Consider the following 576,716-nt stretch of genomic DNA (forward strand, 5'->3'; position numbering starts at 1 on the left):
GATTAAGAAATGCTTAGTTTGGTGCCAGATGCCTGGCTGGCCTTTTAAAATTATGAGCAATATTTATTCTCAGTGTTTTCACTGAGGTGGAAGTAGAAGCATGGCCGTGTTGTTCAAACAGTAGGAAATCTTGTTCATAACAACTTGGCAGAAGGCAGTGCCCAACTCTGTGACCCTAAGGATATACCTAGCAGCTGCAGAAACCATTGCTACCTAGATCATGTCTGCTATGGCCACTAAGGTAAATCATCCTGGCTTGCACACTCCTTCCTTTGCTTTCAGAAAAATACTGACTCTGAGTTTTCACAGGTGCTTTCGATTTACTCACTGGGACCTTTTTTGCAGCCACCTGTCCTTGTTTTTCTTTTGCATGGGGTTAGAAGAGGTAATGCTGACCCCAGCAAACCTGATTTAGTTCCAGGAATCTGACACTGGGGAGGAAGAACATACAATACCACACAATGTCAAAGCAAATACATGGAGAGCAAGCATGGGGAGATCTAGATACCACACTTCACTGAGGCAGTCAGCTTCAGCCCTCACCAAAGGGCAAGGCTTTCCTTAGATCCAAGCGTTCCTCCAAGTATCTAGCCTGCCAGAAGCTGAGCTGAGAATCTGTATCAGAAGATAGGCCTCTAGAAAATGCCTATCAGAAGTTGCCTGAAAGGTATGAGTTGGAAAGATAGCAAGGTTGAGCATACGGTAGTCATAAACCTCAAACATCCATTTCACAACCTCTAATCCAGAATGTCCTTAGAGGAAAGCATAGCATTACCTTTACTAGTAGCATAGGCAAGGACTGAAAGTTTTCAGGCAAAAGTACTATATCCTGAGTGACTTAGAATCTGTCTGTAGGCATTGATGAAATAGGATTTCCTAAACTTCTGGGACTGGAGAGATTATCGATATTCATAGCCCTTATTGTCTTTCATGGACTCTCTGTAGGCCTTATTACTTACTGTTGGTTACTTTCCTCCCTCTGCGTGGTTCTCCCTCATGACCTATCAGTTTCCTGGGCCCTGTGTGCTCTTGGCAGGCTGACTTGTGTTTCAATAAGTCATCTCCTCCTTCCTCCTGCCATCCTGGTGACATCCCTTTGTCCTCATTCATGCTTTTCATCAGACCTGGCAGCTTGGGTGAAATTCCTGAAATTCCCTCAGATGTATAGTGTAAGATGATCGCAAAGGAAACCCGCCACATGGTTCAGGCAGAGAAGAATTTACTGGGGGAGAGCAAACTGCCAGTCCACACAAGATGGAGTCAAGGGGAGACCGAGGGGAAGGAAGAAGAGAAAACGAGAGAAATAGAGTTAGAGAGAAAATGAAAGAGAGTGGGGACTGGTGTTGAGCCGGATTATACAGGGAAAGGGGGGAGATATGGCCAGGTGGATTGGATGTGACCTCAGAGAGGGAGGAGTTAACTGCCTCCAGGTGTGCCAGTTACCTAGGTAACATAGATACTGGGTACAGACTTAAACAGGTGGGGGCATCTGCATGGAGCCCTCCCAAGGGTGGACTTTACATACAGATTGCCAAGGAAACCTCTATTCAATCCACAAAGTCACTCAAATTAGGAGCAAGTAAAAATGGGGATACCTGGCTAGGTCAGGATAAAAGTGACAGAGAGGCAGGTGACTCCAAAAAGCCAAAAGACTACAAGAAAGGAAAAGATAAGGTGACTGTGCAGGGAAGAGAATAAAGGCCTACCAGAATCAAGGGAAGGGATGACAGTAGACAGGCACTGGCAAGGGACACAAGCAAGGGAGAGAGAGCTCCGCAACTCAGCCCTGCTTCTCCAAGGTGAGTGGGTTAAAGGGGAATCATAAAAGCACTCTGTAGGGAACATGGAAGGTAATGTCTCTGCACATGTCTCCAGGTTAAACCCTCTGCACACAGGGTAGCAGAGTGACTGCTCTTGCTGAGACTATTATTTTATTACAAATAAGATATACTTTTATGGCTAAATATAACCAGATGAATTTTTTTCATGGTTATATAATAGTGATCAAGAAGATGATGCATGCATGAAATTTTATCGAAAAGCAGAGGTCAAGAGGCAGGTGCCAAGATGAGATTTGAGAGCAATCATATAATAATAATAATAATAATTAATAATAATAATTGAAAAACCATTCATGACCACACCACATCAATTTCCACTTGTTCACTGTATTGGTGAGGCACTTCTTGATCCAGGGCAAGCTTGTGAGAATCAGAGGTGAGGAGCTAGAAATAGAAAAACAACTCAAGATGGGGATTGTGAAGTTTGGTGACTTTTGTGATTGCTTGGGTGGGGGAAGTTCCTTCTTGGCATGTTTCTTTTCTGTCTTCTCCTTTCTCCAAGATTTTCTGCCTACTCGCTGAGGACAGAAGACTTCTTGCATTGCTAACTACCCACTTCAGGCCTGAGACCAGAAGCTTTTCAAGCTCATTTAAATTAGGAGAATCCTTCATTTGAAAGAAGTTGTTGAAATTTTAAAGAAGCAGTACCAAACAGCCTTATGTTACTAGGACAGATTTAGAACAAATAAAAAGAAACAAACTTGAAATCAAGCAGATGAAGCCCAAAAAATTATTTCTACTACTGACAGAGCTACTGAAGACTGTAGTTTATATGCAAGTATCAATAGGCCATAGTACTCCTCCAAACTGGGTGAGTCTACAGCACTTCTGACAAAGCATAAGTCTCCTATGAAAGAGTCTGCCCTGGTAAAACTTCAGCACAAAAGAACCAAGGAGATGAGAATACAAGACCTCTGACCTCAGAGGTAGGCTAATTTCCAAGCCAGAGGAGAGCAGAGTGGGCAAACACATCATTCATAGGCATTTCTTCTGAGTTCTCCTGTCAGAGAAGTCGTTGCCCTCAGGAGAAGAGAAAGAAGGGGCAGAAACATTAAAACCAGCAAACTCCAAATGAGGAATAAATGACTTAGGGTGCTTTGGCTGCTGCCTGTTGAATAGATCCAAGCTGCACTTCTCTAGAAGTGGAGGATAAGGTAAGTGTTGGTCTACATATGCCTCACTTCTCACACCCATGGTGCATCCTAAGCTGGCTCAGGTAAGAGCTCCTTGCATAGATGCAACTTGCTACTATCATATCTCATGGATACTTTGGTAGATTTACTATCTGGGAATTGTTGTCAACTTCCCAGAGTCTGAGGCTGCTACTGTTGCCTACCCCTGGCTGAGGTCCAGGCAGCCCCATTGTCTCCTATGCATAGTCCAGCCCACCATCCATGAACATGTCTGTTCATGCAGCTGTGCCTTGCCAGTCCCCTAGTGTTCCCTAGGGAAGCCAGGAAGGGCAGCAAGTCAGCTCCCTTGGTCTCCGCCTCATTTAGATACAAGACTTGCCCTCTGAGCTCCAACTTTCCTGTAGCCAAACTATTTAATTGCAGGCCCCTTTGGGATCCAAAACCAGTCCGTTAGGCCTTGTGTTGAACTGGCTCCAGAAACAGCCATTTGTTTACTTCCTGGGAAAGTTAACAACAACAGCAACAACAAAATGGTGATATTTATTGACTAGGGAGGAAGAATTGAGGACAGAACTGTGACTCATATTACTGGAAATTTACTTCCAGGTCCCTTTCAAACATGAAGTTTTCAATGTTATTGTGTAGAAGGACAAGAGGATGGTGATAAATTCATCAGATAAATGCATGAAAGGAAGAGTTACTTTCTTTCTAAAAATGCATGTGATACAATGCATATACAAACATGTATAAATATATGTGCCCATAATATTATGTACTATATACAAATATACATTCAAATATGTTTCATATTATAGTACAATATATAAGGATGTATATTATATATATGACTGCCTTGACTCAGTGTATATGTATTTTGAATAAGAACTCCTTTAAATCATTAAACGTTTTAGAAATATATAAGAAATTAAATGTAGTACAAAGAAGAATTTCAATAGAAACTAAAAAGAATACTTTCTTTTAGTAAACTGATACTCTATGTTCTTATAAAAGTTGAAAGGAAAATAATAAAGACAACTAAAACCACATAAAGATAAAAAGAATTGATTGAATCAGCAACAAAATGGTTGCTGTAATTAAACTCTTACATTTAAGTGGGATCTTACAGACTGCCAAGATAAAAAGAGAAACATCTGGAAAAGCAAACAGTTATTGAGAACTATGCATGATGAAAGATAGAAAAGATGTGAAAAACATAATTGTTCTCCTAAAGAAGGAAAGATACTTATTAAAAATACTCAAGTGTGCCAGGCACTGGAGGATCACATCTGTAACCCTGGCCTCTCAGGAGCCTGAGGTCTGAGGACCAAAATTCAAAGGCCTCCAAGGCAGATAAATTTCAGAGACTCGTATCTCTAAGTAACTACCAAAAGGCTAGAAATGGAGGTATGGCTCAAGTGTTAGAGTACCAACCACGAACAAAAGGCTAAGGGAGAGCTTGCTGGCCCCGAGTTCAAGATCCCAGTACTGACTTTAAAAAATTACTACATATACATGATTTTATGCATAAACATACATATATACATAATTTTTTTCAGACACAGAAGTAAGATTAGAGATGTTTGATTGGCTTCACATTCTTTTGAGACAATCAAGACAATCAGTATCAATATGGTTTGTATGGTATAGAAAGAGAGAGCTTATAGGGAAACATATCTAAGATGCAGGACAAATATTATAAACAGGCTTTGATGGGGAAAGCAAATTTGTAAGGGGAAGCCACAGTTCCATAATGAGGCTGTTTTCAGTGACTCTGAAGATTTCCCAACTTTCGTCTTCTTAAAGAATATTTCTTAATAATACAAAGGAGAGAGAGGTAGGCAAGATGGCAGGTCAGCAGCTTCTTCCACTCAATTCCATGAGTGAGAAGAATCATGGCAACAAAGGAGAGACTACATTCTGAGGAGAGAAAGAAAAAAAAGTCACAGGAACCACAAAAGAAGGACAGGATGATATAAAGCCTGGGGAAACAGGAAAGCAACAGAATAAAGTAGGAAATAGTCTGCAGCTCCAGCCTGAGCACCTCACACCCTGGATGGGAGAAAAGCTACACCACTTCTACAAGGCAAGCTATCCAGCCTTGGTGACACATTGGTGGAGCGAGACATATAACAAGCTCACACATTTTAATCCCGGTGTGGGGAAATAGTGACATCTTCTGAGTGGCAAGCTAGAAATAAAGAAGGAAGATTTGTTGTTGTTGTTCCCCATATCTCAGAAAGCTACAGAAAGGGGCCATTTTGATAAAGGGCCTATTGTTTGAAACTACCATTGTTTAAGCTCTGGGAACTTGAAAACAAGGAACAATTACGTCTCTCAGAGTCTTGGAACACCCTGACACAGTCACGAGAGATGATTCTAGGAAGAAGTGGGTCTGATAGGGAACTGCAGAGATATTGAAGCAGGAAGGAACTCAAGCAGGGTAGAGTGGTTGAGGGCTCTGCACTGCCTTGTGAGGAGTGAGTACCACACCCTGAAGATCACTACTGAAACAAAAATCTACGCACAGAAATGGAGGGACAAAGGGGCAACAAATGCAGCAGTTGTATTCACTAGGTACTATGTGGAAAATGAACTATACAATTTGTGGGTGTGTTTGGGAGGAAAAAACTGGGGGTGTGGGGTGGGGAGAAGGGTGACATTGCTCAAAAAGAAATGTACTCTTTACTGAGTTATGTAATTGTAACCTCTCTGTACATCACCTTTATAATGACAATTAAATTTTTTTTTTTTTGGCCAGTCCTGGGCCTTGGACTCAGGGCCTGAGCACTGTCCCTGGCTTCCTTTTTGCTCAAGGCTAGCACTCTGCCACTTGAGCCACAGCGCCACTTCTGGCCATTTTCTGTATATGTGGTGCTGGGGAATCGAACCCAGGGCCTCATGTATACGAGGCAAGCTCTCTTGCCACTAGGCCATATCCCCAGCCCCCAATTTTTTTTTTTTAAAGAAACAAAAACCTAAGCTCGTGGCTGACACAGTTCTTGGCTACTGCCTCCAGACCATATATGTTTGCTGCCTCATGAGACTGAGAGGTCTGAATTTAGGTCCTGAGAATCACGTGATTTTCCCAGAACCCTCCCTCTCACAGGTTTGTGAACTGCTGAGCAAAGATCAAAAGTCTTGAGAACACTGTATGGGAGCTGCCTCCTGGTTTTATGTTTGATGCCAAGTGGAACAGTGAGACCTGAACCTAGGAGTTGCAGATCACACAATTTCTCCAGATTCTTCCCACTCTGAGGGTGGTGACATGCTGGTCAAGGTCTAAATGAACTGAGCTGCCTCCCAGGCGCATGTGTGTTCTGTCAGGTGAGACTGAGCACTGTGATCCAACAAGCCACGGATCATGTGATTTTTCTCAATCTCCTTCCTCCCACCATTGCTGGGTAGAATACGACCAAATTGAGGCTGGCTGGTAGAGTCTTTCTGTGACTTAGTTCTTTGCCACCAATAGAACTCAGTCTCCCTCCAAGGCCTGATGCTTTAGGGGGATACCCACAGATTTGGTTGCTTTCTGTCCCCGGGGGGACACACTGGAGGGAGGGGGGTTGTAGAACAATACCCCAGAAGTGGATAATTTACCTTTGCCTTGTCCTGTCCTCAACCTATATATACACTAAACACACACACACATACATATATATACATGCATACACACACACACACACACACACACAAACATACACACGGAACTAGCTTTTTTTCTACTATTGGAGCAATGGGTATTGAGCCTGCTGCCCTGAGCATAACGACAAATATTTGTTTACTGAGCTATAACTCCAATCCAATGGTGAGAAACTGTACCTCAACCCTGCCACCACAATGTCCTACTAAAGGGAATACTTGAACTGAGAGATTGATTAAAAAAAAAATTCAGCCAATCTGGCCTGCTATTCACAAATCCCAATGCAGAAACACAATGTGAAGAAACAAGGAAATATGACTACTCCAAAAGTCAACAATTCCACAAGAATGAATGTTAAATCGATGGTGCAGTAAATTGAATCCAAAAAATTCAAAAGAATCATTATAACAATGATCAGTGAAATACAGAGCAAGCTGAACTGAATAAATGGAAAGAGAATACAAATTAATTGCTGAATTAAATAAGGAAGACAATGCAGGATATGAAAGAGGAATTCATATCCTGGTGGCTCATGTGCTGGCTTATGCCCATAATCCTCTCTACTTGGGAGGCTGATAATCAGGAAGGTTACAGCTCAACACTAGACCAGGCAGAAAAACCTGCAGGACTCCATATCAATGTAAGACGCTGGGTCTGATAGAGCACATCTGTCATTCCAGCTACACTAGAAAGCATAAAACAGGCAGTTTAGGCCCAGGCTAAATTGAAAGGTTCTATCTCAAAATTAATTTATGCAAAACAGGACTGGAAATGTAGCTCAGCAGGACAATAGAGTGCCTGCCTAGCAAGGGCAAAGCTCTGAACTCAAACTACAGTATGAGAGAGAGAGAGGGGGAGAGAGAGAGAGACAGACAGACACCCAGAAATACACACATACACACAGAGAATTCAATAAAGCTACAAAAATCCCAAATGAAAATATAATTGGAATGCTAGAAATGAAAAGATAACTGAGAAAACTAAACCAAACAACAAAAAAGACCAGAACTCATTGAAAGCCTTATCAGTAATTGATTATAGATTATCAATTCATCAGTGAATATAGATTATCAGGACTTGAAAACAAGTTAGAGGAACATTCATATCAAGAAACGAAGAAATTATGATCAAATCATGCAAGAACCGTGGGACACAATCAAAAGACCAAACCTATGAATCATACAAATAGAAAACATATTCAATAAATGGCAGAAAACTTCTCAAATCTTGAGAATTAAATGGTCATCTAGATACAGGAGAGTTTTAGGACACCAAAACACAAGACTGTAAAAGTACTTCTTTATATCATACATAGTTAGAACTAAGGATAGAGAAAAAGGAAAGGATATTGAAAGCTGCCAGAAAGAATTACCAAACACATATACAAGTAAAGCAATCAGACTAATAACAGATTTATCAACAGAAAGCCTGAACATGAGAAGGACATGGAATAATACAACACAAACCTTGAAATAAAACACCTTCCAATTTAGATCATAAATGAAGAACAAATAAAGTAACAAGAAACATTAAAGGACTCATGATCATTAAGGCAGCACTGCATAAGATACTCACAGGAATCTTAAACACAGGTTAGGAGATGACACACCCACAAAAATATAAGAAATAATGAATCTGAGTAGAAAAGTAGATAAACACAAAATTGGGACTCAAACATGAAACAACAATAATTACTATGTATCTTTCAATATGTTCTTGATATAGTAATGTGTTTTGATTTATTGAGACCATTAAGAATGTCAGCCTTGGGGCTGGGGATATAGCCTAGCGGCAAGAGTGCCTGCCTCGGATACACGAGGCCCTAGGTTCGATTCCCCAGCACCACATATACAGAAAACGGCCAGAAGCGGCGCTGTGGCTCAAGTGGCAGAGTGCTAGCCTTGAGCGGGAAGAAGCCAGGGACAGTGCTCAGGCCCTGAGTCCAAGGCCCAGGACTGGCAAAAAAAAAAAAGAATGTCAGCCTTGAACAAAAAAATTAAGCAATAAGGCCCTAAATTCCAGACTCAGTACCAGCACAAAGCCAAAACAAAACAAAAGATCTCAAGCATTCCACCAAATAGCTCTTAGACCAATAAACACCTTCAACTAAGTATCAGAACATAAAGTCAACACACAAAAATCAGTAGATTTTCATTATACCAGAAATAACTAGTATGAGAAAGAAACCAACTAAGTAATCTCATTTCCAATAGCATAAAAAATACCTAGGAATAAACTTAACTAAGGAAATGAAAGGCCTCTACAAAAATAAAAAATACAAAACCTTGAAGAAGACACTACTAGAACATGGAAGATTTCCATATTCATGGCTTGGCATAACTGACATTGTGAAAATGGCGGCACTACTAAAAGCAATCTACAGACTCAATGCAATCTTCATTTTTTTTAATCCTAATATTTTTCACAGAAATAAAAAATTCAATTCTAAGACTCATATGAAAGCACAAAATACCCTGAATAGCTAAATCAATTCTGAGCAAAAAGAACAATGTTGGAGATATCACAATACTAAACTTGAAACTATGCTATAAAGTCACAGTGACAAAAACAATATGGTGTTGACACAAAAGCAGACATGTAGACAGAAGAAATAGAAGAGCCAGAAATAAGCCCAGCTGATATAGTCAAGCTAATCTATAACAGATATGCCAAATGTACATGTTGGAGAAGGAGAAGGGATAATAAAGAATAATAGAGAGGAATTTCATCAGAGTGTACTATATGCAGGAATGGCACTATCACAATGAAAATCCTTTTTATAATTAATATACAATAATAAAATAACTTAAAGATGTCATCATAGCCAAATGCACTTGTTGTTTAAAATTTTTAAATAACATTTTTAGGTGGTGACTTGAAACTTTGCCCTATATAGAGAACTATATATATGGGATATAAAATGTGTCCACTACCTCTGCAGACTTTTGGTGCAAACAAGAAATGTATTGACCTTCCAGAAAGACAAGTCAAAATGCTGTTTTACTCTGTGACAAAGAAGAACCTCTACAAGCTGTTCTGAGACAATGTCAACACTCATAGCAACCTGGCAACAAGGACTATGCTACTTCGGCTTCCTGAGTGAATACATGAAGACGCTCAAAGCTGCTGGCCTTACATTGTGATATGTCACCTAGATGACAGCACTCAGGGGGACTTAGCCAGAAAAGCAGGAATTGGCACATGAAGAGGAAGTAGATTGGTTTTATTTGTTTTGTTCTGTTTTTGCAATGCTGGGGATAGAACCCAAAGGTTTTCCCATGTGTGAAGGGCAGGTGTCCTTCCTACATTAGTTCTTAATTATTGAACAAAGGCACAAATTAGGTTGAGATGTGGGTACTCACAATCTCAAGAAATTCTTGCCTGAAAGCACTGATTTTTAGATAAGTGTGTTCTCTGTGTGTGTGTGTGTCTGTCTGTCTGTCTGCCTTCCTTCTTTCCTTTGTTTTGTTTTTTTTGCCAGTCCTGGGGCTTGACCTCAGGACCTGAGCATTGTCCCTGAGCTTCTTTTGCTCAAGGCTAGCACTCTACCATTTGAGCCACAGCATCATTTCTGGCCTTTTCTGTTTATGTGGTACTGAGGAATCGAACTCAGGGCTTCATGCATGCTAGGCAAGCCCCCTACCACTAAGCCACATTCCTAGCCCCAAGTACATTTTCTTTAAAAGAAGCAATTGCAGAATTGCTGTTGGATTTCAGTTTCCTCAGAAACCAAAAAAAAAAAAATAATAATAATAATTCCCTGTTTCCTTCTAGCTGGTCTTTGACTTTCTTCAAGGGAATCTCTGGGAACATCTCTCATGAGAAATGCCTGCATCCACTCATCCTGCAGAATGAAGCTGCTGCTGAGAAGAGATCATTTGCCTTCACCTGTTCTTCTCTGTGACTGGACATTACCACCTTCCATTTCTGCTGGATTCATCATTTTAAAGTCACTTACAAACAAGAGAAAGGCCCCTACGGACTATAGGATTACTGGCATATTTAGTATTTTTCCTCATATAAGAAAAAAACATCCTATCAGAAAGTTGCCTGCAGGGAGCCTAGTTATTTTGATAGAAAACTTTTTCAATGATGATGACAATCCACTAGTTTAACAAGACTTCACGGTAGCAGTTAGGAAATGATAGAAAAGGGCTTATCCCAAGTTTTTACTGCAATGACAAATAATACCTACTAAATGCACTAGAGTGCTCCCTGGTTGTCTAGAGGTTAGGGTTCAGCACTCTCACCTACTAAATGCATTAGAGAGTCACAGCTTTTCAGAACAGCATCTACACATGCACATTTAACAAGTACGACATAGCATTTATGTGCCAGGCCCTCCTCAAACAGCATCTATCACTTACCCAGTTAAGCCATGCCTCGTCCTCCTGCTTTTAGGGTGCCCCCCCCCCAGATAAGAGATTCAGACTTTAATGTTTATACATAGTTGCTAGTTTCCAAAAGTTCCTAGGATTACGGGCACATAGCAAAATGCCTGGACCTCACATCTTTTAACAACTCTCTGAAAGGATTCTTGTTATCCTTATTTGGAAAAAGAGATCAAATTATTGAGAAGTTAATTTGTTTACACTATCATTTAAGTAATGGAGGCAAGATGTAAAGCCAGCCATTCTAGTCGTAGAGACCAGGTCTTGAACTCAGTGGGGTAGCAATTCGAAAACTTCAATATGTGTCGGAGTTCCCTGGAGATCTTGTTAAAACACAGCACTGAGCTCCATCCTGAAGACTCTGGTTGCATACACATGGGTCGTGGATATGAGAATTTGCATTGTTAACAAGTTCCCAGACACTGTTGAGTCTAAAGCCACACCTATACTGTATAAGCCATCCATTGTGAACCTGTCCCTTGTGCCCTCTGCTTAAGCTGATGTTAGTGATGCCTGTGCACCAGAGGTTTTGCATGTTTTCTCCAAGTGTTGCAGATATTCAAGTGCTAATGAGCTGGCATGGGAGTCCCTGCTCTGCCACTGGAGCCCCATCTTAGCAGTACACTGCAATCATCTGAGGTAGTTCCAAAACTACTAGCCACATATATTCTGCTTTAATTGGGAGAGCCTTTAAAAGTATCAGGTCTTTAAAGATTCTATGATGCACACAGCAGTGTTAAGAACACTTCTGTAAATTCTTTATACTTCCAAGAGCTAGGAATTTTCTGATGATCAATTGATAAATCAATTGATAGCAAGGCACCAGTCCTTAGGGTTTTTCAGTGATTCTCTAAAGCATAATAAAAAAAATTCACCAGCCAGAGATTACCTATGTATGCTACATGATCAGTTTTAGCCCTAGGGCGCAATTGGGTTTTGCTTTTTTCTGTTACCAAGTCAATCCCCTACCTAAAGGGCCAAGTGAACTATTCCAGACTCCGATGATAACTTGATTTTGGCAGGCTGTTGGAATTCTCTCTTGTGTTCTCCCAAATTTGGAATGGTTTGTATTATGGAAGGATCTTCTGTTGCATGAAGGAATTCCTGGCAAGTTTTCTTGAACATGCACTTTAAAATGATATCTGACTTGCCCTAACTATTAAATGAAGGTCTGAGCCTTCACAGTGCTAGCTTAAACAGCTCCTGACACTGCTAGAAGCATCTCTCAGAGACATCAGTTTGTTTTCACTTTCTGCTGATCAACACTTCCCCGCTGAGTTCCTTTGTTAATTCCATGGCCCCCAAAGTGGTGGTGAGTGATAGACTTGCAGGACTCATCAAGTTGTTTCCCTAAACCTCTTTTCCTGAAACAGACATGGAGAAGATTAAAGGAATAAAATTAAGTGATAGTTTCTTTTGATAGGGAAAACCTCATCCAAGTTAGTCATTCATTAATCTTCATGAAAGCTTCTTGAGACAATAAAATGAATTTCACTCATCAGGTTAGCAGAGATCAACTGACTTGTACATCTCTGGAACATATGAGAAGTTTTTTCCTAGCACAAACCTTAACCACATTACTTGAAGAGGCAGTTTGTATTCAACTCATATAACCGCTCAAAAGTGGCTCCTAGGGGTCAACCTTTGACTGGACTTCAGATCTACAGACATAGAGAGTACATGGGACTCAGAGTTCAAAGGCCTTGAATTTTGGAGTTGACTGTGATAGACTTCAAATAGAAGACTTCTTGCCTGAGAGTTTACTCCTTGTTTAGAACATTACTTCTCATAAAAAGTAAAATTTGAGCTCCGTATTGAAATAGTAACCCCATGGTGGAAATAAAAGGTAAGAGAGAAATTACACAAGTCATTCAAAAAATAAAGTAAAATTTGATAATTGCTTATATTCAGACAATGGAAGAAAAATTAAGGATAATATCTCTGCTCCTGATATGAACAAATAGTTGGTTTCTTAGCCACAGACTGAGCATGCAATACAAATAATGACTCGTGTGTGTGTGTGTGTGTGTGTGTGTGTGTGTGTGTGTGTGTGTTTCAAGTCATCACAGAGCCAGTAAGACAGGACTTCAAGGATAAAAAATATGGAAAGAAGAGCATTTCTTCTTTCCTGCCAGCCAGTCAGGATATTCCCCCTACCCAAAGGTGTTTGTAATTTATAAGCATTGCTACAGAAACTGAGAAGATAAACCACACTTTGACATTTTCAAAGGGACAATGAAACAAAAACAGTAGGCCTTAAGCACTCACCGGAAAGGAGAACCCCAGAGAAGCCAATAAACTCAGATTTCCAGATATGATTTCTGAAAAATTGTACCCTCAAAATAAAGGTGAACTGGAACTAGGCCAAAACCTTCATTCAAATTAAAACGACCCAAGACTGGGTTAAAATGATCTCCCTCTTCTCACCTTCTGTGAGAACAAAAACTCTGTAGAGAAAGAAAAATTATCTAGAGCTTTATGTATTATGTCTGGCTTTCAATAAAAAGCCTACAAGATAAAGTATAAGACGAAACCAATGACTGAAGATCCAGATAGGAAAAAAAAACACGTAATTCAGATATTAAAATTAACAAGCACTGACTTTGAAATGATTTGGATGAATATATTTAAGTTATAACCATTTTCCAGTTTATTCCACAAGCAGTTTGTTTGTTTGTTTGTATGTTTTGATTTTTGTTAGTCATGGGGCTTGAACTCGGGGCATAGGCAATGTCCCGGCACTCTCTCCTTTTTGTTCAAGGCTAGCACTCTGGAGATGAGTCTCAAATACTTTTCTGCCCAGGCTGACTTCAAAATCAGATCTTCAGATCTTAGCCTCCTGAGTAGCTAGTATTATAGGCATGAGTCACCAGGGTACCGGGCTTAAGAATAGTAGTTCTAAAAATGAATTAAGATGATGTGGAAGAAGTAAGAAACTGGAAACGGGAGAAATGTTTCACATCTTGATGGTAATGTATAGTACCTGGAAGTACTATGCTATTGATGCTTTATAGGTGTATACTTCTGTCAAAACTTATCAAATTTCACATTTTAAATAACCCAGACATATACAAGAAATATCATTTATTGCATGAATTCCCTCAATGAAGTTTTAAACTCAATTTAAAAAATAAATTTCAAAAGAAAAAATTGTCGAGTTAAAATTAATTTAATGTACAGGCAGACCTACAGGATGACAGGGGAAAGAAATGTGTAAACTGGATAGGAGACAAAAAAATAAGCCACTTCCTGTTCCACTTAGGCCTGTTTTCTGCCCACACTGGTCCTGTTCATTACGCTGCTTCCCGATACGGAGCTTTACCAGGACATTAGCCTTCCAGCTTTATGTAGTTTCTATCACAAACCTCTGGACATTTTCAAGGATGTAGGGTTCTTGTTCTGCCCCTTTTCTTATGCCCACTATCCAATTCCACATCTTCTTGGCCTATTTTCAATTACATCTCCATCCTAAACATTTATTCGCTCTTCATTCAGCAGCTCTCTACTTTCTTAAGACCCTCTAATGTTAGAATGCTCAGAACCCTTAGAATAGTTAATAGTTGGCACATTAACCAACAAATCTCAGATTGCAAACTAAATCTTAAACCCCAACTCATTGTTTCAAGCATCTGTTAAAATTTCAAGGTTTGACAGGAAAAAATCAAACTTTATTTCAAATATAAGCTTTAAAGTTTTAGAATAAAAACCAGACAAGTTTTTTCTTAGAACAGGAAGGACTGATTTTCAAAAGCTAAACAAAATCTACCATAATTTTAAGTCATAGTGATAATATTAGTATTCTCAGCACCAGTGCCTTTAGTTCAAATAGACTGTCTTGCCATCAAAGTAATTTATCATTGGTATCATCAAGAAAAAAAAGCCTCCTTTTGTTATTTCTCATCCTCTATTTTCTATTTTTTTAATTCTCTTGGGGTTTCTCTATTGTGCTTTCTGGATATCTGGTCGTATATTTCTTTTTCAGTGTTCTCCCTTTTATTTATTTATTTATTTATTTTTGTGGGTTTGTTTTTTTGTTGTTGTTTTTTTTTGCCAGTCCTGGGACTTGAACTCAGGTCCTGAGCACTCCCTGGCTTCTTTTTGCACATGGCTAGCACTCTACCACTTGAGCCACAGCGCCACTTCTGGCTATTCCTACATATGTGGTGCTGAGGAATCAAACCCAGGGCTTCATGTATAGAAGGCAAGCACTTTACCACTAGGCCATATTCTCAGCCCTGTTCTCCCTTTTAAATGGTTATGGTATGGAATTTATAACCATGTCATTTGTTGAGTATAAAATTTTTTTCTATAACCTTTCTTAGCTTTAAGACTGAAGATTAAACGGTCATAATTTTTCCTAAGAATTTTAAAATGTGGAAACCTGAAGACTGAAGGAGAAATTACAAACAGTGACAAAACAAGCAAGGGTAGTTTAATAAAATAAACTTCAAAATCTAGAAGTCAGGATGTACACTGAATATTGTGAAATGAGTCAGAGGAGTTTCATAGCTTTCATCTCTACCCAACCCCTAGAAGGTTGCACTGAATTGATGAACCCAAGCCTGGAACGAAGTCAGCTTTGTCATTACAGTTTCCATTTGAGAAAATGGGGTTGGGGATGACGGGGAGGAAAGAAAGTAAAATAGGGTCTGGCTCTACACACAAGAGAATTACACAGCTGTACCATCTTATGGCCCAGGCTACATTCCAAGAAAATATCCCATAAGTAAGTCTTGACAGAGAACCGTGAGGAACATCCCAAGATGATTAGGGCCCAAGTTATTTAGCAAACACTGGAAACAACCCAGCTAAGCACTCTCCTTTTGTTGTCATGCTCTTGGTTTAAGAAGATTGGGTAGAACACAAAGATAATTATCAACCTGTAGCTTTGTGGTCACAGAACATAGAGCAGATTATTAAGATAAGGTGAAATAAAAGATCTGCTCAGCGCATTAGAGCAAACAGAATGTCTAGGTAGAGCCACCCAAACATGAGAAACAAATAATAGAGAAATAGTAGGGCAATAATATAAATGTTATGATAGGCTGGTATTCTACCACTAGAGTCACATCTCTAGCTCTAAAATTTATGTGACAAAGAAGGTAGAAAACAAAGAAAATTGGGAAAACAAAGGAGTTGGGAAGGGTGGGGAGGAACAATAAAAGGGGTGATTTTTGTCAAGATATATCATACTCATAAACTGACATGTCAAATTTAATCTGTTTGTACAACTACTTAAAGGTCATTTAAATATATTTTAAAAAAGAATTTAGAGGAAAATTGCCTCATGGTAGAGGATAACTTGGTAAACTATCTTATAAAACATAAAATGAAGACCCCAAAGCCAAATGATAACAACAAACTACATAGATGGAAAAACTGAGGTCTTAAAGAATATCATTTAAAATTAATACTTTAGAAACAGTAACACAGTATTTATTGCTGTCAGTAATCGAATCATTGACATAAAAAAGACATGAACTGATTATGATGAATAAAGTTTAAAAAGAGAGACACGTGGTGAACAAATAGATATAAAAGACAGACAAATTTGATCCCTTGTGGTAAACCCAATTATTAAGCAGAAAATGAAACCAACATACACAATGCAAGAGATCTTCCCTGAAAGTGAAACTAAGGGTATGAAAACCTGACAATCACAGTTCAAAGCCAGCCAGAACAAAAAAAAGTCTGTGGGACTGTTATCTCCATTTGACTGCCACAAAGCTGGAAGTAAAGCTGTGGCTCAAAGTGCTAGTGTGTAACCTTGAGCAAAAAAGCTCAGGCACAGCACCCAGGCCCTGAGTTTAAGTTGTAAGAATGGCACCAAAAAAATAGAAAGACAAAACCCCTCAATACACACTTTTTTTTCCCCTCTGGTGTACAGAAAAGTTTGTTCTATACTGAGCATAACCCAGTTGGTTACATTAAAATTAAAGGATCAGTAATCAAACAGAAATCAAATCACAACACTAGGAAAATGTATCAGACTTGTTCATAAAAATATTAAATTCCAAAGCCAATGGAATAATCTTCACAACATTTGAAGAAAAGGTGTGGTCCAAGAATAGCAAAGCCAGCCAGGTGCCATTTGGCTAGAAAGACATCAGTAGCCTTCCTTAAACCGGATAAACTTCAGGAAATGTAACATTTACCAACATTCATGGCAAAAGAATTAAAACATAATTCAAAATAAAGAACCCAGAAATGAAAACATTCAAGTTTTAAAAAGCTGACAAAAAATCCACTTAAATATGGGCTAAAATGTGGATTAACTAAGCACAGAATATTACAGTTATGTAAACATGTAAATGTCATCTTTCTACACAATAAGCAAAATTTGGGAAGGCATGAGGGAAAGTTTGTGTATGCTAAGATTGGTAAATGTAGCTTAAAATTAGTTGACTCATTGCTTCTTAAAATTTGACAGAAAATTTTAAGGTAACTGTTTTCTCCAAAGGAACATTTATTTGAAGTGAGCAATTCTTTTATTTTCTTTTTCTACTATTAATTTCAAGTAAAATTGTATCTTCCCATTAATGTGTCTCCTATATTACTCCATCTTAATAAGAGTATTTCTAGCTGATCTGTCCATATGCATAAAGAAATACACTCTATAATGGTATTCATACAATGTTTATAATGACTACTTTATGGATATTTCAAAATAGCTAGCATAGAAGATTTCTTAAATTCCCTGAACAGAAATGGTGTTTGGGCAATAAATATGTCAATCACTGAATTAATCATTATATGCAGGTATTGAAATGTTACGCTGTATTCAAAATATGTACAATTAATAGATGCCAGTCAAAGTAGATTCTATTTTTTAAAGTATTTGGTAGCAGATACTGTTTCTGTATACTTTCCAAAACCATCTCAGCATAAACCAGTTCTTCATTTTACAGGCTCAAGTTATGAACTTAGACACAACATGTACCACAAGCTTGGCCAAACTTCACCAGGCATATTGGCACATCTGGTCATTCCAACTATGCAGGAGGCTATAGGTAGGAAGTTCATGGTCTGAGGCCATGAGATCCTATCTGAAAAATAACTAAAAAAAAATATAGACAAAGATAATTTTTAAAAGGTCAGTGATTCATGCCTATAATATTAGCTACTTGAGAAGCTGAGATCTGAGGATAGAGATTTAAAGCCAGACTGGGTAGGAAAACCAATGATATTCTTACCTCCAATTAGTCACCAGAAAGTTGAAAGTAGAGCTGTGGCTGAAGCTAGCCTTGAGCATAAAGCTCAGGGGCAGTGCCCAGGCCTTGAGTTCAAGCCTCAAGACACACACACACACACACACACACACACACACACACACACACACACACACTCATAAGAATAAGATGGGAGAGTGGCTCAAGTGGAAGAGTGTCTGCTTAGAAGTCTTAGAAGTCCTGAGTTAAAACCCCAATTTGTATTTTATATCATCTTCTTTGACCTTGCCTTAGTATTTCCCTTTCCATGATTTTGGAACATTATGTTAGAATTTTGCATTTCTTGGAGAAATTTCAGAAGACAGAAAAAGGAGAATTTGGTAGGTTTCATAGTGAGGCCAGTATACAACATTGTCAAAAAATAATAATCTTGGGGCTGGGGATATGGCCTAGTGGCAAGAGTGCTTGCCTTGTATACATGAGGCCCTGGGTTCGATTCCCCAGCACCACATATACAGAAAACGGCCAGAAGTGGCGCTGTGGCTCAAGTGGCAGAGTGCTAGCCTTGAGCAAGAAGAAGCCAGGGACAGTGCTCAGGCCCTGAGTCCAAGGCCCAGGACTGCCCCCCCCAAAAAAATAATAATAATCTTGAGCCAGAAACTGGTGGCTCATGCCTATAATCCCAACTACTCAGGAGGCTAGATTTGAGGATCGCAGTTTGAAGCCTGGGCAGGAAAGTCTTATTTCTAATTAACCACCAAAAAACAAAAACAAAAAAACAAAAAAGCCAGAAATGGAACTGTGTTTCAAGTGGTAGAGCACTAGCTAGGAACAGCCCTGAAATCAAGCCCCAGGCGGCTTCTTCTTCTTCTTCTTCTTCTTCTTCTTCTTCTTCTTCTTCTTCTTCTTCTTCTTCTTCTTCTTCTTCTTCTTCTTCTTCTTCTTCTCTTCTTCTCTTCCTCCCCCCCCTCCTCCCCCTCCCCCTCCTCCTTCTTGTCACCAAGCAGTGTGTAATGCCAAACAGAGATGTGAAAGGTACTTCACAACGTGAGGTCTTCTCTCCAGGAACCTCAGGACTCAAAGTGCTTGTTTACTACAAGCTCAGGAATGCAGCTCGGAGTCCAAGCGGTCGTGGGTTCTTTTCTGGGAGATGGTACACCACGATCCTGTACGTAGATGGGGTGTATTACGTACATTCACAGCTATACCACCCAGACAGGAACACTGAGCAAGAGAAACTCAAATGCCCAAGAGTTACAGGGATACTGCAGGAAGCAATTAAGCTACCACAAAAATGTCCTTGAGCCTCTCCCTGACAGAGCCAGGCCTGTCCCACAGGATTTCTCCTTTAATCTGCCTGGATTCCCAGCTTCCTAAATAGGATTCCTCCTTTGCCTTGTTTTCTCATTAGACACAACTGCTCTTTTTAGCTTCTCCCCTTTTCTCTTCCAACTGTGTGAATTTATTCTGATGGTAATGCCTCTAGTACTAATTTTAAAAATTGAAATTGCTTCCATTTTTAGTTTCTTTCCATTAACTTCTTTTGTTTTAAGGTGGTTGTTGTTTTACTCAAATCTGTTTGTTTCTTGCTTATATTTCCTTTTGGATACTAGGGACTGAACTCAAGGCCTTGCACTTTCTAGGCAAGTGCTTTACCACTGAGCTACATTCCAGTCCCCATTAATTTTTTTAAACAATGAAATTAAAAGCCTTATCTTGAGGGGAAAAAAATGAAAAAATTTCAGACTCAGATCCTAATCTCAGTAAGTCAGAAGGACTATTCCTTTAACTAAGAACCTGAGTAATGAGATGATAGTTTACAGGGGAACCTGCAGATACATTCCTAAATTTACAATTAAGAAATACCTCGAATAGTATAATTCCCTAGAAAGGCAAAAAGTTCAGCAAAATAATACACCAGGAAGTGGGGTACCAACCTCATGTTGGAGGAACCTGTGTACTAGAAAGGTGCTAAGTATTCCATTCTATCTTGACTGGGTATAGAGATTTTGTTCAAGTAGGGACCACTGCATATCATGCTGAAGATGTCTTGATCCTGGGAGCAAAGGAAGCCAATGGAGAAGAGCATAGGAGTGACAGGAGTGGTACAGATCAGATGCATGTTTCAGAAAGGTCACTCTGACCAGAGTAGAGGGTGGATTGAAAGACAACAAGTCAACTTCCCTATTCACCACATGGAAAAGTGACCATACACAAACACATAAAGAACAACAGGCCTGCCCAGAATCATTTCATCTGGATGGTTAAACTTAGGAGGCACTAAGATGTCTAACATTGATCTGCAGCAAAGTCCCAGTTTCTAATCTTCATTAACCATCTCTTCACTACCTAAATGTAACCACCAGCCTAAAGAAGATCTAGTTACATCAATTGTATCAAATCCATTGCATGAGTTGCCTACCTTCACCATTATTCCAGATGTCTACTGGGAAATGTGATCGCCCATTTCACAATTTATATCAGGAAAAGATGAAACATTGGGGGGCTGGGAATATGGCCTAGTGGCAAGAGTGCTTGCCTCCTACACATGAAGCTCTCGGGTTTGATTCCCCAGCACCACATATATGGAAAACAGCCAGAAGGGGTGCTGTGGCTCAGGTGGCAGAGTGCTAACCTTGAGCGGGAAGAAGCCAGGGACAGTGCTCAGTCCCTGAGTCCAAGGCCCAGGACTGGCCAAAAAAAAAAAAAAAAAAAAAAGATGAAACATTGGGAAAGACCAAAGGTGGAGTTCAATGATCCCTTTCTTCTGATTTTTCAGCTTCCAGTTTGTTGCTTGAATTAAGATAATTTTATTCTCTGGCTGGGCACCAGTGGCTCACACCTGTAATCCTAGCTACTGGGGAAGCTGAGATCTGAGGATTCTAGTTCAAAGCCATCCCAGGCAGGAAAGTCCATGAGACTCTTACTGCCCATTAACGACTTCCCCTCCATCCCCAAAAAAAGTGGAGCTGTGGGTCAACTGGTAGAGCACTAACCTTGAGCAAAAAAGCTGAGGGACAGTGCCCAGGCCCTGAGTTCAAGGCCCAGGACCGCCCTCTCCCCCTTGTCAGACACACAGACACAGACACACACACAGGCACACACAGACACACACACACACACACACACACACACACACTAATTTTACTCTCTGGATCCAAAGATGTAGTCTGTGAAGAAGATAATGTGAACATTTTGATGACTATTGTAACAAGCTAGATTGAACTTCAGTGTCATGATCATTTTCTAACACTCTTCACAAAGCTGATTCTACCTACAAAGTAGTATTCAGAACTACCTTTTGGGTCACATTTCAGTTAGCACCCTTGCCTCTGTCTGTAGTAGCATTTTAGATCCACTGGTTCTGTGTAACCATTTCTCACATATAAAGTATAAAAACCAGAACAAACTAATTTTTTTCCATTCTGAAAATTAATCCTTCACTTTAGGAAGGATTTATGCTTCTGAGTCATGAAAAAAGCCAACACTCTAGCACGTAGAAGCCACATCATGAAAAGAAAAAAAGAATGAAAACATCAGCAAATGTCCTTTTCTGTACAGATCGGAGAGGTGAGATAGTTCTCTTGTCTGCCAAGAGGCTTCCGGCTCTAACATGATGAATCAGTCTGTTGCAAATTGTTCTCCATGGTTTTTTGGACCACATTGTTAGCTGGAAAAAAAAGTAGCTGAACTGAGTGAACTGAGTCAAGTTCATTTTTGCAAGGTGCCTTAAGGATCTTAAGAGAGAAAAGAAAAGAAAGGTGCCGGACCTCATTGTGATGGCTCTTGTGAGTATCTTAGTGGTGAGAAAAAGTAATTGCAGGTATCCAAGATGGAAGCCTCCACTAACTGTCATTTTTTACTTCTGTTACTAATGGGATTCACCTCTGAGGAGGTACTATACACATCACCCTGTGAGAGAACCTTTGTTTAACTGGAGTATACATTTCATTGTTTATGCATGTGTATCCAAACATCACATTAAGCAAGGCTCTAGTGTCCTACATCTGTAATCCCAGCTACTCAAGAGGCTGAAATCTGAGGACCATGTTTCAAATACAGGCCATGCAGAAAAGTCTTAATGACTCTTATGAACCAGCAAAATGAGCCAGCAAAAGACCATTGTAGATCAAGTGGTAGAGCACTAGCCCTGAGCACAAAAGCTAAGGGACAGTACCTGCATTCATGCACACACAAAAAAACCCATATTACATACAATAAATATATGTAATAAAAGAATGAAAAAAGAACAAGTATAAAGAGAATCTGGAGTGAGAAGTGTAATGATCTGCCAGTCCATACCTTTGAGGCTATGGTAGCATGTCATACCAAATTTGTGTTTTTTCAAGCTGCTTCTAGCCAAGGACTGTGCATGCGGTCCATGGACAAGGACACAGGGTCTATTATGGACCAATGGAGGAATTTTTCTCCATGGGGAAAAAATACTAGGAGCTCCCCATCAGTGAAACCACAGCTTCCCAGAGCTACTTTCCATTTTGAACTTCCACCCACTCCATTCTTACAGCTTGCTTTCACTTTCATGAAGGCAACATTTTCATCATGGTTAGAGGTCCTCCTCACCTATGTCTGCCTCCTTCCTTTTATCCTTCACAGGCACCATTTCACTTGGTGTCTGCTTCCCAGAGGATCCAAACAGAGGCCACCAGGAAGAAGCAGATCTTTGCTTCTTCCCTTACTCCAAGTCTAGCATCTCCTCTACATACTCCCTTGCCTTCCCATCCAACCCAGGCTTTCCCTGTAAGCAGCAGCTGTGGCCTTTCGAAGTATTTACCCTTGTAGTTATGAAGCCGTTTGCCATTTACTTTCCCAACAGAAACACCAACCCTTCTCAGCCTGGAAACAGCAAATGTATCTTTAATGAATCAAGAGTAAACATGAAAATCCAAAGAGGGTGCTGAGATGCAAAGGTAAAGTCCATCCCAACCAGTAGATCTGAGTGATTTGAGTGTGTGTGTGTGTGTGTGTGTGTGTGTGTGTGTGTGTGTTCTCCCTTGGGATGAAGTGGCAAATATCTCAAACCTAGAAACAACTTTTCCTAACTTTAGTGAGAAAGAATTAATACAAGTATATCATTTAACCTTTCAACTCCTTTACCCTGTCCCCAAGTTATTATTAGATCACTTCATAATAGAATGGAATTGCTTGCTTTGTTTTTCTCTATCAACATTCATAAATCAATATAATAGTCAAAGTTGAGGGAAATGTCTGGGGAAATAAATGTGAACTATTTGAATAAGCCACAGCACGTTCAATGTTTAATCAGGTAGTTACTATAATTTAGAAAAACATTGTCTTGTTTTTAGTGGCTCTCTCCTACAATGAATCTATCCAAGTGTCTGTGGTTTGCTTATTTAATTTTAGTTGTTAATGTCAAACAGACCTAGAAAATCACAAAAGATAGTAATAAGTGAGTTGCTCACCTGGGGACAAGCAGATGGGCTTACCTCTGAAAATTCCTCACACCAATGGATTCTAAACTCAGGGGAAGAGTGGCACTGTGGCTCAACTGGTAGAGTGCTAGCCTTGAGCTGAAGAGCTCAGGGACAACACCCAGGCCCAGAGTTCAAGCCCTACAACTGACAAAAAAAATTAGTACAGTCCTAAAGTCATGGGGTACAGACCTAATCATATTTATTTGCAACCACTAAATACATGAATTCTGTTCCCTTTGGCTTAAAACTTAAAAGATGAGGTAGTCTAGTCAAATCCTATTTATCATAGAGCCTGAAACGGTGATCCCAAGTCCATCCTTCTTACTCTCTTCCCCTAACCGCCTCTCTCCTTCTCTCTACCTCTCAGTTCTCTCACTTTCCTTTCTCTCCTACCATTTTTTTCAGAGCTTATAATGAACCCAAGGAGCAGTAATTGGTTGGGATAGTAGTTAAACGATCACTACTAGAAAATACTTTGAAGATTTTTCACCACCTGTGACCTTACCACTCCCTACCCTCAGCTGATAAACAAAGGTGGGAAGTCCATATTTAACTTTCTAGACTGACACTGAGACACATGTATTCACCCAGCCTCCTTGCTTCTCCCATCTGTTGTAGCCTAAACAGCTGATGGGGACACTTTCATCTTTAATCTAATCAAGTTACTTTCCCATGGGAAACAGCCAATAAAGCCCAAACCTACTTACTCCACCCTTTCTAGACCCCAGCAGCTTACCACTCTGATGTTTCCCCAAAACTCAGTGAGTAGCCTCTACGAGTCACTAAGGACAAACCACATTCCTAAACTAAATGAACACTGCTCACAGAAACACTTTAGGGCTGACTTTGAAATTGCCCTCAGTCCCTGTAGACCTCAATGGTATGTAGGCCTGAATTCTCTACATCTCTAGGATAACTTCTACTTGTCATCCAATTTCCTGTAAATATAACTATCTCCTCTCCTGTTTTATTATAACAAACTAGCATCAGAAATATTTGTAATATTTGGCATATTCCTTAATATTCTCCTTTAAACTAAATTCCTATTACAGAATAAAAAAATAGCTAGTTATCATTTCCTTTGTAGCACATTTGTAGCACAGACTTTCAATTTGATTTGCATATTACTTCAGAGCCTAGTATACACACACACACACACACACACACACACACACACCACACTCACACATACAAACACATAGCCAAACACTGAACAAACAGACATTGGAAGAGAAGTCTGAGGAAAGAAGAAATGACAACCAAGCACATTAGGAAATGGGTATACTGGATATAAAGAACATTAGGCTACAATAAGTAACTGAATGTGAACTGAAGTGAGAATTTCAGAAAAGAAGAATGTATCAATTTTGGTTCACTAGAATGAAAAAAAAGCCCATACTGTTAATAATAGGGAAAACTAGAGGCCCAGTATAATTTCTGTAACCATTTTGCATACCTAAAAGTATTCTCTAAAAAATGATTTATTGAGAGACAAATTATCTTTATTAAAGGTAATTTAGAAAAAAATTTAAGGACAATAACAAAACAAGAGGCAGTAGCTGACCTTGAAGGATGGTGGTGACATTGACCTCTTTCTTGCCAAGCCTCATTTCCCCCACTTATAAAACACTGATAGTGATTCAGTCCCTTTCTCAGTCACATGGGGAAAAAGTCATGGATGCTGAAGACAAAGCACTTGGGCTAGCACAAGAAGAGCAGCAGACTAATGAAAAGCATGGTGATTAAGCTAAGCCCCACATCTTACTATTCTCTACCCAGATCCAGAGGGAGGCAATAAAGCTTTGTGAAATTTACATGGAAATCTGAACAGAGGCCAAATCAGCAATCATCAGTGACTCTGCCCGAAATGGTTTAGGGAATTTAAAACAGAACACTTTCCTGTTTTAAAAGCAGCACAGTTTTGCTCTTTCTTTTATTTCATTCTTTTATTTCCTTAAGAACAACTATGAGTGAGTAGGCAATGAAACATGTGAATCAGATGGAAGGAATAAAACTTGGAATAAAATGGCTCAAAACCAAACAAATCAGTGGAGGTGAAGAAAATCCTGGCTGTGACAGGAATTCTGCCCTTTCCAACATGCATCTCAATGAAGCAAACCTCAAAGCCACATGTAGGGTGTGAAACTTCATAAAATGAACAAATGTATGCTGATTAATTTTCCAAAACTCTACGGAGCACAATGTTTCAGGTTAGCTGAAACTCAAATTGGTGCAGATTTGGAATTCAAATCAAGCATAATATGGATATTATAAGCACTTTTTCTTAAGTAGTAAGCTTTCTCCTCTTTGAGGCCCATGGTCACCCCTTCTTTGGAGTCTGGATTTAGTAGCAGATGCTTCTGATTCTTGTGTGTACTTTGGTCTACACCAAGAGATCATCCTATCCAAACTTACCCTGTCAAATTATCAGATCTCTTTTTCTGGAATGGAAATATGTGTATTTAAAAATTGGGGAGCTAGGCATAGTGTCTGGGGCACATAATCCCAGCCATGCACTCGAGGCATCAATTGGGGGAAAATGTGAGATCCTATGTGAAAAATAACTAGGGTTAAAGAGGGCTGAAGATGTGGCTTAGCAGTGGTAGAGTACATGACTAGCGAGCAGGAAGCCCTGAATCCCGATCTCAGTACTGCCAAAAAATGAATCTTATTTGAAAACTGAGTACAGAATCAATTAAAATTAGAGCCGGTCTGGATGTGAATGAGTACAGGATCTGGGGTCACACATGTTATTGATTATATTAACATATATATATATGTGCAAAAATGCCATAATTTATGGAAACATGTTTTAAACTTGCCTGACTTAATACTTACTTGATTAGTAGAGAGAAATACATTCTTATCCTAAGTGATATTACTATAGTAATTTCACTTTACATTACTGCAACTTAGGAACACACTGTCTTGTTCCAGGAAGCCCCCAAAGACTTCAGTGTTTCAAAACAGTCTTAAGCTAAGAAGAGAAAATGCTCTAAGACAGAACTACAAGGGGAAGAATTTGGCAGATGCTCATGCATCTTATCTTCTCCTCCTGGGAACCTGGTATGCCACATACTCCAGCTATCACTGCAGTTAAGTGAGGAACAAGTGACTGAGTTCTAGCTAATGGAATGTGTGGGGATATATCATGGATTCAATCCAGGCCTGGCCTCTTCCCTCATATATTCTCCTTCCTTTCTCTATATACTGGAAGGTAAGAACTTTTAGTCAATAATTACAAGATGGAGGGAGACCAGATGCCTGAGTTTCTATTGCAATGAGAATGAACAAAGAAAACATTGCCAACATGACACTATGACATGAGCCAAAAAAGAGGAATTCCCTAGGTTAAGCCATAGATTTCAGAGTTTGTCTGTCATTACAAGATTTAGGCGATTCCAACTGATACAGAAGATAGGCATGTCTAAAATTTATTTTATTTAACTTAAATTTCTTTAAATTTTATTTAAACTGTTCATTGTAGCCGAGTCTCCCCCAAATTTTAGATCTATTTTAAAATGTATTACTAGAAAAGGATTTTTTTTCATTCATACCAAGGACAAAAGTGGTAGTAACAGCATGTTCTCAATTATTAATTGGGGCCCATGGTAAAACAAAAGGTTCTGTTTACTAGTACTCTTGTCCCACTTTATCTTTTGACTGAAGCAGTGGAGGTTGAGGCACAAGTTCCAGATCAAGGAGAGGAATTTTCATTCTGGACCTGAGTGTCTATCTCTAGACAGGAGAAGAACACTGGTTAATAGTTTGCTCTCGTGTTGTCAGACATTTATAATCTTGATACCTTGAAGTTCCTGAGGTTGTATGCAATATTATACATGAGAAGGGTACTTCACTGAGGCATTAATATTTGCACTGAGGCATTAATATTAATATTTGAGGTATTAATACATTTTTGTTAGCAGATTAATAAAATGGCAATACCTTCTTTTAACAGAGATGGTCAGACGTTCCTTGCTCAGTGCTTCTTGAACCTACTTCTGTTCTGAAGACTATCTCCATCCACATTTTTGCTGAGGTTAAATTCAGAATGGAAGTGGCCTTGTAGCAGTGCTGGTTGGATGTAGCAAAACAGGGTAGAGGTGTCTTCAGACCCAAAGTGCTGAAAGCCCAAGGATCCCCACCTCAGATTCATTGTCTTTAGCATTGCTGTCTACATTTCTTCCACTTCCATCTATAGGCCCTCTGTCTGCTGTCTTGTCTTTTTCAACATGGTACCATGCCAGAGGGATCCCCTATGTGTTTTTGGCCAGTCTCTACTCCTTTGGGGGATGCCTGAATTGAGAATTTGACTCTAAGTCCTTACAGACCCCCTCTACGTCCTTGCAAAAAAGGAAAGAAGGAAGGAAGGAGAGAGAAAAGGAAGGCAAATGCTTAGAACTTTCATCAGACTCTTAAAGGTACTATAATCTACAATGAGCTCAAAGCACTGGCTTTATGAGGTACAGTATGGTTTGAGGTGGGGCTGCCTGAGGGAAGAACTCAAGAGCCAGTGGTTTATTAAGAAAATACTTCTAAAGGAGACTAGTGCAAAACTAAGAGGCCACTAGGAAGGGAAAAAAGCCAAGCCAAGGGTGTGTCCTCAGGCCACGTTCTACAGAAAGTAGCTTCTGCCTCATTCTCCAGTCTTCAGGTTGAGGCAAGAGAAGTGAGCAGGGCTCCAGCACCTCCGCCACTCCTTTATCCAGTGCCTTGTGCAGGGGAAGAGACTAATTCCAAGTACTTTGGGCTGAGGGGCTCTCTACATGGAAATTTTTTTTTTGCCAGGAGGTTCAGGTGCTAAGAATCAGAAGCAAATGTGCAACAGATAGGTGTGCACTTAGGGATCTGAGTAGGAACCCCCATGTTGTTTTTTTATCTTCCCTTAGAGAGTCGGCTTCTAAAATTAATTGCAACCAAAGGGACAAGGACTTGACCACGGGAATTAAGGTCTACTAAAAAGGAAGGGCCTAGAACAGGGAAAGAATATTTGTATGTCATAAGGAGAGCCCTGAAACAGATGTCCAGTGGATCTGCTTAATTGTCTCTTCTAGATCTTTTCCCTCTCTCTGCTTGTCAGTGCACTTCTTCATTTGAGTCTTCATTTGTCTGTTTCATTGGACCTTGCCTCCACTCAGTCATTCTTTTCCTTACACCCCCTTTTCCAGAATCTCTGTCTTCCTGGGGTCACCTTACCAGCACCTTTTTCTTCAATAATATAGACAGATATCTTTCTTGGTTTTACTGCTAGCCTAACCAAGCTAGGCTTGGTGGGTCTTGTTTTTATAACCAAATAGATCCACATAAGGTACATTCTGATGCCAAAGTTCTCACTCAGACTCTATAGGCTGTGTTTCATAAGTTACTTTTTACTTTTTAGTATATAGTAGTATATACATTGCTCACACACACATACACACACACACCATAGATGGCAACCTGCCCCAGCTCATTTAGCAGATTAGTAATAGAACTAGAACAAGAAGTCAAATTCTTAACTATGTCTTTATTGTGCTTAGCCTCCTAACACACTATATCCAGAGTATTCCAGCATTTTATATCAACAGTAATAAATATAAAATCATTTCTTGAGGGAAGCAATTCAAGCTAAGCACCAAGCATATTACATAGCTGTATAGGTGGGTTTTTTTTCTTCTTAATCTTGGACTGAGGCACATGGTATAAATGTGTATGAACAAGTTAGCATATAATCCAAAATCAAAGAAACTACCCAAATAGTAATAGAGATTATACAGAGATGGAAGCCATTGTTTAGGGGAACTACTGATTGCTATGTTCTTTGTCATTTACACAACTTGTTTTGCTCAGTATTTATTTATTTACTAATTTCATCAGAACATAAGAGCATGGAATATAAAGCTGAAGGATATTTCTATTAGAATCTTGGTTCCTAGGTCATTGTGGCCTGCCTCTGGTAGGAGCACTGATCTCCTAAAGTGAGTTCTCTCAAAAGCAGATTGCAATAAAAGCCTGTCTGACATTGGGTCTCTTTAGCTTCCTGGAGATGTGATTTCTTCCTTCACATATGCTTTTCTATCCATCATGGGGCTCTCCCTATGTTGTTTTGACTATCAACCTCTAAAACCATGAGCCAAATAGACTCTACTTCTGTGGAGCCTGTGAAAGGGACTGTGGCATAGTAAAGCAAAGTTGACTCCTATACACAGAAAAACTGAGTGTGATAAAGTAAATCAAATACTATGGGACTGCAGACAAATCCTCCCTCAGGAGGCTTAGAATCAACTACTTGATTCTCTGTTCCAATATTTCTCTTTTTATTTAACTACACAAAATACATTGTAAACAAAAGTGATCTTCTGTAGATTGGGAACAAGAAAGCAGATGAAATCACAGTACTTTGGCTGAAGTGGGGTGGGGTTTATTTAGCCTTCCAATTCAGGCTGCACTGAGTTATCTTTGAGGAGCCCTAAAACCCTAAGAAATGGCTGGTCCAATCAATCAAGCTCACTTAACAAAAGAACAATCTGAGGTCCACAGAGGGAATCATCTAGTATTCATCCTCTGGAACGAAGCCTTCTGTGACTGATTATGACCATGGATCACGATAAATAGTCTACAAGGCCTTCCCTCCCCTGTTGACTTCAGGTGTAACGCCATCACACTCGTCCTCTCTCTGTACAGGATGCCACTCAGGAGGAGCTGCTTCTCTCTGCTTCTGCTCCAGGCTGGCCTGCCATCTCCGCAGAAGGAGTTCTACCTGTGGGATCAATGCATTCTCTGTTTGGAAGGCAAGCCTGAGACAACTAGAACAATGACAATTTTGCTATGTTTTGCATTTCAGATTAGACTTGTGGAGTCCAAAGTGAGGCAAGAAAATGGAATCTTAGAAGGAGATATACTTCTAACTCAGAGATTATGACAATGAAACTTCCCTGTACTTCTACCCTGGAAGTCCAAACACATTTCTGACTTCAAGCCTTTATATATAATATATTTATTTGCTTACAATATCCTTCTTTTGAGTAAATTTTACTCATCCTTCCAGGAAGCAAACACCTGTAATTTTAAGTACTTATGAGGTATAGTTAGCAAGGTCATCGTTCAAGGCAGGCCCTGGCAAAATGTATAAGGCATTCTCTGAAAAAGAACTAACACAAAAATGGATTCGTGGTATGACTCAAGTTTCAGAGTGCTTGCCTAGCAAGCCTGAGGCCCTGAGTTCAAAACCCCATTATTGTGCCCCCCCCCCCAAAAAAAAGAAAGAAAAGAAATATGTCTTATTCATATTAGATGCCTCAGCTACTACTAACATAATATCCACGGTGCTGGATACATTTGCTGGTTGACATTGTAATTCAGTACTAGCTGGGGTTATGAGAAACTAGAGTCCTTCTCAACCAAAGACTTTTTGAGAACTTTCCAAGTAGTAATAAGCTAACATTATTTGCTTGGCCAACTTAATAATTTGTTGAAAAGTAAGATGACTGTGTGAATATTCTGTTCTTGGTCATTGAAAGTTTCTGATGGATGGCCCTCTCACTCACCTTTGGTCTTTTTCAGTCTCAAGCCTTCTTAAACATTCTTCTATTTGTTCATCCACACTGGATTATGTTCTGAAGCAGACATGTTGCTATGGCCAGCATAGCCAGCAATGAGACATTCTCTCTCCTGCTGGCCACAGCCCCTGGAAACTGTCAGCCTTTCAGATATGACTGACAAGAGTGGAACGCAGAATCTATGGGAAAAAAAATGAAATGAGATCCCAGCTTTCACTCTCTCATTAGGTAAAGATGATCTCATGTTTTCTGACAGTTGTATGGTGAATTTCACATGGATAAGAGGCAGAAAGGGCTTCCTCTAGAAAGAACTAGTGTAGGCCTGGTTAACTGGTGGCATCTCCAGCCAGCAAATACAGAAAGACAAATTTAAGTTTTAGTCCCCAAATTCACAAAGCATATCAAGGCTACAGAGAAAGGTCAATCCTTTCTCAGCAACTGCAACATAACTAAAATTACTTCATTTACAGGAATTTATTAAAAAATAAAAAAACTACAAAACTAGTTTATCCCAGATCCATTTTCTTAAACCAAGAACAAAACAACTTCAGTATTAGAAGATGTCAGCTGGCACATATCTCTTAATTTCAGCCTTATCATCTAAGACTTTTTAAGTTTTGTGTTGAAATAACAGTTCTCTCCTCCACCAATGGCTCTCCTACCCAATCACATTCTTAGCCCTAACTTTGTTTTGAAACATTCCAAGTGCATATTCTCGCTTTCATGTATAAGCATTTATTTAGTCACACGGGATTTACCATGTTTATTGTCAACCAATTGATCTCTTCTTCCTAAATTCTTCTAGGATTTCCAGCTAGCTGTTTGTATTTCCAACAGAAATAACAAACAAGAGCACAAGAGAGAAATGTGTGTATCTTGCTGAAATGCAAGGTATCTGGGGTTATCTCTGAAAGGCACTTGAGACATGACTGGAAAAAAAGGAGAATCCAAGGAACTGTTCAGAAAAACAAATCACATTAAGGCTGTTTATTTGGATTCCTAAAACTTTCCTTTTGCTGATTTTGTTTGCATTTCTCTAATAACTTATTAAATCTGAGAAATACATTTTTTATTCCAACATAGTTTGCTAATTTGGCCTTTCAAGCAGCTAGATATTAAGGAAGGGCCAAACAAGCTATTGGTTGATTGATATAAAGCTCAATTTTTATTGAATCAGAAAATTTTAAGTGAAATTTTTTTTCTTGGGAGGGGGTGCTAGTACTGGAGTCTGAACACAAAGCTTGGGCACCATCTCATGTCCCTTAGCTTTTTCACTCAAGGATACTGCTCTAGCCACACTTCTACTTCTAGCTTTTGGGGGGTTAACTGACGATACGAGTCTCACATACTTTTCTGCCCAGGCTGGCTTCGAACCACAATCCTCAGATCTCAGCATCCTGACTGGCTAGGATTACAGGTGTGAGTCACTGGTATCTGGAAAACATTGCCTTTCAAATGCAATACTTTAGAATACCAGGGTCTATTTCCCCTGAAGAAGTCAAGTCTTTGTGTTCCCTTAGGAATCTTTATAAAGCCAAGGGAATATGACTACTCCCAGAAGTAGGAGTTGAACCAAAAGGTTTTATTCCTTAGCTGGCCCAAATTCAATGGGCTTGAGCCTTGATCTTTTCCAACGTGTGTTAACAAAGTTCTAATTAAGCTGAGTTTGTTTTAATGAAGTCAGAAGCCAGGTCTTGCCTTTTCTACCTAGACTTTCAGTATTGCAAAGTTCTTTCTTAATTAAGGTAAAGAATTCCCATTGGCTACCACCACCAGAATTTTCCATTTGTTCCACTTAGAATGCCAGTTGGCTTCCACACCCTGCAAAATGTGCCTCTGGCACAGCTGGACAATTTATAAACTTCTGTGGGATTAGAAAGGTGCCATATCCTTAGGAAACACTCCTAATAACCTAGGTTCCTATTTATTCTCACCATGATCAATCCTTTCCAAGTAATATAAGCAAATGAGCAGTGGGGGAAGGGAAACATGAGATGTTGGCAGCCATGCTTCCAGGAAAAGTCTCCTCTCTTCCTAAGCCCAGAGCCTGAATTCAAGCAAGACTAATAGCGACACTCTTCAGCCATAATTCTGTCTTCTATTCCAATATTCGGAGGCAACTTGAAGATAGAGTAGAGAAGGGTCTTGGGCTCTCCATACAGTTACCTAGGATTTGTGAAGGCACAAAAGAAATGGTATGCCTGAGAGATGGCAGTTCACAAGAGCTTAAACTAGAAGTCCTCATTCTAGCTTCTGCCCTTCCCTCATTAAGAGACCTTGAAAGAACCTGCCATTTCTCTGAGCCTTGACTTTCTCATCTGCAAAGACAATGCATGAATATACCAGTGCTTCTCAGGTGGTTTGTGATAAAGTAACATATTCTCCTAACTTTTCCTACCACCAACTCATTGTAGATTGATCTTTTTTTTTTTTTTTGGCCAGTCCTGGGGCTTGGACTCAGGGCCTGAGCACTGTCCCTGGCTTCTTTTTTGCTCAAGGCTTAGCACTCTGCCACTTGAGCCACAGCGCCACTTCTGGCCATTTTTTTTTCTGTATATGTGGTGCTGGGGAATCGAACCCAGGGCCTCATGTATATGAGGCAGGCACTCTTGCCACTAGGCCATATCCCCAGCCCTAGATTGATCTTTTTTAATGGACAATTTTAAAAGCACAAATTACCAGAATGACTGGTAATGTTTCAGTGGTTTCAAATAACTATTAAAGTGTCTAAATGTTTACTCTCATTTTCTAGATTTAAATTATCAGGAACTGATATAAACATATAGACCAGTGGTGGTCCTTGGCCCACACTTTGTAGAACTGGATTAAATAATATATTGAGTCATTCCTGTGTTTGCACATCTCACAGCTGTACCTTCAAAGGTTGCACAAGTACTCAACGGTGAGGCCTGTTCAGCAAGAACAAAGTTAATTCTCTGGAGTACTTTACACTGTCAGGGCTGCTCTAGAAAGTACCTTAATGTGGGTGGCTGATAAGCAACAGAGTTATTTTTCACAGGTCTAGATGATGGGAAGTCTAAGATCCAAGTATCATTGGTCTCACTGTCTGGTGAGAGCTAAGGTCTTGATTCATAATTGACTGTCTTTCCTCTGCATCTTCATATAGCCCAAGGGGTAAGGAATCTCTCTGTTGCTTCTTTTATGCGCATCAATCCATGTGTACTTCACCCTAATGACCTAAGCACCTCTTGAAGGTCCAACTCCAAATGACATCCTGCTGAGAGTTAGGGGAAGGAGACACAAACATATAGTCTGTGACATGAGGACAAGGCAAAAAAGACTAAAATAGACATTTGAATAGCTAGTCATATTTCTGTCTCTACATTTCCCTTTTCCTGTTAATCTCTATGAATAACAATAAACCCAGCTCCACCAGCTGATATTAGGAAGCCCAAAGCAAGTTATTTAACCTCACTGTACCTCAGTTTCTCCTTTCCAAACCAAGAATAACAAAAATTAATGTCTTAAGGCTAATTTTGCTTTAATCAACTTAGAGAAAAGTTCTAAAGAAAGAAAAAACTTTACTTTTTATTCATGTTCCTTCTTTCCCCATTTACTTTATCTTTCTGTTTCTCTTCTTCCTCTCACCTTCCTGCTATCTCTTTTTTTTTCCTTTTCTAAACTATTTGAGCATAATATGTAGCTATGATGCCCATTGTTTTGAGGACTCAAAGAATGAATATATGAGAAATATTCATGATACTACTTGGAACACCTAGTAAACTCTCATAAAGCATCAGTTCATATGCTTGATTTTCCATCTGTTCAATAGAGGCCTCAAACACTAAGTTGCCTAGAGGCCACCCCATAGAGTACCTTCAACACACTAGAGGCCTTATCTTGTGCTCTCCTCAACGATTTAGGCCTAGCTTACTTATTTTCAAGTGCATTAGATTTGATAAACTTTAAAAAACACTTTTTTAACAAGCATAGTCAGCCTTAAGCGTTGGTATTAAGTGTATCTGCTCTAAATTACTCTATGGTATTAAACCAATAGAACTCGTGTGTGTGTGTGTGTGTGTGTGTGTGTGTGTAAAACAAAATCTTTTCTGATATTACCATAGTAGAACATTGATAAGTAGATACAAGGCGATCAACCCCTCACTCTTTCTGTTCTTTGGGGAAATGATAGGAAAACTGAATTTTAGGAAAGTCAAATATGACCCTTTGGAAAAAAAAAAAAAAAGCTTTCCCAAACATCTTGAAAGCCTCCTGTTCCTGTTATCCAATATGTCTATGCTTCTGACTCAGAAAGAAACTTCTGATTTGCATAATGCCTTCTCTAACCCTGGTGTTGGTTTAACTTTAAGCTGAACCAGAACTTTCTTTTCTAACATTCACCATGGATTTTGTTGCTTCCTGATTTTCTGCCTTGTCCAGATCCTGCTGTGCTGAATTGAATTAAGGGTGAAAAAAAAAATACTAAATCAGCTTCATCTTCAGGAATCCAGATTCAGTTGCAAAAAAAAAAAAAAAAAACACACAAAGATTGCTCACTCCACATTTGTTTTAAAAATCATTCCACATGAATCATATACTAGGAAGAAATCAAATCATGGAACCATCTGGTACCCAGAAAAGCTCACTTTTCTAAGGTCGGGCTCTAGAAAGTTGGGTGACACATGGCTTTTTGTAACATCTTAGAACAAGGCCCACATGACTTCCTAGCCTTTCTCCCCCTTCCATTTTAGGATTACCATGTGACCCAAACAAATCAGAATCATTGCCCCAGCAGGGTTTATGTATTATGTCTTATGTGACAGACAGTGCCTGGAGGAGGTAAAAGAGGCAAAGTAGACACAGTATCTTCCACCACAAGATAAAATTACATATGTGCATCTAGAGGCCACTTAGCCTCATACTGCTCTCTTCTGGAGTAGAAAGTGCATGTGTGGTTTCCACATTTATTCACAGCCCACAATGAATACATTGTTCCCTAGAGAACCTACTGTTTATACCATCATTTGGTTAAAACATTTTTGTATGATGTGTGTATTTTATCCCTTAATCTATCCAATGACACCATAGAGATCAAAGGCCATGTGTTTCTCCCAGTGGTACATACTGGGTAGGTATGAAACTTGTTTCTCTGGATGGCCTGTTTACTTTTTTTAAATGGGGAAATCAGTCAAATTATTAGCCCCTTTCCACTTCCTACTAGCTAGTAGAAGAAATACCTGTTCCTCAATCACAGCATTGATATACTTCTCTCCTAAAAAAAAAAAATAGCCATTCTTCTGGTACTGTCTCTATCAGTACCAGAATTTAGGGATTTTACAGCAATGAAGAAACATGCTAGCTACCCACCTCTTTTAAAGGTCTAAAGTATGATACCCTAAAAAATGACACACAAAGCTTGAGGAGGTAGATGAGTAAGCAGAGTACTTAGTATGCATGAGGCCTTGGGCTCCGTTTCTAACACAGCAAAACAAAACTTAAATATAGCATTACCACATATGTAGCATTGCACTTCAACAATTTATTTCCCGTGTATACACTCAGAGTGGAAAATATATAGCCACACAAAGTTTACACACAGATATTTGTGGTATCATTACTTATACTAACAAAAATGTGCAGCAATTCAAATTTCCATCATGGTCTATCTGTATATTAGAATATTGTTAGTCCATAAAAAGAAATACAATGCTGACATGTACTAAAACATGGATAAACCTCAATGATGCCAAATGGCTCAATAATTCACCAAGTGAATTAAATCAGAAACCAAAGACCACAAATGTATGATGCTATTTACCTGCAATACCCAGAATAGGAAAATCCATAGGTAAAAGGAGAATAGTAGTTTCCAGAGATCGGATGTATCATAAAGATATTTTAGAAATAGCAGCGATGTTTCTCCATACCTATGAACATGCTAAAATCCACTTAATTGTACATTTTTATGGATAAAGATTATGGCATATGAATTTTTAAATTGGTTAAACAAAAGAAATAGGGTATAAAATTTAAACAGTCTAAAATTGAAAAAAAAAATCTATGCTATAAGTCAAGGTGAATCCTAGTGCCAAGGCTCGCTTGTTGATTTTTCTATTGCCACAGCTAGACGTGTCCCTTTCCTCTGCATTTCAATCAGGTCCATCACAATAGACATTGGTTTTGCTAAGGTACAGTAAGTTCCCTGCAGTTCTCATCCATGCCCAGACCAGGATTGTCATCCAGGCTATGGAGCTGTTATCTCAAATGGGGTTTGATCTGCCCCCTCTATCTGTAGACAAGTGTGAGCCTCAGGACTCTGACTTTTTCATCTCCACATTGCCAGTAATTGTTCATGTCAAAAGCAAGCATCTGTCTTTCATTGTAGTACAGATGATACCCAAATGTCACCTTCATCTAATCCATCAAGCTGTCAGCCTACTTGTTTATAAAACATCCGGAACTGGAAACAGGTTGTCAGAGAACATCAGCTGAGTCCAAATAAAACAGAACCCCCTTGGTTAGATACAGCACCTGTGTAGAGAGAAGCCTGCTGACATTTATAAGGATAAATGTTCAGAAACACCTTTCTTAACCCAAACATCATCAGAAACCTAGAGATGATGTTGGCAACTTGAAAAACTGAAACTGATCTCAGGGAATTTGGTTTTTCTAAGACTGGAAAAGGTTTTGATTATTTAAACATTATTTCTTTCTTAAAACACTGAAGACTTGGGACTGGGAATATGGCCTAGTGGCAAGAGTGCTTGACTTGTATACATGAGGCCCTGGGTTTGATTCCTCAGCACCACATATACAGAAAATGGCCAGAAGAGGCGCTGTGGCTCAAGTGGCAGAGTGCTAGCCTTGAGCAAAAAAGAAGCCAGGGACAGTGCTCAAGCCCTGAGTACACGGCCTAGGACTGGCCAAAAACAAAAACAAAAACAAAACACTGAAGACTTTAGGAATTTGGCTTTAAATTTCTGTAATAGTCCAACATGGAGAAGGATGATGGAGAGACTATCTTTGCTGAAACCACTGGATTATAGAACTGCTCATTCTAGAATAGAACTTTTTTTCAGGGCACTTTCACACAATTGTCTCTCCAGCCTTGGCCTCCCTAGGATCCTGGACCTCCTAGTGACAGATGAGATGATGGGAGGGTAGCAGAAGAGAGGAAGATTTTGTTTGTTTTGTGCCAGTCCTGGGGTTTGGTTGGACTCAGGGCCTCAGCACTGTCCCTGGCTTCTTTTTGCTCAAGGCCAGCACTCTACCACTTGAGCCACAGTGCCACTTCTGGCTTTTTCTGTTTATGTGGTGGTGAGGAATCAAACCCAGGGCTTCATGTATGCAAGGCAATCACTCTACCACTAAGCCACATTCCCAGCCCAAGACGCAGACTTTAGTTTCATTTTCCCAGGACATGTAAGGGAAGCTTGGTGGAGTTGAGTTTGGGTGAGGAGACCCCAATCATTCTGACTCCCTTTGGCCCAGCATTTCCCTGTCCCTCTTCTCAGTCTCTTGAAGTATTTCCTCAGCCATTTCTTCTAGGTAGAGCAAAGAAACCTTCTTGTTTAGTTACAAACAAATGACATACATTAACAGAGAAAAATGTATCCACTGCAGTAAAGGAGGGATACATGGCAGATAGGATGTGTTAAGTACTGGTCATTATTTTACTGGATCTGGTCTGTTACTAAGTCACTATTTCACATAGTAATTGGAGCTAGGGTAAGCAGGATGCAGACATGATTTTCTGCTAACAGGACTTTCTGCACATCTTTTGAATAAGGTCTGTAAGGAAACATTTGTCCTCACTGAGTTTTAAAATAGACAAAAGTCAAACATAATACTTCACTGAAAGACACTCAAGATTTATGAGGTTATTTTGAAAAGTCTAGTGAAACTGAAAAATTAGAGGTCACAATTACTGAAGACTGGAACTGTCTCAGAAAGCTTATGGGAGTAGTGTTCATTATCTATTTACGAGATAACCCAAACTGTTTATTCATAAGCAAGTACCCAACCAGGATCTGGTGGCCCAAGTCAGTAAGAGCAAGACCTGAAGAGTGCGGTTTGAGGCTAGCCTGGAAAGACAAATCTGAGAAACTCTTATCTTCAATAAAATAGTGAAAAGCTGGAAGTAGAAGTATGGACAAGTGCCAGTCTTCAGAAAAAAAAAAAAAAAAAAAAAAAGGCCAAGCATGAGTACAAAGCCTTGACTTCAAGCCCCAGCACCAGCACCAAAAATAGAATAGAATAGAAAATAGAATAAGATAGGATAGAAAATAGAATAGAATAAAATGATACAATAAGCAATTATATATCACTAATCAAGCAATTATGACTTCCACTGTCTCCACAAAGCCCATACCTTAATTTTGGATTTTTTGGAGAAGTGTCTATTCATCTCCTTATTTTCTATGATCTTTTAAGCAGTTGTTCAAAGGGTTTGCCATTCAACAAAGCAGTACAATGAAGAATACAGTATATCTTGAACAACATCACTCCTTTCATCATTCTCCTCCAGCCCCCTCAACTCCATCCCTTCCCTCAACTTTCTTCATTTTGCAGGGTATGCCTTGAGTGTTGTGACTGCATTCTTCATCTTAAGTGTAAGCCAGTGTGACTTAACAGGAAGAGACCTAAAGAAAACAAATCTAATGACATTGGACTCAACAAGTCCAAGTCAAAAATCCCTGCCCTGGGAGTATGCAAAACAGAAATGTTTAATAAACACCTTCAACTATTTGGCTGCCATGAATTTCTGAAACAAATGAACTTTGAAGAGAAGTTGAAATTCTTTTTTTTCTTTTGGTTTTTACTTTTTTTCTTATTTATTGTCAAAGTGATGTACAGAGAGGTTACAGTTTTATACGTTAGGAATTGGATACATTTCTTGTACTGTTTGTTGCCTCCTCCCTTATTCCCCTTCCCCTCCCCCTTTCCCTCTCCCCCCATAAGTTGTTCAGTTGGTTTATACCAAATAGTTTTGCAAGTATTGCTTTTGGAGTCGTTTGTCTTTTTTCATACTTCTGTCATTCTGATAGGCAAAATCAGTGATAGAGTTGGAACTTCTTACAGAATCCGATTCATATTGCATAAAACTAAAATCATGAAACTTTAAAGTTGTTGCAAGTTTTGCTTTGTAGATATATCTACTCTTATAGAAAAATGTTTATATCTGCAACATCAGTGTGCTACATTTTTAGGTTTGTTTTCTATATACTCCTCCAGGAAAATACAGTTCTTAGTTACAACATTCCTCATCTAATGTTCTTATGCCACTGTAGTTTTTGTGTTTTAGTATGGAGTTTTCAGGAACTTATTAATTTGTATGGTCTCAGTTATATGATAGGCAAATAACTCTGGAATTTCATTTGCCTAGAACAACAAATTTGTATTGCATTTATGCAACACAATTACTGTGGGTTGGTAGGGGGTCTCTTCCCCTGGCCCTCACTTAGGGGCTCAGGCTGAGGGATTAGTCATTGTCAGAGGCCTTGTTCTGTATAAAGGAAGAAGGAATAAATGAAACACATCACATATTTATGCACAGAGCTTCCGACCAGTTTAGGAAGAAAAAAAGGAACTATAAAGTAATATGAAGCAGAAGGAGGGGAAAAGGGTAATGAAGGAGTGAATAAGATTATACACATTATACACATATGTGAAAATTTTATAATGAAGCCCACTAAAATGTTATTTCATAATAAATAAAGGCTTCTACTTGCCACTCTTCAGTCACATTTCATTGGATAGAGCAAGCCACGCGAGGATGCCTGAGAGACGAGACATACAAAGCTGAAGAAGAGAATAGGTATTTCTCATAACACTCATTGCTAGCAAAAGTTGTTTTAGAAAGTACAGTAGACCCTTCTATTTTGGAATATGTTGGGTGGTATGCAAGTGGTTACAAATGTATTAACTGAAATATGGGAGATTCAAGGGAAAACTCAAATAGTGTAATTCCTTAGAAAGGCAAAGTCAAAGCTCAACAAAATAAACACCAGAAAGCAGGGTGGGTTAGGGCCAAGGGCTAGATGAATAAAGAGGAACAGGGAAGAAAAATGCAGTCATGAATTCACTGAATATCCTACAAAGTTCAGAAGAGTGAGGAAAGGGGTGAGTAAGAGAGGGTTGGGTGAGAATGTTGGAAGGGATGTCATTGAACACATGCATGGCATTCATAAATTGCTTTTCTAAATGGCAAGTCCTTTGCACAGTGACTTAAAGATAATTTTAAAAACTCAAACAAAAAATGGAAAAAGATTTACTCTTTGAGCTGTGTGGATTCATTTATTAACCTGCAACATGATTGTGACATAAATAGGTATGAATTTTGACCTATCAGTTCAAGCCTCATCTGAAACATTAACCAAATGCAGACGTGTGTGTGTGTGTGTGTGTGTGTGTGTGTGTGTGTCCTCACTTTAGGCAAAATGCCACAGAAATTAATAAGACAAAAAGCCTGCAAGCAGATCCCAAGTTGGGTAATTTGGTTTTGAGCCAAAAGACACAGCTTTCTTTCTTTCTTTCTTTCTTTCTTTTTTAAAGAACTGTAGTTGGAGAGTGGCCACTTTCTTTTTCCATAAGGTCTGAATGTGTCAGCCTCCATAGAAGGTTCATTTGTCACACCTTGCATTCACCTGAGGCTGAATTAACATTGGTGTTTTGAGGAGAATTTATCTGAGCAAATTTTAGTTAGCAGGTGATTTTGTGGTTTTGGCTTTCATTCCTTATTATTAATTTTCTACATCCAGCTTAGAGTTGCTGGATCCAGACTTTAAAACATAAAATTCCCCTTCCATGGCCCAGTTAGGGACACACAGAACAGACAGAGCCATTGCTAAGATTCCTCAGAAGGTCAGAGGTCAGACTCAAAGCCTTGGTGTAGTGTGTATTGCAAATGTCCGTATAACAAGCACCCAGCAAGGACAGGCTGGTCCCAGGTCCACTCTGGTAACTAAACCAGAAAATTACCTCCTCTAATGAAAAGGTGTTGAAAGAAGCTCTTATGAACACTTGCTGTTAAATGATACTAAAAGGAAAACTAAACAGGTCTTATGACTCTAGGATGTAGATAGATGGAAAGGAAAAAAATATCCAGCAAATTAGATGACCTCCTTGAAGGATTTAGACCTTCAGGTATGTAATTGGCTCCTACCTACATTAGGAGCAGGCCATAAACAATTCTTTCAGCTGGATTTTTGAAGGCGTGTTTGGGGATTTTTTTTTTTTTCACAGAGGTGTAGCTTAGGTTAGGTGCACCTTAATGGATGTTTGGGAATACAGAGACAGGAATCGGTAGGAAGATTGTTCCCACCACTATGCCTGAAGAGGCAGAGGCAAAAATACTACTGCCAGAGCTTGGTAAAGAAGCAGCTATCAAAAGAGGCGGTCCTGGGCTGGGGATATAGCCTAGTGGCAAGAGTGCCTGCCTCGGATACACGAGGCCCTAGGTTCGATTCCCCAGCACCACATATACAGAAAACGGCCAGAAGCAGCGCTGTGGCTCAAGTGGCAGAGTGCTAGCCTTGACCGGGAAGAAGCCAGGGACAGTGCTCAGGCCCTGAGTCCAAGGCCCACGACTGGCCAAAAAAAAAAAAAAAAAAAAAAGAGGCGGTCCTGGGAGGATCATAGCTGTCCAGGATTAACAAAGTGCCAGTGCTGAAGGGGAGTAAAAGCATTTGGCCACGTGACCTTCCTCCCACTGGCTGAGCCCAACTTCAAACCAGACAGCAAGGAAATGATTCTGGACAAGAGAGACCACAGAGGCCAGTCTCTTCAGGCAGAGACAGACAATGTGTCTTGTGGCTTTTTTTTACTAAGTAAAAAATGATTTCTGTAATTGTGTGCCTGTTGTCCTTTTTTCTCCCCTCTATTTGGCCATACTAGCCATGTTTTGTTTACTTTCTTCTGGATATTTCTCCCTCTGAGACTTCAATTCTCTTCACTTGCATTGTTGAATCCAAGAGCTCAATAATGGAAGCCAATTTACAAATTAAAATATAAATAAACAAGTGCTTTATTTCTTTGTCTCTCTCACACACTTTTCTCTCTCTTTCTGTGTATATATGCTTATCTGTGGATATAAGAAGGTTATTACATATGTAGTAACTCATTAAATATGTGCTTTTTTTTCCCCCAGTCCTGGGGCTTGAACTCAGGGCCCTGAGCTTCTTTTTTTGTTTTGCTCAAGGCTAGCACTCTACCACTTGAGCCACAGCACCATTTCTGGCCTTTTTTGTTTATGTGGTATTGAGGAATCGAACCTAGGGCTTCATGCATGCTAGGCAGGCTCTTTACCACTAAGCCACATTCCCAGACTATGTAACTCATTACATATAACTCATTACATATATAGAAATGAAGATGACATTTATTTATATTTTAGTTGTTAAACAGACTATTTTTTAGAGAAGTTGAAGATTCATAGCGAAACTGTTGAGTAGTCCAGAGATTTACTATGAACCCTGTTTCCCAAGCAACCCCCTTTTGCCTATCCAAATCTTACACAAGTGCTGTACATTTCTATAATTGGTGAACCTACACTAGCATAATTACTACCCAAAGTCCATAGGCTTTACTCTTGGTGTTGTACATCTTACAGGTTTTGTTAAATGTATAAAAGCATAACTCTTCAATTCTATCATTTAGAACAGCTTTCCTGCCCTAAAATTCCTCTATGCTCTGACTAGTCACCTGAGCAGGTGTTGTTCTATACGTCACTCATACAGTTGTCAACAAGATTCAGTTCTTGGTGGACTATTCACAGGCCTTCACAGCAATCTCACATTTGTCTGTTCTCTGCCATGAGGGCCTTTCCAATAGAGCAGCTTGCTTCATTGCACAAGAAAGCTGAGAAGGCAGCAGAGAGAGCCCCACAAAATAGAAATCACAGTCTTATAATTTCATCCTTACAGAGGTAGGCCATCACAGCTCGACTTCTGAATTCTTAGTAGTTTATTGGAGGTAAGAGTCTCACATACTTTCCTGCCCAGCTGGCTTTGAACTGCCATCCTGAAATCTCAGCCTTCTGAGTAGTTAGGATTACCAGAGTGAGCCACAAATATTCAGAAAATGGATGAATCTTATTTTGAAGTTTTATTTTGAGTGAGGATAGCATCTGTATTTTTTTCTTATTTTTCTTGTTAGACAGGATTTATAACAAAATATCCTTCTAGAAAAAAAAAGTCAAAGTGTGGAATGGTATTTATTACCCATTTCAGTTTGAATTTATTTATAATAATTCCCATAGTACACTTTAAAGCACTTAAAAATCCATTTGTTTTCCTAACTGTACTGGTCTGTTTCCCAGATTACAATGTCCACTAACTTGAAATGCCCCATCATGAAAAGATTCTTATGTTTAATTTTTAAATTCTAAGAGGCATACTAGTGTCTGCAATAGCAGGAAAGAATCCTTGGGTGACTTTTATGATGGTTTACAGAGTGGCAATATTTCTTTTATCATTCCCAGTGTCTTTGGGTTTTGCCAAAAGCAGAAAGGTTAAGGTTCCTTTTACTTATTTTTCTATGAAGAAAAAACAAATAGATGAACTCTTCATTCTAAAGTTGCAAGTCATTGACTTTATGAGATAGAATGTCCTAAGATGTAGGTAGAGGGAAGAAAACATGAAATTCAGAAATTCCAACATTTTAGTAGGGAACTAGAACAAAATATAAAGCTGAGAGGCTCTGAACAAGAGGTTTAAAAACTGACAACAAATTTCCAAGTGCCAGGTGCTTTAATCCTTGCTACTCAGGAGGCTGAGATTTTAGGATTACAGTTCAAAATCAGGCTGGACAGGAATGTCTGTGAGACTCTTATCTCCAATTAACTACCAAAGAACCAGACGTAGAGCTGTGGCTCAAGTGATAGAGCACGAGCCTAGAGCAAAAAGGTTCAGGGATAGCACCCAGGCCCTGAGTTCAAGCTTCAGGACTCTCCCAACTACCCCCACCCCCCTTCTCTCTCTCTCTCTCTCTCTCTCTCTCTCTCTCTCTCTCTCTCTCTCTCTCTCTCACACACACACACACACACACACAAATAAATAAATAAATAAGCAAATAAATAATAAATACCTTATCCTCAAAGCTCTGTAAGAGAAAGCTCAGCCTTGTAAGCACCATAACCTGCATGTGTTGCCAGAACTGGGAACTGACCAGAATGCACCTATTACTGAATTAATTTATCCTATTCCAGTGTCAAGTCAAAGTCTGAGCTCAATCCTCCCTTATGTGCATACACACACAGGCATGTGTATAACTGATCTATTACTGTTAGTGTAATTTCTAAAACTTCTCTTGAATCCTTCCTGTTATTGCCTCCATTCCTTTTCCTGACTTCTGGCAGTATCTTCTACTTAGGGCTGTGACTATGCCTGTGACTCCTCTGATCCATTCTCCTAACAGCAGCTGTGATCTTTCTAAAACACAACTCTTGTTAATATGTTCATTTTAGTGTCGCCCCATTGCACACTGCATATTGTCAAGTCTCTCTAATGCAATCTTAAAAGAGTTTACCATCTGGTGCTTGCTTATCTACAGCCCATTATGTTCTCTGTATATCAACAGCTGCTTTCAATTGTCCAAATACACCATTTTTGTTTTTCATATTCTAGCCCTTTCCAAACTTTCCCTGTGCCTGGAAGAGAGATATTGAAAAAAAAAAAACTGTGTTGGATGAACAAATGATTGCATATGAGAGACTTCATTTGTTTCTGGTGATTCCGATTTAAAACAAACCAAAAAATAAATAAACAAAATAATTTATTGTTTGCTTTTGCCCAGGAATGTATAAAAGAATATTATGTAAACAGTGCCTTTATAAATATGGCTCTTGTCCTCAGCAAGGGACTTTATCGTAATTCCTTTAGAGTAATTTAATTTTGCTTCTTTTCTTATTAAACTGCATTTATTATACAGAGTATTTTATGGTTCATAAATCTGTTCTCTCTGCAAATCGTATTTTCCAAATATCTGTTCTTCCTAGAACTATTTTTCTATTAGAAGCCGGTTATTATTTTTCCAAGAATGGCAGCACAAAGCTTGATAACTTGTTTGGAGGAAAGCAGCCCCAGAGGTTTTGGATTTATGTTTCCCTAGATCACTATTCCACAATAATTCAGCACTCTGTCACCAAATCTCAGGCCCGAGAAGTGGGTGCGCACATATTGTTTGAATCAGTAAAATCGCCTGGTGGTATCCAATCCCAGATTTGGGGCTACTTGATAAGCTGCTAAAGGTCTGCAGAAGCTCACAGCAATTTTGATCACACTTGCTTTCTCTGTTCAAAATGCTTCTGCCTTTGAAACATACACTGGCAGCCAAGACTGATACTTCTTTTTTCGTATGTGTGGCTTAAACTATATAATTTACTGAAAAGATCATCATAGATGACTCTATCAAGGTACTTTATATGAAGCTAGCCCCAGATGATTTCAGCAGAAACAGAAATTAAAAAATAAAGATACTGGGTAACTTGTAAATCATCAGGAAGGCCAGAGAACCAGGAAAATCCATGCCACACCCACAGGCATAATATCCACCTCATTCATAATTGTTGTGTGTTTGTCATCTGTCCCTCCTTCCATCGTGGCTCTTACTCATAAGTCAGAAAACTGACACTGGAATTCTGCCAGGTGCTGACTACACTGACTCCAATTAGACCCTAAAGAATTAGACTCTGTCCTCACCTGGGCCCACTGTTGAGTGGATGTGGCTAAAAATTCCATTTATTCTATGATCAATGAATTCTTACTCATTGACTATGGAGCTACAGTGGTATTTCCGATCATAGGAATAGCTCCTTTGTACGGGACCAGAAATTTGGTGTCCCCCTACTGAACCCAAGAAGCCATTTCTAATGCAGTGTCTTTAGCCTTATGAAAGTCTAAAGAGCAATCATCAGGTGACTAGTCAGGAAAAAAAGAGAACCCATGTCTTTACTTTGGCCCGAAGCAGGCTATCTTAGCTATGTTTTGTTCTGCCACTTCAGCGATTTGCAAAGGTGCCACACCTGCCCTCCACACTCGGAAAAGGGGATGATGTCTTGCAGGCTCTGTTGATGGCCATAGTTAGGGAGCAACAAAACAGGTTGCCAGGATAAATCAGCAACAGCATTCCTTTCTGCCTATGTCCTTAGGTTTCTGCATCAGCATTAAATTTGCAAATGTCTATCACCTCAAATACAATTAGCATGGATGATCAACATACCAAGTAAGGAACCAAATTTGCTCCTGAAGCCCCAGGGCCTATCCTCCCAGTCTCTATGACTGTTCCAGTCAAGCACCTGACAACTGCTGATGAAAGAAGACTGGGAAATGACTAAGAGGGTGTTGAGCACCTCTCAGTGTTTCAAGCCCAGAAAACCCTGGAACACAACTACAGGTGTGCCAATCGCCCACCCTCCCCAGCTGTGGGCAGCTTGAGAGCTCCATCTTATGACAGTCATTGCTACTTCCAAAGCAGATTCTCTCCAGACCTTGTCTCTTTGAGATTCCAATTCCTCAGTTCAAACTTCACAGCAAGTGCCATAGTCAGCCTCTGCCTTGGTAAAGTTTAAGTTCTAGTACTGTCCAACTATTAGTTAAAGCTACTTTAAATAATTTAGTAATAGAGAAAAGTTCACAACAATCCAAAGCTAAAAAACAGAAGGAAATACTGAAAGATCTGAAGATTCAGAAACTAAAGTTTTATGGCAAAATATAACACTGCAGGTGAATCAAAAAAGAAACATCAGAAGCACAAGTGTAACCATGAAAGCAAACAAGCAAGCAAGAGAAAGGAAGGAAGGAAGGAAGGAAGGAAGGAAGGAAGGAAGGAAGGAAGGAAGGAAGGAAGGAAGGAAGGAAGGGAGGAAGGAAGGGAGGAAGGAAGGAAATAGAGCAAGAGAGAGAGGGGGAGGAAGGGAGGGAGGGGGCAAAAAGGGAGGGAGAGGGAGGAAGGGAAGAGGAAAAGAAGGGAAGAGGGAAAAGAAAAGAGGTCAGACCAAATACATATATCTTAGGTAATGACCTATTTCCTTTATAAAAATGCATTTCTATAAATCAGTAACAAATAGGCAAATAGAATGTTTGTGAAGGAAGAACCATAACTAACCAAAAATATGTTGAAAACACTCGATCTCATTGGCAATGAAGAGAATGCAAATTAGAATACGAATGGCACATCATTTCACTCATCAAATCATCTGTTGGAAGACGTACAAACAGTGTGATGTTGTCTAGGCTAGGGCCGTGTACCCTGATGGTCTGGGAATAGTCTTCTGGGATGAGGATACTTCATTCACTTGCTCACTCACATGGTGGTTGGGCCAAGACTTCAGCCCAAGAGCTCCCATCAGCTGTTTCTCAGTACAGAAGTGTCTTGTTTATATGAGGGTGTGGTGCAATTAGTTTGCTTTAAATGAGTGACACAGTGACAGAGAAATGTGTTGTAGGGCTAGTCCAGGGTCTAGAGAAACAAGACATACTCAATGTGACTCTCTTACAGGACAATTTAGTAGAGTCAAATTAAAAGTAGGCATGATGTTTGTATTAGTAGTTTTATACTTAAGAATCCATACTGCAGAAATGTTGACATGTGAAGAAAAAAATACATGTGTATATATACACAAAAAGTATGCACATAGTAATATCCTTTTAAAAATACTTGTGAAATACTAGAAATAACCCAAAGTTAACTAATAAAACAATGGTTAACTAATTATATTATATATTTGATCTCCAGCACTGAAAAAAGAAACTATGTGAGAAATGAAGGAAGAAAGACGTACGAAATGAACATATGCTTATGATTTTCACACTATGATAATAATGTAAATAAGAATTTGTAGAAAGTGATTCCATTTACTATGACATATGTTGTCTATACATACATATGCATACAGAGTGTATGTTGTTTGTGTCTGTGCGTGTAAATGTGTAAACACTGAAAGCTTATAGAATGTCCCCCGGCCCATAAGCTCTGCCCTTGGCAATGTGACTCCGCCCCTGGCTACCTGAAGGGCAGGCGGAGCACCTCCCACCTTAGTTGCATGAGGGTATAAAGACCCCCCTAAAAGAGAGTTCAGGTGCCATTTTCCTCTCCTCTGTGGGAACTTGGCCTTGCCGGTCCTGCTGGTAATAACTCTTTTGCTCTACATGATTTTGTCTATGGTCTGTGGTTCTTCTGGGACAATTTTCCTTTCAAACACAGTTCTAGAAAGACTTCAGGTTTTTAGTATTATTTCATTCTTGTTTTGTGCCAGTCCTGGGGCTTGAATTCAGGTGCTGTTCCTAAGCTATTTTGCTCAAGGCCAACACTCTACCACTGGGACCACAGCTATATTCTGCATTTTTGGTGGTTAATTGGAGGGAAAAGTCTCATAGACTTTAACTTCCTGGGCTGGCTTCATGCTGTGTGATCTTCCTGAGTAGGTAGGATTACAGACATGAGCCACTGGTGTCTGCTCTTAACATAGTTATTTTAAATTTCTAGTCAAAGCAGCTCTGTAAGATACAAACACTGTCCACCCCTTCCCCCTATATCCTCATATCATTAATAAATACTTCTAAATCACAGGAAAAAAAGACAGTTGCTCTCAAAGTGAGAACTTTCATGGAGACCAAAAAAGAAATTGAAGTATATAGATTGGTGAGAAAATCAAACATATTGGGCCTCCTAATAGGAAATCACAAAAGCAACTCAGGAATTCAGGGAAAGCGACTTGCAAAGGAAAAGGAACCAAGTTCACAGTGTGGAACAGGAAGTGAGAAGAACTCCTCTGGCAATGAATAAGATAAAGACAGTGCCCCAAACCTTACTATTAACTCACCTGCTCTTGGTTCATCTAGGTGGAGCCACTGGTCTGGGCAGTGGGAGGAAGTACAAACAGACTATGAGGAACTGAGCTGACATGCTCTTCAGTTCTTTCTGAAAAGATGCAGGTCTGGAAGACCTAGTGTTCAGCAGGAAATTCAGGTCACCAATGGTAGACCCGATTCACCACAGGGGACCACAAGGATTATGCAAAAGCCATCACATCTTTTCATAGGAGAGGTAAACTACAGGAAATAAGATACACTCACACACACACACACACACACACACACATGCACACCCTACTCAAGACAAGCTTATGTGTTCAAATATGGAAAGCAATGTGACTACACATAATTTGAAAAACATGATCTAACAGTTGATTTTTAGCCATGTGTCCCGCAGAACACTTTACATATGTGCACAAGGAGATACAGACCAATATCTTCACTAGACTTTTGCTTATAATAATAATGACAATTGCAAATAACCCAAATGTTAATAAGGAGCCATTAGACAAATTATGGAATAGTAATACAATAGATTACTAAATGGAAGTTGAAACAAATGAGAACATAGATAAATAGATCTACATACATTTAGGTAAGTAGATAAGACTTTCCATTGAGCTATTTATCCATCAATAGATAGATAAGACAATCCATATCTTGTTGAGAAAACATGAAGGATACAGATTCAATTCATGATAGTAACTGGCTCTGAGAAGAGTTATATGATATATATGATGTAGTTGGATGTGAATAAAGCTTTCAGCTTTAAAGTTCTATTTCTTTTACTTTAAAAATGTGAGCATGTGATTATTCAGAGTAGTTCATATACAGGTGCTTCCTATATTAATCTTTATGGATGGTTTAGTTCTTTCAAAACCATGTGTGTATGTGCATGTGCATATGTGCACAAATGTGCACTAGCGATCAAACACAGAGCCTTGAACATGCTGTCTCCTGAATGCTGGGTTGTAAAAAATGATCCAAAAAGACAGGTGTTCTTTTCTGTTTAGTTCTGGAGACTGAACTCTGGGCCTTGTGCATACTAGGCAAGAACTCTACCATTGAAATCCACTTGAAATCTTTAACTCCTTCCTTCCTTCCTTCCTTCCTTCTTTCCTTCCTTCCTTCCTTCCTTCCTTCCTTCTTTCCTTCCTTCCTTCCTTCCTTCCTTCCTTCCTTCCTTCCTTCCTTCCTTCCTTCCTTCCTTCCTTCCTTCCTTCCTTCCTTCCTTCCTCCCTCCCTTCCTATCTGTTGTTGGGCTTGAATGCAGAGCCTGGGTGCTGTCCCTGAGCCTTTTTGCTCAATGCTAGCACTCTACCACTTGGAGTCACAGGTCCACTTCTGGTTTTAGGGTGGTTAGTTGGAGGTAAGAGTCTCACCAACTTTCCTGCCTAGGCTGGCTTCTAACAGTAATCCTCAAATCTCAGCCTTTTGAGTAGCTAGGATTATATGTATGAACCACTAGGACCCAGCTTAAAACACTTTTTAGAGAAGAAAATTAAAGGAAAGAGGGTAAGAACAGAGAATATATTCCAGAAAGGGGAATGACAGACTTTTACTCTGGTATTTCTATTATTGGATGTTGAATAGGATGTAATAGCAATTTTAGAATTCATAACTTACTGGTGAGGAAGAGATAGACAAGAGAGGATGGAGAATGATGGAAGGGGTGACTCTGATTGAGCATATGGTATACATAAATGGACAGGTTAAACTGAAATTCCTGTACACTTGCCTAAAGACAGTAATACTAGAAAGAATCTATAACTCATGCCTAAAGCCAAGAGAGGAAGAACCATCATATTTACCTCATCTACCTCAACTTGGTCCTTTCTTTTTTCAATTTAAATTTTATTGTAAATATGATATAGAGAGGGGTTACAGTTACATAAGTAAGGTAATGAGTACATTTCTTTTTGAACAGTGTTACCCCTCCCTCATTTTCTCACACTTTTCTCCCAATCCCTTCCCCTCAAAAGTTTGTAATGTTCATTTCCAACATAATGTCTAATAAGTATCAAGGTTGAATTGGTTCACCCTTTTTCCTACTGTTTCTGTGATTTCCCTTCCCTTTCCCAAATTAGACAAACTTATATACAAGACAAAGAGTACAGAAATAAAAAAAATTAGTGACAACAGGGAATAACCTAAAGGGGAAAAAAGAAAGAACTGCAAACAGCACAATTAAGAAGTCTCTTATTTCCATTTCTTGGAGTTCTCTTTAATAAGCATCATTATGGAGATTCATCAAAAGACTAAACAGACCTCTATGATCCAGCAATCCTACTCCTGGATATTTACCCAAATGACTACAAACCAGCCTTCACTAATGCCACCAGCACAACCATGTTCATTGTAGCATTATTTACCATAGGTAAGATATAGAATCAACTCACATGTCCATCAGTTGATGAATGGATCAAGAAAATGTGGCATATATTCACAATGGAATTTTATGCTTCCATCAGAAAGAATGACATCACCCCATTCCTAAGGAAAGAATATTAAGTGAAGTAAGCCAGACCAAAAGAAACATAGACTGCATAGGTTCTCTCATTTGTAATAACTAGAATATGTCTATAAGTCTACAAATTAATCCAATGGATGGTTAAAAATAAACAAATAATTACATTTGGACATGATTGATTAAACAGCACTCTAAGCACTGCACAGTGGTAACACAGGAGGATATTCTTAGGAAAGGATCATACTGGCTCTATAGCTATGTGCATATGATCATATGAAACAATCCTGCTTTCTATCCAGCAGATCACTTGAGAAGCTTGGACAAGTGGTAGAGGCCTGGGGGAGGGAAGGACCTGCTTTGCTGGTGCTTCCCTTTCTCTTCAATTTTAATCACTCAGACAAAATGATGAGGCTCCAAAAAAAATACCTTTAAAGACTGGGTAACCTATAGGAAGTGGAAGCTAATATCTGCAATACTAGCTTTAGTACTAAACTTGTCTATCTCTAGTGGGCTTCACAGAGAATTAGAGAGAAAGCCCAGACGGGTCTGGTGTCTGTCCTTTCTCAACTGGGCCCTCTTCTCTATTGCTGTCAAACTACCCTCCTTTCTCTGAGATTCTATTCTTTCCATCACTAGTTACAAATCAGAGTCTTCCTGCCACACAATTATACTTGCTCAAAGACAAGCACATAAATCCCTTTCATTAGCACTGAAAGTTTCAAAGGTTGTAGGTTGGTTCAGGTTGGTAGAGTATCTAGTCTGAGTATTAGAAGTCCCCTGTGCTAGTCTTCACCTCTTTTGGGTGAGAGCAGAGTCAACCTAGCCTCATCATACAATTGGCTCCCTGGGCCCTGGCACACCCCTTTGAAGGCTCTGTTCCAGCAAAGTCAGGCCTGTCTGGAAAAGATTATATGAAACTGTGTAAGTCACTAGACTGCATGCCAGCCTTGTGTAAATTAAGCAAAACCAATCTGGCCACAATCCTTAGGTTCCTTTTGGCAAATCATAGAAGAGTTCTATGGTGGAGAAAGTTAGCTAGTTACCAGCAACCTTGCTACTAGTTTATAATGAAATCCAGGCTGAGATACAGGGAGAGACATACTGGACAAACATTTATCAGCAGAGCAGTGCAATCAAATCAAACAGCCTACTCCGCAAATCAGGAAGTCACAGCAACTTTAGGCACTGCGTCTCCTTGTGGCATGTTTCTGCAAGCATGTGCCCACAAACTCTAGGCAGAATTCTATTCCCTACTTTTAGAATGATGCTTAGCAATCTCCCCAAATAGCTGGTTCTCCAGCTGGGGTGATGTGGCTACCCCAGGGGCATTTGACAACATCTGGTGACATTTTTCATTGCCACAGCTGGGAAGTCTATTACTGGCCTTCACAGAGTAGAGCCCAGAACTAGAATCTAAGGATACTGTTAGCATCATACAACATGATATCTCCTTCAGTAATTATCCATACCAATGTCAATAAGGCTGAGACTGAGAAACCTTGTCTCCAAGCAATGGCTGGCCAAAGAAACATTAGGGATGAGTGTCTGGCACCATCTCAAAGGAGACAGAGGACAGATATTAGCAGATGGTGAAGATCTATTCACAAAAGGATGGAGAGGATATCATTAATATATTTTAACCTCTCTACATAAATCCAATACTTTTAATTTTACCAGAGAACTCCCTTTTCCAATTCTTATCATACTAATTAACAAGTCACCAGTTTCACCAATTTAAGCAAATTTTTGACACCAGTGTGCTAATTAGTAAGGCTTGATTAAGCTATAGATAGAAGAGAGAGGCAGGGGCATGGCTTTAGGAAGTAGCTAATATTTCAATTATGCCAGGATGTCAGGTCCCTGAAGGAGATCTCAGTATAATATAAGGCAAATATGGTGGGCTAGTGCAAGAAAAGGAGGGCTCAATGGGTTCCTAGGGCACTTGTATACAAATTCTGCACAGATGGGATGAGTATGCGGTAGGCATTAGTGAATATGTGGGGTGGGGTTCCCCCCCCCCCCTTCATGGCTCACTTGAAGGGATAAGAAATGCCTGAGGAAGATAGGCACGCCTTTCCCCAAGTTGTCATCTCACTGGGAGTTGCAAATACCTTGCTTATTTTTCATAGAGCTGAGTGATTCATTTCCTAACTACTTAGGAGATAGTCTATTCTTTATTTAGTCCAAATCCTGCCCAGAGGGCTTGCAGGAACCTTACATTTTCTAAATCACTAAAAATGCTATACATTCTCCCACGGAACTTCTCTATTAGTCATTAGACTCTTTAATAAACATTGTTTTCATGTCTTTCAAAGGAAATAGATAAAATATATCCTTATACATTTAGCTATATAGCTATTACATCAGATAGATAAATATTAAATGTATACATTGGCATTTCTATTTGTTTCCTTAAGTTGATGAAAGCTGATTATTAAGGAAAGTAAGTTAGAGAGAAAGTAATTTAGGGGGTGAGTATGATCAAGCTTTATTGTACAAATAAAGAATATGTAGAAATGAGGGGCTGGGAATGTGGCTTAGTGGTAGGGTGCTTGCCTAGCATGCATGAAGCCCTGGGTTTGGTTCCTCAGTACCACATAAACAGAAAAAGCTGGAAGTGGCACTGTGGCTCAAATGGTAGAGCACTAGCCTAGAGCACAGAGAGGCTTAGAGACAGAGCCTCGGCTCTAAATTCAAGCCCCAGGATTAAAAAAGATTATGTAGAAATGAAACCCCCTTAACTGATGGAGGTTAATAGAATATAAAGTTTTCCAAACCTATACAAAACTATGCCCCACATAAAACTAAAAATAATTGTTTCTATTAAATAATTTTAAGCCAGAAATTTCTAGTGCAGAATCCTGCTAATCACCTTGTAGATAGGGTTATACATAATGTGTAAGCAATGGCTCAAAAGCCATGTGCAAATGACCATATAAAATGATGTTTATTGAGATGAACTCCAAGAAATGGAATCAAGATGTTTTTATATTGTACTGTTTGCAGTTATTTAATCTTTTTCTCCTTTGGTTTAGTCCCTGTTGTCACTGTTTTTGAATTCTGTACCTTTTGTCTTATATATAACTTTATCTGATTTGAGGAAGGGAAGGGGAATCACAGAAACAGGTATAACAGGTGAATCAATTCAACAGTGATACTATGTTGGAAATGAACTTACAATTTTAGGGAAGAGAGGAAATGAGGGAGGGGAAGTGTGAGGGAGGAAAATGAGGGAGGGGGTAACCCTGTTCAAAAGGAAATGTACTCACCTTACTTACGTAAGTGTAACCCTTCTGTATATCACCTTTACAATAAAATTTTAAAAATAAATCAATAAGTCATGTTTAAGTTAGTAGATAAAACTGACATCATTATAGTATCATTCAAACATCAATGGGGGAGAAAAAACAAAGATGTGTGCTAAACTATGATTGTTCTAAGAATGAGAGTAGTATATTATTTATTTTTTCAATTGTAAAGAAACCTTATTCAGCATAAGATAATGCTAAGTGAAATGAACTCCATTTCAACATGCCATGTGAAACCATAGCTTCTATTGTTGATGATCCTCTTGTATCCCCTTCCTGTGGTTGTACCCGCACTATCACTGTATATTATCTGAGTACATTGGAAACTGTATATACTGGTATTAGAACTAGGAAAGTGAAAGGGAATACCAAAATTGAGAGACAAAGGATAAAAAGACAACCGACTACAAAAGCAATACTTGCAAAACTGTTTGGTGTAAACCAACTGAACAACTCGTGGGGGGAGAGGGAAAGGGGGATGGGGAGGGGGAATGAGGGAGGAGGTAACAAACAGTACAAGAAATGTACCCAATGCCTAACGTATGAAACTGTAACCTCTCTGTACATCACTTTGACAATAAATAAGAAAAAAATTTAAAAAATTTAAAAATAAACCTCATTCCCAGCCAAAAAGAAGAAGCCTTATTCAAAAGGCAGAACTCATAGAGATCATAAAACCATTTCCAAAGGCTTTTGGTCACAAACAGTATTAAAGGTTAGGCAATTTAAAAAGCTTACTAAGAAGAAATGAGCTGAAAGACCAAATATATTTTATGTGCTTCATTAAGTAGCTGAGGCTACTCTATTAACACTTGTTAATGAGGAAATAAATTCTGACCACTCAAGAATGACAATCCCCAAAGACTTAACAAAAGGGATAGAATATTTTTTAAAAGAAGAGAAAGAATCTCTCTAGGAAATACAGACTTATTTTTATGCTGGCACTGGTGCTTGAACTCAGGGCCTATGTGCTGCCTTTAGCTTTTATTGCTCAACACTGGCACTTTACCACTTGAGCCATACCTCCACTTCTACCTTTTTGGTAGTTAATTGGAGATAAGAGTCTTGCAAGACTTTCCTTCCCCAGATTTGCTTGAACTACAATCCTCAGATCTCAGCCTACTGTGTAAATAGGATTGCGGACGTGAGCCACTGGCACCTATCTTGAGAGTGCAGATTTTTTGTAAGACTATTTAGCAAATGGATAGTGCATTCTCTCTAAGCCTTTCACAATTTTTGACACAATCATCATAATAAGTGGATAATAAAATCAGTGATAATGAAACCAGTGATAACAAATTGTTATTAATATTATCATTTTACCAATAAAAAGTTAATTGGCCTGAGGTCACAGCAAAAGGCTGTCACAAGTCTCTAAGAAGCATTAAGTAGCTGAGATTTATAGAAAATGCTTAACTCAGCAAAGTGTGTTTAGAGAAGGTAGAATGTGATACATCTTGACTCTGTTGGAGACAATGGTCTAAGGTAAGCAGATTACACAGGAAAACAATGGCTTTACTTTTCCATTAAGAACAATCTTCCATCTGAAAGGGACAGAGTAAACATCATTAGTAGGGTATTGAAGTCGGGATGCAGGGTGAGTTTGAAAGAAAGCACCCAATCACACTAAATGAATTTAGATCCCCACAACAAAATTATTGCTTCAGTCATTTCAAATAGCATGAAAGTTTGATTATGATCACCTCAAAGGAATCCCAGTGAAAGGCATGAAAAACAAAACCCAAGGTGGCATGCTGTTCTGCCCAAGTAAGACAAAATAACCATTATGTGTATCTCTGGCAAATGCTGAAAGGATTTATGAGCACTTGGAAAGGACATGATGATGGCCAGAAGTCAGTATGTTTCCTAAGAAAATGACATGCCAAGCTAACCTCATTTCCTGTTACCATCAATGAAATAAACAACAGGTCCTATGCCTCCGAGATTTCTATCTTTGTCACTTAGGAGAGGAAATGGCTTTTTAAAAAAAAAAAAGGCAAGTGATGTGTCCTGTGATATAAAAGAAGCAAACTGAAGGAGATCTAACCACCTGTGTTCCTGGTTGGGAAGCCAGGATTTTGAAACTGGGTCAGATTGCTGGAGAATTTCCTCCCACATATGTAGCCCTCCAAATAGCCAAACGACACTGTAGTCAATGAAAATTAAAGTCAAGGTTGAGTGGGCAAATAAAATTGTAGAGTCAGCACAAAGCATACTAGAGGGTTCAAAAACAGAAGGCCCTAGAATGTTTGGGCCAGTTGAGAGAGTGGTACTCTGTAAAGTTAAATCTAGGAAAATCAAATTAAAAATAAATGCCATCTGCTGAAGAACTGCATCCAAATAGTGATTGCAAGTGTGTTTCTCAAAAATCTATACAGAGATTCCCAAATCTGATTAGGATGCCAAAGTGTCTCCTGCATAACCAAGGTCACCTGCTGATATCACTAATGGAAAAAAGGATGTAATCAAATTAAATTTATTATCATCTGATGGAGGAAATTATGAGTTAACAGAAGGGTGGCAAGCCACATGTCACTGAAAGGAAACAGAGCCAAAAAGAATAAGAATTTGGCTGGGTTCACTCAACATAGTCCAATGTAGAATGATCTTGTCTCTGGCACTGGTGACCATTCTTTGTTAATATTTTGATGACCCTCAATGTCAAGCATATTGTAAAGAATTACATTCTTTTTTCTTTTGCCCATATTATTAAAAACTGCCTGTAAACATAATTTTATTGACAGCATAGTGATCATTCAGTGTCACAATTGAATTAACTATTGTCTTATTTCTTGGTTATTTCTAAATTTTCATCAATATTCTGCAAATAGGTAAAAAATTTGCTGGGCTTTTTTTTTTTTTTTGCCAGTCCTGGGGCTTGGACTCAGGGCCTGGGCACTGTCCCTGGCTTCTTTTTTGCTCAAGGCTAGCACTCTGCCACTTGAGTCACAGCGCCACTTCTGGCCATTTTCTGTATATGTGGTACTGGGGAATCGAACCCAGGGCTTCATGTATATGAGGCAAGTGCTCTTGCCACTAGGCCATATCCCCAGCCTGGGCTTTGTATTATTTCCTCAGGATAGATTCCAAAAATGCAAACAGGGCCAAGGAATACTGACATTTTTTAAAATCTTGAAACATGGTACTAAATTGCTTACCTCTGTTCTCATTAATATGGTCAGTTCTTGAAACAATAAAATCTTTGATAGTTTACAAGGTACAATTATGCTTAATTTTAATCCATATTTCTTAATGAGACTAAACATTTTTCCATATGCCATTTGAATTTTTTCTTTTGTGAATTATGTGTTTATGCCTTCTGTCTACTTAGTTTAAGTAATTTTTCTTACGAATTTCATAGGTTAAGAAGTCAAATACATGTTCAACTACTCTAGAAAGCAGTATGGAGGTTCCTCAAAAAGCTAAATATAGAACTCCCTTATGGCCCACTTTTGGTCATCTACCCAAAAGATTACAAGCAAGATCACACTAAAGCCACCAGCACAACTATGTTCATTGCAGCATAATTTGCCATTGCTAAAATATGGAACCAACCCAGAATGGGTTCAAGAAAATGTGGTACATATACACAATGGAATTCTATGCCTCTATCAGAAAAAATGACACTGCCCTGTTTGTAAGCAAATGGAAGAACTTGGAAAAAAAATCATACTAAGTGAAGTGAGCCAGACCCAAAGAAACATAGACTCTATGGTTTCCCTCATTGGTAATAATTAGTACCATCCAGGATAGTCCTAGCACAAAGATCACAATAGCTATGTACATATGAACACATAAGATGATGCTTATCAAAATGAACTCCAAGTTGTGGAAATAAGTGGTTTATCATTGTCATTATTTTCAACATACCATGTGAAATTATGCCATTTTCTTTTGTCTTTCTTGCCCAGGGTTTTACCCCTGATGTCACTGTTACTGATTTTGGTACCCTGGGTATTGTATATATGTTTACTGGAACTAGGCAAGGGAAGGAGAACATCAACGTGAAGAGACAAAGGATAAAAGGTGAACCAATGCAACAGCAATACTTACAAAACTATATGGTATAAACCAGTGGTACAACTCATGGTGGGAAGGGAAATGGGGAGGGGGAAAGGTGGGAGAAAAATGAGGCAGGAGGTAACAAATTGGATAAGAAATGTACTCACTGCCTTACGTATGAACTGTAACCCCTTTGTACATCACTGTGACAATAAATTAATAATAGTAAAAGAAGTCAAGTATATATTTGTCATAAGTACTGCCAATTATTTTACCCATGTTCCCTTATAACTGCGTACATTACTTCTCAGTGTTTTCTATTTCTACACAATCAAACTATTTCCTTGTTCTTTCTTTTCTTTTTTCTTTCTCTCTCGTTATTTTTCAGCAGTATTGGTAATGTGGGTTTCTTCTGCTGCTGTTGGAGGTGAGCAGAGCCCTTTTGCATCACAGTTCCTCCAGCTCAGCAGATAGGAAGTGACACTAGGATTGTAGACCTGTAGCAGAGGACACTTACTACTGTTGCCACTCTGCAGCATTATCTGCCAGTGTTTTGTATCATCAGGAGCAATTTATCCTGGGGAAATACCAGAATTCAGACTTAAGCAAGATTGTCAGCTCTCCCTCCTCATCTGTCATCCTATTTCTCTCTTCAGCTTCATTCTTTAGTCTGTATACATGCTTTCTGAGGACATAGGCTCCTGCAGATTAGAAATCTCCTCATTATAATTTGTGATCCAAGAAAAGGGGAACATACTTCCCTCTTCCACATTCTGTATAAAATCCCAGGGAGGGATTTGGGCTGGCCTGCTCAAGTCATGTGGGCTAGTCACTGCCCAAGGGAAGTATGAGCTGTTGATTAGCCCAGATTCAAATAAGGAAGCTTTAAATTCAATAATTTTGTGCCTATTTTTCCCCCAAGGACAGTAGACCATGTTGTAGAAGAAGATTATACAAAAAGAAATTTTAAGCACAAAAATAGCATTAGCATGCAGTTGTCTTGAAAAATTGACAAACTTTAGTTCTAGAATTCTGGTGCTGGGGTACACTAGGGATCTGGACATACAAGTTATGCTATAAAATATACATTTTCTATGAAATAATGGGGAAATCTGGAGAAATAAGAAACTTGAGAGTAGGGAGATAACCAAGAATTGGGACTTCTTTTTTTTTTTTTTTTTTTTGGCCAGTCCTGGGCCTTGGACTCAGGGCCTGAGCACCATCGGCCTGGCTTCCTCCCGCTCAAGGCTAGCACTCTGCCACCTGGGCCACAGCGCCCCTTCTGGCCGTTTTCCATACATGTGGTGCTGGGGAATTGAACCGAGAGCTTCATGTGTAGGAGGCAAGCACTCTTGCCACTAGGCCATATTCCCAGCCCAAGAATTGGGACTTCTTAAGAGCAGTTGTGGGGGTGGGAAGGGGGGATGGAGAGGGGGAAAGGTCTATTGAGTCTGGGTGATTTAGAGGTTTGGGCTGTAGAGGGAGCTTCAAAGACTGCCTTGGAATAAGTAGGGAAAGAAGTCAAAGGTGAGAGAACCCAACACAAAAGATGTAAGCCAGGGAAAAGATGGACAAGGTACTTCATGCATGAGCAGAAAGGTATATGATCTGGAGTTTGAAGGTTGGAGGGGTTAATTCCTGAAAGTACATGATCATGTACATTTTGGAACTAGATCTATACTATTTGCATGATCCTAAAAATTGCAAATACATGTGTACGATTTAACATGGACCATGTTATAATGCTCAATTTAAAGTGAACTCAAGAGTTAACGTACATAGGTGCTTTGCAGAAACAATAAAAAAAAAACTTCCTAAGAGAACACATGGCCAAACTCAACTTCAAAAGCTTCCTAGTGAGTCAGGTATGTGAGACAGATCTGTAATTCCAGATACTCAGGAGAGAGTAGGAGGATTTCAGTTAGGAGCCAGTCTAGGAAGTTAGCAAAAACCTATCTGAAAAACAAACTAAAAACAAAAACCTGAGAATATAACTGAAAAGCATAAAGATCTGAGTCCAAACACCTACACACACACCCAAACACACACACACACCCAAACACACACACACACCCAAACACACACACACACACACACACACACAAACAAAAATGACCTCACAATAAAAACTTACAAAACAAAGGGGATTGGAGATGGGGAGGCAGGCAGGCTACCCAGTATACACTATATAGAAAACGACCTATATAACTTGTGGGCAGGGATGGGAGGATGAAACTGGTGGAAAGTAAAGGAAGGGATGGCATTGTCCAAAAAAAAGTGATGTACTCATTACCTGACTTATGAAATAATAACCCTTCTGTACATCACCCTAATAATAACAATAAAAGTATATATATATATTTTTTTTAATCTTACAAAATAGAAGTGGAAGGCACCATGAGTGAAAGACAAAGGAAAATAAAATAACAGGGTAGGATAGACATTGGTTAGATAATGGAATTCTGAGGTAGAAAGTAAAATAAATTTGTTCATTAGTTTCCAAAATAAAAGGGGAATCAAAATCAATAAAAGAATAAGCATGTGTATACAAAATAAATGTCATGCTTTCCCCTGAATTCAGCACTTCCTTTAAAATGTAATAAATTTAGCAAAAGAAGATAAATCATGTGATTTATAAATACAGTGATTTATTTTTCTCATAATAGAATAATTAATCATAGTAGCCTGCATTCAGTTTAATCTTGACATATTTTTGTCATCTATAAAATAATGTCCAAAATTTATTTGTAAGTAAATTTTACAAAATTGAATATGAAATGCAATAGCTCATTATACTTATTTCAATAAAAATATAATTTGGCTTTTTCTAATATGAAGAAAATCTCATTTAGTTAATTTCTTTTATGAAGAGGTCTGTCTGTGACAATGAGGTCAGATAGCATTTTTTTTATAAACATAGCTAAAAGTTTTCATTGTGTTTCTTTTCTATTGTCTTTAAATAGTTGTACAAAGGAGCTTCATGTCAGTTTCTGTGTGCAGTGCATCTTGATCAGTTTCATTCCTTTCATTATTCATTGTATGTTTCTGAAATACGGCAGAGAAAGAAAGCATATAGCATAGACATGCCACAGTCATAAGACTTTTCAAGAACATGAATTTTTAAAATCTTCCTAGAAATTAAGAAATGAACAATGGCTATATAGTGTATCTCCATAAGTAGGATTTTTTTTAATTCAATGCTTTCAACAAAAGTGAAGTCTACCACAACCCCACCCTCGCTGCCTCCTACTACCACCAAAGTTATACAGCTCTTTGTTGTATCAATCACCAACACCGAAGTACCAACTGCCCAGTGATTGTCCTGGACTGTGGCCCCTCTCTTGTCCAACCTCATTGCAATTTCCCAAGACCCTTTATTTCTATGTCCCTCCTGTCCACCTGGAACTTCCTACAGCTTATATCTACTACTTTGTACAAATGTAATTGTACATTAATTACCTTGATTAAAAATAAGACTGATTTTGTTTTTAGAAGAAAATGCTGAGAAAAAAAATTTCCACATGAATTATTATACACACACATTTTAAAAACATCAATTTGTTATACTTGGAAACTGAAAGAAAACCACGAGCAGAATGCTATTCAAGGTTAGACTTAGCTTTGAGGGCAAGAGGTGTGATTCAAGTGGCAGAGTGCTAGCAAGCAAGTACAATACCCTGAGTTCAAATCCCAGCACCTGGTGTTAGGGACAGACCCACCCACTCATATGTAACTCTGTCACTTAGCAACTCTGTGATTCTAAGCAAAATAATTACTTTCTTTTTTGTGTTATTTTCTTTGCAAATCACCATAAGAACAGATCCTAGTCTCTGAGAACTAAATGAATTCATTTGTGAGCCTGGAGTACAGTCAAGTGCTCATAACTGTTGTCCATTATTAGAAGTTCTTTAATCATTGTTTGTAATAATTGCCTTTCTCTTCTGTCCCTTATTTGTGTGTCAACTACAGAGACCACAATTTCTATTTCTTTGCATCTTTCTATAATGCTAACTTAATACACTCTATAAATATGCCCACAAGTATATTTAGCAGTTTCCCAGGCATGGTAAAGCAAAGATGAGAATACTAAAGGAATCACAGATCAGCCATTCTCTGCAAACTTCTATCCTAGCACATGTTACTAAGCAACAAACAAGTATTCAAAATGAAACTGTAACCTCTCTGTAATTCAGTTTGATAATAAAAAAATATATATTAAAAAAAAGGTAAGTGAGCCAGGTGTGGGTGGCTTGCACCTGTAGTCCTAGCTACCCAAGAGGATGAGATTTGTGGATAGCAGTTCGAAGCCAAGCTAGGGCAGGAAAGTCCATGACTCTCTTGCCTCCAGTTAATCACCTAAAAACTAAAGTGGAGCTGGGACTCACAGTAGTACAGCACTACTAGCCTTGAGCAAAAAAAAAAACAAAACACTTTAGAAACAGTGCCTAGCCCCTGAGCTCAAGCTCCACAACTGACTAAAAACAGAAAGGTAAGGTTGCTATGATATTATTTTAAAACAAAATGGCAGGTTTACTACTGTCCATGGAGTCGAATAAAACAAAGCATGGACAATCTGTTCATGGGTGATTTTATGCTGCAATCCAGGAAATAGGAGATCTGTGCTAAAAGTAAAATGCTGAGGCACTTCAACCTTGGTCATGTTGTGTATTTTTATGGTCATAACATTAAGGAAAAATAATGGCCACATATGCCTTGGGGCAGGTTGTCCTTGTCAGACTCTTGTATGTCACCACTCTGGCACAAAGGGCTTTAGAAAGTGCTATCACGTTGCTGTGCCACATCTGTAAGAAATTGAATACAAATTGCAGCTGAATTTATATTTCAAGGTAGTGGTTAACAGCTGCACATCATTTGTTTTGTCTTGTTTAAAATAGTTCTAAATTGCATGCCAGCTACTGTAGGCTCCAGATTCTATTAATTAGGAGTGGAAAACTAAACCGGCAGCTAGTCCCTGGGAAGCCTGGGCCAGGTTGCTTCCAAAAGCCTGCAGTCCCGTCTGTCTTTCAACTAATGATGTAGTTCTTTTAGGACAGTGTTTTTCAAGGTGGCTTCCACAGGTGGCTTGTTCCAAAATCATCTGGGAAGCTTACCAAAAAGGAAGTTTTAACTAGGTGCTGGCAACTCATGCCTGTAATCCCAGCTACTCAGAAGGCTGAGATTTGAGGATCAAGATTTAAAGCTAGCCCCAGCAGAAAAGTCCATGAGATGCTTAGCTCCAAATAACTAGCAAGAAGCCAGAAGTAGGGGTGTGACTCAAATGGTAGAGCACCATCCTTAAGCAAAAAAGCTAAGTGAGAGCTTAAGGCCCTTAGTTCAAGCTTCAGTGTCAGCATGCATAAGTGCATGCACACACACAACTTTTAAATGAACTTTTCTTCCCCTCACTCTAGACACACTAAACCTGGATCTCTGAGGAATGTCCCAGAAATCTGCATTTTAGTTACATTCTTACACATGGCAAGGCCTGAGGATCACTATAATCTAGAATCTACTCTAAAATAATGTCTCCTGAAACCAAATTTTCCTCATCCAGACACCTCGCTATTTCAATTTCTTGCAATACTATTGTATTCAAGATTAATTAAAACTCTCACCATCTTAATTGCTTTCCTTACAATCCCAAGCCTGTATAATGAGTTTCATGAGTGGGTGAATTCCAGATATAAACTCTCTCAGCACTTGATCAATATGACCCCTATAGGAATCAGACTGTGCCCCTCACTCCTTATGAGAGAAAATGCATCTCTCAGAATACAAAAGGCTCCCAGGAGAGACCTAACAGGTAAGTAAGTGTTACCATGGCCTTGTGCTCTTCTCTGTCTTCCCTTGTTACAGATTTATGTATAAATGTCAATATATAAAGGAACAGTCTTTGACTACATTTAATGATCCTGGCATAGGATAAAAGTTTATGCCTCCCCCCACCAGTTCATCCCCATATCAGGCCCTGTGGAGTGAATTGCCAAATGAATACCGCTGCTCTGTTATCAGCCACGTGGATCTGAAAGTCCTATGGGCTTCACCACAACTCGTAGGAGTTCCCTGTGCTTTTGATGTCTTGCTTTTATTATGTTCACAAATCCTCTTGCAAGTTATTTCCTTATCTTCTTATATCCTTTTTTTCTGTTCTTATCTTGCCCTCTGATCAGACTTTCTCCCAAGAACTGGCAGCCCATCCTCTCTGTTGATAGATATACTGAAATGCTCTTTTTTAAAAAAAATTTACTTATTAATTAAATTTTTTGACAAGGTGTTGTGCAAAAGGGTGTACAGTTACATAATAGGGCAGTGTGTACATTTCCTGTGATATCTTACACCCTGTTTTTCTTTCCCTTCCCTAGATCAGGTAGACATATATACAATACACAATGTACCAAAAACATATACAGTAGCCACGTGGCCTACACCAAAGGAAATTCACCTAGGACTTTAAATATAACGTCAACAATAGAGTTTGCTTATCCTTGTCTTATATGATCATACATACATAGCTTTTGTGCTATTGTGATACAGTGAGAGGTCTATTTTTGACCTTTATATGTTGAGTAGTTGTTTGGTTTTAGTTACGTAATGTAAGGTTGCTGAGCCAAACCTGTGGGAAATACTATTTGACAAGAAGTTTGTTGTTTCGCAGACCTGGTCTCTGCTGTCTCCCCCTCCCCCCACCTTAACAGTCATATTGAAATGCTCTTTTTTTGCCTCCAGATGGACTGCTGAAAGTAAACCTTTTTCAACAATTTTGCTGCTCCAAAATCCTTTCTGGTCTTAAATTTCTAACCATTTTTTCCCATTTGTATTGCTGCCTACTTGTCAACTTTTACTTTATGTTCATAAGTGAATCAAAGTGGAATTCATCTAAAGATTAAACACCTTCAGGCCACTTCTGTGTTTTCTGGTTGGTGGGTGACTCATTAAATATTTGAGAATGCCATTTCTTGAATGTGCCACCTGCCTTTCAAAGAAAACAAGCAAGTTTTCGATGTCAGTTGATACTTTGCTAAGCTGTGGCTCAGGTTTGCCTGAAAGAGTCCCTGATTGTACCTCTTGTCACAGTACAATTATTAACAGCACTGCCAAAACATGGTTTGGTACCTGGATTACTTAGTTACCTTCCTCTCTTCTCATATCTCTCCCACCGAATTAGCCTATTTGAGATGATAAAGAGCTTAATAACTGCCCTTCCCAAACTAGCCTTGGCCCTGACCTCTTACCAAAGAAGCCAGGTTGTGACATGAGGTAGAACAATTAGAAAGATGTAATGATGACTCAAATTAGAACTACATCCTTACAGAATGATACACCTTTCTCCATTGCCTTGTAACAATCAATTAAAGTGTTCTCTTACAACTAAATTCACCTCCTGAAACTGCCAAATCATTCATTTATTTATTGAGTATCTACTATGTGCTAGCCACTGAGGCATCAAAGTTAACAGGAAATTTGCTTTGCTTTCATGGCAATTATATTCCAAACAGTAAACCAAACAGATAAATGAAGGAAATAAAGGTAGTGACTTCTATGAAGAGCATGAAATATAGAGATGGGAAAGAGAGTTTGGTTAGAGAATAGCTGAATTTCAATTACAGAAGAGATTGGAGATGCAAGTGTTTGGAGAAAATAGAAATGCACTTAGTTGTTTTTGTTGTTCCCTAAGGTGACCTGTCCAGGAACGGCAAGTGGCTCCATCTACCAGGCAGGGTCTCCAAGGACCAAAGTTCTTTCAGTCTTCCTGTCCATCTCAAATGGTGATGGACAAATCTGCAAAGGCTAAGCAATTCCCCAGCACAATATCAGCATTCTAGCTGTGGGAATGAAAAAGAAGATGCCCAGAGCAAGGAGCTCACCCTGAAGGAGATGACCTATAAGTAACTGGTTTTCATTCTTTTCATTTCCCATTGCCTCAAACTTAGTCACATGCTCAAAACTAATTACAGGGCTGGGGATATGGCCTAGTGGCAAGAGTGCCTGCCTCGGATACACGAGGCCCTAGGTTCGATTCCCCAGCACCACATATACAGAAAACGGCCAGAAGCGGCGCTGTGGCTCAAGTGGCAGAGTGCTAGCCTTGAGCGGGAAGAAGCCAGGGACAGTGCTCAGGCCCTGAGTCCAAGGCCCAGGACTGGCCAAAAAAAAAAAAAAAAAAAAAAAAAACTAATTACAAAGCCATATGGAAAATATAGTATCTAAGTAGTTGACACCTAGTTAAAAGACAAAGAGCTTTATTATTTTGATAGTCAAGCAAGTATTAACTTCTGTCATGTTGTCCTAATGTACTCTCAGCTAGAGTGGTGAGGAATTTTCACATGGAATTTTTATTAAGCACTTGCAGAGGTGACATTTTATTTGAGAGATAAAGAAGGAAGTAGTCATGTGCCATGTGCGGGAATAAAAAATACCAGCAACCATGAGATCAAAGAAATGCATGTGTGTTTCAAATTAGTTTTAATTCATCTTTAGTTTTTAATCATTATAATATGTAATTATTTGAGATGAGCTCTCTAAAAGAGTACTTCTTGAAATACATACTAAGATCTATGTTGTGTAGATAGGTTTTTAATTGGTGAGATTCTCTAATCCTGTTTACATATTACACTTGGATGCTGTTGATAATCTGATACAGTTACAAAGAAGTGTTTATACAGGTGATTGTTAGGTAGAAATGAAATTCTGAAAGCATGATATTTATTTGTCCAATCATCTGGAATTTCTACATCACATCACAATTACCATCTTCTCCACACCCTTGGCAATCTTTTCCATAAACTAAGCTACTGGGCAGCTCTGTGGAGAGGCAAAGAGATTATGAAATGGGGAAATCATGTTTTAAAGTAAATGAAGAGGACTTCCAAGTTTTAGACTCACTCATTAGTTAGATGGGTTGTATACAGAACAAGAAGTGTTTTGACATTGGTTATGAAGAAAGAAAAAACATGCTGGAAAGGCATTTCATCCTTACCCCATTCTGGGCAGTTGCCATGCATTTGATAAATTCAAGTCTAATTAAAACCATAGAAACACCACTTGAGGCAGACCTGTAATCCATTGTTTGGGCTAAGACAAAATCATCCAAAGCGTCTAAGGGGAGAGAATCCAATTCCCAACCTGATTTTCAGCTGCAATAAGATAGGAAAATCAAAGACTTCAAGTCTGTGTCGTGAGGACAGCTGTGCTGTTCCGTCCTGTTACCCCTCAGGGAAGCCACCATCAGCCTCTATGTCTAGGAGTGGCCACTAATTAAAATGTGATTGCAGGGAATCTGGGTTTTGCAGTCAACCATCTCAAACAGAGGGAATGATAATGATTCTTTTTCCTAGATGATTTATGTACTTGGTACATGCAGCGCGTGTGAAGACATGACATCTTCCTTCTCCTTGAAGGAACTTCTATCAATGACTGTTTCTGACAAGTATTAAATATGTCTGAATAGTTAAGTTTTACATTGCAGTGCACCTAGGCTGTATGTTCTTTCTTCATTGAGCTCTGCAATTGAGTTCCAGGGAGCATTATCTTGTTTTAAAAAAATTCCCTCACAATAACTCCTATCCTCTGCTCCAACCAAATATATTCTAGGCACTTTCCAAGTACAAGATGTTTAGAGACAGAATGTGTATACAGAAACCCAAAAAGAAACAACCCAGACCCCCAGTTCCCCTCGATCTCCCCGCAATCCCCCAAAGCCCACTGCTCTTCATGAAAGGGTGAGTAATGTTCTTCTGTCTGTGGCCTCCCTGCCATCCTAATGGTCTTTCTTACAAATCTCTGAGCTCAGCTCCTGGAGTTTTCTGCAACATGTATCTTGTATCTCCCTAACCTTTCAGATCCTTGAACTATCAAAAGTTAACCTAGCCCAGTGGGCCAGTGCTAGTGGCTCATGCCTATAATCCTAGCTACTCAAAAGAGATTAGAATCTGAGAACTGAGGCTCAAAGCCAGCCCAGGAAGACAAATCTGAGAAGCTCCTATCTCCAATTAAACAGTAAAAATCCACAGGTAGAAGTATGGCTCATATGGAAGAGTGCTAGCCTTGAAAGGGAAAAGCCAAGTAAGAGCATGAGGCCCTTGTGAGTACCAGCACCACACACACACACACACACACACACACACACACACACACAGAGAGAGAGAGAGAAAGAGAGAGAGAGAGAAGTTAAACTAGAAGTACATGGAAGAAAAGGGTACAGATTGAGCTCTGGGTGCTGTGAAGCTTCTAGGAGTTCTCTGCATTCTCTAACTGGAAGACAGAAGTAGCCACAACCTACCAGCCCAGGCACAAAGACAGGAATGTATTCTTTGATCTAATGAGATCCAGGAAGTTATTTGCTCATCAAATGCTACCACTTACTTGGTTGAACAATGCCTTGGGAAATAACTGAATTGCATTTTAATTGCAATCCTCTTCCATTTGAAAGATGAGGAAACTGGGGGCTGGGAATATGGCCTAGTGGTAAAGTGCTTGTCTCATATACATGAAACCTTGGATTCGATTCCTCAGCACCACGTATATAGAAAAGGTCGTAAGTGGTGCTGTGGCTCAAGTGGCAAAGTGCTAGCCTTGAGCAAAAAGAAGCCCTGAGTTCAAGCCCCAGGATTGGCAAAACAACAAAACCAAATAAAAAAAAAAAAGATGAGGAAACTGAGGCTAAGAGGGATTCAGGGTCTTGCCCCAGGTCACAAAGCCAGCCAAGGTCAAGACAGTAACTAGAACCCAGGCATAGAGTGACCTTTTCACTCCACCACAATGTTGTTTGTAGGAAATAGTATATTTCTGTTTGGAAGTTAGTTTTCAGTCAGCATAGCCACAGTGTCAGGTTTTGGCATCGTGAAACACAGAGTTGTAATCTTCCTCTAATACTTCCCCAGTCCTAAAAGCCATATAAGGAATTTGAATCACTATGACAGTTCCCAATTAGTGTTGATAAACTTGAAGTTTTGCCAACTTCTATTTTCCATCACACCCACTGATTGCAACAAAGCACATCGTTGTGTTAAACGTAAACGGTGCAACTTAATATCTCAGCTAAAACTGGCCATCTGTTCATGCTTAATTACCATCTTAACCAAACATATTTATTTGACAATGTCAAAGAAAACCTCTCCTTGTGAAGAGGATTGAGGATTTGAAGGTTTAGGCTTTCTGCTTAAGAGCTGTCAATTAAACTTAAAATTATCTCCAACCTGGTTCAAGGCTCATTGAAAATAGAAACACATGGTTCATATGGTTCCAAAAGCACATTTTTTTTAATGAAAAATTGAAGAACAAATCATGGAACAAGTTCTTTTTTTTTTTTAAACCTTTCTTTCATTCTATCTTTTTTTCTTGAGAGGGGGAAAAATGGAAGGAAACCATTCAGATGCCAAGTGTATTTTACCAGTGATAGTTTGAACATGGCAGCAAAGAAGCTAGCTAGTGCTGCTGACCTCTTGTGCTCACTCCTGTGTCTCTCAAAGGAGCCTCCTGGGTTTCCACCATGTTGGTCACTGTACACAAGCAATTCTTTATTCCTGCCTCACTCCTGTAGAGATCTAATTTGTGTGTGGTCACTCGACGTCTCTTTTGAATGCTTTCTGTAACCAGAAATCTCAACCACTCTCAACTTGTAAAAGAAAAGGCTTAGCTTTGGTTGTATTATGTATCAACCTATTGCTTTAAAAAAAAAAGAAAAGAAAAATAGTTAGACACTGACCTGAAGAAATTTTCAGCAGAAAAAAAAAAATGCTCTCTGGTCAAACAAATTCAATAAAAGCTGAAGGCTACAACATTCCGAATCAAGACCCACAAGCAAAATAACCCTAGCATAAAAAAATATGTTCTATTTTTGGAGTTACTTCTTTGGAATGAAGAATGAACTGCACTCTCTTGCCATCTATGTGTGTGTTCACGTTAGTAGCCTCTGCTGATTGGAATACATTCTGGTATGTTGGCCTATCTTGGGGAAAAGCAGGCAATTAAGAAGCGTTCCAGAGATCAAGAATCATACAGGAATGACTCAAACAGCACTCATTTGCTTACATAGAAATAGTATTACTACTTGCTATGTACCAGTTTCTTTGCTAATATCTGTGATTATGACCAAATAGTCAAGTTTACTGTCTTCATGTAGCTTGCAGTCTAGAGGAAGAAAAACTGAACACCACCCCTCTTAAATAATTACATACACAGGGCTGGGGATATGGCCTAGTGGCAAGAGTGCTTGCCTCGTATACATGAGGCGCTGGGTTCAATTCCCCAGCACCACATATACAGAAAATGGCCAGAAGTGTTGCTGTGGCTCAAGTGGCAGAGTGCTAGCTTTGAGCAAAAAAGAAGCCAGGGACAGTGCTCAGGCCCTGAGTCCAAGCCCCAGGACTGGCCAAAAATAATAATAATAATAATAATAATTACATACACAGAAGAAAAAAGATCTGTCAGAGAAGTCTGACGCTTTGAAAAATAATTCTTAAAAAATGGTGGCTATACTATTTCAATTCAAGGTCATATACATACATAAGTATACATGTATGTATATATACATACATACTACATATACTAAGTATATAGATATGTGCATTTATGTATTATATGTATATAATATATGTGCATATATGCCACTGACCAGTCATTAGTTGTGATGGAGTTTTGAAAATTGTTTTTGCTTGAGCTAGCCTCAAACTGAAATCTTCCAATCTCTGCCTCTCAAGTAGGTAGGATTACAGACTTAACCTACCATATCTGTCATGAAATTTTTGTATTACATTTAGTAAAGGGTTTATTTCTTGCCAACAGTTGACAGGATTCACTGGAAACTGGCCAATTAACACATATCTTTATGTACAGAATGATCTGAAAATATTTTTTAATTTTATAAAAATTATACCTTTTGCTTCCACTATGCATCATCAAAGGTTCTAGGGCATACATGCTAGAGAATAAACAAAACCTCTTAAAACAAAACAGACATGTAAATCTATGTAAAAGTATAAAGAATGTAGAAATAAATCCACATGTGCACAGACACTGATTTTTTTTCCTTTTACAAAGGTATCAAGACAATTCAATGGGGAAAGGAAATATTTGCAACAAATGATGGTAGATAAAGTGATCAGAGGAAAGATTATCATGAACTTTGACCTCACCCCATATATAGAAATCCAGAAATTAAAAAAAAAAGAGACATAGACCTAAGTTTGAGACATAAAGAGCTCTAAGATTTTCCTACAAGAAGCACGGGAGAATTGTAAGCTTGGGATAGGCAAACATTTCTTGGCTAGAGCACAGTTAGCATGAACCATAAAGGAAAAATATTATAAACTGACCTTTGAAAGAATTTAAATGTTTGCCTTTTAAAGACACTGCTAAGAAAACAACAAGCTATGGACTAGAAGAAAATATTTGCTAAGTACACACATCAGACAAGATTTTGTGTATAGAATACTTAAAAATATTTTATCATTCAATTGTAAAGAAAGGATCTAATTTTTAAAATAAATAAAAAATTTAAATAGATACTGTACCTAGATGGACCTACAACTGGCCCACAACCATGAAGATGCCTATATCATTAGCAGAGAAGTGCTAGTTAAAAATACAAAGTTACCTCTACTCACTTATTAGGCTAAATAATGTATGGTTTTTAAACTGACAGTGTCAAATGGTGTTAAAGGTGTATTTATATTGGCAGTTTCTTTTAAAACTTCAGCATACATGGGCTGGGGATATGGCCTAGTGGCAAGAGCACTTGCCTTGTATACTTGAAGCCCTGGGTTCGATTCCCCAGCACCACATATACAGAAAATGACCAGAAGTGGTGCTGTGACTCAAGTGGCAGAGTGCTAGTCTTGAGCAAAAAGAAGCCAGGGACAGTGCTCAGGCCCTGAGTCCAAGGCCCAGGACTGGCAAAAAAAAAAAAAAAAAAAAAAAAAATTCAGCATACAAAAATCAACATGTATGTGGCTCATGCATGCAATCCCGACTACTCGGGAGGCTGAGATCTGGAAGAACAAGATTCCAGGCCTGCCAGGCATATAAACTTCTAGACTCTTTCTCCAAAGTAGCCAGTAAGGAGTTGGACTGGAGGCAAGGCTCAAGTGGCAGACTGCCAGTCAGACATGCTCAAGGTCCCGAATTCAAACCATGGTATCAACAAAAGAAATCAGTATGTACATACCATACCACTTCACTAGTTCACTTGGTAGGCCTTTACTCAACACATGAAAATATATGGCCACAGTAAAACCTAAACACAGATGTTCATAGCAGATTTTTTAAAAATAATAGTCAAAACTGGAAACAGCTTAAACATCTATTGACAGGTAAATGGAGGAACAACTTCTAGTAGGTATATCCATATAATGCAGGAATGTACCATTGCTCTGCTCAACAAGCAGAGAATTCAAGTAAAGATCAACATCATTAAGCTGAGTGAAAGTGGGTAAAAGGAGCATATGCTGTATTACTTCATAGAAAATTCAAAGAAAAATATATCAATTGAAGTGACAGAAAACAACATGTCAATAGGTGCTTGAGAACTTGGACAGAGAGAGGCATGAACTCACATGTCTCAACACTGATGTGTGTATACACTTTAAGTATGTCTAGTTGGTTATATTTCAATTATGCTGCAATAAAGTGACAAAATAAATTACTCTGCTTCATCTGCTTGTCCCAACTAACTATAAGTCAGTATGGCAAATCACTACCTTTGCTCTCCACATTTTTAGATCAATCTCCTGTAATTCATGCTTTCAGATCAAGCCAAATTCCCAAGCTTGGTCAAATTAGAATGAAATAATAAAAATAAAAAAATGGGAAGAGAGGAAGTCCTAAGCAGTACACAAAAACTGTATGCAATGAATATGGTTAGAATATGGTTGTGAAAGTTTGGAGCTCAGTTTTATCTCCTACATTCAGTTCTAGCTCCTACACTCAGTTCTGTCTTGTACACTCTGCATAAAACTACGATTTCCATGTCCCAACTTCTTCTTCTACAAAATGGAAATCATAATACTCTTCATCTCATCAAGTGATTTTTGGATTTAATAAGAATAAATTTAAGGCTGGGAATATGGCCTAGTGGCAAGAGTGCTAGCCTCATATACATGAAGCCCTGGGTTCGATTCCCCAGCACCACATATGTAGAAAATGGCCAGAAGTGGCGCTGTGGCTCAAGTGGCAGAGTGCTAGCCTTGAGCAAAAAGAAGCCAGGGACAGTGCTCAGGCCCTGAGTCCAAGGCCCAGGACTGGCAAAAAAAAAAAAAAAAGAACAAATTTAGAGTATTTAGAGTATAATAGCCCCAAAGTTTCTTGAGAAATTAAAACATTACTATAATATTCTAGTAGTATCTTAAAATTTTTAATTCTTTAAAAAGGTTAATGAAAGTTTAATGGAATTATCAAGGCAAGCCTGTATTGCTAGTTGAAGGGCATTCCAGATGGTAAGATATGATCCTTGATCATATCTTTTTCAAATTTGCATAATTGTTAGATGTGTTTTCATGGGGGTTTTAACCAAGATTTTTCCACTCACATCCTCTTCTTGTTTTGTAGTCATACCCAAACTCTTTTATGAGGTTCTTAAATCTAAAATAGTGGATAAAGGTTCACCCAAGAAATCTGTTAAGTATTTCTACTTTTTAAATGGATTAAACTTGTCTATGCCTTTCCTTTCAACTATGAAAGTAATCTATCCATTCCAATATAAAACTACTTCCATCTGGTTCACAGTTGGAACTCAATAAATGTTAATACCTTTCTTTTCCTAGTTCAAGATTTAGGCCTACTAACATAGCTGAAGTACACTTGGTAACACAGAAATCACATGGACTATTGGATTTGGAGATAGATTCCATATGTGGCTCAAGAGACTTGAACTGAAATACAAGTGTAACAGATGCATCATTGTAATTCTATGGGTACTTGTGGTCTTAAGTTGATAGCAGCATTTTATTTATTGGTTTGTTTGTCTGTGCCAGTTCTGGGGCTTGAACTCAGGGGCTGGGCACTGTCCCTGAGCTTTTGTGCTCAAGAAGGGTGCTCTACCTCTTGAGCCACAGCTCCACTTCTGGGTTCTTGGTAGTTCATTCGAGATAAGAGTTACCTGAACTTTTCTGCCAAGTCTGGCTTTGAACTGTGATCCTCAGATCTCAGCCTCCTGAGTAACTAGGATGACAGACATGAGCCACCAGCACCCAGATCAGTACTCTATTTTTATCATTCCAAAGCAGAATAGAAGTTCATTTCATTGAACATGAATAGGTGCCTAAATAAATGAGTGCCTACTGTAAGCCTGTAACATAGTAAACCACTTCTGTTTTACATAGGAGGGATAATCAAAGCTCAAGTTGGTTAATGTTGTACACATCTAACAGGATAAGAAAGCCAAGATTTGAACCTACACAGGATTCTGAGTACATAACCTATGCTGTACATACTGTAACATTGTTTCTCACCCTTCATGGATTTATCAAATGTGCAAATGGAGATCTTTCTAAGGGCAAAGGTGGTAGGGGCTCTTTAATAATTAAGCCAAGGCAATCAGTATAAAGTAGGAAATTGCTGAGAAACCCAAGGTGAATTGTCACTCTACTCTGAGACAATGACCGTTAGAGCAATATTTCAGAGTAGTTAGTTAAGAATGAAGTTAGTAGTATGGAGAAAGTTGTCCAAAAGGAAGATAGAACCTTAGTGAGGATTTTAGGGGAATATTTTGGCACACGATCCAATTCTTTAGTACTCATGGTGTCACATGGTGCATTGTACAGACAAGCAGCAGTGGGAGGGATTTTATCAGATACATGGAACCTGCTCTTAGCTCAGAAAGTACTGGCTCATAATCTATATCTTAACAATATACTCTGCTGATGCATTTATACTTTATTAGATTTGAGAAGGGTTTGTATAGGTCTACAAAATCGTTAATCCTTGGAGTGAGCTATGTAGCAGAGAGAGAGAGAGACAGAGACAGAGACAGACACACAAAGAGATAGAGACTCCCAAAGGCACATCCACCAGAGATCCTGATTTATGGATTTTAAGTAGAGACAAGAACACATTTCAAAACATCTCTCCGTGAAACCCTTAATGAAGTTTGGAGGCCAGAATATCCAATATAAGGAGCACTCACATTTTCATCAGAAATCACACAGAGTTGAAATGAAGGCAGCCTGAAATACACTGAGATTCACTGTATTTACATTTTTTAATCCATTAGAAAAATCCTCTGAGAGCTAGAGTCCATAATAGGAAAGAATGTTAGCTAGGAATTTTCAATGAAATGAAGCAAAGTATAATTTTTCCAAAGAAGGACTTCCATTCCTGGAACCGGACCACATAGCTCCAGTGTACCCAGACACAGACACAAACATAAAATGAGACCATCCAGAAGACAGCCAGATGCTGGGACCATATTTACTTGGTCTTTGTGAGTATATCCATGCCCTCAACCACATCCCCAGAGGCAGAGAGTCACATAGGCAACTGATGTTTCTATGTAATATCTCAGGACACTGGACACAACAGAATATCTGAATGAAGAAGTCAGCTTCCTGGAAAATGCAGTCTGTCTAAGATCACCTAACCAATTACATTTGGAGAGCTCACAATGCTTGCATATTTCTGCCAAGACCAAATTTATTCATGCTTGCTAAAGGGGAAACTGAGTCATAACATTTTATGATTGGCTTGAAATTATCCAAGGTGACAACATTGCGCAAAGGCTGTGTGCCAAGGCATGCTGAAGAACCATGTAAATAGACTGCCAAGTTATCTTCTATGTCTAAAGCTTATTTTTGCTACAACAGAGTAAAACATACCATTCCAGCTATGTGTGCCAGATGGAATGATGAAATTCATGGCTTTGTGGGGTCGTATACAGTGTGGGGATAGCAAATTCAGTACAAGTGATAAGAAGCAGAGAATTCATGAAACGTGGTGTGTTTACTGGAAATCTGACATACTCTTCTCATTGGATCATAAGAGAACATAAGCAGAAGACTAAATCTACTGACCAGGCACACCATGCTGAAGCAAACAGCCACTATTGCAATAACTGGATGCTTTAAGACTCACTGTAAAATATGGCTTTACAATAAAAAAACAAACAGTACATTAATCTTTAGTTTGTAGACGTGCTATCAATATTTCTAGTACTTAACCAGGCACCAGTGACTCATGCCTGTTATCCTAGCTATTCAGGAGGCTGAGATCTAAGGATTGAGGCAGGAAAGTCCATGAGAATCTTATCTCCAATAAATTAATCAGAAAAGGCCAGAAGTAGTGTTGTGGCTCAAGTGGTAGAACACTAAGCCTTGACCACAAAGAGGTTAAGGGACAGCACCCAGGCCTAGAGTTCAAGACCCAGGACTGGGGAAAAAAAATCCAGTACTTTAAAAAGCTGCATTAAATATAAAAATGTTAAGAAATCCTGAGCTGAAAATTAAGAACCCAGGAAACCTAGGCCTCCTGTGAACCCTATCTGTACTCAATTACATTAAAATAAAAAATAGATATAATTTTGATATTCCCAAATTGAGAGGCCTATGCTATGTTTCTAATAAAATTAAATGTATTAACATTTGGGTTATGCTAAATATAGGGCTGCTAATCATAAGAGATTTAAAAAAGAGAAGGGGGGGGGAATGTTTACCTAAGGAACAAAGCCAGCATTCTGATGTCCCTGAGTCTGTACAGCATAAAGATATACCCCCATGGAGTGAATGAAAACATGGCACTTCATTTTAACAGCATCTACATGACCTTTCTATTTTCTTTTCTCTTTAAGGCAGTGGCATGTTCTTTGCCATACACAGTCCTCTAGCTGAGCCCCTGTGTTCAGCAGCACAGAGCCTTCTTTGTGGGCCTTGGGTGAAGTATTGATAAGCTCTACAGAGTTATTGGATGAAAAAGGTTTTCTGGTTTGTTCAGGCTTCAATGAGGTGCAATTTTTAAAACTTCCACGGCTCAGACACCAGAAACACATACAACTCTCTCCATTTTTATAACCTCTGGCCAATTCTGAAACTATATTAAAGCAGAATATCTGCATTCCAACATTAAAATTGATCAAGGTAATAGTCCTAAATTCATCACAGAACCACACAATCCTTTATTTCGTGCAAGCTAGTGAAAGGGAAAAAAAGTCGCAACACTCACTTCTAAGGATTTCTTTTAAAAGTATTCAAAACAAAAAAGAACTATTTTGACTATAAATCCAACAGTGGAGGAGAGTTTTAGTGCTCTGGGATTTCTTATCGGCAGCACCTCCTGGTTACTGGTCTACTAACAGGCTCATAATTTTCATTGGTATGGCTGGCGGTCTTGACTTTGCCTGGAGGGGAGTATAACCCATCGCTGCCAACAAGAACTTGAAATCCTCTGGTTTTTGTCACTTGCTATTAGGATCACAATCTTTTCTAAATATAGGACAATGAATCACATTAAAACCAGGACCTGATTGCAAAACTTCATTCACTTTGTGCAGAGATGCAATCAACAGCACATCAAATTGTAAAAGGTCAACAACATTAACATCTCAAAGCCTCCTCCTTGCTCAAGACTACCAAGGAAAATGACATTGAGAACCAGGCTTTACTTGCAGGACAGACTACAGATGTGTTGGCTTGCCTCCCTTAGCTTCCTTTTCTGAAGCTCCCAGTACAGTTTATGGATTCTTCACATATGTGTATGTCAGCTTGTGGCTATGATGGATTCATTTCACTCTATCCAATGTGTTGCTAAATCTCTGAGGGAATTTGCGGTTTAGTGCAATGGACTGACATAGCACTAATTCAATTCAGATTCTGTGTTTTGTACAGTCACAATTTTGTAGCATTGTTTGTGGGATTTCAGATAAGGCTATTTCATGAAAGAAAAATGACAACTAGGGCATTCTTTTGCTCTCACTGTTCCAGCCTAGCCCTTACTCTTCCTATCCAACAAGTCATGGATGTCTAGAGATCCTAGTTCAATCCACAGTTGCCATCTTCCCAGCTATTGCCTTTATTCTGATCCCCACTCTCCCTCCAGATGGTATCTAATCTTCCTGTCTCTGAGGCTCTGCCAAGGTAATAAGACTTCTTTTTAATTTGCTAAGAAACCTCCTTGGGTTGCTTGTTACCTTTTGCATATAAGGTAGAATAGCAATAGGAATTAAAAAGTGAAGCTCTTTGGAAAATACAAAGGAGTTTGGGCTTCATAATGTTACCCAAATGAATGAATCACCACAGCCTGGTCCTTAGATTCCAATCAGTATCTCAGCAACAAACTATGCCTGCAAGAGTCATGCAAGAATCAAAACGACCAGCATATTCATTTTCATGGAAGCTTATCTGCTAGACAAATCTTCATCCTCATTTTGGCCTAAGCTGCATATTCCTCCCCCAGAAGCAGTTACATGAAGTTATTTTTAAAACAAGATTCTTTAGAGCCCAAGGAGAATTACTCATATGGCCGCCTGGGACCTTAAGCAAATGATGTTTCTGGCTGTGATGGTGAAGCCAGTCCATCTCACTGCCATAGAGGCAGGGGGCCCTCTTCCTTCCCATGACACTCTTCATTGGCCTTCAACGTTCTACAGTGACTGAAGCCAGAGTCTAGTCTGTGCAAAGTGCATTCTCTACCACCAACCCATGCCCCCAGCTCCTTGGTCAGTCCCTTTCTGGTAGCATCAAACAGAAGCTTAGATTTCCATGTTCTGTACAAAGTTCAGGCCAGCTTCCTGAGAGCACATCTCCCATGGAATTCTGGGAGTTCCCTCATTCTGCAGCAGCAAACTCATTGATGTGCCCAACCTTGCCCAATCTCTTACACACTGAACTGATTGAGCACATTTCTTTGAGATCTATTCTTGCCACCCTTTAAAACCTGACCAAATTTTGCCTCAGTCAACACTGCTCCTCACACTAATTGGCCACATCAAACTCTTTACTTGTCTCTTCTCTTGTTGCTCACTGATTCATAGGTTGTGAGCCACTGAAACTGACTCCAGCTAATGTCAGCAGAGAAAGGAAAAAAATGAGAAACAGGTTTAAGAAAGGAAGGAAAGCAGGGCCAGGATCTTGGTAGCAAGAATAGTTGGACATTTCTTCAGTAAAACATCATAGGATGACCCAACTCCAACAATTTTCTATTCTGCTCAAGCTCAAATTCCTACATCCTATTGAGCTTAAGGAAGGCAAGACACTTCTACTGGTGGAACTGCTCGCTAGTAGAGAATAAGAAAGACATAGTTAATGGAAGAAAATCAGAGTCCTGGAGCTAAATATAATAGCAAAGGATATGGAGTGAGGGAATTGATTGAAAGCGCATAAACTCTGGAACTAAAGCATGAAGTCAGACGTAAAGACTCAGTCAACAGAAGTGCTCAAGTGAGCAAGAGGTTTAAAGTTCAAACAAGTCTATGAGTAAAAGGTCACAAGAAGAATGGTCTGGGAAAGCAGCATACTGTCTAGACAGGAGAGGGAGAGATTCATAAAATGTGGAAAGAATGAAAATTATAAAACAATCATATAGCCCATAATGACATTTTGACCTTCTGTTACAAACAGACCAGATATTTGACAGTGATCCCAAAAGATTATAACTGGAGCCAGGTGTGGTGGCACATGCTTAGAATCCCTTCTATTCAATAGGTGGAGATAAGAAGACAGTGGTCTGAGATCTGGCCTAGCAACATAGCACCACACATTGCTCATCTATTTTGGTAATATTAGTATAAACAAACCTACCATGCTGTCGTTGTAAATGACAGACAATTCTGCAATGCAAATAGTAACATAATGACAGTGAACAATAATGTTGCTCATTTCATATATTTATTATGCTTTACTTCTTAATCACTAAAGGTACTACTCCTAATTATTTATAAAAAGCTTATTGACTGGGCCAGGAGTTTGGCCTAGTGGTAGAGTGCTTGCCAAGCATGCACAAAGACCTGAGTTCAATTCCTCGGTACCACTTACACAGGAAAAGCCACAGTGGCACTGTGGCTCAAGTAGTAGAGTACTAGCCTTGTGCAAAAAGAGCTCAAGGACAGTGTCCAGGCCCTGAGTTCAAGCCCCAGGACTAGCAAAAAAAAAAAAAAAAAAAAAAGCTTACTGTAAAATAGTATGCTCAGGTGCCCCATACCCCCATACATCTCATGTATGTGTAAGTCCATTCTGATGCTGATGCACAATGACAAAATCACTTGACAGAGCATTGCTCAGCATGTGTCCTGCTGATACGTGACACATGGATGTATGTGATTTGTGAACATCTCACAGGGTAACACAATCATAAGAACGCCTGACATAAATTCTTTAAATTATAAAAATTCTGAATGCTAATTAGATTCCAAGTTTCTTTACAAATTCAAAGAAGTATTGGCAGCTGTGTTTAAATTTCCAGCTCTGGGAAAAGAACTTCACAACCCAAAATCTCTCACCACTCCTCCAGCCACTGGCTTTCCATACTTCAGCATATACTACTCATTTTTTTTCTGCATAACCAGTTTCCTCCTACCTCCTCTCCAGGGCTTTGCACAAAGGGTTCCTACATGGTTCTTTTGTTAAAGTCTTTTTTATCTCCTATGATAGCCAAGGTTCTCCAGAATAACCAAACCTGAAGATGGTTCACATGACTGTAGGAGCTGGTAAGCTCTGCATGCTGGTAGACTGGGAACCTTCAAGCATTGATTTTTGTACTCTTAAGTTCAGAGGCTAAGATCTCAGGAACAATTTCTATGTTGTACTCTTCAGGAGAACGTAAATTCCTTCCTGCATTGAGCTGCTGAGCTGATACCTTGGTCTTTGCTCTCAAAGCTTTCACTTGATTGGAAGAAATTCATGCACATCTTAGAGGGCAATCTTTTTTTGCTCCAAATCTGCTTATTCAAATGCTAGTAATACTTTTTTAAGGGCTTCCATGGCAACATCTAGATTTATATTTGAACTACTGAATAGACAGCCTATCCTAGTTGACTGATAAAATTAATGATCATATATCTTCCTGTCTCCCTACCCACCCACAGGACATGATTAATGCCGCCTACTTTGTGTCTCAGCTTAAACCTTAGATCCCCCCAAGATTTTTCTGACCCATCTTTCATGGACACCTCTTAAAGTCCTTTAAACATTCTTCTTAGGACTTCTCACAAACAGTAATTCATGAGTCTGGCATGAACATAAAAAATGTCATTGTTTCATTGCCTTCTCTTCCACCACTCAGTCATAAGCTCTATGAGGTTGGTTAAGTAGCCTACACATAATAGGTACCTGATACATTTTTGTTGGTGGATTAATGAAGGAATTCAAAAAACTGTATAAGGAAGTGGTACTGTGGCTCAAGTGGTCGAGTGCTAGCTCAGGGACAGTGCCCAGGCCCAGAGTTCAAGCCCTATGACCGACAAAGAAACAAAACAAGTATAAAACTTTATGCTCATTAGTACATTTGTAAGTCTTCAAAGGTTAAAATAGCCAAAGAAATCAGCAGGAGCCTTTGCTAGCTATAGTTACTTAACTCTATCCTAATGTCTTACAAGGATCATTATATAAAAATGTCTAGAAATTCCTAACAAAGTAACTCATGATCTTTCTTCAGCCTGACTAGTAAATATGTTCCAACTTTCTTTTTCCTTTTCTTCATAATCATAATCAAGTTAAAAAGAGCTATTTGGATTACAAGGACCTTCCTTCCAACAGAGAATAGACATGGCTGTTGTCAGGGGGAAGAAATTTAATGACAAATTAAAGCTCTCAAGAAAACATGGAATAGATGTGGTTATTGTTCCAGGAATCATCTAAATGTATTCAGTTTTCATGGATAATGGATTTGTTAAGCATACCTGGCATACTCTCCATCTTAAGTTGAATAATTGCAATATTTATAAATTACTGTGTATTAGCAGACATCATGCAATCAAATTCAGTCATTACCCCTTTTAGAATTCTGACCTTAAAGGTTGAAGCACAGGAAAACTGAAGTGATATATCCATAAGAGTAAATTTTAAAAATGTAATATGTTCTCAAACAAAAAAAACTAGTTTTCTTGTAACAATTTGTTTTCATGAGACAAAAGGCCTTATGAAAAAGAAATGAATGAACAAACATGGTATATCATGTAGCTGGCAAAATCTTTTGTCCTTTTAGTGTCTTCTGCACATCGCTAGCTCATCAAGACAAGTTTTCACAGCCTAGCTGTTTTCTCATACTGTTATTTCCTAATTTTCCCTCTCTTGAGATAATAAATAATTAAGATAATAAATATAAGCAATATATTGCTTATTCTATTTTTGTGATGATTATATTTGAAAAAGTACATATGAAGACTAATGTTGGCCAATACCTTCAATAGTGAAATTTACCCTAACACTTAAAGAAGGAAAGACAAACCAGACACACATATGGCAACAACAAAACACATGATCAGGCATGGATGGTCAAGTACTTTTCAACGTGCTGTTGCAAAGGAATAAAAAGCTGTCCTTCTCCTTACAATTCCACTGGGGCAGGGATGGAGGGATCACCACAATCACATCAAGATTGCTAAAACCCCAGTGTAATATAGGAGACAATTTGTGTCTAGGTCAGCAGAACTGAACGTGACAACCTGAGGGGAGGGGGCAGACCAGGCAAGTCTAAGGGAATTTTTAGACTAGGATGTCAGAAGCAAGTTAAAAGATGGGAGTGGAGTGTTGAAAGGAAGGAAGAAACGAAGGGAGAGAAGTGGAGGGAAGGAGAGAACAAATGAAGCAGGGAGGGAGGGAAAAAGAACTATATGAGATAAATCAAAGATCAGGAATAAGGATAACTGGCACCAGAGCTGATTCCTACACACCTAACTGCAGTGGGGGTGGGAGAAGGGGGGATAGTGCTAGGGATTTTATCAGAAAGAAGAGTAAAAAACATTGACTTCACAGGCAAGGCTCTTGATTGCCAAGTGTTTAAATGAGGTCTAGTGAGCAACAGCAAACCAGCCCAGGGAGTAATGGAATTCCTCTCTGTCAGGAACATCAGTGGTGAAACAAATAAAAGATCCATTTCTCTGTCTCTTATTACTTTTTGATTTAAAAAAAAAAAGCTTTGGAAATAGCCACTGACTTAAGACCACAGTGAACCAATATTAAAAAAAAAAATACAGGGTTTGTCAGCATCTGTGGAATACAGACTGCAGTCTGGGGAAGAGGGATGTGGTCTGCTAAAACAAATATTTACCAGTAAATTATTTGTGCTCATTTTCAAGGGCAATTACATATTTTATGCACGCTTTCAAGGGATTCAGATTATCCTCGTTTGATACATGATGGTGATGAACTGTATCTAAAGATTTACCCCAGGGGTTTCTAAACTCAAGAATGTCAAGTGAACAGCCGTTTAAAAAAAAAAAAAAATGGTTCACCCTGGAGAGGCTACATGGCGCTGTGGATTGAGTCCTCCTTCAAGACACATCAGAACAATAAACCATGATGGTCTAATGCAAACCAGAAATTTACCAGCACAGGCTTTCTGTGATTTACACATGCTCTATTCCCAGCTTGAAAGCTAGCATTTCAAAAGGCAGTGTGGATAGTTCCAGCTGGAAAAAGCCTTGGCTTTAAACAGAAGGAGGAGGAGGACAAGGACGAGGAAGAGGAGGAAGAGGAGGAGAAGGAAGAGGAGGGGAAGAAAGGAATGAGGGGATAAAATAACATTTTAAAGATAAGGCAATTAAAAAGGCAGTGTGAAAAAAATTGATATTTAAGTTACCCTTGCCCAAGTATGAAAGTCAGATTTCTTCCATCGAATGTTGGATTTAAAAGAATAATAATCAACAAACTACAACCAGAGCTAAAGCTTGAATTTATTTTCCCAGTGTTCACTACTAATGAAGTTGAAATACTTGAGAAGATCGGTGTTATTTTTGTTTCCGTAGGATCACCAAACTCTAGATGGGTTGCCTACCTTCTCAGAAGAAAAATAGAATTTTCCAATCTTTTTTCAATCATTAGTGGTTGGTAAGAACTGAGCCTTAATTCCTTGGAATGTGTATCTGTGCAGAATATATGCCTAATTACAATGGCTAACACTGAATGCTCACCACGGGGGTAGCACATGCTTCCTATGTATTTCTAAGCCTCTCAGCTATGCAGGAGTATAGTAATACCCGTGTTATCTCCACTGTTAAAAATGAGACACTGAAAAGATTTTGCCAAGGAGAATCATTTGATAGTGTTGCAAACAGCTGGGAGTAGAATCCCAAGATTTCATCTGTTTTTAATATTATCATCTCTGTCCACTCCACTCCTGATAAAGCCCACAAATGGACAATAAAATACCATTCAGAAGAAGCCTTTATTAGGCCTTTGTTACAGGAGTAGGAAAAGGAGAGGGTTAGGACGCATAGAAGACTTCCAGATTAACCTGACAAAACTGATAAATAGTGTGCTTATATGAAAGTAGTTTGTTATTTAACTAGACAAGGAGTAAGGAATGCCTGTGCTCAAATTGTAATGGCACCAATCACAGTCTTGTATATGTAGTTTCCAGTGCATATACACTAAATCAAAGTTTTGGTGGTTTTTCTTTTTTTTCCCGATTCATGGAAAAGGTATTTCCCATTTTGTCCTGAGTGAGACAAGATCCAGGGTGAGCAGAGTCATCTAGAGTTCACAGAAGCTTGTCTGGCCTGGAGTGGAGTCTTCCAAAGCAAATGAAGTTTCACAAAGGGGTCATGACTGGAACAAAGCCTTCTGCAGGAGAGTTGTGGACTTAGGAAGCAGCTGTGGTTGCAGGGGCTTTGTAGCTGGAATGAGGCCTCCTCCAAGTCATAGTCCCCTTTCCCCAATCTCCTCCACAACTCATGCCTCCATCAAAGGTGTTTTAACAGAAGGGAAGCCCAGTGTCGCACCTTTTTAAATGACTAAATGTTAACCAAAATCAAAAGCTGGGAAGAACTATTAGATACTCATTACTTAAGATTCTGTTTCTTTCTTTTCTTTTCTTTTCTTTTTACCAATTACTTAAGGGAGCTTTGTATTTTAAATGCATTCACATGCATTAGTTCTCATTTGTTAGTAAGTTTCACCGACACTATCTTCAACTATTTGCTCATTTAACCAAGTTACTACAAATTGTTTTATAACAAAACAACTTCTATACTTACACAAATGAGTTTTGTATGAAGGCAGAAATAAATATCTACAAATAATAAATATTTTTTAAAGACAGGGAGTTTTTGTTAACTTGAATGCATCACTTAGTATTCCAAGATTTTTGGAGACAAGTATTCTGTCCAACTAACCAAACCCCTGTACTTTATCCTGTCAAATAGAATAAGGCCTAGAATGGGAAGAAAATTGTTCTATACAAAATGAATTATTGTTATTTCCCACATGAGGAAAGGAGTCCACTTCTATAGTTAGAATTCTATGAAACCGCCAACCAGGGGAAAACTTGTTACTATATAAAAAAATGCCAAAGCCTATCATTTTAGACATACAGAACTCTATATATTACTTTGAGCTTCTTGTATTTACACTAGTCAACAGGACATAATTGATCTTGGTCTAAAGAACTGCCCTTGATATAAATCTAGGTATTCCTATAACTCAGCAGCTCTTTGAAGCCAAGATCATCCTCTTTTCCAAGGCTGAATGGAAACCTTAGAACAGAAAAAAATTCTTACCTAGATTTTGCCTCTTAGTGTTAACTTTATTGAAATAATTATGTTTAGCCAAGTTTAAACAAACCTAACACAGAGAAACAGTTATTACAAGAATATCGAATGAGTGGAATGACAAAAGCTATGATAGTCATCAAGATGCATTGTCCACACAAACTGACTTATTAAATTGAAAACTTTTTGTACAACTACTTACAAATCATAAAATTAATAAATGTTTCAAAATTTTACCTTAGAAATGATAGTTTGCAGTACAAGAAAGAAGGTATCAACTATTAATAAAATTCCATGTAGATTATAATAGCAAGTTTCCTTATCTGGCATTACATCCTTTCCTACTCTTAGAAAATTACACACTTTAAAATACAATCAATGCAAATAAAAACTTCACTAAGGTTACATCTCACCCCAGACAGAAGAGTAATCATCAAGAAAAGAAACAACTAATAGTGATGAGTATATGAGGAAAAAGAACATTTATGTGCTGTTGATTCAACCACTATGAAAATCAGTATGGAGGTTCCTCAGAAACATAATAAAAACAGACCTTCTGGATGACATCAGCATATTGCTCTTAAGAATATATCTAAACAAATGTAAATCAATATACAAAGACGATAACCTGCATAGTCATGTTTATTGCAGCTTTATCCACAATACCCAAACTGGAATCTGCTGCACATATATGAAAAAGAAATAGTATCCAGAATATATTTTAAATACAATTCAAAGTGAATAAGAAAATTAGAAAAGTTTATAATATAAAATAGTTTTTAAAAGATATAAATAGGCAATTTACACTAAAGAAGATTGGAATACCTACAATCTCTTAATCATAGTAACATTGAAGAAATGCAAATTCATGTGAAATGCCTAAAATACTAACTGCTGAGAAAGATGTGAAAAATGCAGAACTCTTTTCTATGGCTAGTACAAACACATTCGTGAGCAACTGGGCAATATTTAACAAAACTGAAGAAGCACTTTCTGATAGCCCCAGAATTTTACTTCTAGATGCAAAACCATTCCACACACACCCAAAAAGATGGTCAAGGGTGTTCATTCCAGCCTTGATTGAATAGTAAAAACTTAAAAACTCAAGGCCTTGAACTGAGATTGTCCCAATCTCAGCCCATCAAATAGTTAGAATTATAGGCATGAACTACCAGTGCCCAGCCATGGAGTTAATCTTATAGATTAACAAATTCCTTATACATAAATCCCTCACCAATTGCAAAGCCAGTAAGGGGTAAAATGAGGATTCCAACTTTAAGTCACTGAAATCAACCAACATGCATTTCAAAAGAATACTCATTCTGCAATACTCATCCACAGAATTACATGAAGATTAAGTTCCTTTGAACATATATCATTTTTTTTTTTTTGTGGCCAGTCCTGGGCCTTGAACTCAGGGCCTGAGTACTGTCCCTGGCTTCTTTTTGCTCAAGGCTAGCACTCTGCCACTTGAGCCACAGCGCCACTTCTGGCCGTTTTCTGTATATATGGTGCTGGGGAATCGAACCCAGGGCTTCATGTATACGAGGCAAGCGCTCTTGCCACTAGGCCATATTCCCAGCCCCTGAACATATATATTTACCGTAATTTGACGGCCAATCAAAATTTTTAGGATGGCACTGAATTTTCCCCCATAAGTCAGTGCTTACCTACATGCATTGAACTCAATATTTATCAGCTAACAAGAACATGTCTTTAGTAACATCACTGTCTACTTCTAGTTAGCATGTACATTCAACAGTCTTGGGCCCTAAGCAACTGTGCCATCTTCCTCCTGCCCAATATCCTTATGAAGCCCAAGGCACAGAGTGAGAAGAAAACCACCAACAAACTCCTCTCTGTGTGGACTTAATCCATCTTGAGGTTGTGGAGAAAATCTGTAACTTGGCAGAGATACTAACTTGCAAGCTCGGTTTTAAATATATGTTACAACAGTTGTGCTGCTGTAATTTCTCTTTCCCCTGCTAACTGATTATGTATAGCAAGCTTTGTTATTTTTCCATTATTCACAACTCTTGAGTTATCAGTCTTCTGAACAAACAATAACACGCTTTACTGGAAGACAAACTGTTTGAAGATGGAGTTGGAAAATAAGTTATTTAGAGAAACTGAGATGGAGTTCTGTGCATCAGATGGCTTTAATTAAGGGAATGATATTAAATCTGCTTCTACTTACAGAGGCGAGACACCTCCCAGGACCTGAGATTAAAACCTTAGTCTTTTCCACAAAAAAAAAAAACAAACCTCTACCTAGGTATTCAGCAGTTTTCTGGTTTTCTGTTAAATGTCAAGAAGTCTTGGTATAAGATATGAAAATAGTATAGGAAAAGGCTACTGTTAATGGTTTTCTCAGAGAAAAGCTTCCTTTTTCTGATTTTCCTGTATATGCAAAAATCACTGGTATCTAGAAATACCTTAGCATAAATGCATGTAACTCCTACTGCCCCTATTGCTTCTCCAGAAAGAGCAGTTAAGTTCTCTGTTAGAGCACATTTCTCTATTCCTGACCATTCTACTAGCAGGCAATGTACTGAGCACCCTGCTGCTTATGACTAAGAAGACTATTCAGGATCATATGTTATTTCTATAAATACTGTGGTCTTTCCATGTTCCCAGTCTTTGTCTGCATGAAAACTTGATTTCACCTATAATGGAGTCCCACATGAATACTTGTCAAGTATTCTACTTCCTTGTTAAATAGCAGGCATTCCCCATGTCCTTTAAGATAGCATTTAAAAAGCCTATTTCACCATAAATGTTTCTTAATAATTTTACAGCTATCCAACACAGCATATTTGACCCATAGCTGTAGGCAGGAAGAAGTTCCTTTTAAAATTCAAATCTGAACACACCCAAACTGCCTCTTTGAGAAAAAAGAATCTAGCCACATCTCTATTATCCTAGAGATAGAGACATGGTTTCATAATGACACATGCAAGCTAAAAAGGAATCCTAAAACATTGTTTTCTTAAATCTAGCCATCAGGACAATTACTGTATAGTCTAATAGTAAAACTATCTTAATTAAAACTTTGTCTCTTACCCATTAACTCCATTAGTCAGGTAGAAAGATATTATAAAACTTAATTTCTACAATGGGTCTTCCAGAGTACATTCTTAGATCTTCAAATGGGAAAAAAAATGACAAATTTTATCCCATGGCCTCCTAAAGAGCTCTGCTTTGGTAAACTAACTTTGACCTCCAGGAAAGATTCTGGATAAACAGATCCATGTCACCAAATAACCTGAAATAGAGAGGGCAGTTTCCTTTTTTCTTAGTTTCTCAGTAATGATCACACTACCCAACACATAGTAGGTTCTCGTTTCCATTTATTCACTCATTCAGTACTCATGGTCAGCTTGTGTGGGCAGTTAGGAGGAGCCAGGGAACTATCTGTGTTCAAACACCTTGACACACTTCAGACTTTGTAACAACTCTAGGGTGCAGACTAGAGCCTGAAAATGAGTAAGGTTAAGCTTCATGTCATCTCTGGGATGAGGGTGCACTGAACTAGCCAAGTGGAATTCTGCCCATTCTAATCTGTGCCTGGGACACACAATGTTTCTGAGAGGCCCTTAGACTAGGCATACAGGATACAAATGAGCAATGCCAGGTTAGTAGGACAATCTGGAGTGAAGAAGTCAAGGGTGTTCATTTCCCACTATGCCAAGAAGCAAAAGCTATTCAATCCAAATAGAAGGCTTCCATGCAGAAATGTGAACTGAGAATACTAGCACTTCCAAAATACATTTAAGAGAAATTTTCAAATTTTTATGTGAATTATTTTGAATTTTAAATTGTGACCATTTCTTAAAAAACAAACAAACAAAAAAATAAATGTCAGCTGAGCACAATGGCTCATGACTGTAATTCCATCTACTAAGGAGGTCTGCACTGGGCCCTTGGAATAAAACACAAGACCTTGTCTGGTAAAATAATCTAAAGCTGGAAGTGAAGGTATAGCTCAAGTAGTAGAAAACCAAACTTGAATGGAAATACTAAAGAATGGAGCCCAAGCCCTGAGGTCTAGCCCTGGTACAGACACAAAAATAGATGAGAGAGAGACAGAGAGAGATAGAGAGAAACCGAAAAAGGGGTGGAGGTCATGGCTCAAGTAGTAGAGCACCTACATGGTACATGGACTTGAGTTCCAACCCCAATACCAGCAAAAGAAAAAAAAGTGTTCATTTCCATAGTCAAAAAGTTCTAACAATTAGTATAGATTGCCTTTATTATCAAGGAAGAAGAAAGAAAGAAAAAGGAAAATATATCAAAAATATCTAAGCAAATCAAAGTAAATGTTTTAAAAAAAAAGCACTAAATGTTTAAAAAAATAAAAACCTAAACTTAAACATAACCCATCATTCTACCAACCCTAGATAACCTCTCTCAACCATAGATAACCTCTCTGACTTTCTAAAGTATTTCTAAAGAAAACAGAATATGAATTTATCATATTTACTTACTGATTTTTTAATGGTTGAGCTCATGCTATATATAGTTCAGTATTTTCTCCCTCTACTTGAAACATGCACATTTTTCTAGTTAACTAACTAGTTGCATGCATTACTTTTAATTTCTATGTTTTATGGATATCTCATATTTAATCTTATTTGCTGAAAATTCAGGATTTTTATAACTATGTAAATAACTGTAATGACTATGTTTGTACATTAAAGCTTCTTCTATAATGAGTTACTTCTTTAAGAATAAGAAATATTTTAAGTCCCAGTACAAATTGTCAAGCTACTTGATGAGTAAAAATCTGAACAACAACCAAAAAAAACAAGTAAAGACAGTACTGAATGCATGAATATAAGCACTGACCGTATTCAGTTGGGCTTAAACAGAGTAAATTGCACCTGCGTGAGTACACTAAACAAGGTGTTCCATGACAGTGAGGTTGAAGAGACAAGGCAGGTCCTTGCAAAAGGATTAGTGAGTTAAACGAGACATTTTAGAATATATCAGCCAGCCTGAAGCACTGTGGACTCAAAGATGGATAGGTTAGGGGCAGGAGACCAGCAAGGAAGTAGTTTTGTAAACTTTGATACAAAAAGAAGCCGGTGGGGCTAGGAATATGTCCTAGTGGTAAAGTGCTTGCCTCATATACATGAAGCCCTGGGTTTGATTCCTCAGCACCACATATATAGAAAAAGCCAGTAGTGGTGCTGTGGCTCAAGTGGTAGAGTGCTAACCTTGAGCAAAAAGAAGCCAGGGACAGTGCTCAGGCCCTGAGTTCAAGCCCCAGGACTGGCAAAAAAAAAAAAAAGGAGAGGGTCTAGAATAAGACCAGGACAGCAAGAATGGTGAAAAGTATATCACATATACAAATGAAAAGTAGCAGTTCTTTACAAATTTAAAATCAGTAGATTTATTGTGTACAACTTTTATTTCTGACATGTTAGTTACAGTCAATTGCCATCCCAAAATATGCCATGGAAAAATCCAGAAATGAGTAATTCATAAATTCTGAATTGCATATCATCTGTGTGGTAGGATGAAATCTCTTGCCAGCTTCACTGTCCAATCCATAATATAAATCATATATTCATCTATGTATCCACCTTGTATAGACTACCTGCCTGATGATCATATAAGTAGCTATGTGATCAGTAGCTGCTGATATCATCGATTGCTTCAACATCACAAGCTTTGTTCTTATTTTACTTAAAAAATGGCACCAAAATACATGTGTAGTGATGCACCTAATTTTGATATTCCAAAGAGAAGCCATAAACTGCTTCCTTTAAAAGAAAAGGTGAAAATGTCCATATGAACACATAAGATAATGCTAAGCGAAATGAACTACAAGTTATAGAAATAAGTGGCTTATCATTGTTGTTATTTTCAACATGCCATGGGAAATTATGCCCTTTTTCTTTCCCATGGTTTTACCCCTGATATCACTGTAACTGATTTTAGTACCCTGGATATTGTATATATGTGTATTGGAACTAGGGAAGGGAAAGGGAATACTAAAATCAATAGACAAAAGATAAAAGACAAACCAATGCAACAGCAATACTTACAAAACTATATGGTGTAAGCCAACTGAACAACTCAAGGGGAAAGAGGGAAATGGGGAGGGGAGAGGCAAGGGAAAAATGAGGGAAGAGGTAACAAGTTGGATAAGAAATGTACTCACTGCCTTATGTATGAAACTGCAACCCCTCTATACATCACTTTAACAATAAACAAATGAAAAAAAAAAAGAAAAGAAAGGGTGAAATATATATTTTGAAAGCCAGAGAGACCATATTCACATAACTTTGATCATATCATCATAATAATTCTATTGTATTGTTAATATCTGCACCTAGTTGCTATCTTTCTTTTCTTTTTTCTTTTTCTTTTTTTTTTTTTTTTTTTTTTTTTGCCAGTCTTGGGGCTTGGGACTCAGGGCCTGAGCACTGTCCCTGTCTTCTTTTTGCTCAATGCTAGTACTTTACATCCTGAGCCACAGTGCTACTTCTGTTTTTTTCTGTTTATGTGGTGCTGAGGAATCGAACCCAGGCCTTCACACATGCTAGGCAAGCACTCTACCACTAAGCCATATCCCCTGCCCCTCTGTGCCTAGTTTCTAAGTTAAATGTTATCACAGATGTATAAGGATAGGGTAAAACATAGTATATAGAAAGATTGTGCTAGCCCTATGTATCCAGAAGGATTCTTGGAACATATCCTCTATGGATGAGGTTAATTCAAGATAAGAGTTCAAAGAATTTCTTTCTGGGCTGGCTTGAACCTTAATACTCAGATCTCAACATCTTGAGTAGCTATGATTATAGGAGTGAGCCACCAGCCCAGATTTGAAACTTTATTTATTTATTTATTTATTTATTTATTTTTATTTTTTTTTTTTTTGCCAGTCCTGGGGCTTGGACTCAGGGCCTGAGCACTGTCCCTGGCTTCTTTTTTTTTTTGCTCAAGGCTAGCACTCTGCCACTTGAGCCACAGCGCCTCTTCTGGCCGTTTTCTGTATATGTGGTGCTGGGAAATCAAACCCAGGGCCTCATGTATACCAGGCAAGCACTCTTGCCACTTAGGCCATATCCCCAGCCCCTTGAAACTTCATTTTTAAGGATTAGTGTAAGCACTTCTTGAGGTATGGCATGACTGGGTTATTGCAAACTGTTTCAGAAGATATGGAATTAGCATGAACAAATGTTTTCAAATGTATCTAATAAAAATGCCACAACACTGATGGCTAGAATGCCCTCTATCTTCCCATGAAAAGAACTATATCAGAGAAATAGAAAGTTAGTAACAATTAATTCAAATTAAAAGCAATCAGAAAAGACCTTGGTTATGAAATGTTTCCCATACACACCCTTCCTGAAAGTCCTAAACTACAGACAAAGACTCATAGATACAGTTCAGTTAAAGCACATTTATAAAAACAAAGTATTAAAAAATGTTCCTCCTGGGTCTAGGTGCAGTGGTATATACCTCTAACCATATAGTTACTCAGGAGGTGGAGATCAGGAAGAAGTTCAAGGCAAGCCCTAGCAAACAGTTAACAAGCCTCAACTCAACCAACAAGCTGTGTATCCTGTCACACTCCTAACAACCCAGCTGTAAGAGTATAAATAGAGGATCACAGTCTAAGATGGCCTTGGAAAAAAAACATAAGATCTTGTTGGGAAAAGAAAATTACTAAAGCAAAAAGGGATGAGGGCGTAGCTCAAGGGATAAAGCACCTGTCCACCCAGCACAGAGCCAAGTTCAAACTCCTAGTACTCCCAGAATGTGTCCCCTTTTTGCAAAAATGTATTCTGAAATTGAAACCAACTTAATTTCAATAATTCCTAAGCCATTCTCAAAAGACACATTACTCCATCATAACATTTAAGTTTAAAAATATGCCAATTGCATTGTTTATGCACTGCACATAAGACCTCCAACTTTATCCTCAAGAGCAAAAGCATGAATTCAATACAATGAGTGCAATGTGTCTAAGCTAAAAATCACAGAAGTCAGTAAATATTTCTACAGCTAGTTCAAAGTGTAAATATTTGGTTCTTGAAAAATCTTGCGATTACCTAAAGGCTGGTCTTGTCCAACAAACTTCTTCAAATAAAGAAAAACTATATTGGGAGAGAATGTTACTCCAGACCTCTCTTCCCTGAAGGGAGAATAAAAGCAGGTGCATTCTCTCTCTCTCTCTTTCTCTCTCTCTCTCTCTCTCTTTCTCTCTCACTCTCTCTCTCTCTCTTTCTTCAACTGCCCAGCTATCTTGGCACAGAGTGGTATGATTCAAAAGTTTACCCAGATTTTTTTTTCAAATTTTTATTATCAAACTGATGTACAGAGAGGTTACAGTTTCATACGTTAGGCATTGGATACATTTCTTGTACTGTTTGTTACCTTGTCCCTCATACCCCCCTCCCTCCTCCCCCTTCCCCCCCCCGGAGGTGTTCAGTTCACTTACACCAAACAGTTTTGCAAGTATTGCTTTTGTAGTTGTTTGTCTTTTTTTACCCTATGTCTGTCAAATTTGGTATTCCCTTACCCAGATTTTTATTTTCCCCAGCCAGGCTAAAAAAAAATAACATCCTCTAGTGCTCTTTCAGAATTTTAGGAGCACAATGGAGCTACAGCAAGTTATTTGTTGAAGAACATATGTGAAGGCCCTGGAAATGAACCTCGAAGTCCATCCCAAGAAACAGATCAAATATTGAGACCTTTCCAAGAAAAATCAATTCGTGATAACAATCTTTCTAAGACCAGCTCTTATATTTGGACAAGGAAAAAAACATTTTCAGCATTTTTAACATGGTCAAGAGCTTCCAGAAATAGCAGCTCTGAATGGCTGTCATGTGGTAGGTTGGCAGCAGCTGACAGCAAATCTCCAGAGAATATTGTGTAAAACTGAAAAGAGGGAGTCCTAAAATAGATAGGGGGTTCAAGAATGTGGTTGTGCATACCTTGCTCCTAGGCCACCCAGGTAGCTAAGAAGAAATCAAGAGTTCAAATTTGAATCCATTCAGCCTGGATTCAAACTCTGTAAGAATTCAACCCTAGAAAATTCTTTCTCCCTATTTCCAAAAGACAAGTCATAGAGGAGCAGTGGGGGCTACAAATCTTAAGACAGTAAGTCATTTCTCAAATCCTGCAGCAACAGCCTTAACCCTACACCCCAACAAGTCCTTCTTCCTTCTCTTAAGTCTCAGCTTCCTCCTTCACTATCCATGAGACTATGTCTTTCATTATTATATCCCTCCTTTCACAAAACTTAAGTCAAATTCAATTCTTTCCAGAGTGAGTCTGAGAAACCCCGACTTGGAGGTACACAGATGCCCACAGGTATTCTTCCCCAACAAAATTCCACAATCCCATACATTTGCAAAGCTCTGGGTTAAAGATGTTTCTTCTCACCAGGCACCAGTGGCTCACGTCTGTAATCCTAGATACTCAGGAGGCTGAGATCTGAGGATTGTGGTTCAAAGCCAGCCTGGGCAGGAAAATCTATGACACTCTTATCTCCAATTAAACACACACACACACACAACACACACACACACACACACACACACACACACACACACACACACACAACAGAAGTGAAGCTGTGGCTCAAGCACTAGAGCACTAGCCTTGAGCACAAAAAGCTCAAGGACTGCACTCAGAGTTCAAGCTCCAGGACTAGCAAAAAAAAAAAAAAACTAAAAAAAAGTTTCTTCTTTAAAATGGCCTTTCAGATCATTGAATAGGTACACATGTGTTGAGATCTCACTTTCTAAATTTTTTTGACTTTTGTCATGCGACTTTTGTCATGTTATACTCACAAACATCTCACTAGTAAGAATTCCAGTGACTGAAACCCTTTTGCATTTTAGCCAGAGCCTAACTGTGAATTTGACATAGAAACTAACTCTGGAATATTATTTAAGACCTTAAACAAGATTTCACTGTTCTCTCTCTTTTCATCTTCTCATGGTGGAGGTGGGGGAGGCAGGCAGGATACCCACTGTTCTCTCCTTTTCAGACTTCGTTTCCCCAGATGGTTGTTTTTACTCAAAATAAGAGGCAGAGAGCTATGAAAAGTCTTTAAATATGTCCTTCAGGTACTTTGTACAACTCTTTTGATGAAAAGATTTTCAGGTCTTATGGGAAAGCAGGACTCTTGATCTGCCAAAATTTTCCCACATCTCCTAGGACAAAATGTGTAAGGCATAATAAATAGTTGGAGTTGATGTAGTAAAAAGATAATGGGTATAATAGCATTCACTGTCATAAAATGTAAGGGATTATTATTTTTACTTCATTAAGTCATCCCTTTTATATATCACCATGCACAATTAGGCACTTAATAAATCCTTTTTAGGATTGTAATAATTGAGTAAACTGAATCCATGCAATTTTAGTCTTGCAATTAAGCTTCTGAAACTCAGAGATGTGGAATGACACATGACCAAAGTGGGGAGAGGTAGGAGCAAAGAGAAGGTGTCTAGGTGAGTAATTAAATGAGCCTGCAAGCCAGCAGAGCTAGTTTGGCAGGTTAAGATTTGTCCCCATGGGGGGCCACAGATGACATCATGGGAATCCATATCAAGACCAGCCCTGTGGTTACATGGCTGAGAACCCCAAGCTCATCTAAAAAGCCAAAGCATGAGCACATGTCAACGAGCCAGTGATACACGTCTACCCAACCAGAACATTTTGGATAGACCAGAAGAATGAAAGAAACAGTGTGGATGAAAAAGAGTAAAAAGAAGAACAGGAATGGAATGCCAAAAAATAAAAAATAAAAATAGCCAAGGTTCTTCTAATTTAGAAGCTACCAGAAGTTCTGCTCTGTGGAAATACAAGGACTTGCATATAAGTATAAGAATATAAAACTGATAGTCCCTTTGGATCCCTGGATTAGGCAAGGGAGCTACATTTGAATATGAACTCCATAGCTAATGCACTTCAGAGCTGTCCTTTCTGTTTCAGTTAAGACTCTTTGGAGTCAACTGCAGAAAACCAGTCAAGGTCAGCTGCCCATTCAGTCTCCTTTTAAGCTACCTAGACAACATGTGCTGTCTGGTCTTGCTGTGCATGCCCAGAAATATGTCCGCCATCTTTTCTTCTGAAACTTTGAACTGAGCATGCACAGAAATGTACACCTTAAATACTATGCTCAGGAATGTATCTATTTTTAAAGTGCTCTTCTACATGAAATATGCATAGGCTTCATTCCCACAAGGAGGGCAAGGGCTCTCCTTACCTGCCACAACTAGCAAGACTTTCTTCATTCTGTTATCTCCTGTTTGTGCTTTTTGACTTTGCACTTACTGAGATGCAAACCAATTCACAGCTACATCATATTAAGGGTGTTCCAAATGCAATTGGTTCAAGAAGAGAGCGCAAAACATCATCAACCCACAAACAGATAACGCTGCCAACTCTGTTTCTTTAGAGATTACACTGAAATGAAACAACAATCAGAAACATGAATGACCAAAAAAAAAAAAAAAGAAATAGCACAAAGAGTATCCAGAAAAGAGACAAGACTTTGTTAGATCCTTGACTCGTATTTCCTGCCACCACCATTTAATTTAAGGCAGAGTTGCCTTCCAAGATAAGATACCAAGCTTTTGAAAGATACAGTCTTCTAAAGAAGATAATACCAAGGAAAACAGGGGCCTAGGAGATCAGCTCCATCCATGCTGTTATCTGGACCCAGGAAAATAAGCAATTTTTTCTCCCAGTCTTTCAATGAACACACTGGAGAAGTAAAAGAGATTTGAAAAAAAAAATGAAGATACTTTAAACTGTAATGCACCATTGCCCATTGAAAGACTATGTAAGTAGCCATGCATAGCTTTTCTAATGAGGCATATAGCCAATGTCTTATTCCCTAATTTTTTTTTTTTTTAAAAAAAAGCTCTTTCCCTCTTTGGAAGTCCACAAATACCAAAATCAACTTACATTTAATCAGAAGATCTAAGCATTTCCAACATACTGAGTTCAAAGATTGTCCATGGAATCCAAATTTCTCTGTGTATTCACTTGAATTTTCTCAGTTATGTTTTTACTTTCTATATGTGTCCAATATTATTTTCAATGATTGACCTGGATTTTAGGTTTTAATAGCCTAATATCAAATTTTGTTGATTCAGCTGCATAGTTAAAATGCTTTCCCTCTCTTTCCCTTAATTAATGGATACCATTCAACAATGAAGGATTCTGTTTAATCTTTTTCCTTAAATGAGATTTAAATTATTCTGTTTGCACATGGTCCGAGAGAGACTTTTCTTGAGGGTTGGTTGAAGAGGTGGGGTAAATTGGTTTTCTTTAGTAGAAAAAGATTCTCTGTAACTGTTGAGCCAAGAGTTTTTCCACCTGGCAGTTATTTAAGAAACTGATTTTTTTAAACCTAATCACAGGAATTTTACACTTAGATTAAATTCCACTTTTGTTAGTTTTGACCTAGCAATTCATCCTGGATATCCGTTTTTAAATTAAGCTTTTATTATTTTGTTTTTAAACATTTTCTAAAGTAAAGACTTAAAAAGTCCAAAGAAGGCTTAGTCTCCTTTTTCCCACATCCCACCATATGATCAAAAAACAGTTCTGTACTACCGAATGGCTATTTATCCCAAAATCAACTTAGGCAAATGGATTCAAGGAACATCCTGCAAAAGCTGGTCTTCAGCCTTTTGTATCCAGATGAAATATTATCCTTGGGGCTGGGGATATAGCCTAGTGGCAAGAGTGCCTGCCTCGGATACACGAGGCCCTAGGTTCGATTCCCCAGCACCACATATACAGAAAAAACGGCCAGAAGCGGCGCTGTGGCTCACGTGGCAGAGTGCTAGCCTTGAGCGGGAAGAAGCCAGGGACAGTGCTCAGGCCCTGAGTCCAAGGCCCAGGACTGGCCAAAAAAAAAAAAAAAAAAAAAGAAAAAAGAAATATTATCCTGAAAGTAACCCAGCAATCAGGTTACCATTTTGACTTTAAGATCGACATGCTTCTAAGATGTTGGGGACATCAAGTAAAGCCCAAGCCCGAACACATACCATGTTCTACAGACAGTTAAAATTCTATTTGGTAAGCCCACTTCAGGGTAGTATCATATTCTTGAACTTGCAATGACACTGGTTTCCATCAGAAACAAGTTGTCTTGAAAGAAGGTCCTCAAAAGGAGTTATTCTTTTACCCTAATCCCTTTCTTTACCCTACTAGGGAACGAAGTTTGTCAACTGGTTAGTAATTTCAGGAGTGAATGTAGTTGCTCTGGAAACAGGTTTGACAATAGCTGTGTGTGCTAAAAGACTAAGGTTTCAGAGGGCACTGGCTTCCCACCCCTTGAGTAACTTGGGGGGTTTTGCTCTTCAAACAGATGACTTCATCCCAACAACAATGCTTTTTTCTCTGAGAAGCTGCCAGTTCATACACATTATAAAGCATATTTTCTTATTGACACCAATGTGACAGAAACTACAAACATTGTCTTTATAAAAAGTGTGTGAGTTGGAAAAGGTAAACTGGAAAAGGAACAGGATTCTGCCCCAAAAAGAACGGTGGTAACCATGGAAACAAAACACCCAAACAACAACTACTTTATCAGCTCCAGTATTGATTAAAGAGGCGTACAGACTTCAGGATATAGGAATAGGTGACAACTTTTTGAATAAGACTCCAATAGCTCAGGATATAATAGTAAGAATTAATACGTGGGACTGTATCAAATTAAAGTTTCTGCGCAGTAAAGGAAATATTTGCCAAATTAAGAGACAGTCTAGACAGAGAATGGGGGGAAAAATTGCCAGCTATTCCTCTGACAGGAGTTAAAGTCCAGAATATATGAAAGGACTCAAAAATTAAATGCCCAAACAGATAATCCAATCAATATTCAAATTAATTGGATAGATTTCAAAAGAAATACAAAAGGCCAATAAACACATGAAGAAATGTTCAGCATCCTTAACTAAGGGAAATGCAAGTTAAAATGACATTGAACATCTACCTCACCCCAATCCACAAAGATATCATCAAGAAGCAAACAAGAAATGCTGGCAAGGATGGAGGGAGGAATACCCTAATACACTGACAGTGGTAACATAAACTAGGGCAGACACTACGGTAGTCAATATTGAGGTTTTTCAAAAATTAAATATAGATATATCAAATGATCTAGCTATACTACTGCCAGTAATATAAGTACAAAATAGAGAGACCTGCAATCCCATGTTTATTGCAGCACTATTCACAATAATGAAGTTAAGTAGTCACCCAAAGTTTCTGTTAACGGATGAATGGATAAAATGTAGGGTATACAGATAACATAGTTTTATTCTACCATACACAAGAATAAAATTATATAATTTGCCAGAAGATGAATAGAGTTGTAGTTGAACACGTTATGTGAAATAGGTCATACACAGAAATGCAAAAATGTAAAAGCTAGACTTATAAAAAGAACAAGACATGAAATATGACTGGGGTATTTTTTTTAAGTACCATGAAGGGACCAATGAGAATGGAAAGAAAGGGAGAAAGGGAGTGTGAATGATCAAAGTACTTTAAACAAATATGGGAACTATCATAATGAAATTTATTGTGTTCGTTGTATGTGGTAATAAAAATCAGTGGGGACAAAAACAAAGGAAAGTTGAGCAATGCTCAACCTACCTTATTTTTAGGAAAATCTGCCTTGACCTGAATAAGATGTCTTGAAGCACAGGTTCCAATAATGTCTAAGTCTTCTCTTTCCTTATCCTTCAAAAAAAAAAAAAACCCAAAACCCACTTAGACTAAAGTGAAAAGGCACAATCAGTAACCTTACCCAAAGGCCTGGTTTGTCTATTAATTCCATGTCTCCATCTTCCAAGGGGGTGTCAGGGCAAAACAGAGATACAAAAGAGGAATCTTTGGATATCATTATGCTCCCTTCAAAGCAAACCAGGATGAGCACATGTGCTTGTTCTGACACATGCCCAGTTCATGCCCATAAACTAACTTGAAAGATGTAGGGAAGAGGACAGTTCATGCATGATAACTGTTTCATTCTTCTCCCCAGGTTCAAAGTTTGAGATATCTATATTAGAGACCTCAAATTTTTCTTGTAAAAGTTCAGACAGAGTATATTTAGGCTTTTCAGACATATGTGCTTTCTATTCATCCTGCTCCTACACACACACACACACACACACACACACACACTCATAGCAGTTCATGTCACAGTACTTACAGACATTCTTATTTGTAACAGCCAACTACAGCTGTTGCTTGGTCTCTCAAAAAACTTACTTTATCAGGAATTTCACAAAAATTTTATCACAAGTGGCCATAGAAAATAATTTAATTATTATGCTACTTCATGCCATAGAATAAGAGTTTCAAAGTTTTTCCAGAAAGGAGTTGGGTGTAACTCAGTTTTAAAGGCCAAGGGCATAACCAATACAATCTATGAATATCATCTTTTATCCTTTATAAAGTTTCTTCAACAGAGCTATTCTTATTTGAAAAGAGTATCAGAAAGGAAGAAAGGATGCAGGGAGGGAGGGAAGAAGGAAGGGAAAGGAGATCTAATATTTAAGCAGAGAAGGTTTAACTTAAACTGTAGAAAATTACTTTCACAAATGTTGAAGATAATTTCTATTTCCATATTCACTGAAGTACTATTTACCATAGCCAAGGTATGTAATCAATTCAAATGCTCCTGAATGGGCAAATGGATCAGGAAAATGTGGCATACACACACAATGAAATTTTACTCATCTATTAGAAAGAATGATAGTGTACCAATGAAAGAAATAAAAAGACTTGGGGAAGATGATGTTAAGTGCAGTAAGTCAGGCCCAGAAAAACAAAGCATTCATGCTTTCCCTTATATGTGGAAATTAGCTTTAACTTATAAACTGATAAGTAAATACACATGGGGGTATGAAAACGTACATAAATGTATTAACTGAAATATGGGAGATTCAAAGGAGAACTCAAATAGTGTGATTCCTTAGAAAGTCAAAATTCAACAAAATAAACACCAGGAATCAGGTACTTGAAAGGGGTGGGGTAGGGTCAAGGGGAAAGGAATAAACAAATGAAGAGGGAAAGATGAGATGAATACAGTCAAGAATTCAATGTATAGCCTACAGAACTAAGAAGGGCAAGGAAAGGAGTGGATAGGGAAGAAATGAATGAGAATGTTAAAAGGGATGACACTGATCAAGATGCATTTTATTCATAAACTGCTTTGTTAAATGATAAGTCTTTTGTACAATTAAAGATAATACAAAAGTTAGGTATGCAGAGACAGATAATGAAGGTTAGAAAGTGATGAATAATTTCCAAATTAACACATAAAATATTTCTAAAAAGAAAATAATTTCTAATGTCAAATCGTCAATGACAAAGATCAAGAAATAGTAGGAAGTCTTTGTTCCCGAGCTCTACCTTTCTCTAGTGACAGAAATCAACAGAACCCAGCAGAAAATGGGTAGCAAAAGAGGCTCAGATATGTACATACTTGCCAAAGCTCTGAACATGTGTGCATGTATATACACATACACACTGGGACATGATAAATTATATAGGCCTCTAGACATTCACACATTGAGGCCAAAGGAGGTATGCATAGGAGTGGTTGACAAAAGCTCAGTGGCTATGTGTATATGATTGTATAAAATAACATTTTATGAACTGATCACCAAGAAAAGAAAAAAAGAGAGATTTTTAGTTGCTCTTGTTGCTGCTTTTGTCTTCTTTTCCTTTTGTCTTGTTTCTTTGTTTGTATTTAGGAGAGTAAGTGGGGCACAGAAAAGGCGGAGCAAGGGGCTGGGAATATGGCCTAGTGGCCTAGTGCTTGCTTCCTACACATGAAGCTCTTGGTTCGATTCCCCAGCATCACATATATGGAAAACGGCCAGAAGGGGCGCTGTGGCTCAGGTGGCATAGTAGCTGCCAGCCTTAAGCGGGAAGAAGCCAGGGAAGGTGCTCAGGCCCTGAGTCCAAGGCCCAGGACTGGCCAAAAAAAAAAAAAAAAAAGGCGGAGCAAAGGGTGAACAAATATAACAGTGATGCTCACTAGATACTAGGTGGAAAATGAACTGTACATCTTGTGGGTTGGGGACAGGAGGGAAAAACTAGGAGACAGTGAGGGAAGGGGAGACATGGTCCCAAAAGAACTGTACTCATTACCTGATCCACGTAACTGTAACCCCTCTGTATATCAATTCTATAATAAAAATAATTTTTAAAGTTCTAAACCAAGCATCACAAATCAGTACAGAATTTTGGGCTTGAGTCTGAGTCAAATGGACCAATGAGCCACAGAGATCTGACTTATTTTTCAATGTCCTTCTGTTGAAAATAGACTTCGTGGCTTCTGTGATCCATCTCAACATGTTTTATTCATACTTTTAACATTTTAAAATACATTCCTGCCTGTCACACTATATTTAAGTCTAAGGCAAAAAAGTGACACCAAGTAAGAAGCGTTCTTCTCTAAGCAGCATCTGTGAATGACCATAATTTAACTCAAATTGTCTTGCTCAGTTCTTTCTTTAGTTTTGGCAGAAAGATCTGAACACTGAGGAATATTTACTATCCCCATCATCAAAATGTGCTTCCTATGCAGTCCGTGCTATATGGAAAATATAAACAAGCACAACAATGAAAAAACTAAAACAAAGCCACAATCATAGCATATTCTGTAGAATAAATCTTGAAGTGACTATGAAGCATGACCTTGGCATCTATAATGTAGCCGCAACAGTAGTAGTAGTCATAGCAGTAGTAGTAGTAGTGGCAGCAGCCAAAAAATATGTATTGAACTATAGCATTATGAGTAAGTACTAGTTTATTTGCATGAATTAACTTATTATATCCTTCAATCCTGGGTAATAGGTATTTAAGTTATCCTGATATTATAACTGAAGAAGTAGAACAATACCTAGTACTAGTTACATCTACATATTAAAACGTCCTATAAACTGTAAGTATGGGCTGGGAAAGTGGCTTAGCAACAGAGTACTTACCTAGCATGCACGAAGCCCTGGGTTCGATTCCTCAGCACCACATAAACAGAAAAAGCCAGAAGAGGTGCTGTGGCTCAAAGGGTAGAGTGCTAGCCTTAAGCAAAAAGAAGCAAGGGACAGTGCTCAGGCCCTGAGTTCAAGCCCCAGGACTGGTTAAAAAAAAAGTAAACTATAAATATAATATATTCATCTATAGCAGATAGATGACAGATGGATTGACTGATAAATAAACTTGCCAGCAACACCAGCTAAAGAAGCTGATACTTGGACAGTGCCTATGATGAGAGTTGGACACAGTCAGAGTCTTTCACTGTATCTCTGGTCCGTTTCCAATGAAAATAGAAAGCAATGAACTCGCTCCAAATTCAGATTCCAGAACTTTCAGAGGCTGAAGGTAGTGGTGATCTGTCTGTGAGGCCTCCGTGTGTAGCATTTCTCAGAAACCAGCTCGCAGACCAGGCCACCTGCCAGGTTATGGTTAGCACATTTATGTCAACTGGTCTGTCCGCCAGGTACCATAGCTTTTTCTAAGGCGTAGCTTCCAAACCATGGGAACATAAAACCAAGACTCTAGCCAAAACCTCAGTAAGAGCCTTTTCTTTGTATGTTACACTAATGGCTCTGTGAAAGGTATGTGGTATACACTCTAACTGGTAGTTCAGAGCCACACAACCCTTTCTTACTTGTTGTGCCTCTCTTTCAGATATTATGAATTCTGTCTCAGTAGACAAGAACAGAGTGAGTGAGAAAATGAAGGATACTTTCATATTTTCTAAAAAAGACTATAGCCAAGTTTCCTTCCACAATATTCTGGAATCCTGTCCAATGCACAAAAGACATCTCAAATAAAATCAACTCTAAGGAAGCAGTTCTATTATTGGAAATTGTTAACTTCTCAATATTTAGCTCAAAGGGCTTTTATTTAATCAGTGATGAGATAAAACTACATATGACTTCAGAGTAATGAATTTTTTCCATTTTGCCTTTAAAACAATTTCATAACTTTTACTCCCAGAATATGATATAGTAACTTGTACTAGATTTGCTTTCCAAAAGAACAAAGTATATTAAATAACTCTTAAAATATGAGCTGCAGACTGCACAGGACTGAATCCCTTAAAGTAAATAAATGAGGTAAATTCTACAAATGTTCCCAGCTTTCTACCTGGAACCAAAGCATATAAAATTAGAACCCAAGTAGCATCTCAGAGTCCAAGTGGCAGTATTAGGGTCTGAAGAGGCTAAAGCAGCTTGAATTCACAAGGCAGAGTAACGGAGAGGAAAGAATTACAGAGAATAAGACCTCTAGAAATGAGTATATGCTACAACACAAACCTAGAACAAGCAATGCTAACCAACAGTAATAAAAAGCATTGTGTGTTTGCCTGGAACCAAAGAAGATATTTTCTGTATTGGGACATAAAAGAAAGTTTTAAGATGATGGATATATTTTGCATGTTGAATTGAGTGATTCACACACACACACACACACACACACACACACACACACACACATTTGTATATTAAAATTGTTAGAAATGGCCAAATGCTAATGGCTCACATCTGTAATCCTAGCTACTCAAGAGGCTGAGATCTGAGGATAGTGGTTCAAAGTCAGACCAGGCAGGAAAGTCCATTGGTTTCCTATCTCCAAAAAAGCTGGAAATGGAGCTGTAGCTCAAGTGATACAGCCTTGAGCAAAACAACTCAGAGACAGGTGCAATATCCTAAATTTATGTACCAGGACCATCACACACACACACACACACACACACACACACACACACACAATAGTTTATAGAACTGAATATTTTAAATATGTAAATTTTACTAAGTGCAAATTATACCGCAAATCTAATTTTGCATGTGAAAAAAATAGATTGCACAGAGGAACCAATGTATATTTTATTATCCAAATCAGAATATTTAGGTCAGACAGCACACTGAGTGGCCTATTTCCTGGTAAATGATCCTTAGATACTTTCATCCTGAAAGATGCATTCCTGACAAACTATTCTCCAAAGAAGGTAGCAGTCCACATGCTACACTACAATATGACCTTAACATAAATGCCTCTGATCAAAAAGTGAGGTCTGCAACTTGCTTGGAACCAACAGAAATGCAATGGGCATGATACTGCCTGACTGCCAGGGCTCCATTAGAAAAGGCACTGCTTCCTCTTGCCTCAGTGGAATGCAGCTAACATTAGACACGTGAGCCAGGAGCCATCCCTGAAGTCACCCCCATACTGTGAGAAAACCCAAACATCCCAGATGGGAAGACACATGGAGAAGCCCTGAGACTACTTCAAAGGAGGGAGAGAGGAAAAGAGGAAGGAAAGGGGAAGAGGGGGAAAGGAGAGAAAAGGAAGAAAGTGGGGAGGGGAAGGGAGAGGGGAAGAAAAAGGGGAAGAAAAGGGAGGAGGAAGATGGGAGAGGGGGGAAGGGAAAAAGGAGGGGGGAGAAAGGAAAAGGGGAGAGGGAGAAGAAAGGGGAAGGGAGGGGGGAGAGGTCTCCAGCCACACCTTCCTCCAGATGTCTGCTGTTCAGGAACCACCCACCTCTTAGTTTCACCCCATGGGAAACCAAAACAATCCATGATAGCTCTTTCTAAATTTCTATCCTGCAGAAATTATGAGGCGATTTAATGTACAGTAATGGTAATGGAACAATACCCCCACAGTAACACTTTAATACAAGTGTCAAAATCAATGGAAGAATGAGATCTAATACTACTATTATTTTTAATAAACCTAGTTCTATTTGGCTCCTTTTGCCTTCGCTGCGTGTTTACAGAAATTAGCACACCTTTTATTTCAAAGAATGATAAATAATGCATTAAGTGACTTTTTGCTATCCCCAAAAGAGGCATTGAGTTATTTCCCACTGAGACAGGCTGGCTCTTTCACTGGAGTGGTGACCAATAAACTGTCAAATCTTCATGCACAATACACTCCTCCTCTTTTCTGGACCCTGGACTCACTCTGGGGCTACAGGAAAAGGAGTTTTACTAGAAGTATGTAGGCATGGCTGGGAAGTAGCTCTGTGAAAGAGTGCTCACTTAGCATACACAATGCCTTGTGTTCCATCCCCAGCATCACAGGAAGAGAAAAAAAAATTTAAAAGTATGTGGCCAAACAGTATTGAGCTGAAGGCAGTTCAGAAACACAGGCTTGTTTCTCTCTCAGTGAAGGCTCATGATATATATTATGTAAGAGATGGCACTAGACCAGGAGCTGGCCCAAACAAGACTGAAAAATAATTCTGATTCAAAACACATCCATCTTGCTGCATCAGTATGGTTATGCTGAAGAGACAAGCTGAGCTCCAAGGAGGCCTACCCACTAGTAGGTGCAAGTCCTACCATGGCAGATATTGGGCAAAGTGCCTTTCCCTGGTCAGAATTCATCCATTCATGTCTGCTAGGTAGCAAGCACAAAATAAGCTCAGGCAAACGAAAAATGCAACCACAAAGCAGCATGTGGGCACACACACACACACACACACACACACACACACACACACACACACATACACACACCCCTCTCTCACTCCCCAGTCAGGAAAAGGGTGCAAATAAAATCTATGTCCTGGGTTTAGCTGAAAGTGGGTGTTTATTTTTCAGTCTCCATAGGAAATAATTGAGCTAACATTGTCTTCCAAAAGCAAATACCTTTATGCAAAACTCCCTAAAACTGATCTCAGGCCAAGATTCCTGCTTCGACCTCTTTTGCCCTCCCATCTCCAAGTCCTCACATTGTGGTCCAGAGCACAAGATGATGTCCAGAAAAGCCAAGCCTTGCTTCTCCCTCAAGCACTTCTCCATGTTGAATTGCAGTCTGCTGTATCCCACCTGCCAGATCCTATTGCTTGATATAAGAGATAAAATCTAGTGGAAACCCAGAGATGTGAGGACTCCTTGAATTTGAGCTTGTCGTTCCTCTTGGCCCTGAACATTGCTTCAGACCTTCACTGGGGCTTTTCTCAAATTATTTAAGTCAACAGAGATGGAGTTGGTTTCTGCTGTGTTTTTTGTGGAACCCATGAATTTATTGTTTCTGTGCTTTTAATTGTACTTTCCCATAAGTCGCTTGTTTGGATTTATAGGCTTGCCTCAATAAAAGACTATTTAAAAGCCTAAACTTCAGCCGATCTTTCTTTATTAACACTACAGCCTTTAACATTATCTGCTTTCTTTAAAAGGAATAGGGTATTTCAAATGTCACTGAAATAGTCACCATACACTTTTTTAATATCACCAGAGACTAATTTTCTAAGAACTATCCTTATTGGAAATGCAGTAAGCTCGTGACTTTTTGCGGGGACAAGTCTACTTTCCCTAATCTCAAAATCTCAGACACAGGAATGTTTATGCAGGCCTCTGGCTCTGAGTCAAAAGGCCTGAATTTCCTTTGTATGTCATCACTTTAACCACATTTTGACCTGGACTGCATAAAAATTGAGAATATGGCCCACTACAGACTCATACTTATAAAAAGATTAAGTTATTGAAGATACTATATAAAGAAATCTACCTGAAAGGAATCCAAGATTTCTGCTCTTCACTCCTGTGAGCACCTATGTATTGAATAGCAATTGTTGAAATCATTAGGTTGATTATAGAAATGCTATGAAGGCTTTTTATCATTTTAGAAAGTACACATTCTGGTTTTGCTCAGCATGTCCACTGGAGATGAATTATTATTATAAATGTCGAAGCTCTTATGTGTCATTAGAATATAATGTCAAAACACTGCACGTATCACCCAAAAGATAAACTGGCAAAGACAGTTAAGTAAAATAAAACAAGTATTACAGGAAAGTATTTAGAAGATGATAACAAAAGTTGAGTTGACTAAAATGTTCAAGAAAGGCAAAAACAGTTCATGAAACCATTGTCTAACTTATCAATGGAATGTAAGACAGACATTGAAATTATGAGTATATAATTGTAGCTGTCACTGACCCAAAGCATCTTGCATTCTTTAAGGGGTCTTTATCCCAAGCAAATGGCTCAAGCTTCCATTCAGGAAATAATCCTCCTGGATAGTTAAGTATAACCTATACTTAATTAATCCAACAAGTGTCCAACATGTTGAGACTGGAGTGCTGAAAATACCCTTAATACAGGAGCCACCACCTTCAATGATTTACTGACAATTCTTGATTTGAAATCCCAACTGTGACACTGGTTGTGTGAATTTGAGGAACATAGTTAGCTTACCTATTTTTCCCTTCTGTCTGAAGTTGAAAGATAGCCTACAGAAAGGTTGCCTGGCACATAGGTCAGGTTTTTGATAGGTATTATTTTTCTTGTTACTTTAACATAAAGTCATTGTTGTTGTCTACCATTCAACTAGTCTTAAAAATAAAAATATAAAATTGGCACACCTAAGAAACATGATATTTCTCTCCCCTGAATATTTATAGCATAGGAAAAATGAGATTTTTTTTCCCGAAGTATAATTTCAATGAAAACCTTTGGTATGCCATACACCTCTTTAGATTGTAAAAATATACATCATGTCATTACAAGAGGGAAAAGGGATAGTCATCAAAAGTTAATTATATATTAGCCACAGATCAAGGGCATATAAATTCACATGAATGTATATCATGCACATATATACATACATAGGCATACATATACAAATACATATATAATCTTTCACATTTTTATCCCCATATTAAAAGTTAAGAAACAGTTAATGGCTAAATAACTTGTGCTAGATCCCAACGAAATAAAGGACAGAGCCCAGATTCATATCTGGGTCCATTTAACTCTAACGATTAGTTCCTTTCCATTATGCTTGACTGTTCCTTACCACAATGTCATGAACTATTGTTACATGAAAATGAGACCACTGTTTACTATGTAAGTACTAGATTTTAATTCATGCCCAAGGATATAAAACTTATGACCTGTAAGTCTTAAATAAAAACCCACTTGAATTAAAACAAAACAATGGGAAATGCCTAAGTAATAATATTTGAAAAATCTCCAGAATGTAAGATTTTGACTAGCTTTGTAGGGTGGAATGTCCCTACGCACAGATGGATGGAGGTCTGTGGGTGTTGGAAAGATCAATTTTGCCAGAATGGAATTTGTGGGTTTACAGCTAAGTGTTCTCTCTTCCTGGTCACCAAGCCATAGTTTTATCTGCCACAATTATCTAATTTCTAATGTTTGTAATGCTTCTTTCCAACAATATTGCAGATATTGAGTTCAGCTTAATTTTAATGGAAAAACAAATTCATTTCATTTTTTTTTCATTATGTGAGTCATGTAGGCAAAAAAGGCTATGTTGGTATTTGCCTTTTCTAGTCCCATAACGCTCTAACCATGCACACTGCTCCCAAGAACCATTCAACAAGTCTGAGCCTTCCCCTTGGGCCACTATTGTTACCCCTGACTAATGGCAATCACTACCTCTTAACCCACATACCTGGTACAGCATCTGGAAGACAGTGGTTGTTCTATAAATATTTGTTTAGTGAATTAACAAATGAAACTTCAGCTACCCAAAAGAGCAAAGATACAAAATCAACCCTTCCTGATCTCCTCATACCAAATCTGGCCTTCCATTTTCATTAGCCTCCTGCCTCCACTAAGCTTCCCAAATCACGGGCCAAATGCAATCTCAGGTTTCTGTGTGTATGATCATGATGCCTGCCTACTCCATAGTTCTTGAGAGGACCAAATTGGATGAAGTAGTGGGTGCCCCACACACACCCGCAAAAATGGGACAGAAACAATGTGTGAAGATTTTCATCCTTGGCCATAATCACTTGAGGAAATGTTTTTTGCTTTAAAAAAAAAATAGAGAGCATAAGTCCCACTCATGGGAATCAGAATTCTGGAACATTGACAGGGCATGTTTATTTAAATGTCACCCTAGTAATGTGAAGTCCAGGCAAGTCAGAAGATTAACAGCCTGGAGGAGGCCAGGAAGTAGGTACACTGACACCACACAAGCAGTAGTCAGCACCTTGCTATTCCAGAAGGAGAAAATAAGAAGCAGAAATCCTACTCAAGAGGAGAATCTTCTATCATGCCATTCTTAGCTCTATCGTTCCCCACTGGTTGACAGACACTTCCACCTTCTTCCTGCTCTTCTAAAGGGTTCTAGAACAGGCTGTGGTCTCTGCCTGACTCAGGTGATGAGAAACTACCCCAGACATCCTACTTTTTTTAAACAAAACTAGCATCTAGGCCAAGTCTTGTATCCACTATCATAGCCCAAGTCTTCTGAGGCTATCTCCATCTTTCCATCTTCTCCTTAGAACTGGAGCCTCAAAATCACAAGCCCCAGATCATTTCTGATAGACTGTGCACAAGCCCTTGGAGAATAGTGTGCTAAGGTCTTCAATTCAATAGGTCAATAAGGCCTATAGGTAAAATAGAAAAGGGGAATTGGAAGCAACCAGAGACTCCAGAGTCATTTACACCCTCCACATTATGAGAGAGACACTGGTTCATATACTGGACAAAAACACTTATTGATGAAATGTAATATAGAACACACAAACATATGCACATATACTTGAGCATATGTGTGCAATATAAAAGCCAAGAGCCCTCCCTCCTCAATTCACAGTCTCAGTGTTATAGACTGAATGCTTATCCCTCACACACATCTCACAAGTTTAAATTAAAATCTTAGCCCTCCAGTTGTCCAAATTTAAAGATGAGATATCTAAGGAAGTAATTAAGATAAACAAGTTCATCTAGTGGGACTCTAGACAGAATCAATGTCCTTTAAGGAGAGATAGCATGGTGTTTATTCTCACTCTCATACCTAACCTGGCCATGTGAGGACACAGAAGGGAAATGGTGATCTGCGAGCCAGGAGGAGGGCCCTTACCAGGAACCAACTCTGCCAGTCCTTGGTCTGGGACTTTGAGCCTCTGGAAATATGAGAAAGTAAATTTCTGTCATTTAAGCTATCCAGTCTAGAGTACAGTGTTATACAGCCAGGAAAGATTCAGATTGCAACCTCAGGTGAGTCATAATATCTCCAAGCCTCAGTTTCCTTGTCACTAAAGGAGATAAATCCTACCTTCTCATAAACATCAAATGAGGTAATGTATGTTTTAAGAGTTTTGCAAACAGTGGAGTATTAAATCGGCATTCAATCATTCATTAATCTCCACCTTCACGCTCTCATACTTTCATCCTTATGCTAGCCAAGTATTTACCACATTGCATTTACATTGAATTGTTCATATCTGTCTCCCCTGTCAGACTACAAAATCCTTATGGCCAAGAGCCAAGACTCATTCATCTTTACATCCTCAATGCCAAAGCTTACAGTTGCTACTCAAGAAGAGATTATGGAGCAATGGCCAGGTGCCATGAGATACTCTTTCTCTGTGTCCCCCAACACCTTTGTACATACTTCTATTACTTAACATCGAGTATTGAAGTGTTTTGCTTTGCTTCCCTACTGTAGTGTAAGCCTCCAGATGGTAGAGACTGACTATTATTCTCACTGCATCCCTAGCGACTAGTTCAGTACCTGGTACCTATTAGCAACTCAGTAAAAACCTGTGAAAAGAAAGGAAATGATTCATTTCTTGAGGAATTTGTATTGTTGAATATAGGTGCTCACCGCTGCCCTGTATTCAACCTACTATGTCCAATGGAACAAACTAAACACCCTTTATCCCACTGAGTCTGTCTTCAAAGGAATCCTAAAAAAATCCCACCAGTTCATGCAGCTCTTTTAGCCCCCTATAATCACCAAAGTGTTAGAATGCACTACTTTATTGTACAAATCTATACCATCCCCCAGAGAATCTAAGCTAGTCATGAACACCAAAAGCAGTTGCTATGCAACCACCCTCCAAAGCTTGTGAAAGATTCAAGTCTAAGAAAGTGATTTTTTTTCCACCTGAAAAAAGACAATAATTTTTAAGAGGAAATTTTACTATTATGTAAAGTTACACAGTCTTCTTCTTACAAAAGCATGTTACCACTTCAGAAAAGGATACTTCCTGGACTATGTATGTCCAGTCTTTATACAAATAAATGTATATATTTAGCTACTGGACCCCAAGTGTATATTTACAAGTACTTATAAATCATATAAATATACACACAATGTATTGGTGCACACAAATGTTTCTTTGAGAGTAAATACATTTCTTTTCATTCCAAAAACATTTTGATATATACAGTATTCCATTCCTTTCATTTATGGTGCTGGGGATTGAACATCAAGACCTAAGAATATAAGGCAAGTCTTTTATTCCATTTATTTTTATGAAGCAAAATGTTGAGTAAATTTCTATTTTCTTGAAACAAAAAGGAAAGATAGATTTAAGAAAAGATAAACTCCTGGGGCTGGGAATATGGCCTAGTGGCAAGAGTGCTTGCCTCATATACATGAGGCCCTGGGTTCAATTCCCCAGCACCACATATACAGAAAATGGCCAGAAGTGGCGCTGTGGCTCAAGTGGCAGAGTGCTAGCCTTGAGCAAAAAGAAGCCAGGGACAGTGCTCAGGCCCTGAGTTCAAGCCCCAGGACTGGCAAAAAAAAAAAAAAAAGATAAACTCATATCAGTCAGCTTAGATGGAATCACTCTTAGCATTGACATTTGAATATAAAAAAACTCTTGAATGCATAAAATACCAAAATGGGAACATACTGTATGTATTTTGAATACTTCCTTTCTTCAAAATTTTTCAGCTTATCATAGATACCTTCTCAAGTCAATATATAGTTATATCATTGCATAATGTGTAAATGATTAAATATAATTACTTTCTTGTGCCCACTTTTCAGTTATAAATAATGTGTGAAAACATCTGCATTCACATTGTTTCAAAAACTTATCTGATTGTTTCACTAAAAGTTAACTAGATCAAATCAAAGATAATGCATTTATTTGAAGCCAGTTACAACATTTTATAAGTAAAAACAACCTAATATTAGGCATTTATTCCCCCAAAGCAAAAGTTTAGGTCAATACAATTTTAGTCAAGTCTTTACATAATTTGAAGATAGTTAAGCCTAATAATCCAAATCAGGCATGATAGTGCATGCCCATAATCTCTGCTACTTGGTAAGCAGAGGCTCTTGCATTTAAGGCCAACCCAAAGCTACCGAGACTCACTCTCAAAAACATTTTTTTTAAGTGAGGACTGGTTGGAGACATAACTCGTGACAGAGTGTTTGCCTAGCAAGGACAAAGCCCTAAGTTCAATCTCCAGTACTGTAAAACAGTAATAATAGTACTCCAGGGCTTTTGAGGAAAAACGTAAGATAGAATAATGTCAAGCTTCTCCCCTCACCTGCTTAAAATGATGGATTTCATATCTTACAATCAGTGTATGCCTAGTTCATGTCTTTCTCACCATAAAGCTTTCCCACTTTCCCATCTGCCTTGTAGTTTCAGCTTGACCACAAGCCATGGTAGCTGATTCCCTTGTTACACCTAGCTCTGAATAAGTAGCCTTTGTTCTCATTGAGTTGGTCATCATGTATTTCCATAATCCCAGTTCAAGCCCTGGTGCTGGGAGGTGACTCAGGAAAGCTTTCTAACAAACACACTTAATGAATTGGAGGCAACTTCTAGTGTGTGACTTCTGTCACAAGAGTTAATTCTTTTTCAGCAAAGAAGTAAAGTACAAGAACTCTGGAAAGTTCTAGATCAGGAGAACCTGGACTCCTAGCTAGGGGAAAACCACAATTCTTGTGTGGACCTGCGATTAACTTATTTATAACTTCAGGCATAAGATCTCAATATTGTTTCAGATCCTTTGCTTGCTCACAGGCTTGGTATGAGTGAGATAAAACAATGTGTAATTGTGCTCAGGAATGGTCCCTGATTGTGAACATGTAAGATGCAATCTTGAACACATGCAGCCCTTCTTTCAGCACCCCCTGGTGCTTCTGCCACAGGAGAGATCAAATAGGGATAAAGAAGGAAGGAAAAAGAAAATTGGCATAAGGGGCATTAGTTGGACGAAGCAAGGAAGCACGAGCTGGCCAGTCACTGGAGCTGGTTCCTGCTCCTGTTATTGTACGCTGTTAAACTCCCACACATACACTCTTCTCCGCCAAAATACATAAACCACTTTGAATTACACTCCTTCTCTAACAGGAGTAACTGACTACAGTTGGATGTGATTTCCCTTTGTTTGTTTTAATTTGTCAATGACCATGAATGCTGCCCTGCCTCCTTTTGTTTAAACATCCACCGTTCTTCCATAAGAATCGCTCTTCTGGGGTCTTATTTTTCTGGTAATTTTTTTTCTAAGAATAGTTGTGGTTAGAGGCGGCTCCAAGCATGGTCCCAGGCTCTCAGGCTTATTAAGAACATTCTCCACCTTTTGGACTCTAACAGTAAATCACTGACCCCCAAAATGGGTGGGTAGGGTATGAAGGGCTACTGGCTTCAGGAAGGTAGCATGGGTCTCATTCTACGATGAGAGCCCCTATAAAGGAGAAATGGCTGAAGAATATAAGAGGGAAGATACTAAGACCTATAAATATACTCTCAGCCAGCACCTGTTATGTTACAAAGTTCAAGTAGGATAGGGAGAGAACTACTCTACTCAATGATTCCTCAGAATGCGAAATCATTCTGAGTTGCTCATAAAACCCAAAAAGTGACTTCTAGACACAGCCTTCATGATCAGAGGAGGAAGGAGAGGAGAAGATAAAAAAAGTTTCTCAGCTCAGAGCTAACAGAAAATTCCTCCCCTAATTAACTATTGTCAATTTGGAATAAATTCTTTCCACAAACATTGAGCCTACTGCATTGACAAAACTGTTTGCTATTTTTTTCAACAATAATTGGGGGCTGGGGATATGGCCTAGTGGCAAGAGTGCTTGCCTCGTATACATGAGGCCCTGGGTTCGATTCCCCAGCACCATATATACAGAAAACGGCCAGAAGTGGCGCTGTGGCTCAAGTGGCAGAGTGCTAGCCTTGAGCAAAAAGAAGCCAGGGACAGTGCTCAGGCCCTGAGTCCAAGCCCCAGGACTGGCCAAAAAAAAAACCAAAACAAAACAATAATTGGGTAGACTTAAGATTATTTTTCAGTTGGATCTTGCAAACTGCCTGGCACTTTTTCCTTTGGATATTCTCTTTAATTAACACAAGTTTCATATACAGATCTTTTTCTTCCTTCTCTCACTTCATTTCTTCCAAGAAATCCATTTGTTAAAAATTATGAACAGAAGGATTGAAAGAAGAGAAATCTTTCTTTCCATTTAAGAACCACATAAAAATGTGCTGAATGTATATTTGACATCATCTGCTTCACAGATTTCTTTGACTGGTATCCATTTTAATTGTTTTCCTCACTGCCACAAGGCTCTGAGGCCACCCACCAGTCTTCTCTGAGGCGATGTGGCAGGAGAATCCAGAGGTAGTAAGAAGTGGCAGTAGGGGACAGAGAGAATAGCTGAGAGTAAATCTACCCTTCTTCCTGATCCAGGAACTGGAATTTATGTGAATCCATGATTCTAGTAAGGATTCATGCAGTAAGATTTTCTTTAGAGGTCAATTTGCCTTTCCCTCCAAATCAGACAGTATCTAAATGTCCAAATGGAGGTTTTCCTTTTGGAAAGAGGCAGTTCTTTCTGCAAAATATTAACACATGTCACAAAGAAAGAAGAGGGACTCTATATCAAGTACTCGGGAATGCTATATTTTAGATGAACAAACTTTCAAACACAAAACCTCTCAGAAAGTTTAGAACATTAACATGCACTGTAATGACCCAAGAAAAGGAAACAGTCAGCTTTTCTAGAACTCAAAAATTATCCTTTGATTTGGGGTAAATACTATGAACAGCTTTAAAACAAAACTCTAGTGATATTGAAGATATACATTTTGTGGTAGCTTCATGCTAATGGTTGGAATATGGCTGCCAAGGGCTTCTGGAACTTTCAGGAACTTTCTCCTTCACCAGGTAGAGTGTCTTGTCAGGCAGCATTTTTGAAATCTCAAGAAAATTTCTCTTCCTGAAACTCCTAACATTGGTTCTTAACAGCTTGTGGAGCCAAAACAGATCCTGTGAATCATTCCCTGTGGACAGGAGAAAAGAATGTGCAGATTTGGGTCAAACTCTTGTATTTGAAGTTGATTGGGGTCATCTGCCCCACCTACAGAGAGATGTATGGGATTGGAGGATGGAGAAATGAGGAGTGAATTCTGAACAGCAATTAGAGTCTACAAGATGGAGGGAGAAAAGGCCAAAGAGGAAGAGGAAAAGAAAGAAGAGGAAGAGAAGAAGAAAGAAGAGGAAGAGAGGGGAGAAAAAAAGGGGGAGGAAGAGAAGAAGTAGGAGATATGTGAGAGAGAGAGAAAGAGAGAGAGAGAGAGAGAGGCATGAAATACTATGAATCTCCACCTAGCACAAGCCATGAAGAGGATGTAGCTGTATCATTGCGTTATAAAAGTGAGAATGTGTTCCTCTCTGAGTTATACTCATCACCCTGCCCTATGCATAACATTTTCCACTTTTAAACTCTTCTCCCGGCATATCATTTCAAGGACATCTTCAGATCCATATGTACAAGAGTTTCCACACATTATTTGAGGCCTTTTTATATTTCATAATAATTTACTAAATTTACTAAAATACTTGCTTTGAGTTTTCTAAGCTGAAAAGTCTGAGAAGCACAGTCAGCCATAATACTTTAGCTTCAAGTTCCAAGGTCTTCATGTCTTCATTTATTCTATCTTGCTACAGATAGAGACATCCCTGCAGATTCCTTCATCTTCGAAAATGCATTAGAATGATTCACAGAAGAAGTATTGTCACATATAGTTATATTATAAGAAAAGGAGACAAATTAGAGTCAACCAAAGGAAGAGATGCACAAGAATTAGCTTGGAGGGCTCCAAATGTGAAGCTCTCTCATTTCCCTCAGAAAGCAAGACTATCCAAAAAGCAATGCCCACAAAGAAATCTCACTTCAATATCCAGAGTTTTTGCTAGGATTTCATGACTAGGCATGACTAGATGAATGAATTATTGTCCATGTGACTTGAAATCTAGCCTCTTCATTCTTCAGGTGTTGGAATGATATGGAGACTGGGTGATATATCAGGTGGCTTAGTGCTCAAACTTCCTAATCGTGTGATTCATCTTTCTGGTGTCATCAGGCCCCATCTTGAATTATCCCATTAGCATAAACTACCAAATATTAACTCAGTAGATTACAATGAATACCAACAGATATGTGTATTTCATATTACAGACTTGTAATTCCCAGTCTTTAATGGTTACCCCCATACAGCCATTAACAGAGGCTAGCCAAATTCTTTATTACATGTATTTAATTTATGTCAGTACATTATTAAAGTTGCAGCCATTGGGTTATTTTATTACTATCTTTAATATTTATAATAAATCAAGGAAATATCTCATCTTTTCTCTAGTAAGTAACATAAAATGCTTAATTTATTATAACCCAGTAATATAAAATAGGGTTTTCAATACATGGATTTTTAACAACTTATATTATGTTTGATGAGAACCCAAGTATTTATGAAACTAAAAACTAAGTTTAACTGACTATTGTGGTTTAAAAAAGCATGATGGTGGATTAATGCTTAAAATTATTATATTTAATATTTGCAACAATTAAAGAATTTAGCCAGGTACCAGTGGCTCACACATGCAATCCTAGCTACTCAGGAGGCTGAGATCTGAGGGTTGTGGTTCAAAGCCAGCCTGGACAGGAAAGTCCATGAGATTGTTGTCTTCAAAAGCCAGAAGTGGAGCTGTGGCTTAAGTGGTAGAGTGCTAGCCTTGAGCACAGAAATTTAGGGACAGCACCCAGCCCCCGAGTTCAAACTGCAGGGCAGGCACAGAAAAATAAAAATAAAATAAAGAATTTTCCTGTATGATTTCATGTTTTGTTTTAAAAATAAACTACAAAAAGCTTTTGTTACTATTTGGAAACATTGTTTTGCAACTAATCCATTGCAAAAATCTCTAACCTTTATGTATTCCAAGTATATAAAAAGTTAGTTGGCAAAAATCACAATATGTTTTCTTTTTTTTAACATTGGAATTATAAAATAAGACTTAGGTTTCTATTAGAATGTTTCCAGAGATAATAAAGTCATAAGTTGAGTAAATGGTTCCAGCACAGAACTCCACAGCATCAATGATAGAAAATGGAACTGAAATCTATTTAAAGGACCATCACGCCAATCTATTCATTTATTCTTTTATAAGTAACTGAACTATCATTTACACTCTGTCAATACTTTTGCTTTAATTTTTTTTAGTCAACCTTATAGAAATATAATTAAGATATAATAAACTGTATAGGGGCAGTTGGATTTATTTACAAGGGCAGTCTGGATTTATTTACAACGTCCTTATAGACTACATGAAATTATCAATAAAGGAAGATGGATGCCCGCAGCCTTCCAGAAAGATACAAGAAATATATGTGTCTGTCTCATCATGTACAAAATGATTTTGTAGGCTGTAAATGGCTTATAGGCTGAATGTTTTCCACAATGCAAAAGAATTTGAGCATGCACACGCACACACACACACACACACACACACACACCCTTTTATGATCACAAAAGAGTCTTCCTTCCATCATTATTCCCAGTCATCACAAATGTATATTTTATCACTACAGCTTTGTTTGCATTTTCTAAAGTTAAATACATGGAATTATGCACTATACATCCTTGTGGCTCTATTTTTGCTTCATATATTTCAGGGCTCTGTCTTGAGGTATGTACACGCTTGTGTTTGTTTTCTACTTCTGATGAATTATTTTTGTCATTCTTTTTAACCAATCTTTTATTTGAAGTCTATTTTATCTGAAAGTCTTGGAGCTCACCGTTTTCCCAACACATCTATCTAATCAAGGTAGTTTCAAGACATTCACCTTTTTTTCATTTCATTGCCTTCTCTTTGGGTCATATGAAGTTAAGCTTGCCTTTCCATCCATTCTATCAATTTCTACCTCTTAATTGGTGTTGCCAGTGAATTAACATTGCAAATGAGTACTCAACTATTATGGGTACCACTAAGACACAGGCAGGCCTCCTGCAACGCTGGCAAAAGAAGAAATAATGAATCTTAGTACTAACAAAAACCACAACGACAAACACGCAAACATGTACACTTAGAAAAACAAATAAGGGAGATTTAAATTGAATTTAACAGAAAACTTTCAAACCTCAGTAAAATTGAAATAAGCCAGCTGTGAGCACTCCAGAAGACAAAATTCACTTTGTGTTTCAACAGTTTGAGCATATTTCACTCCAGTGTCATAACCACAGTCTTATCAGCCTGATGGGTTTACTGGGTTCAGGAACCCCTTCACCATTCAAATATTTTTGTTTTACAGTTGTTTGATAAAATTGAGGAAATAAATTCCTCACAACAAATCAAGGCATTCTAGAGGGACCATTTTTATTCCTGAAATAAAACTGTATAAAACAATATATCAAGCAAAGTTCTCTCTTCCTGAAACTCTTGTCAGTGAAAGTCAGAAACAAATTAATGCCTCACACTTTCAGAGCTTCTGTTAAAAACATAATCCAATGTTTTCTATGGAAAGATTCATCAACTCAGTTCAAACAAGAAAAGTCTGATTCATTTTCTTTCTAATGTGCATTTTTTTAAATGAATTGATGGCTAATACACGAGAAAAATAGTACTTAGGGCTTGAACCTGGGATCTCTCACTTATTAGACTTGCACTGTACCATTTGAGTCAAGCCCATAGCCATTTAGTTTAGGCATTTTTTATGAAAGGTCTTACCCTTTTGTCACTGCCAAGATCCTTCTATCTACAGCCTTCCACATTGTCAAGATCAAAAAAGTGCACCACTATGTCTGGCTTAAAATGGGATCTTACCAACTTTTTGCCTGAACTAGCCTCAAACTGTGATCCTCAATCTCTTACTCCTGAGTGACTAGAATTACAGGTATAAGTCACTGAATCCAGCTGACTAACCTGAATAATTTTCTTTAATGTTTTGTATGGATTTTTGACTCTCAATGAAAAAAAATAATATTTCAACCCATCTTTGTAGGCCCTAGTTAAAACTCATTACTTTCCTGAGCTCTCTAGATTACTCGAGTCCTCAATCATCTCCTCTTTCACTGAGTTTCTATACCATTTGTCTGTCTAATCCATTTATTTTGATACTACTTGGGAAACTGCCTAGAAATCCTAACCAACTGTAATTTATGGTAAAAAAAAAATGACTAGAAATTAACTGACGAGTCTTCTATGCCTCAAGCAAGAATACAGATTAGCTCTCACATTTCATCAAGAAGCAGAAAAGTAATTTTAAATGGTTATTGCATTTTGTCCAATACCATACTTGATAGCAGCAAGAGCCATCTGTGTAAAGTAGAGAACATTTCTCAGTAGAACTTCTGTCCAAAAGAGAGTTCTGGTTCTACAGATGCAATGTAATTTACCACAACACATCACCTCCATCTTACAAACATAGCCTTGTCCAGGTGAGATAGCCTTAAGAAATTCAATATTCTAAGTATTTTTATAGTAACTTGGATTAAAGTTACACTTACATCATTTATTTTATTTATTTATAAACCAAAGGCAAAAAGTCTGAGTTTTTTTAATAATGCATGTCTTCAAAATTATTTTAATGTTTTGAGTTTACTACAAGACAGAGAAGTAAATAAAAGATACAATTCATTTTGAAAAAAAAAAGGAAATTCAATATTCTTTGTTCTTTGCACCAAATAAACTTCAGATGTATGTAGACTCCTAAGAAAATCTTCCCATACTCCAATGCTGATGGAGAGAAAAAGATAGTAACTATGACCTGTTTTTCCATAACTAGTATCTAGTAATTCAATCTTCTCTCCATCTCTGATGTACCTCTAGATTCAGCTTCATTTTGTGGTTGAAAAGCAGATAGGGCTTTTCAATGAGGCAGATGTCAAGTGGCCTCTGGGTTGAGAAGAGTTCAAGTACCCACGGTGCACATGCAAAATGGATGGTACCCTGACCTGCACTGTGGTATTATTGTATTGTATTCCTACTAAACCCCCTTCTCTCCACAGCTCATTTGACTTTCCGCACATATGAATTGCCTGTAGGGAGCTGGGAGCTTTCCTTGTTACCCTTGGTCAGGAGGGAGAGGTAGAATATCCAATAATTCGAACAGCATGAACATCACTCAGTTCTTCCTGGTGCCAGACCTCAAGTATAAAGAGTATAAACTGGTGCTTACCAGCCTCTTGGCAGCTAGAACCTTAGTAATTCTCACCACTGATTCGTCACACGTTGTGCACCAGGCCTTGTGCTATATGTCTTTTAAATATGTTATCTCATTAACCTCTTCCCAGCAACCTTTCCCAGGAAACTTGGGCTCAAGGTTATATGATTTTCACAAGGTCTCACAGACAGTAAATGACAGAACCAGGATTTAAAACCAACCTATTTTGTTGCCAGAACCCATGGTCTTAATCTCCATGGCATGCAATAGATTTAATCACTTTACAAAATGTTTCTTGATGTGACTTTGCAGTTATGAAGACTAAAGTTCACAGCTTACTTTTCCTTCTTTTTGCTCTTTGTCCCCCTGGACTTCCTAAAGTCCAATTTCCCCATCTATAAAAGGTAATAGCACCTTCTTCCAAAGAGTGTTATAAAGTATTTGAAGCTACATGGTCTCAGTCACAACCTCTATCCTCACTACTTTCCTGCTTGAGCCAATCCCCCACCTTCTATACTAGGGTACACAGAATCTCTATAGTGTGGATCCAAGAAGAATGTGTGCTAAGCAGAATCCAGAATCTTATACTTGCATTCCCTTGATATCTCTGGAAATCCTGGAAGAAAATTCATGGGCTGACTGCTTATAAGTATCTACCAACGATACCCCTCTCCTCAATCATTACAAGGTCTTCAATTTCATGGTAGGGTATTAAGACCACAAGTGAAAACACCTGTAAGAGCAGTTTAGAAAATGTAATGAAAGGGGCTGAGAATATGGCTTAGTAGTAGAGTGCTTGCCTAGCACGCATGAGGTCCTGGGTTTGATGTCTCAGCATCACATAAACAGAAAAAGCCAGAAGTGGTGCTGTGGCTCAAGAGGTAGCGTGCTAGCCTTGAACAAAAAGAAGCCAGGGACAGTGCTCAAGCCCTAAGCCCAAGCCCCAGGAGTGGCAAAAAAAAGGAAAAGAAAATGTAATGAAACACTTGAAATATACAAAATCTAATCACTGTGGGGAGGGGAATCTTGTCATAGATCCAAGAGCACTAGACCCTCAAGGGAACAAGGAGAAAGAAGAAAACAAATTTGAATTCGGGTACCATCTCAGCTCCTGATCTAACTCTATTTGTAAAACCTATGGTTCTGGAGAAATTTACAACTGAGAAAGGGTGGGGTGTCGTGTGGGCTTCGAGATGGGGGATAGTACCCAATATATGAGGGGCACCTCAAGCCCTTTCACAGTCCACATACGCAAGCGCACGCGCGCACACACACACGCACACACCGCACAACTTACATGCACCACATGGGCACATGCATGCACCAGTGTTGCCCGCTTTCTACCTGCCCATTGGCCTCTTTAACACTCATTTCAGTAATCAGACCAATGTCACAGTATTTCAGTGCTTACATAAAAGAAGTCCTTACTTTATGTTATAATGGCTCTAAAATATAAGAGAAGTGATGTTGGCAGTTAAGCTATGCCAAAGAGAAACTGAACATGTGTTCCCTACAATCATCCCACATACTTCCAAGAAGAAGTATCAACAGAGTACAGTAAGGTATTTGAGGAGAGAATAAGAGATCACATTTCACATGTTCAGTTAACTTTTTATTATAGTATAGCAGGCCAGTTGTTCTATGTTGTTGTGATTATTATGTATCATTGTCAATCTCTTACTGTGCCTGATTTGTAAATTAAACTTTACCCTAGGTATGTATGTACAGGAAAAATCATATCATATGTGGGATTTGGTATGATTCATGGTCTTAGTCATCAAACTGGGTTTTAGAAGGCATCACTCATAGAGAAGATACAAAGGAACTACTGCATTCATTTATTCATTCATTTATTTTCTTTCTTTATCTCTCACAAACACACACATACACACATACACACACACAAGAGAGATAAAGATAAGCTCCACAGTAGCTTAATGTTTGCATATCTAGTGCATGGAGACACATGGTGGATACGTGACAAATGAATCAACTACTTAGCTGAACATCATACTTGTGAATTGTGGATGTGGAATTGAGAAAACTTAGTAACCACCAATGTTGGATTACAATATGTGTGTACACATATTGTGTACAATATGTGTGTACACTGTACACTTTGGGCATCTTTCTATTTGCACACCCATTTAACTGGTAGTTAGGTACACTGTTAAAGATTGCACGCCATACACCTGCTCAGTCATTGAGCCCTCTGGAGGAAAGATTACCTCCCTACTACTGAAGCCTATGAGAGTCTCCTCCATGAGTCCATGGTAATACATTTGTGCCCCTGCAGATGGTGGATAAGCCAAGCCCAGGCTGCCTGGGAATTCCGTAAATGGATGTGCCAAGTCCTGCTAGGCCCCCAAGGACCCAGCTTGTCATCATCATCTCTGGCACACACACAGCAGGAAAACCAGAGCCATATTACTTGAACTTGAATCAATCAATAATTGAGTATTTTCCTTCTCTTTTTCCCTCCAAGACCAGAAGCAGCCAAGAATGTGCTGAGAGAATGTGTGGGTTTGTTTTCATATGCAGCTTTGATTTCTTCATCTGGGCCATCTTCACAGTATACAAACATCATGGATACTGGCTCAGACAGAAGACTCAGCTGCTGAAATTTAGAACTACACAGTGAGCAGGCATTACCTCTCGCCTCATGAGATCTCTGGAATCAGAGGTGGTGAGATGGGGATGAGATATGTGGGTTCAGTAGAGTTTGAAATTTATTTACCACACATGGAAAAGCAATTTGTTTTCATATATGTCATGATCATGAAAAACAGAGATGAGCTGTGAATGCTTTACCTCTTCTCCTTTAGAACCTCCTCTTCCTGTTCTAGCAAATGACTTTGATCAGAAAATCTTTTGCACTTTACTCCATTGCAAATAGCTATCAAAAGGCTTCCTGTTTCCATTTTGAAATTAGAAATAATAACCATATGTGTATTCTTCGTGTTTATCATTTCTAAGTGAGTTATAATAAATAAGGATTCTTTTATATTCAGGGGAGAAAAAGGAAGTCAACATTCACCTTTCCTCACTCAAGTTTGTTTTTTTTTTTCTGACAGCAAAGCTCAGCCTCTTTTTTTTCCTCTAGTGCAGCAAACAAATACCATCAGTCAATTCTAATTATTGTATAGACTAATTACAAAGACAAAAATGTTAAAAATAAAATTTTATGATAACCTTTTAAGGAAGAGTTTTAAACTAATACCTGTGAAACAAGAGCTTCTATTCAGAGAACAACTCCCAGGCAATTATGTTTAATGATCAAGATCCAGCATTCATTAGGTTCTGAATCCTAGTTTTAATACTCCTGAATGAGTCACTTTACCCCCCTGAGTCTCCACTTTTTTCTTTCCAGAAGAGAAGATTTAAATGGTACCTACTGTCATGGGCTATTATCAAAAGTAAATAGGGGGCTGGGAATATAGCCTAGTGGCAAGAGTGCTTGCCTCCTACACATGAAGCTCTCGGTTCGATTCCCCAGCACCACATATATGGAAAATGGCCAGAAGGGGCGCTGTGGCTCAGGTGGCAGAGTGCTAGCCTTGAGCGGGAAGAAGCCAGGGACAGTGCTCAGGCCCTGAGTCCAAGGCCCAGGACTGGCCAAAAAAAAAAAAAAAAAGTAAATAGGGCAGGAGGTATGGCTCAAGAGGTAGAGCACCTGCTCTAGCAAGCATATGGCTCTATATTCAAATAGCAGTAATGAAAAACATTAAGTAAGGAGTAAACCAATATAATAACTAGTTACTTAGCACATAGTACGTGCTTATGATGGTTAATCTTGATTGTCAGCCTGGTTGGCTTGATAAATGCCTAAGAGATTAGTACAACACTGAAGGAGTGTGAGGGGATTTCCAGAGAAGACTAAGGGAGGGAAGACCTTACCCTGAATATGGGCAGCACCACCCCACGGGCTGGGGTCACAGATGAAATAAAGGGGGAAAAAAGATAAATCCAGACAGCATAGGCATTCTTTTGTTTCCTGGCCACCATGATGTGAACTGTTTCACTCTGCCCCAATCTCTCCACAATGGTGGACTGAAACCTCTGTATTTATACACTAATATAAAATTTTTCCTCCCTCTAGTGGTTCTGCTCAGTAATTTTGCCATGGGAACTAACCGACTGGACTAACATGGAGTTCGAAGTGATGACTACTTATTCACTATCATTTCTGTCCTCATCAGACCACAAGGAACAGAAAATAAGAGCCTTTGTCTACCCACCATCATCCCCAAACCTTCCTTCATTCACTTGCTCACCCTCGTCAGCTTAGTTAACTAACTAGTGAGAGAAGATCTGCAAAATGCTCTAAGCTTGGAAAGACAGGCTCATGGATACAAGATGATAGTGGTGGTGCTATCAGAAAATGGCATTTCCATCCATCTATATTTCCTTGCCATCCACTCACTCTACTGGAGTTTGTACTCAGGCTCAGGGATGTCCTCCTAGCAACAGGCTATCTCCTTGGCAACAATTTGACTTAGATTGGTCAGCAAAACTACCCAGTACCTGCCAACATCATAATATTAGGAAACTGATATTTGGGGAATATACATTGCTTTATTAAAGTCTCCCACATCTAGAGCAGGTGTCAGGTCAAAATGATGATCCTACCCATCCCGATACTCAAGAGTATATTCACAAACAATGACTACAGAAGCAGAGTGCAGAGCCCCAACTTCACTAAGAATTACAAAACAAAGTAAACTTCTGGGTTTTGACATTCCTTAACAAATCAGATTAGGAACTGCATTATCCTTTGTGAATTAAAAAAAATTCCTAGCTATGTATGTTTTTCTTGTTTTATTGTAATTTTCTTCCTTGTACTATCTTAAACTTGGTGTTGATTATCTTTCTAATAATCATATTATAGATCACTTACATTATAATATATATTCAAAAAATTAATGTATATAATGACTTTAATAAACATTATGTGAATTTTTTTTAAACAACAAGACTTTCACAGCCACTCTGCTAACTTGAATTTCAAGCCAATTGCTTGGTTATAACAACATGAATCAATTTGCCTAGATTCAGTTATATATATATACACACACACAATTTTCTCTATTTTCATGACACCAGTGATGAATTTTTCAGTCTTCAGCTGCTTTGACAAGGGTAGTCCTACATTAAATTACCTTATTGTTTTCCTGCTTCATAGGAGCTAGGTTGGGGAAAAAAAATCGTTTGGCAGAACTTTTTACATGGTATTTCTCAAATCACAGAGGGGATTTACCATTTCCTCACAAGCTAGAATGCCTTTAGGATGTGTGCTTAACTGCATTCTCACCCCATCACACACGGCACAGAACTTACAAGCCCCGGTGGAGAAATTTAGGCCAATTTTATCATTAAATAAACTCTATAATGCCCCAAGAAGAGTCATTAACTTGTCTCCACTATAGACTATGCATCCAAATAGCCACCTCCCTTCTGTGGGTTCCCTCAGGGCCCTGGGTTTACTCCATACCTGACCCCCTGGCATAGGGGACAATTGGACTATTATATTTACACCAAGAGCTTGCAAGTTAAGCTCAATTCAGCTCTGTAAGTAAAGATGAAATTATAGGGCACCAAATATAGATTACTGTGACAATTTATTTGTCTTAAAGAGTGTTTAAGACATAGAATCAAACCCCATCAGGCTTTCATAGGTCACCTTTGTGTAATTACCACAGAGGTCTGAAGAAAATTCTATATGGATGCAGTTTACAAACTCCATTGTTGGCCACAACATGTAGGTGGCCTGACAAAAGCCTCTCACTGCAGCCATGACAATCTACCCCAACGCCTCCCTCCACATTGTGTTCTTAATGGGTTATATTATTGTCTTACTCAAAGCATCAATTTAAAACTTCCATTATTTCTCAAAAGTAAAATATATGAATATGAGTCTTACAACTGTTAAAAAAAACTTTGGTTATTTTTAGAGGAAATTGATGCTCATAAGAATTTGTAAGTTTTAGAGTCTGTCTTCTGATTTTCAATGAATTATCTCTTATGCATTATATAATTAAAATTGAATAATAATGATAATTATTTTAGTATAGTTGTACATTTTTAACTTATTATGAATAATCAAAATATTAGCTACTATTTTTTCAGGTTGAAAAGTATTATTTTCAATATTTATTGAATTGACTTCCAACTTCCTTGACCTTTGTACTATCTTCATTTTTGATATAAGACCTAATACAACAGTGACATCGAAAAAGCCAAACTGCCTTTCTTACAGCTAAATATTAATCATCCTCTTTTCCTTTTGCTTGGAAAATATTTTTATTTTTTATTCTTTTTCCTGTTCAATTTGACTCATTTAGATCACAGATATTTCTTTCTCATGGAATTCTTCTTCCATCATCAAACTATGTTCTGGTTCTAATGCTTCTATGCCCTTTTTCTAAGCAAGTAGATATTTGGGGGATTGCTATGCTATCAACACTTGGCCCTGCTGATGGGCATTCATAAGACAATGTCTGAGGCCTCACCCCTGACTCTTCAGATCCTATCACAATGCCTGACACATATGTAACCTATTATAGATATTGCTTAATGGGATAAATGAATCCATGAATGACTAATAAATCTTCCTCAAATGTTTCTTCACTAACCTAGGAATCAAATCTAAGTTCAAGTGTCATATCCTGAATAAAACCTGCTTAGCTGCTATTTTCCTTTTTATTCATATGTGGAATATCGCTTTTTCTGTTTTTTTTTAATAATTGTAGCCTCTCTGTACATCACTTTGACAATAAATAAAAGAATTAAAAAAATAAAATTCATCCCCCTCCCCCCCAAAAAAAGAATTTGTAAGCCAGCTGAACCAGTTCTATTCTAATTCTAGCTTTATTATCAACTCACAATCCAATATACATTCACCAAAACCACTGATGGTGTGAAAACATGAGGAAGGGGAGAGAGAAGGAGATGAAGGAGGAGGAAGGGAAGGAAGGAAGAAAGGAGGGAATGAGGAGAATAGATGCAAAAGGAAGGGAGAGAAGGAGAGAGAGGGAGAAAGGGATGGGAGAGAAGATGAGCACAAAAGCAATTAAAAATTTTGGAGCCTAATTTTCGCATTCATTTATACTATATCTTTTGCAAAGAAATGCTGAGAAGGATGCCTCTCCTCTCCACCCCCACCAACTGCCCTCATCACACCCATCCCTTTCAACTTGCTCTCCATCCGACAGAAGAGGATCCTGAGGATTTCACCTACCTGGCTTGGCCCTCTCTTGGAGATGAGAATGTGCAACCCCTCTTTCCAGTTCAGCATGGTGTTTTGAGAAGACAGTCTCCTGAGGATAAGATCTTAACCCACAGGGGAAGAAGGTCTCCACTGTCCTGCCATGCTTGGAAGTTCTGAGTGACTTAAGTGCGGGGTCTCCAAGCAAAGGCAGATGGTGGCAAAGATGGACTGGGGTATGAATAAGTATAAAGGCCACCTAAGTGGCAGCTATGGGAAAACAGATAAAAGTTGGGACAAGATAAAATAGAAATAAAATGATATAAGGCCATGAAGAAGATTGGAAAGTCAGTCAACTTTGTAGAGATGGGAGAAAGGAACTCAAAGTACCTGCCTCTTCCTGGAAGGGACTGCTGCCCCTTACTGACCAGGCAGTTCCAAAGCCAGCATGATAGAGTGCCTTTATGCCAGAGATCCCACCCACCAAAGCTTGTTGCACTCAGCTCCTAGAATGTGGGCAATTTCCAGTTGGCCCAGGAGTGCCTGGAGGAGACAGGGTCTGCATTATCAGCTTTCTATTGCTCCTCTCTATGCAGGTTCCCTTGACTCAGCCCCACCTCCTCCTCTTCCTTGTGGCTTTTTGCAGGTGCTACATTTGTAAGATAAAGGAGAATGTTCTGGACCAGATGGACCACCTAGTTCATAGTTCTGTAATCAGTGAGTCCTTGGACAGATCTGACCCCAGGTCAGGGGGATCCTCTTCTGTCAAGTTAGGACAAAGGAAATAGAGCAGTTAATGAGAATCTGTGAACAACTCTGAGATGGAAGACCTTGAGTTAAGATGTCAGCTAAGCCATTCAATAGGTGAATAAGTTCCCTAAGCCCTCGCCGCTTCAGATTCCTTATCTGCAGAACTAGGATAAAAGTTCTGTTTATCTGTGAGCTGAGAGGACCTTGTGCATGATAATTAAATGTGACAAAAGTTGTGACAACTCCTAACATGATGCAAAGTTAAACACAATAAAAGTTAACTGTTTGTGTTACCAAAGTGGTGCACTCATGTTCACTTCTCCCTGAAAGAAATCACATGGCACACACAGTGCTGTCCTTGCCACAGGGACTCTGGTTTGGTATTTCTTTCAGCGTTTGCCCCTGAAAAGACAAAATAATCTTTTATGGGTTTTTTTTTTTCACTTTGGTGAGCTACTGGGATCTGGGCAATACATTTTGCCTTCAATTCTCAATGAGTGTTGAACAAAAGAAACATGCAAAGCTCAGGTAAATATGAAAGACAAATCACCAAGGGCTGCTCTTTCTAACTTCCTTGAATCTTGTGCATCTCCTAGTGGTGATCTTTCAAAATAACAGAAAGTTCACCAAGTAAAGTTAAGACTGTAGAGGAGCCATGCAGACTTGAGATGACTAGAAAAGCCTGGGCCCAGCTTGATTCACTTGTTAAAGGGACAGGGAGTAAAGTCATCTCTCCCTTAAGGAAGGGAAGTTGAGAGCCAGTGAAACTTTACTTCCATCCTTCTAAGTACAAAAGCCACACACAACTGTGTTCGTTCTCTTTACTATAACAAAATACCTCAGATAACTTACAAAGAGGTTCAAGCTTTTGGGTCTGGACAGTACAGTGCATCATGATAGGAGCACTTGGTGGAAGAAACCCAGTCACCTCACATAAAGAAGAAGAAGAAGAGGAAACGGAAGGGACTTCAGAATCTGTAAGACCCTCTAGGCAATTCCAGACACTGCTACTCAAGGACTGTGACCCTGAAAAAGTTATTAGACTCTGCTACTGACTTTGACCTTGTGAAAATTATTTGATACAGGTCCAAATAACTCATCAAAAAATTCAAAATACAAAATTTTTTGAGTGCCAACATGTTGTTTCAAGTTGAAAAATCCACTCAGTTTCATTTGACATGTCACAAAGCACAGATTGCACCAAAAAATTCTGTATGAAATTACCTTCAGGCTATGTATACCAGGTATATATGAAATACAAATGAACCTCATATTTACACTTTGATCATATCCCTAAGAACTTTCATCATGCATATGGCAAATATTCCAAAATCTGGGGGGAAATCCAAAATACTTCTGGTCCCACACACTTTAGATAAAGGAACTCAATAGATGTTTCTAAGCCCTGAACTCCTCCTTCAAAATAGTGGTTGTACATACTGCACACAAAAAAAATGGCCATAACAGTACCTAGTCTCTATCAGGGATAAAACATTCACATGATAAATGTATTCATTTCCCAGTTCCTCACAAACACACAGAATCAGAGCTCCATAAAATGCTAAACTTCTAAAAGACATAAGAAACTAGCTTCAACCCTGGGACTCCTCTGCCAACTGGCATTTCCTTACAGAACATTGTGTCTAAACACAGATGCATATGGTGCCTTGAAGTTCTCTAGCTATCCTGTCTGCACTATGTAGGATCCTTGTTAGTGTCAGCAGCTTCACTTAATGGCAATAGTATTTAAGTGGTTATGAAAATTACAACAAACACATCCTATGCAGCCATTAGAATGTTTATCAAGAACTTACAATACATGGAAAGTGTTCATGGTACAACAAAGTTGAAAGAGCAGAGGAAAACAGTTGTGGATGTTTTATTCCAGAGAGCGAGAAAACTCCAACAAGTACTTTTTTTCCTTTCCACAAGCTTCTCCTGTCTGGAGGCCTCTCTGCAGGCCTCTTGTTCCCTACAGACCTCTGTTCTCCATAGGCCTCTCCCCTCTCTGAGGGGATCCACTTTCCACGTGGGCTTCCACTCTCCATGGGCCTCCACTCAGTTTTCTGCATCGACAGGCACCAGGCTTCTGACTTTCCCACAAGCCTCAGTCTCCTGGCCCCTCTACAGGCCTCAGGCTCCAGACTCTTCACCAGGCCTCAGGCTCCTCTTGGCTCAGCTCTGCTCCGCTCCTCTCTGTCTGCTCTCCTGGGACCTCGGCTCTGCAGGCCTCTCCTCTCTTCCAGCCCAGAGCTAGGTCAGCTCTGGCCTCCATTCTCTGCAGGCGCGGAGCTCGGGCCTCCTTCCACCACAGGCCCCGGGCTCCACCACTTCTGTCTGCAGGCCCAGGGCTCCGACTCTCCTGTGCACAGGCCCGGGCTCCCCTCAGGCCTGAGGAGAACCCAGGCACTGCTCAGCTCTGCGGGCACCTCCTGGCACCTCTTCTTCCTTCCCCTGGAAATTCTGCCCTCTATATCCCCCCGGGACTGCCTGCAGGCTGGAGGGGGGTGGGGGATGGTTCCGGTCCCCTCAACGTGGGGCAGGATCCCCTTTTACACTCCACAGTGGGTTGTGGCAATGATAACATGGGGCGGGACTTCCGCCCTCCCCCAGGTTATTACAATAATCATAACTGTGCAAACTAGACAAAGAAAATAGCCTAGTAAGAAATGAAACAAATTGTGAAGTGTGGTTTACCTCTCAGTAACAATGCTTGGAAAAGTTGTTTCTACATATTTTTAATTTTCACGATTTTCCATAATTGAAATATATTAACTTCCCAATAGAAAAAAAAATCACAAAGTAGCATTTGTTGGAATTTGAGATCACTGTTGAATTAGCAGGACCAATGATTTAAGGGTAGAAATATACAGTTCTTCAATGGCTACTGTAATGGAAAGGATTTTTACAATGACTTACTAAAGAATATTATGTGAGGCTCTGAGAAGATGGCAGAGCAGCAAGAGGGAATCACCTTAGTTCTCTCTGATAAAACAGATTTAAGATCCTAAAGTGCACATGATCTCAAGTACAATAAGGAAAAAAAGAGAGTCACAAGAATAAAAAAGAACTTAAACCCAACACACACCAAGACAGAAAACTGGTTAGTGCTGTCCCCTCACTCCCCAACCTGCACCCGTGGCCGGGAAAAGCTGCGACAGTGACCATGTGGCCAGGCTGCAGCCCAAACAGCAACACACCTGAGGATCCAGAGCAGCAGAATAGGAACACAAGGCTGCTGCATCCTGACACAGAAAACTTTCACCACAGCACTGCTGCCAGCCAGCTCAAAACCAACACCAGGAGCCATGAGTATTCCGCCCAAGACTCCTCAGGAGAACAACACAAGTGGGGAGCCAGAGTGCTTGACCCAGACTGCTCCCTCTGGGCCAAGAAAGGACGCCATATTGGAAGAGGGCCAAGCCTTTCTCCCACCCCTTCCGCTTCCTGCGGAGGATCACCGGAATACAGCCCCAGAGCCCCTCCCTCCTGCCATACTGGAAGAGGGAAAAAGAGGCCAGAGCCCTTTCTTTCACCCCTTCCACTTAGGACACGACCCGGGACGGAACCCTAGCCAGAGACTACAAGGTCCAGCAGTCATTGGGCGCACTTTGGTTCATGGCTGGGACCCTGAATTCCCCAGTGCTGGTGTTGACAGCCAAAATTAACTGACTTGCTGAAAGTCAGCGGGGACAATCTGCTCACAGAGCACTGGGCGACCCCGCCTGCTCCAGGACTCACACCTGGTCCAGAGACTGTACTGCAGCTCTCCACCGCAGGAAGAAGACCAGGACTTGAATGGGGATGACCACCCTGCACCACTCAGTGGGAATATGCCCCCCTGGGGCTCAAAGATGTCCCAGACATTGGAATGCTGCTTTCTACCCCACTGGAAGTAAGCTCCAGTACAGGTCTTGGGCAGGGATGGCCTCCCCACTACAACCTTACAGGAATCTGCCTACTCTGGACACAGATTCAAGCTCTGAAAAACAACTGCCAACACAAACTGGTGTAACCAATGAAGTTAACACTCACAATTGACAGTGAAACTAAAACCTTCCATGCCAAACGAAAATTAAAAGAATTCGTGAACACTAAACCTGCACTACCAAGAACATTAAAGGGAAGGAGACAATCTGAACAAAAGTCAGGGAAATACAATATCAGACATGATCACTAGAAGACTAATTTAGTAAACACAGGAAGAGGAAAGAAGGAAAATAAGAAAATGGCAGGGAACATGGCATATTTCTCCATGGTAACCCTAAATATTAATGGACTCAATTCCCAAAAGATTGGAGTAGAAAATTGGATCAAAAACAAGATCCAACCATTTATTATCTCCAAGAAGCTCATCTCACAATCAAAGATAAACACAAATTCTGAGTGCAGGGATGGAAAAAAGATCTTTCGTGCAAATGCATCTTGCAAGAAGACCAGAGTAACCATATTGTTATTTGATAAAATAGACTTTTCATTAAAATCAGTACAAAGAGACAAGGAAGGTAAATACATATTAATAAAGGGAATGATACATGAAGAAGAAATTAGAGTGGTTAATATTTATGCACCAAACAATGAAGCACTTAAATACATTAAACAAACACTTTTTGACTAACAGCACATGATAGACTCCAACACAATTATTGTGGGAAATTTTAATACTCACCAAAGGACAGGACAACAAAATGAAAAAATAACCATAGAAGTCTTTGGGTTAAATGACACCATAACCCAAATGGACTTAATAGATATCTACAGAGTTTTTCACTCAGCAATGACCCAATTCAGCCCATAGCATATTCTCCAAAATTGATTATGGCATAGAACACACAATAAGCAAATACAAGAGAATCAAGATAACTCCTTGCACCCTATCTGGCCATTGTGGAATTAAACTACTTCTCAACAACAAAATATCCTGCAGAAAACACTCAAATACATGAATATCGAATAACACACAACTGAAAAACACATGGGTCACTGAAGAAATAAAGGAGGAAATTTGAAGATCCTTACAATTTGATGAAAATGAAAACATCTCATCAGAACATTTGGTATACAGCAAAAGCAGTGCTGAGAGGAAAATGCATAGCTCTAGGTGCACACATGAAGAAAAACAGAAACAGCTCAAATAACCTCATGATGCAAAAACAAATCAAACCCAAAAAATCAGATGGAGAGAGATAACAAAGATTAGGGAAGAAATTAATTATATAAGGACTTAAAAAACTATATGTAAAATCAACAAAACAAAAATCTAGCTCTTTGAAAAACATCAATAAAATTGACAGACCACTAGGTAGACTGACAAAGGAAAGAGGAAAAGAGATTCAAATCAACAAATTTAGAGATGCCCTGGAAACATTACAACAAACATCCAAGAAATCAAAATCATTATGAAGGATTATTTTCAAAACTTGTACTCAAATAAGATGGAAAATCTAGTAGAAATGAACAAACTCCTAGAGACATACAAACTGCCTAAGCTGAGCCAAGATGATATAAACCAATTAAACAGGCCTGTTGGGGTTTTTTAGGCCCCCGTGCTCCCCTAACCCATGGGAGAGACGGGGGAGGCATGCCCTGACTGGAGGAGCCAAGAAAGGAAAGGGCCGGCAGGCCGCCCGCACCCAGCCTTCCCTCACAGGAGGACAATCAGACGGCCTGGGAGTCAAGTTGGCGCAAGATCTCGTTTATTGGGGAAGTATGTGCCACTAATATAAGGCACAGGAGCCAATCAGGTCTAAGATCGGCAGGAAGGGGAGGCATGAGCTGTCCATCAAGGGCGGAAGAGCTGGGGCGTCACAGCCCACAGAACCACCCCCCGGTTTATAACCAAAGACACTTGTAGCAGCTGCGCATTGTTGTTAGGGGCCGCCATCTTAGCCACACTTGGCCCCAAGACTGAGAAATAGGCGGGGCCAGCTAGTTGACTTCCAGGTGTGCCCCACACAGGCCCATACAGTGCAATGACATTAAGGAAGTAATCAGAAGTCTTCCAACAAAGAAAAGTCCAGCTCCAAGATACAGAAACAAGAGATCTCTTCATTTTCTTATATTGTTGATGGTTCTGTTTTCTTTCTTTCCTATATGGTTTGTTCACGTGTATATCTTTGGGAGAGTGGGTGGGAAGGCAGAAAACTTGTGGAAAAAAGGGTGGAAAGTGCAGCAGTAGAGCTAACTGGACACTGATGAAAGTGAACTCTACAACTGGTGGGTGGAGATGGGAGAGAGGAACAGGGAGAAAGTAAGAGAAGGGGAAATAATGCACAAAAGGAAATTTATTCATTACCTGACTCATGTAAGTATAATCCCGCTGTACATCACATTTATAATAACAATAAAGTAAAATTTTTAAAGCAGGAAAAAGAATATTATGTGCCTAGGAAGCAGACACAACTGTACTGTGCAAGGAATTCATATCAGCTCCCCTCCTAGGCCAAATAGTAGAAGCCATGCTTTGTTTCAATGTCTCCTTATACCTTTACTTTTCTGATCGCATCTAAATTCCAAAGACTTAAGTCATGCTAAAGTAATATTTGAAAGTAGAGAAGAGTCATTTGGGGAGACAGGGGCAAGGGCCAGGAATCCACCTGCAACTAGCCTCCTACAGCCATGCTAATGACCTTAGGACATTCCCATGATTGGTCCAAATACTGTGGAATTTACCACCACCACCATCCCCCGCTCAACAGCAAGGTTATCTGTTCTTCACACCTACCCTCCTCTCAGTGGTAAACACACACACACACACACACACACACACACACTTCATGGCTTCTTCATGGCTGTGCTAATACTCAGTAGGACACAAACTAAATGTTCTCTCTCCATTCACTACCTCCATTCATATTCTATTGAATCTCCCTCCTCCATTTATGAAATTATGATATTTTTAAGCTTCCTTTGAGATATGTTTTAAAGTTCTGTGCAGTGTAGTCTCACAAAAATTTTTTTAATTTTCATGTTCCATTCACGACTTTTGCTTCCCTTCCCCTCACTACCAAGACTAACACCTAGCCAAGAGACATGCACTACTGAGAATCTTCTGCCCTTTGTTCTACCTCTACTTGACAAGCTACTTCCCTCTTAAATACAGCAGAGGTATCATTCATTTTGTATCTTTCTGGATTCCTGTAGGCAGCATTAGACACCATCACTATGTTCACCATTTGACTGTGAATTCTGCAAAGCAAAGGACAATGTCTGATCCCTCTCATCCCTGGTGTCTGCCAACTATACTATAAGGATGCTTAAAACCTTCCTAAGCTTTACTCTAAAGAAAAGCCATCCTTGCCGCTGCTATATATAGTTCGAGAACGGCCATTCTCAAAAGCCATGTGGTATATCTAGTCTCTCATCCACATGGATAGATATCAGTCTTTGTCTAACTCAATGTTCTGAGCTGCAATAAGGAAGTTCAACAGTGTATCTTCATGATAGGAGTTGTTCAACTCAGGTCGTTTATTACATTAGGCTTGTAAGATGCCTGGAAGACAGAAGTGCCTTTTCAACATATCTCTGGCTCTCACTTATGCACCCTTACATAGGTGTAATTTCAAAATAAATTACATGAATGGAGAAGCATACTGATATTAGATTAAATTATACTGGTAAAATACTATTAAAGGAAGTCAATGGGTCTCTTGAAAACTAGGTCATCTGGCTACTGACACAGAAAAAAAAAAAAAGCATGAGGAGGAAATCCAGATACATCATGGCCTCTCCTGAGTCACTTGCCTCAGGCAATGATGTATATATGTGTGCCCAAATGCTATGATCTCCACGAGTAAAAATAAAACAGCTACATCCTCTCCTACCAGATGGCCAGGATGCATTCCAAACTAAAAAGGCATCCGTGAGTTAGGGTACTTCTCCCAGGTTCCCTGCCTCACAGCCTAGAGGACATTTGTGAAAAAGGTCAATCCTGGAAGAAAATTATGTCCCTATAGGAACACAATGTTAACACAGTGCTGATATGATTGGCCCCAAATTCTGTTGTCACAGCAGGGCCTTGAACTGTCTGAAAACAACCACATTCAAATAATACCTACATTTAAATCAGATGAAATAAATTGATTGAAACACAGTATAAACATGTGTGGACAAGTAACAATGAAATCTCACCCACCCCCATATACATAATACAAGACAATTTTTTAAAGTAACACAGGAGATGCTGCATATATAAACTTTCTCTAGCACTTGAAAAATACACAAGTAATAAAGTAAAATAGAATTATTTTTCTTAATCTTGCTTTCCACCCAGCTACTCTTAACATTCTTTTAGCACCAAAGCTTTTCAAACATTTGTCTGTCTAGCTGACTTGTCATTCTCACAACTTGAAGCTTTGAATAATTTAAATAATATTTCTAGTGGCATTCAAAAGATACAACTGAGGGGCTGGGGATATGGCCTAGTGGCAAGAGTGCCTGCCTCGGATACACGAGGCCCTAGGTTCGATTCCCCAGCACCACATATACAGAAAACGGCCAGAAGCGGCGCTGTGGCTCAAGCGGCAGAGTGCTAGCCTTGAGCGGGAAGAAGCCAGGGACAGTGCTCAGGCCCTGAGTCCAAGGCCCAGGACTGGAAAAAAAAAAAAAAAAAAGATACAACTGAAATGGCATCAACCCAAATGGATCAAGCTGGCCCCACGCAAAAGCATGAAGTGTGATCAGAAAAATAAAAAGGACTGGAAATGTGACTTAGCAGTAGAGCATCTACCCACCTAGCAAACATAAGCTAGCTATCTGGCTGGCTGTCTCTGTCTTTCTACCTATCAATAGATAGATAGATATAAGACATATATATATATATATCTTTATATATAGGCAGAATATATATATATATCCCTTTTTGTTTTGTTTTACTTTTTTTTTTTGCCAGTCCTGGGGCTTGGACTCAGGGCCTGAGCACTGTCCCTGGCTTCCTTTTGCTTAAGGCTAGCACTCTACCACTTGAGCCACAGAGCTACTTCCGGCGTTTTCTGTTTATGTGGTGCTGAGGAATCGAACCCAGGGCCTCATGCATATTAGGCAAGCACTCTATCACTAAGCCTTTTTAAGATACATTCAAGTCCTAACCTCCAGTACTTCAAAATACGACCTTATTTCTCAATAGGATGATCTCATATAATTAATTAACTTGTGGTCATAACAAAGTAAAATGGGCCCCTAGTCCAGTATGAATGGCTCCTTATAAAAGGAGCACATTTTGGGTAGAGACAAAGTGATGATAGCCCAAGGAAAACAGACATGCATTAATTAGGATGTTGTTGCCACAACCATGGACCACAGGAAGCTGCTAGAAGTGAGGAAAAATGCCTTCCTTTCCTGTGTTATGTCAGAGGAAGTATATTTCTGCCAGCCCCTTGGGGTGTTTTTTTTTTTTTTACTTTCAGCCTCCAGAGAATAAATTTCTGTTGTGAGAGAATAAGTTTCTGTTGTGCTTAGCATCTGGTTTGCTATCCTTTATTAGTGTAACTCTAGGAATCTAGTCCAGAAGCCATCTTGAACTCTCTCACATAGCCCAATTTGCTTAGAGTACTTTGAGATTTCATCAGAAAGTGAAATCCTAGTTCCTTTTTTCTGTCTTTTGTTACTGACTTCCTCCCAATTCTAATGGTCAGCTTTTTTTCTCTATAATGAATCACCTCCAGACTCTGCTTTCTCACCTAAATATTCCTGAGAAAAAAATTTGCTCTTTTGTATTTTGAGAACCAAGTGGATTTAAAAGTCAAACACTATTTTTGAATTAGAACATGATACATTTGATGGTTCTTATGAGCTTCTTAGAAACAAATTTTATTCCACATTGGGATACTTTGAGTAAGCAAGTCTTAACAAGTCAAATGTTGTATTCCTGCCTTAGAAACAACACTAGTTGATGTTTCTAAAGAGATTTAGTCATTTCTACTCATCATATTTATTATTTCCACCATACTATTTAGACATATACTAGATATGATTTATGAAATACAAATTTTAAAATTAAAGTAGTGGAAGTTTACCACTTGCTGGATATAACTGATGTAAATATTGGGAAAATCTCATTACTAAAAGTTAGTTTGCACATTTATTCACAATATATTAGAGTTGCCAGTATTTAAATATGCAAATATAACCTATACTGGTATCCTATATATTGTTTAAATTATGCTTTTTCACCAAAAAAGTGCATTCTAAGCATATATGTATATAATAACATGTATTTATGGTCCATTAATGTGAACTAAACTTGGAAATTTAAAGGATGAAACTAGAATTAGATATGAATATATAAATAATAGTTCTTTTGTTTTCATACAAACCATTTTCAGAACCTAACCTTGGAGATCATTGGCTTACATAATAATAGATATAATATAGATAGACAGTAAAATCTCAAGTCATTAAGTCAGTTACTAAATATACTTGGAGATATTAAAGAAGTATGACAGAATTGACCTGTAAGGAATCTCTTTCAGGCCCTGTTATTCTTCTTTCACTTAAGCCAAACTCCTCTTGCTATTGTACATGTTAACCCATTTCCAAACTATAAAAATGGGCAAAAGAGAGACATCACCAATAGATCCTAAGTAGTTTCAGCCAGTGACATATAGAAGAGAATAACAGTTTCAGAATGCTATGGCTCTTCAACAAGTAGACGTCATAAAATAGACATATACTGAAAGAAAATTGGTAAGGCTCTGGCATTATCCTGGGTTGAGACAAGAGAACTGTATCAAGAACATTAGGTCACCAGATGCTGGTAGATCACAGCTTTAACTCTAGCTATTCAGGAGGTTGAGATCTGAGGATTGCAGTTCCAAGCCAGCCCAAGCTGAAAAGTCTCAGTGAGACTCTTATCTCCAATAACCACTCAAAAACTGCAAGTAGCACTGGGCCTAAGTGACTGAATGCTGGCCTTGAGCACAAAGAGGCTCAGGGACAACACCCAGGCCCTGAGTTCAAGTCCCAAAACTGACAAAAAAAATTGGCATTCCTTAATCTATTCACATGAACAGAAGGTTCCATAATTTGGCATATAACACACAATCTCCATGCAAATGTCATATAGCCATTTGACACTATGTCTATACACACCAGCAGTGGGTTTGAATCATTTTCTGAAACTAAATGCACAAGTAGTAGGTTCATATGTTTTGAATATGTCACATGAATCCTAAGTAAAAGTCTCTTTATCCATCTTTGTGGGTTTGGTATGAATCTTTTCCAGATAGCAGTAAGAACATTGATTAGAAACTTAAGTGATGCTAGTTTACAGGTTAAATCACAAGTCTTTGTTGCAGCTCTCATTTACTCTGTGTTTTATTGGTACCTTACAGACATTATCTCACCCGATTTCCCTGCTTCATGCTTCCTCATCTATGAATGGTAATTACAATAACTACCTCCACACTATACTTATTATAATGATCTAGGAATTCATCTAGGATCATGTAAGAATTCAGTGCCAGAGACAAGGTTTCAGGCAATGCAGTCAAACTCCTATGGACTTTACTTCTCTTTTATGTCAGAAACAAAGGTCTTCTCATTCTACTTAAACAGAAAATGACATTAATTTTCCTTTTTAATTCTTCTGGTAACTTCCTTAAGTCTTCTTTACTACATTACAAATCAGAAGAGTGGTGGAGGAACACTCAAAAACAATGGGTTGCTCTAGTCTTACTCTTTTTTTCCTTAACTTCAACTACCCATTATTGGGATGGAAAAGACCCAATATATCACACTCAGTCCTCTGCCAGTTTGGAATTTATCAATAAAGGAGGAATAATACTGAAAGAGAGTATATTAGCACATCTAGTATTAATAAGGGCTATGATGAACAGTGACAGCTCTGCCTGCAGAACACTTTAAAATAGTCCCTGATTAAATTTATCTCAACACTACTTTTTATCTGAAATTGGAGGTTCACTACATACTCTAGTTTCCATTAAAAATTAATCTCTCTTAGGCTGGGACGTGGCTTAGTGGTAGAGTGCTTGCCTAGCAAAGCCCTGGGTTCGATTCCTCAGCACCACATAAACAGAAAAAGCCAGAGTGGTACTGTGGCTCAAAAGGTAGAGTGCTAGCCTTGAGCAAAAGGAAGACAGGGACAGTGCTCAGGCCCTGAGTCCAAATCCCAGACTGGCAAAAAAAAAAAAAAAAAAAAAGAATCTATTTACATCACCTCAAATATCAACAATCCCACAAATGGTTCTGCAAAAATACCACCAGGAAAACATTGCAGGGATGATAGATTAGATACCCTAATTACAAACCACAACTCACAACTATGACATTCCAAAAAAGAAATTAAATTCCTCACACTAAATCATTTTCTAAAGTCCTAGGAAATGAAAATTTCAAAGATACACACATCTAAAAGAAAATTCACCTTCCTTTTTTTTTTTTTGGCCAGTCCTGGGCCATGAACTCAGGGCCTGAGCACTGTCCCTGGCTTCTTTTTGCTCAAGGCTAGCACTCTGCCACTTGAGCCACAGTGCCACTTCTGGCCATTTTCTATATATGTGGTGCTGATGAATCGAACCCAGGGCTTCATGTATACGAGGAGAGCACTTTACCACTAGGGCATATTCCCAACCTCAAAATTCACCTTCTTTACATGTTAAAATACAAAGAAATCTTCTAGACTTTCTCCTTAAGGTAAAATTTCTAAGTATTATAAAAATTTCTCATAAGACAAGATAGTTAATAATGCTTCATAAGCATACAAAAAACATTTCTTTAAATGTGTAGTAATCAAGCTGGAAAGAGAGTAACAAAAATAACTCAGGGTCAAAATTCTTTTTAAATAATTTAAATCTAGCAATATAAATATTGAAGTAATGTTTGATAGTTCAATATTTGGGTTTGGATGGTGTAAGTAACAAAGCTGATGTCCTAAAGTAGATGAGATGCAAGATGAAGGTATATTGATAAACTCTGGACTAAAGATAGTATGCTCAGAGAAAGAAAAAGTAACAGCCTTGATAAACTCCAACATTTGATCCTTAATTATGGATCAAAAAATGTATATCCTCTAAGAATTTATGTCCATAAACTATCCATCAATTAATTCAGGACAAGAATTTATAGTATTCATGTGACCAAAAGTACCTCTAAGTTTCAAAATTGGAGAGATTTAATCTCTGCTGAATGAATGCCTACAAATTTACATGAACTTCAGATTTTTGGGCTTTTGATCAAGAGTGCAGACTAAGTTAAATGAAAGCATACTCTTGTAGTTTCAGATCCATTTTCTTAACGTTTGTTAGCCTTGTTGGTCCACCTAAGATTCATCTAGGCAAGGGGACTTACATTGTGGGAATGAAATCATAACCTTCAGTAAAGAAGAAAAAAGCTTCCACTTTGCTGTGGTATTGGCAGTACTATATTTTAAGACATTTTTAGATGAGCTCCTTTTCTGAGTGCCTCCTCTACAGAGAAGTGTAGCCCCAGGCTTCTGTGATTCCTGGTTTGTGGAAAGTTACATGGTTACACAAGCCACAATGTTTTTGTAGCCTCAGCCCCACCGAACTAAGTTCTCTTTATATCTGGAGCCATCTCTGCTTTGATTAGAAGGCTATCAATATTTTCTTCTTGTCATTTGTTTTGTGCTAGTACTGGGGCTTAAACTCAGGGCTTCAATACTGTCCCTTAGCTTTTTCACTCAAGGCTGGTGCTCTACCAGTTGAGCCACAACTCCATTTTTGGCTTTGGTGGTTAATTGGAGATGAGTCTCATAGACTTCTATGCTGAAGATGGCTTTGAACTACAATCCTGATATCTCAGCCTCCTGAGTAACTAGGATAGTGATTATCTATTGAAATTCTTGTTAATTTTTAATTACTTGATGCTTCAAGAAAGCACTGAGTAAGCGGGAGGTTTTAGGTTTTATTTACCTATGTGCACATTGTGTGTGTGTGTGTGTGTGTGTGAGAGAGAGAGAGAGAGAGAGAGAGAGAGAGAGAGAGAGAGATGAAGCATTGGCAGTAACTATGAAGGTGACTGGGGGTGGGGGGTAGAAAGTATAGACGAAATGAGGTGTTCTCAGGAGGCTGAGAGAATCAAGTCTTGCCAGCAGTCCAAACGGACCATGTTTTTCTCAGAATCAGGTCAGCAGCAAATATATTTCTAAATTGAAGGAACACACCCTGGCAGAGGAAGCAAAATAATCAGGTCCTCGGGCACTGCTCACATGGGACTCTTGTGAGAGATTTCAACATTTGGAACAGAACTCTATTGATTCACAGATTGCATATACTCGTGCATGCAAAAATGATCCTGGGGGAAAAAAGCTAAGCAACCATGAGGAGAAACCATGAGGCAAAGATGACACCTGCTGGCAGCCCGGGGCTCTTTGCACATGGTCCTCTTGTAGCTCAGCTGTGCTTCCTGGATTCAGCCCTGAAGAGGCCTCCCATCACCCCTTCCATGTGCAATGCCTTGAAGAGTAAATAAGCAGAACTGTAGATATCAAGAATTATTTATAAAAGTAAAATGTTGAGGGCAGGGGGAAGACAGTGTTCAAGATTAGGAAATGAGTTAAATATGTTTTGGCAATCTGTACAATGGACTATAGAGCAGCCCTTAAAAGCTATTTTCAGCCTGTAGGCCAGAGAATCATTGCCAGGGACAAAATCCCTACAGAAAAAGAAACTAAGGCAAACATTTTTTTAAGTAGGAAATTGGAACCTGGTTCAAGTGGTGAAGCAGCCTGCAGCCCTGGGTTAAAGCTCCAATATCACTAAGAAGAAGTTAGTTCCAAGTTTAATAACATGAAGAAAAACTCATACAAAAACAAACACACAGCTACACTGGGGCTCTTCCCTGTAATCGTACAATGCTTCTTCTTTGTTTTTTCTGTGTTTTTTTTGTTTTGTTGTTGTTGTTGTTGTTTTGCCAGTTCTGGGCCTTGAGCTCAGGGCCTGAGCACTGTCCCTGGCTTCTTTTTGCTGAAGGATACCACTCTGCCACTTGAGCCACAGTGCCCCTTCTAGCCGTTTCCTATATATGTGGTGCTGAGGAATTGGACCCAGAGCTTCATGTATATGATTGAGGCAAGCACTCTTGCCACTAGGCCATATTCCCAGCCCAGATTTGGTTTTTCTTTTCTTTTTTTTTTTTTTTTGCCAGTCTTGAGGCTTGAACTCAGGGCCGGAGCACTGTCCCTGGGTTCTTTTTGCTCAAGGCTAGAACTCTGCCACTTGAGCCACAGCACCACTTCTAGCCATTTTTGATGTATGTGGTGCTGGGGAATCAAACCCAGGGCTTCATGTATACGAACAAGGCAAGCACTCTTGCCACTAAGCCATGTTTCCAGCCCTGTAATCGTAACTACTCAAGAGGTTAAGTTCTGAGGCTCTTGGTTCAAAACCTGCCTGGGCAGAAAGTCCATGAGATTCTTATCTCCAACTGACCACCAAACGGCTGAAAGTAGAGCTATAGCTCAAGTGATAGGACACCAGCCTTGAATGCAAAAGCTAAGAGGCAGTGTCCAAGCCTTGAGTTCAAGCCAAAAAGTCCAGAAAGAAGGGTGAGTGAGAAAACATGAAAAGAATGATGATGATGATGATGATGATGATGATGATGATGATGATGATATTGATGATATCATTGAACAGGATAAAGTTTATGTGTGTATATACACTAATAGAAAGGATTCTAAAATGAAATATAGAAACTTAATAATATGTCTCTAAAATTACTTCCTTCCATGTACATTTCTCTTCAACTTTTTTCTCAGTAAACACATATTACTTTAAGAACTCAAAAGCAAAACAGTAAGTATGGAGTTTTTGCAAAAAAAAAGAACGCTAATGACATTTTTAAGGCAGGTAGCATTAGAGCAAAGGTGAAGCTCAGAGGTAAAGGGCTGGGACTTCGATCTCAGCAGAGAGGCTCCTGAGAGCAGGTCCTCATGATTGGTTAGCAGCATCCGATCCCATGTTGCAGGACACTGAGGAAAAGGAACAGACATCCAAACCCAATACATGCCTATAAGCTACTGTGGAGGTAGAGATGCAAAAGTTGTGAGTTGGAGGCCAACAAGGCCAAAGTTAGTATCTCCAAAACAAAGTTCTATCAAAAGGCTGGAGCACTTGCATGCATTGTTTTACTTTCCCTGCTCTAATTAGCAGATGCTGACAACTGCTTATCCTCTGAATCACTTCTAGAGAATATGCTTACATAAAAGTGGCTATGATTAAATGATCATTAGCCCTCTACTGGATGGGTAGCTACAACTGTTATGTCTTCAATGGATGTTTGATCGATGACACCGCTCATCCTCCCCACCCAGCATGTTTGGCAAAGCCTTGGCTCAATCACACTTTTTTGTGGCTAAAGGGACACACCTGACTTCTCTGAGCTTCACTCTTCCTATTGGTAAAGATGACAGCAGCCACTCAACTGACCTCCCATCCTTGCCAGTTTGGCAATCCTGTCTGAATCCCTTGCAAGTTTGAAATAAACCACACCCTTTAGGAGCGAGTAGATAGTAGAGCTTTTTGCGAGATTTTGCTTACATGTTATCTTCTTTAGTCATTCTGTGATATTACCTGAATTAGAACCCTGTTCAGAATTGAATATATTTTATGTTACAGGAGCAGAATTTGAATTCAGTTCTAATTCCATACATAAAAGTATTAATATCCTGAACGACTGCATTGGCTTTTAGTGGTCAAAGGGACCCTGTGGATCATTAGGTGGCACCCATTATATCTAGGCCCAGAAAGAGGACAGGATTTGCCTATATAATTACCAAGAATCACTACAAACTTTGTTTCACCATAAAAAAAAAGTTCCACCATAAAAACAAATCTTTCAGTAAGTATGGTTCCTGGTTTCAGATGAGTGGGCTGAGTTTCTCTTCTCATTTAGCACCATTCCCCTACTGCTGATAACCACAGACTTGGAATACAGTGTTATTCAATGGCCAGATTCCAGATTCTGAACTGTACTGAGTGAATCTTTGAACTTCCGGGGCGGGGGGAAGCAGACTGCCACACAATCATATTTTCACAAAAGATAAAGCTGGCAAACTTAGAAATGAGGGATAGGGTTGGGGCAAAGTGAAGGAGACTGGGGTAGAGAGATAAGTGGAACAGAGAGATGGGTCTGGAGCAGGAAGTGGGGAACACCGAGACCACAAGCCAGAAAGATTGTCTAGAATCTCCAGACATGCAGAGCCTTAAATATAGTGTGGTTATTACAGTCACCACATCTATAAGGCTAGGTTATTGTCTGAGCACAAAGTTGAAGAAGCCAGCAAGGGGAAGAGGTAGTATTAGAACTTAAGCCAAGGTTCCATAAACAGAAAGATGAAGCAGGATTTGAGTGTCTCTGAAGCCTGGACTCCTAAAATCATCCATGGTTTGTTCTTCATCTGTACCTAGGTTCCCTTTCTCAGGTGCTGTGCCTTGGCCAGGGGCAGGAATAGAAGTGACTCTCTTGTATGCAAAGATCATTAAGAGTTTAAAGTCAATGTATATACCAAGTATTGTTCCAGGAACAGCATTCATCAAGAATTTTGTTTTGTTTTGTTTTCATTTGACTCACCCCACCTCCACATCCCACTCCAGTTCTAGCTCTCTGACTAAGTCATTTCCCTCTGAAATGTGTCACTCTTCTTCTCTTTTTTATGTTTTAATAGAAGACACAAAGCATAATCAACTATCCCTTAACCTTCTGCATCATGAACTACAATGCCATCTCACAGTAATCAAGACAAGAATTTTTTAAAAACATCTAAATGACATACCTCCTGGGGTCCAGATAGAATTATGACTAATTTCTCTGTCAATGAAACTAATTTATTTTCCATAATGATGTGCCAGACCCCAGAAAGCTACCAAACTGACTGTTATGTAGTCAGAGTATCAGCTCCAATTACCAACTAGAATTTCTGGTCCTCACCCATAAATGATCACAGCCTAAAGTCCTATGTTCTGGGATTCTGTTGTCTACCCTTTGTTTGAGTCCTGAATCTATCACTCTTCATTCATTCATTTATCAAACCATCATTTTCTAGTCATTTCTCAAATAAAAAAAAATCAAAGGTCCTACCTCTGTGGTCCTTATGTATTGAAAGAAGAAGGCAGATGATCTAAAGCACAAATATTAAATAAATTATACAGTACATTATGCTGGTAAGAGAAATAATACAGCTTTAAGAGACTAAGAGGAGAATTTTTAATAGGGGGATCAAGGAGACTTCACTGCCAAATTACATTTAGTATAGAATAGAAGGTAAATAAACTAAGATGCAAGAGCTAAGTCTGACCAAGGTCCACTGTATGGAGATATAGATATGTCCAAATAAAACCCCCTTGTATAACTAGTTGATGCTAATTTTAAAATGTGAAAAAAAAATCAAATCAAATAAGGCAAAAAAATAGTAATGAAGAAATGGTGGGGGACAGGAGGACTACTCTAAACAGAGAAAATATCCTGTGCAAAGTCCCTGTGGTAGGACCAAGCCTGAGATGTTTAAGAAACAGCAAGCATCTAGAGCAGAGTGAGAACTGAGATGAGATGAAAGTGTTGTGTCGGGGGGGGGGGGGGGGGTCAGATCACAGAGGATCACACACACCACTGGAAGAAGAATTGCTTCCAACTTGCAACCCTGCTCTCCCTCTCCTGAGTAGCTAGGATTAGAGGTGTGAGCCACTAGTGCCTAGGTAGGAATTGATTTCTGTAGTTCTAAGAACACAAATATTTTCGAACCTTCTACTCCACAATCTAATTTATAAGTTATAATTTCACCGTTAACAGAGTTTAAAAATCTTGATCTTAAATGTAAAAAAACAAACAAACATTGTTTTAATAAGATCTGCTATCTCTCAGTCCCAAGTGAGCAGATAGAGCTTCACAGTGAGGAACCTGAAGTGGACCTTGCACCATGAGGATGGAGAAAATCCCCTCCGCTTCCATCCCACCTCTGAGGAAGGAAAATGCTCCTTAACAAGGAAGTGGGAAGCGTAACCTCCACCCCTGGCATTTCTTGTTGAAAAATTTAGAAGGGAGTCAAGAGGATGAGTCAGAAATTCTCTGAGGTTTTAGCAATGCAAACGTTCTTGGTTCTTCTTTGCTATGTTGGTAATGTGGGATATCAACTGAACGGAACTTGGCAAGGCAAAGTTTACTTCTGCAGAAGGGCAGACTACTGACAAGAATCCACGTATACAAGAATGGCAGGGCAAGAAGTCTGCCTGAGGTTTTATCTCTAACACAGCACTGATCCTCATGTTGATTGGTCAGAACTTAGGTTCACAATCTTGCCCAACTGGCTAGTATGAAGACAGTCAAAACCTGAACAGTATGTGGCAGAATTGACAAGACCAAGATGCAATTAAAATACAGGGGCCCCAGCTGCTTGGAAAAAGTAGAACATAGTAACTAAAGTAACAGGATTTGGTTTAATTAAAGCAACTTTTTGTTTCAAACAGGATTTTACTAGGTTGACTGAAAGGAAGTAACTACTTTGACAGAAAAGATTTTAATTCATACAACAATTCCCCCCTCTTTTTTATTATACCCATTTTTTCTCTTTATTACCAGGAACTTAAGTTGTTACACTGTAGAAAGCAAAGAAACATCTTTTGTCCTTCTCGGTCTTCAGTACAGTTGAAACCCGAAGTTCTATTTGGCTTTGGAAAAGAATGTTTCTCTTTTTTAAAATATTTATTGTAAAGGTGATGTACAGAGGAGTTACAGTTACATTTGTCAGGTATTGAGTACATTTCTTTTTGAACAGTGTCATCTCTTCCCTCATTTCCTGTCAGTTTTTTCCCTTCTTGCCTCCCTCTCCAACAAGCTGTATAGTTCATTTTCAACATACTTTCTAGTGTGCATATGATCGTATAAAACAATGCTTATTGAAATGAACCCCCCTTGTATTATACACTCTTTTCTTCAAACCTAGCCAATATTAATTGACTTCTTTCATTCAGCAGTAGCTAAAGAAAGATATGATTTTGGTAAGAAATTGGTGTTTGTCTTTTGTTTGGTGAGGCCAATTTCAATCAGTCTCTGAATCATACCTCTTATGCAAGGAACAATACGGCAACCAACGACAGTAACCATTCCCAATTTCTTACAGCCTCTTGCTTCCTAGCCAAGTGTCTGTCTCATACCAGTGCTGAAAAATCACTCAGTACTGTGGTTCTTCTTTCTACTTTATTTTATATCTATATTTTTTTCATTTCTTGTCCCTTGGATTTCTTTTTTAATTCTTTGAAGGGAAGTAGGCGAGCAGAGGCAAGAGGCAGATCTAGGGAATTCTCCAGCCCATCTGATCCCATTGCAGTCCCGTTTTAAGTAGACACTTTTATGAGGCAGTACTCTCAGAACCTACTGGAAACTGAAGACTAGATCCCCAGGCTGAGTTCAGAGCTTCCCCTTGGCAGGGGCTTGGACTTGAAAACAGCCAAAGCCTGCTCTCAACCCAGCGTCTGCCTACAGGATGTGAGCCTTCATCTATGGCTATCATCTGCTGCCTTGTGTGTAATTCCAGCCCTGAGGGTAGATTATTTGATCCTTGGTAGCTATGTGATCCTGTGAGCTTTGTCAAAACTTCTAATAACCATGTCTTCCATAACATTTGGAGTGCCTATGTGAAACTCCAAAGTGAATCACCTGATAAAACATTACCTAATTAACTGTATAGAAATCCAAAAACCTGACCTCTGGTCCCAAATCATCATACTTTATAAACTACAGGAAATTCACTTTATCTCTCTTTGCGCATTTGACTCATCTTCTTTGCCATGAGGCAGGAAAGGCCTTGAATGAGGATAGGGGCCATAAGCCCTAGAGCAGGTAGAACCCAACAACAAAGGACAAGCCATATTCTTACGGAACACCAAGATCAGGACTAACAACAGGGAATTACATACCAAGATCAAGGCCAAAGCCAGGAAATACAGTATTATATTTTACCTGGGGTGCCTAGAGAAGATCTCTCTGATAAAAAAAGAAGAAGAAAGAAAGGAAGGAAGGAAGGAAGAGAGAGACAGAAGGAAAGAGAGACATTTGAGCAATGTCCTGAAGCCAAAGAATTGGAAGTTGGATCAATACCTACATGTTTGTTTAATCCACAAAACATTTAAAATCTGCCATATGCAATCATTGGCATGGTAATAACCATGCAAAAGTGGCCTTGTGAACAATGAAATGCCATCAGAAGGAAACATGTGTTTCAAAGTTTTCTCTAATTGTTGTACAGTGTGGATTGAAAGAGGACAGATGGCTGCAGGAATCTGATTGCAGGCTGCTGTCTCACTCCAGTTGACAGAGGAGAGAGCAGGAAACAAGACCACGGGCAGATTAAATCAGGATGTGCCAAGATGATTACCACAATGAGACCAGAGTTTCCTTTGTGCTGACTACGTGACTTACAAGTGGATTGTCCTGATGAAAGGATTAGGAAAGATGAGTTTCCTCAGGTGCCAGCTTCATTCAACAAGTATTTCAGAGGCATCTCCTATGTGTCAAATACTGAGCTGCTCAGGGAGGCTCTAGAAGTAAATGAAACAAAATCTCTGCTCTTCTTGTGAGTTCACATTCCAGAAAGGAGAGAAATAATCCACAAATAAGCAAATAACACAAATACAGAAGAAGGGGCTAGGGTTTAGAGGACTGGCTAATAGGGTTGCATTCCCTAGGAACCTGAGACTCACTTTCAGAGCTCTTACAAGGAGGGGCATGGCTAATGCTTTACAGGAGAGGTGCAATTTCAGGGAAGTAAAAGTGAAGGAATGTAGGAATTGAGGTAGGTAAGGAAGGAAGACAAGTAAAAGGGCTCTATTATCAAGATGACCAGCTTTGCAACAAACAGCAATTGTTTCCTCCGCCTCCGTCTCTCCAAGAGACAGTCATGAAATAAATGCATCTCGGAACAGGATGGTAGAGAGAGAAAGGATGAGCAATTAGACTTTGACCTCCTCCTGTATCCCATTGTTCATCTGCTTAAGTCTACTCCACAGGGCATTAACTGCCATGTTATTTGAGGGTTGTATCATCTGGTCCTTCTGGGCAACCACTGGCAAGAGCCTTCTCAAGTACATTTGGGTCAAAACTGGGAGCAGTATGCTACAACTCCCTGCAAAGCAGATGCAATAAAATACATGCCTGAGCCCAACTGTCATCTCTAGGGAAATATAGGCAACTGGTGGTACTGGACGATGAAGTGGTGGTGGGAACATTTATATTTGTCACTAAGGCCTCTCTAGATTTGAAACAGGCAGTAGCCCCAGGGGACAGGATGAATGGGGTTAGGAAAGATTGCTCTATTCAGGCATTGATTGATCAGAGGTCCAGATGAAGTATGGTAGAGGGAAGAGCTAGAATAAAGGCCTTGGCCTACATCAATGATCACAGAAGAGCAATGTGAACAGGCTGAATGAGGGAGGTGAGGAAGCAAGTGGTAGAAAGAGGTGACAACACTGAATCCTTTTCTGAGAGAAGCCATTGGTAAGTCTCGAGCTGATTATAATTAAAAGGATGATCACTCCAGATGCTGTGTGGGAAAACTAAGGAAGCAACAAAGAGACAATGATGACTTGACCCAGGCTGGCAGCAGGAGACACTACTAAAGCACTAACAGGATTTGCCAGTGTCCTAAACTGAGAGTAGAGTGACTACCTAGGCCAATAAACTTCTATTTATGGAGATAAAGAGGACAAAATTTGGGGGAATAAATGGAGCCATGCACCGAATCTTACATTTCTTCATCTCAGATGTTCTTGGAATACCTCAGTGAAGACATGTAGCATTGGGGGGTGGAACATGCAAATTTATTTCACCTTCATCTAGACAAAGTCTTGCCATGACCGCCAGCCTCCTGTAGCAGAGATGTTTACCTTTCCTGGTCCATTCCTTTGCATCCTAAATGTGTCTTGATTTCTGACATACTGTCATAGTTCTGCTTTCTCTATTTCTGACATGATATAATCTTCTCTGGCTGCTGCCAGATGAAATGTGAACAACAGCTGTTCTTCCCTGAGACAAAACTTCTCAGTTCTTTTGACTTGCATATAACACTGAGAAAAAGGACAACAATCATGCAGAAAATCTAAGTCTAGGTGGAGCAACTCTTATTTCCTCTCACAGACTTGTCTCACTGCAAGAAATAAAGCATGAGCAGCTGAATATAGAAATCTTCAATTCATATTTTTAAAGTCTGAGCCATAGTGTTCCTTATACCTCCATGGTCTTCTTCTTTTTTTTTTTTTTTTTTTTTTGGCCAGTCCTGGGCCTTGGACTCAGGGCCTGAGCACTGTCCCTGGCTTCTTCCCGCTCAAGGCTAGCACTCTGCCACTTGAGCCACAGCGCCGCTTCTGGCCGTTTTCTGTATATGTGGTGCTGGGGAATCGAACCTAGGGCCTCGTGTATCCGAGGCAGGCACTCTTGCCACTAGGCTATATCCCCAGCCCCCATGGTCTTCTTCTAAGACAGCAATGCTATATTTTATGAGTTTTGATGAAAAAGCAAGGACATGTCCATTTAAAGACATTATTTTAATGTAATGTAGTTTGTAAAATAGAAGAAGGGAAGTGTGACGTCACACCACAAGATCTACATGAGTCATCCAACTCACTTGTCCACTGTAGTGAACATTCATTGCTCTAAAACCATCACTCCTCACCTTTATCCCTGCGGTCGAATGGGGCTGACACTTCCCCCAACTCTATCGGTGAACCTGAGTCACAAGCCAGGACAGAATGGAGTACCAAAGGTTCCAGAACTCACTTCGACTTTGTGTAGATGTTACTTAAGGGTTGGGTACTGTCTTTAGCACTGAGGTTACAGGGTTATGAACCTGCAGCCTGCAGGAAAAAGTTATTGCCTAAGTTTGGAGCTTACTCCACGGAAGGAACAGCAAATGGATAAGAAGACATAGGGTTTTGGATGTGGCTGTATCCAAAGCCAGAGATATGAAATCAATTTTCCATTTTACGCAGATAAGTTTGCGTTGTTTTAGTTTTCGTTTGTTTTTGTTTTGTCCGTTATAATAAAAAGATCCTTAAATGATTCATCCTTTCTGGATCTGGATATGTAAACCTTTAAATGAGGATGTTGAAACTCTACAATACTTCTCAGTAGAGATGCCAATTCTCATTTGGGGTTTTGTTCTTGTTACAAACTGAAAGAAATACCATTTAGTACTCAATCAGTTACCTAGCACCTTCCAACACACACACACACACACACACACACACACACACACACATACACACACACAATTTCCAAATGCCCTTTGCTCCAATGGAAAGGTTGTACTACATAAAAAACAATAAACTACAAAGTCTCTATAACATTTATAATCAAGTTGAAATTAGCCATGCTATATATCAAAATTTAAACCCCCTAGAGTCTTTTTTTAGTATCAAATGGGAATAATTTAGTTTCTGCATTCATTTCTTTGAAAATGAAGCTATTCATAGAGAGGCAGAGACAGAGACAGAGAGACAGAGACAGAGAGAAACATTACGGGTAAACTTATCAAGAGATTATTGTCATGAATTACCTTATATAAAACAACTCTAGTATAACTGAAAACGGATTCTTCACTTCCCAAGGGTAATATCCTGAATGTTTTGGAATGCCATGGTTGCATATCATTTGCCCCATTAATAAGGCTGGGGAGGAAAAAATAACAGAAATTTTTAAGTGATCTTTTCATGTCCTTACTCTTCTATCAATAGAGGATTAAAATTATCTACACAGCTCTCTGCAGTCATTATTTTTCTAGGCCTATTTAATTATGACTCCAGCAAGAACTATTGGCTTAGGGACTGTGGGGGCTCATTTTTACAAGGAAATTGACCCAAATATTTCCACAAAACCAACCACAGAACAACAGTGAAACTGGTGGCTGGGAGTCAGCAGTGCTCACTGACTTCTTGCTCCTGTGCTTCATTTACTATACATTATTCTTCGTTAGCCAAAACCACAAAAATTAAATCCATGAATGTACCTTGTATTCCCACAGTGCTAAGGAGGCAGAATGAGGTTTCCCATGCTATTTATAATTTGTCCGCTTTTAAATCTATTTTTATGTTACCTATGTAATCTTTGTGAACTTAAGTATTTTTTTTTTACTTTAAGCCATGTTGCTTTTTTTTTTTTCTTGGCAACTATATGCTCCTACTATTAGTTCTCAGACAAATGGTCTAAATTCCCCACCAGTGAATTGGGATATGCCAGGAGAATGGGCTGAGTTCCATGAATCGCCTTTGAAATATGAGCACAATAAGATGACTTCACATTGCGTGAGCAAGCCAACCCAATTCAGGCTGAAGGATCCAGCCACGACACAGACAGTCCTTTCATCCCAGCTCTCTTCAACACTGTCATAAATTATTGCTGCTGGATCGATTGCCAGGAGTCTGGGGCCAATTTTCATATTAGGATTTGAGGGGTATCTTCAAAATCCACCCTACTCACTCCACTAGCTAACCACTCTCTCCAAAGCAGTGACTTTGCATCATGACATCTGCCCCTTGCAACAAAGCAATGATTTTTTTTTTAATAATCTGAAGGCTGAAAAAGCTACCATCGATGTCAGAGAAGTGAGACAGAGGGGGAAAGCAAGGGGAGGAAGTCAAACCACTTCAAAATCACTTTTAGAGTTCCAAGATGCATACAAAGTTTCCCTCGAGTGATAGAGGAGAGATTGATTGTAAAACATTACAGACATGTGTGGAAATGTCACACTGAAATCTCCCCCACTTGTATTGCTTATAAAAAATGATGTGTGCTAGTAAAAAAAAAAAAAAAAAAGCTAAGAAACAGGTAAAAAAAAAGTACTCCTGAAACTAAATGGTAACTCTCAGCCTTTTCTACTTTCATCTGTGAAGTCAAAAACTTGACAGAAAGTGTGGCTACAAAGAAGAAAAATCATGCCTTGTGTTGAGCAAATGTTATGGCTATTAATTAATTCATTTCTTACTTTGGCTTTGTTTTAAATTATTATAGCCACCCTCTAGTCTTCTTTGTCTTCTTTTTATTTCATTTACCTCCACAAACTTGTAACTTATTTTTTTAATGGGGATGTGAAGTTCAACAGAATAGACAACAACTCTTAGGCATGGCCATCTACACACGAACACCGAAGTATCCGGTCTTGTCCACACTCCCTTGATGTACAGTAATCACCTCCAGATGGGTCAAGTGGAAGGGGTAAATGTCCCATCTTCACATGACTTTGCTGCAGCACCATAATGAATGTATTTCATTGATGGACGAAAGATGCTTCATGAAATAAACTGTTTAAATATTTGGAGCTGGAAACATGCACTGCTTTGTTCTTTTGACAACTGAGTTCACTATCTAAAACCTTGCTCCATTTTGAAGTCTCTGTCTTTTCTCTTCCAGACACAGCCCTCCAGCTACAATAACAGGCGCAGGATTTTTTTTTTCAATGCCAAAGTTATGAATATTCTTTTATGAATATTTTGCTTTGAACTTGCTTCTCTCTTGCAAAAGAAAAATAGCCTTATGTATTGCAGGGTTGACAGTAATAGGCAGAACATACAAATTGTTCTCTTAGGAGCAGTAAAAGGTCCCAACAAGCACATATAAAAAAAATTTCAAATGCAACATAATGCTTATGGAGCACTGCCTTTGCAGCTATAATTTTCAAAAAGTAATATTTCTGATTGGCATGAATTATTCAGAATATATTTCAGAGATTAGTATCAAAATTAATGCCATAAAATGTCTTCTCTTTATGATCATGATTGCTTTTCTCATATTAGTGTGCACTTTTAATAGAATTCTGAGTACTGTTTCAAAGCAAGAGAACCTTCGTTGGATTAATCTGCTTCAGTGTTTTACTTTTCCCTTTATCCCATTTCAACATATCCTCCAACCTCCTCTAAAAATAATTTGACCCATGCCAACTCAACAGATTATAGTAGATCTCCTATTAATTTCATTAGGCCTCAAAAAGAGATTAACATTTCTGCCTGTAATTATATATGTAGTCTGTCAACTAATGTTTAGGTTTGTTATTAAGACTTACTCTCATGCCTGCTGTTTATCATCAGTTCAATCACTTATCATTAATGAAACCAGCTCTTTTCTGGTATTTAAAACAATGTCTTCCCTGAACTCCTTTCAATGTTTTGGGTGTTGTTTTTTTTTCAATCCCCCAAAATAATCTCAAAATCTCCACTCCCTATAATCCTGCTTGGTGGCTTAGATTCTTTACTCCTGGAACCATTTACATTGATTTATTTTTTCATACCCACACAAATGTAAAACTAGCCATTGCTGAAGCAGAGAGACAATTCTGCAGAATCTGTGTGCTTCTGGTGCCTAACATTAACAGGTGAACTGTAGCAACAGAATTTACAAACACTTCTTCAGATTGATAAAAATTACCTATAAAAATTTCCAGATACAATTGCTGCTTTGCATTTAGTATTAAGAATATTCTAGGCTGGGAATATGGCCTAGTGGCAAAGAGTGCTTGCCTCATATACATGAGGCCCTGGGTTTGATTCCCCAGCACCACATATATAGAAAATGGCCAGAAGTGGCGCTGTGGCTCAAGTGGCAGAGTGCTAGCCTTGAGCAAAAAGAAGCCAGGGACAGTGCTCAGGCCCTGAGTCCAAGGCCCAGGACTGGCAAAAAAAAAAAAAAAAAGATTATTATAGAAGGCCTGGTGCTGATCACTCACACTTATAATCCTAGTTACTCAGGAAGCTTAAACCTGAATAACTCTGTTCAAAGCCAGTCAGAAAGACAAATCCAAGAGGCTCTTATCTCCAATTAACCACTCAAAAAAACCAGAAGTGGAGGTGTGGCTCAAGTGATAGAGGGCCAACCATGAGCAGAAAAAAGCCAAGGGAGGGAGCATAAGACCCTGAGTTCAAGCCCAAGTACCAGCACTAAAACAAAACAAAATAATACTCTAGAGCCTGGAGCCAACCACTCACACTTATAATCCCAGCTACTCAGGCAGCTGAGGAAGAAGATCTTGAAGGATCATAGTTCAAGATCATCCCAGAAAGAAAAGTTAGTAGACTCCATCTGTAAAATAACCAGCAAAAGGCTGAAATGGTGACATGGCTCAAGTAGTAGAGCACCAGCTTGCCAGCATGAGGGTCTTCATTAACACTCTAGTACTGCCCCTTGTTACTCTCTCTCTCTCTCTCTCTCTCTCTCTCTCTCTCTCTCTCTCTCTCTCTCTCTCTCTCTCTCTCCTGGAAAGTTCTTTCAGGTACTGAGGTCAGCAACCATGACCTTTAGCACCAAACTGCTTGGGTCCAAAGCCCACTGTTACCACTTGACCACTGAGCATTATAAAATGAAAGTAATCATACCACCTATCTGCCTGATAGGGCTACTGTGAGGATTGCATTGGTAAAGCATTTCCAGTACTGTCTGGCACATAATTTGCATTCAACGAGTGTTAATGCTTAATACTATTAACTCACAAAAAATAAATGTATTTTGTCTTTTCTTACCTGGAAAGTGTGTCTTACTGGGTAAATTACTTTCTCAATGACTTCCATTGTTTGCGTTTAAAGCGGACCTCCTTCCCCACCCAGCTAACCTGTCTCACTCTCTACCTGTCCTTGGAGGAATAAGTCAGTGAGTATTGATTAACTCAATATCTTCCCTGATGAAAGACACAGAGAACAGTGGTTCTAACTAACTTCATTTATATCAACTAACTTCATTTATATGACAGGATTGACTTCTCAAATTGTTTGTTGGATTGAGTTTGTTTCTAGATAATTGCTTTCTATCACTGAATGCATTATGCTTGTGCATTTCCAGAAGAAAAAATTCAATAAATAATTGACCATGTTTGAATGCCATAGAATTTACATATATACACACAAAAATACCATAACCAATGTGTCCCTATTGTATTGTCTTAATATTGATTCAAGAGGTCACACACCAGTATTTTTCTGTCTCATCTCCACACAATGCAGCAAATAAATATTTTGTATTTACATTGACAGAAAGAATAGTCAAAAATTATAGATGCAGTTTTATTATACCTACATAAGAAAAATCTACAATGAAAAGAACAAGTCAAGAGCTAATAGTGATTGTTAGTACAATAGGATAAATTTTCTTTTTTATATAACTTTTCCAATGAATTTATATAATGACAGTATTATTTTTACAACCAAATTTTTGCAAAACTATAAAAATTGGGTCATACATTGAATGATATACTTCCATATATATATATATATATATATATGAAAATAACAACATACATTTGATTCAGATTTTAGTTTCCAGAAAATTAACCCTACAACATGTCTCAAAAGATTTTAGGAACCTTCAAATACAACTTTGCTTTGTATTACATAATAGATTTCCAAATATTAAAAAAAATCATAAAACTAAAAAAATCACAAAACCATGTTGGTTTTTTATATTTAATCTTATTAATGTTTAAAAGTGTAAGTGATTTAAATTTCATTCCATAGTTTCTATCTAAGTGAATTTCAAAAAGTTACTTGTTTTGTTTTTTTACAAATTCTCTTTTATCTCTGGATAAAAATCAATAAATAATTGAGAACAAGATGTAATAGTGGGATTCACTGTTCACATACTCAAAGATATCTACATAACAAACCTGTAAGATGAAAGGTTCCACCTGAAATTTATCTGGAATCAGATTATTTTATATAATGCCATATCTTTTGAATTTGATATAGAAGTCATTACCATGACTAAATTAGAATATTACAGATGAAGATACTCCAACACAAAGACTTGGATGATTTTGTTTAGATTATCAATGGTTGACTCATCCAGATTTTCTTCATTGTCATCCATAGTGTGCCAGACTTCAGGGAAAGGAGAGGTTATCAGATGCAGAATTGGGACACCTAACAAGAAAGAATCACCTTGTAATTCAGCACATCTCCCCACTCATATAACTACAAAAGGACATTCATGTAAAAGGAATGCTACAGTATAGGAAGATACCTGATATCTCATCATCTCCAGTGCATGTCTTTATATCTTACCTTTGTACTCCAAAAGCATTGAGTCATTAAACAAGTATTAATTAATTCATCAAATAATCATAAGGGCACCTGCTGCCTACCGGTTCTGACTGAGTTCAATTAATAGTAAAACGGTCCCCAAGAGTTTATATTCAAGTACAGAAAGAAACAAATGAACAAAATATAATTTTAGGAAGTAATGGAGCTTGCTAGGAGTAATTAAGAGCAGAGAAATTTTATTTTTAAATGAGAGGCAGGCAGCAGGACTAAGAGACAGAGGCTGGGTATTTAAGGTCGAGAGACCTCTTTGAGAGGCTAACATTTAAAAACAGACCCACACCAAAGGAAAACTGCCATGCAAAGATCAGGAGTTGTATTGCAGGGAAGCGGCATTAGCAATGCAAAAGTTCTGAAGCAGGTGGTGCGTGCCTGTCCTGCTTGGAGCACAGTAACACAGACAGTATGGCTGGATCCGAATGAAAGCTGGGAAGATGGGCAGGAAGTGAAGAATCAGAAAATGGAAGGTTTGTAGACCATGGTAAAGACTTTAGGGTTTACTCAAGATAATAGCCCCTAGAGCTTTGAAACAGTAAGAAGCAGAAATTTGATTTGTATTTTTAAAGGATGACTTTAGCTCCTAGGCAAAGATTAGAGAAGCAAGAGTAAAATATAGGGACCCAGAAAAGGTAAAGGCAAGAATCCTTGGGTTGATTTAGACTTTCACCGTGTGTGTGTGTGTGTGTGTGTGTGTGTGTGTGTGTGTGTGTGTGTGTGTGTGTGTGTGTACACATGCATGCCATACCAGTACTGGTGCTTGAAGTCAGGGTCTAGATGCTGCCCTTCAGGTTTTTCACTCCAGGCTGGCAGTCAACTACTTGAGCCACAGCTTCACTTCCAACTTTTTGGTAATTAAGTGGAAATAAAAGGCTTACAGATTTTGCTGCCTAGGCTAACTTCAAACTACAATCCTCAGAACTCAGCTTCCTGAGTAACTAGACAAACAGGCGTGAGCCACACTGGTCCCAGGCTGAACTCCCACTGTTGACACAAGAATTATCCAGATAAAAACCAGAGCTACACAAAGGCAAAAACACGGTCTAAGTCCATGAATTAGAAGGCAGAATCTCAGTAGGATACAGGCTAGAATATTTCAAAAATATTCTAGCCAGCTGGGGATATGGCCTAGTGGCAAGAGTGCCTGCCTCATATACATGAGGCCCTGGGTTCGATTCCCCAGCACCACATATATAGAAAATGGCCAGACGTGGCGCTGTGGCTCAAGTGGCAGAGTGCTAGCCTTGAGCAAAAAGAAGCCAGGGACAGTGCTCAGGCCCTGAGTCCAAGGCCCAGGCCTGGCAAAAAAAAATAAAATAAATATTCTAGCCAAGAGCTAGTTTTTCCACACCTGTAATCCTAGCTACTCAGGAAGCTGAGATTTGAGGATCACGATTCAAAGACAGTCTGAGCAGGAAAGTCCATGTGACTCATATCTCCAATTAACCATGAAAAAGCTAAAAGTGGAGATGTGGTTCAAGTGGTATATCACTAGCCTTAAGCAAAAGTGAGCTCTGGGACACTGCCCAGGCCCTGGGTTCAAGCCCAGAACTGGCACACAGCCAAAATAAATCTAAAAATAAAGAAAAATAAGAATACTCTGAAGGATTTGGAGTTTCTCATTCTTTCACTTGGAAGCCATGAGTTGATATAATGGCTGTTCTAATTAATCAATTAAATTTAATGGTTCCTGCCTCTTTTAGATAGTTCCAAATCAGAAGCAGCAATTATTACTAAGGCCTAGTGCTGCTGATCAGTATTAAACTTGGACATCACCTTGAAGACCTGCAATGAATGTGTGAGATATGGATAAAGAGAAAGCCTGGAAATATGGACAAATCCCAGGAGTCTAACCCAAACAAATGGATAAACCCAGATTATTACAGCACAGGACAAGGTTTGGAAAGAGGCAGTTGTTTTCAGTTCAATTATTCTTCCTTATGAATGAGCAATGGTAGCTCTGTCATGTTATTTGATAACCAGGAGAAGCTTTTTCAGGGGCCATTAAATATTATAAACTGTACCAGAATCACATCTGGCACCAATACTGACCAGGTAACAGACTATCTAAACTTCTTAATCAACTAATTGGGTTCAAACATCTATCTTCTCTCCTAAAGTCACATAATCAGAAGACACATATTGGTCAAAGCTCATTTATAACTATAACTATATATATATATATATGTACATATCTATGCATACTTGTTTTTAAAGATTGGTCCTCATACAAATTAATTTTATTGTCTAATACTAGATCATCTAAAATATTTTAGATTGGCTCATATCATTGCTATATAAGTCTAGTGCTGTCAATCTTGTTTGTGTGTATGTGCCAGTCCTGGGGCTTGAACTCAGGTTCTGAGTGCTGTCCCTGAGCTATTTTGCTCAAAGCTAGTGCTCTACCACTTGAGCCACAGCACCACTTTTGGGTTTTCTTGGTGGTTAACTGGAGATAAAAGTCTTGTGGACTTGCCTGTCCAGGCTGGCTTCAAACCACACTCCTTAGATCTTATCCTACTGAGCAGCTAAGATTACAAGCATGATTCATCACCCAGCTAGTGCTCACAGTCTTTGAGGAAGAATGGTCTTAGTGATTAAAAACACACCAATTGTTCATGTTTAATTTGCTTCTCAAATGTATGCAACAGTTAGAAACCTGGAAAAGTTCACTGTTAAAGGAGACTATTGATGTCACTTGCAAGCTAAATAAGTTTTGAGAATAAGCCATGGTTAAAAACAATTATCTTGGTCTAGTTTTAGGAGTGAATAAATGATACGTCATTTTGAAATGTTAAAATGCACATAAAATATAATAAATATAATAAACAATGAATATATACATGGAATATATACATGCACATAATTACCTTTTCTTAAAAATGGAATATGGTCATCCTGAATAACATTTCCATAACCAAAATTCTGGAAATATCGCCTCTCCAAAGAGTGATCCTTGAGCAAGCCTAATTCATGGAGTTCCTGTTCTGCAAAAGACAAGTCGATAATAGATGAACCTTAATTTTTTTCTGATCAAAACTCAAAATGCATTCTTACTTAAGGAGCTTGAAATCTTATCATATGCAACCATTGTAATTTAAATATGTAGTGAACATGGTCATGCCATGACAATACTGATCTGGGCTAAACTTGGGCATTTACAGTTTGGAGCAGGAAAAAAGAGTAGTCGAGCAATGTTCGAGCCTTACAGGAGAGAATCTCAGAGAAAGAAACCTCAACAGGACAGATTGCAAATGAGAAAAACAGAGAGGTAAAGGGTTTGGGATAACTCAGGAGTAGATGGTAAGATGGCAGAATGCTTTCACACTGCTTAGAAATCATACCATTGTATTTTGCTCCAAGAAGTCTGCATGTCTCATAATGAATTTTTAGCATGAGTTCTTGCCTCAAAAGCTGCCTCCTAGCCAGGATTCTTTAAAAAAAAAAAATCGATCTTCATTTCATCTTTCTCAAATACCTCTGTAGTTTATTATGTTTGGTTTGGTTTGGTTTTATGGGGAAGCCCCCACTCAGCCCCTCTGGAGCCACAGATAGCTATGCATTAGGCTTGGCCCATCCTGGTCTGGCCTATCTACTCTCTTATTTGACTTTAAATCTTCTTTAAGATGGTCCTTGACAGATCACTTTCTCTTGAATCTTTATCTCTTACTTTGAAAGCTTGGAAGATCTAGATAAGGTAGAAAATAGAAGATGAAAAAAATGTGAGGAGGAAAAAGGTGAAAAAAGAAAGGAAATATAATGAGTATCTTTTGACCTCATTATAAGAACCTAACATTCATCTTTAGCCAATATGTTAGGTCAAAATTTCCCTAGAAATGTGTTCCATATGCTTCACACAAGACTGAGGAAAATATTTCCAAGCCGTTTCTAAGGATATACAAATATAAAATGTAATATTTTCTGTTTGCATTTCAAAACAGAGTTGAATGCAGGAAAAATAAACTGAGCCTGCTAAAAGAGATAAGTAGGAATCACAACGTAATCAGTGGGGTAGGGAAAATGCTAGTAAATTACATTATGAAATCATAAATTTTGAATTTTAAAATGTAATGCTTGTTAGTAGAAAGATACATTTTGATAATTCTGTCTTCTTTTCTTTATGCTTGGTGTATTCAAGCATATATTTGGGGAGGGAGGTTCAGAACTCAAGGGAAAATAGTTGAAAAAGGAAAGCAGTGGGCCTCACCAGACACTGACAAAAGTGAACTACACAGCTTGTCAATGTACACAGAGGGAGGGACTGGGAAAGAGAGATGGAAGGGAGGACACTGGATGAAAGGAAATGTACTCATTACCTGACTCATGTAATTATAATCCCTCTGTACACCACCTTTATAATAACAATAAAGTAAATTAAAAAAAACTTTTCTACTTTACCAATTGCTTGAAGCCTATCAAACCATCTGGCAGAGTTTGGAAAAAAATTGGGAAACGTTGGGTTTCGGGCTCCAATTAAATCCAGTAAGACCATTAAATCCTACAGGAGAAAAACATTGCTTAATCACAGTGACCAAAACACATTTCATATTCATCAATAGAGAAAAACAATTAAAATTAAATCTGTTTTATTAGTTAAGAATATAGAGAGCTATATAAATGAACAGAGTTTGAACAGTATTGTATAATAATTATCCCCTCCCATCCTCTGCCTGTCCTGGGACTTGAACTCTGGGCCTTTGCACTATCCCTGAGCTCCTTTTTTCTTTCTTTTTTTCTCAAAGCTAGCACTCTACTACTTTTTCTGTGTTTAATCAGAGATAAGAGTCTCACAAACTTCCTTGCAGGCTGACTTCAAACTGATTTTCACATCTCAGCCTCCTGAGCATTACGGGCATGAGCTGCCAGTGGCCAGCAATGTGAGGTGCTTTTTAAAAAATGTGAAAGAATGACAGTGTTAATTCTTTAGTACCCCCAAAAGGATACTATTAGGAATAAACTAGAAAGAAATCTTTGGGGTCAGGATTGGTGGGACATGTTTGTTTGTAATCCTAGCTATGCAGGAAAAGTAGAAGGGAGAAAAGCTTTTCGGGACCAGCTCAGGAAAAAGTAGATGTACACTTCTCAAAAGCAACATTGGAGACAAACCCTGTGGTTCATGTCTGTAGTCCTAGTTATTAGGCTGAAATGGGGAGGATTGAAGCTCAAGGCCATTTTAGCCAAAAAGTTCATATGTGCCTATCACAACCAATACAAAGCTGAGCACAGTGGTGCAACCAGCTATACAAGAAGCTTGAAGAGAATGGTGATGGTCCAAGCCAGCCCCATTGAAAAATAAATAAATGCCAACAGGGCTAAGAATCTGGCTGGTAAGAATCTGGTGGTAGAAGGTCAAGCACATGGCCTGGAATTCAAACTCCAGAGCCACAAAAGGGAGTGTCAGAGAAAGAGAGAGAAGACAAAGTTAGGAAGGAAAGGAGGGAGGTCTCTCTCCCTTTTCTGAACCTGTTTCAGCCACTTTGGCTCAGGTGAATGAATGCTTACGTGACGTGCTGTCCGTAAGTCCCCTGACCCAGGATCAGCTGGCTACAGAGAGGAGGCGGGGATGGGAGGGCAATACTAACATGAGGTCTGTCAGACAAAATTCAGCCAATTGACTCCTAGGGCAATGGTCTACAACAGGGAAAAGCTCAAGAATGAGTGAAAGTACAGTGAAGGAACTGGTGATCTATTTCCAAATGGAGTGAGAAATGAAGTTCAAATCTTCAGCACCAGGTTCTAAGCTTATAGGAGAGAGTTCTCAGGAACTGGGTAAAGATAAAACATGGGGAGGGAGAGTCAAGGAGAAGACTCTCAGGTAGGTTGAGGGATTAGTGATGAGTGTGGGCCCAGGAACAAGGATGTAAATGAGGCGGTGTGTGTAACACCCATCATTTAGTAATAGTGGCAGGATTTGAAGACAGCATGGGAATGTCTCCACCCTCATGTGAAAACTGCCATATCAAACCAGCAACACATCGAAATATCATGTACACACTGAAGTCACTATAATGCTTTGGTCATAAAGCATTGTCATTACAATACCCTAAGAAAAATCCCTCAGTCGTACTCCCTCTTACTCCATTTACAAGTACCCTAGCCTTCTCCGCCTTTGTAAAGCCTTCAAGAAAGGAGTCAATTCATGTTCATGCTTGTCACTCTAGCTACTCAGGAAGATGAGATCTGAGGAACAAAGTTTGAAGCCAGCCCAGGCAGGAAAGTCAAGGTTCTTATCTCCAATAAACTACTCAGAAGAGGCCAAAAGTAGAGCTGTGGCTCAAATGGTAGAGCACCAGCCTTGAGCAAACTGAAGGACAGTGCCTAGGCCCTGATTTCAAGCCCCAGGAGGGAGGGAGGGAGAGAGGGAGGGAGGGAGGAAGGGAGGGAGGGAGGAAGGAAGGAAGGAAGGAAGGAAGGAAGGAAGGAAGGAAGGAAGGAAGGAAGGAAGGAAGGAAGGAAGGAAGGAAGGAAGGAGAGAAAAAAGAGAGGATGGAGGGAGGAAGAGAGGGAGGGAAAGAAGGGAAAAGATTCAAACCCTCCACTTCACATACTAGGGGGAATGCTCTCCATTAAACCAAACTGAATCCAATGGCTCCTTAATCAGAGTTCACAGTAGTTTAATTAAAGTCAAACATGGCTTCTAACCCAGAACCATTCTTTTGAGCTCTGGGATTCCTCAAAAGCCCAGTGCCTGCCAAGGAATGTTCTACTGTAAACACCATTCTGAAGATTCTGTGGCACTGTTAAGTCTTAACTTAGCTTTAGCACCCGTTTCTTTGGAGGCTACAGAGCCATAGAAAATCTTCAGACTAACCAAGCCATGCAGTTGGTTGGTGCCCGTCGCTCCGGGTGGGTGGGTGGTCGATGCCATCTTCATAGCTAAGTGCCGAGACCCATACAGAGAATCCTGAGGAGACCAGTGAAGGAAAGCCTCTTCTCCATCAAAGAAAATTAGTCGCAGCGAGAGATCTGGCTTGGAGCCTGAGACATCCTAGAAAAAGAACATTTTTTTAATGCTATGATGAGTAAAAGGAAAATAAGCACTCTTTTCCTATTAACTGCGCAAAAGTTTCGATGGGCCATGAAGAAAGGAAGATAGCAAAGCAAATGAAACCATACCAAAAGTTCACACCACTTCCTCTTCAAAACTCACCTCTCCTCCCGCAATCTTCACCGATATAAATCTCACCTGCTCCTACTGTCTCTAAAAAATAGATGTCTTCGACTTGTTCTTTTTTTTGTATGTGTGTGCCAGTAGTGGGGCTCAAACTCAGGGCCTCTTGGTTCTCACATGGCTTCTTCCTGGTGCTCTTCCACTTGAGCTACACCTCTACTTCCAGCTTTGGGCTGGTTAATTGATGATGAGAGTCTCAGAGACTTTCCTCCCTTGGCTCACTTCGAACTATGATGCTCACATCTCAGCCTCCTGAGTAGCAAGTATTACAGGAAGGAGCCACCAGTGCCTGGCTTTCCTATTTTTAATCCCCAGACAATTTTGTAACTAGAGAACTGTTGTGATAGACACTGTGTCATGCCACTCAGTGTCCCCTTCAGGAGGAAGTGTTGCCCCAGCATCTGGGAAATGTGTCAGCTACTTCCAGGTTTGTGCCTCTCTTTGGGATGTCCTATATCCCATGACTTGCCCACAGACACTAGAGCTCTCTAAAAGGACATTGGTCCTCCAGAGCTCCCCACAGCTTGGCTGAGACTGTCCTCAGTATAGCTCAACTTCTCCCTCTGTCTAAGCCCATTTCTCTCTCCCTCCAGCCACAAGTGTTGATGCAAAGCTGCTCCCTGCTAACTGACCTGCATGGTCTTCGTCAGATGATGCTCTTCATCAGGAAACCAATCTGAAACAACTGAAGATCTTTCTTGCCTCTCACCTGATTTAATTCTGACATTTTTAATTGAATCTCAGTTCAAGAATCTGCCCTAGGAGTACCACAGAGATACAAAGGAGAATAATTATAGTGTCTTACTTAAAAGAGACTAAACCTTAGCTGGGTTAAGAAGGTAAAACACATACATAAGCACAGAAAAAAATGTGCTGAGGCCCACACATGCAACCCATGTTCCTTGGAAATTGGACAGAAAGAGAGGTGAATCTTCGGGGCCATCAAGAAAAGCTGCATGGAAGAGAGAGCACCTGAGAAGAAACTGAGAAGAGAAGTTAGAATCTGATCAGTTTTAAACTTTCCACCTTTTACTTTCAATATTTTACATTAGTCCTTCTGATACTCTAAACCCCCACAGTCCTTGAGCCCACCCCAGTTTCTCATCTGTCAAATCCCCTCATCTTCTCACAATTCTTCACCCTCATAATATCCTAGCTTCTCTCTAGGTCCTGAGTTCCAGGCAATCATACTAATTACTTTCTTACATACACCCTCAACTCTCTTGCTCTCTCTAATCAAGCCAAGGGCGTGGCTCAACTCTGAACCTAACTACAAGGGAGGTAGGGGATTGTGGGGAACATGTTTTAGGGCCCGCCCAGCCATCCCCCCAAAAAAAGTTCAACCAGTAGCTGGGTATAGTGTCACATACCTGTCATCCCAGCTTTGCAAAAATAAGAGGATTGCAGATCAGGGCATAAAAGTAAGATCTCAATCTTAAAAATAACCAACACACACACACACACACACACACACACACACACACACACACACCTTTGTGCCTATTCTCATGGAGAACCTGGCTGGAGAAAATAAACAACCACACTGTGTGACCTTACTTAAACATTCATAACCACAAATCTTGAGCTGGCCTTTTATGTTAACTGGCAGTCATAGTGTATTTTCTGGGTCCATTCAACTTGCAGACTCTTCTGGTGTTTCATGTTCTTCCTCTTTCTAAAATTCAGCACCTCACTCACCTCACTCCCAAATGATGACCTTGATTTCCTCTTTCCGTGCTCATTTGTTGCCAGTGCCTCTGTATGGGCTCTAAATCCCTTCTCTGATCTGCTCAAGGATATTGATCTAACAATTTTTTGCTCTAACCATTTTTTCTTACATCATCACCCACAAATGTGCTATTACTTCTCTCATGTTAAAATGTTTACTCCACTATCTCCACCAGCTACTACTCCACCTATAGAAAAACATGAATGAATTGTCTATTCAAGTCTCCATGTTTTATTCTTCAACCTACTCTGATCCTACCTCATCACCTTCATCCACTGAAATTGCTATTACCAAAGTCATATATACATTGTTTAATTCAAAGGTTAACTCGAAATCTTTTATCTTTCTTGACTTATTGGGAACAGTGGACATCGTTGAGAGCTCCCACCTGCAGATATCTTCTTCAATTGACCCCCAGAAGAACACGGTCCTCCTACCTCAAGCAACACTGTTAATTCCCTTCACCTCTCTTCCCTCTTAATAATAAAGAGCTGCATTCTTGAGTCTCCAGAGTTATGTGATCAAACTTCCCAGAGGTTTGTGCTCCTTGTGTGCCTTGATTCTGTTTCTTCTGGCTGTGCCCTTCCCAGAGCCCTTTCCTTTATTTGTTCATTTGGCCTGCTGCCGACATTTCTCTCAGATCTCCCTTCACTATCACTCTAGGGACTCCCTCTGCCTCTTCCCTATGGGAGCCCCAGTGATCAGACCCAGATCCTCTTTGTGGATTTGTTCTTGAATTTGGTGGGGGCATATCTAACATCTAAAATTAAACCATGCACAAAAGTGAAAATTATCGATACTCGCATTTGGACTCATCATCATTCTAATCTTATAATTAACCCAACAATGTGTGGGGATTCCAAGACTGTGAATTGTTTTTTTCTTAAGATACTTAAGGCTCAATTTCATTGTTTTGTAAACATCCAAAGTTTCAATTGAGAAATCTAGTGTCATTTTTCAACACAATATTTTTTTCATGACCTGTTAGAATTCCTGAAATGACAATGCTGTTTTTATTCCTTTTTCTAGAAAAGATACTTCTTCCACTTTGGCATTCAGCCCTCTCCTAGTTTTTTTTTTAAATTTCTAACTTCCAAGAGCTCTTTCTCATACTGTGATTCCTCTTTCTGAACATTCTGTTTTTGTTTCATAAATGTCATTTCTCCTCTGGTTTCTCTAAAGATATTTAAAATACTGTCAAGTTATCTTCTGTTCCTTGTACTATTCTATTTCCTCCAACTCCATTGTTCGATTTGTCTTATTTGTTTGCTTGCTTTCTTTCATGATGGAGACTGCTCTTCAATGTCTGGGAATACTTGTGTTTATTCATATTAAAGAACAAGGTCCATTACACTGACTAGACATCCTTATTCATCGCCTTTGCTGCTTGGAAATCTAGTGCTCATTCAGTGTTTTCTTTGAGGATCTCTCAGGTTCTATCCCTGCAACCCTTTCTCTGGCATGACCCACATTCTCTGGACAAAGATCTTCTAGTTCCCTGTCAAATGGGTATATGCATACTGTTGTCTCTGGTGCTAGAAATGAAGAAATACATCAAAGATTTCAGTGTTTGCAGATTCTTTTAGGGAGAAAGAAAGAAAGAGAGAAAGAAAGAAAGAAAGAAAGAAAGAAAGAAAGAAAGAAAGAAAGAAAGAAAGAAAGAAAGAAAGAAGGAAGGAAGGAAGGAAGGAAGGAAGGAAGGAAGGAAGGAAGGAAGGAAGGAAGGAAGGGAAGGAGAGAAAAAAGAAGGAAGGAAGGAAGGAAGGAAGGGAGGGAGGGAGGGAGGGAGGGAGGGAGGGAAGGAAAGGAAGGAAGGAAAGGAAAGAAGGAAGGAAGAGAAAGGAAGGAAGGAAGGAAGGAAGGAGAGAAAGAGAAAAAGACAGAAAGGCAGAAAGAAAGAGATAAAAGAGAGAAAGAGAAAAAGAAAGAGAGACAGAATTAAAGGAAGGAAGGAAGGAGAGAAAAAGACAGAAGGATAAAAAGAGAGAAAGAGAGATCAAAAGGAAGAAAAAAGAGAGCGAGAAGGAAAGGAAGGAAGGAAAGAGGCGAGAGAAAGGAAAGAGAGAGAGAAGGAAGGAAGGAAGGAAGGAAGAAAAGAAGGAAGGAAAATAAAGAAAATGTCTAGTGCTCGTGGCTCACACCTGTAATCCTAGCTACTCAGGAGGCTGACATCTGGAGATGGCCAGCCTAGAGAGAAAAGTCTCTAAAACTTTTATCTCCAATTAACTACAAAAAAGCCAAAAGTAGAGCTGTGGCTCAAGTGATAGAGCACCAGCCTAGAGTGAAAATGCTAAGAAATAATACTCACAAGGGAGGGGAAAGGCTTTTTTATCTTCTGAAAACTAAGTTATTTCATATAGTATGGTTAAAATTATGTCTCTAGAGAGAAAATTAACATCTATTATTTTAATATCAAGTCTTCTGATTCTTGAATATTAGTTATCTCTCTATAGTTTAGGTCATCTTTAATTTCCCTACATAGTGATTCTTGGTGGGTACCAGTGGCTCACGCTTCTAATCCTAGCTACTTAGGAGGTTGCGATCTGAGGATTTCGGTTCCAAGCTACCAGAAAACTGGAAGTAGCATTGTAGCTCAAAGTGGTAGAGTTATAGCCTTGAGCAGAAAAAACTCAGGGATAGTACCCAGGCCCTGAGTTCAAGCCCTAAGACCAACAACAAAAATAGTTATTCTTCCTTTTCTTTCTTTCACTGTCCCCTTGTCTTTGCAGTCAGTTCTTTGGTTTGAATTCAGTGCCTCATACTTGCTAAGCAGGTGCTCTACCACTTGAACCATGTATGCTACCCTGTTAATTTATATTTTGTTGCTTAATTGAGAAAGTGTTTTAATTGTCTTAAGATAGCTCCTTAATTAGGCCACACACACACACACACACACACACACACACACACACACACACACACACACAAAGACAGCTAGTTCTACTTTGAGTCTCTCATGACCTCAGAGCATTAAGATGCGCCTGGGCAGCAGGTGCACACCCAGCGTTAAGCAGTTAGACAGACTTTCTCATTGGCAAGAATGCAAGGTGCATGCTCTAATGGAGACACACTAAGCTTCCATTTGTTTAAAGAGCCCTTAGTTCTTCCAAAGGTCAAGCATGAAATCAGGCAGTATAATCATAAGATGCAAGGACAGAATGAGACAGTTGGGACTAGAGGTGTTCTGCCCCTGCTAATTCAAAGGTAAAAGAAGGTAGTTTTTAACTTCTACAGCTTGAAGTTGTATTGTGCCTCACTGAAAATTCAACAGCTGGGTGACTCTACTTATCAATGTAATTATTTGCTTTCATTCTCTTCTCTTAGCACCAGTTCATTTAGACAGGAATGGACTGCCATAAATACTGATCCTGAGTTCCCTGAGGCAACCTGCTCTTTGGGGTTTTTTGTTTTCAGAATTGGCAGAAAAACAACTACAGCCTTCAATTTCTAGTAACTCAGGCTTGTACCTTAAACCTAGAAGAATCTGTAATTTGTGAAGGTCTTTGTGGTAATATTATAAATGCCTGTTATCGAGGTTCACGTAGTCTGTCCATGAATTGTCTGCCATCTCTCATGATACAAGGTCAGCTAATGCCACAGTAATAAAGCTCTTGGAAGATATAACCTCTGAGGGTCAACTGGGGGACAACAGACCTAGGCTGATCTTGGCTCTGCTTCATTCTTCAGTCAATGAGGTTGGCTCTATTCTACTTGTCTCTTATCTTTGAGCTGGGACTGACAGGCCAGCCAGCGCATGCCCTCCTCATGGTGATGGCAAAGACACAATCCAGTAAACACATTTCCAGCCTCGTGTCACATCTACTAACCTCACATTGGCTCAAGCAAAATAAATAGCAAAGTCCAGAGTCAACAGCAAAGGGAACACAGCTGGCTATAATGGAGGACACAGCAAAGTTATAAGGCAAAAGACATGGGTGTGTAGCTACAGTTCTAATAGAGAGAAGAGGGAAAGGACTAGAAGAGTTAGAACAATAATCCTGGCTACTATCCAACTCTCTCCTAGGGCACTTCCCACTAACACCTGCTCCACTCATGATGGCTGAAGAAAAAAAGTCCTACTCCAAATTTAGTTAAAATACAATTGCAAGAATAAATCTGATATCCTGCAAGTTTTCATTCAGGAGTCCATTTTTTTAAAAGATTCATGTTGTCATTCACCTCTAGTAGATAAATTAAGAGAATGTACATGGCTAACTGAGATCTCAGATTGTCTAATTGAGGATTCCACCCAACAATTTGTTCAGCCCTTTCTATTTCTGATCACCAGAAATACTTTCTCCCATAGAGAAAGCAGTTCACAAGAGGATACTAGTATACAAAACTGTGCCTTTAAGTCATCCTTCATTTTGTTTCATGTCCTTATACTAGAAATATAAAGATGAAAAATTAAGATAATATGCCAGCTTCCATATGCCCTCCACCACACAACTAGGAAACTGTGAACTTTGAAAGCAGGACATAGGACAAAGGCATTATAGAAGACTCAGGAAACAAAACACAGAACAGAAAAACAGTGAAAAGGATATTGAGAGAGTAAAAACAATTCTTGCTTTCTTCAAGTTAACATAGTCAACAAAAAATAGAACCAAATATCTCTATTACTATCATTACAAGATAAACCTTTTATTTCTTTACCCTCCATTTTATCACAGGCTAGACCCTTCATGAAGCCCATAAGAAGTGGCTATTTGTTGCCTATGAACAAAATGGTTTGTTTTTGCTTTGTCTTGTTTGCTTGGTTATGAGTGATAGCAGAACAAAATGTCTTCATCTAGCTTAGCAGTTTTTTTCCCAATATACCCTGAAGAACACAGGCACTAAAATAACATCCGAGAGTCCCAGAAGTATTTTGAGCTGAGAGCAGAACAAAAGCTCTGCTATGCTACATAAAATGGAGCCGAGATTCACAGATAAGAACAATAATGCATTTCTGCCTGGTGCTTTTCATCTTGATATGTTTGAATTACCCACTCTCTGCTTTGGAGCCACTTTTCCTGAGGGGAGCTCCCTCCCCTCAACTTAAGAGTCACCATCTCTCATATCAGAAGGTCATGATGCTTCATGGCTGTCTAAACAAGAAGAAATAGCACTGTGCCTTATGATACACAATTTTTCATCCTCCAGCTACAGCAACCTTTCTTCTTCATTTGGAAGGAAATGATATATTTAATCCAATACCTAAGTTAAGAGCTAATTATTCAAATGTCCATTAATGAATTCACTGTCACTTGCTTAGGTTTATTGCTTATGAGTTTTCAAATCATGCAATCTTCCAAATAAATATTCCTCTTATTTTATAACAAATTACAAATTTACAAAAATGTACCACAATGTCTTGATTTCCAAATGGCCTTCATAGCCTCTAAGGACTCCAAAATTCACTCTGAGTTAGTGTTCATGTATTTTTTCTTAGGAGTCAACAAAAAGAAAATAGATACCTTCAAGGAAAGGAGTTGCTTGTCTAAGGCACGGGCTAGTTCCAACATCATGGCACAGGGCACAGCTGAATCAGTGGCTCCGACAAAAACCCTGTTGTCCCAGCGTGGAAAGTACTTGGAGTCGTAGTGGCAGGCAAGGACCAAGTGTCGTTTGGCAGTGGGGTTGAGGGTGCTGATAATATTTGAGAAAGACCGGTACCCATAGGGTGTCTTACTCAAGAAGGTGTCTACTTCCAAAACCCAGTCAGCCTGAAGTTTCTGAAGGCGCTGCATGATGTGCTGATCAAACAAAAGCCAAAGTTTCAGATGTAAACAAGGTTTGCATTTGTTAACTGTGTTTTTGTCTTTTAAGACCAAGTATTACTACAAATTCCAGGCTGCCCCCAAAACTTTTGTATAGCCCAGGCTGGCCTTGCATTTGTGATCCTCCTGCTAGAATTACAAGCATACACCATCACATTTGGCCTTGTGTTTCTCAAATTTTATGTGACGCCTTTCAAGTTAGGATTACAGTGTGCATATATGGAAATATCACAACAAAACTCCTCTAATTTATGCCAATAAAATGGTTGTAGTACATACTTAGCATACTTATTAATACTAATAATTTGCTATTATCATTTGTAATTCACAACAATCTTCCTACTAAAAGGAAAAGCTAATCTTCCTCCTAGCAACCAATCCCATCCAATGTTTAATACTAATCAATGCTAATAATTTGATGTAGATCTTTCCATTTTGCTTAGAGAACCTATACTAGCGTACAAACACATAATATATTGGCAATTAAGTGTACAGTTTTAGAAAAAGAATCCTACTTTTGGTATTTCTAAGAGGCTAAGATGGCATGTTTAAGAAATCAGATATACTCTAAGCTCTTCAGAGCGAAGAGCTACAAACAGCGGCTCTTTTTGAGTCAAATGCCTAAGAAGTCCTACAAATAGTTCACATGTGCTAAACACTAGCAGAAGACACTAACATGACCACTAGCATGACCACCAGCTAAGGACAGTGAAGAAAGGTTTCATAACAGGAGGACAAATGGGTGATGTCTATAGTCCCTGCCCACTGTAAGAATCAATAAGCCATTCTGATCCACATTACATATCAAGAAACTTTCTGGGCATCCCAGGCCAGATCCAAATCCACTACTAATGCTGGTTTTTAAGTACTTAAAAAAGAATTTCTCTTAAAAAGAATTGCTCTTGCCTGGCTACCTTGAGCCTATGGGCAACACAGTGACTTTAGGGAGGGAGTAGTGGGTGGGGAAAGGGCTTCAGAGACTGGACATGTCTCCTGGAAGAACCTGATCTCCGTAGCATGAAAAGATGTGAGCTCACTGCTCTTTCTTTTGCCCTTCTCATCCTTACTTTTCCTTTATTTTTCTTTTCTTCTTTCAACTATCATGTAGGTCTCTACAAATTGCCTTAAATTATTTTTAAACTCAAATCAGAAACTAACAATCAAGTAAATTGGCAGTTTATCCTGCCAGTAATATCCAACGAGGATGGTCCTTGAAATGATGAACAAATAACTTACAATAGCTGGAAACAAACGGGAAGATTTTTTTTTTTGTCTCTCCTCCCAAGGAAATACAAGGTTTTCTATCCTAGCCAAGTCTTGTGTGGCCTGCAGCTTGTTAATGTGACATGACACGTAGGCAAAAAAAAAAAAAAAAGGACCTTGGAAAAACCATAGCAGGAAACTTTTGCGGGGGCAGGGAGTGAACAGGACGGTGATTCTACAATCAATCATGAAAAAGCCAAAAGTTCAAAACCTTTTTGAACTAGGTAGACTTTAGCCAGCACAGCGTTGTATACACTGTACCTTATCTTACTTTTCTAATACTGATTTACATGTTGTCTTTTCACATCATCAAAAGAAATATTAATAACCTTTTGGAAGTCAACATTCCTATCTCCGTCATTTTTTTAAATCTATTTTGTTATTCTCCACAGTTCTTACAACTCTGCTCCCTGCAGGTTATCAGTAAATATTGGTTGATTATGACAACACATATGGGCTGATATGTGAAGAATATATAAAGCTATACAATATAGAATATTAGGCCAGTGAATCAAGAGAAATTGCTGCATATAAAATAAGCTTTTACTCTAGACTGTTAAAAAAAATTTTCCATAAAAGGGTGATCTTAAAAAAAAACAGCAAATACTCCAAAACATCTGTTATCCAGATGATGGGATAATCCGTCAAATGGCTTAACACTACTAGTAGCCTGCAGAATAAATGACAGTTTTAAAAGCCTATCTGTTAGCATTACTCAGAAGCTTCACACATACATACTCATTTCTCAACTACTAACTAGGCCTTGGCCATAATTTCTGATGCCTATGTGCACACAAACATCCACAAAAAAATAGCAAGTATCCCCAAAAGAGTTCTTCCTGAAGTAGGCTTTTTATATTCAAGTTTTCTTATTTATCTTAGCAACTAAGATAAATAATCTTTATAAACAATGAAACTGGCTGCAAAATCTAATTGGGTCACCAGTACCTCTCATTGTTGTGCTTTTGGCTTTCAAGACTGAGCCTGCAAGTTCCCACTACAAATCTCCAAAGGAAGCTCTGTAAACCATTTCTCTGATCACTAGTATGGCCCTAAAGGGTAAAGCAGCTGTACTTCCCTGCTTCCATGGGACAAAAGGTTGGTGAGGCGGGGGGTGGGGGTGGGGGTTGAAGCCACCCATATGGCATGGTACTTCCTCATCTGGGTATGCCAGTAAATTGGGAGAGCTATTCTAGATCAGCATTAGTAAATGATCCTAGGTTGAATTTAATTAAACTTAAATGCGAATTTCCAGACTCTGAGAAACCATGACACAGGTAGACCAGCATTATTTGGAGGAAACACATTCTGTATCATTTGCATTGTTTACAAATATACTCTGATCAGAAGGCTAACTCCTGATAATGTGGACTTCAGGTATGTTTTCTTGGATCTACCATATACAAGTCCCAAAAGGTGTTTCTCACAGGGCCCTCCATTCAGGAGAATGGCTTGAGAAGGTACAATTCCAGACTCTAGAATATAAAATACAATTTTACTGTGGGTGAAACTCAGAAGTTTAAGCACTGTCCTGAATTAAGTGCACTAGGCTAATTTGGCATTGGGTTAGGTGAAGAACACAATTTCTCAAAGGAGAACAAAGGTCCAGTATAATGACTCTCTCTTGAACTTTCAACCAATGATTGTCAAAAACTATTGATGTTGGGGTGTTAAAAGCAAAGAAAACTTGGTTAGGAATGTGTTATTGAAAGGGCAAGGACTTAATATCCTTTCTGATATTGTACCCCAGACAGTGATTTCACACGTAAAGTAGTTTAAATTAACTAGTATACTTACATCAGAATACACATTTACTTTTTGGCAAGCAAATTTCTTGGTTTCTTAAGACAATGAGTAACAGCATGGCCTATCTGAATATTAGACAACTGTGAATTTCAGCCATGATATCCCTCATGGAAGCAAACTATTAAAAAACCTTTAGGATTATGAGTTGTATTCTCACCTGCCGGGCAGCATAGCTCCCAGGTGATCCTGGGTATCTTTCTATCAGCAAGGGTCGTAAGTCATGTTGCCACATATCAGAAATACTGGTACCTTCTGCAATTTGCCGAAGAGATGATGAATTCAGAATAGCTGGTTGGTGATAATTCTGAGGATTAAATAAGATTATTTATCTGTAATTTTATAATACATGAGACATAGCCCTACACATTCATAATACCTTTAAACCTCAACATAAAGAAGTAACTTCTGTCATATTAGGTAAATGAAACTACTACATTAAACTGTAAAACTGGCCCCATATATCTATCTAGCTAAACAAAAACTCAAAAAAATATTTTTTAAATATTTTTTAAAATTCTAGAAACTCGGGGCTGGGGATATGGCCTAGTGGCAAGAGTGCCTGCCTCATATACATGAGGCCCTGGGTTCGATTCCCCAGCACCACATATACAGAAAATGGCCAGAAGTGGTGCTGTGGCTCAAGTGGCAGAGTGTTAGCCTTGAGCAAAAAGAAGCCAGGGACAGTGCTCAGGCCCAGAGTCCAAGCCCCAGGATTCTGCCACTTGAGCCACAGCGCCACTTCTAGCTGTTTTCTGTATATGTGGTGCTTGGGAATGGAACCCAGGGCTTCACGTATAAGAGGCAAGCACTCTTACCACTAGGCCATATTCCCAGCCCTATTAGGAGATTTTTAAGAGCCCAGTTTTTTGTTTGTTTGTTTGTTTTGGGGTTTTTTTGTGTGTGTGTGCCAGTGCTAGGGCTTGAACTCTGGGTCTGGGTGCTGTCTCTGTGCCTTTTTGCTCAAGCTTGGGCTGGCTTTGAGGCATGATCCTCAGATCTCAGCCTCCTGAGTAGCTAAGATGAAAAGCATGAGCCACCGGAGCCTGGCTTCCAGTTTCATTTTTAAATGGTAGTGTTTTTTTCTCTCTTAGAACCACTTTTATAATAAGGATAAGTAATACTTTCATCGTTAAAAAAAAACAACTGTCTTTGAAATAGACTTGCAGTATTGGTTGATTCTTTTAATCAGAAAACATTGGCATCCAGTGGCCATTTCTCTGTAAAATGTCAAGACTTATGGTACTTTTTCCTGTTAAAGATTTAGACTGCAAGCTCCATGAGGGCAGGAAGTAGTTTTTTTCTCATTCTTCTTTTCTATTATATGTTTCCAAGTATATATGTTTGTTCTATCAGAAATGGAGTATATTGCTTAGGCCTTTAGGTAGTAATAGAGTCTAGAATTACTGGATTTGTGCTTTTGTGGCTTTAACTAAACAGAAATTCTGTTATACTGTAGTGTGTGTGGGTCTATGAACTTTTTCTTTGTAAAAGAATAGTGATTTTTTGTGCTTTATGTAATTTAAAGAAAAAAATTATCAAGGCTTTTCAATATAAGGATTAACATTTCATATGAATTACTAGGTGTAACTTTCAATGATTTTTGTGAACAGCTTTTGTAAAACTGAGATTTAAAAAGTAACAATCAGGCCAGGCACCAATGGCTCATGCCTGCAATCCTAGCTACTCAGGAAGCTTGAGATCTGAGGATCTTCATTCAAAGCTAGCCCAGGTGGACAAATTCAGAGTCTTATCTCTGCTTAACCAGCAAAAAGTTGGAAGTGGAGGTGTGTTTCAAGTGGTAGAGTGCCAGCCTTGAGCAAAAAAAAAAGATAAGCAAAATAGTTTGAGGCCCCTAAATTCAAACCCCAATACTCCAGGACCAGAAGAAAAAGGAAAAAAAATGGGTTGGGGGCTTTATCTCAAGAATAAAGAAAACCTGATAGTCAAAACACTGCCACCAAGACAATCTACTATGTTGGTATAATTGCTTCAAGAGAGCAATGTGCTGTTGGTGTTACCAAATGAACACTGTCAGAAAGAAAAACTGGGTAGTTGTTATTTATAGGCTCTATGTTTTTTATAGGCTTCACATTTCCCCAGAAAAACTAATAAATAAACTTAATTTGCACCTACTTTTTCTCTATTATGTTAAATAAAATATACTATTAAAATTAATTTCACCTATTATATTTAATTTTTTTAATTTTACAGGGATTTGAACTCAGGGCTTCCAATTTGCTCAGCCAGATACTCTGCGTCCAGCCCTACTAGAAAATTTTAAAATATCATACTAGAAAATTTAAAACCACCTTTTCGGGGCTGGGGATATGGCCTAGTGGCAAAGAGTGCTTGCCTCGTATATCTGAAGCCTTGGGTTCAATTCCCCAGCACCACATATACAGAAAATGGCCAGAAGTGGCGCTGTGGCTCAAGTGGCAGAGTGCTAGCCTTGAGCAGAAAGAAGCCAGGGACAGTACTCAGGCCCAAGTCCAAGCCCCAGGACTGGCAAAAGAAAAACACCTTATCATATTATCTATTTCTACTGGATAGCACTGAACCAGACAATTGTCATTTCTTTCAACTGGACTTTGATAATTCTATATAACCAGCTAAAAAGCAAAGTTTTTATCTTTAAAATTATTTTAATATTACATTAATCTTTAAACTCTTAGGTACATATATATTAATGAGAAACTTAAAAAGCTAGGTACCTAATTTTCACCTAAATATTATATATATTCCCCTTCTGCTCATGGCTAGTGTTCTACCACTTGACCCATGCCTCTACTCTAGCTTTTTTACTGGCTAATTCAAGATGGAATCTGTCAGACTTTTCTATCAGGCTGATTTGAACCTCAATCCTCAGATCTCAGTCTCCTGAATAGCTAGGATTACAAGCAGGAGTTACCAATGCTCAGCATATATATTGTATTTTTTCTGAGACCAGAAATGATGAATCATTCACTTGTTACATGTTTATCAGAAATTCATTGACTCATTGATGGAATGTACCACTCCACAAGCAGAAGTGAATGTTTCATCAGATGACTTCTTCCTTAAGGTGAATGATGTTGGTAACATGAAGACATTGAGTTCTTTGGAATGCAATACAGAACTCGCCTGTCTTACAGTTCCTTCCAGGACCAGTGCAAATTGTACATATTTAAATAATCACACAGGTAGCTTAACTGTATGTAAGCCACTCCATCTACATGGTGAAAATTTGTGGAATGAGACAATGTATATTGCCTGACTACTTGTGTTCTTCTGCTCTTTCAGAGGGCCCTATATCACTCTCTCACACATACTGTGCAAAGAGCATAAGCTGTTTGACCTTCTCAACTCAGCTTTCAAGTCAGCTCCTATCGGGCGAGGCTAACTTCATTAATAGGCTGCATCTCCTCATCTGCAAAATGGAAGTAACAGCAGCAACTAAGGGAATGAGACCTAAATGAGCTACTATATATATATTGCCATGTTAAATATTCCCTGTCAAACACTAAAGAGTTATAGAGTATTAGAACTGGAAAAGATACTTAGATGATCTAACGTAATCTCTTGATTTGTATTAGTGCAAACCAAGGTTGATGGAAACCAGCTATTTCCCAAAGCTCCAGAGTTCTAGGGAAATCCATGAAAAGATTCCTGTTCTATGGGTTCTCCATCCAGTGCTACTTCTACTCTGCCTTATCTCTGCACTTCCAGCTTACTCTTGACTGTTGATGCTGTGCCTAGACATATTTAAGTTTCTGTTTGTTTATCAGTGGTACATTTTAAGTGTATTTCCTTAATAAATTTGTCACCAACATCTTTAACGCCCTTGTATCTCCAAGGTTTAAGTGCTTATGCTATATCTCAAAACAGCAAGAAAGTTGAAGCTAAAAGACAAAACAGTAGAAATGTGAGAATGGTAACAGAAGGAGAGGTTCAAGACATCTATGGCTAATTATTACTTAACCACACAACAGGAGCTTGTCTGTCTCTCCATCTGCCTCTCAAGCATTCAAGGCTTCTATATAACACATAGGGCTACCAGCTCCTACTTGCCATGCATTAGTCCCAGTCTATCCAGGCCCCCAAACACTCTGAGTTGCTACCCTTTAAGGCCTTGGTGTCAGCAATGACTTCTGTCTTACAAGGCTTTCCTTTTATGTTCACATGGTGAACTCCTGCCCACTTCTGCTGGCTGTGCAGCAGCCACTTCTTTTGTGTTGCTGATTTGTCTGTATTTTACAAAAGGTGTCTGCTGCACGAGTTCTGGAGCTCTCTTCTCTCTCTCTCTCTCTCTCTCTCTCTCTCTCTCTCTCTCTCTGTGTGTGTGTGTGTGTGTGTGTGTGTGTGTGTGTCTGTCTGTCTCTCTCTCTCTCCAGAGCTATACTAGGCCTGCTTCACATTGAACAGTCAGTAACTATTGGACAAATTCATCAAATAAGTCATCAACAGATGATTATCTTTCTAAAGCTATCTTTGCTAAGATAGTATTTACAGAACAAAGTAAAATTTGCATTTTTGACATCATCAATACCAGACCGTTTAGATGCACAAGCAAGTATAAAAATAGAAATAATAGGTGACTGCCTGCTTCAAGGGTCCAAGAGGTGTTCTGGTTCAATGTGCGTAGACTTCATTGTTCTTGGATCTCTGAGCTTTCCACAGCTTCTAGCTATTGAGAGCTGGGTTGGCGCAGGACAATCACAGTAGCAACCAAGAAAATTGTATCAAAGTCTGTTTGTACAACCAAGAACTATTGTATTAAAGAGTTGAAGCTCCTTTCCTATTTACTATCCATTATTATATCCCAGAAATCACTTTATGTCCTGCAAAAGAAATGAAGCTCATGTTTAAATGAGTGGTTTCTGGAGGCTTGAAAAAAGTTAAGACAAAACTAGGTAGCATTGGCTCGTGCCTATAATACTAGCTATTCTGTAGCCTGAATCTGAAGATGGCAGTTTGAAGCCACCCTGGGCAGACAAATCCTTGAGATTCTTATCTCCAATTAACCAGAAGAAGAAAAAAACCAGAAGTAGAGCTGTGGCTAAGGGAAATGCTTCGGGCCTGACTTCAAATTCCAGTACACACACATTCCACAAAACAAGAACAAAAGTAATAGCCCTCCAACATCTTTAAATATAGTAGATACTGCAGATGAAACCTGGTTAAGAAATAGCACCAGAAACAGAGACAGAGAATAATATTAAGTTCAGCAGTAAGGTCCACTGATACTCATGAACACAGACATTTGTTGAGTGCTGCTTCTTAACTGACTGGCCTCAATCATTTCATTCACACATTTCACTAAAAGGCCTCATCACTCTCAGCCTGAAAGCAAAAACAACAAAAAAAAACAAAAAATGCCCCAACAAAATTCACAGGTATGCAAGCTTTCCAGCCAATGATAAGAGAAGGCTAAACTGCACTCCATTACTTACCTAAGCCCTTCTATTCATTAAAGCCTCATATGGAAAAGCATTTGACTTCCCCGCATTAAGCAGCATTCATTCATTCAAGTATAAAGGATTCTTGCTCTCACAACTCAAATATAAAATCCTGTGTGTGAAGATTAGAGAACCAAGAAGAAGACAAGCTTGAAATGCAAAGGTAGGCTCAGTAGAACTGTAAATGAGCCAAAAGAGTGTTGAGCCCAATGGTAAAAAGCAACCCCCAAATTATTGCAGGCTTGTTTCCGTTAAAAGGCATGAGACAGTTTCTCCTGGAACAAGGATTCTCAGAGGAATAAAGGTCTGTTACAGCCCTGGCCTTGTCTTTTTACCCAGGCAGAAAGGACAATAAGTCTACTTTGGGTGACAAGACTCTTTCAGCTAAAAACGTGTGAACCAGATATCCAGAAACATCTCCCCTCATCTAATCACACAGTGCCAGGCCAGAGGGGTTTTTAGTTACATAATTTGGGGAGTTGGCCCAGCTTACAGAGACAGCTGAGGTTCCAAAACCATTGAATTAAGAAAAGATCATGTAGAAGTGCAGCCAATTCAAGTTTCTACCCTACAGGAACATACCAGACAGTCCTCAGATTAACACCTCTCCTACAATGCAAAATCAGTAAATTCAACCAGCATTCACTGAAAGTCTGTGTGTCAGATGCCAATGACATTACAAATGCAGCTGGAACAGAGTTGGAAACAGAATAACCTAATGTCTTTTTCAAATGTAAGCTGCCCTTAAAATCAGAGTAAACCAAGCTTTAAAAACAATCTAGTGTCCAATCCAAGCTTCTTTATTTACTAGCTGTTTTGAAGAAGTGTTTCCTCGTGTGTAAAATGGACATCATAATACTTTTCTCCTTTGTTATAAATATACTCTCCAAAAACCATTGGAGTCACAACCATAGACATGAACATTAAGAATTATCTCCCAGCAAGGCAAAATTTACTTCTGCAGAAGGGTGAGCCATTAGCCAAAAAATCTGGCAAGCAAGCACACAGAGCAGGAAGGCTGCTTCCCTATTTATCCCTATTGCAGCAGGCCCTGCCCCTCTGCTCCGATTGGCTGAGCTCAGGGTCACAATCTGCTTGTGATTGGCCAGTTTGAATAGGGTAAAATGTATTTACATAAGGTGACTTTGAAATAAGATTAAAAATACACAAGTAATCTCAAAATAGATCTGCATCCTCTGCTATTTCTTGAACAATCTGAGGTATGTCTTATCCCAAAGCAGTTCCTCTTTCCTTAATAAGAGTCCAGATACCAGGCCAAAGCTGAAACTTTTTTTTTTTTTTTTTTTTTTTTGGCCAGTCCTGGGCCTTGGATTCAGGGCCTGAGCACTGTCCCTGGCTTCTTCCCGCTCAAGGCTAGCACTCTGCCACTTGAGCCACAGCGCCGCTTCTGGCCGTTTTCTGTATATGTGGTGCTGGGGAATCGAACCTAGGGCCTCGTGTATCCGAGGCAGGCACTCTTGCCACTAGGCTATATCCCCAGCCCCAAAGCTGAAACTTTTAAGCAACACATTTTAATAAAAAAAAAAGATAGTTTTTCTCATATCCTTTACCAGCATTCAGCACACCACTGACTTCCCTGGCTATCAGACTGAAGTCTTCATTATTGAGTTCAGAACAATTGAAATAAGAAGAATAGGTCTAACCAGCTCCATTTTGGCCAAGAGGTAGATGATGGGGACTTGGGTTTAACTGGCAACATTCTGTCTTCATGGTAGACGCCGGAAAGTTTCACCCCCAGGTGATGAGTGTGCCTGAATTACTAGAGGATTATGTGAGATATTAGTTTTCTTTTTAGTTTTTTCTTTATTTTCTAAATTTTCTAAAATGAGCACTTTAACTTCATACTTAGGAAATTTTAAGAGAAGCAACCTTTTTATGTTTATTGGCTTTCATATCTTTTTTAAACCATAGGAAGCCTTTTCAAAAGCCAATAGTCCTTCACATCCAAGGAAGAACTGATTTAATGAGAGTCCATCAACTGGCACATAATGTTAAGCTAAAAGAAAGGGCCTATACTAAAGTTGGAGAAGGACAGAATTCAGGAGAAGAACTTTCAGCTATAGAGTAAACCTTAAGCTGCAGTAAAGAGAGATCAAGGAAAGGGGAAAATAGGAGGAAGAAAAGAGAAAGTGTCCAAAAGAAATTGCCTATTTTAGAATGCTACTCAGGGTCTACTCTGACTGACAGAGAGAAAGCAAGCTCTTCCTGTAACCCTCCAAACTGCACCCAGTCCCACATGCCCACGCTATGTGGGCATGGATCCTGGCCCACTAGCCAAGACTAACCTACTTGAGAGAAAAGGACAAGAAAGGGCCGGTCAGGGCTTGAGCCAAATCTTAGCCTCTCAACTTGCTAGGGCTGGGGATATAGCCTAGTGGCAAGAGTGCCTGCCTCGGATACACGAGGCCCTAGGTTCGATTCCCCAGCACCACATATACAGAAAACGGCCAGAAGCGGCGCTGTGGCTCAAGTGGCAGAGTGCTAGCCTTGAGCGGGAAGAAGCCAGGGACAGTGCTCAGGCCCTGAGTCCAAGGCCCAGGACTGGCCAAAAAAAAAAAAAAGAAGTAAATCAACTTGCTAGTATAATAGTGGTCACCTATGCTCATCTGTTCACTGGAGATGATTTTACTCTCTTTATCGGATATAGTGAAATGGATGCATGTGTGTGTTTGTGTGTGTGTATGCTAGTTTCCCAAGTGTGTGTGTGTGTGTGTGTGTGTGTGTGTGTGTAAGCCTTTCTGGGAGTCAAATAGTTTATTTTTCTATGAAAATAAAGTTTCAAGGTTTTACATAACCAAATCTTTGTCATCTCTAAACACAACCATAAACTAGGGCTGGTCTTTTTTTTTTTTTTTTTTTTTTTTGCTGGTCCTGGGGCTTGAACTCAAGGCCTAGACACTGTCCCTGAGCCTCTTTGTGCTCAAAGCTAGCACTCTACCATTTGAGCCACGGGGCCACTTGGAGTTTTTTTCTTAGTAGTTCATTGGAGATAGGCATTTCACAGACTTCCTCCCCAGCTGGCTTTGAACTACAATCCTTAGATCTCAGCCTCCTGAGTAGCTAAGATTACAGGCAGGAGCCACCAGCACCAGGCGTTGCTTTTCCATATTAGATGCAACTGAAGGAGACACACCTTTATTTCAGAATAAAGGAAATGAATTTCAAAATTGGCGTTTTCTTTACCATGCCTCTGACTGGCAGACCTGTGTACCAGGACCACACCTCACACTCAAATGATTAAAATACTCAAACTTCATGAAATGCAGGAAGGCATTTTATTTTATCTATTTTAGTGTGGACTGATTCATCTCCCAGCCTGCCAGCTGTAGCTATCAGCCTGAAGACTTTCATGGTCTACAGAAGGGGATGGGGTGGGACAGCAATCACGAAATGTGATAGCTATTGTCACTTATGCCACTTGCTTATTTTCAGATGCTATTCGAAAGCATTCAGCTTACCAATAGAACAGTGATTAGAACCTCCTTAAAATATAACAAAGATTCCTGTTTTTAAAAAACATTCCTTAAAAATTAAATTCTTATTAGTTTAAAGCTGGGTTCCAAAGGCTTGACTGGTAATCCTAGCTACTCAGGATTGTGATACAAAGCCAGCCTAGGCAGGAAAGTCTTTGAGACACTTTATTGCCAATTAACCAGTAAAAAGTCAGAAGTAGACCTGTGGCTTAAGTGGTAAAGCATCAGTTTTGAATGGAGGTAAATCCTGAGTTCACAACCAGGTTGGGTGGGGAGAGACGGAGGGGGAGAGAGAGGGGAGGAGTGGGGGGGGGGGGGGGAGAGAGAATCACAGGACCTTTTCTCATTCACAGATACCATCTGTTTACACATGCTTGCAAAAGAATCCCTCCAGAGAACCTTAATGGAGCAATTTCCATATCACTTATTCCCATTCATTTAGATGTATCTTAAAGACACATTGGTGTGCCTGTCACATGCTCATTTGAACAACCTCTTCCTAATGTTGGACCAGGAAGATATTTCAAAAGAGAGGATTTGTCCTGTAATTCAATATTCTTCCTGGCCACCAGCCCACTGAACCTATGGGAATTGTTTTTCTACCAGGAAGTGACTCGGATTTGAGTTCCCTCTTCTCCACCAATCAGCTTCCCTATAGGAATTGGGAGGTTGAGCGGGGATGCTATCCTGGGTCCAGAAGGAGAAGCTGGTTTAGCCAGATCCCCAGAACTTTAATGGGATATTCATTTCCACATGCACGTCTCTGAGTGGGTGTGCCCATTCATCCGTGAGCCCTGCACAAGTGTTCAGTAAACAGGGACCTACTGAAAGCTTTCAGAAGACCTGCTCAGAAACGTTTATATCCCTGGACTTTGCTCCTTTTCTTAGTTGTTCTTTTTTTTTTTTTTCAAAGCATACTATTTTACTCCTAAAACCATGAACGAGTTGCACAGCCCTTGGCAACTTCGTGATTTCAAAACTGTTGCACAAGAAAAGGAAGTCACTGTGAATCTATTAGCTTCACCAAGCACTTGCAAATCCTTAAATTTTTTTAATCCTAAATTCTTCCTCTGCAACTAAATGCATCTCTTTGAAAACAGACTCTGAGACCCTTTTCAACGAGGGAATTTCCCCCCCTTTTTTTCAAAATAAAGCGGGACTCAAGGTTCTTAGTCTCCAGCTACTTCACTTTTTTAAAAATATAGAAAGAGGGGGAGGGGAGGGGGAATGAGGGAGGAGGTAACAAATAGTACAAGAAATGTACCCATGACCTTCTGTATGAAACGTAACCCCTCTGTACATCACTTTGACAATAAATAAGTCATTATTTAAAAAAAAAAAATCTAGAAACAAATCGCCCACGTCCGTCCTGGGACAGCCGGGAAACGTCAAGCTCGGAGAGCATCCTCAGACGCATCTTTTGGGGGAGCTACAGGCGCACCCCGGGGCGCGCCCCGCTCTGGGGCTCCCCGGGAGCGCGCGGGCTGCCAGCGTTGCGGGCCACCGCCCACCACGGGGACCGAGACTGGTGACATCACCCAGCCGCCCGAGGCCAGCAAGGCACCCCGGCGACTGAGCAAAGCCCAGATTGCCCGGGGCGCCTAGGCCAAGGATCGCAGCAGGGTACCCGGAGGCTGGGCACAGCCCGGGATCCCCGCACCCACCCAGAGCCTTTCGGGTACCGCGCGCACAGAAGCAGCCCCTCACCTTCTCCTCCACCCAAGAGGCCAGACTCTCGGCCGCCGGGGCCTGGGTGGCTGCCAGCAGCAGCAGCAGGTGGACGGTGCCCACGACGCGCTGGTCCTCTCCGCCTGCCATCTCCGCAAGGGCGCGTGGGCGCCTGGTTCCCGGGGCGGCCGGCGGTCACGAGCCCGGGAACGCGCGCCCGTCGCCTGCTCCCTTCTCCACCCTTGGGTGGACTGCGCCCGCCTCCCCCTATCCGCCAGCGCAGGGCGCAGCCCGCAGCTGCCACCTCCTCCCCTCCCCTCACACCTCTTAGCAGCCCCGGGAGGTGGGACTGTGCTGCCCAGGGTGACACAGTTTCCCAATCCCCAGATTACAAAGACGGCCACTTCCTAGTCTTGGAGAGAGAGAAGGGAAGGAGGGAAGGAAGGAAGGAGGGAAGGAAGGAAGGAAGGAGGGAAGGAAAGAAGGAAGGAAGAAAGGAAGGAAGGAAGGAAGGAAGGAAGGAAGGAAGGAAGGAAGGAAGGAAGGAAGGAAGGAAGGAAGGAAGGAAGGAAGGAAGGAAGGAAGGAAGGAAGGAAGGAAGGAAGGAAGGAAGGAAGGAAGGGCCATGACAGAGAATTGGAAAGGGGATAAGGCGGTTCATCAGACTCCAGAGTCTGGCTCTTTAAGAAAAGAAGGTGGCCACAGTGACAATGTTTACTGAAATACTGAAATCTTAGTGAAGCCCCTTGTTTAATCTACTAACCCCATTTGCCAGATAAGGAAACAGCTCCCCTAGAGAAAGCCTGGGCTACACAGCCCACTGTTTCCTCTGTTAACAGTGCATACTTACCTTTTTTCTCTATTGTCACAAATAGTTGGTCTTGCCTTCTAAGAGACAAGTCACTGGACTCTCGGGTTGAAAAAAATGGTTGAAGTAAGTAATCTGAAGTAAATGAGATCTAAAATGCTACAGTGGTTCATTGTCTCTAACACATGCCTCCAAAAGGAAAAGGAAAGGCAAAAACAAACCTCCAGTTGGTCCTTTATGCCCATGCATTCTGTACCCCTGGAATTCGACCAACCACACTTAGAAAATAATCAGAATAAAAAGTGAGGTGTGATGGCTCACCCTTGTAATCCTAACACTGCTGGGGGCGGCTAAATTGGAGAATAAAAGTCTAAGCAGTCGAGGCCCTCCCCCCCAAAAAAAGGCTGGAATGTGGCTCAAGGAGTAGAGCGGCCACACAACACCTGTGAAACCCTGAGTTCAAAGCCTAGTACTGCCAAAAGGAAAAAAAGAGTGGCTCATTTCACTTAGTATGACTTTTTTTCTAAGTCTTCCCATGTTCTTATAAATGGGGCAATGTCATTCTTTCTGACAGAAGCATAGAATTCCTTTGTGTATATATGCCACACTTTCTTGATCCATTCATCTATTGAGGGGCATCTGGGTTGGGTCTGTATTTTAGCTATGGTAAATAGTCCTGTTATGAACATGGTTGTGCTGGCAGCTTTAGTATGGCCTTGTTTGTGATCCTTTGGGCAAATGCCCAGAAGTGGAGTTGCTAGGTCATAGGGAAGTTCCATGTTTAGCCTTTTGAGGACCCTCCACACTGCTTTCCAGAGTGGTTGAACAAGTTTATACTCCCATCAATAGTGTATGGTCTTCCTTATTGGTAATAATTAGTATATGTCTAGGATAGTACTGGCAGATGATCACAATAGCTTAATAGCTATGTACATATAATCACATAAGATGATGCTGAGAGAAATGATCTCCAAAATATGGAAAAAAGTGGTTTATCATTGATGTCATTTTTAATTTACTATGTGAAATTTCTTCTTTTTAATTCTGTTCATCTTCCTTATGATTTAACCTCTGTTGTCACTGTATTTGATTCTGGTACCCTCAGTATTTTATATATGCCCATCTGAATTAGAGAAAGAAAGGGAAACATTAAAATGATGAGACAGTGGTGAACCAATGCAACAGCAATACTTAAAAAACAATATGTTGTAAACTAACTGTGTAACCTGGGGAGAAGAATCGAAGAAGAGGGAAGGTAGAAGAAAAATGAGGGAGGGGGTAACAAGTTGGACAAGGAATGTACTCACTCTCTAACATATGTAACTGTAACCCCTCTTGTACATCACCTTGACAATAAAAATAAAAACTAAAAAAAAAAGAGGGAGTAGGAGAAAAGAGGGGGGAAAGAAGAAAAAATACAGAAAAAAAATCTGTACTAAATATATACAGACTTTTTTGTCAAAAATCCTTCAACAATAATGTGTAACAACTATTTGCACAGTGTATCACTTTAGATATTATAAATAATTCATAGATGAATGTGTATAGGAGGATGTATATAAGTCATTTGCAAATGTTACATTGTTTTATGCTAAGGGACTTGGGCATCCATGAATTTAGGTATGGAGAAGGTGATGTGGAATCAATCCTCTACAGATACTGAGTATACTTGTTATATGACAGTTACTGTTAGGCAGACATCTTATTTTTAAAAAGCAGATCTATGGATATAGTTCAGTGATAGAACATTTGCCTAGCATATGCAAGGCCTCAGGCTCAAGCACTAGAACCACAAAAATAGAAAAACAATTTGTAAGTTTCTGATTTGACAAGGACTTCATCAACTTCTTTTACTTCCACAGTGAAGAATGGGGTTTGATCTGTTCTGAGTCATCTCCTAGAAAACATAGAGTACCCAGGAAAGTCACAAGGACAGTGAAACAGAACTGCTGCCTAAGGATCAAATTTGAAGGTAATGGATAGAATCTGCCAGAAGGCCCACCCACTCTATCTTGCTAGCTACAACCCTAGCAATTATTAAAGAATGAGAGCCAGGCCTAGGGACTCACTGTTCTGCCACCCTCTGGAGCGACAAGGAAAGACAGGGTGGAAGTTTCTCTTGTGCTTCTGTTTAAAATTGCTAACTCTCATGTCTGAGAGTTTTGAGTAACAACTTAAAGGTCCAGGATTAAATGTTAAATAATTTCTTTATTACATTCAGGTACAGTTCTGTTAATCTGGCCAGTTCAAAGGTTTCTATTGGTTCAATATACAGAAAGAAAAAAAGAACAGTTATCATGTGTTTCTTCTCTTCCCGCTGAGCCAGCCTTGAAATGATGAGCTTCCAGGGTAGCTAAGTAATAAAGAATGTTTTCCTTACCCTGTTACCTTTTTGTATTTTCACAATATGACTCCTGTAAGGAAAGAGAGGTGGAGATAGTAAACCTATCTGACAAAAAAAAAATCTAAATAGGTGAGCTATATTATCATGCTAAGTATAGGCAATTTAAAATGACAAATGTTGGCATGTTTAAGCTAGTATGCTAACACATAATTTGATTACGGTTTTCTAACCCCCAAAGGTCTCCAATTTTAGTTATATTCCAGTCAGTAAAATGCTATTGCAGTTTGACATGAACAGGAAGCAGCCTCAGACAGTTTAGCAAGCAGGATGTGTATTAGGAAGTGCCCTTGGGACTAGCCCCTGTGGGAAGAAGAAACTGGACTTGGCTGAGGGAGAAGTTAGCTGAGAAGTGCAATCCACAGCCTCACAAAGCCCCTTAGGGAGCCCTGGAGCTGGAATAGCAGCCACAGTTATCCTGATTGGCCAGAATGACTGGACCTTTATTCCCCCCTACCTTAATGCAAGGACTTCATTCGTGGCTTGTACTCCAGCAGCTGGGACAGTTTTGCCTAAAGGGAGATCTAACCAGTACATCTCTGTCTGTGGCTCATATAAACCCAAAACACTTCACAGAGTGAGGCTGATTTTAATTTGTTTTTATTTTTTTCTATATGGGATTTTGTGACAACTTTCTATAAATCTACAAGTCTAAAGCAGTACAACTATCCTTGTCTTTCTTACTCACATTTTCCTTATACATTAAATATCCATCTTCTACTTTCTTTCATTCAAGTCTTCCTATGGAAGATAACTAATAACATTTGTATTTTTATTAAAGTTCCAGACCTTAATTTTAATCATAGAGCAAGGAGACAGACCTTAATTTTAATCATAGAGCAAAGAGGCAATTGTATATGCCATGATAATACGGATCACAAAAGGATGGGTGTCATCTTCAGCATAGTATGAATTCAATGTTGTAACATAAAGGACAGTGACTCATCTACCAAAAAAAAAGTCATTCCCCATTAAGCTGCTATGCCTTGAAACACAAGGTGTGTTTCCAGACAGAATACAGTTCCATCTTGGAAATGACACCATAACTCTAAAGCAAGAATGAGCAGAAGGTCCTATTAAAGCAGCAGTTCTCAAAGTGTGCTGTATGGAACCCCTGGGGATTTCCTGAGGTCCTTAATGATGTCTCCAAAGTCAAATGAATTTTTATAATAAACCAAGACAAGCCAAATGTAGTTGGGTCATGCCTATAATCCTAGCTACTCATGAAACTGAGATCTTTAGCATTATCATTTAAAGCCAGTGTGCGCAGTAGAAGAGACTCCATCTCCAAAACAGTTGTCAAAAAGCTAGACTGGAGGTATGAGTCAAGTGATAGAATGCTAGCTGAATCAACAAGGTAAAGGAGCATCATGGCCCTGAGTTCAAACTCCAGTATCACCAAAACAAACAAAAAAAATTAAAATAAGCTGGGTGCTGGTATCTTCTGCCTATAATCCTAGCTACTCAGGCTGGTGAAATCTAAGGATCTCAGTTCAAAGTCAGCCCAGGTAGGAAAGTCCATGAGACTCTTATCTCCAATTAACCACCAGAAAACCAGAAGTGGCACTGTGACTCAAAATGGTAGGGTGATAGCCTTGAGCAAAAGAGCTCAAGGACAGTGCCCAGGCCCTGAGTTCAAGACCCATGACCAACAACACCAAAAAAGGGTTGGGAATGTGGATTAGCTGTAGAGTGCTTGTGTAGCACACACGAAGCCCTGGGTTTGATTCCTCAGTACCACATAAACAGTAAAGGCCAGAAGTGGCACTATGGCTCAAGAAGTAGAATGCTAGCCTTGAGCAAAAAGAAGCCAGGGACAGTGCTCAGGCCCTGAGTCCAAGCCTCAGGACTGGTAAAACAACAACAACAAAATAAAAGTAATACTTACCTTTTTGGCCATACTGATTTTTCACTCATGTTGCAAAAACAATGAGGGATAACAAAACTCTGTGTTTGTGTATGTGTGTATGAGAGAGAGAGAAAGATACTTGTGCCTATGTATTCTTCATGTACAGATGAAAAAACAATAGAAAAACAGTCAGTCCCACTTAAGAATTAGTTGAAGCCGGGCACCGGTGGCTCACGCCTATAATCCTAGCTACTCAGGAGGTTGAGCTCTGAGGATCACAGCTCAAAGTCAGCAAAGGCAAGAAACTCCTTGAGACTCTCATCTCCACTTAGCCATTGGAAAACTGAAAGTAGTGCTGTGCCTCAAGTGGTAGGGTGCTAGCCTTGAGCTGAAGAGCTCAGGGACAGTGCCCAGGCCCAGAGTTCAAACCCCACAACCAACAAAAAAAATCACTAGCTGATACACTAATAAAAACATTTTTATTAATGCTCAGTCACTGAGGCAGATCTTTAAAATAGCTTTATTGAGCTATCATTCAAGTACATTAAACTATACATATTTAAGTATACAACATGATGGATTTAAATACACATAAATATTCATGAAGCCACAGTCAATAGAATGAATACATTTGCTACCTCCAGTTTTTTTTCTTTGTAATCTTCCCTTCTGTACCCAAGCCTAGATAACCACCTATCAGTTATGCTGATAGCAAAATCATGTAATTTTTCACTTCTATAGCGTATATGAGAATTTCAGCTCCTTAACATTCTCACCAATATTTTATATATTTAATTTTAAACTGAAACCACCAAAAACAGATGTCATTGCTTTTCTCTATTGTGTTTCTGCTTGCTAGATACCAGAGCCAGGACTTTATTGGTGCAAGACATGCTCTCTACCAGCCCTTAGTTCTTTGAAACAGTCTCTCTATGTAGTCCAAAGTGGCTACAAACTCAGGATCCTCCTGCCTTTGCCACCAGATTGCTAAATTACAGGTGTATGCCACCATGCCCAGCTTCTGCCTTATTTTCTGTTCAATGGATTTCTACTCTTATTTTTTTTTATCATTTATTTCCCTTACCTTGGGTTTATTTTCACACTTCTCCCATTTTACTTAACTCTTTGAAAACAGAAGCTTAAGTTAGCAATTTGCACTATCTCATTTTTTTTCTCCTTAGAAGCCTTTATTCTGCATAATTCACCTTTAAGTACCACTTTACCTGTTACACATAGGCATATTGACTTTTGATTTCCAGTCATGTCAAAATAGCTTCTGGTTTCCTTTGGTTATTTAAATTGTATTATTTACTTTTCAATGGGGATTTCCCAAACTATTTTTTGTTATTGATTTCAAATTTAATTCCATAATGGTCAGAGTTTGCAAAGATGTGCCTTTTTTACAATATTCTATTGTTATTAGGTGAAGTATTCTGTGTCAAATAGGCCAAGGTGGCAGATAGTGTTGCCCAATCTGCCATTTAAAAATTTATTTTCTGTCTGCTCATTCTTTTTTTTTTTTTTTTTTTTGCCAGTCCTGGGCCTTGGACTCAGGGCCTGAGCACTGTCCCTGGCTTCTTCCCGCTCAAGGCTAGCACTCTGCCACTTGAGCCACAGCGCCGCTTCTGGCCGTTTTCTGTATATGTGGTGCTGGGGAATCGAACCTAGGGCCTCGTGTATCCGAGGCAGGCACTCTTGCCACTAGGCTATATCCCCAGCCCCTGCTCATTCTTTTGATTACAAAGGGTAGTGTTGGAATCTCTAATTATAATCACTTTTCATATTATTTCTAAGTTTTCGTAATATGTGTATGACTGTTTAAGATTGCAATGTTTAAAAAGAATTAGCCTACCTTACGACATCAGAGCACATGTGCTTTGAAAAAAAACATTGCTCCCTTTACTATCATAAAGTAGTTCTCTTTGTTCTTGGTTGTATACTTTATTTTGAAGTCTAATTTCCTCTAATATTTCTGATTTCCTCTCACATTAATATAACACTATTTTTGTTGGTACTGGGTTTTACACTCAGGGCCTTGGGCTGACTAGGCAGGCATGTGCTAGACAAGTGCTCTACCACTTGAGCCACACTGGCAGCACTTTTTCTGCACTTGTTACTTTTGCAATAGGGTCTCGCTTTATGGCTGAGCCAGGTAATCCTTCTATCAGTGCTTCCCTGAATCACTAGGATAGCACCATGCCTTGGTGCCCAGCCATTGGTCAAGATGTAGCTCAAGAACTGCTTTTACCTGGACTAACCTCTACCAATCCTCCATCTTTGCTAACTAAGGCTACATGCTTGAACTGTTGTGCCCAGCTCCTTGAAATGTTTTTATTCTCTCCTCATTGCCCCACCCTTCACACATACATTCTTTTGAGGACTCCAAATGCATTCATATTAAGTTGCTGGCAGTTTTCCTGTAGGGCACCAGTCTCTGTTTACTTTTTATTTTTTCTTTGTCTTTCATTTGTATTTTATTTCTAGGTCTTTACGTTTACCATTTTTTGTAAAACCTTATCTTTTTTAATTTTTAAGTTCTTTCTTTCTTATTGTAAAGGTGATGTACAGAGGAATTACAGTTACATAAATCAGGTAATGAGTACATTTCTTTTTGGACAATGTCAACCTTTCCCTTGCTCTCTCCCAGTTTTTCCCTCCCACTCCCACCCATAAGTTATACAGTTCATTTTCCACATAGTGTACAGAGAATACCATTGCTGCAATTGTTCATTTTATCCTTCCATTTCTATACCTCCTGATATACTCCCAAGACATATAAATGAACATTTCCACCAACAGTACAATAGGGTTCCTTTTCCCTAACATGCCCGCCAACATTGATGTTGTTCAAATTCACAATGTTGTTCAATCTAACAGGTGAGATGGAATCTCAGAGTTGCTTTGATTTGCATCTGTCATCACTCTCCTGAGATACCTGTCTTCCAATAACTGCACATCATTTCACATATATTTTTTGAAGGCTGGGGTAGTATATCAAGATTGATCTTAACTGGAACCATAAAGTGATAGCATGTTTTTTTTCTGTTTGAAATGCCCAGAGAGAAGAACAAATAAGGCTCTGCTGCCACACAGTAAAGGACAATTGTTATCTCAAGAGAAAACAGGCCTTCCATGGTTTGAGTTGCAGGGAAAACTATTTGCTGTTCATGAAATTCATCTTTTAATTAAAAGAAGAACAGCTGACAAATGATAAGTATTCAGACTTGGATATCCCCCAGACATTTATTTGAGAATAAATAAACTGCGTCTACACCTTCAAGGAAAATGACTGTTTTTGTTGCCAATGATAAAATTGGATCTTTCTGGGGAAAATTGGATTTGATAAACCTATTACTATATTCTACTATATGCTCAGTAGTTTCCCATTACATAGTATTTTTTTCAAGAAATAAATGGTGTTAGTAAATGTGACTGTAATATGTAATAAAGTGTCTAACATCTGGAATATCTGGATAACTCAGTGATTTGACATTTTTCAAATTTTCAATTCTTTATGATACAAAAATCTACTCAAACTATATGTGAGAATACTTTTAGTATAATGTGATGGTTTTAATGTGGTGGAGTAAAACCATTTACTCACATGGTTTTAGATTCTAAATTATAACTGACACAGGATACTAATAGATGACAAGTTTCAATTTGATAACAAAGATGATCAACAATGATATGAAAGGGCTATTAAAATACTCCTCTTTCCCTTTTCCTACTAGAGGTCTGTATTAGGCCAACTTTTATTTAATACTTAAATAAAAATAACATTATAACAGATTGAATGTATGTATCTGGATGGCTTCTAAGAAGTTAGACCTTAAAGAACTTATTTGTTTTGTTTTATTTTTTTGCCAGTCCTGGGGCTGGAACTCAAGGCCTGAGCACTGTCCCTGGCTTCTTTTTGCTCAAGGCTAGCACTCTACCACTTAAGCCACAGTACCATTTCTGGCTTTTTCTATATATGTGGTGCTGAGGAATTGAACCCAGGGCTTCATGTATACGAGGCAAGCACTTTACCACTAGGCCATATTCCCAGCCCAAGAACTTTTAAAAATAGGCAACAGTGCCAATATTCTTATTGAAATCTTTTCATTTAAAAAAATTAGTATTTTCAGAGCTGAGCATGGTAGCCTAAATATGTAATCCTAGCTAGTAGAGAAGAAGAGATGGGGAGTATTGAAGTGTGAGGCCAGCCAGAAGAAAAACTTAACCAAGACTTCAGTTCAGTCAATAAATTCCAGCAACACAGGAGTCATAGATAGGAGAATTGAGAACTGAGGCCAGTCCAGGAAAAAATTTGAGACTGAATAACCACTAAAGCAAAACAGAGTTGGGGACATAGCTCACATGTTAGAGTACCTACCTAGCAAGAATGAGACCCTTGGGCTGGGGATATGGCCAAGTGACTAGAGTGCCTGCCTCATATTCATGAGGCCCTGGGTTCGATTCCTCAGCACCACATATACAGAAAATGGCCAGAAGTGGCGCTGTGGCTCAAGTGGCAGAGTGCTAGCCTTGAGCAAAAAGAAGCCAGGGACAGTGCTCAAGCCCTGAGTCCAAGCCCCAGGACTGGCCAAAAAAAAAAAAAAAAAGAATGAGACCTTCAGTTCAAACCCCAATATCACAAAAAAAGAAAGAAAAAGAAGTATAGAACTCATGTTTTCATAAAACATGTGAAATATATTTTTTTCTTTATATCTTTATTTGTACAAAGTGGTTTCATCTCAACAAATCAGTTTGTAAGTTCAATGTATCTTAGTCAGTATCATCCCTTCTATCATTCTTCTCCATCTTTCCCAACCCTATCCATTAAGTTCATAATTAAATATTTATAAAATGCTTTTTATTTTCAATACAATATGTATTGGCAGACACAATCCACATAAATAAAAGTTAACAGTGATCCTGAATACTTGTCATTAATGTAAAGAGTCCTGGGACCACAACATTTGAGAACAGTTTTGTTAAATCTCTTTTACCTGGAGACATAATGGATTATGCTGATGGCTTTAGCTGTAGATCCACATTAGAATTATTTCAGAGGCTTTTTTAAACAGCAGAGATGTCTGCTGTGTGGCCTGCATACAGGATTGCGTAAAAGCTCCCCAGGTGATTCTAACGTGGAGAACGGAGAACCACTGTATTAAGCTATATACTTTGAGAGTTACATTAGCAAAAGTCATATAATCAGATTACTTATAATGTCAGTCAACGTGTTGCTTGGTAGTTATTTTGTAAGGCCTTGAGGGTAAGAATAAAAAGATCAGGAAAGTGGGGCAGCCCTAGACAAATTTTTAAGCAGCTTAGATTCAAACTCTACATAATCCTCTACTTTCCTGCCTAATTTTGCCCCTGCAAGCCTGAAACGGACACATCCTAGTCTTTGATCATTTATTATTCATAGAGAATTAGAGATTCCCAATTTATCCCTGCCCAAATCTGTATGGCATCCTTTTCAAAAATGACATGAAAAATTAAAATTTTGCTTCTGCAGATTTTTGATCTCAGGACTCCAGATTTCCTGTAAAATTTCCCAACTCCTTTCACAAGATCAGAGGTTAGGTCAAACGGCAAAAAAAAAAAAAAAAAAAAAAAAGTTAGGGAAAAAAGGTTCCTTTACTCCTTTGATTTTTCCAGCCAGCTTCCTTCTCAGCCTTCTAGAATAATATTCACTCTCCTCTCAAGAGAGAAAGGTACAGTCCTATAAACTGGTTCTTTTCACCAACATGAAACTTTCACCCCTTGACTAATTTTGTACTGGTTTTTTTCTAAAATAAAATCAGTTTTTCTCTTAGTTCTGAAAAAAAAATTTTAATTCAGGAATCAAGGAAATAAGTCTCTAGTAGAAAATGTCTCTGTACTCAAGGAGTACAGAGTAGAGAGTACAGGGCAGAAGAAGCCCAAAAGATAAAGAAGCAAAGAGAAACTTCACTCTTTGAAGAATAGACTGTTCTGATCTATGCGACAAAACTGACTATGTGAATTTTCAATCAACTGTTTATGAGAAATAGCCAAATACATAGTCTAAGTACACACACACACATACACACACACAGAATCTAAGTACGTATGTGTGTGTGTGCATGTTGAGTTTCAGTCAAGAAATTCCACCTATGTTGTATTTTTAAAAATCTTTTGAGGTCAAATAAGATCACAAAGCCAAGAGCTCAAGGCTCACATCTGTAATCCTAGCTATGCAGATGGCTGAGATGTGCAGATCAATGTTTGAAGCCAGCCCAGGCTGGAAAAGCCTATGAGACTCCTATCCTCAAATAACTACCTAAAAGCCAGAAATAAGGGTGTGGCTCAAGTGGTAGAGCCCCAGCCTTGAATGAAAAAGCTAAGGGAAAGCTCTCAGGCTCTGAGTTCAAGATCCAGCTCCAGAACAAAAATAAATAGCTAAAATGACAAAGCATCAATTTCTGTAATAGATTTGTGATAGTACCTGAAAGACAAAACTGTGTTATTTCATGAATATTGTCCATTTAGAAGTTATAGCAAAACTTTTATGGGGTGATTGAAAATCTTATCAGGAAAATTAAGTGTGTCAATAATGGCATGTTTCTAAAGACCATTTAGTTCTTTGAGTTAGTTTATTAGTAATATTATTATCATCATTGTCAATGACAATAAAATTAAGACAGAGAAAATTAAGCAATGTGTCAAGGGTCATACAAAGTTAATTTAACTTTAGGTAGTGTATTTAAATCTACTTTCAGTCCATTTTCCATTGCTGTGACAAAATACCTGAAGCAAGGTAGCTCATAAAGAAAACAAATGTATTTAACTTACAGCATTGAAAGATGAAGTTAGTGAGTTTAACTCACAGTCAAATGGAGCTGGATCTGGCAGGGCCCTCCATCAAACTGCATTACAACATGCTGAATGTCTACACTGTAGAAGCTCACCTGAAAGAGAGAGATTTCATTCAAGACAGGAAGTGAGAGTTTGGGAAGGGATCAGTCTTGCTCTCCTTTAACAACCTTGTCTTAAAAACTAACCCGGGGGGCTGGGAATATGGCCTAGTGGCAAGAGTGCTTGTCTCGTATACATGAAGCCCTGGGTTCGATTCCCCAGCACCACATATATAGAAAACGGCCAGAAGAGGCGCTGTGGCTCAAGTGGCAGAGTGCTAGCCTTGAGCAAAAAGAAGCCAGGGACAGTGCTCAAGCCCTGAGTCCAAGCTCCAGGACTGGCCAAAAAAAAAAAAAAAAGAAAAACTAACCCGGGTCCCACAAGAACTACATCAAGGGCTGGGGATGTAGCTCAGTGGTAGAGGACTTGCTCAGCGCTGAGCAAGTATGTACAAGTCCATAGATGTGAGGTTTGAACACCAGTGCCTCACACTCAAAAGTATCAAACAAAAAAGCAAACAAGGCTCTACCCTGACCACATTAATTCCTTCCCAAAGTACTCCTCTAAGTGACCTTTATCATCTTCTATCACGTGTCAAATTGCCACACTGGTGACCAAAATTCCAATACCTGAACCTTTGTGAGGACAAACCACATCCAAACCACAGCAATTCTACAGCCATTTATAGTCTCAAGGGAGGATTTTAAGTAGCTCTTAAAATCTAAAAATCTCATATGCTAAGGTAAGTTTTCACTAAAGGGAAAACTAGGCACTTCTGAACTGATTTTATTTCCAGATTCTTAGTAGAATATTCTTTTTTTTCATTGCTTGCTTTCTTTTAAGCATGTGTCCATTAGGTCTCTAAGGAAAAGGAAAGAGATTTTTTTCAAAATAATTCAATACCAAACTATAAATTAATATAATCTAAAGTCAATATTGAGGCAATTTTTTTGCCTTGGAATCATATGAGTTTTCTGTTATATCCCATTTATCTGTGTTCTAATTGTGAAGTTTTTCTACTGAAAAAATGCTTTCTCTTGCAATCTTGTCATCTTGGATTGATATAAGCTATGATTGTTAATTAGTACCTTTCTGACTTTTTAAAGATCACTCCAACCATAATTTTGAAATCATAACTCTATCTCCATTCCCATCCTTGTTTTTAAGATGCAGGTTAGGCTCAGACAACTCAAGTGAAAAAGGGAGAAAGGTTCCCTCTCTTTCCATGAGGTGCAAAAATAGGATAGTAAGCAAGCAAATAAATATAGCCTATAAGTGTTGCTCAGTGATACAGCACATGATTAGCCTGGATGAGGCTCTGGGTTCAATCCTCACCACCCACCAAACAAACAAAAAATATTTTAAAATATCAGAAATTAACAGAAAATAGCAACGGTTATTTTTTTAATGCCGGCTATGTTATACAAATCTACTATTAATAATAATGAGTTAGAAATTTGCAACATAATTTCGTAACTCAAATTCCACCTTTAACCACATTTCATCATATATAAATAGATGCTAGACAGATTTAAGTTTAGTCTAAGTTTATGCTGTTTGTTTAGTTTATATATCTAACAAAAATAATAAAGTATTTTGAGTGTTAGTAATAATAAAACAGCAGAATTGAGTCAGAAAAAAATTCCTTTTAGTTTAGATACACTCCCATTACTCATTTAATGACTTGGATGAACTAATCCACCTTCAATTTTAATGTCTGAAAAAGCATTTCAGATGGTATCATCGAGAGTGTGCCTAAATGTTTCCCCTGAACAAGAAGCTTAAATTTCAGCATACAGTCTTAGCAAGATTAATCCCCTTCTGTTACTGGCCAAGGTTTGCTCTTTGGTGATTTTCATTCAGTAAGTCACCTACCTATTAAGGGGAACACTACAGTTTGAATTTAGAGATCTGTGACGAAGCAAAAAAGAAACTGATTTGCTGCATTTCATAATACATTTCTTTGGTATTGCGAATTAGGAAGGTAGTAATTTTAGGAAGGATCTAGAAGGAAATTTCAGATGCAAAAGGGAATAGTCATAGAAAAACTATAAAAGCACAGTGCAGAGAATTGAACCAATAATATTTTAGAGTGCACACATATATATGCAAATATACATATACATTTATACAAGTATATGTTGTATGAATAAATTGATATATGCATAAATATGTATAAAATGTCTACATGTATATAAATGTGTGTATATAAATATATAGTTATATAAATATTATTATAAAATATATGTATGCATATATATTTAAAAATATACTGTGAAATGATATATTGTGTTTTGCCAATGGTAGCCTCACAAACCTTTACACAGAGTGTCTTAAGTGCTAAGCAAATGCTTATGACTCAAGCCACTGCTCCATCTGTTTTGGTTGTTCTATTTTGTTGATAAGGTCTCAGTAACCTTGCCTCAGCTGGCTTTGAACTTGTGCTCCTCAAGTTTTTGCCTCCTACATAAGCTGGGATGACAGGCACATTACACCACAGGCATCTTCATTCTACTCTAAGGCAAAGTAGACTACTCTGGAAATGAACTTCACAACATGGGGAGGAGGGAGATTGGGAGGGGAAAAAGTGGGAGGAAATGAGGGGAAGTAACCTCGTATGAAAAGAAATGTACTCAATACCTTACTTATGTACCTGTAATACCCCTCTATCACCTTTACAATAAAATTTAAACTTAGAAAATAAAGCAAAATAGTCTTCTTTCAATACTTCTTTTAGAGAAAATGAACATCAAGCAGATAACATTGTAATAGCTTAGACAGAAAAATGAATGCCACCCAGGAACAACCCATACATAGGAGATATAATGAGAGATATTATTCAATACTTTTATAGACTGAAAATGGGGGGAAATGTGGAATTGTGACTAAACTATAACCTACTTACAGCTCTGTATACTACAACTCATGTGACTTTATGAAATCACACAGAGATAGCATTCACATCTTTTTTCAAATTTTTGTTATTATAAAGGTGCTGTTACAGTTACATAGATTGCAATGAGAACATTTATTTTTGAACAGTGTCACTTCCTCCCTCCTCTTCTCCCAGTTTTTCCTTCTCAATCCTCTTCTCCCACAAGTTGTATAGTTCATTTTCAACATGTGTCTAGTATCACTGCTGAATTAGTTCACCCTTTGTCCCACTATTTCTGTGTTCCACCTTACCCTCCCCCAAACAGATAAACTTACATACAAGACAAAAAGTACAGAAATCAAAAAGAGCAACAAAAGTGAGGGAAACCAAACAAGAACAACAATCCACAAAAAGTAAAATAACAAACAAACAAAAAAAGTTTCCATTTCTTGGAGTTCATTTCACTAAACATCATTTTATATGATTTTATGCACATAGCTATTGAGACTTGGTGATCCCCTCCTAAGAATATCCTCCTTTGGTCTCACTGAGCACACACATCTTAAGCATAAAGATACAGGTGTGTGTTGCTTAATGATGAGAATGAATTGGACAAATACATTATTAGTCAATTTTGTCAGTGTGCAAATGTCATAGAATACTTACATAAGTAGGTGGTAAAGCCTACTATACATTTAGCTTATGTGGTATAGATTTGGTACAGACTCTAGGGTAGTTAAGTAGTAGAGCATATACTTAGCTTGCATGAGGCCTTAGGTTTAATCCTCAGCACCAGAAAACAAGCAAGTAGTTAAACAGCGTAGCAAATGCACAGTAATCATTTATCATTCAAGTATTATGGATTGCACTTGAGTAAATTTTCTATACTTTTATTTCACTCACACTACAATAGGCTTGTTTATGCCAACATAGGCACAAATACAAGATGCACTTCTCTGACATTGTCTAGCCTTTTGTTTTGCCTCCTACTTATTTTTTTTCACATCTTAGTTAATAAAATTTATGCTCCTGAGAACAAGAGTTGTTTCACCTGTAGACTCTAACAAGTGCCTTGCACAAGTGTTTGAAAGGGAAAATGCCTCTCAGAATTATTTAGTGAATCAATAAATCAAAGACTAAAATCTCAAGGGGAATCCAGGGAGTGGGAGAAAACAAATGAGCTAAATTAAACTCAATTAGACTTCAGCTAAATTAGCCATTATCATTAAAGAACTGAGACAGCTTCAAATCTAATATTATAGTCTGAATCCTTTCGGGAGACACTTGACATTTTGAAGTTACTCAGGCATGATAAATTAGTCAGTGTATGACTACTTAAGAAGCCTAGACAAGAGGAAGGTTCCAGAGGCAGATTGTTTCCAAAAGAAAGAAAAAGGAAGGAAAGAAGGAGGAAGGGAAGGAGGAAGAGAAAGAGGCAGGGAGGGAGATTGTTTCCGAAAGAAAGGAAGGAAGAAAGGAGGAAGGGAAAGAGGCAAGGAGGGAGGAAGGGAGGGAGGGAGGGAGGGAGGGAGGGAGGGAGGGAAGGAGGAAAGGAAGGTAGGAAGGAAGGAAGGAAGGAAGGAAGGAAGGAAAAAGGGAGGGAGAGACGGAAGGAAGGAAGAAGGGAGGGAGAGACGGAAGGAAGGAAGAAGGGAGGGAGAGATGGAAGGAAGGAAGGAAGGAAGGAAGGAAGGAAGGAAGAAGGGAGGGAGAGATGGAAGGAAGGAAGGGAAAGGAAAAGAAAGGAAAGGGAGGGACAGAGAGAGAAAGACAGAGAGAATTGCACAAACTCATTTTGTTTATGCTGTAGGAAATAAGGAAAAAGGGCTTGAACTTGTTAACCAGCTTATAAGGGATATTGTTTGAGTTGGCCAAAACATAATGGAATTGCCAGAGCCAAATACCGTATAACCAAAGTTTGAAACCAGGCAGTTTCTTCCTAATCAAGAGATTTGCAACAACCAATTACAAAAGGATCTGACTGGCTTACCTTAGCCAGCATAGGGAAGCCCCTTATGTGTTAATCATGCATGAAAACTTTGAAATGATCCCGGCGGGTGGGGTGGGGGATTAGATCTTTAAACTAAATATGTATTCTTTTTAACAGTCTTTGATTATCGAGATTAGAAATATGTGAGTGAAGTCACAGAAGTTGGGGAGGATCTATTGAGGCCTGTTGGTCCAGACCTCTGTGACTTCTCCTTCCATGGGAGCTGTCTTTCTCTTTCTTGTACATGTGGAGGAGGCCTGGGCTCAGCTTCCTCCTAGGGCAGGCAGTCTTGCCTTGTTTTAAGGCAGATAAATCAAGGTAGAAAACTCTTTATGCATCTGTGTGTCTAAAATGCCTTTAGCTCTTTAGCACTTTAGTCCTTGTGCCACTGCACTATATTTGAAAGGTATCAGCCATGCTGTCATCCTTCAGAGCAAGCTCTGGGCACAAGAGATAATGTGCTTTTAATAGTCGATGATTTGACTATTATCACATGAGTTTGATACATATTGAAATATACTCAGTGGAACTTTATTGCAATGATGACATTGATGTCTAGGCTGCTTTTCTTAAGGAGTTCCAGTTGGATTTTTAAATATAACTAGTTTAAACTTTCCAAAAAGAATTTTTAAATTAATACTCAAATGAAATCTTGAATAACCCTGATAATTGTAGGTATTCTAAAAACCCATGAGCACATTTATGAATTACTTTCTATTTCCTGGAGGAACCTATTTCATAGCCAAAAAGAGAAACAAGAATTACTGAGGATAGGAGAAATACCTGTCTCTTAAAATTAGAAGTTGCCTGAATATTTGCTTTTAAAAATATCTTGTGCTGGGCGCCAGTGGCTCATGCCTATAATCCTAGTTACTCAGGAGGCTGAGATCTGAGGATCATGGTTCAAAGACAGCCCTTGCAGGAAAGTACGTGAGACCCTTAATCCCCCAATTAACCACCAGAAGTGGCTCTGCAGCTCAAGTAGTAGAGCACTAGTCTTGAAGAGCTCAGGAACAGTGCCTAGGCCCAGAGTTCAAGCCCAACAATTGACAAAAAAAAAAAAATCTTGTGAAATCCTAGCTGGAGTATATGCAGTAATCTCTTTTTTTTTCCCCTAATCTTTCTTAAGTAAATAACTCATACCATACCTTTGTGACTAAACTATGTCAGATATATAACTATATATATATAACTATATATATATAATCACATGTAGGGTATTTGTTGCATGTTATATGTACTGTGTGTTGTATATTATATGTTATATATAAAACGTGTTATGTGACATATATGTTCCGGAAAACATAGACATAAATATATAATATAGGCACAACATATATGTTGTGGATATATGTTGTTAAACATGTAATTAAGTGAAACAAATTAAAACAAATTTAAAATGTAATTAAATTATAATGAATTTAATTACATAAAGCTAAATAACAGTGCAATTTTTTAAAAGATCAATTTTGTGGAATTGACAGGGAAAGCTGTATAAAACTGAATAACTGTGTCTGACTCAAGGCTATCTATATATCTATGTATATATAATCAAGTTATATTGAAAAAATTCACCCATTCAATAAAAATTTACTGAGCACTATGCTACATGATAAGTAAATCAAAACAAGACATGGTTTCCACAAACTCAGTAGGAGAAGCAGAGAGAGAGCGCTCCCAGTAGATTTTATGTCTACTCAATGAAAGGTAACAAATTACATGAGAACTGTCTATCAAACACTATCAGATGTAGAACAATTACTCACAGCCTGCAAAAAATCAAAGACAGTGATATATGTAACCATCATAAATGTGTTACCATGGATGTAACAGTCTGAGCTACACAAAAGGGAGACCAACTAACTGCAGCAATCCAGTTTGAGACCCTGACTAGGATCTGGTGTTGGAAACCGTGATAGGGTAAGAATTATTCTTGTTCTTATTATTTGAGATAGGATTTCAGAGTAAAGTGAGACTGGCCTTGAGCCTCCTGTCCCAGCATTCTAAGTGCTAGGAGTACAGCCATGCACCACTATGCTAGGCAAGAGAGGGTGTTCTGAAGACTACACCTAGTGTACGCTAGGTCCTAAAGCACTGTCTCCCTTATTTATTAACTCTATGTTGAAGCATTCAAATGTTTTCTAAATTTTTCACTGTGTCCCATGATCATGGAAAAAGACACAAACTGAAAGTAAGTTTCCAGTTACCACATTCCACAAACTAAATCCAAAATTGAAGTTTAAAGTAATTTTTTTCTAGCTGGTTCTTAGCAAATCATGCATTTAGGACTTTGAATCTGGCAGCTCTGTTATCTTCAAGTGACAATGGTCTCAATCCTTTGCTTATATTCAGGAACATCTGTGAAAGATTATGTGTATGTCATTAAGTATGGGGCAGTAACCATGGAACAGAAGTTTCACAACTGCTGCTGAAGAAACAGATTGTAGATTCTTTTTTTCTTTTCTTATTTATTATCAAAGTGATGTACAGAGAGGTTACAGTTTCATACATTAAGCCTTGGGTACATTTCTTGTACTGCTTAAAACCACCAAAAGAATATTCCTTTCTATCATGATCATTAAGATCATATTTTCTCTTCAACATAAAATATATTACTTATGAAAGCCTCTTTATCTCTGTAATGCTCAGAGTAGGTATGGAAGTCTTGTGGAAACCATCCTTCATGTCAAGCAGGAAAATTATTACATAGTACAAAGATAGTCTCATGCTTCAATGTGCTCCCTACTAAAGTAGGGAAGATAATTTCATTTTTAAAGAGAAGCAGAATGGTAGGAATGCAATGCAATGTAATATACATACATGTGTATCTATTCTTACACAGACACAAATACCTAAATCTCAGTAAAAAAAAAATCACAATTTAATTCCTTTAAACAAGTTACTTCTAAGAAGTGTACTTGCATCTCTTCAAGAACCCTCATGGAAGTCGATTATGAGCTGAGACTAGTTGTAAACTGCTCCAACAAGATCCTGGGAATCTTGAAGGGACAGAATATTTGGAAATGGGCTAAAATTTCTGTTGGGAGAGAAAAGGAGGTGGAGAAGGAAAGTTCTTTAAAAAGAAGATACACTTGAATCTACTTTCAATCTTATGAGTAAAAGAATGACTCGGGTTGACAATCAAGATGCATTGCACTTATTAACTGATGGATTGAATGATAATGACTTACGAAAAATGGCAGAATGAGACTTTTAAGTACAAAAAAAAATCAGATTAAGTCACATGCTATTGGATGTTAGCAGCTTCCAATTCCTGAGGTCAGAAATGTCTTTTTAAAAATAGCTTCCCACAAAAGATAAAAAGGCAAACCAATGAAACAGCAATATTTACAAAACTATATGGTGTAAACCAACTCATGGGGGGGGGGGAGAAGGGAAGTGTAAACCAACTGTACAACTAATGGGGGGAGGGGGCGGGGAATGAGGGGGGAGGTAACAAGTTGGATAAGAAATGTACTACCTGTCTATGTATGAATGAAACTGTAACCTCTCTGTACTCCACTTAGACAATAAATAAATTAAATAAAAAAACAAGAAAAGCTTTCGAGTAGACTAGCATTATACAAGATTTTACTGTCCCATCTTTAACATAACTTATTTCAAATGTCTCATCTACCTAGTGTTTGTAGATGCAGTTAGTGGTAGAGTATGTGTTTAGCATGCACAAGGCCTTGAGTTCAATTCCTATCACCACAATCCTATCAAATCAACCAATCAATATCAATTAACCAATCAATGGATGAAGCAACTTCTTTCTTCACTTCACATGTACACGTATCCATGAAAATTGACGGGGCGCCATTAAGATTTATATCCTTTCTATTCTCAAAAGCGGTCCCCTTGAGCTTTCAACGGAGAGCAGAGCGATGTTTGAGTGCGGTACCTCCAATGGCTTCAATCTATTTTATTTAAGTACTCTGAGAGATGGAACGTTGCCTTGGAGAAGGGTTGGTTTCCGGAAGATGGCATTTCTTTCACATATGACATTGATGATTTAATGCACAGCCTTGCGACCCCCACGCCCCACCCACTCACCCGCGTGGTCACCCTGGCTTCCAGGCATGGGGAAGCAGCCTAGGTTCCGCGATCTTCGCCTGCGCATCCCCTTTGGTGGCAGGGGTCGACCCTCCAGGATCAAGGCGGACAAGGAGGAAACACAGAACACGGTGAAAGCAGACACTTGGGGGGCACGGTGACAGAGGAGAGGGGCTCCGGCAGTGCCTGCCCGGGTGTGGGATGCAAGGACAGCGGTGCCAGAGGTCGGGGGGGGGGGGGGGGTCGGGCCAGGCGGGCAGGCGTGGACCTCGCGGGTGGGGGGGACACGCTGCCCTCTGCTCTGCACACCTTGAAGTCCCTGGCCGCGGCAGGCAGTAGCACTCGTGGGGTTCAAGTCCCAGGCGTGACTGGATCCACACAACGCCCCCCCGCCCCGCGCCCACATCGGGACCTCGCAGGATGACGCGCGAACCCTCCAACACCCAGAGCTGGCACTGCCCCCACTCCTGCTGCTGCCCTTGCCCCTGGGCTGCAGGGGAGCGCGACCTCCCGCCCCCGCGCGGCAGGGGGGGTGAGAACTACAACTCCCGGCGTGCCGCGCGCCACCCGCGCGCCCCCGCCCCCCCCCCCCCCGCCCTCCAGCCTCAGCTTCAGCTTCAGGACGGGACGGGAGGGTGGGAGGGAGGAAGGGGCGCCGGCGGCGGGCGGGATCCTCGCCCGGCGCATGAAGCCTCGCTGGCGCCTGGTCGGGAGGACTCAGACGTTGGCGGGTGCGGAGTTTCTCACGACCGGCCGAGCCCGCCTCTGTAAGTAGTCGCCTCAGGGACTGCGAAGCAGACATCGAAAAAGTTGTTGGCGCGGCCGCCGCCGCCGCCGCCGCTTTGTTCTCCGGGGCCCGTCGGGCGGAGGCGGCGGGCCCCTCCCCCATCCCGCACGCGGCGACGGCGGGACCCGGACCCCGACCCGGGACTCGGGACCCGAGACCCGGGACCCGCGCGGGGGCCGGGCGGCGGCCGCGGGCTGGGCGGGAAGTCGGGGGAAGCGGGGGGCGTCTCCGGGGCCGAGTTCCGGGGGCCTCGCCGAGGCCAACTTGAGTTGGTCCGGTGCCGGTGACCCCCCCCCCCCGGCCCGGGTCCCCGGAGGGCGGCGTGCCCCGAGGTTCCCCCGCACTGGTTCCCGCGCGCAGCCCCCGGCCAGCGGCGCTCCGCGGAGCGGGATTCTGGGGGCGCCTTTTTGGTTTCTTTTCATCCCTGGGAGCCCTTCGTGGGGGCGTCTGTGGGGGTGTCGGGAGGATGTGAGCCCCCACCCCGGCTTCCTGGCCGCCCTGCCCGTGGGTCTGCAAGTTGCCGCTTAGCCCCCGGGAGGTTTCCCTTCCGCGGAGACACGCCAGGAGTATGGAGCCACGACAGTGATCGTCATAGAATCACCACACACCCCACGGCTCGAACGCCTCTGGGGGATTTTGTTTTTCAAGTCCTCGCAGCCAGAAGCGTAGGCCCGTGGCGGGTCCGCAGTCACGGATCTCAATCGGGCGACGCGCGACCTGCAGACTTTTCCACGCGCAGATGGATGCCTAGGAAGTAACTGTCTCTCTCTCCAACCACACCCAGACCCACAGGAAGTAAGACGATCGGTGTCATCTTTGATTTGGAAGGATAAGTTAGTTACACCCTGAACTACTATACTACTACTTGGTAGGACACGCGCGGCCTTTAGGAGCTGCAGCCACAAACGAAACAAAAACTTTAAAAAAAAATGCCTTTATTGGAATCCTAAACAGTGGTGCATCACTCCACAGCTGCTTTCTGTTTTGTGCCTAACGTTGAGAGTTATGTATTCTGGGATTTAAATTGTGCTTGGATAACAGCTTAAACTTTTAATGCAGTATGGGCTGGTCAATTCCTATGGATTTGCTAACTACACACACCTGGCAAAAGTTCCAAGAGTGAGGTGCCAGGTCACTGTTACCCAGTTTTACCGATTTGAGCTGGGTTTCCTCCTCCCGAGAGAATCGGGTGAGATCAAGAATGACAATTGGCCAGAAACAAGAAACTGCAAATTTTCATAAAAGTAGCATTCCTTCCTACAGGTTTTACCTCTGAAGAGAGTAATTAAGTGTGGTGACCTGAGCAGATGAGTTTTGAATATTCTCGTTTAACAAAGCTTTTAATAAAGCATATCCTACTTGAGGATTACTGGGATTCAAGAATGTGGACTGGCATAAATTCTAAAACTAGTTTTTTAAAGCATATACTACTGAGTCTTTCAGTAATGCACATTTATACATTTTGTTTTATCAGATGACCTTTTTTAAATAGACATTTTGCTCTGTTTGGATTGTTTTTAATTTAAACACTGTCACACATGAAAGAACTTAATAAGTAAGCTTTCAGATATTAAGTTTTAAAAATTATATTAGTTGAAAGCATCTCTTCCGGGTGTGTGTGTATGTGAATAGATGGTCACTTGAGTGTACTTTTCACAAAAGGGACCTTTTGTTCTTGGTTTTTAAAAGCATTTTTAGTTGACAAAAATATTAACCATATTGGTGTTAATTGCTCATTTTTAAAAGCATTTTCTTGTTCAGAACTTGACACATTGAGAAATTATTTACTAGTAGGAGTTTAAATTTGATTTGATAATCTCCTGAGCTGAGCATACTTTGAGGCTCTCCAGTTATGTAATTGAAATTGAACTTGTGTGCCTCTTTGAAGTAGTTGTCTTAAGAAAAACATGAGATAAGGTATTTAGGAGATGTTTTAGTTATAATTTGAAAGTAGAAAAAAAGTGCTTCACTTGTGTGGTTAGTTTGTAGTGATGGTATGTGAGAAATTGCTCATTGGCTATTAGCCAATCAGATTTCTCAGATACTACTGGTTGCAGAATTGAAGATAAATTCAGCTCAACATAGCTTCTTCCCATTGCTTTGTCACATTGTGGATCGCTCAGTGCCTGTGCAGAGTGCACATGGTTTGCCCCCTCAGTGTTCCGCCTGACAATGGAGGGCCTGAGATTCAAATGCTGCTGGTCTAGACTAGGAACAGAATTTTAGAGGAAACTGTGTAGTGGAATGCTGAGCTTCTAGGAGGGAAAGTATGATGGTAATCTACGGAATAGAAATGCTTTTTGAAAAATGGGTTCGTAGATGTAGGTATTGCTACAAAATAAGATTTTTAAAAATCAACATACTTGAATTTTTGCATGGTGTTTTAAGGGTGATTACCAGGATTCTTAAGGAGAGTCAAACCTTTCAAGGGAAAACATTGACGTTGACATCAGCATATTGGGGCCTTACTGCATTGGCCACATAATTTTTTATATGATAAAAGAATACATGTACATACCAGCTAGAGGGGTGGAGGCACAATGCTCCACTTGATTAGCATTCCTAGCATACAAAACTGAATTGAACACGGGCAACTCTCCTGGTGGAAGTCGTGGTAAATAGACCATTCCAAATAGGAAAAGCATTTTTCCTCTTCATTTTAGTCTTTACTGAGCATAGAAGGAATGCTGGCTGTACTAAGTAATGAGCTTCCTTTTGAACATTCAATAACTAGATATGTTTTGTCTTCCTGGAATCCTCTTGTCTCTCACAGCTTCCCTGACTCTGTATAAAGGTCTCAGCTTAAATATCATTTATTTTTTAAAGAGCCTGTCCTTGAGGGCCCAGCTGAAATCAAGTCCTCTTATGTATACTCTGTAATACCATTTCTCTCAGTTTGTAATTACCTAGATATTTTATGCAAATGTTCATTGAATGTCTGTGAGTTCCAGAGATTGCAATGGCCACTCCTGATTTGGTTACTGTTCTATAAACTTCACTGTCTTTTATAGTAAGCATTTATTGGATGAAAATGCTACTGGTAGAACTTCTAGCTAATGACTAATATTAAGGTAGGAAATGTGTTGAGGAGGAGAGGACTGAGGGCACAAAGAAGGTAGGTCGGTTTGTTTTAGTACCATGAAGTAACTTCACTTCACCCAGACCCCTAACCTCCAGGGCCTTTGTTTCTTCTTGTCTCTCATAATTGGGTAGAATAGAATCAAAATGCCTTTAACATCCTGTCTGTCCATTCTGTTCAACAATGGTGACATTATATAAGCTTCTTTGAATGGGATATGTGGCATATAACATCACACAAAAAATTCATTTTTTGTATGTGGGTCCTGGGGCTTGAACTCAGGCACTGTCCCTGAAGTTTGGTGTTCAAGGCTAGTGCTCTACCACTTGAAACATAGCTTTACTTCTGGATGTTTAGGGCTTAGTTGGTGATGAGCGTCTAATGGACTTTCCTACCTGAGGTTGGTTTTAAACTGTGATCCTCAGATTTTAGCCTCCTGAGTAGCTAGGATAACAGGCATGAACTGCTGGTGCCCATCTTCCAAAAGAATATTTGAAGTGTTCCAAATAAATATACTAGAACTTCTTGCTAACTAGATGATACTGTCATTATAAATAATAAATAATAATATATATAATAGAAACAACATCTAATTGACTTGTATTTTATAAATAATAAGTTGCACACCTTAGCTTTCTAAAATTGAGGCAACAAGAAAAAAATTGAAACAACAAAGCAAGGTTTGTGTGGAGATGTTAGATTTCTTTTGATATTCTTAATATTTTGCCACATTTTGTTTCATCATACAGAGCAAATCAAAGCTTCTCAAACACACACACACACACATACACACACACACACACACACACATCCCCCCCCCCAAAAAAAAAGAAACTGGAAGAGAGGAAACAGATGGGATGAGTGAGCATACAATACTATGATGTCTTCGCATATTCATGCTCATGTTGAAACAGCAAACTCACTTTTATTTAAAATTGTATAGTTTATTATGAATAGTTATTATTAGTTCTGGTAAATTAGCCATGTGTATTGACTTATTTGGTAAATATTAATGGGTATAATGAGACAAATTTAGTGGGAAGACATTCCTTAACCTGGTTACTAAGAAAATGGCTAAACTCACCGTATTTTGAGCACTTACTGTAAGCCAAGTACCACTGTCAATTCTTTATGCATAGGAGCTCAGGTCTCACAAATTGTGATGCAAGTAAATGGTGGTGGTATTTTCATTTTGCTTCTGTTCTCTGCAGTAATGCTGGTACTGAATAAAACCAGTCCTTAGCACCTCAAATATTTAAAGACCACTTACATTATTTGGCTCTGTTAAGAGGATACTTATATAACACATGAATTTTACCTGTATCTGGGTACATGCTCCCACCCCCAGTCTAAAAATCTGTAGCTCTAAAAATGTGGATCATAGAAATAAGTGCACTAGTAACGTAGGCAGACTCAGTGAATGTATGGATTGATAGCAGAGAGTCCTCAGTGTCTGGGGGACTTAGGTTTGCATTAGTACTGTTAGTTACCCATTGTATATGCAGACTCCATTAAGTCTTTATTTATAACTCATTCTCATACGAATGGCTTCCAAATCAACATTTTCCCATTTCTCTGCACATTTAGCTTTCTGAAACTAAAAGCAAAGGTTTGCATTTGTCCTTCCTAAATTTTGTTTTAATTTTAGTTTATTTCTCAGATTTGTTCAGCCTGAAAATTTTACAGGCATATCAGCTGTGTCTTATTACTTCATACATTATGGAAAACATTATAGAGTTAAGGAGAGTTCTAGGGAAGTCCTTCCTCTTAAGATACACATCATAGCCTGGTACAGTGACTCATTCATGTACTCCCAGTTCCTTTGGAAGTAGATATGGGAGAATATAGGTTCAGGGCCAAAAGTTATACTTCCTCAATAAGTAATCCAGACTTGATGGTGCACACATATGATCCCAGCTACATGGGAGGCTATAGGTTGTAGGATCACAGTCTAAGCCTGACAGAGGCAAAAACTTGGCATCCTACTAGAAAAACTACTAGAGCTACAAAGTACTAGGGAGGATAGTTCAGTGGTAGAGTGCTTGCCTAGCAAGTGCTATGTATCCTGAGTTCAGACCCGAGTACTGCTCCCACCCCTTCCAAAAAAAAGACTTAATTTTAAGTTGACATACAGTAGCAAATTTACCAGATTTAACTGACACCCATCTCACATTTGTACATGTTTACAAAACTAGCAATGGGAAACCATTTTGAATAATATTAATATTTCAGAATGTACATTTTTTCCCAGCTTTGATAACGGTATAATAGTGGGAAAGTACCTTAACTATGAATTCCTCTTTTCTCAATTATGAAGTGGGTTACTGTGAGGCGATAGATCTCTATATTCTAAGTTGTAAATGTAGTAGAATTGACATTACTTGTCTGCTTGAATTTAGGTTCACCTCTAGTGATCACTATTCTTATTCACATACCATTTGCTTCATAATCTATCCCCAGATTTGGCTAAGGATTTTTAAGTTTATGTATACTGTTTCTAAAATTTGCTTATCTGCTTCTCTAGCTAAATAGCTGAAGCAACTCTACCCATCTCATATGGTCATTTTGCTCATTTGAGTTCTCAAGATTATTGGAGTCATTTTGTAATAACACTGGGTCATAATTTTAGCTATATGGAATGGACAGTGTATGGGTCCAGAGACTTGACTTTGCATAAAAATTATGAATCCTAGCACTTGATAACCTGGGACAAGAAGATGGTGAACTTGGGGGGGGAGAGAATTAAAGTTTTAGTCTTTGCATGAAACTTAGGTTTCAGTTCTCAGTACTTTTTTTTTCCTTAACAGTTTTAGTTTAAAAGCTTGAGAGAAGAGAAGATACAAATTGGGCAATTCTGTCTGTGTAATCTCTCAACCTTAGCAGCATCCTTTCTGTGCAGTGATTCTCAGTTCCTGTTCTCTTTGTGAATAGTGTGTTACATAGAGACAGCCCTGGGAAGAAAACATGAAACTTAGGTTCTAATTTCTATTCCACCTCTTCGTAGCCATGTGATACGGACTAGTCAACCAGTCAACTACTTTGTCACCTTCTGCTTTAAATCTCATCTGCAAAAAATGCAGAAATGATATTTTCCTGTCAGCTTGCAAAGAGGACTCGTGAGACATTGTGTTAAACATTTATAAACTGTCAAATACTGAATAGTACTTGAATATACTTGAATGCAGCTATACATGATTTTTTTCTTTCAGCAGTTTTTTCTGATATTTCTCATTTGTATTGTATTACTATAGCTGTGTATTTTTGCCCTTCTGTCATATTCATTCTAATTTGTCTTTATTAACTACTCTGGGCCACAGTAGGTATTTCACTGTTTCATCATTAGAATTGGAATGGAATCTAGATTGAATTTAGAAAAGTCCATCTTTTGTGAGTCATTTAGCTTTATGGGCCATACTTTCTAAGGCTGTTTTTCCTAAAAACTGTGATATTTAACTGTACATAGTGTTCTCTTTCCTACTGCTAAAAATACCTAATGATGAGGTAGAACACAGAGGCTCACTCCTCAAGAGGTGGAGTTTGGGAGAAAATGGTTCAAGATCAAGTCCAGCAAAAATACCAGTGAGACCCCATTGCAACTTATAAAGTTGAGTGAGGTGGTATGCAGTTGTAATCCCAGCTGTGAGGAGGCATAAATAGGATAATTATGGTGTGGGTTGTCCCAGGTAAAAGTGGGAGAATTTGTCTGAAAAATAATTCAAATGAGCTAGGGGCACAGCTCAGGTGGTAGCATGCCTGCCTAGCAAGTGCCTAGGCTCTGTGTTCCAGCCTCAGTACTGCTGCCCAAATAACCCATAAGCTTATAATGAGATCTTACATTTTTGTCAAATATGTCACTATTCACACTTTCTGGCCATATTACTGTGCAGTATGTACCTCCCTCCTATTTCCTAACCTTCTGAAAGTTGTATATCTCTTTTAACAATGTTACTTTTGCTTTGCTTTTTTTTGTCCCTTCTATTTCCCTCTCTTTTGTCATGTCTCTGTTTTATAACTGTAGAGTAAAAGTGTTTGTTCTAAAATAAGTGTTTGATATGAAATACGATAAATTATGCGCCTGTAGTCCCTGAGGCAGGAGAATCACTTGAGCCCAAGAGACTGGCCTGGGAAACTTATCAGGACCTTGTCTCAAAGGAATACAAAGAAAAGAAATTTTAAAAACCGTTTTTCTTCAAGTTTCAGACATGAGCAGTGTGGCAAGATTGTTTCTTCAAGCAGAAGGCCCTCTTAAAACCTAATTGCAATTACTAGACTCAAAATGTCTAAATTACAAACATACTACCAAAACTTATCACTTTAAAACATTACAGAATTCTTAATTTTAATTAAGGTTAAGGGATAATTTATTAAAATGTGTTTTAAAATTCTTTCTAGGCTGTCAACATTTCAGAAAGCATCAATTTTTCTCGGTGGACCCATTCATCAAATGAAATATGCTTGTATTATTTTTAAAAGCTTGTTACTTCATCATAGAAAAGTTCACCTGCCAAAATGAAGGTGAGGACATTTGAGAGGGTCAAGACAGAGCTTTTTTAGAAGGTGTCCCATCAAATCGTTGAACTGAAGGATAAGCATTGAGTAGATTAATCCAGAACACTATTTTTTAAACAAGGAAAATTTCATCTTGACAGAAAACTTTTATTCAATATGTATTTTTTGAAAAAAGTGAGAGAACAGACTTAAAAGAAAGCAAGAAATGTTGAGTAAATAAGCGATGTTTACACTGTCCTTATGAGGAGAAGTCAGTTGTGTGAAATCCTTTACAGATCTCTGGTTGTGTTTCTAAAGACAAGATTCTTGATGGGACTGACATTAAAAGAAATAGGACCTTTTGTGTATTTGACCCACAGCAATAGAATTTGTAATCATCGGCATGAGTGGCTTAGAAGGAAAACAGAAGCTTTCATCTAAATCTAGAAGTGCATACTTTTTTACTGCTGTTATTTTGCAAATCTCTTCATAACCATTTTTTAAAAAAAATCCACAACTATTTTTGAAGAATAAAGAAAGGCAGATGTCTGCAAATAATTCCCCTCCATCAGCCCAGAAGTCTGCATTACCTGCAACTGTTTCTGCTGTGCTTCCAACTCCTTCTCCGTGTTCAAGTCCAAAGACAGGCCTCGCAGCCCGGCTGTCTAATGGAAGCTTCAGTGCACCGTCACTCACCAACTCCAGAGGCTCTGTGCATACAGTTTCATTTCTACTGCAGATTGGCCTCACACGGGAGAATGTTACCATCGAAGCCCAGGAACTGTCTTTATCTTCTGTCAAGGATCTTGTGTGTTCCATTGTTTACCAGAAGGTACTGTGCAAGCTATTTATGTCATTTTTTCTAATTAATATTGTTTCTAATGCTTTATAAATTCTACATGCAACAGTTAGTTCACACATAAAGACCCATTGGTAATTTATGTCCTAATCATGTTTTGATTATTATTTTTGGAAATGTTTTAATAGACTGAGGTGCAAGTCTGAAATTACATATGAAATCCTATATATCCCAGATTTAAAAAATCACTTAGCCATGCTTTAAAATTCTGCTGTTCTGTTTCTTAAAAACAGGAAAATATATAAAGTCAAGAAAACATAGGAAATCTCTTTGTTTTCAGAGAAGAAAGTAAGATTTTGAGGTGGCTTACCAAAAAAGGTGGTCACAGCAGTTGCCAAGTTCCAGTGTAAACCTTGTACTTTGTAGGTGCCTTGAGTTTTGTCCTTTCCTTTGTTTTGTTTTTTCCCCTTCCCTTTTGATCCCGATTATCATTTAGAAATGTTCAGAATCTACCTAAACTATAAATCAACTATAGTACCACTCTCTAAAATAGGTAAATCAATTTTGACTATATGATAAAGTATTTGAAACTTAGGGGTAGGTTTGTTTCTTACTTATTTGTCTTATTACCGATGCCATATCATTTTTAAAGAAACTTTAGCTAAATGCCTTTAATCTTGATTTGATGTTGAGCTAGTGTGATCAACTATTCAAATGGATTATATGAATGTGTTAGATTATGCTTTTCATGAACTAAGCATATGTGGCAGATTTTATTCAAAGCATGTGGCCCAAAGTAACAATAACTTTTGTAGATCTGCTGCCTTTGGTTTTTTCTTTTCCTTTTTTTTTTGGGGGGGGGGGTGGTCCTTGCTATATTACCCAGATTAGTGTTGAACGTGTATAATCTTCCTGCCTCTGTCCTGACTAACAAGGACTACAGGAATTTGCTGTCTTACATAGCTCTATCTTCCAGTGTCTTTGCTGTTGGTTTCCTTTTCATTACACACTACAGAGCTTTTTCATAAAAAACATTTGCAAGTAGGTTACAAATCTTAAGATTAAGATAGTATTTAATTAAGGTAGAATTTAACCAAGTACAATTTGTAATTTAGATGTAATGTTTTTTATACTTGAAATTATAGAAACTTGTAACCAATGTTTTGATATTAAGAGTATTAATACTAAGATAAAAGTTTGTTTTTTGGTTTTTTTTTTGCCAGTCCTGGGGCTTGGACTCAGGGCCTGAGCACTGTCCCTGGCTTCTTTTTGCTCAAGGCTAGCACTCTGCCACTTGAGCCACAGTGCCACTTCTGGCCATTTTCTGTATATGTGGTGCTGGGGAATCGAACCCAGGGCCTCATGTATATGAGGCAGGCACTCTTGCCACTAGGCCATATCCCCAGCCCTAAGATAAAAGTTTTAATGTCTACAAATTTCACTTTATTCTTTAATCATGAATTAGATATGATTATACAAAACATGTAGAACTTGTATAATGGCTAAGTCAAGCCAGTTGCCTTGATTTACTTTGCATTATTTATGCCAGTGAATTCCTTTACTTTGTTGTTGTTGTTGTTCATAGTGGGGCTTGAACACAGGGCCTGGGCACAGCTGTCCCTGAGCTCTTTTCTCAAAGCTAGCACTCTACCACTTGAGGCACAGCTCTACTTCTGGCTTTTTCTGAGTAGTTTATTAGAGATAAGAATCTCATGGACTTTCCTACCTAGGTTGGCTTTGAACCATGATACTCAGAGCTCAGCATCCTAAGCAGTTAGGATTACAGGTTTGAGCCACTAACACCTAGCTTTACTTATTATATTTATACCAGGGTGTACTGATTTTCTGCAATATTTTTGTTAGAAACAGCTTTATTATGTATTTATTGGGTAGTTTGGGGGAGTGATTTTTCTCTGAATCTGTACCAGATCTGTGAAATCATTGAGTTGAGATACTCTTGATCTTCTTGCCTCTGTCTCTTGAATAACTGAGATTGTAGGCATCAGAGGCACCTTTGCACAGTGCTGCCATTTCCCTGAAGTGAAAAGTTTTACCCTTACAGTTCTAAGAGTAGACTAAGATCTGGAGGATTGTGATTTGTATCCAGCCCAAAACAAACAAACAAATCCAATAAAGTCCATCTCCAAAAGCACCCTCAAAAAGCAAGGCTGGACTCATGGCTCAAGTGATAGAACACCAGCTGAGCAAGCAAATCAAGCAAGTACTAGTCCCTGCCTTCAAACCTGGCATTGCATAAATAAACACAGATGAAGTGGGGAGATTAGACAGGAGGCCATTGTAATAAAATCTGAATTGAGGCAGTTAGAAAGTGATTATGCATTTGAAAGTTATTTCAAAAGTATATTTGTAAGGTAAGAGCAAAAGGCATCAGTTAGCCACCCCTGTATGACTGAAGATGTGATGGTGCCCGTGTCCAAGATACAAAATCCAAGAGAAAAGAAAATTAAGATTTTTCTGGAGGGAGATAATGTAATTGATATTATTAAGACTTTAATAAAATAAGGTTTCTTTGTTCTAAAAGTTTCTAAGAAGGTTAAAAAAGTTTTGTTTTTGTTTTAAATTTAAGATTTGATCACTAAAACTAGCCAGGTGTCTTTGGCTCTAAGCTACTATCTGGAGGATGAGATAATGAAGATTTAGGTTGGGATCAGCCAGGGCAGTAAAGTTTGCAAGATCCTTTATCTATCATCAATCACCAAAAAGCTGGAGATGGAGGCATGGCATAAGTTATAGAGTGTAGCTTTGAGCAAATAGCATAGCAACAGAGTAAGGAGCCCTGAGTTTAAGAGAAACAGCATACACACATGCAAACTTGAAAATACATTTTCAATCTACTAATCATAAAACCAAATGTAGATTCCATCTCTTTTCCACCCCTTTGCTTTCTAGAGTCATCAGTATATTAATCTCAGAAACTTGACAAAAATTTAATCACAGATATAAGATACAGTTTATAAGTTTGTAAGATTTTTTTAAATACTACTGTACAGATCCAAGCAGAGTTGAGATATAATTTTTGTATAATAAAGTCAGAATGTTTTAAATTCAGAATTTGGTGAGTTTTAATAGCTGCATACAGTTACATAATCATCACTCATTCAAGTTATAAAACATTTCTGTCACCCTGTTTATTCTCTCTCACTTTTACAGTCAGTTACCCTCATTCTAGGCCCTTAGCAATTCCTGCTCTGAATTCTTTGGCTATCATTTCACCTTGTTCAGATTTTCATATAAATGAGATGTTACATGGTTTTTATTAAATATAAATATTTTATGCCTTGGATACATATTTATTCTCCATTATATATTGACTAATTATAGTTGCATATATTTATGAGGTCAATATGGAATGATGAAATCATGGTAATGACATTTATCACCGCCATTTTTTCTTACCATTTTTTCTTCTAGTAATATTTGAAATTTACTCTTAACAATTTTGAAATCCAAAATACTCAGTCGCTAGGTATATTCACACAAATTCACCACATTCTGCAATAGATTTCTAAGAAAAAGAAATCAAATTACTTGTTGATGTGAGCCTTTTTGCCTTCACTTATGATGTCATCTTCCTACCACTTTGTATTCTCTAGTAACCATCCATCATTTTACTCTCTGCCTCTGTGAAGTCAGTTGTTCTAACTTCTACAGGTTAGTAGGAGTGGTGTCTCTCTGTTTGCTATGTTACCTTTAACATTATGGTCTCCATGTTGTTGGGGTTTTTATTTATTTATTTATTTATTGGTGATGGGGCTTGAACTCTGGGCCTGGGCCCTGTCCCTGAGCACTCTACCACTTGAACCACAGCACCACTTGCTTGAGCCACAGTGTCACTTCCCTTATTGTTGGAAACAACTTCTTTTTAAAAGATTGAATCATATTTTATTTGTGTGTATACCACATTTTGCTTTATTTATTCATTCATTCATTGATAGACACTGGGTTGATTCCATAACTTGGTTGTTGCAAATAGTATTTCAGTGAACATGGGAGGGCAAACATGTATGTCTTTGACATGTTGATTTATTTCTGTTTTTGGTCCTTAGAACTGAACCTAAAGTGTTGTATGTTAATAAGCAGGTACTCTACTATGAGATACACTCAGAGACCCATGATTTCAAATCTTTAAGACAAATACTCTAGTGAGATTACTGGGTTATATGGTAATGCTGGCTTTAGTTTTTGAAGGATTCTCCATACTGTTTTCCATAATAGTTATACTAATTTAATTTACATTCTCACCCATAGTGTACAAGAAAAAGATTGCCTTCACATCTTTACTAATGTGTTGCTTTTCCTCTTTTTGATAGCCATTCTGATGGCTGTGAGAAAGCATCTCGTTGTGGATATAATTTGCTCCTGTGTAGTGCTTGGTGATGTTGAGAATTTTTTTAAGAATTTGTTAAGTCATTTGTGTGTCTGTTGAGAACTGTCTATTCCAGTCTGTTGCCCATTTCTGAATTGGATTTTTTTCTAGAGAGTTGAGTTCTTTATATATTTTAGATAATAATCTGCTATCAGCTATGTGGCTCCTAAATGTTTTATCCCAGTTCATAGGTTATCTCTTTACTCTAAATTGTTTCCAGTGTATATATGTCTTCTTATATGTATCTTATTCTTTTTCTTTTTTTGCCAGTCCCTGTGCTTGGACTCAGGGCCTGAGCACTGTCCCTGGCTTCTTTTTGCTCAAGGCTAGCACTCTGCCACTTGAGCCACAGCACCACTTAGGGCCTTTTCTATATATGTGGTTCTGAGGAATTGAACCCAGGGCTTCATGTATACCAGGCAAGCACTCTTGCCACTAGGCCATATTCCCAGCCCTATATATGTCTTCTTATCAGATATTATATAGATATTTTCTTCAGATCTGTGAGTTTTCATTCTCCTCATGTCATTTTGAAAGCCAAAGTTGTTAATTCTGGTTAAATTTCATGTGTAATAATAATTTTCTTTATGGATAGAGCCTTTGTGTAATATCTTAAAAAAAAAAACCTTTGCATAAATGAAGATAAGATTTTGTCCTATGTCTTCTGAGTCTCACAATTTTAGCGCTTTTTTTTTTTGCCAGTCCTGAGACTTGAACTCAGGGTCTGGGCACTCTCCCTAAGCTTCTGCTCAAGGCTAACACTCTACTGCTTGAGCCACAGTGCCATTTCTGGCCTTTTTTGAGTTGTTTATTGAAGGTGAGAGTCTTATGGCCTTTCCTGCCTGGGCTGGCTTTGAACTGCAGTCCTCCAATCTCAGCCTCCTGGGTAGGTAGTATTATAGGTGTGAACCACTGGTACCCAGCTAGTTTTAGTTCTTATCTTTACACTTATGGTTCATATCTTTATTTCTTGAGGCTACCAAAACCAAATATCATAGACCAGTTGGCTTAAACAACAGGAATTTATTATCACACAGTTCTGGAGGATAGGAATCCAGTATCAGGTATAGGTAAGGTTATTCCTTCCAGCGCTGTGTGAGAAAATCTGTTCCTAATCTGTTTTAGCTTCTTGTGACCTCAAGCATTCTTTGACTTTTCTATTTTCGTGTGTGTTTTAGTGCTGGGGCTTGAACTCAGGGCTTAATAAGCATTTTTGCTCAAGGCTTGCACTGTAGCACTTGAGCCACATCTCTACTTCCGACATTTTGGTGATTAACTGGATGTAAGAGTCTCATTGACTTTCCTGGCTGGCTTTGAACCATGATCTTCAGATCTCAGCCTCCTGAGTAACTAGGATAACAAGCATGAACCACCCCAGTGCCTGGTTGTTCCTTGACTTTTAGATATTCTTTCTACCAGTTTTCACATTTTCTTTCTTCGATCTAAATCTATATCCAAATGTCCTCTTTTTTTTTTTTGTTTTGGCCAGTCCTGGGGCTTGGACTCAGGGCCTGAGCACTGTCCCTGGCTTCTTCTTGCTCAAGGCTAGCACTCTGCTACTTGAGCCACAGCGCCACTTCTGGCCATTTTCTGTATATGTGGTGCTGGGGAATCGAACCCAGGGCCTCATATATACGAGGCAAGCACTCTTGCCACTAGGCCATATCCCCAGCCCCAAATGTCCTCTTTTTAAAAGTAATCACCAATTGAGTCAGAGCCAACCTTATCCTAACTTGGTATTTACAAAGACCCTGTTTCCAAAGATCAAAGTTGTAGGTCCAAGGAGTTACAACATTTTAAGGGAGAAACAGTTCAAATATTCAAATATCAAATGTTCAAATATTCTGCTTCACATTATTTTATTATATGATGTGAAATAAAGGTCAGGGTTTCCTTCTTTATGGGTGGTCATCCAAGTTTTTCTAGCCCATGTGTTGAAAATGCTTATTATTTGTACATTCAATTACTTTAGTGCTTTAGTTTAAAATCAGTTGATCATAAACATTTTTGTCGTTTCTAAACACAACTCATGAAACCAAATGTTTTACTCTTATACCAATTCCACATTGTCTTGAATCTTTAGCTTTAAAAGACATGAAACCAATTGCCAAAGTTGTCAGCTTTGTCTTTTGTCAATTTTTTTGACCTATCTGGATCCTTTGCATTTCCATAGAAATTTTTAAATCAGCTTGCCAATTCCTACCAACCAAAAAACCTCTGGAACTTTGTATGTCGGTTTTCAGTCAGTATTTTTATTATTTTTGAAGCTATTGTATAAATGTTTTTTTAAACTTAGTTTAGAATTTTTCATTTCTAGGATATAGAAACAAAATTTTCACACCTTGTATAACATGACTTAGAGTCTGCTAAACTCACTCTGGTAAGTTTGTTTTGAAGATTCCTTTAGATTTCCTACAAAAATGATTTTGTCTTTTGTGACTAACAAGTTTCAAATCTTATTTTCCAAATAGTATTTATTTTTCTTGATTTGTACTAGAGGTGAGAATTTCCAGTATAATATTGAGTGGTAGTGGGCATAAACATTTGTGCCTTGCTTCTTAAAAGAAGATTCAATCTTTAGCCTTTAAGTATGACATACTTTTTTCTTAGATGTCCATCAGTTTGAAGACATTTTCATCTGTTCTAGTTAGCTAAGACTAGCTAAGATTTTTTTTTATTGTGAAGGCTTATACATTTCATTTAGTATTTTTTCAACATCGATGCATTTTCTCTTTTTAATCTCTTAATATAGTTTATTTTGTGGCTGGGTTTTTCGTGTGTTTTTTTTTTTTTTCTTCTTGCCAGTACTGGGGCTTGGACTCAGGGCCTGAGCACTTTCCCTGGCTTCTTTTTTGCTCTAGGCTAGCACTCTGCCACTTGAGCCACAGCGCCACCTCTGGCCTTTTCTATATATGTAGTGCTGAAGAATCGAACCCAGGGTTTCGTGTATAAGAGGCAAGCACTCTTGCCATTAGGCCATATTCCCAGCCCTGGGTTTTTCGATGTTAAGCCAACTTTGCATTCCTGGAACAAACTCACTTGCTCATCATATGTAATTCTCTTTATACTTTGTTAGATTTAATTTTACTAATATTTTCTGCCCATGTTTTTGAAGGACATTTGATATTTATTTTCTTCTATTATCTTTAGTGATATTATGTATGGGGATTTTTTTTTTTTTTTTGGTGGGGATGTTTTGGTTCTAGGGATTGAGACTACATACTGAGCAGGTGCTGTATATTGAGCTACAGGCCCAGCACCTCAGAGCAATATTATTAGCATTACAGAATTGGGAAATGCTGTCTTTTACTCTGTTTCCTGAATAAATTTTTGTAAAACTGTTAGTATTTCTTCCAGAAATGGGTCATAGAATTCACTAGAAAAACAACGTAGGCCAAGAATTTTCTTTGGCCCAGTTTTTTAACTTAGTTTTACTAATTCTGGTCAACAGAACTGTTCAAGTTATCTCTTCAGTTAAAGAAAAGTTTCTATTTTATTTTTTCAAATTTATTGTCAAAAGTTGTATACTACTCTTTACAGTCTGTAAGATTTCTCTTGTATACCTTTTTACTTCTGCCTTTTTAAAACATTATTTTTATCGATCCTTTTATTAGTTGGCTTTAATCAAGCTTTACTAACTTAATTTTCTGTGAACAACCCTTTGGTTTCACTGATTCCCCCACCCCCTATGATCTGTTATCTATTTCTCATTTCAGTTTATTTCCTGTATTTCAATTGCTTATTTGTTTCAATTTCTTATCAAACTTAGATCAAGGATTAGCACTGTCTTCTTTTTGTGACACAACACACCACTGCTATATTTCCATTCCTCCCTCAACTGCTATTTACACTCAAACTGACATGTTGTATTTTTCTTTACATCTTTTTCAGAATATTCTAATTTAACTTGTGATTTGTTTTATCCATAATTGCTTAATTTGGAAGCATTTAGAGAGTTTTCTGTTTGTTTTCCTCCCACTCTGACTTGGCTTGTTCACTTGTGGCTAGTGCTCTACTACCTGAGTCATGCTTTCAGCCCAGCTTTTGCTGGTTAATTGGAGATGAAGTCTCTTGAACTTCTCAGCTGGGCTGACTTGGAACTGCACACTCTAGAGTCACAGCCCCTTGAATAGCTACGATTATAGAGATGAGTCACCAAAACCCAATTTAATTTCTGTTTAATCTATTATGGCTCAAAAATATACTTTGTAATTGCATTGTATACAATTTGTTGACTTTATTTTCTCTACACTATACTGTGAATATTATGTATGAAGTTTTTTTTATGTGTCTGTGTATTGGTGCTAGAGCTCTGGACCTTGAAGTCTCAGTTAGTAGTTTTTGTACTCAAGGCTAGCACTCCACCACATGAGATATACCTCCATTTCCACCTTTTTTTGCTGGTTAATTGGAGACAGTGTCTCACAGATTTTTCTGCCCAGACTGACTTCAAACCTCAATCTTCAAGTTTCAGTTTCCTAAGTATCTAGGATTATAGGTGTGAGCCACCAGTACCTAGCTTAATATGAAATTTTAAAATGTGTCTTCTGTTCTTAATGAGTGTCAGTTTATGTGTCAGTTGATTTATAGTGTTCAAATATTCCATTTTTTTGTTGATTTCCTTCTTCTTGCTCTGTCATTTATCATTGTATTTTTCCTTTCATTTTATTAGATTTTGCTTCATTTTAAAGACTATTCTTATTTGTATACATGTTTAGGATATTTAAGCCTTTAATATATTAACTATTTTCATACAACTTCTTGTTTAACTTTTTCATCCTCATTAATGTACTTTCTTCTTCGAAAGTTTTGTTTACTATTAATGATTTCTACTTTTAAAAATAATGTTGTTTGGGGCTGGGGATATGGCCTAGTGGCAAGAGTGCTTGCCTCGTATACATGAGGCCCTGGGTTCAATTCCCCAGCACCACCTATACAGAAAATGGCCAAAAGTGGCACTGTGGCTCAAGTGGTAGAGTGCTAGCCTTGAGCAAAAAGAAGCCAGGGACAGTGCTCAGGCCCTGAGTCCAAGCCCCAGGACTGGAAAAAAAAATATATAATAATAATAATAATGTTGTTTGTTTGTTTTGCCATTCCTGGGGCTTGGACTCCTGGCCTTTTTTTGCTCAAGGCTAGCCACTTCTGGCTTTTTCTCTTTATGTGGTGCTGAGGAATCGAACCCAGGGTTTCATGCATGCTAGGCAAGCACTCTACCACTAAGCTACATTCCCAGCCCACAAATAATGTTTTAAAACACAATAAATTTGTACTACTATTTTCATGTGCTTTGAATATTGTCTGTTTCAATGGTACAAAACAATTTTAAGCCTGACAGATGCTACTTTTTAAGTGTTAAAACCACTTATTGTTTAATATCTCAATATAGACATTTAGATATGTAGACCTTTGCTTGTGATAGTTTTGATGTATGATTTTCAACTTGATGGTGATCCGAAAGTGATACATATTCAGTAGAAACTACTTTGAATTTTGATATTTTTCCTGTTAATGCAATTAGGGTCGTGAAGGTAACTAATCAATACATTATTCTGAGTTGCTGAACTGTTGGTATCTCTCAGGCAAGGTGAATTAAATGCCTGTTTTACTTACAATAGTTTCACCTCACCATGGGTCCACTGAGATATAACTCATTCGAAGTCAAGAAGCACCTGTATAACAAATTTGCTATTTGTTTTATATCTGTCCATTCTGTTATTGGACCTTTTCTTCCTTCTTTTGAGTTGAGTGTTTTATATGATTCCATTTTATCTCTACTTCTGGTTTTTAAATTATATATTCTTTAGAAGTTCCTTTCAGCAATTACTATAGTATAAAGCTTAGCAGCCTACAGCCATGGGCCAACTTTGTCCCATCAATTATTTTTACATATTGAATGTGGTTGCCTTCATTTGATAACAACAGAATTTGACAACTGACAAACCATAGCCTGTCAAGACTAAAATACTATCTGACATTTTGTGGAAAATGCTTCAAACTACTGTTCTTTTTTATATACTGTGCATGTCTATCTTCAAATAGTATCGTACAACCCTATGTATAATGTTGTGTGTACCTTTTTTTTAATTTTCTTTATTTTTTGGCCAGTCCTGGCTGGGCCTTGGACTCAGGGCCTGAGCACTGTCCCTGGCTTCTTTTTCTGCTCAAGGCAGCACTGCCACTTGAGCTACAGCGCCACTTCTGGTCCTTTTCTGTATATGTGGTGCTGGGGAATTGAACTCAGGGCTTCATGTATACAAGGCAAGCACTCTTGCCACTAGGCCATATCCCCAGCCCACTGTTGTGTGTACCTTAAAATAATGTATTTCCATATCCCTATTTTCATCTGTGCTATCATTGTCATTTTTTTATTTCTACATAGAGTACTTAATATTCACAGTAGTCATATTCTATAAAGTTCCTCTAAACACTGAATTAGCAAATACTGAACTGTTACTCCTAGTGGAAAAACATAGTTAGGTCTTTGTAGCCTGGTTCACAATACTTTTGTTACTTTTGTCAGCCAAAGAATACATTATTGTAGTGTTTCTGTTTAAGAACAGCTTTTTAAAATTTTTTTGCAGTCCTGGGCCTTGGACTCAGGGCCTGAGCACTGTCCCTGGCTTCTTTTTGCTCAAGGCTAGCACTCTGCTACTTTATCCACAGCGCCACTTCTGGCCGTTTTCTATATATGTGGTGCTGGGTAATCGAACCCAGCAAGCACTCTTGCCACTAGGTCATATTCCCAGCCCTAAGAACAGCTTCTTTTCTTTCTTTCTTTCTTTCTTGCTTGCTTGCTTGCTTTCTTGCTTTCTTGCTTTCTTTCTTTTTCTTTATTGTCAGAGCGAAGTACAGAGAGGTTACAGTTTCATATGTAAGGCAGTGAGTACGTTTCTTATCCAACTTGTTACCTCCTCTCTCATTTTTCCTCCTCCTCCCCCCTCCCCTTTCTGCCCCCCCCAATGAGTTGTACAGTTGTTTACACTAAATGGTTTTATAAGTATTGCTTTTGGAATCGTTTGTCTTTTTATCCTTTGTCTCTCAATTTTGGTATTCCCTTTCCCTTCCCTAGTACTAATACACATATATACAGTATCCAGGGTTCTAAAGATTAGATACAGTGATAGCAGGGGTAAAATCACGGGAAGGGAATACGTGAGGAAAAAAAGAAGAAAGTGTACTGTTTCACATGGTGTGTTGAAAACATTTATAACAATGATATACCACTTCTCTCCATAACATGGAGTTCATTTCACTTAGCATCATGTGTTCATACGGGCATAGCTATTGATCTACTGTGGTCTTCTGCTATGACTAAACTAAACATGTACTAATTATTCCCTATGAGAGAAACCAGCATCCATGTTTCTTTGGGTCTTGCTCACTTCACTTAGTATGATTTTTTTCCAAGTCCTTCTATTTCCTTACGAATGGGACAGTGCCGAAGAACAGCTTTTAAAATATATATTGCTGTATAATTAGCATCATATTCATTACCAATAGCATTATAGCTATAGCTGAATAAATCTTATTTAACACATTAATGGAAATCAGCAAGTTTAAGGATCTGAGGACTTTTAAAAGTATTTAAATTATGTTGTTTTATTGTATGAGCTTACTGCCTTGTTGCTTTTCACATACTAAACAACATAATTTAATAATCTTGCAATTTAAAAATTCTATGATATGTACATCTAATTATGGTTAACAAGATAGTTGAACAAATCCTTGTGGCTTTTTCTGCTTGGCAATTTGTAGAGAGCTAACTAGTGTGTATGATACAAACAGTCCCTAAGTGCTACTATCTTCTATGGCTTTGCTTCAGTTAAGCAAACATTTGTGGTCGCTTTCTTGTACAGAATTGATATTGTAGAGGTTCCAAAATTCCCTGGCCCTCATGACTTAGGCTCTAGAAAAGATGAATGAGTGTCAAATTATTGTAATATAAGATAGGTCATGATAAACAAAAGAAAGAAACAGTAGAATGGTTCAACATAAGGAGATCTGCCAACTTGTTAGGGGATTACAGCCTTCATCTTTACTTATGCCATCATTAACTGTGGAACTTTATCTCATTTGCTTTGTGACAGCTTGTAGTAAAGGTAAAGCCTAGAGCACTTTCACATCTTCAGTAATCAGGAGAGAGCAGAACCTAGTCTATGTAGACACATTGGAACCCTACTTTCTTATTCATGATCAAATGAATAAAGCTTTGCGATCCACCTTTCTAGAGTGATGTAAATTTATTTGGGCTAGACCTGGTTCTTCAAATTGCTAGTGATCCCTGTTTTCTTCACTTTCCTGCAGTTAACTAGACAATACTTGTGGTTGCTAGTGATAAGCCGCTGACAGATATATGTGCTTGCTTATGTAAGTTATTATTGCAAAGATTATTTACAAAATACAATGATGATTCTCAAAGGTGTAGCTCTAGTCCAGGTTCCTTTCCTAAGCTTCAGATATAACATATGCTGTCTCATAAACTAGGCCTTTGAGACTAATAATTATTCAAGCTAAGAACTCATAGAAGAGGTTCTGTTTCAAATATCCTTCCTTGCTGTTTCTTATACTTAGATCCACAGCAAATCATTTTCTCTGTAGATGTTGGCAATGTATACAGCTCAATGTATTTTAACACTCATTGTGCTGAGTGGAAGTATCATAAAACTGTAAGGCATATGAGGGTAGATATATGTGGCCACAAAAGTGCAGTAATTATTCTTGGTTGAATAAAGGAAGGCATTCATAAGAAATAGTGTGGTGTTGTGGCTCAAAACTAAGGTTCATATCTGCCATTCACTAGTTTTGTAACCTTAATTTCTTTTTTTGCCTTCATATTACTCAGTATTGAACTTAGGGCTTAGCACTTGCTAGGCAAACACTCTACTACTTGGATTATACTCAGACTTTTCGCTTTTGAATTTACTTGTCAGATACTATTTGATGCTGTTGTTTGGGTAGCATTGGACCATGATCCTTCTATCCTCCTTAATAACTGGGCTTACAGGTTTTTACCATCATACTGGGACCGACCTTGGTTTATTATCTGAAAATTGAGGTTAAAAGTAATAGGAGACCAACGTATGATACTGTAACCTCTCTGTACGTCAGTTTGATAATAAAAATTTGAGGAAAAAAAATACCACAGGGGAAAAAAAAAAGTAATAGGAGAAAAATGAGGGAGGAAGTAACAAGTTGGATAAGAAATGTGCTCATTGCCTTCCGTATGAAACTGTAACCCCTCTCTGTACATCACTTTTGACAATAATGAATTTTTTTAAAGTAATAGTAGTTTCTCTCTCTCTCTCTGGAGGGGGCATGCACACACATGCATTTGTATACATGTAAGTATATATTATACATATATACGTATATATGTATATATACGTGTATATGTTTGTATACATGTAAGTATATATTTCTATAATGCTTAGCCCAAAACTTAGCACATAGAAATTGTACCATAAATATTAGCATATCAATAATACTACTCATTAATCTGATCTTAGTGGTTTCCAAACTAAAAAGCAAACTTTTCACTATGTGTTGAGATTCTTTTTTGTTGAAAATATATTAGAATTAATCAGTGGTGATTTAGAAATGACTGAAAGCTACTACCAGCTAAGTTTATGTTAACATTTGGTTTTGTGCCTTTATGTAATATGTTGATTTGCCAAAATATATTTCCTGTAGTGTGGAAGACAGTTGATCAGCCAAGAGTGGTAGCAGGTGCCTGTAACTCCAGTACTTGAATGGCAGAGGCAAAGGATTGCAGGCTCAGTAGTACCCTGGGCCATGTACAGTCCTTCCTCAACTTTGCCCTCTTAAAAGGCAGATAATTTATTCCTTCCTTGACATGTGTTCACAATTCTCTCTTAACTCTAATAATGGTCTTTTTATTGGTGCTGAAAAAATTACAGGTTAGTAGTAAATCCATTATGTGATTTATTTAATCTTCTTGGGTTACATATAAAGACTTGTGATTTCTTTATTAGAATATTATTTTCCTCAGAATATATTGCTTCTTTAGATTAATGGTGATTGCATATGTCTTCAACATCATATAATTTTGAGTGTAATTGATTTAACTAGACAGTTAATTATGTATCATCAAGCAATAAATGAGTGAGCACGAAGCATGTTTTTTCTGCATTTCTACATCCTTAGGCTCTTACACCTAATATGATGAAGTTGAGATGATAGTCTTGCCTTATATATGTGTGTATGTGTGTGATATATGTGTATATGTGTGAGTATGTATATCCCCCCCCCAAGGACTAAATTGCCAGAAGAAACTGTGAGTACTATAAAGAGACAGAATCAGTTAAAGGAGAGTATGTAAAATCTTGATATTACTAGAGGGGCAGGAAAATTACCCAAAAGTACACAAGTATCTCTAGGTTGATAAGTATTTAGTAGTAATAATCTCAAGAAATGGATAAGCCCAAATATAAAAATTTAAGGCTTTTGAATTTTTAAAAAATCTTTATGAAGTAACTATGCCTTTCCATGTTTCCAGAAAAGAAATGCTGATCATATATAATTTTTACTTCCTAAGTTAATTTTTCCCACTACCGACCTTTTTGGGATTCTTTTTACCCTTAAAGTGTTACTCTAAAGTGTATCTTATGTTATTCTAAAGTCATTGAGATTATCAACCTAAAACTCTGAGAACAGAAAATGAGATGTATGACTTACTCATGAATAAATAAACCCATGTATATTTTAGTTATATGGGCAAAAGAAGTAAAAAAAAAAAAAGATCATTTTCTGAAAATGGGATTTAGGGAAAATCAATTTTAAGCACCTGTGGGGACATTAATATAGTCCTCCACCTAGAACCCAACACCAAGATCAATTTCGAGGGACTTAAAGATGAAAACTCGAATCAAAAGAGAAATTAGTATGCAGAGAAGTTAACTAATTGCTCAAAAGTGGGATAATCAACTTTCAGATAAGTAAAATGAAGAGTTTACAGATTTTATTGTTCAAAACTGTACTGTAAATATGTAAACATTAAAAAATAGGATTTGAGAACTATAGCAAGAATTTGTATTATAAGATTAATAGTTCCATGTATATGTAAGAAAAACACTGATCCAGTAGTGGGTCAAATTATAGGATATATTTCACAAAAAGATTAAATAAATTGGTAAACATGTGAAAAAATGCTTGAAATAGTGGTTTTAAGATAAGTACATCTTAGGTATCATATGTTCGGTTCAGAGAAAGCCAAAATTGGTATTCTTGGTACCAAGGAGAGTATGGTTAAAAAAAAAAAATCTCAGAAATTAGACAACATCCCTTGAATGGTAAGATTATTTTTTTTAAAAAGCAATTACATTCTAACAAAGATAATACAAAAGATATACACTAAGGGATATTTTTCCTTCTCCCCTTCAAGAAAGTATCACTTCAGCCAACACATAATTTTTGGTTGAGCTTTGCTTAAAACTTGGATGTGACCAAAAGTGGTCACTCTTTGAATTTCATCCAATTTCATGACACATCCTGAGGGTGGAGTGGGTGGAGTTTCTTTTGTTGTTGTTGTTAGCATAAGCCAAAACCTAGCTTCCTTTTTTTGAAGCTTTGAAATCTTTCCAAGCAATTATGATTCATTGAGACTGAGGCTGTCTTACTCGTGCCTTTCCTCAAATGCCTTTTTCTCAGTAGACATATGGTAAGCAACAATATTGCAAATATTCTGTGGTGGCAGTTACTTGCACTAATAAAATGATTCTTCAGAGCTGAAGAAAAGGAAGAAATGAGCAGATAGGCAGCAGTATTCTTTCCTCTCCTGCTTCATGTATCAGTGCCTTCCTTAGGATCAAGCTGCTCCCACTAGATTAGATTGTCAGTTATTTTGTAGACCACTTTTTTTCTTGGGATTTGCAAAAGGACATGTTCTTCTAGAACCTTCTGAAATCTTATTTACTCCCTGATAACATTAGTGAACTTTTTCTTTATTCCACCATAAGAATGTACATTAGGCCTTTCTGGGTTTGGGGTTTTTTTGGTGGGTTGTTTTTTTTGTTTTTTTTTTTGACAAATGTTATATGTCTCAATATCTATTCCTAATGTGTAAAACCAACTCAAACTTGTGATCTTGAACCCTGGGTGATAGCTGAAGATATTTTTTTTTTATTTGTTTTTTATCATTTGTGGGGCTAGAACTCAGTACCTTTTCCCTGAGCCTTTTCACTCAAGGCTAGCACTTGACCACTTTGAACCACAGCACCACTTCCAGTTTTCTGGTGGTTAATTGGAGATAAGAGTCTTACGGACTTTTCTGTCTGGGCTGGCTTTAAACTGTGATCCTCGGATCTTAGCCTCCTAAGTAGTTAAGATTGCAGGTGTGAGCCACCAGTGCCCAGCTGGAGGCATTTTCATTGTTAAAAGTTCATTGTTACTAGCAGTGGTGGACAGAGAGCAGGAGTGCTGCTGCATCAAATAGGAGAGCCCCTAACACTGACCTGATCCAAAATGTAAATCGTACTGATGTAGAAAACTCCTTGTTAAACTAACACAGCTAGAATTTCTGAAGTTGAGAGAAACATTTTCTCTATTAGTACTATTCTAGGATCTCAGTAAATTAAACTATATGAATTATCTCCTACATTAAAATTTTTTCCCATCCAGACATGATAGCGCTAGCCTGTAATCCCAGCACTCAGAAGACTGAGCTAAGAGGGTCTTGAGTTCAAGGCTAGAATGGGCTATAAATAGTAAGACCCTACCCCCCCATTCTAAATATTAATTTTATGTTGAGATATTTCAAATAAGATTTATTGAGTATTTTTATTTAGAAATAGTATATATTTTATTATTTATATACACATACAGTACATTTACATTTTTAAATTGTGTGCGTGTATGTATATATATATGTGTGTGTATATATACATATATTAGATTCCTTTTTTAAAAATAGCTCTTGGAGTTGAACCTGGCTCTTCATGTATACTCTGCATTCTTACCATTCAGCTATATACCTAGATTTCTGTTTCTTCATATTAATTTATAAAGCAAAACTAACACAAGTGAGAATCTTGGCCTTCTAATGATTTATAAACTTAAGGGAGTCAGATTTTTGTTTGTTTTTTCCATTGATAAAACTCAAACAACTAACAGGACTGGCAATCAAAACCGAGAAAGCAGACAGATGAGCAGATAGAATTGGGATTAAGCTAGGTAGAAATGGGCTGGTCAGATAGCAACTGGGAGATCACTTATAAGAGAGTCAGATTACAAGCAAGCAAACCAGAACTGAGGGAATAGGTGAAAAGCCAGGCCCATTTTACAGTGATTGCTCATGCATGGATTCCAAATGTTGACATTACATTAGCTTTGTTATTAGTTCAGCTTTAAAAATAATCATCTAACGAAGAGATGTAAGAGTATACCGTCTCAGTGTAGAGTTTTAAATCCAGGATACTGACCAGGAATCTAGATTTTTATTTTGTCACTTTTATTACTTTATAATGATAGATCAATTCTGAGCCTCAATTTTCAACTCTGTCAATCTAGAATCATAATACCTACCTCTACAAAACAAATTATGGTGATTAAAAGCCCTTAATACAGGCTCTGGGGCATAATTAGAACCTAAAAAATGCTAATACCTATGGTTTTAAAATCCTTTAAAATCTGGAAATACCATTGGTCTTAGAGAGGTCTTAAAACTTTTATAAATACCAAAGCACGTGTAGCAGCCTGCCACATTTTAAAATGGTTTTCTGTTTGATTTTAGTATTTGACATAGGACAAAGTATAAAAAAAGTGTCTGTATTATTAAAGATTGAGATTACTTGCACAATTTCTAGTGCATAATGACTGTACACGGTGAATGTTAATTCCCCTACCCCCTTGCTTTCATAGTGCCAAGAGACTTAGAAAATACCACTATAATGATATTGTTACTGTTAATTTGTTGAATGAATGTAGTTGATTTAATTGGAATAAGAATGGAAGTTGACAAAAGGCAATTCATTATAAGTTATATTAATATTTAGCAAAATTGAAATTTTTCTGACTGAAGCTATCTGCTTTAGCTAATTTAAAATGTTTGGGTTTAAAATATCTGTTTTCACCAGTTTAAAATGTTTAGTTTTAGTTTGACCATTTAACATGTTCCTAGACCTAAAGACTTTTTTACTATGTAGTCTAATTTAGGGAAGATTTTGGTCTGACTGAATGTATTATTTCTGTAGTCATGTACTGGGTATAATTTTCAGGATCTACCAGAGTGGAGGGAAAACCCCAGCTGTATCTTTTGTTTTCTAGAAATCACTTGTCATTCTGTCTTGTTTCCTGTGCCCCGTTCTTTCTATTACAGCTGGGTTGCACTATGGCCTGGTGACATCCTACACTTTACTCCTACGTTTTTTTTTTGTCTAGGCAAAACAGTGTCAGGCAACCAGCCATTACTGAACTGAAAGCTCAAACTGGAATAAAGGGGGGAAATTCTACTGGATAGTCAGGTTCAAATTCTGTCTGCAATAGAAGGTCCCAGAAAATTTGAGATAAAGATAATCCGAACAAATAAAAAAAAAAAAGATTGCTCAGATTTATGTCCAAAAGACAGATGTTAGGTGAACAGCTTTCCTGGTATATCTAGAAATTCTGAATTGGAGAATAATATGGAAACTAAAAATAAATTCAGGTTAGTAATTTTGTTCACAATGACTACTCTTAACTCTAAAGATTCTTGTCTTTATAGAGAGGCAGCCATTGAAATTCTTTTTAATTACTCTCTAAAACTTATATTAATTTTTAGATTTGTTTATGGAGAATTTATTAGAGCTAAATTAGTTGCTTAGTAGTCAACACATTTTTTTTGAGTGCCTCTTAAATAATTACGTTCTAGATTCTTTGGGATTCTGGGGGAAGCCTAGAAAAAGAACATCCTCGTCACTTATGACTGGTTCATACTTTAAAAGATTTCTGTGACTGTTGCTTGGCATCAAATATAAAGATTATTTAAGTACTTAATATCTCAGATTATTGTGTATATGAGGATTGATCCAAGTAGCAAGTATGTGTGTACATATTTATATACATATATATAAATTTATGTATATATGCATATATACACATATCGTATGCATACATATATACACATACATAAGTTATTGAGCTTCTGAGAGTAATGTAAAAGAAAATGTCTGCTAAAACTCTAGTTATTTTCCACTGAATTTTAAATAAAATCTCCATTTTTTAAAGTACATAGTGGTATTTTATTCAAATAATGTATCTGAACAAATAATATAAAAACGTTGCAAGCTTCCTGACTAATCTGACTTGTGGGAAGGGTCAGTCCTGGGACTTAAACACTGGGTCTGGGCGCTTTCCCTGAGCTTCTTTGACTTCTAGGACTCTACCATTTGAGCCACAATGCCATTTCCCACTTTTTCAGAGTAGTTTATTGATGATAAGAGTCTCACAGACTTTCCTGCCTGGGCTGGCTTCAAATCATGATCCTCAAACTCAGTCTTCTGAGTAGCCAAGATTATAAGCACAAGCCTCCAGTGCCCAGCTTTGAAGGAATTTTGTTTGGAAGAATTGGACCCTTTTACTTTCAACAAGTATTAAGTTAATTCCATCAAAAGCAATGCCTATAAAATGTTATAGAAAGATAAGTTGGTTGTTTTTTTTTTTAATTCTTGAGGCCGTTTTTAATGCAGAAAGCAACCAAAGAGTCTGAAGTAAGCAGAATTTATGGGAATGGAAATTTGATAACTGTGATGAAATACTGTTACTTTCCATATGGACTAGGAAATTACTTCATTTTGTACCATCAAGTCCATTGATACAATCTGTAAAAAGCAAATTGGAAAATGCAAGGCCAAGACTGCTGGAAAGAGGCCAAATTAACCGCCTATTTTGCTTCTACCCTGCCTGTGTTTTACTATTTCTCTGATTTCCTTTTTCTTTTAATCAAGACTGAGGTAGGCTAGGGAAGGAAATGTGGGCTTGTCCAATTTTCAAAAGGTTGCCAACATCTTTCCACATTTCCCAGCTTTCTATATTTTTGACTCCTTTATTCTCTATAGCAGGGTTTCTTAGATTTGGTGCTAATTGACATTTTGGCTAGTTAAGTATTGTTGTGGAGGCTGTCCTATACATTTTACAAATGTTCTATATGCTAAATGCCAGTAAAATTAAAAATTAAGTTGTGAAAATTAAAAGTATTTGAAGAGTCAAAATCATCCTGAGAGCCATTCCCCTAGAGGAATATTCTAAATAATAGTCACTGACAATTACTGATAGTTACCCACCATATTTCCACCTATTCTTCTAGTCTTGTTTCTTATCACAAGTGACCTTAGTTTTTCTTCTCCTTGAGATTACAAAAGGGAATACATATCACTCTATTAGCTAGGATTTATATTTGGAAGTGATAGATATGAACAACAAATGCAGCAGACTCACAAATGTAATGAAAGAATGAGTTAGCATTTGCTTTCCAGTATGTTTTCTTCTTTTGAAATTGCACAACTAAAAAGGGTATTTTTAGCAGGTTTGCCCTTTGTTTTATTTTACTGAATTTTGACTTAGAAAACAAGCCATTCTCTAGGAAAAGCTCTTATTTTCTGTATATATCATTGACATCAGGTCAACACACATAAAAGATAATATTTACAATACTCCCTGCTTTTGTGTGTGTGTGTGTGTGTGTGTACATGTACTGGTTGTGGGGCTTGAACTAGGCCTGGGCAATGTCCCTGAGTAGCTTTTGCTCAAGGCTAGTGCTCTAGCACTTGAGCCACAGCTCTACTTCCAGCTTTTTCAGTAGTGTTTTGTTTTTAATTGGAGGTGAGAGTCTCATGGACTTTTCTGCCTGTCCTGATTGTACAGCAGTGCTGAGATCTCAGCCTCCTGAATAGCTAGGATTACAGGCATGGGCTACCAGTGCCCGGCTTAAATCTCTTAATAGCAACTTCTTGATGTCATTATTCATTATGTTATGTCTTTTAAGAAGATTGTTTTGTATTTATTTGTTCCAAGTGCTCTACCACTTGAGCCATAGTGCCACGTCTAGCTTTTTCTGTTTATGTGGTACTGAGAGGAACCCAGGGCTTCATGTATGCTAGGTAAGCACTCTACCACTGAGCCACATTCCCAGCCCCTATCCAGAACTTCTTTAACCAAATTAGGATAGTTTCTACAGAAATGTTGTTTTTTTTTTTCTATTTCTTACTGTGTAATCTAGACCCGGAAAAATTACAGATTTGGCGTTTGTCAAGTGCTTAGTCAGATCTCTTCCTGTTCCAGTTCTACACAGTGCTATCAACATAAACTTTCTCAAATAACAGATTAGATCTTAATACACTTGCTCTGGAACCCTTGTGTCTCTGTCTCTCTTGGATATAGAATAACATTTGAACCATTAGCATTTATTGATCATAGTGCTTATGTTTATAGCCATCAGATTTATTTATTTTATTTTTTATTTTTTGGCCAGTCCTGGGCCTTGGACTCAGATCCTGAGCACTGTCCCTGGCTTCTTTTTGCTCAAGGCTAGCACTCTGCCACTTGAGCCACAGCGCCACTGCTAGCTGTTTTCTATATATGTGGTGCTGGGGAATCAAACCCAGGGCTTCATGTATAGGAGGCAAGCACTCTTGCCACTAGGCCATATTCCCAGCCAGCCATCAGATTTAATTTGACAAGAATCCTGTAAAGCTAGTACTCTGCTGCCCCCATTTTGTAAAGAAGAAACTGATGTAGAGTCATTACTCAACTTATCTAAGGTGCTGTAGTTAATAGGTGGCAAAGCTTGAACCATGCTGACTCCAGTTTTGTTAGTATGGCCCCAGCCAGGCCCCATATGCATGTTTGCCCTTGTTCTATCCAACTTTGCTCCACCTCATCGTGCAATCCTGAGGCTACACTTGACCATAATCCATTTGCCTTGTGCTTTTTCAGGGATGACATTTATATTTTCACTTTCAACATAAGGAAACCCTGCTTTTCTCTTTGTCCTCTAGCATCTCTCTCTTTCCATTTCCTCCTTCCTCCTTTTCTTTCATCTTCCCCTCTTCTCTCCTTTTCTCTTACAGTTTTGTTCAAATGGCATACTAGATCCCTCTCCTCCCCAGTTATTTACTCTTGCTATAGATTTTTAATATTTTATTTTCCATTACCTTGCTATGTTGTATAATATTTGTGTTTATTTCTATCTTTCTACTAGGTTGTAAGCTCCTGGAAGATAAGAGCTATTTTCTCTTTATAAACAATGGGATCAATACCTTGGGTTTAGACAACATGAAAAACTTTTAACTTAAAAATAAACCAATTTCTTTTACCCCTGATGTCACTGTAACTGATGTTGGTACCCTGGGTATGGTATATATGTTTTTCGGAACTAGGGAAGGGAAAGGGAACATCAATATGGAGAGACAAAGGGTAAAAGGCTAACCAATGCAACCGCAGTACTTACAAGACAATATGCTGTAAACCAACTTTATAACTCGAGGGAGGGAACTGGGAAGGGGAAGGTGGAAGAAAATGAAGGAGGATGTAACAAGTTTGATAAGATACGTACTCACTGCCTTATTTATGAAACTAACCCCTCTGACATGGAGTTCATTTCACTTAGCATTATCTTGTGCATTCATAGGGGCATAGCTATTAGGCTCTTGTGATCGTCTGCTGTGACTAGCCTAAACCTGTGCTAATTATTCCCTTTGAGGGAGAACATAGAGTCCATGTTTCTTTGGGTCTGGCTCACTTCACTTAGTATAATTTTTTTTCTAAGTCCTTTCATTTCCTTACAAATGGGGCAATGTCATTCTTTCTGATAAAGGCATAAAACTCCATTGTGTATATGTACCACATTTTCCTGGTACATTCGTCTACTGAGGGGCATCTGGGTTGGTTCCATATTTTAGCTATGACAAATTGTGCTGCGATGAACATTGTTGTGCTGGTGGCTTTAGTGTGTTCTTGTTTGTGATCTTTTGGGTAGATGCCCAAAAGTGGAGCTGCTGGGTCATAGGGGAGCTCTATGTTTAGCCTTCTGAGGAATCTCCATACTGCTTGCCAGAGTGGCTGAACCAGTTTACATTCCCACCAGCAATGAAGTAGGGTTCTCTTTTGGCCATATCCCCTCCAACATTTATTATTGTTAGTTTTCTTGATATAGGACATCCTTACTGGGGTGAGATGGAATCTCAAAGTTGTTTTGATTTGCATTTCTTTTATGGCCAGTGATGTAGAGCACTTTTTCATATGTCTCCTGGCCATTCTCATTTCCTCATCAGAGAAGTCTCTTTTTTTTTTTTTTTTTTTTTTTGGGCCAGTCCTGGGCCTTGGACTCAGGGCCTGAGCACTGTCCCTGGCTTCTTCCCGCTCAAGGCTAGCACTCTGCCACTTGAGCCACAGCGCCGCTTCTGGCCGTTTTCTGTATATGTGGTGCTGGGGAATCGAACCTAGGGCCTCGTGTATCCGAGGCAGGCACTCTTGCCACTAGGCTATATCCCCAGCCCAGAGAAGTCTCTTTTTAAGTCTTTAGCCCACTTGTTGAGGGGCTGTTGGTTCTTTGCGGTTTTGTTTTGGAGGAATTTAATTTCTTTAGTTCTGCATATATTTTAGATATGAGGCCTTTGTCCGTTGTATGGCTGATAAATATCTTCTCCCAGTCTGTGGGCTTTCTGTTTATCTTGCGAGCTATGTCCTTTGCCCTGCAGAAGCTCTGCAGTTTGATGCAGTCCCATTTGTCCATCCTTTCTTTGAAACTGTAGCTTCTTTTGTTGATCCTCTTATATCCCCTTCCTGTGGTTGTACCTGCACGATCACAGTATCTTATCTGAGTACATTGGAAACTGTATATACTGGTATTAGAACTGGGAAAGTGAAAGGGAATACCAAAATTGAGAGACAGGATAAAAAGACAACTCCAAAAGCAATACTTGCAAAACTGTTTGGCGTAAACCAACTGAACAACTCATGGGGGGAGAGAGAAAGGGGGAGGGGGAGGGAGGAATGAGGAAGGAGGTAACAAAGAGTACAAAAAATGTATCCAATGCCTAATGTATGAAACTGTAACCTCTTTGTACATCACTTTGACAATAAATGAGAAAAAAAAAGCAACACCAGGCCTTGTGGAGAAACTACTGTGTTCAGTTATGTAGTACCCAATTACACAGCCCTTGTCCGGAGAAGATCAGTAGTATGGAGGCTGGATGTGCCATGGGAGAAGACGTTAAAAACAAAAAAAAGAAACTAACCCCTCTATACATTACTTTGGCAATAAATAAATGTAAAATAAACCAATTTCATTTTTGCAGATATTTGTTAGACATTGTATTTTATAGGAGTGAAATGTGGAACCATTTTTTAGTAATCCCAAAGATTTATTATAATTTTGAAAATAATTTAACAAAATGAAAATTTCAATTGTAAATTACAGGAAATTTTCTAGTTCTCTAGTTTTACTCTTTGAGAATGCTTATACTGTTATACATCTGTTAAAGCATGTTATGGAACTTTATAAATACTATTGCTAACTCAAATATAGTTGAAAGTAGAATTAGTCTTATAAAAGTTATAAATCTCTTCCTCTGCTCCTCTCTCTTCCATCCTTTCTTCCTTCCAACTTCACTTCCTCCCTTCCTTTCTTGTATCAATACCAAAGCTTGAACCCAGAGCTCTGAGCCCTCATTCAGCCTGCTTACTCACAGATGGCGCTCTAGCACTTGTGCCATACCACCAGTCTAGCATTTCACTAGTTAGTTGGAAATGGAGTCTTGTGGACTTCCCTGCCTAGGCTAGCTTTAAATCATGATCTTCCAGGTCGAAGCCTCCTAAATAGCTAGGATTACAGCAATAAGCCAGCAGTGCTCTACTAACATTTGAAATATTTCTAGTTGGGATTGGTGGTACACCCCTGGTGCACCCAGCAGCAGGAAGCTAAAGCATTACTGCCTTGACTGCATAATTAATCCAGACTGGGTCACATAGATATTTCTCTACTTTCACATTATTTATCAGGATTAGAAATATAAATAGCTGTGAAGTAAGCCAGTGGCTTATGTCTATTATCCTAGCTATTCAGAGGGCTGAGATCTGAGGATTGTGGTTTGAAGCCAGCCAGAGCAGGAAAGTCCATAGTATTCTTATTTCCAATAAGCATAAAAAAAAAAAAACAGGCGTAGAGCTGTGTCTAGAGTGCCAGCTTTGAGCAAAAACCCAAAATGACAGCACCCAGATCTTAGGCCCCAGGACTAACACACACACACACACACACACACACACACACACACACACACACACACGTATATATACTTTCTGATTAAGTCGTTTTCAATTTTTTTAATTTAACTTTGAAAAGATTGGGAGAACTCTTTAGAGACTTTAAAGAATTCTTTTTAGAGAACTATAGGACTTTTCAGATGATAAAACAAAAATTAGAAAACAAGAGGAAGCTAGTTGGTTACTGTACTGTACCTTGCCCTAAGGTCTTAGATTGCCATAATGGGATGCAAATTTGGCTATGCTTTCCTTCTCCCTCCCCACCATGGGAAGAATAAAGAAGAAAATATGATTAATTATGTGATCAGCTTGTTCACATAATAAAATCATTTTTCTTTGATGAGTTCTCACAAAGCAGAGCTACTATATGAAATTGGTAAACAATGTCATCAACAACAACCTTAGGGGCTGGGAATATGGACTACTGGCAAGAGTGCTCGCCTCATATACATGAAGCCCTGGGTTCAATTCCAGCACCACATATATAGAAAACAGCCACAAGTGGCGCTGTGGCCCAAGTGGTAGAATGCTAGCCTTGAGCAAAAAGAAGCCAGGGACAGTGCTCAGGCCCTGAGTCCAAGGCCCAGGACTTGCAAAATTAATTAATTAAATTTTAAAAAACAACCTTATAATAAATTTATTTGTACTTCATTGTGACTGATTCACACTAAGCCAGTCAACACAGGCCAGTGACCTACTGTATCTTCCATTAAAGGATATGGATACCCTGTGAGAAACTAAAGTAAGTCAGAGCATTCATAATTCTGAGACCTGAAGAATTTTCTGGAGCAGAATGTCCTAACACACTGGTAATTTAGAAAATGATTTCAAATTGCTTTGAAAACTAAGCATAATTATTTTGTAAGACAGTATTCAAAATTCTCTTAACCTCAAACTAGTTACTATAAAAATTTAAATACATGTTTTCATATTTTAGTCTACATACTAAGCCGCTAAGTATCTTGGCATGATAGAAAATGTGGAAGCCCTGGAATAATACAAGTTAGGCGTATGTGAGTGAGCCTGCAAATATCCTGCTCTGGTCAGTTCTATTTCTTGTTTGTTTGTTTTGTTTTTAAAGAAATACAGTGTTAGGCCAGGAGTTTGGCCTAGTGGTAGAGTACTTGCCTAGCATGCATGAAGCCCTGGATTCAAATCCTCAGTACTATATACACAGCAAAGGCTGAAAGTGATGCTATGGCTCAAGTGGTAGAGTGCTAGCCTTGAGCAAAAAGAGCTCAAGGATGGTGCCCAGGCCCTGAGTTCAAACCCACAGGCAAAAAAAAAAAAAAAAAAGATAATGTAATTAACCATGTATTTGTGATTATATTAGGGTATTAGGTAAATGCTACAGATTAGAGGAACATTTTCTCAAATGTTGGAATTAGTACTTTTGCTTGAGAAGTATGGATCTTCTATTAGTACTCTTTAATAGAATTTACTGGAATGATGGAAGCATTCTGTAACTGCTGTCTAATATGGTAACCCAAGGCCAAGGTGGCAGTCGAGTCCTTCCTGTGGTGGTAGTCTGGAACTAATTTTTTATTAATTTTCATTATTTCAGATGAACTACACGTGATTAGTAGCTGTACTTGTCAACTTTCCGTGTCTAACAAATACAGAAGATAATCATCTTAAAGAGAAAATATTTGATTTGGTCTTACTTTAGAGGGATCAACTAGCTCTGTTACATTGGGCAAGGCAACACATCATGACAGGAACATGTGACAGAGCAAAACTATTCACTTTGTGGTCAAGAAACAAGAGTGTCGAAGAGTCCAGGGTCCTACAGTCTCCCTCAAAGGCATACCCCTAGTGACCTAAAGACCTGTTAGCAATACCTTTCCCCACATACAGGTTCAACAGCCTTTCAGTAACACTGCTCTGGTGAGCAAGCCTTAAGTATGTGGACTTTTGGGGGTCATTTACATCTGAACTAAGCAATAACTAACCTTGTATTGGATGGTCTAGTTCTCAAGAATGGGAAAGACTACTTGCTTGCCTTGCCAGGCTAATTATAGAGAGGCAGTAAGTGCAAAAGTATATTCTCCCATCAGCAATTTAGAAATCCTATATTTCTAAGAGATATAAGACAGTATTTGTGAATTTACAACTCTGTTTGTGAACTTCAACCAGGATGTTCTACCTTTGAGATGTTGACAGAATCACTGTTGGTAAACAGTGCTAAGATAAAACAATGCATTTCAATTATTTTATAATATTATTATATATTTATAAAAATGGAAAGCTATGGGTATATTGATAGAGGATTATTTTCTCACAGTTTCCAGAGTGTGGCTTCTTTGGCATGTATGATAAAATTCTTCTCTTCCGCCATGACATGAACTCAGAAAATATACTGCAGCTGATCACTTCAGCAGATGAAATACATGAAGGAGATCTGGTAGAAGTTGTTCTTTCGGGTAAGTAGTTCATGCTTCTCCCTCTCCCCTTTTGACAAAAGAGCTTCATTTTCTCTACTAAATGCAATGTTCTCTTATACTTGAGATTGGTACTGTATGATTCTTTGGTCGTAATAATGGTTGGCAGGTGATGTTTTACTTTCAGGAAGGTTTATGAGGAAGGTTATATGAGAAACAAAGTGAACTGTGGATGTGAGGAAGCTAGGAAAATTTTGAGTTGAAGCAAGGATATATTCTTTTGCTCTGAGTTGAACAAGTAAAATTTTGTTTCTTTTCCCTATTTCTCTTAAGAACATAGATGATAAGAATTGAAGTTCAGAAAGGAACATCAGGGGAAATTTTTTTTTGAAAATATAGAAGAAATAATAATATTGACTATTTGCATGGCTTTTAAAAAGTTCTCCCTTTTTTGTTCCTAGTGGACATTTTCCTATCTTTTACCCATTTTTGCCACTTCTTGTTCTATAGCTCCCACTATTTTCAATCTTATCTAACAGCATGTAGGCAGATTATTATTGAGGAGTATTAAGGAAGAAAGAACATGATGTTCATTGTAGCTCTGTAAAATTCCTTATTTGTCAAGAAAGAGATCTGATGAGAGAAAGGAGGCAGGCTGGCCAACTAAGCATCCAGAGTCACGCTACCACTGTTCTGCCTTCCCAAATACAGTCATCACCTTTCCTTATTTGTTCCATTCCTCTTTATCTATTCATTACCGATTCTCCCATTCATCTAACTCTCTGTCCTCCACTACAGTGATCATTTGTTTTACATATACACTGTAACCTCCAACAATCTGTCTATTACCCATCCCTTGGTTCTTCATTTGTGAGAGGCTTCACTCCCTGGACTCCATGCTTTTTGCTGTGGATCCCTTATCAAACCACAGTGATATCCACTGCACTTGTGTATTGAGGTGAAAGGTAGCTATGCTTGTCTACTGTTCCTCTGCCCACTGAGAGGAGAGGAATCTCTCTCTGCTAACCACTGTGTGAAAATCACTGAGAACAGATAAAAGCACTTCCTAAGTTAGAACTTAATATATTTTCCTAGAGAAATAGTGTGATAAATTGAGGTTCAATTTGAAGGTTGTTGGGTTGTTTTTTTCTTTTTTACTTTTTGTGTTCTGTGTCCTAGTATATAATAAACTGAGTAGTTTTTTTAATTGGCTAAAGTAGATCTAAAGTCTATTTGCAAAAATGCAAAAAAGTCTATTTGCATTATGAAAAAATGCTTTGGGATATCTTAACTTATAGACTTCCAAGTTGAATTGGAGTCTGATTTATTTGAAGCTAGTGGACACCTTAGAGATGAAAAATCATAGGTAATGCTGAAAATACTTTATTTTTATGTTCAAGTGAGACTTTTTCAAGTAGTTATTTTTACATAAATATATGTAAATATAATATTCATGGTAAATATTCCTAGTTGCTTTAAAGTTTATTTTTAACATTTCTTCTTTTATTTTTAAGCTTTGGCCACAGTAGAAGACTTCCAGATTCGTCCGCATACTCTCTATGTGCATTCTTATAAAGCTCCGACTTTTTGTGATTATTGTGGAGAGATGCTTTGGGGATTGGTACGTCAGGGACTAAAATGTGAAGGTATGTGTTTGCAAAATTTTCGTAGTAATTTGGAAGAGGATTTTATATTTGAATTTATTTGAATTTTTTTTTTTTTTTTTTTTTTGGCCAGTCCTGGGCCTTGGACTCAGGGCCTGAGCACCGTTCCTGGCTTCTTCTCGCTCAAGGCTAGCACTCTGCCACCTGAGCCACAGCGCCCCTTCTGGCCATTTTCCATATATGTGGTGCTGGGGACTCGAACCAAGAGCTTCATGTGTAGGAGGCAAGCACTCTTGCCACTAGGCCATATTCCCAGCCCTTATTTGAATTTTTAAACTGATGGAAAAAATAAGATGATAGTTGGTGTCTAGGGAGTTTACCAGGATTTCTTTTACAGAGGTTGAAACAATAGTTCTTCATCTGCCACCCATTGTTCTTTTGTCCCTCTTGCTTCCCCTTCTTTTTTTAATCTTATGCTGGAACCCAGGCTTGAACTCAGGGCCTTATGTGGCTGGTGTTCTACTATCTGAGCTATACTTCAGGTTCGCATTTTGCTGGTTAGTTAGAGATAAGAGTCTCATGGACTTTTCTGCCTGGACTGGCTTCGCATCTCCATCATCTAATCTCGACTTCGTTAGTGTCTAGAATTCCCCACCTAATAGTTTGGTGTTTTAGACCAGACCCTTTCAAGGCTTGGTTTCCTCTCTGTGAAATATATTCTACCATAATGGTTTTATAAATTTCTAAATAGGTAATAGGGATAAATATTTGGCAGAGAAAATAGCTCAATAAATATTAACCTCCTTAGCTATATTTTTAGAAATATAAATTCCTTATATATAACAATGAAATTGTCAAAGTTCTAAGTTTGAATTTCTAGCAAATAAACTGCAGCTATATATTTCTGATTATGAAACCATTTTCTAATGTGGATGGTCAACAGTTATGTTCTATACAGGGCCAGAAAACAAAATATTTTAGTCTGCCAGCCATATGGTCATCTTTGCAACTTAAATCTACTGTTTCAGTCAGCCAGAGACAATACATAAATAAATGGCAAATCTCTGTTCCAGTAAAACTTGTATTTATGAGCTTTGAAATGTGAGTTATGTATAATTGTCTTGTTATGGCAAGAATTTGATACACAAACTGCAGCTTGCTGCTAACCAGTGCTTTTAAGCCATTGGTTATCAAACTTTGCAAGGCACCATAAAACAAAACAACATCTTTGCTGAAGGTCATCGCTATGATTTCTAATTCAGGAGATCTAGGGTGAAACCCTGTGATTTTACATTTCTAGTAAATTCCAAGGTGATTGCCATAGGAACTATACTTCAAGTTCACCTGACTTATCTAATTTATTCTTTCTAAAGAAATCTTTCTACACATTTCCAATTCTTGAATTTGTTAGCTTCCACTTACCTAGCCAGTTATCTAAGTTCATAATTAGGGTAGGTATTGTTGTCAGAAAAAAGAAATAAAAGAGACACTGGTTTTTTAATATGTTACATTTAAATAGTAAAATGTTTATTAATCTTAATTTTACCTTTTATAATATATTTAGGATGTGGATTAAATTATCATAAACGATGTGCCTTCAAGATTCCAAATAACTGTAGTGGAGTAAGAAAGAGACGTCTGTCTAATGTATCTCTGCCAGGACCTGGCCTCTCAGTTCCAAGACCCCTACAGCCTGAATGTGTACCCCTTCTCAGTGAGGAGGTATGTATTCCAGAGTAACAGAAAACCATTTTACTAGTTTTTCCTGGTGTTTATATGAGGTATGTGATATCAGCTTAGAACATAATTTGTATGCTAAAAGTAATGTTCCCACACTTAAGAAACTAAAAGTGGAACCATGAAAACAAACTTTACCAACAGTAACAAGTTGAATTTTTCACACATTGAAATTATATTATCATTTTCACCACTGTCATAGCTTTCTAACCAGTTTCCTGATTCTTGGTCTTCATTTAAACACAACAACCAGATCAAATTTCTTAATACACAACTCTCCACTATATCACTCCCTACTAGGAAACTGTGTTACACAAAAGGTCTCCAAAATAACAGAAACAGTAGAATATAAGTGACAAAATCAAGGTTGAATGGTTATCTTGATACCTTATTCAGCAAATTTTGCTAAGCTGAGATTCTACAGTAAAAATCTCATATTTAGCCAGCATCAGGTTAGCACTGTGTGGTCCCTTTTTATTTGGGGAATCTGGGAGGTCTCACTCGAGTCTGGATTCATTTCTGGATTAGGGGTATTGTAACATAAGTCGTTTGTCATTCTAAGCCAAGTTCCTTTTAAAAGATCATTTATAATATCTTTTCCATTTCTCCCATATGACTAATTATCCTTTGGCATTCATTGTTTATCTCAAAAAGATGACACTCTCTTCATAACAACTTTCACCCAAGCTGTACTGAAGATTACTCCATTAATTTGCGAAACACTTGGCTTCTGAGCAACCTGTTTCCCCTTTTAAAATAAAGAAATAAATAGAGGGTAGAATCTGCAGCTGTTAGATTACTGGCCCAACTTTAATTTGCATAGTTACTATCAGTGGCACAGTTCTTTGAAATAAACAGTTAAAATCGAAAAAAAATCTCATTTATATATTGCTTAACCCTAGTATAAGGAAAGGAAAAGCAGAGTATAGTATAGAGACTGAGTATAGTATAGAGACTGAGGCTCTTCAGATAAAATTGGAAATAAAAATGTTAGTGGACGTCATACACAGAACCACAAGAGGAACCTGACCTGGGAACTTGATCTATAAAACAGAAGATTGGGTTCCTTTGTTTTTTTATTTTTTCCAATCGTATTAAGTATGTTGTTGTAAGAGTCCTATCTATGCTACTGTTATGCTGGCTAACCCCACATGAGTATTACAGGATAAGGGAATAGAAGCATAGATCAAATGGAATCCACAGTTCCATGGATTCACATGGTATCCACAGGGGATTGATTCCAGGACCTCTTTTAGGTAATAGAATCTATAGATGTTCAAATCTTTTATATAAAATTATACAATATTTGCATATAAAATATATATGTCCTCATGTACAACCTTAACTCATTCCTAGGTTAAATATAATACTTAGTATACTGTAAATGGTAGGTCAGTAGGTGATGTTCTTATTGTCTAGGCAATAAAGACAAAAAAATACTCTGTATATCTTTAATCTTTTTGTTATAGGGCGAGAACTGGGCCTGGGCACTGTCCCTGAGCTCTTCAGCTCAAGGCTAGCTCTCTAGCATTTTAGCCACAGCACCACTTCCTCTGTATATCTTTAATACAGATGCAGCCATCATAGGACTAGATTTTCAGTTCGGGGTTTGTTGTACCCATCAATGCCAAACTTGTGGATAAAGAAGACTGACTGATTACATTTCACTTCATTAATTTACATTTGTCTTAGAAAGTTGAAAGCTCATAAGGAGTGTAGGAAGTAGAGTGATATGTTTGAATTGATATGACTGCTCATAGTATTTTAGAACAAGTAAAACTTGTAGAGTGGAAAGTCTCTCAAGAAATTTACTTTTATCAGTGCTGGCATGCATTCAGTCCCAAGTATGAGTAAATGCCAAATAAGGAAAGAGGTCATGGGTGAAAATCAGAAGAGAAGAAAATGGAAAAGGCAGTTAGAAAACAAGAACACTCCTGAAGCTGAACTAAGAATAAAAGAACTGGCTGGCCCATACTGAGAAGATTAGGTCTCATGTACCAGGCTTTCTTCTAAGAGCTTTAACGTGTGTGTGTGTGTGTGTGTGTGTGTGTGTGTGTGTGTGTGTGTGTGTGTGTGTGTGTGTGTGTTTTAATGTAATCCTAAACATAGTCCAGAGCCATATAATATCCTAATTTCATGTGTGGGGAAATGAGGAAGAAAAATTCCTGAGGAAAAAAGCCTCACTGAATACTACTGAGATAAGCTGAAAACAGGCATGCCTAAAGTAGATCTTTCGAATCTGACTTTAAGATTGTCTTTGTTCCCATATAAGAAGGCAGTTTTTATTAAAAAACAGAAGGTACTAATTGAATTTAGATAGAATGGGACCACTAAGGACTAAGTAGCAAATCCAGAATTGAAGACTGGCTAAAGTATTCTGCACCATACATTCTTCAAGTCGTTAGAATGGGACAGAATTGGACTAAAAAGAAAATTTCTTGTCTAAGAAAGTGCATAAAAGTTGAGGTATTTGGGAGAGAATGAGGGAACAGATGATGCTATGCAAAAGGAAATATACTTATTACCTGACATATGTAAAGATAACCCCACTGTATATCATCTCTAAAACTACAATAAAGTAAATTAGAAAAAAAAGTGGAGGAATTTTCTCACTAATACTCCAGTGACAACTAAATACACATAATTGGCCAGATATAATGATGCATCCCTATAATGTCAGCAGCTGTGAGGCAGAGGCTAGAGAGTTATATATTTGAAGGCAGCATAGTCTATATATCATCTCTGTCTCAAAAATCAAAAGAAGGAAATGGAAGGACTTGGAAAAAATTATACCAAGTGAAGACCCAAAGAAATATGGACTCTATGGTCTCCCTCGTAGGGAATAATTAGCACAGGTTTAGGCTAGTCACTATGAATGCATAAGATAATACTAAGTGAAATAAACTCCCATGTTATGGAAATGACTGTTATATCACTGTTGTAATTACTTTCAACATGCCGTGTGAAACCGTAGCTTCCCTTCTATTGTTGATGATCCTCTTGTATCCCCTTCCTGTGGTTGTACCCGCACTGTCACTGTATCTTATCTGAGTACACTGGATACTGTATATACTGGTATTAGAACTAGGGAAGTGAAAGGGAATATCAAAATTGAGAGACAAAGAATAAAAAGACAAACGACTCCGAAAGCAATACTTGCAAAACCATTTGGTATAAACCAACTGAACAACTCATGGGGGGGGGAGAGAAAGGGGGAGGGGGGAGGGGGGAGGGAGGAGGTAACAGACAGTACAAGAAATGTAGGCCTATCGTATGAAACTAACCTCTCTGTACATCACTTTGACAATAAAAAATAAATAAAAGATAAAAAATAACAAATAGTGATTACAATAAAAAAAGAAAAAATTCTCACATAATTATTTTCTGCATTTTATATAACAGAATTGACAGGATTATTTTTTCTGTGAGTAGTTAGTTAACTTAAGCAAATATTTGCTTTAACCATGAAAAGAAAATCATATGATTACTTTTAGAAAATGTCTGGCTATATAGTAATTGGAAGGAACAATTTAAGCAAAGTACTAATTTGTAAATAGAGGACATTAAAACAAAGTTAGAAGAAATTTTACTTAATTCTACTTCCTGTGAATTCAGTGATCACATTTTAACCAAACTTTGTAGCTAAATCTACCACATCTTTCTCCCTCCAAATTCTGATTTAAACTTGACAAATCTTTCCCACATTGCTCAACCAATAGGAGCCAAACTTTTTTTTTTTTTTTTTTTTTTGCCAGTCCTGTGGCTTGGACTCAGGGCCTGAGCACTGTCCCTGGCTTCTTTTTGCTCAAGGCTAGCACTCTGCCACTTGAGCCACAGCGCCACTTCTGGCCATTTTCTGTATATGTGGTGCTGGGGGATTGAACCCAGGGCTTCATGTATGGGAGACAAGCACTCTTGCCACTAGGCCATATTCCCAGCCCCAGGAGCCAAACCATTTTTCCTGATGGAATTGTATCCAGTATACTGAGATGGAAAAGTTTAAGAATCCCAAGGCTGCAGTGTAAAGATCTAAACTTAAAACTTGATATTAACCCTACCACTTTCGTCTGGTTTTCTATTAAAATAGTGACAACAACATAAATAACTCTTCTTTCGAATTAGGTGGTGGCCATAGCCATTGTCCTGTGCATAGTGCCCAGCACGCATGCTCTGTACCATGCCCTTCATGTCCTGATCCCTGACCGAAAGGCACTGACTGGCCATTGGCAACGCTTTGTTAAGAAATCTCCTTCTCACAGTCATGCCATGTATATTGATGATGACTGGCTACATTAGTCTCATTCCATCTTCTGTGTTTTGAACTTCAAAAAAAAAAAAACAACTGTAAAAGCAGTAGCATAATAAGCAGTGTTGAGTCACCAGTACAAGAAGGAGCCTGGGATGAGCAAAGTTCTAAAACATCTGTTTCTAGTTCCTGTAGCTTCTTAGTTTTGCAGAATCCCCAAAGTGATAGTTTGCCTAAAGGTGGTCCATTCGTGGCAGCAAGAAGGGTGAGCCAGACTCAGATAGATTACCTTGGATATCCAAGTGTGGTTTGAGTTTTAACATTGTTTTTGTACTTTTCTTGAACTAAACAGTTTTTATAATTTGTTTTAGAAGTTTTTGGCTGCATTTTAGGAAAAACTAATGATCTCAAGCTTCATTTGTGTTCCTTTAATAGTGTACTCCTCCATTCGTTTTGTTCTAGCCCTTTTCTTCTCTTCCTCCAATTTTTATTTTGCCTTGTCTGCCTCCTCCCTTAACTTCTCCTCACATTTTTCCCTTGTCTCTTTGTTTCTTTTGCCTACCTTTGCTTCCCTTGGTTGAACATATCAATGTAAAATGACTCACAGTCCTCTGAGTTTTAAGTTATAGAAGGCATCTAAACAATCTCAGGACCTTATTAAAATATATAGGAGATAATTATTTGGGTTTTATGCTTGAGAACATGGATTACATTTTATTCACTGTTGTGTCCAAATATATACGGCCTGGCATATACTATATCAACGAATGTTTATTGAATGAATAGAATGAACCACATTGAGTGATTTATAGTTTAGTTTGATTATCTCCTTTGTATAGAAAGAGGAATAGTATAAAATTTTTTTCTTGCCTCTTAGGTTATATAAAATTTTTTAATGTTTTTTCTTTATTTTTTTAAATTCAAGAAAAAACTTAAAAAACTGGAAAATTCATAAAATAAAAGGAAATACTTAAAGCCTAATTGCTAGGGTTAATGTTGTTTTAAGTACTTTTGTAACTGCCATTTATCATCAAATAATCAGACTTAAGTTTTTACATGTATACTTAAGAATTTATTAAAATAAATTTGAAAATATCAAGTGTTTTCAGACATATTGAGTAATATACAACAGGAGCAGTAGCAGTACTTTCTGAATTTATTTACTTTTCTTATGATTACTTCCTTGGTCAGTTTTTAAATAGATTTGAACATCTGTTAAAAATTCATTTTAAGGTTTTTGTGGTTTTTATTTGTAAAATGTTAAATGTATCTGGCAGATAATAGCCCGTTATGAGAAAGAACATACTTTAGTTTTGTTATTTTTTAGCATAAAAGTATAAAAAATGATTCTATATTTTCTCATTCAAGAGATGACAAATCAAACTTTCCAAAGGAAACTGCTGAGATCTAAATTTTCAGATTGTTGCTTGCAATCTGAATGACTTTTGTGGTTAGGCTCTTCCCCCAATACTTTGTTTTTAATATTGCCTTATACTTAAAAAAATTACTGATGTTTTTAGTCACATGTTCACCAAGAACCAAGTAAGAGGATTCCATCTTGGAGTGGTCGCCCAATCTGGATGGAAAAGATGGTAATGTGCAGAGTAAAAGTTCCTCATACATTTGCTGTTCACTCTTATGGTCGTCCTACAATATGTCAGTACTGCAAGCGATTACTGAAAGGCCTGTTTCGTCAAGGCATGCAGTGTAAAGGTAGGATTGAGTATTTTCTTGAAGAAAACTTGTGTATTTTTATTAATAATATAGGCTTACGATGGCTGCATTCCAAAATGAAAAGAAAGCTTTAACTTAAAAGAGAAAAGAAAAATATATTTGAAATGTTTTCTTGATACTAATCTGCAGTGCTCTCTATTCTTGAGGTTCTTGAAGGCTGAAGAGAACCATTATGTAAAAATGTACCTAAGAAGCTCAGTTCCTTCTCACAGACTTGTATATGAAAGCCTTTACTAGATTTCATGTAAAAGTTTAGTGAATCTGTCTCCTGTTGGCATTGCATTAAGTTCTAATGTTTAGGAACTGAAAACATACCTGACATATATTAGATTGAAATTTGTTAGATTAACTGAAATCTTACAGGAGTGTGGAAATACCAATGTTAGGTAAGAGGAGAGGATACATGGAACTGTCAGTGTGGTATTAGCCTCTATACAAATGAAAAAAAATTTATCCCCGATGGGATTATATGACTTTCAAATAGTTGAGCAACTATTAATAAGTGTGGTAAGAAGATGAAACCATGGGGGCTGGGAATTAGAGCGCTTGCCTTGCATACATGAAGGTTCAATTCCTCAGCACCACATATATAGAAAAAGCCAAAAAAGTGGCGCTGTGGCTCAAGTGGTAGAGTGCTAGCCTTGAGCAAAAAGAAGCCAGGGACAGTAACCAGGCCCTGAGTTCAAGAAGAAGTTGAAACCAGACCTTGAGTCTAAGATTTTAGTTCTTATTAAAAAGAAAATACTGTCATAATTTTAGCAGCACTCTCATTAATGCTACTCTATGACTGATTTAAAGAAAATCTAATCCTATCTGATATTATTGACTAGCTATAATGACAAATTTTTATTTTAGATTGCAAATTCAACTGCCATAAACGTTGTGCATCAAAAGTACCAAGAGACTGCCTAGGAGAGGTTACATTTAATGGAGGTAAGATTTTTTTTTTAATTTTTACAGAAGAAAAGTTCACAATTCGATTGTATATTACCTTTGGTATGGTTATATTTGTACATTTTGTTTATATTTTTAAAGAGCTTTTTCTGATTTAATAATAAATACAGAGATCAGTGATGCTACCCGTTTATTCGTAATTATGTCTTCCAGTCTTTCCTCTACTACTTCCAATCTTTCCTCTTACTACTTTGTAGTCTAAGTAGTCAACAATGCTGCATATCTTTTTCCATATGTAAATATGGCAGAATTTGGTTTAAAACAATGCTATTGTCCTTCCTTATTCTTTAAAGTTCTTAGAGTTATTGACTACTTAACAGTGGCAAGCAGTATTCTAAGCTAATATGGACATTTACATATAAGAACAACCCTTTGAGCGGGCAGTGGTGGCTCATGCCTATAATCCTAGCTACTCAGGAAACTGAGATCAGACGATCATGGTTCAAAGCCAGCCCCAACAGGAAAGTCAGTGGACTTATTTCCAGTTAACCATCAAAAAGCCAGAAGTGGAGCTGAGCAAAAAAGCTTAGATATAGCACTCAGGTACTGAGTTAAGCCCCAGGACCAACACACACACACACCTTTTGAGGAAAGGTCTAAGAAGTAAATAAGCTGAGGCACAAAGCCATTAAATAATTGGTTCCAGAATGATGGGAGGGGTAACATTGATCAAGATGTATTGTATTCATAAGAACACATTGAATTGAAACTTTTTTGTACAACTAAAGATAATATAAACAAATAATTTTTCCAGCAATATAGCCAGTAAATGGAAGAGCTATAATTTTAACCCATATGGTTTGAGTCCTTTGTCTCTGTGCTATTATACTTCATATACTTGTTTTTTTCTGTCATGGCACACGCTGTTACTGAGCTTTTTCCACTTAATGCTAGTGCTCTACCACTTTGAACTACAGTGTCACTTCCAGTTTTCTGGTGGTTAATTGTAGATAAAAGTTTCATGGACTTGCCTGGGCTGGCTCTGTACTGCAGTTCTCAGATCTCAGACTCCTGAGTAGCTAGGATTACAGGCATGAGCCACCAGCACCCGGCTTCATAGACCTTTTTTTTTTTTTTTTTGCCAGTCCTGGGCCTTGGACTCAGGGCCTGAGCACTGCCCCTGGCTTCTTTTTGCTCAAGGCTAGCACTTTGCCATTTGAGCCACAGCACCACTTCTGGCTGTTTTCTATATATGTGGTGCTGGGGAATCGAACCCAGAGCTTCATGTGTACGAACGAGGCAAGCTCTCTTGCCAGTAGGGCATATTCCCAGCCTGGCTTCATATACGTTTTATGCTTTATTATACTAGTCTCTTAAACTGCTTCAGTGTCTCTTCTCTTTCAAAAAGTCACTAGCCAAACATTTTTCCTTTGGAGCTTTTTCCCCTCTTTTCAAGATAATACTAACTAAAGCCATTACTTGCTATTTGGAAAGAAGGAGTAGTACTCCAGCCTTTAAGCAGAATTTTCCTTACACAACTTACATGATTAGGTTTTTTTTTGTTTGTTTTTTTGTTTGTTTTTTGGCCAGTCCTGGGGCTTGGACTCAGGGCCTGAGCACTGTCCCTGGCTTCTTCTTGCTCAAGGCTAGCACTCTGCCACTTGAGCCACAGCGCCACTTCTGGCCATTTTCTGTATATGTGGTGCTGGGGGATCGAACCTAGGGCCTCACGTATACGAGGCAAGCACTCTTGCCACTAGGCCATATCCCCAGCCCCAATTTTTCTTTTTTTTAAAAGATGAATGTAAATAATTCTGTAGAAAAAGCCTAAGAAATGAAAATGAAAGTTTAACCTTTTTCTCTTATGGCATATTTTCTGTTACTTTGTGTCTTTAGGCCACTGTAATAGACTAACAGGTGAGTTAGTTTATAAACAACAGAATTTTGTTTCTATACTTTTGGAGGCTGGGAAGTTCAGTGTGCCAGTAAATTCTGTGTCTGGTGAGAATACATCTCTTGGCCATTAGCTGCCTGCTAATCTGGTAGAGTGGGCCAATGAGCTCTTTGAACCTATTTTATAAGGGCACTCATCTAATTTGTAAGAATAGAACCCTTGTGACTTAATCCAAAAGCTCTATCTCAGGATACCATTACTGTGAAAATTAGGTTTTCAGCATAGTAATTTTTGGTAGAACCTGTCATAGCTGGTTAACACTCTTGATTAAGGTGTAATTGGTTTTATTTTTCAAGTTAAATTTAAATACTTTTTCCATTGGACTAAATGTCTTCTCTAAACTTAACATAGTTTGTTCATTTATACTTTTATGCTCTTCTACTCCTTGATAAATGGATATGAAATACTATTTGTATCTACTTTAATGTGCATTTTTCTGATTACTGGCAAGTTTGAATATGTTTCAAATGTTTCCTGGTGACTTTCCTTGTCAGTAACTTACTCATTCAAATGCTTTATGTTTTGTTGGGCCTTTGTTATTACAGATTTGCAGAGTTGTTGATAATTCCGCATCCTAATCACTCTAATACTTTTTAGTTAACTATGTATAGTATGAATACCTTCTCAAGCAGTAATTTAATCTTTTCTATTTCAAACATAGTGTTTTCAGAGTTCATCCATATTGTAACTGTGACTACTTTGTTTTCTATTAACAAGTAATACTGCTCTACAGGAATAGACATTTTATTTATCCACTCACCAGTCAGTAGATGTTTGAGTTGTATCCACTTTGGATATATAAGGAATAATATTGCTGTACATACTGTGATATGATTTTTCTGAGAATATGTCTCCATTTCACTTGGGCACATAACTTCCTAATAGTAGAACGGGTAAGTCTTTTGGTAATCATAGGTTTAAGATTTTGAGGACTTGCCAATCTGTTTTCCAAAGCACCAACTTACATCCCTCCATCAGTAAGAAGAATTGGAACTCTGTATCCTTGCCACTAGTTGTTACTGTCTTGTGTTTTTCACAAGATTCATCTGTGAGTGTGAGGTCTATCTTACAAATCTCATTTGCATTTCTTTGCCAGGAGCTGATGACATTGACCGTTCTGATCATTTTTCATGTGTTTGTTGTCCACTTTTACATCTTTAAGTTCTTCACTTATATTTTTTGCCTTTTGATTATTGAATTGTAGAAGTGAAGTTCTTTGACTACTTGACATAAATCCTTTATCTCATATAGTGTATTGATTTTTTTTCTCACACTATGACTGTTCATTCAGTTTAAGATGGCTTGCCCCACAGAAGTTTTTGAAAATCTAATTTAATTTTTATCACCTGGATTTTATTGTGGTATCTAATAAGGCTTTGCCTAACCTCAGATCACAAAATAATTACTATGCTTACATTTGAGAGAGAGAGAGAGAGGAGTGTGTGTGTGTGTGTGTGTGTGTGTGTGTGTGTGTGTGTGTGTACCTGAACTGGGGCTTAAGTTTAGGAAGGACTTTGGCTTTAGATTGCCCTAGCGCTCCCACAGCTGTCATTCTACCACTTGAGCCATGCCTCCACTTCCTGTTTTTTGTTACTTAATTGGAGATAAAGTCTCTCAGATTTGTTTGCCTGGGCTGGCTTCAAGCTCAGGTTATCAGATTTTAGTCTCCTGGGTAACAGATTATAGGTTTGAGTCACTTAAAACATTACATCTAAGAATTTTATGTAAGTTTTATTTCTTACATTTTAGGTCATAATCTACTTGAGTTAATTTTTTATGTGGTTTAATGAAGGGATCAAACTTAATTCTTTCACATGTGTATATCCAGTTGCCTTGACACCATTCATTAAAAAACAGTATTCTTTCCTCATTGAATTGTGTTGGTACTTTCTAAAAAATTAATTGATCATAAATTATGGAGGCTTTGTTTTATTTTGCTTATATGTGGTATCTTAAATTTTGTGCTCTTTTTCAGAACCTTCCAGTCTAGGAACAGATACAGATATACCAATGGACATTGATAATAATGACATGAGCAGTGATGGTAGTCGGGGCTTAGATGACACTGAAGAGCCATCTCCCCCAGAAGATAAAATGTTCTTCCTTGATCCCTCAGATCTTGACGTGGATCGAGATGAAGAACCTGTTAAAACAATCAGGTAATACCTCTGTTGTAGCTCTTAAGCTACCTTGAAATGCACGGTCAGACCAAAATCTCCACTAACAAAAACATGTATATAAGTGAAACTTTGAATATAATTTAAAAATCTAATTAAATCATAACTAAGTCTGTGTGCACCACAGCATTTCTGAAATAAACTATTTTGCCCTTGCCATCATTCAAGATGAGAAAGTTTGGTAATCCTTATTTTCTTACAAAGAAAAAAGTTTTATTAGACATAAAACCTAATTGTAGAGCAATCACCACAAGGTGTCAGGAGTTAACTGTTAAAGCAGCCAGTGTCTTCACACAGGCACATTCACTGATAGTAAAGAATATATTCCTGAGAATGTGGTGATTAAGTTGGGGAGCTAGAGGGAGTTAGCTTTCATACTGCCATAGTTAATCTATTCACACTTTAAAAGGTGCTAGGTGCTGGTAGCTCACACACCTGTAATCCTATTTACTCAGGAGGCCAAGATCTGGGGATAAAAGTTCAAGATGAGCCCAGGCAGAAGAGTCTGAAACTCATCATCTCCAATTAACTACTAAAAAGCCAGAAGTGGAGCTGTGGCTCAAAGTGGTAGAATGCTAGCCTTGAGCAAAACAACTCAGTGACAGCACCCAGGCCCTGAGTTCAAGCCACAAGACCAGTAAACACACACACACACAAAATGCTACTAGATTATAGAATTTAAATATCCTGTTGTGTTTATGTAAATTCAATTTTTATATCCCCTTGGATATACTACTTGTAGCAAAATGCAACCATTTTGATGGGTTTTTTTCCATTGGTATTGAAGAGTTATTTGGGGAAAATTGATGGCTTATCAATTTCACATGGCTGAGTCATGTGTTCACTTTGACTTACCATTAAATTATAGCTGTTGCCATTTTTACTAAAAATTAAATATTTAAATGTTAGCAGTTGAAATTGCAAAACTATTTTACATACACCAAAAGGCTCTTTTTTTCCAACTATACTTACTGATTCATATTTCATTGTAACTGATTTTAACTAATTACATTTTAAAATGTTTCTTAGTGTATATAAATTATTTGTGTTTAAATGTCTTCTGCTAGAAGTACTTTTTGCTCACATTATCAGCTGAATTTGAACCTTGTGATTTTGAGTATACATGTTTTACTTTGTTACAAATTTGCAAATATATCATGCTAATCTAGAATAGGAAAACTCAACAGCAAACCCATGTGACTCACTCCTAGATTCTCAACTTTGTAGTTGAAGAGGATTCTGTATACTTGTTTCCTTGTCTATTTAATTACTTATGATCCTCTTGGAACAAATTCATAACAAATAATATTTGCTTTATTATCTTAGTTTTCATAAATTATATTTCATGGTTTTATATATATATACATGGTTAGTTTATTAACTTTTTGAGGTAATTGTGGTCTTCAGATATTTTGAAATACTTTAGCTCAGTGAGACTGGAATATATGATCATTTGCAATAGGATTTACAAATATTTATTATAAATTGTAACTTTTTTTAGTCCATCAACAAGCAATAATATTCCGCTAATGAGAGTTGTACAATCCATAAAGCACACAAAGAGGAAGAGCAGCACAATGGTGAAGGAAGGGTGGATGGTCCATTATACCAGCAAGGATAATCTGGTTAGTAATCATTTTTAATATGCTAGTAAAGCTTGATGAGTTTTATTTCATGCATGTTTTGCTTAAAAATGAGGATGAAATACATACATGAGGTAGATGTCTTAACATATATCTTAATATATATCTTAAGACATTATATGTCCTATAGGGATATGAAACAGTTAAGCTGGAATTGTAATTATTCCTGTAAAAAAATTCTTAAAATGTAAAATGTATTGTCTTTATAAATTGGAAGGCCAGTCTTAGGAGGCAGGTTCCCCGGGACCGCCGGCGTTGGTGCTTGCTGGGCTGCGGTCCAGGACGTGTTGGGAGCCGAGCCTCGGGTTGTGCACTGCGAGAGCGTCTGCCGCGTGCGCGGGGCGAGGGCTGGACCCCCCCCCCCCCCCCCCGCCCCCGCAGCCCGGAGCGGAGATGAGCGGCTCGCGCGGGCTTGCCTGGAGGCGCGCCTACGTGGAAGCTAGAAAACTTGTGGGCCCTTAGCATCCTCAGCTTCCTTCCTGGGGGAACAGGCCCTGGAAAGGCATCCGATGCCACCTAGAGATGGCCTGGCCCAAAGTCTCTGCTGGTTAGCTTCTTGACCAGAGGTTCAGCATCCTGATTCACCTGCAACTATCTTTACATTTGTTCCTTCAAGAATTGAGGAGAATTTGGTGTAGTTTCTTTAACTGAAAATAGAAAGCCACTTGTTACTGAACAAACTCCCACTTCCATTTTTAAATAACTGTGTGTGCTGGTGGTATTGGGGCTTGACCTGAGGGCCTTGAACTCTTCGTTCTTCCACTATTTGAATCCCCGACCCACTTCCAGTTACTGGCTAGTTAAATGGACGTGCTTGCCTCGGCTGGCTTGGAACCTGCACTCTCAGATCTCAGCCTCCTGAGTAGCTAGGGAACGACACAGTAACTATCCGGACCAGGAAGTTCATGACCAACCGGCTACTTCAGAGGAAGCAGATGGTTATCAATGTCCTGTGGAAAGGCAACAGTACCTAAGACAGAAATTCGGGAAAAACTTGCCAAAATGTACAAGACCACACCTGATGTCATCTTTGTATTTGGATTCAGAATGCATTTTGGTGGTGGCAAGACAACTGGCTTTGGCATGATTTATGATTCCTTGGATTATGAAAAAAAAAAAAAAAGAGCCCAAATACAGACGTGCACGACATGGCCTGTATGAAAAGAAAAAGACCTCAAGGAAACAGCGAAAAAGGGACTGCAAAGGCCAATATTGGGGCTGGCAAAAAGTGAGCTGGAGATTGGATAACAGCCAAAGGAATAAAGATCCTGCAATGACTTGACCTGTGATGATGGTGAATTTTTCACAGAGGGATTAATAAACTGAATAAATCTTAAAAAAAAATAAATAAATTGGAAGGCCAGTCAAGATTTTAAAAGGATCTGATAATATGCCACAATGAAAAGTAACAACTCAAAAGAAATTCAGATAAAGGTGAAATGAACTACAGCTTCATCTGACAAGTTATCCTAAATTATTACAAAGATAAACAGATTTATTAATGCAGGCTTTACATGTACTGTAAATGTACAAGTTAACTTTTAGATCTATTTAGCAAAGAGAAATAGTAAAATTACAGTGTGATAACAGTTGATAATGAAAACTCAGCATAGCTTAGTATTTAAAAATATAGACTTGGGAGCTTGATTATGACTTACTAAAGCTATTAACTAGGAAAAGTTACTTATTTTTCTTTAGGACTCAGATTCTTCATCTGTTAAACAAGAATAAATAGTAGTAATTACCTCATAGATCAAAAGCTGTAAAAAGAGCTTAGAGCAAAGTTGGACATACAGTAACCACTCAATAAATATTAATAACCATTATATGGTAACAATGCAGTCTTCAATTATATATCTTTGAAATGGAACTTGAAGTATTATACATATGTTAAAGAATTTAATCATAGTCCAGTGTACTATGTCAAACTGGGAAAAGACTACCAGTAAACACTGGCACTACCATGTATCATCTTAGAAGAATTAATACAGAAACATATCTCACACTTTGTAACCTAAGTGAATCATAGATTAATTGTATTTTGGAGGGACAACCTTGGAAGGATTACTTTTATCAGCTGTCAGTAGAAAAGAAAACAATAAAAATCAATAAATAGCTTCATATAAAAATTCTATATAGCAAATACTAAAAGCAAAACAATGGCAAACTGGAAAAATGTCTTCTTACAGTAGTGTCTCAAATGGTAAAAAAAATTAATTTCATAATATATGACTAGAAAAATACTATGCCACAGGAGAAAAATAGGCAAAGAATATGAACAGAATTCACAGGAAAGAAAATACAAATGCCTTAAACTTAAGAGTTTGATTTAAAACTGGAGATACAGCTCAAATGGCAGACCACCACCAGCCGTGAGTGAAAAAGCCAAGCATGAGTACAAGAGCCCTGAGTTCAAACACCAGTATGGCACAAACAAGCTTGTTTTCATTTGTAATAAAAGAAATGCTGGGGCTGGGAATATGGCCTAGTGGTAAAATGCTTGCCTTGTATACATGAAGCCCTGGGTTTGATTCCTCAGCACTACATTTATAGAAAAAAGCTGGAAATGGTGCTGTGGCTCAAGAGGTAGAATGCTAGCCTTGAGCAAAAAGAAGCCAGGGACGGTGCTCAGGCCCTGAGTCCACACCCCAGGACTGGCAACAAAAACAAAACAAATAAAAGAAATGCTGATTTAAACTTGCATTGAAATACCAATTTTTATTTGTTAGTATATCAAAGATCAAGGAATTTCATAGCTGCACTAGTGAAGATCTGCTTAATACATAATCTCACGTTTTTCTGATGACTCTTAACGCTTTTGTACTATCAAAAATTTTATTTGCACATCTTTTGATAGTGATTCCGCTTCTATAAATTTAGCCTGTAGATGAATTCATAGATATGTTGTGTGGATATATACATGCGTTGTAAATGATTCTCCAAGATCTAACACCGTTGCCTTCCCTGGAGTAGAAGTGAAGAATTGGATATGTTTTGAGAATTTCAGCCTATTTGGAAATATAAATTCATGTTTGGGATTTAAAGGAAAAGTACAAGTACTGTGGGAATCATTATTTTTTAACCTAACAGTTTTCTGACCTCTTGTTTTATAGAGAAAGAGGCATTATTGGAGACTTGACAGCAAATGTCTAACATTATTTCAAAATGAATCTGGATCAAAATATTACAAGGTAAGGATACTACATATGAAAAACCTGAAAATATGTTTTTGCCTAATGCAGTTTGTAGCAGTCACTGTTAGGTTCTTGATGAAGCAGCTATTTTCTACCCCTTCTCTCTCTGTGTCTCTTTCCTCCCTCTCCTTCCCACCCCCCCCCCAGCAGCCTCACTACCATAGATTATTAAATGGGAATTTTAGACTTTCAGGTTGCTGCTGCTTCACATCTGGATACCATGACTTAGAGTAGGCTATATAGAAAGTCACATGATTATTGCTTATGAAGATGAGGCATGAAGAAAGAAAAATTGGGTGCGTTGGTAGCTGCAGGTTGCAGTGGAATTAACCTATCAATTCTATGGAACTTTTTTTTGTAAACGTACTTAATACAAAGGAAGGTTTCATTGTGACATTTCCATGTGTTTAATCAGTGTATTCTAGTCAATCTTCCCTTCCTCTGTAAAAGTGTTATACTCCTTTACCCTTAAAAAAAAGATAAAAATGAGGGGCTGGGTGTGTGGCTTGGTTGTTAAGAGTGCTAGCCAATGATGCAAAGCAATCAGGTACTGGAGTCAAGTCCCAGTCTTGCACCAAAAAACAGTAGCGAAGTGCTGATGGGTCATGCCTGTAATCCTGGCTATTCAGAAGGCTGAGATCTGAGGATTGAGGTTCAAGGCCAGCTCTGGTAGGAAAGTCCCTGATACTCTTTATTTCCATTCAACCACAGAAAACGAGAAGTAGTAGCACTGTAGCTCAAAGTGATAAAGTACTAGCTTGAGCAAAAGAGTTGAAGGATAGCACCCAAGCCCTGAGTTCAAGCCCCATGACCAAAGTGGGGGAGAAGCTTAAAAATAGTGAAACTTGGTGGCTGGGGATATGGCTTAGTGGCAAGAGAGCTTGCCTTGTATACATGAGGCCCTGGGTTCGATTCCCCAGCACCACATATACAGAAAATGGCCAGAAGTGGCGCTGTGGCTCAAGTGGCAGAGTGCTAGCCTTGAGCAAAAGGAAGCCAGGGACAGTGCTCAGGCCCTGAGTCCAAGGCCCAGGACTGGCCAAAAAAAAAAAAAAAATAGTGAAACTTGGTTTCCTGCTTGGAGTGGTTCTAGTTGTTGGGGAGCCTGAGTCAGGCAGGAGAATGCCGTAAGCCCCCAAATTCAGAACCAGCCTAGGTGAAGAGACTCCATCTTTGTGAAAGAGATCATGTTCGCTGTTAATGACTTATTTTTTTTAATAGTTTTGTGGTTTTGGTTGTTTGGGTTTTTTTAACCTAATAATGTTTGGACTGAACGTTGAATGACTAATAGCTTAATGCAATGGTAAAAACCAGAATGGAGTGCTTAAGCAATATACAATGACCCAGATATTTGCTTTTTCTGTTATTATTTCTGTTGTTTATTGACTTTAGTTATCTATCTTGAAAGGGAAAAAAACAGCCATTGGAGCAGTAGCTGTTAAATTGATTTAAAGTAGAAATTGATAGTTGTTGGACAAGGTAGTAAATTACCTCTTAAATCTTTCCTTTCCTGCATCTTATGATGACCAGTTGTAAATCTGGTAAGAGTCCCATACATGATGTACCATTATGCTGCGCCTATAACATTCTGGATGTACAATCATTTAAGGCAGAAACTGTACTAGGAATGGCCCTGTATTCCATAGACATTCATAAAAATTCCTATCTTCGGTTCTTTAGTGTACTCACACTTTTCAATGCCTAACTTTTATTTCAGGAAATTCCACTTTCAGAAATTCTTCGAGTATCTTCACCACGAGATTTCACAAACATTTCACAAGGCAGCAACCCACACTGTTTTGAAATCATCACTGACACTATGGTATACTTCGTTGGTGAGAACAATGGGGACAGCTCTCACAATCCTGTTCTTGCTGCCACTGGAGTTGGACTTGAGATAGCACAGAGCTGGGAGAAAGCAATTCGCCAAGCCCTCATGCCTGTGACCCCTCAAGCAAGCATTTGTGCTTCTCCTGGCCAAGGGAAAGACCACAGTAAGCAATCAGCTGCTTGATGTACTTCTCCCTTTTGTTTTTAAGTATTTTGGGGTGGGCTGTATTGTGTTTCTTGTGCACTTTTTTCTCTTTATGCTTTGTTTTTTTGCTGGTTACTAGAGCTTGAACCTTGCACGCACTCAATGTTCATGGCTGGCATTCTGTCACTTTAAGCACATCTGTACTTTTGGCTTTTGCTGGTTAATTTGAAATAAGTCTCTGAGATTTGTCTGCCCAAACAAGCTGGCTCCAAACCTCAATTCTCAGATCTCAGCCATCTGAGTAACTAGTATTAGACGTGTTCCAACAGTACCTAGCAACTTTGTGCATTTTTAATGTTTATGTTAAGTTTTGTCTTAAGTAACCAATACCACTAGTGAATTACTCTGTGAAATTATGCTGGTAATCATATATTCAAACAATGCCAGAGCTAGGCATTCCAGGGTCACTCTCCCTACGTTAAACCCTAGCTATACAACCGGTTACATAATGTTATACAAGTACTTTACCCCTCTATAAGAGTCCCTACTTCATAGGGTTGTTTGTATTCAGTGAAAGGAAATTACATAAAGAAGAGTGTTTAGTTTCCATGAGGTCACTTGGTGACTAGTGTTTGTACTCTGCTTCCTGATGGGTTGTTTAACATCATATTCATGAAATCTGTAAAGTCAGAACCTACGGTACTTTGTTTAGGTGAATTAAATTCAGAAATACTTGAAGTTTGATAATAAAAATTTGGGAAAAAAAACTAAAAAAAAAAAGTTGAAAGTATGTTCTGTGACAACAAATACATAAAACGACCTAAATTTAATAAAGGTTTGAGTGAATGATTAAAATCATAATTCTACTTGGCATTATATTATGGGGGAACATAATTCATCACACATAAGCATAGTATAAAAATAAATATCAGCTAATTTGCACATCTTTATCTTAATTTACCTGTTTTGCACAGCTCTTCATAGCATAGTAGACCGTGTGCTAGAATACAAAGAAATACAAAAATTCTAAAAGCTGTTTAGGGAAATGCAATATACATGTTAGGCGGTAGTGTAATCCACATTAAAATCTCAAATGTGAACAGAAAGAATAAGAAAAAGACTGCACAGTAAAAAATCTGATTTGGGCTTCAGGTTTGGTGTTTCATATTAACTTAGAGGAAGACAAGTAGATGGATATTTCACAGGAGTTCTTAAGTTCTGCATAGTGTAGACAGAATTCTGAGATTCCAATGAAAACTTAAGGCCCTTTCCCTAGAATGAAAATACACACACACACACACACACACACACACACACACACACACACACACATTCTAATTTATTCACCAAAAGTAATACTTTAAATTCAGATACTGCATCTGCTATTTTGTAGGGTCAGTGCTGATGACTGAATGCCAGACTTTGTACATATTAGACAGGCACTCTATCACCGAACTACATCTTCACCTGCCCTTCTTAACTCAACATAACATCATGAGGAAGCTTTCTGACTCACATAGAATTATATCATTTATTAAAAGTTTACAGTAAATATCCAGGCGCAAGAGGGCTGAAGTCAGCCAAGGCAGAAAAGTTTGTGACTATCTCCAGCTAACCACAAAAAAAAAAAAAAAAAGCCAGAAATGGAGTTGTAGCTCAAGTGGTAGAGCACTAGTACTAGTCTTGAGTTGTTGTTGTTGTTTTTTAAAAAGGCCATAAGTTTAAAGCCCTAGAACCTGCACAAAATGAAAAAAAAAAGTTTAGAGTATTACTTTGTACAAATGTGTTACTATATTTTACTTAACTAGTTTTTTGTTAATGGGTTAGTATGCATAAATGCATATGCATAAATTTTTAATGTATATATTAACTGTATTGTAACATTTTTTAGGTTTGATATGTTATACTCATTCACATGTGAGTTAGGTATATATAGTTAAGACATATTAGTAGTTTTACTCTTTTCTCAACTATTACTTTTATATTTTACAGAAGATTTGGCTACCAGTATCTCTGTATCTAATTGCCAGGTCCAGGAGAATGTGGTAAGTAAAAATTACAGCTAATGTGCTTATCTGATGCATCAGATAAGCAAATTGACAAAATTTATTAAAGAAATGTGTACTGCCCAGAGTACTTAGCAGTTTGTTAAGTCTATACTTTGTGAGTGATACTTTCCCTAAGAAGTTCTGATTGATGGAAGAAACTTTAGGCAGGAGCAGATTTCTTTCTTTTAAATTACTTTTCAGGTATAGGGGCTCATATTTTTGCATGGGCCTGGCTATATACTATGATCTTTTTATCTCACATACTTTTCCTCAAAATCAGCTTAATACCACTATGAACCTTGAATTTTTCTTTGAAATCAAAGATAGCAAAGTCTCAGTTCCTCCACCCTACCCTACTCCTTTCTTTCTTTCAGTAGTGCTAGAGAGCAAACCCAAGGCCTTGCACATGATGTGGCCTTCCTCAGGCATGTGCTCAGCACTGAGCTATATATCCCCAGAAGAAGATAGCAGTCTCATTACTAGTCTAATAAATAAAAGTTTGTTTCTCTGTTTCTATGTGTGTGTGTGTGTGTGTGTGTGTGTCTGTCTGTCTGTCTGTCTGTCTGTCTACTGGGACTTGAACTAGGCCTGGGCTTTATCACTGAGTTTCTTTTGCTCAAAGCTGGGACTCTACCACTTGAGCCACTGCTCCACTTCTGGATTTTTTGGGGTTAGTTATTTTCTTCTTCGGCTGGCTTTGAACCGCAATCCTCAGATCTCAGCCTCCTAAGTAGCCAGGATTATAGGAGTGAGCCACCGATGCCTGGAAATTCCTTTTTTTTTTTTTTTAATGGTATTTTCCCTGTTGCAGATCACTACAAGTGTTGTTATCCAAAGCATTTTTTCCTGTAGATCTTCCTGTGGAAAACTTTACAGTTGTACGTTATCACAGTAAAAATTTGGGTATTTTAGAGTGTAGGGAGCCTTTGTTTCATAAAATATTTTGCACTTTATAAAAATTCATCATGTTTAATATAAAAGCAGAAATGTGTATGAGTTACTGAATCAGAGATACAGTCAGTGTTTTGTAGAGAAAAGTAATGCTGCTTGCTTACTTTCCCCTGATAGGACATCAGCACTGTTTACCAGATCTTTGCAGATGAGGTGCTTGGCTCAGGCCAATTTGGCATTGTTTATGGAGGTAAGAAATGACAACCTTTTGTGTTATGCATATTATAGAAAAGTGGTGAAATTTTAAAATATCAGTTATTTTGTCATCTCAGTGTGATCAAGTAGCCTTTTTTTTTTCAATGACCGACTTGTGTCTTTTCTTTGTTTCTTTCTTTCTTTTTTTTTTTTTGCCAATCCTGGGTCTTGAACTCAGGGTCTGAGCACTGTCCCTGGCTTCTTTTTTGCTCAAGGCTAGCACTCTACAGCACCACTTCTAGCTTTTTCTGTTTATGTAGTACTGCAGAATTAAACCAAGGGCTTCATGCATGCTAGGCAAGCACTCTACCACTAAGCCTCATTCCCAGCCACACTGACTTTTAGTCTTTTCAAATAAATCTTTTTCACTAAAGCTAAGTATAGTAGCCCTTAATTTCAAATGCAAAAATGAAAATGTAACAAAGAATCAGGAAATTTGTTTTATCTTTTCTTGTAGTTCACACATAGAGGTATTTATAGGTTGGAGGGTGTTGGAGTTAATGTTGGATTGTATGGACTTACTCACTGTGCAGTCTGACAGAAATGGCTGCATTTGTCTACTGAAATCTTAACCTGTTCTCTGTCTTAGAATGTGGGTGAAGTCATTGACCGTCCCTGTGTTTCAATATCTTCATCTCCTCAGGGCTATTAATGTACAATTCAGTTCAACCTAATGTGCACATAAAAGTGCATCATAAGCCATAATCCAAGATTTTTTTTTAAAGTTAACCCTTGTTATCTTTGCATCCAATCTTGTTCTTTCACACCATCTTGGAGTAAATCTTTCCAGAAACCCACAATTAATCATTGGTCACGTTTAACTGCTTGATCTGTCTCGCATTTAAACATTTTCTAGTATATAATAGGTTCAAAAGAACTAGTTCAAATCCATCAGTGATTTACTTAACACAGTTACCTTATAAGGCCCTTATATCTAAAAAATAGGGACCTGCAGAATGGGATCTACCATGGCTAATCACTCTGTGCTGACTCAAGAAAACCTAGAATAAAATTAATTCATTAGTATTCTTGACAGTATCTACAGACTAGGTCAGGGCATTTAATTTAACTCACTTATTTAACAAGGTCACTTATTTTTCAGCAAGCAAGCACATTTAAATATTCTACAATTTCAGATAAGGCAAGTAAGTGCCTGTAGAAGGAAAATTAATGAAGGTTTTGTACAGCAGGAAAACATACCAATTTTTAATATTAACTGTAAAGGAGTGTGGAGAAGGAAAAGGAGAAAAACAGAAAATACAAGTGTACATACAACTGTCCACACAGTCTATGGACAGCTTCCCAACAAATCTTTTTGTATTGTATGTCAACTGTTGACTTGCTGCTTTTCTATTTTTTTATTAGGAAAACACAGAAAGACTGGAAGGGATGTGGCCATTAAAGTAATTGATAAAATGAGGTTCCCCACAAAGCAAGAAAGTCAGCTTCGTAATGAAGTAGCTATTTTGCAGGTAATAATAATAATAGTAATAAATTTTAAAAATTGACTCAAGTTTTATCTCCAAACCACATGCTTTCTTCTTAACCTTATTAGATCATGTGTATATGTGTATACATGTACAATTGTGACTTACTTGCCAGGTGTTTCTCTGCTATGTAAATTCAACAAAATCTATATGTATATCTGTATATATAAGTGGACATACAGTATGTAAAGATGAACTTTAGCCTGCTTTGTGTGTGAAATACAGTAGAATCTGAATTCATGCAGCAAATACTTTTTTATAAAGGAAAGGTTTTCAAACCGTGCCTCATTGACTGAAATCAGCTCTCCAGGATCCAAGCATTGTAGGCAGATTTTAAGAAGAAAGTATTGAGAACACTGCTTTGCAAGAAGGGTGGAAAAATTACAGAATTATTGATTCAGAAGGGACCATACAGTTTACGCAGGAATGTTCCGCCTATCTGTTAAACACTTGGTGATCAGCTCTGCATTGCTAGCTGCATAATAGAAATGAGCACATACCATTTTTGAACACCTTATTGTGTGTTAAGCAGAACCAAAGTGTCCTAAAAAAGATTCTACTGTAGGGCTGGGGATATAGCCTAGTGGCAAGAGTGCCTGCCTCGGATACACGAGGCCCTAGGTTCGATTCCCCAGCACCACATATACAGAAAACGGCCAGAAGTGGCGCTGTGGCTCAAGTGGCAGAGTGCTAGCCTTGAGCAAAAAGAAGCCAGGGACAGTGCTTAGGCCCTGAGTCCAAGGCCCAGGACTGGCCAAAAAAAAAAAAAAAGATTCTACTGTAGATCTCACTCAGCAAGTTTTGTCTTTTCTCCAAGTGGTGCTGTTTACCAGACATGTTCTCAGGGCCTTTGCATTCGCTGTCCCTCTGATAGGAATGCCTTCCCTCAGATGTCCTCATGATATATTCCCTTGTGTCCTTCAAGATTTTGTCCATATACCAATTCCTCAGTGAAGCCTTCACATTCTGCTCAGCATTGAACCCAGCCCACCCTTGGATTTCCTTATCCTAGTGTCTTTTTTTCCAAACCACTTACCACTTCCAGTCTAAGTAATTGACCAGTTTATTTTTTATGGTATCCCACATTGCTGGACTCCATGAATCCATGAGGGCTTGGGAACTTTTGAGTATTAATGAATCTTGACTACATAGTATTGGCACATGAAAACTTATTTAGTATGTACTGAATAAGTGTTTATGTGGGAAATTGACTATTCCATATTAAGTTTTTTAAAGTGTACAATGATATGTATGTTAATTTAGCTACATGTAGAAAAAAGATTCATATCTACACAAGCCACATCTTAGCACTTTGTGCAGCAAGGAAGAAATAGGAAGGGGTAGACTTTGGTCTCCTAGATACATGGCAATGCAAAATGTTTCTTTTGCTCTTGCCTGCAGAAGATAGTAGTGGGAGGAGATGAAGCAGTCTCATAACTATGCACATGGGAAAACATTAAGTAGGACTTTTTTGGTTTGAATCTTGTAGTATGATTTCCGCAATTTACCCTCTCTCCTTGTGCAAAACTCTTCAGGGCTACAAAAGGACTAATGAGAAGAGCAGATGCTATCTTTAATTTTTAAAAAATATAGGAGTTCATTCAACCCTATAAAATAGGTAGTGTTTTCCAAAAGGTACTGTTGCTGTATACAGGAAGAGGGGCTTGGGAAGCTGCTTTTTCTGGTTTTCTCTTTTAACAACTACACCTCTGATATCTTCCCTGGGTTCAGAGGAAAAATATGTTAAATGAAATGAAGAAAATCACTTTAAAGATGAAAGAATGTATACTGGCTACATCACTGCTATTTTGAATTGAAGGGGAAAGTCTTTGTTCTTTGATGGGGCACAGTTTCATATAAAACAGATTTATCTACCTTTACTGTTTAAGCCTTGAGTTTGTCTATTCTATCTGTTATAGATTAATAATGTTTGCTTCTCCTTGTGTCTTTTCTGGCTTTCCTTTGTAAGTGCTGATGTTGAAAGAACATATAAAATATATATAAAAAATAAAATTAGTTGCAAACTTAAGCTTTTAATTTGTTTTTCTAAATTTTTATGCTGTGTATTTCACAAAGTCAATTGTAACATGTTAGATATTTGCATAGTAAGGTTATTTCTCTACTTAAGCTGGTCTTTTAAATATCTGCAACCTCTCCTCAGAATTTGCATCACCCTGGGATTGTAAACCTGGAATGTATGTTTGAAACCCCAGAACGAGTCTTTGTAGTCATGGAAAAGCTGCATGGAGATATGTTGGAAATGATCCTGTCCAGTGAGAAAAGTCGACTTCCAGAACGCATTACCAAATTCATGGTCACACAGGTACTTTCAAGTGTTCTTTGAAACTAACAATTAACTTACAATTAAGATAGATAGCAGTGTTTTTACATACTGGGTGATTATGGAGATTGTTAATCTTTTTGTTGTGTTTTTTGCTAATCCTGGGGCTTTGGACTCAGGGCCTGAGCACTGTCCCTGGCTTTTTTTGCACAAGGCTAACACTCTACCTCTTGAGCCACAATTCCCCTTCCAGTCTTTTCTGTTTATGTGGTGCTAAGGAATTGAACCCAGGGCTCCATGCATGCTAGGCAAGCAGTCTACACTAAGCCACATTCTCAGCCCCAAGATTAATCTTGAAAATATAACACTTTTAATTACATCTTTGGTTAACTACATTTGATTTTTCAAATTATTAGACCATTCAAGGAGTAATTTGGGGGTTTAACTGATTTTCCAGGCATTAAGAAAAGCCTTTTTCTTTAATAACAGATACTTGTTGCTTTGCGGAATCTACATTTTAAGAATATTGTGCACTGTGATTTAAAGCCAGAAAACGTGCTGCTTGCATCAGCAGAGCCATTTCCTCAGGTGAGATATTCTCCAGAACCTTTTGAATTATTTTAATCTAAATATGTAACACCATTTAAAAAGTACCTACATAATAAAAAGCATTAAAAAAAAACCCATAAGAACAGCACATGCTCATTTCATTTAAAGAGAGAAAGGAAAGAAAGAAGGAAAGGGAGGGAAAGAAAAGGAAAAGAACCTGGCCAAGTGTGTTGGTTCATACCTATAATCCTAGCTGTGTGAAAGGATTGCATTTCAGAGTCATTTTAAGCAAAAAAAAAAAAAAAAAGCATACTAGAATCCTAGCTCTGTGGGAAGCATAATTCATGGTCTAGACTAACCTAGGCATAAATGCAAGACCCTCTTTGAAAGTAACAAAAGCAAAAAGAGTGAGGAACATGGCTCAAGTGGTAGAGCACGTTCCTACCAAGTGCCCAGATTCAAATTCCAGTACTATCAAAACAATTGAAAACAACAAAACAAAAATTAGTAACCGTAACATGTGTTTGGTAGTAATACTCTAAAAGCTAGAATGTTTGGTGTTTTTAAGTGCTAAGATACTAAGTATCAGAGCTATAAATCTATCTGCTTTGGGGAAAAATCTTTCAACTTACCTACAGTTGTTTTGTACTTAGAATCAGTACCATTGGCAGCTGCCTTGAAATGATAAGAGTATCATATGTAGGAACCGATATTGATATCTAGCTTGATAGCTACATCTGTAGTATAAAACGAACATACCTTCGATTTCCAGGTGAAGCTGTGTGACTTTGGCTTTGCACGCATCATTGGGGAGAAGTCATTCCGGCGATCTGTAGTGGGAACTCCAGCTTACCTAGCCCCTGAGGTTCTCAGGAGCAAAGGTTACAACCGATCTCTAGATATGTGGTCAGTGGGAGTCATCGTCTATGTGAGCCTCAGTGGCACATTTCCGTTCAATGAGGATGAAGATATCAATGACCAAATCCAAAATGCTGCATTTATGTACCCACCAAATCCATGGAAAGAAATTTCTAGTGAAGGTAAAACAAAAAAATCAAGTTTTGACTCGGCCTTTTCATCATCTTGTTGCTTCCGAGTTTTCTTTTTCGTTGCTTTTCTAATTGTATTTTCCTTACAATTATTAAGCATAGCGGCGATCTAGGCTCAAGTGTCTCATCAGTAACTAATAAAATCCTTTTAACTGCCCACCCATTAGATTAGCACCCATTGTGCTTCTTAGTCGTGACTTCCAAATCCATCTCGGGAAACAGTGTTTTCATCTTAATTGGTTCCCAAGCCACACCACAGCTATAGACCCCCCTCCCATTTCTCCCCTGCACAAAGCTAGTTGTGTACTCTCTTCAAATGGTTTTTCTGCCTGTTGTTTAAGCCTTTTCCCATTGCCTACAATCTTTTCTTCACAATTGACACTTTCTAATCATCCAAAAACACCCCTTAACTCAGTGAACCTTTCCCTCACCTATCAAACTCTGTAAGGTACAAATTGCTTTTTTAATTTTTTTTTTTTTGCCTATGCTGAGTTTTGATAAATCCTTGTAATCTTCAGAACAAGATTATAAACCCTTTGAGACTTGTAGTTTACATTCTTAGAATGAGCTTTACATTCAGTTTAGTTCTTCAGTTCACCTATGAATATGTACTGAGAAGTGCCATACATTATATTTTCCTGCATACTGATGGCTTTTGTCCAACAATGTACTGGATATGTTAACACTTGCCTTTAACCATGGCACTCAGGAGGCTGAGACAGGAGGATCATGAGTTTAGCTTAGACCTTGGGAAAAAATGGAAGAATTAGCTAGTCCTCATTAATTTACTGAGGTAAAGAAAGAGTATACCATTTAAGATGTTATTAAAGCTGGGTGCTGGTATCTCATATCTGTAACCCTAGCTGCTAACTCAGGAAGTTGAGATCTGAGGATCATGGTTTGAAGCAAGCCCTGGTTGCAAAGTCCATGAGACTTATCTCCAGTTAGCCACCCAAAAGCCTGGCTCAAGTGGAAGAGTGCTAGCCTTGAGGAAGAAAGCTAAGGAACAGTACCTAGACCCTGAGTTCAAGCCCCAGGACTAGCACATGCCCGTGGTTGCACACACACGGACACACGCACACACACACACACACACACACACTAGTAGAGGCAGTATGGGGAATATCCCTCCCTGGATTTAGGTAGGTGGATATTTTTAAAGTTATTATTGTTTTGTTTCTGTTCTTTTCTAAAATTACTAGGCCTAATCATAGGAGTTGATAAATATTCCATTCAACCAGGAAGTCTGAAGAGCAACATCTAAAGACCAGGTTTGCATGGTAATTAGAAAAAAAAGGATTGAAAAAGTCCAGTGGACACTTCTTTAGTTTAATGTAATTTTTTTGTGTGTTCAGGCTTGAACTTCAAGCCTGGAAGCTATCCCTGAGCATCTTTTGCTCAGAGCTAGCGCTTCTACCATCTGAGCCACAACTCCACTTCTGGCTTTTTTGGTAGTTTATTGGAGATAAGAGTCTCACAGACTTTCCTGTCCGGGCTGTCTTTGAACCATGATCCTGAGACCATGCTTGGCACACAGCCAAGCAGCTTTTTTTTCTTCTTTTGTTCTTAATGAAGCATTTCAGAGCTCCAGAGTCAGTATGGTCTATAGACCCCTTATAACAGAATCATTTGATCAGTTTGTTGGAAGAAAAGTCCATGGTCAGAATCCCAGAGGTTCTCATTCACCAGTTGGAATGTAAATTTTAAATAAACATTGGTAATTATGTACATATTGAATCATAGTTTAAGGAACAAAAGATAATAACAATGTTAAGTATTTGGAAGACAATTTTTCATAACAGCATTTTAAATATACTGTTGAGTAGGCACTAGTCTAAAATATTGTATTGCCTTGGTTTGGGCAGTGAATCCCTTTTTCAAAATAGTTAAAATACATATTCTAAGATCTCACCATATCATAAGTACCAAAGCACCCTGAACCTACTCACTAAAACTTCTTGAGTTTAGACTTCTGCTAATAATTGTTGCTTCATGTTATACCAGGAGAGGCAGGCTTTAATTGCTTCTCCAGACCAAGCCAGGAAAGAGAGAGCAATGTGGTATCATTGAAAGAGGGGAGGGAAAAAAAATAATCTTGAAATAATACTTATCACTTATGTGCTAAGCACTGTTATGTGCTGAGCCTTTTACACATATTAAGACAATTTCACCTTCTCAAGTTTCATTATATATACATTTGAAGACTAAGAAACAGTATAGTTACAGTTGAGTTACTGACCCTGTCATACGGCTAAGAAATACACTTAAATTTTTGTATGGAATTTGTCTTTTCCTTCAGCGATTGACTTGATAAACAACCTGCTACAAGTGAAGATGAGAAAACGTTACAGTGTTGACAAATCTCTTAGTCATCCCTGGCTACAGGTAATTTTTTTGTTAATGTATTTATCTCTCTGATCTCTCTGGTAGTCCTCATTTGAGTAGCTGTGTTGTTTCTTACCTAATGAAACCACTTCAAGATCAACAGATCTGTACATTTCTTAGAATAATCGAAGTGTTCTTCAGTGGTTAACTTACTTGTAAGCTCCCATGAACTGAAAACAGTGATTTATTTTATAGGGATTTATGTTTTTGACCTTTTTTTAATGATTACCATGACATACTATTTTGTTCAGTATATTTTGTTTAAATGTCAACTAAAAGGTTTATTTCTGCATCAGAGACCAAAAAGAAAGCCATTTAAAATGTTTGACGCAGAGATCAGGATTGCAGTTTGAAGCCAGCCCGGGTGAGAAAGTCCATGAGATTCTTTATCTCTAATTAACCACCAGAAAACTGGAAGTGATGCTGTGATTCAAAGTGATCAAGTGCTAGCCTTGAGCAAAAAGAAGCCAGGGACAGTGCTCAGGCCCTGTTCAAGCTCCACGACTGGCAAAAAAACAAAACAAAAGTGCTTATGTAGTTTGTCAAAAAGAAGAACCTTGAAGCTTCAAGGAAAGAAGCTTTAAAACTACTTTAAAGGGAATGAGGTTAAATTAACTCCAAAATATAGTTATAGACTCATCAGTTACTAAATTAACCCATCTAAGCACTTTCCCCTTTTTTGAGGAGTAAGGCATATGCCTTTATCAATGTAGATCAAAATATTTTAGTGATAGCTATCTCAGGAGCCTGAGGGAATTTTTTTTAACTTTAGAAACTAGTTACTTTACCTTATTAGAGACTTGATTTGGAGGGGGGAGTTAGCATAATTTCAAATATTACATTAGAATTTGTATAACAAGAATTTGAGTATAGGTGTCAATTACATGAGTGGTACTACAGTCAGAATTTTTAAATGGTTTGATAAGGTGTCAATATTTCATTTAATAATTGATAATCTTTTTTTTTCTTCCTAGGATTATCAGACATGGCTTGACCTTAGAGAATTTGAAACTCGTATCGGAGAACGTTACATTACACACGAAAGTGATGATGCTCGCTGGGAAATCCATGCATACACACATAACCTTGCGTACCCCAAGCATTTCATTATGGCACCCAATCCAGATGATATGGAAGAAGATCCTTAGCTTTTATCACTGAGCTAGCTTTCATAAGGATTTCATTTTATGTACTGTTTTGCTGCATTAACTGTCGTCCTATAGGTTTTCATTCTCAGGATGCAAAGCCGTGAGAAGATAGGGGAATTGGTGACACCGATACTGTAGTTTATGAGTAGGTACAGAAAGGAAATTGCATGTATAATGAACTCAAAATTGGAATTTTTATAAATTTTTACAGCATAAGCAATAAACTGGTTTTGTATTTTTTTCTTATACCTTCACTTTACAGTAATTCACTTTACCTTCCCGTTCTTGGTATTACATTTTTGTTTTTTGCCAGTCCTGGGGCTTAAACTCAGAGCCTATGCACTGTCTCTGAGCTTCTTTTTGCTTAAGGCTGATGCTCTACCAATTGAGGCACAGCTCCATTTCTGGCTTCTATTGGAGGTCAGTCTCACAGACTTTCCTGCCTGGTCTTGGTCTTATTTTTATTTTTAAGTCTGTCATTTTCCAGTTTTTGGATAGCTTAACCAAATTATATAAGACTTATGACTGATTACTAAACAGGTTTGCATTTAAGCAATAACTGAGGCTACCAATATGTTATTACAATACTAGGACTTTAAACATTTGTCCAATCATCCCCCAAGGGATTGAAAGGATCACTGAATGGTTTTGCCTTTCCTTTTTAGGTCATTCAAGATTCTGAAACAGCCATTCTTAACCTTTTGATCTCTACAGCATAAAAATGGCCACTTTCTGTAGGTTTCAGTAACCATTAAGATAATTTAGACAATAGATGGTTTAAAAAAAAATAGCTGGGGTAAATGCTGAGTGGTTAGGTGTGCCTGTTCCTAACTGGCACATGAATGTTCCCAACTGACAGCATCATGATGCCGTGGTATCCAAGATTCATTGGGTGCAGATCTAAATTTTAATTGTGTAACCCATCTCTATCCAGGGTTAAATAATTTGAAGTTGAAGATTAAATATGTACTAAAAGGAGCATATGGTATAATCAGTTAATGCTACCATCACTATATCTATCGAAAGAAATGTCTTTGTCCCATAAGCTATTGGAGGGCTTTGCTAATGTCTGGAGTGTCTTTAAACCACCATTTTATCTTAAGCAGTTATAAAACCCTCAGTTTACAGAAGTGGGGACTATATTAACAGCAGAGAAGTGAAAGGAGTAAGGACATTTTTACATTTCAGCTCCAGGAGGCAGATGTTTCCACGATAATTCTTGACACGGGTGGAATGTCTCTCATCAGAAATGTTAATTCAGATTTCCAAGCTGAGATTTTGAAATTTGTATAGAGGTCACTCGTTGGGCATCCCAATCTGCAAATCTGAAATCTCATAGCCTCTGAAATCCAAAACTTTTTGAGCTCTGTGGTGTTCACAGGTTTTCAGACTAGACACTGTCTGAATCGAAGAAAAATTAACATCTGAGACCATCCATAGGAATTATAGTGGCTTTGTTCTTTTATTCAGCAATTATTACCACAAGCCTGATTGTTTTAGTTTGGTTTGGTTTTTTTTTTCCATTCTTAAAGCAAGAAATTTGGAAATTAAGTGTTGGCTTCAATATATTAGCTTTGGTAGCCTGGACATATATGGTTTGTCTCTTGTTCCTCATTCTATAAAATGAAGATCATAATTTTTGACCTGTATCTTCCTCACAGTGATTCAGAAGATCAGATAGGAATTAGTGTAATTCAGTAATGTGAAAAGTGTAATGTTATTGTTGCCTATTAAGTTTGAGGTAGCAAAGGAAAATTATATACAAACACTCTGAAACCCCTTTAGAATCTAGGACCGAGGGGCTGGGAATATGGCTGAGTGGCAAGAGTTCTTGACTCGTATACATGAAGCCCTGGGTTCGATTCCCCAGTACCACATATATAGAAAATGGCCAGAAGTGGTGCTGTGGCTCAAGTGGCAGAGTGCTAGCTTTGAGCAAAAGAGAAGCCAGGGACAGTGCTCAGGCCCTGAGTCCAAGCCCCAGGACTGGCAAAAAAAAAAAAAAAAAAAAGAATCTAGGAGTGAAAATGATGATAAGCATTATGCAGCATTTCTGTGTTCTAAGTTTTATATGCTTTAGTTTTCAGTTCAGAATAGCTACCTGGTGAGGACATTATGAATCCCTTCTTACTGATAAGGATTGAAGTGCTAGGTTAGCTGCCAAAGTTGATACAATTAAAACATCCAGGCAGTACGCTACCAAAGCCACTTACTCTCCTCATTATGCTATATGTATACAAATCTCCAGTAGACATTCCACATACTTCTGTAATTTGTTCTCCTGTAGACATTGCTACATTCTCTGATAGAGGAAGACTTCCCTACATTTCTCCAAAATAAGTCAATTATATCAATATGGGCAAGATGGAATAATATTTTGTTACTAGGCAACCTACTGTGGCTTTACTGTCTAAGGTGAAGACTAACTGGAAATGATATCCAATAGCTACACTTATATAATCAACTGTATAAGCCATGAAGTTAATTGCACTCTGTTTTTATTACATGCCTAAGAAGTTTTCTAAAGTTTTGTAAAGGCACTGTCAAATAATTTGGAGTTGAGCAATTACTCCAGATATTGTATAACCTGCATAACCTTTTGTCTTGAAGTCAAGTTGTGTAAGAGGTAACTGTTTCTAGAAACAGACACCTAATATTGTATAGTCTCTAATGACACTGTTGAGTATCTTTTTATATTTTTTGTTACATCCTACTTTTTGTAAATACTCTCTCAAAGAAGCTTGGTAATAAAATGTATTTCTGTATCACCATACTTTTTTATGTGAAAATCTTAGATTTATCCAAAGAAAATTCTATTTGTGTTTTTTTTTGCAGACCTTGGTAATAGAATTATTTTGAAAATAGTATTTGTAAACTAGTGAATATTTGTAAACAGAACTAATTTGTAAACAGAAGTGATATTTATGAGAACTGATTTTATGTACCTGCCATTTTTTAACTATAATTGTATACTACATTTCAAGTAATTATCTGGAGGGTTCATTTTTTTATGGAAGTATTTAATTTTAACTTTAAAATTTTCAATTATTCAACTACAGGAACTACTAGCAGACTTAGAAAAGCTAAATGCCTAATGTTGAGATTAATTGGAAGGCTACTTGTGGGCATTTTCAGCTTTCAAAAATTCTCCTAAGCCAGGTATCAGTGGCTCACAAGCTACTGGAGGCTGGGATCCCGGGGATCACAGTTCAAAGCCAGCCCAGGCTGAAAAGTCTGTGAGACTCTGATCTCCAATAAATTACCAAAAGGGCTGGAAGTGGACCTGTGGCTCAAGTGGGTAGAGTGCTAACCTTGAGCAAAAGCAGCTCAGGGACAGCACCCAGAACCGGCAAAATAATAGTTCTCCTCAGCTGGACACTAGTGACTCGTGGAGGCAGAGACTGGGATGACAGTCTGAAGCCAGCCAGGCCAGAAAAGTCCAAGAGACTAACCAGCAAAAAGCTGGAAACGGACCTGTGGCTCAAGTGGTAACTCGCCTTGGGTGGAAAAGCCAAGTAAGAGCATGAGGCCCTAAACTCCACTACCAGCACCAAGGAAAAAAAAAAAAAGATTCTCCCAACCAAGTCTGGGAAAAAAGAAAATTTGGAAGTAAGAATAAAGTGGAAAAATAGCAACTATGAATGGCTGAAGCTCAGGCTAGGCAGCATGTAAAAAACTAAGACCTTAGTCGGTACAGGATGTTAATACTGTTGTCAGTTAAGAAAAAATAAAAACTAAGTTTATCATCTTTGACAGTGAACTTCCAGTGTAGTTAACCCATAAGTTTAAGTTATAGCTAGTACTTTTTTCCCTTAGTTCCCCTTATATATTTGCATTGCTAATAAATACTTCTCTGAAACTCTGTGTTTCCAGTATTACAAGTTCTGTAAACCAAGCAAAACAAGAGAATTTAAAATTTGGTATTTATGTGAAAATAGAGGAAAATGAGCTAGTTTCAGAAAGTTATTCCTCCATATATTTACTTTTATGTACATATATATCGGGTTTACTGTTTTAGTTAACTGATTTTTTTTATTAATCTTTCTCATTTTTACTTGCAAAATCAACAGAAGCATAGGGTAAAAATTGAAACACCGGGCTGGGAATATGGCCTAGTGGCAAGAGCGCTTGCCTCCTACACATGAAGCTCTAGGTTCGATTCCCCAGCACCACATATATGGAAAACGGCCAGAAGGGGCGCTGTGGCTCAGGTGGCAGAGTGCTAGCCTTGAGCGGGAAGAAGCCAGGGACAGTGCTCAGGCCCTGAGTCCAAGCCCCAGGAATGGCAAAAAAAAAAAAAAAAAAAAAAAAATTGAAACACCAAAAAAGTCTCTCCCCCCACCTTTGTCTTCCAGGTTTGGAAATTTAACAGTGATTATTTCCTGGGTGTTGTCTTCCTGTGTGTGTCAGTCATGCGCATGCCGGTCTAGGGCTTTAACTGGGCCTGTGTGCTGCTCCTGGGCATTTTGTGTGTTCAAGTCTAGCATTCTACCATTTGAGCCACAGCTCCACTTCTGGCCTTTTGATAGTTATTGGAGATATTTCATAGACTCCTGCCAGGGCTGGCTTTGAACCACAATCTTCACATCCCTACCTCCTTACTAGCTAAGATTATAGGCATAAGCCACTGGCATTTGAGAATAGAAAATAGAGTAGGCAGGTACTAGTGGCTATAATCTTAGCTACAGAGGAAACTGATTTTTAGAGGCTTTTGCTTCAAAGCCAGTCAAGGCAGAAAGTTCCATGAGAGTGCATCTCCAAAATAACCCACTGGAGGTATACATGGCTTAAGAGGTAGAGCTCCCCTGAGCAAACAAGCCAAGCAAGCACAGAGCCCTGAGTCAAAACCCCAGTACCATCTGAAAGAAATCCCAAGTTTGTTAATGTATTAGTTTCTATGAAATGACAAATACATGTAGCTTCAACAAAAATAGAATCGCAACTGTAGAAACTTTTATATCAGTTTCACTTGGTAAATCTTGTATTTCTGTGTCAGAGTAATACTGCTTTACTTCTTTTAAAGTAACATACAGAATTAATCAGTCCCATCAAGGTAGAGGCATGGTTCACATGGAAGAGCACCTAGCAAGCACAAAGTCCTGGGTTTAAAGTCCCCTTAGGATAGTCACTGTAGTTTCTATGACCCCTTCAATGTTCCTGTGTATTTTTCTTAACAAGGCAAAACCAGCTCTAGTTTTATTAAAGGAAACTCAGTCTCTTAATAATTTAATCACTAAGTCAAATATACATTTGTACCAAGAGTTCATTACAACCTTTAAGACTTTACAATTTTGATTGTATTCTTTATAAAATGGGCTATTTTTGCTGGGTGCCAGTGGTTTATATCTGTAATCAATCCAGCCTACTCGAGAGACTTGAGACCTGGAGGATCATGGCTCAAAGCCAGCCTAGGCAGAAGAGTCTTCAATTAGCCAGCTAAAGTCTGGCTGGAGGTGGGGCTCTAAAAGAACGCCAGCCATGAGCCAGCAAGCTAAGGAAGCACAACTGCCACGAGTTCATGCTTCCATACAGTGGGAAAAGGGGGGGAGTATTTTTCTTGGTTGTGAAATACTTTGAGCTGGTCACGTTATCTTCAGTATATGAAGTGTGTTCCCTATAATTTCTTGAGTAGGCTGAGAGGTGAGAAGTCCAGAACTGTCACCGCCAAGTCAGTTCGCCAAATCCAGCTACAGGTGGTGATGCAGAGGGTTTTGACTGATTTGGGCCCATCTGATGACCTCCACCCTGAACTCTCTGATGAGGTAGCAAAGCAAAGAAGTTAAATCTTTCTCCCATCTTCTTGGGATTCATTAACATATTGTACCCGTGAAGTAACTGCTGCTTCACTGATGACTCATCTGCTTTATCTAAAAGAACCTGTAAAGAAAAAGTCTTAATAAAAAAGCAACTAAAAGAAAATTCCTGGGTATATGCAGTAGTAGTAATGGCTTGAATGCTCCATTAAAGCAGTGCTCAAATGGTATTTGTGATTAGTTACCTAAGGGTGCTTACTGAGAATATACTTGACTGTAACCTGAACGTTTTTTAAATTGTTTTTTAAAAGTCCGTCTTTACAGCTGGAATGTGGCTTAGTGATAGAATGCTTGCCTAGCATGCATGAAGCCCTGGGTTTGATTCCTCAGTACAAATAAACAGAAGAAGCCAGAAGTGGTGCTGTGGCTCAAGAGGTAGAATACTAGCCTTGAGTGAAAAGAAGCCAGGGTCAGGCTGGAAATATGGCCTAGTGGTAGAGTGCTTGCTTTGTATGTATGAAGTCCTGGGTTCGATTCCTCAGCACCACATACACAGAAAAAGTCAGAAGTGGCACTGTGGCTCAAGTGGTAGAGTGCTAACCTTGAGAGAGAGAAAAAAAAAAAAAAAGCCAGGCACAATGGTAATGCCTGAGTCCAAGCCCCAAGACTGGCAAAAAAAAAAAAAAAAAAGGCCATTTTTAACAAATATTCCCAAATGTTTTTCTCTTTAAGATGTACCTGCCCTTGGTAGAACAGTTTTAAGATTCATACCCATGAGCATAACAGAAATACTACTATACTATGAAATGAAGACACTTAATGATAGTGAAATAAACCAGTACCTTCAGTCGGACATCAATGCCCATATTTTTTAAAAATGTTTGTTGCTGTATTGGCCCCAGCGAGGCTGTTTTTCCTTGTGCCATTCTGCGCAAATAACTGAAATCCACATCAGCTGTTAGGTCTGCTGTTCCAGGGGCAGTTAACACATCATGAAGCTTGTGGCCACAAAACCCCTTGAACATAAAGAAATGAGGTTTTTGCCCTTTTGTATATTATTTCCAAGATTAAGGAAATGTAATCATATTAGCTCGTTTTTACATAGTAGCCATTCCAAATAAAAATACAGCCAATCTATGGTTTAGACGGCAGTAGCATCCTTTCTCAAAATGAGATGACACATGGGAAACCCAATAGAATGGGCAAAGCTGGAGTGCATGAAGACATTGCCTGTCACTTAAGCTGTCTACCATGCCCGCTCAAAACCACATGAGAATATGTTACAGGACTCCAGACCTGGACAATCTGCATACTGGAGATAAAACTAATAGTCAACAATCTGAATTTTGGAGGTGAAACATTTTTAACAAACTTCTGAGTTATTCATATTTATAATATTAAAGTTAGAATCTCTGGTCTGATGCTAGAAAATAGTGTAGCATCTAAATATATTTCAGTTAAAGAATATTTTAACAGATTGAGCATTCAGAAAGGATGCTTAGAAAAGATGAAGGAATCGAGAGAAAAAACATTAAAATACAGTTTGATTGGCAGTAGCTAGATTAAATCAAAGATTAAAATTAATGAAAGGGCAGTAAATCAGAAGAAATCCATTTATACTACTCAGGTGCTTATGAGGAGCTACATAAAGAATCTTAGGTAATTCAGGCCTATGAGTGAGATATAGGGCTAATGATAATATAGCAACATGAATTCTAAGATATGTAACTCAATGTTAGCTACTATGCAAACCAAAGTTAAAGATCTTCAGTGTGCTTCAGATTTGAAATTCTGATGTCATGTTCCTGAATTGTACATACTCGGAAGGTGTCTGTCTTTGTTCCATCATGACCATAATCAGCTATCAGTGCAGCCCCTCCAGTGAGTGCAATGCGCTGAGAAAGTTCCTGAATAATAACCCCAGCCTCTGGACATACTTCAACATGATCTCTTGTTTCACCACACTGGTAAGGAATAAAAGAATCATATTACATCATTCCAGAGAACTGTCTCCATTGAGGTTTTTTATGTTTTTCTACAGTGAGCATTCCTCAGCCATCAGTCAAATCCTTCTCAATCAGCACATGCTCACTACACTTCATATGTCCCATGCCATCCCTTTTATTCAGAACTCCTTGGTAATCTTTTGTAAAAATGCTTATGACCAACCATCCGGAAGGCCAAGTGAACTAATATTTTATTTACTATAAGAGTACTTTCATATAATACATAAAAGTTCATGCGAATATATCCCAGTGGACTGAAAGCCTTAGAATAGGATTTGTATGCCTAGAATAATGAATAGCACTAACAGACACTCAAGAAATCCTGTCCAAAGATAAGAACCCACTATAATGAAATAGTTCCTAGTAAGTATATCATGTTGCCTTCTGTTGGGAATCAAAAATATCCCAGTGATACATCCTTTGTCTATCAACCTGCAAACTAGTGTCAATTTCCCTGAGACTCATTACCCAAGATATTCAACTGTTGACTAAGGGCCCACAGAATTACTTACTACAAAAGTGAATTCACAGTATTAACTTACCAACTTCAATTTGTATGAAGTTTCATTATTGAAATTTTGATATTCTTCATTATGTAAACACTCATTAACTTCTCCCTCCTCTTACTCTACTGAAAATGAGATAGTGACCTGCCTAAGAAATTCTTACTTAAGCTCCAGAAAATAGTTATTTTGGGGTGTTTTTGGTGTTTTTTTTCATGGAGTAGAAAAAAAGGAATAAAAAAGAGACTCTCAGAAGCCTAGACTTTCCTGGAAAGTTGCAAGGTGTTTTTGGACCATAAAATTCAAGGTAGATGGGCTCTTAGGGTCATTCTTTGGGATAACTAACAACCACAAGGCCTAGAGTTCCAACTCCAATACTACCAAAAAAGAAAAGATGGCAGGCTCAAGAAATTATTTTAACCCATTCTTTTGATGGGTCTTCTACACTTTCACTGTCACTGTACTTAACAAAGACTCTAACATGTTACCCATTCTTGGAAAGGAAACTCTGTAACAGTAGTGAATAAAGTAAGACTTGGCTATTCTGTTAGCAATAAGAAACATTTACAAGAAAAGAAATATTCCTACTTGTATGAAGGCTTCTGCTGGAGTGGCACCAGGTGCCAAGACAAATCTCAGTTTATCAGAAACTTGTGGATCAATATCAATGAATACTTCTCTCCATCCATGTGGTGTTTTCTAAACAAATAAAAGTTTTCCAAATTCTCAAAATTGCCATTACCAAAAATAACTATAGTGCTCTCCCACTATAAATATTTAAGAGCACTGAGCTATGTAAAATTATTAAAATGTAGTCATACCCTCTGGATATTATGTATGCACAGACATCAACATTATAAGGAAGAAGCACTAACAGATGTGGAAGACAGGAAAATGAGCAACATGGAATCTGCCCCAAAAATGGAAAACAAAATCAATACCTGAAATTTATGTATAGGAAGGACATCAAAAAATTCATTTGCAAGATAAAAGCTGTACCCTATTTAAAATGGAAAAAAAAAAAGATTCAGTATTTTAATGCAGTTATTTTGAACATAAAAAGAATTTCTGTTTCTTCAATACCGGAACCTTCCATAAGCATCACTACCCAAGAACTACCCCCTTCCTCATAAAAAACTATAAGAATATGCAAAAGAATAGTTCTCATTTTTCATATAATGATGAATGAGCTGAAATACCTGAACTATCAGCTACACCTATTCATCTCCTGGCCTAAAAGAAATGATAAATTTGTTGTAAGAGAATCTGAATTTCATAGTATCAAAGACCAGGAGAAACCCTGTTCAAAAAATAATAAAAGGAGGCAGGGAATGTGGCTTAGTGGTAGAGTGCTTGCCTAGCATACATGAAGCCCTAGGTTTGATTCCTCAGTACCACATACACAGAAAAAGCCACAAGTAGTGCTGTGGCTCAAGTGGTAGAGTGCCAGCCTTGAGCAAAAAAAAAAAAAAAAAAAAGGCTCAGGGACAGTGTCCTGGCCCTGAATTCAAGCCCAGGACTGACAAAAAAATAATAGTAATAATAATAACAATAATGAAAGAAAAAAGGGCTGGAGGCATGGCTCAAGTGGTAGAGTGGCCTGCCTAACAAGTAGAAGCTCTGAATTCAAATATAAATACAAATTAAAAAATAATTATAGTCAACTATCACTACCATGAGTCGTTGTAATTAAAATTATTTCATTAATCAATGTAAAGTAAATTACCTTTCGGAACGTCCTTCAGATCGCGGTACCAGGAAACTGGAATCCCAGACTTGGTTACACCTTTCATATATACAAGGGATTCCACATCTCTCTCTAATGGCATCTTCTCATCAGTCAGTGTCAGTGCCTGAAACTCACTTAATTTTTGACTCACCTCTACCAGATGTACTGAAATGTCACAGTTTTTCAGCACAGATCCAAGCTGACTGAACACCTACATACAGAAAGAAAATAATAGGAAAATACAATGAGTTAGGTAGATTATAGGTTTTCTAACCCATTTAGCACAATAATTTTCAGGTTTCCTAGGTGTTGTTTTTTTCTTCCACTTTGGAGAGGGTCCCTGTGATTTTAATTTCCATTTTCCTGACTACCATTTGGATTCACTCATATCTTTAACTGATTTTTCTATTAAGCTACCTGTTACTTCTTAATGTGATTAAAGAACTCAGATATTCTAACTACTATTTTCTTTTAGTTGGTAATATATGTTACAGATGTTTCCCACTCTGGATTAGCACACCATAGTGAAAAAATAAAAACTCCTATTTTTATAAAGTGAAAACCAAAAACTCCTATTTTTATAAAGAACAATAAAATTCTCAGTTGAAATTAATTAATCTTTTCCTTTTTGGCTTCTGCTTCTTATATAGTTTTTAAAAACAGCCCTGAGTTCAAGCCCTAGGACCAGCACACACACACAAATAACCATGAACCAAGCATGGTGACACATGTCTGTAATCCTAGCATTGGGAAGCAGAAGCAGGAGGACTGAAAGTTCAAAGCCAACAAGACATTGTCTCAAAAAGAAAAGAAACTTGCCCTGCTCAGAAGATGAATATATTCTTCTATTAATGTCTTCAAGAGCTCATATATTAGCTTTCACAGTCTCACCCCATATTTTAAGCGTACAGGCATTACATTATTATGACATTTTGTTTTTCCTAAGGAAGAGGTAGGACTAAAAGCCAAAACAAAAACCATGAAATATCCAAATTCAGTAAGAAGTAGTAAGTTTAACCTACATAATGACACTTAAAAACATTATTTTACTACTTACCCTCAAAATATCTCCTGTGAGTGTTCCCCGACCTGGGCCCAGTTCTACTAGCTGAAAAGCTGAACTTTTTCCGGAGGACATCCATTCACTAATGAACCATATCCCTATGAGCTGTAAGAAGGAAAAAAAAAAAAAAACATGCTTAAGTATTATAAAATATAAATTATAAAATATAAAACTCCACCAAAATAAGTACTTTCTGTCAAAAAGCAAATAGCAAAAAACTGTTTCATTTGGCATGTATACTTATATACACATGTAGTGATTTCACTAGGAATGTGTCAGAACACTATGTAGGAAGTCTAATAATAGGAAATAAAACTGCAAGATTATATTAGGAGAGTAATTGTAAAGCAGTCTCCTCTACAAAAGGTCCCATGGAATACATTAACTGAAATTCTGGGTTTTGTTTTTTATTGTGTGTGTGCGTGTATCTGTCTATGTCTGTGGACTGAATTCAGGGCCTCCTGCTTTCGTTTTCTCTTTTTGCTCAAGGCTGGAGCTTTCCCAATTGAGCCACACCTTCCCTTCCTAAAATTCTGTTTCTTACATGAAAATAAGGGAGATTTGTACCATTAGTGTGTTAAACCATGGCTGGAAGCTTTACAGATCATCCTGATTCCATTCAATGTTATTTTTTGCCTTTTCTCACTCCCTCTTTCCATTCCCATGTTTCATCTGGCTCTCCTCTTTTACTTCTATCTTTGCTCCTTCTCTTTTTCCCTCCTATCTCCCCATTTCCTCTTCTACAGTGAAATATAAACTTTTCAAATGTCCTCGCTAATATTTCCCCTCATTATTTTGCTAATTCCTCTAAAAGTAATGGCTTTTGATGAATTACAAAGGAAAACCCCAGTAAACACTGTTATAGACCAATAAAACTTGATCAGCTCTCAAATACTAATATAACTTTCTTCTGTTGTATAAACTGGCTATTACCTCTCCAAAAATCTGACTTATTTCAGGTGAAGTGATGAAATCTCCTTTTTCTCCTAGCATGTCACGGTGAACATAATATCCCTGAGTGGAAAAAAAAGATAAAATGAAGTCAATTTTCAAATAAATCTTTTACAATAATCATTCAAATTTTTTCTCCTCTAAGTAAGCAAGACAAAGACAGTCTATTCCCTCAATTTTACAAAATAATGGTCCTCTTGCAGAACTGGGGAAAAAATAATGGCTCAACTGTAAAGGCAGGAGCAACATCATCTCTGCCCTCCCTCTAGCCTCTCCCTGTTCCCACAGTCCAACCATGGACAATCTTGCCTACCCTTTTTTCCAGACCAACCCTGCCACCGGTAATGTTGTTCTTACCCCTGGCGTGAATTACATAGGAGTGTTCATCAGAACTGCACCTGTGAAAGCAGCACTTTCCTATATGAGTCTTAAATCTCAACAGAAAGGTGTTTGCTTTTAACTGGTGCTGTATGTCCATGTTGCCATGGCCATTATCAATTCACATCTTTCTCCCTTTTTATTTCACCCTGGTAATTGTGCTTTTTTTTAATCTGTCCAAATGCCACCATTGCTGTCCTCCAGCCTTCCAACTGAAAACTAAATTCAGTGCTTCCAATGGAATTCTATGTTTCCATCAGGAATAATGATATTGTGCCACTCTTAAGGAAATGGAAAGACTTGGAAAAAATTAATTATGCAAAGTAAGCCAGACCCAAAGAAACATAGGTTGCATGTTTTACCTCATTTGTTGTAACTAGAATGTGCCTCTAAATCTACAAGTAAATGCAATGGATGGTAAATGATATGATAAACTGGACATGATAAATTATACAGGATTCTAGACATTCACACAGTGAAACTTAAGGAGGATATTCTTAGGGGAAGATATTCTTAGGAGAGGATCAGGAAGGCTCAATAGCTACTTGCATATAATTGTATAAAATAATGTTTATTGAAATGAACTCCAAGAAATGGAACCAATGTTTTTTTTTATTTCACGCTTTTTTTCTCCTTTGTCACTTTTTCTGTAATCCCCCCCCCAAAAAAAAAAGTATAAGTACAACTCTTCCCTGTATTCCTGGAAATGTGGCCCTCTTGTTTCAATGATCTCAACAGAAGGCACTGCCAGTCACCCAAATGCTCAAGCTGAAAACCTAGAAACCAATCTCATTTCCTTCCTTTTCTTTCACCATTCCACACCTAAACCATCAGATTATACAGGTCAAAAATCAGTTTCTAAACCCACCCACTTCTCATCACCTTTCTACCGTCCCTCTATTAGTCAAACCCACCTACCTTGTATCACTGGCCACAACGTCCCTATCTTTAGTATAAACTACTGGACACAAGTCACTCCACCATGTCCAACAGGTCTCTAAGGGATGATTCCCTGCACACAACCTTTGTAGCTCTCGCCTGCCACAAATCTGCCAGAGTGGGTCTGATCTTAGGCTCCCCTATCCATACCTTGTCTGGGTTGGTCAACACCTCCTTCATGTACTCGGCCACAGTGATGGGACCGGTAGATTTTATTTTGTACATAAGATGTCGAAACATTGGCGTCCCCCGGTTGTTTTCTGCCGGTTCATTCCCGGAGCTGAAGTATTGCCCTTTCCAAATACAGGGAAAGACTGGTAGAGAGGGGGGGGAAAAAAAAACAGGTTAAGCAACAGCTCCACTTATAAATCCGAATTTACATCCTGGGAACTCTCAAGGAAGCTTCGCTAACCCTGCACTACGCCTCCACGCCAGAAGGCGCCCAGGGGTGCCCCGCACACCCCTGAGGGACCGGACGCACCGCCACACGGACGCATCTTGGCTGTGGTTGGCCTCCATGTCCAGCCTAGAGTGCCCGCGGACTGGAAGCGAAGCCCGGGAAACTGAGGAAGCGAGCCCAGCAGTTCCCACGTCAGCCGCGGACCTGCGGGGAGATGTTTACGGGAGCGCGCGACGTGACGCAGCGGCCCGGCGACGGGATTCAACGGGACCATTCTGTCGAACTCCGCCAGGGCCCAGGCGCCGCCTCCGGGGGCGGGGCCAGATGCCACTTCCGTCATGACGAGTTCCCCTAAGGAAGTACCTCACGGGCAGAGCGGAAGTGATCTCTAGCTGGGCGCGCGTGCTTTGCTAGCCATGTCGGCGCCCAAGAAACCTTTGGAGTTCCATGACAAGCAGCCCTGGCGCCCGGAGGAGACCATAGAGGATCCGGACGAGGTCGACGAGGATGACAGCGGTGAAGCCGACAATGGGTTCTCCCTGGAGGAAGTGTTACGCCTCGGAGGCACTAAGGTGAGGGCCGCTGGCATCCAGGGAAGGGGCGCGGGTGCTGGTGCCCGGGTACCGGTGCCCGGGAGGCTCCGCGGGTCGGGACGAACGGCAAGCCGCGCTGACGCGGGAGAGAGAGAGGTCGCCTCGGCCCGAGTCCCCCTTCACAGTGTGCTAGGTGCGCTTCCCACCCCTCCTTTCCAAAAAACGTTTTACGTGATTAGGATGTAGGTTTTCCTTTCATCTCTTTGGCGTAGGAGTAACCATCACTCCATCTGGCGGGTTAGGACCCCAAGACCGCTTCCTTGGTCCTAACCCCGTGGCTTCAGTGTTTGGAACGTCAGCTGTGTGGGAACTTGCAAATCTGATAGTCGCGGGGACTTGCGCCTGCGCACTGTGCGCCCTCGAAGCCCTCTTTCTTGGAATGTACGTGCTAGTATGACAAACAGCAAACCAACTTGTAAATAAATAGGTTGTACCTCGGACGCTAAGTAATGGGTGTTACAGAGGATTAACGGTGGCCTTGCCGTTTTAAATGGTAACATCAGAGCGGATCTCTGAGAAGACAGTTGAGCGAAGAACAGAGCTACGTACTTGTCAGATGGAACAGCAGATACAAAGTATAATTGCGCCCAACTGGTGCCATGGACGGCAGAAATGGCACTGTAGTTGACGCAGAGAGAAGGGAAGAATAGTAAGAAATTAGATAATCAGATGTAAGAGAAAGGGCTTATCTCCACCACTGAAAGATTCTTCTAAGCAGATACATAAGCAGGATTGGTTCGGATTTCTAGAAGTATTCTTTTATTTGGAGACTAAAGATGAGGCTAGAAGGAAAGAGATATAAGAATATTTTACCCACAAAAGGAATTATATTTAACATCTGAATGGGTAATATCACTTCATGATTAAAAACCTGTCTTTTTCATAGCAATACAGAACTGTACAACCCAAGGGAGGGGAGTAAGGAGAGGGAAAGGGGAAAATGAGGGAGGAGGTAACAAGTTGGATAAAAAATGTACTTGCCTTTCATATGAAACTGTAACCCCTCTGTACTTCACTTTGACAATAAGAAAAGAAACTGTCTTCCAGTAATAGTCTGTACCTCACCATGCAAATACTTACACGCGTATTTTTATGAATTGTGTTATTTTTACACAAATAATACCACATATTTTGCATCTTTGTCCACCTTCAAGAACCAAATATATATCTATAAATATCTTGTGTTGTTGGTCTAATAACTGCATAAATCATTATGTCTTAATTTTAGCCAGCCATTTATTGTGGTTACGTTGTTGCCTTGTTTTTGCAATCTTAAGTAATTGCAGTAAATTGCACTAAACATATTTTTCTTCACATTTCTAAACGTGTACTTTTTCCAAATTTGTAGAAATAGCACTTTTAGATTAAAGGCTATGGGTGGGCCTTTTAGGTGTTTGTTGTTATTGTTTTAATGTTGCAGAATGAAGCCCAGGGCCTCCAGCATGAGAGACAAGTGCTCTACCACTTGAGCCACATCCCCTAACCCATAGTTTTGATTGATTTTGATAAATTACCCTCAATAGAAGTTGTGCCAGTTTACACTCACATCAATCCTGTTTGCAAGCACCTTTTTCTCTCACTTTCCCAAACCACTTTTATCTTTGTTCATCTAACAGGTTAGGGGTGGGTGTATCATTGTGGTTTTAATATGGATTTCTGTAAATGTAAAGTTGAGCATATTTTCTTATCATAGAAGGATCTTTTCTTCCCTATACTGTTTGTATCCTTTGCAGGTTTTCCTACTGGTTATTTGTCCCTTTGTCACTGATATGACACTGTGTAGGAACTTCCAGATTAAGTTATTAAAACCAATTACTTCGCTTTGAGTTACTTTTTTTTAGTTTGTTATTTGTCTTTTGGTTAGCTGTATGCTTTGTGTGTGAGAGGAAATAACTTTACTGACCCTATCCTTTGTGAACTTTGAGGTTTTTTAATTTGAAAAATGTTTTCCCTACTCTGAAATTATTATTTCAGTTATTGTGCTTGTGTTAGTTTATGGTTTTATTGCTCACATTTAAAAATTATCCATGAAGTATTTATTTGGGGATAAGATAGGATCACAGGTACTGCATAATAATTAGTTTCATTGATTTCAACTAATTTCAAAAATGAAGTTTTAAATGAAGTGCTGGATTTACAACTTTTTTTTTTTTTTACTTTCTTGTGTTTTCATGCAGCAAGATTATCTTATGCTGGTTACTTTGAATGAAAATGAGGAAGTGGTGGATGGAGGCAAAAAAGGAGCAGTTGATGACCTTCAGCAAGGTGAATTGGAAGCATTTATTCAAAACCTTAATTTGGCTAAATATGCAAAGTCTTTAATTGAAGAAGATGAACCAGCAAAAGAAGAAAATACCAGCAAAAAAGAGGCAAAAGTATCTAAAGTAGATAAGAAAAAGCAAAATTCAGCAGAAAATGAAAAGACATTAGTCAGCAAGAAGAAAAATAAGCCAGAACAGTGTTCTGGTAAGAATGACAGTGTGCCAAAAGTGAACAAAGAGAAACAACAGGACATCTTTGAATTCTTTGAAAGGCAGACTTTGTTACTCAAGCCTGGAGGCAAATGGTTTGATCTAGAGTATTGCAATGAATATTCTTTGGAGCCTCAGTCTCAGGAAGTTGTGTCTAAGTACAAAACCCTGGCTCAGAAGCTGTATGAACATGAAGTCAATTTATTCAAAAACAAGACGAGTAATCAAAAGGGAGGCTCTTCTACCTGGATGAAGGCAATTGTATCCTCTGGTACACTAGGTGACAGGATGGCAGCCATGATTCTTCTCATCCAGGAGGACGCTGTTCACACACTCCACTTTGTAGAGACTCTGGTGAATCTTGTTAAAAAGAAAGGCAGCAAACAGCAGTGCCTCACGGCTTTGGATACTTTCAAAGAGTTACTCATCACAGACCTTTTGCCAGATAGCAGGAAATTAAGAATTTTCAGCCACCATCCTTTCCACAAACTAGAAAAGATGTCCAGTGGCAACAAGGACTCAAGAGATAGAAGACTGATATTGTGGTACTTTGAACACCAGCTGAAACACTTAGTAGCTGAATTTGTGCAGGTCTTAGAAACTTTAAGTCATGACTCATTAGTAGCCACTAAAACTAGAGCTCTTACAACAGCCCATGAGCTTCTTTGTAACAAACCTGAGCAAGAAAAGGCTCTTCTTGTTCAAGTAGTAAATAAACTGGGAGATCCTCAGAACAAAATCGCCACAAAAGCTTCTCATCTGTTAGAGACATTACTCTGTAAACATCCCAATATGAAAAGAGTTGTATGTGATGAAGTAGAAAGGCTTCTCTTTCGTTCAAATATCAGCTCCAAAGCTCAGTATTATGCAGTTTGTTTTTTGAATCAAATAGTCCTCTCCCATGAAGAAAGTGAACTGGCTAACAAATTAATAACTCTTTATTTTTGTTTTTTTCGGACTTGTATCAAGAAAAAGGATATTGAATCAAAAATGCTTAGTGCCCTTTTAACAGGTGTGAATAGGGCATATCCCTATTCCCAGACAGGTGATGACAAAGTGAGGGAGCAGATAGACACCTTGTTCAAGGTGTTACATATTGTTAATTTCAGTACCAGTGTACAGGCCTTAATGTTACTTTTTCAAGTCATGAATTCTCAGCAGACAATTTCTGATCGATATTATTCAGCCTTATACAGGTAAGTACACTGTATTACACTGTATGAATATAATGAGTAAGTTGGTCCCATGGCAAATTCAGTGCAGTGCCTCTCTGCTGGACAAGAGGGAGAGTTAGAAACCTGGAGATTAGGCCTCCCTCAGCAACTCAGTACTCATCCACTTTTGAGTTATTTGAGCTAGAAGCAAAATTAACATTTTGCTACATTTCTTTTGGAACATAAAGGAAATAGGATTGGAGGTATAAATGAAAACTCTACTTATTTTCACTCTTATATATCTCCTCCATATAGCATCAAAGGTATCCATTCAGCAGGTATGCTTTTTTTAGCCAAGCATGATGATACACACCAATAATCTCAGCTTTCTGTGTTTGACAAGGGCATGTTTAGGGGTTGTAATTTCAGAGGGTTTTTTTTTAACATTGAGGTTTTGTTTCTAACCTTTGCAACTGTGTTACAACTCTCCCAGCATATCATATCTTTTTTGTGTGTAAGGAAAAGTATACAGCAGTACTTAATGTAGCATAAACTCAAAAGTATAATGTCTGGGTTTGTATCCCAGCCACAACTTTGCTATCTAACTTGGGGAAGATAACTTTTTATTAAAACCCTATCAGTAGATATGAATAACCTATTTTATATTACCTCAGTTTATTAGTAAATGTAAAGAAAAATATCTATCTTGTATAGTTATAAAGATTAAAAAACTGGGGCTGGGAATATAGCCTAGTGGCAAAAGCGCTTGCCTTGTTCGTATACATGGAGTTCAATTCCTTAGCACCACATATATAGAAAAGGCCAGAAGTGTCACTGTGGATCAAGTGGCAGAGTGCTAGCCTTGAGCAAAAGGAAGCCAGGGACAGTGCTCAGGCCCTGAGTCCAAGCCCCAGGACTGGCAAAAATAAAATAAAATAAAGATTACAAAACTTTCCCAAGGTCATAAAGCCAGTGACCGGTAGAACCAGGACTTTAATGAAGATTGATGAGTTAATAAGTTAGCTCTGTAAGAAGAAAGGAAGAGTTGTAACAGTCTCCCTTTTAGGTCCTGCTTCTAAGGACCTAAAAATCTCCCACTTAATACCCCACCTCTTAAATGTTTCTCCATGTCACAGTAGCACCCTGCCAGAACCTAAGCCTTTATTTACCATATAGACTATGTGGTAACATAAATCCAAACTATAACAATATACATGTTAACTCATGTAATCTTCATATGTATGTTAGGTTCTTAGCATGGCCCAGCTCACTTAAGTGCTGGCTGCTAAGTAACATTTTTAGTTTGGGAAGTGTCCCGACACTGAAAATTGGAAATATAGGATTTGGGGTCTTGAAAGTTTTTTTTGTTTTAATATTTGAGGATTACAAGAACTTCTAATTTTTCAGATTACATTTGTCTGTGTCTGTGTAACATCACAAGTTTGTTGAACACAGCATCAAATACAATTCCTAAGTTTTTAATTGCTCTCTGCCAACAGCTCTCACAGATGGATTTCTTTAAGAGGTTTGTAAACTCCTGAAGTGTTGGCTTGTTGTGGGTTTTACTGAAAATCCTTTAAGTTGAAAGAAAAAGCCTCCCTAATTAATGGATAAAAGACATGAGATTATTTGGTTTAGAGAAATATGATTTGTCAAAAACTTTGGGAACATATTCTTTATTAAATGATGGAGACTCTTCTGTCTAAATTGTCAACTGTTTTTGTGATATAGGATGGAGTTTGTGACTAAAACTGAGTTGAATGGATAGAAATGTTGAAACGTTTAAGTATGAAGAGAGAGTTCAATAGCAAACAATATAAAAGTATCACTAAGAGCTTCTACAATTACACAGCTGGCAATTGGTGGACATGGGTATGGAGATCAGTATGATAACAGTTCACAAGAGTAAGTGATTTTATTTCTAACAGTAGTGAAAGTACTTAGAAGAAAGGAAGTAATGATTCCACCACGTAGTGTTAAAGCTAATATGGAGGATAGGGAGCATTGTGAGCATTCTATGGTCTGGAGGTCCTGGCCAGTCTCTAGAATTTGCAACTAGGAATGGAGTACTTGAAAATTTGCTGGAGGCTCTAATAGAGCTCCAGTGGTATAGCACATGTGAAGGCCCTGCACTCAGTTCCTAGTACCATCACCCCCAGACAATTATCACATGAGATTAGATCCAAGCAGCCTGCTAGAGACTTTGGGAAGAGGACACATAATGGCTATATTGATACAAATATTTAAAAAGCTGTGCAGTTTAAAAGTATAGTTGGTTGTATTGCTAGGGACAGTTTGGGCTTCAACCACCAAAGATCTCATGGTGGTATATATCCGAGGAGTAGGTTTTAGCCTAAAAAAACAAATTTCTAGAGAGCATTTGTCTAGTACACACAGAAGGGCCTATATTCTTTCCCCAGAGCCAAGAGAACAGGATTTCTTGCAAAACAAGCTGTCCAGCATTGGATTGGGTTACTAGCAATATACATACATCCACTTACCTTTTAAAGTACACATCCAACCAACCTTGATCTTACAACCTTAGATTCTGGCGTTACAGCAATAATAGGACAATTCCTATTGGACCTTGAGTGAAATTGTAGAAAAGCCAAAGAAACATCTTGTGAAACTGGACAATATACATGTAGAGACTGGAAGTAGTAGATGAACTAGTTTTATATGCTATGGACATGGAGAGAGTTGAGGAAGAGTATTCTGAGCAGAGAGGGACATGGATGGAAAGGGTACTTTGCAGTCAGTACATTGAACTGTAGATTAACTAAAGTCTTCATGATTTATTTTCTGGATACCTGTGGTTACCCAGAAAGTAAGTAGCAGTGCAAGGACAAGCCTCACATTTCCTAGTCCACTGCTTTGTGAGTCAGTTTCCCTTTGGCCTTTCTATATCTGCCTAAAACTTACACTGTTAAGTCTCTACCTGTTGAGTTATAAAACAGAAAATAAAATCACAAATACAGGCAAAAAAGCAGGGAGGAGTGCTTCCTATTCCTTTTCTTCTTCCTGTGCCTTTTCTTCCCTTTTTTTAACCCTCATCAGCTCTCTCTTTGGGGTCATTGATTTACATTTTATCTATTAGGGCAGAAATGATCTCATTTGAACAAGAAGGAACGTTATCGCGGAGATGTGCTTAGGTGATTGGCTGTTGAGTCTAAAGTGTTGTAGGGATGATTTTATGAATAAATATTTGTCCTTGGTTTTAACCATTTTACAGAAAAATGTTGGACCCGGGGTTGATGATGTGTTCCAAGCAAGCTATGTTTCTTAACCTTGTCTACAAATCTCTGAAAGCTGACGTCGTGTTGCGCCGGGTGAAGGCTTTTGTGAAGAGGTTGCTCCAAGTTACTTGTGTACAGATGCCACCGTTCATCTGTGGAGCTTTGTATCTTGTGTCTGAGATCCTTAAGGCAAAACCAGATTTAAGAAGTCAGCTGAATGATCACCTGGTATATTTTACAACTGCTTTTTAAATTGAGTGGGTGCTGTGATATACTAGTTCTTTTTGTTTTGTTTTGCTTTGCTTCAGTGACAGTAACATAACTTTACTAGAGCTTCTTACAATGAGTTCTAGAGTTGGACATACCTGGTTTTTGGTGCTAGGTTAACTACAGTTAACTAGCTAAGCAGGTTGATTATGTTTTGAAATAAGAGTGTAATCTTTCATTCTAACTAGCATTGAAGGCCATCATTCTACTTTACTATTTTCATATTTAGTTAAAATTGCAATGAGTGAATCTTCAGAACTCTAGATTATAAAATTGAGTGCAAATTTCATGGTACCAGATTTCATTAAAGCATGTTTTTGTTAGGGATCTGATGATGAAGAAAATTTTGTAGACATGGAGGATGATGACATAGAAAAGGTCACGGATGCAGACAAAGAAGCAGAAATAGATGCAGAGAAAAAAGTTGAAACAGAGGAAACTCTGTCTGGAAGTAATACAGAAACTAAAAAAACAAAGGCAGCTTCCTGGGTACACTTTGATAATTTGAAAGGTGAGTTAAATCTTTAAATTATTACCTTAGTTTCTTCTTTGATCTTCATTTTAAAAGAGAGGGTGGATTGGCCCTAAGGCATGCTAGGCAAGAACTCTACCCTTAAGCTTCATCTGCATCCATAGAAGGAAATTAACATTACATGGAAGTCAGATGAAGAAATTGTAAGAATGTTAGATGCACCATAAATCTCATTTCCTTCCATTGTAAATACCCCTTTCTACCCTTGAACCAAGACCTCAAAACATGGAACACATTATACCCAAAGGTGGTATACACACGGAGTATAATTTGGTCATATGTTATAATCTTATATATCTGAAAATATGAAGATAAAGTAAATCTATTCCAAGTAAGAATTATTTCTGGGCATGCTTTTGATGACAAGTATCTGGAGTATCCTATAGTCACAAAAGACTTAACTTATTCCATGTTCAGGTTATTTTCATCTTAACATTTATGACATATTTTTTTTCTCTGTACCTTTAGTTGCTATACACATCTTGTGGTAGTTGGGGTAAATATATTGTGTACTTTATTCAAGAACAAATACTAAACTTTGAAGATAAATTATATTTAAAGGACTTGGAATTTTTAATCTAACATCCTAGGCTAACTAAGTAAGAATGTTGGAACTTATACCTGGATGTGGTAGATTTCGTGGCCTCTTGTGCTAGGAATAAAGCATTTGAAAATACATTCATTGTTTTTTGTAGGTGGCAAACAGTTAAATACTTATGATCCATTCAGTAGAAATCCTTTGTTCTGTGGAGCTGAAAACACAAGTCTTTGGGAACTGAAAAAGGTGAAGCAATTTCAAATTATCTTCAATTCACTTGTGTTTTATATTCTTGCCTTTGTAACTTTACACCTTGTAGTTTGCATTGTTCTTGCAAATAGTAAATAGAGGAGTTAATAAATAATTAAATTTGCATATTTGGTAGCAAATGGTGTTTGTGGAGTTCATTTTATATAAAATAAAATGCATATTGTGCTGGATTGCAAATTATTGATTTTATTGCTTTTTATATGTAGATTATTGCATATAACCGTAGTAAAATGGATAAAGTATGCTTTATGCATATTATTATAATTTTTTTGCAAATAAAGTTACTTTTAAATGAAGAAGGGGAATTTGTATTTCTAATGGCCTGTCTGTGATTTCTGTATGAAGTTGTGTGTTACCACTCCAGCCCTGGAATCCTTGATTGTGTGCATGTGTGTTCACATGCACATGTGTTCTAGTACAGTCGTCTCTTACTATATCTCAGTTCACTTATTGTGACTTCACTGTATCCTGGTTTAAAAAAAAATTGTGGTCATTCATATATTGCGGTAGTTAACATTTCGGAGACCCCTGTGATAGATGAAAATCCATGAAGGAGCAGTAAGTGAACTGCAATATAGCAAGAGACGACTATATAACACTGATACTTCGTATATTTTCGCCTCTCGCTGGGGTCTCTGGAACGTTAACTCCACAATAAGTGAGGAATCACTGTACTAGGACTTGAACTTGGGATCTTTTGCTCTATCTCTGCTTATTTTTTCTGTTTAATTGGAGAAAAGAGTCAAAGATATACTTCCTGGGCTGGCTTTTACATTGATCCTCAGATCTTAACCTCAAGAATAGCCAGGAATATAAGCATAAACTACCAGTTCCTGGCTGGAATCCTTTATTTTTAAGTGTATAGACAGTCCTAAGACAAGAGTATTTGAAAATCACATTTCTGCACCCAGGCCAAAGTTCAAGCCCCACAACTGACAAAAAGAAAAATAAATCACTTTTCTGGTGTGTTTAAGTTTCAACTTTGTAGCTGTTCTCATGCTATAATTATGGGCTGGATTGAATTTAGAAATACTGATGGATTCATATTTTTCTTTTTAGTTAGCTGAGCATTTCCATCCTTCTGTGGCCCTTTTTGCAAACACTATCCTTGAGGTGAGTGTAAAAAAAAAAAAAAAGTTATTGTCATATGGTGTTTTCCCCCACAGACAGAATCATGTATGTTTCATTGCTCTTATAAAGGAGTAGTATCTTAGCAAATAATTCTTTCCACGCTGAGACAAATGGGTTTTATGCCATTACAAAACAACTGTAGTTGCCACATTCTGGCTTTTCTAGATAAAGAATCTTCTCTTTCTCATTTCTACTATATCACTTCAGGGTTTGGTTCCTGGCTAATGTGTAGTTGGCCTCCATTATTAACAGTACTTATCCATAAAATCCACAGTTCATCATAAAGTAAGTATGGTAGGGATACCTAAAGTTTTATTTGTTGCTTACATGTGTCTTTGATACAATTTAATAAAAAGCTCATGCACCAAGGTATTATTTTTTAATTAAGTTCTTCAAACCTGGCTTTCTACTTTTCAGGGAAATCACATTCAGTATTCAGGAGACCCACTGCAGGATTTCACACTAATGAGATTCTTAGATCGATTCGTATACCGAAATCCAAAGCCACATAAAGGCAAAGGTATGCCTCAATCTACGAACTACTTCCCTTTCACTGCTGATACTTAGAAAATAATATGAGCCTGTAACTAGTATAGCTAGGTCTTAACATTAGTTTGTTGTGATTTGCATTTCAGAAAATACTGGCAGTGTTGTGATGCAGCCAAAAAGGAAACATTTTATAAAGGACATTCGCAGTCTTGCTGGTAAGTATAAAGCTTGGACAGTTGAAATGGGAATGGGTACAAGACAATGAAATATGAATTATTCTCTACTTTATCAAGGTAAAGTTTCAAACCTATCCAAAGTAAATAATAATATGGTGACCCTCTTGTAACCATCACCCAGCTTCAGCAATTATTATCATTTTGTCATTTTTGTATCAAGCTCCATCAGTAATAGCTGCATACGTTCTTATCCTTTGCTGTTCAAACCATGTTAAACTCTCTAAAATGACATACAATCTGCTTTGTTGTAAAGCATCTTTTGGGTTTTTTCCAGTACTAAGGATTGATCTAAGGGCCTCAGGCTTGGCTACCATGTGAGCCATAGCCCTAGTTCTTTTGCTTTTCATTTTTCAGATGGTGTCTTTTATTTCTTTTTCTCTGCCTGGTTTCAAACTACAATTCTACTTCCACCACTCAAGTAACTATAACCACAGGCATGAACCACCACATCCCACTTATTTCTGAGATGGAGTTAAAATAAGTTTTGCCTGGGTTGCCTGCATCCTCTTAACCTCTCCTGAGTAGTTGGGATTACAGTGTGTACTAATATGTCCCCATACCCAACACAAGCGCATTTTTTTCTGGTATCGGAGTTTGAACTCAGGGCCTTCTACTTGCTAAATAGTTGTACCCCCTGATCTATACCTGCAGCCCAAGGCACATCATTTTTATCAACCTTTTCCAACAAACATATAAAGGGCTTACTCAAAAAGTTGAGAATTTGAAACCTAATCTTTCAACCAAAATCAGTGAGATTTTAATTGTGAAGACAGAAAGTCAGTACTCTGAGTTTACTATTCTCATTTCATAATTTTCCCAGCATTAAGTAAAATTGTAGGAAATTCTGCTTACCTCTAACTAGCTGTTCCTAGAAGAGCTAGTATTGTCATTTTCTTCCATGATGAAAATGGCAAATTTATAGTGGTTATTATTATTATTATTGAATTTTTATTTCTCTTGAAGTGTAGATCCTGGATGCAACTGGAAAACAACCAACACCCTGTCCCTTCCCCTGTGGGTGGACTGTGGACTTTTTTTTTCTATAGTTAGTAGTTTCGAATGTTGCCTCTCCATTGTTCTTTGTGATGCAGAATCCCTTGTCCATCTTGCTCACACTTTTAAGATTTTATTTAGTCTCACAAGCTTGAGTAACATGAAGAGGAGGGCTGTAAAAAATTAAATGCTTTCGTTTTGTTTTTGTAGTGAACAGCAAGGAGTTCCTTGCCAAAGAAGAAAGCCAAATACCAGTGGATGAAGTGTTTTTCTATAGGTAATATACTTGATGTAGTTTCATTTGGGGAGCTGGTTGTAAAGTTTTAGATGCCATCATTGGCAAATTACTAAAACTACAAATGATGTGTCTCTCCATTTTTGTGAGGGAAATTTAAATCACTGATTGTGATACTCTGGTATCTTAAAATTAGTTTAGAGAATCTAATTTTTTGTTTTATGAATCAGGCTTTGTAAAACGTAGGCTTAATTTTTTTTGTTTGCTCACAGCTGGCATTCTACTAATTGAGTCATACCTCCAATCAACTCATTGCTACTTTGTGAAAACAAAGATGCTATCTTAAAAAATAGCACCTTGTAGCTCACACCTGCAATCCTAGCTACCCAGGAGGCTAAGATTTGAGGGTCACTGGTTCAAAGCCAGCCTGGTCAGGAAAGTACATGAGCCTCTTATCTCCAGTTAACTACCGAAATGCTGGAAATAGAGCTGTGGCTTAGAGTAGTAGAGAGCTAGCCTTGAGCCCAAAAGCTCAGGGACAGTGTCCAGTCTCTGATTGCCAGCCCCAGGATCAGCACAAAATAATAACAACATCTTGCTTGTTAGCTCCAGCTGGCATCAAACTCATAATCCTCCTGTCTCAGCCTCCAAATTCTGGGGCTCAGAAATATGCCATAACTCCTGGCTTTTTAAATGTATGTTGTATTGTTTTATGTTTTATTTATGCCAGTGCTGAGGCTTGAACTCAAGCTCCTGCTCAGCGTTTTTGTTCATGACTGGCATTTGAGCAAGATCTCTACATATTGGATTTTTGCTGGGTAACTGAAGATAAGAACTGTGAGTCTGATCTTAGCCTCCTGAGTAACTAGGATTATAGGCATGTGGTCAGCTAGAAACTTAAATCTTCTAAGTTTATTACACTTCACATATACATTACAGCTATTGTTGAATTCAAAACCTTTCTTACAGATTAAATACAAATTTCATTCTTATCCAGTTGGGCATGTGCAACAAGATCAGACCTTTAGTAAAACTATGTAACATGCATTTTATTCTAGGTATTATAAGAAAGTTGCTGTTGTTAAAGAGAAACAAAAACGGGATGTAGATGAAGAAAGTATAGAAGATGTGGATGATGAAGAATTTGAAAAGCTGATTGGTAACATTTTTATGACTCAATTTGTAAAGCAATCTATTACTGTTTGTTCATAAAACATGGAATGTTAGAGGCAAAAGTGAGCTAAGTGATTAGACATCATTTAGCTAAGAATGTCATGAAATACCACGGAGGATGAAGAACTATGTTGATACACCAGCAGTAGTCACATTTGTATCATTTAGGTGCTTGTTTTAAGCAGAATCATGTTGCTGTAGTTGATTTTATTAGTTAGAAGACCTGTCAGCCTTCTTATTCTTTGCAGTGTCTCACAGTTTTTATATTCTCTGGCAGACACATTTGAAGATGATAACTGTTTCACCTCTGGAAAGGATGATCTTGATTTTGCCAGGTGATATACTTTTCCTTCTTCTCTTTACTCTTTTCCCTTGTATTTTCCAATTGTCCCTCAGCAGACCTTAGAACTATGTGACATACAGGGGAAATGAATTCGGCTAAGTTTTAAAAGTCAATACAGTACTTCCATTCTGGACCTTTACAATGAGTATTAATATACCTTACACAGTGTCAACAGTCTCATACCCTGCTAATCATCGCACATTAGAAAACACTGCCCTCTTTTATATAACATTTTTGTGTGTTTTCCAGCAATGTGAAGAAAGAAGCAAAAGGGACTAAGGAAAACTTGGAAGATGAAAATTCTGAAGGCAGCGATGATGAGTTTGGTAACCTGGATGATGATGAAGTTTCTCTAGGAAGCATGAATGATGAAGAATTTGAGGAAGCTGATGAAGATGGAGGAACTTTCATGGATGTAGAAGAAGATGAAAGTGAGGGCGTTCCAGGTACTACCTCTCTCTTTCTCCATGTAGGCTAGTTTTTTAATAAAGATTTCTCATATAGATATGCATTCAAACTAATACAGACCAGAGACTTAAAGAGAACCTTTTTCCTTCTTTTTTTTTTTTTTGTTGTTGTTGTTTTTGGTTTTTTTGCTTGTCCTGGGGCTTGAACTCAGGGCCTGAGCACTGTCCCTGGCTTCTTTTTGCTCAAGGCTAGCACTCTGCCACTTGAGCCACAGCACCACTTCTAGCCATTTTTCTGTATATGTGGTGCTGGGAATCGAACCCAGGGCTTCATGTATACAAGGCAAGCACTCTTGCACTAGGCCATATTCCCAGCCCCTCTTTTTCCTTCTTAAAACTGAAAGTTTTGTAGAAGTTTATTTTTTTCAGTAAGTTAAGGCTGACCTTGTGCTTTAATCTGCAGGATTAAACTCTATACAGTGCCTGCTGAACTGTTAATTTGCCTTTTTTAATGTTAGTTTACAAGATTAATGTTAATTTACAAGAATCTGGGAGTGTAGCTCAGAGCTAGAGTGCTAACCTAGCCTGTGTGAGAAGCTAAATGTGGTATATGTGCTTGCCAGCTATTCAGGAGGCATAAATAGGAAGATTGTGGTCCAGGCTGGCCCAGATATAAAATAAGACCTATCCCCAAAATAACTAAATAGAGCTAGGGACATTGCTCAAATGGTGGAGCACTTGTATAGCAAGAGTCCCTTGAGTTCAAATCTCAGTAATACTACTTTTTTTTTAAGTTAATTTTTTTTAATTCCCATCATAGTTCTGTAACTTAGATGGAATAAATGAAGATCAACATTTTATCATACTGAAAATTAGCAGAGAACACCAAACACTGTCTTTTTATTGTTTCTAACTTTTCTTGGCATTTCATGTAAGTTAGTGTACACATATCTGCCTAGCTTCCTGTTACTTATTCTGGAGCTCACAAGTTTCTTCTTTGAAGTTTTAGCTGGCACTGGCTCACACTTGTAATCCTAGCTGTTTGGATGGCTGAGAACAAGGAGGATCATGGTTCAAGGGAAGCTCAGGCAACAAAATTCTTGAGACACCTTTTCAACCCACAATTGTGTGCTGTGACACATGACTGTCATCCCTCTACAACCTGGTGGATTGTGGTCCCAAGCACATACCCAGGGGGTAGTAGGAGCTTATCTTTAAAATAACCAGCACAAAAAAAAAAAAAAAGGGGGCTGGAGCAGCAATTGAATGGTTCACCAATTGAGTATCTGCATGACAAATTCAAATCCCAGTATTGGGGGGAAAAAATTATCTTATTTGTTTTAATTAATCTAGTAAAATATATGCTTGTACAATATAGAGAACTATACCAGTTATCTCTATCCTTGAAGTCTATCTTAATGTAATTATAAAGGTACAAAACCCATGGATCAATAGTTCAGTGTCTTGCTATTAGATTTAAGATTTCAGTGTATTTTGAAGTAATATTCTCTAGTCCTGTTGTTTATAAATTGCTGATGAGCAATTTTTTGGGGTCATAGATTTTGATGAATTCAACTCCAAAGTGAATACTAAGAAAAGCAAGAGAAAGAATGGAGGTAATATTGACTTTGCCGGGTCATTTCAAGGTAAGAAAATGCATTTAATCTCTTAAACCTAAGCAGTTTCTACATGAAAAGTAGTTTCACCATAGTTTTGGAGAATAAAATTAATTGGCATAATTTAAAGGGATTTTTCTTAAAGATATTTTTATAGCTTGGCACTGCAAAAGGCTGAGATCTGAAGATCATGGTTTGAAGCTAGCCCAGGCAGTTAAGTCCATGAGAATCTTATCTCTAATAAACCACCCCCAAAAGAGCTGGAAGTAGAGCTGTGGCTCAAGTGGTAGAGTGCTAGCTTTGAGCAAAAGAAGCTTAGAAGGAGCACCCAGGCCTGAGTTCCAGCACCAGGACTAGCACACACACATACACACAAAAGATGTTTATATAAGAGGATCTTTTTTAATGTGAAAACTGTTATTTCCCACATGTACTACCACCATTTTCTCTTTAAGTTTCTTCCTCTCACACTTAAATATTTTTAGATCATCTTTTTATTCATATTTAAAGCATTTATTGGCATAACATGCAAGTCCTGAATTTTCATAATACATGTTTCCTTTTTCCTTTGCTCAGACATTCTTTGCCATTTGACCCTTGTAAAAACCCTGTTTATTAACTTTGCTGTCCTATTTTAGGTGACTGAAATTTTAGAAGATATTTTAGTTCTTTCCATTAATCTATTTAACAACATTCTTCTCCATGTATCTATGGGACCTGTCAGCCGTGGCAGTCTCCCTTCCTAGCCATGGAAGAGCATGATTCTTGCTGATTGGCAAAGCTGTCACCATTTTGTTGGTATCAGATTCTGACTTGCACAAGGAACATGTGAAAAAAAAAAAAAAACATTCTTTACAATATATCTTACAAGATTATGCTTTAGGGCTGGGAATATGGCCTAGTGGTAAAGTACCTGCCTCGGATACATGAAGCCCTGGGTAAGATTCTTCAGCACCACATAAACAGAAAAAGCCAGAAGTGGCGCTGTGGCTCAAGTGGTAGAGTGCTAGCCTTGAGCAAAAAAGAAGCCAGGGACCATGTTCAGGCCCTGAGTTCAAGCCCCAGGACTAGCAAAAAAAAAAAAGATTATGTTTTAGAGTATACCATTTGAAAGGTGATAATAAATGAAAAGAATGTTGCATCAAGTAATGGCTTTTAAGTTTTTTGATAAAATTGGAGGAAACACTCTTTTGCTTCTAATATTTAGCTTGTACTTCCTAGTAAATAATGAATAAAAATTAATTTGCCAAGCTAAAAAGTAGTGAAAAGCTATCTTTAAAACTTTATTTACATTTAGGCTGTCCCCTAGTTGCAAGATGACTTAATTGGTAGTTATTTGTTATTGTTCAAATATCACCTGCTTTTAAATGATATAAGATCATACTTGATATTAATGGCATGTGCAGTTTTTCTCAAGATCATCCCTTAGGAAAAACATGTTTATCTGAAGTCCTCTTGCAGCTTTTACTAGGTGCTATTCCCTTTGTAACCTTGCCTTCAATAATAATACTTCAGGAGAAATTAGCCTAAGATTTTAGGATACCTGATGGGATTGATTTGGGGGAGAGAGAGAGAGATGATTTGGGGAGGAGGGGGATAGAGGAGGTACATTATATCCACCTATAGGTGTTGAATATCATTAGGAATTAAAAAGTGGTACAAAAGTGCTTTCTTATTGGGACTACACATTTATACATACAGGATATATGAAGCCAAACATTGAATCTTCCCAATGATCTCTAGTACTGCTATTGACATTGACACCAAAGATACAAGGAGTTTAAGTAATACTATTTCAGGAAAGGTGGGAATTAAATATAACAGTATTTCAAGTTAATATACCTTTAGAACCTTGTATGAATTTAAATTAATACCAAAAAACAACACTTTCTTATTGGCCATTTTGAAAAGTTTATAGATTCAGAAGTATAGATGAGTTAAGGAATACTTAGTAAGTAAATTGATAACATTGTAGACATATCTTCATGACATTTCCATAGTCCAAAAAATAAGATCTCTGAATTAAAGTCTACATTTTGCCTTAAATATTCCAAGCTCTGCCCATGATCACTGTGGGAATTTAGTCTTGCTTGCTACTATGCATTTCTTCTCTAGTAAAGTGATCAACAGCCAATTCTGAAAAACAAGAATACACTATTGTTATCTAAACCAGCTCTTAAATTGCAACTCTAAATGCCAGCATTCTCTCTCCATTAGAAGTTAGTTGCCATTAAGTTTTTATGTTTCTAAATAAAATTATATTGAAAGACTTACATTTTTTAAGCCATTAGATATCAATTGAATAATCTAAACACGTTTTTCAAGGACCAAGGAGTAAAAAGAAAAAAGGAAACTTCAATGACTCCAGCTTGTTTGTGTCCGCTGAAGAGGTAAAAATAATTATTAGTTTAAGAGGTTTGTTATTCTACATTATTTTAAGTGTTTAATATGTTTAACACCACCCCTCTCCTTTTTTGTTTTAAGTTTGGTCACCTATTGGATGAAAATATGGGATCCAAGTTTGATAACCTTGGTATGAATGCCATGGCTAACAAAGACAATGCAAGTAAGTAACTTGAAAATAGTCTTCACCTGCAATATAGGTCAATGGTAGAGCACTTGCCTAGTATGCCAGGAGGCCTGGGATCGATGCCCCATACTAAAACAAACTCCAAGTATGAACTTAGGTGATGGATATTTTGGGAGGACATTGTTATGGGACCTTACAGCCTGGAATGAACAGCTCTTTCGTCTCCCACTCTATAGAAGATGTAGGATTAAAATGTATTTAAACATCAAACTACAAACTTTTGTTAACAATTGTTTTTAGGGGGGTGGGCTGTTTTTATAGAGAATGAGTTTGCTAAAAGTACCTTTGTGTGCTTAAAGACATTTTGATTATTTCTGATACTAAAAGTTACTTGTTTCCTTCTTTTGCAAGTAAAAGTATTCAGGAGAAAGGGAAACTGTAGCTTTTGTCTCTTTTCCTCTCATTTCATTTCCTAACACATTAGGCTTTGACAATAAAATATGCCAGTGCAGTCCATGGCAAACCTGGCATTCCTGCTGCTCAAAGTTGGGTGTTGTGTAGTAAGTAGTCTAGACTCTATCCTGTGATACGCTCATCTTTCTTCTCTTAAAGGTCTCAAACAGCTTAAGTGGGAGGCTGAACGGGATGACTGGCTACACAACAGAGATGTAAAAAGTATCATCCAAAGAAAGAAAAATTTCAAAAAGAAGAGACTGATTCAGAAAAATCAAAAAACAAAGAAAATGAGAAGTTCAAAGTAAATTATAAATTAAATTTCTACTTACTCTTAATTTTTGCTATTCATCCACTTTTCTTGATCTTGCTCTCTAATTCCATACATTCCAGACATTTCAAGGGACTTGTAATAAACTATAAATAAAGATAGCTGTCATTTATAAAATTGTGTGAAATGTTAAAACATTGAGAAAAATCAGTCTTTGACATATTGCTACATAGCAAAATGAAAAGGACAGTAGGATTTCTTCCCTTGTAAGCTCAAGCCATTTTACTGATTACATAATGAGCACTGTTTTTTACATTATATCAAATGTGGGGCTGGGAATATGTCCTAGTGGTAAAGTGCTCACCTCATATACATGAAGCCCTGGGTTCGATTCCCCAGCACCACATATATAGAAAACAGCCAGAAGTGGCGCTGTGGCTCAAGAGTGGTAGAGTGCTAGCCTTGAGCAAAAAGAAGCCAGAGAGTACTCAGGCCCTGAGTTCAAGCCCCAGAACTGGCAAACAAAACAAAGCAATACGTTTTATCAAATGTTAGCTTTAAGCGCATCTTATTCAGTCTTTAAAGATTCCATTAGGGGGCTGGGAATATGGCTTAATGGTAGAGCGCTTGCCTGGCATGCACAAAGCCCTGAGTTCGATTCCTCAGCACCACATAAATAGAAAAAGCATGAAGTGGTACTGTGGCTCAAGAGGTAGAGTGCTAGCCTTGAGCAAAAAGAAGTCAGGGACAGTGTTCAGGCCCTGAGTCCAAGCCCCAGGACTGGCAAAAAAAAAAAAAAAAACCAAAAGATTCCATTAAGTACAGTTTAAAAACTCCTGACAGAGAAGAGCTATGAGTTAGCAAACCTGAAAGGAGGAAAATGAATTTTTTTTAACTAAAGGTTTAAGCTCTGGTTTGCTTCTGCCACCTCAAGAGGCCTCATTCTCAAGTCCATGGACCCATGGAAGTATAGCTCTGTGGTAGAGAACATCCTATCCTGTGGGGACCCAAGTCCAATCTCCACCAAAAGATAAAGAATCGAGTCCACTAACTCACTATGCCCTCATCCAGTTTATGCCAGGTGAGGGGGAATCTTCCACACTATGTGGTCTAAGAAGGAGCTAAAGGAGGATGAGAGAATGGTATTGAAAATTGACAGTATCATAGAATAAATTCATTTAGTCCTTAGTCATAAAATTACTACAGAATTTCTAGGTTATCTCCAAAATTTACTTTGTACTATATTTTTACTGAAGGCAAAACATACCTTCCAAGATGAAAGGAAATTTCTTGCTCATTGTTTGCCTGAAATCTGATATTTAAAAAAAAAAGTCTTGATTAGACATGGTCAGAAATTCATTATATTAACACATAGATCCTCAATTCAGTGCTTTAAGGTCTATGAATCACATACATTAAAGTTTTGTTTTTAAAGTCATCCTAGAGCTAAATTCATTAAAACAAAATCTAGGTTGGGCTTACCTTCACATGTAGCCTTCTTAAAGTTAGAGGCTTGTTTTTTAAATTAGACCTGTATGTATGATGTTTTACTTAGAAATAGGATTTTAAAACATTTTCATGTCATGAACTATGTATCCTTTGTTGTTTTTTATGAATGCCACTTTGCCCTGATAAGAAATTACAAAGATTGTACCTAGTTTTTAAATTGATAACTTCAATTTGCTTTTAAAAACTGTTGGGGGGAGGGGGCTGGGAATATGGCCTAGAGGCAAGAGTGCTTGCCTCAAATACATGAAGCCTTGGGTTGGATTCCTCGGCACCACATATATAGAAAACAGCCAGAAGTGGCGCTGTGTTTCAAGTGGTAGAGTGCTAGCCTTGAGCAAAAAGAAGCCAGGGACAGTGCTCAGGCCCTGAGTCTAAGCTCCAGGACTGACCAAAAAAAGAAAACAACAACAAACAAACAAACAAAAAAAAAACTGTCTTTACATACAGCTTAAAAGTAACAAGAAAAAGACAAGTGACAACCTTCACAGATAGTCACTACCCAAGACTACTCCAGGCATTATTGAAGGGGGAAAAAAAGCTGCACTTCCTAATTTAAAGGAGGGCCTTAATGTCGTTTTTAAATGTTGGGTCCTTTCAGTAATAGCTTGTGGGTTTTTAGTGTCACTGCAGATGCAAAGGAAGACTGGTGCAGCCTGTAGAAACATTATCCTGAGAATGCCTGGTGTTCCTCTTGTCTCAGCCCACAACAAGGAAAGATGTGGGAGGTGGCCAGTCTCCTCCATCCGTGCTCTCCCTCCCCACGAGTGCAAGCCAGGGAGGTACGAAGGAGTTTCCCCATTCTACAAACTAACATGCTTAAGGGAAATGTGAGTCACCTGTTCTACAGTAATGAGCACCCACTACCCCTTCTGCCCCTCAAAACCTTCAGTACACTGAATCTGAAGAACATGTGTCCACAAGTGCCACCAGCATTTAGTACCCAAAATGTGTCCCCGTATACCCCTCCAGAAAGCATTACTGCCGAACTGTGATTACCTTGGTTTGTGTTCATCTTATTAAACAAAAAGTATGCTCCAAAAACACCCAAAAGTTCAGCTACTAAAACTCCTTTAAAGATCTTCTTTGCTGTTGGTTCCATGGTACAGGCCGTCCTAAATTAACAATAAAATATGTGTAAACCTGAACAAGCATGTATAAATAAATTTCCATTTGCTGGATCTAAAAACAGTTCTGGGGTGTTGTGTGTATAGGAATAACACTAGGCTTGTTTTACACTTGCCGTCCATATCAGTGCCTAGAGCACAGTGAGTAACGTTATTTTGAAGGTTTACCTTTTTAATAACGAGTTCATTTATTCAAATAAATTACTGAAGTGAGCCATACCAGTTTTTACTAGACATAGGATACCAAATTGAGTAGTAAATTACTCAATTCCTCTTCCAGAGTTGCTATTCTGTCTTTCAAAAGTAATTGTGTCCCAAAAGGTTTGGTTAACGACCCCCGAGCGCAGGGCCCAACTCAGGTCCCAGCTCCTGCGCAGGGCCCAACTCAGGTCCCAGCTCCTGAGTCTGGGCTGCAGCCCTGGCCAGCCAACCTGCTTTTTACCGTCACAGTTTCAGCTCCTGAGTCTGAGCTGTAACCCTGGCCGTCGGTTCGCTTTTTACTTCCCTAATAAATCCATCTTTTTGCTTGAAAAAATAAAGGTTTAGTTAAAAGCAGTACCCCAGTGTTCTTTAGCAGGCACTCCAAATAATTACACAAGAGGCCCACCACAGGTAGAAAGCTGATTACTGCCTAAATTAATTTAACTTTTTTTCTTGTCAGTTGTCGGGCTTGGAACTCAGAGCCTGGGCTCTGTCCCTGAGCTTTTTTGCTCAAGGCTGGGGCTCAACTACTTCGAGCCACAGCACCACTTCCAGTTTTCTGGTGGTTAATTGGAGATGAGTCTCAGACTTTCCTGCCCCAGCTGGCTTGAAACCTTAATCCTCAGATCTCAGCCTCCTGAGTAGCTAGGATTACAGGTGTGAGAGCCACAGGTCCCTGGCTGGTAATTTGATTTTTATTACAGTAACTAAAGGCAACTGAGAAAAGAAGTGTAGTGGGCTGGGTGAGCTCAGTGGGAAAGTGCATGTTAGCGTTTGTGAGGCCCTAAAGTCTGATCCCTAGCACCTTTGAGCCAGTGGCTCAAAGCCTGTAATCCTAGCCACTCAAGAAAGAGGCTGAGATCTAGAGGCTTAGAGTTCAAAGACAACCAGGGCAGAAAAGTCCATGAAGCCATCTCAACTACCAGAAAGGGACTGGAGTCAGGGCTCCACTGGTAGAGCACCAAGCTGAGGGAATATACACGTCTGAATTCAATCCCCGTATCTCCTCCAAAAAAAGGGGGTAAGTGGTCTTTTTAAGCAAAAACTAGACTGCCGTTTTAATATGTGAAATGTAAACTCAAATTGTAAGCTGAAAGGTTCCCCTCAGAACCACCTACTTTTAATCTCAGGTTTTTGGTTTCCAGTGTGTGCTGTCAACACTTTGCTCCCTACAGAGGCAGCTTACAATTCCGCTCACCTCCATCTGCTTCTGCCTCTTCACGAGGACTGCGGGTGGAAGTAATGAAATACTCTTTTTGTAGGATTATCCTTCTAATCTGGTTACCACGTGTCCCCGCGCCCCCAAATTGCCTTTCCTCATTTTGATAATGTGATCACTCGGGGATCAAAAGATTAAACCCTTCATTTCTCATGAGAAATGCAGACAGTGAAGTTTTCCGATAACTTAGAACGACCTGAGGCAGGTGAATAAGCAAGCCATGCTTGGTACAGGGGGCTCAGAGATGAACCTGCAAAAGCAGGTGTTCCCTCCGGGTCCGCGCGGCCCGCAGCGCCGCCGGGCTCGAGGCGCCCGCCTGTTCTAGGTCCACGGCGGCCGCCAGGCCAAGGTCTCCCCGAGACCCGGAAACCCCGGGCCGGGCCCGCGCCGGCTCGCGGGATCTGGAGTTAAGGACACGCGAAAGTTTTCATGGTCCCAAGTTTTCGCCGAGGGACCCCCCACGACACCCATCCTACCCCGCGCATATGGGATCCCCCAAGTCAGTCTGCCTTACCGGAGGCGCGCGCACCGGAGCTGCGCAAGCGCGAGGTCACAGCGCCCCGCCCCTCTGTTGGCCACGCCCCCGCGCGCAATCAGCGACCTGGGTGTTCTCCCTTGCGGGGTTTATTTACCCCACGTAGGTAATTAATAGCTCTTCTGTCAATCACGCAGCCAGTAAGAGAAAGGCAATTCATCCGAACCCAGGATCCACACCCTAAACCGAAGTGGGAGGAAACAATGCCTGAGCCACATTCACCAACAGCAACATGGGAACCCACTGAGTCAGGACCTGACCTGCGCGTTAGCCAGACCCCTAGACAATTCCTGGGCAAATTAAAACTCGAGAAGCACTGAGTATACTGCTCACCAGGCGCGAAGAGGAGAGGAGGAGACCGTGGGAACCGTCGAGGGGAAAGAACGGGAAAGGAATACAAAGACCTATTAAAGGGCCACGCGACAACGCCTAGAATACCCAAAGCTGTAAGGTCTACCCCCACTGCAGTGTGGTCCACAGGGAAGCCATGTATCCACAGAGAGCTGACACGGACGCACGACGCTCAGGGCCTCGCTTCTGGTGCAAGGCTCGGGATGTTTTGGAAGAGAAAGGATGAATAGTTTCTTCAGCACCAGGTATGGAAGCTCTGAGGAGAGCTCCAGCACAGCTCCGGATTTCCTACCCAACGATGCCCCTGAATCCGAGACAACCTCAATTTCATTCAAAGATTTGTCTTTAAAAAATTTGTATTAAAAGCGATCCGCATGGCTTCCATGAGAGATTGTGTTAGATATATGTCGCTTAAGACTCTATTCTGTGTCTGGAGTAATTCTGTACAAAAACTGGATGGCTTACAAACAATGGAAATGCATTTCTCATAGTTCTACAGGCTGAGAATTCCAAAAGCAGGACTGGCAGATGCAGTCTGAATAAGGGCCAGGTTTGTTGTTTTGTGAGATGGTGCCTTCTTCCCATGTCCCTCGAGCTGTAGAAGGAGAAAGGGGTTCTAGGTTTCCTTTTAAAGGGGCACTAATCCCATTCATGAGGGTTCCATTCTCACGAATTAATCATCTCCCCCAAAGCCCGACCTCTTTATATTATTACCTTGACAGGTTAATATTTCAATAAATGAATTTTAGGGGGACACATACTATTATCACATGTATTTAATATGCCAGAAAATTGGTGTTAAAAATAATATAATATGCCCTTGGGCTGAGACTATGGCCTAGTGGCAAGCGTGCTTGCCTAGTATACATGAAGCCCTGGATTGGATTCCTCAGCACCACATATATAGAAAACGGCCAGAAGTGGCGCTGTGGCTCAGGTGGTAGAGTGCTAGCCTTGAGCGGGAAGAAGCCAGGGACAGTGATCAGGCCCTGAGTTCAAGGCCCAGGACTGGCCAAAAATAAAAAATAACAATATGTCCAAACAAGATGAAAATGCCATTGGAATGGCTCAAATAGGAAGAGAGAGAGAGAGAGAGAGAGAGAGAGAGAGAGAGAGAGACAGAGACAGAGACAGAGACAGAGAGACAGAGAGACAGAGAGATCAGGTGCTGCTGGTTCGTGCCTGTAATCCTAGCTAGTCTAGAGGCTGAGACCTGGACAGAAAAGTCTCCAAGACTCTTAACTCCAATAACCCAATAAAAATGCTGGACTGAATGAAGCCTTGGCTTAAATAGTAGATCACCAGCCATGAGCAAGAAAAACAATGAGCACATGAGACCGTGTTCAAGCCCCAGTAGGGCACATGAAGGAGAAAATGAAGGAAGGAGAGAGGGAAGCAAAGAGGGAGGGAGGGAAGAAAGGAAGAAAGGAAGAAGCAAATAAAGAATGAAGGAAAGAGGAGAGAGGAGAGGAAGAAAGGAGAGAAAAGGGAAGGAAAGAGGAAGAAAGAAGAGAACAGCAAGTTGGAAAGATGATTTTTTAAATTTATTTTTATTTTATTTTTATTTTATTTATTTATTTTTATTTTTTTGGCCAGTCCTGGGGCTTGGACTCAGGGCCTAAGCACTGTCCCTGGCTTCTTCTTGCTCAAGGCTAGCACTCTGCCACTTGAGCCACAGTGCCACTTCTGGCCATTTTCTGTATATGTGGTGCTGGGGAATCGAACCCAGGGCCTCATGTATACAAGGCAAGCACTCTTGCCACTAGGCCATATCCCCAGCCCATGGAAAGATGATTTTTAAGGCTAAAATAAATGAAGACATGTAATCACTCTTGTGTGCAATGACTATAAAAAGCGAATGGGAAGATGTGATTTTTTTTGTCATTGTGGAGCTTGAACTCAGGGCCTTGGTGCTGTCTCTGAGCTTTTCTGCTCAAGACTAGCCCTGAACCACTTTGAGGCACAGCTCTACTTATGGTTTTCTGATGGTTAATTGGAGATAATAGCATCATGGACTTTCCTGGCCTGGCTGGCTTCAAACCTGGATCCTCAGATCTCAGCCTCCTGTAGCTAGGGTTACAGGTGTGAGCCACCAGCACCCAGCTTAAGACTCACCTGAACCCACAGGCATGAGGGTGCCAATATGTCACACAATATATGTCATTTTGTGATTATTAAGCCATCGCCTTTCGCTGTGCATGCCAGACAGCTCTGAATTGAGCAAAAGAATTGGCAGGTTGTCAGAGTGAGCAAAGCCTGGAGAAACCCACAATAAGCATAGCTCACATCACAGATGCACCCCCTCCCCCACCCCAGGTCCCCACAGTCCTCTCATCATGTGCATTAGTGTCAGAACAGGATCCAGACCATTGTCTTTTGAAATGTTTTATCCAAGAAACAAGCAAACAAAGCAATCGGCTTTGAATCAATGTCTTAAATTCTAGCCTGCCCTGGGGAGGCAGAGCGTCTTTGTGGGGTGATGGATTATCTTCTAAGCAGACTGGCAAGGAGTCCACTTCTCTGCCTCTTTGTTTTATGGAGAGGGGGATTTTAGAGACACCTTCCCAGACACAGTGAATATCATCCCACCGTTATGTAATGTGGTAAGGCCTTTAAATGGAAGAGGTGTGTGGAAATATGAAAATAGTAAGATATTAGATATTTTGATTTTACCTTCTGATTTTTCTAAAAACTAATTGGAAACACAGCCAAATTCAGATACCTGTTCCTAGCTAGGAGTCCTCTCTTGTCAGTTCTATAACAGAAATTAAAAGTTGCCCTCCCACACTGACTACCTGCCTCTCCACCAACCCCTTTTTTCTTTTTCTGTAGTGTTGGAGATGGAACCCAGGAACTAGGCACATGCCAATAAAATAGCAAAAGTTCTTTCACTTAAGCCCCTTAATAAGCAACTTTCTGTTTGAGGCAAGCCAATATAGAACTGATAGTATGAAAACAATGCAAATGCAAGGAGTCGCTTTTCTCCAATTAGTCAGCAAAAAGCCAGAAGTGGAGGGGTGGTTCAAACGATAGAGTACCAGCCTTGAGTGGAAAAAGCTAAGTAAGAGTGTGCAGAGAGTGTGGGGCCCTGAGTTCAAGCCTCAGTACCATTACAGGAGAAAGACAGACAGACAGACAGACAAACAGAGACAAAAAGGGAGGAGGAGGATAAATAGGAAAAGAGGGGAATGAACGAGAAGAGAAGGAAAAGGGAAAGGAACGGGAAGGGAAGGGAAGGGGGAAGGAAAGGAAAGGAAAGGAAAGGAAAGGAAAGGAAAGGAAAGGAAAGGAAAGGAAAGGAAAGGAAAGGAAAGGAAAGGAAAGGAAAGGAAAGGAAAGGAAAGGAAAGGAATAAAGAACACCAATACTTCCAACTAAAGCTTTCACCTCACAATTTAAATCTATGGCCTCTCAGGTTTCACCATGGTACTGCATAGTCTGAGTTGTCCTGGGATATGACAATTCCAGGTCCTCCAAGTAACTTGGAGTAGTTCCTTTGACTTTGTAAACTTTGGTCCAGTATAACACACATTTCACAAGTCTGTGATAAAGTGACATTAAGTCATTTGTGTAATCTTAGCAGCAGGGCAGAGGGTGTGGTACATGCAAGTGCTCAATAGTATTAACTGTTCGAGTTCAATGATGAATAACTGTCCTGGATAGCTACGGTAGGGTTAACTTTTTAACTGGCTAGACATAGGTAAATATAGTTAAAATTATGTTTGTGTGGTTAGGGAGTCAATGAAAGGTAAGAAGAATGATGTGGAGAAGAGAATGGAGAAAAGAAGTCCCAGGGCTTGAACTCAGGTCATGTGCACTGTCCCTAATCTTCATTTTGCTCAAGGCTAGTGCTCTACCACTTGAGCCATATCTTCAGAAATTGTACTACACAGACTACAGTGCTGTAACAAAGAGATTCATCAACTCAGTGGTTAAACAAGACCTCACTTAAAGCAGAGGCAATTGTGTTCTTTCAAACACAGTTCTGGAGGATTGCTGTAAGCCGGTTCATGGAAGGTGGGTAAGCCTCCCCTCATAGGGCTGTCCAGTAGCCAGGTTTCCAGCCCCTCCCCCCCCCCGGCTTCTTGTTGTCCTGCTATCTTCTGACATGCTTTTTCTCCTTTGGATTGACCAGTCAAGCTTGCCAGCATCACACCTGCCATTCGGATAATATGGGAAAGTGGATAGAGGTGGAAAACAACCAATATCCTCCCCCAAAAAAACCCAAAGTTAGACACATCACTTAGTCTCACTTCCTCCTAGCTCCAATGCTACACCTAGCTGCAAGGGAAGCAGGATTTTAAGGTCCATTTATCCAAAGGAGAAAGAGAGTGGCTGCTGGTTAGACTGAGAAGAGTGGGCATCTCATTCTAGAGTATTTGGGCAGCAGGGAGCTGAGCCCAGAGGGCCGGGACATTATTGAGTTTCTCCTCACAATTAACCCCCTTCTATGAGCCACATAGATCGACTGTCATTTAGGTAAAGGACTTCTAAATCTATTGAGCCAATAAATGTCAGATCTGAGCCAGATGCTCGATTGCCTCCCACATCTGAGCCCTTTACCACTCCACTAAATGACCTGTTGCCTGCCCCTACCCCCTAGTTTCCTTGTCACAGTGAGTAGTGTGCGTGTGGAAAGATGCCAGCCAAAGAAAACTGAAGTGTCATTCTGTGGATTGGTCATAGGACAACTGGATGCCTGCATCAAGTACCTATTTGCTAGATATTTTAATGTCTATTAATCTTTTACTAGATTTCATGCTTACTTTCATTGGGTGGGTTGCTTTAATGGTAATGTGATCAAATCTTGGAGTAATAATCCCTGATTTGGGACCTGCTCTGCACCTGTGGTCTACTTTCTAATAGAGGAGGATATGCAAAAACAGGGGCGTGGTGTGGGGGGGGAGAGGATATGATTTCTTTTCTAGCTGAGCGAGGGTGGCCCTTTATTGTAGCTTCTGAATGACTCCTTTAAAAATCAACCATTGCACCTGGACATCCACAGAGCGGCTTCATTAGCCAAGAGTTAGCATGGCTGATAAATCCAAATGTATTGGGTACATCAGTGATGCTTGAGAAAAATCAAAAGACACTATACTTTTTCACTTACTTTTCACCTATCAGGGGATTCCCCTACGCAGTTGCCATGTGCACCCCAGAAACTTTCCAAGCCCTGGACACCTTTGAAGCTAGAAGTGATGACATCCTGCTAGCATCTTACCCAAAGTGTGATAAGTAACAACTCAGTTCCTACAGGTGTGCTTTTTATAGTAAGTTGGGGAGGGGGTAGGAGTGGGAAGAAGATGAGTCATGGCTGCACAAAGCTAGCTGGAAATCACTGAGGAGGGATAACAGAATGGTTGTGTATATATGGTGTAAAATTTAAAAAAACAAAAAAACAAAGCTGCTAGACCAAGGTCTGAGGGATGAGATCTGGGTAGAAAGGGCATGATGCATGATGGGTGATGGAAGGAGGTGGATGTTGAGACCAGAAAGACAAAACATGGAAGTGGAAAATAGTAGTAAACATTTTCATCTTGATTTTTTAAAATTCTGATGTCAGAATATTGGGGCTTGAACTCAGAGCTTCAAGATTCTACTTGCCTTTTTTGCTTAAGACTATTGCTCCACCACTTGAGCCATACTTCTACTTCTGACTTTTTGCTGGTTAGCTGGAGATAAGAGTCTCACAGACTTTTGTGCCCAGGCTGGCTTTGAACTGTGTTCCTCAGATCTCAGCCTCTTAAGTAGCTACACACACACACAATAGGGTCACCTGTGCTCAGCCTGGCCAATGAAGCTCAGGCAGTGTAAGCTCAGGCACACAGGCAGGAACATGCTTTCAGGTAAGAAATGGAGGAACCAATGAAAAGCTTCTCCTATCCAGACTTTTCTACAACCTTTCCCTAGGCAAAGTTCTTCACATCGCCTTTAAGAAATGACACACATAGTTTCATCTAGGTTTGTGGTAGATAACTTCATTTTCCCCTTGGATAGGGTCCTACTCCTTCTGGTATCTTTAGCATGCCTCGTGTGTTGTTATGTGATTTGGGGCCCTATAGTTTAGTGCAAATAGCTAGCTAGAACTTAATCTGAAAATTACTACCTAGGCAATTTTCTACAAAGCTTTCAAAACCTCAAAGCCTGTTCTTAATCCCTAAAATGGGGGTTCTGATATCTAGAAAGGATTATTGTAAATGAATGTAAAAATACTTCAAATACCAAAAAGTAAAATTTGACTTACCATCAGGTATTGTCACTATTTATTAATAGTGGAACTGAGAAAATAGAAGCCTTGTTTTCCTGCAGAGCATATTTTAACAGATGGATTTTATTCATTCATTCATTCGTTCGTTCGTTCATTCATTTGTGTGCTAATACTAGGGCTTGGGCATTGCCCCTTAGCTTCTTCACTGAAGGACAGCACGCTACCACTTGAGACACAGTTCCACTTCTGTGTTTTTTTTTTGGGGGGGGGGCGGTTAATTGAAGATAAGAGTCTCAATGGCTTTGCTGATTGAACTAGCTTCAAACCTTGATCATCAGATCTCAGACTCCTGAGTAGCTAGGATTACAAGTATGAGCCCCAAGTGCTTGGCTGGACTGATTTAATTAAATTTGTCAGGATCAGTAGAAAACTTAATTTTACACATTATCAGTTAAAAATAGGTAACAGAAAAAAAATCACCTCACAGCCTTCATAAAGACAAGAATTTTGTAAAACAGTTCTCAGCTATTTATTTTTGGAATTGTGTACTTTTGGAATTGATTGTGATATTTGATTGTATGGAATTTAGATAATAGGAAAAGGGTAGAACTAAATGTTAAAAGTAAATTTTCGGGAGTTAAAGAAAACTTGAATATTTTTATTAAAATTATTCAATGTAGAAGAAATAAATCCAAATAAATATAACCATGAGTTGAAGCTTGAACAAAATAGTTTTGATATCACTGTCAGAAAACATAAACCAAGTGACAAAAATATTGGAAGAAAAAGGAGTGTGCAACAGAGAAGTTCAAGAGAAAAGTGTAAGGATATTTTTGCTTATGGTTCTTCCTTCTTCATCCATAACAACTGGAGGCAAGTAGGCTAAGAAGAGTTAGTAGTACTTGAAGCTGCCTTTTAGATCAGAGGAGCTTCAACACACACACTTTCATACTATTGTATGTGTATGTGTATGTGTATGTGTATATAAAGACTTTAATTAATGACTAAGATCACTTCAAACTCTTTTCCCTGTGTGTGATAACATCACACATCACACATTTAGAGAAGCAGAATGATTTGGTTCGTAGCAGGTGTCTAACATAAAGAATCTGCCCATCTGGAGTAGAGTGAGGACCTCCCCCCCCATTACACCCCCCACACACACACACAGACGAGCTTTTCTTTTCTTTTTGCCAGACTCAGGGCCTGAGCACTGTCCCTGGCTTCTTTTTTGCTCAAGGTTAGCACTCTGCCACTTGAGCCACCTCTGGCCATTTTCTATATATGTGGTGCTGAGGAATCGAACCCAGGCCTTCATCTATACAAGGCGAGCACTCTTGCCACTAGGCCATATTCCCAGCCCCATTGGCGAGCTTTATCAATCACTCTTACACAGCGAACGGGGTGTGATTCTCTGAGGCCCACACACCTAGCCTACTGGCATGCACTTTGTTTTCCTGCTTTGCTAATATAAAAAGTCCTTAAGGTTCTCACCTAAGCAGACTCATCCTAAACTTCTCTTGTGTGATGGCATTGTGAACATGGTCAGCATCCCATCCCTACATCAGGTACCCCACACCAGAAGCCTCACACCTTGGTTTGAAGTTTATTGCCCTCCAGGAACCTCCCTAATTTTGTCCTTTTTGTTTACTCTCATTTCTCACATCATTTGAAAATGTCATTTTTTTATTAATTCGTTGTACAAAGAGGTTTCAATTCAACATATAAATTCATGAATACAATGCATGTTGGCCAACCCGGAGGCACGGAGGGAGAACACATGTGAATGGAGCCGGGTCACGTGGGGAGAAGGGTGAGGCTGGGAGAGCTGTGGAGGAAGAATGAGGGAAACCGTGACAGTAATCAAAATGTGTGGTGTATATTTTTAAGAGAATGAAGCTGTTTCCATTACCAAGGATTTTGACAACTCACCTCCATTATGACAAATTACCTGGGTCCATCTTCAAGCACAAAGCCAAGGTGAGTGACCTTTCCCACTGACATTAGAATTTAGCAGGCAGGTGTTCTACCACCTGAGCCATACCACCAGCCCTGAATTTGGAGTTTTCATATATGATGACTCCTTTAATGTTTTCTGTGAGGTCCTGGGGATCAAACCCAGGGCCTCACATGGTAGACTAGTACTATGACCCCAAGCTATATCCTACTTCTTGATTCTTTGAAGTATATGATGAGCTTGCTCCTCATTGTAGAATTTTAATCGATGAAATGTGAGTGGTTGTTGGTTGTATATTTCTTCAGATATACTTGCTATGGTTATATTCAAGTCAAATGTATTTCAGGTCACAGGTAAAAAGGGAAACACAGTATTTTCTTTCTTTCTTTCTATCTATCTATCTATCTATCTATCTATCTATCTATCTATCTATCTATCTATCTATCTATGTAGTTATTTAGCTAGTCCTGGGGCTTGGACTCTAGGCCTAGGCACTGTCCCTGAGCTTCTTTAGCTTAAGGCTAGCAGCACTCTACCACTTGAGCCACAGCACCACTTAGTGCTTTTTCTGTTTAGGTGGTACTGAGGAATCAAACCCAGGGCTTCATACATGCTAAGCAAGCACTCTACCACTAAGCCACATTCCCAGTCCAACACAGTATTTTATAATGTTTTATAGTTCACTTATTTCAGAATTAGACTAGGATATTTAAAGCTTTTAATATAAGAACACAGACTAGTAAGATGAATAATGATTTTCATTGGCTCTTTTCTGAGATCCAAAACAAATTCTTTCTAAATGTGACATATAACTACAAGATTTATGTCATTCATAGAGAACTATCCATGCTTCAAGTTGTGTTTAATCATTTGATATAAGGTATTGTTTCAGGGGCTGGAAATAAGACCTAGTGGTAGAGCGCTTGCCTCATATACATGAAACCCTGGGTTTGATTCCTCAGCGCCACATGTATAGAAATAGCCAGAAGTGGAGCTGTGGCTCAAGTGGCAGAGTGCTAGCCTTGAGCAAAAAGAAGCCAGGGACAGTGCTCAGGCCCAGAGTCCAAGTACCAGGACTGGCAAAAAAAAATTGTTTCATTAATAAGTATTGATACATTTCTTATTGTGGGTGCTTTCTGTCAGCCTTGTATCTGTTCCCCCCCCCAATACCCTTCCACTTCATTCCTTATGTTTTGATTCCTCTTTTCTCTGTCTCACACAGAAAAGTTTAGAATGAGTTACTGTCAAGATTCAGCATTGGATCCTGGGACTATGGCCTAGTGGCAAGAGAGCTTGCTTCCTATACATGAAGCTCTGGGTTTGATTCCCCAGCACCACATGTATAAAAACAGCCAGAAGTGGCGCTGTGGCTCAAGTGGCAGAGTGCTAGCCTTGAGCAAAAAGAAGCTCAGCAAAAAGTGCTCAGGCCCTGAGTCCAAGGCCCAGGATTGGCAAAAAAAAAAAAAAAAGATTCAGCACTGGACACTTCCAAGATTTAAACTTTTGAAAGACATAAAGAAGTTGGGAGAACACTGAAGTAATAGCATAGGAAGGAAAAAGAAGGAAATAGTGAATGTCATAGTAAGTGGTAGGAGGAAGTCAGGAAAGGAAGGAAGGAAAACATCAGGGAAGTAGTGACTTCCTAGTAGCCTCCTGGCTGTGGTATGAGAATCACAGGTGCAGAGAATGAGGGAAGGGGTGACACTGTCCAAAAAGAAATGTACTCTTTACCTGACTTAAGTAACTGCAGCCCCCTCAGTAGATCACCTTTATAATAATATTTTTTAACTCAAAGAATCATAGATCTTATATACAGGATCACGCCTATAATCCTAGCTACTCAGGAGGCCGAGATCTGAGGATTGTGGCTCAAAGCCAGCCCAGACAGGAAAGTCTCTTATCTCCACTAAACTACAAAAAAAAAAAAAAAACTGCAAGTGAACATAGCGATTAGAAATGATAAAATAAGCATTTGCAGGGAAATAGTCAGATCTTGAACACTTAATGCTGAGTGAGATAAGCCTAGAACACAGAGAACAAAGGCACATGGTCTCCCTGATAGGTGGTTGTTGGGGGGGCAGGGAGGGTGGCGAACAGTAGAGATCAGGTCTGTAAAATGACAAACTTCTTTTCAAATGGTATTTCTACATGTTTTGGTAAGCAACTTTACATTATGTCTCTAAAACCAAACAATTACTAAATAAACATAAAAAGGTCTAGGATAGACCTATCAGAGGATCACAATAGCTCAACAGCTATGTGCATATGATTATATAAGATGAGGCTAAGCAAAATGAACTACAAGAGAAGAAAACAGGAGGATTTTATTGTTGTCATTATTTTTAATGTATTAGGTGAATTTCCTTTGGCATACCCCCTGTGGTCACTATATGATTTGGTACACTGGATATTATATATATGCTTACCTGAACCAGGGAAGGGAAAGAAAAATGAGGGAGGGTATAACAAATAAGACAATAAATGTACTCACTAGCTTATTATGTAACTGTACTCCCTCTGTACATCACCTTGTCAATAAAATTTAATTTAAAAAGAAGCTGCAAGTGAAACTGTGGCTCAAGTGGTAGAGCACTAGCCTCGAGCAAAAATAAGCTCAGGGACAGCACTCAGGCCCTGAGTTCAAACCCCAGACCTGGAACACACACACACACACACACACACACACACACACACACACACACACACACACACAGCTCTATCCCTCACTAAATTGTCAGCAGTGGTGCCCTGAGGATAAAAAAAACCTCCAGGTAGGATTATATTAATTAATTACTTACCATTGAGTGCATTGAGTGCCCAATTAGTTTTAAATATCTAATTACTCTTGGATATGCTTGAAGTCTTCCACTCTTAGGAGAAATCAAAAGCAATTTGATCTACGAATCTAGAAATCAGGTCCAAAAGAAAAAGAAAAAGATCCCGAGGACAGTGACTTGCTCACAAAGGATCCACACTGCCCCCTCCTGGTGGCTTTACAGGGCCTCGAAGGTAGTCAGATGTGGAAACTACACAAAGCTGAAGGTGGGCAAAATCCCTTTTCCCCTTTTCTGAAGGTGAAATGAGTCCAGCCTGCATTTCATTCTCTGACTTGTTCTGTACTGTCTCACAATCTTCAGAATTCTAACATGTTAGCTAATGTCTTCCCCAGAGCCCTCAGCTTCTGACTGTAGTATTTTGGTTCTTCTTGGTTTCTCTTTGCTTTTTGGTGGTTGTTGTAGATACTGGTGATATTTTGAAACCCCAAAGACATGGCTATATCTTTTTTCCATTTCCACAGCAATGTTCCGGATATCCCAAGCTATGCCTCCTGGGCTGAATTCTTCAGACAGTTCATGAAGGGACAAGGTACAGATGCTAGGAAAAGAATTCTTTCTACTTCAATAGATGAGCACATAAATATGAACATTAATATGGGCGTTAGGGCAAAGACAAAACTAAGATTTAGGCAGATCTGGGAAGTAAGAAGTTACATTTAAATGAAATCTTATAGCATCTCTAGCTCTGTGTATCAAACAATTACAACCTATGACTGGTTTCAAAGTAAACTGGACAACTCCTTGTTGATGAGTGCTGAGTGGCCATAAAACAGAGGTGGGACAGAGGCCTTAAGTAGAGGTGTGTAGAAAAGTACTTCCAGCCAGGCACCCGTGGCTCACGCCTGTAATCCTAGCTTCTCAGGAGGCTGAGATCTGAGGATCGAGGTTCAAAGCCAGCCCAAGCAGGAAAGTCTGTGAGACTCTCACCTCCAATTAACCACCAGAAAATTGGAAGTGGCACTGTGCCTCAAGTGGTACAGCACTAGCCTTGATCTGAAGAGCTCCGGGACAGCGCACAGGCCTAGAGTTCAAGCCCCACAACTGACCAGGAAGAAAAGAAATTGAGAGAGAGAGAGAGAGAGAGAGAGAGAGAGAGAGAGAGAGAGAGAGAGAGAGAGAGAGAGATACTTCCAAGCAGTTTTCCTTAAACCACTATATTACACAGTGATTTAAAAAAAAAGAATTTAGGTACTGAAAACTATCTTCAAGATATTTGCTTGTCAGAAGGAATATTTTTTAAACTAGAGCATTCTAATGTTTCAACATCTGTTTTGTTGTTGTTGTTGTTATTTTTGCCAGTCCTGGGGCTTGGACCCCGTCCCTGAGCTTTTTGCTCAAAGCTAGCACTCTTAAACTTGAGCAACAGCACCACTTCCAGCTTTTTCTGTGTATGTGGTACTGAGGAGTCGAACCCAGGGCCTCATGCATGTTAGGCAAGCACACTCCCACCTTCCCAGCTAGCCCCCCTCCCCCGCTTTTTTTTTTAGTAACTGCAGTGTGTGTGTGTGTGTGTGTGTGTGTGTGTGTGTGTGTGTGTGTGTGTGTGTGTGTATGCCAGAACTGGGATTTGAATTTGGAGCTTTGTGACTCTCAGTTGGATTTTCAGCTCAAGGTGGATGCTCTACAACTTGAGCCACAGCTCCACTTCTGGCTTTCTGATGGTTAATTGGCGATAAGAGTCTCATGGACTCTTCTGCCCAGGCTGCCTTTGAGCCATGATCCTCAGATCTCAGCCTCCTGAGGAGCTAGGATTACAGACATCAGTCATCAACACCAGCTATAGCTATCATTTTAAATGTTTTCTTTTCTTTCTTTATTAATTTTGGTGCTACTTGGGTTTGAACTCAGGGCCTCCTGCTGGCTAGGCAAGGGCTCTACCAGTTGAGCCACACCCCTCACCACGATAACTATACCTTTGTAAGTCTATTAAAGTTTGAACTCGGCACTTGGGCACTGTCCTTTAGCTTTTTGGCTGAGGGATAGCATTTTACCACTTGAGGCACAGCTCTACTTCCAGACCTTTCCTATTTAATTGGAGATAAGAATTTCATGAACTTTTCTGTCCAACTTGGCTTTGGACTGCGATTCTAAGATCTCAATCTCCCGAGTCACCAGAATTACAGGTGTACCACTAGTGCCCAGCTCCCAGTGTTTAATTTTAATTTTCATAACTCTACAAGGATGAACACCTTTTTATCCTCATTTCATAACAAAGGAAATAGAGACATAGACAAGTCACACAACCATGAAGAGCAGAAACGTAAAGCCAGGTTCAAATCACTTAAATTCGGTGTGATTTATGCAAGATATTTGATATCTCTGGACTTGAAGAAAACTGGAATAATTGAGGAGCTAAATTTTTAGTTTTTTTTCATTTTGGTTAAATGAAATTTAAATTAAAAAATTAATACTTTCAGTTATTGGGTAGTTTTTAGTTACATTTTTCATAAACTGCTTCATTGTTATAATGGTAAGTTTTATGACCTCTAAATACACACCAAGTATTACCAACATCAATGTAAATTTTAAAATCAATGTAAGGATCTATGTCTTTTGAAGACTCAGAATATAAAAATAATATGTGATGGTTTCATAATAATTTATCAGGTTAATTACAGATTAGAATGATAATATTTTGGGGCATAGCAGGTTAAAGTAATTAAATTAATTTTTCCTGTTTCTTTTTAAAAAATCAAATGTATGGTTTCATTCTGGATAATGTCTTTCTCATCCTTCCTTCTTCCTGCCGGGTTTAATGTAACACATTGTACACAATTTCTCAATCAGTCCTCACTTTTATAAGTGTCTGGTGGCTTTTACCAAATCATTTTCACAACTTTCTCAGCTGTGTTTTTATTTTCAGTGAAAAATATTCAAGAAATTGGACTATAGAACTAGATTTTGCTGCCTCTCTGGGAAAGATTTGTAATAAATTATAAATATACTTTGTTTATACCCATATGTACAGCTTGTATTTTGCAGTATATATTAACTCCTATTTTTATTTCACTTATGTAAAATTACTTATACTGACTTTTCCTCATGTTTTAGTTTCTTGGGGAAGCTATTTTGATTTTGCAATTAATTGAAATAAGCACCTTGATGATGAAAATGTTAAGTTCGTATTATATGAAGACTTGAAAGAGGTGAGACTATAATTACTGATATTCAGGAGCAATATTTATTATGAATAGTAACATATATCATGTACTTATAATGTGTGGTTGTATGAACAAGTATGGCATTCAATTTTTTTAAATTCTAGATATGCAATACACAACTAGCAAAAAATATTCAACCATGCATAGCTGCTCAGGTTGTTTACTTGGCAGAAATAAAACAATGTTTAACAACTTAATGGTAATTGTTTTATTTTGCTTTTATGATGAATAGAAAAAATAAGTATTCTCAGTTGATTTAATCAAACATACATTTGATTGTGAATTGATTTTTCCTCTTAATGTGTTTTTCAAGAAATTGTTTACTTCCAGGAGTCAGTGGCTCACACCTCTAATCCTAGCTACTCAGGGGGCTGACATCTGAGGATCGTGGTTCAAAGCCAGCCCAGGTGGAAAGTCTGTGAGACGCCTATCTCCAATTAACCACCAGAAAACGGGAAATGGCGCTGTGGCTCAAGGGGTAGAGTGTTAGCATTGAGCTGAAGAGCTCAGAGATAATGCCCAGGCCCAGAGTTCAAGCCTCACCACGGACAAAAAAAAAAAAAAAAAAAGAAAGAAAAGAAAAAGAAATTGTTTATATTTACTTAGCAAACATGGAGAGAGGGATTGCTCAGAGCTACTCTGCCTCAGGCCTCCATAGGTAATTAAGCAATGAACAAACAAGGTGAATTTTGCTTCCATGGAGTTTAGATTCCAGATTGGAGATGACAAGAATGGTAAGAATGGTAATGACAGAATGGTAAGAAATAAAACACAGAAATAATAAAAATGCACATAGTATGTGAGAAAAAGAAATAGCTGGTTAAAAGTTGGGACCCCCAAGGGATGGTGGATTAGAGTGATGGAGAAATCTCAATTTAAAATAAGATGGATAGGGGCATTCCCATGAAGGGGGTGTGATTTGAGCACAAACCTAAGGGGAGTGAGGCAAATAGGTAGCTGGGGAGAGCAGGCCAGGCAAATGAAACCACTTGAAGCAAAGGCCTAGGAAGAGGCACCTGTGATGAGGTCAGCTGGGAAGCCAGTAGGAGTAAGGCAAGAGAGTAGAGCCAAAAAGGACAGCTAAAGCGTGGAATGGAGTGTAAGGAACTAAGTGGCCATTAAGATGACTCTGGCTTTTACTCTAAGTAAAATGGGAAGCTATAGAGTGATAGGAGCTGGTACTTTCTTGACAAGATCATTCTGGCTGGAGAGTGAGGATTGGCCGGGACAAAGGTAGTAAGCGAGAACTGTGAATAGGTCATTGAAGAATGCAGGTGAGGAAAGATGATTGCTCAGTCCCACAGGAGTCATACAGAGGAGGAGAAGTTGTGGGAATCTGGTTGGATTCTGGATGAGCTAATAGGACTGACTACTAGACTGGATGGAGGGAAGTTGCAATGGAGAAAGAGAGAAGTCAAATAAGACTGCAGTATTATTGACCTGACTAGCTGAGGGGTGAATTGCCATTAGCTGGGTAGGAGAGGATATTAGGGAGGCTTCGCCATTTGGCAGGAAATGGAAGTTTGGCTTTGAATTTGTTATGAGTCAACTTGGTGAAAAGATCAAGCAGGCAGTTGAGTATAAATTCTACAAATGCAGACAGTTAGAAGCTGAAAATAAAATCAGGGACTCATGGACACGTGTGTACATTGGAAGCTATGAGATTACATACGTAAATATGTGGATAGAGAAGAGATGGCCAATGACTGGGCCTGGGAGTTCTCCAGTAATAAAAGTTTGAGGGCTGGGAATATGGCCTAGGGGCAAGAGGGCTTGCCTCATATACACGAAGCCCTGGGTTCGATTTCCCAGCACCACATATATAGAAAATGGTCAGAAGTGGTGCTGTGGCTCAAGTGGCAGAGTGCTAGCCAGTGACAGTGCTCAGGCCCTGAGTTCAAGGCCCAGGTCTGGCCAAAATAAAAAAAAATAATTAAAGTTTGAGAAGGGGAGGAATCAGCAAAGGAGACTGAGAAGTGGTTAGTGATGTCAGAAGGGAATGAGAATCCTGGATCCCCACTGAAGAGCAGGCCCTTTCAGTTTATAGGATGCATTTTGTAATATGCAAGAGTGTTCTAAATTAGTCTTGCCCCAACCCCTTCTAGTTTAGAAACTCACGTCCTATAGAATAACAACACTGTCCCAGATGTTAATAATTCTTCCCCTGGGGGGTTGATAGAAGGCTGCTTATATAAATAAACAATTATAGGAAGTGCTATCTTATAGAGTCTGCTCCTTTGGTGATTCTGGTTGTACATTGTGATTTGTGACTTCCATTATTTGGACATGGTGTTGGGTGGTTCATGATTACAATTAGACGAGACACATTTCAAGATTCCTGCAACTTTTTATGACTTTAAAAATTAGGTATTTTTTTCTTTTTTTCCCTTCCTGGGGCTTTGACTCAAAACCTGAGCACAGTCCCTGGCTTCTTTTTGCTCACTTTTTGCACCACTTCTGGGCCTTTTCTGTTTATGTGTTGCTGAGGATTTGAACCCAGTGCTTCCTGCATGCTAGGAAAGCACTCTACAGCTAAGCCACATTCCCAGCCCTAAAAATTAGGTTTTCTAGGTAGAAATAAATCCTGATGAAAAGAGAATTTGCATGAGTATATTAAAAAATAATCATTTCCTCAACTGATCTAGAATGGTGCTTTTCTAATCAAATATCATTCTAGATAAAATTATAATCAACTCACTAATGATATTATCATAATTTATACCCTAAACAGTATAAATTGAACCATAAATTGAAGCTACAAAATACAATCGATATTGAATATGTTATAGTGCTATCTTAAATATTTATATAAACACAAGGTAAGTCTGAAGAGAGAACTAAGCAGGTGAATTAGGTAATTAGGCTTACTAAATATACTCTAAGAGTCTGTCTTTGCACCAGCATAATTCTCATAGAAAGATGTTTATCGTGTGTGTGTGTGTGTGTGTGTGTGTGTGTGTGTGTGTGTGTGTGTGTGTATGCCAGTACTGGGGCTTAAACTTGGGACCTGGGTGTTATCCCTTAGCTTTTTTGTTCAAGGCTGGGACTCTACCACTTGAGCCACACTCCCATTTTCAACTTCTCAGTGGTTAATTGTAGATAAGAGTCTCACAGACTTTTCTTCCCCAGGCTGGCTTCAAACTGTGATCAGATCTCAGCCTCCTGGGTAGCTAGGGTTATAGATGTGGATCAACCAGTGCCTGGCATTATGTTCATCCTTTAGGTATTTTGTTTTCAGGATCTGGCTACTGGAGTAAAACAAATTGCTGAGTTCTTTGGATTCTCCCTAACTGGAGAGCAGATTCAAACTATCTCAGCCCAGGGTACCTCCCAAACAATGAGAGAAAAATCTCAGGAAATGCGTGGTGCCATTGGCCCCTTCTTGTTTCACAAAGGTAAACTTGCTTTGGTTTCTGGGATAGTACATCATTATATAATATATTCCTGAACATAAAAGGTGAGCCCAGTACATTTTTTCATCAAAAAGTCAGCTTTTATTTTTCTCTCTTTATAGATGTAGACATTCCCAGCTGTAACTGCCAACTCCTCAGGATCTTTTGTTGTTGTTGGTGGTGGTGGTTATAGGGCTTGAACTAATGGTCTGGGCACTGTCCCTGAGCCTCTTTGTGCTCAAAGCTAGCGCTCTACCACTTGAGCCACAGTGTCACTTCCTTCCTCAGGATCTTTCATTATAACAAGTTCCCTATTCTTTTCTGCCCGTCACCTTGTAATGACAAAATAGCAGCTGGAACTCCACCAAATTCTAGATAGGAAGAAGAGAACAAGGGAAAGAATCATGTGCACAGTTTTACCCAAAAGATCTCCCTTTCCACAACTTTCCTGGAGGCTCCATTCAGTGACTCTTTGCCTGTCGTAGACTACCTCTCACCGCAGCAGCAGTTGGGAAAACGTGATTTTATTTTTCAAGCTGGGCACATAATGGCCTGGTTGGAATAAGAATCTTGTTAATATAGAAGGAGAAGATGGATGTTGGATGAGCATCTAGGGTTCTCTGAGACAGATGATTTTATCAAACTTTATTAAAAGTAGCTGAAAATCATATGGAAATGTCTGATTAGATAGCTTAGGAACTGTCACTTTCATGTTTTTATTCCATATGTCACAAAAACATATTACAAGAAGATTTCAAGGCAGCTCATGTGACAGCAAGGATGATGTGAGCTAACACTGGGAAATTAATATGCACTCAATACTTCATTGGGATTAACATTTCAAACAAAAGCACATGAAAAAACCTTCATTTTACAAATGAAAGAAAGGAGCAAAAGCTCGGGGTCATGACTTTTTACATTTCCAGATTGCTGATAAACAATGAAATCAGAAGTTCAACTTAGACTACTTCCCTTTATCCTTTTTAAATTAAAAAAAATTATCTTTAAGTGGTTATACAAAGGGTTTTCAATCCAACATGTCAGTTCGTGAGACAATGCAGCTTGCTTAATGTGACCCCTCCCACCATTCTCTCTCCTGAGGATCATGGTTTGAAGCCAGCTGGGACAGAGTCCATGAGATTCCTATCTCCAATGAAACAGTAAAAAGCCAGAAATAGAGATGTGGCACACGTGGTAGAGTACCAGTCTTAAGTGAAAAAGCCAAGTAAGAGCTTGAGGCCCTGAATTCAAGTCTCAGTGTATACACACACACACACACACACACACACACACACACACACACAAAATCCAGTGTGAGCCCAGTGTAGTGATTCAGATCTGTATTCCCTTATGTAGTTTATGGTCTTTCCTTTCCTTTCCTTAATATATCATAAATATTTTCTCCTTTATCAGCATGCATTACAATGGCTATGCAACACAGACCACTGAAAGATTATAAAGAAATAAAATATTTGGGCTGGCAACATGGCTTAGTGGTAGAGTGCTTGCCTAGCATGCATGAAGCCCTGGGTTTGATTCCTCAGTACCCATAAACAGAAAAAGCCAGAAGTAGAACTGTAGCTCGAGATTGAATGCTACACTTGAGCAAAAAGAAGCCAGGGACAGTGCTCAGGCACTGAGTCCAAGCCTCAGGACTAACAAACAAGCAAAACAAACAGAAAGAAATAACATCTTTTAATGTTAGGAAAAATAATATTTAAAAAAATTTTTTGGTGGTACTGGAATTTGAACTCAGGTCCTTGGGACTTGCTGGGCCACTGTTCTTTCATCTGAGCCATTATTTTTTAATATGCTTTTTTGTAATTTATTTATTAATTAAACAAAATTTTTTTGACAAGGTGTTGTGCAAAAAGGGTACAGTTACATAGTAGGGCAGTGTGTACATTTCTTGTGATAGCTTACACCCTGTTTTTCTTTCCTTTCCCTAGGTCAGGTAGACATATATACAATACACAATGTACCAAGAACATATACAGTACCCACGTGGCCTATGCCAAAGAAAATTCGCCTAGGGCTTTAAATGTAATGTTGACATTAGACAATATGTCGACAGTAGTCTTATATGAATGTACATACATAGCTTTTGAGCTATTGTATTCCACTGAGAGGTCAATTTTTGACCTTTATATATTGAGTAGTTGTTTTGTTTTAGTTACATAATGTTGGGTCGCTGACCCAATCCTGTGGGAAATACCATTTGACAAGCAGTTTTTGCTTTCACAGACCTGGTCTCTACTGTCTCCCCGTCACCCATCTTAACAGTCATATATCAGGGAGATCATGCCCCTTTGTTTTCTGTGTTCTAGGCTTGTCTCGCTTAACATTATTTGTTCAAGTTCTGACCATTTCCCTGCGAATACCAATATTTCACCATTCCTAATTGCTATGTAGTATTCCATTGTGTATAGGTACCATATTTTTTGGATCCATTCATCTGTGGAGGGGCATCTGGGTTGATTCCATATTTTGTCATCTGAGCCATTATTCCTGCTCTGATTTTTGTTGATGAAAAGACGTTAGAGAAGGGGGAAAATAATCATTCACAAATGACAAATGTGAGAATGGGAGGCATGGCTCAAGTGTTAGTGTGCTAGTCTGGCAAAGTAGAAGCCCTGAGATCAATCCCTGGTACAACCAAAAAGACCAGAGGTGGGTTTTGAGAACAGTGAGGGTAGGAAGTCATCAAGGTTGTCTTCCTTCCCCATTCACCTGCTACTCCACCTGTGAGGGAGTCCCCACAAATGGGTTTATTTTTTTAAAAATTGCATTGGTTTTTAAAGCTTTTTATTTGTATGTCCATTTTCATGTTTTAGTTTGAAACACTGCACCCCCCAAAAAATAAAATTGGGCAGGGCAGAGGTTAAAATCAAGAAGAAATAGTCTAACAGATCTCTGCATTCTTTGTTTTATGTATTGTAGGTGAAGTTGGTGACTGGAAACATTTGTTCACTGAAACTCAGGACCAAGAAATGGATGAAAAATTCCAAGTGTGCTTAGCAGGCACTTCCTTTGGATACAAGCTAAAGTATGAATCATATTGCCAGGCTTGATTCTGGCCAAGCCAGCTGGTCTGCATTTCTTCTTTTCTCTAATAATAATCAGTTTAGATAATTATTCACAAGTTCCATCCACCAAACAATAAGTATATGTAAACTTGAATAGCATAAATTTGACAATGATGATTAACATCTGAATTTTTTTTTTTAGCACAAACTCATCTTCATCCCTATTTTAAAGCAGACCATTTATCGGTCCAAATGGGATTGTACTGATAAGTATTAACTTCTTTCACAAGCTGGGACCACACAGGACTATAAGTAGACACTCTTGAGTCACACCTAGTTCTGTGTCTGAGCACCAATAAAATAAGGTTCAAAAGATAAGGCAACGTTGAACACATTGTTCTAATAACTCCTCTCTTTTCTCACTGTGGCTCTTGATACTTGTTATGGCTCTCGGGAGAAATTTAATTCTGACTCTGCATTGACATAAAATTAATAAGTTATTTGAATTTGATTCAAGAGAAATGCATTCATCATCTCCTCTATGTATGATTGCCACTGAGGCTCAGAGGGTCAAGCTTTAAATGCTCTGAGTTCGCTCCCAATACCAGAAAAGTTATAATAATTTCAAAATAGGCAATATAAGATGGTATTTACAAGAATAAATAGGGGACCAACAAAAAACACCCCTGTGAAGAGAACAAATTGACAAGGATAGTCTGAGAGGTTGCATATTGTTTGCAATCCATATGTTACATGATAGTTATCTGATGAGGAAAGTTTCCTTTAAGACCAGAGATGTTGAACGTTTCTTCCTTCATCTACTGGCCATTTTTACTTCTTCAATTCCATAAGACAACCTAAATCTTAATCTTCCCTTCTCAAGTCTAATCCCACAGTGTAGAACCTATGTCTAGGGATGTGTAACCTATTCACTGTTTAGAGTAAGAAACAGAAACCACTGCAAGTACATTAAGCAGAAAGATATGTGAGGAAATTAACACTTACATAAGTGTTGGAAGGGCAAGATAGAAGGAAAATCAAACATGTACATTGGCTGTCATCAATGGCTTCTCCAACTGCCACCACCAGACATGCCCCCAACACTCTTGGGAAAGTGACAAGGAAACGTGAGGTGTGGCTCCTACAAACACCTATGAGTGTGAGAGCTTGTCAGTGGTCCTGCCACAAGCAGTCTTGCTCTCTCTTCCAGTTGTTGAAAATCTGTACTTCTGATCACCAGTCACTGGAAAATCCCAACTTATAGCCAGAACTTTAACTCCACCAGATTATAGAAATTGTCATCTTAACTTCCCATATCTTACAGTTCCATAGATAGATAGGAGACACAGAGGAGGTACAAATAGAAGCTGAAAAACAACTAACATCTACTCCTGTACCAATCATCTTTCAAGCAAGGAACAAAATGCTATCTCTGCTGAATCTACACCTCCCAATGAGAAAATGATTATTTTGCTCTTAAATCTTTTTACCCATTAACATGTGATGCTCCTTCATCTTGTATTTTTGTCACAAATATACCTCAAGACATTCTATCTTCAAGACTAGTCTGTAAAATTATCACCAACCAATATTTAGTAGAGAGAGAACTAATGAAAAAATTGATCAATATTTACAAAAACAAGCTGGGCACTGGTGGCTCACACCTCTAATCCTAGCTATTCAGGAGCCTGAGATCTGAATATCATGGTTTGAAGCCTTGGCAGGAAAGTCCATGAGACTGCTATCTCCAATTAACCAAGCCCTGGGTTCAAGCCTCAGTACCAGGACACATGTATGTACATGTACACACACACTCTCCAAGAAGAAAGCCTACAGAGTTCTTGTTCTTTATTTTCTAACTGGCCATAAGACCTTAGTTGGTTGTGTAACTTCCTTGTTCCTTGTTCCTTTTGCCCTCGTAGAGTTTACTAATTAGCAAAGTAACATAAAAGGCCTGACCCCTTAGCAATCCTGCCTGTTTGGCCAGGGATAGTTTCCATAAAGTTATTGCTAACCATGGAATTACCACAGGGAACCCACGTGGAATCCCTAGACTGAAGACATGCTGCCCCACTGGCTCTGATGTGAAGCTGCAGCACTATTTGCTGCTCTAAGAGTCATTAGTCACCACTTCACAAGGTCAACTACCTGCAATCCTCAGATCTCAGCTTCGAAGTACTACAGATGTGAGTCACTAGTGCTCAGCTGAACTGTCACCAGCGCCCCACCCTCCCTAGGATTTTTAAAAAATTCCTTTGTCTATATTATTTGGCACAAAAATTTTATTTCATGTGGACAACCACCATGATTAATACATAGCTGATCCACTGAGCAAGTGATTAGAGCCGTTTGCAGTTGCTGGAGCAGGACAGGTATTTCCTCTGGGACGTGTTTAAGTGTCACTTCCAATTCTTATTTCCTGGCTTTCTATTGATAAAAATTAGTGACATGACTTCACTGTGCATACTATCTCCCACAAGCCATAGCAGAGCATCACAAGGCCCAATGGCTATACCCTTAGGAACACATAAGATGATGCTAAGTGAAATGAACTCCATGTTATGGAAACAAGTGATATATCACAGTTGTAACTACTTTCAACGTCCTATGTGTATGTGTAGTTTCTATTATTGATGATGTTCTTGTATCACCTTCCTATGGTTGTACCTACACTATCTCTGTAATCTTATCTGAGTATATTGGAAACCGTGTTTACTGGTATTGGAAGTAGGAAATTCAAAGGGAATACCAAATTTGAGAGACACAGGGTAAAAAAAGAGAAATAACTACAAAAGCAATACTTGCAAAACTGTTTGGTGTAAGTGAACTGAACACCTGGGGAGGGAGGGAAAGGGGGGAGGGAGGGGGGCATGAGGGACAAGGCAACAAACAGTACAAGAAATGTATCCAATGCCCAACGTATGATACTGTAACCTCTCTGTACATCAGTTTGATAATAAAAATTTGAGAAAAAAAATTAGTGACATGACTTCACTGTGCATACTATCTCCCTCAGGTCTTGTTCAGACTCTTTGGGAGGGTACGCATTAGCACCTGATTCTACCTGGAGGCATGCAGGCAGAGGTGGTGAATTTGGAAAATCAGCAACCACCTTGTGAAGATGACTGCTTCCGGTTCTAGAGGACAGGTGGAGTTGGTCTGCTCAAACAGTGGTGAGAGGCCTGTGGGGGACAGACCTGGGGAGGGCAAGGGCTCTAGGATGTATTCAAATCCTCCCAAATTCCCATGGCTTCATTCTTTTCCAACCAATCCCCTTCATGTTCACAGCCAGGGCTGTGAATGAAATTTAGAGTCTAACTCTACTACCTGAAGCATTGGACTCCGCACCTGAGTTTGGTAACATGGGCCAGAGGCTACACAAAAGGAGAGGGGCTTCTGGGATGCTCATAAAAGCTGGTATTGTCTGATCATGCTTGGGCACTCTGGCTGGAGCTGCTGCTCCTTCTCCTTCTCCAGTCAAGCCCCAAAGGAAAGTCGTTGATAGTCCGCCATAGAGGGGATGCAGAAGAGAAGTGGGGGCTGGTGGGAGTACAACGCTTGACCTGGATTGGAGTTCTCTCTTGGGCCTTCCTCCCTCTCTTTTTTCCTTCCTCCCTCCCCCCAGCTAAGATGTTGAGAGTACAAATGCATGGGTCTAATTCCAGCTCCCCTTCTTCCTGTCTGTTTACTAATTTCTCTGGCCTAAGACCCTTGTTTCCTGGGGGTGGGCTGACTGAGGATCATGGTGGCAGGTGGCTGATGTAAGGCTCTGTGTAGGATGCTCTCCAAGTCCACTGCCACTGCTAGCATGGCTGGGAGTGTGTCTGACTTCTTGAGGTGAGTAGGATTTCCCAGAAGTCCCGGCCCAACAGTACTGAGCTTTGGTCTGGAACTTCATGAGGGACCAGGTGGTTCTTACCCGGAGTAGGCCTGGCTGGTGGTTGGTACAGAAACCGGCAAGTGTCAGGAACCCAAAGGTGGGGACCAGAGATGCTTTTGGTCCCCAGGCCTATGTTGTAAAGGTGGCCACGCCCATTTCTCAGCATGGAAAGGGAAGAAGGGGACTTTTTTTTTATGCGTTGTGGGACTTGAACTCAGGACCTGGGCCCTGTCCCTGAACATTTTTTGCTCAAGGATAGTGATCTACCACTTCGAGCCACAGCTTTACTTGTTGTTCTTATGTGGTTAATTGGAGATAAGAGTCTTTTGGGTCTTCCTGCCTGGCCTGGCTTTGAACTGTGATCCTCACATTTCAGCCTCCTGAGTAGCGTGAGCCACGGGCCAACGACATGGGACTTAAAAAATAATAATAATAATTGCACTAGCCTAGACTTGAACCAAAGGCCTGGCTTTGCAACCAACAAGCATCCACACCAGTGCGAGGAATTCAGTCTCTCCTATTCTCTTTTGGAGTCCAGGGGACCCAGCTCTCTATCCCCCTTCCCAAGTGGCCGCTTTGAAGAGTAAATGGGATCAAGGATCTCCATTTGGATAATGAGCCTAAGTGGAACTTATGTCCGGGAATCGGGGAGCTGGTGGTGGGGTGCTGAGCCTTGGTAGGAGCGGCCCGGCTGTGAGGGTGCAGAGCGCTCCCCGCCACCTCCCCTCCCGCGTGCTGGGGACCCCGGGCGCAGGGCGGGCGCGCTACTGCCAGGGGCAGGCGCTGTAGCCGGGAAGGCGGAGTCCGCGGGGAAACGAAACCGAGAGTGAACCGCACTTGGCGGGAACCCGGGCCTCCGGCTAGAGTAGTGGTTGGAGCGAGCGGGGCCCCGGGGGGGTCGCCCAGGACCGTCCATCGGAAGTGGGGGACCCTGCGTGGCCCGCATCGAGAGCCACCTCCGAGCTCCGCACCGCAGGTGCGGGGCCCTCCGGAATCTGGGGACCGGCTGTGGAACACGGTAGGGAGGAGGAGCTGTTTCCTCCTCAGGATCGATATTGCCTGGGTGGCCCTGCTGAGCTTCGGGAAGGTTCTAGTGAGCGGTGGACAAATCCAGGGATGATATTGATCGCTGGCAAGTTTGGACGGCGGGTTCTTGGGACTGGGATTGGAGTTAATAATCTCTGGCTAACATATCTTGCCAGAAGAGGGATGGGACTTCACCAGTTGCCGAGCTTTGTCCACCTGCACCTAGAAAGCTCCACCGCTCTTGTCCAGCCACCTGAGAGTTCCTTTAGTTCAGAACCCGAGGCTCCCCGGCCCGGACCTGCCCTGGAGCTCGGAACCCTAGAGTGGTTGAAGGCTCACGGGGAAGTGGCCCTCCCCTCCAGCCTAATCCCTGCCAGTGCTGTTCCTGAGGCACCGAATAGCTTCTCCAGCCAGTAGGTCGTGTGCCCCTTTCTTCTTAATGGAGAGCTCGGTATTTCAGCTGGGATAAGACAGAGAAGCCACATTTGGAGAGGTCGAATTGGGAGCCTTTCATTGGAGAGGCTGCCGGTGGACTCCTATCTCAAAGACCAGCAGGCCCTCAAAACCACCTAACACTATCAGAAAGCTGAGCCATGTGAGCAGGAGAGGACAAAAAGAGCAGAAAAACAATACTATCAAACCTGATCCACCCCCATGGAGAGCTGAAGTAGGGTGCCGTGGTGATGGCAAGACAGCTGGGAGACAGGAGACACCGGAGGCTTAATCGCTCTGGAGAGGGTCTGGGCCTAACTGGGGACCGGGAGCAGGGTCACAGCGAGCTTGAGAGTTCCTGACCCAAAATTGGCAGGTCCAGTAACCTACTGTCCAGGTCCCCACCCCTGTCCATCTGGTGGGAGGTGGACTTCACCTTCCTCCACCATAAAAACAAGATGGTGCCAGTTAAACCCAATTTCCTATCCACTATGTGTCCAAGATGAGGCGGGTTAGACCCAGCATCCCCACTTCATTCCCATCTCCTCCCCACACCCACACGCTTGCACAGGCCAAACCTTCACTGTTACTTTCCTTCTTCCAAGGCCAATGGAACAACCTGCCTCAAAAATAAACCCAACTCTGTTTTTCCTGTTCCCAGCATTGCTGATATTGTGCTTCCGTTTTCTCTCTGTGTCTATCAGCTTCACTGTTTTTCTCTGTCTCTTTTTCCTCTGCCTGTACTAAGGCTTGAACTCAGGGCCTTACATTTTTAAATTCAAGCTTGGAGCTCTACCACTTGAGCCATGCCTCCACTTCTGGCATTTTGCTTTTAACCTAAGAATCTCTCAGATTTGTCTGCCAGGCTGGCTGCGAACTGTGATCCTCAGATCTCAGCCTTCTCAGTACCTGGATCACAGGCATGAACCACTGGTGCCAGGCTTTGAACTTAGATCCTGCTGCTTGCCACTTTCTGAGTAGTTAGTATTATAGGAGTAAACTACTGATTCCCTGGCTAGTATAATTTTTTTAATTCAACTAAAATTCATTCATTTATTTATTTATTTGTCAGTCATGGGGATTGAACTCAATATGTTGGTGGTTTTTATAGTCACCCTACAGTGTAATAGGATGTCTGAGAGTTCTAGATTCTCCAGTGCTTACCAATACTTTTATTGTCTTATTATCCACAATCTTGGGGTGTCAATGAAATATATTTAGCTGTAGGTGTTACATAGTACATAGTTGTGGTTTTGAGCTTCATTTCTCTAGTAACTAAGATTTTTACAAATCCAAGTGTACTTATTTTTTATTCTGTTGCTTGTGCTTTTAGCTGCCATATGTATCTCAGATTCCACTGCCAAATTCAAGATCATAGAGACTTGTAGTTATATTAACCTTCTAAGTATTTTATAGTTTGGCCCTTACATTTAGACTGTATATCCTTAAAAAATGTTTTTTTTTTTGTCAGTCTTGAGGCTGGAACTCTGGTCCTAGGTGCTATCCCTGAGCTCTTCAGCTCAAGGCTACACTCTGCCACTTGAGCCACAGAGCCACTTCTGGTTTGCTGGTGGTTAATTAGAGAGAAGAGTCTCTGCTGGCTTTGAACTACAATTCTTAGATCTCAGCTTCCTGAGAAGCTAGGATTATAGGCCTGAGCCACCCGGTGCCCACTTTTTTTTGTAACTTAATCATTGCTCCAAGCTTAAGCTAGTGAGACCTGTGATCTCTTAATTTACCCACTGGGTAAATTGTCCTAAAATTTAATTCAAAGTGGCAGTTGGGGGACTTCATAGGGGAACCAATGTCTGTGCAGCAGTCTTTTCTGATCTCATAACATCATGTATTATACATATGCCACACTTTTTCTCATCACAAAACATTCTCATTCTGCTCCTGCAGCTTTCTTCTCTTCTCCAGAAAATGGACAGATTTGTACTTGACCCTCAGTGGAAGCAAGGAGCAGGATGAAGGGAAGGGCCTTTTCTTTCTCTGATTAGTTGAGTTTTGAAAGGAGATTATTTTGGAGAAGTTAACATGATAGTGCAGTCCATAAGAGAGAAAGAAAGGTTCTGAAATAAATTTTTGTCAGAATTGACGTGGGGCTTAGATGAGTCCTATAAACAAGAGACACCCCCCCCCAACACCCGCCCTGTTTTCTCCTAAACTGGATTGAGAAAATGAGATGAATGATTTCTGTCACTGTCACTCATTCAAATGTCTCTTCTAGGAAAACATGGCCAGTTTTCATTGCCCAGGTTTCTTCATTGAAGAACTTAATAAATACCGTCAGAAGCATGGAGCAGAGCTGAATTATCAGGCACTATCAGTAACAGGCCCTCCACATGCCTTGAGGCAAGTATCCATCACAAACACCAAGTTCCAGTAGCTGTAGATCAGTGGTAGAATGTGTGCTTAGCAGATGTGAGGCTGAGTTCAATGTCCAGTACACCCCACCCCATCCCCCCAAAACAGGCTATATTCCCTAAAAATGGAAACCAGGGGGATGGCACCTCTGGTACTGTTTTGAGGTCAGTGCTTTAATTCTACAGCAGAGTTGCTAATGACAGATCTGTGAGAGTTCTTTTGTTGTAAAGTAATGGCTTCAGATGATTTCAGGGAAAAAAAAAGTCTAAGCTTCTCCAAGCTTCAAGAAGATGTGTTGTCTTGGTTTGTGGGGTGACTGCTTCAATTCTATATTACATATAGGTTCAAACCCCAAAAGTGAGTTGTACAGATAATTGTTGCTGAACCCCACACCTTTTAAAATGCATGAATTACACAATGTCTTGTGTGGTTATTGTCTTTGTCATCAGGTTTACATATCGAGTTACAATCGATGGGAGAGAATTTCCACAAGCTGAAGGTAAAACAAAGCAGGAAGCAAAAAATGCTGCTGCCAAATTAGCCGTTGAGATACTTAATAAAGAAAACAAGGTTGGTAGCTGCTTTAAAAATACATATATAATAAGGAAATCCATAAATGTTTTATAATGTCTGTCTGTAATAATATGCTCTATAAAGTAAAGCCTTGCACACATTCATTTACAGAATTCCATTGCCTAGTATGGTCGTTTTTTACCTCATTGCGTAGTGCAATGCTTAAGTACCAACAGTACTCTGAAGTTGAGATGTGGAAAGATGAGAATTGAGGGGTCTCTGCCATATAATTAAGGAAAGGAGGAAGATACTAGAATGCATATAGGAAGGATGATGGGTAGCCAATGGAGAGCAAAATAAGAATAACTGATATACTTGAAGATGCGAAAAGAATAAGTAAAGATACATCTAGAGAGTATCCTAGTATCATTTTCTTAATGGAATTTGAAAAGGAAAATGAGTGGATTAATGTACTGTAAATTTGAAAATTATTGAGAGAGTACTACAAAAAATGAAGTATGTAAGATGACTGTGGTTAATGATCTCCATTCATCATTTCATAATATGTATCTATTTCAAAATATCATCTTGTCCTCTACAAATATATATAATTTCTATTGATCAACTTGAAATTTTTAACAAAAACACTTTGTCTTGTAAGGAGAGGTAGTTACATTTTTAACAAGGTAATATAATCGGAAAATGTATAATATCTATGTTATCTTTCACGTGGCTAATAATTTTATTAAAATTGTTTAGCTCATATGTGTAATCCTAGCTACTCAAGAGGCTGAGATCTGAGGACCGAGATTCAAAGCCAGACTGGGCAGGAAAGCCCATGAGACTCTTATTTCTAATTAACCACCCAAAAGCCAGAAGTGGAGCTGTGGCTCAAGTGGTAGAGTGATAGAATGATAGCCTTGAGCACAAAAAGCTCAAGGACAGCACCCAAGCCCTAGTTCAAGCCCTAGGACTAACACACACACACACACACACACGTTGCTCAATAAATTTCTTGTAAAAACAAAGAGCTAAATATGTGCTGTTCTTTAGATTAAACTAGTTTTTTTTCTTTACAGGAAGTTAGTTCTTTATCGCTAACAGTGGAAACTCCAGAAGGCTCATCCATGGGGAATTACATAGGCCTTATCAATAGAATTGCCCAGAAGGAGAATCTGACTATGCACTATGAACCATGTGTATCCATGGAGCTGGGGTCCCAAAGGTGAAAAATAGCTTGGCCTTTCATCCTTTCTAGTTGTACTTAAGTGCTTATTTCCATGTTTAGCTCTAAAAAATTTATCAGTATACATGGAAGGTTTCATTTTTATTTTAGTTGTGCCAGTACTGGGGCTTGAACTTGAGCCTGAGGACTCAAATGGTGGAGCACCAGCCTTGAGCAAAAAAGCTAAGGCCACATACCAGCCTTGAGTGAAAAAGTTAAGGCACAGAACACACAACTTGAGTTCAAGCCCCAAGACCAGTACAAAAAAATAAAATAGAATAGAATTTTGGCTAATAAATTAGTGTTCCCCTAACGCATTTGTGAACCTGTGATTTTTTTTTTAAATCATAAGCTAGATCATTGAATGGCTCCTGCCTGTAATCCTAGCTGCTTAGAAGGCTGGGATATAAGAATCACAGTTCAAAGCCAGCTGGGGTAGGAAAGCTTGTGAGACTCTTAGCTCCACTTAGCCAGCAAAAGGCCAGAAGTAGTTCTGTGGCTCATGTGGTAGAGTGCAAGCCTTGAGCCAAAAAAGCTTAGGGACAGTGCCCAGTTCTAGCCCCAGAAACCCTGATGCCCCATGCACATACAAAAATTGTACATTAGATTTACTGTGCTTTAGATATTTGAGTGAAAACTCTTATCATTTTCCCCTAGATTTTCTTACAAATGCAAAATTGGAAATGAAGAGTATGTTGGCTCAGGCAGTACCAAACAAGAAGCAAAGCAAATGTCTGCGAAGCTTGCTTACTATGAGAAAGTATTAAAAAGCTCATGGGTATGTATTGTTGTTTTTTTTTTTTTTTTGGCCAGTCCTGGGCCTTGGACTCAGGGCCTGGCTTCTTCCCGCTCAAGGCTAGCACTCTGCCGCCTGAGCCACAGCGCCCCTTCTGGCCGTTTTCCATATATGTGGTGCTGGGGAATCGAACTGAGAGCTTCTCGTGTAGGAGGCAAGCACTCTTGCCACTAGGCCATATTCCCAGCCCTGGGTATGTATTGTTAACTAATTTAATTTCTACATTTAAAAATTCCCTCTGAAGTCAACTTCAGGTTGCACTGTTTTCACAACGTCAAGACAGCCATTATGAACAATTTCTGTACTATGTCCCACCAGTGAGCTATGGCTATGAGCGTGCTTTCAAACTCCAGTTCAAACATCCATGAAAATGTATTAAGCTGGGGACAGGTGGCTCACACCTGTAATCCTAGCGACTTAGGAGGCTGAGATCTGAAGATCATGGTTCCAAATCATCCTGGACAGAAAATGCTGTGAAACTGTTTATCTTCATTTAACCAGCACAAAGCCAGAGCAGAGGTGTGGCTCACATAGTAGAGTGCCAGCCTTGAGTAAAGAAGACATTTAGTTAAAAGTGACAGATCCTGAGTTTAAGCCTCAGAACCAGCACCAAAAAACAAACAAACAAGGAATCTTGCAATTGCACATGGCTGTGGATTTGGTGGCTCTGAGAGAAATAAATGTAGCCATGACTATCCACTGATGAAGTACTGTTGAAAAGTTAGCTAGTTGCATTTAACCTAAGAAGGGTTGTTTTTGTTTTTTTTTAGAAAAATGACTCAGTGTCTCCTGGTTATTTTACTGACTCATCCGATGTCTCTTCTACAAGTACACCGTAAGTTGATATTGAATATATTCACATTGCTGTTAGAGGGCTGGAACTGGGGCATACAGAGCTTGCTTGGCATGATTCAGGCCATGGGTTAGATCCCCAACATCACACACACACACACACACACACACACACACACACACACATGCACACACATGCTCATGCACATACACATAAATAGAGATAAAAAAGGTTCTTCGTAATTGAAAGCAATTTTCATTTTAAAGAGAATTTACAGAAAGAAGTTACAGATTAAAAAATAGACCAAATTCATACACTCAAAGTTATTCTCTTTTAGTGCTTCTACATCATTGTCAACAGAAAGTGACTCCTCAGCAGATATATCTCGAAGCTGTGACAAGAGTGACGGTGTCAGTAATTCTGCATCTTCTCCTATGGTATTGTACTAGTTTCTAAGCTCCTTCTTAGTCTACATTCTTCATTTAAAAATGACTTGTATAAGGCCAGGTGCCAGTGGCTCATGTCTGAAATCCTAGCTACTCAGGAGGCTGAGAGCTGAGGATTGCAGTTCAAAGCCAAGTCCATGAGACTCTTATCTCCATTTAACTACCAGAAAGCCAGAAGTGGCACTGTGGCTCAAGTGGTAGAACATTAGCCTTGAGCTGAAGAGCTCAGGGACAGAGCCTAGGCCCAGAGTTTAAGCCCCATGACTGACAAAATAAATAAACAAATAAAAAATGACTTGCATAGCCCAGGCCCCAGTGGTTCACCCTATAATCCTACTACTCAGGAAGCTATGATCTGAGCATCATGATTTGAAGCCAGTCCAGGCAGAAAAGCCTCTGAGATTCTTATCTCCAATAACCACCAAAAAGCTGGAAGCAAAGCTGTGGTTCAAGTGGCAGAGCTCTAGCTTTGAGCAGAAAGGCTCAGGGACAGCATCCATGCCCTGAGTTCAATCCTCAGGACTGGCACACACAAGAGCAAACATGACCTGCATGGAAGGTATATTTTTGCATTTATTTTTTTCCTCCTCATCCTCCATGCCTCCCTTCCTCCTTCTCTTCTTTTTTTTCCTTCTTTCTCTCTGCTTCTCTCCCTCTTTTCCTTCCTTTCTCTCATCTTTCCCGCTTGCCTCTCTCATCTTTTCCTCTTTGGGCCTTATGAATACTCTATCACTGGCCCAGCATCCCAGCTCTCTCCCTGATAGTTTTCAATATGCCTATGATCTTTGTTTTCTCTCCCAACAACTGGATAATATTATTTACTGTGTTTTAAGTCATAACTAAATTTAAAACCAAACTTTAAAAGTCAGTAATTTGTTCTAAAAGCATTGTTTGTAAAGAACTACTATACCAAGTTATCAGCTAGGAACATAAAACAGGTTCTGCCTAGAGGGTAAGTACCAGTGGGAGTAGGGATGGCTAAAGAAACGGGTGAATGAGGATGTGTATGACAAAAGTAGCTCATTTGCATGCACGGAAATAGAAAAATGAAACCTGTTTCAGAGGAGAAGAGAGATATAAATTGGAGTAATAGAGTGAGGTTGATTGAGCTACATTTGTTTGCATGTGTGTAAATGTATAGCGAATGTATACTAATGAAAATATACCAATCAGTCATAGAAAGATAGGCAATCTAGTAGAAAAATGTACAGTGCCTGCCTAGACAATTTAGAGGTAACAGACATCACACATAGAAGATTTCTTATTTCACTAGGAGTCAAGAAAATGCAAATTAGAGCAACAATTAGATATTATTTCAAACCTATCATTCTGGCAAAATTTAAACCTTGTAACACCAAATGTTGGTTCAAGGCTTGATGAAAATGAACACATGTAAGAAAAAATTTTGTTTTCTTTGCTGATCTTTGGGCTTGAGCCAGGGCCTGGGTATTGAGATATTTTTGCTTAGGATTGCCACTTGAGTCACAGGTCTGCTTCTGGCTTTGGTGGCTAACTGGAGACAGAGTCTTAGGGACTTGCCTGCATGAGTTGACTTTGAACTGTGATCCTCAAATCTCAGCCTCCTGAGTAGCTGGGAAGACAAATGTGAGCCACTAATGCCTGGCTTATGTATGAAGCTTTTGTTCATACAGACTAAGAAATGTAACCACAGAGTCATCTAAAGAAACAATATGATTAGATGGGTACCGTAGTACACTTACAATTCACAAATCCAGAAGATGGCAGGTTCCAGGCCAACCAGGATACATAGGAATTTCCAGGCTAGCCTGTAGACCCCCACTAAAAACAAAAAAAAAGCACACACACCAAATAGTTGATTGCTTTAATGATCCTAAGTTAAATTATTTCTCATTTTATTTTGTTATAGAATGCTCTCAAAAACCATCAAAAGAAGAAAGAACGGTAAGTATCATTGTGTGTTGAACATATGACAAATGAGGAATATTGGCTTGGGGAAGGGATCCTCAAGATATACTGGATATTGTGTTGTGAGTGTGGAGAAAGGGTGGGAAGGGCAAATGGTAGTCCAGCAATGAATGCATTATGGTGAAAAAGGGAATCAGGATAGTGATGAAAAATCCTTACAGGAAAGAGAAGAACCATCATTTTATAAAGAAGAAAATCAACACTTGCTATGTATTATTCTAATAGTTAACACAAAATATAAAGAACTCAGTGCAGGACATAAATCCTGCTCTATACAAGTTATATTTGATTTCAGTTTAATTTGAATTTTCCATTCTTGTCTTTCTTTTAGACATTTGGCACCTACATTTAGCTCTCCTGTTTTAAAAGGAAACAAGTATACAATAAACAACAGGTAAGAGGGAACTGTAGACTAGATATACTTGCTCATGCAACAGCTTCTTATTAAGGAGATGTTGTAAAGTTAAACAGTTTAATAGCTATTGCACAATGAGACTCATGAAGAATTGCCACTTCTTGGAGAAGTAAGGCTTAGATGAATCCACATAGAAGATGGTAAATACAGGTCTGTGGTTCTTAACGTGAGTTTCTAGACATATATTCATGTTTTTGATTGAAAGCGAGTGTCTATAAGCTGGTGAGTAGAAAAAAGGAGTTCAGGAAAAAAAATAATGCTACTCAGGAGGCTGAGATCTAAAGACTGCAGTTTGAAGCCAACCCAGGTAGAAAAGTCCATGAGACCCTTATCTCCAATTAACCAGCAAAAGGCCAGAACTGGGAGCATAGCTCAAGTCATAGAGCCCCAGCTGTCATTGAATAGAAAAGCATGTGGCCGTGAGTTCTATACCAATACAATGTGTACACACACACATACACACACACTCACACACACACAGCTTCTGCTTAACTTCCAGGTCTATAGAAATTTCACTTGAAATAAGGCTCCTATAAATGACATGTTTGGGCTTAAAAATAACACCGAAAATTCAGGAGACCTATTTGCAATAGCAAGGCATTAATTTTTTTAAAAAAAATATTTATTAGGCACCATTTTACTTTATTTTTAACTTTTGTTTCATGTCATGATACTTCATTTATGAGATGACACATCTAACAATGGTGGGCACTGCATTTGTAGTAGGTACAGATGGAACCCATTCTCTCATGGGGTCTTCAGGGTGCTGGTTCCAAGCAGCAGACATGGTGTGACAGATAAAGGATTATTCACACAATAATAGTCATAGATATGAATATATTTCTACTACCATGAGAATGAGGAATTGAATTTAACAGATTTTCATTAAATTTGAGAATCTCTGTCCTTCATTTTTTATGGGTCAGAGACTACATGTCTGTGTGGAGCTCTTTTGGTTACAGATTGAAGGGCACATCCCAAATGACAGGTGACAGCACGTCAGGAAGTAGTGAGATAAGTACACACAGGCACTCCTGTCTTTTGACAGACCAGAGTGGGACGTCAAATACTCAGAATCTTATGTCTTTATTCAGACACAATTGAACTCAAACACACAAACCAACAGTTTTCCGTGGGCATCAGACTGTCTCTCCACGCACCATCCACTCATACACTTGGTCATAGCTCCCACGGACTCTAGTGTCTCCACATCAGGGACGGCTGACATTTACTAATTACATTTTAAAAGTGTATAACTACAAAATATGGTCACAGCACTAAAGGAAAGACAATCACTGGATAAGAAAAGGACTCCAGTTTAGTGTGGAGACCGAGGCATGGCTTCTCGGAAGGATTCTGAAAGAATGTGTTGGCTCCAAGAGCTGGGTGAATGGAAGAGCAAGTGAGAACGTGAAGGCAGAAGAAGCAGTAGTGTGTGCTAGGTGCTGGTGGCTCATGCCTGTAATCCAGGAGGCTGAGATTTGAGGGTTGCAGTTCAAAGCCAACCCAGGCAGGGAAGTGTGTGAGACCCTTATCTCCAATTAATCACCAGAAAACCAAAAGTAGTGCTGTGGCTTAAAGTGGTAGACCACTAGCCTTGAGCACAAAAGTTCAGGGACAACACCAGGCCCTGAGTTCAAGTCCCACGACTGACGAAAAACAAAAACAAAAAGGAGGAAGCAGTATATGTGTGAGGCCATGTGCTTGGAGTCAGAAAACAAGTTCAAGACCATGGGACAAAGCTGCAGAGGGAGATGTTAAGGGACATGTTACATGTCCTTTACAGACTTAATGGATTTTGTTGAATGAAAAGGTGAGCTATTGCAAGTCTAGACAAGGGAGACCCACGATTGGACTACATGAAGTGGAACAAAAATGAGGGAGGGGAGATATACAGGCAGGGTCCAGTGATACGTGTTTGGAAGAAGAATTGATGGGACTTAATGTTCAAATGTGCAGGAAAAGGAGAAAGATGGCAGTTCTAAGGCAAAGCAGGCTCAGAGCATATGTTTGTTTTTCTCTTAACACCTCAGTGGCAGCTGTGGATACCACAGTGTGATGTTTTCTATTTGTGAAGGGATTTTTTTTTTTTGTATCATGGCGTCTTACAACTAGGAGTTAATTGTGCTCTCCCTGGCCCCAGTAGCCACCTATCGTGTTGGATCCCCATGGAAGGAGGAGGACCACTCCTGGTGACTTAAAAGTGTCTGTGGCAGTGGACTCTGAATAATCAGAGGGGGTTGGGAATAGTTATTATTTAAACCTTGTCACAGGAAAAAGAGGTGAGGACCAGCATGGCTTTCAAAATAATATTGGTATTTATCTCAAGGTTCATCGAGAGCTATGAAGAAATAGAACAAATTGGTGAAGGAGGATTTGGCCGAGTTTTCAAAGCAAAGCACAAAATTGATGGAAAGACTTACGTTATTAAATGTGTTAAGTTTAATGACTTGTAAGTAGTGAATATTTTACTTTTCTGAATGAAAAAGTGTGTTGAACTTGCGCTATACATTTTCATGTTTCTCTCTTCTTCATTGGTATAGCATATATTTCTTTTTATGTCCTCTATCCTCCTCCCCTCTTTTGCTTTCTCTCTCTTTTTGTCTTGGGGCTTGAACTTGGGACCTGGGCACTGCCCCTGGGGTTTTTGCTCAAGGCTAGCACTCTACCAGTTGAGTCACAGCACCACATCTGGCTTCTCTGATGCTTAATTGAAGAGTCTTAGAGACTTTCCTACCTGGGCTGGCTTTGAGCCATGATCTTCAGATCTCAGCCTCCTAACTACAATTATGGGTGTGAGCCACCAGCACCTGGCTTCTCCCCCCCACCCTCCTCTCTCTCTTGTTTTGTTATGTAATGTATCCAGAGGAACTTGGCTTACTATGAAATGACTTTTTTAAACTCTGGGTTTTACTTTGGTTTTAAAAAGAAATTGTGACCACCCCCCCCCCATCTAAAGCTGATGCTATTGGCTCATTTCCTTATTTTACAGTTGAGGAAACTGAGATAGTCGAGAGACGAACTGATTTAGCAAAGGTAAAAGCTAGTTAGTAATTGTGCTGTTGCAAATGTGGTAGCTTAAATGCAGCAATTTACTGTCTCCTGTTCCATTGGATGGATTTCCTCAGCTAGACACAATTCACCTGGGTGCTGCCGGCATTTGCACTCTAGAGTTATCTAAAGGCCTGACTGAACAGGCTATCCAAGAGGGCTAGCAAGACCTATGACACTGGCTGTGAGCAGCCAGTTCATCCAGGGCTGTCAAGCAGAACACCTGGTGGCCTGAACTCCTCACCACACAGAGCCTGGATATAAAGGACGATTATCTCATCTGGGCACTGGTGGCTCATGCCTATAATCTTAGGTACCCCAGAGGCTGAGATCTGATGATCAAAGTTCCAAGCCAGCTTGGGCTTTCAGGAAAGTTTATGAAACTCTTTTCTTTTCTTTCCTCCATTTTTTTTTTTTTTGTTAATAAAAAGGTGATGTACAGAGGGGTTACAGTTATATAAGTCAGGTAAATAGTACATTTGTATTTGGACAATGCTGCAGGGGTCCCTGCACCCCGGGTGCTCTCCCAACCAGCGGGAGAGGCGAGGAAGCACACCCTGCAGAGGGTGAACCCAGAATAGGTAACGAGCCGCGAGTCGCTCGCAGGCAGCCCAACCTTTCTGCTGCGGTTAAACAGTAAGTCCACTTGGGAGAAGTTCAGGACTGCTAAGTTTAGTGGTGCAGACCGGATCTTAAGTATGGACAATGGCAGGAAGAGGAGGGTGTAACATACCTAGCCAGGGGCTATGATTGGCAGTCCGAGCTGTCAGTCAAGGGCGGAAGGCCATGGGACCTCCCTAAGGGGCGGCCTAAGTATTAGCAGGACCGCCCCCAGGTTACTGCCGGCAGCCATCTTGCTGCACATGGTCTTAAGGCTGGGAGGCGTGGCCAGCTAGAGCCGCCTTTCCAGTTCCGGACCCAGAAGTCAGGCAGGGCTAACCGGGATCCCTCTTCCGGGACGTGGTGCAAACAAGCACACCCCCAGGGACTGAGGCAGGCGGGGCTCTTCAGGGCCTCACTCTCTCGGCACAACAGCCACACAACTCCACATACCTCTGGGGCACGGACAGGTGGGGCCAGTGGGTGCACCCCACATAATGCCACCCCTTCCCTTGCTCTCTCCCAGTTTTTCCCTCCTAACAGCCACCCACAAGTTGTACCATGGCTTGCTCAGTATTCACCAAACTGCAAGCACTCTGCACTTTTTCTACTCAGCAGCGCAGAGCACAGGTATGGCTGTCATCTCCATATCACGGATGTGCCACTCAAAGCAGAGGCTGAGGGATGACAGGACACAAGGACACCAGCTGGAAAGGGGGGTGGGGGGGTGGCAAAAGTGGGATCTCAGCCTAACTCTGCATGTAATTTTGAAAAACTGATTTATAGTATTAGGAGAGGAACAGAAAGGCACAATGCCTATGTGATCTGATCATTCAAAATAATATTTATTGAAATGAACTCTGGGAAATAGAAATAGAGCTTTTTTCTCTGTTTTACTGTTTTTGTTTTTGCTTCTTTTTGTTCTATCTGTTCATTTATCTGTCTTTAGGAACATAAGGGAAGGCACAGAAGTGGAGGGATAAGGGGTGGACAAATGCAGTAGTGGCGCTCACTAGACACTATGTTGAAAATAGGTTCTTAACTAGCCAGCAAAAGGTTGGACTTTGAGGTGACTACAAAGGGAATGCTTAGGACAGAGAGAGGACAGACATCAGAGGCAGGGATGACAGGTTTTTTTTTCCTGCTTTTAATTAATTCATGGGCCTAAATAGACAATGTTTTTCAGCAAATGTAACTTTTAAGCAGCTATTATGAGAACAACTGCACTTCTTCATCCTCATGTTCCTGTTCCTCTTGACTAGGAAAGCGGTGCGTGAAGTAAAAGCATTGGCACAACTTGATCACATCAATATCGTTCATTATTATTGTTGCTGGGAAGGAGATGATTATGACTTTGAGGAGCATGAGGGTAGGATTTCAAGGTAGGTAAAACAATTTCTCACCATAGGCTTCTTAGGATGGAAGGAAACTGTCATTTAAAATGTGTGGGCACTGGATGGGGCCATTAGACATCACCATTAATAATCATAATTATATTGGAGAGACCCTGTGTTCTCTCATTCTACAGGTGAAGAGATAATGAACAATTTCCCTCATGTTCCTTTCTCATCCCAACTTGTTTTTAAAAGGTTTTTAGAAAATAATCTCAACTGTGTTAAAAACAAACAAACAAACAAAGGTTCAAAGGGTAATTGAGCCAGCCATCAGGAAGAATGATATTATGTCATTTGCAGAGAAATGGATGAGCCTGGAAAAAGTTAATTGTAGTAAGTTGAATGAGCTCAGAGAGACAAAGGACACATTTTTTTTCTCTCATATGTGGAGGTTATATCTAATATATATAAATATATATATGAGCATAAACTAGGTTATATGCAGATACACACAAATGTATTGACTGAAGAGTGATATGATATGTAATAAGGAGAATTCCAATAGTGTAACTCCTTAAACAAAAAACTTACAGCCTAACAAAATGAAACTGGAACTTAAGGCGTCAGGGGAAGAGGGGCCGAGGTCAAGGAGCGGGGGTTAATGAATGGAGAACGGAAGGGTGAAAAATGCATTTATGTATGTGTGAAAATGGAATAGGAAAAGTATGGAGGGTTAGGAGAGAATTATGAAAGATGTGACATTGATCCAGATGTATTGTACTCATAAACTGACATGTTGAATTGAAATCCCTTTGTACAGCTTCTTAAAGATAACAGTAAATTTTTTTTTATTAAAAAAAAGATCACACATTTAGCTTTCCTGACTTCCTTCACATGTGACAGAGTTTAGGGTGAGTTGTTAATACAGTGTTGTGCAGAATGTTTTACCATGTATATGTTGCTATGACTGAAGTCTCCCTACTCAGCTGCCAACACTTTTTGTTCTTCTCTGAGGCCTTGATGGTTGTGATGCAGTCAAAAGGTCTCAACTACTCCACATGTAGGGAGGCAGTCAGCAGTGACAATAAATGGAAAGCTATGAATGGGACTCCCTGCTTATATGGCTCTTATTTCAGTTCAGACTCTGCAAAAGAACTAGAGACTTGGGGGACTTGCCACCTGAATTTGAGTGTCATATGGGTATTTCTTAGGGTCATTGCTATCACTGAACTCTGGATATATTGGTGACTTCTTCATTAGCCATCTCTTCTCCAGCTTCATCTCCATCTTGTTACCTTCTGGAAAATTCTGTCTTCTTTTTCAGGAATTACTGACAAGCAGCCTACAAGATTTCTTCATCTTTCTTTTTCTTTTCTTGTGCTAATACTAGGACGTGAACTCAAGGTCTCATACTCTTGTTTATGTTTGTGTGTCTGTGTGTGTCTCTGTGTTTAGTATCTGCATGCACATGTGTGCCAGTACTAGAGCTTGAACTCAGGGCCTTTTGCTTTTACTTGACTTTTTCACTCAAGGTTGGTGCTCTGTGACTTAAGCTGGTGCTGTACCTCTTGAGTCTCTGCAGAAATGGCTTTCAATCTTGATCCTGAGATCTCAGCCTCTTGTGTAGCTAGGATTTACAGGCATGAGCCACCAGCACTTGGCCTCCTGCTTGGCTTCTTCCTCATAGCTGGTGCTCTACTACATGAAGTATACTACTTTGGGCTTTCTACTGGTTAACTGATAAGAGCCTTGCAGATATGTCTGCCTAGGCTTGCTTTGAACGGTGATTCTCAGGTCTCAATCTCCTGAGTAGCTGTGATTTTAGGCATGAGCCACTGCCACCTATCAAGACTTCTTCAGCTTTCAGCAAAAATTCTTGATTATCTTTTCTTATTTTCTAGCTCCTATAGTAGAACATATAAATTAAGTATTAAAGTCTGAAGGCATGGCTCAAGGAGGGGGCAAGAGTGCTTGCCTAGAAAACAAATGCAAGGCCTTGAGTTCAAATCCCAGTACTATCTAAATAAATAAATATTGAAGCCAACTTAGTTCAGACAAAAATATGGAACATGGTTAGCAAAAGCAGTCCTCCAACTTCTATCTCATAGCAAGCTATTTGTTGGTATTTTTCTGAGATCCTCTATACAGTTGTGTTAGATTCATTTTTTTTCTTCTACTGTACTGCATGATTCTAATGCCAGGTGTCAAATTTATTTTCTCACTCCTAGGTGCTTGTTCTATGCTTTTCATCAAATAGATGCTCAGTTGACTGATGGTAAATTTAAATGTTTCCAAACTACTTCCTATAATAATGAAATGTATTTAATTACAATTAATACTCCAACTCTATTAATCTCAAGAATCTTCAGTTTATTTTGGATACTTGAGAGCTTAGGATTTATGTAAAATAGTTCATCATATTTTGATTACAGTTTTTATATCTCGTTTTGTGTTTGGAAACATGGCTTGGATTTCTAGAAACAAGGCATAACTTTAAAAAATAAACTTCTTTTTATTGCTTCCCTTACCATATTGTGAATTTTATCTCTAGATCAAAGACAAACTGCCTTTTTATTCAAATGGAATTCTGTGATAAAGGGACACTGGAGCAATGGATTAAAACCAGAAAATTGGACAAATCATACAAAGACATGGCTTTGAAACTATTTGAACAAATAGTAACAGGAGTGGATTATATACATTCCCAAGGCTTAATTCATAGAGACCTTAAGGTAAGAGGGAGATATACTTGGTTAGTTGATCAATATAACTTATTGAATTGTCTTCTCCAATTTTAGATTTGTGATTGATCAAGTCAGTATGGAAAAAAAGTTTCTGATCTTCCTGAGCTTTGAATGGGTACAGTACTTGTCCCAAATTCCATTGTTTGCAATTAATCAGAAGATACCTAGGGCTGGTCAACAAAAGTGTCAGTGACCATAAGGAAAGGCACATTCACTTCTGGTCCTTTATGCATGATCTTATATCTCAGTTACAAACAGCTTTCTGTTATTAACAGCTTTCTCAGATGGAGCATTTATGTTCTCGGTTGGCACAATAACTGATACTCAATAGGGTTTCTCTGTGGCTTCGGGAACATGATTCCCTAACCTATCAGTCGCTGTGCCTGGGGCAATGGCTCAGAGTTGTTGAGTCCACTGTCTGATATTTTCTTGGTTAGGATTCTCAGCCTTATGATTGAAAACTTATAATCCAAGACTTGGAGCATGTATCATCCCTTCGATTTTTTTCCCCTTTTTGGTATTTCAGGATTTTTCTCCTTTTTTTTTTTTTGCCAGTCCTGGGGCTTGGACTCAGGGCCTGAGCACTGTCCCTGGCTTCTTTTTGCTCAAGGCTAGCACTCTGCCACTTGAGCCACAGCGCTACTTCTGGCCATTTTCTGTATATGTGGTGCTGGGGAATTGAACCCAGGGCCTCATGTATATGAGGCAAGCACTCTTGCCACTAGGCCATATTCCCAGCCCCTATTTCAGGATTTTTATATGCAATTTTTTCACTAACTCCCTTCTAGTTAAAATGAAAGAAGAGACACAGAACAGCTTTTTGGTGTTTCCTGTGAACTCTTTTCCCCTGTGATTTCCTCTTTCATCGTGGACTGCAACTACCCCTGAGTCTTAGCTCATGTTCTCCTCAGAGATGTTCTTCTGCCTGTTTGCTCTCCACTCTTATTTAGCCTTTCCTGAGCATTTTGCATCTGTGTAGATCCTGATCATTTGTTAACCTCACCCATCTAAAACATCTGAGAACAGGAAGCACAAAGAAAATAGTTTCTAAGAAAAATTGAGAGCTATATTTGTTAATGTCTTCATTTTTTCAGACCTACATAGGATTTAGTGGCCCTTCAATAGATTGTTTCTTTGATCTGCCCTGGTGCTGTCAGTCTAGTATTTTAATATTGGAGTGTATTTTTATCTAGTTCTCTTTAACTATAGCTAAAAGTTTTTTTGGAAGTTAGAACATTATAAGGACTATATTCAAGGACAAATTTGGGAAGAAGAGAATGGTTTACCTCTGTAATTCCAACACTGGAGAGGCTGAGGCAGGAGTGTCACAACGTTGAGGCCAGTCTGGGCTACAAAACAAGACCCACGTGCAGTGGTTCCTGTTTGTAATCCTCATTACTCAGGAGGCAGAGATCAGGAGGGTTACAGTTTGAGTCCAGCCCTGTCAAGATGTTCACACAGTGTGGTGATGTGTGCCTATCATCTCAGCTATATGGGAAGGACAAATAGGAGGACAGTAATCCAAGATGGGCTGGAGAATACATTTGAAAAAGAAACCAGAACAAGGGCTGGAGTAGAGGAGGTAAGGTTGACTGTGATATACTATGTATGTCACAATGAAATGAAACCTTGCTTATACAACTAATGCATGCCAATGTAAATATAACAATGCAGGAAAGCTTTGTAGAGGGGAGAGGGCAAACAGAAACAAAAACAAGAAGCTAGAGATCACTCAAGTGGTTAAGTGCATGTCACACAAGCACAAGGTCTGGTGTTAAAACCCTACTACTAACAAATGAACAAAAACTTACTAGACTGTTTTCACTTTGGGAATTAAATAAACAAATGAGCACAGTTACTGATATATTAATTTATTTGAAATGGATGCACAGGTGTGGGATTTATTTCAGGACTTTCTCAGAATCAGTGAGTGAGTTCTATCTAGTTGGTTCCTCCTGATCATCTGCTCCCTCTTCTGATTCTTGCACTAGCTGGTTGTAAAGTGGTCTTTTCCTGTGTCTATTTGCAAAGACGGTTTCGCTCTGGCTGTGGTGGCCAAATTTTCAGCGTGTGTGTGTGTGTGTGTGTGTGTGTGTGTGTGTGTGTGTGTACTTAAGCCTTGAGCTCTCTGTTAGCTTTTTTTTACTCAAGGCCGGTGCTTTCCACTTGAGTCATAACTCCACTTCCATTGAGCCTTCTTTACACTCAATGTTTCTATCTCTTTCTGCCGCTGTGAGAGCGGATAAGAATGAATATGTGAAGCTGGGCACTAGTGGCTCATGCCTGACATCCTCGTTACTGAGGAGGCTGAGCTCTGAGGATCTTGGCTCAAGGCCAGCCTGGGCAGGAAAGCCCATGACACTCTTAACCTCCAATTAATCACAGAAAAAGCCAAGTGGCTCGAGTGGTAGAGTGCTAGCCTTGAGCAAAATAAAGCTCAGGGATAGCACCCAGCCTCAGAATTCAAGCCCTAGCACCTGTGGGGAGAAAAGAAAAGGCGTGTGCATACTTTTTTTTGTACTTTGTAGTATAGCAGTTTTGGGTGGCATCGCCAGAGAATGGTCTTTGCCTGGTAAAGTATCTCTTATAGAAAGATTCCAAGTGTTTACCACTTTTTGTTGTAATCTAAAGAACTAGACTGAAAGCTCTAGGGAGGGGCATTAGGTTTCTGGAGTGAGTATTCAGCCCAGGCTGCTGCTCTGTGGAGGGCTGACCTCATTGCTCTAAGTGTCCACCCTTGTTCCTGTGACTTGTATATACCATTTGTACCCTCAGCAATCCTGCATTGATCTATAATGAATTTAAGGAATGTGGCATCGTTGCTTTTCTCCCCCCCCCCTTTATTTTTGGTGCCAATAATGGGAATTGAACTCAGGGCCTGGGCACCATTCCATGGCTTTTTCACTCAATGTTGGTACTCAACCACTTGAGCCATAGCTCCACTTCCAGGTTTTGGTGGCTAATCAGAGATCCGAATCTCATGAACAGAATTGCAATCCTTCCTCCCACAGCTGTTCAGGTTTCTGGAGGTAGCTGAAGCCCAAGTGACCTCTGCTATCACTTGAAAGTCTTTCCTTTCTTCCTTCAGTTGACATTATAAAGACCTGTAGTATTAAATTCCCTGATCTGGGCCACCTGTGTATGAGTAAAAATGAAAGTAGCCATTGCAAAGATGATTCAAATATGTGGTAACAAGCTGTCCAATTGATACATCTAAATTTCATTTTTTCCAAAGCCATGTAATATATTTTTAGTAGCTGAACAGCACATAAAGATTGGAGACTTTGGACTTGTAACAACTCTGAAAAGTGATGTAAAACGATCAACAAAAACGGGAACAAAGCTATATATGAGTCCAGAGCAGGTAAGGTCCTCTTTCTTCCTGCTTATATACATCTTGATCTCTCATTTACTCATTTGACTTTATTTTTTGTGCCAGTACTAGGGCTTAAACTCAGGGCCTAGACACTAACCCTTACCTTTTTTTTTTTGTTGTTTTACTTTTTAAATTTAGAGAACATATCATTAGTTTCTGAAATCAAACCCACTAGATAAGACCTTACATATTTATTGTTTTGTTTTTTGACAGTCGTGGGGTTGGAACTCAGGGCGTGAGCCCTGTCCCTGGCTTCATTTTACTCAAGGCTAGCACTCTACTACTTGAGCCACAGCGCCACTTCTGGCTTTTTCTGTGTATGTGGTGCTGAGGAATCGAACCCAGGGCTTCATGCATGCTGGGCAAGCACTCTATCACTAAGCCACATTGCCTGCCCAAGACCTTACATATTTAATACAGTGCATTTATCCCTGCACCAATGGAAAAAAATTAAGTTTAACATTTCCAAACCAATATAGCTGACCCTTAGCTTTTTGGCTCAAGGCTAACTCTACCACTTGATCCATGGCTCCACTTTCAGCTTTTTATGGTTATTTGAAGATAAGAATCTCATATAATTTCCTGCCTGGTCTGGCTTTGTATTGAAATGATCAGAGCTCAGTCTCCTGAGATGCTAGGATAACAGGTGTGAGACACTAGCGAGTGCCTGCCATGTTCTTTTTTTTTTTTTTTTAAACAAATATGTATGGTGCTCCAAAGCATAGAGATGTTATTATTTATTTAATTACATTATTAAATAGGTTTTTTTTTGCCAGTCCTGGGCCTTTGGACTCAGGGCCTGAGCACTGTCCCTGGCTTCTTCCCACTCAAGGCTAGCACTCTACCACTTGAGCCACAGCGCCGCTTCTGGCCGTTTTCTGTATATGTGGTGCTGGGGAATCGAACCTAGGGCCTCGTGTATCCGAGGCAGGCACTCTTGCCACTAGGCCATATCCCCAGCCCATTAAATAGTATTTATTTAGATGTTTTTGTATGTTTATGCACATGTTACATGCATCTTATCTTTGTGGTCAAGACCAAATGTCTTTTTTTTTTTTTAGTTTTTTTTCATATTCCTCATGCTTTCCAGTCTGTCCCCAACTCTATGGATTCCAAAATCCATGGATGTTTTAATCCCTTCTATAAAGTGGTAGAGTATTTTCATATAATCAATGTATATCCTCCTGTATGCCTAAAACAGTAAAATGTTGGGGATATAATTGTTTGTATGCATGTATCTGTGTATGTATACCTTATTTCCCCTCAAGACAGTGTCTTGCCATGTAACTTAAGCTTAGCGACTTCTATGCTCATTCTTTGAACTACACACTAGGAACACTGGGATAGTAAAACCTTTAGGTCATGTCATATTCAGCCTCTACTCTTGAGTCTATCCCCTGGAACACTCAAAATGAGTCTATCTTTTACTTCACAAATGTTTAGGTACTTGAAAGCAACTGTAACCCAAGCCACTTCTGCTGTCTCTTCAAAGTCTGTCCTTCCTTCCTTCCTTCAGCTGGTATGACATGATTCTCTTGGTATTGTGATTCCCCCTTCTCAGCCTCATTAGTGCTGGAATTATATGTGTACACTACCATGCCTGGCTTTTATAATATGTTCTTTAGGAAATAGTCCTAAACATTAGGAGAAAGAGTCTGTACACATCCAATATGGATATAATTTTCTTTTCAAATCTGACCTACAGTTGGTTGAATCTGCAGGTTGAACAGATGCAGTGAGCCAATTGTATTTCAACTTATGATAGACCCCATGAATCTATGATAGATTCATTTGCATAAAATGAAAAATACATTTCCAACACAGTGAATACAGCCAAATTGTCATTCAAAAGGTGATTTGAATAATAACTTCCTATTGAATGTATGAGCATGCTGCCTTCTCAGGAAAATCTCTCCAGTCAGTCCTTCCTCCTGACTGCCCAAAGATAACCATTGCTCTGATTTCTGGTGTCATGCTTTAGGTTTCCTGTTCTCAAACTTCCATCTTAAACTTTGTATGAATGAAATCACTGAGTATGTATTTGTTTCTTCATTTAATTATCTGTTGGAGAACTTCGAGTTTTTTCTTATGTAAGCAGGAAATTCCTTTTTTTGTATGACTATACCACCATATGTTTTTCCATTCTCTTATTGATATACATTTGGATTGTTTCAAGTTATGAAGTATTATAGGAAAAATATTCTATGAACATTTACATGTGGTGTCTCATTTAACCCTGCAGTCAAACTTTGAGGTCAATATTATTAGTATCCTGTTTCAAAGTTGAGCTAATTCCAATGTTAGGAATAATTTATACAGATGATTCTGCTATTCAGTGACATAGATTTGAACCTGCTAACAAACATTTTCATGGGATGTAAGATTTATGACTCAATGACTTTATTTTTTGGCTTTAGAAGGCATAGATACTTCTATCAGGTAAGTAACAAAGGCAATTGTATTTTGGTTCCTTCAGAGTTCCTCAGATGAATATGGAAAAGAAGTGGACATTTATTCTTTGGGGCTAATTCTTGCTGAACTTCTTCACAAATGTACCACAGTTATGGAAACAGTAAAGGTAAACAATCTCAAAGAAAGAATTAGCGAGCAAAAATTATTGGCTGTTATCTTCTGAGTACCATGTAAATAGTTCCTGCAATTGTGCAAGATGTGAATATAGTCACATCTAGTCACAAGTAAAATATAAATGTTCTCTCTTATTAAGTTCTGATAACCAGTTTGTTAAAGACCAAAGACTCTGACCTTCTTTGGGAGATGTGTACATTTCATAAGATTCTGATTTGAGTCTTCCTGCAGAATTTCATTGCTTGCTTTAAGGTAAATGTTGTGCTAAATGTTACATGGAATATAAAAATTAATAAGCTTCTGGGCACTGGTGGCTCATGCTTCTAGTCCTAGTTACTAAAAAGGCTGTGATTTGAGCGCACATTTTAAAGTTAGCCTAGGCAGGGAAGTCTATGGGACACTGGGGTTCAAGCGGTAGAGCCCCAGCCCTGAGAGAATAAGCTCAGGGACAGTGCCCTGAGTGCACACACACACACACACACACACACACACACACGCACTAAAGTAAAAGACAATAAATAAAAGTAAAAGAAAACATGGGTGATGAAGTTTACTACCATAGAGGGTTTCAAAAAGGCAGAAGAATGTAAAAAAGTAATAATAATGTACCTTTAACAGTAAAAACAACAACAAACCCAAATGTTACAGGAGGCTGTAATGAGGATCTTCGGCTTGTTTTCTAGCTACAGAGCCTTTCACAAAGATCAGAAAAAAATCCTAGATTGAGGTCTCCTTAGCTGTTACTTGGTTCTGTTTTGTTTGTTTTTTTTTTTCCACAAGTAGCTTACTAATACATGTTTTATTTCAGATTTTTGAGAATGTAAGGAATGGCATTTTTTCTGTTATATTTGACAACAAAGAGGTAAGAAGCACTTGAAAAATGGTCAGAATTTCATTTATTTCAATGTTTTATCCCCTAGTATTGACTCTTACTGTGATTACAGAAAAGTCTTATGAAGAAATTACTAGCAACAAACCCCAAAGAACGACCCGACACATATGAAATATTGAAGACCTTGGATCAGTGGAAGAATTTCCAAGAGAAAAGGAAAAACCACACATATTAGGCCCCTTTGGGAAAAGATCTTGCCTCTGGTATATAATTTTCCTTTAATTCTAAAATCGGCTGTAGGCTATTGATGGGCACTTATCTTCTGTTCTCATTTTCTTTCTTTTTATTGTTGTATTTTTAACTTGTTTTTCTACTTAAAATACATTTTTAGAGTTGATTTTTCTTTTTTCTTCCTTTTCTTTTTCTTTTTTTGGTGCTGATAGTGGAGCATGAGCTCAGGGTCTCACACTTGCACTTGGTTTTTTCACTGAAAGCTGGTGCTCTACCACTTCAGTCACACCTCCATCTCAAGCTTTTTGATGATTAATTGGAGATAAGAGTCTCATGGACTTTTTGGCCCCAGGTTAGCTTCAAACTACCTCTTGAGTAGCCAGAATTACAGACTTCAGCCACCAGCACACTCTCCCTTGATTAATTTTTTTTTCTGCTTTGTAGTGCAGGCTGGACTGGAATTCTCAACCCTCCTTCCCAAGTGCTGGGATTATAGCACATTACCTAGCTTGAAGATGAGTAATAACCTAAAAATATTCTTCCTTATAACAATCAGTAGCTGTTTCTAGGCCCCCCCCAAAGGTGTTCCTTACCTTATATGTTTTACAAGCCCCTTGAACAAGTATATTGTAAAAGAGAAAGTTGAGGCAGTAAATTCATTCAAAGCAAGGATTTGTAAAAAGACAAATGATAAAATAACTTGTGAAAATGATTTCATATTATCTAGTAAAGATGAGCAGTATATTCTGATTTTTGGAAGGCTCACCACTATACCACCAACGCTATTCTGATTTTTGTACTTCAAAGTATCTTGAATGTCAGAGGCTACCGTTCTGGACATTTAATTAAAAAAAATGAGGGCTGGGAACATGGCCTAGTGGCAAGAGCGCTTGCCTCCTACACATGAAGCTCTCGGTTCGATTCCCCAGCACCACATATATGGAAAACGGCCAGAAGGGGCGCTGTGGCTCAGGTGGCAGAGTGCTAGCCTTGAGCGGGAGGAGGCCAGGGACGGTGCTTAGGCCCCGAGTCCAAGGCCCAGGACTGGCCAAAAAAAATGAGACATTACATAAAACCTAGATAGACTTTTGAAAACACCTGCAGCACAATTTAGACAAAACTAAATGATGTGAAATGTTAAAACTGTTTTGTTTTGTACCAGTCCTGGGGCTTGAACTCAGGGCTTGGGTGCTGTCCCTGAGTGTTTGTGTTGTTTTGTTTTGTTTTGTTTTGTTTTTGCTTAAGACAAGTGCTCTACCACTTCAGGAGCTTTCTGGTGGCTAACTGAAGATAAGATTCTCACAGACTTTCCTGCCTAGGTTGGCTTTGAACCTTGATCCTCAGATCTCAGCCTTCTGAGTAGCTAGGATTCCAGGCATGAGCTACCAGCACCCAATAAAACATTGTTTTTTAAGTTTCAGATTTCATATAAATGTTTTAAAGCAAATTGACATTGTTTTCCTCCTTCAGTTTTCATTATTGGGTAGTTATGGAGTCCTAAAATGCATACATAAATGAAGACTAAGTTTTTACTCATATTGAAAGCCTTTGTTTTTTATCCTTGCATGGAAAACAAGTCTAGACCCATACACGTAGACCACAACTGTGGTGCAGTCATGGGTTCCATTAAGGTTATTCTCTCATTCTTAGCATTAATTGTTCACGTCCATAGTCAGAAGATTCTGACTAAAGGCCACTGGGCATTTTAGCTATTGTATCAACTATTAATACATTTTTACTTTTTTTTTTTCTGGTCTTGGGGCTTGAACTCAGAGCCTGGGTACTATCTCTGAGCCTCTTGCTCAAGGCTAAGGCTTGAACCACAAAGCCACTTCCAGCCTTTTCTGAGTAGTTTATTGAAGATAGAGTCTCATGGACTTTCTTTACCTGAGTTGGCTTCAAACTGCAGTCATCAGATCTCAGTCTCCTGAGTACCTAGGACTACAGGTGTGAGCCACCAGCACCCGGCCACTTTTTATTATTTAAAAAAAATGTAAATATTAACTAACAGCATTCTATCATGTAATTATTTGTGTTTGCATATATGTATGTGTGTATATATGCAATCACAGAAACATCATTCTGGATTAACAGTGAAGGTCCAGAAATCAACTACATACATCAATGAAAGATGTAGGTTTGCCCCCCTTTTTTGAGTCCCCAGAAACAACAGGCTTACACAAAGTAGTGGGCCTGGGGAAGGGCAAACTGAAGCTGAATAACAGGAGCCAAAAGCAGCTTGACCTAGAGCTGCTGGCGTTGGTAAAAGAAAGGGATGAGGAAGAGCATTCAGTTTGCATGCCTTAGTTTATGGGACGTTCCAGAAAGAGAGAGATTTAAGGTTAATTAAGAAGTTAAGGGCTGGGGATATAGCCTAGTGGCAAGAGTGCCTGCCTCGGATACACGAGGCCCTAGGTTCGATTCCCCAGCACCACATATACAGAAAACGGCCAGAAGTGGCGCTGTGGCTCAAGTGGCAGAGTGCTAGCCTTGAGCGGGAAGAAGCCAGGGACAGTGCTCAGGCCCTGAGTCCAAGGCCCACGACTGGCGAAAAAAAAAAAAAGTTAAATAGGTACAAGAAATGTATCCAATGCCTAACGTATGAAACTGTAACCTCTCTGTACATGTTTGATAATAAAAATTTGAAAAAAAAAGAAGTTAAATAGGTAAATACCAGTCACCCAAAACAAGAATTGTATTACTTTGTTTACTGGAATTGTAATCACTAACTGCAATTCTGCTTCTGTAGGTCGTCCTACTTTCTGGCTTTGCCTAACTTGACCATTTACCTATGGTACATGTGATGTTTGCCTTTAAAAACTCAGACCTGCTGAAGCTTGGTGCTGCACTTCCACTCACCGAATGGCAGAGTGCAGATACAGTGTGGTTGTGTGGTTAATTAAACCCTAGCCTGATTAACTGAGTGTCTTGGAATCTCCTTTGAATTCTGGATGAAATTTTCATAGTAAGAGTCCCACTGCTGGTCTGGCTGTGGGTGAGTCCCACCATGGGTTAGAATCCCACTTTGATGACTGGGATACAACACATATACTTAACTTGTGCTACCTTTTACAATCAAGGGTAACGACACTCAAAGTACAGTGGTGAAATTACATCAGAATCTCTGGGATAGGACTTGTTTGTACTTTGTGCTAGTACTGTGGCTTGAACTCAGTGTATGCACTCTTAGTTACTTGCTCATGGCTGGTATGCTACCATTTGAGCCATACCTGTAGCCTGGCTTTTTGCTGGAGATGAATTCTCATACTTTTTTTTTTTTACCCAGGCTGGTTTTGAACCTCAATACTCTGGATTTAAGCTAGTGTTACAGGACTTTTTGTTTTTGTGCCAGTCCTGGGGTTTGAATTTAGGGCCTACACACTTCTTTGCTCAAGGCTAGCACTCCACCAGGTGAGCCACAGCTCCACTTCCAGCATTTTTGGCAGCTAATTGGCCACAAGTCTCATGGGCTCCAGCCTGGGCTGGCTTCAAACTGTGATCCTCAGATCTCAGCTTCCAGAGTAGCTAGGATTCCAGGTGTGAGCCACTGGTGCCCACTGAATGCATTATTTATGAGCATCCTAAGTTAAATTTGAGAACAAGCAAATTAGGTCATACTAGGTCAGAGATTAACACTAGATGTCCTAGTGACCTCAACCTATGCAAGTGTAGGTTTGCTTTTGCTATTTTCTTGGGTATGCTGTTTCTAATAAGAGAAACGGATTTCTTGCTGATTGTGACATAAAAGTGAGATGTTGGCCAATTTTGTGTTTTGAAGACTGAAGATCTAGATCCAATTTTCTCTTGCCAGTATCATTTTCAAGCCCTCACTTGTCTATTGCCACTGCTACCCGTAAGTGTCCTGATAAAATTTCTAGTTGTCATTACTGTAACCATAGTTACCAGAATAGTTACCACTTTGCTAAAGTGACTGCTGAGGGATGGGCTGGAAAAAAATCACAGCACTGCAATCACAACTCTGCCCAAAGCAGACTGGTACTCTATGTCTATAGTACTAATATTTTTTTGGTTGAGCTCTGGGACTGGGTGCTGTCTTGAGTTCTTTTGCTCAAGGCTAGTGCTCTACCACATTAGGTCACAGTACCACTTCTGGTTTTCTGGTAGTTATCTGGAGATGAGTTTCACAGTCTTTCCTGCCAGGATTGGCTTTGAACCATGATTCTCAAATCACAGCCTCCTGAGCAGCTAGAATTATAGGTATGAGACATTAGGGCCCAACTAGCACTACTTCATCATAAGACTCATTCTGGCAGCTTTAAAATGAATCTGTACGGGGCTGGGAACATGGCCTAGTGGCAAGAGTGCTTGCCTCCTATACATGAAGCCCTGGGTTCGATTCCCCAGCACAACATATACAGAAAATGGCCAGAAGTGGCGCTGTGGCTCAAGTGGCAGAGTGCTAGCCTTAAGCAAAAAGAAGCCAGAGATAGTGCTCAAGCCATCAGTCCAAGCCCAGGACTGGCAAAAAAACAAACAAAAGAATCTATATATCCTACAACCTCACATTAGTTGAATCACAATCAGTAAAGGAAACACCCATGCAAACAGAAATGTTAATGGTATTTTTATGATAGATCTTGGGCAGAACTTGCATTCATCATGTCCTTATTTGTACTCAGTTAATTTATAGGGAGGCAGGCAGATTTTAGTTTAAGAAAGAAAACTTGGAAAAGAATTTGGAACCTACCTTGCCATGGATTGTTTTAGAGCAGGGAACACTCTAGGACTCTCTGGGAAAATAAAGTTAGAGGTTGAATGACCACCTGCCATGAATACTGAGGGGTTTCCAGGTTCGGGGTACTTGTGACTCATGAAGTTTAAGGTGGTGAGTTATTTCTAATAGCCAGTGACAGAAGAAAGGAAAGCCATTCTTTAGCTAAAACTTAACAACAGATTACTTGCAATGGACACACACACACACACACACAGTCATAAAACGTATCATCACATCATTTTACTAGGAATAACACAATAAACTGTAACTGTCCAAGTCCATGAGACCTGTGTTCTGAAATAATATTTTATTACTTTTTTCAAGCCACTGAACATTTAACATAAGTACAGAAGTGCAAGGATTACAAGAAGGCTCTCTGTCCTTTCTCACTAGCAACTTCTACTTCATTGGGAACAATCTTAGTCGTCATGATCAGCAGAAGTTGGTCCTGGGCAATTTGTAGAGAGGTCCTTTTTATCTGTAATTATGAGATGGAAATTAAAACATACAATTTGTACAGTAAACTTTCAGAAAGAAACTTCAGTATAACAATTGTTTTTTTGTTTCCCATTTACTCCACTAAACAAACCAGGAAAAGATTAAAAAATCAATACCATAACCAAAATTCTTCCTTCTCAAGCATTAAGTTCTTTTTTTTTTTTTTTGGCCAGTCCTGGGCCTTGGACTCAGGGCCTGAGCACTGTCCCTGGCTTCTTCCTGCTCAAGGCTAGCACTCTGCCTCTTGAGCCACAGCGCCGCTTCTGGCCGTTTTCTGTATATGTGGTGCTGGGGAATCGAACCTAGGGCCTCGTGTATCCGAGGCAGGCACTCTTGCCACTAGGCTATATCCCCAGTCCCAAGCATTAAGTTCTTAAATACTAGTTACCAAAGGCAGTTTTCTCACATGTATTAGCAAGGGAGGCATTTTGGCTTCATAAGACAAGTTTGTTTCTTCTTTTTTTGGTAGAATTGGAATTTTGAATGTTGGGCCATGACGTGAGCCATATGTCAAACCCTTCTTGCTTTGTTTTATAGGTAAGCTCTGATGTTTCTGCCTATGCTGGCCTCAAACTTTGTTTCTCCTACCTATAGACATGAAACACCAAGCCCAGTTTGTTTGAGACATGGTCTTGCTAAATATTTGCCTGGGCTGGCCTCAAAATGTGATCCTGATCTTTGCCTCCCAAGTAGCTAAAATTATAGGTATGAGCCACTATGCCTGGCCACCATTTGGCAAGTTTTAAACCAATTCTTTCTTCACAATGAGAAAAACAATTAAGTGGATTTTAACATATCTGATTTCTATTGTTCAGGGATAATCCTCTTTACGTTAAAAACCAGGTTTTTGAATTTTTTTTTGTGGTACTGGGACTTGAACTCAGGGTCCTCAGCCTATTTGCACTTGCTAGGCAGGTGATCAGACCTCTAACCCTTTTCACTTTAATAGGATCTTATATTTATTTCTTGGCTGGCCTCAGATAGTGATTATTCTACTCACAGGATAATAGCTTGGATGGTAGGTATATACCTAGTTTTTTATTGGTTCAGAAATGTATTGGTTCAAAATTTTGCCTGGACTAACCTGAAATCATGATTCTCTTAATTGCAGCCTCCTCAAATAGCTAGAATTATACATATGAGCAACCATGCCTGGCTTACAAAAGCCAGTTTTTTTTTTTTTGCCAGTCCTGGGGCTTGGACTCAGGGCCTGAGCACTGTCCCTGGCTTGTTTTTGTTCAAGGCTAGCACTCTACCACTTGGGCCACAGCGCCACTTCTGGCCATTTTCTGTATATGTGGTGCTGGGGAATTGAACCCAGGGCTTCACGTATAGGATATAGGAGGCAAGCACTCTTGCCACTAGGCCAAATCCCCAGCCCTACAAAAGCCAGTTCTAAAAATTTAACATAAAACCTTTCAATCTATAGCCAGAAAATACATAAAATATGAAAACATTCACTAGCCTCAAGACATTCTAATTAGGAATTCTTTTTCATTCTTATTATTATTTTTTTTTTTTTGGCCAGTCCTGGGCCTTGGACTCAGGGCCTGAGCACTGTCCCTGGCTTCTTCCCACTCAAGGCTAGCACTCTGCCACTTGAGCCACAGCGCCGCTTCTGGCCGTTTTCTGTATATGTGGTGCTGGGGAATCGAACCTAGGGCCTCGTGTATCCGAGGCAGGCACTCTTGCCACTAGGCTATATCCCCAGCCCCTTTTTCATTCTTATTTTTTGGCAGTCCCAGTGCTTTAACTCAGGACCTACGCCTGAGGAATGGAACCCAGGTTTTCATGCATGCTAGGCAAGTATTCTACCACTGAGCCACATTCTAAACCCTAGGTATTATTATTTTTTAAACAAAATACTGAAAGATTCTCTATTATCTATTCTGTTACTGAAAAGCTAAAAGGAATTCTAGTAAGTCTTCAGTTATCTCAGTAGTCATTATTATTTCTTTAAGACATTGGGCTCACACTATTATTTGAATGGATTAAGAAGTTTTCTGACTGTCTATGGGAAATACACCTTTCAATGAAAGTAAAAAAGCACCCATATTTACTATTAAAAAATATTACAGGCTGGGAATATGGCCTAGTGGCAAGAGTGCTTGCCTCCTATACATGAAGCCCTGGGTTTGATTCCCTCTCCAGCACCACATATATAGAAAATGGCCAGATGTGGCGCTGTGGCTCAAGTGGCAGAGTGCTAGCCTTGAGAAAAAGGAAGCCAGGGACAGTGCTCAGGCCCCGAGTCCAAGGCCCAGGACTGGCAAAAAAAAAAAAAAAAAAAATATATATATATATATATATATATATATATATATAATTACCAGCTTCCTACCTTTATAGGTCGTTCCACACCAAATGCAATATAGATGTTCTTCTCTTAAGTAACTAGTCAATATTTCTAATTTCTCCAGAACCTAGACACAGGAGGTATACACATTAGTACTTTACATGGAACATGACATTATTATTATTTTGGCCCTTAGATCTAAGTTAGCTGAAGCTGTAAATCTTCTGTAGCATTTTCAACTATCAAAGGCAGGAGTTAACATTCAGAAGGCAGATTTTGGCTAGCTGTGCAATAACCAGCATCCTAAGGACTCCTCCTACTTTCAATGAGTCTACCTGTTGCTCCCCTCCCCCACCAGGTGGGATAAAGATGAGCCCTGCTTCCTTCTGCCAAGAATATATTTATTTGCCATTGTTGGGAGAATGGAGAATGGAAAAGGAATAGGAATAGGCAAGATTCAATGATCAGCAGGTGAGGACTGTTTATTGAGGAACAGCGAGGGGTACAAACCTTCCCACAGGATTGAAGGTTGTGCTAACTAGATTTTGGGGTAGAGTTATATAGGGCTTAACATGGAAACAGAAAACAGAAAATGGGTTATAGTCCCAGGGTGATGTCCTTGACCAGCCCCGAAGTAGAATGCTCTACCTGGGGTAAGGGGTTAATGTCCCCTGGGGACCAAGGCCCAGATTGGAACTGCTTTTAACTGGAGTAAAGTGACCTTATGTACAGACTCAGGATCTGAAAATTTCAGTTAAAAGCTAGCCCGGGCAGAAAAAGGTCCCTGTAAGACTGTCACTTCTAATCTGGCAGCAGAGTGCTGAGAAGCAGAGATGCTGAAGCTCAAAGTGGCAGAATGCTAGCTTTGAGCTGGAGAGCTGAGGGACAGCACTCAGGCCCTGAGTTCAAGTCCAGAAACCAACCAAGAGAAATACCAAGGGTGCATTTAGCCCAGCATGGAAAAGTCACTCCTGGGACAAAAGTGATGGAGCATCCAGAGGCAGTAAGCCACTGCTTGGATGGCAGAGGTGATGTCAGATCACAGATTCACTTGTGCTTGGTCCTTCAAAGTTAATCAGAGCCGGGAGGTCATAGGAAAATAGCATGTAAGCATGCCTTTCTAATGCCCCTATCTGTCTACTTTGTAAGTGGGCAGGAACTTGCCAGTCATTTGTGATAGTAGTTAGTAAAGCTAAGACTGGCAAATGGGGTGGATACTTTAAAAATCCCACCCCCCTGTATGAGAGCCCAAAAGTCCAAGCTGTGAGACCTCACAAGGATTGGGAAATTGGAATGCCCTCTCCCAATGTACTCTCAGAACATTGAGAGTTTCCTGAAAAGGTCAATCAGTCCTGGCTTAATGGAAACTCAAGACTTCTATCCTGAGTATGGGCTAACTCCACTCTGAACTGTGCAAAGTGAAGGTAGACTTAGGTAATTTAGGGCTGACTCCAGCCACATAAATTAATTTGTTTAGGAAAGAAAGTTTGTGGACCTGATATCATGTCCCTATTGAGACCTGTCTAAGGCCTGCACAGGTGACAGGTATAGTCAGGACCACCAGAGATCAAGTTCCCCAGGCAGTCAGGAAAATGCTTTTGCAAACCAAGTGCTAAAAAGGCTTTACTGCTGTAGCCCTAGAAAATGTCTGTGCAGTTGTTAAAAGTTAAATGTTGTATGTAATTTCCAGTTTGAAGTAAAGCTCCTAATGGACACCTAATCCTGGCAATCCCTTGGTAAAGTAGGCTAAGGTTACAGGTTCCTGGCTAGGTAGAGTCAGTGCCCCTGAGTCAGTCTGAAGACGTTACAGAAGATGGATCTTCGCCCATCAACTTCCTTTAAGATCAAGGGATCAGAGTCATTTTAAAAAGATGAGGCAGGATAAATTAGAGGCACAGAAACAGTGGTAATAAATGTACAAGTGTAGAGACCCGTACTGTACTTGTGAGAGATGGTTACAGGCCTAAGTCTTCTATGTCCTAGAAAATCCTAGCCTTATTTTAAAAAATCTGGTTACTAAAAGTTGTTGCCCTGGTAAAATTACCCAAGGTCCACTGCCTAAAGATGTCCTTAAAAAACAGTGGGGTGCTAGCCTGCAAAAGCCAGTGTACTTAAAAGGCAACCAGGAAAACATTAGGAGATTTCACTAAAGTCAGGCCTTAGGTCAAGTTTCTTTAACCAGTCTGTGCAGAAAGTTACAGGTAACCCAATAGGAGGTGTGACATTCTACTGGAGCCACTGGGAGACACTGCTTATTGCTGCTGCTGCTTCTGTGCATTCCTTCCAACCTGGAGATTCCATTTGGGGTAAGATCAAGGATGGCCTGACAGTCATCTAGGGGAGACTACATCCTGCCACCCAGGTGACAGCACATGGACTGGATTCTGCTTGAATCCATCACATGCAGCTGGTTCCTGGTGGGAAACTGCTTTGGATCTGCTGGAACTAAGACTTTGGTTGGGGGATATTCTTACTGTGTTACACAGATTTGTAAACCATAACATGCCGATCTGGAAAAGAAAGTTCAAAGTGCCCTGACTTTAGGTACCAGTCATAGGGAGCCAACTTCAACTGCTGGAGATTCCTTATATTACAGGAGGGAAGAACCCAGGCAAAGATTCAGCTCTCAAATCAATGATTTGATTTTATGTACAAAACAGAAGGGGGGGGAATGTAATATGGAGGTCAGATCTAGCCAGTGCCATCATTGGCCACGTGAAGACTTGTATTAACTGGCATCTTGTCTCGATGGGTATGCCTGAATTCCTAGATGAAAGGAAGTCCCATCTCCAGGTAACAGGTGTTCCTGAATTTCTAGAGACAGGGGTGGGCACATGGCCATGTGGCCAACGATGGTGCTGGCCAGATCTGACCTCGATACTCCACAGTAAAGCAGTTCTCAGCCAGAGTTAATTTTCCTCTAGAGATAGTCATTAATGCCTGAGGCATTTTTGATGCCCCAGGGTCATCTAGAGGTAGTGGCCAGGGATGTAGTACAAATCTACAATACATAGGACAGCTGCCCACAACAATTACCCAGCTCAAAGCGTTAAGACACTGTGCTATGAAGGAATGACAATGGTGTCAACACATACACTTAAATCTTTACTCGTATATTCATCTTCATCCTGTTCTTCTTCCTCTTCCTCTTCCTCAGTCTCCTCTTCAGGCCTCAACCAGTACCATGCCTCCCTGGGAACCTCAATATTCTGAAGATGTACAATTATTCTCATGAAACATAACATACGTAATAAGACTATTACAAGGACTTTGATACAAACATAAATCAATCTTCTAATATTGACTGCGTGCTAATATTTAAGAGAAAAACACTGCACCACAAACAGTAATCCAATTAGAATTTTGTTTCCTAGTTGATGCTGACAGTCTAGCAGAAAACTTAAGCCATGTGTATAAAATAATGCACATAAGCCTAAGTGTCCCAAGTGTCAGGAAATACATTTAAAAACACAGCAAGACCAGATATTGCTTCTAGCAAGCTATTTTTTTTTTTTTTTTTTTTTTTTGGCCAGTCCTGGGGCTTGGACTCAGGGCCTGAGCACTGTCCCTGGCTTCTTTTTGCTCAAGGCTAGCACTCTGCAGGGCCTCATGTATACGAGGCAGGCAAGCACTCTTGCCACTAGGCCATATCCCCAGCTCCTTCTAGCAACCTATTTATGGAAATTTTACCAATATTTTTTTTTTTTTTTTGCCAGTCCTGGGCCTTGGACTCAGGGCCTGAGCACTGTCCCTGGCTTCTTCCCGCTCAAGGCTAGCACTCTGCCACTTGATCCACAGCGCCGCTTCTGGCCGTTTTCTGTATATGTGGTGCTGGGGAATCGAACCTAGGGCCTCGTGTATCCGAGGCAGGCACTCTTGCCACTAGGCTATATCCCCAGCTCCGAAATTTTACCAATATTTTTGAGACTAACTGGAGTCATTTATTTGGTCAAACCTGAACCACTAAGATAAAAGCAAAGAATTTTTTCTTTCAGATCATTCAAATCTGAAACAGATTTTAGTACAGATTTCAGCTTAGAGTCATAATATGGGCTTAAAATAGATTATTCCAACTGAATATGAATGAGAACAGAATTTCCACGGATTCTAGTACTGAGTAATTAAAATTCATATTAACAAAGAACAACTTATTTAACTCTTATTGGTTAGCTCAGGTTTCTGCAGTGAGCAGGGTCATTAGTGTATCATTAGTAGTGTACTTAGACAAAAGTTTTCAAGGCTAGATTAATCAGGCTTGGAGTAGTTTCTTTATGTCAACTGGGGATTGAACTGAAGACTTCCAACTCTCATTTGGCTCACAACTGGTAAGCTGCTACTTGAGCTACAACTCCAGTTCTGGCTTTTTGCTAGTTAACTGGAGATAAGATTCTCTTGGACTTGTTGGCCAAGGTTTTCTTTGAATTATAATCATCAGATATCAGCTTCCCGAGTAGCTCAAATTCTAGTGTGAGCTGTCAGCTTTGGCTTGGAGTTCTTTTCTTAAGTAAGAGTATTTGGCATATCATACTGTGCTATCAAAATACTACAAAACTGAAAGCTAAGGACAGCTTACCTTCTGGCTATCCAACTGTTGACAGGCAAGCTGGCTTCTTTTAAGATCTCCTTCTAGCTTCATCTTCTCCTGCTTATTTTTAAGTCGCATTCTAAAATAAAAAATTATAAAGTCCATGTAACCTTTAACTTTTTTTATTTACCAAAGTACTAGAAACATACCATGATGATAAAGTATATTTGAAACTAAGCCAGTTCAAATGTAGTTTTACCGAAATTGTTCTTCAGCTTTTTCTTCAGCTTCGTTTTTTATGTGAATCTTTCTTCTGTAGTGTTCTAACTTTTCCTCTGCTCTCCGTTTTAATAATGTCTCATGACCAATGCCACTTTTCCCTGATTGGAGACAAAAACTCTGATAAGGAACCTCCTGATTTTTTTTTTGAAATATGAATTTTAATTTTTTGGTGTTAGTCCTAGGGCTTGAATTCATGGCCTTGTGCTCTTGGTTGGCTTTTTCTGCTGAAGGCTGGAGTTACATACCTGTTTTGACATGGAGAGGAATTGGTTCAACAATACCATCTCCTAAAAAAGAACAACATAGGCCAATATAATTAGACAAGATTCACATCTCCTCTTAGTTTCAATGATTTTCAAAACTGAAAATCAACACTCTATAAATAATATGCCACTTTGCTTGCCTTCAGATACCTAGTCTTCAGTAAAGCTGACTGGTGGCCTTAGACTAGTTTAAGAAATGCTACTATTGCTATAACAGGCCCAAGATGTTTAAGGTTTTCTAGGTTTTGTACTCATCTATCTAAATGTGATACTTAGGAATATCTATTTCTGAATGTGACTTACCACTTTTACCAAGAGCCTGACCACTTTTATACCCCATCTTCTGGAGCAAAGCAAACCCTTTGTTTTCACAGCCTAGTGCATTCTTCAACCCAAGGTCACGTCTTTCTTGCTCTTCTTCTTTTAAACTCTTCTGTCTATTTTTCAAATTGGCTTCCTGTTGCTTTTCTTCTTTTCGGCGAGCTTCTCGTATTTGCCTCAGCATAGGCAATCCTGGTCTGATGTCTTCCCTGAAAAAAATTAAGGAAATTGTTATTTTAGATGAGTATGTGAAGTGTTTCAAAACGTTAGCATTTACACAGTTGACACTAGTTAATATTTCAGTTTTCCAGTACTGCCTTTATGTTCATCTTTGTTGTCAGTGCTATTAGGTAGAAGCAGAGATCCCCAGGAATGGCTGTTTTCATAGAAATGATGAAGGCTGTATATAGATTGTATACAGATGTAATCAAGTTTAGACTGATTATCCTAGGAAGTGAGCAATAAAAAGGAGCAAAACTGAATAGAAGCCAAAAGAGATAATAAGATGAAATAAAGGAAACAATATATTAGGCAGGAATCAGTGGCTTATGCCTATAATCTGAGCTACTTTCAGGAGGCCAAGACCTAGAGGATCATGGTTCAAAGCCAGCCAGAGCAAATAGAGATAGAAAGACAGATAGACAGATAGATAAACAGATAAAAATCCTTTGAGTTTCTATCCCTAAGCAGTAAAATTCTTGACTGGAAGCATGGCTCAAGTAGTATAGTGCCAGCCATCAGCAAGAAAGCCAAGTGTGAGTTCAAGGCCTTGAGTTAAAGCCTTGGTAAAGGCATACACACACACACACACACACACACACACACACACACACACATTTATTTCCTTGGAAGAGGGCACATTAGATCAAGAAAAGTAAATGAAGCTGGATGCCAGTAGCCACACACACAACTCCAGCTACTTAGGAGGCTGTGGTCTGAAGATCATAGTTTGAAGCCAGCCAGGGCAGGAAAGTCTGGGAGACTCTTACCTCCAAATAGCCACCAAAAGCAAGCAGTAAGTGGAGCTGTGGCTCAAGTAGTAGAGTGCTGGCTTTGAGTAACAATGTTCAGTGACAATGCCCAAGTCCTGATTTCAAGCTCAGGACTGGCATAAAAAAAATTTTTTTTTTAAAGAATGAGAGTAAATTATTAGCACTAAATGGGAGAAAAATGTTCTTAGTATCTTTGGAGGATACATAAGAAGTGTAGCCATAAAGCAGTTAAGACTTTCTGATGACACACTTGAAAACCAATGTCCCCGTTTCACAGTCTATATGTCTTTTATATATATCATTACATTAAGTGTACAATTTACTTACTGGACATTAATGAAGGAATCAGACATATAGTCCTCTTCTTCTGCCATGTTCAACTTCATATGGCAATTCAACCTACAAATCAAATGGGATAAAGTAATAGAATGTTTTTGTTTTATTTTTCTCAGTATCTCTCATCATGACCTTTCTCTAGAGCTCTACTACATATTCAAGTGTCCCTGGGTGTCTTTATTTGTGAAGCTCTCAAACTCAATAGTCCAAACCTCCTACATTCCATGTATTTCTCCACTAATGTCATCCCTCTACCCTGCACCCTAGATCCTTTATAAATCTGTGGCATTTCTCCCTTTAGTTATGACCAAAACTTCAGTTCAGACTACTTATTCTCATTTGAAGTATTACAACAGCTTTCTGATTGCCCTGTTGCCTTTGCATCTCTTCTTCCCAAACCATCTCCAGTATTCTTTTAGTTTTAGCTCCTTTAGATTCAAATCAGATCAGATTACTTCTGTTGCAAACCCTTCAGTAGACTTGACCCTGTAGGCAGTAGAGATCCAGTCATATTAGTAAAGCAATACTTTGTAAAGTTGGGACTGTCATATGAAGAGAACCTGTCTTCAGTATGGAGTCAGATAAAGAACATAAACAAAGACAGGCCTTGAAGCAAAGAGGCTTATCTTAATTCCCAAGGCCATGTTTTTTGGATGCTATGACTAGCATCCCTCCCCCCTAAATGGCCTAATAAATTTCTACATTACTTAAACTTGCTTGCAAAGAGGCTCCCTCAACTGCAACCAAGAGTCTGGACAATTATTTACCTTGGATGGAAAAAGTATTACTGTATGGGTTTTCACTATTTATCTTCCCAAGTCCTTTACATCATCCCTATCTACCACCATGGTAAGTTCTAAGTAATTCTTTAAAAAAATTTTTTTACTAGCGTACAGTATGTATACAGTCATCATTAGTGTACACTTCTACACGTTAACAGTATGTTCACGTCATCCTCACTCTTCTGTCACTCTGCCTTCCCTCCTTGCCCCCTTCCCAAGACTGTTTGACAGGCTTCCTTGTTCAATTTTTATTTTCTTTTGTTTTTTGCCAGTCCTGGGGCTTGAACTCAGGCCTGAGCACTGTCCCTGGCTTCTTTTTGCTCAAGGCTAGTACTCTACCACTTGAGCCACAGCACTACTTCTGGCTTTTTCCATATATGTGGTGCTGAGGAATCAAACCCAGCGCTTCATGTATACGAGGCAAGCACTCTACCACTAGGCCATATTCCCAGCCCCTACATGGATGTTCTTAAGAAATGTTAATGAAGGTGCTAGCCAGTCTGATTCACCTGCAGGCTTCACTGGGACTTGAGACTCCATTTCTAAGGGGGCACACTAATTTGTGTTGGCTGTTGGCAAAAGGTCTCAATTCCTCCCTTATGGACTTCGGCATAGAACTTCTTGAGTGTCCTCATTATATGACAACTAACTTCCTTTAAATTAATTATCAAATCCATTCAAGTCACAGCTTTTTTCCTAAAAGGCAAGAATCATTAGAAGCAGCTCAACAATACATCTAATTTTTGTGGGGTTTTTGTACTTATGAGATATTTATAATTTTGTAAAGATATTAACATAGGAATCAAGTGGCCTAGGATTAAAAACTAATAGGTTAAATAGGGGCTGGGGATATAGCCTAGTGGCAAGAGTGCCTGCCTCGGATACACGAGGCCCTAGGTTCGATTCCCCAGCACCACATATACAGAAAACGGCCAGAAGCGGCGCTGTGGCTCAAGTGGCAGAGTGCTAGCCTTGAGCGGGAAGAAGCCAGGGACAGTGCTCAGGCCCTGAGTCCAAGGCCCAGGACTGGCCAAAAAAAACAAAACAAAACAAAAAAACTAATAGGTTACATAGTCAAAGACAATTTTTTGAACCCATTAGAGCTAAAGAATTACTTAGCCGAGTGCTAGCCTTGAGCAAAAAGAAGCCAGGGACAGTGTTCAGGACCTGAGTTCAAGCTCCACAACTGGCAAAAAAAAAAAAAAAGGACATCCATGTAGAGCTAAGTTGCTCACAAACTCCTCTTTTGTCCCCTTTTCCCCATACTATGGTTTGAATTCAGGACCTCACATTTGCACTCACTAAGTATCCAGTCCTTTTAGTTTATTTACTTCTCAGATGGGGTCTTGGGCTTTTTCTCTATGGCCAGCATTTGGATGGTAATCCTTCTACCTATGCCTCCAGAGTAGCAGAGATTACACAAGTGATTAGTATATCCAGCTTATTTTTTGAGAGATAAGATCTCTAACTTTTGTCTTGGCTAACCTCAGATTCCTATCTCTGCTTCTCCTGTAGCTGCGATTACAGAAATGAGCCACTATGCTCAGTTTGCTACTAAATTCTTGACACACAGAAATGGAGACAATAAATGACTAAAATTTTAAGCTGCTAAATTGAGATAATCTGTTATATTGCAAAAGGGAATATAAAGCCAAATATATCCTTAATTTTAAGAGTCACTTTGAAATTTTTATGCCAATTATTTTCTAACTCTAGAATTTTTTCCATTTTCCACATATGCATTCTTAAACATTACAGTTCAGTTTTGTTTTTTAAAGTATAGGTTAAAATATGTACAGCAGTTATAGACATTCACCTACTTTGCTTAAACTTCAGTTTCTTTAATTGTAATAATAGTACTTTTACATATAATGCCTACTACTTACCCACTATTCAATTAGGCAAGAATAGTCTCATTTTCTGGCTCAAGAAATCAAGTCTCAATACGGCTAATGGACTTGCTTGCAGCCACAAATAATTTGGGTCTCAGTGGTCTTGCAACTGGAAGCAGAATTAATTATTATTTTTGCTCTACTGGAGATTGCACTGAATATCACACATGCTAGGCAAATTATCACTGGGCTACACCCCAGATCAGAATTAGATTATTTTGAAGGGTTTCATTTAGCTCTAAAATTCCAAACAGGCACGAATGGGGGTTATCTGACTTACTTATACATCATTGCATATAAGTATACAGGCTTAATATACACATAGATCCTCGCTATGGAGGTTAGGCTGGACTTTCGGCCTCAGCCGTTCCAACGCTGGGTTTACAGGCATGGGTGCCAGCACACGACGTTTACAGGTTCTTTTCAAAGCTCCCTTTCAGGGATGATACATGCTACAGCCACTCCCCTCAAACATATAAGCATGTAGTATCCTGGCCACCCAGGTGGAACTCAAACCCACAACAATAAAGCCACCAGCACTCAATTGGGCTAGGAGTCTATTTAGCTGCAGTGTCTGTTCCCCACCATTGAGGAACAGACTTCAGAAGGGCTGGGCGTTTAAAGGCAAAAATCACATGAACCACCCACAGGTGGTCACAGATGGTCATGTACCATCCGCAGGAGGTCAGGCAGGTTGTTTAACCAAGCAAGCAGCCATATAGAAGCAGAATTGGCAGTCAGTGACTACATATAGCAATTACAATTCTGGTAAACTCCGGTAAACAAAGCAGTAAATAATTTAAGCAAGCAAAATACTCGTGTGACTAGTATGTACCCCATACCCACTTAACTCCTTAAATTTCTCTCTCTCGGGAATTTTATGCTGGTCTTCCTTTCTTTTGCAAAGGTGAAGCAGCTCTAGGTCAAGCTGCTTTTGGCTCGTTATTGGGTTTAAGTTTTGCCCTTCCCCGGCCCACTGCCTTGTCTAAGCCTGCTGTTTTCTAGGGACTCAAAAATGGGGGTTCCCTACACCTTTCACATGGTTCCCACAAGTATAAACGAGGTGAGTAGGTGATAAACCCCTCGTGGAAGGGGTGGGATTCAGATATATTTGAAGGCAGAGGGTACAAGATTTGCTCAAGGCCAATGGCGGTACGTTAAAGAATCACTTCCACATTCTCTCAGGCTTGAGTGCTTCACGGGGCGCCCGCGTTTCTCAGTGGGAGCAAGGTTCCCCGTCGGTACAGCTGAAGGGAGGGCGGGGGGTGGGGGGAGGCGGACCTCACAGCCCCGGGAGAGCTGCGCAGCGACTCACCCCACTCGTGGTCCCTCGGGGGCCACGAGTCCCGGCTCTCCCGCCTTCCTCCTGGCTGCGAGTGTCCGGCAGACGCCAGCACTGGGATGGGAACGCGGCTGGTGGTGGGAGAGGGACTGGCAGCCAACGTACATCCCCTTCCCTCATTGCTCTGGCGTCCGCAGAACCTACCTGGCGGCTGGGCGCGCTCCCGCTCGGCTCCGGAGAGCGCTCCGCGCATGCGCTCACCACTCAGCGCAGGCTCCAGGGAGCTTCTGCTCACCTGTTTCCCGGACCTGGCACAAAAAAGGAAACTTCGCGTTGGCCGGGACTGCGAAGACTAGCGAGTGCGATTGCGCAGGACGCGTTCGGCGCATGCGCCCTGCCCTCGTTTCCTGCAAGCCGGAGCCCGGGAGGCGGGGCATCCGGGTCCCCTGGCATCTGTTGTCTCCCCTGCAGCTCAGCTGATCGGCTCCTGCCCGACCCGCAGGTGAGACGGTTCCCGGCGCCACGGAGAGCATGCACGTCGACACCGACACAGACACATCCCCTGGATGTGTTGGGGGGCGGGGGGAGAAGTTCGGGTTCATAATGAACATTTTTTTTCTTAACGTCAAGGCGGGGACCCGGGGTTGACAGACCGCGGGACTGCGCGTCGTGGGGTTGACGTGGGGTTGAGCAGGTTGCGGTGGCCTGCCGCGGCATCTTGCATCTCCCACCCAGGCCCGGCCTGACCTGGGGTTCCCGGGGACCCCCGCGCCCGTCTCGTCACCCCTGCATTTGGGTTTCGCCAGGGTGGCCTGGGACGCTGTGGCCCGGAGACTCCGCCGGGCCCGCCCCAACCCCGCAGGAGGCCCAGGGAGCATGCAGTTTGGGGGGGGGGGGGGTCTTTGCGGTGGGTCAGGTGCTGGGGCGGTGAGGAGGGATAATGGTGCGGTGTTTGCAGCCTGGGGGTCAAGGATAAAAAGATGACGGGGTTGTGAGGTCGCGAGATGCTTGAATCGTGGCGCTTCAGTATTCTCATAGAATGAGATAAAGGCTTACTTTGGTTTTGTTTTTTGGGGGGGCGGGGAGGGTGGTCATTTCTTCGGGAATAATGCCTTTACAAGTTTTTTGCCCTATTTTAATGTTCTTTTCACTTTATGGTTGATTCTTCTCCAGCAACACTGGTTTACTTGTTCATGTTAGTACTTCCTCCCCCCCCCCCCCATTGGCTCTCAGGTTGTGACTCAAAAGAACTTGCTTCCCTATGCCCACCCCTCCCCCGCCCCCCAAATGAAATGAGAAGTCAAGACTTTTCCTTTCTTCGTGGTTTCAGTCATTGAACTTGACTTTGAACACTGACAAAAATCTTTACACGTATTTTTTCAATCTCTTAATTTAAGGTGTGAATTAAACACTTAAGTAATGGAGCTAGCTCACAGTCTGTTGCTGAATGAAGAAGCTTTGGCACAAATCACCGAAGCAAAAAGACCAGTTTTTATCTTCGAATGGTTGCGATTTCTTGATAAAGTCTTGGTTGCTGCCAACAAGGTATAGTATTACCGCCCCCCCCCCCCCAACCAATGGATTGACAAAGATTAAAGAAAAAGTTATGTTTTGGAAAAGTATGAGTCATTTAGAGAACTTAATAATATTTTACAAACAGGAATTTCTAGTCAATGTTTTGTTTTTCTTTTCTGTTGTGGCAAAACCCAAACCTCCTTTAAATCCTGTGCATTGCCACTTCATTTCACTAGCTAGGCAGCTCAGTGTGACTGGAAACATACCCTGATGTGACTGGTGTCATTTAAAAGTCATCATCAGCAACTGCAAGTGATCTTCAGGCTGTTTATGAATCCCAGTGCCTTCACTTTTTTTCTCCCTGAAGAGTTAATAGATTTTACCTACCTACCTACCTACCTACCTACCTTCCTTAATTCCTTCCTTCTTTCCTCTTCCTATGTAATCTCTTTGATCCAAGTTTGTTTTCTCTTCCCTTCCTTCCTTCCTTCCTTCCTCCCTCCCTCCCTCCCTCCCTCCCTCCCTCCCTCCCTCCCTCTCTCCCTCTTTTCTTTTCTTTTCTTTTTTCCAGTCCTGGGGCTTGAACTTAGGGCCTGAGCACTGTCCCTGGATTCTTTTTGTTCGAGACTAGCACTCTACCACTTGAGCCAAGCACCCACTTCCAGCTTTTCCTGTGTGTGTGGTGCTGAGGAATCGAGCCCAGGGCTTCATGCTTGCTAGGCAAGCACTTTATCACTAAGCCACATTCCCAGCACCCAAGTTTGTTTTCTGCATATTGTTTTTCTTAAAATTAGGTATTTTCTTCAAATGGGTAGTAATAGTTATTCAAATTTAAGAGTGCAACATGAAAAGTCTTCTGGACAGTGTTCACCCTGTTTTTTTTTTTTCTTTTTTCAGATTCAGCTCCACTGCACTCTGTTCCTGTTCCTGACTGACCTTTAGTACCTTAATGCTTCTCTCTGCCGATTATTGACCAGAGAAACTAGTGTTTGAAGAATGTGTGGTTAGTTGTATAGGCCTTATGACTTTAGTGGAGGTTCTAGAGAGGCAATTGATACTTACATTCACCTGAAATCTTTTAACTAGAAATTTGTATTTCCTTTCAAGCCTTTTGTTAGTGGGCATTTCCTGTCTTCCTTCCAGTGAAATAGCTTTTGTCCTGCCACCACTGATCTCACATTGCCCAAAATAATGGTTAACATTCTGTCTTATTTGATCAGTGCCTTTTTGTTGTTGTTGTTGTTGGCCAGTCCTGGGCCTTGGACTCAGGGCTTGAGCACTGTCCCTGGCTTGTTTTTGCTCAACGCTAGCACTCTGCCACTTGAGCCACAGCGCCATCTCTGGCCGTTTTCTATATATGTGGTGCTGGGGAATCAGACCCAGGGCTTCATGTATACTAGGCAAGCACTCTTGCCACTAGGCCATATTCCCAGCCCCTCTGTGCCTTTTTTTGATGTATCTGATCCTGTCTAACACAATGAATTTTTAATCTTGCAAAATCAAGAAACACATTTTTAAAATGCATCTAAACTATGAGGCATAGTAATATTTATATTTGTGTACCTCCCAAATAAAAATATGGTTATTGTCATTACACACTTTAATAAAGTGGTTCCCATTAGCAGTTTCTTTTCTTTGTTTCTTTTTTTTTGGTAGGTTGTGGGGCTTGAATTCAGGGCCTGGGCACTGTCTTTGAGCCTCTTTGTGCTCAGGGCTAGCACTGTAGCACTTGAGCCACAGTGCCACTTCCAGTTTTCTGGTGGGTAATTGGAGATAAGCGTCTCGCAGTCTTTCCTGTCCAGGCTGTCTTTGAACCACAATGCTCAGATCTCAGCCTCCTGAGTAGCCAGGATTAGCTAGTCTTTGAATGGTTAATTGGAGATAAGAGTGTTAGGAAGACTTCCCTGCCTAGGTCTGGCTTAGAATCATAATTCTCAGATCTCATACACACACATATATGTATATATATGTATGTATACACACATATAGTGGGTAATACTATAACAGTTTACATCTGTTTTTCTCATCCGGATTACCTAATTGTTGATCTTATTCCATCCACAAACTGTATGGTGTACTCTCAGCTGTCCAAGTGAGCCTCTTAAAACATGATGGCCCTTCTCATTAAATCTCTAACTCAGGATAAAATATGAAGTTCTTTGGTGTATGACACTGTGCTCTGGTTCCTTCTGACTTTTTTTTCCTGCTACCTTCTCTCACTTGACTCCTGCTAAACTGGCCTTCTTGTTCTTCTCAAATATGTTAAGGATGCCCTTACCTCAGAACTTTTGCACTTCTTGTTCCCTCTGTCAGGCATGTTTTTCCTCTAGAGAAAAACTCATTCCTTCACTATACAGGGAAGTCTTTTCTAAGCCATCTGTATAAAATAGTAAGCACTTAGATTCTTCATTTGTTTGCTAAGTCTTCCCTCCTCTTCAGAATGTAAATATTCTGATGACTAGAAATTCTATTTTGTCCACTGTTACACTCAGTGCCTAGAATAGTGCATGGCAAACAATGAGAGCATAGTGTCTTTTGAAAATTACCATAAATTAATTGTACAAAATATTTCATGTGATATTTATATATGTGCTTCAAGTATTTCTTGAATGAGTGAATTTTAGGTATTGATTATGGTAGATCTGGTAGATTCCATTGCCTAGATCTCTTCAGAGATTCTTTTGATTTTTGACCTGTAATTTTATGAATTACTGACTCTTTGTTTATAGGAGAAGCCTAGTACAGTTCTTCTGTGTCAACTGTTCATATACCTAATATTTTGTACCTCTGTCATTTTATTTCCTTCCGGTTATGGAAACTTTAGATCAGAGTAATTTGTTTTATCAGAGGTTAACTTTTTGCCTTTGGATAGGAAGGAAAACTTTAATAAAAAGTAGAACATTTTTTATTGAACTTCTTTATCTTTAAATTTTTTCCTTTATGCTTTATATAATACAGACTTTATTACTAGAGTTCTTTAAATTTAATTTTTTATGTTTACTAGAAGGTTAACAAGAAGATCTAAAAAATTATGGTGTTCTTTTATTTTTTACAACAGACTGATGTAAAGGAAAAACAGAAAAAACTTGTTGAACAATTAACTGGACTAATAAGTAGTTCACCTGGACCACCTACACGAAAATTATTAGCTAAAAATCTTGCAGCCCTTTATAGCATTGGAGATTCATTTACAGTTTTTCAAACACTAGATAAATGTAATGATATTATCAAAAATAAAGATGATACTGCAGCCTACTTACCAACCAAACTGTAAGTACTTACTTTGACAGGTAAACTTGAAGTTTTTTTCTGTTTTGTTTTGTTTTTCCCAGGATAACTTAAGGAGACATGAGTGATGGTGGAGTTGCTCTTTGGCTCCTGAAGAGATGTATTACTACATTTCTTATACAGAGGCAAGGGTTTCACTAAAGGTAGTGGAGATGAAATTGTACAGCTTAGAAATAATAGCACATTATTTAAATGTACTAATTACTTAATGATAGGTCTTGTGAACCATAGAAATGTATGATATACTCTCAGTGTTTACATTTCCACTGGCAAGTCATAATAAGTCATAACAAGCCAAGTCATAACACAGTGAACAAAAGTTTCATGAAATGAGTGCTTGACATTGAATGTTAGATATAATGAGAGAAGAGAGAGGTCATTGTGGATTGATATAAATTTGGAAAGTCTTCATAGAAGGAAAATTTCTTCTTAAAGAATGGTTTTGATTTATTTTGTACAGTTATGCTTATTTTGCATACTTAGCAAGAATATGGTTTTAATTAACTATAGCATTTGTTGTAATGATAAGGGATAAACTGAGTATTTCTGAAAGTTGAAAGTTAAAGATTATGGGCAAAAGTACCCTATACAAATCCAAACTGAATTCCCAAAATGAAAAAAGTGTAATGAAAAATTATATTATTAATCTGAATAATAACCAGTTTAAATGTTTTTACAGAGCTGCAGTGGCTTGTGTTGGAGCATTTTATGAAAAAATGGGGAGAATACTAGGTAGTGCATTTCCAGAAACAGTAAATAATCTTTTGAAATCTCTGAAAAATGCAGAGGTAAGTTGTATGGCAAATACTATTTGAATATTTTGCTTTGTGGAAAGAGCTAAGGTCTTAAGAAAGGTCTTAAAAAGGTCTTAAGATCTTAAAAAATGTACTTTCTTTCTGTCATTGTGTGGTACTCATTTTGCTGAGCAAGAAAGCAGTTTCAGATTATCATATGCCCTGTCTTTTAATGTATGGTACCTTAAATTTTAGGGAAAGGAAAAAGAATAATTTTCCTCAAATAATAATAGGTTTATTATTTTTGCCATGAGGCCATGTTCCCAGCCCCTATCTATTATTTTTATCTAGCTTTATTTTTTGGCTGGCATTTTATTTTTTGTGCTGAACCTACTGTATCAATTTAGTTATAATAAATTACCACAGATTGACTGATTTAAGATTACAGAAATTTATTGTCTCACAGTTATAGAATCTAGATGCCAGAAGTCTAGTGTCAGCAGGATTGTGCTTCTTTTGAAAGAATACTTCATTTCTTTCTTAGCTCCTAACGGTTGCTGTAAGTCCCTGGTCTTTCTTGGTGTGTAGATACATCTTCCAGTATCTGCCTCCTTTGTCACAAACAAGTTTGTCTTGTTTTATAAGGATATTAGTATTTGGGTTAATTCCCACTCGAATCAAGTATAACTTCACCTTTCTTTACTTGATCTTATCTGCAAAGATTCTGTTCCCAAATGAAGTCCATGCATACTGTAGAAGTGTTTAAACTTTTAACTTACTTTTAAGAGGAATACACTACAACTCCTGACAGCTAAGATGAAATAAAAATAGTTCTGTTTTGTCCTGTTGATTTTGTTTTGCTTCCATAAATTCCTGTCAATGTAACATTGACCCAAAATAGACTAAGCCAGATTTGAGTATGTTTCTTTTTTTTTTTGGCCAGTCGTGGGCCTTGGACTCAGGGCCTGAGCACTGTCCCTGGCTTCTTCCTGCTCAAGGCTAGCACTCTGCCACTTGAGCCACAGCGCCGCTTCTGGCCGTTTTCTGTATATGTGGTGCTGGGGAATCGAACCTAGGGCCTCGTGTATCCGAGGCAGGCACTCTTGCCACTAGGCTATATCCCCAGCCCTTGAGTATGTTTCTTTTGTCTAGAAAAACTGATTTCTCAAGTGGATATCTCTCCTAGGCACCATTTGTCTTATTTGCTTGCTTGTTTCTTTTCAATTAGGTAAGAACTAGGGACACATTGTCAGGCTTTAAGCATACAACAATGAAAAAGACATAGTCCTTGTTTTTTATTTTTGCCAGTCCTGGGGCTTGGACTCAAGGCCTGAGCACTGTCCCTGGCTTCTTTTTGCTCAAGGCTAGCACTCTGCCACTTGAGCCACAGTGCCACTTCTGGCTGTTTTCTATATATGTGGTGCTGGGAAATCGAACCCAGGGCTTCATGTATACTAGGCAAGCACTCTTGCTACTAGGCCATATTCCCAGCCCAAGGCATAGTCCTTAACCTAAGAAAACCCTTACTATTTAGTAGAAAAGGTCCATGTGTAAACAAGTATTGTAATATACCTTTAAAGTGTACTTTAAAAATAAGGATAAGCGGGCTGGGGATATAGCCTAGTGGCAAGAGTGCCTGCCTCGGATACACGAGGCCCTAGGTTCGATTCCCCAGCACCACATATACAGAAAACGGCCAGAAGCGGCGCTGTGGCTCAAGTGGCAGAGTGCTAGCCTTGAGCGGGAAGAAGCCAGGGACAGTGCTCAGGCCCTGAGTCCAAGGCCCAGGACTGGCCAAAAAAAAATAATAATAATAAGGATAAGCCCCCATGACTGACAAAATAAGAATAAACACTACAGAATGAAGAGGTTGACTTAGCTATGAGAAATGATCTGAGGAGTTGTATTGGATGTTTTCTTTTTCCTCCTGTGATGGCTTATATTACATAACTACTTTTTTACTTAAATGTTTTATATTCTGAAAGTTTGGAGCCTTAATACCTAATATTGAAGCTTTTAAATCTCTTCACATTCTTAGTGTATTGTGCTTCAGTATGTCATGTAACATTTTAACATGTTTACCTGTATCCTAATTTCCCTGATAATATTTAGTGGAAGTTAATTCTTTTATTTCAGCTGTTTTCTATAATGTTTTATCTTTCATTACTAACTGTTACATTTGGAGGTAATAATTAGTCTGAGAGAAATGATGTGTCTGATATGTTTTGTTTAATATGGAATTTACTTTACAATATAGTTTTAAAGACTTGCTTTATGTACATGTGTAGTCCCAAGGGCGAAGTGAAATCTTAATGAGTCTACAGAAAGTTCTAAATGGATTGGGTGGTGCAGCAGCTTCCTCTCATCGTGATATTTACAAGAATGCCAGGTCCCTGTTGACTGACAGATCTATGGCTGTACGATGTGCAGTGGCCAAGGTCAGTGCCACTTTATAATACTGGCTCTTATCCTACTGGCAATTTTAAATAGTTACTGACTTTTTCCTGTTAATTTTTAAATTATGAACTTGGTTTTATTATGGGTTAGTTTCACAACCTAAAATTACACATAGGTGGAATTATATGATATATACTTATTTGTATATATACTGTTTTCTGGTTTCTTTCAGAGCATCATTATCTTGAGTTTCACCTATATTGTTGCATGTAACAGTGGTTCATACTTATTGTTGAGTACTATTTCATTGTATGGATTTACTATATTCACTTGATCATCACCTATTATGAGTGGGCAAATTCTAGTTTTGACTACCTTACTGATCCCCCTCTCCCCCCGCAACACACACACACAGCTCTCCTCAGAAATCTGTGCATTCGTTCATTTCATTTGAGTACATACTTAGGATGGAGTGGTTGAACATATGGTATGATTTTGAAAGTAACTACCTGTTTTCCAAAGTACCTGTGCCATTTTATATTTACACCATTTTACATTCAATCATTTCTTCTGCATTTTCACTGTCATTTGTTACTAAGAATCTTTTTTCTGATTTATTGTCCAAGTGATGTACAGAGAGGTTACAGTTTCATACACTAGGCCTTGGGACTGAGAATCTTTAATTTTAGCTATTGTAATAGATACACATATCTCATTGTGGCTTAATTTGAATATCCCTAATGACTAATGATAGAATATTTTCAGATGTTTGCCATTTATCTTCTTTGAAGGGCTGTTCAGATTTTTTGCTCATTGCTTTGGGTTTTTAATTGAGTTTTAAGAGTGCTTTATACATTTTATATGTTCTTTAGCAGATATATGATTTGTAATATTTTCTTTCAGCCCATGACCTATCTTTTTTTAATCCATGAGCTATCTTTTCATTTTTCTACTGCTTTTTTTTTCTTTGGTGATGGGGATTGAATACATTGCCTGGAGCTTTTTTGAGCTTTTTTTTTTAGACAGTGTTCTTCCATTCAAGCAATGTCCTAGCTCTTTTGTTTATGTTTTGTTTTGTTTTGTTTTGAGGTAGGTTGAAATAGCTAGCTTGAAACAGATTCAATAATGTTGTTTCAGTATAATACAGTGTAACAACCAGGGTATTGACACAATCTATTCAACTTGTTTAAATTTATCCAATTTTGGGGGCTGGGGATATGGCCTAGTGGCAAGAGTGCTTGCCTCGTATACATGAGGCCCTAGGTTCGATTCCCCAGCACCACATATACAGAAAATGGCCAGAAGTAGCGCGTGGCTCAAGTGGCAGAGTGCTAGCCTTGAACAAGAAGAAGCCAGGGACAGTGCTCAGGCCCTGAGCCCAAGCCCCAGGACTGGCCAAAAAAAAAAAAAGAAAGCCAGCTAAATTTATCCAGTTTTAAACGTGTATTCTCCTAGATTTCTTTTTCAGCATTGATGGAGATGATTGTAAGATTTTTCTTTTTAGGTTTGCTAATGAGGTGAATTATATTAGAATTTTAAGCAACTTAGCATTCCTAGGATAAACTGCACTTAGTTGTGATGTATTGATACTTTTTGTATATTGTTAGAGTTGCTTAAAGCTTAACAATTTTTAATCTTTATCCATGAGGAATTTTGATGTACAGTTTTGATTTTCCAGTATCTTGAAAACTGTTGTTTAATAGATTTTGTCTGGTTGTTTTGTTATTTCAGGAGACAGTATGAATCTGGTTCTGTTACTACATCTCTGGAAGCGGAAGTTCCAGGGTTTAATTTATTTTTGTTTTTATTTCCAGTGTCTCCTGGAACTACAAAATGAAGCTGTATTCATGTGGACTGCTGAACTGGAAAACATAGCCACTCTCTGCTTTAAGGCCTTGGAAAACTCAAATTATGGGGTACGAGTGGCAGTATCTAAACTCTTAGGAACAGTCATGGCTACAGCCTTGATGCCAAAACAGGCAACAGGTATTGTTTGTCAACCTCTGATTTATTCTCTACAGATTATGGAAGGGTTATGGACTATTTCCTTCTGAATTATTATTTCTTGTAGGCAGGTCACTTCAAAGGATTTAAATGCTAGATATCTTTAGCATTAAACGAAAGAACTCAAATGGCATTTTTCTTGGTGTTGTCAAGAATTTTTTTGCAAAAATAATATGCAAAACAACCTAGAAATTTAGTTGGACTTGAGCAAGTAAGATTTATCAAATGGTTATGTATAATGTTTAAGGGTATTAAATTCTAGCATTTTATCTTCTCTTATAATTTCTTACTTTCAGGCTCTGATATATTCCTATTTTTACTGCAGTGTTTTCAGTTTTTCTCAGATCATTATTTGAATCAGGCAGTATTTTTCTTTTTTATTTATTTTTTTGTTGTGAGATCGGGACTTGAACTCAGTACCTGACACTTTGCTCATGGGCTGGTGTTCTACCAACTGAACCACACTTCCAACCCACCACTGGTTTTTTTCAAGTGACTTGCATGTGTCACACTTCCATGGAGATGTTTCAGGGATGGTTAGAATAAGATGTAGAACATACTAATTATAAAGCATACCTACAGCAGACACTTATGTCTGGTATATTATTATGTAATTGCTTTATTTAACCTCCCAAAGCTCTACATATTTTAAGTACCATTGTTATTCCCATTTTATAGATGAGAAAATTGGGATTCAGCAAAATTATGTAACTTGTGTTTTAAAAATTGTTCTATTAGACAAGAAAGTATAGCTCAAGTGGTAGAGAGCCAGCCTTGAGAGCAAAAGTTAATTGAGAGCTCCAGGTTTTGAGTTCAATGCCTTTTGCCACCAACAAAAGTTTTTTAAGTGTGAAAACTGAAACTCTTAACCCAGGCAGTTAGAGTCTAATTCCTATATAACTTGACTATGAGCTCTATATGCCACCTGTATAACTTTTTTTTTTTTAGTTTTTATTATAAAACTGATGTACAGAGAGGTTACAGTTTTCACCTGTATAACTTTTTGCCAGGGTTATATTTGTTCCTTTGTGTGAAGGGACTTACATAAAATATGCAGCTGGGTACCAGGGATGAAAATTGGTTGTAGTCTCAGTTACATTTTAGTCCATTGGACTGAAATGAAGACAATAGACTTCACACACAAAAAAAAGTCATTTTCTGTCCCTGTCAGAGGGGAGTAAGAACTGTGATCAGGTATTGTCTTCCATGGGTGTGTCTCATCCTGTTGTGTTATACATGTTGGTCACCATTGTTAGACTGTTGGACATAGATTTATCACATTGCTCTATTTTCTGACTTCTTTCATTATTTTAGCTTTTTTTGGCTTCAGAATTGAATTCAGCTTTACAAGCACATTGTGAATTTTAAGATTGTCAGAAAATAGAATGGCTTTATGCCCCTTAAAGTATTCTTTTTAAATATTTTAAGCTAGAGTATTAGAAATGTGATTAATGCAGATGTTGCTTCAGAAACATTTGCTTATGAATTCACTTTCCTTCCTTAAAGTAATGCGTCAAAATGTAAAACGAGCAACATTTGATGAAGTTTTAGAGCTCATGGCCACAGGATTTCTTCGTGGAGGGTCTGGTTTCTTAAAGAGTGGTGGAGAAATGTTAAAAGTTGGAGGGTCTGTTAATCGTGAAGTACGAGTTGGAGTCACACAGGTTTGTACTATATTCATATATTGTGTTCAGACTGTTACCAAGTAATAGCTCACACAACTATTTGGTTTTGTTTTTTGTCTGTGATGAGGCTTGAACTTTGGGCCTAGACGCTGTCCCTGAGCTCTTCAGCTCAAGGCTGTACCACTTGAGCCACAGCACCAGTTCTTGTTTTTTGGGTAATTGGAGTTAAGAGTCTCATGGCTTTGGACTGAGATTCTCAGATCTCAGCCTCCTGAGTAGCTAGGATTACAGGCATGAGCCACTGGTACCCGGCTTCAGATTTTTAATATTGTCTCCTTTCTTTCAAAAGTTTCTAGTATCAAATGAGTGAATTAAAGTTCCAAATTGAGTGCTTATACATAATGATAGATTCTTCTAAATAAGTCTGTGTCTACTATGTTCATTACATACTTAACAAGATTTCTCAAATTTTATTTAGAAACAAATGAGATATTCAGATACTGGTAGCTTGAAGAATTTAAGCTAATATTCTCTAACAATAATTTATCTCTGTTTTCATTGTATTTGGTATCAATGATTAACCTCCAGTGTAATTATAAGATTAAATTTCACTTAGAATGTAGTTTCAAAATAATTTACACTAATGGAGTTGGAGGCATGGCCCAGTTGGTAGAGCACTAGTCAGTGAGTGAAAGCATCAGGTACAGAGTTTGAGTCCCAGGCTTAGACCTAAAAAAAAAAGAAAGAAAGAAAGAAAAATAATTGAAGATGTCACAAGCTGGCTTGTGACTATAATCCTACATAATTCAGGAGGCTGATATTAGAGAATCAGTGTTCTAAGTCAGCCTGAGCAGACAAATCTGTAATATTCTTTATTCCAGTTAACCAGCAAAAAAACTAGAAGTGAAGGTGTGGCTCAAATGGTCGAATGCCAGCCATTAATGGTAAAAACTGAGTGAGAGCTCTAGGCCCTGAGTTCACAGCTCAGTATGGGCACCAAAAAAGTTTCACTTAGTGATTTAATAATAATCAGTACCTAAGAAGATGAAATAGAGGGCTGGGAATATGGCCTAGAGGCAAGAGTGCTTGCCTCCTATACATGAAGCCCTGGGTTCGATTCCTCAGCACCACATATATAGAAAAGGCCAGAAGTGGTGCTGTGGCTCAAGTGGCAGAGTGCTAGCCTTGAGCAAAAAAGAAGTGAGGGACAGTGCTCAGGCCCTGAGATCAAAGGACCAGGACTGGCAAAAAAAAAAAAAAAAAGATGAAATAGATCTTTATGATCCTAGTCAAAGTTACCACAACTACATTTTGCCCCTGAAGCATATCAAAATGTCACTTTTATGCTACAAAGAAAGTCTTAAATAAGTATACTAAACTGATAAGTTAATGTTTATTTAGGACAAGAATTTTTTTTTTTTATCTTCATACTGTTACCTACTGACCTCTGGGGCAAATTCAGCTTTCCTTCTTGCCCTTACTACTCTATGTTCTTCATAAAACTCTTATCCTAAGATTTGTTTTGGAAAGACTACCAGTAATTGCTATGCTAGACATTCTAAGATATTTCTCTCTTTCAATCTGTTTGTGTCTCTTTCTCTCACGCTTTCTTTTTTTTTTTTTTTTGCCAGTCCTAGTCCGTGAACTCAGGGCCTGAGCACTGTCCCTGGCTTCTTTTTTGTTCAAGGCTAGCACTCTGCCACTTGAGCCACAGCGCCACTTCTGGCCATTTTCTGTATATGTGGTGCTGGGGAATTGAACCCAGGGCCTCATACATACGAGTCAAGCACTCTTGCCACTAGGCCATATCCCCAGCCCCGTCTCACGCATTCTTTCACGCACTGTTTTGCACTATTTGAAATTGCACCTAGGGCGTCTGGGAAGTACTCTATCATTTGAGTCCATCGCCAACACCTCCAGTACCTTTTATAGTTTTGTTTTTGCTTCCAACTATCGTCCATTTTGTCTCTGACTCCTGAATAGATAGGATTACAGACATGTGCCACCACACCTGGCTTAGTTTTCTCTGATTTAATATAATTTCCTTTAGTATAATTTTTTGTATGCTGCCATTATTTATTCTTATAGTTGCTCCCTCATTTGTATAGAGGAATCTGAAGTTGTGTTTTAATTTGTTCATAGGCATATGTTGTTTTTGTAACAACACTGGGTGGTCAGTGGTTGGAACGTAGCTTTGCTACATTCTTGTCCCACGTACTTGATTTGGTTTCCCATCCTCGGGCAACACAAACACATGTGGAGGCTGTGTACTCAAGACGATGTGTGTCCTTCATCTTGAGAGCCACTGTGGGCAGTTTGCTGGGTGAGAAAGCCCAGATAGCAGCTGCCAAGGAGATCTGCCAGGCTATTGGAAAACAAATGAAAGCAGTAGGTAAGACAACATCACAGTATGTGGTAGTGGTCCTCCTCCTCTTCCTTCTTTTTCTTCTTTTATTAAGACAGTCCTGGTATATAATCCAAGTCTGCTTCAAACTCGCTATTCTCCTTCCTTAGTCTTTGGGGTGCTGGGATTATTATTATGGCTACTATTAATAGATGTTTGTTTATACCTTTCTGGACTGTTTTCATAGTAATTCTTGGGTATACTGTTATTAAAACAATAATTATGGGCTGGGGAGATGGCCTAGTGGCAAGAGTGCTTGCCTCGTATATATGAGGCCCTGGGTTCGATTCCCCAGCACCACATATACACAAAATGGCCAGAAGGGGCGCTGTGGCCAAGTGGCAGAGTGCTAGCCTTGAGCAAGAAGAAGCCAGGGACAGTGCTCAGGCTCTGAGTCCAAGCCCCAGGACTGGCCAAAAAAAAAAAAAAAAAACCCAAAACAATAATTATAGTGAAGTTTTACAAATGTGAATGTACATATATATATAAATTAGATTTTCTGTTATATTTCTAGTGTCTGTACTGATTTTATAATTCTCTTGAAATCCCAGTAGCACATTGGTTTTTCAGGGAATGATCTGTTTTAATCTTTCTGTTTACAGTCTCATTTTATAAATACATGTTTTTCTCCCAGACTTGATAGTAGATGCAATAGGAAAATTTTGAGAGGGACAATTATTGATGGTTATTACCCCCCATAGGATATATTGTGAAACCTTAGTAATTTGTATTTATAAGAAATCTTTTTTGTTTTAGTTATATTTTTTGTTTTCATTTGACAAAAATAATACACACTTATGGGATAGAGCATACAGTTTAGTACAGGTTAGTGTTACAGTGCAATTGGTGCAATCAGTGTAAATAGCTTATACATCACCCCAGGGAATTGATCATTTTTTGTGTGTAGAAACATTCAGCATTCTCTACTAGCTATTTTGAAGTATACAACTAATTGTTGTTAGCTATGTAGTTAGACCAATTGCCTTACTATAGGACATTGTAGACATTATTCCTTCTATCCAAGTACATACCTGTAAAGAAATCTAAGAAATGTCATTGTTAAAAGTGTCATAATTATTGGATAGCTGATATATCTTTGGCATTGTCAAGAAGTCACTAAACAGTAGTTTATAGTCAGTCCAGTACTTAGTTACTCAAGTTCTTCCATAAGCAATAATTGGATAGATTTTTTAACACTAAGGTATCAAGTGGTTTGAATAAAAGTTCAAATTGTATAAACCAAAAAATTACATCACAATTCAAGTCACCCACATCAGACACATGACTTTGTGTTTCCAGAAGCAGTAGTGAATGATACGAGTAGTGAAAACAAATCCGGAGCAGCAGATATTGCAGCAAGCCAGCATGTGATGGTCTGTGCTCTCCAGGAACTCGGGAGCCTGGTGCAGAGCCTGAATGCTACAGCCTCTCCTCTTATTCAGGAAGCTTCTATAGGTACGACATCCAATCATTTGCCTAAACCCTTTTGCACCGTGGTTCAAGTCATATATGTGATTGATATTTGACTCCTGATTATTAATGCAATAAATAGTTTAGATCATTAGGTTAATTTTCACTGTGATAGGAAATATTGAATTAAATAGTGAAATAAAGTTTGGGAGAAAATGAAAGACTTGTGAGAATTGTTTTTAAGAATTGATTAAAATCTGCTGAAGATTAAATTTTATATCAGCTTTTAATTTTTTTGGATATAATTGTACAGTTTTTTTGTATACTTCACTTATGAACCATAAATGTGGTATTTTGACAAAGCTATGGAACAGTGAAATCATGGTGATTATTATTTTAGTGGTTATGTCACACATAGCCTTTCTGGAACCATAGTCCATTAGTATGGAGTGATGTTCTGAGGATTTCTTTTTAGGGCTTTTGGAGATCGTGACTTCAGTGCTTCTTCACCCCAGCATGGCTGCCCGGCTTGCTGCCGCTTGGTGTTTGCGTTGTGTGGCTGTGGCACTACCTTTCCAGTTGACACCATTTCTGGACAGGTGTGCAGAGCGGCTCAACAACTTGAAGACTTCACCTGAAGCGGTTAGTGGATACAGTTTTGCAATGGCTGCTTTGTTAGGTGGAGTTCATCAGTGTCCTTTGGGCATTCCTCACGCCAAAGGAAAGGTAAGGCAGAGGTCCTCCATGTGTGAATGGTTTCAAGTGGGCTTCATTCTTTACCAGAGCAGTGCTATCTTTAATGTTCAGCTGGGAGATGAAATGAAAACAGTTTTATTTGGTTATGTAGGATATAATATTTACAGACATTAATTAAAGTTGGATATTTAATTCTGGTAAGGAACTGTAGGGTTTTTTCTGGTATAACATCATGTTGTAACTTATTTTAGAGGGAAAATAGCACTGTTGTAATTATTTAAAACTCAGAACTGTTTTCTCAGGATTTTGCTTTTTTTTTGTCAGTCATGGGGTTTGAACTCTGGGCATGGGCGCTGTCCCTGAGCTCTTCAGCTCAAGGCCCAGCCTTTTGAGTAGTAGCTGGGACTACAAGTCTGTGCTCCTGTGCCCAGTCTTCTTTTAGTTTTTAGAAATAAAAATATTACTATATTTAAATATAAACATAATATAAATATAAACTGTAAATATAGCATTATTATATTTAAAGACGTAGGAGAATATGCTATTACCCTGTTTAGCATTTTAATGAAAAATTAAGTAGTTTCAACTTAGGTAAAACTATATAAGTAGATTGTAGCTAGATTTTTAAATTTTTATTTTTTTCCTGGGACATTGGTCCCAGCTTCATTCATTCATACAAGTTCCATAGTTACTACTTGAAGACCATCTCCCTTTGTAATTTGGTAGCTTCTTCATTAATTAGCCTTCTTTTTCTTCCATCTTTCCTACAGTATTTTTATGTTTGCTTTGATGTTGCACTGTTCTACTTAGGTTAATCTTTATGCTTTTTCTATGCCCATTTCAGCTTCACGTCCTGTCTTACAGTAGAATTTATTATCCACCTGTATAGAACTTAAACTTGTTTGTTTAGAGGCTCATTTAAAATTCAGTCTTCTTGAATTAAGACTACTTACTTGTAGGCATGGTAGCACATGCCTGTAATACCAGCACTTAGGAGGCCAGAGGATTGTGAGTTCAAACCAGCCTGAGCTACATAGTGAGACCTTGTATCAAAAACAGAAAAAACTATACATCACTTTGACAATAAATAAATTTAAAAAAAAAACAAAAAATGTGCTTTCTATGGCCTTGTGCTAACATATTTCTACATCTGTACTACTACTTGTCACTTAATTACATATTGCATCCTGCTTTCTATTTTTCTCTTTCTAAACAGAGAATAATTTCATAAGATTAGCCTAAGGACAAGTGTATTAATTTATATTGTCCTGGCAAGAATGAGATAGATAACCTAATTGTTCCTATCTTAACATGGACAGAACTGAGGCAAACGGGTGAGGTTGTTCCAGGTCAGTGTCAGGATATAATCCCAGGAGGCAGGGACTAGAACTACTCTAAACATTACACCATTCTGGAGGTTTTAATGTTGACTTTGAATATTTGTAGACAGTAACATCATGAAAGGACAACTTCCTTTGAGATAAAATATACTAGTTCCCCAATGACATATTTGATTTCTTCAAGTTGCTTATATTAAAATGTAATTGTAAACTTCTCTTGCAGATGGTAGTTAGTATTGCTGAAGATCTGTTACGAACCGCTGCCCAGAACAGCAGACTGTCTTTACAGCGTACCCAAGCTGGATGGCTTTTACTTGGAGCACTCATGACTCTAGGTACAATTCTCTCTGACTAGGATTTTATCTTACTGTGTTATTGTCAGTGCACTATAAAGCAAATTTAATTTAAAAGTATTAAACTTCACAGTCGAGACTTTGAATGAGATAATAAGGATGTTTCCCCATCATTTGGCAGTACCTTTTCTAATAATAATTTCTATGCAAGGATATTTAGTGAGAAAGTTGTTTTTTGTTGTTTGTTTTTTTTTTAACAAAAGCTTCACCTTTACTAAAAGAATAGCTTTTATACATTTACTACTTTGAGAACCTATTTTTAATGGAAAGAGTTGAGAATGTGGGAGTTGGTATGGGGTGATAGGGAATCCCAATTCCTAAATGAAGTCCTGATTTTAAGAATGAGAAAGTCACATTTAAATAGTGCTGCTTTGGGAAGGCTCTTAAAGGAAGTCTTGATTTTAAGAATGAGAAAGTCACATTTAAATGGTTAGTGCTGCTTTGGGAAGGTTGTCTTTATGTACTAAACTTTCCTGTGTGCTCTGATAAATCTTAGATATGGACACAGTTGAGCATGATCTATTAGACAGAAATACATACTATTGTAACAAGCTATGTCTACTCTTTAGTTTACATATCTACCTGCTATGTACAAAGTATGTGACTATGCTACATAGTTGCTCATTATTCTAAGCTGCTATCTATAGGAAATTATACTTTAGCCTTGTTTTCTAAAGAAAACAAAAGTGGTAACTCTTTCCCAGAAGTTTATGTTTAGTATGTAAGTGATATGTTAAATGAATTTTTTTAGCAATATAAGTTTTTAGTGTTTAATATATTTCTTTATGATTAACTATATACATTGCCCAAGAGTAGAAGAATATGTACTTATATATGTCTGGAATAGGTATATATGTTTATATATGTCTGTATATATGGAAAAGACCTTACACACCATGTGCCAGGTAGATTTTATTACTTATTTTAGTGTACTATATGTAATTACTATTCTGAATATTGTTGTATAATTTTAAATTGCTTTTTATATATTTTATAATTGATACTAAAAATACTGGTATTTTTAACTGACATTTATTATGCTTTAAGGATTTTGTTGTTGTTGTTGTTGGGGCTCGAACTCTGGGCCGTAGCACTGTCCCTGAGCTCTTCAGCTCCACTTCTGGTTTCTGGTAGTTAATTGGAGATAAGAGTCTTATGGACTTTACTGCCTGGGCTGGCTTTGACCCTTGATCCTCAGATCTCAGCCTCTTGAGTAGCCAGGATTACAGGTAGGAGCCACTGACTCCCAGCTACTTTAAAGGATATTTTGTTTATTTGTTTGTTTTTGTTGCCAGTCCTGGGGCATGGACTCAGGGCCTGAGCACTGTCCCTGGCTTTTTTTTTTTTTTTTTTTGCTCAAGGTTAGCACTCTACCTCTTGAGCCACAGCGCCACTTCTGGCTTCTTTCTACATATGTGGTGCTGAGAAATCGAACCCAGGGCTTCATGTATATGAGGCGAGCACTTTACCACTAGGCCATATTCCCAGCCCCTTTAAAGGATATTTTTTTTATGCTTATTGGATTAAAAAAACAAACAAACCATGTTGAGGCCAAGTGCTGGTGACTTAATCCTACTTAGGAGGCTGAGATCTAGCATCTAAATTTGAAGGAAATTCCTTGAGACTCGTATCTCCAATTAACCACAAAAAAGCTGGAAGTGGAACTGTGGCTCAAGTGGTAGAATGCTGGCCTTGAGCAAAGAAGCTCAGGGACGCTCTCAGGCCCTAAATTCAAGCCATAGGACTGACACACAAAAAAAGAGATTTTGAAACTCATGTTAATTTTTGAGATTAAAAAACAGAGTGAAATGTTAAAGCCTGTGTGGAATTTAATTTGGGGGCTTTTGTTTGTAATGTATGCTTACAGAATTTTATTCATTATTATTTTGATTAGGACCATCTGTTGTTCGGTACCATCTGCCCAAGATGTTGTTGTTGTGGCGAAATGTTTTCCCTCGTTCTTTAAAGGAATTGGAGGCAGAGAAAGCCCGGGGTGATTCTTTTACCTGGCAGGTAACTTTGGAAGGTCGTGCTGGAGCTTTATGTGGTAAGAACTTGGAAGTATTGAACTTTTAAAATATTGTTGAAATACTAAAATATTTGCAAATGAAGGATAATCACTTTTTCAACTTTATTTTAGTATTTAGTGATAAATTCATATCTTTTAGACTTAGAGAGAAACCCAATAGATAATTCCAATTTCCTAGTAATAGAAAGTATTTCAGCCAGGTGCCTGTGGCTCTCGCCTGTAATCCTAGCCAATCTGAGAATGGTGGTTTGAAGCCATCTCAAACAGGAAGGTCTGTGAGATTCTTATATCCAGTTAACTAACAAAACAAGCTAGAAGTGGAATGGCTCATGGTTGAGCGCTAGCCTTGAGCAAAAGCAGCTCATGGACAATACACAGGCTTTGAGTTCAAACCCCAAACTTACACACATACAAAAAAGAAAATATTTCAGTATTTCAGTTTATCAGTGTAAGAAATACTTCTTTTCTTCAACTGGGAGAGAGGTATATTGAACCATTGGGGTGGCAGGGCACAGTGGCAGTTGTGCTCCTACACATCTGAGAAGCCTTTTGGTCCTAGCTCTATTGCTAAAGAGCCAGTAAAGATATTTTCTCTCACTGGACCATTCTAGTAATTTCTGGATCTGTCTTCATCCTAAACTCTTTATAGTCATTTGAATTCCCACTTATGCAAATCTCCTTAACACAAATCTTTTCCTATTCATTTCTGTGTCCATTCTTCCAGCCATTTGTAATGACTTTTCTCAGGAGTTGTTGCTGGTGGTCCTTTTGGTTTGAAAGTGCCATTATGTAATTTTTAAAGTATATTTATGTTCACAAAAGCTGCTGTAAATCTGACTTAAATTTTTTTTTCTAGCCATGAGGAGTTTTGTTGCACATTGTCCTGAGCTCCTAACTGAAGATGTGATTCGGAAATTAATGACTCCTATTGAATGTGCCATGACTATGATGTCACAGTAAGTAAACAATTACAACAGGATACCACCTTGTTTTATGTATTAATAAATTAAAACTTCATGTAGGCATATTTTATACTTTTAAGCGTGTTTTGTAGAAATCACATAAAACTGAATTTTAGCAAAAAATGACTTTAACAATTGTATTTATGGGGCTGGGAATATGGCCTAGCAGTAGAGTGCTTGTCTTATATACATGAAGCCCTGGGTTCGATTCCTCAACAACACATATATGGAAAAAGCCAGAAGTGGTGCTGTGGCTCAAGTGGTAGAGTTCTAGCCTTGAGCAAAAAAAAGCCAGAGACAGTGCTCAGGCCTTGAGTTCAAGCTCCACAACTGGCAAAAAGAAAAAAAAGAAGAACAATTGTATTTATGATGTAAATTAAAATATAAATGTAAGCCCGGTGCTGGTGGTTCACACTTATAGTCCTACCTACTCAGGAGGCTGAGATATGAGGATTTTGAAGTCAGCCTGGGCAGGAAAGTCCGTGAGACGCTTATCTCCGGTTAACCACCAGAAAACCTAAAGTGAAGCTATGGCTCAAAGTGGTAGAGCACTATTCTTGAGCAGAAGAGCTCTGAGACAGAGCACAGGACCTGAGTTCAATCCCCACAACTGATGGAAAAAAAAAACCGGTGTGTGTGTGTGTGTGTGTGTGTGTGTGTGTGTGTTTGTGTTTCTGCTGCCAGTGGTAAGTATCATAAAATGGATATGTGTGATACTTATCAGTGTACTTTGGCACTATATCAATATATTGCCAGGCATTCACAAATAATACTTATTTTACAAAGCTGATCTTAACTGTGCTTTTGCTATTTTAGCATTCCATCTGTAATTAAAGCTCATGGAGCACATCTGAAAGCTAGTGCAGCAATGGTCCGCTTAAGACTTTATGATATCTTGGCTTTGTTACCTCCAAAAACTTACGAAGGTAAATAAACATTTCAGTTTCTAATAAAAAAAAATCCTCAATATGCTTTTCCAGTTCCTTATAGTATTAAAGAATCTGACCAGTCTCCCATGGAACCACTTTAGAAAGAAAGGCCACTGTTGTGTAAAAGTACAAGTAAAGGAGTACAAGTAAACGAGTTTTTACTGTGTAAGTTCCCATTCCAAGCCTGTTGTTTATATTAGTTCTGTGACTCTAAAACTCAGCTTATAAATTAATGATAAAGAATCCTAGACAGACAGAAATAGAGTAACTTATCTGCGTCAGAGCTAGTAAGTGGCTGAGCTTGGATTGAGATTTAGCCCGTGTATCTTCAATGTCTGAACTTTCAGTTAATGTCCTAAACTGCTTCATATACATTGTAAAATATCCTATAATTTAGGAACCTGAAGGGAGACTAGTAATAGGAGTTGCAGAAATAAAATATTACATAAAACATTAATATTAAATAACCATGTATTTCTCTGTACTATGCATGGAAATTTTAGTAGCTCAAGTTCAGTGTCTGCACAACATTGGACAATCAGCAATAAAAATGTCCTGTAGCATTTATTATATTTAAGGTAAATCTGTCCTCTGTGTTTTCTTCTTAAGGCACATAAAATAATAAAAGTGACATATATAAAAAGCTGTATTAAATTATTTGATATATTTTTTCATGTATCAACCAAGTCCCAGGTATATATAACTTGTAAAATTTTAAATGGGGCCATGTACATTAGTCTCAACTACCTATGAAACTGTGATAAGAGGATCATTTCAACCCAACGAGTTTTGGCCAGCTTAGAGAAATAGTGGGACCACGTTCCTGAGGCTTGAACTCAGGGCCTGCATTCTGTCCCTGAATTTTTTTGCTCAAGGCCAGCTAGCATTCTACCACTTTAGTCACAGCTCCACTTCTGGACTTCGGGTAGTTAATTACAGATAAGAGTCTCATGGGTTTTTCTAAAGTCCAGGCTGGCTTGGAACTACAATCCTCAGATCTCAGCCTCCTGAGTAGCAAGGATTATAGATATGAGGCACTGGTGCCCCATTGAAGTACTATCTTAAAAAAAAAAAATAGGGGCTGGGAATGTAGCTTAGTAGTGGAGTGCTTGCCTAGCATGCATGAAGCCCTGGGGTTGATTCCTCAGCAACACATAAAAAAACCAGAAGTGGCTCTGTGGCTCAAGTGGTAGAGTGCTAGCCTTGAGCAAAAAGAAGCCAGGGACATTGCTCAGGCCCTGTGTCCTAAGCCCCAGGACTGGCAAAAACAATTAGGGCTGAGAGCATGGCTTAAGTGGTAGAGCACTTGCCTAGCAAGTATGAGTCCCTAAATTCAAAACCCTTACCATCAAAAATACAGATTTTTTAAAAAGTATATATATTTATTTTATAACTGTTAAGCATGTTGTAGTTTTCATGAAAGTTGAATTTTTAATCTGACATGAAGATTTGCTTTTTAGGATCTTTCAATGCACTTCTTAGGGAACTGGTGGCAGAATTCACTTTGACTGACAACTCAGCCAACACAACTACCTCTCTCCTTCGATCCCTCTGCCACTATGATGACAGTGTTCTCCTTGGTTCCTGGCTGCAAGAAACTGATCATAAATCAATTGAAGACCAGGTAATAAACCTTACAGGGAAAGGAAATGGCTGATTAATCTAAACCAATGGTTCTAATATACTTTGTTGTTTGAAAGAGACTATCATTTTACTAAAATTTACTTTTCATTTAACTTTCTTAGACACTTACATATAGAATCATGATGGTAAATAAATGATTAAAACAATCTAAAGAGCTGATGTTAGAATTTGGCAAATTGTCTTTATTCAGCCTTCTTTGTGTTTAAATGTCCTAAGTTAATTGTAGCAAAATTAATTGTAACTGTTTTTTGATATTTGCTTTCATTCATTGACTGACGCTCTGTGACTTGAGCTATGCCTCCAGCTGGTTGGAGAGGATGAGAGCATGACTAGACTATATTTAGCACCTATTTTGCCCACTGAGTATACCATTTTTAACTGTGCTTTAAAAAAAAAATCAAAAATCCTCTTCTAAGTAATTTTTGTTGTGGGCTTAGTTATCGCTGATGTTATTTTGTTTACACATTTAAGTAGGTTGTATAAAAATGTTTTAAAATGAATACAACTTTTCTTAAAGTCCTATATAGTGTTACTGATGGTTACTTTTTAATGCCAAATTGTATTTTTATTTTTAAAGAAATTTAGATACAATTATTGAATTTTTCTTTTTCCTTTTTTTGTCCAAGACTGAGACTTGAACTTGCTGTCTGATGTTTGCTTTTGCTCATTGTCTGGCACTTTACCACTTGATCACTTTCAAGTCAACAATAACTGTGTTTTTAATTAGCTTTCTGTTTTCTGTCCAGCTTCATATCTAATTCTTAGCACATGAATTTTCTATGGTAGTTTTGATTAACTTTCATGTTATTCTTTGCAGCTCCAGCCAAATAGTGCGTCCGGAAGTGGGGCTCTTGAACATGACCCTTCCTCCATTTATTTACGAATACCTGCTGGGGAAGCTGTACCTGGGCCTCTCCCTCTTGGAGTCTCAGTCATTGATGCCTCTGTGGCTCTTTTTGGTGTTGTTTTTCCTCATGTTTCTTACAAACACAGGTTAGTATAAAGCCAATGAGGTAGTTTTAGCCAAATGTAATATTCATACAGTAGATTTTTGTGAGCTACAGTTAAAAAAATACTCTCATAAATTTGCTAACATAGTGATATGTACGTGATAAAATATATTGCATGCAAATTCTACATGGTTTGAAAATTTGGTTTTGGCCCTGTGTACTCAAGTGCCTTTGGTATTCATTGTATTGTGGACTATTTCTTGCACTACTAAAGTTCATCATAATTGGTTGTATGTCGATTTTTAGTTAACTATATCTCTTTTTTTTTTTTTTTTGCCAGTCCTGGAGCTTGGACTCAGGGCCTGAGCATTGTCCCTGGCTTACTTTTTGCTCAAGGCTAGCACTCTACCACTTGAACCACAGTGCCACCACTGGCTTTTTCTATATATGTGGTGCTGAGGAATTGAACCCAGGCCTTCCTGTATGGGAGGCAAGCATTCTACTACTAGGCTATATTCCCAGCCCTCGGCTACATATCTTTAGTTAAGGATATCAGTTTGCTAATTCTGTTATTGTACACTTAAAGGTGATATGCTTACTAGTGTGTAATACGATTGGTCTCTGAGTTCAAGTCTTTAACTTGGGGAGCTAAGATACCAGGATCTTTTTTGTAACAAAAGCATTTTGGTTTTCTATATCTGATATTCATAATCACTATCCCTAACTTGAGTAGGCATTTTGCATAGAGACCTCATTGCAATCAATAAGCTAGGTGTGGTCACATGGATCTGTGGTTTCAGCTATATGGTATGCCTAAGTAAAAAGGATTGTGATCTAAGCATGTCTGGGCAAGAATGTGTTTAAAAATACTATAGCAAAAAAGATGGTCTATGGGCACAGCTTAAGTGGTTGAGAGAGTTTAGGACCCTGAGTTTGAGCCTCAGAACCACAATCAAGTTGCATTAGTATGTGAAAGATATTATATCTTTAAATATATAATATAAATTACTTTTAATTTGCTTTTCATATTTAAGGTTTAATTATGAAATTTTGCTTTACCCCAATATAAGAATATTTGGTTGAAATTGGGCACTAGTGGCTCCTGCCTACAAGCCTAGCTAGCCATGAGGCTGAGATCTAGAAGATCAAAGTTTGAAGCCAGCCTGGGCAGGAAAGTTTGTGAGACCTATTATTTCCAATTATGCACCAAAAAAGCCAAAAGTGGAGCTATACCTCAAGTGATAAAGTACTAGTCTTGATTTAAAAAAAACCCCAAGGATAGCACCCAAACCCTGAGAGCAGCACACATGTGTGCATGAGCACACGCATGCATGCACACACACACACATGCAAATCTACATAGATGCACAATTTAATGATAATCACTCTATTGAAGAAGCCTTGAAAAAGCTTGGTAAGGGCTTCACACCTGGATTTCCATTTACTCAAGAGGCCAAGGCAAGAGAATGACAAGTTTGAGGCAAGTCTGAGCAATATAGCAATACCCTGTTTCAAAAGACAAAAAGCTCAAAACTTAAGCATATGTTCCAGTCAATTTTCTGTTCCTATAACAAAATAATTTATGAATAATTAACTTACAAAAAAAGAAACTATTTTGGCTTGTATCTTTAGAACCTCTAGTCTATGGTTCTTTGGTCCTATTAATTTTGGTTTTGTGATGAGATAGCACAACATAATAAAATTGAATGGTACAGTAAAACTGGTTACCTTATGTCTAGGAAGCAAAAAGAAGGAGACAAGATAGCCACAATCCCTTTTGAGAACACACACCCAATGACTCTACTAGAATGTCTACTGGGCTTTCTTCTAGACTCTTCCTGTTAAATACCTTCACCCTACAGATCAAACTTTAACACATGGGCCTTTGGGAGACATTCAAAGTGCAAAGTATAGCATACTTGCTATATGCTGAACAATTCATTGGACTCTGGTGGTAATACTGAAGTCTGCTGCAATTATGACCTAAGTTTGCTAATTGAACCTTATTACTCTCTCTCTCCCTCCCTACCTTCCTCTCTCTCTCTCTCTCTCTCTCTCTTTCTCTCTCTCATTTTGGGCACCTAGACTTTTTTTTTTACTTAATTAACTACATGAAGCTAGGTGCCAGTGACTCACATCTTAATTCTAGCTACTCAGAGGCTGAGATCTGAAGATTGGGGTACAAAGCCAGACAGGACAGACAATTCTGCTAGACTCATTTTATCTTCAATTAACTAGCAAAAGGTTGAACCTAAAGGTGATACACAAGTAGTAGAACACCCAGCTGTAGGCAAAAAAGTTGAGGGAGAGCTTGAAGCTCTGAATTCAAGCTCCAGTATTAGTACCCAACTTCCTGCACCCCTCCCCTCTGCCCCATACAATTAATTACATGATTATACACAGGAGGAGCTATAGATTTTAATCAGCTATGAGACTGAAACAAAATAGATAATATGAGACATTATTTGTTAAACAGTTGGTGTATTTACATATGTTTTTGGATAATATTTAAATAAAAGTGTCACTAATGTGAACTTTATCCTTTTATTATAGATTGCAAATGTTGGATCACTTTGCTGAATGTGTTAAACAAGCCAAGGGTGTTCGCCAGCAGGCTGTGCAGCTTAATATATTCACTGCTGTTCTTAGTGCATTAAAGGTATTTGCTTTTAAATTATAATAAATTCTCTGAAATATGATGTTAATGCATTTTAATATACTAGGAATATTAAGATTGCTATAATCTTTTGTGTATATATATATACATGCACTCGATAGATGTACTTATATATTAGCTTACTAAGATAACTAGAAACTGTATTGCACTGTCATTAAATAAGTGTTATATATTATTGTAATGTTAAAGTTCATATTTTGATTTTGAACCTCAAACTTTACAAGTGCCAGTAAGTATTTTTTAGAATTTTCAAGGACTTCTGATTAATTAAGTCTGATTTCCTAGTGAGGATTGCTAAAACAAAGCTTAAGTTTAATTTGCATCTTAAACTATAAACATGAGAGCTTGCATTATTTAGTTGAAAGAATGTGGGTTATATAGTTGAAAGAATATAGCTTATAGAGATCGTTTTCTGGTATAGCTACTCAATATATTTATATTCATTGGAATTTCTTTAGCCTTTTTGAACTACAGTTCTACACTTATGAAGTAGAATAACAAATTTTGTCTAGCTCACAATTCAGGCATTATCCTTTACAGTCTTTCATAGTACATTTGAAAGCCTTTTATATTACTTAGTACTGTAGTTATTGTAGGGTATTGCTTTAAAACAAAATAGTAGCAAGTACAAGTAATTAAATGAACATATATTAAGTTATATTTTGTAAGCACTAGTAATAAGGGACTTAGGCCATAGTTAAAGAAATAAAGATTTATACTATTTATGTAACCACTAGTATATACCCTTCTTAGTGACCAATTAACACTGACATTTGAGTTTTTTCATCTGACACTCTACTATTTGAGCTACTCTACCATTTGAGCTTTTGGGATATATATATGTATATATATAATATATTATACACACACACACACACACACACACACACACACACACACACACGTTTTTGCCAGTCCTGGGGTTTGAACTCCATGCCTGAGCACTGCCCCTAGCTTCTTTTTGCTCAAGGCTAGCACTCTGCCACTTGAACCACAGTGCCACTTCCAGCTTTTTACAATATATATGGTGCTGAGAAATTGAACCCAGGGCTTCATGTATGTGAGCAAGCACTCTACTACTAGGCCATATTCCCAGCCCCGACAATATTTTTTGTTATTATAAATGTGATATACAGAAGGGTTACAGTTATATAAGTCATATAAAGAGTGCATTCTTTTTGACAATGTCACCACTTTCCTCGCTCTCTTCTAGTCCCACTTGAGTTTTTATTTTTAAAAATAAGTGAGTATGGTCTGCCTTGGTGGTTGGGAAAATAATTCTCTGTAATATCATACAGGTTTATTTTCTTTGTAGATATGCTATTTTTAACTTTTTTTTCTGGTACTATGACTTTGATTTTTGTGTCAAGTAAGTAAATTTAAATTCCAGAACAGTAAGTATAGCAATACCAGAGATACTTGGTTTAGTATGATAAACAAACAATATCAGTAGTCAGTTGCTGATTATTCTTCATGAATTTTGTCTTTACATATACACAGATTATATGTATAAGACATAGTTGTTATTTGTTGAACCTTTATTCACATGAATCAGTTTCAAACTTCTCAGATCAGGTCTGGGAATATGGCCTAGTGGCAAGAATGCTTGCCTCATATACATGAAGCCCTAGGTTCAATTCCTCACACCACATATATAGAAAAGTCCAGAAGTGGCACTGTGGCTCAAGTGGCAGAGTGCTAGCCTTGAGCATAAAGAAGCCAGGGATCGTGCTCCAGACCTGAGTCCAAGCCCAGAATTGGCCAAAAAAAAAAAACCCCACCTCTTCATATCTTTTCTTCCCTTAAAGTTAGAGTGATAAATTCCAATCAGTTAAATAGTGGTCAATTCAATTATAGAATATTCTTTATATACAAAACCAGATATTAATCTTTGGATTAAAAAATCTCCCAGGGATTGTTGATTTTAGAATCAGTTTGCATATTAGCTATGTTGTTTATCTTATTTTAAAATCATGTTTAGGAAAGTAACTACTGTCCATTTAACAAGTACTGGTTCTAGGCATAGCCTATCTATATGATAGTGGACAGAAGAAAATAATGTAAGAAGATAATACATATATTTACAAAAATGATAGTATATATATTTTCTTTTATTTGACTGAATTATGAACTGTCATAATTATTTTTTTTTAATCAATGTAGGGCTTAGCTGAAAATAAAAGTACTTTAGGACCTGAAGAGGTTCGAAAATCTGCTCTTACACTGGTTATGGGCGCTCTTGACAATCCAAACCCCATCTTACGGTGTGCAGCAGGGGAAGCTCTTGGAAGAATGGCTCAGGTGGTTGGAGAAGCAACTTTTATTGCTAGAATGGCCCAGTATAGCTTTGACAAGTAAGTGTAGTTCTTGACCAAAAAGTAAGTCTCTCAACTACGCAAAAGTGTCTTTTAAGTAATAAATAATTGTGCATTGTCCTGTGTATTTCCCATCTAGTATAGCTTATGCCAATATTTTGTGTTTTTCACAATGATGCCAATGTGCAATTTAATGAATGATTCAACTCTTGAATCTTGGAAAGGTCTTATATTAGGCCCTTTTGCTATGGCGACTTGTCTCATCCAGCTCTTGGAACCAAGAAGATTAGTCATGGCTTCTCAGGTAAGTGTACTTACTTAAGAGGGGCTCTACATCATTTTTTCCCCTTCCCTCTGCTTTCATTTATTGCCATTACTCTTTCTGTTAATTACTATTTAGAATAAATTATTTTTAAACTACCAAGCTTATTATCTCATATTTATTCTCTTATATTATTGTAGACACAGTTAACTATGGCTTTAAGGATTTCTTTAAAGAATTTTCTCGAAGATACAAATAAATGTGATTAAGATGAGAAGATAAGGGGCTTGGAATATGGCCTAGTGGTGCTTCCCTTGCATACATGAAGCCCTGGGTTTGATTCCTCAGTACCACATATATAGAAAGTCAGAAGTGGCACTGTGGCGCAAGTGGTAGAGTGCTTAGCCTTAAGCAAAAAGAAGCCAGGGACAGGGCTGGGGATATAGCCTAGTGGCAAGAGTGCCTGCCTCGGATACACGAGGCCCTAGGTTCGATTCCCCAGCACCACATATACAGAAAACGGCCAGAAGCGGCACTGTGGCTCAAGTGGCAGAGTGCTAGCCTTGAGCGGGAAGAAGCCAGGGACAGTGCTCAGGCCCTGAGTCCAAGGCCCAGGACTGGCCAAAAAAACAAACAAACAAACAAGAAGCCAGGGACAGTGCTAAGGCCCTGAGTCTAAGCCCCAGGACTGGCAAAAAAAAGAAAGAAAGAAAGAAAGAAAAGAAAGAAAGAAAGAAAGAAAGAAAGAGAGAGAGAGAGAGAGAAAGAAGGAAGGAAGGAAGGAAGGAAGGAAGGAAGGAAGGAAGGAAGGAAGGAAAGAAGGAAGGAAAGAAGGAAGGAAAGAAGGAAGGAAAGAAGGAAGGAAGGAAAAGAAATAGGCTTTAAGAACTAGTTTTAAAAAATAGTTTAAGAACTAGCACGTGAGTTATATAAACTACCATTTTATTATTATTTAGAGTAGTAAATATACAAGACCACATCATGATCATAAGAGAGAGAGAGTGGGATTCAATGGTTGTTAAATTGTAATCCTGAAAAAAGTATTTTCTGAACTCATTTGAGAATAGCTTTCCTTGTCTTAGCTTTCCTTGTCTTTTTGAACAGTGGCAGACTAGCTTGGCACAGGATAATGGTCCAGTGTGTTTTTTGAATTCCTGAGGGTAATATGAGCAAGCAATAGCTAAAGCATTCATAGACACTTAATCTTCTGCTGGATGCCTTCTGATTAGTTTTACTCATTCCAAATATTTTCAAGTGACACTGAAATCACTCTTCTGTATTATGTGGTGAGAATGAAAAAACAAGTTTCATGATTATCATCTTTCTTACTGTCCAGAATATTTCTACTTTACAATATGTAACTTTGTGTGCTTTTTAATACTAGAGGAAAATAGAGAAATCCATCCCTGAAGCACAATCCTATTTTCAGGTTGAAGTCTGCTCGAGATGTTGTTTCTAGGACTGGTCATTCATTGGCCCTTGGCTGTTTGCATCGTTATGTTGGTGGCATAGGCTCAGGACAACACCTGAAGACCAGTGTCAGCATTTTATTGGCTCTAGCACAAGATGGCACTTCCCCTGAAGTTCAGGTAGAGGTGTATTTTTTAATTACAAAAACCTATAATAATGTTTTTAGAAAAATTGTTTCCTCTGTAGGATAATTGTGACTTTGATAAGTTTTTTGGAAAGTCATATTATGGTCTTGGTCTTTTATTTTGTTTTAAGTATCTTATTTGTGATAGAACATTGATAAGATTTCACTTTTCAATTGTATCTTTTTTTTTTTTTTTTGTCAGTGTGGGGCTTGAACTTGGTGCCCAGGCACTGTCCCTGAGCTTTTTTGTTCAAGGCTAGCATTCTACCACTTTGACACAGCATGGGTTTCCTAGTGGTTAATTGCAGATAGGAGACTCACAGATTTTCCTGCCTAGGCTTGCTTCAAATCACAATCCTTTGATCTCAGCCTCCTGAGTAGCTAGTATTATAGGTATTAGCCACTGGTGCCCAGTCAAATGTTAAAGTTTGCCTTATTCTGGGTATTAATCTAGAATTATTGGTTTATTACTTTATTATCCTTTGAGCTTGTTTTTCTTTTTTGGACTTCCTTAAGTTGCTAGCTTGATTAATCATTTCCCAATTCAGGTACTGGGTTTTGAACTCAGGGCCTCGAACTAACTGAGATCACTTGCTCAGCTAGCACTCTACCACTTGAGCATGCCTCTAGTTATTATGGCAATTTTTCCTGAGCTGGCTTTGAACTGAGATCCTCTGATCTCAGGCTCCTAAGTAACTAAGATCACAGGCATGAGCCACCGGTGGTTGGCTCAGGTTTATTTGTTTTAATTATCATCTTTTTATCTCCTCTTCCTCTTACTTTTCTTTTGTCTTTTTGTTTCTCCTTACACTTTTTGTTTTTTGTTGTTGGTTGTGGAGCTTGAACTCTGGGCCTGGGCATTGTCCCTGGACTCTTCAGCTTAAGGCTAGTGCCCTACCACTTGAGCCACAGCTCCACTTCTGGTTTTCTGGTGGTTAATTAGAGATCAGAGCCTCACAGATTTTCCTGCCTGGGCTGGCTTTGAACTGCAATCCTCAGAGGTGTGAGCCACTGGTATCCGGCTCTCCTTACACATTCTATACATAAATAAATATAACTCCAGTGAGAGTCAAAGCATGTGCTGTAGTAGACTATAATTACGGTTCCCCAGATCACCTTAAAGTGCTAAATATATGAAGGAGTACATGAATGTAACAATTCAATATACTTAATTCTGTATAACTGAAATAGTTGAATTTTTTTCTAGACTTGGTCTCTTCATTCACTTGCGTTGATAGTGGATTCAAGTGGCCCAATGTATCGTGGCTATGTGGAGCCCACATTATCTTTAGTTCTTACTTTGCTACTCACAGTTCCTCCATCACATACAGAAGTTCATCAGTGTCTTGGGAGATGTTTGGGTGCTATCATAACTACTGTTGGCCCTGAACTGCAAGGTAAGTAAAATCATCATAAAGAGACTAGGTGATAGCTATTTTTCAGTATCCTGAGTGCTGGTATCATATTGATTCAAGAAATTTGTGATATTAATTTTTAAATCTATTGAATATCTTTGTTTTTTTAAAGGCCGGGCACTCAACATTTGCCTGTGCTATTTTAAAAAATTTCTACAAGGTACTTATCACATGCCAGTATTGTTGTTTAAATTTTAAAGGCAATAAAACATTTTTCAATGAAATTTTACTTTGGATCCATTGAAGGCAAAACAAGTTTCAACTTTTTTGGGGGGGTGATTTCCTCTGGTTTTGAACTCAGAGTCAAGAACTAGTTTGAAAAATCACTCTTTTGTGAAACAGGTTGTACCTTATTTTTCTATGGTGAAGAAAGCTCAGAGGAGATCATTTGTCAAGTGTTAATAGATGAGTGGTACACTTAATATTATTGCTCAGAGCGAATTCTATTAATGTCTAAACACTGAAGTCAGCAGCTTATTGTTAACATATATTGAATATATAAAGTATATCCTGCATTTTCTCTTTTTGCCCCCACTCTACCAGTTATTAAATAGTTTCATTAGGATACATTTTTTTCTTTCTGTGATTGGTACTTGAACTCAGGGTCTGACACTGTTTTTCAACTGCATTTTTTTGTCTTTTCTTTTTTTGGTACTGTAAATTGAACAAGACTTAGCACTTTCTGGGCAAGTGTTTTGCCACTGAGCTACATCCCAGCCTGGGTCTGACATTTTTTTTTTTTTTTTTTTGGCCAGTCCTGGGGCCGCTGGGGGCACTGGGGGCACTGTCCCTAGCTTCTTTTTGCTCAATGCTAGCACTCTACCTCTTGAGCTACAGTGCCACTTGTGGCTTTTTCTGTTTATGTGGTGCTGAGGAATCAAATCCAGGGCTTCGTGCATGCTAGGCAAGCACTCTACCACTAAGCCCCATTCGCAGCCCTGGGTCTGACACTTTTGGTCAGGCTGGCGTTCTATCATCTGAGCTATGCCTCTAGTCCTTTGGACAAGCTTTTCATCATCATTCACTTCATTTAATCCTGACAACAATGCAGAAATACACATTATCTCAATTGCACAAATGAAACACTACATTGGAAGAGGTTAAGAACTTTCCCAAGGTTATATATGTGTATATGATTCATTGGTCTCCTTATATGATATTTATATGTATGTACAATGAAAAAATATTAAATTTATGTTTGGTCATCAAAATATTATATACATGGTATACAATATAATTTACTTCCCTAATTCTGTAGAAAATTTCATTAATCATATCAGAAAAATATTTGAAGTTATATGTTGGAAGTATAGTACTAGTTGAACAGAGAATGAAAAATCTGGCTTTTCATATTTTGAAGCAATGATGTTTGTAAAAATAGATTCATTTATCAGAAATAAATATACATCTAGTAAATAAAGGACAAATGGCTTGTTTTTAGTGCTGGTCCTGGGGCTTCAACTCAGACCTGGCTAATAGTCTACTACTTGAGCCATAGCTCTTCTTCTGGCTTTTTGGTGGATAATTAGAGATAAGAGTCTCATGAACTTCCCTCCCTGCGCTGGCTTCAAACTTCAATCTTCAGATCTAAGCCCTTTGGAGTAGCTAGAATTACATGAGTGAAACACTAGTGCCTGGTGACGGATGCATTTTTGTCACCCAAATACAGTTGTGTTTTATAGTTACTTTCAGGGACTTTGCAGACTTTTGGTTTTTAAAGTCTACATAATCATTAAAACAAAGGGCTATTATTTTATTTTCTAGGGGTGTTTTAGTGATACTAATAAAGTAATGTGTTTTAATTTTTCTTTCATTTTTCTATAGGAAATGGAGCAACAATTTCCACAATTCGTTCTTCCTGTCTGGTGGGTTGTGCAATCACCCAGGACCATTCTGATTCTCTTGTTCAGGCAGCTGCCATCTCTTGCCTTCAGCAGCTACACATGTTTGCCCCACGACATGTCAACCTATCCAGTCTTGTTCCTAGCCTTTGTGTAAGTATAAAGCTGTTTTATTCACTTATTTATTCTGGGAGTCTTTACATTTCTTTCCAAAGAGAACAGACTATCAGAAGAAAAGATGTTTCCTTGGTATTGAAGTTTAGGCAAAAATAATCATTTTATAACTATTTGTTTTATTCACAGGTTAACCTTTTTTTTTTTTTTTTTGGGTGCCAGTTCTAGGGCTTGAGCCCAGGTCCTGGGCAATATCCCTGAGCTTCTGTGCTCAGGGTAGTAGTGCTCTACCACTTGGGCCACAGCTCCAGTGATGGATTTCTTTGTGTTTAATAGGAGATAAGAGTCTCACTGGGCTGCGATTATGGCCTAGTGGTAGAGTGCTTGCCTCGTATCCATGAAGCCCTGGGTTCAATCCCTCAGACCACATATATAGAAAAGGCCAGAAGTGGCGCTGTGGCTCAAGTGGTAGAGTGCTACCCTTGAGCACAAAGAAGCTAGGGTCAGTGCTCAGGCCCTGAGTTCAAGCCCCAGGACTGGCAAAAAAAGTCTCACAGACTTTCCTGCCCAGGCTGACTTCAAACCTCGTTCTCAACCTCAGTAGCAAGGATTACAGGAGTGAGCCACTGCACCCAGCTCTTTGTAAACCCTAAAAAATACTTTGGTGAACTATTTGTTTCTTGAATAGGTCACAAATAGTCTTCTTAAAATTTTATTTCTTAAAGCTTGATTGGTAACTTTGGAGAACGTTACTGTCATCGATTTATTCATTAAACAGATATTTACTCATAGCCTCAGAAACCTTACAGAGTACTAGAGGTATATATGTGAGTAAGATAAGATCAAACCATTGTCATAGCGATTTTTATACTTACAAAGAAATTGACAATAACTATTTACAAACAGGATAAGAGCTAGCAAAGAATATAGGACGGGTCATGTCATAATCTAGTCACTCAGATATGACTTCTGAAAAATTCATAGAGTACAATTTATGAAATAAATAGGAGTTACTTTGCAGTTAATTGTTAAGAGAACAATTGTAGACAGCATTTCTTTGTAGTCAGAGGGAAAAGTAACAATTCAAGGCTCTCAAATGAGGTGTGGTGTGTGACACTTTTAAAGAAGCAATTCATCAGTATAGTTAAGGCTGAGAGAAAAGGAGGACCCTAGGCAGCAAGACTCAAGATAAGTTTGGACAATTAGCAGATGGCAGATTATGCAGGATTTCTATACATATTATAAGTTTGTACTTTATTGTACAGGCAAAGGAAAAACCTTAGAAAGTTAGAGGAGTAACATAATCAGACTTGCACCTTTTCCATTCTTTCTGCCTGATGGAAAATGGCCTCCATATGGTAAAAAATTATGGTGTTCTACTAGGGATGTGATAATGCTTTGCTCTTAGCCGGTAGTAATAAGAATAAGGAAAATTAGGTGGATTTGTGTGGTATTTAGGAGGTAAATTTGACAAAATTTGTTCATTGTTTGGCTATTAAGAGAAGAAAAAGGATATGGTTTAGTTTTCTGACTTGACCATTGTAATGAAATTTTCTGAGACTTTAGTTAATATTGAGAAGAAAGTTGGGATACCAGTACTGCAGTTTTAGCCATGTGAATAGTTACACAGGACTGGAGCTAAAAACAAAGTAGAGATCTGGCCAGAGAAGTAAATTTGGGAGAATAAGCATTGAGATGACCAGTAGAGATGTAGGAAAAAATAAGATCACCAATAAAAGAATGGAAGATTTAGAAAAAACATAGACAATTTAGAAAAGAGAGAAGAAAACATAGATGGGGAATGAGAGATTCAAGGAAAAGTCTAGGTTATGTTGTTCATAGAAGCCAACTGGAGTAGAGAACCAGTCAGCCTGTCAAGAGATTCAGTGAGAAGAGATCTATGATACATCCTGTAACCAGGGGAGGATATTGCTATGGTGAGATGAGGAAAAGGCCATTCAGGGTAATAAAAAGTTAAGATAGTAGATACTATGTCTGGTGTGACTTTACTCAATAAGTTTGCTCCTGTTTTCCTTTATTTTGGAAGAAATTCAGTCAGTCTTGGACCATTCAGGAGTTTGAATGTGCCACAGGGCAATACCAAATGCACAGGACATGTTTACAGAAGACATCCACAAAGAAAATTACCCTGTATGAGTAGTATATATTAGATTGCACGTGTAACAAGATATTAAATATCCTTCCAAAAGCCATTGTCTGCTCTGAGGGCATAGATGGCATCTTTTGAGCAAGATGGACTTGATAAGTACCTGATACAGTTCAATTGCAGACATGCACTCCTAAGTTGTCTGGTTCCTTTCTCCATTTTTTGTTCTGTGGAAGTGACCTTGATAACATGGAGCACAAGAAGATCTAGTAAAGTACTATCAGGAGTTAATACTCATAATAGTGTTGCTTATCACTAAGCCACAGAGAAGGCAATGAGTTTCCTCTGTGCTAACAAATGATAATGTTTCCAAGTTGATTTCCATAGTGGAACATCAAGGGTTTTATTACAGGGCATGTTGGAGCACTTTCCTGAACCTCCTCCAAATGACTGTGTGGGAAGATTATAGTCAGCTGGTGAGGAGATGACATGGCAGACTAAATATGAGAGAAAGGGACATTCAAGTGATGGTTTCCTTGGAACTTGCCAGTAGTCTCTCATGCTGTCTTCATTAATCAGATACTTTGACGCTTACAAAAAAAAAAATCATCTATACATGGTTTTATCTAAAGTAGTGAAAAAATTTAGATATTTAAAAATTTCATGTTATTACCCCCAGAAATGGCAATATTGCATGGTACTATATATAATACCTAAACCAAAATGTGAATTTCTTTATCAAATGTATTGGGAGAGAAATTATTTAATAGCCTTGACTAAATATTTAACATAAAAATATTAAATATATTTTTGAAAATTAACAAGTACCACCCTGAATATTTTCTGTACTGGCAGGCAACTAAGATTCCTTTTTTCTTTTTTTGGTATTACTTAGATTTGAGTTTTGTGTATTTAAAATTTTTAGAAGACATCCGGATATATGTATAAAATTAAGATGGGCAAAACGTGCTTCTGAATTTTCATTTAAGTAGATTCATGCTATTATTTTACCAACATACCATTTTTACTATACTTTTGACAAATGTAATTACAAATAAGTGGCTTTATTTCATAAATATTAACTGGGTAAGTGAGTTAAAGAACTTCAGCCCAAATAATTGCCTGAATTGTTATGGTTTGCAGGTCCACTTATGTAGTTCTCATTTGTTACTTCGACGGGCAGCTGTGGCTTGTCTCCGGCAACTTGCACAGAGAGAAGCGGCTGAAGTCTGTGAATATGCCATGAGTCTCGCCAAAAATGCAGGGGACAAAGAGAGCAGTGGGGCCAGTAAGTTCTACTCTTGGTCCATATTCTTTTTTGCCTAAATTCCTAGAAGTTTGAATATTTTAGAATAACCATTCTTATAATCTTTATTGTCAGATTAAAATATTACAATTTTAATCCTAGGACATAAACTAGACAGAGACAGTATTTGTATTTATAAGTAACTGGTTTTGTTGCTGATGTAAAATTACATGCGAGATTTAGTTTTTTAGCATTATTGTTCTCTATAGCACAACAAAAGCTCATCTACATTCATTTGTACAATTCCTTTTCAGATATCAATCCTTTTGCACCTGGGGTTAGTTCTCGAAGTGACATCCATTGCCGGCACCTGGGTGTTAATATAACAGAAACGGGCCTTGAAGGACTTCTGTTTGGAATGCTTGATCGGGAGACAGATAGGAAATTATGTTCTGATATTCATGACACATTGGGGCACATGCTTTCATCGCTGGCAGTAGAAAAACTTTCCCACTGGTTAATGCTTTGTAAAGATGTCCTGGCAGCTTCTAGTGGTATGTATTTAATAAATATATTCTTAAAAAAGTAAACATTGTTTTGTTTCTGACAAATACACAAGCATATAATCATAATATAGGTATATACAGCTATGTAAACTTGTACTTATATTTAAAAGTATCGATAATTTTTCATCTATACATCTTCATAAAATAGTGTTAAATTATATTCCAAATGAATTCAGCTTCCTTTCCTTTTGAAAATGTATTTCAAAATTTTTGAAAGTTCAAACTACATTTTTTTTTCTGGCAATCCTGGGGCTTGAACTGAGGACCTGGGTACTGTCTCTGAGTTTCTTTTGCTCAAGGCTAGTGCTCTATCACTTGAGCCACGGTGCCACTTCCAGCCTTTTCTGTGTATGTGGTACTGAGGAATTGAACCTAGGGCTTCATGCATGCGAGGCAAGCACTCTACCACCAAGTCACATCCCCAGCCTCAATTTAATTTTCGTACCTTAAAATACCAGGTTTGTCTGTAGCCTAATATAATATAAAAATATTCAGATTTGTAATTTATCCCTTCCTTATTTTTGATTCTTAAGAAAAAAACTTGCCAATTCTGTTTTGCAGAGAATATGAATTGATGCTGGTCTATAGCACCATTTTATTTCCTATATGTGTGTGTTATCTTTACTTTCATTATAGATATGAGTACTGCAGCTCCCTTAAGTAGTGGAAAAGATGAAGAGTCTGAAAAGAAAGATGAGATGGACGATGATACCATGTTTACCACACTCGGTGAAGAAGATAAGTCAAAGCCTTTTGTGGCACCTCGCTGGGCTACTCGGGTATTTGCTGCAGATTGCCTCTGTCGAATCATCCATCTATGTGAGAATGCAGACCAGGCTCACTTTGATCTTGCCATGGCACGTTCTGCTAAACTAAGAAATCCTAAAAGTAAATATAAAATCTATACTTTTCTTCAAAGGATCTTTATAGGTATATTTGTGTAGTATGCTTTTGGGCTGTGCCTTTCATTGATTATTAGTGGCCTTGCCTTTTACCTTAATTTTTCCACCTTCTCTTTATACAATCCATCCCCTTTGGAGTAAAAGTTGAAGAAGGTGATCCAGAGACAGAGGTGGATGGATGGATGGATGTATAGATAACAGATATATCTATTTGTTTATATTTATGTTCCTCCTTTTTTGTTTTATTTTTCTCTCTATTGTGAGACTTATTCCTCTACATTTGGTAAGTGTGAAGTATTTGCAGAATTTATTTTAGTGTTGAATCTTGAAATGTTTCTTTAAGTAGTACTGAACTGTGTTCTGGGATGTAACTACATTATTGTACTTTGTATTATTTGAATTTCAATGAGACCTGATTTTAAGCAAGATCTAGAATAGCTTTAACTCTAGGGGTAAAAGAACTAGCTTTCCCTTCCTATTTCTTTTTTTTTTTTTTTTTTTTTGGCCAGTCCTGGGCCTTGGACTCAGGGCCTGAGCACTGTCCCTGGCTTCTTCCCGCTCAAGGCTAGCACTCTGCCACTTGAGCCACAGCGCCGCTTCTGGCCGTTTTCTGTATATGTGGTGCTGGGGAATCGAACCTAGGGCCTCGTGTATCCGAGGCAGGCACTCTTGCCACTAGGCTATATCCCTATTCTCCTAGAATTTTTTTCTTTCCATTTTGTGGGCTTAGATCTCCTGACTACATATCTTGAGTTTTTCTAAAAAGTCAGAATTGGCAGATACTGCCTGTAATCCACATCTAACCCACAGCTGGTTTTGTAAATAAAGTTTACTGGAACTCAGCCTACTTTTTTATCTGCAATCAATGGTGATTACTTTTGAATTATAAAGTAGCATAATTGAATAGTTGTACCAGAAATTATATGTCCTAGCTAGGTGCTGGTGGCTTGTGCCTATTATCCTAGCTACTCAGGAGGCTGAGATCTGAGGACTGCAGTTCAAAGCCAGCTCAGGGTAGGAAAGGCATGAGACTCTTATCTCCAATTAGCTATGAAAAAAATCTGGAAGTGGAGCTGTGGCTCAAGTGGCAGAGCCCTGAGATCAAGCCCCAGGACCAGCACCAAAAAGAAAAAAAAGAAATGATACATCCTGCAAAACCAAAACTATTTACTGTTTGGTCTTATACTATATGGTCCCATGTTCTAAAAGAATTATTTTGTTTGGAGAGAAAATTATCTTAATTAAATGTTTTGCTTCAGATGTTAACACATATTTATATCCTGTAGTTATTCATGGTAACACTGGGTTAAGGTATACCACTGTTCTGGGAAGATTGATAGGGAAGTTTTCATAAAAGAACATCTTTTTAGCAAGATGAAATTTGTGGGCTGTAAGTGCTTTTACCAGAAATTTATTTCATGTTTTTGTTATACTATTTTTTGGTGAAATCTTCCTTTTTGCATTTTATTTTACTTTTAGATGACCTCTTGGTACTCCATCTCTCTGATCTTATTCGAATGGCATTCATGGCTGCAACTGATCACAGCAACCAGCTGCGGATGGCTGGACTCCAAGCTCTTGAAGACATTATCAAGAAATTTGCATCAGTGCCCGAACCAGAATTTCCAGGGCATGTGATTCTGGAGCAGTATCAAGCTAATGTGAGATGTTTGTACTTACTTATAAACTTGAAATTGGTCTTTTGAGGGAATGTAAAAGAATTGAAGACTCCCTGGAGTGATGTAGTTGGAACTGTAAGCTCTTTTTTTCATGTAGAAACCATACCATTACTTCCAAAATGTGTTTCATAGTTTCATTCAACTCACAGTTAAAGAAGAGTGTCAATCTGTTGCCACTATTTTTAAGTTGTGACAGTGTATTAGTGATAAAACTAGAATAGAAATTCTTTCCCTCTGTTTAGATATTTAGTTGTGCCACTCAAAAGATAAAAGGAACTTTCAAAGGCATATTGTGGGCTTACAGCCATTATTTTTATATGACTGGGCTTGATAAGCAGCTTTAGAAATAAAAAAACAATTTTCCCTGTGTACTGAAGGATAAGCTGACTTATAATAACACAAGAGTATTACTAAAATAATTTGATACTTTTGAAAGATTTTTATTGTATTCTAAAAGATAAACTAATCTTTCTTGAGACTCATACCCTATGTTTTTCAAGTGGTGTAATAAACTAGTCCTAGCATTGGGGAAGGATGGATATTTCTGAAAGTACACAAAAATTATATTAACAAGCAAAATAGAAGTGTCATTCTACTTTATGCCAAGATCTGAGTCCCAGCTGACCTTGTCCCTCAGCTCATGAACATAGTGTTCCATGTGAATCATATGTAATCTGTTGCTTTTTCTTCACAAGTAATAAGTAGGGAAGTCCAAGCCTGTAGCCTGACCCTCTGTAGAAAACCTGTATTCAGTTGTTTACTCCTACACAGAATGATGGTCTAGAAATAATTTCAGGGCCGGGAATATGGCCTAGTGGTAGAGTGCTTGCCTCGTATACATAAAGCCCTGGGTTCAATTCCTCAGCACCACATATATAGATAAAAAGCCAGAAGGGGCGCTGTGGCTCAAGTGGCAGAGTGCTAGCCTTGAGCAAAAAAGAAGCCAGGGACAGTACTCAGGCCTTGAGTCCAAGCCCCAGGACTGGCAAAAAAATTAAAAATTAAAAAATAAAAAATAAAAGATATAAAAGTTACAACTTTTGTATACATTTGAAATTCTTTTTATTTTATTTTTTTATTTTTTTGCCAGTCCTGGGGCTTGGACTCAAGGCCTGAGCACTGTCCCTGGCTTCTTTTTGCTCAAGGCTAGCACTCTGCTACTTGAGCCACAGCGCCACTTGTGGCTGTTTTCTGTATATGTGGTGCTGAGGAATCGAACCCAGGGCTTCATGTATATGAGGCAAGCACTCTTGCCACTAGGATATATTCCCAGCCCCTATACCTTTTATTCTTATTTACCAATTGTTGATTTTGTATTTGCTTGATTGTTCGCTCTCTCCTTTCCTCTCTCTTTTTTCTCCTTACTCTTTCTACATCTATACACAATTGTTTTTGTTTTTATTTTAAATTTAAATCACCTACTTTTATCCTTGAACACTGCTTTGGATTACTGAGAATAAGAACATTGAAACATTGTCTTACATAACCAAAGAACAGTTACTGGCCTCAGGAAATGTTTATTATTTTATTAAATCAATTCCAATTTTGATTCTTGTGAGCCCAAAGGTCTTTTATAGTATTTTTTTCTCCTCTAGTACCAGCTCATCTATTGTGATTAGTTGCCATGTGTCTTTAACCATAGAGATAGACTCTTGATCGTTTCTACACTACTGTTTTTGAAAATAAATTTATTTTTTATTGTGAAGGTGATGTACAGAGGGGTTACTGTTACACAAGTCAGGTAATGAGTAATATGCCTTATTGACTAGGTATAAGGACAGGAGTACCCACATATGAAGTGACCACATTTAACTCCTTTATTCAGCTCACACATAGCAAACCTAGTAAGTCTTACAATTCATGACTGACATTACATTAGCTTATTTAAACCTAAAGCTTATATGTGTTTATATGAAAATAATATCTAAGAACACATTTTAGTGCCTTTCTAAAGCACATTGGTGTTAGATGTGGAATGATTTTGGAGGTCTTTTAGTGACAACGTGAATTTTTAGTAATACTTATTATGAAATGAGTTTATATATATACATACATATATAAGATTTTTCTATAAAGTATATAAATGTTAGAAACATTTTTAGATAAAGTACTTTATGTGCATGAAAATAGAATAAGGATGTCTACAACCAGGGATTGATTTTTATAGCTGTCTTTTTTTTTCTGTTTTCTTTTAATTCTAAAGCAGCAAATTTTTTTTTGTTGTTGTTATCCCTCATCCTTTCCCCCACAGATCCCATCTCAAATCATTCTGTTCTCACCATTCCAACAGGTCGAGGAGAATTCAAAACATCTTCCTCCGCCTTTTTTTTCTCTTTTCTTTCTTTAAAATAATTTTTTTGCATCAGTATTAATGTTTTTTGCATACTTTGCATCTTTATTCAAAAATGTAAACTTTCTTTGTCAATCTATGGACGTGCCCATATATGAAGGAGATGGGTGGGTCATAAAGGGATATCAAATGAAGTGATTGATCAGCCCCAGTGGGGGAAGCAGTGGCACCTGGCTTGGGCCAAGGAGATGTGTCACTAGAATTGATGGTGTAAGGTGTAAAGGCTGTCTTTTCTTTTGTTTTGTTTTTAAAGAAAAGTTATTACGATGATGTATTTTGTGAGGCAGGTTTACAACACTACAAGTCTTGACTAAGAAGGAAAGGAAGGAAAAAAAAACTACCAATACCCAGATTTAAAAACAAAAAAAGAAGATCATAGTCTTAGGAGGTCATTTAAACCATAGGGACTTTTCACTTATCTCCTGTTAGCTGTACCAGTCAGTGATAAAAGTAACTACGAGTTGTATAGGCTTTATTGTTTATTACTGGTTTATGACCTTAATAAAGTGTAATTATGTATTACCAGCAGGGTGTTTTTAACTGTGACTATTGTATAAAAAAAACTCAATATCCAGAAGCACATGAAGTTTCAACTTTCCACCCTGCCCATTTTTGTAAAACTGCAGTCATCTTGGACCTTTTAAAACACACACACACACACACACACACACACACACACACACACACACACACACAAATTTTAAACTCAACCAAGCTGTGATAAGTGGAATGGTTACTGTTTATACTGTGGTATGTTTTTGATTACAGCAGACAATGCTTTCTTTTCTAGTTGTCTTTGAGAATAAAAGAGGAAAAAAAATCTTGAGATGCAATGGTTTTGTGTCACATCTTGTCTATCACGTTTTGTAAATACTGGAGAAGCTTTGACCAATTTGACTTACAGATGGAATGTAACTTTGCTTACAAAAATTGCTATTAAACTCCTGCTTAAGGTGTTCTAATTTTCTGTGAGCACACTAAAAGCAAAAAATAAATGTGAATAAAATGTTAAAAAAAGAAAATAGAATAAGGAAACCCATGAAAATAGCAAAAAAAAATGAGGGAGGGGTATAAGAAAGAATAGGAAGGGTTAGATTTGATTACAGTACATAACATAAAGTATGTGTGGAAATATTACAGTGAAACTTCTTTGCATAATTAACGTATGCTAATTGAGACAAAAATGAAAAATGTGGATGGTGGAAAGGATAGCCTCAACAAAAATAGTTTTTAGTTATCTCTGGCAACCTGTGACTGTAGGATAATCCTGATTACTATCAAACAAAAACAAGAGAAATATAAGCAAAATTAATTGCCTTTTTGATACAGGATTCCTATAAATTTGATAATTATAATCTGGAAAGCAAAGACAAATGTTATAGTTGAATTTATTATGACTAAAAATAGGTAAAAGAGAAGGGGCAAAGGTGAGTCTTGTGTGTTCTCATCTCCATTGACACAGAGGCTTTGTGTTTTCTACTTACCTCTATAAATAAAGTATAAAGTGCTTCATTTATTTTTCTAGGTGGGAGCTGCTCTAAGACCAGCATTTTCACAAGATACTCCATCGGATATAATAGCAAAAGCTTGCCAGGTAAGAGGTTTTCTGTAGTTGTTTTCTATACATTCTTTCATACCTTAGAATTTCTCTTCAAGAAAGAAGAGAGTCAACTTCATGAGATTGACACTGAATGGAGTCCATTCATATCACATTTTGAAATTCTAGAGATGAAGGACAGATTAATGGTTGCCCATGATTAGAGAAAGGGAAGGAAAAATTAAGCTGAATATGGTTATCAAGAGCAATGTCGGAGTGCTTGTGATTTTGAAACTACTTAGTGCCACAACTATTGTAGTAGGTACACACATCCACACAGCTAATAAAATTGATAGAAACACACACACACACACACACACACAACACAAACGCAAATAAGTAAAACTGGGAAATATGAATGTAAGAGAATGGAATCTGAGAATACCCAGCTATGATTACTAGACTATTGATTGTTCAATATTATCACTGCAGAAACAGGCAAAGTATATATTATTTCTTACAACTGCATATGAATCTATCATCTCAATAAAAATTTTAATGAAAAGTTAAAAAAAAAGGATACTGAGATCTGAGGATCACAGTTTGAAGCCAGCCCAGGCAAGAATATCCATGAGACTCCTATCTCTAATAAACTACTCCGAAAAAGCCAAAAGTGATGTGGCTCAAGTGGTAGAGTTCTAGCCTTGAGCAAAAGAGGTTCAGGGACAGCACCCAGGCCCAGAGGTCGAGCCCCAGGACTGGCAAAAAAGAAGAGAGACAAGACAAATAATTTTTATCTTAGAAATATAATAGTAGCAGTTTCCTTTTTGTTCTATATAAGATAGTAGAATATAGAGTGCTTGTCTAGCATGCATGAAGCCCAGTTCGATTCCTTAGCACCACATAAACAGAAAAAGCCAGGAGTGGCACTGTGGCTCAAGTGGTAGAGTGCTAGCTGTGAGCAAAAAGAAGCTCAGGGATAGTGCTCAGGCCCTGAGTTCAAGCCCCAGGACTGGCAAAAATAAAATAAACAAAAAATAAAAATAAAATAATAAAATGTAAATGTTAATTTCCATCCTCTTTGTCATAGCTGAGGATATGACTTTGGCATACATCGTTTTTATATTATTCAGAAGCAAGTGACATGAAAATTATAAAAAAATATTAAAATCTACACTAACTAGAGAATATATAGTAATGATCTTTTGGGTTATAAACATTTTTTATTACAATCTAAAAATCTACAACTTCTGGGTATTGAATTGTCTTAAAAAGAATCTCACATTAATGGAAATTGCAGTGCAAAATTAATACTTGCACATTGTTCTCAGATTATTGTTATTGGCACAGAGCTTCAAAACCATCAAAACCATGTATGTTCTTATACCTCTAGTAAATTCTTTTTCACATGCCTCATGCTAGAAATTCTAAACTTCCAGAAAAATCAAAATCTTTTAAAGAGAATTGCCTGCTGCCTTCCCCTCTTTCTGGAGTACTGAGCCATGGTCCACTGCTCAGCTTCATCCCAACTCTAGATAGAAAAGATTCTGTGCACTGCAGTGATGGGTTTGAAATTGACTTTTCTTTGACTGAAAGGATTTGTCTCTTCTTATTATTGTTTTGATGTGTTTCTTCAAAGCCCGCCTCCTTAATGATGGCCTTCAGAGGGATTAACTCCTTTCATGGACAGCAGGCCAGAGGAGGACTGTTGTGAATTTCTGCATCATGACACAAGTATTGGAGTCAGAGTACATGATTTGGTTCTGGATATTGAGACACAAACATCAAAAAAGTCAATGCTTTGTAAATATCATGATGATGTTTCAGTGCATAGTATTTAAGCAGATGAAATCTCCTACCAAGTTACTGATCATTAGAAAAGCAAAGGCTACTAGAATTTCAAATCAGTAGTATAAAAATTTCCTATAAAAAATTTCCTATCATTGAATTTTCCTTAAATGCTCTTTCTTGTGTGCTTCTTCTACAAGAAGCTTCTTCTTTCCTAGTGGCAAGTTTAAATTTAAGAGCTCCTGCCAGGCACAGGAGGCTCATGTCTGTAATTAATTCTGTAATTAACTCAGGAGGCTGAAATCTGAGGATGTTCCAGCAAACAGCCAGAAGTGGAGCTGTAGCACAAGTGATAGAGCCTTGAGCAAAAAAGTTCAGGGACAGTACCCAGGCCCTGAGCAAGTCCAGGACTGGCATATATACAAACACAAGTTGTTATACAAGGCAGCTAGGGCAGTGGGTTGCTTTAGGGCAAGGGGAGGCATTGGATTACAAGGTATTCCAGCTTGTTTACTGGCATAATGTCACCTTAAAACAACTTAAAATCAAAGTAATTCTAGGAGCTAGAACAGTAGTTCTAGGAGTAGTAATCAATGGGTTAGCAAAAACTAATTACAACAAGATCAGAATCAAACATAGTGCATTCTTTTTTTTTTTTTTTTGCTAGTCCTGGAGCTTGAACTCAGGACCTGAGCACTGTCCCTGGCTTCTTTTTGCTCAAGGCTAGCACTCTACCACTTGAGCCACAGCGCCACTTCTAGCCTTTTCTATATATGTGGTGCTGAGGAATAGAACCCAGGGCTTCGTGTATGTGAGGCAAGCACTCTACCCTTAGGCCATATTCCCAGCCCCCACAATACATTCTTAAATATTTCATTTCAAGTTAAAATTGATATATTCACTAATCCTTAGGTGTAAGGCAGAGATCTTTTCTTTAGATATAATTTTTCTGATTTAGTGTTACACTGTCTTTTTTTCATACATCAAGTCCATATTGCATTATCTGCAATTTCTAATAAAAATTTTAAAGCATAGAAAATATATTTAATTTTTTGCAAGGCAAACTTAGTGTCAAGTTCACAGTCTATACAACTGTTCTCAAATTTAATTATGTTTCTACCAAATTTTATAGAACTATTATCAAACTATCAGTAGATTGATTTCTTTAAGAATCACATTTCTTTTTTTTTTTAATTTTTGCCAGTCCTGGGCTTTGGACTCAGGGCCTGAGTACTGTCTCTGGCTTCTTTTTGCTCAAGGCTAGCACTCTGCCACTTGAGCCACAGCCCCACTTCTTGTCGTTTTCTATATATGTGGCGCTGAGGAATCGAACCCAGGGCTTCATGTATATACAAGTCAAGCACTCTTGCCCCTAGGCCATATTCCCAGCCCCAAGAATCACATTTCTTTCATAGTCATATCTGATACAATTTCACTATATTTTCAGCATTTTTGACTAATGTTTTATTTTGCCAATGGTATGTCTTTAGTATAGCTTAAATGTCTATTTTTATTCAATTTAATTTTGAATACTTTGAGAGTAAGAATTGTAAGAGAGGCTGAACACTAATAGTTCACATCTGTAATCCTAGCTACTCAGAAAATTGAGGTCTGAAGATTGCAGTTCAAAGGCAACTGGAATGGCTGGCTTTATCTCCAACTAACTACAAAAAAACGGGGACAGTGCCAGGCCCCTGATTGTAAGCTCTGGGATTGGTGCACAGTACATACACACACATGAAATTATAAGATCATAAAATTATTTGTGTAAATACTCTTGACTTTTTTAAAGTTTTAAGTATTGAAGTCCATTTGCAATTATTTGAAATTCAAATGTATTGAAAACAAAAAGCTTTTTGATTTGACAGTAAGACCTGAACAAACTTGTACTCATTGGCTCCTGAAGTGAGTCAGGTTATGATATTGATTAATGTCTCTGAGCATAATTCCTTATATATTTCATTGCAAAAATACCATGTTTTAATTATTAGGTGCTGCTACCACATGACTTTTTACGTATATTCCCTAGTGAGGATCATGTACCCTGTTAACCTTTTACCCAAAATTGGAGACACATCTTGGCTTAAGGGTTTCAGATGAGAAAGTGAGGACTTGTAATCACTCTTGACCTAATTGGCTCTATCAGAAGTGCAACTTTTCCCACTTGAAATTCTGTCCTGGGGCAAGTGTCATTGTGCTTGCTTTGTTTTCCTTTGTTTTAGGGGTTTCAATTTCTCTATTTATGCTTGTTCCACTTATGCCTTGAGCATAACCATTTTCCCTGTGCTTTGACTTTTAAAAGATAGGTCTAAAAAGAGACTCATATCTTAAACAAATGTACCTACTAATGTTATATCAGTTATCGCCTTTGTGGGGAAATTCCTAAGTGTATATATTTGCTCTTGAACTTGTTCCTGAAATCCAGACCCAAGTGTCCAACTGTCTGCTCAATATCTTTCCACACATTTTTTAGTGGCACTTAGAACTCAGCCTGTAAAAACATTTGGAATCAAAATTGTGGTAACTTATTGTCTCCATTAAACTTTCCCATTTTCCTGGACCAGATCTTTTAAACAATGGCGTCACTGCTCCCGTTCATATAAATTCAAAGCTTTGACAGTCAAAATCTGACCGTCATTCTTCATGTTTTGTATCAATCTTGCCCTATCCCCTAGAAATGTCTCATTGAGTTCCAGACCCAATGACTTTTACTTTCAAGATCAGAATGAAATCTCAATTCAGTTTACATGAAATATAAATTTTGCTATATTTGATCACAACTTACTTTCCTAATCACCATTGCTTCTGCCTATAAACTCCCCTGTGTCTGTACATACAAACCATCCTGATTCCTAAATATTCCTATTTTTTCTCTCTTTTCTTTCTTTGTCACGTCACAGTCATAAAATGTTCTCGTGTGTTCACTCAATCTGCACTTTCTTTAAAAAATAGTAACAACTCATAGCTTGTGTAACATAACCTTTTTGCCTGTGGTAAATAGACATTTTGTTGAATTGAAGAATTAATATCAGACCTAACTATGTTGGGTAGAAAACCAGTTCTGTTAAAATTTTTTGTTAATCAGCGGAAACACCCTAAATAAATATCACTTTACTTTTATCATGGGAGTACAATAAAATCTTTACTTGCTATTGATTTGTCATAAAAAATAATGTAAAGATAGCATTGGGTAGGGTTTTTTTGGTTTGTTTTGTTGTTTTCCCCTAGAAAAGAGTATAATCTTTACTCCATTCTCTTCCATGAAATGTTAATTTTTTATATAAAAATTCAGAAATGTTTTCCTTGGCTAGGTATGCAGCACGTGGATTGGAAGTGGAGTTGTCAGTGATCTCAATGATCTCCGTCGAGTACACAATCTGCTTGTTTCTTCTCTGGATAAAGTTCAAGCTGGAAAAGGGTCTTCTAGCCAACTGTACAGAGAGAGTGCCACAACCATGGAAAAATTAGCTGTTCTCAAAGCATGGGCAGAGGTAAGCATGCCACTCCATCAATGAAAAAATCATTTCCCTTTTCCTATTGATAAATTATTTTTGGTTTTTAAAAGCTGACCTTTGACATAGAGTGCTTTTTGAAAATCTGTTGATCAGCTTTTAAAAAACAACAACCACCTCTTAATTGATGAAGCATCCTCCTTACTTAATATGAGGAAATTAGAGAAAACCCAAATTATGAATAATAGAAAATAACTTATGCTATGACTTTTTTATTTGATTATATTCCAGGAGACTTGCCAGCTTGATCTATAGGCTGCAAGAGTTTTGATTTGCTTGCTTATTATGGTTTTTTGAGGTATTATCCTACTACATAGGCTAAGGCGGCCTTAAATTCTTCTAATCCTGCCTCTATATCCCAAGTGCTAGGAATGTACTCATGCACCACCACACCCAGCTTCATTTTTTGTTTGTTTTGGTTTTGTTGCCAGTCCTGGGGCTTGAACTCAGGGTCAGAGCACTGCCCCTGGCTTCTTTATGCTCAAGGCTAGCACCCTGCCACTTGAGCCACAGCGCCACTTCTGGCTTTTTGTATATATGTGGTGCTGAGGAATCAACTCCAGGGCTTCATGTATACGAGACAAGCCTAGCTTCCTTATTTTTAATAGTTGATTTTACCTCTTTCATTCTCATATTCACATATATTGTTTAATATATAACTGGCAGAAAGAATTCTGCCAGTTGCTTTTGAATTCATATCATTTGCCCTCCTGTATTTGAAGTAACTGATTCCTTACTCTGCCAACCCAGCCCATCCTTACTTCCCTGTTTCCCTGGTATCAGCAGCCTGTGACCATTGAATAGCAATTGTTGGCTCAAAGCAAACAGTAGTCAGATGACAGATGATATAGTTTTTAGATAAAGAATTGCTGGGGTTTGAATATCCCCCCCGCCCTAGTCCCGGGGCTTGAACTCAGGGCCTGAGCACTGTCCCTAGCTTCTTTTTGCTCAAGGCTAGCACTCTACCACTTGAGCCACAGCACCACTCTGGCTTTTTCTGTTTATGTGATGCTCACAAATCGAACTGAGGACATCATGCATGTGAGGCAAGCACTCTACCATTAAGCCACATTCCCAGCCCTTGGATTTTTTTTTTCCACAAAAGAAAAAAAAGGGGGAGAAATGTAGAGCTCAGTAAGATACCTTGGAACTCAGTTTTCTCTAATATTTAGTCTAAGATCAAGCTGTCTTTCAAATAGAGCGTCTGTTTGCTAATACCCACCTACCCACATTTTAGACTGAAATTTACTCCTTTTTTTCTCTGTAGCAATTATATTCCAGCTGACTTAGTTTTGCTAAAAACAAAAAACAATTTCACAATTGTCCTTAGTCTTCCAGCATTCCTAACTAATACTCCCAAATGTAGAGACTGTGATGTGTTTTCATGTTTAAAAAAGATCATTTTTCATTTAGCTGGTTCTTTACTCCCATAATGTGCTTGATTCTATTACAAGGAAGTTTGGCATAGATCAGTGTAAAAGGCATTAAATACAAGTGAGAGGCACCAGAAAAAGTTGCATGTCTAGGGTGTACCATATATAAACCCTTATAAATGGCCCTACGTCCCGTTTTCAGAACTACAGTTGTATGTATGCCTTAACTAGTTCCTTTTTCTCAAATCTCACTCATCTTAAGTTCAGTAAGTAACTAATTCTTATTTAACTTCATTTGTATCTTTGAATTAACACCCTTTTCTTTTTTTTTTTTTTCTTTTTTTGCCAGTCCTGGGGCTTGGACTCAGGGCCTGAGCACTGTTCCTGGCTTCTTTTTGCTCAAGGCTAGCAGTGTGTCACTTGAGTCACAGCGCCACTTCTGGCCATTTTCTATATATGTGGTGCTGGGGAATTGAACCCAGGGCCTCATGTACACGGGGCAAGCACTCTTGCCACTAGGCCATATCCCCAGCCCCGCTTTTCTTGTTTTGTATTGCTATACTTGGCCTTCAACTTATGGCCTCATGCTTGTTTGACTTGTTTGCTCTTGACTATTGCTCTACCACTTGAGCTATGCCTTTAGCTTGGTTTTTTGCTGGTTAGTTGGGGATGGAATCCTGTGGACTTTTCTGCTTAAGCTAAGTTTGAATCTGAGTAAGATTATTGGAGTCAGCCATCAGTTCTCAGCTTTACAGTTATGTCATGATAAAAATATCTATGCTTGGGGCTGGGAATATGGCCTAGTGGCAAGAATGCTTGCCTCGTATACATGAAGCCCTGGGTTCGATTCCCCAGCACCACATATATAGAAAACGGCCAGAAGTGGCGCTGTGGCTCAAGTGGCAGAGTGCTAGCCTTGAGCATAAAGAAGCCAGGGACAGTGCTTGGGCCCTGAGTCCAAGGCCCAGGACTGGCCAAAAAAAAAAAAAAAAAAAAAATCTATGCTTGAGCTTAGCATTGATGGGATACCTTTGCAGTACCAGCCACTTAGGAGGGTGAGGCAGGGGATTTCTTGAATCCAGGAGTTTGAAGTCAGCAATATAGTGAGACCTTAATGCACTAAAAAAATAAAATCTGGCTGGGCACCAATGGCTCACACCTATAGTCCTAACTACTTAAGAGGCTGAGATCTGAGGCTCCTGGTTCTAAGCCAGCCTAAGTGTGAAAGCCCATGATACATTTATCTCCAATTAACTATTACAACGCCAGAAGTAGAGTTGTGGTTCAAAGTGATAGAGCTCTAGCCTTGAGCAGAAAAGCTCTTAGCTGGGTGCCAGTGGCTTAGGCCTGGAATCCTAGCTACTCAGGAGGTAAGAGCTGAGGAAAAAGCTGGAAGTGACGCTGTAGCTTCGGTGGTAGAGCTTAGCCTTGAAAACAGAGAGGATACAGACAGAGCCCAGGTTCAGAGTTGAAGTCTCAGGACCAGAAAAAAAAAAAGAGCTTTAAAAGACATACATATGACTCTGAATTTCTTCATTGACACCTCCCTTTCTCCATTGCTCACCAAGTATATCTTCAATTGCTTCACAGCCTGTGCTCAGGCAAAACTAAAAACTTGGAGTTTGCTTAAAATGCTGAGTTCCGTTTCCTGTCTTTGTGCTCTTGTACTTGCTGTTCCCTCTGCCTACAATTCCTCTTTCCATCTTTACTATAAGCTAGTGAACTCTTGTTCTGGAAAACTCTACCTTGCCTTTCTCATACTTTCAAAGTTCAAATCTGTCCATGCTTGGTGTTCCACAAGACTCATTCATTTATTCACTAGGAAACCCCTGTGTGTTCAGTTGGTGCCAGACACTATACCTAGCACTGGGTAGAGTATCTAGGGAAGGTAATTAAAAGCAAAAGTTACAGGCTTTTCTGTTGTCATTTTAAGACAGGATCCTGCTTACGTGGCCTACATTGAACTCAGGCTCATGATCTTCCTGCCTTAACTTCCCAGCTACTAGGATTGCAGGCCTGCATCTTTAGACTCAGCTTGGAAACAAATTTTCAAGTTTTCTTCTCAGCATTTTTCTCACTCCCCTATTTTGTATTACTTTGCATTCATGGACAGCAAAAACTGCTTATTTGTCCTTGTTGTCTCAGTTCCTAATAAAATAACAATTGCAATGCAAAAGGTAGCTAGTGAGGATTCAGTCTCAACAAAGAACAGTCTTCAAATTATTCATTAAAGGGCTGGATATGGTGACACACATTTGCACTTACAATTCCAGCATAGGTGGAAAGAGCAGTATTTTCATTTCAAGGACAGTATGAGCTGAATAGTTCAAGGAAAAATGGGTTACGTAGTGAAAATCTGTCTCAAAAATAATTTATGTTTTAGGAAGGTTGCTATTATATGTTGCTTTGGTTCAAAAACTAGAGAGAAAGGATACAGATGATACGTGTGACTAGTAAATTTTATTCCTAGCTATCTGTTGCAATTGCTAGATTGCAAAGTATCATTTAAGGGCTTAGGAAGATATTTATGGAAATCCCCTCTAGGCACCTCCATTTTCTCAGCCTTTTTCTTTGAATGCTGTCTGTGTCTAGTAAGTCTAGGAGAGTGGACACAGTAGGTAGAAAGTTATGTATTGAGAAAAATAAGGAGCTTTTGTAAATGGAACATGGAAAGCCAGACAACTCAAAAAAACCTACTCAAGGAATATGCTGAGAGAAGTAGTCACAGTCAGATGAGTAATAAATGAATTGTTTCTGAAACCAATAGAAGTACTTCTGTCATTTTTGACAATTCATAAGGTTGCTTACTTTTTAGTATCTATACAGGATTAACTTTCATAATTCAGCTATATAGTTAATACAATTTAAATGATCTCATGTTTATTTTATGCTTTGTTATTTTCACTTCTTGAATATCTTATTAGGTATATGTAGTTGCTATGAATATTAAAAAGGAAGCAGAATCAAAACCCAAAAGAGCCATTAAAAGTACTGATGATGATGATGATGACTATGGTACCATAGATGAGCTACCACCAGACAGTTTAATAACCTTGGTACAACCTGAACTGCCAACGCTTAGCCGCCTGTGGTTGGCAGCATTGAAAGACTATGCACTTTTGACTTTACCAGCTGAATTTTCTAGTCAGCTCCCCCCAGATGGTAAGTATTACAATTAATCGAAGGTTTGCTTTTATGGAGTTCAAAGTAATAATTAACAACAACAAAAGATTTGGGCTAGCATTGACAATAATAATTTTTTTGTACTTAAACTTGACTGTTTCATTTAGAGGCTGTCCTACATACTGAATTAGTCGATTCAGCATATTATAGCAGAAAACTTTCTAATAGTTACAGCAAAAATGTTAGCAATAGCTGAGGGTACTCTTTAACTATGGAGAACAAGTCAGAATGTATAATCACGATGAAATAATACTGCTATACTGGTCATTGTATGTATTTTTATATAAATTCTAATCTAGCTATGAATTGTATTTCTAAAGTCCTTGCCAAATTGCCCTTGTAGATTTCATATTAAAATCTGTAGAAATATCATGATGAACATTTTTCCTGTCTAGAAAAGGTATTATCAGTTCATTTTCAAAAGAATCCATTCCTTTTTATCTTTTTGTTAATAACAATGATGGAATTCTCTTATTCTACTTTTTTAATCCAATCTAACAGCAAAGAGAGAGGAGGAAATTGTGAGTGTTGGTAGTAGAAATAGAATGTGGGAGAATATCAAAACAGAAAAATACAGGAGACAGAATCGTGATCATGATAAAAAGAGAGATGACAAAGAAGTAAATCCTGGGACAGCAGGAAAGGTAAAGGTAAGGATAATTATCAGCACCAGCTGTGTGAAAGCTGAGAGCTAGCCTAGCCACAGTGAAGGAGAGACATGGGGATTTCATTTCAACAATTGTGCAAAGTGCTTGGGCTAGGAAGAAGCTCTTTGGCCACATTTCTTTTTGGTATGAAATGAAGACCACTTATAATAGAAATTATATTTTCATTGGTTTGATTGTTTCACAGGTGGAGCATTTTATACTCCAGAGACAATTGATACAGCTAGACTTCACTATCGGAATTCCTGGGCCCCAATCCTGCATGCAGTGGCTCTTTGGCTAAATAGCACAGGATTTACATGTTCAGAGTCTACTGAAGCCTCCGTGTCTGGTTTGCAAAAGCGTCCTACAACTGTTCATTTAAACCAGGCCCCGGGAGCAATGACAAGTGCTAAATCATTGCCAGAAATTAACAAAGACAGAATGCATCTGATTTTAGGTAAAGTGATATATGAATGTATTTCAAGATATGTTATTTCTGAAAATTCACATCTTTAATTTTAATGCAAGGGAAAAATTAGTATAACACAACCAGGATAACCAAAGGATTTTTCTACTCTATTTATAGTTAACTGGGTTTTTTTAATCTAAAAGTTAAATAATTGAAAGCTACTCTTAAGAATTATAGCTATCATTTTCAGTCACAGAGAAATACTGAATAATTTTCAGGAGAAAACTGATAAGCATTTTTTTTTTTTTTTTTTTGCCAGTCCTGGGCCTTGGACTCAGGGTCTGAGCACTGTCCCTGGCTTCCTTTTGCTCAAGGCTAGCACTCTGCCACTTGAGCCACAGCGCCACTTCTGGCCGTTTTCTGTATATGTGGTGCTGGGGAATCAAACCAAGGGCCTCATGTATACGAGGCAAGCTCTCTTGCCACTAGGCCATATCCCCAGCCCCAAGCATATTTTTTATTCAACAACAAGTTTTCTTTTTACTTGGCACATAATAGATTATCCTATGAAGAAAAGAAGTTTAATTTAAATTATTTCTAATGTACTATTGCTTTCTAGGTGCTTTGTTTTTAACATTTAAGAATTTACATATTCTAATGAACATTTAGTGATTTCATGTTTTCTAGGGATGAAAGGAACACAATTTGTGAAATGTAATTATAAAATTTATCAGTAGATATCATAAATGAAAACATGAAAAACTTTAAAAATCTTAGACTGGTACTCACTAAGAGCAGGTTGTACCCAACATATCCATTGAGCTTCTATTGCTTGACATTTTTTGTTGGTTTTTTTTTTTTTGCCAGTCCTGGGGCACTGTCCCTGGCTTCTTTTTGTGTAAGGCTTTAGCATTCTACCACATGAGCCACAGAGCCACTTCTGGCTTTTTCTGTTTATGTGGCGCTGACAAATTGAACTCAGGGCTTCATGCATGCTAGTCAAGTGCTCTACTGCTAAGCCACATTCCCAGCCCTATTACTTGACATTTTAAAAGTTTAAATTTATACAAAGCTGCTTGACAGCTATTTGACAAAAAGTAATATAACATTCATGAATTTATTCTTAATGTACTGTAATTTTTAAGGTCCTAAAATTAGAAAAGTGAATCTTCATAATCATCCTAATGACATAAGAAATCTGCCCCACCCCCGTACTTAATTTAAAATATTATCTAATTGTGAAGGTACAAACTTAAGTTGAGTTTGGCTGCCTTGCTTAGAAACCATTTTTGAACTCCCAAGTAATTAAAAATACATATTAAAGTAATCTGAAAATATTAAATAAAAGTAGAGTTAAGTGTGGTATAAAGCTAACATCAAGTGTTTCATGCTGAAGACCTTTGTTTTTATTTTGTGCATTTCAGGTGTGAGTATACAGTTTCTTTGTTCCCCTAGACCTGAGGAGCCTGTTGAACATGTTACAGCATGCCTGCAGGCCCTGCATACCTTGCTAGACTCTCCTTATGCACGAGTCCATATTGCAGAAGATCAGGTACCATGTGTTTAATTACAAGAGAATTGTTTGCTTTGTTTCATTCATATTACCTAGGATACTTGTATTACATAGGAAATGAATATTAATTAGTAACAGTATTATATGTATTTAGTGATAACATTTAATAAGCATTAAAAGATTTTTCTTCTTGCTTCTTTTTATTTTTTTTAGAAGTTTTGGTGTTAAAAGTCATGCCCGGGCACTATACATACCACTTAAGTCATGCCCCACACCCTTTTGCTTTTAATTTATTTTACAGCAAGAATCTCATATTTCCATCTGGCTCAGATCATGAGTCTCCCCCCCTCCTCTGCCTCCCACATAGCTAGTATGTTAGCCATGTACCACCACATCCAGCTTATTTGTTGAGATGGGGATCTCACTAACTTTTTGCCTGGACTGGTTTTAAATACAGTCTTCCTGTCTTCGCCTCTTGAGGAGCTTGGATTACCACAACCACTAAGCACCTATATTGACTCAGAGTTGTCCAGGGAGAGCTAGATTAGAGATAACTATTATACCTTTGCCATTCATAATCAAATAAACTTTTCTCTCTCTTTTTTTTTTTTTTTTTTTTTTTGGCCAGTTCTAAGGCTTGGACTCAGGGCCTGAGCACTGTCTCTGGCTTCTTTTTGCTCAAGGGTAGCACTCTACCACTTGAGCCACAGCGCCACTTCTGGCTTTTTCTATATCCGTGGTGCTGAGGAATTGAACCCAGGGCTTAATGTACGTGAGGCAAGCACTCTACCACTAGGCTATATTCCCAGCCCAGTACTACAGTTTTAACGCAGGGCCTTGGACTAATTAGGCAGACTCTACCACATGAGCTGCACCCTAACCCAAATCAAATCTTGGGAAGGAAGTGCAAAAGGGATGAGGTTTCCTCTGAGAAAGCCCAACACAAACACAAAAACTAGCGTGTGGAAGAGATCGTGACAAGTACATGCTGATAAGGAACAGGTAGAGATTGTTAGATGAGGCTAAACAACAGAGTAAAGACCAAATCATGAGGATTTCTTTAGAGCATGTGAAAGAATTTGAACTTTATCTTAAAAAATTATTTTTAAAATGTTTAGAGGACCCAGATGCCGGTGACTCACATCTGTAATCCTAGCTACTCATGAAGCTGAGATCAGAGGATCATGGTTCAAAGCCAGCCAGGGCAAGAAAGTCCTTGAGACTCTTACCTCCAGTTAACTACTGGAAGCTGAGCTGTGGCTCAAGTGGTAGAGCACTAGCCTTGAACACAAAGATCAGGGACAGAGCCCAGGTCCTGAGTTCAAGTTTTAGGTCCAACACACACACACACACACACACACACACACACACACACACACAAATGTATAGAGGAATGGTGTAATAAATTCTGTAAGGAGTGAGGGAATGGGGATGGGTGACATTATCTAAAAAGAAATGTACTCTTTATCTGACTTATGAAACTTTAACCCCTCTGTACATCACCTTTATAATAACAATAAAAAAAGAGAAAATAAGTTTTATAAGGTGAATGAATGACATGGGGCAAAGGATGTATAGTTCAAAGATGGAAAGCTTAAGGCCATACATTTGATTCCCAGCACCACACACACACACACACACACACACACACACACACACACACAAAGTAATAAAAATAGATATAGAAGGACAACCCTGTCATCCTGTGGAGGCTGGTTACGAGGCTTTTTTCATCATTTCAGAGAAATGGTAAGTACACTAAGCCAACAAAAAGTAAATAAAGAAGAAAAAACAGCCAGGATGGAAGGATAAATAGTACTTAAGGACTGCTAAGAGGGAATTAAATCAGCAATAGAAATGATTCAAGAGGTAGGAGGGAAAATATTTCTTCACAGTGGGAAAATGATTACCTTTGAATATGAAACTTAAGTAAATATGTAAATTATAAAATTCTCCAGATTTTTTTTTTTTTTTTGCCAGTCCTTGGCTTTTTTTGCTCAAGGCTAGCACTCTGCCTCTTGAGCCACAGTGCCACTTCTGGCTTTTTCTATATATGTGGTGCTGAGGATTAGAACCGAGAGCTTCACGTATGTGAGGCAAGCACTCTACCACTAGGCCATATTCCCAGCCCCTCTCCAGCTATTTTGAGTTTGAAATTTTGTTAGGATAAAATGTGGCCATTTTGCATACTGTTACCAATTTTTACACAGTCCCATATGTTACTTTTTGTTATGAATGTTTTTTATACTTATATTTTCTCACATTTTAATACTGTACATTTATCCTTTGAGTTTAAAATTAATTAAATGTGTCTTAATTGATTTATAATAGCTTATTGGTGTTGAGTTGCTGAGTGTCTTACACCGCCTCCTGCTGACCTGGAACCCGCCATCCATACAGCTGTTGGTGACTGGAGTGGTACAGCAGATAGTGAGAGCTGCTCAGGATTTTTTGCAGGAAAAACAAAACACTCTGAGTAAGCACTGGAAAGTATACTAACTTGAAGTAAATCTTGTTTGTATTCTAATATCTTAAATATTAATGCTAAGATGTTTTTAAAGAATATAATCTGAAGCCAGGTGCCAGTAGCTCTCTCCTGTAATCCTAGCTACTCAGGAGTCTGAAATCTGAGAATCCTCAGTTCAGAGCCAACTTGGGAAAGAAAGTCTTGAGATTCTTATCTACAGGTAACTACCAAAAAGCCAGATATAGAGCTGTGATTCAAAGTGGTAGAGCACTATCCTTGAGCACAATAGCTCAAGGATAGCTCTCAGGCCCCGAGTTCAAGCCCCAGGACTGGCAAAAAAAAAAAAAAAAAAGATCAGAATGGGGTAGTGATCTGGCTGTACCATGTGTCCCCATTGATTGATTGATTTCCAGGGTTGATTTGACTGATGTGGCTGGCTAAGTGATAGGACCTTCCTCCCTCACCATTCCACATGCTTCTACTGGTCAAAGAGGACAACTTTCTCAATAGAGGAGGATGGGTCTCAGGTCAAGGATATATAAGTAGCTCCAAACAAGCTCTCAAGAATATAATTTACATGGAAGATTTAGAAATGATTTGCTATCACTAGAAGAACAAGTGAAATTCCTGGTATTTGACCCTTTTTCCCCTTTTAAAATGTCAATTTCAGGCTGGGCGCTGTTGACTAACACCTATAATTCTAGGTACTTAGAAGGTTGAGATCTAAGGATTATATTTTGTAGCCAGCCTGTGCAATAAAGTCTGTAAGACTCTTATCTCCAATTAATCATAGACAAAGCTGGAAGTAGCGCTGTGGCTCAAGTGGTAGAGTGCTAGCCTTGAGCAAAAAGGAGCTCCGGGACAGCACCCAGGCCTAGAGAATTCAGGCCCCAGGGCTGGCAAAAAAAAAAAAAGGTCAATTTCATCTCTTAAACTATTCTTACTATGAAATGTATAGTTAAGAAAATACCTAGTAATGATTTCCAAGTAAAAATTGAAGTGTCTTGTTTTGAAGAAGTGGTCAACACACAGGAGAAGTATATTGGCAAAGACATGCAGCAGCATTTAGACAGTTACTTATAAATTATTGTGAAAGAGTTTCATAAATATATGTACTGTGCTGTTTATATACACTTTGTTTTGCTGGATATTTCACCAAACTATCTCTTCCTTAAGATGAAGATGACATTGAAAAAGAGTCCTGCACTGTTTTAGGAGAAGGTGGTGATAGTGGTGGCCTCATTCCTGGACAGTCTCTTGTGTTTGCAACTATGGAGCTACTGATGTTCATTTTAGTACGGCACATGCCACACCTGAGTACCAAAATGTCAGACTCTCCAAGTCACATAGCCACTAAAACTCGGCTTTCAGAAGAAAGTGCTCGTTTGGTAGCAGCTACAGTGGCCATTCTGTCTGATTTGCCATCCCTTTGTTCACCTGCTGGTAAAGTATTGATCAGTATTTGGAAATGCATTACATTGTAGTATTACATTGTAGCATTTAAACACTTAGGATATATTTGCCTCTTAAGTTTCAAGTGTAAAAATGAGAAGACTGGTCTCTTTTAAGTGTTTGTTTACTTTTTAAGATCAAAGATTATAAAGATTCAAAAGATTCCAAAACCTTTTCAGATAGAGTTCATAGAAGAGGAAGAACTACAGCCTTACAGAAGACACTGAATGTCAACATATAGGCATAAGGTGGAATTATAGACTTTATTTTCTAAGCTGTGTTCTATATTCATGAGAAAAATGTAAAATTTAAAGAATGACAGAGGACAGTGATAGTCAATGTTAAGGAATACCTAAAGAAATTACAGCTAACAAAGATAAGAGCTGTCTGTAGATACTGAAGAACTATTCTATGGAAGTGGACTATCCTGAGCTTAATGCACACGTCTTAGATTCTTTTTCAGATGTTATATTAGTAATATGGTGAATTTTGTATAAAAACAAGGAAAAGAAATTTTAAACCACAATCCCCAGTTATTGTATGGCCTGTGCCTGTAGCCCCAGCTACTCTGTAGGCTGAGTCAGGAGGATTGTTTAAGCCCAGGAGTTTAAGGCAAACCTGGACAACATGGTGAGACCCTGTCTGTGGCAGGTTGGAGGGAAATAAATAATCAGTTGTAAATTTTATTTTATATATAATGGAAACTAATATGGTAGCTGAAATAGTGATGAAGTAATCTGATTTGCTTTTGATTTTAGGATGTATGACAATCCTGCCCACTATTCTCTTCTTAATTGCAAGAATCTTGAAAGATACAGCAATAAAATCTGCAGATAATCAAGTTCCTCAGCCAGTCAGTGCCGCTCTTCAAGGGATTAAAAGTATTGTGACACTTTCAATGGTCAAAACCAAGGAAACTCAAAAACAATGGACAGCTCTAATTCGTAGCACTCTTGCATACATCCTCGAATATTCTCAACCAGGTAGCCTATTAGAGTTTTAAATTTTACCCTATTAAAATATCCAGTCCACAATCAACTTATTAATGAATAACTTTGTGAGAAATCTGCTATATAACATTGAATCAATTCAGAAAAGTGCTTTTGAGATTTTTAGATTTGAAATATAATAGTTCTTTCTGAAAGAACAACTCTTAATACCCTTGTCTGAGAACCTAGGTACATCTGGGGAGTTAAAAAAATACACATTATATGCCCAGAATTTACATGTATTAGTGTATTTACATTTACTTCAAGCTGTTTGGTTCAGGAAAGTATAGTACATGTCATTATCCTAGTGTACCCTCAAATGAAACTACTTTCTTGACATTGTTTGTTCTAGGAATGTCCATATATAAAACAATATATTTCCTATACTAATATGTATGTTACATTAATAAATGTGCATATATATTAATGTGTAGATGCATTACATAGCGTGAGGTAATAAATATGTGCAATGCATAGTATTTGTATTTTTTAAATTCTGTAAGTAATACAATATTTCTGTCCTTATTCCCTCAGTAACTTTTTCGGTCTGCTAATGTGGGTGTTTAAAACTCTTGTTCACCTTTTTAACTCCTACATAGCCTTTTATCATATCTTTGTTAATTATTACTCATTCTCCTGTCATTTTAGTTTTTTTTTGCTATCTCTGATTTTTCCAAATTGTGAACATTGTTTCAGTAATTATCTTTATATATTCTTCATGCATGTGTTCTTAAGAAATTTTCCAGAAATGAAATTGGCATATTTTACCTTTATTTCCATCAGATATTTCCAAATTGCATTCCAGCGTAGGTATATGCATTTATACTGATGTCAGTGTACAATAATCTCTATTGTTCCTTGTGTTCATTAGTACTTGGAGCTGTCAGGATTTAAAATTTTATATGTGATGAATAAATGTGCCATCTTACTGTTAGAACCTATATTTCTCATTTTCCTCACACATATAACCTTTTTCATGTTTGTTTGTTTTGGGGGGAAGTGATTATTTATATTTTTGTCTGTAGTTCTATGCTTGACTTTTACTTTCATTTTGCTTTTTAACGTAGATTAAAAGAGAAAGAAATATTAAAGTGCCATATTTACATATGTACATGTAGATTGATTGATGAATAAGAATAATCAGAAATTGTTAAAAGGTTTTGTTTTGCCAGTCCTGGGGCTTGAACTCAGGCCTGGGCACTGTCCCTGAGCTTCTTTGCTCAAGGCTAGCACTCTACCACTCTACCACTTGAGCTACAGCACCACTCTGAATTCTCTTTATGTGGTACTGAGGAATTGAACCTAGGACTTCTTGCATGCTAGGCCAAGCGCTCTACCATTAAGCCATACTCCCATCCCCAAGAGGTTTTTTTTTTAATATATAAATATTACTTTAATTTTTGTTGAAGGAATCTGGAATCACTGTTGTTGTTGTTGTTGTTTTTTTTTCAATTTTCTTGGAAGACTTTTATATTTTATCAAGCTAGTTTTTTGGTTTTTTTGTTAGTTGTGGGCCTTGAACTCAGGCCTGGGCTCTGTCCCAGAGCCTCTTTCATAGAAAGTCAAGCACTCTTAATAAGAAAAGTATCAGAATAGACAATTTCCATTTTGAAAATTGTGTTTCTTATTATAAGAGCTGAGATCTTCTACTTAAAAATATGTGTGTAGAGGCTAGGAATATGGCTTAGTGGTAGAGTGCTTGCCTCGTATACATGGAGCCCTGGATTCGATTCCTCACCACCACATATATATAGAAAAATCCAGATGGGGTGCTGTGGTTCAAGTGGTAGAGTGCTAGCTTTGAGTAAAAAGAAGCCAGAGATAGTGCTTAGTCCCTGGGTTCAAGCTCCAGGACTGGCCAAAAAAAAAAAAAGTGTGTATTAAATGTATTTTGAGGGTATGAATTCTTTTAAGATTGCTTTAATCAGGATTGGGAATATGGCCTAGTGGCAAGAGCGCTTGCCTCCTACACATGAAGCTCTGGGTTCGATTCCCCAGCACCACATATACAGAAAATGGCAAGAAGGGGCGCTGTGGCTCAGGTGGCAGAGTGCTAGCCTTGAGTGGGAAGAAGCCAGGGACAGTGCTCAGGCCCTGAGTCCAAGGCCCAGGACTGGCCAAAAAAAAAAAGAAAAAAAAGATTGCTTTAATCATTTCTTTTCATGTTGAGAACTGTTGATTTCTAAATAAATAAATTGCAAATTGTAATAGATGTTACAAAATAACATTTTGATTTACCCTTGGCCTAGATTCACCAGTTATCATTTTGCTACAAATGCTTTATTATTGTCTATGCAGTCCACATATAGAATATGTTGAAGTCATCGTAACTCTTTACTCCACAATCTTCATAGATATCTGGGAGGCAAGGTCATTCCTTACAAAGCTACAGAAGAATTATCAAATTTAAGCAATTTAACATTGACACAATGCTATTATTGTTCACAAGCAAATCAGAAGTTGGCCTTTATACAACTTTTTTTCATTTAATTTTTCTATTGCTTTAGTCATCTTTAATTCGGGGAAATGCCTTTGCCTTTGTCTTTTATTATATTACTTTTTTTAAGAATACAGGTCATCTATTTTGAATGTTTTTAAATTTAAAGTATTAATTTTTTCTACAGTTTCAATTTTGTTTCTGAGTTTGGGCTGGGATAATGTTGCTTCTTCCCACTATTGAGACTTCATTTTAATATCTGTTAAGATAGTATTTGCCATTGGTTCTCTACTATAATGTGCCATTTCTCCCTTTTGTAATTAACAAGTAATCTGTAGAAGGACACTGGAGTCTCTCTATTGTATTCTTCCCAGTGGTTTTTGCATCCATGATGCTTAAATCATTTATTACTACTATTGTTTCAAAATTATAGTTTTTTTAACTTATATTTTTGGAGGCCTTCATTGCTATAGATGTTGAAGGGAGTTGTCCAAGATTAAAATTCCAAAATGTTTTACAAATAGCATATTGCTTTCATTTTTTCTTTCTAGAAGATTCTGTGCCTGATGAAGTAAGCCTCCTAACAGCAATTGCACTCTTCCTATGGTCTGCTAGTAGTGAAATAATAGGAGTCCAGTCTTTACAGAATGGCTGCATGAACAGATTTAAAAATGCATTAAATTCATGTGACCCATGGGTAAGTTACACTTAAACATTCTACTGAAATTTTTATACTGATTCACTAAAATATGATACTTATAATGAAAACCTAGGCGTTTATAGTATAGATTTTAATTGGAAAACCTGGAAAGGATCACTATATAGTCACTGATGCAGAACCTTTCCAGTATCTGAAATATTTGAGTAGTCCTGTCGTCGGTGGGGGCTTCATATGAATCTGTTGTTTCTCAAGATTTATTTCAACAATACCAAAGATGCTAAAGGATAAATTCAGATTCTTATATGTTTTCATGGACCTATTGGAAACTCTGATTTACTTAGAAAATGTGCTTTAGTATTTTAATGTCAAAGTCTAAACTAAGGATTCTCAAAACATACTCCACAACAGGGGAAAAATAGCTTCTACCACTAGCTTCCTAAATTACAGTCTGCAGATTTGTAGTTGAGGGATCTGGGAGAATTAGAGATCTATGTATCTATACTTTTAAAATGTTCCCTAGGCATTTCTGCTGTCCAGTGAATGTAGTGATTTATTTTCTATCAAAGGACTGAAATGGTTTCATTCTATCATTTGTTCTTAACTTTGATGAACTTTTCTTCCTTTTTATAAAAAAAACCTTCTATGGTGGATACAAAGTTTATTTAATATAAAATAGATACAGTGAGAATTTCTAGGCCTTAGTAAACTTAAATTTGTTTAAACAATTATTTCAGGATTTGCAGTATGGAAACAATGTATTTTTTATAGCTTTATTTTAAATCATTCCTGTATTAGCCTTCCTTACCTTATATTAGGTCAAAACTGGGGCATTATAATAATTCCTGAATTATATAAGCATGGAGATCTGGTAATTAACATATAAGATAAAAACATATATGATGTTTTTCTTTCCCTTGTAATTTAGTTAGCTTATTGAAAGCTCCATTGTTCTTTTTTTCCTCTTATGTGGCAAAATAGCATTTCAATTTTTGTCTTGCAGTATCTTTTAGATACTTTTAGTAGATATGAAGATACAATGTGATTTCAGAGCAAGTAGGAGCAATTACATATGTTAATTGATAAAATTATTTTCTTATGTAGGTTCAAGCCAAATGCTACCAACTCCTCCTCTCAGTCTTTCAACATTCCAATCGTGCCCTCTCTACACCCTATATCCATTCACTAGCTCCAATAGTGGTTGAAAAGCTAAAAGCTGTTGAAAGAAATAGACCAACCAGTAACACAGAACTTTTAGCTGTTCAAGAAGGAATTAAAGTTCTTGAAACATTGGTTGCTCTTGGTGAAGAACAAAACAGTAAGTATTTTCTTATTAAAAATAAAAAACTACTGGTTCAAAATGTAGATTTGTAGTCAGGTGCTGGTGGCTCACGCCTATAATCCTAGCTACTCAGGAGGCTGATATCTGAGGATCATGGTTCAAAGCCAGCCCCAACAGGAAAATCCATGAGACTCTTATCTCTAATTAACCACAGAAAACCAGAAGTGGTGCTGTGGCTCAATGGGTAGAGTGCTAACCTTGAGCTAAAGAGCTCAGGGACAGCACCCAGGCCAGAGTTCAAGCCCCATGACTGACACATGTCTGTTACACAGACATACAACAACACACACAATTTGATGTTAGACACAGGTTTTTCAGTAGTACATTTGTCAAGGAGTAATTACTACCTGAAAGCATAATGTTCCTACCATAAGGTATTGAGTGAATTTATATTTTTTATGAAGAAGGCATAATGAATTACTAATGGTATTTTAACACTGATTTCTAGGAGTATTCTTTAAGAACTAGGAAAATAGCCATGTAAGTGTGAATAGTGAACATCTATATTAAAATACCTCAACATTTCATGCCCTGAAATTATTAATTTTTTTTTGCCACTTCTGGGGCTTGAACCCAGGGCCTGAGTACTGTCCCTGGCTCAAGGCTAGCACTCTGCCTCTTGAGCCACAGTGCCACTTTCAGCCTTTTCTGTTTATGTGGTGCTCAGAAATCGAATCCAGGGCTTCATGTATGCTAGGCAAGCACTCTACCACTAAGCCACATTCCCAGCCCTTGAAATTATTTTTTATTGAATGAAAAACTACATTCATCTGTGTACCCAGAGACTTATGCAGCTTAATTTACTCATACTAAAATAAAATTTTAATTGTAGGAAGACTAATTAAACTAATGTTTTGTGATTGAGCATTAAACTGTTTACAGTTTTCAAATTATCTTTCCTATCTGTCCTCATGCTAAGATTAATTCTAAATTATGGCATCTGTTCAGGAGCTGTTTTCATGTCTAGTCACTATAAGGAAGTAAGATCAGTGCTAAGATTATGGAATGCAAAAGGTTTAGTCCTTGCATCTATGAAATTTATTTGTAATTTAAAAATATAAATAAAACTATGTTAAGCCAGGCACCAGCAGCTCACACTGCTAGCTACTAGCACACTGAGATCTGAGGATCACAGTTTGAAGCCAGCTCAGACCAGAGAGTCAATGAGATTCTTATCTCCAGTTAGCCACCAAAAAGTTGGAAGTGGAGCCGTGGCTTAAGTGGTAGAATGCTAGCCTTGAGCACAAAAGATGAGGCACATTGCCCAAGTCCTGAGTTCAAGCTCTAAGACCAGTACACACACATATACACAAATTTTAAAAAAGAGTTAATTTGCCTAGCATAAACCATAAAATTTCTGCCCAAATAATCTATAATTTATTACTAGTTTCAACTAAATTTATCAATAGTCATAAAACAACCCTTTTTTTCTGACTGTCCCAATTTGGACAGTGCTTCTAAAAGATTTCCCTGTTTTCCTGCCTTCTCTTCCTCTACCTCACACTTGGGAGATTGCAACCATGCCCTGGTTCATGCTAAGTACATGTGCTATCTTAAAACAATTATTTTTTCTTTTTTTTATTATTAATTGAACATAAATTTTTTTACAAGGTGTTGTGCAAAGAGGGTGCAGTTACATAGTAGGGCAGTGTGTACATTTCTTGTGATATCTTACAACCTGTTTTTCCATCCCTTGTCTAGGTCAGGTAGACCCATATGCAATATACAATGTATCAAGCACATATACAGTGTTCACAGACTTGGTCTCTACTGTTTCTCCGTCTCTCTTTGTTAACAGTCATATATCAGGGAGATCATGCCCCTTTGTTTTCTGTTTAAAACAATTTTATGATTGGGCTGGGACTGTGGCTTAGCAATAGAGTGCTTGCCTAGCATGCATGAAACCCTCAGTTTGATTCCTCAGCACCAAATAAACAGAAAAAGCCAGATATGGCGCTGTGGCTCAAATGGTATAGTGCTAGCCTTGAGCAAAAAAAAAGCAAAGAACAATGCTCAGGCCCTGAGTTCAAGCCCCAGGTCTGGCAAAATAGCAAAAACAAAAAATGTTATAATTAAATACAGATTCAACGGCTAAAAAGTTACTCTCTGCGAATAGTGTAGCCATATAAAATAACAAGGATAAGTCTAAAAATGTTGCCATCAAATGAATAGTATATATATATATACATATATATGTATCTATATATTCATATATATGTCTCTCTCTCTCTCTCGCTATCTATCTACATCTTTTTTTTCTGGTACCCTGCCAGTCACCATATTCATTAAAGAGATTAGTTTGACCTTTTTTTTTTTCTGTCATGGTTTGAGACCAAAACCTGTGCTCGTGCCAGCCAGCACTTTACCATTTATCTTTACCCTAGCCCTATGATTGTTTTTGCAGAATGTTTAGCCTTGTACTAATTCTGGAGTTTGAAATTAGGACCTCAGCACTGTCTCTGATGTTTTGTGCCTATAGCTAGGGCTACACCACACTCTACTTCCAGCTTTTTGGTGGTCAATTAGAGACAAGAGTCTCAAAGACTTTCTTGCCCATCTGGTTTTGAACTGAGATCCTTAGATCTCAGGCTTGCTTAGTACTCACTAGCGCCCTGTTGGCCTTAGATTTTTAATTTAACAAAAACTGAAAAGCTAACCACTTATTCTGTCTCTTAAAAGTCTTGCTTAGGGGCTGGGAATATGGCTTAGCGGTAGATTGCTTGCCTACCATGCACAATGCCTTGGGTTCAATTCTCCAGCATCACATAGAAAAAGCCATAAGTGGCACTGTGGCTGAAGAGCTAGAGTGCTATCCTTGAGCAAAAAGAAGCCAGGGACAGTGCTCAGGCCCTGAGTCTCAAGTGCCAGGACTGGCAAAAAAAGAGTCTTGCTTATAGGATATAACAGTAAAACAGTCAATTGAATACTGAAAAAAACATGCCAATGCATATTATTGATTCATGTTACCAAGAATGGTATTGGGCTTATTTGAAAGTTTAAATTACAGTGCTTTGTTTTCTACCTTTGATTCTTACTTGAAAAAGGTTCATTTATTTCAGGAACATTGTTGAAGCCTTATTTTCTGTTATGCTCTAATTATACAAATAATATGTAAGTATATTCTTGCTATTAAAACTGACAATCTTTATACACTGTCATTCACTCTCAAAACAACCCTTGCTGTTGTCTTTGTTATTCACAGGAGTCCAGTTACTTGCTCTTTTAGTTCCCACTTTGATCTCTTATCTGCTGGATGAAAATTCTTTTGCCTCAGCAAAATCAGCTTCCAAAGATCTTCATGAGTTTGCACTCCAGAATTTAATGCATATTGGACCTCTATATCCACACGCTTTCAAGACAGTAATGGGGGCTGCTCCGGAGCTGAAAGTGCGTCTAGAAACTGCTGTTCGAGCAAGCCAAGCCAGCAAAGCTAAAGCAGCTGCCAGGCAGCCAGCCCCCACCACACACTCTACACCAACAATTAAGCTGAAAACGAGTTTTTTTTAATGTGACCTTCAATTTATTTTTATTTATATTCCATCTAATTAGTGATAACCACAGGTTCATTCCAAGCTGTGCTTCTGTCTTTATTTGTATATTACTGTTCTAATGCTTCCAAGTAGGTTAAGTGAAATAATGTTCATACCACTTACTGATTTTTAAATCATGTAGTGAATTTATTTTCCTTGTCCATATAATGATTCTCTACTATTTTATTTATTCACCGGGTTGTTTTTTTTTTTTTTTTTTAAGGGGCCAGAGATTCAGCCCTGGCCTTGCTAATGTTTAGTCTGCTTTGTACACATTGAGCTATACCCCTAGCCTATAACTCATTTATTTTTTAAACATTGAGCCATGGTCTTTTAAATTTGATGTTAAAAATGTAATTGTATCATGTAGTTGGGAAACTTTTGGGTACTGTCAGGGAAAAATAGGTCAAAGTTTAGCATTTGTCATGAAAATTTTGACTGAAAAATAAGCAAGTTTAAAATTTTGAAGTAACCCAAACAGATTTCCTATTATTTGGTTTCATGGTGTATATATTATGAATAAAATCACATTTTCTAACCATTTCTGAAAATACCATTATCTTTCTGGTGGATCTTTTAGCTTTCATATTAAATTATTAGGCTTATGTATATTTTGGCTGTTAACTGCAATTCTCATTTAAAAGTCCATTAGAATTTCCAATGTGGTAAAATGTTCTACTTTTCTTAGTGGCTAAAATTTGGCCTAACTTGTTTCTTGTAATTAAAGAGCCTCAAGTTCTGACTATAGTAGTTAGTTTTAGTCATCAAATATTTAGTGGATCCCTCGTGTATATCAGACATCAAGCAAAGTGCTTTGGGGCATACAAAAGTGAATTGGTTGTAATTATAAGTATGCCAGGCTCTAATGCAGTGGGAATTTTACTACACAAAATAGATAACTGATTAAATGAATGCTTACCACAACATTTAGCAAATTTTAAACATCAGGTGTTACTGGTTAATGTAACATAGACTGTATCTTCAAAACCAAGTGACTACCTTGAACATTTCAAAATATATCATTATTTATCAATTGCCATCTGGTGTTTATTTCTCTCATACTTGCACCAATTGAAAGCTTACACATCCTTGCCTTTCTTCCTTTCTCAGTTTTTCAGGTACCTTGGAGTGGTACTTGCCTCTTTTCTGACTTCTATTTTTACAAGGTTGATTTCATTCCTAACTTTTTGAGTTTCCAAAGTTAGTGTCCTTGTTTTGTTTTTGTTTTTATTTTCTAATATAACATCCCATTTACAGTGTGTGAAATTCAGTGTTCTTTTCTATATTTACAGGGTATTTCATCAAATTTTTTCCCTGCAGTTGTAGGGCCTGAATTCAGGGTCTGGACACTGTCCTTGAGCTCTCCTGCTCAGGGCTAGTGCTCTACACTTTGAGCCACAGCACTACTTCCAGCTTTGGAGTGGTTAATTGGAGATAAGAGTCTCACTGGGACTTCTCTGCCCCGACTGGCTTCAAACAGCGATCCTTAGATCTCAGCCTCCTGAGTAGCTAGGGTTACAGGTGTGAGCCACCAGTGCCTGGCATTATCATCAATACTGAACATTGTTGTTACTCCAGGAAGAAGCCCTCCATAAAGCAATCTTTTATCCTTTAACTGTCAGCACATAATCTTCTCATTTCCTCTAGCCATTGGCAATATTGACCTACTTTCTGTGTCTATAGATTTTCCTACTGTGGATATATAATATAAATCATATACTCTGTGATACTTTGTGACTGGATTCTTGAATTAATATAATATTTTCAAGGTTTATCTACATTGTAGCATCTATAAGCAAGTAATTCCTTTTTACAATTAATAGTCCATTATATGTATACCACAGTTGTTCCCATTCATCAATTAAAAAACATTTTGTTTCCACCTTTTTCCTTATATGATTAAATGATGCTTTGAACAATTCTATTCAAATTTTGGTGAAGGCATCTGTTTTAATAGCACTTCTGTATATACCTAGAAGTGAATTTGCTGACTTAAATGGTTACTCTGTGTTTAACTTTTTTTTTTTTTTTGTCAGTCGTGGGGGTTGAACTCTGGGCCTGATTGCTGTCCCTGAGCTCTTCAGCTCAAGGCTAGCACTCTACGACTTGAGCCACCGTGCCACTTCCAGTTTTCTGGTGGTTAATTGGAGATAAGAGTCTTATAAGAGTCTCTTGGACTTTCCTGCCCAGGCTGACTTTGAACCGTGATCCTCAGATCTCTGCCTCCTGAATAGCTAGGATTTCAGGCATGAGCCACCGTCAGGCAGCTTATGTTGAACATTTGTGTGTGTGTGTGATGGTCCTAGGGCTTAAACTTAGGGCATGGGCACTGTTCCTGAGCTTTTTTACTCAAGGCTGGCACTCTACCACTTGAGCCACAGCTGTGCTTCAAGCTTTCTTGGTGGTTAAAGTTGGAAAAATCTCATAGACTTTCCTGCCTGAGCTGTCTTTGTTTTTTGGCCAGCCCTGGGGCTTGAACTCAGGGCCTGGGCACTGTCCCTCAGCTTCTTTTGCTCAAGGCCAGCACTTTACTACTTGAGCCACAGTGCCACTTCTAGCTGGCACTGGTAGCTAGTGCCACTTTTCTGTTTATGTGGTACTGGGGAATTGAACCCAGGATTTCATGCATTAGGCAAGCACGCTACTAGTAAAGCACATTCCCAGGCCCTGAGCTGTCTTTGAACCTTTATCCTCACATCTCAGCCTCCTATGTAGCTAGTATTACGGTATGAGCCACCAGTGCCTAGCTATGTTTAACTTTTTGAGGAACTACCAGACTGCCTTCTAATCTTTTTGTTTGTACACACCCATGTATGTATGCACACAACCTCTTTTTACTTATCTATTTAGATAATATATTCATTCTGGCTATATTTTGCTTTTCTTGGGACTGCCTTAGCTTTTCCTATCTTTTCTTTCTTCATGGTAGATTGACTGCATCATGCATTAGGAATGTTTCTCTTTCCCTTTCTTCTTTCATCTCTTTATTAGGACATCTTTTTATTTCCTCTAAGCCCTGTTTTTTGTGTGTTTGCTGGTTCTGGGACTTGAACTCAGGGTCTGAGTGCTGCCCGGAGTTTTTTTGCTCAAGGCTAGTGCTCTACCACTTGGGCCACAGCTCCATTTCTAACTTTTTTGGTGATTAATTGGAGTCTCATGGACTTCCCTACCCAGGCAAGCTTTCAACCTGGATCCTCAGATCTCAGCCTGCTGAGTTGCTAGCGTTATAGGTGTGAGCATCCTGCACCTAGCACCCTAATCCCTTTTAAGCCACTGATAGCTTCTAGTTTTCTATGATTGTGTCTATTTTTTAAAAAATCTTAGAAGATTTATAGTTTTTAAATTGTTATTACCCAGATGGTGAGAATTTTTCAACCTGAATTTTCATTTATTTTAATATATGCATTCAGTATCATGAAGCTAAAGGAGAGACCTCTGGGGCTGGGAATATGGCTAAGTGATAGAGTGCTTGCCTTGAATGCATGCAACTCTGGGTTTGATTCCTTAGCACTACATAAACAGAAAAAGCAGAAGTGGCGCTGTGGCTCAAGTGGTAGAGTATTAGTACTGAGCAAAAAGTAGCCAAGGACAGAGCTCAGGCCCTGAGTCCAAGGACTGGCAAAAAATAATAATAATAATAATAATAATAATAATAATAATAATAATAATAAAGAAATAAAGAAGAAACCTCATTATAACTAGTAAATTCAGAAACAATCTGAGTGGTCTTAGTAGTATAAGAAATAAGGTACTGGGCTGGGAATATGGAAATTCTCACTGGTTAATAAAGATTATACATTTGAATTCTTCACTTACAGAAAAATAAGGTCTGGAGTGTAGATTCTCAGGTGTAAGTAGGTTCTATTAACCAAGGATATAACTTTGACATTTGTTTATGTATTAATCTATTTATTTTTATCAAGAAAATCAATGTTAAGCAGCACCAGTGGCTCAAGCCTGTAATCCTAGCTCCTCAGGAGACTGAAATCCAAGAATAGAAGTTCAAAGCCAGCCAGGACAAGAAGCTAGAAGTGGGGCTATGGCTCTTGGTAAAGCTAGCCTTGAGCATGAAAGCTCAAGGATGGGGGGAATTGGGGAGGAGGGAAGGTTGGAGAAAAATGAGGAAGGAGGTAACAAGTTTGACAAGAAATGTACACACTACCTTAGGTATATAACCCCTCTGTAGGTCACCTTGGCAATAAAACTTTTTTTAAAAAATCAGAGACAGCACTCAGGCTCCGAGTTTAAGGACCAGCACAAAAAGGAAAAGGCAATCTTTAGTCAATACTAAATATGTAATGTTAATTAGTATTAGTATGGTAAATAGCCTTTCCATGCACTTATAATTGCTATCACATCATGACAGTATGAAGTATATTAAACATACGGTGTAGACAGGGAAGTTAAAATATTGCAAATAATTACCATCAAGAGCTGCCATTTCTGCAGCTCCTATGATAGGCACTCTGCTAGATAGTTTATATCCTTTGATACTTCTTTCATTCACACATTGCAAAATGATGGGTATAATTAGCTCAATTTTCAAAACAATTATTTGCATTTCTATTACTTTTTTTCATTCTTAATTTTTAGAATGGCAACAGGAGTGGACAGAGAATAGCTACAAGTGAAGGTTTTTGCTTTAATACTTTTCTAGCAGATGGATTATTTTAAAAACCTGATTAGGATTAGTCTATCCGTAGTTCTTTCATATCTAAAGGCTTACAAAATTATTACTTATGAAAATCACAAAATTTTACTTAGAAGAATTTCATGTCATAGTCAAATGATCCTGATTTTGGTTCTAGCATTAAACAAAATGTAATAATTATCCAAGTACAAGTGACCATTTAGTTAGCATTAAACGAAATGTAATAATTATCCAAGTACAAGTGACCATTTACACAGCCTTTCTCCTCCTTTCCTTTCTCCCATATTTCCCTTCTCCCTTCCCTTTCTTTCTCCCCTATCTCCTTCTCCTTCTTCTTCTCCTTCTCCTTCTCCTTCTCCTTCTCCTTCTCCTTCTTCTTCTTCTTCTTCTTTTTTGGCCAGTTGTGGTGCTTGAACTCAAGGCTTGAGCACTGTCCCTGGCTTCTTTTTGCTCAAGGCTAGCACTCTGCCACTTGAGCCACAGCACCACGTCTGGCCTTTTCTATATATGTGGAGCTGAGGAATCGAACCCAGGGCTTCATGTATATGAGGTGAGCACTTTACCACTAGGCCATATTCCCAGCCCCTGTGGTATGAGGTTTGAACTCAAGTCTTGCCCTTACTAGTAGGCAGGCACTCTATTGACTCGAACCATAACCTCCAGCTGCTCCAAAAGGGAAATTTATTGACAGCCTTGTCTCCTGTCTTCAGTTTCGTCCCATTTTCTCACTATAACTCATCAATTTCCACTTCAGACATTTTCTCTTTCTCAAACACTTCTCCTTGCCCCTCTTCTCTTTACTTTGAATCCTAGTCAAAGAACCCATGGAGATTTACATGTACTAGTTTGATCATTGTAACTTTGGTGATTGATCTTTTCTTTAAGCTTTTTCTTCTTGACAGTTTATTTTTAGTTACATATAAAAAAGTCACTCTTTTCATTAGTGAAACCAAAAGTAAAGAGCTTTATACTTATATAATGAGATTAAGATCGAGTCAGAGGAAAAAAATCACTTTCATATCTTATTATAAACTAAAAATTCACTAAAATTTTGAATTTCTCCAAGCCACCATCCTGAACAAATGATGTTTTAATATTTAAGTCTGTCTGTCCACTGTTATCATCTGACATGCTGTTGTAGCCCACTTTCCTTCATTTATTTTATAGCCATTTTCCCATACTGCTATTTTAATAATATGGGGTTGATTTAGTAACTTTTTTGGTGGCAACTTAAGAGTGGAATTAGTGACAACTATTATTCTGTACTTGAGTACTTTGATATTCAGATCACTTTTCACTTTTTTTCCTTCCTTCCCTCCTTGCCTCTTTCCTTCCTTGCTTGCTTCCTTCCTTCTTTTTGTAACAGTCATGGGGCTTGAACTCAGGACTTGAATAATGTCCTTAAGCTTTTATGGTAGTGGTACCACTTGAGTTCCATTTCTGGCTTTTTGATGGTTATTTAGAGATAAGAGTCTCATTTTCCTGCTCAGGCTGGCTTTGAGCCATGATCCTGAAGTCTTAGTTTCCTAAGTAGCTAGGGTTACAAGTATGAGTCAGTGGTGCCCCGCTGCCTTGAACTTTTTTGTTTTTGTTGCCAGTCCTGGGGCTTGAACTCAGGGCCTGAGCACTGTCCCTGGCTTCTTTTTGCTCAAGGCTAGCACTTGGCGACTTGAGCCATAGCACCACTTCTGGCTTTTTCTTTATGTGGTGCTGAGCAATCGAACCCAGGGCTTCATGTATATGAGACAAGCACTTTACCACTAGACCATATTCCCAGCCCTGACTTGAACTTTTTTATTTATTTATTTTTATTTATTTATTTATTTATTTGTTTATTTATTTATTTATTTATTTAGTGGCCAGTCCTGGGGCTTGAACTCAGGGCCTGAGCACTGTCCCTGGCTTCTTTTTTGCTCAAGGCTAGCACTCTGCCACTTGAGTCACGGTGCCACTTCTGGCCATTTTCTATATATGTGGTGCTGAGGAATCGAACCCAGGGCTTCCTGTATATGAGGCAAGCACTCTTGCCACTAGGCCATATTCCCAGCACCATGCCTTGAACTTTTTCAAAACAAAATATGAAGCCAGGAATTGGTGGTTCACTCCTAGAATCCTAACCACTCAGGAGTGGTTAGAATCATGGGATCTGAGGATCATGGTTTGAATCCCCCTAGGCAGAAAAGTCTTGAGACTTTTACTTCCAATAAATTACCAAAAAAAAAAAAAAAAAAAAAAGAGAAAAAGAAAAAAGAAAAGCCAGAAGTGGAACTGTGGCTCAAGTGGTAGAGTGCTAGCTTTGAGCAAAAGCAGCTCACGGACAGTGCCCAGGACCCAGGACCTGAAAAAAAAAGATTATTTTCCTTGAGGTAGATTCCCTGAATGACATAAAAATATGAAAGGTTTGAATTTTAATAATTGTTGAATCTTTATTCATTTTGGTGTGTGTGGAACTGAGGATCAGCCTCGGGGCTTTGTGCTTGATGTACCACTGAGTTGCACCCCCAGCTCCAAATTATTCAGTCATAGGAATCAGTATTGGAGTAAATAAACATGAAAATGGAACTGTTTTTCAAGTAACTTCTCATTGTTTTTTCAAATTCCAAGAACATGACTGGGAGACCCCTTAAATTGATAGGAATATTCTGATACCATATACCAAAACCTTATTGTTTTGCTAATGGCACTTTAGTTCACTGTTAATCATTGAGAATCTGGTAGGAAACATTATTGGAATCTTGTGAAAAATGCAAATGTCAGTAGTATGCTCTGCACATTGTGACCACCAATGTGTACTATATGGGCCAGGGCCTGGGCTGGAAGCAGCATGTCATGGACAATGACAGAGTGGTGTCTAAAGGCAGGTTATTTAAAAGAATGGAGAGCCAGCAAAGTGGTTTAGATTGTAAAAACTAAAAAGAACTGAAGTTAAAATGGTAGTGAACCAGACAGATTATGAACTGACAGGTTTTAAATATTGCTCACAATTGAACAGAAAAGAGTTTTCCAAGAAAGCTATTTCTTAAGAAATTCCCTTATGAACCCTACTACATTTTTGGTGGGAATGCAAACTTGTTCAGCCACTCTGGAAAGCGGTGTGGAGGTTCCTCAGAAGGCTAAACATAGAACTCCCCTACAACCCAGCAGCCCCACTTTTGGGCATCTACCCAAAAGATTACAAGCAAGACCACACTAAAGCCACCAGCATAACGATGTTCATCGCAGCACAATTTGTTATTGCTAAAATATGGAACCAACCCAGATGCCCCTCTGTAGATGAGTGGATCAGGAAAATGTGGTACATATACACAATGGAATTCTATGCCTCTATCAGAAAGAATGATAACTTCCCCATTTGTAAGGAAATGGAAGGACTTGGAAAAAATTATACTAAGTGAAGTGAGCCAGACCCAAAGAAACATGGACTCTATGGTTTTCCTCATAGGGAATAATTAGCACAGGATTAGGCTAGTCACAGCAGAAGATCACAATAGCCCAGTGTCTATGCCCTTATGAAAACATAAGATGATGCTAAGTGAAATGAACACCATGTTATGCAAATGAGTGTTTTATCACTGTTGTAATTATTTTTAACATCCCATGTGAAACGGTAGGTTTTATTGTTGTTGTTGCTCCTCTTGTATCCCCATCCTGTGGTTGTACTTGCGCTATCACTGTATCTCATCTGAGTACCCTGGATACTGTATATACTTGTATTAGAACTAGGGAAGGGAAAGGGAATATCAAAATTGAGAGATAAAGGGTAAAAAGGCAAACAATTCCAAAAGCAATACTTACAAACCCATTTGGTGTAAACCAACTGTACAGCTCATGGGGGGAGTGGAAAGGGGGGAGAGGAAGGGGGAGAAATGAGGGACAATAAAGGGGAGAAAAAAGAAAAAGAAAAAAAAAGAAGTTCCCTTATGATAATGCATTCCTTGATACTAGAGGAATACAAGAAGGATATGAATTCTTATTTACTAGGGATTTTTGTGATATTACCCAGCGCTATCTTTTGTTCATTGGATGGTTTACATATGCAAGACATTGGGAAAGTAATAGTGAACAAGCAAGCAAATAGTCTGCCTTAACAGGCTTCTGCTTGGGACAGACAATACAATGCTTGCAGATTTTGATAAGTAGGATGGACTGGTATGAAGTGTAGCATGAAAGGATGATAGGCATTTCTTAAGGGCTACTGACAACTTAGCTTATCTTTTGTTCTTTTAGTTGATCTTGATGGTCTCAGATTCTTCCAACTTGGTTAGCTTAAAATTGAACTCTACTCTTGGGCTGGGGAATATGGCCTAGTGGCAGGAATGCTTGTCTCCTATACATGAAACCCTGGGTTCAATTCCCCCGCACCACATATACAGAAAATGGCCAGAAGTGGCGCTGTGGCCCAAGTGGCAGAGTGCTAGCCTTGAGCAAAAAGAAGCCAGGGACAGTGCGCAGGCCCTGAGTCCAAGGCCCAGGACAGGCAAAAAAGTAAATAAATAAATAAAAATTGAACTCTTAGGTAAAACATGTGTTTCCACTGATCTTCCAGTAAACAGATCTCAACTATCCAGTAGCATAAACCATAAATCCTTGGATCATCACTGATGTTTTCTCCCTCACTCTGTTTAGTTCATCACCAAGTCTCCTCAATATTTCACCAACTCTCACCATATGCCTTTATTACTGTTGTTACTAATTTATTAAGTCCAAGTCACTGAGCTCATTTGTAGTACAGACGGTTCTTGATGTACCATGGTTCAAGTTATAATTTTTAACTTATTAGAGATGCAAAAGCAATATACATTCACTAGCAGCCATACTTGGAATTTTACATTTTGAACTTATCTTAGGCTAGCAATAACACCATGCAATACTATCTCCCCATTCTTGGCAGTGACCATGGGACTCAGATCCCAGTCAGCCATGCTATTATGAGGAAAAACAGCCAATATGTTCTACTGTACTGTGGCTGTGATGTTTTGTAACTTTGGTGTGTTAATATATTTTCAATTTGTAATATTTTTAAGATAGGTTTATGAGGAATATCCGCATTGTAAATCAATGAGTATCTCTGTATAGCAAAAGTAGTAGCCTCAGGTTGCCTGAAATGGAATCTGGCTGTGTTACAGGCTGTCTAAGCTTGCACAGGTTACTTGTGCTGGGTTTTTTTTGTTGTTTGTTTGCTTGCTTGCTGGTCCTAGGGCTTGAACTCAAGGCCTGGATGCTGTCCCTGAGCTTCTTTGTTCTCAAGGTTAATGCTGACCCTTAGATAACAATTTAGTAATAAGTTTGTTAATATGAAAAAAGTTTTCTGGGCTGGGAATATGGCCTAGTGGGAAGAGTGCTTGCCTCCTATACATGAAGCCCAGGGTTCGGTTCCCCAGCACCACATATACATAGAAAATGGCCAGAAGTGGCCCTGTAGCTCAAGTGGCAGAGTGCTAGCCTTGAGCAAAAAGAAGCCAGGGACAGTGCTCAGGCCCTGAGTCCAAGGCCCAGGACTGGCAAAAAAAAAAAAAGTTTTCTAAGTTCAAATCCAACATCCTGCTAAAACTCTTTCAGCATAAAGACTAGTTCCTAACTGTGATTCTCAGGCAATGTGCAATTCGACCTCTGAATTCTTTATCTCCTCATTTTAGGCACGTCAGAGACAAACTCAAGTGTGTCATGGCTCTTAAGAGAACACAGCTAGTGCTTAATGTCACAGAGACATTAGAAGGATTGAATTTATGCATGTAAATGCATTGTTTTTATTGAGTTAATGTCAGTAAGTATTAGCTGAAAATTAAAACTGTTGTTACTTTCATCTTGCTCTTTATATGTTATTAGCCATATTGTGCTTCTTTCAGCATATCAAAGGCATTGCGTGTGTTTCCTTACAGTATTTGAATTTTGCTTTAAAAGCTTCATCTCTTCATCTACCCTCTTCTAGTTCCTTTTTAGTTCTCTCTCTCTTTTTTTTTTTAAAGCAGCTCTGGGGCTTCCTTCACATTTTAACAGGACTGTATTCTTGAAAGCTTGCAACATCAATTTGCTTATTGCCACATACTAAGAACTACACTTATATAAGTATGTACTGATTAATTAGGTTTGAGTACATTCAGCTCATTGATCATGTTACAAGTACATGTTCACGTGAAAGTGTATGTTCACATGAACTTGTACTATGTAATATGACCAATGGTTCAAGCCACTCCTTTCCTACTGTTGGTACTGCATGTCCTCCTGCTGAGGGGAAATCTGGGAAAAGAGATAACACAGATAATGGTAGAATTTTCAGTGAGTGAGAACAAGTGCTATAATTAACACATATTGAACAATGGTAGCCTATTGAAAGCCTGCAGAATTGAGGGAGAGAGATGTAATGCATGCAAAATAGATTTAATCCGGATGTAAGAAACTTAAGAAAAGCATGAGTCTTTAGAAATGAAAACAAAATGTATTGGACTCCATTAACTTCATTTTTCTGTTTTTCTGGCACAAGACTCAGTTTTCTCTATCATATTTGTAAAAAAAACAACACACAAATCAAAACAAGAAAACAGACAAATGAATTTACAAAAGGAAACTGTACCATATTTGAATTCTTGTAAGGGTCAACTTTATGCGTAAAGAGTAGTTGGTGGGAATTTGAGGAGGCAATACTATTTCTGTGTGATTCGGATTGGGGGTCTACTGCTGAGAAGTGGCTATGCCTGGCATCTCACTTGCATTGTTCGCAGGAATATCTAGTTTACAAAAATGGTCTTTCAACACACACACACACACACGCACGCACACGAGTTTGAAATTCAGTTTCTGACTTACAAATGGGGACACCAACGTTTAAGAAAATGAACAAAATTTGTTGAGTTCTAATTAACTGGAGATTTTAAGAGGATAGAACAAGCAGGGATGTGGTTGTAGGAGAAGAAAGAAGAATATTTTCAGAACCTAATTACTCTGCTTAGAGAAATAGACTGAAATTGATCATACTGTCATTCGAGGAGAAGTCTTGCTACAACTTCAGGAGCTTATACTCATATTTGTTTGTCTTGTGTTAGATATTTAGATTTATTAAAACAATCTTGATTTTAGCTTTGAATTATTGGTTTCTATAAATAAAAATGTTATTAAATTAATTTCAAGGGGCTGGGGATTTGGCTCAGTGTAAAAGCGCCTACCTGGCAAGCACAAGGCCCTGAGTTCAGTCCTCAGCTCTGGAAAAAAAAAGCTATAAAATTAATTTCAAAAATGTAAGTTTGAATAGGTAAATTTATTAGATTTTATTTAATGAGTAAATTAATTTAAATTATTTGAGGAGTGGACAGGTTCTCTATTTAGCCTCAAACTCTAAATTTTCCTGTTTCAGTTTTCCTGAGGCAGTTCTTTCTCTCTTTTTATCTGCCCAGAATTCTGAAATATCTACCAGGTTGAGTTTGAAACCTTTACCCTGAGTTAAAGATTCAGACCCAAATAACCGGGAATCGAAACATTCATTTTAAAGAAAACTTAAGAAAAAAGATGAATTGTAACTTTAGAGAGCTATAATCTCACAAGGCAAACACATATGAACCAAAAAGTAGCAAATACTTCTATTATCTCAATAACCTTTTGACACTTCACATTTTTCACTTTAGACAAGTTGTACTAATATAATTCAGCACTTCCACAGTTGCTCTGAGTTCGGAGAAGGGAGCCCTATTGACATGTCATTTAGACCTTTTAAAATATAAAATGAAAATATTAACCCCTTTAGGTCTGATGCTTAAAGATTACCTTATCTTTGTTTTAAAATTATTTTAATTCTACTAAATTAGTATTCTGAATAAGGGATAGAAAGGAAAAGGAACAATGGTTTAGTTCCTACTATTTACCAGAGACTTTTGCCCTTCAATATATATTACTTACTATTGTAAAACTGTATTAGATAATAGCTACTATATAAAGTATATATCATATATTTTAGCTACTATAGTAAGAGTCTTATGTTATTTTCTCTCATAATCTCACAGTTACTTTATAAGGCAAATAGAACATTTGCTCAATATTTCTAAATCTGGAAAATTACAGAGTGAAAAATAGGTTCAAGTTTAACTTATTTCAAATGTCATTTCTTCTTCAGCTACATTTTTCAGGGTTTTTAAATTCCAAAGGCAGGGGCTGGGAATATGGCCTAGTGGCAAGAGTGCTTGCCTCCTATACATGAGGCCCTGGGTTTGATTCCTCAGCACCACATATACAGAAAATGGCCAGAAGTGGCGCTGTGGCTCAAGTGGCAGAGTGCTAGCCTTGAGCAAAAAAGAAGCCAGGGACAGTGCTCAGGCCCTGAGTTCATGGCCTAGGACTGGCCAAAAAAAAAAAAAAAAATTCCAAAGGCATTCTTGGTATTGTGACTGCGAATATACATCAAAAAGAGGCTTTGGAAGGCCTGTGATAATCTGTGTCATCATGTGAGTGGTAGGTACACCAAAGTTGTGAAGGTTAATTTAATACTTGTGTATTTTTATATTCACTAAAATACTTTAAAAACAATTTAAATCCAGAGACTGCAAAACACTTAAAGGGACAGCTCACTACTCAAACACTAACAGTTTCAAAAATTGATTGATAAAGGAGGAAGTTCATGAATTTATTTTCGTAAATTAATTTAGGACTTATAAGAGAAGGCCTTCTACTTAAAATAATGCTTTGTTTTGTTTTTGTGGTTAAACTACACACAAAATATTATCACATGGAATTTTTTAAATGTGAGAAATAAATGTCTTCATAATTCCATCTTACTATAACTACTCTTAATATTTTTGTTTACAATAACTAGTATTGATAACAGACCACTAATACTATTTTGGATGTAATTAAGTCCTTGCAAAGCAGAAAATAAAAAGCAGTAAAAGTAAAGTTTGTGAATTAAATCAGTGCTTTTGTAAATGTGTAGTATTCCAGATTATAAATGTAGTAATGGAGGGAGGAGGTAACAAGTTGGATAAGAAATGTACACACTGCCTTACATATGAAATTGTAACCCCTCTGTATATCACTTTGACAACAAATAAATAAAATAAGAAATAAATGTAATTATGTTTTATATTTTGGTATGACTCCCTTAAAGGAAGTGTTAGAAAAGTTTTCCATTAAAGAAAAACAAGCTGTTATTTTTTTTAAATTTGTAAGATTATTTATACTCCTCATATGAAAAACAAAATGCCATGATAGTACTCTGGTAGGTCTAATAGGTAAGAGAAAAGGCATCTGTTAGTGAAACTATGACTGAACTGGCAGGCAAACTCTGGGTGCTAGTTTTGACTTTGATTCACTCTTAAGTCTTTCTTTCTCTCACTAGGGACAAGTCTCAATTTCTTTGAACTTTAGTTTCTTGAGTTCTAAACGAGAGGATTGGGTTGTATCTCAAAGGACATTCACAGCCCAAGTAATTTATGACACAGGGAATTTGGCCAGGCCTGGATCAACTTTTTATGATAACCAAGAATGAATTCACAAAGCAGAAACATTCAGTAACTGGGAGAAGGGAGCTTGCCATCTTTATTTGCAACCAGAGCAGATACAATGTGTTTCCTGTCTTTTCCACAGTACCCATGGGAACGGGGGAAGGGAGAGGGGACAGGGACAGGATGTCCTTCCCTTGCATGTCACTCATTACCCTATATACTTAAAAAAAAATAACGCCCATAGCTACGGGGTGTGATATCTTACAGTACAGTTCACCCTCTCTTTTCCCCAAACCCTATTAAGATTACAAATAATTATTGTGTGATAAGCAATAAGTACTTAATTCCATTTTCATTTCTTCCATGTTTTTTGGGTGCCTGAAAAATCTTTGTTGCATGATTTCATTGTGATTTGATGGGGGGGGGGGAGGTGGAATTCAGAGAAGGAAATATTCAGAAAGAAACTTAAGAGGAAAAGGACTTTGATGTGTCTTTAGAAGGCTGATACCTTACCCTACAGGTGGAATATGGAAAGAAAAGAAAGAGAAAAAGAGAGAGAGAAAGAAAGGAAGAATGAGAGAACGAAAGAAAGGAAGGAAAAAAGAAAGAAGCAAACCCGGAACCGGGCGGGACAAGGGAAAAAAGGGAGAGGTTTTGGGCACTCAAGAGAACTCACCCGCCCCGTGGGCCCTATCCCACGGGTTACAGTAGTTATTCTAGATATTTCTGCCCAGTTGAATTGAGTCAAAGCTGCGCAGGAAAACCAAGACTCAAACCCACTAACCAAAGCATCTGCAATTAAGATATCTAATAAAACTTTTGACCAAGTTTGCTGGATTCCACAAAGAGAACGGGACTTCAGAAGTCCGGAGACTTTCCAGATGGGGTGTCAGCAAATCAGCATTTGCCAGGATGCCCGGGAAGCCCAGGCGTGGAGTCTTAGGAGAGAGGATCAGAGGATCAGAGTTCTTGGGAAGTGGTCACTGATCAGGAAACTAGTTTAAATTGCTCCTCGGATTAAAAAAAGACAAGAAAAAAAAAAAAGAGAAAAAGGCCGGCGTGACCGCGACACTCCGTGGGCAGAGGGGAGCCTGGGCGGAAGGCAGAGGACAGCCAGCCCCGAGCATGCTTCGTTTTTCTTTTTTTAAAACAAAACCACCAGGAAGCCCTAAAAGAAGTGCATTGCAGACTGGCATTTGGGCGTGATAACTTCCGTGTGTGTGCAACAGGGAGCGCCGCCCGAGAACTTCCGCGTGCAAGCGAGGAGGCGGCGGTGGCGCGGCCTGCGCGCGGGGCACAGCCCAAGCCCACCCCTCGGGAGAGGAAACCGACCGCTCCCCGCCCTGCGGTCTCACCGCGGAGGGCGGGGATGGAGGAGGCGGGGCGACGGGGGTAGGGGCGGAGTCTCGGCCCCGCCCCGAGCCGGGAGAGCAGCCCCACAGGCTGCTGGGCCACGCGCTCCGCCCCTCGAGACTACATTTCCCGGCGAACCCCGCGCGGCGCGCGCCGCAGTTGACCCACTTCCCGGCCCGTCACGGGCTCGCCCGGCCCCCGCGCCCAGGCGGCTGCTCCCTGCTGACGGGGGTGTGGGCGGGGAGCGGCGGCACCAGCGGCGGCGGCGGAGGGAGGTGGAGGAGGAGGAGGTGGTGGAGGTATTGCTGGCTGCCGCTGTTACCTCCGCGGCTGGGCGCCTGGGCTGAGCCCGGGTTTCAGCGGCCACCATGGACGAACAGGCGGGTCCCGGCGTTTTCTTCAGCAACAACCATCCGGGCGCCGGCGGTGCTAAGGGTCTCGGGCCTCTCGCCGAGGCTGCGGCGGCCGGCGACGGGGCGACGGCGGCGGGGGCGGCCCGAGCCCAGTACAGCCTCCCCGGGATCCTGCACTTCCTGCAGCACGAGTGGGCCCGCTTCGAGGTGGAGAGAGCCCAGTGGGAGGTGGAGCGGGCGGAGCTGCAGGTACGGACCCTCCCGGCCTGGCCCTCTGCATCCCGCCACTCCGCTCCTTCCCGCCCCGCCCCGGACCCTCTGCCCCCCCCCCCCCCAGCCCGTTCCTCCCTCCCACCCCGAGCCTCTGCCCGCGGCTGCCCGCACCTTTGGCTTTCGCTGACCCCACTTCTTTCACCCCGCACCTCACTCCCATCCCGGATGCGTTGTTTACCCTCCGGCGCCTTTTGGCGTCGGCTGCTTCTCACTCTTAACTCCAGTCTCATTTCCACTCTCTGGCCCCCCGGCCCATCTTAGGGTGTCCCTTATCAGCTCTTACTCATCGGGCTGACCGTAAGTTTTCTGAGACGCTGTGCAGATCGCCCTGTTTTAGCGAGTTCCCATCCTGGGTCTGCAGACGTTCACCGCCAAAGGTGTTGGCAGTTGGCTCCCTCCGCAAGGAAGGTGATTAAAGACAGCACAAGTTGTGTCAGTGAGGCCCTGGCTTTTTGCGTGGGGCTGACGTTGGTGGGGCAGAAGTGTTATTAGCAATATCAGCTCCTGGTTTTATGTGTGTCAACAGATTCTTCTTCTTCTTCTTCTTCTTCTTCTTCTTCTTCTTCTTCTTCTTCTTCTTCTTCTTCTTCTTCTTCTTCTTCTTCTTCTTCTTCTTCTTCTCTCTCTCTCTCTCTTCTTTCCCTTCCCCTTCATTCCCTTCTCGTGTTTATTTTAGATTCATGGATTTTCAATGGAGGACCTAAGCGATCACAGTCAGATGATGGTTCTGAGATGGTTCCCTTGGAACTTCTCAGGAATTAATGTCATGTTTATAATGTGCTTACTTTAAAAGAAATGAAAGAGACTTGGATGTTAGTTACATTGCCTTGCATAATCTGCAAGATAAAAGCTGTATTTAGAGAGGAGCTTTTGTGGGCCTGAGAAGAGAGAAAATGAGGTTGATACTTTACAGGTCATTCTGAATTGGTAAGCAGTAGTGGTTCTCAAAACTAAAGCATAGGCTAATTTTAGGAGAAACTTAGAGAATTGTGAGCGGTCATGTCTTTGTGCTTTATGGACCAGTCCTGAGTGCTTAAGGCTTAGGAGATGCAAGTGCTGTTGTTGGGTTGTTTTTTGTTTTTTGGTGCAGGTCCTTGGGCTTGAACTCAGGGCCTGGTCACCCCCTTATCTTTATCACTCAAGTGGCTAGTACTCTGCCGCTTTGGCTTTTTAGTGGTTAAGTAGACCTAAGAGTCTCGTGTACCTAACTGCCTGGACTGGCTTTGAACCATGATCCTCAGATCTTAGCCTCCCGAGTAGCTAGTATTACAGGCATTAGTACCATGTTTGTGAAGCACTTGAAGTTTAAATGCTACTCAATGTGCTACTTTTGGGGGGAATGTGTATGTGTAATATATACATATACTTTTTTGGGGACACTAAAAACCAGAAAAATCTGTTAAATAGAATCCTATGGTTAAACTTTTTTTGGTAGGATGGAAGTATGTTGTGCTTGTGGTTAGCTCTGTAACCTTGACCTCTCTGGGCTTAGTTTCAGTATTCACCCCATGTTTACTGAGTGCCAGCTATGTGTTTAAACTGACAAAGCTTCTGCCCTCATGGGATTTATGTTTTAATGGGAGGGCAATCAACGAATGCAACTATATGATTTAATGGTGTATACCAGAGACTGCAGTGAGGAAAAAAGTTAGGGTTCAGAATAGAATGTGGTAGGGGCAGTTATTTTAGATAGGGTGGTCAGAGAAGCCTCTGGAAGAGCAGTTGAAGTGGAGGGCTTCTGTGGCTCCTTCTAAGTCTTTCATAACTTTTTCAGCCCTACTGTGTTGCTTTAATAAGTTTCCTCAGAATTAGTGTGATCACAGCTATCTAGTGCTCAAGAAATTCGAGTGCTTACATTCGCCTTTACTGGGGATACATTCTGTCAACAAGCATGTGAACTTTGGGCTTCAAGGAGTGTGAAATGTACAAGTTCATGAAATGTTTTTTTGTATGCAAATGCTTAAATTTTCATTCTTTAATGTAAAAGGAGTCACAGAAAAAATAAGGCTTACCTTTCTGCCTGTAGGAGTTTAGGAATTTCCAACCAACCTGCCCATGGGGTTCACCCTCTTCCCTTATGTTTAAACTTTACAGTTTACTTAGAAATGTAGTCAGTCTTGAGTTCATACACACATGTATATGTGTTAAACTTCAAATAAGTTTCCCATTGATGCTCACTACTTGCTTTAAGTCTCCTTTTTTTTTTTTTTTGCCAGTCCTGGGCCTTGGACTCAGGGCCTGAGCACTGTCCCTGGCTTCTGGGCTTCTTCTCGCTCAAGGCTAGCACTCTGCCGCTTGAGCCACAGCACCGCTTCTGGCGGTTTTCTGTATATGTGGTGCTGGGGTATCGAACCTAGGGCCTCGTGTATCCGAGGCAGGCACTCTTGCCACTAGGCCATATTCCCAGCCCTAAGTCTCCTTTTTGTTTGTGTGACCCTTCCATGAAGAAACTTAGATACTGTTTTATGTTTTCTGAACATGATAAATATTGGGAAATTAAAAAACTTAGATTAACATTAAATTAGAATAATTCCCTTTTTTATTGGAATATTCTTAGAAAAATCATAGGAAGTAAAATACTTTAATGAGTTGTGGTAGGTGAACTATTCATCATTGGGTGTCTTTTTAATTGTTAAATTTCTTTTCAAGTCATTAACACTAGAGTCAACAAAATGCTTCTAAAATTCAGTCTCATTTGTCCTTTCAGGAACCTGTCAGTCCTGCTCCTTCAAGCTACCTGGGCAGAGTTGTGAAAAGCAATCCAAGTTCTCATCTATCTTGGCTCTCTTTATTACTTCCTCCCTCTTTAGGATTTAAGGTCTAAAGAAATAGACACATTGTATCAAAAACACCTTTTAACATTTATTTCTCCCTTGTTCAACTAAGTTAATAGACACTCTTTCTGTTTTAAGTAGCACTCTTTTTCTTCTTCTGTGAGAATAGATAATTCATGGGGAAAGAAAAGAATGACCAAGAGCTCACAAAGCTTTATGTTTGTGAAAGGAATTGGGGACAGAATATTAATATACTTAAGACTATTTTCTGCATGTGAGGCCTTATTTGAGAGACCCTCTCCTAGTAAAGCATGCAGCCTAGTAAGAATGATAGAACTTAAACAACATATGGAAGAATCCTATTATCATTAGAGGGTGAGGGATCTAATTTTCTTAGAATAGCATGAGAAGATTTAGCAGTGAATGAGAAGAGGAGCAGGAGAAAGCTTTATGAAATAGTGAGAATTTAAGGCTCAGTACTTGACAACTGATTTATGGGAAGGTAAAAATTTAAATAAAAGTAATGGCCCTAAATTTTGGTGTGCATGTGTGGCTGGGTATGGGGACACTCAGATTATTTACCTGGAAATTCTATAGTTGTGTGGGAAAGTTCAGAAATTTGAGTAATGTTGGGCCTGTGTTTTTGGAGGTTGTATGCTGGAGTATTAATTGATCTGTGTTTTGGAGCTAGTGATTTTTGTTTTCATTTAGGACATATTTTTCATGCACAGACTTCATACCAGACACTGTTCTAAACATGGAGAAGATACAACTGTGAATAAAACCAGCTCTCTTGCACTCATGAAGCTTAAATTATGAGCGCAGACAGACAGTGATAAATACCTGAAATGCTGGAAGGTAATAAATGTCCTGATATGGTAAGGGAGATAGAGAGTAAGGCTTCACTGATGAGGTATCATTTGTGCTTTAAACTGAAAAGGTGATACTTGAAGTGAGGAAAGCAATCTAAGTAGAAGGAACAGTTAGGGAATGGGAGAATGCTTGGAATAGCAGAAGACTAACAAGGAGGCAAATGTGTAGAGGAAGAGAAGGAAAGAATGTCTGAGAGGCACTAGGTCTTGTCCATTGTAAATACTTTGAATACGTTTTGTGCCAAGAGCAACTTTAAAAAGGATCACTTTGCACAAGTTCAGAATAGACTTGGGATATAGAAGCAGGGAGACTAGTTGACATGCTATTGTAGTTAATTCAGACCAGATGAATGAGAGTAGTGAGATTTGTGAATGTTCATTTTGATACGCCATCAAAATCTAATGGATTCTGGACACAGGAAGGTGGAACCTAGTACTAGCAAGATGTGCAGAGGGATCAGATGTGACATCTGAATTAAAGGGGAGTCAAAATTATTCAAAGGTCTTTTAACTGAACAGTGTCATGAGACTGTTGAGAAGATTTGCTGAGCATTAAATAGTGGGGGAAAGCACTTAAAGTGTCTTTCTTTTCTGTTCAGTTATTTACCAAATCATGAAAGGCAACATGATGTAGACCTGGATATAAATTCTTGTTCTAAAACTCACTGTTGTATTTTATGTCTATTATCCATGCTTTAATTTCCTCATGAATAAGGTGAGGATAATAAATTACCTTGTGAGAATTAAATAATATTTTTAAGTACCTAGCCCAGTGCATAATTCCAGAAAGTGTTGAATAAATACATAAACAAATGTTAACAAAACTTTTTACTTATTTCTTCTAGATAGAAAAGCATAATCTTCAGTTATGAACTCTTCTAAAGTTAAGAGCATTTAGATGCCACTTTGAAACTTTGCTGTCCAATATTCTGGACACCATGAGCTTGTGTGTGTGTGTGTGTGTGTGTGTGTGTGTGTGTGTGTGTGTGTGTGTGTGTGTTCTGGTCCTGAGGCTGGAACTCAGGGCCTGGGCACATTGTCCCTAAGATTTTTGGTTCAAGGATACTGCTCTACCATTTGAGCCATAACTCCCATTCTGGCTTTTTGGTAGTTAATCTGCTTGTGATCTTTTTGAACCATCTTCAAATCTCAGCCTCATGAGTAGGATTACAGGTGTGAGCCACTGGTACCTAGTACACTATGGTCTTTTAATAGGAATGAGTGATGGCCTTCAATGTCTGCCTCAAAACATTGATTACATACCTAGAATATAAGCCACTGAGTGACAGCTATCTTGGGATTTGTATCAACTTTTCTGAGCATAACAAATCATATACCTTTAATAACTAGAATATTAATCTTCAGTTTTTCTAGTTTTTTTTTTTCTTTCTTCATTTGTGGGGCTTGAACTCTGGGCCTGGGTGCCGCCTCTAGCTTTTCAGCTCAAGGCAAGTGCTTTACCACTTTGAGCCACAGGACCTCTTCCAGTTTTTGAGTGGTTAATTGGAGATAAGAGTCTCATGGACTTTCCAGCTCTGGCTGTCTTTGAAACTGTGGCTGGCTTTGAACTAATCCTCAGATTTCAGCCTCCTGAGTAGCTAGGATTATAGGTGTGAGCCATCAGTGCCTGGCTTATCAGTTATATTTGGTCCTTTAAACCACTTTAAATTTGAAACAGGCGAAACCTTTTGTGATGTAGTATACCTTGTGAGTAGGTTCATTTTTTCATTCTGCCCCATATCCTTAGAATTTCATGATTTTTAATTTTTTACAATTTGGAAAGATTGTAGAAGTTTTACTCTTTTAAAACATCCCTTGTTATTTGTCACTTTACTGTTTCTCAACAAGAATAATCTGGGGCGGGGTAACTTTTTAAAAGATACTCTTCCCTAAACTGTACGATAGACCAGTTAAGACTCAAGAATTAGGATGCTGATTGCGTTTTCTCTCCCTCTCTCAATATCTCTGTATTTTTATATCTATCTAGATGTATATATATCTATGATATATCTAAATACACATATATGTATATATATGTCGATACAGATTTTTTTAGCTCCTTTGTTCTACTGTGCAAGAAAGATTGAGAACCAATGCTTTTGTTTTTATGCATGCACATACATGTGAGTACACAGTGTATAAAAACGTTTGGTAATTTCAATACTTGTGTTGGTGCATGGATGGCTTTTTATAGACTTTGGGATATAAGTCATTATATTTCCATTGTTCTTTCTGATAATAGCATTTTATTTTTAGGCAGTAGAATATTATAATTTGAATTACCTCCCACTGACTGAAATATATAATGACAGTGTCAGCTTTGAGCTGGAATGAACTTTGGAAATAACTCCAAAGTTTTTGGGCAAGTAAAGTGAAGTCAGAGAGAGGTTAAGTAACCATGAACAAAACAGGTTTTATTTAAATCTATCACCTGTTTCTTCCAAATGTTTTTTATAAATTTATTTTCAGATACATTAGCTTTCTCCTTCTCTTTCTACTTTTTCCTTCCTTTTTCATTTTCTCCCTCTTTCCTTTTTTTTTTTTTTTTTTTGTTCGTATACCAGGGGCTTGAACTCAGGGCCTGGGCGCTGTCCCTGAATTTATGTCCTCAAGGCTAATACTCTACCATTTAGGTTACAGTTTCACTTCTGGCTTTTTTCTTTTTCTCTTTGTTTTGTGGGGAGGAGGGAACCAGTGGGTTAATTGGAGTTTCAAGTCTCAATGACTTTCCTCCTCTTTAGCTAAGATTACAGGTGTGAGCCACCAGCATCTGGCTTTCCTTCTTTCTTTTTTTCTTTTACTGGTCCTGGGCCTTGAACTCTGGGCCTGGGTGCTGTCTTTGAGCTCCTATTTGCTCAAGGCTCGCACTCTATCACATGAGCCACAGCTGCACTTCAGGGTTTTTCTGTAATTAATTGGAGATAAGAGTCTCACGGTCTGTCCAACTGGGTCTGGCTTTGAATCGCAGTCTTCACCTCTCTGCCTTCCGGGTAGCTAGGATTGTACATGGGAGCTACCAGCACCTGGCTTCCTTTCTTTCTTAACCTTTCTTCTCTTTTGGTTCTGGGGATTGAACCTGGGGTCTGGCACTTGGCTAAGCATAACTTCTACCACTAAGCTATACCCAGACCCATTATCTCTTTTTATTCTTAGAACCTTTTGAAATAATCAGAGCCATACCGATACTTAATGTTGTTCTTTTTACTTAAAATATTAGAGATTTTTACTGCATAGTTTATTATTATATTTGTTTTGGTAGTGTTGTGTAAATTTCTTTGATTTGTCACAGAATACATTTCTTTTTACTTTGCTTAATACTTTTTTTTTTTTTTTGCCAGTCCTGGGCTTGGACTCAGGGCCTGAGCACTGTCCCTGGCTTCTTTTTGCTCAAGGCTAGCACTCTGTCACTTGAGCCACAGCGCCACTTCTGGCCGTTTTCTATATATGTGGTGCTGGGGAATTGAACCCAGGGCTTCATGTATACAAGGCAAGCACTCTTGCCACTAGGCCATATTCCCAACCGTGTTTAATATTTTTTTAAAGATTGTATTTTCTGTGGTAGAGGTTTGGTGGTGGTGGTTTGGTGTGGTGGTGGTGTGCTTCTCTAATCTCAGTAAGTTGGTGATTGATGTTTTATTAAATCTGCAGATTCTGTTAGGATCTCTACGTATGTCCCCTGTTGCACTTTCTTTCTCTATTTGGATGTCTAATTATACATGTTCTAGGTCTTTTCCTTTTTTTCCCATATTTGCCATCTTTTTATCCTTCTACCCTTTATTATGGATAATTTATTCTGGCTTAGCTTCTAGTCCATTGGTTTTCTTTTTAACTGAGTATAACTTATTATAGTTATGCAAATCTGCTGGATCTTTTCTCCTTTTCTCTCCCCTCCTCTTTCTCCCCTTCCCTACCCCTCCAACTATTTTCTGGATGCTGTTTTATTTTTTGATATTTATTTTGTAGTTGGTTTTTCTATAGTTTGTATATTTGAGTTTTTTCCTTTGCAAAATTTTGTTTTTGGTTTTAGTTTTGGGCCTATCTAGGATTTGAACGCAGTGCTTCACACTTGCAAAGCAGACCTGTATTGCTTGATTCATGTAGCAAGACCTAACTTGTCCTTTTGTATTCTTCATTTATCTTATTTTGTGTGCTGCTCACTGTCCTTGGAAAAACATAATACTGAGTTTACTAAGGTTGTGTCTTTGCTTCTGGTACATGTTGAGGGCGTTCCTACTCCAAAAGTACTTCAAAGAACATTTGTTACTTTAGGACTGTCAGCTGATGTGAATTTTGGTTATAAGTACATTTGGGGGTTACTGTACTTTGGCCACCTCTGTCTTGAGGTTCTAAGCCCTTTAGTGTCCTGCCTGAGTTTTGGTGAGATGTGTGAACTGTAGACTCTCCACTTGGGATGGTTTGGGCTTTGAGTTTTTTTGCCTTTTGGGTTCTGCAAAGCTGTTGAAACTAAAATTCAGATTTGTCCTGATTGGCAGATACCCAAGTTTTTTTCACTTGGGCTTTTGTTCCAGTATTTCACTGGGTTCCTATTTTCTGTGTTATTTTGTCCAGAATTTTTCAGTAGGAAAGTCACTGTAGTGCACTGTTATAGGAAACTGATTTTTCTCTTGTTACTTTAAAACAAATATTATAAATAACAAATAGTGGCATAAGTAATTATCTGATGAAATTAACACTGTTTTTTTTTTCCTTTTTGTCAGTTATGGGCCTGGGTGCTGTCCCTGAGCTCTTTTCCTTAAGGCTAGCTCTCTACCACTTTGAACCACAGCGCCACTTTCAGTTTTCTGGTGGTTAATTGGAAATAAGAGTCTCATGGACTTTGTTGCCAGGGCTGGCTTTGAACTGTGATCCTCAGATCCCAGCTGAATAGCTAGGATTACAGGCATGAGTCACCAGTGCCTGGCTTCTGATAGTGTTTCTTTTTCAAGAGATGTGCCTACTTGGGATATGGAAACAAGATAATCACAGTACGTCCAACCTGTGAGACCCTAACCCAAACTTTGGAAGAGCCTCTTTCAAAAGCAAGCTGGCTGTGGTGATGCCAACCTGGAATCCCAGCTACTCTGGAGATGGAAGTGGAAAGATTATAGCCAAAGCTAGCCTCAAACTCGTGACCCTTCTGCCTCTGCCCCTATAGTGTGGGATTATAGGTTTGTGCCAGCACAGCTGGTTATGTGTTTTTTCCCACCCCTCCCCTCCCCTCCCCTTGTTAGTAATCTAGTTTTTATTTCGGCATTTATAATTATATAATTCTAGAGAGCTTCCTTTCCCTGCCCAGTATCTCTATTCAACTTTCTATCTCCTTTTTTTATATTAAGAACATTTTGTTTCTAGAGGACCTTACAATTTTAGTAATCTGTTTTAGTTAGAGCAAGAGTTGTAGTGATTTATCTTAGGTCACTCTGAGAGTTAGTGTAGACTTAGTGTAGACTTAGTTTAAAATTGAGTTGTCTTAGTACCAAGGCTAGGATTTGTTCTCTATACTAGTCCTTTCCTTTTGTTGCTTCCTTACTGTGTGTAATTGTTCCTGAACTGAAGAACCAAGCACATTGTAATACTTAGAAGATTATTCTTTTAATTTAAATTCTTTATAATTTAAATTCTTTATAATTTAAATTCTTATAATTTATTACAAGTTTTTCTTCCAACTAGAACAATAATATGTCCAATAAACGATAAAGCTAGAGGCTTAGGAAAGTAACAATTTATTTTTCTCAAAAATGCTTGACAAGGGGGCTGGGAATATGGCCTAGTGGCAAGAGCACTTGCCTCCTACACATGAAGCTCTCAGTTCGATTCCCCAGCACCACATATATGGAAAACGGCCAGAAGGGGCGCTGTGGCTCAGGTGGCAGAGTGCTAGCCTTGAGCGGGAAGAAGCCAGGGACATGCTCAGGCCTTGAGGACAAGGCCCAGGACTGGCCAAAAAAAAAAAAGCTTGACAAGGCTGGGAATGTGGCTTAGCAGTAGAGTGCTTGCCTAGCATGCATGAAGCCCTGGGTTCGAATTTTCAGTACCACATACTCAGAAAAAGCTGGAAATGGCGCTGTAGCTCAGGTGGTAGTGTGCTAGCCTTGAGTAAAAGAAGCTCAGGGATAGTGTACAGTCCCTGAGTTCAAGCCCCAGGATTGGCCAAAACAATAAAAAAAATGCTTGACAATATATTATCTTAAATTCTTTTAATTTTATTTTTGTGTAGGGAATACTGAAATGTTTATTTCTTTAAAAAAATCTCAAAAAGTAATATCCAAATTTGAGGCTTTTTCAGCTTGTACTAAGGTTAGCTTAATTATGTTCAGTGCATGTGTTTTAATATAGTGTTTCTAGATTATACATCAAGTTTGTTAACTTTATTAGATTTTTCTTGACCTATTTTACGTATTTTATGATAGATCAAAATAATAAATATGTCAACTGTTTATTTGTTCTTACACGGAAAATTATTTGGGGAAATAAGATCATTTTCTTTGGCAAACTTACTCCTGTTTAACTTTAAAGATTTTTTTTTTTTTTTTGGCCAGTTCTGGGCCTTGGACTCAGGGCCTGAGCACCATCCCTGGCTTCTTCCCGCTCAAGGCTAGCACTCTGCCACCTGAGCCACAGCGCCCCTTCTGGCCGTTTTCCATGTATGTGGTGCTGGGGAATCGAACCCAGGGCTTCATGTATACGAGGCAAGCGCTCTTGCCACTAGGCCATATTCCCAGCCCCCTGTTTAACTTTAGTTATAAAATATTTTATTGAATAAGATGATGGAATATTAGAATATATATATAAAAGAAGGAAATTGTATTGTAGAGTTAGCTGGAAGCAGAGTAACAGAAGAAAAAAGGAGGAGGTGTTTTGGAGATGAGGTGAGGAGAAAAATAAGGGAATAGGAGCCCTGGAATTAAGGTGAACGTGGGAAGTGTTGAATAAGGTTGGATGGAAAGGTATTTGGGTGTGGCAAGTAGGTTTCTTTTTGGCTTAACTACATTGGTGAGATCCTTTCCTAGGGAAGAGCCCAAGGGAATATTTGATTGCTGATCACAGAAGTTTCTTTACCCCCCATATACATGTGACAGAAATTGGATCCAATACCTGTATCTCTACTTTGGAGAAATAAACACGATGTCTCATTCCACAAGGGTGATACTAGTTTCACCCAATGGAAAATTACAGCCCAGTTTAGGACTTGCCCACAGAGTGTGTGTGTGTGTTTGTTTGTTTTTATGCTTCTTCAATGAGAAGGCTAAGCAGTGAGTAAAGGAGTTTACATTATAGGCACAACCCAAACCTGTCTTGAGGAATGTAGATTCCTATAAAGCAGAAAGGAGGGATAGGGAGGAGCCTGGAGAACTGGGTCAGCACACTTACTGAACTTAAAAGAGTAGAGTTCAACAGGGAAGAAAGCACTCTTAGCCCCAGTAATTCACCCCATACTTTCATGTCTCCTCTGTCCTTTCTTCCTCAAGCTCTCAAAACAATAAGTTTCATTTTTTGAGCCTTTATATGTGCCATGTACAGTGCTTAAGCACTTACACATAAAATCTCTTTTAATTTTTATAAGACTTTATTGGTAGTTATTAACCCTAATTCATAGATAAATAATTTAAGGGAATAGGATAAATAATAAAATGCTATAGATAAAGGTTGACTCATGGATCTTGGTGGAGTAAGTAGAAGGAAATATTTTTGACATTTTAAATTTTCCTCATGCTTCTGGGTCAGTGTGTAAGGCAGGAGTGTTTTCTTCTTGTCTGTCTACTAAATTTCTAATCATCTCTGAAGATTAAGTTTACTTTCTCTGGAAAACCTGTCTGCCTTCCAGACCCAAGGAAGCTTCCTTCTTTATTGTATGTATATAAACAAAAACATTGTCACCCAACACCTTTTAGACCGGTGGATGATCATTTAATCAGAAACGATGGTCATAATGATACTTTAAATATATTTTGCTAAAATATATGTTTGTCAAGCCAGGCACTGATGACTCACTCTTGTAATCCTAGCTTCTCAGGAGGCTGGGCTCTGAGGATCAGTTCCAAGCCAGCTGGGGCAGGAAAGTCCCATGAGACTCATCTCCAGTTTATCACTTGAAAACTGGAAGTGACACTGAGGCTCAAAGTGGTGGACTAGCCTTGATCAAAAAAGCTCAGAGATGGTGCCCAGACCCTGAGTTCAAGCCTCACAACTGACAAAAAAATGAATAAATAAAATTTGTTTGACATTTGCTAATGTAAATAAATGCCCACTTGTCACTTTTTCCCCCCAATCCCAGATTAGAGTTCTATATTGTCATTCTTGACAAATAAGCCACAATTATAATACATTGTTTATGATTTCTTGTTTTGGTTTTCCTTGAGTAAAGCACTCTGAATGCCAAATCTTCTTTTCCTTTAATGACCTTTACCATTGTCTAACAGTTGTTTCTTCAGTACTAGTTTGAAAGTGTTTTTGATGAATCTCTTTTATTGTCTTACTTTCTAAAGATGTTCTTGTTTGCTTCTTTCTTTTGTTTTTTCTTCTTTTGGGGGAAATTGGAGTGTTAGAGATTGACTTCAAGCCTCATATATGTTAGTAAACCACTAAATTCCATTCTTTGAATATCTGTATTTTATTTAAGTAGTACTTGAATTATCCAATGAAAATAACAAGTACTACTAGCAGTAACAGTTTTGGGGAGAAAACCTGTTGAGTGTTGATGAGCTTTTACAACTCTGCTATGGAAATTGAAATGTAAGAATGAACTTTAAAGAATGGCTAGCTACCATCTTGACTGGGTTTTAGGCAGAGTTTTATAAAGGGACTAGAGAATACTCGCTAACCCATCTGGGTGGTTAACCAAAGGGATTAGTGGCAAGAACCTCTACTATGTATGTGTTACATCACCCATCTCATACTTTTTTTTATTTGTTTCCTTCTAGACTCTGAGTCACTGAAGGGTGTTTTTTATTTTTATAAGGTGTAGCAGAGTGACATAGTAATTGCTTAGTAAATGGTTCTTCAGTGAATATATTAATATTATTACTGAATGTATATTCAATGTCTGTTTTTCTTTTGTCTTAGAAAATTGTGTTTTTAAAAGCAGATACTATATCAGCTTATTTGATATTTATGTGACTATGAAAGTTGTAGTAATTAAGGGAACATTGTACTTGTCCCTTTTGTTACCTTATGACTTCCACTGGAAAAAGCCTTTAGAGCATTGAACCTTGACAGATCATTTTGACAAAAGTTCATTTCAGGATACCACTGAGTTTTGGTAATTGTAACTTGTCTTCTCCATTCTTTGTTATGTGTTGAATGCTAACTACCAGGAAATGTCTTTGACATCACTTCCTAAAAACTTAATCAGCAGAATTCTGTAACATTTTTCTTTTGTAAAGCCCCTACCTTCAGATTTTACCTAAGTTTCTTATTCTCAACAGATAACTAATTGAATGTTTTATTTCCTGAAGATAAATCATTATTTTAAATAAAACCATCTGACCTGAGCATGGTGGTTCATTCCTAGAATCTCAGTACTCCAGTAGCTAAGGCAAGAGGATGACAAATTTGAGCCCATCTGGACTACATATGGAATGCTGTGTTAAACAAACATGAAAGTAAATAATTTGATTATCATTACTTTTTATTTTCCTGATTTTCTTTATATGTTACATTATTAATATACCATGATATTCAGAGCTGGAGTTGAACTCAGGGCCTTATACAGAATTCTGTACTTGTTATACAGAAAGTATAGGGTACTTCCTGAATATCTAAGTTCTCATCACTGAAGAGACAGTGGAAAAGAGACTGATATAGTCCCTGCTCATGTGGAACATATGATTAAGCAGTAATTCTTAGGGTCCTAGCTTACATGAACATATAATTAAATAGTAATTCTTAACTTTTGGCAGTCCCAAGTCTAGTATGTCAATGGTAATACTTTATTTTTGTCTAAATTTCCCTGAACAAAGATTACATGCACTACCTTCAAACTTTTTTTTGGTGGTACTAGAGTTTGAACTCAGGGGCTTGCTAGACAACTGTTCTATTGCTGAGTCATGTCTCCAGGCCTCTTTAATTTTTTTGTGCCAGTCCTGAGGCTTGAATTCAGGACCTGGGTGCTGTCGATGAGCTCTTTTGCTCAAGGGTAGCATTTTACTACTTGAGCCACAGCTTGCTTGTGTGCTCGCGTAGGTGCTCTCTCTCTCTCTCTCCCTCTCTCTCTCTCTCTCTCTCTCTCTCCCTCTCTCTCTCCCTCTCTCTCCCTCTCTCTCTCCCTCTCTCTCCCTCTCTCTCTCCCTCTCTCCCCCTCTCTCTCCCCCCCTCCCTCACCCCCTCTCCCTCCTTCCCCCCCTCCCCCTCCTTCCCTCTCTCCCTCTTTCCCTCTCTCCCTCCCCACCGCCCCCCTCTCCCTCCTCCCCCCCCTCTCTTTCTTTGTTCCTTTTTTGGTACTTCCTGCCTGGCCTGGCTTCAAACTGCAATCCTCAACTCTCAGCTTCCTGAGTAGCTAGGATTACAGGCATGAGCCACAAGTGCCCCTGCTATGTTGATTAGTTTTTGAGATAAATCCTCACTTCCTGTCCAGCTTGAGTCCTGGACTGTGACCCACCTATTTTTAGCTTTCCATTGTAGCTAGGATGCCACTTACCTTGTTTCTGTTGAAAATGAGTCTCTCAAACTTTTTTGGCTAGGCTTTCCTGGAACTGTATAATCTGAGCTATCCATGAAGCTAGGATGACCAGTGTACAAGCTGCCCCCAGCCATGAATTGAAAACTGGTCTCATGTGTTTGGGCTAGCCTTTCACTGTGATTCTCCTATTTTTAGTGAGGACTATAATTTATTTTTGGTAATGTTTTAGATGGCTATTGATGTTTCAACACAAAACATGATATTCTGGATAATAATCTGATATTTTTCAAGTAGATAAAATGAAGTCATTGAACTTTATGGTTACTTAAGTAACATTACTTAAAATAATAGCATTGTTTATGAAATGGATTTATTTTTAAAAGGCTTCTTAATTAAATTAAATTAATTTATTAAAAATTTCCCCTGGTATTCAGGGCCATTTGCTCTTGCTTGGCTGTTTTACTCACAGCTGGCACTCTACCACTTGAGCCTTGCTTCCAGTTTTATCCTCAGGCCTCAGCCTCCTGAGTGGCTAGGATTACAGGTATGAACCACTGGGACTAGGCAAAATATTTTATCTTTTTGCTCTTTTGGTTTTTTTTTCTCCATCTGTCTCTTGATATAGAAAAGATCAGAATGGAATTAAGCAACTGTTGACATTAGTTACCTGTGTAGGTAAGATGAATTAGAGGAATAGATCTTTCATTTCTTTCTTTCTTTCTTTTTTTTGGCCAGCCCTGGGCCTTGGACTCAGGCAGGGCCTGAGCACTGTCCCTGGCTTCTTCCCGCTCAAGGCTAGCACTCTGCCACCTGAGCCACAGCGCCCCTTCTGGCCGTTTTCCATATATGTGGTGCTGGGGAATCGAAACGAGAGCTTCATGTGTAGGAGGCAAGCACTCTTGCCACTAGGCCATATTCCCAGCCCTATTTCTTTATTTTTTTTTAATGTAGGCTAGCTTTACCTCCCATTTTACGTTATGTTTTATGTTCGTATTATATATATTTATATTATGATTAATACAAATTTTTCCAAGACAAATTACAGTTTGCTGAACTCTTTTTTTGAGCATTTGACTGTGTTTTGACAATAGCAAAATATATATACCATATACACATAGTATTAATAATTATCAAGGCATTATACATTAAGATACATTTTTATATTTTAAATTTTCAAATAGGTGAAAATTAATTAAGTGTTGGGAAAGATATGTTAGAATTTTACTCACTATGTTGTTGCTGGGGTTACTATATTTCGTGTCATGGGAAATAGTTAAATGCTGACCTGTTAATCTCATTTGTGCTATTCTATCTCAGGGAGATAAATGAAAAATTACAGTTAAAGTATGCATGAAGAATGGTGCTGGAAAATTATTTTATAAAAGTGAAAAGTTACACATGATCAAAGTTACAGTTATGGTAGGATGAATATCAGTTAAGAGTACTTTGGGGCACAAGTAAACCCAGTAATCAGTGGCTTTCTGAATAGAGAGCATGTTCTCTCACATGAGAAGAATTTAAGTGCTTATAGGCCTTGTGCAGTGGCTCAGTGATCACATAAACTTTTTTGGGGGTTGGGCATGTGTCTCATTGGTAATGTGTGTGCTTAAGGTTTGCAAATCTAGTTTTTTCCATCTTGTTATTCCCAGTGTTTGTCCTTTGTGTTACATTTTGAGCACAGATTGCTATAGCTACAAACATTAAGACCACCATGCAAAACAGCAGAAATATTTGCTTGGGTTATTTTTGGATTGAGTCTCCTTTATCAGTGAATGACAAACTTTCCCAGAAGTACTTTCTCGTGGTCTCCAGCAAACATTTATATATATATCTCTTGGTCACATAGCCATGTCTGACCACAAGAGTCTAAGAAAGCAAGCAGTTGGCTTTCCAGATTCTGTTGTGGGAAACTTCATAGTGGAGGGGTTTAGGAATATGGTTGGTTTTTTTTTTTTTGCCAGTCCTGGGACTTGAACTTAGGGCCTGGGCACTGTTCCTGAGTTTCTTTTGCTCAGGGCTAGCACTCTACCACAGCACCACTTTCAACTTTTTCTGTTAATATGGTACTGAGGAATCAAACCTGGGCTTCATGCATTTAGGCAAGCACCCTACCACTGAGCCACATTCCCAACTCCAGGAATGTGTATTTTGAGTAGTCATTCCACATCATGTTACACATTGTTTAAGTTTCTTATGGCAAATTTACTTGAAGATCTATAATATAACCAATAAAAATGATGGTGTAAAACATATATTTAAGAATTATTGTCTTCAGAGCTTGCCATTAGTCTCTTACTGTTTATTTTGGACTAGGACCTAGTTGTTGACTAATATTTATAAATATTGACCTAAAGGGTAGCCTATTATTAGCTTGTGCATATTCCTTGTGCATATTTTTATTTCTTTGAAACATACCTTATAGGCAATTGTGTAAAATGTCTTATATTTTAATGTATTTACTACCTGTGTCTTCAAGTATTGTATTATTTCTGGATTTATGTGTTTTTGTTATATTAGTTTGAATCTTTTTGAAATTACATTTCTATTCACTTTTGTTCTGTTCAGAAAATAATATGTTCAAGAAACATTGTTAGGCAATAGTGATTCAGAGGTAAATAAGACACAATTCATATTTTAAAGTAGTTAATAATTTACTAGTCATCTAACCTTCCCAGCCTGGCAATATGCTTTTAATGGACTTTTTAGTGTGTGTGTGTGTGTGTGTGTGTGCGCGCGCGTGTGCGCGACGCATGCTGGGGCTTTAAACTCAGGGTCTTGTGCTCTTGCTTAGTTTTTTTTGCTCAGAGCCAGCTCACTACCACTGAGTCATACTACTTTTGGTTATTGAAGATAAGTGTCACTCCTGGTTGTCTGCTGGACAGGTTTTGAACTACGATCTTCAGATCTCAGCCTACTAATAGTTTGGATTACAGGTGTGAGTAACTAGCTCTTGTTTTGTAACGGGTCATTTTTAAGAGTGGCGTAATGAAAATTATGAGAGGCTTCTATTTGTGAATTAGTAGTAGTCACATTCAGGCTTCCCTTAAGGATGTTTAGGCTTCACTTTGTAGATGGTGTGATTTTAAGTCAGTTGGGTTTTCTGTTAAAAGACTCCCAATGTCATAATTAAATCTTTTTTTCTTTTGAATTTATTCATTTTTCTAGAAAATAATTTTCTAGTTACATTTCTTGAGAGATAGGGCCTAGATGATAGGGGTTGTTGGAACTTTCCTGGGACAGGAAGTTAGAGGTCTCATCTTTAAAAACTTTCTATTGGGCTGGGGATATGGCCTAGTGGCAAGAGTGCCTGCCTCGGATACACGAGGCCCTAGGTTCGATTCCCCAGCACCACATATACAGAAAAACGGCCAGAAGCGGCGCTGTGGCTCAAGTGGCAGAGTGCTAGCCTTGAGTGGGAAGAAGCCAGGGACAGTGCTCAGGCCCTGAGTCCAAGGCCCAGGACTGGCCAAAAAAAAAACAAAACAACAAAAAAAAAACTTTCTATTGTTCACTTTTTTGTTATTTAGTGCCTCATTTTTATCTTCTATTTACTTAATGCTTTTGAGTCTAAGACCTGTTTCAATTTCTTCACTATAAAATTCTGGTGTCTTATAAAGATAGAAAAATTATCCTCTGAACACAAATAGTAAAGGTAGATTCTTTGGATATGATATATTTGCATATTTTATATAAAGATGTTCATTTCATTCTCTATTCAGTAATGACAGGTATTGAACCCAGGGCCTTGTATACATGAGACTAATGCTCTACCACTGAGCTATATCTCCAGCTTTATATAAAAGCCTGTTGTTTTAAGCCTCATGACACATTACATCTACCCCAACTATGCATGTCATCTTCTAATTCCTAAGCATTTTAAGGCACTTTTGAGGAAACTCCTAGCTTCTCTGGATTTTTACACCCTAAAAATTTATTATCTTGGACTCCCATTGTCCCTTTTCAATGTTTTCTTTGATCTTGTGTGCTTATCTATTTTTAAAAGATTTATGTAATGTTATGAGTTTGAGGGGAAGTGTCTATTCTATCATCTTTTAAAATCTCATATCATCATTACTACATTGAAAGTGCATGGATTTATTTTCCATTATTTAACTTCTTTTAATATCGTTTGGTTTTTCACATAGCTGTCAAGTTCTATAAATTATCTCAAGGGACTTTTTAGTAGTTCATTGTATATCTTCATTAAGACTGTACATTAACTTAGTGTTAGCTTTGTTAAGTAAATTTTACTAATTAAAGCAGTAGTGCCCTCCTTTATCCCTCTTGGACCAATATGGGAGCTACTAAGTTAATCAAAATATGTAAGATAATTCATGCCAGGCATAGGTGGCTCACTCTTGTAATCCTAGATATGTAAGAGAATACAGTCTGAGGATCACAGTTTGAAGCTAGCTTCAGTAGGAAAGCCCACAGAGACTCTTTATTTCCAATTAATGACCAAAAAAGCCAGAAGTGGAGATGTGGCTCAAGTGGTAGAGAACCGTCTTGAACAAAAAAGCTAAATAAACAGCACACAGGGCCTGAGTTCAAGTCCTGGTATTGGCACAAAAAAATAAAGAAGTCAGTTACTTAATGTCACTAGCCGTACGTTTCAAACACTTATAGCCACTACAGGTAGCATAGTGGCTTTATTGTATACCACAGATAAAGAACATTGTGATTATTACAGAATAAACATAGTGCTGGACAGTGCTGTTCCAGAGTGGTTTTGCTTTTGTTTTAGGGAACTAGGGATCAAACCCAAGACCTTGTATGTATTAGGCAAGTCTGTGACTACTGAGCAACAGTTCCAGGCCCTTTATGGAATATTATAGTTTTCTTCAAGTCTTTATCTTCTGCCCTCAATAAAATTACTACCAATGTATTCATTTTTCATTTGTCACTATTATAAATAAAATCCCTTTTAAGTGTTTACTGCTAATAAATGGCATTATGTGAAAACATCATTATAGAACTGTGTGGACAGGCTACACAGAAGATGACTAGATCCTTTCTTTTATTATTTTATCTTAAAATTCCTGTTTTATTAACCAAGTGCACAACAGATTTATGCTGGTTTTAAATTTTTGTTCTTCTAGTGACCAGAATATTTATAACCTATGTCTAGGTACTTGCTGTAGAAAACCTGGGGAACTGGTAATCACAGTTTGACTTGGTGAATTTGATTGGAGCAAAGGGAACATCTTGAAAATTTACATGAAAAATCCTCACGAACTATTTTTGTTCAGTAGAGTGAATTTTCTGCACTAACTCCAGATAATGTCTTCCATTTTAATTGTATATATGGGAGAATATATGGAGAACATAATTTTTTATAGTTGTATTTTCCTTGTAGACTCCTTCCTTTGTATCAGACATCATTGCTTTGGAAGTAAGTTGTAATACAAATGATTGGTTATATACTTGGCCTCAAGGTACTGGACCATCCTGCCAAAACTTGAGTTTTCCAAGTTCTTTTGAGTGACCTACTTACAGATCATATTTAGAATAGGAAACTATAACAGATTCTTAAGGTTTTGTTCTTTGTTTTGCTAGTCCTGGGGCTTGCACTCAGGGCCTGAGCACTGTCCCTGGCTTCTTTTTGCTCAAGGCTAGCACCCTACCACTTCTGGCCCTTTCTACATATGTGGTGCTAAGGAATTGAACCCAGGGCTTCATGTATGTGAGGCAAACACTTTACCACTAGGCCATATTCCCAACCCCTTAAGTTTTTCTTTTTAAAGTAGTGATTTTGTTCTTATTTTTAGAGGGTAACCATCTGCCCTATTTGTAGATTGAGAATGAAGGAATGATACTGGGTTTTATGGACTTAATTTATATCCTGCAACCTTGCTAGCTCATATGTGATTTTTAATTTTTTCCAATTTCTTTGGAAAACATTTACATAGTCACTGTATTTGTAAAATACAATAGTTTCTTGATTAATGGAGCTGGAGATCCTCATGTTAAATGAGGTAAGTCAAGCTAAAAGAGCCAAATACTACATTTTTGCTTTTTGTGTAGTAAAGTATTAATTAAGACATATTCATGGATACATACATACTTAGGTGTACATGTATGTGTAGGGGACTGTTTGGAGGGATGAGGTGAAGAAGGAAAAAGCCATGAGTATGATAGACTAATGTTATAATACATGTGTATGTATATGGGCATAAGGAATGTCACTGAAAACCATTGTATAATAAAGGCCTAAGGGAATGGGGAAATAGTAAGCAATAGAAGTTCGTCTTGCTAAAGTATAATATATTCATGTATGACATGCCATGATGAAATCATATTACACAGTTTAATATACACTTAAAATGATGAAAAAAAAGAACAACTAGAAAGTAAAACAGGCACTGTTGGGAGACAGGTTCTAACAGGAGAGGGGAGGGCCAACAGAGGGTGAATGAAAGTGAATGTGGCTAAAATACTTCACATGCATAGGTATAAACAAAACAGTGAAAGCTGTCAAAATTGATTTAAGAATGGGGAAGAAGATAAGGGAGAGTGCCAGAGGGGCTGAGTTTGATCAGTGTGCTTTGTATTAATATATAGAAATATCATAATTATGTAAAAATTACTTGAGAAAAATTAATACTCCTTTGATTTCCTCTATCCCACCTATTGTATAGTATATTTGTATAGTATATTTTTCTGCAGTGACCCCCATATGTCTTCCATTTTAATTGTATTCATGGAGAAATTCTTATACATTTTTTTATAGTTAAATTTCCTTACAGACTCCTTCCTTTATGCCAGACACCATTGTTTTTTTGCTGGTACTAAGGCTTGAACTCAGCCTTTTACTCACTCAGCCTTTTCATTGTTTTTCTGGTGCTCTACCACTTGACCTGTACCTCTGGTTCTGGCTGTTAGCTGGTTATTTGGAGATAGGAGTTGATGATTTGTCTGCCTAGGCTGCCTCTGAATCCCAGTTTTGGTATTGCGCCACCAATGTCTGGCCTTTTTCTTCTTGAATAAACACACAGTTGTATATAAAGCATTTTTATTACTGTGTTAATGAAATAGATGACAGTGTCATTTTAGATCATCTTTAAATCTTCTTTAAGTGTCATTGTAACTTATTTTTAGGCAGGTGGTGCCAATCCAGTCCCTGAAGACACAGTTCTGATTGCTATAATCCTGAAAGTTGAAATCGAGAAAGATAAAAAATTTTAACATCTAAACTCCCTCTAGTGACAGTCCCAAAAGATTAAGATTGCTGAAATCCTGAAAGTTGAAATCCCCAAAATCAAAATTTCCATTAAGAAGTTAAGGTATAAAGCATTTGCTTTCTCTGTACATCAGTTTGATAATAAAAATTTGAAATAAAAAAAAGAAAGCATTTGCTTTGCACATGTGAAGTCCCTGTGTTCAATTCCCAGCACTGCATTGAAAGTAAATGGAGGGAGGAGAATGGAGAGGTGTTGAGGGTGAATATTGTCAAAGCAATTTATATGCATATTTGAAAATAACAATGAAACTAATGGAAATTATTTTTAGAAGGGGGAAGAAGAGGATTAAGAAAGTGATATAGAGGGTGAGGTTGATGGGATACATTGTATACATGTATGGAAATATCACAAAACCTTGTTTTGCAACTAATGTATGATGATAAAAAATTTTTAGCCAGGCGCTGGTGGCTTAAACCTGTAATCCTAGCTACTCAGGAGGTCAAATAATAATAATAAGTAGGATAATATTCCACTACAGTATTGCAAGGTATTCTGCTTTTGGATGCAGAATAATTTTTTCTGTTTGTTTTTCTATGCCTATTGTCCTCAACAGCTCTGTATGATTCTCTCTTTTTTTTTGTATTCCTTTTTTTTTTAGTTGTGGGGCTTGAACTCAGGATCTGGGCGCTGTCTGGAGCCTCTTTGTGCTCAAGGCTAGCATTGTAGCACTTGAGCCACAGCACCACTTCCTGTTTTTGAGTGGTTAATTGGGAATAAGAGATCATGGGAAATTTTCTGCCAGAGCTTGCTTTGAACAGTGATCCTCAGATTTCAGCCTCCTGAGTAGATATCATTACAGGTGGGAGCACTGGTGGCTGGCTTCTTTTTGCATTCTTAATACTAGTCAGGTGGGAAGCACTTACTAGGCACTTAGTGAATCTGTTTGGAACACTTGGAAAATTCAGTGAGACATAGGAAACAGCTATGCAGTAGTACCGATTAAAAAGATTAGTTATATAGCATTTAGTAGAGTGTTTTATAAATATTAAGGACTCCAGAGTGCTTATTTTCTTGGCTTTTGACTAAACATTCATACAACTTCCATATAGAAGTAAAAGAACATTTGTACAGGGGCTGGGAATATGGCCTAGTGGCAAGAGTGCTTGCCCTGTATACATGAAGCCCTGGGTTTGATTCCTCAGTACCACATATGCAGAAAATGGCCAGAAGTGGTCCTGTGGCTCAAGTGGCAGAGTGCTAGCCTTGAGCAAAAAGAAGCCAGGGACAGTGCTCAGGCCCTGAGTTCAAGGCCCAGGAATGGCCAAAAAAAAAAAAAAAAAAAGAACATTTATACAAGATTTTTTTTTTCCAGGTAGAAAGTAATGTGTTCTTGAATTTCAGAGAAGATTGAGTTGAGTATATACATGTTCAGATTTGGAGGAATCTGAAAATAAAAGGGCATTGGGAAGATGGGAGGGAAGACAGCAGAGTAAAGGCCAAGGCCTATGAAATTCAGGCTATATCTGAACACTGCTTCAGGTTGGAGCTTTGAGAAGAGATTGTGAAAAACAACTGGAAATGGCAACTGGGAATGGGGGTTGAGGACAGATTGTGAAGAAACCTTATTCCATTGGATGTGTTTCTGATCTATCTCTACGGTACCTTAAACTTATAAGTTCATACTTCACATATGAAAAATAAATGCTTTAATTATGAGAGTGTGGTCCTTTTAGGATGCTTTCTTAAGCCAGGCTCCAATGGCTCATGCCTGTAATTCTAGTTATTCAGGAGGCTTAGATCTGAGGATCAAGGTTCAAAGCCAGTGAGTGATTCAAAGCCAGCCTAGGCACCAAAAAGCTGGATATGGAACTGGGGTTTAAGTGGTAGACTATTGTGATTTGAGCAAAACAGCTTAGGGATAGCCCCTAAGCCCTGAGTTTAGGCCCCAGGACTGGCAACACACACACACACACACACACACACACACACACACACACACACACACACACACTTCTTTACAGCTTACATATTTCTCAAAAAGCAGTTTTATTCAATTCATTAAATTAGCATTAGAAGTTTGTTGGATCTTTCTAACCATAAGCAAAATCATATATATGTACACACACATATCATTTGTACATCCTGAGATGCAATTTTAAAATTCAGAGATCTGTGTATAGGATAATTACTTTATCTGGATTATATTTCCAATGAGAGTCATATTTTTATATACACTTCTATTGTACAAATTATATTCTTTTCAACTTATGTGAATTTATTTCACTTGAATAATTTTTGCTTGGGTTGGAGTACTTGAACTAGTTTAATGATTTTTTTTTTCCTGAGACCAAGACTTGAACTCAATATCTAACTCATTTGCTCACTGGCTAGCACTTTATACCTGAGCCATGCCTTCAATGCCAGTTTTTTAAGATACTGAACATTTGGTGGACTTGTTTAATTCAGATCTACAAGCTGTTAACAAATTTGACATTCTGTTCCTTTTCTTGTTAAGAGCTTTCATTTTCTTAGTCCTTAACATTATTCTTCCAATACTACTAGCGGTTTGGCTTTATTTAGTGGTAATATGGCTGACATTTTTCTTTTGAAAACAGGTGGTTTTTTGTTTTTGTTTTTTTTTTGTTGCCAGTCCTGGGCCTTGAACTCAGGGCCTGAGCACTGTCCCTGGCTTCTTTTTGCTCAAGGCTAGCACTTTGCCACTTGAGCCACAGCGCCACTTCTGGCCATTTTCTATATATATGTGGTGCTGGGGAATCGAACCCAGGGCTTCATGTATACGAGGCAAGCACTCTTGCCACTAGGCCATATTCCCAGCCCGAACAACAGGTGTTTTAAGATAAAAATTTTAGTTGGAAAAAAAATCTTTTAGCTTTGAGATGTGTAAGTGTTAGATTGAACTCATATGTGTCTAGTCTTTGGATTGGGCCTTAGCCTGTGTGTATCTCTATATGTATCTCCTTAGCCTCTGTGTATCTCTATGTGTGTCTACATGGCTCTCAAAACAGTGTAACGTTCTGAATGTGGAGGCATACTGCTGTAGTCCCAGTACTAGGGAAGCTGAAGCAGGAGGATAGCAGATTCAGGGCCAGCCTGGGCTATATAGCAAGATCCTATCTAAAAGAAGAAACAAACAAACAAAAAACAGGGTCTTCATGAATATTATTATTTTTGCCAGTCCTGGGGGCTTGAACTCAGAGCCTTGGTTTTGTACCTGAACTTTTTTGCTCAACATTACCATTTGAGCCACAGCTCTATTTCTGACTTTTTAGGTGCTTAATTGTAGATAAGAGTCTCACAGACTTCTTACCTGGGCTAGCTTTGATTCAGGATCCTCAGATCTCAGTCTACTAAGTAGGTAGGATTACAGGCATGAGCCACTGGTGTGTAGCTAAATATTAAAATTTTAGATGTCACAGTACTGCATATATCAATAGGAATTCCTCTGCTGGTTGATATCTTTTTTATTAATTAAATTTTGTTGACAAAGTGTTATGCAAAAGGGGTACAGTTACATAATAAGGCAGTGAGTACATATCTTGTGATATCTTACACCCTTGTTTTTCTTTTCCTTCCCTAGATCAGGTAGGCCTATATACAATACAGTACCCAGTGTACCAAAATCATATACAGTTGTTGGTTGATATCTTGTTGGGGTTTTTTTACTCTTCCATGTGTGTATATGTGCATGAGAATGCATGTGTATATGTGTGTATATGTACATTTTTAGTTTTTATTCAGAATCCACAGTTTAATTACAGTCCAACTAATGTTGGAGAGGAGTAAGGAAAATACAGAACCCAAACTGTTGCTGTGAGAGCACAAAAACGATAAGGTATTTTCAGCAGATGATGGGAAAGGGTGCTCTCTTGAACTATAGAGAGAATGGTCTAGTGGTGCTAAATGTATTCAAGTTGTCCACTGTCCACAATGTTGATATTCTTGGTCGAAAGCCCTCTCTGGCTTCTAGGATGTCCATACCCTCTTTCACCCTCTCAAGACCACATGCTTGCCAACCAGCCACTTGCTTGTGGAAATGTAGATGAAAAGCCAGGAATCCTTTGATTCATTGTGAGTAGAACCTTTGATGGATCCTCCCTCTCTCCCTTTTAGTTACTTATTTTAGACAAGGGTTTTAAATGTAGCCCCCTGAGTGTGGGATCACAGATGTGTGCCACTATGCTCAGCCGGAACTTGGTTTGTCTCTCCTATATTCTCCTTTGCAACAGGCTTAACTATAATGAGTAGTAGCTATTACCAAACATGTGATTAAACTGAAAGTATGTTGATTAATTTTATTTTCGTACCTGGAGACTGCTAACAATACACTCATGAAGAAAGAACTTGGCAGAGTTTCAAAAAGCTAGTATGTACTAGTCTGTTGTGTGACTATGGAAGATGCCATACTTCGGTGGAGCATAGAGCTGGAGTTGTGAGGTGGTTCTGTTCCTTGCTTCATAATAGCTTATTTACCTTATTTTTGATCATCTAATTATGTCACAGATGTGTATGTGTAAGTGGTTTTCTAAATGTGCTCTTAGATCAGCAGCATGAGCAGTAGCTGGGTACTTGCTGGAAATGCAGATTGGCAAACTGCAAGCCTGAATCAGAAACTGGGAGAGGATCCCAAAGCAGTCTGTGTTTTAACATGTCTTCTAGATATCACCAAGTCATGATTCTGTCATTAAGAGAGAGGACTAGAGGCAGTGTTTACATGGGAGAAAACCCACTAGCAACCTATATTAAAGAGTATAAATAGGGGTTGGAGGTGTGCTCAGTTGATAGGATGCTAGCTAATGAATGAAAGCAGGCAGGTACTGAATTTGAGTTCTAGTCTCAAACCTTAAAAAAAAGTAATCCAGAGTTTTTCTAAGGATACAGGTATAGTTTATAAGAAGGGATTAAGGCATAAGGCAGATTGAAATTTTGTGGTATGGTATTATTAATATAAGTAAATTATATTACTGACTTTTCAAATATTTTGCTTGTTATTTGTGAGTTTGTGTTCAAGTTGAAAGGAGACCTGGGTGCTTGTGGGTCATAGTTGTAATCCTAGTTACTCAGGATTCTGAGATCTGAGGATTAAGGATTGAAACCAACCTGGGCAGATAACTCAGTGTGAGACTTTTGAAAATACCTTTTCAGTGATTTCAGGTTTAATTCTAACATTTTTTGATTGTAAAATATTGATAGTTTTCATTAGTTTTAGTAAATTAAGTGGTTCCTTTTTTTTGGGGGTGGGGGGCAGTCCTAGGCCGTGAACTCAGGGCCTGAGCACTGTCCCTGGCTTCTTTTTTGCTCAAGGCTAGCACTCTGCCACTTGAGCCACAGCGCCACTTCTGGCCATTTTCTGTATATGTGGTGCTGAGGAATCGAACCTAGGGCCTCACGTATACGAGGCAAGCACTCTTGCCACTAGGCCATATTCCCAGCCCTAAGTGGTTCCTTTTTAACATTTTCTTTATCTGATACTATGTCTGTATACTTACAAGATTCTTGTTTCTTTTTTTTTTTTTTTTTTTTTTGCCAGTCCTGGGCCTTGGACTCAGGGCCTGAGCACTGTCCCTGGCTTCTTTTTTGCTCAAGGCTAGCACTCTGCCACTTGAGTCACAGCGCCACTTCTGGCCATTTTTTGTATATGTGGTTCTGGGGAATCAAACCCAGGGCTTCATGTATATGAGGCAAGCGCTCTTGCCACTAGGCTATATCCCCAGTCCAAGATTCTTGTTTCTTATACAAGCTGAGTATCCTCTATCTGAAATGCTTGGGACCAGAACTGTTTCATAATTTTGGATTTAGAATATTTTCATTGATCTCATTGGTTGAACACTCCATATCTGACAATCCACCGTCTGAAATGCACCATGATGCTCAGAAGATTTCAGATTTTTTTTCTTCTCTGTGCTGGCACTGGGGAAACAAACGAAAAAACTTGACTTCAGAGACTCAAGTTCTCGCTCAGCTTTCTTGCTTATGGCTGGTTCTCTGCAATATGAGCCACACCTTTAGTACAGTTTCAGGTCTTGACGATTTTCAGATTTCAGATTTTATGAATTAGGGATGTTCAAACTATGTGTATCCTTTTGACAAATTAGAATTGCAAATAATATAATTTACTGTTTATTGGGCAGACTACATGATGACGTACTTGCCTAATACTGTTAAGTTTTCTGTGTTTTCTTTTTGGTTACTAGGAAATGTAAGATCTACTCTTAGATAAACTTATAAAAACTTATAAAGCATCATGGAAGTTTAACAATTCTTTTCCTTGGAGATAATTCCAAATTTAAAAAAATGTGCCACTGTATTTAGGTTTACTTATACAGATACATAGAATATACTGACATGAGATTTTTAAAATATATTTGTAACACTTAAAAGATATTTCACACCTTATCTATTTGATCAGATTGAATTTTTCTAAAGATATATAGGTAGCATGCCAATTTCATTTATGTTTCCCTGTTTCTGGAAAGTTCAGCAGTGTTTATTTTTTAAGAATATTGAGGGAGGAGGTGGGGGAAAAATGAGGGAGGAGGTAACAAACAAGTTGAATAAGAAATGTACTCATTGCTTTACATATGAAACTGTAACCCCTCTGTACTTCACTTTGACAATAAAGAAAAAAAGAATATTGACATTTTGTATAGATAGGTGAGATTTCTAAAAAAGTAATCAAAAAAAATTTTTTTTGCCAGTCCTGGACCTTGGACTCAGGACCTGAGCACTGTCCCTGGCTTCTTTTTGCTCAAGGCTAGCACTCTGCCACTTGAGCCACAGCGCCACTTCTGGCCATTTTCTATATATGTGGTGCTGGAGAATCGAACCCCAGGGCTTCATGTATATGAGACAAGCGCTCTTGCCATTAGGCCATATTCCCAGCCCACATTGGCCAGCACTTTAAGCACAATGTTGATGAAATGTTTGCGGGGACATGGATATTCTTATTTGTTTAAAGTTTATTATCTCTGTTTCTAGGGTTTCTTTGTACACAGTGCTAGCTTTTGAATTGAGATTTTTATCTCTAAGAGTGTTGGCAAACGATTTCAAAATTTTAACAAAATCTTAAACTGAAAGTATAATTGGAAGGATTATAGAAAGAACTTTTTTTCCTGAGCTAGCTGATAGCTAACCTGACAGCCTACTGGCTTCTACCAAATACTTCACTTTTTATTTCTTATAAACGAGTACTCTCCCATGTAACCATATATCACATCAAAGCCAGAAAATTAATGCTCTTTGGTATTCAGATCCCATTTTTGTCCCCATAATGTCTTACAGATAATGCAGTTCAGAATCATGCACTGCATTGGGTTTTCTTGTCTATAGTTTTCTTCAATTTGGAAGTTTTTCCTTAGCTTTCATGAACTAATATTTTTGAGGATTATAAGAAAATTATGTGAAGTGATCCTCATGTTAAGATTGCCTGCTATTTCCTTATGTTTGATTTCAAGCTATGTGTCTTTTGCAGGCTCTCTCAAGGCACTCTGTGGTCATGGAGTGTAATAGACTTTCTATACTTTTATGTTGCCTTGGCCACATAATCGCATCATTGTAATCATTTTCTTTTGCAGTTTTGAGCCATCTCTTTTGTTGAAATATTTAACTAAGCCAGTGCTTCCAAGCAAATATGGATAGGGAAAGCAAATACATTGGGAAAACATGGAAATAGCCAGTGTTTTGGAGACTGGGTCATAAAGAAGACTTTGGAGTATTAAGAGTATTTCAGAAATATATAGGAACAATGATAGAGGCAAAAATGCAGAGTTAATAAAGTTTAGAGAACAAAAATTTGTAATTGATGTTTTTGTTACCTCATTGATTAGATAATTGCATTGATTAGATAACTTACTTATTAGATAATTTGGTTATTATATTATTGGATTCTTAAATTTATTAAAGCCATTTTAAAGAAGAATGTGTGAAATTCTGTTTCAGTGTGTTGCCTGGCCAAACATGTTGGGCTACCTTTTCCTTTCAAATTTACCTTTAAGTACATGCATTATTGTTTAGGTACAATAATTATCTCGCTACAGAAAATATGATTTCAAAATACTTTACGATGATTGAGGCACAAGTAGATGTCTGGTGTCTTTTCTTACGTATATAAAATTGAGTTATTTTCAGTCTACTTGTAATTATTCTAATAAGATAAAAATTGTTTTAATTGAAAGGAAAATTTTGAGGGAGGAAGGGAGTAACAGGAATATGGTGCAGGGCTGGGAATATGGCCTAGTGGCAAGAGTGCATGCCTCATATATATGAGGCCCTTGGTTCGATTCTTCAGCACCACATATATAGAAAATGGCCAGAAGTGGCGCCATGGCTCAGTGGCAGAGTGCTAGCCTTGAGCAAAAAAGAAGCCAGGGACAGTGCTCAGGCCCTGAGTCAAAGGCCCAGGACTGCGCCGCCCCCCCCCCCCAAAAAAAAAAAGGAATATGGTGCAGGAGGTGAATTTGTTCAAAGTGCACTGTATGCATGTTTGGAAAGATCACAATAAAACCTACTCATATTACAAATGTATGTGAACTTAAAGAAAGGTAAAATTTAAGAGCTCATTGAACTGAAAAAAAATTACAGTGTGTATGTCTTGGAGGTTATAAGAATGACTATGTTCATTGTAGTACTGAATAAATATAATTAAGTTTTATTCTGTATGAATTGGATAGGTCATCCTTAAATGTTAAATTCTTGCTAACTTCAAATGGATACCATTGTAGATATAAAAATAACATCGTTATCAATCTTGGTTAATATAATAGAAATTATGAGTGTAGTAGTATGTGAGAATAATGAAATTCATAGCTATCTTTCAGAAACCTTAAGTAAATGGAGCTCCTACCTGGCTTTTCTAGGTATTTGAGTTACTTGAATGAGTTAGTATTTTGTAGATCAATTTTAGTTGAAGATACTTTTTCAATATGAAATGTGTAAAGATCAGAGTTGTTGATAGTCTTGTCTCACATTAAAGTGTAGGGTTCAGTAATTCTTTGTGGAGTGGGAAGTAATATGCAGAAGACCATTGCTTTTAGTTTCCTTTTTTTCCAGCTTAAGTATATTATGTACACTTCCTTAAAACAATGGCAAGGAGTGGGTATTTATTATTTGTAGGGAAGGTGTAGGATAAAGTCACTCAAAATATGGAAGTCATCATAAAATTTATATATATATATATATATATATATATATATGGGGGCTGGGAATATGACCTAGTGGTAGAGTGCTTGCTTCTCATACATGAAGCCCTGGGTTCAATTCCTCAGCACCACATACATAGAAAACAGCCAGAAGTGGTACTGTGGCTCAAATGGCATGAGTGCTAGCCTTGAGCAAAACAGAAGAAGCCAGGGACAGTGCTCAGGCCTTGAGTTTAAGCCCCTAGACTGGCATAAAAAAAAAAAAAAGTATATGTGAAAATCTTAATTTGAAAGATGGTAACAATTCTGATTTTACTTTCCCCCTTTACTCTATAAAACAAGAAGAAACATTTTTAAAGGCATAAAAGACTGTGTGTGTGTGTGTGTGTGTGTGTGTGTGTGTGTGTGTGTGTTTATAGTGGCTGTTTTATAGGTTCTAAGGAAATATAGACTTAACATGCCTAGTCTGAAGTAAATTGCTCATGGGTGCCCTGCCCCCTTGTTTCTTCAGTTATTTTCTTCCTTGCAGTTATTTCTGTTTTTTGTATTTCTGCATACTTTGTGACTGATACGAAAAGATAATTCTACTTGTTCTGTTATCCAATGGCTCTTCTCAGCTGATTTTTTAAAAAATGTATTTGCTCTGAACTGATTTTTTTGTCTTTCACCCATTGATAGGCTCAGATTGCCTTCCTTCAAGGAGAAAGAAAAGGTCAAGAAAACTTGAAGAAGGATCTTGTCAGGAGGATCAAAATGTTGGAATATGCTCTTAAACAAGAAAGGTAATTTATTAAAATAGAAAGTAGTATTCTCTTAAATTTCAGAATAATTTTTCTACCATTCCTAAAATAAATCTGCATTTTAATGTTTAGTACAGATTAATGTACTCTGGAATTCAAGAATATATATAGTAAACATTTTATTTATGATTATAAGATGTTAATTTTATTTATAATAATAGTGTTCTATAAACTGATCTGATTCAACATTTTACCCACATTTTCCCCCTTGTCAATCCTGTCTTAAGAAACTTATGTTCTTTCTGATCTGTCTTTTCTTTCTTTTTTTTGCAGGGGAGGGGTGGTGTCTTGGGGCTTGCACTTAGGGCATGGGCGCTATCCCTGAGCTTTTTCTTGCTCAAGGCTGGCATTCTACCACTTAAACCACAGCTCAACTTTCAGCTTTTTGCCGGTTAATTGGAGATAAGAGTCTTGCATACTTTCCTGCCCAGGCTGGCTTCAAATTATGATCCTCAGATCTCAGCCTCTTGAGTAGCTTAGGATTGTGGTGTGAACTGCTGGTGCCAAGCACTATCCAATTTTTTTTAATTTTGTAATTAAATTTTATTGATAAGGTGATATACAGAGAGGGTATAGTTACATAATAAGGTAGTGAGTACACTTCTTGTCATATTTGTTACACCCTCCTTCATTTTTCTTTCCCTTCCCCAGTTCAGATAAACATATATACAATATCCAGTGTACCAGAATCATATACAGTTACCACAGGGGGTACGTCAAAGGAAATTCACCTAGTATATTAAACATAATGACAACAGTAAAATCCTCCTGTTTCCATCTCTTGGAGTTCATTTTGCTTAGCCTCATCTTATATAATCATATGTGTGTAGCTGTTGAGCTATTGTGCTCCTGGCAGGTCTATCCTAGACCTTTTTATGTTTATTTAGTAATTGTTTGGTTTTAGAGACATGATGTAAAGTCGCTGACCAAAATATGTAGAAATACCATTTGAAAAGAAGTTTGATATTTTACAGACATGATCTCTACTGTTCTCTCCTCCCCCTCCAACAACCACATATCAAGGACACCATGCGCCTTTGTCGTCTGTGCTCTAGGCTTGTCTCGCTCAACATTATTCGTTCAAGATCTGACCATTTCCCTGTGAATGCCATTATTTTATCAATTTCTTCTTTTTTTTGCCATTAAGATTACCTTTATTTTAAGTACACATTAAACAAGAGATTGATTATCTAAAATCAAATGTAACACGTTTGAAAGAGACATATTCTAAAATAACTGATTTCAATGACAAATTAAAAATTTAATGAGTAGTCTGATTTCTAAGTTTATCTTGCTATTAATTTCATTAAACATATTGACTATTTTTTCAGTCGGCAGACAATTAACATTTACTTTAGAGACTATTTTTTGTTGATTGTTCAGTAGAATTCATTATGTTACCTAATATGCACAGAATGGACTTTTCTATGAAATTATTCAATTATCCAAGAATTATCCAATTCTTGATAAGGTTGAAATACTTTTTAATTCTAAAGGAAATTGTCTATAGTGCTTTTCCATTTTCCTGTCATCTAATATTCAGTTTGATATATAGTTTCTTTTTTTTTTTTTTTGGCCAGTCCTGGGCCTTGGACTCAGGGCCTGACCACCATCCCTGGCTTCTTCCCGCTCAAGGCTAGCACTCTGCCACCTGAGCCACAGCGCCCCTTCTGGCCGTTTTCCATATATGTGGTGCGAGGAATCGAACTGAGAGCTTCATGTGTAGGAGGCAAGCACTCTTGCCACTAGGCCATATTCCCAGCCCCATGATATATAGTTTCTTAGGAAAAACAGTCTGGCAGAATATGCTGAGAAATTTTTTTTTTGTCCCTTTGCTGTCAGCTATTCCTACCTCTCCTGATGGTTAATACCTTTCTGTTTTGCTAGTGTCTAAGATGCTCAATTTGGATCACAAGTAAAGAAGAAGGCCATGAGTTGAGAGTTTCAGACATTATCATATTTGTTTACTTTAATAGTTGGTCTCTGGATTTTTATTTTTGTCAACAGTTGGAAGCAGTTCATTGTTTTCAGTAATTTGAATCTTTTGATGATTGACACTGGAATTGTTTGCTTTGCTACCTTTTATATCCCTCCTGTGCTGGTTCTAGAGCTTGACTCATCACCTGGATGTTGGTGGTTAGCTTCCCTCCTCCAACTCTTTGGTATTTAATGGATATATGAGTCTCATGGACTCTTTTCTCTGACTAGCTTCAAATACTGATCTTTGGATCTCAGCCTCCTGAGTAGCTGGGATTGCAGGCTTGAGCCCCTGGTGCTGGGCTCATTATTTTTAGTAGTGTATTTACTGCATTTATTCCATTGTCCAGGGCCAGCCTGGACCATGATCTTCCTATTTAGGCTTCCCTTTGTAGGTGGGATGACAGGCAGACACCATCACTTACTGGTTGAGATGGGATGAGATCTGGGGAGCTTTTTGACCATGTTGGCCTTGAACTGGCTTAGATTTCTGCCTCCCAAATAGCTGCGATTACAGTTCTGAACTACTGTGCTCAGCCCTTTCTTGCTTTTTGAAGTTGGCAAGTGGGATATTTGTAAAACTACCATAAAACAGCATTTATCAGATGATATTTATGAATACTAAAATAGATTAAACTATATTAGAACTTGTATACATCTTTATGTAGGCTCTTTAAATGATATCTGATATTTTTCCTCTCTGGCTAAAGAATAGGTGTTTCCTGTTATATTTTGAGAAATTGATTTAAAGCCATGTCAGGAAGATAGAAAAAAATCATTTTAAAGTAGATGGCCTTGTACTATTTGAAATCTTAAGCTGTCCAAATTGTAGGCTTAACTCAGAGAGAGAGAGAGAACATGAACAATAACATTAATAGCAACAATTTATTGAATTGGTAATGTGTACCAGTCCCTGAGGCTTCAAACTTAAGTAATCTGCAGTAGCAGAACTTTGGGGAAGCTATGGGTGAGATCCCTCAGTTTTGTCTGATTGTTAAGCCTGTGCTGTTTACCAGTTTATTTTTCTATATTACAGAATAGGAGAGCTGAAATGCACAAATACTACAGTAACCAGGGATTGTGTGTGTGGGAGAGTGTGCATATCCAGACTTGTAGATCACAGAATGCATTGAGTTAGGATAGATAAAAGTATGTGTAAAGTATACAGTTGGAGTCACAGTGACCTGGGGGATGATAGAGAGAGATGAACCAGTATTTATACAAGTTAGTAGGTGATTGCCATTCAGGCACGGTGCAGAAGTAGAACAAAACAGTGTGATGTTTTCAGAGATTTATTGTGATTGTGCGTGGAGAGTTGAAAGTTACGATTTTATGACCAAATATTGTAGTAGAGGAGGATGAGTTAGATAATGGAGAGTCTACCTAAGAAGTTCAGACTTATCATTTGTGATATGGAACATGGCAAGGTTCAAACAAATTTTATTCCAGAATGATCTTGAACTAATGGAAAAGTTGCAAGCACTTTAAAAAACTTTACACAGATTCACCAAATTGATTAAAACTTATCAAATGAATTAAAATATATGAGTGAAAGTACATACTTAGGAATGTACAATCAGTTACAAGAAGTATAAAAGGAGAAGAGACAGGAGCAGAAGAAAGCAGGAGCACAAGAAATGGAAATGTTGTCTCTGAACAGCTCAGTGTATGTTTTCACTTGTTCAAAATATACTGAAGGAATTCAGTATATATATTGTAAGAACAAAGAACAAAGATACTTTCTTATATAACCACAGCATATTATCAAAATTAAGGAAATCTGATGTTGATATAATTTTGCTATCTATGTTCATGTGTTCTAGTAATATCTATATAGCATATTTTTCTTGGCCCAGGATCCAGTCTGGAAATATGCTGTTCAGAGTCCTTAAGCATGAAATTTTGTGAAATATGTTTTAGAAAGATCACTTCTACCTCAGAATGGGAGCTATAAAGATGTGTTATATTAGGTAGGAAGGTTTTTTTTGGGGGGGGGGGCAGTCCTGGGGCTTGGACTCAGGGCCTGAGCGCTGTCCCTGGCTTCTTTTTGCTCAAGGCTAGCACTCTGCCACTTGAGCCACAGCGCCACTTCGGGCCGTTTTCTATATATGTGGTGCTGGGGAATTGAACCCAGGGCCTCATGTATACGAGGCAAGCACTCTTGCCACTAGGCCATATCCCCAGCCCCAGGTAGGAAGGTTTTAATAATCTCCTGAAATAAACATCTTCCTTAAGGCATTTTAAGTAGAAGAATCCATAAAATTTGGAGATACATGAAGATGGAATAGAAAGTAAGAAAGAAAGGTAGTTCAGGAATGACTCTCAGGTTTTTTGTTGGAAAAGCTGTATACATTGCATTTTAAGTGAGTTTTAAAAATTATCAAATCAAATAAAATGTAAGGATGAAAGTACATACTTGGAAATGTACAATAGATTACAAGAAGTATCCTGAGAGGAGAAGGGAGACCTAACAGGAACACAAGAAATGGAAATGTTTGAGGAAAAGGCAGAGCAAGAAGAGCCAACAAAGTAACGGAAGGATAGAACAGTTTTGAAAATGAGCCAATAGAGGAAGGAGTTAGACAACTGCTGATGCCAAAGTAGTCTCGAAGTAAGTTGTGTACTGGAAATACTTTGGATTTGCCAGTTGGCAACTTGTTGGTATCCTTGCCAAGGCAGTTTCTGCAAGGTAGCAGCAACAAAGGTCAGATCACAGGGATGAAGGAATGAGAGTAGTGGAGACATATACAGCTGCTTACTTTTTCAAGAAGTTTGACACTGAAGAATAGACAGTATTAAAAACTGGCTGAGTCTGGAGATTTTTTTTTTTCTCAACTAAATGGGAGACTTCTGTAAAAGAGTCCCTGATTTTATATCTTTTGGAGTTATCGAATGATTGGATTTGGGATTACTCCTGATGCAATGGCATTTTTAAAGTGTGATAAGGATTTAAAAAGCAATGTTGTGTGTGTGTGTGTGTGTGTGTGTGTGTGTGTGTGTGTGTGCGTGTATGTGTATGTGTGGTGTTTGGATCTTTAGTACATTTTAGTTCTTTTCATTCCAAAATTATTTTTTTAATGCTTTAATACTTGGGATTTAAAAGATGGAGCTCTGGAACATTTCATTGCTTTCATCCTAAAATTATTTTTCTAATATATTAATTCTAGAAATTTAAATTTTTGGATTGAGAAATATTTTAACAATTAGTGTGTTTGTTATTCTTGTTTCATCCTGATATATTTTCAGTTCTAGCTATCCTCATTTTACCCATATATACTTGAGTATCACTAAGGATCAGGATGTTGCATTGTTATTTTGATATTCTAAGCAGGCTCCCTTTTAATATCCAAAATTGAGTAAAAAGAAAATCTTTAACATTACTGAAGGAATATCTAGCAATAGATTTATCAAATTATTTTCCAAATAATCCAGCAGATGTAATCCTTTAAAAATACACAGTGAGATTTATTCAGGAACTTCTGTTTGAGTAATCTCAGTACTATATGAAATACAGTTCTACTCATGTGTCCCCCATTTCTCTAGATTCACTTACACTTTCCCTCTATCTACACTGCCTAAGAACTCAACTTCTTCTTTGCCCCTAGTATCTCCATATTCTAATTCATAATCTCACAAAATTCATTTTCCAAAATGCAAATGTGATAATCAAGTTATATCCCTGCACAAAAATGCTTGCGTAATTTCAGAGTTATTCCTTTGTGAATAGGCCCACTTTTTAGTACTTTCTCTAACCTCCATTCTTTTGATAGTAATGAACTATTGGCAGTATTTTGATATACTGTGTGTTTTTAACTTTTGTGATATTTGGGGAAGACTGATTTTCTTCATCAATCCATTTGTCCTTCTAGAAAACTACTAGTTTTTTGAGCTTCAGCTAAAATCTCACGGGTTACCCTCTTTTCAATAGCTTTATGTGGCACTGCTTTTGACAGCATTGGATAATTCCTATCTACGTTGCATTAACACTTCATATAACCCCTTTAGTGGTTATCATGGTGTGCTGTAGTTATTTACATTCCTGTCTTGTAGGCATCCTTTTGCTTCCACTCTCCCCTGACTCCAAGTTGCAGATTATGTCTAGCATCCAACACACTAGTTGGCATGTTGTAAAAATTCAATAATAATTCTTTAAAATTAATGATTATTTCTAGCATCAACATTTAAAAGTTGTTTGGGCATGCTGTGTTATATTCCTGGCACATTACTTGCAGGCTTTGAAATAAAACTAGAACGAGGTCCTTTCATCTGTGTGATTGCTAGTCATTTTTTATGGTATTTTATCCAGTAAGGACCAGTTGGGGTAGGTCTGGCTATATTCAATGTGGAGTTGTTAATCTGCTTATTTATTTTGTAGTCAGAATGAGACAGATAAAGAATAATGAACTCGTGTTAAAACAGTGGACGCAAGATAGAGAAAGAACTATTAAATCAGTGGAAGCAATATGGAGAATGTTTTAGTGTATTCACTTCAAAAGGAATGTTATTAAAGAGAGTTTTGTTAGTAATTATTTGCTAGCACATTTTAACAAGGGTGACCCTGATTTGAAGGACCATAATTTGTCCTAAACACATTACATGTTTTGTGTTGGCCCAATTTTGTTGAAATTTATTGGCTTTATTATTTTTTGCTACAAATTTATTTTATAGAATACTTTTTCTTTTTAAAACAAATTCTGTTGCAGTTTTTGTTAAGACCACTAGAATGCACTATAAATTCAGTATTATATATTTGGAATATTTTTACTTTTATGTAAAAATGTAAATAAATTTCTTAAATTTTTATTGTTACTTTGACTTTAAAACCTTTAGTATGATCAGTGCCTGGGATTGTTATATTCTAGTCACTCTTGTTTTCCAGGGGTATATTGTTAATTTGTCTTATGGTAGATGAAACATATTTCTGGAAAGCTAGAGAATGTCAAGTTATATTAAGGATCTTTACTTTCTGGTATATGTAAGTCCACTTAATACCTATAAATCTTAACTGTGGATAATCAACATTAACATTATTATATTGAAGTAGACTTGGAAAATTTTGGTGATAAATGTTATTTTCTACAAAACATATTTATTAAAATGTAAAAAATAGATATGTGTAATTAACTAACCAAATAATAACAAATTCTCTCCCTTTTGACTCAGTTCACTGATTTTTTTCTCAAGTGGTAGAGCCCTAGCCTTGTTGAGTGAAAAAGCTAAGCTGGAATACAACGCTCTGAGTTCAAGTCCCAGTTCTAGCACATAAAAAAAGTCTGCCCATTTATAGTGATGATCCTGAGTAAAAGAAAAGATACCTGGACTAGGAAAAAAATTAAGTATCTTAGTCAAGGTGGATGATTTAGGCTGAGGTTTTTCCTACCTTGGAGATGGTTCACTTGTAAATATACTCAATGGATATTAGTTACCCACAGGGCATGTAATACTATAAGATGACTCTTTCTTTCCTCCTGGTTTTCTTTTCTTTTCTCTTCTTTTGTTTTCTTTATTTTTTTCTCCTTTCCCCTTCCTTCTTTCTCTTTTTTCTTTTCTTTTTTTTTTCTCATGTTTCTTTTTCTCTTGCCTCCTTTCTTTTCTGAAAAGTTCAATTTTGAGTCTAGGCATGGTGTTATACACATGTAATCCAAGCTGCTCAGGAGGTGTGAGGCAGGGAGATCTTGAGTTCAAGACTGACCAAGCCAAAGTTAGTGGTAACCCTATATCAAAAACAAAATGAAAGAACTGAGAGGCTGGCTTAAATGGTAGCTCATGTACCTGTACTTGTAGCCTTGCATTCAGTCCACTACATTGAAGGAAAAACTCCCTCAATTTGTGAAAGATTATTCTTACCAACTTAATTTCACAGTCTAAACTTTTCTTATTGCTTTAAGAATAAAATTCAACTTTCATCAAGAAAATTTGAATATATAAGCTAGAATGTTATATGGTTCATTTGTAATTCTAGAAAGAAGATTTGTGGCTCAGAGTGTTATTGCTTTTGTCTTGATGATATAGGAACAATAAAGGTAGATGTTTTTGTATTAACTTGGGCACCACAGAAGAATATAAGCCTTTGAAAGTTCTAGGAGTGTCTAGCCAGTACTACTGCATGCTTATAGCTACTCCTATCTTAAAGTTCACTTAAATATGTTTTAAGATGGCTTATGTTTTCTCATTTCTTTGTTAGAGCCAAATACCACAAATTGAAATATGGGACAGAATTGAATCAGGGAGATATGAAGCCTCCAAGCTATGATTCTGGTAAGCTAATTTTAAAGGAAGCTTAAATGATTAAAAAAAAAAGTAAATGTCAAATATTTTGTAGAAACAATATTTACAATTTCTGGTTATTTGCATGTGAGTTACTCTTTCTGACCTACTTATCATTTGGCACTAATTATTTAGTGTCACATACATCTTTATCCACTATCTTTCTTTTCCCTCCCATTCCACTCGTTTTCTGCTCATGTTCTATACTTAGTGAAAGGGTCAACCTTTTTGGAGTATCATAAGCCAACATAAATTTTTCTTTATGAGTTTTTCCAGCAGTAATTGGGATTTTCAAAATGTAGTACATAATACACCATGTTATTAAAATCCTGAGAAAGAGTAGAAACTGGGGATAACCAGTTTCCTTTTAATGTACAGTGGAATTGACTAAGCTTCAGGAAAGTTGATCCCTCAATTCAGATTGTTTTAGACTTTCTTTTTTTCTTCTATCATCCTCAACCACCAAAAATACAAAATAGTGTTTGGACACAATTAGATACTAAGGATTACAGGCATTAGTAGGTGTAGGGAAAAGTGATAACAATCGTACCACAGTTAATTAACACCATGTTTCAGATGGGTGGCTTTTTTGGTATAGTTTCTGATTAAATCCCTCAATCCAATATCTGAGAGTATTAGCAATCATTTATACTATTTATTGAAATATCTACCTTGCTAAAGGCTGTATTAAATAATATTTAGGCTTGATCTCATACCAGTAATTCTACCTATTCAAAAGACAGAGATCAGGAGGATTGTATCTGGAGGCCAGACAGGAAAAAAAGTTTGTGAGACCTCATCTCAACCAATAAAAGCTGATTATGGTGGCGTATACCTCATCCTTATTACCTAGGCAGCATAAATAGGAGGGACATGGTTTAGACCTCCCTGAGCATAAACATGAGACCTTATCTGGAAAACAAATGAAGCAAAAAGCACTGGAAGTGTGGCTTAAATATTAGAGTACTCCTGGCACAGGGCTCTGAGTTTAGACTCCAGTACCACCAAAAAAAGAAAAATAAAACACACACACACACACACACACACACACACACACACACACACACGGTTCTAATTAAAAACTCCTGCATTGTCTTAATTCAAATGTGATTTGAAAATTTCATTTTCCTTATTTGATATCCCCATAAGTTTTAGACAGCTATTTATGAACATAAGGCATTGATACAATATACTTAAAAATTATAAGTAAGCTTATAAACTTATTTATAAGATTTTTGAAATTAATAAATGTAAATATGATTCTGCCCTGACACTTTAAATCTCTATGATATCACTTCATTTTTTCTGAGGTGTCTCTATTTCTTGATCTCTAATTTAGGAGACATTTGAAATTAATTACTAACTCAGACATTAATTCTCTTAGTACACAGTTACAGTACCTAGTATTCTACTCGCTTTTTTCTACCATTACTCCAAATTTATTATTTATTTTATTTTATTAACTTATTATTTGATATTAAATAACATATTACTGCTTACTAGACCCAACATGAAATCAAGTGAATAAGACAATGCTCTGTTGAATTTTTATGGACACTATAGACAGTTAAAGAAATGATTATAATAAAATATGAAATTTGTAATGAGGAAATAATAGATATTATTAAAGATAATATTAGAGAACCAAATCTAGTATAAGTGAGTGGCCAGAGAATGCTAATTGGAGGAAGTGATGTTTAACTTTGGCCTCTGAAGGAATTAGTGAGGGCAAGTAGACTATTGGGTTTTTTGTTTGTTTGTTTTGTTTTGTTTTGTTTTTGTTGCCAGTCCTGGGGCATGGACTCAGGGCCTGAGCACTGTTCCTGGCTTCTTTTTGCTCAAGGCTAGTACTCTACCTCTTGAGCCACAGCTCCACTTCCGGCTTTTTTCTATATACGTGGTGCTGAGGAATCGAACCCAGGGCTTCATGTATAAGAGGCAAGCACTCTACCACTAGGCCATATTCCCAGCCCCTAGACTATTGGTTTGAATGAAGCAAACAGAGCAGGCAGAAGACAGCTACAAAGTTTTTAATTAGAACCAAGTGTGGGACCTTTGGGAAATGGAGTGACTGGGTAGTAGTGAGAGGAAAAGTAGGAGTGTTTCTGTGAAACTAGAATTTCCCCATAACAACAACAACGAAATGTTACAAGGGCCTTGAAAACTATGCTAAGGAGATGATGCTTTGCTAAGAGTGAGAAGGCATTACAAGTATCTCCATTAGGAGATTGTGACCAGATTTGCTCTTACTATGACACCAATGCACAAGGTAGATTAGAGAAGAGTAGTACTGAAGGTGGGGTGACTGGTTAGAGAACTGTTTCAGCCACTTGGATAAATGAGTAAGATTACCTTGACAAGGGTAGCAACAAGTGAATTGGAGACTTATGAGTATGTTCAGGAAATATTTAAGAAGTAAATCTGCAGGAACTTGGTCTTGACTAGATGTAGGAGGTGAAAGGAGCTTAAATGAGACAAAAATTAGTTTAAAAATCATGAGTTCAGCTTTAGATTTATTTCTTAGGCAACCAACTGAATATGGCTAGAGCCTGAGCATATCTTGCATATGAGATGCTGGCAATGAATTCTTTCAGCTTTTGTACTTCTGAACTTTCTTTTCCTTTCTGACATTGTTTCTATGACATATCTGCCTCTGCCTTTATCTTTGTTCTCCGTGAAATAGGAATTTCTCATCATTAGTTTTAAACAGTTTTATTTTGATGTGTCTTAGTGTACTTGCTTCTCTCTACAATGATTTTTAGATTTGCAGTTTGCTGAGTTTCTTGAATCTATGGGTTTGTAGTTTTATGACATTTGGAACTTTGTAGCCATTGTTTCTTCAGATATTGTTTTTGGTCCCCCTTCTCTCTGGTGCTATGATATAGAACCCCCACTAAGGCAGTAGCTGGAATAGTCATAAAGTTAGTCATTTTACTTTCCTCCTCTCAGCGATCATTGAAATACACAGTGTTTTGAACCACTGTTTTATCTATTTTATTTTATATTTATTTAAGGTAAGAGAAGGAAGTTAGTTCCTACTGATCCATCTTGACTATACCTGGCAAGCAGATACTTTTAACAACTGAAGAAATTAGAAAAATTAAGCTATTACATACTTTAAAATGCTCACTTCTATGTAGTATTACCTTTGAACTTGATAAGGTAAGAAGGAATCTGATAGTTGATCACCACTAAGTAATCATTGAAAAAACCATGAGCTTGTCCTAGATAGGGAATTAGCAGAGCAATTTGATTTTAATTTGTTCTTTATTAAGGAATGGTCTGCACTCAGTAAAATTGACCATTTTGAGTAGTCATAACCACTCTTCTGGTTGGCAACCCCTTCTTTTCCAAACTTTAATTTATTGACAACTACTAAACTATTTTCCATATTTATGGTATAGTTATATACCTATACCTGGAAAAGGTATAGTTATATAGTTATATGTCATGTAAATTATAGAAGATAGATTTTCCCTATGGCTTATCTCACCTCACATAATACGTTTGAGATCCATTTTTGTTGGTATGTAGTTCATTCCTTGTTCTTGTTGAGTTATATTCTATTACTGTACCGTATTTTTGTAACATCACTAGATTCTAACACAGATAGTGGCAGTTGATTGTATCTGAACACAGCACTGAAAGGATTTAGACTTATTATTATGGGAGATTAAATGATCTTACAATTTATTTCCATATCTGGAAATTTGAAAGTCTTGAAATGCTAGTATAAATATTCTTGCTTGGCAAGTACAGATTTGCTCAATTGACTGAGGAGATATAATGGAACATATTTTGTCTTAACACAGTTCTGAATTATTGTGGCTTAGTGGAAATATGTTGTTTGTTTTTTCATTGCTATGACAGAATACCTGAGCAAAACTACTTAAGGGAAATAAGATTTATAGTCATTTGGCCCCATAAGCCAGTGGAGAGGAAGAGAAGGCATAATTGAGTGGAGCTCTTCACTTTGTGGCAGCCAGGAAGCATAGGAAGGTGGAAAGAGGAAGGATAGAAAGATGCTTGCACTAGAGGGCTATCTCCCCTTTCCCCTTTTATTCCATCTTGGCCCCTACCCTGTGGGGTAGTGCTGGTATTTTAGGTGGGTCTTCCCCCTTTTAATTAATCCTCCCTGGAGATGTTCTTAGACATATCCAGAAGTATGCTTTACTAATCTCATTGATACTTCTCAATCCAGATCAAGTAGGCAGGATCAGCTATCATACCAGATGTATTATTTCTTTCTTAGCATTGGGACATTGTTTTTGTCTTTTTTTTTTTTTAAAGAAATTATCCTAGAATAGCCAGGCACTCAGGGTTCACATATGTTTTCCTAACTGCCCAGTAGGCTGAGATCTGGAGGATTACAACTCAAAGCCAGCCTAAGCCAAAAAAACAAAAACACAAGTTCCTAAGACTACATTGCCAAGATAATCAGCAAAAAGCTGAGGTGGAGGAATGGCTTAAGTGATAAAATGCCTGCTGAGAAAGCAAGCACAGTAAACTCAAAGTCCTGAGTTCAAACTCTGGTACATTGCCCACCCTCACCTCTCATTCTCTCCCCCAAAAAGAAAGTAGAAGCTATATAAAAATACTTTCTTTTGCAGTTAATTTAATTTGTCTCATTTTATTTCCTTTACTCTCATATCCAGTCTACTGATATATCTTTGGTATGTAACAGAATTTGACCAACTTATTTCAGGAGAAAAATAAGTGGACAAGACCTAATTCTTTTTTTTTTTTTTTTTGCCAGTCCTGGGCCTTGGACTCAGGGCCTGCGCACTGTTCCTGGCTTTTCTTTGCTCAAGGCTAACACTCTGCCACTTGAGCCACAGCGCCACTTCTGGCCATTTTCCATATATGTGGTGCTGGGGAATTGAACCCAGGACCTCATGTATACGAGGCAAGCACTCTTGCCACTAGGCCATATCCCCAGCCCCTAATTCTTACTTTAATCACATATTTCTTTCTTTTTTTTTTGGCCAGTCCTGGGGCTTGGACTCAGGGCCTGAGCACTGTCCCTGGCTTCTTTTTGCTCAAGGCTAGCACTCTGCCACTTGAGTCACAGCGCCACTTCTGGCCATTTTCTGTATATGTGGTGCTGGGGAATCGAACCCAGGGCCTCATGTATATGAGGCAGGCACTCTTGCCACTAGGCCATATCCCTAGCCCCAATCACATATTTCTTTCCCCCCCCCCATCATTGTAATGCTGGCATGTGGAGGAAAATGTTGGCTCAAGAATGAAGCAGAAAGGATTTTACCACTTAGAATTATATTTCTAGGAAGCCTCAAAATTACTTTCTAAAACTCTGCTTTCTCCTTTTTAAAATAGAGATTAAATACTTACCTTTGGAGGTGCTGAGGATTAAAGAGATTTTATGTGCACTTGTATATGTGCAATAGGATATTCATAAACACATACACACACACACACAAACATATGAGGGGGTGGGGTTTGGCCAGTATTGGGCTTGAACTCAATGTGCTGGTGCTGTACCACTTGAACCACATTCCATTTATGTTTTGCTGATTATTTTTGAATAGGGTCTTGTGAACTCTTCTGCCCAGAGTGGCCTCTAACAACAGTTCTTCCATTCTTAGCATCTTGAATAGGTAGGATTACAAATGTATGTCACTGGCACCTAGATTCCGCATACATTTTTAGCATGTTGTTAGGAACATAGTAAGCACACAGTAAATGATTCATTTCATATATCACTACTTATATCTCTACTTGTATAAGGATCTATAAAGATCAACAGTTTGTCGTATTGTGACCAAGGACTGATTAAAAGTGTAATTGTTCCACATTGTTAAGGTTGAGCCATAGTACAGTTTGGAAGTTCTTCAAACTTTCTATTTTCTTTTTGGAAGACTTCAGCTTTTTCCTAATAATGAATTTTATTTTAAAGATGTAAGGATTTTTTTTTAATTTTTATTTTTTTGCCAGTCCTGGGCCTTGGACTCAGGACCTGAGCACTGTCCCTGGCTTCTTTTTTGCTCAAGGCTAGTACTCTGCCACTTGAGCCACAGCGCCACTTCTGGCTGTTTTCTATATATGTGGTGCTGGGGAATCGAACCCAGGGATTCATGTATACAAGTCAAGCACTCTTGCCACTAGGCCATGTTCCCAGCCCGATATAAGGATTTTTATTTCAAAGAATATCATTAAATACTAGAAGTATAGTGAGTAATAAAACACTTACCTAGCATGTGGAAGGTACTGATCCTCAGTACCACCAACAAATAGAAAACAAAACATAATGTCACTGGAAGAGTACTCGAAATGTTCTTTTTTTCTTTTGCCTTTACTGGGGCTTGAGCTCAGAGTCTCAAGCTCTCACTTGTCTTTTTTGCTCACAGCTGGGACTCTATCACTTGAGCCACACCTCCATTTCAGGCCTGGGCATGGGCCCTGAGTTTCTTTTTGTTTGTTTTTGTTGCCAGTCCTAGGGCTTGGACTCAGGGCCTGAGCACTGTCCCTGGCTCCTTTTTGCTCAAGGCTAGCACTCTGCCACTTGAGCCACAGTGCCACTTCTGGCTGTTTTCTGTATATGTGGTGCTGGGGAATTGAACCCAGGGCTTGATGTATACGAGGCAAGCACTTTTGCCACTAGGCCATATCCACAGCCCCAAAATTTTCTTAAATATCTGGGTTTTTTTTAACTAAACTTTTTTTCCCCCCTAACTACCATTCCCAAGTTTTATTAGTGTTCTGAGTAGTATTTCACAGTACTTTTATTTGACTCTCACTGTGTGACTTTATTTGATCAGTCTTTTTTCCTGCAGGAAAATTCTCAGGTTAACTAAAAATAATAGGGAAATTTCTTATTTTAGTTCCACTAGTTTAAAGGGAAATGACTTAGATGATAATTGATTTATGTATTTAATTCATATATTTATGTTAGAGTTTAAAATTTTTTTATTGTAAAAGTGATTTACAAAGGGATTACAGTTATATAAGTCAGGTAATGAGTACATATCTTTTTGAACAGTGTTACTCCCTCCCTTGTTTCCTCCTGTTTTCCCTTCCCCTGACTCCATCCCCCCGCCAAGTTGTAAGGTTCATTTCCAGCATAGTGTCTAGTGAGTATCGATCTTACATTGGTTCACCTTTTGTCCCACCGTTTCTATGGTTCCCCTCCCCTACCCCAAACTATATAAACTTATATACAAGATAAAGAGGACTAAAATCAGAAACAGTGACCACAGGGAATAAACCAGAGGAGAGAGAACACACACACACACACACACACACACACACACACACACACACACGACAAAAGAAATAACTGTGAGTAATACAGGAGAAAAAAAAAGAAAAAAACCCCAAACCCTCTTGTTTCCATATCATGGAGTTCATTCTGATGAACATGATTTTGTGTAGTCATATGTACATAATTACTGAGTTATTTTGACCTGCTAGGACTGTTTTAGGTGTATACTAATTATTACAAATGAGGGAAACCATGGAGCCTATGTTTCTTTGGGTCTGGCTTACTTTACTTCACTTAATAGGATTTTTTTCAAGTCTTCCCATTTCCTTACCAGTGGGGCAATGTCATTCTTTCTGATGGAAGCATAGAATTCCATTCTGTATATATACCACCTTTTCTTGATCCATTCGTCCACTGAGGGGGCATCTGGGTTGATTCCATGTCTTGGCTGTGGCAAATAATGCTGAGGTGAACATAGTTGTGGTGGTAGCTTTCGTGTGGCCTTGTTTGTGGTCATTTGGGTAAATGCCCAGTAGTGGAATTGCTGGGTCAAAGGGGAGCTCTCTGTGTTTAGCCTTTTGAGGAACATCCATACTGCTTTCCAGAGTGGTTGAACAAGTTTACATTCCCACCAATAGTGTAGTAGCTTTCCCATTTGGCCATAGCCCCACCAGCGTCTGTTATTACTTGTTTTCTTGATAATGGCCATTCTAACGGGTGACGTGAAATCTCAGTGTAGTTTTGATTTGTATTTCTTTTATGGACAGAGATGTTGAACCATTAGTTTAATGGGAAATCACTTAGGTGATAAGTAATGTATATATTTGTTAGTTTGATTATAGAAATTTGAATTTAAAACAATTTAAACATTGTCCTAAAATCTGCTTCTTACAATGTTGCACACACACACACACACACACACACATTTTTTAATGTGTGTTCTGGAGTTGAACTTAGGGCTGGGGTGCTCAAGACTAGCAGTCTACCACTTGGAGCCACAGCTCCTTCTGGCCTTTTGGTGGTTATTTGGAGATAAAAGTCTTACGGATTTTCTGCTTGATCTTCAGTGTCAGTCTCCTGAGGAGCTAGGATTATAGGCGTGAACCATTAGTACTCCACCATTTTAATATGTTCTTAGCCTCATTAATGATTATTGGACATTTTTATGAATTTAGATGCCTTTAAATATGTAAAACAAGTTAGCTTTATTATGACTTAATGTTTTCCAGATGAAGGTAATGAAACAGAATTGCAGCCACAACCAAACAGTCAGTTAATGTGGAAACAAGGACGACAACTACTCAGACAGTAAGTATCCCAAGGTTATACTTACAAAGAGTAGATGGTAGAAAACTATTTTCATGGTACTGTCATATTTTCAACTCAATAGAATAAGCTTTTCTCAAACTGTGGCTGGAAAGAAGTTTAAACTGGATTATTTCTTTTTCATTTAAGACACTTTTCTTCTAGTGGCATTTATGTAATTAAAAGAATTTATTTAGTTTTTATTGTAAAGGTAATGTTCAGAGGGGTTACAGTTATATAAGGCAGGTATTGAGTACATTTCTTTTTTTAACAGTGTCACCTCTTCCCTCATTTTCTCCCTGGTTTTCCCTCTGGACCACTCTCCCCCACAAGTTATATAGTTCATTTTCAAATAGTGTCTAGGAGTATCACTGGCTGTGTGAGTTCACCCTTTGTCCCACTATTTCTGTGCTTCCCCTTTCCCATTCCCATTAAAAGAATTTTATATCCTTAAAGTTATTCTTCTTTTTACATCAACTCTTCAAGAATATGCATATACTTTCATATAAGTCCAATGGCTGTTTTCAGTAAGTAATTTTGCAAACAACATTATTAATCAGTAATTTTTAAAGGTTTTTGTTTTAAATTAATTGAAGAACTTGAATTCTCCAAGTTTTCCCAATATTGCCTCATATATGTTTTCTCCTATAAAATGTATTATCTGACAGAGGAAACAAAGCTCTGTTGCAGTTCTTATGTCAAATGATGGAATAGACCTACTAGTCAGTAGAGCCTGGTCTTTGGATACTGTTTTTGTAACTAGAATTCAAACTTATGTCAAGGTAAAATGAAATCTGCATGTTTTGGACTTCTTAATTTGCTTATGAGTAGTTTCAAAGTGAATGATTGTCAAATATTCCATTGACCATAATAAGAAAGCATAATACCTCTTCCTACCTGTTTTTTTTATCTAGACAAAGTTGAATAAAAAGTGAATAATAACAATTAGGTGGATTTTCACTAGCATTCATTTTGATCTTAATATGAGTTACATGCATTTTTTAAAAAACCTTCTTTACTAATAATGAGGGTTGAATACCAAGGTCTTGCACATGTTAGGCAAACGAGGCTACAGCCAACACTCCTTTTTATTTATTTTTTATTTTGATACAAGCATCTCATTAAGTTAGTTGCCGAGGCTGCTCCCAAACTTGTGATCCTTCTATCTCAGCCTTCCAAGTAGATGTCATTATATAGGTAGTATATTTCACCAAGCCTGATGCATTTTCTTGTTTTAAGTAGGTAAGCATACTTTAAATGCTGATTTCTTTCTTTTTTTAAAAAACGAGTAGTTTCATAATGAGATATTTAACAGATAATTTAAAAATTGAAAACGATACATAATCTATTTCTCAAAGAAAAGAGGACATTTTATCAGTCAGTGATGAAGTAATTGTTTAGTAAAAACAGCTTTAGCAAAAGCAGTTTTGAAACAAGTATTTGTACTGGTGGTTATATTGCCCAAGCGAGGTACATAACATATCAAATATTGCTAAAAATAGAAAAACCGAGCACCATTCGCTCATACCTGAAATCCTAGCTCTAACTCAAGAGGCTGAGATCTGAGGATCTAGGTTCAAATCCAGCCTGGGCAGGAAAGTCCATGAGACTTATCTCCAATTAGTCACCAGAAAACTGGAAGTAGAGCTTAGCTCAAGTGATAGAGCACTAGTCTTTTTTTTTTTTTTCCTTTTTAAAATATTTTTTTTATTGTCAAACTGATATACAGAGCGGTTACAGTTTCATACTTTAGGCATTGGATACATTTCTTTTACTGTTTGTTACCTCCTCCCTCATTCCCCCCTCTATCCTCCCTCTTTTCCTTTCCCCCCATGAGTTGTTCATTAGATTTACACTAAACAGTTTTGCAAGTATTGCTTTTGTAATCGTTTGTCTTTTTTACCCTGTGTCTCTCGCCTTTCAGTTTCCTAGTTCTAATACCTGTATACACGGTTTCCAATGTACTCAGATAGGATTCAGAGATAGTGAAGGTACGACCACAGGAAGGGCATACAAGAGGATCATCAATAATAGAAGCTACAGTTTCACATCGCATGTTGAAAGTAATTACAACAGTGATATAACAGTCGTTTCCATAACATGGAGTTCATAAAAATATGGAACGCTTAACAAATTTGCGTGTCATCCTTGCGCAGGGGCCATGCTAATCTTCTCTGTATCGTTCCAATTTTAGTATATGTGCTGCCGAAGTGAGCACTAGAGCACTAGTCTTCAGCATAAAAGTTGAGGGACAGTGCCTAAGCTTTAAATTCCAGTTCCAGGTCCAGGACAACAAATTAAAAAATAGAAAAACAAGTATATAAGAATAACTCATTAAGTTTAGGAAAGTTAGAAACATAATTTTAAATCAGACTTTTATATAGATATTGGATGGGACTTAAAAATGAGCATCTTGGCTAAATAAAACAAACAAAACACTTCTCAACCATTACTTCTCTCATCAAGTAGACTCCCTGCCTATGTATAAGTCAGTGTTTAACATTTTCATATCATGTTTGTTAATAGCATTTATCTCTATTATGATCCACCTTCTGCAGCTTTTGGTGATTTTTAACAGTGAATCCAAGGGTCAGGTTTTTTTAAAAAATCAGTTTCAAGATGTTCTTCTCAATTATTTATTGTTTTTACATTTTATGTGGACTCTCAACATTTTTTTACGTAAACTTACTGTTTAATTTACATAGTTTACTCAGCATTTAAGGCACTTTTGTTATATTACACAGGATAATAGTGAGCTTTAAGAGAGAGTATTGTTGTTTACAGACAATTGAAAGTCAAGACAAAGAAAAATATCCAAGTGTGTATTAAATATTAAGTGAAGAAGTCTTGGTTTTAAAATCTAAAGTACTGGGTCAGGAGTTTGGCCTAGTGGTAGAGTGCTTGCCTAGCATTCATGAAGCCTTGGGTTCGATTCCTTGGTACCACATACACAGAAAAAGCTGAAAGTGGTACTGTGGCTCAAGTGGTAGAGTCCTAGCCTTGCTAGCAAAAAAGAGCTCAAAGACTGCCCAGGACCTGAGTTCAAGGACTGGCAAAAAATAAAAAATTAAAAAAAAACCCAAAATATAAAGTACAATGATTGAAATGCAATAGTAATATATGGTGAAATACAAGGACAAATTCAATTTTATAGCTGAGAGTTTTATGTACTCTTAAAGAAAAATAGAACATCAGAAAGATAAGAAACAATGGTGACAGGTATCGAATTATTGAATGCACATGAATCTTTATGATTTCCATCATTAGATTGAGCTTTCAAATTACATGATCCTGGGGCTGGGGATATGGCATAGTGGCAAGAGTGCTTGCCTCTTATACATGAGGCCCTGGGTTCGATTCCCCAGCACCACATATACAGAAAATGGCCAGAAGTGGCGCTGTGGCTCAAGTGGTAGAGTGCTAGCCTTGAGCAAGAAGAAGCCAGGGACAGTGCTCAGGCCCTGAGTCTAAGCCCCAGGACTGGCAAAAAAAAAAAAAATTACATGATCCTAATCTCTGTGATGTGTGTTTCCAGCAGTGATTGCGATGTGGCAAAAGCCACAACTAGGTTTTATAGATAAAATATTCATTGCATGTTTACAGATTTAAAAAGTTACATTATCCCTAGCTAGTTGTACAAAGGGGATTTAACTCAACACGTTGATTTATGAGTTCAGTGCCTCTTGATCAGTGTCACCTCTTTCATAATCCTCCCATGTCTCCTAACCCCACCTATCCTCTCAATTTTCCTCATTCCATCTTGGTCTTTTTTGGTGTTGATAGATATTGAGTGCTTTCTGTATTCCAAGGACAGTATTAGAGGTATCTTTACATCTTTGCAGGGAAAGAAAACTGACATTTAGGAGAATTAAGCTATGCAGCAAGTAGGTGGCAGAAATAGTCTTATGAACTACAGGTAATTCTTAATACAAAGCCTGTGCTCATTTGTCTGTGCTGTTACCTTCCTGACACAAACTCACACGTGTGCACACATCTTACATCTTACAGTTTAATTGTGACCCATTTTTATTTTAAAGTTGCCACAGGATAGACGGTTTCTCTTATGAGGCAACTGTTGGGAAATTTGTAGTTTTCTTTTACATTATAGAGGAAGCCATATATAATAGAGACATTTTTTGAGATCTCAAACTATCCTTAACTTTTTGCATAAGAAATATAAAAAGTTACTAGAATTATTATTATAAAATAGAAATTTTCTAGAGGTTGGGGGTGAGATTGCCTCCATCCTGCCTGAAGAAAAGAATGTGCCATGAAATATATTAAAGAATACTTTCTTCTTAGGATAAATGTAATGAATGGTGTATTGTATAGTTCTTTGATTTTTCTCAGTGACTGTAGAGGCTGGTACTGCAAGAGACAGCTCCATCTGCAGCTGGAAGTTATTAACAAATCCTACTAGCATAGTACTGTACTGTTGAGTCTTATGTAGGCATTGAATTTGAAGAAAAACTTTTGTTTATATATTGAATTTTAGAATAGTGATAACTGTGTGACTGATTTGTAAGGATCTTCTTCACACAGGTATCTCCAGGAGGTGGGATACACAGATACTATTCTAGATGTGAAATCTAAACGAGTGCGAGCTTTGTTGGGCTTTTCAAGTGATGTCACTGATAGAGAAGATGACAAAAATCAGGACTCAGTTATAAATGGCACAGAAGCTGAAGGTAAAGAGACAGCAATGATTGGGTAAGTAATTTGTCTGAGAAGCCATAATTTTAGTTCCTGTTAAATAATTTTGGTTTGAGTGATGTTATACTTCAAGATAGTGACTTAGAAATAGATGTAGTCAATTAGGTATAATTTTAAGTTATATTACATCAAGTCATTGCTTATGACTACTTAAAGTAGAGAATGTTTGGAATCTTAGGATTTTATTCAATACAAATTTTAATATCTTGAAGCTACATGCTGTTAGAATCTCAAAGATTTTACTTAATGAAATTCAGTACAAATCTGTTGGAATGAAATTTATTATTAGTGAACCAGAAATCATAACAGTAAAATTTCAAAATTTTAAGAAATAAAACTTTTTGACTATTCTTATTTATATAAAAATTATATAACTCACCTAAATTTGATACATAGTATCTATTTTAGGTACATATTTTCATTGATAGATTAAAGATGAAAATTGAATTAGCTGTTTGAAATATTTTATTTTTCTTTTACTATATATTATACAACTATAAATAATCTACTTAAATGCATATTAACAGAAGAGTAAAAAAAAAGTCTTTTATACCAGAAAAAAATTGCATGATTCAAATCAGTAATTTAATAAAAAGTCAATGATTCTGTGATGTCTAAAGATGATATTGCTTTGTTTTGAACCATTTTAAGGCTGGAAAAAGTGTTTTTAACAAAATTGGAAATTATCTAGTGAAACTATGGTTCCTATTATTTGGAACATAAATTAAAACTATATGATTAGATAAAGATTCAAAGTAAGAATTTCATAAGCAAGTGTCATTGGAACCTTCATAAAAATAGAATAATTAAGAATGTATTAACTTGTATTTGTAATGCAAAATATAGATTATTCTGCTATGGTCATATACCAAGTATTTGTGCTTGCATTTTTGTCTTCTGATGGGTTAATTTAGATAATATAGATATATTTTAAAATGTATTTATTATTACCTTTGTGCTGTCCTGGAGCTTGAACTGAGGTCCTGGGTTCTGTCTCTGAGCTCTTTTTCTCAAGCTAGTGCTCTATCACTATGCCACAATTCCAGTTCCAGCTTTTTTTAGGGGAGGGAGGGGCGCATAATTTGAGATAAGAATCTCCTGAATTTTCCTGCTCACATCTCAGATTTTAGCCCCTTGAGTATCTAGGACTACAGACTTGATCCACCAGCATCCAGCTTAATATAGATATTTTAAAGAACTATAATGCAGTAATTATTTTTCAGAAAACACTGCTTCATTGTGTGTTGTGGCATTGACCTGTCTTTTTTTGTTTGTTTTAGTTTTTCTTTCTTGTACTAGTCTTGGGGCACTGTTCTTGGTTTTTGTGCTCAAGGCTAGCACTCTACTGCTTGAGCCACAATTCCAATTCTGGCTTTTTGATGGTTAATTAGAGATCAAAGTCTCACAGGCTTTCTTGTCTGGGCTGGCTTTGAACCTCAATCCTCAAATGTCAGCCTTCTGAGTAGCTAGGATTATAGGCATGAGCCACTGGCACCTGGCTTGACCTTTCTTTTGAAACTGACAGGAATATTATTCTGAATTTGCTAGATTTTTTATAGGGATGAAGAATGGTGGAGGATAAGGAACAGATGAAAGAACAGAACAATAGTTCTCAGCAAATTTGAAATTTTAAGATTTGTCTGTTCTAAAAGTTCTACCCATAATTGTGAGACTCTGTCTCTGTCTCTCTCTCTGTCTCTCTCTCTCTCTCTCTCTCTGTCTCTCTGTCTCTCTCTCTCTCTCTCTCTCTCTCTCTCTCTCTCTCCAGAAATTGTCTTTAACTAAATGGTGTCCTAATGAACTAGAGAGAAATCATTCTGTTCTGGCCATTAGGATTTACTAAGGTTATTTTGAGGCAATTATAGTCAGGCCTTATATTTGAAAAATCCAATCATTTCTTTTAAGAAAAGATGGTTTGTTAAACATAATCCTATATATGCATTGCAGTGTAATTTGAAAAATGTGTTTTTAATAGCTTTATGTATTTGCTATTTTCACTTCTTTAGCCATTTAACAAGTATAAGATTGAGAAAAATGACATATTTACTAGGTGTCTTTGTAGTTTTGGAAGTGTTGAAGTTTTGCAAAAAAAAATGAACGCAGAGATAGTGAAAAAAAGTACTTCTTTAAAGTGTTTACATTGAAGTTTGTTATAGGATCAGATCATTACTGAATCTGGAGGTAGAGTTCTTTATATTAGATTATTAGTAGTCTAAATAGGTGCGATTCTAAATAGTTATGATTATAAAGTGTCATTAAAATAGTAGTTTTTCTTGTCTTGCTTTTCAATTAATCCAAAGAATTCTAATAGGTGAGGATTAATATGGGTCATATTATAAACTTTTATTATAATATAAACAACATTTGGAAATTAAGAGATTGACTGAGTAAGGATGTATGTGTTTTAAACCAGAAAATCCGAGTTAACAGATTCTGCCTCTGTGCTGGATAATTTCAAATTCCTTGAAAATGCAGCTGCAGATTTCAGTGATGAAGATGAAGATGATGATGAGGGAAGAGATAAAAGTGTCATTGATACTTCAACGGTGAGTTTGATAACCCAGATGATATAAATGTCTTTAGAGTTTAAATTGCATACTTTAAAAATCCATGTTCTTCATCTAAAACCTTAACTTTTTTTTTCATGAATTTGAGGGAATGGGGAAGTGTTTTTAGCATTGATTTCAAATTCAAGAATATTTAACATTTCACCTTTCTCATAAAATACTGCACTTTGACATTTTATTAATTCATTAATCATGCTAGCATTTCAGTAGCTCTAGTGAATGTAATAAATGTTATATCTTATAACAATGCACTTTCATTGATTGTGATAAGATAGTAGAACTGACAGACACATGGTTGTGCCTACAGCAACTAGCATCAGCTCAGATTTGCACTGTTTTTCTCTCGTATATAAAGTTGCTTTGGAATACAAGTTCCATAGATTCATAAGTCTTCATTAAATTTTTCCAAAATTGTTTTCTTTTTGTTCAGATCATTATAAGTTTATTGATTTTTCTCATGACAGGGAAAGTCATGGAGTAAGAAATGTCTCTGAGTTGCTTTTTGTTCCTTCTTTTCTCTTCCTTTCATAACTTTTTTTTGCTGGTTTGTGGGGCTTGGACTCTGGACCTGGGCGCTGTCCCTGAGCTCTTGAGCTCAAGTCTAGTGCTCTACCACTTGGAGCACAGCACCACTTCCCCTTCATAACTCTTGTGTCTTTCTATTTTTTTCCTCTTCTGTTTTTTTGTTTCTTTGTTTTTGAACTCGGGGCCTGGGTGCTGTCCCTGAGCTTTTTCACTCTACTACTTTGAGACACAGCACTACTCTGGTTTTCTGGATTGATTGGAGATAAGAGTCTCACAAGCTCACAGGCTTTCCTGCCTGGGTTGGCTTTGAACTGTGATCCTCAGATCTCTACCTCCTGAGTAGCTAAGATTATAGGTGTGAGCCACCAGTGTCTGGCTCTCTTCCTTTTTTTTTTTTTTTTTTTTTTGCCAGTCCTGGGCCTTGGACTCAGGGCCTGAGCACTGTCCCTGGCTTCTTTTTGCTCAAGGCTAGCACTCCACCACTTGAGCCACAGCGCCACTTCTGGCCATTTTCTGTATATGTGGTGCTGGGGAATCGAACCCAGGGCCTCATGTATATGAGGCAGGCACTCTTGCCACTAGGCCATATCCCCAGCCCTTTTTTTTTTTTTTTTTTAAGTAAGAAGCAAGGATAGGCTCTGCTTTGTTTAGGAAATGTTTATATTATTTTCTTTCATATTTATTTGAGAATTGGAAAGGAAAAGGTAAAGTAATATGAAGCAGACTATACATAGGGTTAGAAGGTTTGCATCTGCCACTAATTTTGCTTCCTAATGCTTCAAGCTTAGTTTTTATACCTTGTAAAATGAGGATTATAATAAATAAATGTTATTCCCAGAAGATTTCGTGATACACACAAAAACACTATGGACAAAGAACTGTCTTCCAGTAGTAGACCTGGTGCCTGCTACAGAGGAAACACTGTCCTTGCCTTCTAATTCCTCAGACATTGAGAGCAGGGGCATATATGCCCGAGGGTAGCCAGCCTTCATCTCATTTCCAGAGATAGAAATGATGAATAGTGACCCCCACAGAATGCTCTGTTCCCTTTTCCTGATGGTTCCTGTCCTCAACATCCTGTGTGTCAGAAACAATGATAAGCACTTTACTTTCATGATAGTTTTTTAATTTTATTTGGTCACTTCAGTCCTCTTTGAAAAGATAATGACACTCTTTTCAGTTGTCTTTTAGGATTGAGCAATGTGTTAGTACTTTTAGGCAGTAGCCTATTTAAAGACATATTTAAAGATACATATCTGATTGATATGAATAAAACTGTTTGTCTTACTATACCTGGCTTGTTTCATTTCTTAGGTTAATACGGGAAATACATACTAAATATTTTTGTTTTTGTCTTGGTAACTAATTGGAGATAACAATGTCATGGATTTTCTTGCCCAGGCTTACTTTGGACCATCAAACTCTGAGCTGCTAAGATTATACGTGTGGGCCACCTAGCCTGGCATACATAGTAGTTTCTAAGTGTAATTTCTGTTTTCTTATGTTCTCTTCTTCCCAGGCTCCATCAAAGACTCTTAAATTATTACTGCCAAATTGTTTCCAAGGCCAGTAGTTAGTAATAGCCCACTGATAACAGCTCTGCCATGGTTATTATGTGAACTTTAAGCACTCAACTCAAAACTTTTCTGATCCAAACAAATAGTAGTAGCAAATGTCTTAATTTACAGTAGCAAAAAGAAAAAAAAAAGGCCTAAATGTCCAGAGTACTTTTTCATCTTTCCTAGTAGTCACCTGAAAATTGTAGTCCTTAAAGTTTCTATGGGATGATTGCATTGAGATACTGTTTTCCCAACAAAATTCTTTGTAAATAACACTAATTATGATGATACAACTTTCTTTACTGATGATATCAATTCATATTAAGCGTATTGAAATGATTTTGAATGCTTTTACTGGAAATTTCTAAGAATAGTTTATATTTCTAACCACTTGATTTTTCTAATTCATAGTCATTTAGGTGTTTTTTTTTAAATAATCAAATCCATAAGTGTTGTATCTTCTGTTAAGTGTTCTATTATCATACAACAAGTAAAGATGGCACATCTAACATAATTAGGCTATAACCTGTACTTATTTTTGTCTTAATTTTCAATGATTTTTTTTAAAGTTGATACATAATCTCCGTGAATGTGGGAATGGAGTTGAGCCTTATTTGAAAGAAAGAAAAATAACATATGCTTATTATCCCATCTCATTTACTGATTCTATACTTCTTTGTCCATCACATTTTTGTTTTTCTTTTCTGCCTACACATTAAAAACATAGGACTTATGATATGTTTCTTCAATGAATACTTGATAGGTAGGGTTCTGCAATGACAGTGAAACAGTTGGTGTTTATCTCATTTTATATAAAGTTTCCTAGAACCAGCTATTTTTCCTGACAATTTCCTTTGTAACTTAGTGTCATATTTAGTAATAACATATGTTAAAAATATATGGAGATGTCAAATTTGAGATTTTAGGTACTACTACTAGATTTTCCCTGCCCTTTTTGTCAGATAATGGAAAAAAATTCTCTATAAAGTATTAGTGATGGCTCCTCTAAATTACAATTGGCATCTCATCTGAGTCAAAGATTAAAAGGGATCAAGTCTCTAGGACAAAGGAAAGTAGAGGTGGCATTGTGTTTATATGTGGATCTGAGGATTTGTATGTGACCTATTAGTCTAATTCTTCAGAAGCATTTCTTTGCCTTGGTCTGGTTTCCAGGGAAAATTGGAAGAAATGATCAACATGGGTTTTTGAGTATGTGCAATAGGCAACTCATCCAATATGAGTTTTCTGTTCACAGCCTGTATACTAATCTTGTTTTTGGTTTGTTTTCTTGTATAGTTGCTAGATTTTAGACTGGGAAATACTTTAAGCATAGAAGTATTTCTTAATTTTAGAAAAATACACCAAAATACTTAAACCAAATAATAATAAATAATTAAATAATCATTAAATAATCCTTGATTTCTCCAGTTAGGATAGTTAAGATAGGTTTAATCTGCAATATTAGCTTTGTCCCATTAGTAGTGGCTTCCTGAAGTGCTTTGGAGGATTTCTGAGGCTCTGTCATCTTTGATGAAAAGAGCTACAATTGAAAAGTGATACCTGATATGAGCATGAGAACAAGGCCATGAAGTCAAGTGTTATTTCTTACGGTCTATTTATTTAGGGCTAAACCCTTAAACACTTTTTAAAGTGTTTAATTTTAGTATATTTCATTTTAAGTGCTCAAAAATTCCAGGATAAATTATGTCCAGATCATGCTATTTCTGTATTATATAAAGTGACAAAACTAAAGTCTGGGGAAGTTAAGATTTTGAAAGAAGTTGTAAACCACTTATCCTAATTTCTTTGGGCTCATATAGATAGGTTCATGTGGCCACAAAGGAGATATTTAATCAAGAGCACAAACATACTGGTTTCAAAAATCATTTTAAAAAAAGTTTTAGCTCTACCTAAAGGTACCTCTCTAACTATATTAAAATGAGACATCAATCCTTAATCATAATTGCTATCTAGGATATGTCACTCTGAAAGATGAGGGTATTTTTTGAAGAAAAAATTGAATATATAAGAAGCTGATATGCTGAGTGTGATGGCACATGCCTGGTCAGCACTTTAAAAACTTAGGCAGGAACATCTCAAGTTTGAGGCCAGCTTGGAATTCAAAGCAAGACCCAGTCTCAGAAATGAATAACTGCTATTGCAGAAGTTGATGCAAGATTAAGGGTAGAAATAATAATGGGAACCTGACAGTATCTTATCATTCCTAAAGCAAATATTTCCGAGTTTGTAGTTTTTGTGATTTGATGTTTCATGTTGGTAAGGGAATAAAGTTATCATACGGTTGATGGTGTGGCTGAATTGGTGCAATAATACCTGCCTAGCAAGAATGAAGCTGTGAAGTCAAACTTCAGTACTGTCAAGAAGTTGTCGGTTATATATATATTTAAAATTCTTATAATGTTTTATTACGTTTGTAGTTTAGATTTGAATAGTTTCAAACTGCACAGATAGCATCCAAGAAATGTAAGACCTGATTGTTGTTCTCATAATACCTTGTGTTAGAGACATTTTAATTTATCTATACTTTAAGTATGTATTTTACCTTCTAATTATTCATTTACCCATCCTTTATTTATAACAAGCCATCATACCATTGAACAAAATTTAAATTACTGTTTTTTGTGGGTTTTTTTTTTTTTTTTTTTTTTGCCAGTCCTGGGCCTTGGACTCAGGAGCTGAGCACTGTCCCTGGCTTCTTTTTTTTTTTTTTTTTTTTTTTTTTTTTGCTCAAAGCTAGAACTCTGCCACTTGAGCCACAGCACCACTTCTGGCCATTTTTTATATATGTGGTACTGGGGAATCGAACCCGGGGCTTCATGTATACAAGGCAAGCACTCTTGCCACTAGGCCATATTCCTAGCCTAAACTACTGTTTTAAATATATAATATATATTTTAAAAAAATGATCTGTGTATTTTTTACAGAATTATGTAGTTTATCAGCCAAGCACTGGTGGGTCATGCCTGTAAACCTAGTTACTCAGGAGGCTGAGATCTGAGGATTGTAGTTTGAAGCCATCCCAGACAGGACCTAAGTCTGTGAGACTCTTATCTCCAATAAACTACTGAGAAAAAGCCAGAAGTGGTGCTGTGACTCAAATGGCCGAGCGCTAGTCTTGAGCACAAAGAAGCTCAGGGACAGTGCCCAGGCCCCGAGTTCAAGCCCCAGGACCAGAAAACACACACACACTTGCACACGTATGCATGCGCATGCACACATATATATCCTAATGCTTAAATTTATTATATTTTTTTCATTAGATTGTTAGGAAAAAAGCATTGCCTGATACCAGTGAAGATCGGGAAACAAAAGAAGCTCTAAAGGAGTTTGACTTCTTGGCTACATCAGAGGAAGGAGACAATGAATCTAGAAGTGCAGGTGATGGAACGGACTGGGGTAAGGAAGCATACTGGATCCAACTGGATGTCTAAGTAAACAAAAGAAATCATTTACAAGAGAGCAATGTCTTAAGGACCTATAATGTTGAAACATTGACCATCCCATGAAAATTTTACAACATTTTTTGTCCATGGGGTGTGTTTTTGTTTAAGAAAGGTTGTGTAACTATGTACCTATTTATATGTGCAATATAATATGGAAATGAATTTGAATTTAAGTGCAGAATATTGTTTTCTACTTATACAGTAGCACCTGCAAACCTAGACTTTTGTGGAAATCTGAATATGAGAAAGTAAGAAAGGATTTTGGAGATGTCATCTCATCTCTGATATCTTCTATACATAAGGAAGTAGGTTAGAAAATTGTAGTTACTCATTTTGCCAACTTATGGGCATCAGTTAGGAAGTTTTGTTTCTGCTTAAATGAATCTAATATTTTAACTTCTAACAAGTGTTAGAGAGAATATAATATAACTGGTTGTTTAAAGAGTTTCAGTGTTCTTCCAGTGTTAAAAGATGAGCCAGGGGCTGGGAATGTGGCTTAGTGGTAGAGTGCTTGCCTAGCACGCACGAAGCCCTGGGTTCAATTCCTCAGCACCACATATACAGAAAAAGCTGGAAGTGGTGTTGTGGCTCAAGTGGTAGAGTGCTGGCCTTGAGCAAAAAGAAGCTGGAGATAGTGCTCAGGCCCTGAGTGTAAGCCCCAGGACTGACAAAAAAGAAAAAAAAAAGAAAAAGGTGAGCCAATGGCTTCATATTTGAAATAGATGTTTCTCTGAGTTAATATTTTGTTTGTAAGGATAAAATTAGCTGTAAACAGCATATAAAATTATTTTATAGAATCATTATTGAAGTGTTGATACATTGTAAACATTTCATTTACTTTTATTCAAGCAGCTACTTTAAATATTGATTTCAGTATATCTTCAAGAATTAGAATATAGACTACATTACTAGAACAAGTATCACTTATGCCTATAAACCCTGATTTTTAAGATATGGCCTGTCTGGCTGGGCATAGGTGGTTCATATCTGTAATCCTAGCTACTTGGAAGGCTGAGATCTGAGGATCGTGGTTTGATGCCAACCCTAGCTGGAAAGTTCAAGACTCTTGTCTCCAATTAACTTCCAAAAAAATCTAGAAGTGGAGCTGTGGCTCAAGTGGTAGAGTTAATCTTGAGCAGAATAATTCGGGGACAGTGCTCAGGCCCTGAGTTTGAGCCCCAGAACTGGCACCCCCCCTCACCCCCCAAAAAGATGCATCCTGTCTAGAGGGTATATAAAAGCATTCTAAGGTCAAAAGGCAAAACCAGTGGCTACCACCTATAATCCTAGCTATTTTAGAGGCTGAGATCTGAGGATCTTGGTTTGAAGTCAGTCAGCCAGACAAACCTGAGAAATTCTTATCTCCAAATAACCAGCAAAAAGCTGAAACTGGAGGGATGGTTAGGTGGTAGAACAACAACCATGAATGAAAAAGCTGAACTAGAGCACTAGGCTGTGAGTTCAAGACCCAGTACAGGCATACGTGTGTGCACACATACACAGACACAAAAATGATACTTTTTCCATATGTTAAAATTTTTGCTCAAATTTTCCCTTTCACACTTGTTTAACCAACATGTAGTGGCTGACAAGAAGACCATCTGGTAAGTTCAAGAGAAATATTTTTAGTAAACAAGATGTGTATATGTGTGTGTGTGTGTGTGTGTGTGTGTCAGTGTATTTGTATCCTTTTTTTCTACCTGAAACATTCTTAGCAATAAACATTATTATGATCACCTCTAGGAGGAATGAAAGGTTCTTTTTTTGTATATTATGATCTGAGAAAAGTGGATTATATGGGAATTATTTTTCTTCTTTTGTATTCCAGGTAGGTTTCAACTCCTATTACCAAAATCCATTATTATATTAGAAGCATTTATTGAATCTTATGGTGACTTTTCCTATTGAGCTATTAAGTCAGTCACCAGTACAAATTACTATTAATTTGCATTTATTGGAATGCCTCATGAAAGAAAGGACATGATTATATAAACTCAGCTGACTTTTTACTATCCTTCCAACTTATTGAAAATGTTTCTAGGCTAGCTGGCTGGTTCATTTTTCCCAGAATCACTGTAAATGGATATTGTGGTACAGTGATAATACTGACAATTAGAACCATGGCACGTACTAGATTTTTCATCTGTCTTTATTTTTCCTTAAGTCATGTAAATTTACTGTCAGTTCAATTAACCTTTAATTTCTTACCTTCAGGGATTCTGTCTTGATACTAGTGTTACTGCTTTCCTTTTGTGTGACAAAAATGTGAAGAATTACTTATGACAATTAGATTGAAAAATACACCTGTTATCTAGTGATTGACTTTTCCTTCAAGAGAGCAAAGTTTTGAAATTAAGAAGTTCAGTGAAATTGCTCTTTTCTGTCTTATTTTCTACTGAATTTATCCATTTACCTAGCTATTTTAGGCAATGATTCCACAGTATAGCAATTAGTCCGGTGGGTTCAGGCATATCACAATTAAGGTGTCTCCCTGAGAATCACATATCTATATAGCTAATAACTGACTCTCTTTCATTGCCAGTCTTCTTGCTGGCAGCAATAAAACCAGCTTGGGGCTGTTTTTTTTTCTTCGACAAAAATAGCTATACTCTGTCTTGTGAAAATGCCTTCATTTCATTGTGTGAGTCACTGTCCAGTGTATTACACAATACATATGTACACAGTTTTAACCCAGTACTCTATGGGGTAATTGGTGAAAACATGAATAATGGAATTGTCATACTCTCTTATATTGTACTAGATCTGTTCATGAGTATTAGTGAATAGAAATGGAGACTTCTCTATAGTTTTACCTGTATGTTTTAAGGATTTTATGATTTAAAGCACTGAACTTGGAACAAATGAACAGAATTAGATTGCAAAATTGTCTGGTTGAATGGACATTCACTCTGCCTCCTCAAAAAAAAGATAAGTTAGTTTTTGACAGATAAATATATACCTTCCATAACCTACTACTGCTGTTGTTAATGAAAGTCTTTAAGATTTAAGATTAAGATAAGGCTAAATCTTGCTTCAAAACATTAAAGACATTCCAGGCTTCAAACTCATCCTGTTCAGCAAATCCAGTCAGTTATATTCAACATATATTATGTAGAAACTGAACTATGTAACTTGAAAGTAGAAATGGGAAGGGAAAGATCAACGTTGCATTGATCCAGATGCACTGTACTCATAACCTGTCTTCTGAAATTGAAATATCTTTGTACAACTGCTTAATAAAAATAAATAATGAAAAAAAAACAGCAAGAAACATGCTGGACATTTAATATGCTAAAATTATAAATGGCTATTAAGCATGTTCAGGGGGAAAAGTCACTCGTTTATTAAGACTTGATTGATGAAAATTAACATTTTTAATTTTAAGTTCCTTATGAAAAAATTAAGACTTTTAATACATGGTAGGTATATGAAAATACTGAGATTTTAAGGTCCCTCCCCTCCTTTGAGATAGTCTTTCTAGCAGTATAGCCCAAAGTTGACTTGAACTCTCAGTCCTACTGCCTTTACTTCCCCAGTGCTGGTAAAGGCATTATATCACCATGCCTACCTTAAATTTTATTTTAAATCATATTAGGAGTCTTCTTAGCTCAATCAAAGCTTGTCAGAAATAAGTTTATGGCTGGACACCAGTGGCTCATGCCGAACTATTGAGGAGGCTAAGATCCAGAGGATAAGAAAATTCCAAGAGACTCCATGTCTGCAATAATCATCAAAAAATTGAACTAAAGATGTGGGTCAAGTAGTAGAGCACCAGTTGAGGGAGCAAGTATTAGACCCTGAGTTCTAAACTTGGTACCAGAAAAAACAACAACCCACAGACCAGTTATTCTTCTGATTAATTTCAGGTAATCCCAATATTCATTTAGCAAATATTGTTTGGTTGAGTGTTTTATATGTGCCAGATCTTCCAGGTAAAAATACTCCTGTGGAACTCACTGGCACCTAAGAAGCAGTGAGCAATAGATGTAGTAAATGATACAGGATATCAGAGGGTGATAAATGCTATGAAAAGGGCAAAAGAATAGAGCAAGGGAAATAAGAAGAGCTCAGGTTGGGGGTAGTAAAGAGAACAGTGTGGCCATGGTAAACTCCATTAAGAGAGTAGCATTTGAGCAAAAGACTTGAAAGTTGATGAGGAAGTTGGCCAGGTGATATTTGAGAAAGAAATAAGTATTCAGAAGGAAGAAAGACAGAGCAGATGCCAAGATAACAGTAGTCCTGGGATGCCTAAGGAATTCAAGCAAACCAGAATAGTTGGAACATAGTAATTTCCAGGGGACTCATAATAATCAGTGGCCACATTATATAAGGCCCTGTCAATTACTGGTGAGATGGATCCATGACCCATGGGAGGGATTTGAGCTGAAGAGTGGTATAATCTGATTTGAAAGCATTACTCTGGCAATTATACTGAGAATAGGTTACCCAGAGAACCATTGATAACTGACTTGTTAAATTAGGGGAAATGATTATTGCAGAATTTTTAGCAAGAGATCCCAGTGGTCAAAGAAGTAAAGTGATCTGTTGAGAATTCATATTCTAGCTGTGTTAGATCATAGAGAAAACAGTATTTTCTGGGATATTTGTTGTGGAATGGAAGAGAAAGGTTTTGGGTGTAAGCAAATAGAAGTATAGCATTTATATTATATGAAGTAGAGAAGCCTATGGAAACAGATTAGGATAAGGTGGAAACTGGGAGTTTGCATGTTCAGTTTGCAGTGTCAGTTTGACTTTTCAATGAGCAGGTAGAGTGAACAGTATGATATACAGGTCTTTACTTCCATGGGATTATTGAACACAAATTATTTTATATTAAATATTAAAGATCAAGTTTATATTTACTGGTTACATATTTTTCTGAAGTAGTGTTGAGTATCCTTTCTACTAGAAGTTTAGTTTTTTATTTCGAGAATTTATAGACTAACATCAATTAAGTTGTTTTATTGTTTTGCTTTACAAAATGTTATTTTTAAAGCCAGTAAAATAAAGAGTATGTCAATGAACCCATGCCAAAATCATAAATCTTGAAATAGAAAGATCATTACAGATGAATTGTATAATCTCTTAATAAAAATCTCTTGTCATCACAGAGATAAATATGAAGTATATTTTGTGAAATTCTTTCCCTGAAATAAATTAAAAAATAGGACTTAATTTGTTAAAAGTTATTTAAATTTCTAGATTATTTTTTCACTTAGCTCTTTCAGAGGAAATTTATTCTTGATTAGGGATTGAACTGATGAGTACTTCTCAGTAGTTATGATTCTGTGGCTAGGTTGTAGAGAAAATGGTGTCTCTCAAACATACTGGCTTTTAGAGTATTTGATATCTTATTGAAAAAGGCTATTTCGTTTGTTTTACTCTGTTTAGAAAAGGAAGACCAGTGTCTCATGCCTGAAGCCTGGAATGTGGACCAGGGAGTAATTACCAAACTCAAGGAACAATACAAAAAGGAGAGAAAGGGGAAAAAAGGGGTGAAGAGTAAGTGGGAAACATTGTATCTGTAAATCATAAATCTTGCCTCTTATACATCTCCCAGTTTTTTTTCAATGTTTTCCTAAAACTACTTACTCTTTTTCATTTCTGCTCCTGACCTCTTTCCTTTCATTACTCTCAGGGGTTGAAATTAAGTGGCTAGGTAGTTGATCATGAAGTTAAACAAAAAGCCATATGTGAATATGTAATCATATTTAGAGCCTCATGAGAGTATTGAATTATATATTTAAACCATGATAAATTTATTTTCAAAAGTATATATGCTGAGTTACAATGATATTTATTGCTAATGGCAATTTATAAATCTCACCTAACATGACCTTTTGACAGACCAGCAAAGGTAATTGCTTATAATTTAAGATTTTTGGATACAAAAAGTTAATTTCTACCCCTGAATACTCTCCATGTTCATAATACCCAATTCATTTGCTCACAACCACTATATGCTATACAGGGCATAGAATCAAAAACATAAAGTCTTCTTTTTCTTTAGTGTAAAATTTTTGGCCAACTTAATTCATAGTAATTTTACTAGTTACCTTTTTTTTCTTTTAAATAATATATTTGCTCTGTCAAAACAAGCTAAAATGAAAGTTTCAGCCCTGTGAATCATATAATTCATTATGCAAATGAAAGGTTTAGCAATAGACCTAGTTAAGTATGTAAAATGGAAATACTAACTCTTTCAAAACATCTCTAAAAACAATCTTAAACGTCTATTTAGGAGAGCAAGGTTAAACAACCTTCTCATACTCCCACTCTCATTGTCAATCTGAACATGGGCCTCCTGTTTATGGTAATAGAAATTTCATCCATTATGAAATGAAGGCAGTGTAAGGTGAGTGTAAGGTAATTGAAACATAGCGAGAAATGTATTTATACCTTGAAAAAGACCACAGAGATATGCTTTATCACTCTGTTTTTAAATTGTATCAAAACCAGTTCAGGTATGACATCTTACAGTGTGGTAGTTACTTGAAAACATTTAGAACTTTATTTTAAATACTTTAGAATTTATTGACATTTAAACAGTTCATTATCATTAGAAGTATAGTGTCAACAATTACCTATTGAGAGATATCATTTAGTACTATCTCCATATGAATTAAATCAGAATGGAAAAGATTAATATTAAAAAAAGAATATTTCATACCTTTATTCACATGTACTGGTAAAAATGTCATCTTCACAAATATCCTGAGACATGAATTGTTATAACTTTTGGAGTCATGACCAAACAGTTAAACTGAAATTTTGAAGAAAACTGTTTATGTCATACTTGTGGAATAATTTCTAGATTAGCTTAACAGTTAACACATTTAAACCATTGTGCTGTTAGAATGGATATCTTGAAATGTGAAGATATTTTGATTGGAAACCTAGCCAAGAGTTATGTAGAATTCATCTACTTGCAAATAAATGATTCAGGTCTTGCCAGATGTCAAGGTATCACTGTAGCTGGAAGCATTTAAGGTCTAAGATTGCACCATTTGACTGGAACAGTATTCCTACCAATAGAATTGAATTTCCTGAATTTTAGGATTAGAATCTGTGCTCTTTTTATTTTTTCATAGTATAGTAAATAAAAGATTGTTCTGGGGTGGGGCGAGATTTGAATATCTCAGGTAGAGGGAATGTAGACTGAAGTTCAGCAGATTTTTTTATTATAATTTTCAGTTCCTGTTATCTTGCTAAGTAGCAGTGTGAGAAACAAGTGAAAATTCATGATTAAAAAAATGAAACAAAGCTTTCAGTGGGCTTAATGAAGCATTAGTTTATAAACTATCATAGTATATTTTTAGTTGGACTCATTGGACAAGTTTGAGTCTTTTAAATTGATCCATATATATTTTTTCCAGTCAAATTGTGTACTCTGATCATACTATCTTAAAATATTTTTTAGGTAATAGTTAAAATTGCTTAGAAGTAGTTGTATCTTTGCTGGTATAGGGGAAAAAAAAACCATAATGGACTATGGGTAAGATTTTCCCATTCTTAATTAAACTTATAACAGGAAAAACTACCGAAGATCTGTTTCAGCCTCTATCCTATATAAAACAGTCAAAACAGGGATGTGGGAGAATGAAGAATCAAAGCTCAGGTAAGTAATTAGTAGGGCATGAGATTTCACCTTGGGTACCATAGCTTCAGGATGTAAGAAAGTGAATGCGATTTAATGTAAACAAGCAGGGGTGTTACTACTTTAATTTACAGTTCACAATCTGAGGTGTCTGTCTTCATTTAGAGCACAAATCACTGATTTGACTATAGACTAATAATGACTTTTAATTGGTCCTACTGTACATAAACATTCTTTTTCATTCAAATAGTGATTCTGTTGGCTTCATTTATAAAAATATATCTAAAATACATTTCTTTTCATGAAATAATAAACTTATAATTTAAAACTGAAAGTAATTCTTAGTGATAAATCTGCTAGGATGTTTTTAAAGATAAATGTTGGTAGATGTGAATAAGGTTGATGTCACAAGGTTGATACAGTAGATAATTCTATTTCCTCTTTTGTTTCCTCTCCCTCTCCCCCCTTGTTTTTGGCTAGGGCCCAATAGGTCAAAACTACAAGATATGCTTGCTAATTTGAGAGATGTTGACGAACTTCCTTCATTGCAGCCGTCTGTGGGTTCGCCTTCCAGACCGAGCAGCTCCAGGCTACCCGAACATGAAATCAGTAGGGCAGATGAAGGTACATATTTAAGATACTCTGTAACACAGAAAGTACTTAAACACAAAGTTATAGACTCGGTTATTAATTACTAGAAAGGACTTTCATGTCATAGAATTTTACTCTGAAAATATTTCAATTGTACATAGGTATTCTCTAAATGTAGTTTTTCTTTGATTCAATGAGGTTAATTCCCACTTCCATATTTACAATTTCATAAACTTTAAAACTAATGCTTACATTTTGGTTTAGAATACCCTCTAGTTCCTGTAGGTCCGGTGCAAATAACATTGCTAAGATCTGATGATCAGAGTTTGAAGCCAGACGTGGAGCTGTGGCTCAAGAGGTAGAGCAATAAAGCTCAAAGACTGGGGCTGGGGATATGGCCTAGTGGCAAGAGAGCTTGCCTTGTATACATGAGGCCCTGGGTTCGATTCCCCAGCACCACATATACAGAAAACGGCCAGAAGTGGCGCTGTGGCTCAAGTGGCAGAGTGCTAGCCTTGAGCAGAAAGAAGCCAGGGACAGTGCTCAGGCCCTGAGTCCAAGCCCCAGGACTGGCCAAAAAAAAAAAAAAAAAAAAGAAAGCTCAAAGACAGGCTGAGGCCCTGAGTTCAAGCTGTAGGACTGGCACGAAAGAAAACAATAACTTTAAAACTTACAGCTTGAGGGGCTGAGGATATAGCCTAGTGGCAAGAATGCCTGCCTCGGATACACGAGGCCCTAGGTTCGATTCCCCAGCACCACATATACAGAAAACGGCCAGAAGCGGCGCTGTGGCTCAAGTGGCGGAGTGCTAGCCTTGAACGGGAAGAAGCCAGGGACAGTGCTCAGGCCCTGAGTCCAAGGCCCAGGACTGGCCAAAAAAAAAAACAAAAAAACTTACAGCTTGAATACTGTATTGTTCTTGAGATGAAAACAGTCCCCCTTTGAATATTATTATTCAGTAGTTGTTTCCAGCTTTTTACAGTAAGTCTTTTGGTATATATATTTATATACAGTTTGCCCAGAGGCAGTGATATGTACCTCAGTGGTAGAACACTTGTCATGTGCAAGGCTTGGACTTACTCTTTAGCATCAAAGAGAGAGAGATGTCAAGAGGGAGAGGGAGAGAAAATGAGAATAAGAGAATGAAAGGAAAAGAATGAAATAAGTTGTATATTTACTAGGTGTTCAGTCTCTACTTGCAGAATAAAGCTTCCATGGCCTAAGTATGTTCTATAATTGTACAACTTTATTTTTACTCAGAAGGTAATGTTATATTTAAGAGGCATAGTTCATAATTAGAAATGTGAGCTCTAGTCTTTTGAGGCCTTTAGAAAACAAGATACTCAGAGAATAATGCCCATTGTTGCTCCTCTCTTTAGATATCTGCTGACTATTCATGGGCGTGTGAGGATATAGTTGTTGTTACCTTCTTTGTTTTTTAGTTTTACTTAGCAATTTCTGGAGCATTGGTTAAAATTAGCCCATACAAGGTGTATGGTCAGGAATCTTAGTATTTGTTTGAACTTGTTTTAGTTCACATTTCAGCAAAGTTATCTGAAAACGTTAGAAATGAAACAGAATTAACAAAACTACTGTTTTAAGACCTAGCTTCCTACTCTCAAAAGAGTAGTTTCTTTGTAAGTTTGGCCGGAAGATTATTTTCTTACCTTGAACAATATCCACTCTATATTAATAAATATTTAGAGTTGTTTAAAACCCTTAGCTATCACATAGCATTTAGGCAAAACCTTTTTTGTTATTGCTGCTGTATTATAAAGTGACATGGTAATGGTATTAATTTTTATTCTGTTTTATTCTGACAAGGATTTTAAGTAGAGTTTCTGTCTCTACTATTAAAAATAGTTATTTAGGGCTGGGGATATAGCCTAGTGGCAAGAGTGCCTGCCTCGGTATACCCGAGGCCCTAGGTTCGATTCCCCAGCACCACATATACAGAAAACGGCCAGAAGCGGCGCTGTGGCTCAAGTGGCAGAGTGCTAGCCTTGAGCGGGAAGAAGCCAGGGACAGTGCTCAGGCCCTGAGTCCAAGGCCCAGGACTGGCCAAAAAAAAAAAAAAAAGTTATTTAATTTATTCAACAAACATTTAATAATTAGATGTGGTTGACTATAACACCAGGGAAAAAAATCTTGCTAATCTGTTATTGTACCAGTTAATATAAAAGAGTTAAAAATATATTAAAGTATATCATAATTTGGCATTTTGCTTTTAACTAATTCTTCTGCAATAGTTGCTGAAAGAATTAGATTGTATATCCTAAGTTACAAAAGCAGACTATTCAAATTTATCACCAAGTAAGGCTATGTCTTGAAGTACTATTGGAAGCTAATGAAAGTGTTAAATAGACATAAAATCTGTTTTTAAATTTTTTTTAAGTTGTTGTTTGTTTTTTTTTTTTTTTTTTGGCCAGTCCTGGGGCTTGGACTCAGGGCCTGAGCACTGTCACTGGCTTCTTTTTGCTCAAGGCTAGCACTCTGCCACTTGAGCCACAGCGCCACTTCTGGCCATTTTCTGTATATGTGGTGCTGGGGAATTGAACCCAGGGCCTCATGTATAGGAGGCAAGCACTCTTGCCGCTAGGCCATATCCCCAGCCCCAGAAAATTTTTTTAATAATTACTTATTTATTGTCAAAGTGATGTACAGAGGGGTTACAATTTCATATGTAAGGCAATGGGTACATTTCTTGTACAACTTGTTACGTCCTCCCTTCCTCTTCCCCTCTTTCCCCATGAGTTGTTCAGTTGTTTTACACCAAATGGTGTTTTGTAAGTATTGCTTTTGGAGTCGTTTGTCTTTTTATCCTTTTAGACTTAAAATCTTTCAGAGAACTGAGCAAGTATTTTAAGTGGAGAGCATTTGCCTAACTTGTGAGGCTCTTGAATTCCATCCTAGTATATGACATAGACACAGACAAATATGGGGGGAAAAACCCCTCTTTAACATGGCATTTTTTTTTTTTTTTTGGCCAGTCCTGGGCCTTGGACTCAGGGCCTGAGCACTGTCCCTGGCTTCTTCCCGCTCAAGGCTAGCACTCCGCCACTTGAGCCACAGCGCCACTTCTGGCCGTTTTCTGTATATGTGGTGCTGGGGAATCGAACCTAGGGCCTCGTGTATCCGAGGCAGGCACTCTTGCCACTAGGCTATATCCCCAGCCCCTAACGTGGCATTTTTTAATAAAATAAAGTATACCTACAATAAAATACTAAAATAATAAGGGAACAGTTCAATGAATTATCACTAAGGCAGAATTATTAGCCATCTGTGTACCCCTGGTTAAGAAGTAGAATATTATCAAGGCCCTAGGAGTTGAGCTTGTGCTACCTTTGGATCACTGTTTCCTCCTTACCTCCCAAATAGACTTACCTTTTTTGTTTTTTTCATCCTGTCTGGTTCTGGTGCTTGAACTTGAGGCCTGGGCACTGTCCTTGGTTTTTGTGCTCGAGGCTAGTGTTCTACTAGTTGAGCCACAGCTCCACTGCTGGCTTTTTGGTGGTTAATTGGAGATCCGTTGAGCAGTCTCACAGGATTTCTTGTCCAGGCTGGCTTTGCACTGCAACCCTCAGATCTCAGCATTCTGAGTAGCTAGGATTACAGGCATGAGCCAACTAGTCCACAGCAAGTACCCAGCTAGTCTTGACTTTGGGCATTACAAATTAATTTTGCCTCAAAATAGGCATACTTGGCAATTATAAATGTTTTTGTTTTAAAATTGCTTTATTCTTCCAGATTATAGCATTGATTAATTTTTTTTTTTGATTGAGTCCAGCAGTGTTGAGAAATACCTGTTGGAAATGTCAAGTGATTGATAACAATGATTTGGGTAATTAGTATGAAATATCAGTTTGGGGAAACTTACTTTGTTTTTTATGTAATGAAAAGGGAAGACCAGTAGATTATTAGATTTGTTTCAAGCTTTACTTTTCTAATTAGATGAGATGCCTTTAGTTATGGATAAGATAAGGAAAGGACAATTAACTTCCAAGATTTTCTATTCACTGAATTTTACTGTATTTTAAAGTATTTTAAAATAATTACATGTATACACATTACAAAGACCTTTGATACGAGATATGAGACTAGTTATTGACACTTTAGGAAGTTTTTAATATTTATCTTCTCCCTTCAGTGGAAGCACTGACATTTCCTCCTTCTTCTGGGAAGTCTTTCATTATGGGAGCAGATGAAGCCCTTGACAGTGAACTGGGACTTGGAGAATTAGCAGGCCTTACAGTGGCCAATGAAGCAGATTCACTAGCTTACGATGTAAGTGGTAGTTTTATTTTTTATGATTTTCCTTAGTTTTTGAAAAGAAAAAATGGATTTTATAGAAGAATATGGTCATAGTAATATCTTCACAAGTATAGACCTTGGTTTAGCTTTGATTACAAACCTTGCAAAGATGAATAAGAAGATAAACTGTTCTAAAGTAACCTGAAGATTAAAATGATAGGTTTTACCTGGTCGGTAATGTTCAGAATAAGAGATAATACTCAAAAGTAGCACCTGTTGTTAATGGTCATTTTCTTGTTATTATAGTAATATTTCTCCAGTGTGTTACCAGTACTTGCCCGTCTATTTTTAAGCCTAGTATGAGTTTACTTTTTGAATGTGAAGAAATTATATATAGTGCTAATACAAATAATTGCCAGCACTACTTCAGTTTTCCTGGTATTTGGAGTGGAAAAAAAAAAAGTATTCTTCCCCCCCCCCCCCCAGTTTTTGGGAGTTATTGTGAAGATAAAGGACATAATGATGTGTTTCTCTTACCCACAATGTATATTTTTTTTACTATCTGATTGTTTCTTCTAACATTTTCTATTTCCAATTTATAAACCTGACTTTCAGTTTGATAAAGAAAATTTAACCCAAGTTAGAACATGTTTTAATAAATGAACATACTTTAAAATGTTAACTGGTGTAAAGATTACTTGAATTTTTCAACTCCTGGCCCCAAATAACTTCCTTTTATTTTCTAGGGGTAGGGGAAACAAGTTCTCAGGACCTTGCACTGGTTAGGCAGGTGCTTTACCGCTTGAACTACACTTCAGTCCTCAAAATTACACTTTCTATACCATAATTTAGATTGAGTTACTTGGCTTAGGAACCATCCTAGTTGTGTTAGTCACTTCCTATCACTGTGACAAAATTCTTGTGATTACTAACTTACAAGGAAGGAATGCTTATTTTGCATTACACTTCTAAGTGTTCAGTCTGTGGCTAGTTGACTTGTTTCTTGGAGGCTTATATAAAGTATATAATGATGGGAGGAAGGGTTAGGGGAAGCTGCTTTACTTCATGACAGCTGGGAAGCAAAGAAAAAGAGAAGGACAAGAGGTCCCAATAAATCCGTAAAGGGCTAACTCCCCAGAGATCTAACTCTTTCCAGTTGGCCCATCTTGTAAGGGTTCTCCCACCTCACAGAGTAGTGCCATAGTCTGGGGACCAAGCCTTCAACACATGATTTTTGTTTTTTTTTTTTGCCAGTCCTGGGGCTTGAACTCAGGGCCTTGGCTGTCCCTGAGCTTCTTTTTGCGCAAGGCTAGCATTCTCTACCACTTGAGCCCTAGTGTCACTTTTGGCTTTTTCTGTTTATACATGCTAGGTAAGCACTCTACCACTAAACCGTATTCCCAGTCCCAACACATGAATCGTTAGGAGGCATACAAGACCTAAATAAGAATTTGCTAACATCTGTTCTTCTATCTTTTTTTTTTTTTTTTGTTTACCAGTCCTGGGGCATGAACTCAGGGCCTGAGCACTGTCCCTGGCTTCTTTTTGCACAAGGCTAGCACTCTACCACTTGAGCTACAGTGCCACTTCTGGACACACACACACACACACACACACACACACACACACACACACACACACTGCTGAGGAATCTAACCCAGGGCTTCATATATGTGAGGCAAGCACTTTACCACTAGGCCATATTCTCAGCCCCTCTATCATTATTTGATATACTTTTTATATTGACTTATGTTAAACTGTTTTCTTATTATATCTTTCATATTTCTTCAGAGAAAACCACTGTTGACATATGGCTGTGGTTTGATTATTTACATTTAAGATTATATTGATTTGAAAGTTGTACAATGTGATGGTTTAATAACAAGTAAACAAGAATTACTGTTTAAATCTAAGGACTTTTTCTCCTATCCTGATTGAACTATATGTTTGTTTTGTTTCACTGATAGATAGCAAACAATAAAGATGCACTGAGGAAGACTTGGAACCCTAAGTTTACATTAAGAAGTCATTTTGATGGCATTCGAGCCCTTGCTTTCCACCCCATTGAGCCTGTTTTGATAACAGCATCAGAGGATCATACACTGAAAATGTGGAATTTGCAAAAAACAGCTCCAGCCAAAAAGTGAGACTATTGTACTTTATTTGGTATTTCAGTTAAGTTTCTCAGGAGGAAGAATGCACTTAATTACTTGCTGTTCAATTTCCCAAATGTATCTTCTAGATCTTTCTTCTTTACCATGTCATGTAATTTACTGTTTTTCCTCTCATTATTGTCTAATGTTAGGTTGGAAAAAAACTGCCATGTAGGAAAAGAATGTTTTAATCTGATGGTTTCCCCAGAGTTTATGAATGCTGATTTACAGTCCTTTTACATGCAGTATTTTTGTTGTCTTTCTTGTTCCGAGAGCTGCTTGTCTCTACTGAAGATTCATACTGTTAATAAACAGGCATGTTTAAAATGACCAAATCCTCACCTTATTCTGCTCTCTTATTCACTAAGTTTGAATGTACAGAATTGAAGAGAAAAAGGGCTGATTGAGAGCTATAGAGGACGTTGTCTGGGTCTTGACATTTTAGGCTGAGGTACTTTCCATACCAACCAGTATCTCTAAACTGAAAAACACTACTTAAATTGCTAGTTCTTGTCTTGAACCCTTGGTTCTAAGTGTCAACAGACATGATTTAGTATAAACCTTAGCAGTCTCCCAGTAGACTTGATTCTACCTGATGGAATACTTATTAGAGCTCCTTTTCTTTGGCTTACCTCCTTTAAAACTAATATCTGCCATTAAGAACTCTTCTTCAGTCCAAGATATAGTCTGAGATACAAAAATGCCCTGAATATCAAATGGAGGACATTATTGAAATTTTTCACTGATGAAATCTGTCTCCCAATTGGAAAGAGATCAGTAGTATTTTTCTGTGAGTCACATATAGAATAGACAGTCAGTAGCATATAGCTCAAGGCACTAGGTATTTTCAGCTGAGAAAATTTTTTTCTGTTTCTGCATTATACTTTTACCTTTCTAGTTTTTTTTATTCATAATGTACTAGCTCTAGTTCTAACATTCATAGTAAGCTAGTTATAAATGCTTCATTTAGAGAAAGATTGAAACAGTTTTTTTTTGTTGGTGATAGCTTAGACACGAAAATAACACTCTTTAACCTTTGGACTAAAAACCTGAAATTGACTAAAGGAGAGATGATAAATGTTTATAAATAACTGCAATACAATGTACTTGACTTTAAATCCAGTTTTCATGTTAAGTTAGGTAATATAGTTTAATCATAGTAGTCATAGTATTATTGTTAATAATGAATAAACTGCTGACTTGGACAGTCTCATTTTGTTTTGGTTTTTTGCCAGTCCTGAACTCAGGGCCTGAGCACTGTTCCTGGCTTTTTGCTCAAGGCTAGCACTCTACCACTTGAGCCACAGCGCCACTTGCAGCTTTTTCTATATATGTGGTGCTGAGGAATCGAACCCAGGGCTTCATGTATGCGTGGCAAGCACTTTACCACTAGGCCATATTCCCAGCCCTGACCTGGACATTTTCTACAGAATCAAGGATAACTATCCTTTGTGGAAAGATGAGGAAATCAAAGTACCATTTGTTGAAATTCTACCCTGCATATGGTTTTATCCTGGGCTTTTTTTTCCCTTAATTTTTCTTGGACTGTTTTTCTCTTTTTTTTTTTTTTTTTTAAGGTTGGTTCATTTAACCAGATGAGTGTATGAGTGTTTGGTATTTCACCGGTTTATGACATAATTGGAGGTTGAATTCAGAAATGTATCCCTTTAAAACTCTTGTTTTTCTTGAATAAAGTTGTCTCTTCTTTTAGTTAAGGAGATTATAGACCTGCTAAAACCATTGTACCAAAGTTATTACTACTAAATAAGGAACTTATTCCTTGACACTAGTCAAAAGTAAGTGGAGTTAGTAAGCTTTCTTACATATGGTGTAGTTGAGAATTACCAGGCTGACTATATTTCTAAAGGCATTATTATGACATACATTGTTAAATTGTTTACTGTTGAAATTTAGAATTGTACTTGTCTCCTTTCTTATTTAGGAGTACTTCTCTTGATGTAGAACCTATCTACACATTCAGGGCTCACAAGTAAGTATGTGTTTATTCATTCATTTGTTCATTCATTCATTCCATTCATTTTTTCAGTCATTGAACTTGAACTCAGGGCCGAGTGCTGTCCCTGAGCTTTTTGCACAAGGGTAATGCTCTCCCACTTTGATCCACCATATTACTTTCAGTTTCTCAGTGGTTAATTGGAGACAAGAGTTCCATGGTGTTTCCTGCCTGGTCAGGCTTCGAACTGCAATGCTCAGATGTCAGCCACTTGGGTAGCCAGGATTTTAGTCATGAGCCATCAGCACCAGACTTGTGTTTTTTTATTTTAAACCAGTAAGTATCATTGTAAGATGGGATTGTAAACAATCCTTAATAGGATAATTTTATTTCCCCTATGCATTTTCATTACTTTATTTTAGGATTTAGTTATGGGGTTTTTGTTTTGTTTTGCCAGTCCTGGGGCTTGAACTCAGGGCCTGAGTACTGTACCTGGCTTCTTTTTGCTCAAGGCTAGCTAGCACTCTGTCACTTGAGTCACAGTGCCACTTCTGACTTTTTCTATATATGTGGTGCTGAGGAATCAAACCCAGGGCTTCATGTATAGAAGGCAAGCACTCTACCACTAGGCCATATTCTCAGCCCCTAGTTATGTTTTTTTTGCAAATGTAAAAGAAATTGACAAGTAATACCATGCTAGATACTAATTCATTGCTACAGAATAGGATCCTTACTGAAAGTTTTTATTTGCATGATGTCTAAATGATGTATATGTGCATCTTAAAATAAAGTTGAGGCAATTAGGTTTAAATATTAGAAATCTTGGCAGTCTTTTCCTCTTAAAGATAATCTACATAAACATATTCAAGAGCTAGGTAGATGTATTTACAAGATTGTCATACTTTTTACATATGAGACAGATGATCAATGTTTTCTGGTTTTGTAGGCCAGATACTTCCTATTGGTTTTTGTTTTACTTGATTTTGGTAGAACTCTGAGTTTTGGTGCAGTATATTCTTTGGTTGTTTCCTTTTGTCTTTAAGAATATGAAGAAATGTACTTTATTCACCTTTAAGATTCCACTTAACCCATCAGTTGTTAGAAAGAGACAGTGTACATTATGTGAACAATGAATTATGTAATGTGAGAGTTCCAGAGAATTGGGATGGGTGGGGGGAAGTGGAAAAGAACAAAGGAAGGGGTGACATTGACCAAGAAGCGTTGTATTTATAACCTGACTCATCAAATCATAACCTCTTTGTATAACTTCTTAAAAATAGCAAATCAATGAGAAAGAGAATTATTGGGCGCTGGTAACTCACACCTATAATTCTACCTCTTAATTCAGGAAGCTGAGATCTGAGGCTCACAGTTTAACTTTTGTAGGAAAGATACACACACACACACACACACACACACACACACACACACACACACACACAAAATGTAAGAACTATTCTTAGCTTGAGGACCAAACAGAAAGAGACTACTTGTTGAACTTTGCCTGCAAGCCATGGTTTAATAACCTGTGCTTTGTTTTTTTTTTTTTTTTTTTTTTTTTTTTTTGGCCAGTCCTGGGCCTTGGACTCAGGGTCTGAGCACTGTCCCTGGCTTCTTCCCACTCAAGGCTAGCACTCTGCCGCTTGAGCCACAGCGCCGCTTCTGGCCGTTTTTCTGTATATGTGGTGCTGGGGAATCGAACCTAGGGCCTTGTGTATCCGAGGCAGGCACTCTTGCCACTAGGCTATATCTCCAGCCCCATAACCTGTGCTTTGAACAGTGATTTGACAGTATTTTCATTCATTGTTTTAGGCAGAAAGATAGAAAGTCATATGATAAATAAGTATTTGTTTTTGAGAAGTTATTATAGGACAGAGTTTTGAGAACAGCAATTTACCTACTTAACCCTAATTTATTTATTTAACTTCGCAGAGGCCCAGTGCTTTGTGTGGTAATGAGCAGCAATGGTGAGCAGTGCTACAGTGGTGGTACTGATGGACTGATCCAGAGCTGGAATACCACTAATCCTAACATCGATCCCTATGATTCTTACGGTATGCCACTCCCAAACTTTTGAAAGAATAGTGTTTTGGTTTGGCACATTTCTCCACAGTGGCTGTAAAGATAAAATTAGGTATTTTTGAAAATAAGAGAAGCATCATGACCCTTTGTTTGGCTAGGAATCAATTTGATAAACATGCGATAGGCAAAACAAATTCTTACTGAGAAAACAGTTCCTATTCCTCCATACTCAGCTAGAGTAATAATTGTGTTCTCCATTTTAAGCATCTGTATGGTACTTGAAGCATTATTACTAACCTAGAATCATATTTCATCATAGTTCTTGACAAATAATGGAAGGGAAATAAATGTTAGCATTATTCTCTAATGAGTTATTGGAGGAATATAGAGGCTTATGGTGTCTTAAGTATGTGCCACCAAGATATTTAAAAGGCTACAAGATTAAGAAATGTCCTTTAAGTCTTGGAAACAGTATCCTAGGCATATCTCCATACTATAATTTATCACTAGATAGTACCATAAGTTCTCTTTTGAAATTTGTGTAGGAATGGATAGTTTTGCTTTTCAATTAAGTTGTACATGGTTTAAAATGTCATAAAGCTGTTTCCTTGAATCTTTTATGAGAACATATAATTCTAAAAATAAATGAACCATTTAAAATGTGGAATCATTTAAAAGCTATATAATGGTTTAAAGTGTCATTTGTCATAAAATCATATTTAAGTTTTACAATCACTTTCTTTTCCACCAAACCTAAGTAACCATAAATTTAGTAAACAAAAATTTCTCCCAGGGCTGGGGATGTGGCTTAGTGGTAGAGTGCTTGACTCGCTTGTATGGAGTCCTGCATGATTCCTCAGTACCACATAAACCGAAAAATCCCAAGTGGTGCTGTGGCTCAAGTAGTAGAGCACTAGCCTTGAGCGAAAGAAGCTCGCTCTGGGACAGTGCCCAGGCCTTGAGTTCAAGCCCCAGGACTGACCCCCCCCCCCACACACAAAATCTCCTCTTAATAAGCATTCGAAGTAGATCATTTTCTTTAAGAAAGTATGTGCTTTTAGGTTTTAATTAAGTAAATTTGAATTCCACAGGTGTATATTTCCAAGCCACTTTTTAATTACTACAATATTTCAAAAGAATAATAGAAACAGGAAAAATGATTCACCCTACTACCAGAAGCTTTTGTTTTTATATATTTTACTTTCTATGGAACCTGTAACTATACCTTTATGATTTTTCTCCTAATTTTGTACTCCTGCTTTTTTTGCATAGATCCTTCTGTCTTGCGAGGCCCTCTGCTTGGCCACACAGATGCAGTCTGGGGTCTAGCTTACAGTGCGGCCCATCAGCGTTTGTTGTCCTGTTCAGCAGATGGCACTCTTCGTTTGTGGAACACAATGGAGGTTGCTCCAGCACTAAGTGTATTTAGTGATAATCAAGGTACATACCTTAGAGTATTTTGCTGAATCTTTTGTAAAAACCTATTTTTGAAAAGGAATGGGCAAGAAAATAAATCATTCTATAAACTCTTACTATTTAAATATAAAGTTACTTTTAAGCAATTTTTTTCAAGCAATTTTAAACATTTGAAATTCATAGATTTAAAATTTTAAATTTGGGGGCTGGGAATATGGCCTAGTGGCAAGAGCGCTTGCCTCCTACACATGAAGCTCTGGGTTCGATTCCCCAGCACCACATATATGGAAAACGGCCAGAAGGGGCGCTGTGGCTCAGGTGGCAGAGTGCTGGCCTTGAGTGGGAAGAAGCCAGGACGGTGCTCAGGCCCTGAGTCCAAGGCCCAGGACTGGCAAAAAAAAAAAAAAAAAAAAAAATTAAATTTGGGATCTATTTTATATATACTGTAGTGAAAAATACAGATCTCAAGAGTATCTTTCAATATCTAATAAATGAATTCAGTGCTATACATTACACATAAAGCAATACCCAGAATATTTCTTTTACCTCTCTAGAACTCTTTTGTGTTTTCAACCAGTCTTTTCTTTGTTCACAATAGGCACTCACTTTCTTTCATCATTAGATTATTTTTGTCAGTCCTTAAACTTTATAAAATGAATTAATAAGGTTTGTACTCTTTTGACTCACTGTAATCTTTTTTTGAATTCATTGTCAGTTTGGTCTGTTTATTATTTTGAGACCATTTCAATAAGCTATAGCTTGTCTATTCATTTACCTCTTTTTTCTTAGTGTATATTAATTGTACAGAATGAGAGCCTCACTATGACATTTCCTTACATATAATGTACTTTAATAATGGTTGTACTATTGTTCTTTATTGTTCTCTTCTCCCCAAGTTTTTAAACATTTTTCTTTCAATTTTTTAAGTGATACTAGGATATGAACTCACAAGCTCATGATTGGTAGACTAGTCCTCTACCACTTAAGCACTTACAGAGTGTTTAATATGGGTTTGTAATTATTATTTATTGGTCATGGGGCTTGAACTCAAGGTCCAAGTGCTGTCCCTGAATTCTTTTTGTTCAAGGCTAACACTACCACTTTAAGCCACAGTTTCACTTCCAATTTTCTGATTAATTGGAGATAAAGAGTCCAACAGAATCTCCTCTTTGGGCTGACTATGAATGTCTGGCTTGAAACTGCGATCCTCAGATCTCAGCCTCATGGGTCTCTAGGATTATAGGTGTGAGCCACCAGTGCCCAGGTTATCTTTTTATTATGATCTTTACATACACTCATGCATATGCACACTGTATTTGTCATATTTTTCTTACCTCTTGATGGATGGGTACTGAGTTTGTCCAGTTTGAGGCAATTATGAGCAGAGCTGCTGTGAATATTCATTATATTTTTGATTCATATGTTTTAATTTTATATTCATAATTTGCCTATCATTTACCTTTTGCTAGATATATTGGTTATTCCAGTTTGAAACTTTTATGAACAAAGGCACTATAAATATTCATATATTTAACTTGTGGGTAGGTAAAAATCCAGAGGTACAATTGTTGGGCTTTAAGTCAGGTTTCTTTTCTTTTTTTACTTTATGCAAAACACCATTTTTTCCCAACCTGATTATGGCTTCTTACACCACTTCCATTTGCTCTTCATCCTTATCAACACCTTCTATTTATCAACACCTTATCAACACCGTCTAGTTAATTTTAGCCATTCCAATGGGTGTATCTTAGTATTTCAGTTTAGTTTCAATATTTGTTTTCTTTAGTGTCTAATTATGTTGAGCACTTTTATTAACTGGCTGTATATAATTCTTTGATATATACATTTCTGAATTGTTAGTTTGCTTTAGATACTGAAAAAATAATCATTTTATGTTTATCATTCTACTTCTGTGATACAAATAAGTTCCAAGCTTAGTTCCTAGATAACAAAAATTCCTTCTTTACTCTTTGATCTGTCATAACTTGCTTTAGACTTTGATGAGTTGCCTGTACCATTGGCAAGTACTCTTATTTTTGAGCCACATGCCTAGATTTTGTAATTGGGTTTTTTTTCCTTCAGTACTGGGGTTTGAGCTCAGGACCGCATGCTTGCTACCTAGATGCTCTATCACTGAGCCATGCCTCTAGCCCTTTTTTTGCACTGGTTATGTATAAGATAAATTCTCACTTCTTGCTCAGGCAAGTCCTAGGACTGTGCTCCTCATATTTATGCTTCCCATGAAGCTGTGTCAACAGGTGTGTGTCGCTGTGCCCAGCTACTGGTTGAGAAGAACTCTTACTAACTTTTTTTGCCCAGGCTTGCCTCAAACTGCAATTTTCTCTGTCTCAGTATCTCAGGTATCTAGAATTGTTGGTATGAACCCCCAGCACCTGGCTGACTTGGAGGTTCTTTTAAATGAAGAATTCCTACTATTTCAGTTTATTAGCTACAGTTTGAAGAGGAAGCCTCACACTTAGGCTGTACATGTTTTCTCTGTTTTCTAAGGTGTGCATTCCTTTAGTATATTAACAGAATTAATAGGTAGAAAATACACTACCTACCCATTATTATTAAGTAAGGATAAAAAATAGACTAAGGTAGACAGGCACCAGTGGCTTGCACATTTGATCCTAGCTATAGTGGTTCATGCCTACTATATTATTTACCCAGGAGGTTGAGATCTGAGGATGAAGGTTCAAAACCAACCTGGACAGACATATCCAAGACACTGAAATAATAGAGGTTCAGCTTTTAGCAAGGGAGTCAGTGAAACTGAGGCCTTAGTGTCAAGCCTTAGTACCAGCATATACATACACACAAAAGTAGACTAAGGGCTGAGGCATGACTTAAGTGGTAGAGCACTTGCTTAGAATAAGGAAAACACTGGGTTTAATCCCTCAAAACACAAGTACACACATACATACAAAAGTAGTAGATAGACTAAGAGCTGGGGCATGGTTTACATGGCTTAGAGTGAGGGAAGCCCTGAGGTTAATCTCTAGACACACACACACACACACACACACACACACACACACACACACACAAAACCTAATGATATTAATAAAACTAAAATAAACTATAAGTTAGAAAGGAATCATCTTCATTGAATAGTTATCAACTAATTCTTACTCTAATGGTAAACCTTACCTACTTACTAAAGAAATCCTATGGGCTTTGTTACATTTTAAGCAGATTGTCAGATAAACTTTAATTGCCATTGTCTTTCAATATGTTCTGATGTTTTTAGAATTAGGAATCCCTGCCTCTGTGGATCTTGTGAGCAGTGACCCGAGCCATATGGTAGCATCGTTCAGCAAAGGATATACAAGCATCTTTAACATGGAAACACAACAACGAATTCTCACTTTAGAATCCAATATAGATTCAAGTATGTATACCAATAAGTCATCTGTGTTCTGATCAGTTTTTTAACTTAGTCAAAATTATTACTGATAGTCAACTGTGAAAAGTACTGACATTATAAAGTGTTCTACCTTTCAACCTCAAAACACATTCACGTAGAAGGTTATTATACTGATTTGCAATTAACTTTTTTTTTTTTTTTTGCCAGTCCTGGGGCTTGGACTCAGGGCCTGAGCACTGTCCCTGGCTTCTTCCCGCTCAAGGCTAGCACTCTGCCACTTGAGCCACAGCGCCGCTTCTGGCCGTTTTCTGTATATGTGGTGCTGGGGAATCGAACCTAGGACCTCGTGTATCCGAGGCAGGCACTCTTGCCACTAGGCTATATCCCTAGCCCCTGCAATTAACTTTTTAAGAGAGCATTTTATATACTATATGAAGCAGTATTTCTGTTCTTCCTCAGATAGTTAAATTTAGTTTGGTATCAAATGACGAATTGTCAATTCTATTCAAAGGAAAATTTTTGTTGGAAAATAAGTGTTCTTTTATTTTTCATAATTAAATTTCAATCAATTTTATATTAATAATGTAAGTTGTTACAATTTAGTACTGATTAGGATGTAGGTCATACTGTATAACTCTCAATCCCAAACCTGAAACTAATTTTTCAGTATAGAAGTCATAAAACAAATGCTTTCTTGGGTTATAAAGAACATATTAGAAATGGGAATATGGCCTAGTGGTAAAGTGCTTGCCTCATATACATGAAGCCCTGGGTTCGATTCCTCAGCACCACATATATAGAAAAAGCTGGAAGTGGCACTGTGGCTCAAGTGGTAGAGTGCTAGCCTTGAGCAAAAAAGAAGCCAGGGACAGTGCTCAGGCCCTGAGCCAAGCCCCAGGACTGGCAAACAAACAAACAAAAAACCAGATTGTTCTCTATCTTTATCTATATTCTACACAAGCACAGTTCAGTTGCAGTAGATAAAGAAAATTGCATATATAAATACCATTTTAGTTGGCCCTTGCTATATTACAGTTTACTTATGGTGGCATCACTGTATCACAGATTTAAAAAAAAAATACAGAAGTAGTGATCTCTCACCTATTGCCAGAGACCCCTGTGATGGGTGAAAATCTGCAACTTAGCAATAATAACCTCAATATAGCAAGGGACAACTATCTAACACTGCTACTTTGCAGATTTGCACCTAATCTCCACCTACTCTTTGTTTTCTTCTGATATGCTATGAGACTTGTTTAGAGAAGTAGAAATGAACAGAACTTTGAGATATTTAGAATAAAAAGATAAAGACAGGAAAATAAAAATGGAAATTATCGCATTTAAATATATTTTTGCCAAGCAATTGATTTTTAGACTCCATTAATTTGAAAAATTAAATTTAAAATGACATTTAAATATATGATCTGACTTAGCAGTAAAATTTGAAAAACCAGTGTTAAAATAAGAAGGATATAAGCAACTTTAGAATTACCTTCAGAGATTGTAGCCAATTTTTATAATTTCCTGAATGGCAAATGGTGACTTTTCATGACTGCTATAAGTTGTTCTAGTCTATTAAATAAGATAGATAGACAGAACTAGGTTATCCTGTTTATTTTTCTCTATGGACTGTAATTATAAACTAATAAAGACATTTTGCCTATTACTGCATATATTTTTAGACAAAACTAATAAGAATGCTTTTAATAGAGGCAACTTTATTAGAATAAGTGATCGTTATTTTGACTTATAATAACATTCTGATATTTCTAGATTATCAGTTTTAGTATTTTTATCACTGTATAAGGGAAACATTTCATTTTACTGTGGACTATTCCTTTGCTGTTCAGTATTTGATTATGTGGTTCTACTCTGGAGTTCAGTAGTTTTTTTGCAATTAAAGCTTGAACCAGCTGGGCACTGGTGGCTCACGCCTGTAATCCTAGTTATTCAGGAGGCTGAGACCTGAGGATCAAGGTTCGAAGCTAGCTTAGGCAAGAAAGTTCATAGGAACTGCCAATAGGTTTGAAGCTGTGTGCTAGTGAATCAGCTCAGGGACAGTTCCCAGACTCTGAATTCAAGCCCCAGGACCAACACACACAAACATTTTCCAAACCAAATGTGTTTCAGTGTCATAGTGCATTTCATGTACAATTTACAGTGAGGAAGGATGTTTGTTGTTAGAATGAGAATAAATAAGTAATTTCTTATCATTGGTGTCAGTGGTGATTGGCCAGTAATAAAGTAACAGGTAATGGGTACTTGTGGGAGAAAAATGTTTATTCATCACAAGTTAAATATGAATACTTGTATTGTTTTGGATTCTCTAGTTGTGTGTGTGTGTGGGGGGTGTTGGGGGCTCAAACTCAGGGCCTGGCCACTGTCCCTGTGCTTTTTTAGCTCAAGGCTAGCGTCGTACCACTTGAGCCACAACTCCACTTCCAGCTTTTTGGTAGCTAATTCCCTGACTTGGGAATTTCCATACAGTTGTCTGAGTAGTAACTCAGCACTATTTAAATTGTGCCATTTGTTTCATTCATATAGATAGATGGATAGATATTGTTGATACTAGGGCTTGAATTCAAGGCACTCTTCTTGGCTTTCTTGCTTATATCTGGTACTCAACCACTTGAGCTACTCCTTCAGCCTGATTTTTTGCTGATTAGAGATAGACTTGCGGACTTTGTGCTCAAGTTGTCTTCAAACTGATTCTCTAGGTCTTGTTCTCCTGAGTAGCTAGGATTACAGGCATGAGTCACTGGTGCCAGCCCAGTAGTATAGTTTATAAGGACATCTCTTTCTCTTTTACAAAAATTATATGATTTTTAAAAACATTTTTGTGGGGTTTTTTTTTGGTTTTGTTTTTTTGGCCAGTCCTGGGGCTTGGACTCGGGGCCTGAGCACTGTCCCTGGCTTCTTTTGCTCTTTTTGCTTACTCTACCACTTGAGCCACAGTGCCACCTCTGGCCTTTTCTATATATGTGGTGCTGAGGAATCGAACCCATGTATATGAGGCAAGCACTCTTGCCACTAGGCCATGTTCCCAGCCCTGATTTTTTAAAAACATTTTCATATCTCAAATTAGTGTTACTGTTATATAGCTCTTTCCTTTAAAAGTATCTTAATAAAAGTCATCCATTAAACTAGTTTCTCCTAATTCCTCTTTTGGGAGGAAAAAGGCTTTCGTAGGAAATAGTAATAGTTTAGGAGCTGGTTTTAGCAGTTACCTCATCTCCTTTGCATACTCCAAAACAGGGTCTAGTATTGTCATGTGATGTAGGGGAAGTCATAGCTCTACTATGGTGTATTTGCTGTGAATAGGAGTTTAGTGATAGTCTATCTCATTGTGTGTTAGAATGAAATCTCTCTCTCTCTCTTTTTTTTTTTTTTGGCAATCCTGGGGCTTGGTCTCAGGGCCTGAGCACTGTCCCTGGCTTCTTCTTGCTCAAGGCTAGCACTCTGCCACTTGAGCCACAGCGCCACTTCTGCATATGTGGTGCTGGGGAATTGAACCCAGGGCCTCATGTATACAAGGCAAGCACTCTTGCCACTAGGCCATATCCCCAGCCCCGAATGAAATCTCTTTTAAAACTCTTAAAAAGTGCACACACAAACAACTTCAGGGATACCATTTTAAAATTCCAAGCCCAACAGATTGTCAAATAATGACTGTTTCTATTATGATAAGGAATAATGAACAAGAGAAGATTTAAGGATTAAAAAGCTCTCTTTGTCATACTTATCTTTAAAACACAAGTATATGACAAAGGTCTGTGTGTAAAGAGGTAACATTTAGGGGCTAGGGATCTGGCTCAGCAGAAGAGCGCCCGCCTGGCGAGTTTGAGGCCCCGGGTTCGGTCCCCGGCTCCGGAAAACAACAACACAACAACACAAAAACTACAAAAGAGGTAACATTTAAATTTAAAGATTATCTATGTGCAAGTGCTGGCACAACTTTGTTAAGTTAGCAAAAGTACCACAGAAGGTTATAGAATGAGATGTCTGTGTTTATGTTAAGTGATAGGTAGTGCTCATAGAATAATAGGTAGTAAAACAGAAAATTCTAATTCTTAGTTACCTTAAGATATATCAGCTGGTGTAGCTCAGGCAGTTCTTATTCCTACCTTGAAGTTACAGAAGTAAAGAGAATAAATGAATAAAAAGCGAAATAAAGTTACACTATTGGCTTTTCAACCTCACTGAGTATTCATTTCTTCCTTATGTAATAACAAACACTTTGACTAATTTATATTACCCTTTAATGTTTCCATTTTAGCATCTAGCTCTTCTTGCCAAATAAACAGAGTTATTAGTCATCCTACTCTTCCTATCAGCATTACTGCTCATGAAGACAGGCACATCAAATTCTTCGATAACAATACAGGTAAGAACTTATTAAGAAATGATATTTAAAGCATTCTCTACTAAACATAGGCTAATTGTGTTGTCTGATGGTGACTTCATGGTAAGGAAATAGGCACTGAAACACAAATAAATTCCTGGCTCAGTTTCTGTTCATTCCATTCACATCTGGTAAGACTAGTCTTCATTATACAATATAGAATTATTTTTGTTTAATACTTAGTAAAGTGCATATTGAGGCCATAGAGCCAAGTTTGTCACTGGGGACATAATGAGAAATTCATTCATTTACCAATGAGTGTGATCTTTTGCAATGATCTATTATAGCATATAAGAGGAAAGTAGAAAATTGTTGGAAATAGAGACATATGATTGTTCCGTTACTGAATACCCTTACTTAATAAGTCAGTTATTCAGTTATGAAATAACTGTATTCAGTATTGAAGATGATTTGTTTCACTCATTTGTCTGTGCTATAATAAGATCTGATGGGTTTGCATTGAGACATGGGACTTTATTTTTTATTTTTATTTTTGGCCAGTCCTGGGCCTTGGACTCGGCCTGAGCACTGTCCCTGGCTTCTTCCCGCTCAAGGCTAGCACTCTGCCACTTGAGCCACAGCGCCGCTTCTGGCCGTTTTCTGTATATGTGGTGCTGGGGAATTGAACCTAGGGCCTCGTGTATCCGAGGCAGGCACTCTTGCCACTAGGCTATATCCCCAGCCCCCGAGACATGGGACTTTCCCAATTTTTCTTGGACCACATTTCACCAGTCTAAAGAAAATGCATGACCAACTGTGCTGAGAGGAAAGTGCCCTTTTAGCAACCATATTTTCAGGACTATCTGCTACTGGTCTTGTTGACATGGTATGGTAACTTGCTAGCTGTGGTTAGTTGCTAGTAATTTGATGTTTTAAATACCTTTTTGTATGTTGTTTCCATGAAAATTACAGCCATATTTTCTTTCTGTCCCTTTGTTTTTCTTTGTCCTCGGTCTCTTCTCTGTGAATGCGAACTCTGTGTTCCTATAAACAACACATTTTTAGCTAAAGGATACAAAGTAGAAGCTTATCTTAAATTCTAATTAATGTAAACATTACTGAGTTCTACATTAGAGTTTAAAAGACAAGTATAATCTGAAATTGGATCTTTTCCTCTCATTATTGCTGACTGGAGGCTAGAAGGGGATGTGTGTTGTAACTGTAGAAAAAGTTGTTGATGCAGCAAGTACACAGGAGAAATCAGTGTAACATAGTGTAGTCTGTGTGTGTTCAAGATGAAGAGAATCATCAGTAAAGTGTCAATCTTCTTTTTCCAAAGGCAAACTGATCCACTCGATGGTAGCCCACCTAGAAGCTGTTACGAGTTTAGCAGTTGATCCTAATGGCCTGTACTTGATGTCTGGCAGTAAGTACATGGATTGTAGATTATTTGTCCTTATATTTTCATGATAATGTAATTGTTCCTTTCAACTTCCTTTCTTTTGGTATAGGTCATGACTGTTCAATACGTTTATGGAATCTTGAAAGTAAGACCTGTATCCAAGAGTTCACAGCTCATCGGAAAAAATTTGAAGAATCAATTCATGATGTAGCTTTCCACCCATCGAAATGCTATATAGCCAGTGCTGGAGCCGATGCACTAGCTAAAGTCTTTGTATGACAAGATACTTCATCTTCACTTCTAGCTCTTTATAAATAATCAACTGCACAAAAGAGATATAGAAGGAAGACCAGGGCAAGAATCTACCCATTTGTTCTGCTGAAGAAGCACAGAGAACATTTGTTAAAGTATAGTTTTGCAATTTATAATACTGTTTGCTAAAGTTAAGGTTTGTTCAGGTTGCTGCAAGCTCAGCTGAATCTGTGAGCCTGAAAACAGTTTCAGATCCTCCCCGCTCCCCCAAAAAAGGCGCTTTATTTCTCAAGTTGTCCTAATTCGCTAGGCAAGCCTGAGCGAACACAGGTGTAGCTTGTCTCATCCCTCCTCAATAAACAGGGCATGATATAATGGTTAATTAAAAGCTGAGTGGCTGAGAATGAGTAAAGGAAGAGTAAAAAGTTATATTTAATTCCCCCCCTGTGAAATACTATTAAGCGAATTAGGTAGTCAAACTGTAACCTTTACTATAACTGCTGTACTTAACCCCATTGTCTACAGTGACCAGACAGTGTTGAAATGAGTTTTTAATTTAGCTCTTCTTGAAGCTCTTTGCATAAAGCACGTACAAGGCATTTTACCTTTTAGGAGGAAAAGATATTAAATGTATTATTCAGAAGTGCTAAACACTTAGTTTTGCAAGCAGATTTCTATATTGTATTATAGTTTTGACAATATACTGGAGACCCTAAAATTCAACTGCCAGGCATCACCATTATGAGGAATAGTTGATAGTATCTGCTTTTACTACAAGATTTAACTTATTTGGATTTGGAGTTCTGTTCTAAGGGCAAACAAGAAATATTTCTAATAATTCTAGTTTAAGAAAATTCATCTTATTTACATGACAGTTATAACACCAAGGTTATTATTTCATACTGATAAAATTTACCTTAAGTGACTGGAAAGGAAATTATTTACTAGTACTCATTCGTCAACACCCACATACCCACACTTCAGATGATCTCTGCTCTTTGTTTCACATTTGTGTTATCTTGACAGCTACCAAGCAGAATTTGTAATTGTTTTATGTTATAATAGTCCAAAGAGTATGGTTAACCTCAGGCAGTTTTTTTTTTTTTAGTAGTAGTACTAACTAAAGCAAATGGTTGGTACTTTAGAAGTCCTCTAAACCTAAAGTTCTGAAATCTAGATGGATGTGTTTAATGCCTTATCATTGGCTAAAAAAAGGTCTTTTCTCCTTCACCCTTCCCTAATGTTCAATTGGAATATATGTTTGAATGGGCAGTGAATCAATATTGTTTTTGGATAAGACTATGTGTTGAAAGGCCCAGTTTTATTTTATTTGGGACCCAAGTGAGTAAGCTTTGGGGATTCTCATGATCCTGCTATCTAGAACTACGATTATCATGGCCCCTTTTCTTCCCTTCAAATAAAAAAGATCAATATAGGCATTAAATTATTAGTGCTCAACATTTGCCAAAATGTATATACCATAGGCTTCCAGTCTTTTAAAAGCCTATAACCATAAATATTTTAACTCAATAGAATAAGGCCTATGTTTCTATCCCCATATATTCCATTGTCATAGCAGTAACACTTCTGATACTAAGTACTTCTTTGAAGTGTTCTTCTGATATTGCAGATAGTAATTGACAATAATTCTTTTTTCAGTTTCTGCTATCTGCTTGTAGAATTTTGTAGTACACGGGATTTTTTTTTTTTTTGCTAAAGTTATAAGACCTGTGCTAAATTTATGCATATGTAATAGAAACATGCTCTAGTATTTTGACACAACTGCTTTTTAATCTTTGTGCTTTGGTTAACAAGCTGGCTTAAGAAACTGTGATCAGGTGAATTCACCTAAGCATAAGTTACCAAGTGACTGTTTATGTTTATACGCAGATATGCAATCTCACATTTAATTTGTAAATTCCTTTCAGTTCTTCACAAAGTAAACAAAGAGAATTGCTAACCTAATATTTCTACAACACTGGTAAATTCCAGTCAGATACCCTTACATGGTATATTTACAATGAATAACCACAAAGCTACTATTCTACAGCTTATCGCTTTAATGTCCTTCCAAAGTCTTCATTGCCTACTTATGTAACTGAAATTCTGAAAAACCTCATATTTTATTCTTTTTTCATTTCATGCCTCATGTGCAGACTGTAGTCCAAATGATGTAATGTTGAAGGTTCCTTAGAAAGCCAATACGCCTTTCGAGATTACAGAGAAAGATTTTTTTCTACACTAACACTGTATCATCTCAGCCTAGAAGTGAGCCAGAGCTGTCTTCCAACCAGGTGGTAGCATATACAAGAATCCTAATTTTTCCCCTGACCCATTGGAAATTTATTAAATGAGCCTATTCAAGATCCAGTCATTGCAGTTCTTCCATAATGCTTGACTTGTAAATAGTCTGGATGAAATGTATTGGAATACTATGAGAATCAGCAGGTGGTCTGGACCCCTGCCTTATTTTCACATGCTGTGGATGTACCTCTTGGAGCTTGCAGCACCCTTTTCAAAACTCAGCTGTCATGTGGAGCTCATTTGCTACTCATCCCGTAGACAGATATTTAACATAATTAATATAATGACCTTCAGTATTTTTCTATTGAACAAGTTTAGCAATTTTTGCCATTAAGCAAATAGTTATGCAAAGTATTTAGCTTTTATAATCATTTTAGTTATGACTAAAGGGGGAAAATTGAGCTGTAACACTGATAATGAACTTTGTGAGAAATTTTTGTTATCTGACTTTTCATTCCTTCAGTATTCTTGCTATAATTTTTTTTGGAGATAATGATGAAGATTTATTTGAAAATGTCTAAAATGTATGTATATTTTATAAATATATATTATATATATTATAGGGATATATATAATATATATAGACTATATATATAAACCATAGGTGCATTTTACTGTTTTGTATTTTCATTTTGGAGATAGTGTACACAGCAGATAATGATGAGTATGACAAGTGTTGTGCTGTTTGCTTTTGCAGTATAATATATAGTTCAAAATGTTTAAATTACTGTATATACTATACTTGTTATAGGCTAGCATGCTTGTTTTAAAGATTGTCATTCTAGTTTATTAAAATCTGAATGTAAGAAAACCTGGCTATTCAAATGTGAATTGAAAAATATTCCATTCTCAGTACTGAACTATCCATTGAGCATTCAGGCTTTGTAACAAAATATATATCATCTGGAAGGCAATAGCTAGAAAATGAGAGGTGCCTTTAAAAAAAACAAACAAATGCAGCCTTACAGTGAGAATGAAAATTGAATTTGTGAAGGTGTTGGGAGGAAGTACAGAGAGACAGAGAGAGAAAGTAAGAGCATGTGTGTGTGTGTTGTGTGTGTGTTTGCCAATCTGTGAAGGTCCTGATTTGTGGCCATCAATGTCTTTTTAATGTGTCTGCTCCACCTCTAAGACTTCAGGGGACATTTCATGCAGTTTTTATGCTCTTCTGAGCACCATTATATATTTTCCAAGAATTTTGAATGTGAATTCCTAGATATTTCAGTAGAGAATAAAGAATTGTCCTTTATAGTTAGGTTCAGGTAAAAGGAAAAATTATTGGTTCACCCAAATTATAGAATCCCATTAACATAATTTTTAGTACTTTTTTAAAGGCTTACTGTTTTTTTTTTTGTAGTACTTTTTGTTTCCCCTCTAAGAGTGTGTCATGCAATTTGTAAGAAGCAAGGATTCAGCTAGTAAAAGTTATTTTCTGACTGAACACCTAAATTAGTTAAAACTCCACCTAAGAATAGTCTTAATGTTTTTAAATGGCATCTCTCATATCTACCTCGTTGTCATTGCTGCCATTTTAACTTAAGCAAATCTTTATGACATCTGAAATGATGGTTGGATGCAATTTAAAAAAATCTATGTTGGTGCTTTTCTCAGGTTTTGTCCTTTAAGTTGTATTTGTCACAAATCAGTCTGAAAGGTTTAGGATTCATTTTAATTTACTTTTGAAAGAGTGGCTTATAATTAGCCAATTCCATCAGTGTTGATAATGAGTGGAAATAGTTCATCTCTGGTGTGTGTGTGTGTGTGAGAGAGAAAGAGAGACACTGAGACTTTCAACCAAGAGATAGACTTACTGAATTTATCTGAGAAAAAGCATTCTGAGTACAATCTTACTCAGTTTACTTTACTCTTTGAAAGTTGTTCCCACATTTCTAAGTAAATAATCACTCATTTTACTTGCTCAGAAGTTGCTTCCCTTACTTTGTTATTTGTTTATTTATAGCATTGCAGTTTTTCGAGTGTTTTAACACACTAGGAATCTGGTTGTACAACAGTAGTAGTTGACTGAAAGATATAAATATATTTTTGTGAAATTTACCAATTCATAAAGTCCATTTTAGAGGAAGGTCCAGAAAACTAACATATCTGTGTGTAGCTGGTTGGTAAATAATCTGAATCAATTTTACTTTTGACACTAAAAATTTTTTAATTGGCCTTATCTGTCTTCTAGTTGGATTTCCATATCAGTGAAAAGGATTCCAGGTGGACAAAATATTTAACAATTCCTTGATCCCCATTTTATATTTATATTTTTAGCTTTGAAAACAGCAAATGTTAGACCAAAAGAGATCCCTATGTCCCACTCACATGTTCTGGTAGTATTCCTAAAGTGGTGCTCAGGGGTCAGAATTTTCTGGATCTTTGCTAGTGAAGCGTTTGATTTTATTTTCCTGGGACCACAAGTTTATCATTTCTGATGAAAATTAGATATAGATAGTTCATTTTAATTTAGGGTAATGTCTGCCTGAGTTTTTAACAGGCTGTGAACCAGTGAGTGCCTTGTTCGTGTAGAATGATTTTTTCCCCCTGTTGTACATTAGCTTTCTCTGAAAAAGTCCCAGAGAATGGTATTTTAATTGACTTGTAGAGAGCTGCTGCTATATTTGGTATCAGTCAGCATCAGAAAGCCTTTGGTCTACCACACATTATTTCTCCCTGCTTTCTCTTCATTGTTTGGCTGAATTTGGCTCCTTTGGAGAAAAAAAATATGACTCCTTTATCTACATACTGTTTTCCAGTCCAAATTAAAAGATACTCTGTATCCCTATCCTGACTATATGATCTAATAACTGGGGTTTTTTGGGGGGACCACTTACTTTGTAATATTAAAATCTGCTGGTTATTTTATGTCTTCTCAAGGTCAGTTTACTAGAGTGCATCTCAGGGTATCATCAGGTCAAATTCCTATAAATAAACCCTTTCTCTCACCTCCTAGGCCCCCCAACTGGTGAGCCCTGTGCTAGATTCTTTGATCTTCAGATATTTTAAATTTTTAGTTATACTACCAATTAATGTAAATCCAAATGCTAATTTTTGTGGTGCAAGAAGTTTCTTTTGTAAATTCAGGGTATGGATAAGCTAATTAAGATATCCAATTTTGGCTCCTACGTGTATTATTTGTTTTTAATAAAGTCTACAAATAGAGATATTGTCCTATAGGTGTCTCATGAATTGCAGTATTTGTCAGATTGGGATGTAGCTCCATGACTCTGCAGTGAATCAGCTAAAATGCTTTCATACAGTCTGATTTGGTGGTTTGTTGGAGGGGCAATAGAGGGGTTCAGAGAAGTCACAGTATTAGACAAAGATTTGTTGATTGTGAAGAAGCTTTAAATGTTTGCCATTAGGAAGAATTTGGACCTTTGGAAATACCTTAAAATCAAAATAACCTCTTTGGGTGCCTCTAATCCTAGCTACTTAGGAGTCTGAGATCTGAGGGAAGAAGTTTGATGCTCCAGCCTGGACAGAAATATTGGAGACACTCTCACCCCCAATTATCCACCAGAAAGCCAAAAGTGGTAGAGTGCCAACCTTGAGCGGGGAAAAGCTAAGGGACAGTGCTTAGGTCCTGAGTTCAAGCTCCAGTACTGGCACACACAAACATGACCTTATGATACTGGATCAGTTCAAGTTCCAGGAACATACGTATGTTTTACAAATATTTCCTTATTTTAAAATGTTCAACTGAATAATTTTTAAAAATTATACACATAAATTTAGTATGCCCCCTCTTTGATTACTTTAACAATTACAAACTTCCCATGTCCTCTTCAACATTCTTTCTCAAGGACTTTGCCTGCCCAGAACTCACAATGCCTGTGTTGCACATTATGCAACCTGCAGTGCAGAATGTAAAACATCCCACTTGTAGCTCCTGAAAGTATTGGGTTTTCTGTGTAGCTCAGAAGGTCAGGAGACTCAAAGCTATTCATGAATTTATTTGCAGTCAGCCTAGGGTGAGCATAGTAGTGTGATCTTCCTTGGATTTCTGAAGATCATAGATAGGGACCAGCCTTGTACTGGACTCAAAGTATTTCTAGAAATGCATGGAAGCCTGCTGAATACCACCAACACCATAATTGTGAGGTATCAGTTACCACGACTAGGACAGTCTAGTTCTATCAAAAAGTGTTCACACACACACAGCTCTGAAACTATGAAAATCGTACTCCTTATTTTCTGAAACATTTTTTTGGTTGTTTTTCGTTTTTCCCCCCAGCAATAGATATTGAACACAGGGCCTGGAGCATACTAGGTAAGCACCCTACCAGTGAGCTGTACTCTCACCCCTCCAGAACAGAAATTTAAATTTTGTATAGCCAAACAGTTCCAAAATATACCCAACAGAAAATGAGTCACCTTTTATATCACTTAAATCCTATAAAACCCTAAGCCCTTTAAAATGTCTTTGTCGCAGTCTGGGACCACATTCTGAAGTGATGTTAAACTAAAGATAATGGTAAGAAGGATCTGATTATCTGTGAACAGAATCTGCACTCTTCTGCTGGTGGGAAAGGCCCATTTCATATACCATTGCTTTCTCTTAAGTCCTTTAGCCATTCCACCTCACATGGAGACTGATCCAGATGTGAACTCCATGTTGACTTTTCCTGCATATCTCTCTAGAGAGCTAATTAGTCCAGTGATGTAAAGAAGAGCTCACAGAAGACATCTGCTGAATAGCATTTGGAGTATTACAGTTAGAACTAAAAGTTCAGGTGCCATAGTTTTTTAATGTCTTTACCGAGGGTAAGTAACGTTCCCAGCTATAACCTCAAGCCAAAGATTAAAAAAAAAAGGTAGACAGATAGATAGATAGACATACAGACAGATAGATGATAGATGGAATAGTTGAGTTAAGAATAATAGTGGAGTGGGGTGTCAGTGGCTCATGCCTGTAATCCCAGCTACTCAGGAGGCTGAGATCTGAAGGTCACAGTTTGAAACCAGGATGGTCAGGAAAGTTTGTGAGACTTCATCTCCAATTAACTCTTTACTCCCTCCCCCCTGCCAAACGAACCTAAAATCAGAAGTGAATTTAGGTTAAGTGGTAGGAGTGCTAACCTTGAACAAAAAGCTCAGGGACAGTGCCCAGTCCCTGAGTTTAAGCCCCAGAACCAACACATAGACACACACACCACACTAATGGCAGAGAAGTCTAACATCACAAATATGAGTTCCCAAATTGACAAGTGCCAAGAAAGGAAGATTTGATACTAATTGAGAGTTATGGGGATAAACAGCTTGTATGTTTATTTATAATGTGCTGAAATGTTAACACATACTTCCAAGTACTATATTCCCTGTGCAGGTAGGACCAAGCCAGAGATTTCCCACACTGAACAGGATTATCTTAGAGCAAAAGTACACTCAGCAGAAGCAGCTTACTTGGGACTCTGGAAATGAAAGGATGGGGGAATGAATTATTACAGCCAGAAGGAAAAGTAGCTAGGCTTGTAACCTGGGCCACATTGTCTTCCATTGTTCTTTAAAGAGACAGGAAAGATTTCCAGTTTAACTTCCAAAAGGGAACTGCTCAGATTTTGACTTGTTTGTCATCAGTCCTTGTTGTATATGTTAAAGATTTTTTATTAGTGTATAAATTGTACAGAGGGGTTTCGTTGTGATATGTCCATACATGTATATAATGTGCTTTCACCAGATTCACCCTAAATTAAAGGAATTTAATAAAACACCAAAACTATCTGAGAGTCCCTTGACTGAAAAAAAATACCATCCAGCATAATGTTTTTTAAAAATTATAATTAACGTAAGCATAAGTGTGTTGAATCATCTGCATATATTGCAAGGAAGACTAAACTTAAGAAATGTGATCAGGTGTAATCTTATGAAAAAAATAGTAATTTTTGTTGTACATTCTGTTTTGAGTGGTTTTAACTATTTGAAAGTATCTTATGTACTTAAATCTTTACATCTTTTACAGTATCCTGTTGATAAGTTTACTGCATATTTCAGATAAAAAGCAACTCTGATCCCATCTATCTTTCTACAGTTGTTCAGAAATACCTCTACTGCTGTGTCCAAATGCTTATGCAGTAATAATCTCAGTATTAATTTATTGGAAAACCACAATGTTTTTGTGCATGGCTTGCAAGGTAAAGGTAGAGCCTTTGATCCATGGTAAACTGAGTGAATAAGTTTATGGCATGTATACAGGAATGGTCTTAATAACTATGTCCTCTTGCAGCTAAATCTTCAGATTTTGTAAGTATGAAGGGTCAGAAAAACAGCATTTCATCTAAATTTCTTTTAAGTAGAAACCTCGTTTTTCAGTAGAACCTGCTGTTTCTTTGTATATCTCAGGTCAAAAGGAATCGGGTTTCCAAATTTAAAACATTCAGATTTACCATTTTTTTGTTAAAAAATATGTGCATATTTATAAGGTTCATTTGGTGCTTTGAGTCATGTATATTGGGTTCTGATTAACTCTGTAATCTGCGTATTCATTTTAAATTTATTATTTATAATGAATTCATTTGAAATCTTACATAATGTATTACTAATAATTATATTTACACTTTCATACCACAGAATACTTGAACTTACTCAGGACTTAACACTCAAACCTAATAACAGGCTCATTGACAAATACTTCTCCAACCCCCTCCCATCTGTTGTCTCTGCTAGTTCTCAATTTCTATCAATCAGCATTCCACGTGGATGAGATTATGTGGTTTTTATCTCTCTGTGCCTGACTTGCCCATGCTATGAAAAATGACCTGACTTCCTTACTTCAAAAGTAGCGACAAGTATTTTGCTCAGTGCCCTGATTCTCCTCCATCCTCAACCTAGAGTGTTTGTTTTTATAAGCTCCTTGATGCAGGATCCATGTTTGTGTTTCTTACATTCCCTTCAACGTTTTGCTTGTGCAAAGAATCGAAATACTTGTTTAGTAGTCAAGAGAACCCATTTCAAAAGTCTCAATCCCATACTTATCACCAAAACCAAAGAGAAGGAAAACCTGCCAGTCCCTAGGTAATGCTCATGTGCACTTGGATGGATCATCTGTTCCTAAGTGGAGTTTGGACCTTTGGTGCTACACACTTCCGGTCCTGAGTATTTTCAACTGCAGAACGCAGTTGGGAAGATGAGGGGGCATGTCAACCCTGTCACTGGCATTCCTGATTGTCCTGCTTTCTTCCTGCTCTGTACCAATGCCATGTTGCTGGCAGTGACGAGACAAAAGCCTTTCTTTACCTGATACAGCTTACCTTCCAGTAAACAAGTGAGATATTGAAATACCAATGGCAAGTGTTGAGGGAAACAAAAAGTGAATCCGGGAAAGGGGTTTGATTTGATGTTTCTCTGACTACAGGGAATTAATTCATGCAGTCAAAAGAACAGCCAATACAAAAAACTAATAAAATGAAGTAAAGATCACACCCATACCTGATAGTTCTTATAGTCATACAAATGAGTGTACATAATTCTTACATAGGGGAGTTTGTCTTATTATACATATTATCCTGAAACTTGCTTTATCTGATGTGTACAGTGAGTACCTTACTAGTGTGCCTACATGGATCATTTTAAATATTCTTAATGTACACATACACACACATGCAGATACACACATATAGAGGAAATGAGATCTTTTGGTGGGTCCATTGCTTTAAATGGATGAAATTGCACTCTGCATCTCGCCTTTCTCATCCAACAGTTCATGTTGGGAAGTTTAAACCTATCTTAGAGCTCTTAGTTCATTCTTCTTAGTGGCTATGTATTACTCCAACATACCAATATCATGATTTATTTAAACTTTTTCATGAAACATCAGTATTTATTACTAGCTTTTTGCCATTACAATAAACTTTTCTGTTTGTGTGTTTTGTTATTATGATAGCTTTTTTTTTTTTTTTGGCCAGTTCTGGGCCTTGGACTCAGGGCCTAAGCACTGTCCCTGGCTTCTTCCCGCTCAAGGCTAGCACTCTGCCACTTGAGCCACAGCGGTTTCTGTATATGTGGTGTTTCTGTATATGTGGTTTCTGTATATGTGGTTTCTGGTCGGTTTCTGTATATGTGGTGCTGGGGAATCGAACCTAGGGCCTCGGGTATACCAAGGCAGGCACTCTTGCCACTAGGCTATATCCCCAGCCCCTATGATAGCTTTTGCAGAATAGATTCCTTCGAATAGATTTCTGAAGCAAAGACACAACCTTAGTAAACTCAGTCTTATGTTTTCCAAGGACAGTGAGCAACACAGAAAAAAAAATTAAGAATGCAAAAGAACAAGTTGGGTGTAAGCCAGAATAAATTACCCACAATAAAGAGCAGAAGGATAAAAAGATGGAAAGTATAGAGAACAAAAAGGGGAAGGTCTAAAACATGTATAGACATCCAAAGAGAAAGAAAGTACAACAGGGGACATATGTAGAGATCCTAACAGAATCTGCAGATTCAATGAAACATCAATCACCAACTTACTGAGGTTAGAGAAGCACACCACCACCACACCAAACCACCACAACCAAACCTCTACCACAGAAAATCTTTTAAAAAGTAATACACACACAAAGTATTACACTACTTAAAAAGGAATGTATTCTATGACATATCAATGAAACTACACAGCACTACCAAAACAAATCTGAAATGTAATAATAAACTATGCAGTAAAATCTCTAATATTTTAAGAAGAAAAGCTGAGTTTTTCTTTTCTTTTTGCTCAAGGCTAACTACCACTTGAGCTACAGTGCCACTCCTGGCCTTTTCTGTTTATGTGGTGCTAAGGAATCAAACCCAGGGCTTCATGCAAGACAAGCACTCTTACCACTAAGCCATATTCCCAGCCCCCCAAAAAGCTAAGTTTCTCTATGTGGTAAAATCTCTGTGTCTGATATTTTAAGGAAAATATTATCAATGTGGCTCTGATTACTTGAGAAGGTTGTAAGAAAAAAAATGAGATAATGGGTCTGGGTTTAGCTTAGTGGTAGAGGATGTGCTTAGCCATGTACCAGATTCTGGGTTCAATCTCTAGGATGTAAAGAGAGGAAAGATTAAGGAAGAAGCCAGCCACTGGTGGCTCCCACCTGGAATCCTAGCTACTCCAGAGGCTGAGATCTGAGGATCATGGTTCAAAGCCAGCCTGGGCAGAAACGTTTGTGAGATTCTGATCTCCAATTAATAACAGAAAAATCCAGAAGTGGAGCTGTGGCTCAAGGTGATAGCCTGGGCAAATAACTCAGGGACAACGTCCAGACCCTGAGTTCAAGCCCCACAACAGACAAAAACAAAAACCATATTCACATGTTGCTTCTATATACTCCTGTGGTATGTAACAAACTTATTGTATATGCTTATTAAATCTCATGAATTCTAGCAGCTTTTGCTGACTTTGAAGTGATGTTAGCATTTATTCAAATATGCCTGTAGCTACATCATGATCCTTATTTAAGTAGATTCTTTCCTGTTGTGTCAAGATACTTTATTAGGACTAGCTGCTGAATTATATCAAACATCTCAGCATCTTTTGATGCCTGTAAGTGGCTGACTAGCTGATTGTATATATATAAAGTTCTGACATTAAAACACACTTGCTGACTTGGAATAAAAGCCTACATTACCACAATGTGTTCTTGGCTTGGAAGTGTGTTCTATATATTCACAAGTGACATCTATAGTTTTCCCCGTGTTTTGTTTTTGTTTTTGCCAGTCCTGGGCCTGAGCATTGTCCCTGGCTTCTTTTTGCTCAAGGCTAGCACTCTACCACTTGAGCCACAGTGCCATTCTGGCCTTTTCTGTTTATGTGGTGCTGAGGAATTGAACCAAGGGCTTCATGCATGCTAGGCAAGCACTCTACCACTAAGCTACATTTCCAGCCCTTCTTCGGTGGATTTTTATTATGCATAAAAATTACACAGCCTAGCAAGGATGTGGGAGTAATCAGGGCTTGTCCACTGCTAAGGAGAGTGTCATTTGCTTGATTCAAACACATTGGAAAGCCATTTGGTATGATCAGCTACAGCTGAACATATTCATGGCATAGCATCTAGTAATTCCACCCCAAGGTACACACCCAAGAAAATGCCTGTTTGCTAACCAAAATATATGTTCTAGAATGTTTAAAGCAACACCATTGGTAATAGCTTTAAGCCAAAGACTTACCAATAGTCTGTCACCCATTGAATGGAAAAATATGAATTTTGTGTATTCAACATGAATTAATATAAAGTAGTGAGAGTGAAATATATATATATATGTATGTCATGGTGATGAAACAAACCTTACAACAAGCAGAAAAACACATGGAAAAAGGTACTAAAGGCTTTTTAACTTAAAGTAAAAAGGTAAACAAAACCAGGATGTGATATTACAAATTAGGAACGTGGCTATTCCTGGTGGTAGGTAGTTGAGGAAGCTGTGCTTGGAAGAGAGTTTAAGTTTTCTATAGTTCTGGCAGTGTTTGTTTATTTGGGCGCCTGTTGATATCAGGCTTTTAGTTCATGAAAATTCATCCAACTTCCATATATTTCTCTCTCTCTCTCTCTGTCTCTCTCTCCCCCCCCCACACGTTGATATTATAGTTTAATTTAGAAAAGGTATTAGAGAGATCATACTTTATAAATGAAGTAGGGAAACTTCTCATCTTTTTCCTGCAGTTTTGAATATTCACTGTTTAGCCAAGGCTGGCCTTGAACTCAGAATCCTCCAGCTTCTACAGAGCTTCCACATTCTGCAATTACAGGAGTGCACTACCAGGCCTGGCTTAAGCAGGCTCTCTTTTAAGATGTCATTCCTTCAAATAATTTCATATTTCTGAATTCGCATTCTTTCATTTTACTTCCTGTCAATCAGAACTTATAAAGTAACTTTCACCACTTCATGTTATTTTTGTTCCATAGCTTTTTGGCTTGTTGGTTTTCTGTATTTTCTTCTATAAGTCTCAAGCCTTAAACAATGTTTTTAAAATGTTGGTGTACAGTTTATCTTTACTGTTAAGCTACATTTGGCCTGAGGAAACTTCCATACATGAGTTCTTCTGTACTGAACTGCAACCAAGCTTACAATGCAAATTAAATGAAGGACTAACTTGAGTTTGCATTTTCTGTCCATGAATGATCCTGGTCAACCGGAGCTTTCTCAGAAACTGACTCTGGGGGCAGAGTGACTCCCAAGTTGGTTTTTGTTTAATCAGGCTCTGAAAATCTTAATTTTTCAATTTTTTTTCTTTTAATCTTAATTATTTTTCTCTGAGATAGACTTGGTTTTAAATCTGGCATTTAACAAATGCATAGCCTGAGGCAAATTAGCTCCTGCCTGAATCTCTATTTTTTTTTATAAAATGGTGCCTGAATGCGTCAATATAGAACTTAATTTGGGTAACGTATGCAAAGGCAGCCAAGATAGTGCCAAGCACATGGAAACTCCCGCCAACCCCCAGAAAGGGCTGGCTGTTCAAACCGTTTTCCCTCATCCTGACCCCTTCAAGCTCAAGGCTGTAAACAGTGCCTGCCCACAGTGGAAAACTTCACTGTGGAGAATTTTGGACCTGGAGACCAAAAGCAACACATTACAAAGACCTCTTGGTTTAGAAACATTCACAGCCTGCATGTGTTTATGTGATGTTATTTAGAAATCTTCTTAGAAAAAGAATCAAATTAAAGTAAAACTAATTTTCTCCATTCCTAATATTTTCCAGAAAATAGAGATCTGTTTCAAAGGATTTAGAGGCAATGCCCTATTCA

The 576,716-nt window shown here is 38.3% G+C and overlaps 10 protein-coding genes and 2 non-coding genes across 28 annotated transcripts; 7 read left to right on the forward strand and 5 right to left on the reverse strand.

Annotated features, from left to right (window-relative positions):
- Positions 1-160,564: 160,564 nt before the first annotated feature.
- Positions 160,565-190,216, reverse strand: Qpct (glutaminyl-peptide cyclotransferase). Its single transcript, XM_048353110.1, has 7 exons — positions 189,889-190,216; positions 179,410-179,556; positions 175,881-176,159; positions 168,333-168,509; positions 165,920-166,019; positions 164,392-164,508; positions 160,565-161,347 (listed from the first exon to the last, which is right to left on the reverse strand). The coding sequence occupies exons 1-7, from the start codon at positions 189,997-189,999 to the stop codon at positions 161,202-161,204; spliced, it is 1,077 nt and encodes a 358-aa protein (XP_048209067.1). The 5' UTR covers positions 190,000-190,216; the 3' UTR covers positions 160,565-161,201.
- A 21,130-nt stretch (positions 190,217-211,346) lies between these two features.
- Prkd3 (protein kinase D3) lies at positions 211,347-281,440 on the forward strand. 3 transcript variants are annotated; one of them, XM_048353111.1, is made up of 19 exons: positions 211,347-211,465; positions 218,957-219,884; positions 247,775-247,913; positions 249,386-249,517; positions 251,040-251,197; positions 256,979-257,171; positions 258,048-258,125; positions 262,016-262,199; positions 263,719-263,842; positions 266,974-267,051; positions 268,772-269,048; positions 271,013-271,074; positions 272,146-272,218; positions 273,589-273,695; positions 275,872-276,033; positions 276,481-276,579; positions 277,313-277,580; positions 279,889-279,974; positions 280,949-281,440. In XM_048353111.1, the coding sequence occupies exons 2-19, from the start codon at positions 219,597-219,599 to the stop codon at positions 281,120-281,122; spliced, it is 2,682 nt and encodes an 893-aa protein (XP_048209068.1). In that variant the 5' UTR covers positions 211,347-211,465; positions 218,957-219,596; the 3' UTR covers positions 281,123-281,440. The 3 variants fall into 3 exon arrangements, with proteins under 3 accessions (XP_048209068.1, XP_048209070.1, XP_048209069.1); XM_048353113.1 differs by having other exon boundaries at positions 271,022-271,074; XM_048353112.1 differs by lacking the exon at positions 211,347-211,465 and adding an exon at positions 212,084-212,239.
- Positions 281,441-286,305: 4,865 nt separating this feature from the next.
- Positions 286,306-295,150, reverse strand: Ndufaf7 (NADH:ubiquinone oxidoreductase complex assembly factor 7). 3 transcript variants are annotated; one of them, XM_048353116.1, is made up of 10 exons: positions 295,067-295,150; positions 294,595-294,758; positions 293,110-293,190; positions 292,171-292,281; positions 291,111-291,324; positions 290,326-290,384; positions 289,973-290,083; positions 288,696-288,839; positions 287,718-287,891; positions 286,306-286,999 (listed from the first exon to the last, which is right to left on the reverse strand). In XM_048353116.1, exons 1-10 carry the CDS (start codon positions 295,116-295,118, stop codon positions 286,781-286,783), a joined length of 1,329 nt encoding a protein of 442 aa, XP_048209073.1. In that variant the 5' UTR covers positions 295,119-295,150; the 3' UTR covers positions 286,306-286,780. The 3 variants fall into 3 exon arrangements, with proteins under 3 accessions (XP_048209073.1, XP_048209074.1, XP_048209072.1); XM_048353117.1 differs by lacking the exon at positions 295,067-295,150 and adding an exon at positions 294,926-295,055; XM_048353115.1 differs by lacking the exon at positions 295,067-295,150 and adding an exon at positions 294,857-295,055.
- A 60-nt stretch (positions 295,151-295,210) lies between these two features.
- Positions 295,211-313,895, forward strand: Cebpz (CCAAT enhancer binding protein zeta). Of its 2 annotated transcripts, XM_048353114.1 has the most exons (16): positions 295,211-295,416; positions 297,615-299,104; positions 302,295-302,526; positions 302,890-303,076; positions 303,793-303,881; positions 304,965-305,018; positions 305,454-305,556; positions 305,672-305,740; positions 306,965-307,031; positions 308,048-308,148; positions 308,440-308,497; positions 308,755-308,951; positions 310,472-310,558; positions 312,854-312,918; positions 313,013-313,094; positions 313,671-313,895. In XM_048353114.1, exons 1-16 carry the CDS (start codon positions 295,261-295,263, stop codon positions 313,817-313,819), a joined length of 3,186 nt encoding a protein of 1,061 aa, XP_048209071.1. In that variant the 5' UTR covers positions 295,211-295,260; the 3' UTR covers positions 313,820-313,895. The 2 variants fall into 2 exon arrangements, 1 of the variants encoding a protein (XP_048209071.1); XR_007211927.1 differs by lacking the exons at positions 310,472-310,558; positions 312,854-312,918; positions 313,013-313,094; positions 313,671-313,895 and adding an exon at positions 309,293-309,431 and having other exon boundaries at positions 308,755-309,051.
- LOC125356948 lies at positions 311,227-311,358 on the forward strand. The gene has a single exon (XR_007211990.1). It is a non-coding gene; the product is annotated as a small nucleolar RNA SNORA24 (small nucleolar RNA).
- Cebpzos (CEBPZ opposite strand) lies at positions 311,609-318,660 on the reverse strand. 3 transcript variants are annotated; one of them, XM_048353118.1, is made up of 5 exons: positions 318,656-318,660; positions 316,288-316,403; positions 315,050-315,094; positions 313,844-313,928; positions 311,609-312,664 (listed from the first exon to the last, which is right to left on the reverse strand). In XM_048353118.1, exons 2-4 carry the CDS (start codon positions 316,388-316,390, stop codon positions 313,846-313,848), a joined length of 231 nt encoding a protein of 76 aa, XP_048209075.1. In that variant the 5' UTR covers positions 316,391-316,403; positions 318,656-318,660; the 3' UTR covers positions 311,609-312,664; positions 313,844-313,845. The 3 variants fall into 3 exon arrangements, with proteins under 3 accessions (XP_048209075.1, XP_048209077.1, XP_048209076.1); XM_048353120.1 differs by lacking the exon at positions 318,656-318,660 and adding an exon at positions 318,350-318,387; XM_048353119.1 differs by lacking the exon at positions 318,656-318,660 and adding an exon at positions 318,312-318,354.
- A 5,092-nt stretch (positions 318,661-323,752) lies between these two features.
- On the forward strand, positions 323,753-339,352 carry Sult6b1 (sulfotransferase family 6B member 1). The gene is given in 8 exon segments (XM_048352224.1): positions 323,753-323,851; positions 323,853-323,956; positions 326,416-326,497; positions 326,820-326,909; positions 330,126-330,252; positions 332,775-332,869; positions 336,123-336,279; positions 339,217-339,352. Coding segments are annotated over 8 exon segments (885 nt in total). The 3' UTR covers positions 339,348-339,352.
- A 4,670-nt stretch (positions 339,353-344,022) lies between these two features.
- Eif2ak2 (eukaryotic translation initiation factor 2 alpha kinase 2) lies at positions 344,023-368,048 on the forward strand. Of its 2 annotated transcripts, none has more exons than XM_048353124.1 (16): positions 344,023-344,200; positions 346,871-346,995; positions 347,457-347,577; positions 348,600-348,745; positions 349,403-349,523; positions 350,312-350,376; positions 350,672-350,771; positions 352,669-352,703; positions 353,059-353,121; positions 355,472-355,594; positions 358,056-358,175; positions 360,679-360,859; positions 364,107-364,235; positions 366,724-366,825; positions 367,642-367,695; positions 367,778-368,048. In XM_048353124.1, exons 2-16 carry the CDS (start codon positions 346,877-346,879, stop codon positions 367,898-367,900), a joined length of 1,602 nt encoding a protein of 533 aa, XP_048209081.1. In that variant the 5' UTR covers positions 344,023-344,200; positions 346,871-346,876; the 3' UTR covers positions 367,901-368,048. The 2 variants fall into 2 exon arrangements, with proteins under 2 accessions (XP_048209081.1, XP_048209082.1); XM_048353125.1 differs by lacking the exon at positions 344,023-344,200 and adding an exon at positions 344,285-344,314.
- Positions 368,049-372,912: 4,864 nt separating this feature from the next.
- Gpatch11 (G-patch domain containing 11) lies at positions 372,913-386,453 on the reverse strand. 6 transcript variants are annotated; one of them, XM_048353128.1, is made up of 11 exons: positions 386,305-386,453; positions 384,813-384,927; positions 382,546-382,630; positions 382,136-382,206; positions 380,799-381,025; positions 380,478-380,519; positions 380,210-380,330; positions 379,999-380,089; positions 378,521-378,634; positions 375,471-375,552; positions 372,913-373,109 (listed from the first exon to the last, which is right to left on the reverse strand). In XM_048353128.1, the coding sequence occupies exons 4-11, from the start codon at positions 382,192-382,194 to the stop codon at positions 373,051-373,053; spliced, it is 795 nt and encodes a 264-aa protein (XP_048209085.1). In that variant the 5' UTR covers positions 382,195-382,206; positions 382,546-382,630; positions 384,813-384,927; positions 386,305-386,453; the 3' UTR covers positions 372,913-373,050. The 6 variants fall into 6 exon arrangements, with proteins under 6 accessions (XP_048209085.1, XP_048209084.1, XP_048209083.1 ...); XM_048353127.1 differs by lacking the exon at positions 382,546-382,630 and having other exon boundaries at positions 382,136-382,210; positions 384,820-384,927; XM_048353126.1 differs by lacking the exon at positions 382,546-382,630 and having other exon boundaries at positions 382,136-382,207.
- A 54-nt stretch (positions 386,454-386,507) lies between these two features.
- On the forward strand, positions 386,508-456,826 carry Heatr5b (HEAT repeat containing 5B). Of its 3 annotated transcripts, none has more exons than XM_048353121.1 (36): positions 386,508-386,602; positions 387,498-387,645; positions 390,674-390,885; positions 391,583-391,691; positions 393,926-394,075; positions 395,849-396,020; positions 397,545-397,702; positions 399,806-400,055; positions 401,367-401,522; positions 401,953-402,203; positions 403,737-403,848; positions 405,761-405,913; positions 406,752-406,851; positions 407,674-407,783; positions 409,247-409,410; positions 410,248-410,423; positions 412,934-413,039; positions 415,221-415,411; positions 417,064-417,223; positions 418,436-418,625; positions 420,468-420,637; positions 423,849-423,993; positions 424,266-424,505; positions 425,154-425,405; positions 426,899-427,080; positions 430,974-431,042; positions 436,085-436,264; positions 440,583-440,820; positions 441,694-441,945; positions 443,322-443,449; positions 445,742-445,886; positions 447,054-447,320; positions 448,088-448,312; positions 451,307-451,452; positions 452,518-452,731; positions 455,958-456,826. In XM_048353121.1, exons 2-36 carry the CDS (start codon positions 387,520-387,522, stop codon positions 456,260-456,262), a joined length of 6,204 nt encoding a protein of 2,067 aa, XP_048209078.1. In that variant the 5' UTR covers positions 386,508-386,602; positions 387,498-387,519; the 3' UTR covers positions 456,263-456,826. The 3 variants fall into 3 exon arrangements, with proteins under 3 accessions (XP_048209078.1, XP_048209080.1, XP_048209079.1); XM_048353123.1 differs by lacking the exon at positions 386,508-386,602 and adding an exon at positions 386,607-386,678; XM_048353122.1 differs by lacking the exon at positions 386,508-386,602 and having other exon boundaries at positions 387,328-387,645.
- A 15,178-nt stretch (positions 456,827-472,004) lies between these two features.
- Strn (striatin) lies at positions 472,005-566,222 on the forward strand. Of its 2 annotated transcripts, XM_048353132.1 has the most exons (19): positions 472,005-472,316; positions 503,619-503,722; positions 511,902-511,975; positions 520,436-520,514; positions 525,054-525,221; positions 527,638-527,770; positions 533,157-533,292; positions 538,731-538,841; positions 540,871-540,957; positions 541,417-541,560; positions 545,675-545,811; positions 547,746-547,921; positions 549,874-549,921; positions 551,818-551,939; positions 553,180-553,347; positions 556,577-556,717; positions 560,970-561,077; positions 562,375-562,461; positions 562,547-566,222. In XM_048353132.1, the coding sequence occupies exons 1-19, from the start codon at positions 472,083-472,085 to the stop codon at positions 562,714-562,716; spliced, it is 2,427 nt and encodes an 808-aa protein (XP_048209089.1). In that variant the 5' UTR covers positions 472,005-472,082; the 3' UTR covers positions 562,717-566,222. The 2 variants fall into 2 exon arrangements, with proteins under 2 accessions (XP_048209089.1, XP_048209090.1); XM_048353133.1 differs by lacking the exon at positions 540,871-540,957.
- Positions 522,623-522,729, reverse strand: LOC125356979. Its single transcript, XR_007212012.1, has one exon. It is a non-coding gene; the product is annotated as a U6 spliceosomal RNA (small nuclear RNA).
- Positions 566,223-576,716: the final 10,494 nt, after the last annotated feature.

The sequence above is a fragment of the Perognathus longimembris genome, chromosome 8, assembly GCF_023159225.1.
Source record: "Perognathus longimembris pacificus isolate PPM17 chromosome 8, ASM2315922v1, whole genome shotgun sequence".
Lineage (NCBI taxonomy): Eukaryota > Metazoa > Chordata > Mammalia > Rodentia > Heteromyidae > Perognathus > Perognathus longimembris.

What these genes read in the sequence shown, in the direction of transcription:
- Qpct (XM_048353110.1), bottom strand. Translation starts at nt 189,999, where the DNA reads ATGGCAGGCGGAGAGGACCAGCGCGTCGTGGGCACCGTCCACCTGCTG. An exon ending in GGAGCTATGCTGCCCGGCAG is followed by an intron (nt 176,160 to 179,409) that starts GTGAGAATACAA and finishes TTGTTTGATCAG; the next exon opens with CACATCATGCAGCGCCTTCA. An exon ending in CCAACCAACTGCATGGCTTG is followed by an intron (nt 166,020 to 168,332) that starts GTTAGTCTGAAG and finishes TTTCTCCTGTAG; the next exon opens with GATTTAATGGTCTTACTGGA.
- Prkd3 (XM_048353111.1), top strand. Translation starts at nt 219,597, where the DNA reads ATGTCTGCAAATAATTCCCCTCCATCAGCCCAGAAGTCTGCATTACCT. An exon ending in TACCCCTTCTCAGTGAGGAG is followed by an intron (nt 251,198 to 256,978) that starts GTATGTATTCCA and finishes TGATGTTTTTAG; the next exon opens with TCACATGTTCACCAAGAACC. An exon ending in ATTTGGCATTGTTTATGGAG is followed by an intron (nt 272,219 to 273,588) that starts GTAAGAAATGAC and finishes TTTTTTTATTAG; the next exon opens with GAAAACACAGAAAGACTGGA.
- Ndufaf7 (XM_048353115.1), bottom strand. Translation starts at nt 294,941, where the DNA reads ATGCGTCCGTGTGGCGGTGCGTCCGGTCCCTCAGGGGTGTGCGGGGCA. An exon ending in TCTGAAGGACGTTCCGAAAG is followed by an intron (nt 290,385 to 291,110) that starts GTAATTTACTTT and finishes CATTTTAAATAG; the next exon opens with GGTACAGCTTTTATCTTGCA. An exon ending in GCATTGATGTCCGACTGAAG is followed by an intron (nt 287,000 to 287,717) that starts GTACTGGTTTAT and finishes TTTTCTTTACAG; the next exon opens with GTTCTTTTAGATAAAGCAGA.
- Cebpz (XM_048353114.1), top strand. Translation starts at nt 295,261, where the DNA reads ATGTCGGCGCCCAAGAAACCTTTGGAGTTCCATGACAAGCAGCCCTGG. An exon ending in ACACTTTGATAATTTGAAAG is followed by an intron (nt 303,077 to 303,792) that starts GTGAGTTAAATC and finishes TGTTTTTTGTAG; the next exon opens with GTGGCAAACAGTTAAATACT. An exon ending in CTTTGCCGGGTCATTTCAAG is followed by an intron (nt 310,559 to 312,853) that starts GTAAGAAAATGC and finishes ACGTTTTTCAAG; the next exon opens with GACCAAGGAGTAAAAAGAAA.
- Cebpzos (XM_048353118.1), bottom strand. Translation starts at nt 316,390, where the DNA reads ATGGAACCAACAGCAAAGAAGATCTTTAAAGGAGTTTTAGTAGCTGAA. An exon ending in TAAGATGAACACAAACCAAG is followed by an intron (nt 315,095 to 316,287) that starts GTAATCACAGTT and finishes TTTAAATATCAG; the next exon opens with ATTTCAGGCAAACAATGAGC. An exon ending in ATTTCCTTTCATCTTGGAAG is followed by an intron (nt 313,929 to 315,049) that starts GTATGTTTTGCC and finishes CTTTATTTATAG; the next exon opens with TTTATTACAAGTCCCTTGAA.
- Eif2ak2 (XM_048353124.1), top strand. Translation starts at nt 346,877, where the DNA reads ATGGCCAGTTTTCATTGCCCAGGTTTCTTCATTGAAGAACTTAATAAA. An exon ending in TGTGTTAAGTTTAATGACTT is followed by an intron (nt 355,595 to 358,055) that starts GTAAGTAGTGAA and finishes CCTCTTGACTAG; the next exon opens with GAAAGCGGTGCGTGAAGTAA. An exon ending in TTATATTTGACAACAAAGAG is followed by an intron (nt 367,696 to 367,777) that starts GTAAGAAGCACT and finishes CTGTGATTACAG; the next exon opens with AAAAGTCTTATGAAGAAATT.
- Gpatch11 (XM_048353127.1), bottom strand. Translation starts at nt 382,194, where the DNA reads ATGAAGTTGAACATGGCAGAAGAAGAGGACTATATGTCTGATTCCTTC. An exon ending in AAAGCTGAAGAACAATTTCG is followed by an intron (nt 380,090 to 380,209) that starts GTAAAACTACAT and finishes TTTTTATTTTAG; the next exon opens with AATGCGACTTAAAAATAAGC. An exon ending in AACAGTTGGATAGCCAGAAG is followed by an intron (nt 378,635 to 379,998) that starts GTAAGCTGTCCT and finishes GTACATCTTCAG; the next exon opens with AATATTGAGGTTCCCAGGGA.
- Heatr5b (XM_048353121.1), top strand. Translation starts at nt 387,520, where the DNA reads ATGGAGCTAGCTCACAGTCTGTTGCTGAATGAAGAAGCTTTGGCACAA. An exon ending in TAATAGCAAAAGCTTGCCAG is followed by an intron (nt 431,043 to 436,084) that starts GTAAGAGGTTTT and finishes TTCCTTGGCTAG; the next exon opens with GTATGCAGCACGTGGATTGG. An exon ending in ATCCCTTTGTTCACCTGCTG is followed by an intron (nt 447,321 to 448,087) that starts GTAAAGTATTGA and finishes TTTTGATTTTAG; the next exon opens with GATGTATGACAATCCTGCCC.
- Strn (XM_048353132.1), top strand. Translation starts at nt 472,083, where the DNA reads ATGGACGAACAGGCGGGTCCCGGCGTTTTCTTCAGCAACAACCATCCG. An exon ending in GCCTCCAAGCTATGATTCTG is followed by an intron (nt 511,976 to 520,435) that starts GTAAGCTAATTT and finishes AATGTTTTCCAG; the next exon opens with ATGAAGGTAATGAAACAGAA. An exon ending in CAGATTCACTAGCTTACGAT is followed by an intron (nt 545,812 to 547,745) that starts GTAAGTGGTAGT and finishes TTTCACTGATAG; the next exon opens with ATAGCAAACAATAAAGATGC.